This window comes from Geotrypetes seraphini, chromosome 2, assembly GCF_902459505.1.
Source record: "Geotrypetes seraphini chromosome 2, aGeoSer1.1, whole genome shotgun sequence".
Classification (NCBI taxonomy): Eukaryota; Metazoa; Chordata; class Amphibia; order Gymnophiona; family Dermophiidae; genus Geotrypetes; species Geotrypetes seraphini.
In genome coordinates, this window is record NC_047085.1 from 10,106,149 (window position 1) to 10,682,864 (window position 576,716).

Consider the following 576,716-nt stretch of genomic DNA (forward strand, 5'->3'; position numbering starts at 1 on the left):
GCAGGGGGGCTGCTTGTAATGGTGATGGGGCTGGGGGACATCTGGAAAAATAGTGGAGAGGCGAGAAAATGAATGCAATCATTTTATTATGCATTCAAATGTATGTCATCCATTATGAATTACTGTAGTGATAAATGGGCACAGCTTGTATAGGTCCAGCAGGAGCTGAGGGAGTTCCTGCCCCAAAGAGCTTAGCCCGTGTGAGAAAGAGGGAGGTGCACAGTTCCTACGAAGGAGTTCCAGGAATGGGGTGGTGTAGGAAAATGGGGTTTCGTGGGGACCAGTGGTCTGAGAAGTGCTTTAAGAAGGCGGGGGTAAAATTCAGACGTTGCCCCACTTCTCGAGGTCTCTTCTGTTTTGGTCACTGCTAGGAAGGAACATTTCTATTTCATCTGAAAAGTCCCTCCTTGTGTCTCAGGACTTGCAAGTGCCTAGTGGTCTGATAAGCAGAGTTGCCAATTCAGATCCCACCACCCTCCAATGCTTTAGCTACAAAATTAAATAGCTATAGTGCCTGATAGGAATTTCAGCTTCTACTGAGCAAGCACTACCAACTCAGTGTGTGTGTGTGGGGGGGGGGGGGGGTCACTGTGCTGATCCTTATCAGGACCCCCTGGTGGACCAGCCTTTGATATGTGACCTATGACTAACTTGCCAAGACAGAACTCCAGGAATTTCTATCAAACGGGACCAGGCTTTTAATTGAAAAAGAGACAGGGATTAAAAACCTGCTCGAACAAATGGATGGGGGGGGTGGAGGAACCAAATGAAGTGATAGCTAGCCCACCTTTCCCAATCATACTCAAGTGCCTTCCCTAAAGAGCTTACCTGAGTCAGAGGCAAATGCAGATGCATAGGGAATTCTGCTTAACATTTAAGATCTTGCAAGGCATCTTTCCTCCCTTAATTCACTTGTCTTGGAATTCTGTAAGATCCTACATTGAAATGCGTTACCTACATTGGCAAACTAGGAAAGTCTCTACTTTTCAAAATTACTGAGCTGTGGAATAATTTTCCTATTCAACTGCGTGATCTGGGCTCTTTTCATCTGAAAACTTGGCTATTTTCAAAGTTGTAAATTCCGCTCCTCTCCATTCTGTTCCAAATCCATATTTTATCTGTTGTCTTTTCTAATTTCGTGTAAACCGTGCCGACCTCTTCTGTTACAGAGAAGATGCGGTATAGAACATCAGAACTTGATTTCATTCATTTCTTTCATTCGTTCTCTATCATGTCTTCCCTAAAGAGCTCAGGTCAACATACAAAATATACAGATAGGCTACAATTTGTCATAGTTACAGTACAAGTATTTTTCTGGTTCACGTTTATATCCTAACGCAGGGGTGCCCACATTTTTTGGGCTTGCGAGCTACTTTTAAAATGACCAAGTCAAAATGATTTACCAACAATAAAATTTTTAAAAAACACAAAGCTCACTGTACACAGAGAAAATGTTAATTATCATTTATATTCCGGGTTTTTTTCAAAGAGGTCAAGGCAGATGAATTTATACAATGTCACCTCAGGAACAACTATACAAAAATAGACAAATATACCCCCTCCCTTTTTACTAAATCGCGATAGTGGTTTTTAGCGCAGGGAGCTGCGCTGAATGCCCTGTGCTGCTCTCGATGCTCGTAGGTTCCCTGCACTAAAAACCGCGATTGCTGTTTAATAAAAGGGGGCCATAGTGCAAAATATAGACAGCAGATATAAATTCTCAAAACGGACACATTTTGATCACTAAATTGAAAATAAAATCATTTTTCCTACCTTTGTTGTCTGGTGATTTCATGAGTCTCTGGTTGCACTTTCTTCTTCTGACTGTGCATCCAATATTTCTTCCCTTCTTTCAGCCTCCTGTATGCTTCCTCTCCTCCAGACTTTATTCCCTCCCCAACATTTTCTTCCTCTCCTTGCCCCCCTCCCCTTTCTTTCTTTCTATCTGTCTTTATTTCTGTCTCCCTGCCTCCTTTCTTTCTGTCTCCTTGCCCCCCTTTCTTTCTTTCTGTCTGTCTTTCTCTCTCCATGCCCACTTTCTTTCTTTCTTTCTGTCTTTATCCCTCCCTGCCGCCCTTTCTTTCTGTCTGTCTTTCTCTCTCCGTGTCCCCTTTCTTTCGTTCTGTCCACCCTTTCTTTCTGTTTCCCTTCTTTCTTTATGTCTCCCTGCCTCCCCTTTCTTTGTGTCTCACTGCCTGCCCCCTTTATTTCTTTGTCTTTCTTTCTCCCTGCCCTTCCCTAAGCCACCACCACCACCATCGGGGAATAGGCCCCCAAGCCACTGCCACCGAGTTCTGAGCTCTCCCTGCTTCAAGATGCTGTAAAGAGGACGCAGAAGCACCGGGCCAACCAGCCTTCCCCACCCGATGTCAATTCTAACTTCAGAAAGGAAGTTCTGGGCCAGCCAGGCAGCGATTGGCTGGCCCGGAACTTCCTCTTCAATGCCAGAATTGACGTTGGGTGGGGAAGGCTGGTCGGCCCAGTGCTTCTGCGTCCTGTTTACGGCATCGGAAAGCAGGTAGAATGTGAAGGCAATGCGAGGCTATCACTGAGCCCGGGATGGGCTCCGCGATTGACTCACATTGCCTTTGCGATCTACTGGTCGATCAAGATTGACCTTTTGGGCACCCCTGTCCTAACACAACACATACTGAGGATCTTGTACCAATATACATTTCTTTGTAATCTTTTGGTCATCGGCAGGGGAGTTAGGTGAACAGGTCTGTTTTTATTGCTTTCCTATAGTTGAGGAGTCCTGCAAGGGATCTGACCTGCAGGGGCAGTCAATTCCAGGAACATCGTGTGGTGGTTTGCAGTTGAAGGGCACAGCCAAGGGGTGTTTTGAGGCGTATTTCATCCTGGAATCAAAGGGACTTGTTCGGCACTTATGGAGGAAGCTTGGCTGTCATGTCATGCAAGGATTTGAACACTAGCATCAGGCCTTTAAAGACACAAACATTTAGCTACAGGCAGCCAGTAAACCGACAACAGGGCCTGAGAGACAGGGTCGCAGGGATGGAGGTTTTTTAGAAGTCTTTTTGCTACATTTTGTACATGCTAGAGACGTCTTATGTTTTTCGCCATTAGACCGTTGAATACTGCGTTGCAGTAGTCCATGTGGGAGAGGACTAAGGCATGGAGTAGCTGGGTGAAGTTGGAGCCAGAAAAGTAGTTCCCTGTCTTTCTGAGTTGACTTAGGTAGTATACCACCACAGGAAGATACCACCTGAGCAATGTGGTTGGAAAGCGATAGGTTGGAGTCAAGGAGTATTCCTAAGCTGCCTACTTGGTCTTATGCAGTTATGGTAGTCGAGTCCCAAAACAGAGAGGGACAGATGTAGTTGCAGTGTTCTTTGCGGATCCAAAGGAGTTCTCTTTCGGAGGAATTTGGTTGTAATTTGTTGACGGACATCCAGTTTTTGATTTCCGAGAAGAAGTTTAGGAGTTCTGCATTCTGGACATCATGGGTTTCTCCTAACAGTAGATATAGTTCAGTTGTCTCAAACCGGGGGACCACATGCGGCCCACCAGGTCCTATTTTGAGGCCCTCGGTATGTTTATCATAATCACAAAAGTAAAATAAAATAGTTTCTTGATCATATGTCTCTTTAGCTATAAATTACAATATTATTATTAAGACTTAGCCAAAAGGAAAGATTTATAAACTATAAAGAGTTTGACCTCATTTCTTTAATAAGACATTAACTATTTTTTCTGAGGCCCCCCAACTACCTACAAATCCAAAATGTGGCCCTGCAAAGAGTTTGAGTTTAAGACCCCTAGTATAGTTGGATTCATCCACGAAGGAGTGAAGCTATATTTGGGATTTGCAGGCTATGTCTAGGACAGGTCTAATGTAGAGATTGAATAATAGGGTGGATAGTAGAGCCCCCTGCGGAACACTTATTTGATCAGTTTCAGTTCAATAGTGCATCGTTGAGCAGTCCTCTTTGGGATCTGTTATTCAGGAAGGAGGTGAACCAGATACCGATTTCAGAGAGCCATGCAAGGAGGAGAGGATGGTCAATAGTGTTGAACGTCACACTGAAATCCAGAAGGCCAAGAGCTGACTCCACCCCCAGCATACTGGATTTGAGTTCAGTGCTAATTGTGACATTCAAGTGGCACTTAAGCCGATTAAGTGACTATCAGTGGCTGTCCCCTAAGTGATTTATCCAGTCAGCAGCCAGCTAAATCGCTTTGAACATCAGACCCAATGCGCATAGTTGCGCATCCAAATTATACCTATGTGACTGTCCACCTGCAGCATACACACCCTCAATTATTGGCAGGCTGGAGTGGAGGTGTGGCCTAGTGGTTAGAGCAGCTGCCTCCGCACCCTGAGGTTTTGAGTTTGATTCCCACTGCAGCTCCCTGTGACTCTGGGCAAATCACTTAACATTTCATTACCCCCTGTAAACCACTGTTTCTCAACTTGGTCCTGGAGTCCCCCCTTGCCAGTCAGGTTTTTCAGGATATCCACAATGAATATGCATGAAAGAAATTTGCATAAAATGGAGGTACTTTATGCAAATCAAGTTTATGCATATTCATTGTGGATTTCCTGAAAACCTGACATGCAAGGGGGGACTCCAGGACCGAGTTGAGAAACACTGGTGTAAACCACACAGAAAAAGCAGTAATTAGATTGTAAGCTTTTCTGAGCAGGGACAGTCTATTGAATATTAAATGTACATAGAAACATGATGGCAGATAAAGGCCAAATGGCCATCCGCAGTAACCATTATTTCTTCCTCTCTCTAAGAGATCCACATGCCTATCCCAGGCCCTCTTGAATTCAGACCCAGTCTCTGTCTCCACCAGCTCTTCCGGGAGACTGTTCCACGCATCTACCACCCTTTCTGTAAAAAAGCATTTCCTTAGATTACTCCGGAGCCTATCACCTCTTAACTTCATCCTCTGCCCTCTCATTGCAGAGTTTCCTTCCAAATGAAAGAAACTCAACTCATGCGCATTTACACCACGTAGGTATTTAAACGTCTCTATCATATCTCTCCTCTCCCGCCTTTCCTCCAAAGTATACAGATTGAGATGTTTAAGTCTGTCCCCATACTCCTTATGATGAAGACCACATACCATTTTAGTAATAATAATAATAACTTTATTTTTGTATACCGCAGTACCACAAACAGTGGCCTTCCTCTGGACCGACTCCATCCTTTTTATATCATTTTGAAGGTGAGGCCTCCAGAATTGTACACAGTGGGCTAGATTCACTAAACCCACCAACCAATCCCGACCACTTAGCGAACCCTTTGGACCCCGACCCGATTCACTAACATTCCTCCCGCACCTGATACAATCCGCACATGCAAATGAGGGGGAACGGCATGCAAATGTAGGCAGGCAGCGATTCACACCAACTAGGCTGGCCAATCCCACAACAAGCGACTGCTGATGGCCAGTCACACACATCCCTGCGGACTCTCCTGCTCCATTGGTGCCCTGAAATCCCAGCCAACTTCCCCCAGCCCTGCTCTCTGTCCCGAGTAAAGCATCTCCTTCTCTCTGCCGACTATATTAATAAAGCTCTCTGCTCCCTGCAATAAAAAAAGCTCTCTGCTCCCTGCTCTCTGCTGCGATTCTCCTGCTTGCCGCCCCGCGCTCTCTGCCCCGACTCTTGTTGGCCCACCCCTACTCTCCTGCCCCAACTCTCTTCTCTGCCCCGATTCTCCACCCTTCCCTGCAGCGCAAGTCTGTGGTTTTAACCCACTTTAAACCCACGGCTTAAAACCACGGTCTCGCAAAAAGTAAAAAGCAGTCCAGTCACAGCTCTTTCACGAGTGCAAACACCCCCACTGGAGCCTAAATTTCGGGCAGCTGCTTCCTGAAAGCATGGGAAATGTGGCAACACATTTTAAAGACAGAAGGCAGAGAGGAGGAAAAAAAAAAAAACTGTTTCCAGCGCAGAGAGCATGCGCAGACCATCTACAGGCAAAGAAGATGATCTGCGCATGCTTCAGAATCGCTCACTAGCGCTCCGTAGGGTCAGTGGAGGGGGGCTTTTCTCCGATCGCCTCCAAATGCATGCTGACCCGTTGTGGATCAGTCGGCCTGCCACGGATCGGCCACCAATCAGGCAGGTTAGTGAATCTAGCCCAATATTCTAAATGAGGTCACCGGAGTCTTATACAGGGGCATCAGTACCTCCTTTTTCCTACTGGCCAGACCTCTCCCTATGCACCCTAGCATCCTTCTAGCTTTCGCTGCATATGCCTTTCAGCACTATAGAAATGATAAATAGTACTTGTAGCATATCGTCCTTTACCCGTTCCCTACAAAATAGCTCATACCTGGAAAACGGTCCTTGACATGCTTCTGTGTTTGCATACATGACTAGAATACCAGGACTTCGGTGCCTTCTTGCCAGCTAAATCTAGGCAGCTCTTTATAGAATTATTGACCGACCCCCCCTCCCCCTCCCCCTCCCTGACTTGCCCAAGCTCCCCAGAAGTGTAAGTGGCCACAGTGAGATCTGAATTCTGATTTGCGGGGTCTGTTCATAGCACTCGCACTTCGTAGAAGGGTGTCGGAAGAGAAGTTCACCCAGAACGTTCACCTTTCTATCTAAAGGTGCACAACTGCCCCTTGGGTAAGCTCTTTAGGAAAGGACATATGTCCAAGAAGTAATAATGCTGAAGCCACCCTGATTATTGTCTTCAGTCTTGTCTGTCCTGGATTATTGTAATATAATTTATTTGGGATCTCATTACAAAAAATTCTTAACAGACTAAGAATAATACCAAACTCAGCGGTTCGGTTGATCTTCAGTCTGAAAAAATACTACCATGTTAGCTCTTAATATAGACTGGAGTCGGTGCAAAGAATGGCCCCCCGGATGGTCTCGGGACTCAAGGATCTACCATACGAAAAACGGCTTGACAAATTACAGCTATACTCGCTCGAGGAGCGCAGAGAGAGGGGGGACATGATCGAGACGTTCAAGTATCTTACGGGCCGCATCGAGGCGGAGGAAGATATCTTCTTTTTCAAGGGTCCCACGACAATAAGAGGGCATCCGTTGAAAATCAGGGGCGGGAAACTACGAGGTGACACCAGGAAATTCTTTTTCACTGAAAGAGTGGTTGATCGCTGGAATAGTCTTCCACTACAGGTGATTGAGGCCAGCAGCGTGTCTGATTTTAAGGCCAAATGGGATCGGCACATGGGATCTATTCACAGGGCAAAGGTAGGGGAGGGACATTAAGGTGGGCAGACTAGATGGGCCGTGGGCCCTTATCTGCCGTCTATTTCTATGTTTCTATGTTTCTATTTGATGCAAGAGTTTTATTTAAATTTGGCTGCATCTACTTTAAAGTATTATTTGGTTTAGCTCCGGCTTATCTTGTTTCTCATTTTGGATTTCATAGAACGAACGTGAATACACGCAAATCTTACTGGTTTGCATTTCCATCACCTAGAGCTTGTCGTTACACAAGGTTTTTTGATCAAACTTTAGCATTCCAGGCTAGTAAAATGAACACCTGGTGGAGAACCCTAATTCCTCAAGCTCAATCTTATCATGCTTTTAGAAAAGCATTGAAAACCTATTTCTTTGATAAATTTGTATCTTATTGTTTTAATATTGTATTTATGATATGTATATGTGGTGCATTTATACGATTCGCTGAGGCTATACAGGACTGCTTCATGGAGCAGCTTGTCAGAGAACCGACGAGAGGGAATGCCACTCTGGATCTAATCCTTAATGGGCTAAGAGGACCTGCAAAGGAAGTGGAAGTAGTGGAACCGTTGGGGAACAGCAATCACAATATGATCAAGTTCAAAGTTGAAATATGAATATCAAAGGGAAAGAGAACCACAGTAAAAACGTTTAACTTCAAGAAAGGAAACTACGAAACGATGAGAGTAATGGTAAGGAAGAAACTTAGGAACAGCTCAAAGAAATCGCAGACTGTAGAGCAAGCCTGGTCTTTATTTAAGGACACAGTGATCGAGGCGCAAAATCTGTATATCCCCAGATTTAGAAAAGGATGCAAAAAGAGCCGAACAAAAGACCCGGCGTGGATAACTAAAGAAGTGAAGAAAGCAACAGGAGATAAGAAACATTCATTCCAGAAATGGAAAAAGGACAAAACCGGGGAGAACAGGAAGCATCAAAAAGAATGTCACCTCGGGGTGAGAAGAGCAAAAAGAGAATATGAAGAGAGGCTAGCCAGGGAAGCACGAAATTTCAAACCGTTCTTCAGATATGTTAAAGGGAAGCAGCCGGCTAGGGAGAAGGTGGGACCGCTGGATGCCGGAGATAGGAAAGGAGTGGTGAAGGAGGAAAAAGAAATGGCGGATAGACTAAACATGTTCTTTTCGTCAGTATTTACAAAAGAGGACACATCCAACGTGCCAGAACCTGAAAAAATCTTCATAGGAGATCAAACAGAAAAATTAACATCCATCAAGGTTAGTCTTGAGGACATACACAAGCAGATGGATAGATTAAAAGCTGACAAATCTCCGGGCCCGGACGGAATCCACCCTAGGGTATTGAAAGAACTAAAGGAAGAAATAGCGGAACTACTACAGCAGGTAATCTATCCCTGAAACAGGCGTGATCCCGGAGGATTGGAAGATAGCTAATGTTACGCCCATCTTTAAAAAAGGATCGAGAGGTGACCCAGGAAACTACAGACTGGTGAGCTTGACTTCGGTTCCGGGGGAGATGGCGGAAGCGCTGATAAAAGACAGCATCGATGAGCATCTAGAAAGGAATAAACTGATGAAAACAAGCCAACATAGCTTCTGCCTAACGAACTTATGTACTTCTTCAAAGGAATAAACAAACTGATGGACACAGGGGACCCCATAGACATCGTATACTTAGATTTCCAAAAAGCCTTTGACAAGGTACCCCATGAACGCCTACTATGGAAACTGAAGAACCATTGGGTGGAAGGAGACGTACACAGATGGAGCAAAGGGTAGGAGTGAAGGGCCACTACTCGGACTGGAGGAGGCTCACGAGTGGTGTTCCGCAGGGGTCGGTATTCAGGCCGCTGCTATTCAATGCATTCATAAATGATCTAGAAACAGGGATGAAGTGCGAAGTAATAAAATTTGCAGACACCAAACTATTTAGTGAGGCTAGGACTATAGAGGACTGCGAAGGTTTACAAAGAGACCTGAACAAACTAGGGGAGTGGGCGATGAGATGGCAGATGAAGATCAATGTAGAGAAATGTAAAGTCTTACATGTAGGAAACAGAAACCCGAGATACAGCTACACGATGGGAGGATGTTATTGAATGAGAGTACCCAAGAAAGGGACTTGGGGGTAATAGTGGACAAGACAATGAAGCCGTCGGCGCAGTGCGCAGCGGCCGCTAAGAAAGCAAATAGAATGCTAGGTATAATCAAGAAGAGTATTACAACCAGAACAAAAGAAGTTATCCTGCCGTTGTATCAGGCGATGGTGTGCCCACATCTGGAGTACTGCGTCCAATATTAGTCGCCACACCTAAAGAAGGATATGGCGATACTCGAGAAGGTTCAGAAGAGAGCGACACAGTTGATAAAAGGTATGGAAAACCTTTCATACGCCGAAAGATTGGAGAAACTGGGGCTCTTTTCCATGGAAAAGCGGAGACTTAGAGGGGACATGATAGAGACTTACAAGATCTTGAAGGGCATAGAGAAAGTGGAGAGGGACAGATTCTTCAAACTTTCGAAAACTACAAGAACGAGAGGCCATTCGGAAAAATTAAGATGGGACAGATTCAGAACCAATGCTAGGAAGTTCTTCTTCATCCAACGGGTGGTGGACACCTGGAATGCACTTCCAGAGGGCATGATAGGACAAGGTATGGTATTGGAGTTCAAGAAGGGTTTGGACAATTTTCTGAAGGAAAAGGGGATAGAGGGTTACTATATAGGTCCTGGACCTGGTGGGCCCTCACATGAGCGGACTGCTGGGCATGATGGACCTCTGGTCTGACCCAGCAGAGGCACTTCTTATGTTCTTATGATGTTTTCTTGCCTAGAAGCGGGAAGCCCAAAGTTCACTGAGAGATGGGCTTCAGGGCTACCTGTCTGCTGATAAAAAATGCAGGCAGCTGGCTAGTATTGGCTGACTCAGTCTAGAGAGGCCAGCAGTGGAAATATTGACACTAGAATGAGATTAGGAGCAGCATGGAGAATTCAAACATCTTTATGTCCTGCCTTCCTCTTGGGCCCTGCAAGTAGAATGAGGAGTATTTCTCAAAATGATACCCTGGAAGTTCTGGATTTCAATGTTCTGCCTAAAAGCCTAAATTTGGACTTCCAGAACTTCTCATGCTTAACATAACATACTTTTTTATTTATGTATCGCATAAGCCTTTCAGTAGAGAATGACACAATGACAGAATTCACCAATGTTCCCATTCCTGCAGGAAACCATCCTGTGACATTCTTTAGTGTCTATCTCAACCTCAGTCATTCTACACCAGCATTCTTCAATGCAGGGCTTGAGGGTCAGTGGCTGTGCCCATTCAGGCTCTGATTCCTTCTCTCCTTAAAGAATGATAAGAGGATGGTTTCCCACAGTTAGCTGCGGGGACGGGTACAATTACATTACATTACATTACATTAATGACTTCTATTCCGCCTGTACCTTGCAGTTCTAAGCGGATTACAACAAAAAGATAACTGGACATTTCCAGGAATAGGAATACAATTAACGACGTAGGGCCTAATACATCTAAACGATAGCTGGACGTTTTCAGGAAGAGGAATACAGTTAAAGGCGTTAGGTCTAAATCACATTTTGAAGGGAGGATCCTAAGAAGGGGAGAGAGGGGAGAAGAGTGGGGTTAGGAAATTAGGATGTATTTCTTGAATAGTATGGTTTTGATTTCTTTTCGAAAAGCTTTGAGGTCAGTTGAAGCTGTCAGTAGGTTGGTGATGGAGGGGTCCAATTTAGCTGCATGTGTTGCTAGTAGGTTGTCGTACATCTTTTTGCGCTTAGTTCCTTTATAAGGGGGGTAGGAGAAAGGGGACTGGGTTCTCCTTTGTCTGGAATAGAGGTTCCTATTTAGGCGGTTGTTTAAGTGGGAGGGTGCCGTTCCGTTTAATGTTTTGAATATTATGCAATATAGCTTAAATTGGATGCGGGCTTGTATTGGAAGCCAGTGTGAATCTAGGAAGGCGTTGGTGATGTGGTCAAATTTTCGAAGGGAATAGATCAGTCTGAGGGCAGTGTTCTGGACAGTCTGTAGTTGTTTTATCAGGTAGGTGGGACAAGGAAGGTAGAGGATATTGCAATAGTCCAGTAGACTTAGGACTAGGGATTGAACTATGAGTCTGTATTGTTCTTTGCCGAAGAATTTTCTAATTTTGCGAAGGTTGCGCATGGTAAAGAATGCTTTTTGTGTGATTTTGTTGATTTGCACCTGAAGAGTGCAACATCTATCTACTGTTACTCCAAGGAGTTTGAGAGTGGTCTGTATAGGATATTTGGTGGTTTTTATTTCTAGTTCTGTTATCGAAGGGGTTTTGTCTTTTTCAAGCAGTAGAAATTTAGTTTTGTCTGGATTGAGCTTCAGTTTGTGTTCTGTCATCCAGTTTTCCACTATTTCTAGGGTTTTTACCAGGTTATCTGTTGTAGTGGGGTCTTGTGAGTCAAAGGGAAGGAGTATGGTTATATCGTCTGCATAGCTGAATGAGGTTACTTCGAGTTTGTCTAATAGGGTACCAAGGGAGGCGATGAAGACATTGAAGAGCATGGGTGAGAGTGGTGAACCTTGAGGTACTCCGCAGGGATTGGTCCAGGTTTCCGATATTAGATCTTTTGTTTTTACTCTGTATGTTCTTGTTTTGAGGAATCCTTGGAACCAATTGTATACTCCGCCTGAGATCCCTATTGCTTCTAATATCTGAAGAAGTATACTGTGGTCAACCAGGTCAAATGCGGCTGAGAGGTCTAGTTGAATTATCAGCATCCTTCTTCCTTTGCTAAGGTGTTGTCGGGCTGTATCTAGAAGGGAGACTAGCAGTGTCTCAGTGCTGTGGTTGGATCTGAACCCTGATTGAGTTGGGTGGAGTAGGTTGTGGTCTTCAAGGTAGTTGGTGAGGTATTGGGCAACCAGACCTTCTATTAGTTTAACATATAATGGAATAGAGGCTATGGGTCGGTAGTTGGAAGGGGTGTCTATTGGTCCTTTGTGGTCTTTCAGTATTGGAGTGACTATGATTTCTCCTAGGTCTTGTGGGAATTGGCCTTCCGTGAGCGTTGTTTGGATCCATTGCAATAGGCAAGCTCTAAATTTGGGGGAGGCATTTGTTAGTAAATATGAGGGGCAATTATTCAGGTCGCATGACGCTCGACTATATTTATTGTAGAGTTGGTTAAAGTCCCACCATTGCACCTTTTTAAAGTTGGACCAGTGTCTGTCGGCTGCAGTGGCTTCATCAGTTGTTGGGTTTATTATGATCTCTTCTAGGAGGGTCGGTGAATTGGAGAAGGAGGCTCTGATGGTAGCGATCTTGTTCTTGAAGTGGTCTGCTAGTTGGGTGGCCGTTGGAGGTTGGATTCCTTGAGTGGCTAGGAATGGCTGAGTGTCTGTGAGGCTCTTCACAAGTTGGAAGAGTTTCTTTGTGTCTATGGATTCTGTGCCGATTAGTTTGGAGTAGTAAGCTCTTCGTTTTTCTTTAAGTTTGGCTTTGTATTGTTTTATTAGGTTTCTCCAAGCTACTTTGGTTAGTTCTTGGTTCTTTTTTTGCCATACTCTTTCGAGTTGTCTACAGTGTCTTTTTAGTTGAAGAAGTTCTGTGTCGAACCATTTGTCAGAGGATCTGCAAAGTTTGTGTTTTGTCTTTTCTGGGGCTAGTCCATTCAGGGTTGTTTCGCTCAGGGAGCGCCACTGGCGAATGAATACATTGTGGTCTATGGAGGCGATTGCGGGGTCTACTGTGGTCCAGAATGTAGAGGGGTCGATTTTTGGTCGGGTTTTGAAGGTGGTTTTGTGGGTTTCGTGTTTGCTTGTGCTTTGTGTCCAGTTGATGTTGAAGGTGAATTTGAAGTGGTCTGACCATAGAGAGGGGTGCCAAGCCCCATTGGAGATATGAATGTTAGGTGTATGGGGGTGTTGGGCCATGTAAGCTGCAATATCGAGTTGGTGGCCTTTTTCGTGTGTGGGTTGCGGATACAGAATTTGGTAGGAGAGTGCATTGAGGTATGAGATTATGCCTTCAGCTTGTTTGGAGGAGCTGTCTTCTAGGTGGAGATTTATGTCGCCGAGAAGCAGGTTGTGTGTTGAGGTTAATGAGTTCCGGAAGATGAAATCTTCAAGATCATGTTTTGTGGTATTCCATTTTCCTGGAACGATGTAGCAGAGGATGCAAGTTAGGGTATCTTTGAGTGAGTTACTGGAGAGTTGACAGGCAAGCAGGTCTGATTGGGGGGTGGAGTGTTTGTCTAGGACTGTAATGGTAAGGTTGTTTTTCACTAGGATAGCCAAACCGCCCCCTCGCTTTTTTTCTCGGCAGACTAATTCGAGTTTGTATCCCTTAGGGCAGAATTCTGTAATGCTAGGGTCCGAGTCGGAGGATAGCCAGGTTTCGGTTAGGAAAAGGCAGCCTAACTGTTCTTTAACTATCCAGTCTTTTAATAGGTCTGCCTTTGGGCTGATTGATCTTATGTTCATATACGCACAGGGGATTGTGATTTGATTCTTGTGGAGGTTGGGAATAAGCTGTGGGTGAAGGAGGTTCTTGGAAGTATGGGAGAGTTTGTGACCTGACTTCTTTGTGTTGTGGGGTGGTTTTCGTCCCCATGTGGTTGGGGTGCTTTCTTGTGTGGTTGTTGTGCATTCTATCAGGTTTCCTATCTGAAGTTTCTTGTGTGGATGTGTCTGTCTGTGTGTTGTTGTCACTATTGGAATTGTTGAAAAGTGGTAGCCTGCTGTTTTCCAGTTTGTTGAGAGTAGGGAAAGCAGTAACATGATGCATAGGAGTTTGGTAGTGGAGGGTGCCATTTTGCTGAGAGGGGGTGAGAGGCTTGGGTCAGGGATCAAGAGTAGAAACTAGGGGGACTAAAAAAAAAAAAGTCTCCTCTCCCGGCAGGCAGTGGGGAGAAGTCGGAGCGGGCTCTCTTGACCTGCAGGCAGGTCCGATGGTCGTCCTCGGTCTCCGGCGGCGTGGGCTGGAATTCCTCAGGATCTCACCGAAACTTGGTGAGACTTGATGGCTGCAAAAGTCTCCTCTCCCGGCAGGCAGTGGGGAGGAGTCGGAGCGGGCTCTCTTGACCTGCAGGCAGGTCCGATGGTCGTCCTCGGTCTCCGGCGGCGTGGGCTGGAATTCCTCAGGATCTCACCGAAACTCGGTGAGACTTGATGGCTGCAAAAGTCTCCTCTCCCGGCAGGCAGTGGGGAGGAGTCGGAGCGGGCTCTCTTGACCTGCAGGCAGGTCCGATGGTCGTCCTCGGTCTCCGGCGGCGTGGGCTGGAATTCCTCAGGATCTCACCGAAACTCGGTGAGACTTGATGGCTGTCCCCATGTCATTCTCTATGGTGATTCTTATGTTCTTATGTGAGCCAAGTATAGGACAATCAAGCCATTGTGACATCACTGCTGAGGTTGACTCTTAGGCATTGGTGGAATGAGGCATTATGACATCACAATCTCAGCTCTGGAATGTTGCTACTCTTTGGGTTTCTGCCAGGTACTTGGGACCTAGGTTGGACACTGTTGGAAACAGGATACTTGAATCGAATGACCTTCAGAGAATGACACAGGGACATAATTTGTCCCTGTTCCCATGGATAATCACAGGAAACCATCCCGTGTCATTCTTTAGTGTCTTATTTCAACCTCAGCCCTTCTACACCAGCATACTTTAATGCAAGGCTTGAGGGTCAGTGGCTGGAAACCATACCGTGTCATTCTTTAGTGTCTTATTTCAACATTAGCCCTTCTACACCAGCATTCTTCAATGGAAGGCTTGAGGTCAGTGGCTGAAAACCATCCCGTGTCATTCTTTAGTGTCCATCTGAACCTCAGTCCTTTTACACCAGCATTCTTCAATGCAAGGCTTGAGGGTCAGTGGCTAGAAACCATCCCGTGGCATTCTTTAGTGTCCATCTGAACCTCAGTCCTTTTACACCAGCATTCTTCAATGCAAGGCTTGAGGGTCAGTGGCTATGCCCATTCAGGCTCTGATTCTTCCCTCTCTCCTTAAAGAATGACATGGGGATGGTTTCCCATGGTTACCCGCGGACGGGAACGGTGATGAATTCTGTCATCCTGTCATTCTCTGCCTTTTGATCTATGCGGTTTACAAAAGAGGCAAAACTGACCAAAGCCAGTGAGCTACAACATAACTTGGTAAAGGAGGTTAACAGTGGAATTACAAAGGTGGTTGGCAGCATAGACTTGCAAAGAGGTAGAGCTGACCAGTGTCATAGAGCTACCACATAGCTTGGAAAAAGCGATTAACAATAAGATTTATAAAGGTTGGCAGTTGAGATTAACAAAGGAGGTGGTGCGGGTTCCGAAACAACCAGCTCCTTCCCAGCACTGTCTAAAATCTTATCAAAGTTTGCATCTTTGCACCAGACAGATAAGTTAGTAAATGAACTTCATGTACACCAGTCACCCAGCTTTCTACATGCCACCTTAACCCCTTCCCTCCTGGGCACGTGTCCTTGGAGACACATTCTTGATGCAAGTGGATAATGCATCACCTGGAGAGCAGGTCCTGCCGCACCAAAGTGATGCTCTCCATTTGGGCGACCTTTCTCCTTAATGGTAGCACAAAGGCTGCCAAACTGGAATTGTGACTTATAAACCTGCTACCATAGCTTCCAGAGATCTGATTTTGCTCCCTGAGAACTCGTAGCTCTTTGCAAACATTTGACCTCCCTGCCTCCCCACTGGGAAAAATCATGCACCTGGAACTTGGTGCAAAAGACTTGGCAGCCCCCATCTCACTGCTGAACTGCCGTCTGCATCTCAGTACTGGTAAGTTGTTTAGTTATTTAAGGTTGCTGAGAGAATATAGGGCAGAGCTTCCCAAACTTTGGGTCAGGACCCCCAAAAGGTATCACAATGCAGGTGGGCTCTCCGTGGGTTCATCATTATTCTGCAGATGCAGGGGATCGCTCAGTTTCATTTGGCTGCAATATTTAAACATATAGTTCTAGTGAATGTCAACACAGACCACTGCAGCTCTCTCCAGGGTATTTATTTAGTGCCATTGCCTGGATAATGATATAGACCCATTGGGCTGGATAAAAGGATCATAGCACTAGAATTTTATCAACCGGACCTAAGATTAGGTACCAGCTTTAAGTGAATTGATTTTTTACTATAAAATGACAAAGACTAGGGGACATTCAATGCAGTTACAGGGAAATACTTTTAAAACCAATAGGAGGAAATATTTTATCACTCAGTTAAGCTTTAGAACACACTGCCAGTGGTTCTAAAAGTGGTTTTAAAAAGGTTTGGACAAGTTCCTGGAGGAAAAGTCCATAGTCTGCTGTTGAGACAGACATGCGGGAAGCCACTGCTTGTTCTGGATCAGTGGCAAGGAATGTTGCTACTATTTGGGTTTCTGCCAGGTACTTGTGTCATGGATTAGCCACTGTGGAAACAGGATACTGTTCGTCTGACTCAGTAAGGCTAGTCTTATGTTTTTATGTTGTTCTAGATTTATTTCAGCCCAACTACACTGCGTTAAAATCTGAGATTTTCTAGATTTGAAAAAATATTAGTGATAGAGCAACCTCAGTTTAAGGGGAGTGAATGTTGCATGGAAAAAATATTTAAAAGTCCGATGCTTCCAGCAGTGGCCAGTCCAGATCACAAGTACCTGGCAGAATTCCAAAGATTAGCAAGATTCCATGCTAGCGATCCCAGGGACAACAGTGGCCTAATCTGCTTTTCACTCCTTCGCTCTCCAGGTATAGTGGCTGGGCTACCCAGAAATCCCCCTTCCTTTGATTAGCAATGGCCGAGGAAGAAGGAGCCAATAACAAAGAAATTTGGACTGGATTGGGTATTTCTCTTTAAGTGTTTCCTCCCATCCCTGTCAGTCAGATCCAGCCCTTTTCCAAAACTAGGGTCAAAATCAAAATGCATTATTCTGGTAGAGCCACTAGAGGTCTCTGTAACACTTAAGGGTGCAGAACCCTAGGGTCTCTACATATAAGATCAAAGATCAATTAACTAGGGAGCTATAATCAAAATGTAAATCTTGTTTGAAAAATGAGGTCACCGGTGTCTCAAGTGAGACCATCTTGAGTGTTCTGTAATGAATATACACAGTTATACAGTATATGACAGCAGATAAAGACCCACAGAGTCCATGAAGTCTGCCCAAAAAGGTGGCCAGAGCCACACCTGCCACTCTGTGTAGGCCTCAGTCACCCACCCACATATATGTCAAGACACTAAGCCCCTGGTGTAACCCTTACAACCTTGAAAAGAGTCTCTTAATGTGGGAGGGATGCTGACCTTATCATTTCTTTTCAGATCCTGAAAGAGATCAGCACCTTCTTCCCTTTCTTCAAAGGAGATTACCAGGGGTGGAAAGACTCCATACGACATAATTTATCCTCCAATGACTGCTTCCAAAAGGTGAGGAGGATGAGGTTGACCTTACAGTAGGTGAGATTAGAATAGACAAATATGGGGTTTATGCAAGTGTCTAGGTTGTCTCTTAAGGGTATATATACAATTATGTACTGGGTTTATATCAGGGGTGTCAAAGTCCCTCCTCGAGGGCCGCAATCCAGTCGGGTGTTCAGGATTTCCCCAATGAATAAGCATGAGATCTATTTGCATGCACTGCTTTCATTGTATGCTAATAGATCTCATGCCTATTCATTGGGGAAATCCTGAACACCCGACTGGATTGCAGTCCTCGAGGAGGGACTTTGACGCCCCTGGTTTCTATGAAGGATGGAATGTTGTATAAGGACTGTGCTGGGTCTCCAGTTGTTTGGGTTGGCCTGGTCTGCAAAAGTTTGATTGGCCATGTGTAAGGATCTTGGATGGGACTCATGTTTGGAAGAGGATTAGTCAGAGAAATAAGAAGAAAGCATGGATGAGGTGCAATTCTGTGAGATAAAGATGAATGCACGGTAGAGACTGTGATGACTAAGTTTGAACTAGGTCCTGGGAGGGATTGTAAAAGGTGATGTTGGTGATGACGAGCGAGCACCTTAAGCCAGAAGATCGTGGACATGCCTGAGATAGTAATGGCAGCTTCCATGTTCATACGACAGGTCCAAGTGGTTTACAAATATAGACCCAGTGAAAAAGAACTCCATCTTAAAATAGGACAGACCTGAACAACTCAAAACCAAACATTCGCTCATATAAATAATACACAAATACATCTTGCACCAATGTCAAATCACAGGGATTCGTTCAGAAGATTCACTGAAGGAAAAGGTCTTTAACATAACTTTAAGAGCCTCCATTTTGCCTTCCAGCCTCAAGTCATGCGACAGACAAGTCCATAAATTTGGTGCGATGAAATCAAATGCTTGATTTCTTGTAAACTCCCACCTTGCCCTGTTTGCTGATGGGAGAACTAATCTATTATCCTGAATAGACCTTATTGGTGCATAAGGAACGGTCAGAGAGTGCAAACAATTGGGTTGCTGAGAAGAAAAGACTTTAGGGGGGAAAATGAGAGCTTGGAACGAGTTGCAACTAGAGAGGTGTTCCTCTAAGACATTTCTTTTTAGAACCTAGTACTTTTAGTTTGTAATCTTTTAAGATTTCTTTTTGATATTCCCATGTACACAATGTTACAATAATCTAACTTTGAAATTCCTATAATACCCTATAGAAAAATAACTCCTGTAAATTCCCTATTTGAGCGACCGCGCCACGTCCTCACTCCTCAATCTTAAAAGTATAGCGTAACACTAAACACGGCCCCAAATACATTTATAACATATGATTTAAACTTAAAGGAGCTTATCAGTATGATTCAAAAGATAGCGCAGTGTACACCGACCCTTTATAAACAATTAACCAATAGTAGCCGAAACTCAGTCTGTTTAAACACTTGAATCTTCTTCTTTGGGTTTTCTATATTTTATGTATTAAGTGCTCGATATATGAAGTTCCAGACATTGAACATTGTCAACCAAAAGCTCCTTGCCGTTCATTATGTATTAACAGTATGGATAAGTGATTTATTCATATACTTTTATGGACTTGAGGAGTTCTTGGATGACAATGTTGAATGTTCTGAATTGTTTACACTAGGCAGGTTGTATACTAGACCTAATATTCCCCCTCTTTTACAAATGCATAATGCGGGTTCTATGAGCGTCGGAGCAGTTATCGCCGCTGCCAGTGCTAAAACCCGTACTATGTGTTCGTAAACGAGGGGGGTTGTGACATCCAGAAAAAAAACTAAGAATTGAGAAGAAGCTTAATAAAGAGACAAAGGGGATTCCAGTTCCTATGATGGCTTATTTGTTAGAGATTCCCTCTTTTCGGCATATTAGATTAAAACAGGGTATCCAACCTTTTGGCTTCCCTGGGCCACATTAGCCCAAAAAAATGTTTCTGGGGCTGCGCAAACGCTGCAGCAAGACAGAGGAGGGAGCCGGCAAGACGGTAAACACCCGGGGGCAGCAGAGGAAAACACTGCATCGCCCTCGACCGGGGCCACAGGGCATACTTCACAGGGCTGCACGCAGCCCTCGGGCCGCAGGTTGGACACCCCTGAATGTTACAGGAAATCTTTCTTTCAGGTATATGGAATACAATATCTCCTGAGAGTCACGCAATATCACACTTTCAGTCATTTAAGAAGGAGCTAAAGTCGATCTTGCTCTTCTACGCAAATGGCAACTCTGGGCAAGAATATTTAGGAAGGCAGGTTTAATCTGTGCATGAAGGAGGAGGATTCATTTATTGATTGTGACTTATAGTGATAGTAATTGATTTGTTCTGTTTGTCTATGTGAGTAATATATTGTGTATGTTCCATTGTGAGCCACTAAGAGCTTTTGGGTTTGCTGTTTATAAGTACGTAAATAAATAGCTCTCTTTTGAACCTCACTGATAAGTTCCTTTAAGTTTAAATCTTATATTATAAATTTATTTGGGGCCATGTTTAGTGTTACGCTATACTTTTAAGATCGAGGAGTTATTTTTGTATAGGGTATATATGAGGCCTGATTGAAAAGTAATGAGACTGCCGCTATTTTCCTGTCCAAGAAGTGGGCGTGGCAACATCGATGTTTCTGAACCTGCCGTAGTCTTCATTGTTGGGTCACAGCTTGAGGAAGACATGTCTGTGAGAGGTGTGTGATTTAATTGTGTGTTAAACTTGGAAAGAGCGGTAATGAAACTCTTGAAATGTTACGGCAAGCATATGGTGGTGAAACAATTAGCCATTCTGTGTTACTGTCACAAACATATGTTTCTCATCTGCTGTGACGAAATGTACGAAGTTCTTCCTCTCACTGTGACCCAACAATGAAGACTAGGGCAGTCCAACGGCAGGTTCAGAAACATCAATGTATGAGCTTCACAAGAACCAGCACGCATTGACCTGTCTACTTCTTTGATGTCTTTATCTCTAAACACCAGGAGCTCTTTGGGCATAAGAACATCTCATATGCATAAGCTCTCTTTTCCATCATTACGAGGAATCAAGTTCATTAGTAAAATTTCACACTCCTTTCCATACTTACTAACTGCAATATGGAATGGACAACCTCCTCAAATGAGATCATGTTTATCTCTTCAGATCTTTCGCAAAACCTTAAAAACCATTATGTTTCATCACTTTTTAGGCTATAGCTCTAATGAATGTTAATGGATCTTCCTTGTGATCTAATCATGTAAACTGAATCAAGCTCCTATTTTTAGGAGATGATTCAGTATATAAAACTAAGAATTAGATTAGATTCTTGGAAAGAAAAACCGAGGCAGTCTAATTGCTTTTCAATTAGCCCTCATATATTCTTCCTATCAGTTATGTTTAGGCATATAATATCAGCTTCTTTGATCTCCCCTAGGTGTTGAAAGATCCAGGGAAGCCTCAATGCAAAGGAAATTACTGGACAGTGGATGTGACTTGCATTCCTCCTAGTGCCATGAAATTGCAGAACACATCCATCACTCGGCAGGACCAGAGCGGTTTTGCTAATGATCTTGCCCCTTATATTCTTCATGGAGAACAGTATAAGATTTCAGAGGCAGCATACAATCAATATGCAACCAGAAGGAACACCAGTTCTCCATCTTTTGGCACTAAGATTGCCTCATCATGTGTCAACTTGGATAAAGAGGACAACACCCTGGAAGCTAGTAACCCAAAACTCGATAGCTCCTTTGCCATTGAGTCCTTGCTACAACATTTGCATAACGTGGACTTGCATAAAAAACCCAGGGCTCCTGAGAACTATCCCTCACATGTGGCACCTTTGCAAGATAGGCCTTTGGAACATTACCAGCCAGGAAGCAGTGAAGCAAGCAACTCATCACGTTTTCTCCATAATGCCCCCTCCCCCAGTACTCTAGTTCTGAGACCACCATGTAGCCCAAGGTACTCGGTCAACACCTCTGTTGAGGCAGGGACATATCCCTCCTGGAATCCCTCTTGCATGGGGTTTCTGGCTAACATGCCTTCAGATTCAAGAATTTTCTCTTCACCCTCCAGCATCTCCAACATCTCATCTATCAGCTCCATCTCCGATGATGAAAGGGACTCAGGGCTCCAGGGAAAACCAGCAAAACCCCATAAACAACCTACCAAACGCCAAAAACTGGAAACCACCAGCTCCAGCTCTGACTCGGAGGACTCTGGAGATTCTACACTTGCTGAATCCCCAAAGAGGGTCTCGCTGATGCCGTGGGAGCTGCCAACATCATACACCAAGTGTGTTCCACCCAATGTCGTGGCTCCTCCCAATGTGAATCCTTTCTTACCACTCACTACCATCCCGAACCTGCCCTATTACAGCTATAGGCCAACCACATATATCAGCCCACCATACTGGGGCCTACTGCCAGGCCCATCTAGTCCTGGACAGCAGAGTCTCCGGCCTCCTGTTCTTATGGATTTGGACAGTATGCTTCAGGTCATCCCGCCCAATAAAAGTGTCTTTGATGTCTGGTCAAGCCATCCAGCAGATGTGTTACACCCAGCTTTCTTCAGTCAGCCATCTGCCCCCAGCAATGGGACAGCCAGTGGTTATAGGCCCATTTGAAGGCATTGGGAAACCGGAGCCTGGGAAAATGTTTACAGTACACTGGCCTCTCTGTTACATACATGAAAAGTTGAATGTGCAATAAGGGTGGACAAAAAAGAGGTTTCTGGAGGGAAAGGTGCAAAGGTCTTGCCCAATTGTGGAGGATGCCGGTTAGATGTGAGGGGCACTGGGGGATGTTCTACAGGTGGTTATGAGGTGAAATGTCATCGTGATCACTCAATGTAAAAAACAGGACAAACCAGGGTGTACAGGTGGCGGTACGTCAGTGAAGTAGCCCTGCAGTATTGTGTAACATGCCCGATGATGGTATATTGTGGTAGACTTTGAAATGTTTTTTCTTTCAGATTAAAAGAGGGTCCCAAAAGAAAATCACAGCTCTGCAGATTGCAGAAGGATCAGCCCTAATCTTCTGGGCAGGAACCCCACCACACCCAGGCTCTTCTGAGGCATCTGGGCTCCAGCTTTGCATGGTCTGTGATTAATTATGGGAAAGGTGGTTCTATGATTGGACGTGTGCTGCTCGATCAGGGCCACTTACATGCCCACATGTACTATGCTTCATTCTGTAAGATGTCACAGACGTGGGAGGGGGTATACACCTGGGTGAAACATGGGAGGTCTAAGGGCCACTTATACCTATACCCTCAAATTCTATAAATGGCACTTACAATTATGCTTAACCTATCTGATGAACACTATAAAGATGGAAAATGGTAAAACCAGAGGACATAATTTGAGGTTGAGGGGTGGTAGATTCAAGAGCAATGTTAGGAAATTCTACTTTATGAAGAGGGTGGTGGATGCCTGGAATGCACTCCCGAGAGAGGTGGTGGAGAGGACAACGGTGACGGAGTTCAAAAAAGCGTGAGATGAACACAGAGGATCTAGAATCAGAAAATAATATTAAAAATTGAACTAAGGCCGGTACTGGGCAGACTTGCATGGTCTGTGTCTGCATATGGCCATTTGGGGGAGGATGGGCTGGGGAGGGCTTCAATGGCTGGGAGGGTGTAGATGGACTGAAGTAGGTTTTGACGGAGATTTTGGCAGTTGGAATCCAAGCACAGTACCGGGTAGAGCTTCGGATTCTTGCCCAGAAATAGCTAAGAAGAAAAAATTAAAAAAATTTAAAGTGAATCGGGTTGGGCAGACTGGATGGACCATTCGGGTCTTTATCTGCCGTCATCTACTATGTTACTTTGTAAAATCTTCTTCTATGCGGGTGTTGATGTACTCCTGAAGAAGCTCTGGGTAGAGTGAAACGGGAATGCTCTGTTGAGTGCTATAGAATACAGGAGGAAGCTTATATTCTCTAACTACGGGGAGATCAAGCTAAGTATAGTACTTAATAAGTTAAAAGCTTTGTAGCCCCTGGATCATCACTATAGAAGGAATAATAAATTAAAGACACTTGGTTTAGTTTGGAAAAAATTTTTTATTAAGCACACACAAATGAAAATATTTTTTAAAAAAAACCCCAAAAGGGAGAATATAAGGGACTAATGATAGTTTGCATCAGGCTTTTATGACAAGATCTGATCTGGCATTGGCTGCCAGTTGTGTTTCGAATTCAGTACAAAGCAATTATGTTATGTTAATTTCTATATGGTACGATGACTGAAATTATTATTTTTTTTAACTTTTGTAATAATCTTTATTCATTTTCAAACAAACAATAAGTGTATCAATATGTTAAATCAAATTAATCATAAATATATCACTTAATAATCATCAATTATAATAATAATAATCAATCTTGTTTGGTGCATTCCAATAATAAAAGGGAGAGCTTTAGCTAAACGTATAGCCAACGTTTTAGCCAAAAGTTTACCATCTACATGAATTAAAGAAACAGGCCTGTAGTTTGAAACCAGTGTGGGATCTTTATTTGGCTTCAGCAAGACTATAGTTAATGATTCCGCCCTGGCACCTGTAATACAACCTTTGATTAGTTGATTCTGATATAAATTTAACAAATATGGTAATAGGGTAATTTGAAATGATTTGTAGAACTCTACTATAAAACCTGGAGCGGATCCAACTCCATGTTTCATCGAATGTGCCTGATGTAGTACAAAGTAATCATGTTATGTCAATTTCTATATGGTACGATGACTGAAATTTTTAAGAACATGATGTCTCGTTACCAACCACAAAGATCCTTACGTTCTGTAGGTGCCAACCCTAAACATGTAGATACGAATGCCATGACTTTTATGTGTGCAGGAGTCAAGTTATGGAATGGCCTCGTTGGCCAGATTAGACAATGTGGAGAGAGGAATTCCTTTAGGAAAATGTTAAAGACCCAACTATTCGTTGACGCATTTTTCTGAGCAAACGACTTTATACTAGACCGAATATGTCTGTTTTATCTTCTTATTTTTGTATGGATTCTTAACTTTTTATGTATGCAACTCCTTGTAAACCGTTTTGGATAAAAATGGCATAGAAATTTTAAAAATAAATAAATAAAATCATACAGCTGCAAGCATTTGAGGTCACCTCTTTCCCTATAAAATGTTGATAGGATAAAAAGTGTTAATAAGAAGATAACCATCAGAGAAGATTTGACCATCTCATAGTGTTCATCAGATAGGTTAAGGGTGATTCGTCAATGACATTACTTTTGAAGGAATAGGCTTACAATTATACCCACAAATTTAGGGGTGCGCTCAATTTGCGCAGACGATTTAATTAGGTCATGAGTCAATGCTAATAATCTATTGGCATTCTTGAATTTCGGCATGTATCATGCCGTGGGCTGTTCAATAAAGATGCGTGCATAAACTTTTTAGCGCGCAACTGAAAAGGGCTTTTGGCTAAGGATGGGTCAGGGGCCTTCCCTAAGCATGCAACATTATGCTCGTAGAATTCAGAGAATCCGCGCCTACCTTACACGCGAGGATTTACCACCGGATTTCAGTTGGCGTAAATCCTCGTGCCTAAAACACGGGCGCAGATCCTGACACTCCACGCCATTCATTAAAGGGAACCCAAGCTTGAAGTACCATTTATAAAGCGCTCCTTTGTTTCGGCATTGACTGGGCGCCATGTATGGAATCTAGTCCTTATAGAAAACTATAAGTTAGGTGGGACTGCATAATGCGCCTACACAGCACCTACATGCAGGCACACTGAGGCAGAATTGGGCTAGTATTCGCTAATGGGCCCTCGGTGCCAAGATGCCATTATGGAATTGGCACTGGGTGGGTAGCATCAAGGTGCCACGATGTAGAATTGCCTGAAAAGTACACTGTGCAAGGAAAGGAAATGATAAGATCAACTTGTGCAAGTAGAACAGTTACGTACGTACGAGGGACACAAACAAACAAGGGACAGGGCCGGCCCCTCCCATGGTGGGGAGGCGCGCTTGTTAATGCATATTCGTCTTACACATTTCATCGTGGGCAAAAGTGATTTAATGAATCTGAACCTGCACACTCAATTTGCAAGTGTTAAAACGTTTTAACAGGCATTTGCAAATGGCTAGTAAGGCAAACGTGGGAAATGAGCACCCACGAAAGCTAGGGAGAAGGTCAAACATGTTGGAAATGTTTGACCTGTACCCCACTCTACTATATTGTCAGGAGAGATAGGATGTTGCAGTGAATGGCACAGACAGGGGGTCATCTCAGGCGTTTTCCGTCTCTCTCTCTCTGTCCCTGACTCTCTCATACAGTGCAGACCTTAGCCTTCAAGGAATCAATATTCAAAGCAATTTAATGAGCCAGAAACAGCTCCCGCCCAGTCAAATCACCTATTCCAGGCTAACATGACAAAGTTCCTCATGAGAGGCTCCTGAGAAAATTAAAGTGTCATGGGATAAGTGGCAAAGTTCAGGAATTGGTTATCGGATAGAAAACAGAGGGTAGGGTTAAATGGTCAATTTTCTCAATGGAGGAGAGTAAACAGTGGAGTGCCACAGGGGTCTGTACTGGGACCGGTGCTATTTAACTTATTTAGAAATGATCTGGAAATTGGATCGACGAGTGAGGTGATTAAATTTGCAGATGACACTAAACTGTTCAAAGTTGTTAAAACGCATGCGAATTGTGAAGAATTGCAGGCGGACCTTAGGAAATTGGAAGACTGGGCATCCAAGTGGCAAATGAAATTTAATGTGGACAAATGCAGAGTGATGCATATTGGGAAGAATAACCCAAATCACAGTTACTGGATGCTAGAGTCCACCTTGGGGGTTAGCACCCAAGAAAAGGATCTGGGTGTCATTGTAGATGATACGACGAAACCTGCCGCCCAATGTGCCGCCCGAAAACATTTGAAAACTAGGCTTTTCTCTAAAATGCAATGATTCCTCCCTCTTCGATATACTAAGTCCCTCTAAACTTCTCTTTCTAAGTCTTTCTACTTTTCATTGTAGTTCCTTTCTATATCAATTCTTGTAAACCGTGCCGAGCTCTACTTCTGTGGAGATGATGCAGTATACAAACTTAAGGTTTAGTTTAGTTTAGCAGCGGCCAAAAAAGCAAACAAGATGCTAGGAATTATTTTAAAAGGGGTAGTTAATAAGACTAAAGATATTATAATGCCTCTATATCACTCCATGGTGCGACCTCACCTGGAGGTTCAATTCTGGTCTCCTTATCTCAAGAAAGATATAGCGGCATTAGAAAAGGTTCAAAGAAGAGCGACCAAGATGGTAAAGAGGATTGAACTCCTCTTGAATGAGGAAAGACTAAAATGGTTATGGCTCTTCAGCTTGGAAAAGAGATGAGGGTGGATCAATTTTTCACTCCGTCAAAAATTACAAAGATTAGGGGACACTCGATGAAGTTACAGGGAAATACTTTTAAAACCAATAGGAGGAAATATTTTTTTCACTCAGAGAATAGTTAAGCTCTGGAACGCATTGCCAGAGGATGTAGTAAGGGCGGATAGCGTAGCTGGTTTTAAGAAAGGTTTGGACAAGTTCCTGGAGAAAAAGTCCATAGTCTGTTATTGAGAAAGATATGAGGGAAGCCACTGCTTGCCCTGTATTGGTGATATATTAAAAAGATTTTTCTATGAAGTGACTTTTTAATATATCACAGACATTTCTTTAGTACCATCGTAGTAGAAAATTTATTACCCCTCCAGTTTTTTGTGACTTTGCCCTGTATTGGTAGCATGGAATATTGCTACACCTTGGGTTTTGGCCAGCTACTAGTGACCTGGATTGGCCACCGTGAGAACAAGCTAGTGGGCTTGATAGACAATTGGTCTGACCCAGTAAGGCTAGTCTTATGTTCTTATGTCTTCAATCAAAAGGTGCTCGACTCTGTTTACAATAATGTAAGTATAGTACATAAATATGGAAGAAGAATGTACATTACAATACATTGATGTCTTCTATCCCGCCAATACCTTTCAGTTCTAGGTGGTTTACAACAAGAAATTAGCCTGGGCATTCCCAGGGAGATTACAAGGTTGATAGCTATAGTACAGGGGTCTCAAAGTCCCTCCTTGAGGGCCGCAATCCAGTCGGGTTTTCAAGATTTCCCCAATGCATATGCATGAGATGTATGTGCATGCACTGCTTTCAATGCATATTCATTGGGGAAATCCTGAAAACCCGACTGGATTGCGGTCCTCAAGGAGGGACTTTGAGATCCCTGCTATAGTATGTGTCAGGATCTGGGAATGTAATCTAGAATGGCTTAGTTTCCAAAGTGTTTAGTAAACAAGAAAGTTTTCAGAGCTTTCCGAAATAAAACAAAGGGGCCTAGACTCTAACTGAAAGCGGTAACTCATTCCAGAGTTCAGTTTGAAAATGAAAGAGTGGCTGAATCTCTTGAAAGTTCTATTTTTACCCCTAAGGGAAGGAAATGTAAGTTTTAATTTATTTGAACTCCTAGTGAGATGAGATCTGTGTACATGCCAATCTAAAGGAACCAAAGTAATAAAAATGCCAAAGAGAATTTTAAATGCAATACAAACGCACTTAAATTGAATTCTAAGGTACACTGGAAGCCGATGTAATTCCTTGAGCAATGGGGTTACGTGATCGAATTTACTCTTACCAAAAAGGAGTTTGGCAGCGGTGCTCTGTATCAATTGAAGTCTCTGCAGGCTGACCTTTGAGAGACCCAGGTACATTGAGTTGCAATAATCCAACCTTGACAAAATAATTGACTGAACCAATACAGAGAAGTGTTGCTGATCGAGTTTCAAGTTCAATATAAATTTGATTGATCGCTTATTCAAAATTCTAAGCGATGTACAAATCAGTAAAATTACAAAATTTAGGGGACAACAAAGCAGACGACAGAAACTAAATCTTGTAAGACATATTAAAAACGAATATTACAAACATATTAAAACAAAGGGAAAAGAAATACAAGTTGTTTGATAGTAAATAAGACATTTATGGGGAAAAACACTGGGAAGGGAGCGATCATGTACTTCAGAAAAGTAATGAAATGCAATTGAAATAAGGCTACTAATCAAATGCATCCTTAAAAAGAAAGCTTTTTAATTTGCTCTTAAATCTGTCCAAGTTGCGTTCTTCCCTTAAATAGATAGGGAGTGAGTTCCATGTTTGGGGGGCTGTGACAGAAAAAATGAATTGCCACTGTGTATTAATAATTTTAAGTGAGGGAATTATTAATAAATGTTGATTGTTTGATCTCAATAATCTATTTGAGGTGTAGGGAATCAGTAAATTATAAATAAAAGCAGGAGTTTTGTATAGCAAAGATTTGAAAGTAAGCAAACTTAGTTTATACATTATACGGTGAGCTACTGGGAGCCAATGCGCTTTCTTAAGGAGAGGTGTCACATGATCAAATTTCTTAGCTTTCGTTATAAGTTTAATGGAAGCATTTTGAATAATCTGTAAACGTTTGATTTCGTTTTGGGCTATTGCCTTGAACAGAGCATTGCAATAATCGATTTTAGAAATTACCAAGGAATGAATTAAAATGTTAAGTGATTTTGGGCATAAAAATTTCAAAACTGAACAGATTTGATGAAGACTGAAAAAAGTTGATTTAACAATTGTCACAACCCCTTGTGCCAGGTAAATCTCCTCAAAACCCAGGCCTTACCCTTAAAAGGGCTGATCAGTGTAACAGGTTCTACTCAGACAGACAAGGAGGTTCTGAGTTCAAATTGAACCAGCATGATCCAGAACCCTGGGGAGGGGAGGAATATTGGGACAACAGCCAGGAGCAACAGGAGGTGCCTTGCAAAAAGGGACAGCCTAGGAGGCAGGCTCCTAGCTCAGAGAATTCACAGCTGTTGAGCCTAATTAAGGCTCAACAGAAAACTCAGCAGAAACAGCAGGTTGCCCTTCCCCCGCACAGGTTAGGGCGTGGCCAGCTCAGTGTTTTAGAGGCTGAGCTGAGAAAGACCAAGTCAGTCTACCCTGGGCCCAGCCCAGGAAGGAGGCTCGAAGGAGTGGGCTCCTGAACTCCAACAGAACCAGGACATTGAAATGCTGGATGCAACTCCTGTCCCTGAGGCAAACCAGACAGCCAACCCGGATGCCATAGAGCTTATGGATACTTCCATGGAACCTGAAGAAATCCACATGGATGAGAGTTAAGTGGAATTTCCTGACTGTTTGTGGGTTTTGAATTTTGGTTTTTCTTTTGGGCAGTCTGGACATCTGGAATGCGCTTCCAGAGGGTGTAATAGGGCAGAGTACGGTGCAGGGGTTCAAGAAAGGATTGGACAATTTCCTACTGGAAAAAGGGATAGAGGGGTATAGATAGAAGGCTACTGCACAGGTCCTAGACCTGTTGGGCCACCGCGTGGGTGGACTGCTGGGCACGATGGACCTCTGGTCTGACCCAGTGGAGGCATTTCTTATGTTCTTATGTTCTTATGTCTATGAGGGCTAAGAGCCAAATATTTGGCTTTCAAGATTTGGCTTGAGTAATATTTCATTTTTGCCTGATTTATTTTTTAATTTATACAATCTTGAGTACTCTTTGAATTTTTCAATATTGGTCTGGGTTTTATCCTTTCTCCACCTACGTTCTAAAGACCGAAGCTGTGTTTTGATAAGCGCAAGTTCTGTCGTAAACCAGGGATTCGAAAGATGAAAGAGCGCTCTCACTCTACTCAGGATACGGAGGCTTTAATCAGGCTTTAATGAGCAACAATGTGGATTTGCACATGAATTTTGTACATGTAAAATTTTTTGCACGCAGCTGAAAAGGGTATGTTGTCTTGGGAGGAGCAGAGGTGGGTTGGGATGTTCACTAACGATGTGCAGTATTACACTATATATGAGGGTGGCAGTGTTCCCGCTAAGCTGCGCTGGCGCACAAAATAGTACATCGCAGCGCACAAGTTTCACGTCACAGCGCACACTCGAGCGGAGGTGAGAGGAAGCGGCGGCGGTCTGCCCTGATCGCCTAAGATGCAGCAGCGGCGGCTCCTTTCATGATCCCCAGGATCATGAAAGGAGCCGCCGCTGCTGCATCTTAGGCGATCAGGGCAGACCGCCGCCGCTTCCTCTCACCTCCGCTCGAGTGTGCGCTGGAAAAATTTGGTAAAAATGTGTCAAAATTGTATTATTCTGACAGGATGGTAAAACTGGAAACTCTCTGGGCTAAGGGTATATCCCTCGATGGAGACAATGTTGAGAAATATAGCTGGATTAAAAAAAATATATATGGGGCTCATTTTCAAAAAAGATAGACGTCCAAAAGACAGCATAAACCAGCACTTGGACGTCTTTCTAGTCAAAACATCCAAGTGGGCATTCTCAAAGCTGACTTTCTGGATGTCTAGCAGGACTTCTAACCCACTGTGTGTCCAGAGTAGAAATGGGTGTGTTGGGAGGCGGGGAATGGGCGGGATTTGGGAGGACTGCAGCTATAATCAAACATTTCCCTGGATATCCTGGACGAAACTTAAGACGTAAGAACATAAGAAGTTGCCTCCGCTGGGGCAGACCAGAGATCCATCTCGCCCAGTGGTCCGCTCCCGCGGCGGCCCATCAGGCCCACTGCCTGAGCGGTGGTCTCTGACTAATTTTATAATTTACCTCTAATCCTATCCCTATAACCTATTATCTGTTTTAAACTGGACCTGTTTGAGAAGCGTCTAAGTGCCAAAAGGGTACCCAAACTGACCAGATGACCACAGGAGAGATTAAGAAATTAGTCCCACATGCTCCCCCAGTGGTCATTGACCCACTCCCACCCCAAACAGTTTTGAATAAAACAGTACATACCTGGCTCTACAACAGTAGCACTTGGTATGGAAAAGCCTAGTAGAGCATCACACAAGTGTCTTAAATAGTCAGGTGAGTGGGCCAGTGAACCATAGAGAGGAGAAGCCAGGCCAGTAAACCACCAAAACCCATCAAAACCCTATAATACTGCTTTATAGGTGCCACCTATAGCCATAGGGGCTATTGGGGTGGTGGACAGGTGGGTACATTAGGTTTTAGTAGAATTTTGCAGGGCTCACCATACATTAGAAGGGGGTTATGGTGAGATGTACTTCTGGCACTGTTTATGTGAAGTTCACAGCAGTGCCTTCTAGTGTGGCCCAATGTTCTGTTGGCATGTCTGTGTGGCCAGTCCATTAGAAGACTGGCCCCTCCCACCTCCAAATGGGCTTCATTTTTGTGGTCACAGCCCCGAAGCCCGTAGAGATTTAAAGGGCTTCGGGGTTGTTGTTGCGTGGCTTTGTAGAAGAGGGAGTAAGTGTATAGCCCCTCCACTACCGCACAGCACCCCCTTCCATGTCCCCTTACCCCCTTTGATGTCACTTTCTAGGCGTGGGTCTCAGAAGTGACGTCAGAGAGAGTGCCAAAAAGGTATGGGGAAGGCAAGGGGTGTGCGCGGCAAGGAGAGGAGCGGGTGGGTGAGCGAGCGGGGAGCGAGTGAGCGGACGGGTGAGTGGGAGGGGCAGAGAGGAGGAGGGGTACCGTCATGCCCTTAGGAAAATTGTGCCCGGGGCTGACCGCATCCCCTTACTGTTTACATGCATCCTTGTAATGCCTGCATGGAGGATCTGATGTCCACTTTGTGTGTATCAATAGGATGATCTACATGGGATTCTAATACAGATGTCCTGTTCTGACATCTGTAGAAGTTTCAAGTTTATTTAATTCTTGATATACCGCTCAAGAAAAGTCCAAATGGTTTGCAATAAAATCGAATATATACATAGAAAGATAACTACTGAGAAACGTCATAATCTATGAACAATATACAGGAGGGAGGGGGCGGGAAATACACTATATGAAAGAGGGGATACACAAAAGGAAGGAGGGAAGTATTTTATTGGGGCCTATCAGGATCTTTTTCCTTCATGCATAATAGGCATCCTAGAATAGAAAGGTTTGTTTTAAATTTGGATATGGAATTTCATGCTTCACACATATCAAAGTGATACTTGCACGTAGGGTTACCATATGGCTCCATAAGTAGGACGGATTGAGATGTCCAGGTTTTACTTCCATTGAATGTCTCAATCTGTCCTCCTTACTTCTTTTGCTTTCGGTTACAGTAAAACCTGAATGTCTCCTTTTTCTGGAGCCATATGGTAACCCTACTTGCATGGGTTGTGAAGAAAGGGTGCACAAGGCCAAATGCCTGGAGGGTGCAGAAGGGGGTGATTCTCTTCCATCGCGTGGTAAGGCCCTGGTCTCCCGCTGAGTGGCCTTTCCTTGTCGTTGCCCGTTTAGAGGACGCTGCTGGCACTGTGGCCCTGCTCCTGTCTGCTGGGCTGGCAGCTCAACCTATGGAGCAGGTGAAGCACTGGCCCAAGTTGCCAAAGATAAAGGTGGCCAAAATCCCAATCCAGCATCTGGCCCCCTCTTCCTTTCTCTCTGCAGGCAGTGAGGAAGAGCTATATGGAGGATGAAGAGGCAAGCACAACCCTTTGTTGCAAAGCTCACAAATTTTGGCCACTTTTTGTATGAACTATGCAATGAAGGTTTTGAACCAACGGCCGTCTCTGCGAGTTTTGTCCCTGCCCCATTCCTATAAGTTCTGCCTTAACCTCATAAGCCTCAAACAGTTAAAATTTTAAAGTGCAGATGAGGACAGAGCTTGCAGGAATGGGGCAGGGACAGGAAAACAACTCAGGGATGGGACGGGAAAATGAGTTCCTGCGGGGACGGGGGAAAATTTGTCCCCATGTCATTCACTATTTTCACAGGGCCAGTGGTAGACAAAAACTAGGGAGGGGGATCCGAATCTTGCTTGCAGGCTGCCTCTCTTTCAATTTCAATTGTAGGCAGGTTTCGGGCCCCCTGTAACAGGGGACCCAGAGCATTTGCTCATCCCTAATGCTGGCCCTGGTGATGCTATTTTGTATACCAGAGGAAGAGTCTTGTGTCAGGCCCCAACTGTCTGTAGGAATTTCTAGAGTTTCCTCCCTCCCTCTCTGAAATGCATCTGACCTTGGAGTCATTTACAGAGTGATCTGTGGCCTTTCACATGCAATGCGGAGCCCACCAGGACTGAATTAAGCCTTTCAGGCCTCCCCTGGCTGACACACAAGGCAGCTGTTAGTCCAGAACTACCAGTTGTCACAGCTGATGGGTTTGTGAGCACACTTCAAACTGGAGCCTGCCTGATGGGGGTGGCGAGTAAAGAGAGGACAGAGGAGTCCTGTGTCCATCGGCTACCTGCCTGGCTGGTCACACTTGGGGGGGTGGAGAGAACCTCTAAGGTTTCATTACAAGGGAGCAGCCTATTCCTTTCACTTGGAAAGAAACTTCGGAGTATGTATGTTAGATTTTTCAGGCACATGCGAAGTTCAGATGTGCTTTATATACAAAACTGAGCACTAGTACAGGTGGGGTGAGGTTTTCCTCGGAAAAGGGTAAGGGGACTCTGTTCCCACTGGTACTGTAGTAAATTCAATTGTTTCTTTAAAAAGTCAAAGTAAAATACTGTTCTTGGACTAAGACTATAAAAGAAAGATAAAGAGGGCCATTTTTGATATGACATCTAACTCCAAGTTTGGATGTTTTGAGAAAAACGTCAAAAAATCAAGTGGAGAAAATGTCCATTTTCAAAACAGCGAGACTAGGGTTACCAGAATTTTGCTTGGGGGAAAAAAAAAAGAGGATTTATGGCCCCGCCCCTTCCTGCCCCCGGCCCCGCCCACAGCCCTGCCTGGTTCCGCACCTCAACCCCAGCCCCCGAGACCACATCTGGAGGACATCCGCACATGCAACACAATGACATCACATGTGCACATGCACAGATGCCCTCCAGACGTGGCCACAATCTCAACCCTTTTCAAAACCCAGATAAAGTGCTGGGTTTTGAAAAGTCATCCAGACATTTGGACAGCCCTCTACAAACAGGACGTGTCTGGATAAATCTGGTTGTCTGGTAACCCTATGCACAACGTCTTTCTTAAAGGACCTATCTAGACGGTTCAGCCATTTTCAAATATGAAAACATCCAAACGCAAAACGCCCAATATTAAGCCATTTGAACATAGGCAGAGCTGTAGGGTACTTTAAGGGGAACTGCTGTGAATTCACATAAAGGATGCCAGGTACACAACTCACTCCCAAAACTTACTGGACCCACCTGTCTACCACCCCAATAGACCCATCCGTCCGGCCAACTTACCATAAGTGAAGGAGGGATGTCAGGTGGTCGCGGGGTTGCAGGGTTTGGGGGTGATCGGGGGTTGGGGTGACCGATCAGGGGTTCGGCGGGTTGTTCACGGGAGGGTGCACTGGGGCAGGAGAGGTTGGGCTCCCTCCTGCCGGTATTGGTTTGGGGGTGGTGGGTAGATCGCGATTGCGGCAGGAAAGATTGGGCATCTCTCCTGCCGCGATCGTGATCCCCCGTCCCCCAAACTGCCATCTCTCTCACTGTTTTTACTCCTTTCCTGTGGGTCCAGCATGTCTTCCCTATCCCCTCATCCTAGCTTTCTCTTCCCTCTCCCCCCATAATCTGACATCTCCCTCCTTCCCTTCCTTTCTCCCCTCCTCTCCACCCCATCCCATGGTCTAGTATCTCTCTTCCTCCCTCCCCACTCTGTGGTCCAGCATCTCTCCTATGCCCTTCTCTTTCCTCCCCCATCCCCCATCTCCTTCCCTTCCATCTCTTCCTCCTTCCACCACACTCTACATGGTCTGGCATCCCCACCACCACCACCACAACCCATGCCACCTCACTTCACTTTACCTGTGGTCTGGCTTCTCTGTCTCCTTCCCTTCCTCTCTGGTCTGACATCTGTCTCCTTCCCTTCCATATTTCCCTCCCGCCACACACCCCTTCCTATAGTCTGGCATTTCTCTCCTCTCTTTTCTCCCTTCCCTCCCCGGGTCGCTCAGATGGTGATTTGGCAGCTCTTTCTCTCTTACTCCCGCAATTGGGTGCAGCATTTCTCTCTTCCTCCACTCCCTCCACCTTTGCCTCCCTTATCCTCCCTGCACACTGCAGCTTTCAATCTTTGGACCATTGCCAGTGTCAGTCACCTAAACATAGTGCCTTCGGTAGCCCCGGAAGCATTACCTCTGCTGCATCATCCCATCTATGTAGGGACAGGAAACTGAAGCAGAGGGAAAGCTTCCAGGACTACCGAAGGCACTGTGTTTAGCTGACTGACACTGCCAGTGGCCTAAAGATTGAAAGCCTGCAGGGAGAAAGGTTTCCTGCTGAGGGAAGAGAGATGAGATGAGATGCCAGATAGGCATTTGGGGGGGAGGGCAATACCCCGCTTCATCCCCCCAGACTACACTCATGCCGTTACAGCTTTGTCTGCGATTCTATATTATCTTATTTATTTAATTCGATTTATATCCCGTCCTCCCCAAGGAACCCAGAACGGGTTACATGGTAACATACATAACAATTAACATCAAGGAACTGAAGACTAAGGCCCTAGGGCACCGTGAGATGCATCTAGTTCAGCTGTTCTGGATTAGCAGACACTTGGAGCCTGAAGCATGCACAGGGAGAGAGTCGGTTGAACATCTATTAAGAATACAGTGGTCTGACAGTAACAGTCTGAATGCTTGTGTGTCCTGAGGAGTTAGGTGAAGGGGTGGGTTTTTGATTTCTAAAGCTCCAAAGTCCATTAAGGGATTTGATGTTAGGAGGTAGTTGATTCCAGTACTTTGGTAGGAAATGAGACTATGACCTGTGTCTGGCACTTTCTAGTTGAAGGCTCCAACCAGGAGGTATTTGAAGACGTATTTCTTCCTGGGAGCGGAGGGGTCTGTTTGGGACATAAGGTGGGTGTCTGGCTGTTACGTAGCCAGTAGTCATGTTGTGTAAGGACTTGAACGCAAGTCCTAAGCCTTTGAAGATGCAGCGTTTGGCTATGGGTAGCCAGTGGGCTGACGCTAGCCCTTGGGATACCAAATCGTGAATGCAAAGGTTCTTCAGTAGTCTGATTGCTGCATTTTGGAGACGCTTTATATTTTTTGACGTCAGTCTTGAATAGTGCATTGCAGTAGTCCATGCAGGAGAGGACGAAGGCATAGAGAAATTGTGTAAAGTCCACTTCTGAGAAATAGTTTCTTATTTTCCATAGTTGTCGTAGATAGCAGAATGAAGATGAGACCACTTGTGAGATATGGTCGGTAAGTGATAAGTTAGAGTTGAGAAGTACCCCTAGGCTGTGTACTTGATCTTTGGCGGTTATGGCAGATGATTCCCAGAGGAGAGAGGGGCAGTTATAGGCACAATGTTCTTTGTGGATCCAAAAGAGTTCAGTTTTTGTGGCGTTTAGTTGGAGCTTATTTGCGGACATCCAGATTTTGATTTCTGAGAGGCAGTTTTGAAGTTTTGCAATCTGGGAGTCACAGTTCTCTCCAATCTTATCACCAACCTATCACTAACTTTCTGAAGCAAAAATAACATGTGGAAAAGTGGCTTTCACTAGGTAAATCATTCCAAAGTTCCCTCCTGGAAGGGGTAGGAGGGAAGAGGAGGGCAGTCATTTATGTACAGTTATAACTCATGGTTTAGAATTAATAATAATAACAACTTTATTCTTATATACCACCAGCCCTTAGCAGTTCTAGGCGGTTTACAACAAAGATAAGCTGAACATCAGCGAATATATCCAAGTCATAAAAAATACATACATTTATACAGTCATAAAATGATGCATGATTGTGACTGATAAAAACAAAGGAAGGCTTAGGACAATGTGATGTATGAGGCATTCCTTATTTAGACTTATGGTCTAGTGCTAGTTACTAATGAGTTTCTGCCTGAGCCAATTAGTCTCTCGTGTGGTATCACCAAGGCTCATACTGATGTCCATTATTTAAAGTCAATCTTACTGTTTCTTTATTTTTCTAAACACATTTTTCTAACATTTTTTTCCACAAGAACCAGAGTTCTGTCCAGTTGATTCTTGGGGCTAATTTTACCGAACCAGTCATTCATTTTGGCTGCCTGAAAAGAGAGAGTTCTATCAAGAAATCTCTTAAAACAACAAGATTTTATGGTAGGATATGCAAATAGATGAACTCTACGTGTAGGCTTATTGGAATAGTTCAAGGAGAAATGGGAAACCAGGTAACCTGGAGACATACCAAAAATTGATTTAAAACGGATACATGCAAATTTAAATAAAACTTTGGCCTCCATCGGCTACCAATGCAGCTTTTGGTAAAAGGGACTGATGTACTCCCATTTTTCAGGCCGAAAATCAACCATACTGCAGTGTAATTTTTTTAAAGATTTTCTTATAGGTGCCCAAGTAGATTATGTTGCAGTAGTCAAGAATACTTAATAGATGACTGAACTAACAAGCGGAACGATACTTAATCGAAATATTTCTTAATGGTTCGGAGTTTCCATAGAACCTGATTCTTTATTTCTGATACCTTGTGAGTTGTGTTCTTAGCAGGCTTGGTTGTAGACTGGAGAATGTTACGCTAATAGAATTCGATTAAGCAGATATTGTACTCTATTTTCTTAAACTTTAATAAACAGAGTTATAAAAACATTACGAGAAACACGTTATCTTAAAACATATTTGAGCCAGCACTGGAAGTTAGCGCAGTTCTCTAAACAGTGGCTAGACATGGTCAAACCTAGATTTGTAATCAATCAACCTAGCTGCCATATTCTCGATAAGATAAATCCTCAATATTAGTTTAGCAGAAATATTCAGAAAATTACAAGAATCAGTTTGACAACTGAACAATAACTTTATAGTGGTCAGAAGAAAGCATGAACACACCAAGCGTAACATGTTTGAGTTTTTAGAAAGTATCCTGACCTGAGGCCCCGTCGTCATTAAGGAGTCCAGGATCATTCCCAGGACCCGTGATGGTTTTTCTGCACTAAATTGGGCTCCCTCACGGTTTGGAATATACTTTTGAATATTATTCAGATTCAGGCTAAAGGAAAGGATTTTGGTTTTGTCTGTATTGAGTTGAACAGATGGAAGACTATTTGTCAATTCTATTAAGACAAGTACGTAGCAACTATAATTAACCAGCAAGTCCTAATGGAATGGAACCAGAAAAAAATGACATGTTTACCTAAATTCAATACGATTTGACCAAGTGAGCTCATATATACTGTAGATTATACAATGGAGAAACAAGGGGTCCTTGTGGACACCATAAGGCGGTATCCAAGGAGATGAAACAACCTTAGCCTCAAACACTAAACATTACTGATATTGTTAACAGTAGTTAAATGTAGCTGGTTTTAGAAAAGGTTTGGTCAAGTTCTTGGAGGAAAAGTTCATAGTCTGCTATTGAGACAGACATAGAGGAAGCCACTGCTTACCCTGGATCGGTAGTATAGAATGTTGCTACTATTTGGGATTCTATATGGAATCTTGTAAAGAATATTACATCGGGACAAAATTGAGTGCTATGAAAACAGGGATTCCCTAGCCCAGCCCACAATTAGCAAAAACTCTTTTTACATGTAAGTGCATGTGCTCATACAGGAAGATGAGCACACGCCAGCACCATGGGCCCTTAGGTGGACCGGCTTGAGTTAGCAGTTCTAGAGAGGTTGGAGGAGGTTGACCCTTATTTAGAGATACCCTATGGCTCCAGGAAAATGAGGACAGACTGAGACATCTAGGCTTTCCTTCCTTTGAAAGCAATGGAAGTAAAACCCAGATGTCTCAATTAGAGAATGGCATGGTGACAAAATTCATCACCGTTCCCATCCCCACGGATAACCGCGGGAAACCATCTTCATGTCATTCTTTAAAGAGAGAGGGAAGAATCAGAGTATGAATGGCCACAACCACTGACCCACAAGCTTTGCTTTGAAGAATGCTGGCGTAGAAGGACTGAGGTTGAAATAGACACTAGAAAATGACATGGGATTATTTCCCGCGGTTATCTGCGGGGACGGGAACGGTGATGAATTTTGTCACCGTGTCATTCTCTAGTCTCAATCCATCCTCCTTTTTCTGGAGCCATAGGGTAACCCTACCTTTATTTCCTATGGCCAGAGCCCACTTCACACAGGAACAGGCAACAATCTGGTTTTTAATCCCACCTTCTGTCAGGAAATTAAAAGCTGGCCATGCGACTTATATAGGAGGCCTGGATCCACTCCTGACACAACTGGTTACAAGCCAGCGGCTGGCAAAAATGGCCGACTCACAGCAGGCTTCAGAGACAGGGGTGTGGAGGATGGAAACCAGAGGGATGAAGGCCGTCTTTCACAGGTGTTGGACTGTATCTATGTCACAGGGTCATGCAGGGTCGCTAGGCATCTGAGTAATTAGGAACAGCTCCACATCGTGCTGGAGGAGTTCATCACTTTGGACAGGGCATTAACTACATTAAATACCCTGTACAGAGGTGGGTAACATTATTCTGGTCTAATTTCTCTTCATATAAGTCCTTTCTCAATTATTATAGCCATGTTATAAGGATTGGCTTTGATAAGTTAAAAGGAACCTCCTCCCCACAACTTAGGTTCCTCATTATAAGAATCTCCTTTTAAGTCCATTTCCAAAATTCAATGGATCACATCTTTATATATTATAATAACCGCCTCAGTGCACCACACAGTTGTTTCCTGGTGGAAGCTTCTGCTTTGGCCTTGGTAGCTTCAGGTAAATCCTGATCAAGCATGCTAAGCATTGGAAATACATCAGTGTCCTTTTTCCTTTTCTGGAGTCTTCCTGTTCTGCTTTGGGCAGAGAGCCTGCTGTCCCCCTGAGGATCTAGGCCAATATTTCATCCTAAAATTCCACACAAATGGCAAACTGCTGGGACCTGACCTACTGGATGAGGCTCAGAGTTCCAGCTGTGTGACAGAATCAATCTTCCTGGTGGCCGGGCCCAGCTCCACCTTGCAGACCCGTTGGGCAAACTTGAGAGAACAAACAGTCTCTCCTACGTTCTTTTCCAAAGGTGAGATCTACAAAGAAAAGAGAAAGGAACACAAATCCTGTCACAGCTTTCAAGAGACCCTGAACATCTACAGCTATAAGATTGCAGTCCCTGAACTGTCCCCAGTCAACAGCCTCCCCCCTGCGTGCGCCTGTTTCTCCATCCTCCCACATTTCCTCAGCATGCATCCATGCATGCCTCAGCAGGAACTTGGCCATTCAGCTCCACCCTTTTCCCCGCATGCAATAGAGCAGTGATGCCCACCTGCACCATCATCACAGTCTTGTTGCCTTTGCCCAGAGAGTCCTGCAGCAAGTATGTGAGCTTGGAGTTGCGAAAGGGCACATGGCCCTGCTTGGCCCGCAGCGCTTGGATGACTTCCCCTAAGGCCAGCAGAGACTTGTTAATGTTCTGGGCTTCTTTCAGCCGTTCGCCTTCAGCCCCCGACTTCCAGACCCGTTCAGAACCAGCTAGGTCCACCAAGTTCAGCTTTCCTGGTATAGGAGATAGAGAGAGAGGGCTGGTTACCGAAAGGAGCTGATGAAGAGGTTAGGGCTATGCGCTTTATTCAGAGACATGCAGCTTATTCTTCAGGGACATGTGTGCACCAATGTCTGAAAGGGGTGATGACTCCTACTAAACTATCCATGCAAAGATGCCAAGAGAGGAGAGTTTCCAAACCCAGACACATGTCTTGATATGTTAGTGCTTTTGTAACTAAGTCTATATTTCAGTACAAAAAGTTACAAATAAAAGGTTGAAAAGGTGATGACGAAAGCTAGAAGGATGCTAGGTTGCATAGGGAGAGGTATGGCCAGTAGGAAAAAGGAGGTATTGATGCCTCTGTATAAGATTCTGGTGAGACCTCATTTAGAATATTGTGTCCAATTCTGTTGGCCGCACCTTCAAAAAGATAGAAAAAGGATGGAGTCGGTCCAGAGGAAGGCTACTAAAATGGTGTTTGGCCTTCGTGATAAGACGTATGGGGACTGACTTAAAAGATCTCAATCTATATACTTTGAAGGAAAGGCAGGAGAGGGGAGATATGATAGAGACGTTTAAATACCTACGTAATATAAATATGCATGAGTCGAGTCTCTTTCATTTGAAAGGAAACTCTGCAATGAGAGGACATAGGATGAAGTTAAGAGGAGATAGGCTCCGGAGTAATCTGAGGAAATACTTTTTTTACTGAAAGGGTGGTAGATGCGTGGAACAGTCTCCCGGAAGAGGTGGTGGAGACAGAGACTGTGGCTGATTTCAAGAAAGCCTGGGATAGGCACGTGAGGAAGAGATAATGGTTACTGCGGATGGGCAGACTGGATGGGCCATTTGGCCTTTATCTGCCATCATGTTTTTATGTTTCTATGTGCATTTCTAAGGCACTTTGACTTGAGCATTTATAACAGCTCTAGGCAGGGGCATAACCAAGGGTGGGCCTGGGTGGGTAGGGGCCCACCCAGTGTTGGTTCAGGCCCACCCTACCAGAAGTACACATTGTGAGAGTAGCTGGAGAGGATCCCGAAGCCCTGCCAGCTGAAGGGTCCTCTCCAAAACGCCCCATCTCCAAACAGTTTTAAACCTGGAGAAGTCAGCAGTGAGCTTCCAACACTGATGGCCCCCGAGCATTCTTTTTTTTGGTTTAATAATTTATATTCCCCAGATCCAACAATTCTTCGAGGATTACAAATTATTCAGGTAGTCAAGCATTTTTCCCTAACTGTCCCGGCAGGCTCCCACTCTATCTAATATACCTGGGGGCAATGGGAATTAAGTGACTTACCCAGGGACACAAGGAGCAGCGTGGGATTTGAACCCACAACCTCAGGGAGCTGAAGCTGTATGCACGGAGGCCTGTTGGCATCATCAGCTGAAAACACACTGCCAACTGCTCCAAGTTTGAAACAGTTTGTAAAGGGGGGGGGGGGGGCATGGAGGACTCTTGAGCTAGTGGGGCTTCAGGATCTAGCTAGGTACTTGTGACCTGGGTTGGCCAGTGTTGGAAACAGGATACCGGGCTTGATGGACCTGTGGCAACTCTTATGTTTTTATGTGAGCTGAGTATAAGACAATTCAGCCATTGTGACATCACTGATGAGGTTGGCTCTTAGGCATTGGTGGAATGAGGCATTGTGACATCACAATATCAGCTATGGAGTGTTGCTACTCTTTGGGTTTCTGCTTTGTGACCTGGGTTGGCCGTAGTTGGAACAGGATACATGGCTTGATGGGCCTTCACTCTGTCCCAGTATGGCAATTCTTAGGGTCTTAGGTTCTTATCCCTGCCAGCCAAGGTTTATATTTTTACCACTTTGGGGGCGTGGGTAAGTGAGCAGAGAGGAAATGCAAGAATTAGGCCCACTCAGGCCACCTCCAGGCTTGTCCAGAAATTGAGCTCTAGCCATGCCACTGGCCTAGGGTTGGTATAAATGATGACACCTCAGTTACAGGTGTGTATTTTACCTCTTTAGTATTCTCTAAAGAAGAGGGGGGGGCATACTTTTCTAAGCAGAATAAGTGCCTAAATTAAAATGACCTTCATACATCTCAAAGATGGCTTCTCTGCCTTTTAGGCTCACAGGAAACCCAGGTACCTTTTCAGTATGATTCATGGCATGAAAGAGCCTCTGGAGCCCACATACGAGTCAATTTTCAAACACAGCTTTCTAGGTTGGGTTTGACTATTGGATTGTGTGGCTAAACGTAGATGCGGAACTCGAGCCTTATCAAAATGATACTGTAGGACATGATTTCTGGGGGTAATTCTTGTTTTACAACTCTTAAACGGTCGCGATGTGTCATCCTAGACCCCTCGTAACAGGGACCCCAGACATAGCATGCCCATTGCAGCTCCCCCGCTCCCCGAAACACACGCCATGTGTCACGCTGACTCTTGGAAAGATGTAAGGTTTGGCCTGCATGAACTGGGCACTTAGAGGCAGCTGGAATCGCCATTGTCATGGGCGAGGGGAAGGGGAGCCTGTTTCTGAAGGGCTCACCTGAAGTTTGGGTTCCAGTCGTGAGATCTGTGCCGGTGATCGTGACGGTGAGCAGAGCGTGCGAGCGGGAGCTGCGCTCGTTCATGTTGGTGCAGTGCGTAGCTCTGTTCTTGCGCCCCAGCAGCAGAACCTATGATAAGAATCCAACACGTGTCGCCAGTCAGCTCCTCGTGAGTAGGTGATACACGGTTCGCAATTCATCTCACACGCATGCTTCTATAGGTGTTACCTCCTCACTACAGTACCTTTAGTTAGTAAAGGAATGCCACCCCCCTCCCCAAGAAGCCTCAAGTTGGTATCTGCCCTTCATTTTCTCATCACTTGCTCTGCTATTCATAAGAACATAACATAAGAACATAAGCAGTGCCTCCGCTAGGTCAGACCTGAGGTCCATCGTGCCCAGCAGTCCACTCACACAGCGGCCCAACAGGTCCAGGACCTGTGCAGTAATCCTCTATCTATACCCCTCTACCCCCTTTTCCAGCAGGAAATTGTCCAATCCTTTCTTAAACCCCAGTACCGAACTCTGCCCTCTGGAAGCGCATTCCAGGTGTCCACCACACGTTGGGTAAAGAAAAACTTCCTAGCATTCGTTTTGAATCTGTCCCCTTTCAACTTTTCCGAATGCCCTCTCGTTCTTGTAGTTTTTGAAAGTTTGAAGAATCTGTCCCTCTCTACTCTCTCTATGCCCTTCATGATCTTGTAAGTCTCTATCATATCCCCTCTAAGTCTCCTTTTCTCCAGGGAAAAGAGTCCCAGTTTCTCCAATCTTTCTCTATCTATCTCTCTCTATTTCTGTCTCTCTCCCTTTCTCTTTCTCTCTCTCTCTATTTCTCTCTGTCTCCCTTTCTCTCTCTCTTTCTGTCCCTCTCTACTCTATATACCCTTCATGATCTTGTAAGTCTCTATCATATCCCCTCTAAGTCTCCTCTTCTCCAGGGAAAAGAGACCCAGTTTCTACAATCTCTCAGCGTATGAAAGGTTTTCCATCCCCTTTATCAGAAGCGTCGCTCTCCTCTGAAGTTTCAAGTTTATTAGTTTTTATATACCGCCTATCAAGGTTATCTAAGCGGTTTTTGCAATCAGGTACTTAAGCATTTTCCCTATCTGTCCCGGCGGGCTCACAATCTATCTAACGTACCTGGGGCTATGGAGGATTAAGTGACTTGCCCAGGGTCACAAGGAGCAGCGGCGGGGTTTGAACCCACATCCCCAGGGTGCTGAGGCCGTAGCTCCATCCACTGTGCCACACACTGAACCCTCTCGAGTAACACCATATCCTTCTTAAGGTACGGTGACCAATATTGGACGCAGTACTCCAGATGCGAATGCACCATCGCCCGATACAAAGGGAGGATAACTTCTTTCGTTCTGGTAGTAATACCCTTCTTGATTACACCTAGCATTCTATTCGCTCTCTTAGCGGCTGCTGCGCACTGTGCCGTCGGCTTCATTGTCGTGTCCACCATTACCCCCAAGTCCCTTTCTTGGGTACTCTCATTTAATAACATCCCTCCCATCGTATAGCTGTACTTCGGGTTTCTGCTTCCCACATGTAGTACTTTACATTTCTCAAAGTTGAACTTCATCTGCCATCTCGTCGCCCATTCCCCTAGTTTATTCAAGTCCCTTTGCAATTCTTCACAGTCCTCTTTAGTCCGAGCTCCACTAAATAGTTTGGTGTCGTCTGCAAATTTTATTATCTCACACTTTGTCCCTGTTTCTAGATCATTTATGAATATATTAAATAGCAGCGGCCCGAGCACCAAGCCCTGCGGGACACCGCTTGTGACCCTCCTCCAGTCCGAGTAGTGGCCCTTCACTCCTACCCTCTGTTTCCTACCCGCCAACCAGTTTCTGATCCATCTATGTACGTCTCCTTCCACCCCATGGTTCTTCAGTTTCCGAAGTAGGCGTTCATGGGGTACCTTGTCAAAGGCTTTTTGGAAATCTAGATATATGATGTCTATGGGGTCTCCTCTGTCCATCCATTTGTTGATTCCTTCGAAGAAATGCAATAAGTTTGTTAGGCACGATCTCCCCTTGCAAAAACCATGTTGGCTGGTTATCAGAAGTTCGTTTCTTTCAAGATGTTCATCGATGTTTTCTTTTATCAGTGCTTCCGCCATTTTCCCCGGAACAGAGGTCAGACTCACCGGTCTGTAGTTTCCTGGGTCACCTCTTGATCCCTTTTTAAAGATGGGCGTAACATTGGCTATCTTCCAGTCCTCCGGGATCACAACTGTTTTCAGGGATAGATTGTAAATTTGCTGCAGTAGTTCCACTATTTCCTCCTTTATGAAATAACATAGAAATAGACGGCAGATAAGGGCCAGGGCCCATTAAGTCTGCCCACTCCAGTGATCCTCGCTATCTATCTTTGCGGATAGATCCCACATGTCTATCCCATCCGGCCTTAAAATCCGCCACACTGGTGGCCTCAATAACCCGAAGTGGAAGACTATTCCAGCGATCAACCACCCTTTCAGTGAAGAAGAACTTCCTAGTGTCACTGTGCAGTTTCCCGCCCCTGATTTTCCACGAATGCCCCCTTGTTGCTGCGGGACCCTTGAAGAAGAAGATGTCTTCTTCCACCTTGATGTGGCCCGTGAGATATTTGAATGTCTCGATCATATCTCCCCTCTCTCGACGCTCCTCGAGTGAGTAGAGCTGCAAATTCCCCAACCGCTCCTCGTACGGGAGCTCCCTGAGTCCCGAGACCATCCTGGTGGCCATCCTCTGGACCGACTCCAGTCTCAGCACATCCTTGCGGTAATGCGGCCTCCAGAATTGCACACAGTACTCCAGGTGCGGTCTCACCATGGATCTATACAGTGGCATAATGACTTCAGGTTTACGGCTGATGAAACTCCTGCGTATGCAACCTATGATTTGCCTTGCTTTGGATGAAGCTTGCTCCACTTGGTTTGCCGACTTCATGTCTTCCCTGACAATCACTCCCAAGTCTCTTTCTGCTACAGTTCTTGTCAGGATCTCGCCATTTAGGGTGTAGATCTTGCATGGATTCTGGCTTCCCAGGTGCATGACTTTGCATTTTTTGGCGTTGAAACTGAGTTGCCAGGACCTAGACCAGTGCTCCAGCAGAAGTAAGTCATGCACCATATCGTCTGTCATTGCTTTTTTGTCTGTTGTGCTTTTGCTCACTACATTGCACAGTTTGGCATCATCGGCAAACAATGTTATTTTACCTCGAAGCCCTTCTGTCAGGTCTCTTATATAGATGTTGAACAAGATCGGGCCCAGGACGGAGCCCTGTGGCACTCCACTTATCACCTCCGACATCTCGGAGGGAGTGCCATTCACCATCACCCTCTGAAGCCTACCTCCAAGCCAGTTCCCAACCCATTTGGTTAAAGTGTCGCCCAAACCTAAAGAACTCATCTTGTTCAGCAACCTGCGGTGTGGCACGCTATCAAATGCTTTGCTGAAATCCAGGTAGACGATGTCCAGGGACTCACCAACATCCAGCTTCCTCGTCACCCAGTCAAAGAAGCCGATCAGGTTGGATTGGCACGATCTCCCCTTAGTAAATCCATGTTGGCGGGGATCCCGCAGATTCTCCTCGTCCATGATCCTATCCATTTGGTGTTTGATTAGGGTTTGCTCACTATTGAAGTGAGATTCACTGGTCTGTAGTTTGCCATCTCCACCCTGGAGCCTTTCTTGTGTAGTGGAATGACGTTAGCCGTCTTCCAGTCCATCGGGACGTTACCTGTACTAAGGGAGAGATTAAAGAGCGCGGATAGTGGTTCCGCCAAGACATCTCCCAACTCCCTGAGTACCCTAGGGTGTAGGTTGTCAGGCCCCATTGCCTTGTTGACCTTGATTTTTGACAGCTCGCAGTAGACGCTGCTGGGTGTAAATTTGAAATTACTAAACGGGTCTACTGATTTAATCCTTGTATGTGGTTGAGGGCCGATTCCCGGCACCTCGCGGGTGAAGACTGAACAGAAGTATTCATTTAACAGTTGGGCCTTTTCCGAGTCCGTCTCCACATGGTCTCCGTCTGGTTTTCTGAGTCGTACTATCCCACCCGAGTTCTTTTTCCTGTCACTAATATACCTGAAGAAGGATTTATCTCCCTTCTGGATATTCTTTGCTAGAGACTCCTCCATGCGGAATTTGGCCTCTCTAACTGCCGCTTTGACGGCTCTTGATTTGGTCAGATAATCTACTCTGGAGTCCTGTGTCCCTGATTGTTTGTAAGAGATGAATGCTTTTTTCTTCTCTTTGATGAGGTCTGAGATCTCCATAGAGAACCACTGTGGCTTGTTGTTCCTACTCCGTTTGCTTACTGATTTAACATAGCGGTTTGTTACTTCCTGTATGGTGGTTTTCAAAGTTGACCACATTTCTTCCACGCTGTCGGTATCTGCTTGGGTTTGTAGGTCCAAAATTGCCTGATCCCTTGTTGGCTCAAATACCAGTTGCCTGAGTCCTGCTCCATTCAAAGAGTTTAATAGCTTCCTGCTGCTGCTGGAAGCAGAGGAAAGCGTGACCCAATCCACATCGGGCATGTTGAAGTCACCTACCAATACTGTGTCCCCCCGCAAGGTGATATTCTCTATATCTCCGATTAATTCCAAATCTAGGTCTTCTTGATGTTTTGGGGGTCTGTATACCACGCCAAGATATAGGCATTTGTCCTTCCCTCTGGCCAAATTTACCCAAAGGGATTCCCCAGTGTACTGTACATCTGTGATTCTGGTGACCTTAATGTCATCTTTAGTATATAAAGTTCCTTTAGTATATAAAGTCATCTTTAGTTCCTTCAGAACCCTTGGATGGATTCCATCCGGACCCCGGGATTTGTAAGTTTTTAATTTTTCTATCTGCCTGCGTATGTCTTCAAGGCTCACTTCCATGGATGTTAATATTTCTGCTTGATCTCCATTGAAGATTTGCTCAGGTTCCGGTACATAAGAATTGTCGTACTGGGATAGACCGAAGGTCCATCGAGCCCTGTATCCTGTTTCCAACAGTGGCCAACCCAGGTTCCAAGTACCTGGCAGAAACCCAAGGAGTAGCAACATTCCAGAGCTATGATTGTGACATCATAATGTCTCATTCCACTAATGCCTAAGAGCCAACCTCAGCAGTAATGTCACAATGGCTCAACTGTCCTATACTTGGCTCACATAAGAGCTGCCATACTGGGACAGACCGAAGGTACATCAAGCCCAGTCTCCTGTTTCCAACAGCGGCCAACCCAGGTCCCAAGTACCTGGCAGAAACCCAAAGAATAGCAACATTCCAGAGCTGAGATTGTGACATCATAATGCCTAATTCCACCAATGCCTAAGAGCCAACCTCATCAGTGATGTCACAATGTCTCCATTGTCCTATACTTGGCTCATATAAGAATTGCCATACTGGGACAAACCAAAGGTCCTTCAATCCTGGTATCCTGTTTCCAAAAGCCTACCTAGATCTCAAGTAGTACAACAGATTTTATGCTGCTTATCCTAGGAATAAGTAGTGGATTTCTCCAAGACATCTCAATAATGGCCTATGGACGTCTCTTTTAGGAAATTATCTAAACCTGAAAAAGCAACTCTGAGACTCAAACTCCTGAAGTCTGGATGTAGTTTTAATAAATCCCATCTGCTCTTAACAATCTGCATTACTGCACTTGAATTGCTTTTCCACTGTTGATTGAGAATAGTCTCAGTTTCTCGGTACACTCAGCTCTGCTGGTGTCCCTCGTGGCTCTGTCCTAGACCACCACTCTCTTCCTCTGTCTGCAGCAGAATGCTGAATGCCTCAGTCTCTTCCTTTGGGTGTTCTTATCATGTATCTCCTATTGACATACTCAGTTAGGGCACTGGTCTTTGACCTAAGGGCCGCCGCATGAGCGGACTGCTGGCCACGATGGACCACTGGTCTGACCCAGCAGTGGCAATTCTTATGTTCATCTCTGTCCTTTTCCCTGCTTCCCAGTCTCTCTCTGGATCTACAAGGATAACCTGACACTCGAGAGCCTTCACATCCGAGGATCCATTTCCCCCGCTGCTCCCCAAGTGTTTTATCCTTCTCATAGCCTTTTCTTCATTGACACATCCTTCTGGTTTGGCCAGAAGTCTCAATTCATTAATAAATTACTTATCCCTCACAATACGTCGCGTTCCCTACGGTCCACTAATCAAAAACTTATAGCTGTCCCCTCCTTGAAAGTTATTGGAACTCGTCGACATGATATGTTCTCAGTAATGGCTCCTCAACTATGGAATACCTTGCCTCAACATATGAGAGAGGAAAATGATTTGAGTCGTTTTAAAAGTAACTTAAAGAGTTTTCTTTTTAAAGATGCTTTTAATCTTTAATTATGTTCAAAGTTTATTTTAGCTTTTCCTCAGTTTTTATTCTCCCCTCCCTAATGTTCTTTCCATTCATGTTCTCTTCTATATTCTAAAAGATTGAATTGTAGTTCTGCCCTTTCTTACCTTATGTATCTATTAGTCTGTAAGTCCGTCAGTCTAACCTATTATTTTAAAAATTAAATGGTATATTTAATCGCATGCATATACTTTTTATTAAGGTTGTATTTCGCTTAGTAAATTAAATAAGCGATTCATCAAACCAAAATAAAACTTGAAACTTGTTTGCCCCCTCCCCCAATTCTCTTCAAATACTCACTGTTATGCCCCGTCAGCCCTGCACTAGTTTTAGTCTCATTTATAGAACCTTAATGCTCCCGTCATTTCCTGTTATGGTGTGCAAACTAGGCATTGTGGGTGATGTGGTCTCATACCCACTGCAGACACCCCCTGCTTACCTGTATAAGCTCTGTTTCTAGACCTCCTTCCTTTCTCTCAGTTAAACCTGAATCCTTTGTCTTACTTCTGTGCCTCTTGCTCACCTTTACTTCCTGTGTCCTGATGGGTCAGTTAAGGTGTGACCTTTCCTTGCCACCTCTGGCTAAGCTCGGTTCCTATTGGTCTCACCTGCACTCTCCCTATGCCATGTGGGTACTCTTTCCAAACCCTTTCTTCAGCGCTCTCTCTCCTGCCTCTATCTGAAGGACATGGCTAATCTCCCTGAATAGGGGACTGCCATTTTTCACCTTGAGCTATCCATCACACGCTTGTATGATTCTTCGTCTAGTCCCTAGAATCGTCTCATTTTACCAGATTATTCTTCAAAGTCCGCTGCAAACTTCTGCCTTTCCAATTTCCTACTTTACCTACTGCTGCAACCTACTGAAACAACAAAGCCTGTGCCCAGGGACAACAACCCCCTGAGAAAATCTACTAAATGTGAGGAACATCTACTTATTACACGATAAAACATATTTCATAAAATTTATAAGCACTTTCTGTGTGTGCTTTGAGACCAAGGTTTAGCTATCTGTTAATGTAGTCATGTTTGCCAAGAGAGTTTCTAACTGAGGCAATTGCTACAGAGAACATGACACTCACATTTCCCAACTCCTCAACCTCTACAAAATCTGCTCCTCCCTTATCTTTGAGGTGCATCTTCTTCATGCCTCTTCTTCTCTAGTTGGGTCTTATTTACTACAGTCGCAATACTGAGCCATTGTCGTCTTCTTAAGTTAAGCATCGACGCCAGCACTTAATGCTTATATTCTGTGTTGTTGTTTGTATACATGGTGGAGTTAAAAATACCTTCTAAGCGGTGTCTGCATCAGCTCTATCCTCTCAATTTAGGCCGGCTAGTCAGCAATCTTAAATGGACAACTAAATGGATAATTTCTGGCACCTCCTCCACCCCTCTCCTTTGGCTGCTGAGTCAGTTAAACTGCCCATTATTACCCATATAATTTTTTCAAAATATACATACAAGCAAATGATGCAAATTTTTTTCTCCGTAGGTGTGGATTGAGGGCCTTGGTCTATCGGGATAATCTGTTGGCTGCTCACCACTTCACCTACATCCGTATAGCAGAGACTCATCTTCAACTAGTGCACCACTCTCACTCCGCCCCACTTCTCTGCTCGCTCTGTCGACTTCCTTTTAAGTATGCAGCTGTATCTGAGCTTCTTGTTTTCACTCTCAGATGTGTCTGTGGTATGGCTCTTCTCTCCATCTCTCTGCTCTGCTTCTCACTGAACAAGTGACCCCTCCAATCCCCTTTCTCTTTCTGCTTGCACCATGTCACTGGAATATATATCCTCCAGTCCTTTTTGGTTGCTACAATGACCATTGCACTCACCCTCTGACTGTTAACTTGCCTATCAGACCAAATAACCCCTCTTTTGAGAGTCTTTGCTGCCCTTTGCAGTACATTCAGAGGAATGGCTCGGCATTGCTTTGTATGCACACGTCAGTTCTATTGTATTGTCTAATGATGGATACACCCCACCTCCCCACCTTTTTTTCTACCGCAGCCCAGAGAGCTAAATGCTCCAACATTGCTCCAACACTCATAGAATTCCTAAGAGCGTCATAGAAACATAGAAAGGTGACGGCAGAAAAGGGCTATAGCCCACCAAGTCTGCCCACTCTACTGACCCGCCCTATCAAGTCTGAGTGTCTTACTAGGCCTCTGTAGGGATCCCACGTAGATGTCCCATTTATTCTTAAAGTCAAGCACGCTGTTGGCCTTGGCCACCTGCTCCGGAAGCTTATTCCAGTGCCCTACCACTCTTTCCGTGAAGAAATACTTCCTAATGTCACCCCTAAATTTCCCTCCTCTGAGTTTGAGCGGATGCCCTCTTGTGGCCGAGGGTCCCCTGAGTAGAAAGATGTCATCTTCTACCTCGACACGACCTGTGATGTATTTAAACGTTTCAATCATGTCTCCCCTCTCCCTGCGTTCCTCCAGAGTGTAGAGCTGCAGTTTGTTCAGTCTCTCCTCATACGAGAGACCCTTGAGCCCCGAAATATTCCTAGTGGCCATCCGCTGAACCGACTCGACTCTAAGCACATCTTTGCGGTAATGTGGCCTCCAGAACTGCACACAGTACTCCAGGTGAGGTCTTACCATGGTTCTGTACAGTGGCAATATGACCTCAGGTTTCCTGCTTACGAAACTTCTATTGATACATCCCATCATTTGTCGGAGCATTTAGCACTATGGGCCGCAGTAGAAACCTCTACCGTGGCTTAGTAAAAGATGGGGATAATTTGTTATCCCTATTTACTTTCTGGATGTATGCAAATTCATTTCATTTACAATAAATACATATATTTGGTGCATTATTCCAATCTTTCTAGTTAGAGGGGATTAGACTGGTGTCACTGACATAATTTTAGCTCTGGTATGCATACATGAAAACGGACAAAACTTAGGCATGTTAGTCGATGGACATGTTAGCGTTTAGTGTGCTAATCGGTTAGCGCACCTTAGTAAAAGAGGGGGTTAATTCTGAAAACACTAAATTGCAGCCTATTTTGAGCATATGCTGCATTAACAGACGTGACGAAGCAGATGATATAATGGTTCGTGATTGTCCATTATTCAAAGGATTGAGGTCAAAGTATAGGTAACGAGGAACGAGGGGCTGGGGGACCTGAGAAAGATCGTCTCATAGAAGCTTGAAGGTCTTGTTTTGTACCATTGTTGTTTGAAAATCAATAAAGTTTAAAAAAAAAAAAAAAAGGCTTGAAAGTCTTGTTTTGTACAGTTGTTTGAAAATCAATAAAGTTAAAAAAAAAAAAAAAAAAGGGCTTGAAGGCTTTTTTTTTTTTTTTTTTACAAAGGTCTTTCAGAGACCTGGACAACTTTTAGTTTAGATATAGTTTCACTCTTTAGGTTTTAAGTAATAGGATTGAAGCTGTGTATTATTTAAGGCTCTTGTTTTTTTGTAAAGGCCATTCAAGATCTGGCAATTTCTAGTTTAAACATAGGCCCTCTTTCACTAAGGTGCGCTAACCGATAACTCGTGCATGTCAGTCTGATCGGTCAGCGCACCTTGGTAAAAGAGGGAGATAGTCTGATATTAGATGTTTTAAGCAACAGGATTGAGGCTGTGTGTTAATAATATGGTATTATGTGTTGTTGCCCGCTTAGATCCCGAATATGCAGGATATAAATGCAACCTGTCTGAATGAGTAGACCAGGCTCCGATCCAGGCTCAAAGCCCTCTTTTTCAAAACTGCGTTGGGGGTCTTAATCACTTCCTCCTTCTAATTCACTCTTTTTGTTTCCCATTCCCTCTCTACCGCTTCATCCCTTGGTTATCCCCCTTCATGAACAGCATACATTGATCCACCCTGTGTCCTGTGTGTTTGTCATAATTGGATCGTAAGCTCTTTTGAGCAGGGACCGTCTTTTGCGTGTTTAATGTACATTACTGCGTGCATCTGGTAGCGTTATAGAAATAATAGTCAAAGTAGTACCCCAGGCATAACCTATGGTCACAGGGAGAGATATTTGGCCTCCACTGTTGCCCTACTATAATGAAACAAGATTCAACAGGATCCATCTCTCCTTGGTGTACTGTAGACCTCATACTTGGATCAGAGCAGTTTCGTCTGTTTGTAGGTGGCTCAGTTACGGTTCTGCTTGATTCCTCTCTTGTCTTTGTTGCCTGTTAGAATAACCCACCCTAGGCACCATTGTAAAGTTGGAATAACTAATCGACCAGCTATCTAAATAAAGCTATCCACACGTCACGCCTGGATTTAATCTGCAGATCACTGGACCACTTGACCCTTGACCCTCAGTACCTTCTTTAGGCGCCGGAAGCTGCTGACCTCCACACTGGTTAGTCCAGGCACATGCAGCTGGCCACTCCCATCGGGGTGCAGCTTAATGTCCAGTTTCTCTTGTGAATCTTTTCCCAGGAGATCCCTGCAAGGAGCGAAAGAAGGCAAGCCACCATCATCCTCTGCTGCTCCACCGAGGGGTATCTGAGAAACAGGAGCTGGGGGAAACTCTACAGCTTAGAGAAAACTATGGCCTCAACCAAGATACTGAGGGATGATCCTAAGGCCCTGATTGGCTTGAGCAATCAGGGCTTTAGTCCTCCCTCCATATCCTGGATACACAGGGAGGTGCCTACGGCCTGATTGACTCAGACGTCTATGGCCCCACCCCTTGGAAGAGGTCTTAGGCATCTGAACCAATCAGGGCCTTTGGCTCCTCCCTGTGCATCACATGATGCACCGGGAAGGCATTTAGACAGGTGGACCCGAAGCAGGATCCTGAGAGCAGGTTTCCTGCTTCCAACGTTTTAAAAAGGACTGAAAGTGGATGGACATTTTCTCTGTTTATACAATCCTGCAACTTTGGCTCACATCAGGAAGTCTTCACTCACACAGCCAGTCCATTTTCTCTTGCCCTTCTATGGGCCTCTTCTTAAAGAGCGCCTCCTCCTTGCTTCCCACGTACCTGATGACTTCATTATAAATTTCCACCATGCTGAGGGTTACGCTGTACTTCCATAGGTCTTCCCTGACCTCCATTTCCTTGAAGAGAGCCCGCAGAGCTTGCTGGTTAATCCCAGGAGACTCAGGAGAGCCCTACAAAGACAGACTCTCTTAGCTTTTCTTTATCACAGGGTCATGCAAGCAGGATACGTCTGAGTCCTCTGCTTACCTCCATGGTGTATGTCTTCCCGGAGCCAGTCTGTCCATATGCAAAGATACAGACATTGTAGCCATTGATACAAGACATTACCAAGGGTTCAATCTCCTGAAACACCTATGGATGGATAAAGAGAGGGAACATAATTATTCACTTCATATTCTTACCCGTCTTGCCAAGAGATTTCCAAAATAGGTCTCAACTAAAAACTTAATACAATACCAGGAAACTAAGGAAGAGGGAATGGTGATGAAGAAGGGATTTCAAAAGAACATCAGAAGATAAAGTCTCTGTGCTTATTGAAGACTATACACCTCACTCCCCATCCTTACCCCCAGCTAAGGATCCTCTGTGCTTATCCCTAATGTGTGTTCCTGCTTGGGGTTAGTTTGGGAGAAAGAAATTTATTCCTGAAACCATTATCAAAGGAAAAGTCCTCATGTCTGTGTTTTTTTTCTTTTATCATCTCAGCAAAGCCTTGCGCCTTGCCATGTTTCATCGTCTGCTTCTTCATTAACACCCACAGGTGTCGTCGGGACGTCACGAATAAGCTCAGATATGAAGGAGACGGTTCTGCCACTGCTCACCTCTTCTTGTGTCGCCAGAGGGAGAAAGACCTTGTCGAGCTCAAAGCTCCTCTCCTTCCCTTTGTAGGACACCAGCAGCCTGGTGTCATCGTGCAGGTCTGTGGTCACGGCCGTGGCGGTGGCCCCTTCCTCCCGCTCCTGCTCAGTGATGGGCTTCACTCGGCACAGCACCCGGATATTGCCTGATTGACAACAGAGGCAGCCAATCACAAACCAGGACAAAATTTTGGCATCAAATCTTGAATATACCCTATGGAGGTGGGGGGCAATTCTATAACTGGGTACCACAGTTTAGGGGCTACTTTATGTGGCCTGTGAGCCTGTTCTAGAGAGGTACTCACAGGCAGTGGCATAGCGAGGATGAGTGGAGTCTAGGGCACTGGCGCCCCTCCCCGGCCGTGTGCATGCCCCCTTCCCTTCCCCCATACCTCTTCAATTTTCCCAGCGCCAGCAGCATCACGAACTTGCTGCCCGCATCGTGTCGGCTGTCCCGACATCACTTCTTAGGCGCGACACTGATGAGGGCAGCAAGTTCGTGATGCTGCTGGCACCAGGAAAATTGAAGAGGTACGGGGGAAGGGAAGGAGGCGCATGCGTGCGGCAGTGGGGATCAGGAAGGAGCGGGATTGCGAAGAGGAGGATGGGTGCCCGGGGCAGACCGCCCCCCTTTACTAATCCACAAGATGGTGCCGGGGCAGACGCCCCCCACCCCTCCCCTTACTAATTCACAAGATGGTGCCCAGGGCAGACCGTCCCTTCCCTTACTAATGGTGCTCGGGGCAGACCGCCCCTCCCTTTACTAATCCACAAGATGGTGCCCGGGGCAGACCGTCCCGCCTCTGCCCCGCCCCTTACTAATCAAGTTTCAAGTTTCAAGTTAATAATTGTTTTGATTAATCGCTTTGTTGAATTTCAAAGCGATGAACAAATTAAAATTACAATTTCTGGGGAATAATACAAACAGAACAATACATATTAACTTACAATATTAATTAAAAAAAAAAAAAATTACGAAAACAAACTTAAAAACACAAGGAAAGAAGGGAGATGAAATACAAATCATTATAGGAAAGTAGAACAAAAAAGGGAGAATACAAAATGAATAACAAAAAAACAGTGTAATATAATACAATAAAATATTCTAGACTGCAGTAAGTTTCATCAATTATCAAAAGCCAGGTGTAAATGCCATTAGAGAAAGCTAGGATAAGTCGTCATCTACATTAGGTGCTAAAATTACACCAGATCTATGGCCGACTTCAGTGTTAAAACCTAGATGCGACCGCTGTACACCCGCCAGAGGGAGGCACAGCATGGAGGGAGAGAGACAACAAAGGTAGGGGGAATGGTTTTATTTTCAAGTTTAAACTGTGTCAGTTCTGAGCATTTTAATCTGCTGTCTATCTTTTGCACTGCTGAGGAAGAAACACATTTGTTTCTTTTTCTCTGCGTGCAGAGTCTTGAATCTTAGGATTTCTTTCTTATATATTAGTACTTTTAGTTTTTGATCCCATATTTGCATAGGGGTTATCTGTGTTCTGGTAGGAATGAATGTTGAGAACCATACAGTGTGTTTTGTGGAGTTTAATTTTGTGGTTAAGCATTATGTGTTAATAAGATTATATTGTGTGTGTATATATGAAAAATGAATGGGAAAAATGGTGTTATAATTAGTATTATTATGGGGGCGGGGTCTGGGGCAGAGATTGGGCGGAGTCTGGGGCAGAGATTGGGCGGGGTCTGGGGCAGAGATTGGGCAGGGTCTTGGGCAGAGATTGGGCGGGGTCTGGGGCAGAGATTGGGCGGGGTCTGGGGTGGAGATTGGGCGGGATCTAGGGCAGAGATTAGGCGGAGTCTGGGGCAGAGATTGGGCGGGGTCTGGCCCGCGACTTAACCTGTGTTTTGGATTTCGGTCCCTTAATGTGATTGAGTTTGACACCCCTGTGCTAGAGGGTAAGAAGCTGATATGCACGAACAGGGGTGATAGAGTCTGAGGACCTCAAGGCCGTGAAGCTATCTGAGAAAGCAAACGGTGTTAATGCCCTTGTACAAGTTTTCATTGAACACGTTCTGTGTGAGATGGTTTGAAATATTGGGACAATCATCACCTTTAAATAAGAAATCATTTGACTGACAACTAAAGAGAAGGCCCCTGAGGCAGGCCATGAGCCGAAACACTGGCAGTGTCGGGTCTTTTCCAATAAAGAATTATTTGCCACAGTTCTGTTGGCGTGCACACTTCTTTGTGGATGTTATTGGTATTATGCTGACATATTATATCTCTTATTTGAATGTTTTAATGCTGCTTATTAGGTGTTTCATTGGTATTATGTTGATGTCATATTAAACTTATTATGAGAGGGAATTATAATGACAAAACAAGGGTGATACTGAAAATACTGCTTTGATTAGTCACCCATCAGCAATCTATCAATCTTTGTATATATAAAAAATGAACACACAAAATATGATACGTGCTTGATAGTGAACGCTCAGACCCACAACTGTGAAATATCACAGAGAAGCTGTGTAAAGAGACCTTCATTGCTTGTTCACAGTCTCACCCACCATTACTATATAACATAAGTTCTAACGACATCCACAGCTCCTAAAAAAGGAACAAAAACTACTTATCTTAGTAAGGTGGTACTGTAGTCTTTACAGCTACTCCGGGTACATTCTTAATCACCACTGCTGCACAAAATGCTGATGGGTGACTAATCAAAGACGTCATATTATATCCATTCAGTCCGTCTCATTTACGGTCTCAAGAAATCGGATCATGTAAGCTCGTTACAAAACATTACAGTGGCTGTCATTTTTAAGTTTGTTTGCCTGTGCTTCAAACTATGACAGGTTCATCCCCAATCTCAACATTTCGAATTTCCAGGCACAACCCATACATGTACTGTCCACTTGTTCGCTTTCCCATCCTTGAAGGGCCAAATCTACAAGAGATTCCTTGATAGAACATGATCATTCCAAGCAGGCAAATCTAATCTTCAGTTTATATACTGGGCCATCTCCTGAACGAGCTCGATTCGGTTTACAGTTGATTAAATTAGAATAACAAGTCTATGAAGGAGAGGCCTAGGAGTAGAACAATTATGGTCCAAAGACAAACACAGAAATTAAAATGTAAAATTCGTTTAAAAATTAATTAAAAGACTAAAAAGATTAGGATAAGTTGTTACTACAGCTTTTCAGCAGGTAGACCTTCCAAGGTATAGTGTGAACAACCCAGTTTTTAGGGTTTTCCAGAATTGTACGAACTGTCCAATCAGTCTGCTAGAGTCAGGAAGCCCATTCCATATTTCAACCATTTTGAATGCCATAGATTTGCTAAGCATTACATTACATTACATTACATTACATTACATTAATGACTTCTATTCCGCCTGTACCTTGCAGTTCTAAGCGGATTACAACAAAAAGATAACTGGACATTTCCAGGAATAGGAATACAATTAACGGCTTTGGGCCTAATACATCTTAACGATAGCTGGACGTTTTTAGGAAGAGGAATACAGTTAAAGGCATTAGGTCTAAATCACATTTTGAAGGGAGGATCCTAAGAAGGGGAGAGAGGGGAGAAGAGTGGGGTTAGGAAATTAGGTTAAATTTCTTGAATAGTATGGTTTTGATTTCTTTTCGAAAAGCTTTGAGGTCAGTTGAAGCTGTCAGTAGGTTGGTGATGGAGGGGTCCAATTTAGCTGCATGTGTTGCTAGTAGGTTGTCGTACATCTTTTTGCGCTTAGTTCCTTTATAAGGGGGGTAGGAGAAAGGGGACTGGGTTCTCCTTTGTCTGGAATAGAGGTTCCTATTTAGGCGGTTGTTTAAGTGAGAGGGTGCCGTTCCGTTTAATGTTTTGAATAATATGCAATATAGCTTAAATTGGATGCGGGCTTGTATTGGAAGCCAGTGTGAATCTAGGAAGGCGTTGGTGATGTGGTCAAATTTTCGAAGGGAATAGATCAGTCTGAGGGCAGTGTTCTGGACAGTCTGTAGTTGTTTTATTAGGTAGGTGGGACAAGGAAGGTAGAGGATATTGCAATAGTCCAGTAGACTTAGGACTAGGGATTGAACTATGAGTCTGTATTGTTCTTTGCCGAAGAATTTTCTAATTTTGCGAAGGTTGCGCATGGTAAAGAATGCTTTTTGTGTGATTTTGTTGATTTGCACCTGAAGAGTGCAGCATCTATCTACTGTTACTCCAAGGAGTTTGAGAGTGGTCTGTATAGGATATTTGGTGGTTTTTATTTCTAGTTCAGTTATCGAAGGGGTTTTGTCTTTTTCAAGCAGTAGAAATTTAGTTTTGTCTGGATTGAGCTTCAGTTTGTGTTCTGTCATCCAGTTTTCCACTATTTCTAGGGTTTTTACCAGGTTATCTGTTGTAGTGGGGTCTTGTGAGTCAAAGGGAAGGAGTATGGTTATATCGTCTGCATAGCTGAATGAGGTTACTTCGAGTTTATCTAATAGGGTACCAAGGGAGGCAATGAAGACATTGAAGAGCATGGGTGAGAGTGGTGAACCTTGAGGTACTCCGCAGGGATTGGTCCAGGTTTCCGATATTAGATCTTTTGTTTTTACTCTGTATGTTCTTGTTTTGAGGAATCCTTGGAACCAGTTGTATACTCCGCCTGAGATCCCTATTGCTTCTAATATCTGAAGAAGTATACTGTGGTCAACCAGGTCAAATGCGGCTGAGAGGTCTAGTTGAATTATCAGCATCCTTCTTCCTTTGCTAAGGTGTTGTCGGGCTGTATCTAGAAGGGAGACTAGCAGTGTCTCAGTGCTGTGGTTGGATCTGAACCCTGATTGAGTTGGGTGGAGTAGGTTGTGGTCTTCAAGGTAGTTGGTGAGGTATTGGGCAACCAGACCTTCTATTAGTTTAACATATAGTGGAATAGAGGCTATGGGTCGGTAGTTGGAAGGGGTGTCTATTGGTCCTTTGTGGTCTTTCAGTATTGGAGTGATTATGATTTCTCCTAGGTCTTGTGGGAATTGGCCTTCCGTGAGTGTTGTTTGGATCCATTTCAATAGGCAAGCTCTAAATTTGGGGGAGGCATTTGTTAGTAAATATGAGGGGCAATTATTCAGGTCGCATGACGCTCGACTATATTTATTGTAGAGTTGGTTAAAGTCCCACCATTGCACCTTTTTAAAGTTGGACCAGTGTCTGTCGGCTGCAGTGGCTTCATCAGTTGTGGGGTTTATTATGATCTCTTCTAGGAGGGTCGGTGAATTGGAGAAGGAGGCTCTGATGGTAGCGATCTTGTTCTTGAAGTGGTCTGCTAGTTGGGTGGCCTTTGGAGGTTGGGTTCCTTGAGTGGCTAGGAATGGCTGAGTGTCTGTGAGGTTCTTCACAAGTTGGGAGAGTTTCTTTGTGTCTATGGGTTCTGTGCCGATTAGTTTGGAGTAGTAAGCTCTTCGTTTTTCTTTAAGTTTGGCTTTGTATTGTTTTATTAGGTTTCTCCAAGCTACTTTGGTTAGTTCTTGGTTCTTTTTTTGCCATACTCTTTCGAGTTGTCTGCAGTGTCTTTTTAGTTGAAGAAGTTCTGTGTCGAACCATTTGTCAGAGGATCTGCAAAGTTTGTGTTTTGTCTTTTCTGGGGCTAGTCTATTCAGGGTTGTTTCGCTCAGGGAGCGCCACTGGCGAATGAATACATTGTGGTCTATGGAGGCGATTGCGGGGTCTACTGTGGTCCAGAATGTAGAGAGGTCGATTTTTGGTCGGGTTTTGAAGGTGGTTTTGTGGGTTTCGTGTTTGCTTGTGCTTTGTGTCCAGTTGATGTTGAAGGTGAATTTGAAGTGGTCTGACCATAGAGAGGGGTGCCAGGCCCCATTGGAGATATGAATGTTAGGTGTATGGGGGTGTTGGGCCATGTAAGCTGCAATATCGAGTTGGTGGCCTTTTTCGTGTGTGGGTTGCGGATACAGAATTTGGTAGGAGAGTGCATTGAGGTATGAGATTATGCCTTCAGCTTGTTTGGAGGAGCTGTCTTCTAGGTGGAGATTTATGTCGCCGAGAAGCAGATTGTGTGTTGAGGTTAATGAGTTCCGGAAGATGAAATCTTCAAGATCATGTTTTGTGGTATTCCATTTTCCTGGAACGATGTAGCAGAGGATGCAAGTTAGGGTATCTTTGAGTGAGTTACTGGAGATTTGACAGGCAAGCAGGTCTGATTGGGGGGTGGAGTGTTTGTCTAGGACTGTAATGGTAAGGTTGTTTTTCACTAGGATAGCCAGACCGCCCCCTCGCTTTTTTTCTCGGCAGACTAATTCGAGTTTGTATCCCTTAGGGCAGAATTCTGTAATGCTAGGGTCTGAGTCGGAGGATAGCCAGGTTTCGGTTAGGAAAAGGCAGCCTAACTGTTCTTTAACTATCCAGTCTTTTAATAGGTCTGCCTTTGGGCTGATTGATCTTATGTTCATATACGCACAGGGGATTGTGATTTGATTCTTGTGGATGTTGGGAATAAGCTGTGGGTGAAGGAGGTTCTTGGAAGTATGGGAGAGTTTGTGACCTGACTTCTTTGTGTTGTGGGGTGGTTTTCGTCCCCATGTGGTTGGGATGCTTTCTTGTGTGGTTGTTGTGCATTCTATCAGGTTTCCTAACTGAAGTTTCTTGTGTGGATGTGTCTGTCTGTGTGTTGTTGTCACTATTGGAATTGTTGAAAAGTGGTAGCCTGCTGTTTTCCAGTTTGTTGAGAGTAGGGAAAGCAGTAACATGATGCATAGGAGTTTGGTAGTGGAGGGTGCCATTTTGCTGAGTGGGGGTGAGAGGCTTGGGTCAGGGATCAAGAGTAGAAACTAGGGGGACTGGAATTTCTCAGGATCTCACCGAACCTCGGTGAGACTTGATGGCTGCAAAAGTCAGATATGAAAATAATACTATAAACTCAATAAGGAAATGCCGTAGGCAGTGTAGTTTTTAAGGAAGAAGACTTGTCCCTTGCTGGATCGGGGGAGGGGATGAGCGTGCTCCCACGCTCCACGGGATAGACCCGAAATCCCCTGCCTCTCCGGAGCTGGACTCCCGTCGAAAGAACTCGCCCGCTGAAAACTTTTAGTGTTCTCCTCGCTGGCTCGGGGGAGGGGCAGAGCGGTGCTCGTGTGCCTCTCCGGAGCTGGACTCCCGTCGAAAGAACTCGCCCGCTGAAAACTTTTAGTGTTCTCCTCGCTGGCTCGGGGGAGGGGCAGAGCGGTGCTCGTGTGCCTCTCCGGAGCTGGACTCCCGTCGAAAGAACTCGCCCGCTGAAAACTTTTAGTGTTCTCCTCGCTGGCTCGGGGGAGGGGCAGAGCGGTGCTCGTGTGCCTCTCCGGAGCTGGACTCCCGTCGAAAGAACTCGCCCGCTGAAAACTTTTAGTGTTCTCCTCGCTGGCTCGGGGGAGGGGCAGAGCGGTGCTCGTGTGCCTCTCCGGAGCTGGACTCCCGTCGAAAGAACTCGCCCGCTGAAAACTTTTAGTGTTCTCCTCGCTGGCTCGGGGGAGGGGCAGAGCGGTGCTCGTGTGCCTCTCCGGAGCTGGACTCCCGTCGAAAGCATCTTTTCTTGAGGATTTATTGCCTAAGATGTTTTCCCTCAACCTGATGTATCCTCTGGAAATAGAAAGAGCACATCGAATTCCATCCAGAGCCTCCAACAGTCAAAACGGTTCCAGGCCCATGATATTCAGGGTACTGCGTTTTAAACAAGCTTTGGATATTTTGTCTAACACTAAGCAAATGAGGTTGGTAAAATGGCAGGAAACAAAAATCCATCTCCTGCCTGATTTTGCTAAAGTCACGGCTGGCTTAAGAAAAACGTTCCTGCTTCTCAGACCTCAGCTGAGACAAATGGAAGCAAGATATGGGCTGCTATATCCAGCGGTAATGAAAATACATTATGAAGACCCAAATAAACTACAGGACTTTATTAGTCAGCATTTAGACCCAATGAAAGGTAGATTCTGCAATCTTTATTTCAACTTTGGATTCTATTTTAACTTTATTTTAATTTTTTTTTTTGCTGTTGTGCGGTCTGGACATGAAGGGATTCCTTATTAGTTGTGCATAAATTATACTTGAGCATGGTTTCCTCTTTGGATTTGCATCACCTGATTGCTTTGGGAATTGCGGTGGATATACTGGGATGCACTGGTACAGTTGCAGAGAGAGCTATGACCCTCCATAAGAACATAAGCAGGGCCTCTGCTGGGTCAAACCAGAGGTCCATAACGCCCAGCAGTCCGCCCACGTGGCGGCCCATCAAGTCCAGGACCTGTATAGTAACCCTCTATCTATACCCTTCTATCCCCTTTTCCTTCAGGAAATTATCTAATCCCTTCTTGAACCCCAAAACCGTACTCTGTCCTATCACACCCTCCGGAAGCGCATTCCAGGTGTCCACCACCCTTTGGATGAAGAAGAACTTCCTAGCATTGGTTCTGAATCTGTCCCCTTTTAATTTTTCCGAATACCCTCTCGTTTTTGTAGTTTTCGAAAGTTTGAAGAATCTGTCCCTCTCCACTTTCTCTATGCCCTTCATGAGCTTGTAAGTCTCTATCATGTCCCCTCTATGTCTCCGCTTTTCCAGAGAAAAGAGCCCCAGTTTCTCTAATCTTTCAGCATATGAAAGGTTTTTCATACCTTTTATCAATCGTGTTGCTCTTTTCTGAACCCTCTCGAGTATCGCCATATCCTTCTTAAGGTACGGCGACCAATATTGGACGTAGTACTCCAGATGCGGGCGCCCCATCACCCGATACAACGGCAGGATAACTTCTTTCGTTCTGGATGTAATACCTTTCTTGATAGTACCCAGCATTCTATTCACCTTCTTAGAGGCCGCTGCGCACTGTGCCGACGGCTTCATTATGTTGTTCACTATTACCCCCAAGTCCTTTTCTTGGGTACTTTCACCCATTACTAGCCCTCCCATCGTATAGCTGTACTTCGGGTTTCTGTTTCCTACATGCAAGACTTTACATTTCTCTACATTAAACTTCATCTGCCATCTCGTCGCCCACTCTTCTAGTTTGTTCAGGTCCCTTTGTAAATCTTCACAGTCCTCTTTAGTCCCAACTCCACTAAATAGTTTGGTGTCGTCTGCGAATTTTATTACTTCGCACTTCGTTCCTGTTTTTAGATCATTTATAAATACATTGAACAGCAGCGGTCTGAGTACCGACCCCTGCGGAACACCATTCGTGACCCTCCTCCAGTCCAAGTAGTGGCCCTTTACTCCCACCCTTTGCTTTCGACCCGCCAACCAATTTTTGATACATCTATGTATGTCTCCTTCCACCCCATGGTTCTTCAGTTTCCGTAGTAGGCGTTCATGGGATACCTTGTCAAAGGCTTTTTGGAAATCTAAGTATACGATGTCTATGGGGTCCCCTTTGTCCATCCGTTTGTTAATTCCTTCGAAGAAGTGCAATAAGTTCGTTAGGCACGATCTTCCCTTGCAAGCCATGTAGGCTTGTTTTCATAAGTTTATTCCTTTCTAGATGCTCCTCAAAGGTATCTTTTATCAGTGCTTCCGCCATTTTCCCCGGAACTGAGGTCAGACTTACCGGGTCACCTCTCGATCCTTTTTTAAAGATGGGCGTAACATTAGATATCTTCCAATCCTCCAGGATCACGCCTGTTTTCAGGGATAGATTACAAACCTGCTGTAGTAGTTCCGCTATTTCCTCCTTTCGTTTTTTCAATACCCTAGGGTGGATTCCGTCCAGGCCCGGAGATTTGTCAGTTTTTAATCTATCTATCTGCTTGTGTACGTCTTCAAGGCTTACCTCTATGGATGTTAATTTTTCTGCTTGATCTCCTTTGAAGATTTTTTCAGGTTCTGGCACGTTGGATGTGTCCTCTTTTGTAAATACTGACGAAAAGAACATGTTTAGTCTATCCGCCACTTCTTTTTCCTCCTTCACCACTCCTTTCCTATCTTCGTTATCCAGCGGTCCCACCTCCTCCCTAGCCGACTGCTTCCCTTTAACATATCTGAAGAACGGTTTGAAATTTCGTGCTTCCCTGGCTAGCCTCTCTTCATATTCTCTTTTTGCTCTTCTAACCACGAGGTGACATTCTTTTTGATGCTTCCTGTGCTCTTTCCAGTTTTCCTCGGTTTTGTCCTTTTTCCATTTCCGGAATGAATTCTTCGTATCCCCTATCATTTTCTTTACTTCTTTAGTTATCCACGCCGGGTCTTTTGTTCGGCTCTTTTTGCATCCTTTTCTAAATCTGGGGATATACAGATTTTGCGCCTCGCTCACCGTGTCCTTGAATAAAGATCATTGAACTGGCTCTGGAGCTGAAAGCCTCAATTGGAGACATCTTTGCTTTCTCTGCTGTGATGAAAGCCCTCGAGTTCCCGCAGATTGCAAGACTTGAGCAGACTTGGACAGCTTTGCGCCAGCATCACACAGCGAGTGCCATTACATTTCAAAAGCAGCTAAAACCTTTCATGAAAACCATCAACGAATGCAAAGAAAATGTGGCTGTGCCCCTGGGTGGGATCTCGGTCCACAAATGGAATAAACGTTTAACTAACTTTATTTCAAACGCACTTTCTTATAAAATTTTTAGGAAGTCAATCAAAACTTATTTCTTTGATAAATTTCTTTGACTCCATTTTTGCCTTGATGTATTTTTTAAAACACTTCCAGATAAATTTGATTAATCTTACCATGCTAATGTAATTTCAAAAGTTTTTTTGTATCATCGCTGTCTGTATACAGTCTCTTCCTCTGTAAACCGCTCTGAACTGTTTGTGGTATTGCGGTATATAAAAATAAAGTTATTATTATTATTAATGTATACTTATTAGGAGACCAGGTTAAGAGATGGAAGAAGAAAGGAAAAAATATAAGGGCTGTAGGGAGAAGGAAAGACCTGAAGTTGTCGGCAGTTCTCAGTAGTATAGTAAAGAGGATGTGAGGGAAACAGACCGTCCTGGGTGCTGTCTTCGGGGGGGGGGGGTGCCGGTACCTCTCCTGCTCATGTTTGCAAATATTTCAAGACGTACACAGGCGCCAGGGGTCACTCAAGCGGCGGGAAGAGTGAGGGTCACTCAAGCAGCGGAGAAAAGTTGGGGGAGGTGCACGGCGATGCAGGGCAACACCCTCCCTCACTGCATCAATGACATATAAAAAAGATGGAGTCGGTCCAGAGGAAGGCTACTAAAATGGTGTTTGGTCTTCATCATAAGGCGTATGGGGACAGACTTAAGGATCTCAATCTGTATACTTTTGAGGAAAGGTGGGAGAGGGGAAATATGATAGAGATGTTTAAATACCTATGTAATGCGCATAAGTCGAGTCTCTTTCATTTGAAAGGAAGCTCTGAAATGAGAGGGCAGAGGATGAAGTTAAGAGGTGATAGGCTCCGGAGTAATCTGAGGAAATACTTTTTTACGGAAAGGGTGGTAGATGCGTTGAACAGTCTCCCAGAAGAAGTGGTGGAGACAGAGACTGTGTCTGAATTCAAGAAGGCCTGGGATAAGCATGTGGGATCTCTCAGAGAGAGAAAGAGATAATGGTTACACAGATGGGCAGACTAGATGGGCCATTTGGTCTTTATCTGCCATCTTGTTTCTATGTTTCTTTGACATTGCTCACCTTTCAGCTCCACCAGTTGCTCATGGTACTTCTTCCTCAGTAGCATTTCTTGGTGATACTTCTCCAGCAGGTCCCTGTTAGCATCGGACACCTCAGCGACAGCCACAGAGATCTGCCAAGACAGGAAATGTGTGGCAGTGTCTGCATCAATTCTATAAGGAACCTCCTGGGTTCAGTTGTCAAGAATGCATAGAAAGCCCAGTGCTCTAGTCATTTACCCATTATGTGTGCAAAGACACGGGCAAATGAACATTTTCCAGCTACACAGAATTCTGTATTCAAGGACTTGTACTTAGCAGGTGGACATTCACATTGGTGGTTTGGATTGAGTGGGGGGCCACATATTTGCACACAAAAATCTAATATAATAAAATGCTAGGCCGCGCATGTGCACTCGAAAGCCGTGTTCCCTGATCCGTCGCGGCCATGAGAGTGCGCATGCGCTTACACGCATTGGGCTTACCACCGCTGCCGCCAGCCGAGGTCTGCGCATCGGGCTTATGCTCAAGCTATGTGGAGGGAGACAGCAGAAAGGGGAGAGGTAAGTGGTATATGCTGAGAGGGAGACCAAGGCAGGAACTGAGGAACATCCAAAGGCAATTGTCTGACTGGTATAAGGAAAAGAAAGAAGGGAACACATGGAAAAGACCAAAAAAATTAGCTATAGGGGCCTCTACAGACGGAGAAAAAAAGAGTAGGGATGTGAATTAATTAGATTCAGTTCATTTAGACAACTTAAAATGAAGTGGGGGGAGAGAAATGCTGCTGCATAGGGGGCAGGGAGAGAGACAGATAGAAAGACAGATAGACATATTCTAGCACCGTTAATGTAACGGGCTTGCTTTGGGGAGGGGGTAGGGAGGCAGAAGGGGGCCACAGAGAGACAGTCAGGCAGATAAATACAGGTAGGCAGGGGGCCAGGGAGAAAGACAGAGAGACATACAGAAAGAAAGACAGGGACCAGAGAGAGAGAGACAGACATAAAGAAAGACAAACAGACAGAGGACCAGAGAGACAGATAGAATAAACACAGATAGACAGCATGCAAGGAGAGAGACACAAAGAAAAAAAAAGACAGACAGCCAGTGGTCAACCCAGACAAACACTAGCCAAGGAGAGAGAGAAAGAATGACAGACAGGGGGGCCAGAGAGACAGACAGAAAGAAAGACAAACAGACAGACATCTATTTTAGCACCCGTTAATTTAACGGGCTTAAAGACTAGTGATAAAATAATCATCTATGCACATTTTAAAAAAATAATCTAGGTGTGAGCGTTAACGCCAGCTTTTTTTTTTTTTTATAAAATCTTTATTCGTTTTAAAACTTACAATAAGTGACAGTCAGTTAAAACATTTTAACATTAAATAGAACACTTAATAACCAGCAATAATCCAAATCATATAACTTATCTCCCTCCCTCCCCACCCTTCCATAGCAAATATAAAACATATGTATCATATGATAAAATTTGACCTATTTCACTAGTATTCTATAAAGAAAGGTATTTGCCTACCTTATAGAATTGCCTTCAGTATAACCATCCATCATTCCTACAGAACAAGAGGAGAGCCAGATGCTTCATGACTTCCTCAGTGGCCAGATGTTAACCCTTCTGCGGTTACCTTCTCCTGGCCTCCTCAATGTCCAGGTGTTTGTGTACCTGAACTCACCCCATCTCCTAGACTCCTCAAAATGCAGATGTTTGAGACCTGACCTCCTCATTAACCAGGTGTTCTTTGCACTTGACCTCACCCGTCCTCTGGCCTCCTCAATATCCAGGTATTTGAGACATGAACTCACCTGCCTCCTGGCCTCCTTGATGGCAGTTTCATAAAACTCAGAGAAGTTCCTGACTTGGCTCCTCAGGCTGTTGTAGTTGGTTTTCATGTTCTTCAGAACAGGCTGCAGCGTGGTCAAACGCATTTGCACACCTACAACACAGAGGCACAGAACGGGAAAAGAACTTGACTGGTAATCTTAAATTGACTGAATTATCCTTAATGTACAGGATGTGAGTCTTTTTCAAAGGAAGGAAAACTCCGGAAGGAGAGGGCATAGGATGAAGCTAAGATATGATGGGCTCAGGAGTAATGTTATAGAAACAGTAGTAGGTGTGTAGAATAGTCTCGCAGACTGGATGGGCCATTTGGCCTTTATCTGCCGTCATGTTTCTATATTTCTAATCTGAATTTCTGTATCACAATTACACGTTCAAGGTGATTTACAAGTTAAGAGACCCATAAAGAAGCTTGGGGAATAGTAGTTACACAAACACCAGATGAGATCTTTAAGCTGTTCTAGGCTGAGCTCGTGGAACACACATCAGTCCACTGGTGTCAGGAGTCTGAGCGCTGTGGGATTGTACGGGTAAAAATGTATGCGGTTCATGCCGGACATGAAACAGGAGCCCTGAATAGGGGAATGTCTGGGCCTTCAGTCTGGATGCAATTTCTACATCATTCATGCTAATAATTTATAGAGATAGTGCCCTTATGTCTTGATAAAATCAGGCCACAATAGACAACTTTCTGCCCTCTAAACCTGCTATAAAATCCCCCCTTAGCGCATTATGCTAGACCCGCCCAACTAGGCTTGTCATCTGTTATAGAGGAAGTGCAACTTATTGGCCTGAGAGCTCTAGCCCAGTGTTTTTCAACCTTTTTACACCTATGGACCGGCAAAAATAAAAGAATTATTCTGTGGACCGGCATCGGTCCGTGGACTGGCAGTTGAAGAACATGGGGCTAAGTCGTGGGCCAGACCCCGCCCATCTCTACCCAATCTCCACCACAGACCCCGCCCCCATAATAGTACTAATTACACCTTGCACGTCCCGTGCGTTATCTGGAAGCCTTCCCTCTGACGTTGCAACGTCAGAGAGAAGGCTTCCGGTTCAGGCACAGGATGCGCGTAGGAGCCACTACCCTTGGCTTTGTGCACTGAATCAGTGAGGAAGAGGGAGCTGGCTCGAAGATAACGCCGCATCGATCGCACCGTGGACCGGCGGTTGAAGAACACTGTTTTGGGCCTGATGCACATGCTGGCCCTGTGGACCGGCAGGAAATTTCTGTGGACCGGCACTGGTCCATGGCCCGGTGGTTGAAGAACACTGCTCTAGACGATTGAGTAGACTGAGCGCCTTGCATATGTAAATGCAGGGAAACAAGCCCCTTACACGCAAGCCTTCCTGTGCACTATTCTATAAGGCAAAGGTGAACATGTAGATGGAGCTCGCTTGGGACATGGGTGTGTTTCACACTTACACACACAAAATGGAATACTTTAAATTGTGAACGTTGCTTGCCCTAGACCTGGCATAAGTTACCACGTGTACATTTAGCTGCTCCAATGGGGGTTTATGCTTGTATTCTATTATGGAACCTGGGCACCCAGAGACCATTATAGAAAAGGCATTCACCATGCTGCATTAGAACACATGCACCCAAGCACCCCATTATCAAACTGCCCCTTAAATCTTCTGTATGTTGACATCCAGGCCTATATCTGGATACGAGGGGGTGCTGAAAGTTCTAATCCCAACCCAAAAGAGAATGGCGTGGATATGGTTCAATCAATGATCTAAAACAATGTCAAATTGGCACTTAACGAAATAAGAAACACTCTTTCCAGCTAAAGTGGCAAAATAACGCTCAGAATTTACGAAGCTGGTTGGTTGGGCTGGAAACTTTTCAGCACCCCCTTGTATGTAATAAAAGTGAGACAAGTCTAGGACAATCAAGCCACTGTGACATCACTGAGTAGATTGGCTCTTATTGGTCGAATGAGGGATTGTGACATCACAATCTCAGCTCTGGAATGTTGCTATGAGGGGGTGTTGAAAACTTCTCAGTCCAACCATGGATATGGTTCAATGCACAATCAATCAAAATAATGCTCAGAATGTTGGTTGGTTGAGAACATTTGAGCACCTCCTCGTATAGGAAAGGACCATCATCTTCCCATCCCTGCTTCTTTCCCCCAGCTGGGATCTCAGGCACCACGTCAGCCGCTGCTCCCCCTCCGTACCTGAGAATTGCTCTCGCAGCTGGTGCAGGTGCTGCTCTGAACACTCCGAAGCCTCCTTGATGGCCTCCTCCTTCTGAGCCTCCAGATGGCTGATCTCCTGCAGCAGCTCCTCCTTCAGCTTCTCAATCTCAGACTCGTAAGCAGAAATCTGCAAGAGATGAAGGCCCATAGAAAAGGTGGAAAATTCCTAGTACCCCCAATCTACATTTTTAGAATCTGAACCTGCCCCCCTCCACAAGTGAGTACAAATAAAGCCCTACTGATCCTGTCATGTTCTAGGTACTGGTTCTAATCTCAGTCATCAGGACAGCCTGGCCCATCTGGTTTCCAGAATATCTTCAATGAACATGCATAAGATCCATTTGCAACACTACTAGGGAATAGCAGTAAAAAATGCGGTTGACTAACCAGTTCATGCCCTCACTCTGTATTGACAAACCTCCCACTTCCCTGCCCGAGCCCACTGGGGAAGAGGAAATGATGTCAGAAGTAGGCTTTGGCCCAGCTCCAGCATTACCTGCACTGGCAAAGAGAAACATGACAGGGGATAAAGGAAAAATGGCCCATCCGAAGCATCCACTATCTCCTCCTCTCCCTATTGGCTAAGGCTCTTAACATTTGCATCTCATCTTCCTATTGGCTAAGGCTCTTTACACCTGCATTGTGAGGTCATAGAGCTTTATGGTTATAGAAACATAGAAACCTGATGGTAGATAAAAGGCCAAATGGCCCATCCAGAGCATCCACTATCTCCTCCTCTCCCTATTGGCTAAGGCTCTTAACATTTGCATCTCATCTTCCTATTGGCTAAGGCTCTTTACACCTGCATTGTGAGGTCATAGAGCTGCCCATCCGCAGTAACCATGATCTCTTCCTCTCTCTAATAGATCCCACGTGCCTATCCCAAGCCCTCTTGACACAGACACAGTCTCTGTCTCCACCACCTCTTCCGGGAGACTGTTCCACGCATCTACCATCCTTTCTGTAAAAAAGTATTTCCTCAGATTACTCTGCAGCCTATCGCTTCTTAACTTCATCCTATGGCCTCTCATTGCAGAGTTTCCTTTCAAATGAAAGAGACTCGACTCATGCACATTTATATTACGTAGGTATTTAAACGTCTCTATCATATCTCCCCTCTCCAGCCTTTCCTCCAAAGTATATAGATTGAGATCTTTAAGTCTGTCCCCATACTTCTTCAATATTCGGTACCGTAACTGAAGTGTGCTAGATAAAAACGCACTGACAATCCCGTGCCGATAATCCCACGCAGGACTTATGCGCGTGGCCTTAAAACAGTTCCTGTTAGTGCTCTGAGGGGGTGTGGGGGGGGGGGGGAACCTCCCCCAGTAAACTTACAAGTGTTTGCGCCTCTGTTGGGGGGGGGAAACACCTCCATTCCAGTGGAAACTGCCGCTTGCCTTTGTTTTTTGGGAGCGCGAACACTTGTAAGTTTAGTGGGGGGTTCCCCCCATACCCCTCCTCTGAGCGCTAACAGGATCTGTTTTAAGGCAGAGCGCATAAGTCCTGCGCGCAATTGTCGGCGTGTTTATGTCCATTGCGGCTATATTTACTATCATGGATTAATGCATCAACACACATTATCTTGCATTAATGAATGCAAACTCCATTATTGTCTATGGCAGTGGTTCCCAACCCTGTTAGAGGACCAATAGGCCAGTTGACTTTCAGGCTAGCCCTAATGAATATGCATGAGAGAGATCTGCATATAATGGAAGTGCCAGGCTTTTAAATCTGCTCCATGTATATTCATTAGGGTTATCCTGAAAACCTGACTGGCCTAGGGGTCCTCCAGGAAAAGGTTGGGAACCACTGGTCTATGGGACATATTTTCTAATAAATTATGTTAATTACGTTACAGTTGCTCATGCATGCTAATAAACACAAACTCAAAACTGCTAAAGACAGCCCTGTCTATCTCTTTCCCTTGTATACACACGCTAAATCTCTCTGTCTTTCTTCTCACCTTGAGTCGGAGGCCAGTGGTGAGCGCTTCAGAGCCTCGGAACTGGTCCTCCAGGCGCTGACACCTCTCAGTCTGACTGGATAGTTGTTCCACCAGGCCTTGGTTCCTGTCCTCAGCTTCTGCCAGGGACTTCAGGATTACGGGAGATTCCACCTCCACTGTCTTCGTTACATACTTGAGAAGAAGCATGAAGTTGTAGTTACTGGGAGCATGCTCTTCCAACACGCTTAGCCTCGGCCTCCCTTCACCCTCTTCTGCTTTGTCCCTGCTTACCCGTGGTCAGTTCCCAGTTAGAGGTGGGAAGCGAGGCTGCCACCTGATTCCATGCCCACATGGGTGGGCATACAGAGGAGTTCGTTACAGTGGTGGAAGTATTTCATTTCTGAGAGGGTACTAAAGGGATGGAAGGAGTTTGGGAAGATTAGGGCTCTCAGAGGTACAAGTGGAAGACTGAACGTGAGTTACGACGAAAGAAGTGATGGACATCCTTGGGACGTACCACATATGAACAGAGTAAGGGGGTTCCTTAATAGCTCTATCTACTGTATGTATAAGGAGGAGGACTGCAACCAGTAAAGTAAAGCCCCAAAAATGGCTGTGGGGGGGGGACCATGCTGATTCCAACAAAAGGGTTGCGTTTATTATGCATCTACTGTAAAAGACGCGATGCAGAACTGCGTTACGACACAAAGCGCCTGCCTCAGGAGTCAGAGTCAATTTCGATGGAACTCTTAATAAAACGTTTACATCAAAGTGTAACACACAGTGCATTTCTGGGGTATACCGTCAAAAGCGCGCTGGACATTGGCACGCCGACAATCCCGCGGTGACATTTGTGTGTAGAACAAAAGCACGCCGCCACTTTGAGGCCTTCCTATTTGTGCTGTGAGTGGGGCTGTGGGTGAGGAACCCCCTCAGTAAACTTACAAGTCCTTGCGCTCCTGTTGGGGGTGGTTTGTGGAGAAGAATCCCCCCCCCCCCAGTACACAGAAAACTCCCGCTGTCCTTCCCGTTTTCACTCTTCAGGAGTTTTCAGTGTAGTGTAGGGGGTGCGCGAGGTAAGTTTAGTGGGGGGGGGGGTTCCCGCATACACCCCCCCCTCACAGCGCAAACGGGAAGGCCAGAAAGGTGGCGCACCTCTGTCCTGCGCAAATGTCGCTGCAGGATTGTCAGCGCGCTAATGTCTGTCGCACTTTTGATGGGTCACCGTTCCTGGGGTTTCTACCATTTCTGCTTCTGCTTATTCAAGATGTTGTGGGCGCTGCTTGTCACGCTTTCTTACGAATAGTTCACTGAAACGGACTCTGACTCCCAAGGCAGCTGCTTTGCACCGAAACGCAGTTCTGGATTGAGTGGTTTTTAGTGGATGTATAACTAATGTTACCCTTGGAATCCGAGTGGTTCTCCCCCTCCCTCCCCCCAATTTTTTAGGTTTTACTTTAGTGTTGTTGACCTCTGGGAGCTTTTCTTTATTAAGGAGGAGGATAGGCCATCTTCCTCTTTTGGGAGAAGGAAGAGGGTTTCATTGATAGATAATTAATAAGGTTCAGTGTCCACATTCTTACCCTGGGGGCAGCAGGAAAGTCAGATGATGGTGGTCGAGGCAGTGGGGTAGCAAGGGAGGGTGGTGCCCAGCATCGCTACGCCAAGCGCCTCCCACTCTTCCCCGTTGCTTGAGTGTCCCCCCCCAACCCCTGCATACCTCTTTAAATATTCGCCAGTGTGACATGCAGCTTTCACCTGCTTCTTGTGCAGGCCTTAGCTCCCTTCTGGTGTCACATCCAGGTTCTGTGACCTGTGACCAAGAAGTGACATCAGAAGGGAGCTGAGACCTTCACGAGCACCAAGTGGATGATGATGCTCACTCCAGCAAGCATTTAAAGAAGTACGCAGGGGGAGGGGGAAGAGGTTGGAGAGGAGGAGAGGCACTAGTGCCCCTGCAAAGATGGCACCTGAGGTGGTCCATCCCCCTTACTAAGCCACTGAGTAGAGGAAAATCACTGTCCCCTCCCCCAAATGTTGCTTTCATCTTTTTAACCCCACACCTCATTCTAGCTGTTTAACTACCGTGATTCTCCAAAAATAAGACCTACCCCGAAAATAAGCCTTAGTCGCCGGCGGCAGCAGCTTTCCCCCCATCCGTACCCTGACTGCGAGACCGAAATACAGTATCTTATAACAAACTGCATCCTGGCAGAGGAATGCCCGGGCATGAGAAGCCGCAATGCGGTTTGCTATAAGGTACTGTATTTCGGTCTCATGGTCGGGGTTCGGATGGGTGGGAGAGATGGAAGGGTTAGCAGGGAGAGAGGGGGTGCGCAGCAGGGGGAATGGGAGGGATTAAAAAATGTTCCACGGGGGGATGGGAGGAAGGGAGGGATTGAAGCTGCAAGGGTTCTACTGCACAAGGGGATGGGTGAGAGGGGAAGAAATGTGGGGGAGAGAAATGAAATAGGAAGAATTGGAGTGGAGGAGAGGAAGGGAGAGACTATCATTGTAAGGGTAAGGGTAAGCTAGATGCACTTCTCCTTATGAGAAGCTTAGAGTGATATGGGGACTAAAACTATGCCAGGGTACACCTGGCGGGGCCTCCGCGTGTGTGGATCGCCGGACTTGATGTACCTAGGGTCTGTTCCGGAGATGGCACTTCTTATGTTCTTATGTTCATGAAAAAAATAGGACCTCCCCGAAATAAGACCTAGTGCCTTTTATGGGCCCAACATTAATATAAGACAGTGCCTTATTTTGGGGGAAACATGGTATGTGTGTAAACAGAAAAAGGGGGTTTAAGGAGCACTTAACTTCAATCATCGTTCAGTAGCCAGGATTAATATCTAACCCAGGTCACGTCAGGCTGATCCAGTCCAAGTTTTGCCTACATGCATCTGCTTTTCCCAAGAAAACTGAATTTAAGCTACAGATCCACAGATACAAGAGGAAAAACCAGGAGTGGATCAGTACGAAGAAGTAGGTGACCCCTCCCAATGCATCTCCCAGTGACCCCACCCTAATCTCACCTGTATGTCCACAGGACGCATCCTCTCTGTGTCCAAGGACAGCTGAAGCCCCCGGATGCTGTCATCCAGCCTGCGCACCTCCTCTTCTTTCCGCCACTGCAACACGTCTATCTGTCCCTCCAAGTGCATCAGCTTCTCAACCTTCTCCTGCAAAGAGCTCTCCAAGTGATGCACCTTGGTGCGAAGATCTTCGTTTTCCTGGTAAGAGAAGGGCAGAGTCAGATTCAGACAGTAGGTACAGAAGAAACATTGCAGAGTGAAAGCTACGCCTGGGAAGAGAAGTTCTATAAAGAGACACCAAGAATGCCCATATTTGGAATCTATTCTACACAGAAAAATAGGCACCTACAGTCCTTCACAGAACAGTAGCCTAATAGGCGAAATGCACAGCCATATTTCAGGAAGGAACACTGACATCGGCCATAGAACTAGTGCAAATGACTGTAAATTGTTTAAAAATGCAAGTGGATTACAGCGTTTTACAATTTTTGCATATAAATGTGTACCCTGTCCCCATTCTACCCAATCGTGCAGGTCTGGGTGGTGGATGCGTGGAATGTCCACCCACAGGAGATGGTGGAGACATAAATGGCAATGAAACTCAAGAATGCAAAGGATAAACACAAAGGGTTCCTATGTGGAAAAACAATGGAAGCAAAAGAAAGCTTAAGAACTGACGTAGTGGGACAGACCGAAGGTCCATCAAGCCCAAGATCCTGTTTCCAACAGTGGCCAAACCAGGTCCCAAGTACCAGACAGAAATCCATAGAGCAGAAACATTCCAGAGCTGAGATTGTGATGTCATAATGCCTCATTCCACCAATGCCTAAGAGCCAACCTCATCAGTGATGTCACAATGGCTGGATTGTCCATTACTTGGCTCACATAAGAATAGCCATACCGGGATAGGCCAAAGGTCCATCAAACCTAGTATCCTGTTTCCAACAGTGGCCAACCCAGGTCCCATCTCTCTGGCAGAAACCCAAAGAGTAGCAACATTCCAGAGCTGAGATTGTGATGTCATAAAGTTTCATTCCACCAATGCCTAAGAGCCAAATTCGTCAGTGAAGTCACAATCGCTGGATTATCCCTATACTTGGCTCACATAAGAACTGTCTTACTGAGACAGACTGAAGGTCCATGAAGCCCAGTAACCCGCAGGGGTCTGTACTGGGACCGGTGCTATTTAACTTATTTATAAATGATCTGGAAATCGGAACAATGAGTGAGGTGATTAAATTTGCAGATGACCCTACACTGTTCAAAGTTATTAAAATGCATACGGATTGTGAAAAATTGCAGGCGGACCTTAGGAAATTGGAAGACTGGGCGTCCAAATAGCAGAAGAAATTTAATGTGGACAAATGCAAAGTGATGAACATGGGGAAGAATAACCTGAATCACATTTACCGGATGCTAGGGTCCATCTTGGGGGTTAGCGCCCAAGAAAAGGATCTGGGTATCATTATAGACAATACGATGAAACCTTCTGCCTAATGTGCGACGGTGGCCAAAAAAGCAAACAGGATGCTAGGAATTATTAAAAAAAGGGATGATTAACAAGACTAAGAATGTTAAAATGCCCCTGTATCACTCCATGGTGTGACCTTATTTGGAGTATTGCATTGAATTCTGATCTCCTTATCTCAAGAAAGATATAGTGGCACTAGAAAAGGTTCAAAGAAGAGTGACCAAGATGATAAGGGGGATGGAACTCCTCTCGTATGAGGAAAAACTAAAACAGTTAGGGCTCTTCAGCTTGGAAAAGAGAAGGCTGAGGGGGAGATAGGATTGAAGTCTACAAAATCCCGAGTGGAGTAGAATGGGTACAAGTGGATCGATTTTTCACTCTGTGAAAAATTACAAAGAATAGGAAGCACTTGATGAAGTTACAGGGAAATCTTTTAATACCAATAGAAAATATTTTTTCACTCAGAGAATAGTTAAGCTCTGGAACACGTTGCCAAAAGATGTGGTAAGAGCGGATAGCATAGCTGGTTTTAAGAAAGGTTTGGACAAGTTCCTGGAGGAAAAGTCCATAGTCTGTTATTGAGAAAGACATGGGGGAAGCCACTGCTTGCCCTGGATCGGTAGAATGGAATGTTGCTACTTTTTGGGTTTTGGCCAGGTACTAGTGACCTGGATTGGCCACCGTGAGAACGGGCTACTGGGTTTGATGGACCATTGGTCTGACCCAGTAAGGCTATTCTTATGTTCCAACAGTGGCCAACCCAGATCCCAAGCACCTAGCTCGGGGGTCGGCAACCCGCGGCTCCAGAGCCGCATGCGGCTCTTTTCCACCTCTGCTGCGGCTCCGGTAGTGTGTCACGCAGGAATGCAGCTTACAAGTCCGGCGTCGCGGCAGGAAATAGCCATGCTGAGCAGTGAGCTCAGCACACACAGATGAAAGCCTTGCTTGCTGATTGGTCCGGCGGCCCCGCCCCGCCGTGCCGCCGGACCAATCAGCAAGCAAGGCTTTCATCTGTGTAGTGCTGAGCTCACTGCTCAGCATGGCTATTTCCCGCCGCGACGCTGGACTTGTAAGGTGCTTGAAAAAGAAATCATCCTGGCCTGGGTCGGTGTCATGCTCCGGAGATCTACAGCCTTCCTATCTCCCTCTCCCTTCTACCTGCTTCCGGCCACATCCCCTGCTCCGCGGCTCTCTTCGGCAACTCAGCAGCAGCTTCTGACGTCGGGGCCTACCCTCTGCGAGTCCCGCTTGTTTCAACTTCCTTTTTCCACAAAGGCGGGACTCGTAGAGGGAAGGCCTCGATGTCGGCAGCTTGTCTTGATCACTGCTGCTGACGAGTTGCTGAAGAGAGCCGCGGAGCAGGGGGGTGTTGCCAGGTGCAGGTAGAAGGGAGAGGGCCAGATGCAGGACTCGTGGGTGAGGGAGGAGAAAGAGAGAGGGGAGGGAAACAAAAGGAAATATTTCATACTGGGCTGGGCCGGAGTGGAGGGAGGGTGGAAAGATTCTGGCTACAGGGTGCATTAACAATGGAAAAGGGGGGAAAGCTGAAAATGGAGATAGTGACACAAAGAAGAGAAAGGGTAAGCAGGACCTACTGAATAAGGATAGAGATACAGAGGGGACATGAAGAGGAGGTGAAATAGAGACATAGAAGTAATACTGAAAAAGTGTGTGTGGGGGGGGGAGATAAAGACATTGAAAGGGCAAATGGTGAACATGGGGTAAAGACAAGGACAGAGACAAATGAAGATTCTGAAAAAGTGGTGAGATAGGGATATAGGTGAGATGGACACAAAGAAGGGGGATGCTGGAAAATAGGTGGAATGGTAATTCTGACAGACACAGAAGGGAAATGCTGGATCAAGGAGAGATGGGGCTCAGGCTGGATGGAATGAGGAGAAATGCCTTGTTGGCCCGGAACTTCCTCTCCTACATCAGAATTGACGTCAGGGAGCGGAATGCTGGTCAGCGCAACACTTCTGCAGGGAAAGCTTGGGACGGCGGTGGCTTGGGGGCTGTTCCCCGATTGCGGTGGCAGCAAACCGAGTGGCTTGGGGGACGGCACGGAGACAGAAAGAAGGGGGAACAGGGAGACAGAAAGAAAAAGTTGGGGGAGAGAATGAGGTCTGGAGGAGAGGAAACATACAGGAGGCTGAAAGAAAGGAAGAAAGATTGGATGCACAGTCAGAAGAAGAAAGTGCAACCAGAGACTCATGAAATCACCAAATAGCAAAGGTAGGAAAAATGATTTTATTTTCAATTTAGTGATCCTGTATATAGCATTAAGATAAGAAACAATATATGCAGTGTTAGATTTGTTTTATAATGGTTTTGCGGCTCCAAGTTTTTTTTTCTTTTCGAAAACGGGTCCAAGTGGCTCTTTATGTCTTAAAGGTTGCAGACCCCTGACCTAGCTAGATCCCAAGATTTGATGCTGCTTCTCCTAGGCATGAGCAATGGATTTCCTCAGTCCATCTCAGTGATGGGGGAATTTTAGACCACTGTTTTTATGTGTATCTATTGGAGGCTTAGAAGATAACAATTACGTCAGCGGAACCACAGTCTCCAGAATCAGATTAATATGTCCCCAAATGGATCTCCAGATGTTAAGTATCAAAGGACAATAGAATAATAAATGATCCAGTGTCCCTATGTCCAGATGACAGTGCCAGCATCTATTAGATTTTGAACTATCTAACTTTTATACTCTAATAGGGGGTCCAAAAACTTCTAGGTAACAAAAAAAACAACAACATAAGTTTGTCTCATAGATGCAGACGCTGTACATCTCATCCTCCAAGACCAAATTTGTGGCCATTGAGACGCAGAAATCTGCCGCTTAATCTCAATGCACCAAATATCTCTCAAACTTGTTTTTGGTTTCTTATTCATATAACCAGATATTAATTTAAACCATTGGGCAGCCTGATGCCCTAGGACAGCGATGGTGAACCTATGGCACGTGTGCCAGCTGTGGCACGCGAAGGCCTTGCAGCTGGCACGCGGGAAGGTCTGCAATTAAGATATTTGGGGAATCGCAGTCACTTCTCCAATACATCAAGACTACAAATAAAACATCTCTTCTTAGTCCTCTGCTGTCACATAAACCTCCAGCTCACTAAGGTTGGCCATTGCTGAGCTGCCTCTTGTTATCCGGATTTTTCATTGTAAAAAGTGCGGACCCCGTGGTTTGGTTTTATTGATAAGCGCTTGTCATTTTTGTTTCAAAGGTGAGAGTCTGTCATTGCTTTTATAGAACATTAAAGTTTGAACATATCGCACGATTATCTTTCCTGTGCATCTTCCTTTAAATTACATTGTGCTTCTGCATTTTAGCCCTGCCCCTGGACTTCAATGGGCGGGGCCTGCATGAGGTCATGTGATTGGGCTGCTCAACCTAAAATGCCGGGGCCTATTTTTTGTCCCAGTCCGGCCCTGCCTGGCAATATGTTCCTCGCGGCTGCCTGAACCGCCGCGGGGCTGTGAGAAGCAAAATCTCACTCCCCGCCTCCGCCTCTGAACCCGCCCAGGTACTCGCCTACAGCACCGAGCGTTCTTCTGTCACGCCCTCCCACCCTGGCGGGAGACTTGAGGAGAACAGGAGACGCAATCTGCATTCTACATCATTTATTATTAGGTAAACTTCTACTTTGCCCTACCTGTGCTGCCTAAGTTTAATTGGACCAATAATACTAATGTTAATTATAAACTTACCTGGGCTCCTTTTTAAAAACCTATTAAATTATCTGGCTATTTGTCTAGGTGTCCAGGTTAGGGTTGCACAAGTCCGGTTTTCACCCGGACAGTATATTTTTTGACCAAAACGGATGTCTACAATTAGTAAAATTCCCCAATCACATATTTTTTTATGGGGACGGATTTGTATACAGCACTTCATTAGATTTTTTTTATTATACAAATTTTATCTTTTTGTAGACTTGAAGTCTTGAACAAAGAAAATGAGTACAGCAAAAAAAGCAAAAACAGATAGTGGAAGATCATTCCAAGAGGCCTGGACAGAGCCATATGGAGTGATTGAACGCAGTGGGAAAGCATTGTGTATTATGTGTAATGAAAGTGTTGTGTCTCGCACATCAAGTGTCAAACATCACTTTGAGACCAACCATAACAGTGTTGCTGAACTTGGTTTAGCTCAAAGAAAAGAGTTCCTTGTAGGAAAATTAAAGAAATATCACTCCCAGTCTCTTAGTTTTAGCAACTATCTTTCAAAAACTAATCATCTTACAGTTGCCAGCTTTCAAATTTCACTGTGCATGGCAAAACATGGTAAGCCCCTCTCTGATGGAGATTTTATCAAAAAGGCAATTTTGGCTGGGAGTAATTCACTCTTCCATGATTTCCAAAACAAGGATAAAATTGTGCAGCGCATCTCTGAGATTCCGCTAAGCAGAAATACTGCAAAAGATATGGTTCTGCGAATGGCTGCTGATGTTAGTCAACAGCTTACTTGCGACTTACAAAAAGCACCCTTCTACTCCATGGGCTTGGATGAAAGTACAGATATTACTAACCATGCAAGACTAGCGCTCATTTTGCGTTATGCTACTGGTGACATCATGAGAGAAGAGCTGGTAAAACTGCTGTCTTTGCCTGGAAGAACACAAGGGATAGATATCCACAATGCTGTGATGGAGGCTTTTTCATCACTAGACATAAGTCCAGAAAAAGTGGTTTCAGTTACTAGCGATGGAGCACCTAGCATGGTGGGGACAACATCAGGATTCATTCATTTCTTTGCTAAGGAAGCAAAACATCCACTGATTCAATTTCACTGCATAATACATCAAGAGGCTCTCTGCGCCAAAGAAAGCAGCAAAAAACTTGACGATGTCCTCAAAGATGTAACAAAAATGGTGAACTTCATCATGGCGCGTGCTCTTAATTTTCGACAATTTCAAGCCCTTCTTCTTGATGAGGTTCAGGCACAATATAACACTTTACTGATGTACAATAATGTCCGGTGGCTGAGCAGAGGACAAGTGTTAGAGAGATTTGTGGCCTGCTTGGAAGAAGTTAGGCTATTTATGAACGAAAAGGGGGAAGACTATCCTCAACTCACCAACATGGCCTGGCTTACCAACCTCATGTTCTTTACAGATTTTACTAACCACTTTAATGTACTAAACAAAAAATTACAAGGCATGGGAAAAACAGCAGAAAGCATGTTTAGTGACATCAAAGCTTTTGAGAGAAAATTGCATGTTTTTGAAAAAGACCTTGAGAGTGGACAGCTAAAATATTTTCCCAACCTAAAAATACATTTGGATAATTCTACAACATTTGTGGACAGTCATAAAAAACACCAGGAAATCCACAAAGCATATTCCACCATTGTAGCCGAAGCAAAGGAGAATTTTAGTAAAAGATTTTCTCAGTTCTGTAAGATGGAGACAACCCTTTCATTTATAACTTCCCCAGAAAAGTCCACATTTGAAGATCTTGATCTTTCCTGCTTACAGTGGTTGGATATTCAAAATTTGGAAATGGAGCTACTGGAATTTCAAGAAAGCTCTATCTGGAAAAGTAAATTCAATGACCTGCGTGCGGCTCTTGAACGTATTGAGTATGAAAGGGTGACAAATGAAATCACTGCTAGCAGTTCTGAAAATGAAATCCTAAAAGCGTGGAATTCTCTGCCAGACAATTTTAAGTCCATGAAAGCACTTGGAATTGCTCTTCTTACTTTGTTTGGGTCATCCTATGCTTGTGAGCAGCTGTTTTCGGCTTTGAATCATATAAAATCTGATGCTAGAAACAGATTAACGGATGACATGAGTGCTGCATGTTTTGCTCTGAAATTAACGCACTATGAGCCAAGGATTGACAAGTTATCAGCATGCATGCAACAACAAAAATCACATTAATTTTTTTCAGAGCATGCCCAATGCATATGTTTACATGAAGCAGTGTTTTCAGTTTGCAGTTAAGACACTTTCTAAGTTATTTAAATATTATTTAAAGATGTTATTTAAAAAAGGGACTTTACATGGCCCTGTTGTATTCCAATCTGGAATTTCCAATAAAAACGGTTGGTTTAATTGAAAGCTCTTTTGTTTTATTTACATCATATTATTAGAAATGTAATGATTTAACTATTTTCTAATTTAATTGTAAATTTTACAAAAAAACATGTATAGACTCTTTGGGAATACACACCGAGTCTTGACACAGTTAACAGTTTTAAGAAGTTTATCTTTTTTTTTATTCAGGATACATTTGACATGTTATGTGAATAATACATTTAAAATATATTGTGTAGCTGAATCAAATTCTTCCTAAATTCATTAAATTGAATGAAATCATTAAAACATTATAAATTGCCAATAAATTGAAATGAAAACCAAAGGATTGTGAATCAAATTGATTCTCTGACAATACAAAGATTCCAACCTTTAAAAATGATGTTACATAGTTCAGGCAATTTTATAAAGAGTTTTTAGATACTAAAATCTTGTTATTAAGGTTTAATTGACGTGCTGGCACTTTGAGGAAATTCTTTGGTTTTGTGCGGCAGTTTGGGCACTCGGGCTCAAAAAGGTTAGCCATCACTGCCCTAGGAAATCTGTCTGGAAGCATAGGACCGGCAAGCTATTCTGATTTTTTGGATTTCGCCAATCAGGGAACCCCTTCTGAATGGCTTGCTTCAACTGCAACCATTTATAAATTTGAGACTTTGAAATACCGAATGATTGTTGCAGTCATGAAAAATCAATCATTTTCCCATTAAATATCACATCATCTAGCGTACGTACGTCTGCCTGCAACCAATGCTTCCAGAGAATCATAGACTCGCCAATTTGAATCTTGGAGTTCAACCATAAGTTTTGACACGTGGACTTTCCTACTGGAATATCTGTTAAGTTGTTAATAAATTGTAAGGTGCTCCATGTGGCAAATAAGATACTATTGTCCTTATAAATTCTGGGTAATTTGATATTCACCATATCACATAATCTTAATGGGGACATAAGTTGCCATTCTAAGTAAAGCCAATCAGGGAGATGTTCCATGAGCTCAGGAAGGATCCAATACATACCCTGACGAACTATATAGGCCTGATGGTACCTATAAAAATTTGGAAAATTTTCCCCACCCGCCACAATTGCTTTTTGTAAAGATACTACAGCAAATTTTAAAAAATTAAAAACATCTTGTCAACCAGGGTGGAGCAAGGAGAGGGCAGTTGGCAGGGACAAAAGCCCCACTGAACTGGTCTGCACAGGGTCCTGCAATTGCTAATTCCCTCTTCTATGAAACCGCGCTAGTGTTTTTTAGCGCAGAGAGCCGCGCTGAATGGCCTGCGCTGCTCCCGCCGCTCCTGAGCATAGGGAGCAGCACAGGACTCTCTACGCTAGCAGTTTCGTGGCTCTCTACGCTAGCAGTTTCGTAGAAGAGGGGGTAAGTTTCAAGTTTCTTTATTTTTGATATATCGTTTATCAACCAACGGTGCAGAATAAAATTTGTTTAAAACAAATAAAAGAAAAAAAAAAAAGTCAAATTAAAAGAAATATCGTTATCAAAGGTTTAAAAATACGGAGCATATTCACACTGAGATAAAGGAGAATGGGGGAAGGTAGGTTTATAAATACATCGAGATAAATTGAAAAGAAAAGGGAGGTAAATGGGGAATGGAAATCCATTCGGGTGGGGCTCGCTTCAAAAGAAGCGTTTTGGTTGTGCAAGTGGCTTCAAAGAGGCCTAGGAGACTCCTCCATAAATCATACCATTGCCTTTCTATCTCAGGACCTTCCCTCACTCTAAGACAACACTTTACCTTCACCAAAATGATGGAGGGCTGTGTGGAGATTGTTGATAGTTGCTGAAGGAGGCCCTGGGTCACACTCAGACTTTGCTTTAGTCCTTCATTCTCCACCGTCAGGTTCTGGATACGTTTTTCCGAGTCCGTCACCCCCTGAGCATTAAAGGAGCAAGGGAAAAAAAAATTGGTTTATGACTCGTTTCTTTATTAATGATGACATTCAAACATTTGAGTGTAAATTTCCGAACTGTTAAGCTGTTTTAGGTATAATAGGTGGTAAAAAGTCTGAGAAGGCTGCCTCAAAATTGGGCCCGACACCAGCCGCGTTTCAGGGCTAAGGGCTAGATTCACCAAGCAAACCGATCGTGTATCGATCGGTTTGCGACCCCTTTGTGACCCGATTTTACCTCAGCAATGTTGCACTAATGGAGCTTCAAGTCTTTCTCTGAACAAACAGGATTTATGTCTTAAAACCACGGGTTGTCTGGCCAACATAACTCTGGAATGTTGCTACTCTTTGGGTTTCTGCCAGGTACTTGGGACCTGGGTTGGCCACTGTTAGAAACAGGAGACTGGGCTTGATGGACCTTCGGTCTGTCCCAGTATGGCAATCTTATGTTCTTATGTGAGACGAGTATAGGACAATCCAGCCATTGTGACATCACTGGTGAGGTTGGCTCTTAGGCATTGGTGGAATGAGGCATTATGACATCACAATCTCAGCTCTGGAATGTTGCTACTCTTTGGGTTTCTGCCGGGTACTTGGGACCTGGGATGGCCACTGTTAGAAACAGGATATTGAGCTTGATGGACCTTTGGACTGTCCCAGTATGGCAACTCTAATGTTTTTATGTTTCAAGTTTCAAGTTTATTAAATTTTTGATTAATCGCTTTGTCATATTTTCAAAGCGATGAACATAAATACAAAGTAATAGAAGTGAATACAAAATTACCTTATTAAAAAATAAAAATAAAAATTAAATATAATCTAAAACATTAATTGTCCATAATCAGTAAACATATACTATATACATACTTGACAAGACATGAATAAAAGGGAAAAGGGATAAGAAATACAAAATTCAATAAAAAGAGAGGTAGGGGCAAAACATGAGGTTGGGAATTAAAATTAATGCATCATTGTGTTCCTGTTTATGAGTACTTAATCGAATGCGTCTTTGTAAAGGAACGTTTTTAGGTTGATCTTAAATTTATCGATATCATGTTCATGTTCTTAAGTTATGATCAGGATTAATACACTACAGTGGCTTAGCCAGAACTACTATTTTGGGTGGTCCACAGTCAATTTGGCCCCTTCCAATCCCTCTCTCAAATCTGTCATCTGTCCCGTTTCTGAACTCCCTATCCATCCCAGGTGTATCTCAGAGGTATCTTGGTGGCCACAATTCATCTGTGTGGCCTGCTCCAGCCTCCCACAGGCTGCCCTCTGCCACATCCCATCCAAGCTAATGTCACATCCTGTATTCTCACTAGCAGAATGTGGCAGAGGGAGCCCTTGAGTGGCTGGTGCTGGCAGTAAAAATGAATTGGAATGGAGGCCGGGATGCCTTCAAGATACACCGGAGTGACCAAGATGATAAAGGGGATGGAACTCCTCTCGTATGAGGAAAGACTAAAATGGTTAGGGCTCTTCAGCTTGGAAAAGAGACGGCTGTGGGAAGATAGGATTGAAGTCTACAATATCCTGAGTGGAGTAGAACAGGTACAAGTGGATCGATTTTTCACTCCGTCAAAAATTACAAAGAATAGGAAGCACTCGATGAAGTTACAGGGAAATCTTTTAAAACCATTAGAAAATATTTTTTCACTCAGAGAATAGTTAAGCTCTGGAACACGTTGCCAGAGGTTGTGGTAATAGCAGAGAGCGTAGCTGGTTTTAAGAAGGGTTTGGACAATTTTCTGGAGGAAAAGTCCATAATTTGACTTTTCCGCCAAAGTTCAAACTGGTGGACTGCCCTGTTCCCCAATCAGGTCAGTGAACCAACTATTTCCAAAGTCAAACTGCAGACTGCAGAGCCTACTACCCTGAAGAAAGCCACAGCATGGTGGCTGAAATATCAGTTTGTATCTGACAACACGCAGTGAAGCTCCAACAAGTATAATGCCAGCTACAGAAACCCTGAGAGAGTTCATAGTCTGTTATTGAGACAGACATGGGGAACGCCACTGCTTGCCCTGGATCAGTAGCATGGAATTTTGTTACTCTCTTGGATTCCGGAATCTTGTTACTCTCTGGGATTCCGGAATCTTGTTACTCTCTGGGATTCCGGAATCTTGTTACTCTCTGGGATTCTAGAATCTTGTTACTCTCTGGGATTCTGGAATCTTGTTACTCTCTGGGATTCTAGAATCTCGTTACTCTCTGGGATTCCGGAATCTTGTTACTCTCTGGGATTCCAGAATCTCGTTACTCTCTGGGATTCCGGAATCTTGTTACTCTCTGGGATTCCAGAATCTCGTTACTCTCTGGGATTCCGGAATCTTGTTACTCTCTGGGATTCTAGAATCTTGTTACTCTCTGGGATTCCGGAATCTTGTTACTCTTTGGGATTCTAGAATCTCGTTACTCTCTGGGATTCCGGAATCTTGTTACTCTCTGGGATTCCGGAATCTTGTTACTCTCTGGGATTCTATAATCTCGTTACTCTCTGGGATTCCGGAATCTTGTTACTCTCTGGGATTCTAGAATCTCGTTACTCTCTGGGATTCCGGAATCTTGTTACTCTTTGGGATTCCGGAATCTTGTTACTCTCTGGGATTCCGGAATCTTGTTACTCTCTGGGATTCTAGAATCTCGTTACTCTCTGGGATTCTAGAATCTCGTTACTCTCTGGGATTCTGGAATCTTGTTACTCTCTGGGATTCTAGAATCTCGTTACTCTCTGGGATTCCGGAATCTTGTTACTCTTTGGGATTCTAGGATCTCGTTACTCTCTGGGATTCCAGAATCTTGTTACTCTCTGGGATTCCGGAATCTTGTTACTCTCTGGGATTCTATATGGAATGCTGCTACTATTTAGGTTTTGGACAAGTACGTGTGACCTGGATTGGCTACTGGGCTAGATGGACCATTGGTCTGACCCAGTAAGACTATTCTTATGTTTTTGCCAGCTCCCTAAACCCGGGAATTCAATGTTGGAGCCTGGAAGTGGCCCAGCACTGAATTTTGGGGTATAACGCCAGTAGCAGTCAGCAAAACGCTGATTGCCACTAGCTGAATATTAGGCCTGTAAGGACCAGAAGTTAACCATGTGTGTTGCAAAAATCGAGACGTGGGGGCGGGGGAGGGGGTAGTTACTAATGTGCATTAAGGGAATAGCACAGAATTTTGGCCCCTTAACACACACATTATTTTATCATTAGCTTAATGTGCTGTGAGCTGCATAATAACAAGATGCAAAGCAGCTCGATATTATGCAAATGAAAAAAGCAGCTTGCATTGGACTCCACAATCTGTGTCATTTCAGGAAAAATTGGCATTATTTTTCCTGCCCAGGATTATCAAGCCAGATGCCCGTGGGTGCCAGCTTAAAGGGGCTGGTGTTCATCCACTCTCCCAGCAAAGTGCCCTCTAGATACCAGAACTAAAATCCGGACCCATAGACTCGCCCCAAGGCCCACCTGAATCACACCCTGTTCCACCCCCCAGCTCCGCCCCCTCAACCTGTTGGGAGGGCATCTGCACATGTGCTGGTGTGATGCGATGACATCACATGCATGCATGCATGCATGCACGGGACATCACTGTGTTGCATCCGCACATGCCGTTCCAACGTCGCTGCTAGCTGAAAAGCCAAACGGGGAAATCCGGACATCTGGTGACCCTATCTTGGCTTCCATGAAGATGCAGAAAGCACAATGTCTTAAGCCCCAGCCCCATAGCCACTGGTGGCCCGGAATCTTCCAAGGCCTCCAACCTGCTACAGGTTCCCCCAGAAGTCATTGGTGGACAGAAGTGCTCCCGTCCTTTCTGACTCCAGTTTTCAAGATGGTGCCCCTTCTGTGTCTTTGAGGCACTGGGAGACTCCATGAATCACACACCTTGGTACTAGCACTGGCCTGTTTAAGAGAAGGCTGTATTACTCCCAGGTCTGGGAAAACCCAGACATGTCCTATTTTTAGAGGAGTATCCGGGCTCCCGGACAGACTTTCCAAACCCGGCATGTGTCCGCGATTTGGAAAACCCCGACGAGCTCTGGCCGCATCTGGAGGGCCTCTGAGCATGATGTCACACACATCGGCACATATTTCAGGCCCTCCAGACGGAGCTGGAGCTCGTCCAGAAGAAGAGAGGAGGTTTTGTGGAGGTGGGGCTTAGGGCGGAACTGGATGGGGCTGGAGGCAGAACTGGGAAGAGCTGCAGGCGGGACAGGGCAGGGCCATATTTCCGGGATTTCCCGGAGACAAATATGGCAACCCTACTCCCAGGGAGTAGATTAAAGCATATTGTGAGGTTGATCAAGGTTGTATTATTTGTTTATTGTGAGAGTCAGTAATATGGAGGACTCTGTTACCACTGGCGACTCCCATGGCAAACTAATCTTTTGTAAAATCTATATACCGCAGAGGGGACACGATCGAAACATTCAAGATATTGAAGGGAATTGACTTAGTAGAGAAAGACAGACTGTTCACCCTCTCCAAGGTAGGGAGAACGAGAGGACACTCTCAAAAGTTGAAAGGAGATAGATTCTGTACAAACGTAAGGAAGTTCTTCTTCACCCAGAGAGTGGTGGAAAACTGGAACGCTCTTCCGGAGGCTGTTATAGGGGAAAACACCCTCCAGGGATTCAAGACAAAGTAGATAGACAGGTTGTTCACCCTCTCCAGAGAACAAGAGGGCACTCTCTAAAGTTGAAAGGGGATAGATTCTGTACAAACGTAAGGAAGTTCTTCTTCACCCAGAGAGTGGTGGAAAACTGGAACACTCTTCCGGAGGCTGTTATAGGGGAAAACACCCTCCAGGGATTCAAGACAAAGTAGATAGACAGGTTGTTCACCCTCTCCAAGGTAGGGAGAACGAGAGAGCACTCTCTAAAGTTGAAAGGGGATAGATTCCGTACAAATGTAAGGAAGTTCTTCTTCACCCAGAGAGTGGTGGAAAACTAGAACGCTCTTCCAGAGTCTGTTATAGGGGAAAACACCCTCCAGGGATTCAAGACAAAGTAGATAAAGACAGGTTGTTCACCCTCTCCAAGGTAGGGAGAACGAGAGGGCACTCTCTAAAGTTGAAAGGGGATAGATTCCGTACAAACGTAAGGAAGTTCTTCTTCACCCAGAGAGTGGTGGAAAACTGGAACGCTCTTCCGGAGGCTGTTATAGGGGAAAACACCCTCCAGGGATTCAAGACAAAGTAGATAAAGACAGGTTGTTCACCCTCTCCAAGGTAGGGAGAACGAGAGGGCACTCTCTAAAGTTGAAAGGGGATAGATTCCGTACAAATGTAAGGAAGTTCTTCTTCACCCAGAGAGTGGTGGAAAACTGGAACGCTCTTCCGGAGGCTGTTATAGGGGAAAACACCCTCCAGGGATTCAAGACAAAGTAGATAAAGACAGGTTGTTCACCCTCTCCAAGGTAGGGAGAACGAGAGGGCACTCTCTAAAGTTAAAAGGGGATAGATTCCGTACGAACGTAAGGAAGTTCTTCTTCACCCAGAGAGTGGTGGAAAACTGGAATGGTCTTCCGGAGTCTGTTATAGGGAAAAAACCCCTCCAAGGGTTCAAGAAAAAGTTGGACAAGTTCCTGCTAAACGTACGCAGGTGAGGCTGGACTCATTTAGAGCCCTGGTCTTTGACCTGGGGGCCGCCACGTGAGCAGACTGCTGGGCACGATGGGCCACTGGTCTGACCCAGCAGCAGCAATTCTTATGTTCTTACAATGTCAGATTCACCCTCCCCCCCCCACCCCCACCCACCCTTTACCAAGGCTTGCACTTACAAGCTGCTCAGTAAAGCCCCTTTTTTCTGGGAAAATTTTTTTTTACACTAAACGCCTTCTCCTTGTTTATAGAATTATTTATTTAATTTTCAATACTGTTCTCCCAGGGGAGCTCAGAACAGTTCATATGAATTTATTTAGATACTTAAGCATTTTTCCCTGTCTGTCACTCACAATCTATCTAATGTACCTGGGGCAATGGGGGGATTAAGTGACTTGCCCAAGGTCACAAGGAACAGCGTGGGGGTGCTGAGGCTTTAACCACTGCACCACACTCTCCCTCTTCAGAGTAGGAGTAGATTTGTTGGGGCTGGTTCTAGTTCCTATCTTGCCCACTGAGAACTTTGACCTCAGCACCCTGTCATAAAATTACCCCCTTATACAGCTGAGCAGAACTAACTCTCAATGACTGGTTAAGAGTGGTCAAGTGATCTCACCACAGGCCTCAGAGACTCCTACATTTGGATGCTCAGCTTCCTGATTTCTAAAACACATTTCGTCAATATATAAGAGGGGTTTGGGGCTGCCCTGAGGTTTTGAAAGATTTTCTGTAATATCAACTATCAATTTGGCAGCACTAAATTCCCGTCTAATAAATTTGATTTCATGTTGCAAACCATCTTTTTTGATTTTTCCATACGACAGAAGGTACATTATATGAACCCAAATCTCACCGTTTCCGTCCTCAGTTGGTTCAGTTCTTCCTCTCTCCCCTGGATCCTTTCCTTCAGCTCTTGAATCTAATGAAGGGAAAATATAACGAAGTGATTAGCATTGCCAAGGGGATTTCATGGGTTCTGACATCAAGTAGGTTCTAGATTATCACCATTCCAAAGGCTCCCAGTTCTCAGAAACCCTACAATGCACCCCAAAACCTCCTTTTCTCTGGGCATGCCATCTTTTATAGAAGCTTTACCACCTCCAATGCAGTTTTTTTGTTTTTTTTAAAATAATTTTCCCCTTCTCTGCCTATGCTACCAACAATACAAGGTTGGTTAAATATTAAGGAGCAATCGACAGCAATGTCAGATATGTCATCCAGGTTCTACCAAACAGGGAACCTTCTGTAAAATACACACAAGAAAGCCAGCAAATACACATGTAATGGTCAGCAGTTCTGTCCCAGTATGGCAATTCTTATGTTAGCCAAATATAGGATAATCCAGCCATTGTGACATCACTGTTGAGGTTGGCTCTTAGGCATTGGTGGAATGAGGCATTAGGACATCACCATCTCAGCTCCGGAATGTTGCTACTCTTTGGGTTTCTACCAAGTACTTGGGACCTGGGTTGGCCACTGTTCGAAGCAGGATATTGGCCTTGATGGACCTTCAGTCTGTCCAAGTTGGCAAATCATATGTTCTTATGTGAGCCGATTATAGGACAATCCAGCCATTGTGACATCACTGATGAAGTTGGCTCTCAGGCATTGGTGGAATTAAACATTATGACATCACAATGACAGCTCTGGTTACCAGAGACTGAAACTCTTCACACCAAAGTAAGGGGGGGGGGGGGAGAACAACACGGGCTACTATTGAGATGGGTTATTTTACCACAGGTCTCATTTTATGTAACGAGACCTTGTTACTAATAACCGATGTTAATAGTAAAATAACCCATTAGTAACCCCACCCCTTAGTATCTTCAATATGTGACAACACGTTAACTCCAAAGATAAGTGAAGGGCGTCTGTACTGCTCATTTCCTCAAGGGTAGCGTCTTCCTGCTCTTTTCTTACCTGGAGGTGGAAGCTGCAAGCCAGCTGTTGCTTTTCCTTTTCTCTGTCTTCCACTTCCTGTTTCAGGTCGACAATCTCCTCCCTGAGCTTGGTCCTCTCCCCCTGCAGAGCATTCACTGACTCCACCAGTCTGTGGATGCCAGTGGGAGAAACTGGAGAAGTGTTGTATAGAGAGCACGCAGAGGACACTTTCATGCCTGGAAAAGGGAAACGGCACGAGTCACTAAAAAGACGTTTGCAAATGACTCCACTTTGTTTTGTTTAATCTCTTGGGATTTAAATGTCACACACATACCTAGTCAACAGTGGTATAATGAGGGTAGGAGGAGCTCTCCTCCCTCCGCTCCACACTCATTCTCTCCCTTTCCCCCATGTACCTCTGTAGATCTTTGGCTGAGGGGAGATATGATTGAAGTCTACAAAATCATGAGGGGTGTAGAATGGGTACAAGTAGATCGATTTTTTATTGCATCAAGATTTACAAAGACTTGGGGACACTCGATGAAGTTACAGGGAAATACTTTTAAGACCAAAGGAGGAAATATTTTTTCACTCGGGGAATAGTTAAGTTCTGGAATGCATTGCCAGAGGAAGTGGTAAGAGCGTTTAATGTCACAAAGATTTGATCCAAGATGGCTGCACGTTAGTGCTGGCGTCTCTTGCCTTTCCTGTGGAGTCAGCTAACTCCTTGCTACTCTTCAATATCGTGATTCTTATCACGGTGTTTTCCTTCTCCAATGCCGCATATTAAAAAGAAAGGGGTTTTGAGAACGGCTTCCTCCCAGCTCAGAACCTTCACACCGGTGCAGAAACAAACCTGGAGAGGTTCTTGAGCAAGCTCACAACCCCGGAACTGGGAGAAGAGGGCCCTGCAGGAAGCTTGGACGATGGAGCGTCCAGCTTCATAGGGCATGAAGTATTGCTGTCCCCTCCGGTATCCAGCGCACCGCCGTGTCCAACATTGGCACGGGTCGCCTCGACAGGGATTCCAGGGGCAGAAGTCGTGGACCTGGACCTGAGTCTGGAGGAAGGAGCGCCCGTGGGAAAGACAGCCGAGCAAATGACTTTGGGAGCGTCAGCGAGGTTGCCGCTGCTTCAGACTCCCCCGGTGGTAACACTGGAGATCATATGGCAGGCCTTGCAGAGACTCGATGGCAAGCTGATGGAATCAACATTAGAGGTACTCAGGCTCTCAGGGAAAGTGGACAATTTGTCTAAAACTATTGAACAAACCAAATATGATTCTGCTGAACAAATAACCTGTGTTAAAAATGAGGTTAAAGACTTAAAGGAAATAACATCAATGTTGGTTAGAGATAAGAGTTATGTCCACTCTAAATTGGAACAATTTGAGAACTAGCTTTAAATCCTCTTGATTACTTTAAAAAATACTTAATGGAAATCCTCAAAATTCCTCAACAAGCTATTCCTCCTATAAACAAAATATATTATACTAGTCTTATAGCCTGTTACATTAACGGGTGCTAGAATATATGTATGTGTGTCTGTCTTTATTTCTTTCTCTCTCTCCTTAGCCGCTTTCTGTATTTCTGTCTTCCTTTCTTTCTTTTTCCTCGGCTGTCCACCACCAACCCTTCACTGCTCCCCTTATCCAGCAGCAGCCCTTCTCCGTTTTACCCCCCCCTGTCCAGCAGCACCTCTTTCCTGCTCCCCCTGTCCAGCAGTAGGCCTCCCTTCCTTTTTCTGCCCTCCCTGTCCATCAGCACCTCTTCCCCTTACCTCCCCCTTACCTCCGTTCGCGTCTGCCCTCCGCCACAGCCACCGCGGCCTGCAGGCGCCGACAGCTGCTGCACGCGCCTGAAGCCAACAGCCTCCTCGGTAACGTTTCCGCCATCCCTGCCACCGCCGCTGCTTGAGAGGCCCGCGGGACCGAAGGCAGTCAGCATGTTTGTGGCTCAGGAGGAGGAGTCCTGGTATCGCGCATGCGCACTCCTGCCGACCACGGACCTACAGATCAGGGAACACGCGGTAAGAGTGCGCATGCGCGCTTAGCAATTTATTATTCTAGATTCCCAGTGCTACGACTAAGGCTGCTGAAGGAGGGAATTTGGTAGTGGAAAAAAATTTGACTGCAATATTGGAGGAATCCCTTTCTGATGTTAAGGAACGGGAGCGCTGCTAGTCTCCTTTGTATTCGAACAAGATTTCAACCTCACAATGAAACTTTATTTTCAGAATTTACATCAAGATTTTTCAGGACAAAGAATTTGGATTTATCCGGATGTATCTAAGATAACACAGGACCGCAGAAAATAATTCCTTTCTATGCGGGATGAAAGAAAAAGTTTGGCGGCTTCTTATCTTTTGGCCTATCCCTGTAAATGTTTGATTCGTTACCTGGGGATCACGTACACTTTCTTTTTACCATCACAACTGAGAGTCTTTCTAGACCTTAAAAAGATCTCTAGAGATATGTAATGTATATGATCTGCTTAGGTTTCCTGTTGTATTTCTCTCCATGGAATTAATGGATCTCTCTCCCTTTTCTAAATTCGTGGTCTAAGAAGGATAATGATTGAAATGCCACATTATCTTGTTTCCTTTTGATGTTTTTACTTTCTGTATTTCTGCAACAAGTGTATTAGTATTAGTTTCATCATTAAAAATCTTAGGTGTAACTATTGACTCCGACTTAAATTTCCACGACCACATCAATCAAATTGTCAAATCCTGTTTCTACAAACTCTGTCTTATACGCTCCATTTCCTCTTTTTTAGAACCTAAATCCATTAGTATACTTATTCACTCTATGATAATATCAAAACTAGATTATTGCAATTCTTTACTTTTCAATATACCACAAAAGGATAAAAAGAGGCTACAAATTATCCAAAACACCGCAATAAAATTAATCCATAAAGCAAAAAAATATGACCATGTAACCCCTTTACTGATCAAATCCCACTGGTTACCCATTAACCACCGAATCACTTTTAAAATAGCACTATTAATCTTTAAAACTATGGCATCGAATGAACCACAATTCATTTCCAAAATGATTATTCCTTATCATTCTTCTCGCTCCCTTCGTTCAATATCTCAAGATCTATTATCAGTCCCTTCTTTAAAAATAGTAGGCACAAGAAGAAACGAAATGTTCTCCGTGTTAGCACCCCAAACTTGGAATTCCTTGCCCCTCTATATAAGAAAAGATAAAGACCTCAATTCCTTTAAAAAATCTTTGAAAACTTTTTTATTTAAAGACGCTTTTACTATTTAATATTTTAAATTCTGTTAAAAATCATTGTTTTTCAAGCTCATACTTTTATTCTTCTAAATTTACTCTTGCCCCTTCCCTATGTATTTACCGTTAATGTTTCTTCCATCTTGCTCCCCATTTTTTCCTATTGTATCTAGTTAGTGATGTAACCCCTTAAGTTCTAACATTGTATGTCATAAATTTTTGCTTTTCAAAAATTTGTTAAGAAGTTTTGTTTTTAATACTGTTTGTTATCATATATGATTTAAATTGTACATCGCTTAGAAAGTGTTATAGGCGATTCATCAAATAAAAGTGAACTTGAACTTGAACTATTACTTGTCATATTTATTTCAAATTAATAAAATTTTTTAAAAAAGAGCGTTTAATGTAGTTGGTTATAAAAAAGGTTTCAACATAAGAACATAAGAACATAAGCAGTGCCTCTGCTGGGTCAGACTAGAGGTCCATCCCGCCCAACAGTCCGCTCACGCGGTGGCCCATCAGATCCAGGACCTGTATAGTAATCCTCTATCTATACCCTTCTATCCCCTTTTCCTTCAGGAAATCATCTAATCCCTTCTTGAAGCCACTTCTTGCCCTGGATCGGTGGCATGGAATGCTACAACTATTTGGTTTTTTTTGCCAAGTACTTGTGACTTGGATTGGCCTCCGTGAAGACGGGTTACTGGGCTAGATTGGTCTGACCCAGTAAGGCTATTCTTAAGTTCTTAACTCTTAGTAAGCAGGAACAAAAGTGTGTGTTGAGTGGAATTTCCAGCTGCAGCTGAAGCCTCCTTTTGCTGCGGCAAGGTCAGAAGTTAGGAGGAGCCGGACACACGCGCGTGTCAGACATGCAAACTGCTCAAATGAAAGCAAACTGCTCCTGCTAGGAAAGTCAACGACAGCTTCAGACCTGCCAGAAAAGTTTGCGCAGATAGGAGGTGAGCGTTCCTTGCTCTGCATTACACCGAATGCTCCTTGTAATTGATTTGCAGAGCATTCTTGATGGCTGCTACAGTGATCGGTAAAAGACCCCCAAAATCCTTTCGTGCATTGGAGGCTGAGCTAATTTGCAAATTAAGGCTGGCTACAACCAATCTTACTTGGAGGGAGCAGAAAGCAGAGCCCAGGTGACATTATTTTAGCCGAGAACCTCTAACCACTCGTAAGCTACCTGGTTCTCCAAGGTAGAGCGAGGATCTATCAGTAGGGTTACCAGACGCCTGGATTTACCCGGACATTTAGAGGCCATGTCCGGGCGTCCAGACGGCTTCTCATAACCCGGCACTTTGTCTGGGTTTGGAAAAGCTTCCACCTCGGGACCGCGTGGCCGACGCGGTCCCAAGCATAAGAACAGGTGGAGGGGATGGGTCTGGGGAGCGAGGCTGGGGCGTAACAGAGCATGACTTGGACTTAACAGGGCGGGGATAGGTGGAACTGGGCGTGCCTGAGGGCGGAGCTATGGGTCCGGATTTTACAGGAGTAAAATCTGGTGACTCTATCTATCAGTGGAACAACCCAGATGAGCCTAATGTGAATGAATATAGAAAGAGCATCACCATCTTCACCTAGGGTTACCAAACATCTGGATTTACCCGGACATTTCCTCAAGTGTTTGGATGGCCTTTCAAAACCTGGCATTTTGTCAGGGTTTTGTAAAGCTTTGAGCTCAGGGGCTGCGTCTGGAGGGCATCTGCACATGCACCAATGCAACGCGGTGATGACACACTCATGCGGGCATGTGTATGATGTTACAGCGTTACACCCATGCATGCTCTGAGGCCCTCCAAACGCGATTCCAAGCTCGAGGAGGAGAGGTTTGGGGGGGCAGGACTTGGGCAAAACAGGGCATGACTTGGATAGAACTAGGCGGGGCAGGAAAAACAGTAGGCTCACAGAGACAGAGAAGAGATGCTGGGCATGGAGGGAGCATAGGGACAGGGACAGAGACAGGCAACGTTGGAAAGAGAGGGTCGATGCTGATCAGAGGGAGAAGGATAGGGACATGGCAGAAAGGCACATAGTGGGGAGATGCTGAATATAGGAAAGGATATGGGCACTGAGAGGGCAGATTCTGAACATGGAGGAAAAGATAGGGACAAGGACACAAAAGCGGAGATGCTAGACAGATAGGAATGCAGAGGAAATATAAATGGTGGCAATGGAGAGAGAGAAAATGTCAAATGGACAGGAGACCCTGGAAAGACAAGAATAAACAGAGAAAAACAGAAGAGAGACCCTGGGAACAAAGTGAATAGGTCTTTCTTTCTGCATGTTGTCCGACAATTATGGATGTAGGCCTCACACCTCCTTTAGCCTCCCCCAAACAGCTGGGCCACCAACCGCCTATGCCCAATACCAGCATAGAATGAGGGAAATAAGGTTGAGAAGAGGCATGTCGTGACTCACCATTGTGTAGCTTCTCCATAATATTTTGCTGTTCACAGATGATCCCTTCCAGGTTCTCGATGAGGTTCAGTTTGTCACGCATCCGTTGCCTGTAAGCCCTCTTCAGCACTCTCAGCTGCTTCTTGCGGCGGCTCTCCTCCTGACGCAGCTTGGCGCGGTACTCAAGCGCCTTCTCCTGAAGCCGCTGCATCTGGGAGTAGTGCTCCAGGAATGAGATCAGGTGAGACATCACTGAGATGAGAGGGGAGACAGGGAGCTAAATGTAACCCCCCCAAAAAAGAAACCCAAACAGGCAGCAGCCACCACATAAATCAAAAGGAAATTAAAAAAATAATCAACAATGACCAGGCAGAGGGATAATTGGTGAAAGCAAATGTCATTTAGCCATTGATGAAAGAGGCACAATGGATAGATGGTATAGCAGGAAGATGATGGAAATTAAAAAACATTTAGAGAGAGAGAGAGAAATAGAACACATTAGTCATGTACTTTCAGAATTAGAGATAAAGTAGTGATTGTCGGTATAAGGAGAATCCTTTATCATTTAGGTTGGCCTGACTTGATTCTCTAGGTTTATTCCTGAACACATTTCTGCTAATGCATAGGCAGATGTTGACAGATGTGCAGATTAATTTCACAACGAAAAAAGGAAGACCGGTACGCTCCACAAAAAGATAAGATGCAACCAACAAAACAAGGCAGAATACAAGATCTGGATGGAAATCCAGTTTATTCAACAATGCAATAGACAAATCAATCGCAGTACAACAAATCCCAAATGTAATACTGTCGGCTGAGATCCCTGTTGAATCGAGGCCCTTAGGCAAATCAGAACCCAACACGGTTGTGTTTTGGTGCAAGATGACTTCTTCAGGGGTCCTTCTGCCGTGGTGCCTGTGATTCTGGCAGAAAGCAGATAAGGGGTACAGAGCGCTTTTATATATTTTGTTTTCCCAAATGAATGCAGCTTCTGTTTTCTGTTGAGAAGGACCCCCGAAGAAGACGTATTGCACCGAAACATGAACCGTGTTGGTGTCCGATTTGCCTACAGGCCTCAATTCAATAGGGCTCTCGGCTGAGAGTATTACAGTTGGGATTTGTCTATTGCATTGTTGAATAAACTGGACTTTTGTCGAGATTTTGTTGGTTGCAGATAATCTCATATCCAGCGTTGTTATAATAAGAGACCTGCCAGCAGGTGCATCGACTCACTATTAGCTAAATAAAAAGATATATTGATGGATGGCTGTACACTGATGTCCTCGACTTTCTTACGAGTTCATGCTTTTGTACTTTTGGACGTTAACGCAGAAAAGTACTGATGTCAATTCCAAGGTTAGCCGACTATCAAATGCACCTATGAAATGCCATCTAAAGGATAAAGAAGAACACACAGACAAGAAGGACGGCTGGAAAAAATGGACACAGCACCGAGTGAGGGTAAACAGAAAGTGGAGAGATCTGCAGTGAGTACATTGTGCTACCATTTTTGTACACGTGTGTTGATTTCATATGTTTATGTTTTACCGTGATCTGCTTTGAGAATAGCAAGATAAAGGAGAGAGGGAAATACAGGTTAACCCTAAAGCAGAAAGCTGGGGTAAGACATTTGCTTTGAAGGGGAGCCAGTGTATGTTGAGGTACAGGGGTGTCACCTTGTCATATTTGATTGCTGACTACTACATTGACTACATTGCATAAGCAGTGCCTCTGCTGGGTCAGACCAGAGGTCCATCGCACCCAGCAGTTCGCTCACGCAGCAGCCCATCAGGTCCAGGACCTGTATAGTAATCCTCTATCTATACCCTTCTATCCCCTTTTCCTTCAGGAAATCATCTAATCCCTTCTTGAACCCCCAATACCATACTCTGTCCTATCACACCCTCCAGAAGTGCATTCCAAATGTCCACCACCCTTTGGGTGAAAAAGAACTTCCTAGCATTGGTTCTGAATCTGTCCCCTCTTAATTTTTCCAAATGCCCTCTCATTCTTGTAGTTTTCGAAAGTTTGAAGAATCTGTCCCTCTTCACTTTCTCCATTCCCTTCATGATCTTGTAAGTCTCTATCGTGTCCCCTCTAAGTCTCCGCTTCTCCAGGGAAAAGAGCCCCAGTTTCTCTAAGGTTTTCCATACCTTTTATTAACCGTGTCGCTCTCTTCTGAACCTTCTCGAGTATCGCCATATCCTTCTTTAGGTATGGCGACCAATATTGGACGCAGTACTCCAGATGCGGGCGCACCATCGCCCGATACAATGGCAGGATAACTTCTTTCGTTCTGGTTGTAAAACCTTTCTTGATTATAATTAGCATTCTATTCGCCTTCTTAGAGGCCGCTGCGCACTGTGCCGACAGCTTCATTGTCTTGTCCACTATAACCCCCAAGTCCTTTTCTAGGGTACTTTCACCCATTACCAGCTCTCCCATCGTATAGCTGTACTTTGGGTTCCTGTTTCCTACATGCAAGACTTTACATTTCTCTACATTAAACTTCATCTGCCATCTCGTCGCCCACTCTCTTAGTTTGTTCAGGTCCCTTTGTAAATCCTCACAGTCCTCTTTAGTCCGAACTCCACTAAATAGTTTGGTGTCGTCTGCGAATTTTATTACTTCACACTTCGTCCCTGTTTCTAGATCGTTTATAAATACATTGACTACTACATTGATTGCTGGCTACTACATTTTGAATGGTTTGTAGTTTTTTCCATATACATAAAGGACATTGCAATAATCTAGTTGCGATAGACCAGTGACTGAACTGAGATCTCAACGTTTTCCTTGATGCCGGATTCATCTCAGTTTTCTCAGTGTTGTGAACATTTTCTTGGTTAATGTTCGTGTTTGTGCCTCCCAGAATAGGTTCTTTGCTGAATATAATCCCTAGCATTCTCAGCTCTGATTCCATTTCCAGTGGGGCATTATGCAGCGTTATTTGAGTGGCATTGTTGGTGATTCTACAAGGGCTTATCTGTTAAAAAAGGAGAAATTAGGTTCTTACCTGCTAATTTACTTTCTTTTAGCTTCTCCAGACCAGTAGAGGTTAACTTTACGATTGGGTATATATCTAATCATGACCAGCAGGTGGAGACTGAAAACAAAACTTTGGGACAGTATATCCTAGCCCCTCCTCTCTATTTCCCTCAGTCTGCCGAATAGCCAAGCAGAACCAAGAACTGGAAACAACAGAGAGAAAAAAAAAAACAATACTCCGAAAGGAGTAACAAATAACATACCCAAAAAATGCTGTTGGAAAATGCAGAGGAGAAATTCCCGAAGGAAGAAGGTCCCCACAGCTCGCCAGCTAAGCCAGCCGAGCCACAGCCGCTGTTCTTCAATTCTCCCCGGCCCTAGAAAAATACTAGAACCCGCAGCAAAAACCAAAAACGGCCCGCGCAACAGCCCCAACAACAACAACAACAGACAGGGTGGGGACCTCTACTGGTCTGGAGAAGCTAAAAGAAAGTAAATTAGCAGGTAAGAACCTAATTTCTCCTTCTTTAGCACTCTCCAGACCAGTAGAGGTTAACTTTACGATTGGGACGTACCAAAGCAGTCCCTCTCACGGGCGGGACCCCCGAAGGGCCGATACCAGAACACGCTCACCGAACACCGCGTCCCGACGCGCCTGAACATCTACCCGATAATGCCGAACAAATGAATGCAAGGAGGACCAAACCGCAGCCTTACAAATATCCACCGGAGGCACGAGCGACGACTCAGCCCAAGAAGCCGCCTGACCCCTAGTGGAATGAGCCTTGAGAAACTCCGGAACCGGCTTCTGACTCAGAAGATAAGCGGAAGCGATCGTCTCCTTGATCCAGCGCGCAATAGTAGCCTTAGAAGCGCCAGCCCCCCGACGAGGACCCGCCAGAAGCACAAAGAGATGATCGGAGCTCCGAAAATCCCGGGTCCGCTGCACATAAGCATGGAGGACCCGACCGACATCCAACTTGCGCAGCTGTCGTTGCTCAGAAGAACCCTCCCGACTACCCAAGACCGGGAGGACCACCGATTGATTGACATGAAAAGGAGAAACTACCTTCGGCAGAAAGGAAGGAACAGGCCGCAAAACAACCCGCTCCTTTGAAAACTCCAGGAAGGGAGCCCTACAAGAGAAAGCCTGTAGCTCCGACACCCGTCTAGCGGAAGTAATGGCCACCAAAAAGACCGACTTCAGCGTAAGGTCCTTCAACGAACAGCCATCCAACGGCTCGAAAGGAGGGCGCACTAGAACAGAGAGAACCAGATTGAGATCCCAAGAGGGAATCGAGGGCCTTATGGGAGGTCTGAGCAACTTGGCCGCCCTAAGAAAGCGAATCACATCAGGAATGGCTGACAAACGCTGACCTGTCACCAGCCCCCGAAAAGCCGACAGGGCCGCCAGATGAACCCGAAGAGAAGACCAGGCCAGGCCCCTATCCAGGCCATCCTGCAAAAACTCTAGAATGTTAGGCAGAGAAGCGCGAAAGGAGACCACTCCCCGCGCTCGGCACCATTCCTCAAAAAGACGCCAAACCCGTACATAAGCCCGAGAGGTAGAAAGCCTCCGGGACCCCAAAAGTGTAGAGATCACCTTGTCGGAATATCCCTTCTTACTCAGGCGGCCCCTTTCAAGAGCCAAGCCGTAAGACAAAAGGGAGACGGGTCGAACATGGGAATGGGACCCTGCGTCAGAAGATCGCACTCGAGAGGCAGAGGAAGAGGATCCGCCACCAGATGCCTCACCAGATCCGCATACCACGGACGACGAGGCCAATCCGGAGCCACCAAGACCACCAGCCCCGGATGGCGAACAATGCGAAGCAGTACTCTGCCTACTAATGGCCAAGGAGGGAACACATACAACAGCCCCTCCGTTGGCCACGGTTGGACCAGAGCATCCAGACCCTCGGCCAGACCGTCCCTGCGACGACTGAAGAAGCGGGGTACTTTGGCGTTGCCACTTGTAGCCATCAGATCCATCAGGGGCTGCCCCCAAGCACGCACTAGCAACTGAAACGCCTCGGCGCCGAGACACCACTCTCCCGGATCCAAGAAGTGACGACTGAGGAAGTCCGCCTGAACGTTTTCTACCCCGGCAATGTGAGAGGCCGAGAGGTCCAGAAGATGCGACTCCGCCCAAACCATGAGCCGAGCCGCCTCCTGCGCCACCAGAGTGCTCTTGGTGCCCCCCTGACGATTGACATAAGCCACCGCCGTGGCATTGTCCGACAGGACTCTGACCGACTTGCCCAACAAAAGGGAGTGGAAAGCCAACAGCGCCAGCCGGACCGCCCTGGTCTCCAACACGTTGATCGACCAGGAGGCCTCCTCCGTGGACCAGGTTCCCTGAGCAGAGTGACCCAGACACTGGGCCCCCCAACCCAGGAGACTCGCATCCGTAAGGAGCACCGTCCACTGCGGAAGATCCAGACCCACCCCCTGAACTAGGTGAGGGGTCCGGAGCCACCAACGCAGACTGCAGCGCGCCAAGCCTCGCAGGGGAACCGGAACATCCATCCCGTGCCTCTGGGGAGACCACCTCCGGAGCAGAGCATACTGAAGAGGACGCATGTGGGCCCGCGCCCACCTCACCACGTCCAGGGACGCCGCCATCGACCCCAGGACCTGGAGGAAATCTCGCGCCCGAGGACACCGGGACGCCAAAAGCAGGCGAATCTGAGACTGCAATTTGCTCACCCGGGCCTCTGGGAGGAAGACCTTCCCCAAGGAGGTGTCGAACAGCACCCCGAGGTACTCCAGACGCTGAGCCGGAACCAACCGACTCTTGGAAAGGTTGACCACCCAGCCCAGCGACCGGAGAAACTCCACCACCCGAGCCGTAACCCGGTAGCTTTCCTGCAACGACTTGGCCCGAATTAACCAGTCGTCCAGGTAGGGGTGTACCAGAATGCCCTCCGACCGCAAGGCTGCCGCGACGACCACCATCACCTTGGTGAACGTCCGGGGAGCCGCGGCCAGCCCAAAGGGAAGCGCACAGAACTGATAGTGCCGACCCAAGATCGCAAAGCGCAGGAAACGCTGATGAGAGGTCCGAATAGGAACATGCAAGTAGGCCTCCGTCAGATCGAGAGAAGTGAGAAACTCCCCCGGCTGAACCGCCAGAATGACCGACCGCAGCGTTTCCATACGGAAAGAGGGAACCTTGAGAGCCCTGTTGACCCCTTTCAAATCGAGGATGGGCCGAAAAGTCCCCTCCTTCTTGGGCACCACAAAGTAAATGGAGTACCTGCCCGTGCCCCACTCCGGGGGGGGCACCGGAACTACTGCCCTGAGATCTAGCAAGCGCTGAAGGGTCTGGCGAAAAGCCTGCTTCTTCCCCGGAGTCTGACACGGAGAAGCGAGGAAAAAATCCGGCAGAGAGCGGGCGAACTCCAGGGCATAACCGTCCCGCACCACCTCCAGGACCCACTGATCGGACGTGATCTCGGCCCATTTGGGAAAAAAGTCGCGCAGCCGGGCCCCCACCGGAACCAAGGGGGGCGCCGGCAAGGCGTCATTGTGCAGGACGGGAAGCGGGGGAACCGGCGGAGGGGTTCCCTGCCCCCCGACGGGCCCCCCGAAAGGGCTGCATGCGCTGGAAGAACCGACCCCGGGAAAACCCCGGAGACTGGAAAGAAGCAGCCCCACGCCCAGGGCGATACTTGCGAAATTCCCGCAAACGCCCCCGGGCCGCACCCCCCCGAGACGCCGGGCGGGCACGGTCCTCCGGCAAACGGGGAACTTTCGAGTCCGACAGAGTCTGAATTAACTTATCCAAGTCCTCTCCAAATAAAAACGACCCCCGAAAGGGAAATTTAGTAAGCTTAGCTTTGGACGCAGCATCCGCCGCCCAAGCGCGCAGCCACAACACACGCCTTGCGGCCACGCCAAAAGCCATGGACTTAGCCGAGATCCGCACCAAGTCATACAGAGCATCCGAGAGGAATGAGGCAGCCATCTCAATCTTTGCTACCTCCTGATCCACCAGAGACCAGTCGTCAGACTCTCGATCCAAGACCCGCTCCGCCCACCGAAACACGGCGCGAGCGACCAGTCCCCCACAAATAGCCGCCTGGACCCCAAAGGCAGAGACTTGAAAATTTTGCTTAAGGATGGTCTCCAATTTGCGCTCCTCAGAGTCCCGCAAGGCAGAACCGCCCTCAACAGGCACGGTATGCCGCTTGGAAATAGCCGAGACCACCGCATCCACGACTGGCGAAGCTAACGTAGCCCGATCCCCTTCAGGAATGGGATACAGGCGAGCCATGCTGCGCGCCAGCCGAAACGGCGTCTCCGGCGTTTTCCACTGCTCAAGAATAATATCCCGAATATCCTGATGCATAGGAAAAGAGCGGGAAACGGAACGGATCCCTCGTAACAGAGGGTCCCCCACACGCGGAGTCTCCGGCGGCGCGTCCTCAAAACGCAAAGCCGAAGAAAACCTGTTGAATAAGGTCAGGCAGCTCATCTCTCTGAAAAAGGCGCACCACGGACGCCTCGTCACTGGAGAACGGGAAACCCGACAACCCGCCGCCAGCTTCCGTCCCCTCCAGAGGGTCCTGGAATTCCTCAGAAGGGTCCAGGTCCTCCTCCATACCGACCCGTTCCTCCGACCACAAATCCTCGTCCCACGACACCCGCGGACGCTTGGACAAGAGAGGCGGCGGAGGGGACGTCACGTCAGACGAGAGAGGCAAAGCCGCAGGGAGCGCGGAGGAAACCCCACCCCCCGAGACCCCCTGGGCGCAACCGGGACCCCCAGCCGCCTGAAAATAGGCTTTGCATAATGAAAAGAAAAAATCAGGGGAAAAAACCCCCCGAGGGTCCCAAGGGACTCCCTGCCACAGCAGGGGACCCAGCAGAAACCTGCCCCTGCTTAGACAAAACAGGGGGAAGGTCACCTGAGGTGGAAGACAAAATGGAGGGGCCAGACAGAGAAGATGGCGTCTTTCCCGCCAAAACAGCTCCCTCCACAGCCTGAAGCGGCTGAGAGACCTGAATAGTCTCAGCCGCTAAAACAGGCAAGCCGGCATCAGCTGTCAAAATATCAGCTGAGAGGGAATCCTCTAAAACCCGACCGTCGGCGGCTCGGGGAATCCCTCCGTGGGCGGACGGAGAAGACCGGGCTTCTCCACCGTTCCCTGCCGACTCGCGAGGCACCATCGGCGGGGAGCTCTGGGCGCCTGCAGCCGCTGCCGACGGAGCTCCTCCACCGCACCGGCCTGAACACCGCTTGCACAGGCCGGCCGCGAGTGCCTCGCGTCTGGAGCACAATGAGCACTTTTTCCCTTTAGAAGTGCTCATTGCTCCATACGCGACCTAGCTGTAAAAAAGTGCCGGTTAGTTGAAAAAATACAGTAAAATACAGTTTTCTTAAAGGGATACAACCCTCCAGACCAGCACTACCTCAGGATTTTTTTTTTTTTTTTTTTTTTTTTTACAGAACAGACTCCACAGGCTCTCGAAGCAATATGCCTTGCTTGATTTAGGGGGCAAGGCTTACTGCTGAGGCTCCTCTAAAAAAATATGGGGAGGTGGAGGAAGTGGGGGGAGGGACCCCGCTCGTGACCCGCCGGGTTTGACACCCCCGAGGTCGGACGAACCCCCAAACAGAGTCCGTCCAAGCTCCGTCCGGCTAAAAACAGGGACAATAAACCTCTAAACAAATTCCAACAGCCCTACCAAGGGAGATGGGTACAGATCACTCAACACCTGCTGGAGACTGAAAGAAGACTGAGGGAAATAGAGAGGAGGGGCTAGGATATACTGTCCCAAAGTTTTGTTTTCAGTCTCCACCTGCTGGTCATGATTAGATATATACCCAATCGTAAAGTTAACCTCTACTGGTCTGGAGAGTGCTAAAGAAAACCCTGTTTTCTTTATTTAGTTTCACTATCATATCATCAGACCAGTTGGCGACCAGTTGAGTGACTTCCTCTATTGATTTGTTGATCTTGTTTCCTTTGTAGAAAGGAATGCATTTTGCAATATCATCTGCATAGGAGAAGCAAGTGAGGTTGTTCTTGTCTAAGGTGTTGACATCAGTAGGTTCAAAAGCATTGGGGAGACTGGTGAGCCTTGGGGTATTCCGCTCGATGCTGACCATTCTTTCCATCTTTCTCCATTCATTTTTACACTGTATGTTCTGCTTGTTAGAAATCCCTTAGTGCTTATCCCTCGAAAGCTTAGGATCAATAATAGGAGTTGATGGTCCACCACATCAATGCATTAGCTAAGTCAAATTGTAGTACAAGGACTTGTTGCCCGGTGCTCATGCGTGTTCTATTCTCAGATGTCGGGGCACTGAGTAGTGCTTCTGTGCTATAGGGTTTTCTGAAATCTGATTGTGTTTGTGTTCAGGTACTTTGTGATTTGATTTGTTACCACGCCTTCTAATGGCTTGATATGAAGTGGGATTGAAGCTACTGGTCTTTAATTCTTGACATCATTCATTTCTCCTTTTTGATCTTTTGGGATGGGCGTTAGAATGATTTTTCCTAGATGTTTGAGGAATATTCTATTTTCTAGTGAATCGTTCAGCCAGTCTAATAGATAGCTGTATAGTTTTGATGGATTTTTTTGTAGGAAAATTAGGAAGACATCTAATGAGCATTGAGATTTGGTATATGAGGGTCATTTCATAAATAATGCATACTATTTTTTTTTATTTTATAATTTACATGTTTGTTTTTTCAAGTATTTCTTTACAATCCTTAAATATAGTCCCCCTGCTTTGCAATGACTGAGTCCCAACATACTGGAAGCTTTATTATTCTATCCAAGACACCGTTTTAGTTCAGTTGCCGAATTGTTTGGGTACCGGCAGAAGAAAGCTCTTCCAGAGATGCAAAACGATATCCATGCATAACTTGTTTCAACTTTGGAAAAAGGTCAAAGTCTGGTGGTCTCATTTCTGAACTGTAGGGAGCATGAGGTAACACCTCCCAGCCGTATTCGTGTAGTTTTTCAATGACGACATTCCCTATGTGCGGGCTAGTGTTATCGTGAAGAATGAGTGGCCCAGCCAAGAACAACTGAGGTTGGGTTTTGTGCATTTTTCTGCACATTTTTTGCAAAAAATCACGATAATGCACTGCTGTGACACTTTTTCCACCTGGAACTTTGTCTGTGATGATGATGCCTTTATGATCATAAGCAAAAATCATCATTTGTTTGACTTTTGATTGAGCTCGTCAAATTTTTTTGGTCATGGGGAAGATGGAGCTCTCCACTCATCATTGAAAAACTGCGCATTTACGGCTGAGAGGTGTTACCTCATGCTCCCTACAGTCCAGACATGAGTCCACCAGACTAGAGAATAACATGGTGGCTGATACCCACGGCTAGCCATGGGTAACCTGCCGAAACGGTGAGGGGGGAAAAAGTACTCACTGCGGGTATGGGGACAAGGCCATACACCGCCCCGTGGAGTGGTGAATGGCCTTGTCCCTGCAGTTAAGGGAGGTAACACACGCGGTCACCAATCGTGCGCAGCCTCCTCCCTCCTTCCTACCTCCCTGAATCTATCTATCTATCTCCCTCCCTCCCCAGCGCGTTTTGAGTAACTTCTTCACAAAGCCATTGGAGCCTGCAAGAAGTAGCATGTATGGGCGGAAGCTTCTCCTCAGAAGCAACTTCCGGTTGCATCAGAATAGAAGCTTCCACCCACACATGCACGCTACTATTTGCAGGATCCAATGGCTTTGAAGAAGTTACTCAAAACGCGTCGCAAAGGTAAAGGGGAGGGAGGGAGATAGATAGATAGATTCAGGTAGGTACGAACGAGGGAGGGGGCCACGTGAGGGGTGCCGAAGATGCTGAAGAGAAATGGGGAAAAGAGAGTGGGGAGAAGATGCTGAAGGGAAATGGGGAACAGAGAGTGGGGAGAAGACACTGAAGGGAAATGGGGAAGAGAGAGTGGGGAGAAGACGCTGAAGGAAAATGAGGAATAGAGAGTGGGGAGAAGATGCTGAAGGGAAATGGGGATGATAGAGTGGGGAGAAGACGCTGAAGGGAATGGGGAAGAGAGAGTGGGGAGAAGATGCTGGAAGGGAAGAAGACAGAGATGCCAGACTATGGGGGAGCAGAGGGAATAAGATGGGTGCCAGACCAATTGGGGGGTGGAGGTGAAGGGAGAGGCAAAATAACAGAGCAAATGGAAGACGCAGAGAGAAGACAGACAGTAGATGGAAGGAATTGGATGAGAAGATGATGGAAGCAGAAACCAGACAACAAAGGTAGAAAAAAATTTCTATTTATTTCCTTTTTTTATGCTTTAGGATAAAGTAGTATATTAGTTGTGTTGATAAAAATTTATAAACAAAGCCCTGCCAGCTGAGCATCTCTTTCTCTAGTTCAGCAGCCAGAACTTTGATTTATAAGGAAGGAATAAGCTAAATATTGCAGTACTGAGGCTTGTATGGATGCTGCGGGGATAGTAGTTGCGGGGGCGGGGACAGTGGTCGCGGGGATGGGGCGGGGACAGGGACGGTGGTCGTGGGGATGGGGCGGTGACGGGGACAAATTTTTTCCCCTTGTCATTCTCTACACCAGACTTCAATCTTTTTCCAAAGTTGAAACAACCTATGCGTGGACATTGTTTTGCATCTCTGGAAGAGCTTTCTTCCGCCGGTACCGGAGCCATTCGGCAACTGCACAAAAACGGTGTCTTGGATGGAATAATGAAGCTTCCCAGACGTTGGGACTCAGTCATTGCAAAGCAGGGAGACTATATTGAAGGACTGTAAAGAAATACTTGAAAAAAAATAAAACATGGACATTTTTAAAAATAGTGTGCATTATATATGAAAAGACCCTCGTATTTGGGTAGTAATCTTATTAGCTCTGTCTCTGCGATTGGGGAGAATCCCTCCCGGCACCTGTCTGCTGGGCATTTTGTCTGTGGAGGGTCTTCTATGCAGTTCTCTGCGTTTCCTTTGCTAGTGTCAGTTCTGATCTGCTCTTGCTTTTGCTTTGGAAACGGTTGCCAGTTCATCTGTTGTTGGAGTAGTTGTTGATTTGGTCGTTAATTCAGTTGGGTTAGTTAGGAAGGGCGTTATTTGAAATCTGGTTTTTCAAACCTGGTTTTTCCTTTTCCAGTTTATTCAGAATAATACTTACGTTTGGCAAGTTTTGTTTAGGCTTCGTAATGGTCGATCTTTTTTCTCTCTGAGATTTGGTCATCTTCATTTGCTGCTCAATCCGTTTCCTTTCTAGGACCCGTCATTCCCGTTTCAGTGATAGTAGTTCTTCTGTGAACCAGGGAATTTCTTCTATCTACGATTTTTCTCACTCTTTTAGGGCATATTACAATCAAGTAGTGATGCAGAGCTGACGTTAAAATACATAGAATTGCTCACTGTCAATAAATAATTAGGCTGAAACAGAATTGTCCTAATTCGCTTATGAAAAGCAGGATAAGAGAGATCGCCCAGCAAACCATCAAACAACGAATTCCAGATTACAGGCCTCACAGAAGAAAAATCCCTACTTTGAGCTTACAGAAGTTTAACCTCTTGAAGACTGGGTAGGGTTTCCCACTTTGTCCGGGTTTTGAAAAGCCTCCTCTAAATCGCGCGTGCAGTGACAGCATCGTGTGGCATCCTCGCCTGCGTGGATTTCCTCCTGCCCAACGAGAGCAGGCAGCGGGGTCGTGGCTGGGGCAGGGCTAAGGAGGGACTGGGGCATAACGGGGTGGAGATGGATGGAACTGGGTGGGCCTGGGGGTAGGTCTAGGTACAGTAAAATCTGGCAATCCTAAGACCGGGTAGCTGGAACTGATCCTTTTGAGAGGGCCACAACAGCCTTAAATACCAAACATAACCATTTAAAATCTATACGTTGGAATTGAAATAAAAGAAACATCATATTCTGGATGGATACATTCTGAACGGATGGGCGAATGAGGAGAGGAGAGCAGAGGAAACGGAAAGACGTGTTTACCTTTCCAGGCATGTCCTTCTCCGTCGCTGCCAATGGTTTTCCCAGAGCTGCCTCCTGTTTGAAGGAGAGGAATTCGGTGAGAGGAGTGGTGACGTCTCCTGCCCCAATCCCCTCCTCCTCTTCCTCCTCATCGTCACTGCTGCTTCCCCTGTCACTTTCGGAACTACCTGTCAAAAGAAAGGACAGTGGAGCGAGTAAGTCAGAAACAGCAGCACACCGAAATCGGGTCTCCCTCCAACCTGAGAAGCAGCGCCCTGTTCTTACTCCTATCACTCAGCTCTTTGGGATCCAATTTTTCACATAGTTCACATTACCTCAGTCTCCTGCATGAATTTTTAAATCTTTAAAGTCCTATTTGTTTAGTAAGTACTTATGATATTCTGTATAAATGAAATTTTGGGATCTTTTCCAGATAAGCCCCGCCACTAATGGAAAAAGTACACGTGCCGAAAGTTAAGCCCCGCCTCCTTTTGCCAGCACATGCAACCTTAACCAGTGAAGTTCTCAGCACAACGCCGATGTGTTTAAAGTAAAGTGGGGGGGGGGGGTTCCCCCCCACATCCCCCCCACATCCCCCCCGTCGGAGCACCCAAAAAAACATTATAAAAAAGAGGATATGAAACTTAAAATTATCAAAAATAGGATAAACTGTTGGCCATTTTTTTAAGGGCTCTGACGGGGGGGGGGCGGTGCGGGGGGGAACCCCCCCCACTTTACTTTATACAGATCGCGCCTCTTTTTTATAATCTTTTTTGGGTGGCGGGGGTTAACTTTTTGGCGGGGCTTATCTGGAAAAGATCCAAATTTTGTAAAGATCAACCATTGAAATTATTTGCAGTTCGCTATTAGACCATAGGAACATAAGAATAGCCTTAATGGGTCAGACCAAAGGTCCATCAAGCCCAGCAGCCTGTTCTCACTGTGGCCAATCCAGGTCACTAGTACCTGGCCAAAACCCAAGGACTAGCAACATTCCATTCAGAATCCTAAAGAACAGCAAGATTCCGGAATCCCAGAGAGTAACAAGATTGTGGAATCCTCAGAGAGTAACAAGATTCTAGAATCCCCAGAGAGTAGCAACATTCCATGCTACCGATCCAGGGCAAGCAGTGGCTTCCCCCATGTCTTCCTCAATAACAAGACTATGGACTTTTTCCTCCAGAAACTTGTCCAAACCTTTCTTAAAACCAACTACGCTGTCTGCTCTTACCACAACCTCTGACAATGCGTTCCACAGCTTAACTGTTCTCTGAGTGAAAAACAATTTCCTCCTATTGGTTTTAAAAATATTACTGTGTCAGCTTCCCTTCAATTGTGAGCCAAAAGGATCTGAGAGGTTTTACGGGATTTAAATGCCATGTTATGTTAAGAATATTTAGGGAATATTAAATTTTTTTGGGGGGGGAAATAATCCTTCAATGTAGTGCACCAAAGCATTAAGGGGTAATTCTGTAAGCGGGCACCTTATTTTCAGGCCCCCCCCCCCCAGTGTTGCACGATGAGAGCCGACTCAACAGCTTCTGCCTGCCTGACAGTTACACACCCACATTTACATCAGCCGCAGGTGTGACGTAACTGCGGTTCGCCTAAATTCAGCAAGGGTATGCTTGCCACCCATGCCCCTCCCATATGAAAATAAATAAGAGCCATACAAGACTTCTTCCTTTGCCCTACCAGGGAACAAGGAAAGCATTCACATTCCTCCAAGTGCCCCTCAAAAGAGCAGCCCCGCAGAACTCTGACTCAACAGGAAACTAGTTCTCCAACTAAGTTCAGAATGTAGATGGAGACAGAATACGGAAGAGTAAGTTCTTCATGATGTCCTATACAGGGCAAAGCTTTCAAGACTTTGTTCTCTGTCTCCACCTGCTGGATCAGGGACATAACCCATTTGTTCTGGACTGGTCTGGTGGATTAAACAGAAATTACCTTTTTTTATTCCTTATGATAAGGTAAAAGATTCTTTTGGTCTCACATTCGATGGGATTATTATTTAAATAGCAGCGTAAATTAATGAAAAAGAAATAAATACCTATTTTACCACAAGAATGGACTAAATTAATTCATTTTTGAGATAGTTGTTTAAAGTACTATTATAAATATATTTCTATAAATTAATGCAGGGTATTTTCTGATAAGAACTACATGGAAGGCAGTAAGGCCATACAGGATGATTTCCTGATGGGAAGCATGAAAGGGAGAGGCAATGTGTGATGGCTCTCTCATAAAAACCATATGGAACACAGTAATGTGGGAAAGCTGTGATGGTTCCCCGATAAGAGCTGGATGAGAATCAAAAAAGAGTGGGACTATGTGGGATGGCTCCCTGATGAGATCTGGATGGGAGGCTGTAAGAACGGGAGGCTGTGTGTGATGCCTCTCTGATGAGAGCTGGATGGGAGGCAGTACGGATGGGAGGCTGTGTGTGATGGCTCCCTGATGAGAGCTGGATGGGAGGGAATAAGGACGGGAGGCTGTATGTGATGACTCCCTGATGAGCTGGACGGGAGAGAGTACGGATGGGAGGCTGTGTGTGATGACTCCCTGATGAGAGCTGGATGGGAGGGAGTAAGGATGGGAGGCTATGTGTGATAGCTCCCTGATGAGAGCTGGATGGGAGGGAATAAGGACGGGAGGCTGTATGTGATGACTCCCTGATGAGCTGGACGGGAGAGAGTACGGATGGGAGGCTGTGTGTGATGGCTCCCTGATGAGAGCTGGATGGGAGGGAATAAGGACGGGAGGCTGTATGTGATGACTCCCTGATGAGCTGGACGGGAGAGAGTAAGGATGGGAGGCTGTGTGTGATGACTCCCTGATGAGAGCTGGATGGGAGGGAGTAAGGATGGGAGGCTATGTGTGATAGCTCCCTGATGAGAGCTGGATGGGAGGGAGTAAGGATAGGAGGCTGTGTGTGATGAGTCCCTGATGAGAGCTGGATGGGAGGGAGTAAGGATGGGAGGCTGTGTGTGATGACTCCCTGATGAGAGCTGGATGGGAGGGAGTAAGGATGGGAGGCTGTGTGTGATGACTCCCTGATGAGAGCTGGATGGGAGGAAGTAAGGACGGGAGGCTGTGTGTGATGACTCCCTGATGAGAGCTGGATGGGAAGGAGTAAGGACGGGAGGCTGTGTGTGATGGATCCCTGATGAGAGCTGGATGGGAGGCAGTAAGGACGGGAGGTTGTGTGTAATGGTTCCCTGATGAGACATGGATAGGAAACAGTATCACAGTATTGAGTACATACTGTCCAACTCTAATAATTCTGTCCACTCATCTCCGTGCAATTGCTGGTTGGATCTTGTCTTCACAGTCTCCAGAGAGACAGGATTTGGAGCCTATAGAAGAAGATAAGAGAAAGAGACTGTCACATATTTACAGACTGACGTTGTCCTGCATACACAGCACCTCCCCAGTTCCATTCCTTCAGCGTCTACCATAGTGATTCTCAAACGTTGTTCCGGTGTGACCCCAGCTTAGCAGCTGGAAATTCATATGACTCCCAGATGGTAACCAAAGCAAATTATTCCTTGGGCCTAATAAACTGCACCTTAATTTCATTTCAAAAAGATTCAGTAAAATTTAAATATGTAAAGTAGCTCTTAATTATTATCTGATGTACTCACCATGCCTGAGAAAGTTTCCTAGAGCCGAGGCTGTGTCTGAGAGTGGGAGAATATCCACAGTTTATAAACGAGGTCTCCTGAGTACAAATGTATGAGTGGATCTGGGGGTGCGAATGAGCAGCCGTAGTGCTCTAGAGTGTGAGTAGTATGAGTGACCTTTTGTGATGCGTTGCAATCGGTATGGAGAGTGGGGAGCGCGTGACCGGGTGTGTTGTGTTACAGTTGGTAGGGGGGGGGTGAAAAGTGACATGGTCTGGTGTGTTACAATTAGGAAGATTAAAAATTGCAATTACACTGCTAGGCTGCAACAGTTGTTTTGCTTATGAAAGTGCAGTACAGTGAAACCTTGGTTTGCGAGCATAATTCGTTCCGGAAGCATGCTTGTAAATCCAAAGCACTCGTATATCAAAGGGAATTTCCCCATTGGAAATAATGGAAACGCAGACGATTCGTTCCACAACCCAAAAACTTTAATACAAAATACTATACGTACTTGTATTGCAAGACCTCGCTCGTTTAGAACAGTCACCACTGGTCTACTCTGGCCTTAATGAAGGGTAAAGCGATATCTCTTTTTTATAGTATTCTAAGGGATCACTCTTTCACCTTTTCACCTCAATCAATGAACCAATGGGACTCGATTCTGCAGACTACGCTTTCTGATATAGATTGGGAACTTTTCTGGTCCTCTACAAACCGTCCTCTTCTATCTTCCAGAGTCTCGCAATCAATGTTCTTCGTTATGTGGAATGCAGTATGGACCCCATTTCGCATGTGGAAAGCGAAGCTAAAACAAGACCCCACCTGCTGGAACTGTTTGAAAGAGTCTGGAACTCTTGATCACATGCTTTTTCATTGCACTATAGTCCACTCCTTCTGGATTCGTATTTAGGACACTATAAAATCTATTACTAAGTGTTCAGAAGAGATTTCCATGGACATTGTAATTCTTCGTTCTCAACACCCTTGTTTCGCACAAACAAACTGCCCACCTAAACTCATTGATGCCATGTTTGTAACAGCTCTTATGCATATTCTGAAAAATTGGAAATCATCCTCGCTACTTGACTACACCTTTTGGTGGAACTCTCTGAGCATGTATCACAAATTTGAATCTTATGCATATGAGAAAAACATGATTTCTCGACTCTCCAGAAACATGGTGCGAAATAAATCACCTTGGTCATTCTTAGACTCATATGTTCATTCTAACCAGTAGACACTTCTGCCTCTCTATCTATCTATCTCTCTCTTTTTCTTTTTCTCCCTCTTTCTTTCCCTCTCTCTTATTTCACTTTCCCTGCTTTTCTGCCTTTCATATATCTTCTATTAGCAGTTACAAATACCCTGGATTCTTTTTATTAATCTGGTTGTAAGTAAATGATTGTAGACATAGACTTTTTCTACACCATTGTGTCTTATTCAGATTTTGTGTGTTTGAACTGCTTTCTGTAAATTTCATATAATATTCAATAAAAACTAATGAACGAGGAAAAAAAAAAAAAGAAAGAACAGTCACTACACTCCCGCAGCGTCAGAGAGAGAACCATCGGCTCAGTTGTGATGACGTGACGCGTGTATACTGTATGTACTCGTATTGCAAGACATTTGTATATCAAGTTAAAATTTAATCAAATGTTTTGCTTGTCATGCAAAACACTTGCAATCCAAGGTTTTACTGTATTTTCAATTGGATCCCCTTAAAATGGTTATTCCTTGTTTGGTTGAGGGAAAGGGGGTGCACTGTATTATGAATAATTGATGACCAAGATGTAATGATTTTATAATACACTAGTCTTTAAGCCAGTTACATTAATGGATGCTAGAGCATATGTCTGTCTGTCTGTTTTGTTTTCTTTGTCTCTCTCTCCTTGGACGCTGTCTGTCTGTCTGTCATTCGTTCTGTCTGTGTCTTTCCCTGGCCCCCTTTGTCTGTCTCTCTCCCTGGCTCCCTTTATCTGTCTGTCTCTCTCCCTGGTCCCCTTTGTCCATCAGTCTTTCTCCGTAGCTCCCTTCTGTCTCCCCCCCCAAAGCAAACCGAGATTGCTCCCTGCCCCCCAGCACACCCCTCCCCCCTAAAGCAAAGCAAGTTTGTTCCCTTGCCCCCTTTCCCTCTCCCCCACTCCAACTTCCCTGTGCAGCAGCAGCATTTCCCTCCCACCCTTCCCTGTGCAGCAGCAGCATTTCCCTTCTCCCTCCATTTCCCTGTGCAGCAGCATTTCCCTCCCCTCCCCCTATCCCACTTCTCTGTGCAGCAGCATGTTTGTTTCTGGCCGGCTCCCTTACCTTTTCCAAGCTTTTATACTTTAAAGGAAAGAGTTAGATGTACTGGCAGCTGAAACCCAGAACCTTTTATGACTCCTCATCAGCTGGGGGGGGGGCAAAAACACTGTGCACAACAACCAACCTTCCTCTTCCCCGGACCCGATCTCCACGCTCCAGCCCCTGTACCGAGGAACAAGTGAAGCGTCCAGCAGCTCGGGCAGTGCCCTGCACCGCCACCTCAGCCAGCGACCAGGTGCAGTATTTTGGGGTTGGCAGCCCGTAGGCTCGACTCTAAGGCGGTCGTTGCCGGGTGCCGTTGAAAGTGCTGCACACTCACGCGCCTCCAGCCACCGCACGCGCCTCCAGCTAGCGCAGTTCCTGAAATCAAGCGTAAACCAGCACTGACCTCCAGAACAAGGGCCCTACTTATGAAAATGCAGTGCCCTACATATTACAGTGGGACCCTAAAACATCTATAGTGAAAATTTAACAAGTCAAATTAATACAGAATGCTACATATGAGGGCATTGGTGTAGCAAGGGTGGGAGGCGCCCCCCTGCCACGTGTGCTCCCCTTCCCTTCCCCACTAAAAAGCAGCATCTCTAACTTGCATTGGCTCTCCCTCTGACGTTAATTCCTAGTCACGGGACCTGTCAGTAACATCAGAGGTTAATGGTAAGGCCGGCGCGAGCAGAAAGGTCGGAGCTGCTGCTTGCCGGCGAACAACTAGAGCTACAGTGGCGGGAAACTGAAGGCGCGTGCGCAGCAGGGGAGGTCTGAGAAGGAGCAGGGGGCAGAGAGGAGGAGAGGTGTTGGCGCCCCCCACCAAGACAGCACACAGGGCGGTCCACCCACCCCTTACTGCGCCACTGTATGACGGGTTGCCGAAAAATTCTCAGCCCACCCAAGGAGAGAATGACAAGGATATGGTTCAATCAGTGATTATTTATGTGATCTCTTGCTCATGTAAAAAATGGTATGTTGGATTGTCGACTAGACCATTCAAGATCAGAATAGAAACATAGAAACATAGAAAAAAGCGGCAGAAAAGGGCTATAGCCCACCAAGTCTGCCCATTCCAAGTATCCCCTCCCCTGAATTTACTCCCTTAAAGATCCCACGTGAGTATCCCATTTTCTCTTAAAATCCGTCACGCTGCTGGCCTTTATCACCTGGAGTGGGAGTCTGTTTCTATAACCATAAAGCCCTATGACCTCACAATGCAGATGTAAAGAGCTTTAGCCAATAGGAAGAGGAGATGCAAATGTTAAGAGCCTTAGCCAATAGGGAGAGGAGGAGATAGTGGATGCTGTGGCCATTTGGCCTTTATCTGCCATCATAGAAACATAGAAAAAAGCAGCAGAAAAGGGCTATAGCCCACCAAGTCTGCCCATTCCAAGTATCCCCTCCCCTGAATTTACTCCCTTAAAGATCCCACGTGAGTATCCCATTTTCTCTTAAAATCCGTCACGCTGCTGGCCTTTATCACCTGGAGAGGGAGTCTGTTTCTATAACCACAAAGCCCTATGACCTCACAATGCAGATGTAAAGAGCTTTAGCCAATAGGAAGAGGAGATGCAAATGTTAAGAGCCTTAGCCAATAGGGAGAGGAGGAGATAGTGGATGCTGTGGCCATTTGGCCTTTATCTGCCATCATAGAAACATAGAAAAAAGCAGCAGAAAAGGGCTATAGCCCACCAAGTCTGCCCATTCCAAGTATCCCCTCCCCTGAATTTACTCCCTTAAAGATCCCACGTGAGTATCCCATTTTCTCTTAAAATCCGTCACGCTGCTGGCCTTTATCACCTGGAGTGGGAGTCTGTTTCTATAACCATAAAGCCCTATGACCTCACAATGCAGATGGAAAGAGCTTTAGCCAATAGGAAGAGGAGATGCAAATGTTAAGAGCCTTAGCCAATAGGGAGAGGAGGAGATAGTGGATGCTGTGGCCATTTGGCCTTTATCTGCCATCATAGAAACATAGAAAAAAGCGGCAGAAAAGGGCAATAGCCCACCAAGTCTGCCCATTCCAAGTATCCCCTCCCCTGAATTTACTCCCTTAAAGATCCCACGTGAGTATCCCATTTTTTCTTAAAATCCGTCACGCTGCTGGCCGTTATCACCTGGAGTGGGAGTCTGTTCCAATGATCCACTACTCTTTCGGTGAAGAAGTACTTCCTGGAGTCGCCATGAAACTTCCCTCCCCTGTTAGGCGAAGGACTGGTTCCTCTTTCGCCTAAAAGCCCTTGTGTTGGACGTTTGGGACTTAGGTGTTTTTTTGGTTCATTATGGAGTATAAGTGAAGACGTAGTGGTGGTCTGGGCGTTTAAACAGCTGAATGTAGAGGCAGGCCATTATCAAACAAAACCTCCATTTGGACGTTTTTTTTGATTATGGACATTTTCCCTGCTTCTACTTTCAACGTTTAAGGCCTTAGACCTTTTTTTTTGATTATGCCCCTCTAAGGGTCTAAATACTACAATTGATTGGTGTTCGGTTTTCTGAAAAAAATTTTCATTGAGTTTTACATCATTCTTTGTAGTAATTTCAGCAATACAAACTGAGTTTTTTGAATTATTAATTTAGTTTTAGATTTATCCAATAAGATCGTTTAAATATTTCTACACATTGGTTGAATACGCATGCACTTTAATCATAATGACATCATAGCAGTTTGGTGTGTTCCAGCGCCATTTTTTGCTTCTTAATGGAAGCTAGCTGCACAGTGAGCATCCTTCGTTTTAAGCAATAATAATTGTGTGACTATAAGTTATAACATTATTTTATTAAGTATTTTTTCAGTTGTTCCGTAGCTTGATTATATGACCCCTGATGAAGCCGTTCAAATGGTGAAACGGGTCCCGTAGGGCTATCAGCTACGTCCTTTAAACAAGATTACAGCCAAAGATAAGTGCTGGACTTCTTGTTATAGTGTTGCATTTTTCTTGCACTATAAGATTTAATTTAAGCACAGAGCACCTCAAAAAATTCCTGAATAGTTCTCAGCCCGATGAAAGACACCTCCTCCCTGCTAGAGAGATTGCAATGTGAATTTTTTGATCCCAATTATTAGTTATAAGTCCTTTGTATTTGTTTGCTCAATCAGCGATCTGACATAATGTCAAAACAGAGAATTTCGTTTCTGCAAATTGGCACTTAACGAAATAAGAAAACAAACTTTTCAGCTACAGTGACAAAATAATAATCAGAATTTAGGAAGTTGGTTGGTTGGGCTGAGAACTTTTCAGCACCCCCTTGTATAAAAAAAAAAAAAAAGGCATGCTAACAGAATATCTCAGTCACACATACGGAACGTAAAAACCAAATACAGAATGACTATAAACAGGAACCCCTCGCATGACCTTGCACGTAAGTACAGAATCAGAAAAAAAGAAAGACACTTCTTCCTAGGCAAAATGGAAATAGCTTTAGGAGGGTGCATCAAGTGATCACTACATGGTATGGTTTAATATTAAGATGGGTAAAGAGAGGCTCATTCAAAAGCAAAGGTTTTAGACTTTAAAAAAAAGTAACTTTATTGGGACAGGGGATTATGTCAAAGAATTGTCTGGATGGGAGCGTCTAAAAGGAGTGGAAATGCGGTGGGCAAAACCGAAAGGAGTTATTATAAGGGCGACAAACCATTTTGTTAGGCAAATAAGTAAAAGTAAGAGGAAAAGAAAGCCGCTTTGGTTCTCAAAAGTAGTAGCTGAGAAGGTAACAAAAAAGAGGTTAGCTTTCATAAACTACAAAAGATCGCAGAAGAAGAGGAAGACAGGCAAAAATATCTGGAAAAGTTAAGAAAGGCTGGTCGAGAAGTCAGGAAAGCAAAGATGCAAATGGAAGAAAAAATATTGACATGGTAAAATGAGGGGACAAGACATTTTTTTGATATATTAGTGATAGGAAGAAGTGCAAAAGTGGCATTGTGAGGCTCAAGGGTGAAGGGGAGGAATATGTAGAAGCTGATAAAGAAAAGGCCGAATTGCTTAATAAATATTTCTGTTCTGTATTCACGGCTGAAGCGCCGTGAATACAGAGTGGTAGAGTCTAATCGGAAGGAGGAGTGGTAGAGTCTAATCGGAAGGAGGAGTGGTAGAGTCTAATCGGAAGGAGGAGTGGTAGAGTCTAATCGATTTTCAGAGGGTTGTGTTCGTGAGGAGATAGCTAAAACAAAGGTAGACAACGCGATGGGGACAGATGGTGTACATCCTAGGATGCTGAAGGAACTTAGGGAAGTTCTGGTGGCTTCGCTGACTGACCTTTTCAACGAGTCTCTAGAGTCGGGAGTGGTACCGGAGGACTGGACAAGGGCGGATGGGGTCCCTCTCCACTAAAGTGGAAGTAAGGAAGAAGTAGGGAATTACTGGCCGGTAAGTCTGACTTCTGTGATAAGCAAATTAATGGAAACGCTTTTAAAACAGAGAATGGTCAAGTTTCTGGAATCCTGTGGATTACAGGACCGGAGGCAACATGGATTCACTAGAGGTAGGTTTTGGCAGACAAATCTGATCAATTTCTTTGACTGGGTGACCAGAGAATTGGATAGAGGATGTATGCTAGATGTCGTGTATTTAGATTTGAGCAAAGCCTTTGACAATGTTCCACATAGACGTCTGATAAATAAACTGAGTGCCCTCGGGATGGGTCCCAAAGTGATGGGCTGGGTCTAGAACTGGTTGAGTGGAAGGCGACAGAGGGTAGTGATCAATGGAGATCGCTCTGAGGAAAGGGATGTTACCAGTGGTGTGCCTCAAGGTTCTGTTCTTGGGCCTGTTTTTAACATTTTAATAAACGGTATTGCTGAAGGGTTGTCAGTAAGATTTGCCTCTTTGTGGATGGTACCAAAATCTGCAATAGAGTAGACACGCCGGATGGTGTGAATAATATGAAGAAAGACCTGGCGAAGCTTAAAGCATGGTCTGAAATTTGGCAGCTAAAATTTAATGCTATGAAATGCAAGGTCATGCATTTGGGCTGCGAAAACCTGAGGGAACAGTACAGATTAGGGGGTGAAGAACTTATGTGCATGACAGAAAAGTGTGATTTGGGTTTAATTGTATAAGATGATCTTAAAGTGGCCAATCAGGTTGAAAAGGTGACAGCGAAAGCTGGAAGGATGCTAGAATGTATAGGAAGAGGTATGGCTAGTAGGAATATGGAGGTATTGATGCCTCTGTATAAGACTTTGTTGAGACCTCATTTTGAATATTGTGTACAATTCTGGAGGCCGCAGCTTCTCTGGCTTTTTACCTATGGTGTCTGGCAATTTTCTTTTTCTAATTCTTTTAGTTCCAGTCTCTGGTTTCTGCTTTCCTTTATCTTCTCTTAACTCTTTTGCCAGGTTTTTCTGTCTATTTGTCATTTTTCTCTCTCTCCTTTTTTTTTTTTTTTTTTTGCAGTTTTCTTCAATGTATTTTTCTGCCTCTCTGTCTAGATTTAATTCATTCTTACTATCCAGTCTTTAATTTCCCTCTTTTTACTTCATCCACCTACAGCTTTTCATCTTTGCTGACCTGGTTCTCTCCATACCCCTTCCTCTTATTCTTTAGTCTTTCACTAGCTCTCTTCCTTTTCATCTAGTGTCTCCCTTCTTTCACCCCTATCCTTCCTTCCAGTGTCTCTGACTCTCTCCCTCCCTCCAGCATCTTTTCTTCCCATCCTTCTAACATCTTCCCTCTTTCTCTCCTCATCCTTCAAACTAGTGTCTCCTTTTTTTTCCTCCCCATCCTTCCAGCATCTCCCCTTTCTCTCCCTCTTCCCATCCCATCTCTTTCTCTCTCCCTCCTTCCCCTTCCCTCCAGCATTCTCCCCTTTCTATCCCCATCCTTCTACTAACTCCCCTTTATCTCGCCCCAACCCTTCCCTCTATCTCTAATATTCGCAGCACGAACAGTAACCCCAACCTGAGGCTCTTCCTCTGCCATCACTTCTTAGGCGCAGGTCCAGAAGAGCGATGTCAGAGGAAGAGACGATGTTACCGCAAGCAGCAGGTTGGGGTTACTGTTTGTGCCACGAATATTAAAGATGTATGAGGGAAGGGAAGCGAGGTGCACACATGCAGTAGTGGGGGTGGGGAAGGAGATGAGAACGGGTGCTGGCATCCCCACTTCCTATGCCACTATCCCTATACCATCACCTCACCCGTGCAATACAGCTCCATAGCTCTGCCTGTCTGACTGGTCAGCCCATGCAACTGGAAATGTATCGGAGAGCTAACTGAATTTTTATTAGACACACATAGGCACAGGAATCTGCATCAGCAGATGGGATTCAGGATTTCCATGGCAACTGCTGAACAGGAAACTCTGTGGTGGCAGTGATGGATTTTGTCCGATACGACATTTGTCTAATATACTTATTCCATTCAGCTGGTGACCGATAAAGTGTCCTGTGGAAACTGCAAGTCCGCCTGACCAGGGCACTCTCCACGCCTGCAGCGGACCTTGCTGGAGCCCTTACATGGGGCACTGGCCTCTCTAAGGGTCTGTACTAAGGGTCAGGTGAAGATATTCACTGCAGAAATTCCGAGACAGAAGATATGATAGAGACGTTTAAATACTTACGTGGCGTAAATGCGCACGAGTTGAGTCTCTTTCAATTGAAAGGAAGCTCTGCAATGAGAGGCCATAGGATGAAGTTAAGAGGCGATAGGCTCCGGAGTAATCGAAGGAAATGCTTTTTTACAGAAAGGGTGGTAGATGCATGGAACAGTCTCCCAGAAGAGGTGGTGGAGACTGAGACTGTGTCTGAAATCAAGAGGGCCTGGGATAGGCATGTGGGATCTCTTAGAAAGAGGAAGAGATAATGGTTATTGCGGACGGGCAGACTGGATGGGCCATATGGCCTTTATCTGCCGTCACATGTCTATGTTTCTGTGTTACAAAGCCACTGCCTCTCCTATCTCTGGAAATCAAGGTCTCTTGTTCTCTTGTATCTATTTCTCCAGGAGAGTCCTCTCCCGCTCAGAGTCTGAAAATGATGGGGCTTTGTTCTGTGCGATGTTGAATGGGGAAGGATACAGAGCAAACAATTAAACGTCACACTGGGGTTTCCACATCAGTAGTATGGGGAAGGGCCTGAGTAGGATATGGATGCAGTGAACAGGAATTTCTCCCGTCAGAGCCTCTCTCTCCCTGGAAGGGTTATTTTGGGCAGAGGGCAGAGATGCTGCGGCTCTGATTTCTCTGTGAGAGCAGAGGGGAGGGAGTCCGTTAGGATCTACATCTGCTCTGACCTCACTATCGATTGCAAAGATAATGTACCAGACGCTGTGGGCCAAAGCACAGCCAAGGGAGAAAGCATCCAGCCGCAGAGGGGAACGCAGACTCCTGTGCCGTGAGAATCACCCAGGACCCGGCCTCCAATGCCCGCCAACACAGCGTTGGCATCCCCTTTGCCTGCAGGGGGGATACAGGGCTACCATCATATGCAGGTCTGACCCTGAAACAATTCATGCCCCCCCTCAAGTTTATTAAAAATACTTCTAGGTGCAGGTCAACTAAGATGATATTAAAAATTACGGGGGGAAAAGACGAACGGAAGTCACATAAACGAAAGGATAGAGGGGTCGAAATCCATTAACATAGGGCTCCTTTTACTAAGGTACGCTAGCAAACCACGCGCTAAACGAAAAATACTAACGCAAGCTCTATGGAGACGTTAGCGTCTAGCGTGCGCGGCATTGTAGCGCGTGCTAAAACCCTAGCGCACCTTAGTAAAAGGAGCCCATAGGAAGGCAGTTCAACGAAGGGGCAAATCCAAGAGAGAAGGGATAACTCAAGTGGCGGAATCTGTGGACAGAGCAAGAAAGACAGAAGGATTAGAAGCCTCCTTTTTTGAAATTCTTTATTTCTCCTCCTCTATTATAAAACCCTAAGCGTGCATGCGCACTTAGGAGACTGTGATCAGTGACAGCGTGGCCGTATTCTATCTGCGGCGCGTGCAGTCATTTGAGCGGTGGTGGCGGTTTCAGAAGGCCTACTGCTGGACAGGGGGAAGGTCAAACGAAGGGAGAAGGGCTGCTGCTGGTGCCCGGGTGGGGGAAGTGCACCACCCTGGGTACCTCTCACCCTCTAAATGCCACTGGCTAACATGTAGAAGAACACAGTTCTACTGATTAATACCCCAGCCTACGTCATCTCCAATAGAGAATGATATGGGGACAGATTTTTCCCCAGACCCACGAGAACTCATTTTCCCGTACCCGAGAGTTCTTTTCCTGTCACTGCCCCATTCCTGCAAGCTCCATCCTCATCTGCACAAGCCTCAAACACTTTAAAATCCTAAGTAGCAACATTCTAGAGCTGAGATTGTGATGTCATAATGCCTCATTCCACCAATGCCTAAGCTCCGCCCTCACCTGCACAAGCCTCACTTTAAAATCCTAAGTAGCAACATTGTAGAGCTCAGATTCTGATGTCATAATGCCTCATTCCACCAATGCCTAAGCTCCGCCCTCACCTGCACAAGCCTCACTTTAAAATCCTAAGTAGCAACATTGTAGAGCTCAGATTGTGATGTCATAATGCCTCATCCACCAGTGCCTAAGCTCCGCCCTCATCCGCATAAGCCTCAAACACTTTCAAATCATAAGTATTAACATTCTAGAGCTGAGATTGTGATGTCATAAGGCCTCATTCCACCAATGCCTAAGCTCCGTCCTCACCTGCACAAGCCTCAAACACTTTAAAATCCTAAGTAGCAACATTGTAGAGCTCAGATTCTGATGTCATAATGCCTCATTCCACCAATGCCTAAGCTCCGCCCTCACCTGCACAAGCCTCACTTTAAAATCCTAAGTAGCAACATTGTAGAGCTCAGATTGTGATGTCATAATGCCTCATCCACCAGTGCCTAAGCTCCGCCCTCATCCGCATAAGCCTCAAACACTTTCAAATCATAAGTATTAACATTCTAGAGCTGAGATTGTGATGTCATAAGGCCTCATTCCACCAATGCCTAAGCTCCGCCCTCATCCACATAAGCCTCAAACACTTTCAAATCATAAGTGTTCGAGGCTTGTGCGGTTAAGGCAGAGCTTATAGGAATGGGGCAGGGACAGGAACAGTGACAAAAGTGGGGGACAGGATGGAAAATTGAGTTCCTGCAAGGACGGGGAAAAATGTGTCCCCTTGCCATTCTCTAATCCCCAATATATGCCTTCAACCCCACCTACCTTTTACGAAGCTGCGTTAGGATTTTTTATCGCCGTCCATGGCGGTATTAGGTCCGACGCTCTAGGAATTAAACTAAGCTGAACCTTAGGGCTCCTTTTGCTAAAGTGCGCTAGCGTTTTTAGTGTACACAGATTAGTGCGCACTAACCCCGCGCTACGCAGCTAGAACTAACGCCAGCTCAATGCTAGTGTCTAGCACGCGGTATTCCGCACGTTAAAGCCCTAACGCAGCTTAGCAAAAGTAGCCCTTAGTTTTATAGACCAAATGGAGCTCGACTTGGTTAACTGTAAATGGTAACATAATACTTTAAGCCAGGGGGAGGTAATTCCGGTCCTCGAGAGCCGGAGCCAGGTCAGGTTTTCAGGATATCCACAATGCATATGCACGAGATCGATTTGCATCTCAAGGAGGCAGTGCATGCAAATCCATCTCCTACATATTCATGGTGGAGATCCTGAAAACCTGACCTAGCTCCGGCTCTCGAGGACCGGAATTGCCTACTCCTGGCCTAGATCATCTTCTCAAAAGGGTCCCTCCCCCCCCCCCCCCCCCCCCCGAGATCAAGTGTCAGTCACCACCAATGCAACTCTATAGGGTTGGAGACCTAGGGCCTTGGTCGACTTGTGCAAGGCCAGTAAGCAATTCCGGTCCTCAAGAGCCGGAGCCAGGTCAGGTTTTCAGGATATCCACAATAAATATGCATGAGATCGATTTGCATCTCAAGGAGGCAGTGCATGCAAATCCATCTCCTACATATTCATGGTGGAGATCCTGAAAACCTGACCTGGCTCCGGCTCTCGAGGACCGGAATTGCCTACCCCTGCTTTAAGAGAACAAAAGCAGAAAATCTAAATTCACACAAGTGGCTAATTTTCAGTGTTTAGCAAACAAGAATTCTACGAGTGTCGGAGCTTATACTGAAGAGCTTTTTATCTCTCCAGAACTGCCAAGGGGGAGCAAGTTTTAGGAGGGAGATTTAATTGCACAAACTCCTTTTCTTTTTAGAAGAATCCCTTCAAAGGGATGAACGGGAAGGACAGATGCCAACCAATATCTGCACCTCAGCAGAGGTAAAAAACAAAGGGAGAAAATGCTCGCCAGAACGGAAATCAACCATTTTCCTACTGGTGTGTCTGCTTGAGGACCTGAATCAATTCACGTAAAACCCGTTCTGAGTATAGAAAAATGGACAAAAGAAATCCATTTTCATTTTCTCTCTTCTTTTCGTTCCATCTCCGCCTCCTCCTTGCCTCTTCCTACAAGACTGCATAATTCATACTGTCTCTTATTGTTCTCCCATCTCCTTCTCTTCGATGGTCTTTCCTATTTTTCTCCTCTGTTACCTCCTTCTCTTTCCCTTCCTCATCAGGGATTCTTTCCTTCTTTCCCTCCGCTGTGTCTGAGCCCTCGTTTCTCTGTCCTTCCATTTCTTTTCTCAGCTGCCATCTTGTTTTCCTCTTCTCTTTTTATCTCGTCTCACTTTTTTTTTTTTTTACTTCTTTCAAATCTCTCCTACATGTTGTATCTTTCTAACTTAAGATCATTGAACAATAACAGTGATGGTAACTCATATTCTTGCCTCAACCAGAAATTGTGTATTTTTCTATTTAGATCCCATTTTATGGAATAGTTTGCCTGTAGAATTGAGAAGGGAAGAATCTTTCCAAAATGTTAAAAGACATTTAAAGGCACATTTTTTTCAACTGGCGGGATGTGAATTCGGGACTTCAGTCTGCGTTTATATAGTCTTATATGTTTAATCTTAATTAATTATTTTATTAATTTAGATTGTTATTTAATATTATGTATTAGGAATGTTACTTTTGTCTTCTATTCTTTTTCTTTTCTATTTAAATGGAGGAGTTCTTTTCATAATTTTGATTGAATTAAATTGTAATCCGCTTTGATCCTTTTTTGGCTGTATATGCGGTATATAAAGATTTCAATAAACATAAACAAAACTTCCATTCTTTGTTTTCCATTGTTCATTTTTCCCAATCTCTATCCTCTCTATAATTCTTGTTTCCTATGCATCCACATTTATACTTCTCACCTCCTTTAAGCCTTTGTTCCTCTCCCTCACCCCCTCCTTCACTTACGGACATCTTTGCCTCTCAGTTCCCAATGCAGCCGGGATAACTTGCATGTTTTGTACCGAGCGGCAGGTACAATCCTAGGGGGGGTTACCTGGAGGTTCTGCACAGAGGTAGGTACGACTGGCCACCTTACTGATCTTAATCTACTGCAGGGTGCTCCAACATCGGTCCTCGAGGGCCACAATCCAGTCGGGTTTTCAGGATTTTCCCAATGAATTTGTATGAGATCTAGTTGCATGCAGTGCTTCCATTGTATGCAAATAGGTCTCATGCATTTTGATTGGGGAAATCCTGAGACTCCGATCCGGTGAGGGTTGAGGTTGGACACCCCCTGCTCTACTGTGGTAAATATCATCATCCGTGTACATAGCACTGTACTGGATAAGCCACAACGTTCCAATATCCTTTACCATTTATTTATTTAATAATTTATATTTCGCATATCCTACAATCCTATGCTGATTACAAATTATTCAGGTACGCAAGCATTATTCACTAACTGTCCCCGTGGGCTCCCACTCTATCTAATGTACCTGGGGCAATGGGGATTAAGTGATTTCTTGGATAACTGTCCTGACCTCTTGTAATGTAATCCGACCTTGAACTGAATAGGTAAAGGCGGAATAGAAAACCTGATGCTTTCAAAGAATTTTTATGAAAAACTAGTCTTTAAGTCTGTTACATTAACAGGTGTGTGTCTTTCTTTCTTTCTATCTCCTTGATCGCTTTCTGTCTGTCTGTCTTTCTTTCTGTCTCTCTCTTTCTCTCCTTGGCTGCTGTCTGTCTGTCTTTCTTTCTCTCTCCTTGGCCGCTGTCTTTCATTTTTTGCTGTCTCTCTCTGTCTTTCTTTTTTGCTGTCTCTCTCCTTGGCCACTGTCTGTCTTTCTTTTTTTGCTGTCTCTCTCCTTGGCCACTGTCTGTCTTTCTTTTTTTGCTGTCTTTCTCCTTGGTCGCTGTCTATCTGTCTTTCTTTTTTTGCTGTCTCTCTCCTTGGTTGCTGTCTGTCTGTCTTTCTTTTTTGCTGTCTCTCTCCTTGGCCACTGTCTGTCTTTCTTTTTTTGCTGTCTGTCTCCTTGGCCACTGTCTGTCTTTCTTTTTTTGCTGTCTTTCTCCTTGGTCGCTGTCTGTCTGTCTTTCTTTTTTGCTGTCTCTCTCCTTGGCCACTGTCTGTCTTTGTTTTTTTGCTGTCTTTCTCCTTGGTCGCTGTCTATCTGTCTTTCTTTTTTTGCTGTCTCTCTCCTTGGTTGCTGTCTGTCTGTCTTTCTTTTTTGCTGTCTCTCTCCTTGGCCACTGTCTGTCTTTCTTTTTTTGCTGTCTGTCTCCTTGGCCACTGTCTGTCTTTCTTTTATTGCTGTCTTTCTCCTTGGTCGCTGTCTATCTGTCTTTCTTTTTTTGCTGTCTGTCTCCTTGGCCACTGTCTGTCTTTCTTTTTTTGCTGTCTCTCTCCTTGGTCGCTGTCTGTCTGTCTTTCTTTTTTTGCTGTCTCTCTCCTTGGCTGCTGTCTGTCTTTCTTTTTTTGCTGTCTCTCTCCTTGTCCGCTTTCTGTCTCTTTCTTTCTGTCTCTCTCTCTCTCCTTGGTCACTGTCTGTCTGTCTGTTTTTCTTTTTTTGCTGTCTTTCTCCTTGGTCGCTGTCTGTCTGTCTTTCTTTTTTTGCTGTCTCTCTCCTTATCCGCTTTCTGTCTCTTTCTTTCTGTCTCTCTCTCTCTCCTTGGTCACTGTCTGTCTGTCTGTCTGTCTTTCTTTTTTTGCTGTCTTTCTCCTTGGTCGCTGTCTGTCTGTCTTTCTTTTTTTGCTGTCTCTCTCCTTGTCCGCTTTCTGTCTGTCTTTCTTTCTGTCTCTCTCTCTCTCTCCTTGGCTGCTGTCTGTCTGTCTTTCTCTCTCCTTGGCCGCTGTCTGTCTTTTTTTCTGTGTGTCTCTGTCTCCTTGTCCACTGTCTGGTTTGTTTGTTTTTCTTTCTATCTCTCTCTCCCTGGGCCCCTGTCCTTCTGTGTGTGTCTTTCACTCCCACCTACCTGTCTTTCAGTCTGTCAATGTCCCGTCTGGTGTGTTTTTTTTTTTTCTTTCAATCTCTCTCCCTGGGCCCCTGTCCTTCTGTGTGTGTCTTTCAGTCTGTGAATGTCCCGTCTGGTGTTTTTTTTTTTTTCTTTCAGTCTCTCTCCCTATAAATTATCGTGCCCCATCCTATCTTTTTTTTTAATCACACGTTGTGTTGGGAAGGGCAACCGGCACACAGTAACTGCTGCTGGATTAGGTTATACCGCCACTCAAAGCAAATTGTCATGCCAAACGTGCGTATGTGCCACATGCTTTAAAATTTCTCTGCTGGCCACGGAGCTACGGCCGCATGGAGCCACGGAAATTGAAGTGCGCATGCGCGCTAAGGGTATTATTATATAGGATGATGCAAAACTGTTATAGCTTTTCAGACTTTTAATATTTATGTTGTGATTTAATCAAGTGCCTATTTGGCTTTTATCTTTAAATGATTAGTTCTTTGAGCACCCAATATATTTTGATTTTATCTACGAGTGGTTTGCTGGCATCTGGGTTAGAGCTGAAGTAATACATCCACCGATTGTCCCATCCTCCCATTCTGTGTATTGGGATTTCTTCGCTTCACTAGGTTCCCTTTCTTTGTAAGGCTCTAATCGTCTTTAATCTTCAGACCATCCTCCTGCAGAATTTTGTCCCTCAGGGCTTTTGCATGCAAAGCCGATTTCTCTTTGACATTCTGCTCTCTAGATATCAAATAACCGGGCAGCCCCCTGAAATATATCACCGGATTCTTCTCCCCCCCCCCCCCCAATGAAATGCATGTTTTAAAACCCTCACGACAATAAAAACAGCTAAATCAATATTTGGTAGAGCTGGTGCCTCTGTACCCAGAGGTTGTGAGATCAAAGGCCAAGTCACTTAATCCTCCAGTGTCCACCACTTTGAAGGTCAGCTTTGAAATGCCAAAGTGGTAATAAGGCAGGCCCTATTACTAGAATATCAGACCTGTGAAATAATACAGCTACACATGAAACTGCAGATAAGGTAACATTTGTACACCCAGCCCAGATAGTATGACATGATACCACAGTAAGTGTGGCACGGTGATTAAAGCTTCAGCCTCAGCACCCTGAGCTTGTGGGTTCAAACCCTCGCTACTCCCTGTGACCCTGGGCAAGTCACTGAATCCCCCCATTGCTCCAGGTACATTAGGCAGATTGTGAGCCCACCAGGACAGACAAGGATAAATGCTTGAGCATCTGAATAAATTCATGTTAACCGTTCTGAGCTCCCCTGGAAGAACAGTAGAGAAAAATTGAATAAATAATGTGACAAGTTTCAGCCTCTGATAACCAGAGCTGGTATTGTGACGTCATAATGCCTCAATCCACCAATAAGAGCCAACCTCAGCAGTGATGTCACAATAGCTGGATTGTCCTACACTTGGATCCCTTTTGCTACATTTTGATTTCTAGAGTGGTGCAGTGGTTAAAGCTACAGCCTCAGCACCCTGAGGTTGTGGGTTCAAACCCTCCCACTGCTCCTTGTGACCCTGGACATGTCACTTAATCCCCATATTGCCCTAGGTAGATTAGATAGATTGTGAACCCACCAGGACAGACAAGTACCTGAATCAATTCATGTAAACTGAATACATATATAGTCTGGGGGTTCATCTCAACAAATGTCTAGCAATGCAAAGCCAACTCTCAGCCATGCTAAGGATCTCATTCGCTCCGGACCGGGGGAGGGGCAGTGCACCCTGGGCACCATTCGGTGGGGACACCGGCACCCCTCCTCCTCTCTGTCCCACACCCCCCCACACACCTCCAGTTGTGTTCACTGCCACAAGCAACAGCCTCAGCGTGCTTTTTGTGACCGCGTCGTCTCTCCCGTTGACGTTACTTCCGGGTGCTGCGCATAGGAAGTGTCGTCAGAGGGAGAGCCAATGGGGTCTCGAGGCGCACACTGAAGTTCTCGTTGCTCTCGGCGGTGAACACCTCGAGGCTGAAGGACGGGAAGGGGGCGCACGTGCGGCAGAGGGCAGGGAGGGGGGTGCCACCGCCCTACGCCACCGATTCAGTCCCTATCATTTCTTTGAGGAACGTCATTGAGCTACCAACGTACGTTCCGCCATCACCACGCTCCATGGCGCCCTTCAGTGCAAATCTCCAGCTCGGCCAGATCACGCCACTGGCGCTGGCAGGAGTCAAGCCGGAGCAGCCGAGGGCAGTGTTCGAGTCAGAAGAGCCTCTTTTGTCTTGGGTCCCCTTGCATCGCACCCAATCGCACACAGGACGCTTTGCTGAGCAAACCCAACCTGCGCGCACAGCTACAACCGGGCGTGCAGGTCCATTTTCAAAGCAATCGGTGTCAAAGCCCCCTGCGGGCATCCCAAGGGTGCCCCGAGCCCTGTGCAAGGGATACGTAGAGCATATGGCCCCCCTCAATGCTCACATAAAGTGCCAAAAACCCTTTCAAAATAGGAACAACAGTAAGTTGAAATTCCCGATCCAGAAAGGCTGCTATTTTGAGCCTTTTTTTTCGTTAATAGAGAAGTGCCCCTTACCTCAGAGGGCGATTCCTCATCGTCGGCGGCCTCCCGGCGGAAGAGGGTATAGAAGATGTACACCAGCAGGGAGTAAAAGGCATACATTGGGAATGTAGGCAGCAGCCTGAGGTAGACGATTCACTGGGGTGGAGGCCTTGGCATCAGTGCTGGCTGAGTGGAGAGCTGCCCTTTGTTGCCGCAGAAAAAAGAGCAATCCTTGCCCCCGCTGCCAAGGCTGGAACCGTCTGCTTGGAGGAAGCCAGAGGCTCCAGGGGCTCCCAGCCAGAACTGGCGAATCTTGGGTTCTTTCCCTGATATGCTGCAGTTGCTGCCTCTCCGCTGCCCACCGCAGTGGCTGTGGGCATGCCCAGAGCACTGCAGCAGCAGAATAAACCAAGCACGCTCTCAGCTGGAGCGGCCAAGGGAGCCCGGATTCACTGGAGTGCAGCACGAAGACAAAGGGAGACGGGCAGAGAGCAGCAACCTCCCCACCCCCTTCATGTGCTTGCAGAGAAGATAGAGGGGGGGGGGGGGCTGGTTATTAAATTGGAAGCTGCTTCTCATCACATTCCAGAAGGCTGTCAAAGGGATGCCTTAGGGACAGTGCAAAAAAGAAAAAAAAAGGTACAAAGCTGTTTGCAATAAACATTGTACTGCCGCTGATCGCAAGACGTCAGACGGTGGCTGTCTGTGTGCGATGCAGTTTGTACAGCAACTGATTTCAGATTCAAGCAGTGCTTTGTGTGCGATAACAAAACGCAAGTTGCCATACTGGGTCAGAGCAATGGTCCATCTGGCCCCAGTTAGTGGCCAATCCAGGTCACAAGTACCTAGCAAAAACCCAAATGGTGGCAAGATTCGGGCATGCCAAGAGTAACAAGATTACAGAAGACTAAATAGTAGCAACATTCTTTGCAGAATCCCCAAAGGATTGCAAGATTCCAAATAGAATCCCAAAGAGTAGCAAGATTCCGGAATCCCAGAGAGTAACAAGATTCTAGAATCCCAAAGAGCACAACATTCCGGAACCCCAAATAGTAGCAACATTCCATGCAGAATCCCCAGAGTACCAAGATTCCATTCTAGCGATCCCAAGGCAAGCAGTGGCTTCCCCCATGTCTATCTCCATACAATAAGAATAGTCATCCTGGGTCAGACCAATGGTCCATCTATACCAGTATTCTATTTCCACAGTGGCCAATCCACAAGTATCTGGCAGAAACCCAAATAATAGCGACATTCCATGCTACTGATCCAGGGCAAGCAGTGGCTTTCCCTCCATCTCTCTGAATAGCAGACTATTGACTTTTCCTCCGGGAACTTGTCCAAATCAGTCTTCAATGCAGCTACACTAACCGCTGTTACTACATCCTAATATTTCTTCCTATTTGTTTTAAAAAAATTATTCTCATGTAATTTCATTGAGCGTCCCTTGGGTTTTGTGCTTTTGGAAAGGGTAAAAAAATCAATCAGATCCCTCCATAACCGTCTCTTTTCCAAGCTGAACAGCCCCAACCATTTTAGCCAGTTCCATCTCCATTATCATTTTGGTCGCTCTTCTTTGAATCTTTTCTAATTCCACTATATATTTTTTGAGCTACAACTGAGAAAAGGTGAGCGACAATTTGCAATAAATAAAAACGCAAAGCGTAGATTTATGACACACAGCCAGCTGGAGTGGAAACAGACCCATAACAGAGAAGCCCAGGAACCAGGAATCGTCCGGCTGGAAACTCAGAAGACAGACAAGAACCAAGGAAGGCAGGAATTAGTTGCCGTGGCTGTCACTAGTATCACAGCTAATGACCGAGTACTGGTCCAAAGCAAAAGCAGGGCATATAAACATAAGAACATAAGAATGGCCAGACCAGTGGTCCATCGTGCCCAGCAGTCCGCTCACGCGGCGGCCCTTAGGTCAAAGACCAGTACCCTGAGTCTAGCCTTACCTACGTACATTCTGGTTCAGCAGGAACTTGTCTAACTTTGTCTTGAATCCCTGGAGGGTGTTTTCCCCTATAACAGCCTCCGGAAGAGCGTTCCAGTTTTCCAGGCTGGGTTCAGCTGGGTCCAATTAGAAAAAGCACAAGGAGAAGCAATGGAGATACAGCTACTCCTACAGACAGGGAGCCCCATGCCCTGCTCTGGTTAATCTAGGCTGCCTGCAGGCAGTGACGTGGTAGAGAGGGGCAAAGGGGGCGGTCCGCCCCATGCTGCTGAGGGCGACGGCACCCCATGCTCCTCTCCATGCGCGTACCCCCTTCCCTTCCCCCATACCTCTAGTTGAAATTCTTTGCGGTGGTCAACAACGTGCTCTTCACGACCCTGTCGGCTCTCCCGCTGATGTCACTTCTGGGTGCCGTGGCACAGGAAATGACATCAGAGGGGGAGCCGAAGGGGTCGCGAGGAGCACATTGTTGACCACGGTGAAGAACTTCAACTAGAGGTACGGGAGAAGGGAAGGGGGTGCACATGGCAGGCAGGATCGGGGAGTGAAAAATCGATCCACTTGTACCCGTTCTTCTCCACTCAGGATTTTGTAGACTTCAATCCTATCTCCCCTCAGCCGTCTCTTTTCCAAGCTGAAGAGCCCTAACCGTTTTCGCCTTTCCTCATACGAGAGGAGTTCCATCCCCTTTACCATCTTGGTTGCTTCTTCTTTGAACCTTTTCTAGTTCCGCAGTATCTTTCTTGAGATAAGACCAGACTTGAACGCAATACTCCAGATGAGGTCACACCATGGAGTGATACAGGAACATTATAACATTCTTAAGTCTTGTTAACCATCCCTTTTTTAATAATTCCTAGCATCCTATTTGCTTGCTTGGCCGCCATCGTACATTGGGTGGAAGATTTCATCGTATTGCCTACAATGACACCCAAATCCTTTTCTTGGGCGCTAACCCCCAAGGTGGACCGTAGCATCCAGTAACTGTGATTCAGGTTATTCTTCCCAATGTGCATCACTTTGCATTTGCCCACATTAAATTCCATCTGCCATTTGGAAGCCCAGTCTTCCAATTTCCTAAGACCCGCCTGCAATTTTTCACAATTTGCATGCATTTTAACAATTTTGAACAGTTTAGTGTCATATGAAAATTTAATCACCTCACTCGTTCCAATATCCAGATCATTTATATATAAGTTAAATAGCACCGGTCCCAGTACAGACCCCTGTGGCACACCACTGTTTACTCTCCTCAATTGAGAAAAATGACCATTTAAGCCAACCCTGTTTTCTATCCGATAACCAATTCCTATTCCACAACTGAACTTGCCTCTTATTCCAGAATTGCGCATAGCAGCATGCACCTAACTTAAAACTTAGGTGCCTGTAATGGCTGCCATTTTCTGCACCAAGAGAGCACAGGCAGGAGCGATTAAGAATCACTGCTGCCCCAAAGTCCCCTAGACACAGTAGGCCTGGGGTACTGCCACTGGGTCTGGGAGGGGGCATGGGCCATCACTCTTCAGGTGGGCGGAAGAGGAAAGGAGTATGTATAGTACAAGATCCATTCTGAAAACTGAAATATGCCTGGTCCCAAGAATTTTGGATAAAGGATCTTGTGCCTGTACTACTTATTTCAATAGCACTGCACATTACATATCATTTCAGGATACAATTCATGATTTGGCTTAATCGAAATGAAGAAGGAAAATGTTTTAAGTTGTATGTGATATCAGTTTTCTGGGAAATACTTTTAAAACCAATAGGAGGAAATACTTTTTCACTCTGAGAATAAACTCTGGAATGCATTGCCAGAGGATGTGGTAAGAGCGGATAGCGTAGCTGATTTTAAGAAAAGTTTGGACAAGTTCCTGGAGGAAAAGTCCATAGTCTGTTATTGAGAAAGGCACGGGGGAAGCCACTGCTTGCCCTGGATCGGTAGCATGGAATGTTGCTACTCTGGGGATTCCGGTATCTTGCCACTCTATAGGATTCTAGAATCTTGTTACTCTCTGGGATTCCGGAATCTTGCTACTCTTTGGGATTCTGTATGGAATGTTGCTACTCTTTGGGTTTTGGCCAGATACTAGGGACCTGGATTGGGCACCGTGAGAAGGGGCTACTGGGCTTGATGGAGCATTGGTCTGACCCAGTAAGTCTGTTCTTATGTTGGAGGTGTAGAAATTTTTAAAATAAATAAATATTAGAAAAGACAGACAATGATCCAATACATAATAGGACTGAGAAAATTTATGGAGTAAAGATTGAATTTCAGCATGGGTAACAACATCAAACGTAGACCAAATCTAATCCACTGAAATATTCTTGCTCCAGATGTAAAAAAAAAAAAAAAAAAAAAGTACTAAATTTTGCTACAGGTTTTCACGACCCTCATAGCACTGACTTTTAGAGCTCCTTTTACGAAGGAGCGCTAGTGTTTTTAGCGCACGCCCCGGATTAGCGTGTGCTAAGCTACCGCCTGCTTAAGAGGAGGCGGTAGCGGCTAGAGCGCGCGGAATTTTAGCACACGCTATTCCACGTGGTAAGGCCCTAATGCGCCTTCGGGAAAGGAGCCCTTACTGTAGCTGAGGACTGGAGCAGAAAGCAGAGAATTTTCTTGGGGGGCCCCTACTGGATCCCCTTCACCCCCATCATCTGACCTTTCTATCCTCTGATCTCACAAAAATTAAACCTGGTGACCCCAGGTCTGTCTTGGACCCCTCAACTCTCTCTGCTTCTAATGCCACAAACACCGCCATCTTGAAAAATGATGGTGCCTGACTTCTAGCTAGGGAACATCGCTATTTTTCAAGACAGTGATGGAAATGGAGAATGTCCTTAGACGCCTCTCCAGACAAGGTATTATTGGCCTGGGGAAGGGGGGTCCAGCTGCTCTGGAGGCACTGGTTGTGGGCTTCCCTGTGATCTGGACCAGAAAACCCCTGGAGTGGTTGGTGGGACAAGGACAGGGTGGAGGTTAGGAGTCCAGCTGGCCTTTTACATTTAGGAAACGCATTTGGAACATTTGGAACGCACTCCCGGAGGAGGTCGTGATGGAGACCACCATTCCGGGATTCAAGGGCAAGTTGGATGCACACCTTCTCGCAAATCACATTGAGGGATACGAGTAAACAAGGTTTCTCAACAGGGAACACCTGGCTTGGCCTCCGCAGGTGCGGGTCGCCGGACTAGATGGACCAAGGGTCTGATCCGGCGAAGCCATTTCTTATGTTCTTATGAAACTACTTAAAACACAATGGTTTGTAAATGCCTTTTTTTTAAGGCATCGATTTTCCCTGATTGCTGATTTTCTGAGGATTTGATTTTTTTATGTTCATTTGTCTTTTAGTTTGTTTTAAAACTTATGTATGTCATATTTTGTAAACCGTTTAGGCTTTAGATGGTACAGAAATTTTTAAAATAAAATAAAATTTAAAAAACTATTTCTTCCTTCCCGTCGATGCTTGAGACAAATCTCACTAATGCACTGAGAGAAAGTGAGGCAGACTTGCACGGTCTGTGTCTGCATAGGGCCTTTTGGTGGAGGATGGGCTGGAGTGAGCTTTGACGGAGACTTCGGCACTTGGAACCCAAGCACTGGTACCAGGTAGAGCTTATGGCCAGAAATAGCTAAGAAGAAAAAATTTAAATTGCATCAGGTTGGGCAGACTGGATGGACCATTCGGATCTGCCGTCATCTACTATATAATAATAATAATAATTTTATTTCTTATATACCGCTGTACCGTGAGGTTCTAAGCGGTTTACAGTAGAAACAGAAGAAATGCAATAAGTAAGATTAATTAAGATGAAGAGAAAGTACTTAGAGTTCCCTGACTGTCCCAAAGGCTCACATTCTTGCTAAAGTACTTGAGAAAAATAAATTAGTTAGGTTATAAACATAGAGTAGAAGAAGGTAGGAAAACAGTTCATAGGAAAATTAATTTCGAATACATTATACATTATATATTGTTCAAGGCGGAATACAAATTATAGGAATTACCAAAAGAATTGCGTAATATAGATTATCTGGATAAATTACATAACAGTTATTCGTGTACATTACATGGTGTGGTAGAGGATTCAATTTTGAGAATTACATATCAAGGGAATCAAGTGATAACAGAATATAGTGGAGATTATCAGTATATACGGTTTACAGATTGGAAGTTACCTAATAATGACGTAAGAAATTTATTGGATAGTGTGGAAAATGTTTATATAGGAATCAGAGTATGTATGATAGGAAAGGTTCTAAGAGTTGAATTAATGTGTTATTCTATCGAGGGAGAGCTTGTGCATAAAGGGAGGATATTAGTTGGTAATGACGTGTTTTCTGAATAGAAATGTTTTGATTTCTTTTCGAAACACTTTGATGTCTGTTGTATTGATCATTAGTTTGGTGATTGTGGGGTCAATTTTTGCTGCCTGTGTCGCTAGAAGGCTGTCGTATAGTTTCTTAAGACGGGTTCCATTATTAGGTGGGAAGGTGAATAGGTTTTGAGTTCTTCTTGATCTGGATGAGCGGTAGCGGTTTAGGCGGTTGTTTAGGTAACAGGGGGCAGTTCCATGGGTTATCTTAAATAGCAGACAATAGAACTTGAATTGAGTTCTTGCTTTTATCGGAAGCCAGTGAGAGTCTATATAGGCGGGAGTGATGTGGTCAAATTTGCTGAGACAGTAGATGAGTCTGATGGCAGTGCTCTGAACTGTCTGTAGTTGTTTTATCATATTGTTAGGACATGTTAGGTAGAGGCTGTTGCAGTAATCCAAGTTACTAAGTGTGAGGGATTGTACAATGATCTTGTAGTGTTCTTTGGTAAAGAAATTTCTTATTTTTCTTAGGTTTCGCATGGTGAAGAATGCCTTCTGTATGACTTTGTGTATCTGTGTCTGCATAGTGCAGCGTCTATCTAATTGTATTCCTAGAATTTTTAGAGTGCTCTGTATGGGATATTTGATTGTATTTACTTCCAATTCTGTTATAGATTGCTTTTGTTCCTTCTCTAGTAGTAGGAATTTGGTTTTCTCTGCATTCAGTTTCAATTTATGGTTCTTCATCCATTTTTCTACGGTTTCTAGTGTTGTTATCAGGTGTTCATTGGAGCTGGGGTCTTGTATGTCAAATGGGAGAATGATGGTTATGTCATCTGCGTAACTGAAAGATGTTATATTTAGGGCGTCTAGGGCAGTGCCTAAGGAAGCTATGAAGAGGTTGAATAGTATGGGCGATAGTGGGGATCCTTGTGGTACTCTGCAGGGGTTTGTCCAGGGGTCAGATAAAATATCTTTTGACTTAACTCTATATGATCTTGTTTGAAGGAAGCCTTGGAACCTAGTTGTGAACTTTACCAGTTATTCCTATGGCATCTAGTGTCTGGAGAAGTATTAGATGATCTACTAAGTCGAATGCTGCTGAAAGGTCGAGTTGGATGATTAGTAACTTGTTTCCTTTGCTGAGGTGCTGTCGGGCTATATCAAGTAAAGATACCAGTAATGTTTCTGTGCTGTGATTGGCTCTGAAACCAGATTGAGTTGGATGTAGAATGTTGTGGTCTTCAAGGTAATTGGATAGATATTGTGCAACTAGACCCTCGATGATTTTGATGTATAGTGGGATAGAAGCAATTGGTCTATAATTCGTTGGATTGTCTATTGGGCCTTTGGGATCTTTTAGTATGGGGGTGATTATTATTTCTCCAAGTTCTGACTATGTTACGAAGCAAGAAATCATTGTAGATTACCGAGATAGTGTGCCCTGCTTTTTTTTCTGTCAGTGCACTTTTTAATATCACAGAACTTTGCATGCCATTAAGTTTAAGGGTAAAGGGGATGGGACGTTGTCTGTGTGGTTTTCACAATCAAAGTGACTTGCTCAGTCACAAGGAGCTGCAAAGGGAATCAAGCTCACAACCTCAGAGTGCTGAGACGGCTGCTCTAACCACTAGGCCACTCCTTCACTCCACTGCATGAGGAGTAAATATTTGTGTGTGGGGGTGTGTGCATTAGAATGCCGGGTACCGATTCTTTTAGATTTTATAACCTGTGGATGTAAGCACCTGATTTTACAAAACAAAGAGCCGATTAGCCCCATCACTCACTTATGCAAATATCCATGTCTAAATGAGCATGCCTGCCTCAGAGTACACACACAAGTCTGTTCAAACCTCCACTGATCCTTGTGACCCCGGGCAAGTTACTTAATCCCCCCATTGCCCCAGGTACATTAGATAGATTGGGAGCCCATCAGGACAAACGGGGTAAAAGTACCTGAATAAATTCATGCAAAATTCTGAGCTCCCTTGGGAGAATGGTATAGAAAACTGAATGAATAAAGAAAGAAATACACCTAGTTTTAAATAAGTACCTATTGCTTTTTCAAAACTGGAGGACGTGCCTTCTCAAAAACATGCTAACACCTTGACAATTCACCTCAACTAACGAATACACTGCCTTCAGAAAAAAAACGAAAACATGGCTCTTCCTGAACCTCGAAGAAGGATACAACCTAAACATGACTCCACCAAAGACCTACTTGGATTCACTACCTCTGAACACAATATTGCAACTTTACGAACCTACGTGCAGAAAGAGCCCTATGCAATTTCCTGATCGTAGAGAAGCATTGTAAGACTAATACTATTTGTAACCCGCCTAGAACTCTACTTTAGGAGGATTTGGTGAGATATTACATTACATTACATTACATTACATTAGGGATTTCTATTCCGCCATTACTTTGCGGTTCAAGGCGGATTACAAAAGGTTAATTTAAAAAAAAAAACAGAGTTACAATGATTAGCTAGAGAGGTAAGTTGTAGATCTTATAAACATTTAGCGGGTTGTTGAGGGTGAGGTGGTTTGTAAAAGAGTTAATAGGTGGTCATAGTGGAGGTTCTTTTGTTATTATTAGTGCAGTAATGGGTAGATCAAATGTCAGTTTAGAGTTACTAAGAGGTCGTGGTGTTATTGCTGCTTCAGGAATTTCTTGAAAAGTGTGGTTTTTATTTCTTTTCTGAACGTCCTATAGTCTGGGGTGGTCATCAGAAGGTTGGAGATCTGGTTGTCCAGCCTTGCGGCTTGAGTGGCTAGGAGGCCGTCGTGTAGTTTTGTTCTTTTTACTTCCTTGATTGGGGGGGGTATGAATGGGGAGTGCGTTTTTCTGTGTCTGGTAGTGGGTGCTTGGATGAGGCGATTGTTCAAGTATGATGGGCTATCTCCGTGTAGGGTTTTAAATAATATGCAGTAGAATTTGAATTGGATTCTTTCTTGGATTGGAAGCCAATGTGAGTTGATGAAGGCTTCAGTGATGTGGTCATGTTTTTTCAATGAGTAGATGAGTCTCAAAGCTGTATTTTGGATTGTTTGGAGTTGTCTTATCGTAGTTGCAGGGCAAGGAAGGAAGAGGATGTTGCAGTAGTCCAATATACCTAGTATTAGGGATTGTACTATAAGTTGGAATTGTGTTCTTTCAAAGAATTTTCGGACTTGTCTCAGATTTCTCATGATTGCGAATGATTTCTGAATTGTTTTATTTATTTGCGGTTGCATAGTGCAGCATCTGTCTATGGTCATGCCAAGTAGTTTTATGGTGGTTTGGATGGGATATTTGATTGCGTTTATATCTAAGTTGGTTGTGGTTTGGACCTTGTCATTTTCGAGGAGGATGAATTTGGTTTTGTCTTGGTTGAGTTTAAGTTTGTGATTTTTCATCCAGGTTGTGACTGTTTCAAGTGTTTGGTGAAGTTTGTCTGTCATGGTAGGTTTAGAATGATCGTATGGGATGAGGATGGTGATGTCATCAGCATAACTATAGGTGGTTATGCCCAGATTGTCCAGATGCGTTCCTAGAGAAGCAGTGTAGAGATTGAAGAGGGTAGGGGATAGTGGAGATCCTTGTGGTACGCCGCAGGGGTTTGACCAGGATTCTGACTTTTCTTTGTTTGATTTTACACTGTAGGTTCTGAGTTTTAGGAATCCTTCAAACCAAGAGTATACTTTGTCTGAGATGCCTATTGCGTCTAAGATCTGTAGAAGGATGTTGTGATCCACTAAGTCGAATGCCGCAGTTAGGTCCAGTTGTATGAGAAGCATTTTTTTCCCTGTACTAAGGTGTTGTCTGACGGTATCCATAAGGGAGCCTAATAGTGTCTCTGTACTGAAGTTTGTTCTGAATCCTGATTGCATGGGGTGGAGTAGGTTGTGGTCATTTATGTAATTGGTGAGGAGTTTGGCTACTAGGCCTTCTATAATTGTGACATATAGCGGAATTGAGGCTATAGGTCTAAAGTTAGATGGGTGGTTTTGTGGTGCTTTTGGGTCTTTTTGGATTGGGGTGATGATGATTTCGCTGAGGTCAGCAGGGAATGTGCCTTCTGTGAGCGTGAATTGAATCCATTGTAGAATTTTGGTGCGGAATTTTACACTAGAGGTGGTAAGGAGATATGAGGGGCAATGGTTGAGGACACAGGAGGCGTGACTGTATTTTTTGTAGAATTTGTTGAATTCTGACCATTGTATGTTGGGGAATTGAGTCCAAATTCTGTCTGCTGCGGTTGCCTCTTTTCCTGAAGGGTGGAGTGTGATTGTGTTTTGATGGGATGGGTTAATGATGAGAGTGGCTCTGGTGTTTGTAATTTTGTTCTTGAAGTGTTCTGCTAAGAGGGTGGGTGATGGTGGGGGGGTGTTCGTGGTGGTTGTGTATGGTTTGGTGTCTGTTAATTCTTTCAGGATTTTGAATATTTTTTTGGAATCTTGGGTTTCCGTGCCTATGAGATTAGTATAGTAGCTTTTCCTCTTATCCCTTAGTAGATTTTTGTATTGTTTGTTGATTTTTTTCCAGTCGGTTTTTGTTTGATCTTGGTTCTTTTTTCTCCATTTTCTTTCTAATCTTCTACACTGTCTTTTGAGTTGGAGCAATTCATTATCAAACCATTGGTCTGATTTCCTGCTGGTTCTGGTTTTGGTTTGTAGGGGGGCCAGATCATTAAGGATGTTGGTGGACACATTTTTCCAGTGGGAGATGAAGTTTTTTGGGTCGCAGTCTTGGACAGTTTCGTCTACATTTGACCAAAAAATGGTTGGGTCGATATGTTTGCGTGTGGTATATGTGGTTTTTTTTAGATTGAGGTGTGTGTTTGGTCTTGGTCCAGTTGATGTTGAAGTTGTATGTGTAGTGGTCTGACCATAGGGATGGGGACCATGTTCCGTTAGGAGTTTGGATTGCTGGGTTGGATGGTTGGTGAGTCATGAATGCAGCAATGTCCAGTTGATGACCTTTTTCATGGGTGGTTTGTGGGTTTAGGATCTGGAAGGATAAGGCATTGAGGAAGGATAGACAGTTGTTTGCTGGAGTGGAGGTTGTGTCTTCTAGGTGCAAGTTTAGGTCTCCTAGGATGAGGTTATATTCTGCTGTTAATGAGTTTTGGTAGATGAAGTTTTCAAATTCAGGTCTTACTGTGGTCCAGTTTCCAGGTGTTATGTAGCAGAGCAAGCAGTTTAGTGAGTTTTTTAGTGTTGGGTTTGTGAGATGACACGCTAGGAAGTCCATTTGCGGAGTGGATGTTTTTTCAAGTATGTTTAGAGTTAGGGAGTTCTTGAATATTATTGCTAGTCCTCCTCCTCTTTTTTTTTCTCTGCATGTTACTGTTATTTTGTATCCCGGCGGGCATACTTCTTTTATTCTAGGGTCTGTGTCTGAGGTTAACCAGGTTTCAGTGAGGAATAGGCAGTCAAGTTTTTCTGTTTTTATCCAATTTTTTATGTTTTCTGTTTTGGGTCCTAGTGCTCTGATGTTAACATAGGCACATGTAAGGGAGGTCGTGTCAGTCTGGGGAATGTGAGTTGTTTCCGGGTATATGAGTGTTGTGGGAGATGGATGAGATTTTGTTTTCGGAAGTGTTGATCTTCTTCTCCAGGGAACGTAAGCTCCACGAAAACTGTGCAAGCAGTAGATCTTCAGGTGTTAACAGCAGCTTTCTAAACTAGATACTTACAGACGATCTGACTAAAATGGTCTCCGTTCTTTCTTTTACCAGTTTTAAGAGACGCAGCACTTTCTCCAGGAAGTCGTTGCCGATGACAATTCTCTCCAGAATACTCGCGGTAGTCTCAGGAACTGGGTTGCATCCTCCACACGCTGTTGCTTGCGCAGATCAGTAAGCTGCTTGGGATCCCATCGTGCGCATCCCAAGTCGTATCCCAAGTGGTCATGCATTATGGCAAATGCAGATTCGTAGCCGATATCAAAATTTGCAGCAATTGAGACATTGTTATCCGTCGATCTTCCGTAATCAAGGCATCCGCCCTGTCAATGTGCCCTTGTGTGCCTGTTGATGGGCGACCAGAACGACCTTCGTCGGTTACCCCTGTTCTTCTCGCTTTAACCCTTTTCCCCACTCATAAGCCTTTCGTTGATTCATGGTGCTATAATAATAATAATAACTTTATTCTTATATACCGCCCACAATCTTGCGACTTCTAGACGGTTTACAGCAAAGAATATTGCAATGTACATCTGATAGTAACAGCATTAATGATAATAACAATAGTTATGTACTGTAGGGTCGTGAAGTACCTTGCGGTTTGCACAGGGTTGGAAGTTAGTGATTGGGGTTAACAGTTTACAAGAACAATTTGGGGGAGTGATTACGAGGGGGGTTATTGTCCTTGATCGTTGCCTAGGTATTTTGTGAACAGGTATGTTTTCAGGTGTTTCCTGAATTCTCCATAGTTGTTTGTGTGTGTCATTAGTTTATCTAAGTCTTTGCCCCATAAGGCTGCTTGATAGGATAGAAGTTGTTGATGGTATCTCTTATATTTGCATCCTCTGGCTGGTGGGGAGACGAATTTCGGGTGTAATCTTCTCTCATGTCTGTTGGTTGGGTATGAGAAGAGGTCTGTTATGTATTTAGGGGCTAGACCTGATAGTACTTTGAAGCATAGACATCCCAGCTTGAACTTCGTGCGTGCCTCCATTGGTAGCCAGTGCAGGAGTCGGTATGTCCAGACTGAATCAACAGTGAATTTTCACAGGCTTCACTCCCTCTGCCCACAGAAAGCGCACTACTGCACGTTGTTCTTCGATGGTGCAATCTTGCAATGGAGCGTCTACGATACGTTTCTGACCTTGTGGCTGCCATACGGCTAAAGGCCAAGAGCTGCACTGTGCATGGACGAACAATCCAATAGGCAATGTACGAGTACATGGGTTGCATTTCGCTAGCTCTGTCCCATTATTGCACAATTTATCCACGGCCTTTAATTTTTTATTCACCCTTGTAATAACAGAATTCACAGTTGTTCATTTAACCTATTTTTCCATTCTCTTCGTAGATAATTTAATGACTTTAGTTTCTGGTATAAGGCTTAGCAATCATTGTGACATCCCTCTTTTCTAATCATGTTATCAGAAGAAGGAATCATTTATTTCCTTTAGACTGAGCGCCCCAGAAGCAGGTCCTAATTAGAACACACGTCTCAATGCAGTAAATTATGTGCACTGTTTAACCCCAGGGTAGCTGCGACTTGTTAATCCACCAGTCTGGGATTCTTCAGTTCAACTCTTTTTTCCTGGCCAAATTGACTGGTGAAGGAGAGACACTGAACTCTGTTCTCTGGGATTACTAGTCTGCCATGACAGGAGAAGACATATGTTTATGTCTATTGAAAGCTTCTATACCGCTACTACTGACTGGGGAGTCAATTCAGAGCCGTTTGCATGAGCTTCGGTAAAGATGTTACGCTATAGGAGCTTCTGTAGAGATGTTACAATACATGGAGGCTCATAATTAAAACTTTGAAATGTCCAGAAATCTGCCTAAGTCGGCACTTGGACGTCCTAATAACAGAGACGTCCAAGAGCTGATAATCAAAAACAACTTTCTGGACGTGCAGTAGTACTTCTAAGTTGCTGTGCGTACAGAGCTCAAAGGGGGATATTAGGAGGTGTGTTATGGGCGGGAATCGGGAGGGCTTAAACCTGGATGTACTGCAGGGATAATCAAAACTTTCCTAGAGGGAACTTAGACGCCAGCAGTTAGACCTGTTTTAGTTGCGTCTAAGTGCCCCAAAGCTGCCCAAACTGACAAGATGGCCCACTGGAAGGATTAAGGCATGATCCCCCCTTACTCCCTCCCACCACACAGAGAAGCCAACTCCCTCCTGCCTACAGGGCTGCATGCTGCGAATGATGGGCCTTCCTCCTCCCAAAGCATCTTGGGATGTAGTGGGAGGGGCCTCAGGCCCTGATTGGCTCAACATTGTGATTCGCAGTCCTGTAGGCAGAAGGGAGTGGGCTTCCCTCCTGCCGATTGTGCAGCGCAAGGTATGGGCATGTTGGATGATGGGGGGAGGGTGTTGCCAGTGCTGTCGGGGGTGTTGAGGGATCTGGGGGGGAGGGGGAGGAGCTTTGAAAAGGGTCAGTTTTAAAAACAGGGTGAGAAATTTACAATATGAGCATTTTGTTTTTCAAAAAAAGGATCTATAATAATAAAATGCTAGCCGCGCATGCGCACTCGCGCCGCGTGTTCCCTGTTCTGTCGGTGTGTGCAGGCACGAGTGCGCATGCGCGCATACTACGTCACCAGGATCAAGTCCACAAGCTGGGACCGCAGCCAGCCCCGGGTCGAGGAGAGCCCTGTGCGCGTCCGACCCTTGCTGCCCAAGGAGGTGCTGCACGGCCACCAGTCGTGCCTGCGGGCGGACCCTCCCACCGTGAGGCAAACACAAACCTCCGGCCTGCAGCAGCTCCACAGCCGCCGATTGCCTCCACAAGCCCACGAGGGGAGGAGGGCGAGGGCTGGGGCTGTCCCGCTGGCAGCATGGCCCCGATCCCCTTGAGCCCGCTCTCCACCCCACTGCCGACCTCTGGAGCGAAGAAGCTGTGGTCCGGCCCGCTGAGAGGGAGAGCGGCGCTGGCACCAGGGAGGGAGGGGGGACACACACACGAGGGCTCTGCTGCCAGCTCAGCTCGGCCGCTCCGTCTCTGCCGGGGCTAACAGCAGCAGCCCCCGAAGCTCCTCACCAGCCTGTCCCGCCCCCGTCAAGAAGGGCTCCCGCAGTATCCGCTCACGCTAACAACCACCCCAGGACTAGGCCGAGCAGCCGCCACCAGCGCCGCCGCTCGGAGGCCGCCGGGACAGAGCTGCGGGCCTGGAGCCGCTCGGCACTACTCGGCCACCCGTGAAGCGTGAGCAAAGCACGGCCTGGCCCCGCTCCCACCAAGCGGGACATGGCGCCGCCGGTTAGAGAGACAGAGAGACCACCCGCAAATTCAGGCCTGGGCAGCTGTAGAAGGCAGACATGTAACGAAGCACTCTTATGCTTCACGGGGGATCCGATCTGGGAAGGGAGGAAGAGAATTGGCTTGGGGGTAATAATGATGATGAGGTAAGGAAAGGGGGAGAGGAATAAGATGGAGAAAAAGGAAAAAGCAATGAAGTAGGAAGATCAATTAAAGGGCTGCTGCTGGATAAGGTGAGCAGTGATGGGGTGGTGGAGGATACAGGAGAGGTAAAAGGAAGGGAGAAAGGGTGGTGGAAAAAAAAAGAAAGACAGAAATAGAGAAAGTGGCTAAGGAGAGAGAAAAAGAAATAAAACCACACACATATATTCTAGCACCCGTTAATGTTTATTATATTGTGGATCCAAGGTCACAGTTTTTCCTGCTATTTCAAGAGTGGCACAACTTCACAAAAGTACAATTCTACCAATGAAAACTAGGGTCGTAGCTATACGTGCATTCTTTTCTTCGTTGCTATCCTTCTAAATCTTTTATTACTTAGCGAGGCCATAATTCTGGTTATTTTGATTCATTTTGAGACTTTTCTTTCATATAAGGTTGGATTTCTTTTGGGGCTATCTGAGTGGAAATTTCCTTTTGGCTAGCATTGTTTATTATGGTTTGGTTTGGTTTTTGGGGGGGTTTGTTAGTTCCTTCAAATTTGATATAAATTTTGTGATTAGGGGAAAGGTGAACAGAATCTCTCCTTGATGCGATTACGGCACGAATACAGTTCTTTTACTAAGCCACGCTAAAAGCTTTTACCGTGACCTGGAAAGCTAAATGCTCCCGCATTTAGCACCTTGGGCCGCAGTAAAAACCTCTATCGGCTTAGTAAAAGGGAGGGAAGGTTAACCCTTTCAGGACCATAAGGATCGTAGGCCAATTTTTGTGGTTTTGACGACATTTTTATGGTAAAAAGGGCTTGCAGATGCCAAAAAATTGATTTTTTTTGTGAAATATCATTATTTTTTTTTTAAAAAATCACACTTCTGGCTTATGGACAGTGTGGCAAGTGAATCTTCTCGTCAATCTGGCAACGACGCTAATGAATGAATGTCGGAACCAGTTTGTTTACATAAAGGCAGTATCATATGGAATCCGTACATATCAAATTTAGAACTGTAGACTATCCCAATCAAAATTTATAGGATTTTAAAGTTATGGGACAAATATGTCCCTTGGTCCTGAAAGGGTTAAGAAAATTTGCCACTTGAGGAAAAAAGCTGCAAAGAGCGAGAAACCCAAAGAAGCAGGATCTCAAAAGGCTCTTGAGGAATGGAATTCTGAGGGTTTTGAGCACTCCTAAAACTCACTTGCCTGGCACCTGACATCTTGTCAAGGAAACTACTTCAAGGAACTTGTTTTTGGTTTCTGAGGGAGAAGGCATTGTTGGTAATAGGAGCTTTTTTTTTTTTTTTTGCTATTCTCCTGTTGATGCCTTTCTCCCACCAACAAGTAAGATATATATTTCTTGATTGATAAAGAATCACCTGCTTCTTGCTGAGTTTAGTATGAGAAGCTGCAGAATATGGCTGGGATTCCTGCTACTTGCTTCAAAAGTCGTTTCTTTCAGCTCCCTTTTCTCTCTCCTCTGCAATGTGGTCTTGAAAACGTGGAATTATTTAGAGAATGTGTTTTGCTTCCTTTTTCGTGTAAAATTTCTTTTTCCATCTGGCGCATAAAGTTCTAAAAATGTAAAAAGGCGGGGTTCAGTCAGTGGCAGTCCCCCAAGTTCCTCAATACCCAGATACTCAATACGCCGGGTAGAACGAGGAAGTGTTTGGATTAAGGGATCTTTCGTCCACTGCCTTCTGTTCCTCCTCTGGCCCCTGTTAGTGCTTCGATCCCTTTCCCTGGGGAAGCACACCACTATGCATTTCACGGCACCCTGGCACCTGAGGACTTCACTGTGATTTCTGGCATTTTCGGTTTCTTGTTGCTCTCCCGAGGTTTTGAAGCCTGTGAGAAAAAAAAAAGAAAATTGTAACAACAGCAGCTCTTTTATGATTATCATGCTGGTGAAAGGTGCTGGACAGACATATCTGGAAATTCAAAACTTGAGGACACCTACAAGCTTGAGGCGAGTTACAAAATTATACCTAAAAACTATACCGAAACAATAATTAACTGGGTAAATGTAACATCGGAGCATGCTAAGGAGGCAAAATTCCTTGATGAAATATGAAGCACTGCTTTATGGAGCAGCTGGTTCAGGAACCAACAAGAGGCAAAGCAATTCTAGACCTAGTCCTTAGTGGACCCATGATTTGGGGGCCACTTGATAGCAGTGATCATAACATCATCACATTTCATATAATCCATGGAATAGGTTTATACAGGAAATCCAATACAACAGCACTTAAATTTATCTTTTTATTTTTTAATTATTTGAATTGTTATATCTTTATTATTTCATAATTGTTTTCAGGTACTTTAGCCAGATTGTGAGCCTTCGGGACAGTTAGGAAAGTGCCAAGTATCTAATTTTATTTTATTGTAACCCGTTCTGAGCTTCTGGGGAGGATGGGCTATAAAAATGAACAAATAAATAAATAAAGGAGACATGAGGAGAATGGTGAAAAAGAAACTTAGAGGAGCGGATGCAAAGGTCAAAAATTTACATCAGGCGGTAGAAAAAGTTCAAAGAAGAGCAACCAAGATGGTAAAGGGGATGGAACTCCTCTCGTATGAGAAAAGATTAAACATTTAGGGCTCTTCAGCTTGGAAAAGAAACGGCTGAGGGAAGATATGATTGAAGTCTACAAAATCCTGAGTGGAGCCGTCAAAAATTACAAAGAATAGGGGACACTCAATGAAGTTACAGGGAAATACTTTTAAAACCAATAGGAGGAAATATTTTTTTCATTCAGAGAATAGTTAAGCTCTGGAACGCATTTCCAGAGGATGTAGTAAGAGTGGAGAGCGTAGCTGGTTTTAAGAAAGGTTTAGACAAGTTCCTGGAGGAAAAGTCCATAGTCTGTTATTGAGAAAGATATGGGGGAAGCCACTGCTTGCCCTGGATCAGTAGCACGGAATGTTGCAATTCTTTGGGGTTCTATATGGAATCTTGCTACTCTTTGGGGTTCCGGAATCTTGTTATTCTTTGAGATTCTGTATGCAATGTTGCTACTCTTTGGGATTCTAGAATCGTGTTAATCTCTGGGATTCTGGAATCTTCCTATTCTTTGAGATTCTGTATGGAATGTTGCTACTCTTTGGGATTCTAGAATCTTGTTACTCTCTGGGATTCTGAAATCTTGCTGTTCGTTGACATTCTGAATGGAATGTTGCTAGTCTTTGGGTTTTGGCCAGGTACTAGTGACCTGGATTGGCCACTATGAGAACGGGCTACTGGACCATTGGTCTGACCCAGTAAGGCTATTCTTATGTTATTATACCATTCTGGAAGCCTGTATATCTTTAGACATTTGCTGCAGGTGTCAATTTCAAGCATAAGGACATAAGCATTGCCTCTGCCGGGTTAGACCAGGGGTCCATTGTGCCCAGAAGTCCGCTCCCGTAGCGGCCCCCCAGGTCCATGACCTGTAAGTGATCCTTTACCTAAATCATTTATTCCCTAATCATATTATCCTGTGTAGTAACCCTCTATCTATACCCTTCAATTCCCCTTCTCCTTCAGGAAGTCATCCAATCCCTTTTTGAAACCCAGTATTGTACTTTGTCCTATCACCTCTTCTGGAAGCGCATTCCAGGTGTCCACCACCCTCTGAGTGAAGAAGAACTTCCTAGCATTCGTTTTGAATCTGTCTCCTTTCAACTTTTCTGAAAGCCCTCTTGTTTTTGTTGTGCCCGCTAGTCTGAAGAATCTGTCCCTCTCCACCTTCTCTATGCCTTTCATAATCTTATAAGTCTCTATCATGTCCCCTCTAAGTCTCCGCAAATGGGCACAAAATTTTATACAGGTGGTACTATCCTCCAGCCCATTTCTATCAGATATCAAGTCTGGTTCCTCTGTCTGCTAGCGATATGTGCAACCTTGAGTGACTTTTGACATATTGGTGGGACTGTCCAGTGGTTGAATAATGATGCTTAGGCTTTTATCAAGCTATCACAGGACTTTTGTATTCTCAGGACATTAAACATTGCTTAATACACGTGAGACCTCAGATTAAGCTGTTGGCCCAACATAAGTTGGCATGCTATTTTTTTTTTTTTTTTTTTACTGCTGATAGCGGCACATTGGAAACCAAAAATTCTCCGACACAGGTACTTTTTTTTAAAGAAAACTGGATTTTATTAGCCTCATGATGCATTTAACAGCATTAGAGAATAGACAGTTATGCCAATTTAATAAGATATGGGATGTTTACTCTAATTGGAGATAGACAATAGACAAAATGGGGTCAATTTTTTCAAAACATCCATCTGCTCTCCCTTCTCCTTCCCCCCTCCCTCCCTTTTTTTTCTTCTCTTTGGGGGTCTCTTTGTAAGAAAAATTACTATGGAATGTTGTTGCTATTGTGGGTTATTCACTTCTGTCTGATGTTATTTGTTTCATCTGAACAATTTGTTTATACATAAAGTTTGCAAAAAAAAAAAAGACACTCAGATATTTCTCTTTCTTCTCTGTACCTTCATCCTGCCTGCTGACTTCTTAACTGGGAAGAAATCCAGCATCCTCTTCTGTCGCTTCTTCTTAGGAACTTCTTGCTGGCTCTCAGGATTCTCTTCATTTGACTGTGCCACGTGCAGCTTCCTCAGCCTCTTCCGGACCCGGTCCTCCCTAAAGTCAACAGATCTTTGTGTTATCAAACTGGGAGAGGCAAAAGGAAAAATGAATAAGAAGAGCAAATGATTTATTAGAGTAAAATCCCAAAGTAATAAAATCCTGAAACTTTAAGGGTAATTTTTAGAATTGTCCTTTTAGGGATTAAGGCCCGGATTCTCCAATTGGCGCCAATATCGGCAGCCACCTTAAAAGTGGCTGCCAATCGCTTGTGAAACACACATTGGCACTGCTTTTGGAACTGCACCAACGCAAAAGATAGCCACAGGAAATGTAGGCCAGGGTTTTCTGGGCAGTGGTGTAGCCAAGTCGGTGGGGGCGCTGGCACCTCTCCGCCCTGCCACACCATGCCACCCTTGCGCTATCCCTCCCCGTACCTCCAAATTATCTTCGCTAGCATGAGCAACTTCTGTCTGTTACTCGTGCCAGCCTGGTTCCCCTCTGAATCACTTCCGGGTCACGGGGCCAGGAAGTGACATCAGAGGGAAACCTAACGCTGGTGTGAGGTGCGAGCTTGCAGAAGCCACTCACGCTGGCGAAGAGTAAGAAGTACAGTGGGAAGGGAGAGTGCAAGTGTGGAATAGGGGGGGCACAAAAGGATTGGGATTGCAGAGGGGGGTGGGCACCACTGTCCCGAGCACCTCCTACCCTTACTTTGCCACTGTTTCTGAGCCTACATTTCCAGCACCTATCTTCATGTGAATTGGGCCTATGTAGGTGCTTTAGGCCACCTAACTCCACTTCCAGCGTTAGCCACGCCTACTTTGGCATTCAGCAGCCTAAAGCACCTACATAGATGCGATTCTGGCGCTGATTTTCTAGGCGCTGGTATGCGCCCCAAATCTTGGTTAAAAACGCCATTTGGACAGCATATTTAACGGAGATATGGGCGCCTACTGATGCCTAGAAAATTGGTGACGGTTTGACAATCCGGAACTTATTGTATAACAGGGTACCTTAATGAACAAGTTTGGCACTGTTTTATAAAGACGGAAGGAGCTGGATTCAGGACTATTTTGCAACACTGGGATTCACCCCCCAACTCTGGGCACGAGGATTTATACCAACCAACACCTGCTAGGTAAGTTAGGTGCAGATCCTTGGTATCCAGTTGTACTGGGCAATATCTTTGGTGAATACTCCTGAGCCGCCCATGGCCAGGACCCCCTTCTGAGTTGCGTGCTAAAAGATTTATAGAATAGGGTATAGCAACTAATTCAGAACGCCGCGGCCAAGCTTATTTTCGCAAAAGGCAAGTTTGATCACGTCTCCCCTCTCCTCTCCAAGCTTCACTGGCTCCCAGTATACTCCAGAGTCCTCTACAAATGTGCCTGCTTATCCTTCAAGATTCTACATGGCATCCTACCCCCCGTTATCCCACTCCTTTGGAATTCCTCTAACCCACTCTCCTCTAGATCCTCCCAAAAACTGAAACTATCTTTCCCATCTACAAAAGGTATATCCCGCGCAGGAAAACTTGGAACATCCCTCCCTTTTAGAACCACAGAACTCTGGAACAACCTCTCATCCCCGCTCAGAAATGTTAGCTCCTTCCGTAAACACCTGAAAACTTGGCTCTTTTCAAAAATCTAATCACCCCTCGTTCTCTAGTACCCTGTTCCCTCCCTATCTTCTTATTCCCTCTCCTATATTCATCTTTGTAGTTCCTTTCCTCCTAACCTCTGTAAACCGTGCCGAGCTCTGCGCTTGCGGAGATGATGCGGTATACAAACCTAAGGTTTAGTTTAGTTTAGTTTAGCAAAATGCATGCAGAAATGAAATTGCTGTCAATTAATGCCAATATACCTCAATTGGCCAAATAGGATCACAGCAGTTAACAACATAATCCAATCAAAGTAATGAAAAGAACCCAAATAATAATAGGAAAGAAAAAACAAAAAATAAACTGAACAACAAACATCGATATAATACAAAATACTTTAAAAGTGATCGTACCCAATCACTGGTTAGCAATTTAATTGAAACGAATGGTGAAAGGTGTGTATCGACAATCAAAAACCAAGTACCACTACAAGTTAATACTATAAGATTAAAGCCTAAATGGAGGAAAAGATCTCAGATTCACCACTTAAGGAACATGTGTGGTTCTCCCTAAGATATTGTGGTGTTGAGTTTCTTTCATCGATCAAAAAAATCTCCATCCTATCCTAATTGCTAGTCATTAATAAAATATTTTTTTACTTTTTATATTATTTTTCAAATTAATGATATTAGCACAAATCCAGAAACAATAGCATCTACATACAAGTCAGGATGGATAAAAAAAATCAATGATTTAAAAAAAAATAAAAATAAAAATTTAAAGCAAAATATTTTTTAAAAATTAAATTTTTTTTATTTAAATCAGATTTTTTAAATTAATAAAATGTTTTTATGAGAAAAAAATCTATCTAAAGATAATTCTCTTTTTAAGATACATTATAGTTCAAAAGTTATTCATAATGAAATAAGGATTTGTTTGTAATTATATAGCATGAGGCTGTATATTCATGCAATGTTTACATTTTGTGGTGAATTACATTACATTAGTGACTTCTATTCCGCCAGTACCTTGAAGTTCTAGGCGGATTACAAAAGAAGATAACTGGACATTTCCAGGAGAATTACATGGTTGAGACTTTGAAGGGAAATTTACAAGCGTGGGGATAGACATAGGATTTCTTGATAAATTTTTTGAATAACTGGGTTTTGATTTCTTTATGAAATGATTTGAAGTCGGTCGTGGTAGTCAGCATGTTGGAGAGGTGGTGATCAAGTTTTGCTGCTTGCGTTGCTAGTAGGTTGTCATACATCTTCTTGCACTGGGGGGTGGGTAAATGGGATCTGAGTTCTCCTTTGTCTGAATCCATTCATAAAGCCAGGGGCAATTTTTCTATCTTATTAGATATAATTTTATTTTTATATACCGCCATACCACAAACAGTAGAAGATGTTATCACAGATGATTGGTTTTGCATTTCTCAAAACTGTGGAACTCTTTGTGTCACATATTTAAAATGGAAAGGATAATTGTCATGCAGCAGGGAAATTTTAAGAAATTTCAGGTTATTTGGGAGACATTAACAAGATACTGTAAAGATTGAAATTACTGCATAGAATAAATATTAATTTTTTCCCTTTTGTTCATACACGTCCAGGGTGAGGTGAGGGAGTTGGGAATATTTTATGATTTTTTTGCTTATGAATAACTGTTGGGTATAAAGGAGGGGGGGATATTTGATGAGAGTTCGAATTTGATGATATATTAAGTGATGTTAAAGTATAAATGATTGTATTATATGTTACACTTATTGTGCGCTTTAAAAATGAATAAAGATTAACCAAAAAAAAAACAAAAAAAAAACCAACAACAAAACTGTGAATCTGTGTCTTCAGAGATAATATGTTTCAAGTTTATTAAAAATTTGATAAAATGCTAATCATAAATTCTAAGCGTTTTACAGTAAAAATTTAAAAAGGGGTCCAGTTAAACTATTAATGACATAACTTTACTTACATGAAACAATAGGTTAGTGGGGAGAAATACAATTTGAAAGAAAGAAGGAACAATTAGTTCACTCGTAAGAACAGGTTTCTATAGGCTAAGAATGATCAGATCATTATCTGCTTTCCTTGATTAATCAGCATTAAACACATTAATACACTCATTAGTAATATCAAAAATCGATTATTGCAATGCCCTATATAAAGGGTCCACTTTAAAAGAAATACGCAGAATACAAATTCTTCAAAACCCTGCAATAAAAATAATTACGAAAAAGAAAAAATTTGATCATGTAACACCACTTTTAAAGGAAAAACACTGGTTACCAGTAAACCACAGAATCATCTACAAAATAGCTTTACTCACACATAAAATACTTATAAATAAAACTCCCAGATTTTTAGAAAGATATCTAATACCATACTCCCCCACAAAATTTTTAAGATCTGCCTTCCTTAAAAGTTCTAGGAGAGACAGCCCCTCAAATCTGGAACTCACGCCCAGAAAAATCACTGAGCAAGTTTAAAAGTCTCCTAAAGAGCTGGCTATTAAGAACATAACATAAGCAGTGCCTCCGCCGGGTCAGACCATAGGTCCATCCTGCCCGGCGGTCCGCTCCCGCGGCAGCCCAAACAGGTCACGACCTGTCTGAATCACCAGAAGGGGCTCCCTTGCCACCTTGGTTTCTCATTGAAGTCCTATCTTCCCATCGTAGTCCTAACCCTCCGGTCTTGCACATGCACGATCTGTTGGGTTTCTATACTTATTACCTGGTTAGCTTTCTATACCTGGGTTACATCCCAGCACCTCTCTCAGTATCCCACGATCCCTTTATCCCTCAGGAATCCGTCCAATCCCTGTTTGAATCCCTGTACCGTACTCTGCCTGATCACTTCCTCCGGTAGCGCATTCCAAGTGTCCACGACCCTTTGGGTGAAAAAAAACTTCCTTGCATTTGTTTTGAACCTATCTCCCTTCAGTTTCTCCGAATGTCCCCTCGTACCTGTTGTCCCCTTCAGCCTGAAGAATCTGTCCCTATCCACCTGTCCCTATTCAAGGACATTTTCCAATAGATTGGTTCTAACCTGTAATAGTTCTAGGAAGATGATCTAATAGAATTAAGCGGGTACCTGTTCCCCAACCTTCTGTGTCTTTGGACCTTCCCCTTGTTTTATTTTTACTTTCATTTTTTTTTAATTTTATTTATGCCAATTGCTGTCAGACGCCTCCCTCCCTACATGTATTACTGTATTAGTATTGAATGTTATGTTTGTCGGTTTTATTATTTTACCTAATTTTGAATTTATGTAAATCACATTGGATTTGGATTATGCGAATTAATCAAAGAAATTAAATAAACTTGAAACTTAAGGACAATCAATTTTAGTATAGAAAATAAGCTTAGAAAGTCTCTTAGATCAATTAATAGTCGTATGCGTCTTTAAATAAGAAGCCTTTAAGGCCACCCTTGAATTTATCTAAATTCTGTTCGGACCTTAAATATAATGTGAACAAATTCCATATTGTTGGAGCAGTCGTTGCGAAAGAAGAAGCCCTACGGGTACTAATGATTTTTAGGGATGGGACATGAAGAAGATGCTGTGATGCAGATCTTAAGGTTCTCGGAGGATCATGTGGAATCAGGTATTTATGGATAAAAGCGGGTTCCTTGGTTTTCATTGTTTTGTAGGAGATTAAAGCTATTTTGTAAGTGATACGGTGATGAATAGGTAGCCAGTGAGCACTTTTTAACAGAGGAGTAACGTGATCAAATTTTTTTTTGTTTGTAATAATTTTTATCGCAGTATTTTGGATTAGTTGTAATCATCGAATGTCTTTTTGGCAGGGAGTTGCAGTAGTCAAGTTTGGAAATTACGAGGGAGGGAGTTAAAATGTTAAGGGACTGAGAATCAGGAATGTTGGATATGGAATTAATCATTCTGAGTTTCCAAAAACTGTTTTTAACAACTGCACTGATTTGAATATGCTTCTTTCTCACAGCAAAAATGTTATAAAATATAGTTATCCCCATTGTTCCTTTGCAAATCGATGTACAGGCAGTCCCCATTTTACGAACATCTGACCTATGTCAGACTCGTACTTACGAATGGGGGTCCTGTTCTACCTTCGGTGTCCTATTGCGCCCCACTCCCACCCTCTTGAGTCCTAATGCACCACTCTCCCTCCTGAGTCCCAATGTTCCTCTCTCTCTCTCCATTCTGTGCCTCCCTCCAGCGGATGTTTACCTTCTGGCCGGGCTCCCTCCTCCTTCCTGCCGCAGTTGTTGCTCCTACACACATCCCGCTGCTGAGCCACTTGCACGACCAGTACACTTATTTATTTTAAAATGTATATACCGCCTAAATCTAAGCGATTCACAGGGCAACTTAAATAATACCCGTGTTTCCCCAAAAATAAGATACTGTCTTTTATTAATTTTGGGCCCAAAAAAAGGCACTAGGTCTTATTTTCGGGTAGGTCTTTTTTTTTCATGTACAATGATCATCTCACCCTTCCTCTCCTCCACCCCAATTCTTCCTATTCCCTTTCTCTCCCCCACATGTGCAGCATCTTTCCTCCTCTCTCACCCATCCCCTTGTGCAGTATCTTTCTATCCCTCCCTCCCATCCCTTGTGCAGCAGAACTCTTGCAGCTTCTATCCCCCCTTCCGCCCCCCTGTGCAGCATCTTTCCCTCCCATCCCCCCACCCACCCTCCCCGACCCTTCCATCTTTTCCCCACCAACCGCGAGACTGAAATACCTTCTAACAAATGCAATGTCAGCAGCAATCTATAATAATAATAACTTTATTCTTATATACCACCAGACCATGCCAGTTCTAAGCGGTTTACAACAAGAGAAACTGAGTCAGCGAATTGTACAGAATCATAATAGAATACATGGCAAACCAAATGAACAAAACAGTAAAAACTTAGGTTACAAATCTATGAAATAATTGCGTTTTTACTCATTTTCTAAAAGAGTAGTAAGATGCAATACATGAAATAATTTTACCTTGCCAATCATTCATTTTGGCTGCCTGAAAAGCAACGAGTTCTATTGAGGAATCTCTTGAAACGACAGGCTTGGATCTGTAATAAGCTTAAGCGTTATATCAAATGTTAATAAAACATAAAACAGGCTGCTTTGCGGCCTTCTCTCACCCAGGTGTTCCTCTGCCGCATCACTGATGATGTCATCAGCAACGCGGCAGAGGAACGCTCGGGCGAGAGAAAGCCATGAAGCAGCCTGTCTAGATTGCTGCCGACGTTGCATTTGTTACAAGGCATTTCAGTCTCGCGGTTGGCGGGGAGAGATGGAAAGGTCAGCGAGGGGGGGGCGGCGCGGAGCAGGGAGAGGAGGGGAGGGGGAAAACGCTGCTGCCGGCGACTAGGGCTTATTTTGGGGGATAGGGCTTATATTAAGACCTATCCCAAAAATCATGCTAGGGCTTATTTTCGGGGAAACACGGTACTAAACAAAGCAACATAAAACACACAGGCATGTTCTTCTAGGCCTCCTCAGAATGCTATACAGCACACTCCGCATGATTTGCCTGGATGTTACATGGATGGCAGTTCATGAAACCTCTTCTGAGCACTCAGGACTTTTTCCACTGGAGAAGAAATGGAGAAGCTCTTTTTGAGCCACAAACTCACATAATGAAAACAAAATGGTAGAAGCAAATCATTCCATCGGACCAACGGTCGGCTCGGGGGCCCGTTCCAGCGGGGCACCCGACACTGTCTTCGCTCCTCCCCCATTCCAGCAGGGGAGAGCTGACGGAGGAGGGCTGCAGTCCGGCCATCGGACCAACGGTCGGCTCGGGGGCCCATTCCAGCGGGGCACCCGACACTGTTTTCGCTCCTCCCCCATTCCAGCAGGGGAGAGCCGATGGAGGAGGGCTGCAGTCCAGCCATGGGACCAACGGTCGGCTCGGGGGCCCATTCCAGCGGGGCACCCGACACTGTCTTCGCTCCTCCCCCATTCCAGCAGGGGAGAGCCGACGGAGGAGGGCTGCAGTCCGGCCATCGGACCAACGGTTGGCTCGGGGGGCCCGTTCAAGCTGGACTTCAGTTTTGACTGTTTTGATTTTATTTTCACTTCTTTTTAGTTTATGATATATTTTTTAATCTCACTTATTGTTTTACCACTTATTTTGTTTTATTTTATCATTCAAATTTCATTTAAATTTCCCCAGAATTCTATTGCTTCAACGGTTCTCCCTCTGCATCTATTCTTATCTTCCCTCTTTTTAACCTTTCAAATTCCTTTAGATCATTGTAATCTTATTAGTATGTTTATTTTCTTATTTTTCTCCTCTATCTCTATTTTCTTTCTTTATTATTCTTCTAATTGTCATTTTTCCTGGTACTTTAGTTAGATTGTGAGAATTCGGGACAGTAAGGGAATTTCTAAGTACCTATCTTACTTATAATTTTAATGCACCAATATATTCATTGTAACCCGTTCTGGGCTCTTTTGGGAGGACGGGCTAAAAAAAATCGAATAAATAAATAAATAAATAAATTCCTGTTTTCTGATAATTATCTGATTACGGTCACCTAAAGAGACAGATCTATGGGCCAGCCATTATCAAAATCGTATTACAAGTTTACTTAAGATTTGATTAAATACCTATCTTAGATTCTAGGCAATTTACAATGATAAAAGTGGGATACAAATTTAAAATAGACATGTAGAAACAAAATACACAGACTCCACATACAATTAAACAAAAGGGAAGAGGGGAGAACTACTGTTAAGCAAAGGAAAGAGACAGCCTTGAACCGCAAAGTAATGGTGGAATAAAAATCACTAATGTAATGTAATTCAAGGGAAAAACAATAGGAACGGGTGGGAGAACCTTCTTTACCTATGGATACCTTAAAAAAGTCATCCACATTCGTTGTATGCCTTTATTGCTCACTGCAACAGTTCTGTGCCAACTTGTCTATAAATTTCTGCAGTTGTATCTACTGAGAAAAGTCAAAGCCAAAAGTCATAACTGTTGTCTATTCTACCCTAAATCTGTTCCCCCTATTTTAGCCTTTTAGGCAATGTTTTTATAAACCCCTTAGGATTTATAAGCGGTATATCAAACCATAACAAACTTGAAACCTGAACATAGAAAATGATGAAGATTTTGAGCTTGAAAGTGATAGCACAGAAGTAGTAAAGGATTTCAATCTCCTGGGCTCTTTTGTACACAAAGAAGCAACTAGCAGGGAAGAAATACTCGGCAGAATAGCCCTTGGTCATTCTTCAATGAAGACCCTCGACAAAGTGTTCAAAGGCAAGGAGATAACACTCCAAATGAAGATAAGACTTGTCCACGCACTCATTTTCTCTAGTGGTCAGTTACGGATGCGAAAGCTGGACACTACGGAAACAAGACAGAAAGAAGTTTGACTCTTTTGAACTTTGGTGCTGGAGAAGGATTTTAGGCGTGCTGTGGACAACCAGAAGAACTAACAAAGCGATTCTGGAAGAGATCAAACCGGCGAAGTCACTCGAAGTAGCGAATGATACGGGGAAATAATTTATCACTGTTCCCGCCCCATCCCCGCGGTAAACCAGTTGTCCCCATTACTGCGGGTTTACTGCGGTGACCATGATTTTCCACGGTAAATGGTCCCCGTGTCATTCTCTATCTCGAAGCCCAAATGATGAAGTTACAACTGTCTTATTTTGGTTACACCATTAGAAGAGAGAGATCATTGGAGAAGGACATCATGTTTAGGAAGATCGAAGGAACCGAGCAAAGAAGGTGACCTGTAATCAGATGGCTGGACATGTTGAAAACAACCATGGGGATGACCCTGGAGGACTTTATCAGACTAGTACAAAACTAATTTCTTTGTAGATCTGTAATTCATCAAGTCGTTAGGACTCAAACACGAGTCGATGGCACCTAACAGCAACAAGTAAGCACAACTTGATACATGCCAACCGACTGCCAGCGCCAGCCATATAGACACACTGGGAGCACATGCAGAGGAGAGAAAGGCAAACAGCAGAAGCAGGCAGAGAAGGGAAAAGAACGAGAATACCACTTACTTCATGTGCTTCCGATGTGATAAAAACTGGACCAGCTGCTCCTCATTTGGTTCAGCCCATTCCAGAAGGATCTGGCTGGTATCTGCCACCTGAGGCTGTAGGAATAGTTCCCGAGATTCCTGAAACGGCCAGGTTTTGGATGGAGGGTGCTTCTGCATACACAACAGATTAAAATGGATAAGCAGGCCGAAGCAGCCAGCCAGTGAGTTTTGAAGCAAGATTTATTTCCTCTGGTGTTTGTATTACCCCACACTGTAACACAGTAAATGCCAGTGGATACAGACCCGTACAGTCCATCCAGTCTGTTCAACAAGCTGGCCAGAGCTACACCCTCATTCTGTGTGGGTTCCAGTCACCTGTGCTGTAGAGCAGAGCAGTATTTGCAGGCCTGAAAGGGCCCAGGGCCTGTAAGTTTCATGACTTGTTTTTCTCTTTTGACTGTTGCTCTAGTCAGCTCCACCTGAGTTCTGCCAGTAGCGCCTGCTGAAACCTGGTAGTGTCTGTTGTATGCAGGCAGAACAGATGTCCTCTCTGACTGGTATTTCAACTTTTGCACACTGATAACAACAAGCAGATAACTTGTTTTTGGACATACGCTATCCTGTGTGTGTTTGAAAGGTAAATATTGCATGTGAATGTTACTATAAAGGAAGCCTCTCAATGTTGTTCTGTTTGAAGCTCAATTGGGAGTAGACATACTGCCCAATGGCCCCTTCCATGGAAGAGCTGCTTTGCCAGACTGTTAAGAGCTTCCCGGTTTGTGAGAGGCAGGATGCAGTTACCCAGGTGAAGTATTATTTCTTTTCTTTGTAAATAAATACCATACGCATTCTTAAAAGAAGCTAGTGTGTGTTATTCTGTTTTATAATAGAAATCAGTGGGTCAAACTGTTTTAGCAGTAGCCTGTTGTGACAAGTACAGTTGGGCAAAACACGTGCTTAAACACTGGTTGCCAAGTCTCCTCCATGTTAACCATAAATGCAGCCAGACATCTCCAAGTATTGCCGATACTATTCAACTTACCAGGTCAATGTTCTGCAGAATCTGTTCAATGCTTCTATGCTTCTGCAGCAACTTCAGGGCCTTCTTGGGACCCAGCCCCCAAATCTTTTCGCAATAATCACATCCAAGGAGGATACACAGGTCCACAAACTGCTCAGGACAAGAAAAAGAGTTAAACTCAAGAAGGAAAACAAAGGTAAGGGAGGAGATGAAGAAAGGGTCTGAGAAGAGACAATGAGAAACGGAAGTGCTTGATGAATGATCTGGGCAAATGGACAGAGGGACAGGGGAAGAAGTGAGGTAGGAGGGTGAGCAAGAAGTGGAGGAACAGGGAAAAGAACAAAGGGAGACTGCAGGAGGGATGAGAGGAAAAGCAGGAAAGAGCAGCAGAACGAACAAAAGAAAAATGCCACAATAGACCTCACAGCTAAAACAGACTACATCCAATCTATCATACTTGTCACAAAGGAAAACACTGGAATAATCTAAACATACCTGGAGAAGAAATTGGACTATGCAAAGCCTTCCTTACTATACATATACCATCTTTACATTTCTATGACAGAGTGCAAGGTTCCCAGAATTTTGTCTTTCTGATCTCTAATGCTACATAGTTATAAACACTATTTCATCTTAAAAACAGAAGCTTCATCAGAAGACACATTATCAGAATACACATTTTGATCTCCTGATGAAGCTTTAGGGTGAAACAGGCCCCGTTGGGATCAGCGATCATAAGAGATTAATCATCAGAAGCTAAGTTCCTTTTATGATTTTTCAATTAATTGATTTTGATATAGTTGATATTTGGGGGAGGTGGTAGACCAATGATTGACAGAGTATTCCATTGAATTGATCAGCATGAGCTGGGAAAAGGAGTCTGCGGTCTTCCACCTTTCCAATATTATTACAACACTATTTTTCAGTGGATGTTTGTACAAACTTTTTTTGATGTCTTGGAGAGTGTTTTGAGAAGTTTGTTGAAGAACCTTTTTTGAATATTATGTGAATTTAAATTCTTTCTAGGACATTCTGGGAAAGGTTTGATTATAGTTGCAGGACACCCAAGTCTAAGCCCACCCAAAGCCTGCCCATTCCCTACCCATGGTATATCTACCAACATGCCCATTTCTACTCTAGACGAACAGCAGGTAAGACGTCCCACTAGTCATCCAGAAAGTCAGTTTTGAAAATGCTCACTTGGATGTTTTGACTAGTAAGATGTCCAAGTGCCAGTTAATGCTGCCTTTTGGACGTCTGTCTTTTTGAAAATGAGCTCCACAGACAGACGGACGACTGGAAACTGTACACTAATAGCTGAGGAATTAGGCAGCTAATAGGTTCCTCAGTCCAGAACAAGTAGGTTGTGTCCATTGACCAGCAGACAAACAAAGCAGTTCCAAGTGATTTGTCCCTTATTAGTATCATGCAGCTATAGAATGTTCAGTATTTGTCTTTCTCCAGCAGATGGTAGATGGATCATGCAGCTCCTCTTTAGTGCTTCTCAACCAGCCCTTGTCTCAGCATATGGAATCTCTTAGGAGGAAATATTGGATGCTGTGGATGGGCCATTTGGCCTTTATCTGCTGTCATGTTTCCATTTTCTATGATCCCTACATGTAGCTTTGATGATCAGTTTAACTGCGATGTTCTGAATAAGATAGAATTACCTAAAATCTACCTGGCAAAGACCAAGGAAAAGAGCATTATAGTAATCCTGTTGACCAAGATCATATGAATAAAGTAATATACGGAGTACAAGACAAAACCGATCTACTTTAGCATAAAGAAGTTTTTTTGGACCATTAATGAAAGATGCTGTTGAAACTCCCAAGTGGTCTTCAATAATAACCCCGAGGAGTTTTATGGAAAACACAATTTGCACACTAGTATCAGCGATAATAGTATTGCCAGCTCCATTTTGGCACTCTGAGAGAAAAGCGCAATGACTTGGTTTTCCCTGTGTTTCATTTCAGCTTATACATAAGTTTGTTGTGTAGAACCTCATGGGACTGTGAAGCTTGGAACAAAGCTATTCTTTGCACTCTTATGGCTTTAACAGCTGTATAGGTATATTTTGAGCATGAGGTGACGACATCCCTAGGACTTGCTATAGGAGCACACACTGGGATTCTAATATCTGCAGTTGGTGCAGACAGGTATGGGATGGAGTAGGGGTATAATTTCTCCCCAGTTCTCCGAGGGATTTCCTCTCCTTCGTCTCTGAGATTTACCTTCTATGCTAACTATAGGTCATTCTACAGCTACAGATTTACTGTACAGTCTTTGTAGATTTCATCACTCTAATCTCCTTGGGCTTTGTACTGAAGACAGGACTCCTCCGAATGGCCAAATACTATTGAACTCACTCTGGAGCTACATTGGCAATTGCATGAAGCTCCTATTCAGTTAACTCTTACTTCTCTAATCTTAATGTTACTAGCCAGGCTCTGTATTTCTTGAACAGCATTCTTTAATACCAAAGTGAAGTAAAGAATAACACTTACAATTGATAACTTCAAGGCAGTTCAACTTTGTCACAGAATCTTCTTACTCTACCAGCCCCTCCTATTCAAAAAGGGAGCTGGGAGTGTGTCCACACCTTATGGAAATAACACAGTTCTCCAGTCTTAGATCTAAAACTAAGCTATGTTAGATTGTGAGAAATAAAGGCAGAAAACCTGGTGGGAGAACAATGCTAAACTCAGGTTTCTCATACAGCCATGTGGTCCACAAACATGGCAATTGTTTAAGCTCTGTGGATGCAGCCTGGCTCCCTGGGAGAAGCATATCCCTCTGGGGATTTAAGTCCACGGAGCGCACCTTACCTATACATCTTAACATAAATACTTAAACTTGTTCTTATAAGAGAAACTGAGCAAATGCCCACATAAAGTAGAGACAGAATACCTTCATTGCCCTGTTGCTGTCAAAATTTACCGGTTCTCTCAGTCTCCATGAGATTTACCTGTTCATGGGTCAGTTTCAGCTTCTCCAGAATACAGGGCAGATCATATTCCTCAACTTCACTGCAAGAGACAATCATAACATGAAACCTTTTTCATGCCCTCTCCCAAGATTACTCTGTCTCTTCCTCAGGGCTCCCATTTCTCCCCTGGGTTCCCAAAATCACTTCCATCTACAGGCAAAGAAGATGGTCTGCGCATGCGTCGGGATTGCTTTGCAGCAATCCATGTCGTCGGTGTGGGGCGTGCCTCCGATCGCCCCCATTTGCATGATGACGCGTCGTGATCGCTCGGCCAGGAAGACTCGGCCATGGATCGGACGCGCAAAAGGCGGTTAGTGAACCTCTCCTTTATTTCATCTCAACAGTTACTATTCGAGGTCTGGCTCACCAGTTCTTGTCGGCTTTCAGATGTCGTATTAATCGTGTGCTTCCAAAAGGCAGGGCATCCATGTCTTCTGTGGCTGTGCCCCAAACCTTACCACACGCCACCAAAGCAGCACATGTGGCTTCTGCCTCACCTAGGGCCTGAGAAAAGAAAGAAAGTTTTCTGCATATACAGTGATTTTTTTTTTTACGGGGTTTGGGAGAGAATTGGTTATGTCTTTGAAGTTTATTTTTATTTTTTTAAATTTCTTTATTCATTTTATAACTTACATCAAGTGTATAGTAAATATCAAACAATTATAGTACAACATCACTTGAAAATCTACAAAATCATACAACAAGATTTAACCCCCACCCCCCTCCCAAATTCATATATAACTAAAATATACCACATGAAAATAATATCTTATGTCATTCATAAATATATTATTAGTGGAAAACCAAGAATCCCCCTCCCCACCCCAAATCCACGAGTATTAAAATTGGGAAAAGTGTAAATTATTCATTATAATACTTTAATAATGGTCTCCACACATCCTTAAATTTATTATAGTAACCTTTTTGAACTGCCAACGCTCTTTCCATTTTATACACATGACAAACTGAATTCCAGCAGAAACAATATTTTCATTATTTTTTAACGTTTATTTTCATTATTTTTTAAAGTTTATTTTTATTATTTTTTAAAGTTTATTTTTATTATTTTTTAAAGTTTTGTTTTTTATATAATATACTGTATTTTTTCCCTTGAACAAGCAAGACAGAATAGGGCACACAAGTGGGTGACGTCTTCTGACATCGCTGGAAAAGACTGCTCTTCCAGGGCTTAGGACAGTGTCTCTTAAACTGTCTCGAGCCGGAGCACACTAAAGGAAGTGTGCGGATGTCGCCGTGATGACATCATGCATATATGCGTGACATCATCACATCGACGTTCACACATGTGCAGAGGCCCTCCAGATGGGCCCCGAGACGCCAGTAGGGGGTGCCAGCAGGGAAGAGGGCCGGAGAGAAGGAGAGGCACTGGCGCCAGCTGATTGCCTACAGCAGTGTTTCTCAACTACTTCAAGCTAAGCACCCCCTAAGTCTAACAAATATCAACTGAGTACCCCAACCACAGACCTCCCATCCCCTTTACTAACTGTAATGCAATTTTTTCCATTCGTTTTTCACATAAATTCTCAAAACTGACACATTTCAATCACTATATTGAAAATAAAATCATTTTACCTACTGACGATCCTCTGCAGGCTGCTGTAATTAGCTTTAAAGGTGAGACCGGGAGGCCAGGGGGGGAACTGTAGGATGCTAGAGAGAAGGGGGAAACACGCAGGCCTTTGGCGAATCGGGCAGCGCTGGCGCTGTACCGCGTAGGGAAGTCAGCTGGCAGGCGCCTCACTTCGTCCTCAGTGTGCCACGGCACACTTGGAATCTCAGGAGGCCTCGGCACACAGTTTGAGATACACTGACTTAGGACCAAGTGTTAACATTTGGAACACGCCTGGCTAATCCCACGAGCCATGAACTTAACTCCACAGTTTGTTTTTCCACTCAGCTAGGGTTACCAGAAAAAAAAAAAAAAAAGGTGTGTGGCCTCACCCCATTCCGTCAACAGCCCTGCCCCATTCCCGCCCCCCCCCCAACCCTGGCCCCACACAAACCTCGTCTCTTCAGGGCCGTGTCTGGAGGGTCTCTGCGCATGCAACGAAATGTCACGCGCATGCGCGTATACATGCGACATCATCACGTCGCATCCCCCAAGCGACCCCAAGCTCAACGCTTTTCAAAACCCAGCCAAACTGCCAGGTTTTGAAAACTGGTCTGGACACTCTGACAGTCCTCTAAAAAGAGGACATGTCTGGGTAGATCCAGACAGCTGATAACCCTACACTTAGCTGAATGAATTGACTTAGTAGAGAAAGAGAGATCGTTCACCCTCTCCAAAGGGAAGAGAACGCTAAAGATAGAAGGGGATAGATTCCGTACAAACGTAAGGAAGTTCTTCTTCACCCAGAGAGTGGTAGAAAACTGGAACGCTCTTCCGGAGGCTGTTATAGGGGAAAACACCCTCCAGGGATTCAAGACAAAGTAGATAAAGACAGGTTGTTCACCCTCTCCAAGGTAGGGAGAACGAGAGGGCACTCTTTAAAGTTGAAAGGGGACAGATTCCGTACGAACGTAAGGAAGTTCTTCTTCACCCAGAGAGTGGTAGAAAACTGGAACGCTCTTCCGGAGGCTGTTATAGGGGAAAACACCCTCCAGGGATTCAAGACAAAGTAGATAAAGACAGGTTGTTCACCCTCTCCAAGGTAGGGAGAACGAGAGGGCACTCTCTAAAGTTGAAAGGGGATAGATTCCGTACGAACGTAAGGAAGTTCTTCTTCACCCAGAGAGTGGTGGAAAACTGGAACGCTCTTCCGGAGGCTGTTATAGGGGAAAACACCCTCCAGGGATTCAAGACAAAGTAGATAAAGGCAGGTTGTTCACCCTCTCCAAGGTAGGGAGAACGAGAGGGCACTCTTTAAAGTTGAAAGGGGACAGATTCCGTACGAACGTAAGGAAGTTCTTCTTCACCTAGAGAGTGGTAGAAAACTGGAACGCTCTTCCGGAGGCTGTTAGAGGAGAAAACACCCTCCAGGGATTCAAGACAAAGTTAGACAAGTTCCTGCTGAACCAGAACCTACACAGGTAAGGCTAGACCTAAGGGCCGCCGCGTGAGCGGACTGCTGGGCACGATGGACCACTGGTCTGACCCAGCAGCAGCAAATCTTATTTTCTAAAGCTCTCCTGTCTGTCCTCTCAGGGTTTCCCACAATTCTGTCTTCCTCTCCAATTGCAATTTAATAAATTCATCTGGAAAACATTTTTAAAAATGGTGGTAAGTCTGTTTTACTTTCCTAATCCACTTACTCTCTCAACCTTTTTTACATTCATATTCATCTCCTAATCTCCTCTTCAATTCAATTAAGAAATGATCAGAACATAATAAAGGTGAACTCCTATCAAAAATAAAATTCACATTATTTGTTGGATCAGACAATATTAAATCCATCTGTATCAAGCCCAGATCACTAATACAGTCCCTAAAATGCTTTGTATATATTTTTTACATTCATAATGATCATTAAAATCTCCTGATTTAACAATATTCGGGTAAATGTTTGCCCATACACCAACAGCATGTTAGACCAGGAGGACTATAAACCAGCTCTCCCGAAATGCTGCCTAAGGTGAACTTTCAGGGCCTCCCCCCCCACCCCCCCAGCAGTACCTTCACACAGGGAACACCTAGGTGAGAAAGCAGCGTCTCGCAATCTTGCTTCTGGGAAGATTCAAACTCTGAAAAGACATATTGAGAATAAACAAGGGTTGAGTACATTAATCCCTCCAAAACATGGATAGTCAGATCAACAAAATATCTTCCCTTCCCTAAACCATGTGAATAAGAAACAACATTGGGAGAATCAATGTTCTCACACCAAGATTTCACTGTGTCCTAAAACAATATCGTCCTATGCTGTCCGTTCACTCGTTGGAGGCCTGGTAGCTTCCTTCTCATTATTTGGATTTTCAGCTGACCTGGATTGGGTTAAGTTTCCAAGTTTTCTTACAATTTGATACATCAACCATCAGCACGTATCTGGTCGGTTTACAATACTAAAAAGTATAATTTAAAAATAAAAAAGGGAGGGGGAGAAAGGCAGGGTTATGACGTAGACACTGACATAAACAGGTACGAAAGGAGCTTGGGTAGGGAAGAGTAATAATTACATTTTGAGATAAAAATAAAATACAAAGAGGTGCGCGGGGATGGGAAAGTACAACAGGGGAAAGGGTGTCGCTTCCGAGAATCGGTTCTCTTAAAAAGTGTCCTGCGGTTAGAGGAAAGGATTTTATCTTACGATTTCGTATGCATCTTGAAACAAGAAGGTTTTGAATTTGTCGAGAGAGGTTTCTTGGCGAAGATGAGATGGCATGGCATTCCAGAGGGTAGGGGCAGTGACAGAAGATTGTGTTTCTGGAATAGTGAAGTTCCTTGATTGGAGGGATGGTCAATAAGTTCTAGTTGGATGATCTGAGGGCCCTAGAAGATGAGTAGGGAATGATGTGTTTAACGAGAAAAGCTGGAGTGAGAAAGAGTTTAATTTTGAAGACGAGCATGAGTATTTTTTATGTGGTACGATGTGAGACTGGTAATCATTGTGCTTCCTGGAGAAGAGGAGTGACGTGATCATATTTTTTTAGCTTTATAGATAAGTTTGATGGTGGTGTTCTGGATGAGTTACATTCGGCGCGTTTCCTTTTGCATTATCCCATGATATAATGAATTGCAATAGTCCGAGGTGAGAGATAATCAAGGAGTGAATTAGGGTATGACTAGAAGTGATATAGAGCGAATGAGGTAAAGTTTATAGAAGCATTTTTTGGTCAGAGAGCTAATTTGGTCATGATATGCAAGATCCTTTTTGAGGATGACTCCTGGCAGTTTTATTTTGGGTTCTATTTGAATTGAGTAAGAGTCGATGCATATTTATCCTTTTAGAGTTTCGTTGCTTTTGACTGGCAAAGTAGAGAGCACTGTTGCTGAGGACGTGATACTCCAGCCAGTGGCGTAGCGAGGGTGATAGGCACCCTTCCCTTCCCCCGTACCTCTAGTTGGTCACCCCTCCCCCATGAGTAACAGCTTCAACGTGCTCCTTGCGACCCTGTCGGCTCTTCCTCCCACTTCCAACGCGCGGCACCCAGAAGTGACGTCAGCGGGAAAGCCGACGCAATTGCGAGGAGCACGTTGAAGTTGTTGCTCGTGGCAAGGGAAGGCATGGGAGGAGGCGGAGGGGAGCAGAGAGGAGGAGGAGTACCGGTGCCCCCACCATGGCGCCCGGGGAAGACCTTACTACGCCACTGACTCCAGCAGCCCTGCTGTTAGGAGGAATTTAAATTTTGGAAGAATCTGTTTTGTTCTGAGAGGGGAGTGGTGATTGAGAGAAGCTACTCTTTTGGGGGAGGTAGAGAAGAGTCAAAAGCCACTGCTGTGGATGAGGATGTGAGCCAAGGGTGCTGCTGGGAGCGGCTGAGGCTAGCAGTGGGCAACGGAGAGAGGCTAAGGCTGCAGCATTGGCTTCTCTCCCATTGCTCCACCAACCTCAGCCTAAAGCCTTTCTCTATTGCCAGATGGTAGACTGTAGCTGGGTGGGAGAAACGATAGAGACGTTTAAATACCCACATAATATAAATGTGCAAAAGTCGAATCTCATTTGAAAGGAAGCCCTGGAATGAGAGGGCATAGGATGAAGTTAAGAGGTGAGAAGCTCCGGAGTAATTTGAGGAAATACTTTTTTAGAGAAAGGGTGGTAGATGCATGGAACAGTCTCCCGAAAGAAGTGGTGGAATTCAAGAAAGCCTAAGATAGGCACATGGGATCTCTTAGAGAGAGGAAGAGATAATGGTTACACTGGAGGGGCCATTTGGCCTTTATCTGCCATCATGTTGCAATGTTTCTCTATTACTTACTTAATAGGGAGATAAAACTTAGTATTCTGTGACAAAAATTACTATATAATATTGTGATCACAGCTATAATGTATTATTGATAATATTATTTTCATTGGTTTATTTTAAATATTATTGTGAAGTGCTCAGACCAAGTAACCCAAAATATAGTGAAGTCACTACAATGAGGTCAACAAGGGGACCATCATCGCCTTCACCTGTCCCCTGCCCTCCCTACATGACCACCAACTAATACAGATCAACTTGATGTACTTATCTGAATAGGGAGGTAGTTGGTTTCGTTAATTCTCATTGATGACTGTATACTAGTAAAATTTGTCTGCTCCGTTAAAATCCTAGAACTGTTCGTTCATTCTTCCAATCCCGTCCCCCCCGACTCGAGTTTCACCTCTTCGTCAGGGAGGGACACTGAGGAAAAATCAAACCGTATACAAAAATAACAGCTCAAACTTCTTGAAACGTAGGTGTGAAATATCAAATTTAATTAAATTAAATTAAACCTAAGCGTCCTGAGTACTATTTGGTAAGTACCAATATACTAACTTACTCATAATCTTAAAGTTCTTAAAATTCCTATATTACCTGGTGATGGCTCACGGAAATCAGACTCACTCAAAGCAAACGGGCCAACTGAATCTATCTGCTCGGCTTGTGAGTTTTTAAAGAGGACTAACCGGAAGTTCCTGCCAACCCAACAACCGGAAATAAACAGGAAATAAACACTAAATTCACTGGATTCGTTAAAAATGGGGGGTCATGCTTTTAAACTGCTAGCCAATCTATGTCTAAATTTAAACCCTTTGGCGCCAGGGTCTGCCAATTATATATGAAGCGTTGCTCTTTTTGTATTAGCGCTTTGGATAGATCACCCTCAGTATTGTGTGTTTGGATCAATACCGTGTATTTCAGATCTTCTAATGAGTGTGACTCCTCCAGCCAATGGGAAACCAGGGGGGCGGAGATTCGACTTGTCCTGATGTTACTTAAATGTTCTATGATCCGAGTTTTGATCGTTCGGATCGTTTGCCCTATGTATATTTTTTTACATGGGCACTGTATATAATAAATCACCCCTCTGGATTCGCAATTGGTCCCTGTATTCAAAATAAAATGACGTCCCCCAGAACACGGTATTTCCACAGATGTAGCCTCCAATATATAACGGCAGACCCTGCACTTGCCGCAGGGCTTATGGGAAGGCTTTGACCCCGATCTCTGGTTATGTTTTAACTGCTCGCCCAAATTCTTTGCTCTTGAAAAGGCAAATTTGGGCACCTGTTGTAGTGTTGGATAATACTGCAGTATTGCCCAGTGTTTTAATAGGATATGTTTTATAGCGTTGCTATTGTTGGTATACGGCATAACGCAAACAATATTCTGATCTTTTTGTTTATTTTGATCTTTTAACATTAACCAGGGACGGTGGCAGTTTTTAGCTCTTTTCCAAGCCCTTCTAACGATTTTCCCAGGGTATCCTCTTTGTGTAAATTTAGTATACATTTCATTAGCCTCTTTATCGAAATCTGATTCCTCCGAGCAGATTCTCCGTATACGGAGAAACTGCCCGGTAGGGATACTGTTTCTCAGTGCTCGTGGATGGAAACTCTGGTATTGCAATAAAGTGTTTCGATCGGACATTTTTTTGTGGAGAGTGGTGGAGATATGTTGATTTTGTTTGAATATCTTTATATCTAAAAAAGATATTTGATCCTTATCAAATTTGTACGTGAATGCTATATTGGCATCCCTTTGGTTAAGATCCTCCAAAAAAATTTTTAAAGCATCTTCCCCACCACTCCACTAACTTCCGGTTAGTCCTCTTTAAAAACTCACAAGCCGAGCAGATAGATTCAGTTGGCCCGTTTGCTTTGAGTGAGTCTGATTTCAGTGAGCCATCACCAGGTAATATAGAAATTTTAAGAACTTTAAGTTAGTATATTGGTACTTACCAAATAGTACTCAGAACGCTTAGGTTTAATTTAATTTAATTTGATATTTCACACCTACGTTTCAAGAAGTTTGAGCTGTTATTTTTGTATACGGTTTGATTTTTCCTCAGTGTCCCTCCCTGACGAAGAGGTGAAACTCGAGTCGGGGGGGACGGGATTGGAAGAATGAACGAACAGTTCTAGGATTTTAACGGAGCACACAAATTTTACTAGCATACAGTCATCAATGAGAATTAACGAAACCAACTACCTCCCTATTCAGATAAGTACATCAAGTTGATCTGTATTAGTTGGTGGTCATGTAGGGAGGGCAGGGGACAGATGAAGGCGATGATGGTCCCCTTGTTGACCTCATTGTAGTGACTTCACTATATTTTGGGTTACTTGGTCTGAGCACTTCACAATAATATTTAAAATAAACCAATGAAAATAATATTATTAATAATACATTATAGCTGTGATCACAATTATATATAGCAATGTTTCTCTAACCATAAATCTCTCTGACCTCACAATGCAGATGTAACAAATTTGGAGCCAACCAGGACAACAGTTAATGCAATTCTATAAAAGGCACTCACCATATATAGAATCATGCCTAGTGCCCTCACACAAGCAACCATATAGGCCCCAGATACCCATGCCTATGTTGTGTGCAGTTTGGTATGCCCATGATCCACTCATGCTCCTCCCCTGACCATATTCCCTTATGATATTCACACATTAGAAATGAATACGATTTTATAGGATGTGCTTAGAAAGTTGAATGTTTAACTCTCAATTAGTACCAATTAGCATCAATTATTAGGTCTTAATAATGAATTATTGGTGTGTGAATGATCATCCCCATGTGCATGCAGAGCTCTTGTGAATTTGTCGGTCTGCTTGCAATTGGGCACAGATCGGACACGGAATCGGGGGTTTAGCTACCCAATAGGAAGAGGAGATTCAAATTTTAAGAGTCTTAGCCAATAGGGAGAGGAGGAGACAGTGGATGCTGCAGACGGGCAGACTGGAGGGGCCATTTGGCCTTTGTCTACCCTCATATTTCTATCTAGTCTAGCTCTTGGATCCTAAGAAACTTTTGTCGAGCCCTAAGTGAAGTCCACGCATGAGTTGTCCCTGCCCCTGTGAGGGGAGTTAGGGCAGAAATGGGAAAGTATCGCAAGGACTTCACATTCCAGATCTCCAGCTGCAGAACATGAGGAAGAGGTTAAAAGTGCTGAAGTTATCGGTCAGTGGCAGCGAAGGATGAAAAAACCTCAACCATTTCCGCGTTTCATACAGCACCTCCCTAAGATCAACAGCCCTCTGGAAGAGCCGCATCCACATCTTACCTGCACCCGCAGACCTCCTCTCGTTTCCTGTTGCTGCCGCACGCCGGGCCAACTGTAAGAAAAGGACCCCCGTCAGTCAGAAATATGCACCCCGACATTTTGGTGGCTATCTTTTGTTTCATGAGTAAATCAAGGAAAGTTTTTGTTGTTAACCTGCAATTACATCACTTTCTTTTCCAGAGATAACTTTAAAAAAAAGATTTGACATCGATACGTGAACATTTCTTAAGAAAGAGCTGAATATTTCATGGGGGCGTTTGCAATGTTGACTCTGTTAAAGCTGGAACGGATGCAGTGAAGGACCTTTCAGGATTCTCTTCCCTCACGCATGCAATAATATCTGTTCCACTTGTAACTAGGTTAATGAGTTAGTGTTTCCGCTCATCTCAGTTCTTGATATTGAGATCCTTAAGGGTGGGAAAGGTTGGGTTGGAGAAATGCAAAGAAATGTGATTGTACTCCTGCCAATAAAAATGATTTTGCCATATATTTTAACCTATTCACTAGAGCAGGAAGAAAACCTGAGGGGATGAAGAAAACTGGTGCTTGAGGGAAGAGCCAACTTAAGAAGCGTTTCAGGGGAAGATTAGGGAAGGAGCTTGAATTTTCAAAAGTACGCATCTTGCTTATGCTTATTAATTCTTGTATTTTTTTCTCAAACAATCTACCTGCACAAATTATCAGATGTAAATGTGTGTGGGGAGTTTTCCTGAGAGCGGATAGCATAGCTGGTTTTAAGAAGGGTTTGGACAAGTTCCTGGAGGAAAAGTTACTATGTTACTATATGTATGTTACATGGGGGAAGCCACTGCTTGCCATGGATGGGTAGCATGGAATGTTGCTACTCTCTGGGGATTCTAGAATCTTGTTACTCTCTGGGATTCCGGAATCTTGCTATTCTTTGAGATTCTGTATGGAATGTTGCTCTCTTTGGGATTCTAGAATCTTGTTACTCTCTGGGATTCCGGAATCTTGCTATTCTTTGAGATTCTGTATGGAATGTTGCTCTCTTTGGGATTCTAGAATCTTGTTACTCTCTGGGATTCCGGAATCTTGCTATTCTTTGAGATTCTGTATGGAATGTTGCTACTCTCTGGGGATTCTAGAATCTTGTTACTCTCTGGGATTCCGGAATCTTGCTATTCTTTGAGATTCTGTATGGAATGTTGCTCTCTTTGGGATTCTAGAATCTTGTTACTCTCTGGGATTCCGGAATCTTGCCATTCTTTGAGATTCTGTATGGAATGTTGCTCTCTTTGGGATTCTAGAATCTTGTTACTCTCTGGGATTCCGGAATCTTGCTATTCTTTGAGATTCTGTATGGAGTGTTGCTACTCTCTGGGGATTCTAGAATCTTGTTACTCTCTGGGATTCCGGAATCTTGCTATTCTTTGAGATTCTGTATGGAATGTTGTTACCCCTAGGGTTTTGGCCAGGTACTAGGAACCTGGATTGGCCACCGTGAGAGTGGGCTACTGGGCTTGGTGGACCATTGGTCTGACCCAGTAAGGCTATTCTTGTGTTCCTAATTTTCAAACCGTTCACTTTGAAAATGTGGCAACCTCTGCACCCAAGTGGGCAGTTCAAAAATTGCCATCTCTCCTCTCCCCACCACATATCTCCAACTGTCTTGTCACTGCGCTCCATTTCTCATTCTCCCCTCCCAATTCATTTTCTCTGCCCTGTGTCCCTGTTCTTTCATGTATGCTCTTCCTCCATGTACGACATCTGTCTTGAGTAGAGCTGCACAGGAATGGGAATTGCAGGAATCCCATGGAAACTGCAGGACTCCTGCTGGTATGGAAGAAGATGCCATAGGATTCCCGCAGGAGTGGAATACACTCAAGAGAGGCAACTGGAGCACCAGAATGAGTCTTGAAACATGACGAGAGAGACAGCTGGAGCGCCGCAATGAGGCTTGGAATGCCCAAAGAGGCAGCTGGAACACCAGACAGAAGCCTGGAACGCTCACAGATTGAATAGTGAATACCATTTAAGAAAAAAAAACCACTGGAGGCTGTTGGAGTTGGGAGGATTCTATGTGGATTACAAAATTATTCAAGCATTCTCCTCCGTCTGTCCTGGTGGGCTCACAATCTCTCTAATGTACCTGGGGCAATGGGGATTAAGTGACTTCCCCAGGATCAAAAGGAGCAGTGCAGGATTCGAACCCACAACCTCAGGGTGCCAAGGCTGTAGATCTAACCACTGCACCACACACTCCCATCCATTCGTTCATTCATTCATTCTTCTATACTAGAGAATGACACGGTGAGAAAATTCATCACCGTTCCCGTCCCCGCGGATAACCGCGGGAAACCATCTTCATGTCATTCTTTAAGGAGAGAGGGAAGAATCAGAGTATGAATGGCCACAACCACTGACCCACAAGCTTTGCTTTGAAGAATGCTGGTGTAGAAGGACTGAGGTTGAAACAGACACTACAGAATGACATTCTCTGGTATCCAGAGCAGATATTGTGATGTCATAATGCCTCATTCCACCAGTGCCTAAGAGCCAATCACATCAGTGATGTCACAATGGCTTCATTATCCTTGGCTCACATAAGAATCAGAGTATGAATGGCCACAACCACTGACCCGCAAGCTTTGCTTTGAAGAATGCTGGCGTAGAAGGACCGAGGTTGAAATAGACACTAGAAAATGACATGGGATTATTTCCCGCGGTTATCCACGGGGACGGGAACGGTGATGAATTTTCTCACCGTGTCATTCTCTATTCTATACCTTTCTCCCTGTGGAGCTCAGAACAGTTTAACATGAATTTTTATTCAGGTACTCAAACATTTTTCCTGGATACGGATGGGTTCAGAGGAGATTAATTGTGGGAACAGAATGGATCTTAGTGAGTAAAGGTGGGGATGGGTAAATTGCTGTCCCCATGCAACTTTGTGGTCTTGAGTCCCTGCTTTGTTCCTGTTTAAGTTTAATAAGTTAAGAACATAAGAACTGGCGCTGCTGGGTCAGACCAGTGGTCCATCGTGCCCAGCAGTCTGCTCTCGCGTGGCCCCGAGGACAAAGACCAGTGCCCTGAGACCAGCCCTACCGACATAAGTTCTCATTCAGCAAGAACTTGTCCAACTTTGTCTTGAAACTGTGGGACAAGGATCCTGGCTAGGCCAAATGGCTTCGCTGAATCCTAGTCCTGAGTTTAAAATAAAGATAGTGGAACACAGGTTTTTATTGTCTCCCAAAAATTGTACACAAAAAAGGTCCAGGTTGTTCAAACAAGAACACTTTAATGAAACATCCAAAAGTTTCAAACAACAAAAATATGTCAGAATTTTGGCACCAGTGGAAAAACAAACTTTCAAGAATTTTGCTTCACTCCTTTTTAAGGAAGCAAATAAGTCCCGCTCCAGCACAAACCGTGCTTTCAGAGTTAGTCCTGGCTATCAATACAAAAATCCTTAATTTAGTTTTCTGGCCAAACTCATGGCTTAACAAAACAGTCCAAGCACCAAGCACCACTTTCTTGGAAAATGTTCTCTCTGGCTCTGGCTCTGACTGTGTCCCTGTTGGGTAGAGCCAAATCCCCAACAGGTTGGGAGAAGAGGAGCCTGTTCACCACAGGTGTTGCCGCTCTCCCAATAGACAAGCTCTGGTGTAACTTCTGCAGCTCCCAGCACAAGTCAGAGCAGTGCACAAACTGCTCCAAACCATAAATTCAAAAGTTCAAAAAAACAAGGAAAACTTCTGGGCTTAATAGCCTACTCACACTCCATCAAGTGTTCCTCCCAGTTAGGCAGGTCATAGTCCACCTGGCATTCCATGTCTTGTTCCTCAAGCTGGACTTCTGGTCCCTCCATTTCTCAATCTTCAGGGAAACTTTCTTGTGCTGGCCATGGTTCAATTGGAAGGACTGGCTTCCTTCCCAGCTTCTCTTCAGCTTCCTGTCCCAGCTGCCTCTCCTCTATCTGAGGAGGAAAGCTCTGTAAAAGGGAGCCTCGGCAACAAGCCACACCCCCTCCTAGCAGGGTTAGCCAAATTCTTAAAGGGCCCTGTCCTTTCAGTAACAGCCTAAGCTTTGGATGCTCTTAAAGGGACAGGCATCTTCCTAAAGCTTTTCACAGGATTCTCACTTCGCTCAGGATGTTTCCTAGACCTGGTCCCTGAGTTTTTACTGGGGCTTACAGGGACTTTCCCCTTGGATTCAGCAGGACTAGCCAGATCACTGTCACAAAACCCTGGAGGGTGTTTCCCCATAACAGACTCCGGAAGAGCATTCCAGCTTTCTACCACCCTCTGGGTAAAGAAGAACTTCCTTACGTTCGTACGGAATCTAACCCTTTTAACTTTAGAGAGTGCCCTCTCGTTCTCCTTACCTTGGAGAGGGTGAACACCCTGTCTTTATCTACTAAGTCCATTCCCTTCAATATCTTGAATGTTTCGATCATGTCCCCTCTCAGTCTCCTCTTTTCAAAGGATAAGAGGCCCAGTTTCTCTAGCCTCACATTGTACGGCAACTCCTCCAGTCCCTTAACCATTTTTGTCACTCTTCTCTGGACTTGATGTACTGCTCCAACTCATCAGGTCTTCTACCATCTAACCACATGCCCCACATCTCTCTCCTGTCCTTTATCCTGTTCCTCCTGCCTAGCGAATTATACAGAACACCGCAACTAGACTTATTTCGGCCTGAACAAGTTAAATCACGCCTCCACCTGGTCCATTGGTCTGCGTACATGAAGAAGGACACGGTACTACTTGAAAGGGTCCACAGAAGAGTGACTAAAATTGTTAAGGGGCTGTAGGAGTTCCCGTACAGTGAGAGATTAGAGAAACTGGGCCTCTTCTCCCTTGAAAAGAGGAGACTGAGAGGGGACATGATCGAAACATTAAAAATACTGAAGGGAATAGACTTAGTAGATAAAGACAGGTTGTTCACCCTCTCCAAGGTAGAGAGAACGAGAGGGCACTCTCTAAAGTTGAAAGGGGATAAATTCCGTACAAACGTAAGGAAGTTCTTCTTCACCCAGAGTGGTAGAAAACTAGAACGCTCTTCCGGAGTCTGTTATAGGGGAAAATACCCTCCAGGGATTCAAGACAAAGTTGGACAAGTTCCTGCTGAATCAGAACATACACAGGTAAGGCTAGACTCAGTTAGGGTGCTAGTCTTTGACCTAAGGGCCACCGTGGGAGCGGACTGCTGGGCACGATGGACCACTGGTCTGACCCAGCAGCGGCAATTCTTGTGTTTCGGGAATTACATTGGTTACCGGTTGAGGCATGCATTGTTTTCCAGCTAGGTTGCTAGGTGCGCTGAACACAGAGGATCTAGAATCAGAAAATAATATTAAATATTGAACTAAGGCCAGTACTGGGCAGACTTGCACGGTCTGTGTCTGTGTATGGCCGTTTGGGGATTTGCTGGGGAGGGCTTCAGTGGCTGGAAGGGTGTAGATGGGCTGGAGTAGGTTTTAACGGAGATTTTGGCAGTAGGAACCCAAGCACAGTACCGGGTAGAGCTTTGGATTCTTGCCCAGAAAAAGCTAAGAAAAAAATTTTAAAAAAATTGAATCAGGTTGAGCAGACTGGATGGACCATTTGGATCTTTATCTGCTGTCATCTACTATGTTACTATGTTTTATTAGAAAGCCCTGATGGCCCTGATCTATTTTCACTCAAAAATATTCTCTTCAAACCCATGCTTTAATTGTTTATCCATTGGTGAAGGGTTGCAAGTTTAAAAGGTATCATGAACGTATGGCTTCGTACCAGGCTGCTTTCTGGGATAAGGAGTTTAAGCAGTCGTTCACTGTTTAATTTTATAACATAGTAACATAGTAGATGACGGCAGATAAAGACCCGAATGGTCCATCCAGTCTGCCCAACCTGATTCAATTTAAATTTTTTTTTTTTTCTTCTTTTCTGGGCGAGAATCCAAAGCTTTACCCGGTACTGTGCTTGGGTTCCAACTGCCGAATTCTCTGTTAAGACTTACTCCAGCCCATCTACACCCTCCCAGCCATTGAAGCCCTCCCCTGCCCATCCTCCTCCAAACGGCCATGCACAGACACAGATCGTACAAGTCTGCCCAGTAACTGGCCTAGTTCAATCTTTAATATTATTTTCTGATTCTAAATCTTCTGTGTTCATCCCACGCTTCTTTGAACTCAGTCACAGTTTTACTCTCCACCACCTCTCTCGGGAGCGCATTCCAGGCATCCACCACCCTCTCCGTAAAGTAGAATTTCCTAACATTGCCCCTGAATCTACCACCCCTCAACCTCAAATTATGTCCTCTGATTTTACCATTTTCCTTTCTCTGGAAAAGATTTTGTTCTACGTTAATACCCTTTAAGTATTTGAACGTCTGAATCATATCTCCCCTGTCTCTCCTTTCCTCTAGGGTATACATATTCAGGGCATCCAGTCTCTCCTCATACGTCTTCTTTTTTAAAGTTTAGGAGACACTTGAAAACTTGTTTTCTTAAGCTTTCAGGCAACTAATTTTCATCTTAATTTCTTAATCATTTCTTTTAGGGCCTGTTTTACAAAGCCACGTGGCAACAGCCCCGAAGCCCTTTAAATCTCTATGGGCTTTGGGGCCGTTACCGCGCTGCAGCTGCTATCGTGGCTTTGTAAAACAGGCCCTTAGCCTTTTGTAAACCACATAGAACTGCAAGGTCATGCGGTCTAGAAATCGAAAAAAAAACAAACAAACCCCAACTTCATTGTGGCACTAACCAGTGGCTGTTTTAAGTTAGGAGGGTGTCCTTCGAAGACATAGACAGGCTTAATTCCATTTTCCAGGAGATGAGCTGTTCGATAAAAGAGTCCTTGAAGGTAGCTGAAAAAAAAAAGACAGAATCAAATCCTACTGCATAAGAAAGAAGTGTGGTCATAATAAAAAGGAGTTTTTGCCTTGAAGGAATGGTTTTCCCCAAGCTCTCCCTCATATAATAATAATTTATTCTTATATACCACCATATCACGAATGGTTCTAGGCGGTTCACAGCAGATAAGGCTGAACATCCAGCGAAATTTTACAGTTCAAAAAGATGCATCAATTCCTAGAATGTACACAATACGTGTTATAAGCATTTGGAAATTTTGCTCAGCTGGATCTCCTCTGGTTCGCCGACGCTCTCCCGTTGGCGCACTCTGATGATACACCAAGCATCCATGGAGAGATTATGTTTTTCATCATTGGACTCCGCCTTGGGCCGGTTATTCTGTCTTTGTTGGTCACCATTTTGGGACACTTTAACACCTAGAGCTCGTAGCCATTTGTTGAATGTATGAGTCTTTTTTGGGATTGCACTGGAATGGATCTCTGTTTTTAGTTCTTGTTTAGGCTGTGGGATTGGGAGTGGGAGTGTGGTGGGGGGGGAGGCTCAGATATAAGGTGAATTTGGGATATGTTCTGGTATCCACTTCTTCTGTTGTATACCATGTATATTTGAGTATTTTGATTATTTCTGAAAATTTAATAAAATATATTCTTCAAAAAAAAAAGCATTAAGAAGCGTGGGTAACGAATCTGTCAAATAGTTGTGGCTTTAATAGTTTTCTAAAAAAAAAAAATAATAGGATGAGACTCCTGGCATGATTTAGCCAAACCAGGCGTTCATTTTTGGCTGCCTGGAAAGAGAGAGTTCTCTCGAGAAATCTCTTCAAACGACACGATTTGACAGTAGGATATGTGCATAACTGGACTCTAGGTGTGGACTTATTGGAGTGATTTAAAGAGAAATGGAAAACGAGGTAACTTGAATAAAACTCTAGCCTCAATCGGTGGCCGGTGTAATTTTTGGTAATAAGGAGTAACACGCTCCCATTTTTTTCAGACCGAAAATCACTCTTGTTACATTTTGATTTCTAGAGTGGTGCAGTGGTTAAAGCTACAGCCTCGGCACCCCGAGGTTGTGGGTTCAAATCCCACGCTGCTCCCTGTGACCCTGGGCAAGTCACTTAATCCCCCCAATTGCCCCAGGTACATTAGATAGATTGTGAGCCCACCAGGACAGAGAGGGAAAAATGCTTGAGAACCCGAGTAAACCGTTCTGAGCTCCTCTGGGAAAACAGTATAGAAAATTGAATAAATAAATTATATTGTATTAGTATTGTGAACTGCTTAACACTTATGAGCAAACAGTATATCAAATGAAATAAATCTAATCTAATTGTGGTTCTTGGGGCAATGGAGGATTAATAATAATAATAATAATAATTTTATTTCTTATATACCGCTGTACCGTGAAGTTCTAAACGGTTTACAGTAGAAACAGAAGAAATGCAATAAGTAAGATTAATTAAGATGAAGAGAAAGTACTTAGAGTTCCCTGACTGTCCCAAAGGCTCACATTCTTGCTAAAGTACTTGAGAAAAATAAATTAGTTAGGTTATAAACATAGAGTAGAAGAAGGTAGGAAAACAGTTCATAGGAAAATTAATTTCGAGTACATTATACATTATATATTGTTCAAGGCGGAATACGAATTATAGGAATTACCAAAAGAATTGTGTAATAAAGATTATCTAGATAAATTACATAACAGTGATTCGTGTACATTACATGGTATGGTAGAGGATTCAATTTTGAGAATTACATATCAAGGGAATCAAGTGATAACAGAATATACGGTTTACAGATTGGAAGTTACCTAATAATGACATAAGAAGTTTATTGGATAGTGTGGAAAATGTTTATATAGGAATCAGAGTATGTATGATAGGAAAGGTTCTAAGAATTGATTAATGTGTTATTCAATAGAGGGAGAACTTGTGCAGAGTCACAGGGAGCAGACTGGGATTGAACTCACAACCTCAGGCAGCAGCTCTAACCACTGGGCCACTTCCACCTAAATGTTAGTTAGCCGCACAGGCCTGAACAGCCAATGCCAGTGGCCAGACGTGGCCTGCTGTTGAATATCAACCTCGTTGGGCTCAAGAATTCCTCCAGTCTGGCAAACTTTTTCTATGGCCTTGTTAACAAATACTAAGCCAGTCTGGATCGTATAGAATTTTTTTTTTTTTTTTTTACTTCTAAGCTAAACTAGTTCCTATTATTTTCCATAAAATTGTAGGTTTTGCTTGTGTGTGTGTGTGGGGGGGGGGGGGGACAAAAGATGCAAAGTCTGTGGGCATTTTTTACCCATGTGCTTTGCATCAACTTTCAAAAGGGGGAAATACATACATTTTTTCACATTAAAAATTGCCAAAGGATCAAACACTCATAATACACCTCTCTGCTTCGGGAGGTAGTTTTTCTGGCTAAAATAACACGCCTACTTTAGCAGATAAAGACCCGAATTGGTCCATCCAGTCTGCCCAACCTGATTCAATTTCAATTTTTAAAATTTTTTTCTTAGCTATTTCTGGGCGAGAATCCAAAGCTCTACCCGGAAATACAAAAACACACGTGTTGGTTAAACCTTGTGTTGATGACAATAATTGTATTAAGCAGGATATATGTAGGAGACACTCCTTATCTGGGAACCTGAAAGACACTAATATAGGCAACTGACCTACACAATCTTAGTCCTCAACAAATGATCTTTAGAACTGTTAATCACTAGCTCTGAACTTTGTTGATTCCACTCCATCTGTGGTACCTTTTAATCATTGTAAACCGCATAGAACTTCACGGTCCTGCGGTATACAAACTGTTATTATTATTAATATGTATACAGTCGACTCCACCTCAGTGCACGTCGGTTAAGCGCACGCTCCGGTTATCCACAACCCACCACCACGGTCCCGTTTTTTTTTTTTTTTTACATTAAACTCAATGGACGTAAACTCTGTATATTTGCAATTCGGATAAACACACAATCCGCTTATGCACACTGATAGTAACATAGTAGATGACGGCAGTTAAAGACCCAAATGGTCCATCCAGTCTGCCCAACCTGATTCAATTTCAATTTTTTTTTCCTTCTTCTTAACTATTTCTGGGCAAGAATCCAAAACTCTGTCCAGTACTGTGCTTAAGTTCCAACCACTGAAGTCTCCGTCAAAGCTCTCTCCAGCCCATCTACACATATGTCATAGGTCCATCCTCTGTTCTTTCACATTACCTTTACTCTGGTTAAATGCAATCACGTTCTGACTGGGAGGAAAGCCAGTTGGCAGAACAAATTGGCCACAATGGCTAGGCTTCGCACAGCGCTGGGACAGCTGGGAAAGTGAGTGCTGGGGCAGCTGGGAAAGTGAGCGCTGGGGCAGCTGGGAAAGTGAACACTGGGTTAGCTGGGAAAGTGAACACTGGGTTAGCTGGGAAAGTGAACACTGGGGCAGCTGGGAAAGTGAACGCTGGGGCAGCTGGGAAAGTGAGCGCTGGGGCAGCTGGGAAAGTGAGCACTGGGGCAGCTGGGAAAGTGAGCACTGGGGCAGCTGGGAAAGTGAGCGCTGGGGCTGCTGGGAAAGTGAGCACTGGGGCAGCTGGGAAAGTGAACGCTGGGGCAGCTGGGAAAGTGAACACTGGGTTAGCTGGGAAAGTGAACACTGGGTTAGCTGGGAAAGTGAACACTGGGGCAGCTGGGAAAGTGAACGCTGGGGCAGCTGGGAAAGTGAGCGCTGGGGCAGCTGGGAAAGTGAGCACTGGGGCAGCTGGGAAAGTGAGCACTGGGGCAGCTGGGAAAGTGAGCGCTGGGGCTGCTGGGAAAGTGAGCACTGGGGCAGCTGGGAAAGTGAACGCTGGGGCAGCTGGGAAAGTGAACACTGGGTTAGCTGGGAAAGTGAACACTGGGTTAGCTGGGAAAGTGAACACTGGGGCAGCTGGGAAAGTGAACGCTGGGGCAGCTGGGAAAGTGAGCGCTGGGGCAGCTGGGAAAGTGAGCGCTCCGCTTCCACTCAAGCTGTAGGGCATAGCTTTCCTGTACTTTAGGTTCCAGCAGCCCATGCGCCATATTTAAACTGAGCCATCTTAACTACAGCCTCCCCCCACTCCTATAAAGCGCACACTCCGTTTAAGCGCACGTGGCGACCCGGCCCGAAGGCCGTGCACTTAAGCGGAGTCGACTGTATATAAAAAGATGAAGTTGAATGATAGAAATGCTTCAGAAATTTGGACTCAGCATGCAGAATATTTATATATTCATTCACTTTTCTATACCGTTCTCCCAAGGGAGCTCAGAATATTTACATTAATTTATTCAGGTACTCAAGCATTTGTCCCTGTCTGTCCCAGCGGGTTCACAATCTACCTAATGTCCCTGGGGCAATGGGGGGATTAAGTGACTTGCCCAGGGTCACAAGGAGCCAGCGTGGGTTTTGAACCCACAACCCAGGGTGCCGAGGCTGCGCCACACACAGGGAAAATATCTGATAAAGCACAAAGTAAGTGTGTGACAGTCCTATGAGTTGACTGTAGCTAAAAGTCATAAAAACCACTTACGAATAACAGAACCCATGCTTGGAGTCAGACTGCTTATAATAACGAAGTTACAGTTGGAGTGGGATTATAGAACACTGTTATTGGGGGATCAGAAAGTGCAGGGACTGACCATTGCACAGCAGTGCTTCATATACAAGACCTTCTTAGTGGTCCTGGAGACCCTACTGCAATACTGGACACAGGAGGGGGGACATACCTTTAGAGAGCTGGCTCCATCCAATGACAGAGCGTTCAACTTGTTATTATAGACATGCTGTGAATCCTAATATTTTGACTTATAAAACCCTCTTGCATAGGATTAGGAAGGGGGAGGGGGAGGGAATGATTTTGTAGTTTGTACGGTGTGAGAATGGCTGGTGTGTGAGTGTTGATCCTTCTGGGCGGTGTCAGTGGTGGCTTGGGGGGGAGGGGTGTTTGGATGGTGAAAAAGAAAAATGAGGGAGATTGGGGAGTGGGCTCTATCTTCCAGGGTGGAGTCTCTGCATTTTATGTTCCTCAATCGGTTGGATACACCGTTGAGATTTAATTATTAAAAAGGGATGGTTAACAAGACTAAGAATGTTATAAAGCCCCTGTATCGTTCCATGGTGCGACCTCACCTGGAGTATTGCGTTCAATTCTGGTCTCCTTATCTCAAGAAAGATATAGTGGCGCTAGAAAAGGTTCAAAGAAGAAGCGACCAAGATGGTAAAGGGGATGGAACTCCTCTCATATGAGGAAAGAGTAAAATGGTTAGGGCTCTTCAGCTTGGAAAAGAGACGGCTGAGGGGAGATAGGATTGAAGTCTACAAAATCCTGAGTGGAGTAGAACGGGTACAAGTGGATCGATTTTTCATCCTGTCAAAAATTACAAAGACTAGGGGACACTTGATGAAGTTACAGGGAAATACTTTTAAAACCAATAGAAGGAAATATTTTGTAACTCAGAGATTAGTTAAGCCACAGGATGTGGTAAGAACAGATAGTGTAGCTGGTTTTAAGAAAGGTTTGGACAAGTTCCTGGAGGAAAAGTCCATAGTCTTCTTATTGAGGAAGACATGGGGGAAACCACTGCTTGCCCTGGATCGGTAGCATGGAATGTTGCTACTCTGGGGATTCTAGAATCTTGTTACTCTCTGGGATTCCGGAATCTTGCTATTCTTTGAGATTCTGTATGGAATGTTGCTACTCTTTGGGTTTTGGCCAGGTCCTAGTGACCTGGATAGGCCACCGTGAGAATGGGCTACTGGGCTTCATGGACCATTGATCTGACCCAGTAAGGCTATTCTTAGGTTCTTAATTACTTTCCTTTGCACTATATTAATTACTTAATTACTTCATCCTTTGGAAACTGAAAACCATAAAAAAATACTTCGACCCGCTATCCTTCAGAATATTGGTACAGTCACTGATTTTATCCACCCTGGACTACTGTAACATTGTCTACTTGGGAATATCTAAAAAAAAATGTGAGAAAACTGAGAATAGTTCAAAATACGGCCATCCGTCTAATATTCGGACTAAAGAAGAGCGATCGTGTTAGTCCATTCTACAAACTCCTTCATTGGTTACCAATTGAAGCACAAATTCTATTCAAATTCTCCTGCCTCTGCTATAAACTAATCTGGGGACTGGCCCCCAGCTACCTACTACCTCACTTCGAATTCCACTCCTCGATTAGGCCTACCAGAAACCGTAACCTCTTTACCTACCCAAATATCATAGGCTGTAGATATCGCACCTTCTTTGATAGAACATTCAAATTCCAAGCAGGTAGACTGCAAACTTGGACAGGCTACTTCACTGATGCCGCCAGAGAATCATATAGTATCTTTAGGAAAGAACTAAAAACCACATTGTTTAAGAAATTTATAACCTAACCAGACTTCTCCCCTAAAATCGGAGCCTCCTCCCATCCCAAGGAGTCCGTCTACCCTCTTCTGCCAAAATTTCTATCTTTAATTGTTACCAGTTTTTCCCACTGGTGCCCGTCCTTCGTTCAAATGTACCAACTTAACAACTTACTTCTCATCAACATCTTATGTTATCTTTTTCACCTTCGCAGTCTTGTAACTCAAAGCGCAATCTCCTTTCTCTTCTCCTACTTATGCTCTGAATACCATCGACTGTATAATGCTACTCATTGTGAAACCGTGTAATACACAGACCCTGTAACTCTCCTGTTACTATCACTAGATGTTCAATGCTATACTCTGTAATTCGCTGTCTGTAGTTTCTCTTCATTGTAAACCGCCTAGAAGTCGCAAGATTGTTGGCGGTATATAAGAATAAAGTTATTATTATTATTATATATATTTATCCAGTAGGGCTTGTTTAGTGTTGTTTGATGCCACCATTGTTGTAGTTGATTCTTTTGCCTCTACATTCTGCATTGTTTCGATGACTTATATTGTTTTCTTTTACTTCCCTAATAAAAATGATATAAAAAAAAAGAGGACTAACTAGCTGTATTTATGGACTGAATCGGATGGCAAGAGGGGGCATTGCATGGAATCTGCTAACCGAGCTCGTTTTAATTCCGCTGAGCTTATTAGCAAGGGGCTTTTGGTCAAGCATTGACCGCACAATAACCTTTCATTCAGGCTGGCTAAACCCAGTCTAAATGAAAGGTTGTAAGCATAGTAAGTCATCCTCTCCCCACTTGACAAAGGCATGAAGGCAGCATGAGCCAGCACATGCTCAGGAAGTCAGTGGGAGATCCCAGGCACCAGTACATTGCATGAATTTCCAGTTAAACAGGAAGCTCAAACAGGAGAAACAGGGAGCGACTCGTTGGCCCCGTGCTGGCTCCCACTTCTGGGCTCAGGTCACTGTGGAAGTCTAGAGAAAGAGGCGTGGCCCAGAGGAAGTTAAGAGAGATGACCTCAAGTAACCTCCAAGCTCCAGCTCTTTCATCGATGATGGAGACGTTGCCTCTGCCTCCGAGCAAAACACAACTGTGTCTTTATCCCTTAATGCCCCCTACCTGATGTCCTCTCCGTAGCTGTTAACGATAGCTGGCATCTTTGCGCGGAACTGGTAAATGAAAATGGAGGTGTCCAGAGCTATTATACGGCCTACGAGACAAAAGCCAAGGGAAATATCTGCTTTAGACCACAGCGAAGACCCCAAAGATCTCATGATCTACTAACTTAGGATAATATACAAAACCAACTATATCTCTTATTCTGATCACCAAGAAATTACATTGAGGAACTGAAATGCAAGAATGGCCCAGCAGGAATTCATCAAAAAGATCCTCGTCGTTAAAATCCTGTGGGTCGCTGTGGGGCCGATAAATTGTCCAATTTGAAAATGGCGATTGATGTTCAAACAACTTTGCATGCAAATGAGTTTTGTAAAAGCGACTGCCATATGTGCAGCGCCGGAAGGGGAAGCCCCGAAGCAGCCCCCTGCCGCTCAGCTGTTCAGGGCAAGAAGACATACACAATATCTGTCCCCATTAAAAAAAAAAAAAATTGTGCAGGTGCCCACCTCAATGATGGCCCCCGAACCCACTGTCTCCAGCCACAGCCACCCGTACCCCCCCCCCACACACACACATCCACCTTTAAATTACAGAACAGGAGGGATGCCTACTCCCTCCTGTTGCCAAGGGCTCCCCGCAGAACTGACCCCCCCCCCCTACACCCGTACTTTAAAAAAATAATTGGCAGGAGTATTAAGGGGCTATGTGTCATTGTCTCCTGCCACTGCAGAACTGCCTGCCCCCCTACCCCGATGCTATGACTCCCCCATGACCCCCCACTACACCTGTACTTTAAAAAAATTGGCAAGAGGGATGCCCACTCCCTCCTGCTGTCAGGCTCCCCACAGAACCGACCCCCCTCCCCTATCCCCATACTGTAAAATAAATTGGCAGAAGGGATGCCTACTCCCTCCTACCGGCAAGACCGCCTCTTCAAAATGGTGGGTCTTCCCCTTCCCAATGCATCCTGGGATGCACTGGGAGGGGCCTAAGGAGTGATCTTAGGCACTTGTGAGGGGCCTAAGGAGTGATCTTAGGAACCTGGTCCAATTAGGACCTTCCTGGTGCATCCTGGGATGTACAGGGAGGAACCTAAGGCCACTCCTTTGGAAGGGGTTTTAGGTGCCCCCAGGATGCACCAGACAGGGGAAGGCCTGCCATTTTGAAGAGGTGGGCCTGCCAGCTGGAGGGAATGGACACCCCTCTGCCAGATCTTCAGCTAAAAGATATGAGGTTGTGGGTGTCGGTGTTCCCAAGTCGGGGGGGGGGGGGGGGGCGGGGCGGTCTTGTCAGAAGGAGTGGGCATCCCTCCTGCTATTTTTTTTTACATTTGAGGGAGAGGGTTCATGGCATCAGGTGATTGCGGCATTGGTGGGTGCATCTGGTGAATTCTGTGCATCTGGGCGTCAGTACATCCAGAGGTTTTTCAGCCAAGACAGTAACTACTACTACTATGAATTATTTCTGTAGTGCTCCCAACTGTCCAGAGTCACAAAGAAGACAGTCCTTGCTCCAAAGAGCTTACAATCTAAACAGCCAAGACAGACAAACAGGATGTCATGGATACAGTTAAGGGGGCTGGGTTGGAGGGCAGAGGAGTAGGGTTAACGATTGAAAGCTATATCAAAAAGGTGGGTTTTCAGTCTGCTTTTAAACACGGGAAGGGAAGGGGCTTGACGGACAAATTAAGGTAATTTATTCCAGGCAGCTAGATGAAACCCAATAGATAACAAGATAAGTATTGTTCTGAACAGCAGTCTGAGAAGCAAATACGTTGGCATTACAGTGAAAAGCATTCTGAAAAAGTCTGAATGGAAGCAGAGCATTTACTTATACACATACATAGCACTGAATTAACAATAAGACACCTATGGAGAAATATGTTTGGTATTTAATTTGTTGAATAAATAGAAAGGCTTTAGAAACACTGCAACGGAGGAAGACTTGGGGAAACTCAAAGTTACCAATAGAAGGAAATATTTTTTTCACTCAGGGAACACTTTGATAGAGGTTGTGGTAAGAGCAGTTAAAGTAGCTGGTTTTAAGAAAGGTTTGGATAAGTTCCTGGAGGAAAAGTCCATTGAGACAGACATGATGGATGCCACTGCTTGCGCTGGATTGGTGGCAAGGAAGGCTGCTACTCTTTGGGATTCTCTATGAATCTTGCTATTCTTTGGGGATTCCGAATGGAATGTTGCTACACTTTGGAGTTCCAGAATCTTGCTTATTCTTTGAGATTCTGGAATGCTGCTACTCTTTGGGATTCTCTAAGGAGAAAAGAAGAAAGAGGAGGGGGCATGGAGAGAGGAAGAAAAACTTGGCAGAGGGAATGAGGCCTGGGGGAGAGGAAGCATACAGGAGGCTGAAAGAAGGGAATAAATATTGGATTTACAGAAGAATAAACTGCAACCAGAGACTCATGAAATCACCAGACAACAAAGGTAGGAAAAATGATTTTACTTTCAATTTAGTGATCAAAATGTGTCCGTTTTGAGACTTTGCTGTCTATATTTTGCACTATGGCCCCCTTTTACTAAACCACAATAGCGTTTTTTAGCTCAGGGAGCCTATGAGCATCGAGAGCAGCGCGGGGCATTCAGCGCAGCTCCCTGCGCTAAAAACCACTATTGCGGTTTAGTAAAAAGGGAGGGGGTATATTTGTCTTTTTGTATAGTTGTTACTGAGGTGACATTGCATAAAGTCATCTGCTTTGATCTCTTTGAAAAAACCCCAGAATATAAATGATAATTAACATTTTCTCTGCTTTGTTTTTTAAAATTTTATTGTTGGTAGATCATTTTGACTTGGACATTTTAAAAGTAGCTGGCAAGCCCAAAATGTGTGGGTACCCCTGGTATAGACAATTGAATAAATAAATATTACTCCCCAGAAAATAAATTCTAGTTCGTATGTATCCTCTTTTTTAAAAGAGGCAATCTGGTAACCCTAGGTTGGAGGAGAGAAGCACCCGCAGGAGGGAGGTTGGAGGGAGAGACAGAGCAGAACCCATAAGTGTGGTTGGAAAGAGGGAGAGAGAGAAGCACTGGGGAAGGGGGTTGGAGGGAGGGAAAGAAGCACTTGCCAACACTGGCTGACTACTAAGGTCCTGCCCCTTCTAGACTGGAAGTCCCCTCAGTCCTAGAGGCGAAACTCCTCCCACTGCCAACTGCTACTGACAACTAAGGCCCCGCCCCCTCTAGCCTGGAATATCACTCAGCCCTTCAAGTGAAGCTCCTCCCCCTGCCAACAGCACCTGACCATTATGGCCTTGCCCCCTCTAGCCAGGAAGCCCCCTCAGCCCTAGAGGCGAAACTCCTCCCCCTGCCAACAGGACCTGACCATTACAGCCCCACCCCCTCTAGCCAGGAAGCTCCCTCAGCACTAGAAGTGAAGCTCCTTTTCCTGCCAAGAGCACCTGACTACGCCCCGGCCCCTCTAGCCAGGAAGCCCCCTCAACCCTAAAGGCGAAACTCCACCCCCTGCCAACAGCATTTGACCATTACTGCCCACTCCCTCTAGCCAGGAAGCCCCCTCTAGCCAGGAAGCTCCCTCAGCCCGAGGTGAAGCTCCTCCCCCTGCCAACAGCACCTGACCACTATGGCCACGCCCCCTCTAGCCAGGAAGCTCCCTCAGCACTAGAAGTGAAGCTCCTTTCCCTGCCAAGAGCACCTGACTACGGCCCTGCCCCTTCTAGCCAGGAAGCCCCCTCAGCCCTAGAGGCGAAACTCCTCCCCCTGCCAACAGCACTTGACCACTATGGCCACGCCCCCTCTAGCCAGGAAGCCCCCTGTCCTAGAGGCGAAACTCCTCCCCCTGCCATCAGCATCTGACCATTATGGCCCCGCCCCCTCTAGCCTGGAAGCTCCCTCAGCCCGAAGTGAAGCTCCTCCCCCTGCCAAGAAAGCCCTTTCCCCCTACAGCCCCGTCAAGCCTCCTCCTGCATCGTAGTCCAGCAGGCACCCCATTGCCCACTTCTGCAGCGCTGTCCTTTGAGAGGCAGTGCCTGCTCCGTTGAGCTTACGCCCAGCGCCGCTCCTCTCTCTTACCTCGGTACTCCTGCAGCGGGACCCGACGCACGGCCTCCGGAGCTGCCTCCTTTATCAGCTCTGCCAGCTTCTTGATCCCCATCGGAGGGGGGGGGGGACTGAAACGCGTTCTGGCCCCGGAGCTGCCCGATCGTGGGCAAGGGCGACTCGTTGGGATCCGCTTGACAAAGCGATCCTCACTCCTTGCAAGTGGCCCTTTAAGAGGGCAGAGCCTCACCTACCTTGCAACTTAGGGCAGGGCACAGAGCACTTAACAGCTACAGGCTGGAGCAACGCAGGGCTCAAAACTCCGGTGGGAGAGGCAAGGGTTAACAAAAGCCCGAGAGCAGCGGCAGAAAACTAGCCCCAAGCCAACTGATGCACACTAGTAAAGCTAAAAGCAGGGGGGGGGGGAAGAGAGGAATGCTACTGACGCATGCGCACAAGAACCTTGCTTGTTGTAAAGACATTTTCCCCCGTTCTCGCTCCATTGCTGCAAAATGTCCTCATCTGCACAAGCCAAAAAACACTTTAAAATCCTAAACTAGCAACATTCTAGAGCTGAGATTGTGATGTCATAATGCCTCATTCCAGCAATGCCTAAGCTCCGCCCTCACCTGCATAAGCCTCACTTTAAAATCCTAAGTAGCAACATTCTAGAGCTCAGATTGTGATGTCATAATGCCTCATTCCACCAATGCCTAAGCTCCGTCCTCACCTGCACAAGCCTCAAACACTTTCAAATCCTAAGTAGCAACATTCTAGAGCTCAGATTGTGATGTCATAATGCCTCATTCCACCAATGCCTAAGCTCCGTCCTCAACTGCACAAGCCTCAAACCCTTTCAAATCCTAAGTAGCAACATTCTAGAGCTCAGATTGTGATGTCAGTTGGATGTTTGTCAAGCCTTGCAGATGTATTTGAAGAAAACTAATAATTTCATCAATGTGACTGCCTTTTTATGCTCTTCAGTGGTCATAGGAAAGTTGAGGTAGCTCCAAAGCCTGTATTGCTAGGTGGATTTAAGGAGGCAGTGGTTGCAGCTTATCTAAGAACATAAGAATAGCCTTACTGGGTCAGACCAATGGTACATGAAGCCCAGTAGCCCATTCTCACGGTGGCCAATCCAGGTTCCTAGTACAGTACCTGGCCAAAACTTAAGGTGTTGCAATATTCCATGCTACCGATCCAGGGCAAGCAGTGGCTTCCCCCATGTCTTTCTCAATAACAGACTTTGGACTTTTCCTCCAGGACCTTGTCCAAACCTTTCTTAAAATCAGCTACGCTGTCTGCTCATACCACATCCTCTGGCAATGCATTCAGAGCTTAACTATTCTCTGAGTGAAAAAAAATATCCTCCTATTGGTTTTAAAAGTATTTCCTGTAACTTCAACAAGCATCCCCTAGTCTTTCTAATTTTTGATGGAGTGAACAATCGATCCACTTGCACCCGGTCTACTCCACTCAGGATTTTGTAGACTTCAATCCTATTTCCCCTCAGCCAACTCTTTTCCAAGCTGAAGAGCCCTAACCGTTTTAGTCTTTCCTCATACGAGAGAAGTTCCATCCCCTTTACCATCTTGGTCGCTCTTCTTTGAACCTTTTCTAGCACTGCTATATCTTTCTACTCAAGGGGAAGCTGATTCCATTATTTCTGAAGATTCATTCCACTAGAGGTCAGGCAGCATCTTGAGCAGAGAATGCTCTAGTTCCACTTCTTCACACTTGTAGGGTAGTGTTGTGGTCCGGTCCTTGATGCATACCTTTGCCTGTCAGTATTGTATCAACATGCAGGCGTGGCCAGATGTGGCCTTCAAGACACGAGCATTGGAGGCCAGGTCTGCAGCAGTCCCATCCATCAGGGTAATTGCTGTGGTTACTTCCCATCACCCTTTGCCAGTCTGGAGGGACTCTATGGAAGAAATTAGATCTTACCTGCTAATGTACTGAACTTTCCTTTAGTCTTTCTAGACCAGTAGGCCACTGCGAGAGGCACATCCTGTAGGCAGGCAGCTGGTGTGGACAACTGTCCTCCTCATCAGTGTTGCAACACACCAAAAATCTCAGGAGGCACACAGTTTGCGATACACTGCTCTAGCTCCACCTTCAAGTTCTCTCCTTCTGCATGCGTGCCTGCAGAAGTGTTTGGTCTGCTCTCCCCATTTTATTATTTTAATTTGATGTAATTCCAACCTCTTTTTGGGTAATTGAGTGCTTGGAGCGGTTTTGAAGCTCTGCCTGCTTGAAAATTCACAGACTTCAGGCTGTAACTGAAAGGCCTAGCTCAATGGGTACCTGTTAGCCAGCATGCATAGTTTTCTCTAGAGCTCATGGTCATCCCTGAGGTGATCTCACCTACTGTAAATCAGGGGTCAAACACAGGCTGTTAGGTGCCCTTAGGAGGCTTGGTGGTATCTCGCAGGGTGCCGGCTGCATCATTGCACCTTCACCCGTACTAGTGTGCATCCATTGGTCCGCAGGGTGGCAGTGTAGTCAGACTTAGGAGTTCGACTGGCAGCCCAAAGATTAGCTTTAACAGAACCATTCTCAGGATTGTGACAGTGAATTTTCTCATCCAGCTACTGAGAGAGAGCTGAAAGCAGGCTACAGCACAGATCTTCTGTCAGGTCACAGTGAGTACACAGGCTGACAGCCTGTGAAAGGAAGGGGACGGAGAGGTTTGAAAAGTGGGGGTTTGAGTGTTTCTGAATGTTCTACCTCCTGAAAAATCCTAAAATCACCGTTTTTAGAATTTAGAAAGTGTGAAAAAAATATTGCAATTTTGGCACAAATTTTATGATGGTTGCCTTCTTGGATTTTTAATGATTTTCTAAAGCTTTCTGCTTCTTCAAAACTGCAAATTTTGTCTAGAAACCTGCTGGGATGGAGTCCTTGGACTCTCCTCATGTGGATTCTTGCCAGGATAGTGCAAACTTAGCTCTTTTAGAGCATTTTTGTGCTGGGGGAAGCAGCATCCAGCTTAGCCTCTCCCCTGCTGAAGCAGGTGACCAAATGCTCAGCTCGCCTGGCGGAGCAGCCTTTGTGGCTTTTGGGACTCGCTACGGCTAGCAATTCCTTATGTCAGGCTGCAGACCCTTCGCAGCCACAGAAATGCAAATTTTAGTCATCTTAGAGTGACTCAGGCACAGGAGCTGGACACCTTTTCAGAATTTTTGTGCTCTGGATTTCAGATCCAGTGTTCTCCCCTACACAGTCCCAATCTGCCTCCACAGTGCCTCTCAATGGCGTTACTCGTTTGGACACCTCCTCGATTTATCCTGCCACTATGCTTGCGCTGCTGGCTCTAATCTGTGGAATTCTGATGTAGATGACTTGCTTGCTAATCCCTTCTTTCTAGGTGCAGTGCTTCCCGGGGTGGGAGATCAGGGACTGTGGAGCCCTCTGGGGTTTTAGGAGCCTGGAACTGCTCTCACGATCCTGCACCTATTTGAGTCTGTGGCTCTGCAGTTTGGAGAATTCTGGATGACATGTTAAATTGGGTTAAAATGTGTAGAATTAACCAAAATGTTTTTCTGTAGATTGTTTACATAAACATAGTTCACAATATTGTAAATACTTAACAGGCAATAATAAAAGCCCTTTACATGGCATTTTGCAAAAAAGAAAGTAGCGGCTGACCAATAAAGTTCCAACTCAAGGTTAACAAGCAGATACTTTATAAGATGTCTGTGTCCTTGGTAATGCATATACCAACTGAGTACAATAAGATGAGCTGCAACTGAATTGCAGGTTTCAAAAAAGCATAGCCAAAGGGACAGCTATGTTGGAAAAACAGACAAGGCCTCTAATGTCTGGACCTTAGGAAACTGGAAGACCGGGTGACCAAATGGCAAATGAAATTTAATGTGGACAAATGCAAAGTGATGCACCTTGGGAAGAATAACCTGAATCACAGTTACCAGATGCTAAGGTCCACCTAGGGGGTTAGCGCCCAAGAAAAGGATCTGGGTATCGTTGTAGACAATACGATGAAATCTTCCGCCCAATGTGTGGTGGCGGAGGCCAAAAAAGCAAATAGGATGCTAGGAATTATTAAAAAAGGAATGGTTAACAAGACTAAGAATGTTATAATGCTCCAGTATCGCTTCATGTTGCAACCTCATTTGGAGTATTGCGTTCAATTCTGGTCTCCTTTTCTCAAGAAAGATATAGTGGCGCTAGAAAAGGTTTAAAGAAGAGCGACCAAGATGGTAAAGGGGATGGAACTCCTTTCGTATGAGGAAAGACTAAAACGATTAGGGCTCTTCAGCTTGGAAAAGAGATGGCTGAGGGGAGATAGGATTGAAGTCTGCAAAATCCTGAGTGGAGTAGAACGGGTACAAGTGGATCGATTTTTCACTCCATCAAAAATTACAGACTAGAGGACACTCGATGAAGTTACAGGGAAATACTTTTAAAACCAATAGGAGGAAATATTTTTTCAATCAGAGTAGTTAAGCTCTGGAAAGCATTGCCAAAGAATGTGGTAAGAGCAGATAGCCGTAGCTGGTTTTAAGAAAGGTTTGGACAAGTTACTGGAGGAAAAGTCCATAGTCTGTTATTGAGAAAGATACAGGGGAAGCCACTGCTTGCCCTGGACCAGTAGCATGGAATGTTGCTACTCTTTGGGTTTTGGCAAGGTACTAGAGATTTGGATTGGCCACTGTGAGAACGGGCTACTGGGCTTGATGGGCCATTGGTCTGATCCAGTAAGGCTATTCTTATGTTCTTAAGTGAATTATTTGCATGAGATTGTGTCCACTACTATCCACACACACCTCCATTCTGAAACGCAGATCTGCATCAAGTCAGACTCATAAAACTGCTTTTTAACCTTGAGTTGGAATAAATTGCTCCTCCCCTACTTTTTATTTCGCTTTGTTTCGGAGGGTTTTCTTTGTCTTGGCTTATAAGAAATAGCATTTTACCAGCAGAAATCAGTTCTTTTACTGTTGCCCAAAAGCCACAAGTCAGTCAATGTTTATTCAGCTGCCTATTGGAAGAGGTGGTCAGGGTGTAGGACAAGTGGTAGGTTCTTAAACATTAAGAATAATCATTCTTGGTTTTTGATGTGAGAATAAGAAATATGATCATTTAAAATTTTGTATGTTTTTGTTATGTACAGTATTTATTTATTCAATTTTCTATACCGTTCTCCCAGGTGAGCTCAGAATGGTTTACATGACTATTTTACAGTGGTACCTTGGAATCCAAACTTAATCCATTCCAGAACCCCGTTCGAGTTCCAAGACAATTTTTCCCATTGAAAATAATAGAAATTTGATTAATCCGTTCCTTGGTCCCACAAACTCAGATTTTCCAATAAATTTAACAGAGGCAGCAAGCTCGGGCCCCGGCCGGCATAGGCAGCAAGATCGTCAACAGCAACTGCAAGGGGTGCTCAGCCCAAAGCTTCCCTCCCAGGCGGAAACAGGAAGCTGCCTCAGAGGGGAAGCTTTGGGCTGAGCGACGCTTGAAGTTCCTGTACGTTCAGATTCCAAAGCAGCATTCGGATTCCGGGGCAAAATTTAATTTAAAAATAAGTTTGGATTCCAAGTTGTTCGAGTTCTGGGGCGTTCAGATTCCGAGGTACCACTGTATTATATATTTTTTGTCTATTGATAGGTTTTTGTGTAACTCGCCTAGAGTTCATTGGTAAGGTGTCATCAAATAGTTAAGTTTTGCTAAAAAGTTGGCAGCCCTAGTCTTGATATGTATCCTCCTTCCACCCCCTTCCCTGAACTTAAACAGCCTGGCAAAACTATTTACAAGGTCCATGCAGCATCCCAGAACCACAAATGGAAGACAGGTTCAGTCAGAAGCAGTTCACCTTCTAGTCCTTAATAAACAGACTTGCATACATTAGGACTACTTCCTTTATAGGTTTAAAAAAAAAAACCCAGCTACAAGAATACAGATTTGCCACCTTATATTAGACACTTTATGAAAAATGCATGATTTGGTACTGTTTACACACATATATACAGCTTTTCTGTGTCACTGTACAGAACACAGATCAAAACCTCATTTTCAGTCAGTCACTTTTTTGTAACCAACTTGGTTACTATTCAGAGGAAATGGATGGGAAGTGTAACATCACGAAGCTTAGCGGTAGTTATTACATAGGAAACCGAGAATTACTAAACAGCAGGAACAGTCTGTAGAGTTTCCCCATCCCTAAAAGTCTTGTACTGCTGAGGAATGATGCTCCTTGTGCTTTCTCTAGCCAGCTGAAAGGCCTGCGATGGCTTTCACCAGGAGCTGACCAACCTATTGTCACAATTGAAGCTTCTAAGAGCTGTGCCAACAAGAAGATGGAGTCACTTGCAAACAAAATCAGTTATAGCTTGTAATAAAACAAAACTATTCCAGGATTCCTGGGCTAAATTTATTTTCTGTCCTTCTCCTGAATTTGAGGAGTTTCTGAGCGAAGCGATTAGAAGGATCCCAGGGAAAATGAAGCTCTTTCAACACGTGGAGCTGCACATTTCCTTGTAAAGTTAAAAACGAAGCACAAAAACCAGCTGAGGCACCAGTGTTGGTTCTGTCAGCATCTGGTGGTAGGAAGACCAATTTTTCCTGTTCAGCATCTCCTTTCAAAGGCTTTTGCAAAAGACTTTTTGCTGGCGTGCAACCACATCTGTAGTGATCCCCACTGTAGCCTGCCACGCTGCCACTAACTTTTCTTGGCCCATCTTGGTCAGTTGGCGGCTGCACAGCTGAAGCTCCTTTAGGTCCAAAGCAATCCTGTCTAGTGCCATACTGTGCAGGGGTCCTTGGATAGAGCATCCTGGGAAGAAGGAGAAAAGCATAGTTGTGAGTGTTGCTGCCCAGATATGGTGCATACAAGAGTGCTGCAAGCCACAAAAAGCACTTGGCAGATACTAGGATATACCAACTGAGGGGGAGGGGGCTACACCAGAGGAGAAACAGCCAGCAAGCCAGGTTTTCAGGACATCCTTACTGAATAGGCACCAGAGAGAATTGGTGCAGCATTTTGTCAGCCTCAGCATTTTCGGCTGGCCTAACCAATGTCAGGAAAGGCCTATGGGAGAATAATAAGAAAAATAAGAAAATTCTTCAACAAAGATCAATACAAGATATTAGTACAATCCCTAGTACTAAGTATTGTAGATTACTGCAACAGCCTCTACCTATCATGCCCAAACTACATGATAAAACAACTACAGACTGTTCAGAACACGGCTCTCAGACTCATCTACACCCTCGGCAAATATGACCACATCACCAATGCATACCTAGACTCACACTGGCTACCGATAAAAGCAAGATCCCAGTTCAAATTCTACTATCTACTATACAAAGTAACCTCTCACACAGATTAAGGAGAACTCAGAGCCTATTCATTTACCCCCCTCTCAATGGAACACGACGAAAGAAACTATACGACAGCCTTTTAGCGACACAGGCAGCAAAGATTGATACTACCATCTCCAATCTACTGATCAAATCAACAGACATTAAAGTATTCCGAAAAGAAATCAAAACTCATCTCTTAAAAAAACACTTCCCATCATCATAACCTCACAATAGTATTAGAAAATACTCCCATGACCACCACCACCACCACCACCACCATAGCAACACTTCAGAATCCTGACTGTATTATTTCTATTCATCACAACAACCTATCACTATCTACTATTTGCTTTCAATTTCTCCTGGAAATGTCCAGACTAACAATTGTAACTTGACACATTCTTGATTCTATGTACTGCAACGTTACTGGAAATGTCCAGTCTTCTAATTTGTAATCCGCTTAGAACCGCAAGGCACAAGCGGAATAGAAATCACTAATGTAAGGTAATGTAGTATCATTCATGTCTGACCTTAGGGCATGTCATTGCAAACAGCCTTAGCCAGCCTAAATTAAAATCAGTGCTTAAAGGTAACAAAGGACCTTACAGCGAAGATGTGCTAATGTCTGGTACTTTTCTTTCACAGATTTTGGAGTCGGATGACAACAGCGACCTCGGGGGACCCTTGATACAGCAATGTATGCAAAACATGTCGGGGCAGACTCCTAGGTTTTGGCTGTGATATAAGCTAAGTACAAATGCACTATTTAAGCACTTTATATTTATATACATTTATTAGAGGAAATGCTATTATTATGCAACAAAAATTTTTTTAGATAATTTCACCACATAAAAAGCAGAACAAAGAAAAGTTTACTATCAAGAAGGTGACAGCCAATGATGAGGCACCACGTAAGGCTTCCCGCAATTTGAAAAGCAGCTTTGCGGTGGAGCTGAGGCTTCCCTTTGAGATTTATTACGGATGTTAACAATATAGAGTCCAGATAATAAACGCCGCAATGTCTGGTGCTTAGGCACAGATAGCTAAAGTTAATCCGAAACCATTGTCAGAGGCATACTGGAAATTACATTTGACTCCAGTCTATAAGGGACAGGTTCGTCCTCTATTCTTCTCCAGTCTCTCACACCTCACTCACCTTCTTTATCAATTAAACTAACCATTGTTTCAAACAGTTTACTTAACCACAATAGATTCTATTTTTAGAACAAGCCTCAAACGTAGAAATATGGGAGATCAGAACTCCCCCCACCTCTGTCTGGAACATCACCACCTTCTTCTCTGTCTTTCCTCTGAATTCTGTAAGGCAGGTGAACTGTCTTTTCTCTCTCATTAATTGTAATACTTAATTGAAATTTTTATGAATCTTTCTTTTCTGTAATATTAAGCTTATTTCTGCACAATATATATATATTCATTATGCAAGCACTCTTAGTGGTCTTTGTCAGTGATTTTACTTCCTAATGAATCTTCTGCGAGGGTATTGAACCCGGGACCTGGTGGATTGTAAGGCCACCTCAATATTACCCCTCCAAACCTTACACACTTCTCTTCCTCCTCAGATGGACCCAGGATTGGAATCTGGCACCAAGGACCTTCCATTTGCACTTAGATAGATTTTTCTTCTATTTTATATCCCCTCCCAATCACTGCAGGTGGTCGACACGCACAGGGGCTCCTTCCATTGCCTGTCAGGAGCCCTAAACTTGGCCAATTGGTCACTAAGCTTCCTCCTCTCCTGGGGTTGGAAACCTTGAATCTGCCCTATTTCTAGTTGACCCAGAAAGCAGAAGACTCAAGGTGAGAACTGAATCCAGAGCCCTCTACATGACACTACACAGCACAATGCCCGCCCTTAATTCAATTTGGATATTCTTTCAAACCCTCCTGCCTCTGCAGTAAATCTGTTCCACATATCCACTAGACTTTACCCCTCACAGCTATGGATCCTCTGTGCTTATATTCTCTCTCTTTCCCACAGTCTTTACCCCCCCCCCCCCCAAGTCTGCCTTTATACCTTTGAAGTCTTTCAATGTCTCTCTCTCTCTCTATCTTCTCCTTTAGGGTATGAACATTTTGGAGATTATGTCTCTGTAGACTGCCTCCATCCTTTTTATAGCTTTTTGGAAGTAGGCCTGGAAAGGTGGCCAGAATATTTCAGGTGAGATAAGTGGATTGTAAATCCCGCTTCTCTCACCAACAATAAGAGGCCTTGGGCAAATCAATTCACCCTCCACGGCCTCAGGTGAACTATAGAGAGCACACAAGAAACAGTGGGAATGGACATTGAACACTCCACATAGGATCACTGATGTAAAAGTGTCTTTTTATTCTGATAAAAGGACATATATAACTGCTGACCCAGCAGCTATATATGTCCTTTTATTGGAATAAACAAAACTCTTTTACATCAGCTGGAGCCAGTGCCTCTCCTTCTCTACTGGTGTCTCAGGGCCCATCTAAGGGGCCTCTGCACACGTGTGGATGTTGACGTGATGATGTCATGCATATACGTGATGTCATCACAGCGACATCCACACACTTCTGGGTGCCTCAAGCCGTGGTCACTACCTTTAGTGTGCCCCGGCTCGAAAAAGTTCCTTCCCTTTTCCATTATCTCCCCCATTCCTGCTATACCAAGTTGTGCTAATCAGTTTCCCTCTTGCCTGTACCTGCTAGACTAAGGTATTTCAAGCCGCTCTTTCGTTCTCTGAGGGCTGCAAGCAGTACATCCAGGCCGTCGACACCAATCCCAGGGTTTCCAGACACATCGAGCGAAACCAGCGAGGGACACAGGAGGAGACACCTAATGCCAATATGGCAAACAAAATAAGTGATGTCGGTAGTAATCAAAAACTGCAGAGAATCTGAAGTGTCTGCAATTAAGTAAGATATCAAGAAATTACAAGATTTACCATCTAACATTGTGAAGTACAAAATCTCAAAAGGGTGGAACAGATTGATTTTGCGTTTTTTGAATTTTCCTAAAAAATATGGCTATTTCTACCATTGATTAATTTAAACATGATTTAATCGATGTCTTGAAATTTTCCTCTGACCACATTAATTATGGTTATTATATTCCCATGAAGACGTTGGGAGAAAATTCTGAGACTGTTGGATTAAATACTATCAGTCAAGAGACTCTTGATATTTCTGATATACAGTGGTGCCTCACACAACGAACTTAATTCGTTCCAGGAGCAAGTTTGTTATGCGAAAAGTTCGTTATGTGAAACGCGTTTTCCCATAACAATACATGTTAAAAAAAATAATTCGTTCTGCAGCATAAAATATGCTAAGATGACATAAAAAAAGATAAATTTGTCAAAATGGTGAAAATGGTGGTCTTGCTGAGGCCAAACTCTTTGACGAGGTCACACTGTTTTACCCCACATTCACTCCTTCTAATTATTTCCCGTTTCATTTCAACAGAAATCACCTTCCTGCTTTTTTTAGAAGCCATGATATATAAAAAATATTGAGTTTATCTTAAAAGGACGACTGTATACAGTGAGAGAGGGCAGTTAAGCGCAGTGACTAACGACTGCCTGCAGTGCCTGCGCGGAAGGATGCAATACATCGGCAGCTCGGGCGACTTCGTTGTGTGAAACGAAGTTCGTTGTGTGAAACGAAGTTCGTTGTGTGAAACGAAGTTCGTTGTGTGAAGTTCGTTGTGTGAAACGAAGTTCGTTGTGTGAATCAAGACATGAAGTTCGTTGTGTGCAGCGTTCGTTGTGCGAGGCGTTCGTTATGCGAGGCACCACTGTACTCCGAGATGTCTTTTTCTGAAACGTCTGAAAAAGCTACTTTATTAGTTTTCTTATGTTTTAAGGACAATTGTTGAGTATGTGGGAGGGAGGGATATTTCATGTGAATTAGACTTTGGTAGAATATTAAGTGATGTTAAAGTGTAAAATGATTTTATCTTATACTGCACTTATTGAAAGTTTTAAAAATGAATAAAGAATAAAAAAAAAAACCCAACAACAACAACATGATGTGAATTCAGTTATAAGATTATATTTCTGGAATTCTCAAGTTTTATTTTATGGCAAGAAGATATGGCTGTTTCCGGATGTTCCCTTCACAAAAGAAAGTCACCGACTAATCACCCTATCAAAAATAGATGGTCTTTAAATGAATGGATTCCTTCTCCTCACATTTAATAATAACAACTTTATTTTTTCTATACCGCCACAATCTTACGACTTCTAGGTGGTTTACACTGAAGAGAGCTGGACAATCAGCGAATTACAGAATACAAGTAGTAAAAATACACATATTTCTCAAAGTTTTCAGTATGGTGTTATTAGTTTTAAAATGGTATCTGATTAAGAGATAAATCTGTCAAACAGTGCTGTCTTAATTTCTTTCTGAAAAGCACCATAAGTTAACCTGGCTCCGTTGATGTAATTGCCTAGCCAGGTCTGCTGTTTACTAGCTTGGAAGTGATTCTTGCAATCAGTGATCCTTGGATAGGCAAAAAGATTACAATTTCTGGTTGTCCTATTGGGGATGTGTAGCTCGAAATGTGGTAAGAGATAGGTAGGGGCTGTTCTCCAAACCAGTTTAAAACAAATGCAAGAAAACTTGAACATTATTCGTGCCTCCATTAGCAACCAGTGTAGCAGTTTGTAGTAGGGACTAACATGCTCGCTTTTCTTCAATCCGGATATTAAGCGGACGGTCGTGTTCTGCACTATTCTTAATTTTCTCATCGTTTTTTTAGGTATACCCAAGTAAATGATGTTGCAGTAGTCCAATATGGATAGATGTCTCTCTATTGTCTCTTTAAACAGCCATTCTGGTATATCATTTAGTATGGGCACGCTCCATTGAGCACTTTAATTTCATCATAAAATTTAGCAAAAAGAGTACATCATTAGCTGGACGTGCTGGATAAAAACGAAATAATGGCAGAATTTTGGCGCATTAACCAAATGCTTCAAGATAATGCAAACAGAATTGAAGAAGTAAAGGAAGAAGTATTGTATTTAAACAGGCAGATGGAGGTTGCCAATCAGAGAGTGTCGATACTAGAAAACAAAATGGAGCAGATGGAAATTAACGCGATTCAATGTAAAACTGACAGTCAAGATATCAAAGAAATGAAAAAACAACTTGAAGATTATGAGAATAGAGGAAGGAGAAAGAATGTGAAAATTATTGGTCTAGCTGAAAATTTGGAAGGGGGAAACGCTATCCAATTTTTGGAAAATCTTTTACCAAAGTTACTGCAGTTAAATTCAAAACATCCCCTAGAAATAGAACGAGCACACAGGATTCCATCTAAATGGTCAGCTAACCAAGTGAAGCCAAGGCCTTTAATTTTCAAGCTCTTACGATTCCAGCAGGCCTTGGAGATTTTGAATTTGGCTAAAGCTGACAGAAACTTAAATTATAAAGGATCAAAGTTGCTGTTCTTGCCGGATTTCGCAAAAAAACACTGCGAACATATGAAAACAATTCCTTCAGTTAAGACCTCAAATGAAAGAAAAGGGGCTCACATGTGGCTTGTACTATCCTGCAAAAATGAGGGTGACAAGTGGAACCAAGTCCTTATATTTTGAAGATCCGGAAAAGTTAAATGACTTCTTGATAAATTCTGAGCCAATGTCTATTTAAATGGTTTTAAGTTAACAACCTAGACTTTACAATATTTTTAAGGATTTTTAGACAAGTTAACTTAAAGAAGAGGATGGACTATAAAGAAAGAAAAAGACTAACATCTAACAATAAGACGGAAAAAGAGATTGGATGAATTCAGTTATATTTAACAATCTAAAGATGAAAAAAAGGGGGGGGGGAAAGAGAGTGACCTATTCAGCAGAATCTCTAGTCCGCTCCTTAATGAAAAGATATTCATGTGATGAAAATATCAACTTTAGTAAGAAGAAATTATTTTTAGTGAATCAGACATGCTTAATGATAAAAGCAAAGGAAGAGTCTATACGATGAAATTGGATTCAGCAATTTTAACTGAGCAATATTTGTTGTTTTTTTTAATATATTATTGAATGAAAAAGATGGACTAATGTGTGTTGAAGATGTCAATGGAATAGTCAAATGGGGAAAAGGAGTCAATATTCCTGCATTTTGGATTGGTCATGGTAAAACTTAAAAAGATATACAAGAAAGTTAGGAAAATATGAATTATTTAATAGAAGTTGAATTCTATTGTATGAAGTTGTTGTATGGAGATGATTAACTAAATTTCCATTTATAGGATATTAGAGGAGAAAAAATAAATAAATAAAGTTCATATGCTATATTTTTGAAATATGAATTGTTTAATAGGAAAGATGATTCTTATCTTTGATTTCAAAGGTTCTATAAATTCTAACTTGGATTATACTGAGTAAGATTTTATTATATGGCAAACAGTAAATTGATTTAATGTCAATGTTATAAATTGATAGGCTTGTAAAACATGAAATAGTTTTTAGCTGAAAGTTTAAGGGTTGATTGAGACTATTGTCTTGATAACAAGGATCATATATATATATCATTTCTTCTATTGTAAAAGGTAGTAAAATATTTATGGTAATGGTAAGATAAAATTTGGTAAATTTGATATAATTGGAAAATTTTTTAAATGGGTTTTATGAAAAACTTCTTTAATATAAATAATTACGATTACATTATTGCAGGGGGAATTATTGTGGGATTACTTGATTTATAGTGCATTAATGAATAAATCTATTACTTTTAAATATTGTAAGAAGAAAGATGTGATGGAATGTTGCCTGGGGGGTATTGTGATTAATAATCCTATGTGTGTTCCAAGGCAATTAATTTGATGCTTAATCTCAATGCTCCAAATGTCTCTAAGACCAATCTTTGGTTTTTTATTCATAAATCCAGATATCAATTTATACCACTGTGCGGCTTGGTGCCCCAAGAAATCCGCCTGAAAGCATAAGAATTCCATAATATACTGATTATTAAGATTTTTCCATTCAGGGAACTCCTCCTGAATAGCCTGCTTCAGTTGCAACCATTTAAAGCTTTGTGATTTATTAAGACCATATTTATGCTGTAACTGTGAAAAATCAAGCAGTTTACCATTTGAAATAAAATCATCTAAAGTCCTTATACCTGCAATAATCCAATGCTTCCATACGATTTTAAATCCGCCAATTTGGGAGTTTAGCCAAATAGATTGATTTGTGTATAGGTTTAAGTGTTAAATTACTGGCATAATGTAATGTTTTCCATGTATCCATCAATATTCTGTTCTCTTTATATATTCTACACTGAGAACATGAGATAGATGTAAAGGAAACATGAGTCGCCATTCCAAATACAACCAATCTGGGGTATTTTCCATGAGCTCTGGGAGGACCCAATACACACCCTGGCGTAAAATATAGGCTTGATGAAACCTATAAAAGTTTGGAAAATTTACCCCAACCTCCGCAATTGGTCTTTGTAAAGATACTAAAGCAATTCTAGGCATTTTACCCAGCCAAACAAATTTTGTAAGAATACCATTTAACTTTTTATAAAAGGACCTTGAAAAAAAAAACTGGTATGATTTTATTTTTATTTACCCTCCTATTATTTTTTCCTTAAACTGTAATCTTTTATCTTTGAAATTGTATTATCCTCTTGTTTCCACTTTTTATGGTTTTATGTCTCTAAAAGTCTGTTGTCCCCTGTCCTTTTAAACTATTGTTTTCTTCTATGACTTTGTATGCCGCCTAGAAGGCTGATTAGGTGGTATAAGGAGAAATTAGGTTCTTACCTGCTAATTTACTTTCTTTTAGCTTCTCCAGACCAGTAGAGGTTAATCTTTACGAATGGGTATATATCCAATCATGACCAGCAGGTGGAGACTGAAAACAAAACTGTGGGACAGTATATAATATACTCCCTTCTCTATTTACCTCAGTCTGCCGAATAGCCAAGCAGAACCAAGAACTGGAAAACAGAAAGAAAACAATACTCCGAACAGGAGTAACAACTAACATACCCAAATGCTGTTGGAAAATGCAGAGGAGAAATACCCGAAGGAAAATGTCCCCACAGTTCGCCAGCTAAGCCAGCCGAGCCACAGCCGCTGTTCTTTAATTCTCCCCAGCCCTAGAAAAATACTAGAACCTGCAGCAAAAAACAAAAACTGCCCGCGAAACAGCCCCAACAACAACAACAGACAGGGTGGGGACCTCTACTGGTCTGGAGACGCTAAAAGAAAGTAAATTAGCAGGTAAGAACCTAATTTCTCCTTCTTTAGCACTCTCCAGACCAGTAGAGGTTAATCTTTACGAATGGGTATATATCCAATCATGACCAGCAGGTGGAGACTGAAAACAAAACTGTGGGACAGTATATAATATACTCCCTTCTCTATTTACCTCAGTCTGCCGAATAGCCAAGCAGAACCAAGAACTGGAAAACAGAAAGAAAACAATACTCCGAACAGGAGTAACAACTAACATACCCAAATGCTGTTGGAAAATGCAGAGGAGAAATACCCGAAGGAAAATGTCCCCACAGTTCGCCAGCTAAGCCAGCCGAGCCACAGCCGCTGTTCTTTAATTCTCCCCAGCCCTAGAAAAATACTAGAACCTGCAGCAAAAAACAAAAACTGCCCGCGAAACAGCCCCAACAACAACAACAGACAGGGTGGGGACCTCTACTGGTCTGGAGACGCTAAAAGAAAGTAAATTAGCAGGTAAGAACCTAATTTCTCCTTCTTTAGCACTCTCCAGACCAGTAGAGGTTAATCTTTACGAATGGGTATATATCCAATCATGACCAGCAGGTGGAGACTGAAAACAAAACTGTGGGACAGTATATAATATACTCCCTTCTCTATTTACCTCAGTCTGCCGAATAGCCAAGCAGAACCAAGAACTGGAAAACAGAAAGAAAACAATACTCCGAACAGGAGTAACAACTAACATACCCAAATGCTGTTGGAAAATGCAGAGGAGAAATACCCGAAGGAAAATGTCCCCACAGTTCGCCAGCTAAGCCAGCCGAGCCACAGCCGCTGTTCTTTAATTCTCCCCAGCCCTAGAAAAATACTAGAACCTGCAGCAAAAAACAAAAACTGCCCGCGAAACAGCCCCAACAACAACAACAGACAGGGTGGGGACCTCTACTGGTCTGGAGACGCTAAAAGAAAGTAAATTAGCAGGTAAGAACCTAATTTCTCCTTCTTTAGCACTCTCCAGACCAGTAGAGGTTAATCTTTACGAATGGGTATATATCCAATCATGACCAGCAGGTGGAGACTGAAAACAAAACTATGGGACAGTATATAATATACTCCCTTCTCTATTTACCTCAGTCTGCCGAATAGCCAAGCAGAACCAAGAACTGGAAAACAGAAAGAAAACAATACTCCGAACAGGAGTAACAACTAACATACCCAAATGCTGTTGGAAAATGCAGAGGAGAAATACCCGAAGGAAAATGTCCCCACAGTTCGCCAGCTAAGCCAGCCGAGCCACAGCCGCTGTTCTTTAATTCTCCCCAGCCCTAGAAAAATACTAGAACCTGCAGCAAAAAACAAAAACTGCCCGCGAAACAGCCCCAACAACAACAACAGACAGGGTGGGGACCTCTACTGGTCTGGAGACGCTAAAAGAAAGTAAATTAGCAGGTAAGAACCTAATTTCTCCTTCTTTAGCACTCTCCAGACCAGTAGAGGTTAATCTTTACAAATGGGACGTACCAAAGCAGTCCCTCTCACGGGCGGGACCCCCGAAGGGGCAATTTGCTCATACCAGAACACGCTCACCGAACACCGCGTCCCGACGCGCCTGAACATCTACCCGATAATGTCTAACAAAGGAATGCAAGGAGGACCAAACCGCAGCCTTACAAATATCCACTGGAGGCACGAGCGACGACTCAGCCCAAGAAGCTGCCTGACCCAGAGTGGAATGAGCCTTGAGAAACTCCGGAACAGGCTTCTATCTCAGAAGATAAGCGGAAGCAATCGTCTCCTTGATCCAGCGCGCAATAGTAGCCTTAGAAGCGCCAGCCCCCCGACGAGGACCCGCCAGAAGGACAAAGAGATGATCGGATTTCCGGAATTCCCGGGTCCGCTGCACATAAAAGCGAAGGACCCGACCGACATCCAACTTGCGCAGCTGCCGTTGCTCAGAAGAGCCCTCCAGACTACCCAAGACCGGGAGGACCACCGAATGATTGACATGAAAAGGAGAAACTACTTTCGGCAGAAAGGAAGGAACAGGCCGCAAGACAACCCGCTCCCTAGAAAACTCCAAGAAGGGAGCCCTACAAGAGAAAGCCTGTAGCTCAGAAACACGCCTAGCGGAAGTAATGGCCACCAAAAAGACCGCCTTCAGAGTAAGGTCCTTCAAAGAACAGCCATCCAACGGCTCGAAAGGCGGGCACACCAAAACAGAGAGAACCAGATTGAAATCCCAAGAGGGAACCGAGGGCCGTAGGGGAGGCCTGAGCAACTTGGCCGCCCGCAAAAAACGAATCACATCAGGAATGGCCGACAAACGCTGACCTGTCACCAACCCTCGAAAAGCTGACAGGGCCGCAAGTTGAACCCAGAGAGAAGACCAAGCCAGGCCCCTATCCAGGCCATCCTGCAAGAACTCTAGAATGTTAGGCAGGGAAGCACGAAAAGAGACCACTCCGCGCGCCCGGCACCACCCCTCAAAGAGACGCCAAACCCGCACATAAGCCCGAGAGGTAGAAAGCCTCCGGGACCCCAAGAGTGTAGAGATCACCTTATCTGAATATCCCTTCTTACTAAGGCGACTCCTTTCAAGAGCCAAGCCGTAAGACAGAAGGGCGACGGGTCAAACATGGGAATGGGACCCTGCGTCAGAAGATCGTCCAAGAGAGGCAGAGGAAGAGGATCCGCCACCAGATGCCTCACCAAATCCGCATACCACGGACGTCGAGGCCAATCCGGAGCCACCAGAACCACCAGACCCGGATGGTAAACAATGCGAAGAAGTACTCTGCCCACTAATGGCCAAGGAGGAAACACATACAACAGCCCCTCCGTTGGCCACGGTTAGACCAGAGCATCCAGACCCTCGGCCAGACTGTCCCTGCGATGACTGAAGAAGCGGGGCACTTTGGCGTTGCCATTTGTGGCCATCAGGTCCATCAGGGGCTGCCCCCAAGCCTGCACTATCAACTGAAACGCCACGGCGCCGAGGCACCACTCTCCTGGATCCAGGAAGTGATGACTGAGGAAGTCCGCCTGAACATTTTCTACCCCGGCTATGTGAGAGGCCGAGAGGTCCAGAAGATGGGACTCCGCCCAAACCATGAGCCGAGCCGCCTCCTGCGCCACCTGAGTGCTCTTGGTGCCCCCCTGACGATTGACATAAGCCACCGCCGTGGCATTGTCCGACAGGACTCTGACCGACTTGCCCAACAAAAGGGAGCGGAAAGCTAACAGCGCCAGACGGACCGCTCTGGTCTCCAACACGTTGATCGACCAGGAGGCCTCCTCCGTGGACCAGGTGCCCTGAGCTGAGTGACCCAAACACTGAGCCCCCCAACTGAGGAGACTCGCATCCGTAAGGAGCACCGTCCACTGCGGGAGATCCAGACCCACCCCCTGAACCAGGTGAGGGGTCCGGAGCCACCAACGCAGACTGCAGCGCGCCATGCCTCGCAGGGGGACAGGAACATCCAAACCGTGCCTCTGGGGTGACCACCTCCGGAGAAGAGGACGCATGTGGGCCCGCGCCCACCTCACTACGTCCAGGGACGCCACCATCGACCCCCAAGACTTGGAGGAAATCTCGCGCCCCGAGGACACCGGGACGCCAAAAGCAGGCGAATCTGAGATTGCAATTTGCTCACCCGCGCCTCTGGAAGGAAGACCTTCCCCAAGGAGGTGTCGTACAGAACCCCAAGGTACTCCAGACGCTGAGCCGGGACCAACCGACTCTTGGAAAGGTTGACCACCCAGCCCAGCGACCGGAGAAACTCCACCACCCGAGCCGTAACCCGGGAGCTCTCCTGTAACGACTTTGCCCGAATCAACCAGTCGTCTAGGTAGGGGTGCACCAGAATGCCCTCCGACCGCAAGGCTGCTGCGATGACCACCATCACCTTGGTGAACGTCCGGGGAGCCGTGGCCAGACCAAAGGGAAGCGCACAGAACTGATAGTGCCGACCCAAGATCGCAAAGCGAAGGAAGCGCTGATGAGAGGCCCGAATGGGAATATGCAAGTAGGCCTCCGTCAGATCGAGAGAAGTGAGAAACTCCCCCGGCTGAACCGCCAGAATGACCGACCGCAGAGTTTCCATGCGAAAAGAGGGAATATTGAGAGCCCTGTTGACCCCTTTCAAATCCAGGATGGGCCAAAAGGTCCCCTCCTTCTTGGGAACCACAAAGTAAATGGAGTACCTGCCGGTGCCCCACTCCGGAGGGGGCACTGGAACAACTGCCTTGAGATCTAGCAAGCGCTGAAGGGTCTGGCGAAAAGCCTGCGTCTTCCAAGGAGTCTGACATGGAGAGGCTAGGAAAAGGTCCGGCAGAGAGCGGGCGAACTCCAGGGCACAACCGTCCCGCACCACCTCCAGGACCCACTGATCGGACGTGATCTCGGCGCATTTGGGGAAAAATTCGCGCAGCCGTGCCCCAACCGGAACTAAAGGGGGCGCCGGCAAGGAGTCATTGTGCAGGACGGGAAGCGGGGGAACCGGCGGAGAGATTCCCTGCCCCCCGACGGGCCCCCCGAAAGGGCTGCACGCGCTGGAAGAACTGACCCCGGGAAAACCCTGGAGCCGGGAAAGAAGCAGCCCCATGCCCAGGGCGATATTTGCGAAACTCCTGCAAACGCCCCCGGGCAGCGCTACCCCGAGACGCAGGGTGGGCACGGTCCTCAGGCAGACGAGGCACCTTTGAGTCCGTCAGAGTCTGAATCAACTTATCCAATTCCTCCCCAAACAAAAAAGACCCCCGGAAGGGAAATTTAGTAAGCTTAGCTTTGGACGCAGCATCCGCCGACCAAGCGCGCAGCCACAAAATACGCTGCGCGGCCACGCCAAAGGCCATAGACTTAGCCGAGATCCGCACCAAGTCATAAAGAGCATCTGAGAGGAACGAGGCAGCCATCTCAATCTTCGCCACCTCCTGATCCACCAAAGACCAGTCATCAGACTCCCGATCCAGGACACGCTCAGCCCACCGAAAAACGGCGCAAGCGACCAGCCCCCCACAAATAGCCGCCTGGACCCCAAAGGCAGAGACCTGAAAATTTTGCTTAAGAATGTTCTCCAACTTGCGCTCCTCAGAGTCCCGCAAGGCAGAACCGCCCTCAACAGGCACGGTATGCCGCTTAGAAATCGCCGAGACCACCGCATCTACGACTGGCGATGCTAAAGTAGCCCGATCCCCCTCTGGGAAGGGATACAAACGAGCCATGACGCGCGCCAAACGAAACGGCGCCTCCGGCGTTTTCCACTGTTCCAGTACAATATCCCGAATATCCTGATGCATGGGAAAAGAGCGGGAAACGGTACGGATCCCCCGAAGCAGAGGGTCCCCCACACGCGGAGTCTCCGGCGGCGCATCCTCAAAACGCAACACCGAAGAAACCTGTTGAATCAGGTCCGGCAGCTCATCTCTCTGAAAAAGGCGCACCACGGACGCCTCTTCGCCGGAGGACGGAAAACCCAACAACCCGCCGCCAGCGGCCGTCCCCTCGAGAGGGTCCTGGAAATCCTCAAAAGGGTCCAGGTCCTCATCCAGACCGACACGCTCCTCCGACCATAAATCCTCGTCCCACGACACCCGCGGACGCTTGGACAAGGGAGGAGGAGGAGAAGGGGACGCCACAACAGACGAGAGAGGCAAAGCCGCAGGGAGCGTGGAGGAAACCCCACTCCCCGAAACCCCCTGAGCGCATCCGGGACCCCCAGCCGACTGAAAATAGGCTCTGCACAAAGAAAAAAAGAAATCATGGGAAACCCCCTCCCGAGGGTCCCAAGGGACTCCCTGCCACAGCAGGGGACCCAGCAGAAACCTGCCCCTGTTTTTCCAATACAGGGGGAAGGTCACCTGAGGTGGAAGACAAAATGGAGGGGCCAGACTGAGAAGATGGCGACTTTCCCGCCAAAAATGCTCCCTCCATAGCCTGTAGCGGCTGAGAAGCCTGAACAGTCCCAGCCGCTAAAACAGGCAAGTCGGCATCAGCTGTCAAAATATCAGCTGAGAGGGAATCCCCAACAACCCGACCGTCGGCAGCTCGGGGAATCCCTCCGTGGGCGGTTGGGGAAGACCGGGCTTCCCCACTGCTCCCAGCCAACTCGCGAGGCACCATCGGCGGGGAGCTCTGGGCGCCTGCAGCCGCTGCCGACGGAGCTCCTCCACCGCACCGGCCTGAACACCGCTTGCACAGGCCAGCTGCGAGTGACTCGCGCCTGGAGCACAATGAGCACTTTTTCCCTTTAGAAGTGCTCATTGCTCCATACGCGACCTAGCTATAAAAAAGTGCCGGTTAGATGAAAAAATACAGTAAAATACAGTTTTCTTAAAGGGAAGCAACCCTGCAGACCGGCACTACCTCAGGATTTTTTTTTTTTTTTTTACAGAACAGACTCCACAGGCTCTCGAAGCAATATGCTTTGCTTGATTTAGGGGGCAAGGCTTACTGCTGAGGCTCCTCTAGAAAAATGTGGGAAGGTGGAGGAAGTGGGGGGAGGGACCCCGCTCGAGACCCGCCGGGTTTGACACCCCCGAGGTCGGACGGACCCCCAAACAGGGCCCGCCCAAGCTCCGTCCGGCCAAAAACAGGGACTATAAACCCCCTAAACAAATTCCAACAGCCCTACCAAGGGAGATGGGTACAGATCACTCAACACCTGCTGGAGACTGAAAGAAGACTGATGTAAATAGAGAAGGGAGTATATTATATACTGTCCCACAGTTTTGTTTTCAGTCTGCTGGTCATGATTGGATATATACCCGATTAACCTCTACTGGTCTGGAGAGTGCTAAAGAAATTTTTTTTTAATTAAACTTGAATTCAAATTCAATATTGGTGTCTGGTGTATTTTATGCACTGTATGTATTGCCTTTGTTGTGAGCCGCCTAAAACCTTCCCGGTATGGCGGCATATAAAATTAAATTATTATTAGTATTAGTATTGTAGAAGAAGATGATCCAAATGATGCCTCTCTTACTTTTGCAACCAAAGGTGGTGGAGCTAGAGAGTGGGAAATTAAATCCAGGTGAACTATACACCTGAGGAGTCTGCCTGAAAGGGAGGAAGATTTGAACTGAAAGGAAGTCACCAAGAGCATATGCCGGTCTATTCTGGAAGTGGGGAAGTGAATTTAGGCCAAGGCAGTCGGTAATACCAACTGATTCTGGCCGAGCGACTGATGCACAACCGGGTTGATATGTTAATTATATGAAAGGAGGCTCACCCTAATCTCATTCGATCGATCGCTGCAAGAGAGATTTAAACGCATTTGCAGAATATTCCTATTGGTTCTTGCTGCAATGTACGCGTGCGGCTGTTGTACGCCAGACATAGGTGTGGTTTATTTGTGCGTGTCATACGTAACACACAATGCGACGCCGTGATGTCTTATACATGTGACCATCAAAGCCCTATGGAAGAGGGCAGGGAGGTTACAGTTCACTAGGGGTAGCATAAATGAGGGTATTAGAGCTGGTCTTACTCTCTCATTATTTCTACTTAGTTGTAAGTTTCATTAAATGCATCACTGTATTACTTTGACTATGTCGTCTAATGTCATCTTGATGATAATTTGCAGAAATACAAAATGATTACTAAAAAAAAGAGAGGCAAGCTATCCTGTTACCTGGCAAGGTCCCTCATGGCTTCATCAGTCAGATGATTTCCAGACAGGCTTAGGTGCTTCAGTGCACATCCTTCCTGCACAGACAGGAAAAGCAGTTAGAAAGAGGGCCTCGGTTACTGGATTCCAGTCAAAGCAGTCCAGTGCCTTTTGTTTTTTACCTCCCCTTTCTTTTATTTTATGCAATGTATCCTCCCCATTTGCCCTTCTGTATCATGTTGTAATGTGAATTTGTTCCCTTTATTTTATTTTTTTAATCTTTTTAAAACTTTGTATTAATTGGAAACCGCTTTGACTATAAAAGCAGTATATCAAGATTTACATAAACTTGAAACCTGTCATGCTCAAGAGAGCAGCACTAGAAATATGCACAGTTGCATGTATTGTATAATCCTAAACACTTTAATATCTATTTTTTATTGAAAACAACAATACGGATAATAGAGACCATGAACAGGGACTCTTAGGCCCAACATTCTAGTAAAATGTAGAGAATGACACAGGGACAAATTTTTCCCTGTCCCCATTCCTGTAAGCTTTGCCTTAACCGCCCAAGCCTCGAACACTTATGATTTTAAAGTGCAGATGAGGACGGAGCTTACAGGAATGGAGCAGGAACAAGAAAAGAACTCACGGGAACGGGGAAATGAGTTCCCGCAAGGACAGGGAAAATATGTCCCATGTCATTCTCTAGTACAATGGCAAGTTTTACAAACAACATTTCTTTTCAATATATCCCCCACCCATTAACCCCCTCATTCTTTAACTTATGGCCTCTTTTACAAAGCCGCACGGAAACAGCCCCAAAGCCCTTTAATTCTCTATGGGTTTCGGGGCCGTTAGCGCAGAGCAGCCACTAGCGCAGCTTTGTAAAAGAGGCCATTAGTATCTATATTTAAGAGTCATTTGTGCCAAAAACAGCAGCTGAGGTTAGGAAAAGTGCTGTTCTGATATTTTTTAGCTGGCTTTTTTAACACACTGTACTTCCTGAAGCAGCAATAAGCAAAATCCTAGTCACTGCAACAATTATGCAAAATGATAAGTTAAAAAAATATATATATTTTGAATACTATTGAAGGAGCTTTTCATGCCTATGCAGTGATTCTCCCTTAAATGTCTCCTATCCTATAAAATTGTAGTGCTTCCCTTTTTTCCAACTTGTCTCTAGTTAGTCTACTTTTAGTTTAGTGAATGTCCAGGCATGTACGTTTTTTACGTGTCCCCCAGTTTAATCGATGTATATTGCTTAGAAATATTTATAAGCGCTTAATCAAATTTTAAATAAAACTTGAAAACTATAAGCAGAAGCAGGGGTCCGAGGCGTATTGTAAACTGCTTAGATTCACTTGTTTGATTTGTACAGTATAGCAAGTTTTAATAAACTCTAAACATTTTTTCCCTTCTTTTTGATAAATGATATAAAAAAAAGTTTGGTCTTTTTTTATTTTTTCAGGTGATTTAAACTATAAAGTGCTGCCAGCACAGTGCCATTCTTGCTGCTACAGACGGATACAGTTACCCCTCTGAAAGCTAATATGAAGCTCCTACCTGTGACAGATAGCGCAGCACATGTTCCATCAGAGGGCCATCTTTGTTGCTTCCGGTAACAGAGCCAATTTCCAAGTGGCTGACTGTATCATGTGGCAAACTCTTCAGAATTAACTCTATGCCAGTGGAGCCCAGGGAATTGTGGGATAGGGAGAGTATCTTGAGATGCACAGCTCCTGCAATGTAGAATAAGCAATGTTACTTACCGTAACAGTTGTTATCCAGGGACAGCAGGCAGCTATTCTCACCAGTGGGTGATGTCATCCGACAGAGCCCCGATACGGACGTCTCACAAGCATGTCTTGCTTGAAGAAACTTAGAAGTTTCGAGATGCCCGCACCGCGCATGCGCCAGTGTTTTCCCGCCCGATGGTCCGGGCGTGTCTCCTCAGTTCAGGTAGCTAGCCGAGAAGCCAACCCAGGGGAGGTGGGTGGGACGTGAGAATAGCTGCCTGCTGTCCCTGGATAACAACTGTTACGGTAAGTAACATTGCTTTATCCCAGGACAAGCAGGCAGGTATTCTCACTAGTGGGTGACCTCCAAGCTAACCTCAATGGGATGGTGGGAGAGTTGGCAACTTAGGAGAATAAATTTTGTAACACTGTTTGGCCAAACTGTCCATCCCGTCTGGAGAAAGTATCCAGACAATAATGAGAGGTGAATGTATGAACCGAGGACCAAGTGGCAGCCTTACAAATCTCCTCAATCGGTGTCGATCTGAGGAAGGCTACAGAGGTTGCCATTGCTCTGACCTTATGGGCTGTGACCTTACAGGGAAGGGATAATCCAGCCTGGGCATAGCAGAAAGAGATACAAGCCGCCATCCAGTTGGAGATGGTGCGCTTCGATACAAGTCGACCCAACTTGTTTGGATCAAAGGAGACGAAAAGTTGGGGAGCAGTTCTGTGTGGTTTGGTGCGATCCAGGTAGAAAGCCAAAGCACGTTTACAGTCCAGAGTATGAAGAGCTGATTCTCCAGAATGAGAATGAGGCTTTGGAAAAAACACTGGAAGTACAATAGATTGGTTGAGATGAAAATCAGAGACCACCTTAGGCAGGAATTTCGGATGAGTGCGAAGGACCACTTTGTCATGATGGAACACTGTGAAAGGTGGATCCGCCACCAAGGCCTGAAGCTCACTGACCCTGCGAGCAGATGTGAGGGCCACCAGAAAAACCACTTTCCAGGTGAGAAACTTAAGAGGAGCCTTGTTGAGAGGCTCAAAAGGAGGTTTCATAAGCAGAGAAAGGACAACATTGAGATCCCAAACCACTGGAGGAGGTTTGAGAGGAGGGTTGACATGAAAAAGTCCTTTCATAAATCTGGAAACCACAGGATGAGCAGAGAGAGGTTTCCCTTGTAGAGGCTGATGGAAAGCCGCAATGGCACTCAGGTGGACTCGTATAGATGTAGACTTGAGACCAGACTGAGACAGGTGTAGAAGATAGTCCAATACAGAGGATAGGGAGGCTCGCTGAGGCTCCTTGGAATTGGAAACACACCAGGAAGAAAATCTAGTCCATTTCTGGGAGTAGCATTGACGAGTAGCAGGCTTCCTGGAAGCCTCCAAGACATCCCTCACCGCCTGGGAAAACTGGTGAGGAGTTACGTTGAGAGGAACCAAGCTGTCAGGTGAAGAGACTGCAGGTTGGGATGAAGTAGTGATCCTTGATGTTGAGTAAGCAGTGAAGGAAACACTGGAAGAAGGACCGGCTCCCTGCTGCTGAGTTGAAGTAGAAGGGAGAACCAAGGTTGCCTGGGCCACCGAGGAGCTATCAGAATCATGGTGGCCTGGTCGGATCTCAACTTGACCAGAGTCTTTTGAATTAGAGGAAATGGAGGAAACGCATACAGAAAGCGATTCCTCCAATCCAGTAGAAAGGCATCTGCCTCGAGGCGAAGAGGGGTGTAGATCCTGGAGCAAAACTGAGGCAGTTTGAAGTTGTGGGGAGCCGCAAAGAGGTCTATCTGAGGCGTCCCCCATTGTGCAAAGATCTGATGAAGGGGTTTGGAATGGAGAGTCCATTCGTGAGGCTGGAGGAGACGACTCAAGTTGTCTGCCAAGACATTGTCCTTCCCCTGAATGTAGACAGCTTTGAGGAAGGCGTTGGGCGGACCGCCCAATCCCAGACTCTGAGAGCCTCCTGGCAGAGGGAGGCCGATCCCGTGCTCCCCTGCTTGTTGACATAATACATGGCGACCTGATTGTCTGTGCGAATGAGGACCACCATGTCGTGAAGCAGATGTTGAAAAGCTTGAAGAGCATAGAAGATGGCCCTGAGCTCTAGAAGATTGATCTGATGGAGTCGGTCCGCATTGGTCCAGAATCCCTGAGTGCGAAGCCCATCCAGATGAGCCCCCCAGGCATAGGTCGAGGAATCGGTTGTGAGAACCTTCTGGTGGGGCGGAGTGTGAAACAGAAAACCTCTGGATAGATTCGAAGAGGTCATCCACCAAAGTAGAGACTGCCAAAGCGCAGGAGTGACTACGATGTGTCGAGACAATGGGTCGGACACCTGAGCCCATTGAGAAGCCAGGGTCCACTGAGGAATCCTGAGATGGAGTCTGGCAAAGGGGGTCACATGAACTGTAGAGGCCATGTGGCCCAGGAGGACCATCATGTGTCTCGCTGAGATGGTCTGGCGAGAAGATACAGACTGGCAGAGATGAAGAAGAGCATCCCGGCGCTGAGGAGGAAAGAATGCTCGAAGCTGAATAGTGTCCAGGACCGCCCCGATGAAGGGGAGAGACTGGGAAGGCTGTAGATGAGATTTGGGGAAGTTGATCTCGAAGCCCAAATTCTGCAGGAAGCAAATCGTGGCCGAGGTCGCCGAAATGACCTCTGGGGCAGACGGGGCCTTGATGAGCCAGTTGTCGAGGTAGGGAAACACCGGAAGACCCTTGTTCCGAAGTGCAGCGGCCACCACCACCAGACACTTCGTGAAGACTCTGGGAGACGAGGACAGACCGAATGGAAGCACTCGATACTGCAGATGTAGATGTCCCACCCGAAATCTGAGGAACTTGCGGGAGGCCGGATGAATGGGAATGTGCGTGTAGGCCTCCTTGAGATCCAGAGAGCATAACCAGTCATTCTGCTCGAGGAGGGGGTATAGAGAAGCAAGGGTCAGCATGCGAAACCGCTCCTTGACCAAGAACTTGTTGAGGACCCGAAGGTCTAGAATGGGACGGAGGTTGCCCGTCTTCTTCGGGACGAGAAAGTACCGGGAGTAAAAACCCCGGTTGTGCTGGTCCACCGGGACCGGCTCGACGGCCCGAAGCCGGAGCAAAGCCTGAACTTCCTGAAGAAGAAGGGTGGTCTGCGTCAAGTTGGAAGGATGCTCTTTTGGAGAGTGGTCCGGAGGGACCCGATGGAATTGAAGAGAGTATCCTTCTCTTCCAATGGAAAGGACCCAGAGGTCGATGGTAATAGCCTCCCATCGATGATAAAAATGGTGGAGGCGACCCCCGATGGGAAAAACAGGAGGATGCAGAACGAGGTCGGTTATGCTCCCTGGAATAGAGTCAAAACGGCTGAGTAGCCTTCGGTGCAGCCGGCGTCTGGGGTTTCTGCTGAGCCTTTTGGGGAGGCTGTCTCTTCGCCGGTTGCCTCGCAGCAGGAGTCTGCCGTGGAGTGTAGCGCCGCTGATAGATCAAGGGCGGTCTAGAAGGTCGAGACTGTTGAGGCTTCGGCTTAGGCCGAAGGATAGATTGGAAAGACTTCTCATGGTCTGAAAGTTTTTTGGTAACAGTCTCGATTGACTCGTCGAACAGATCCGCACCCGCACAAGGCACATTGGCAAGCCTGTCCTGGAGGTTCGGATCCATGTCAATCGTTCGAAGCCATGCCAAGCGACGCATGGCCACGGAGCAGGCGGCAGCACGTGCCGAGAGTTCAAAGGCATCGTACGAGGATTGCATCAGTTGAAGACGCAGCTGGGAGAGTGAGGCTACCACTTCCTCGAACTCGAATCGAGCCTGAGAATCGATGAAGGGAGTAAACTTCCGGAGCACCGGCAAGAAGAACTCCAAATATGAAGAAACGAAGAAATTATAATTGAGAACTCGCGAAGCCATCATCGAGTTCTGGTATATTCTTCTACCGAACTTATCCATTGTTCTGCCCTCTCGTCCCGGTGGCACAGAGGCATAGACTTGGGAGGGATGAGAACGCTTCAGGGAGGATTCGACCAGCAGGGATTGATGGGAGAGTTGAGCCCCCTCAAACCCCTTGTGATGGACAATGCGATATCTTGCATCCAATTTGCTCGGGACCGCAGGAATTGAGTACGGCGTCTCAAAACATCTCATAAATGTCTGATCCAGCAATTTAAGGAGAGGAAGTCGAAGAGACTCAGCAGGAGGATGAGGCAAGTGCATGGTGTTGAGATACTCCTTCGAATACCGAGACCCAGTGTCCAAAGTAACATCCAAGTCATCTGCCATTTGACGGAGAAAGGAAGAAAAAGACAACTGGTCTGCCAGTACCGGCCTCCGAGAACGACTGGATGAAGTGGAAGCCTCAGGATCCATAGAGACTTGGGAGTGACAAGGAGAATAAGAGGTAGATGGTTCCTCGTACTCAGGCCCCTCCGGGGGCGACAAATCAGAGGAAGAGTATCCCAGACGTGGCAGCTTCTTCTGTGGCGAAATCTCAGAATGGCGCGAGGAGTGCCGAGATGAGTGCCTGGATCGATGCCCCTCCCGGTGCCTGGAGGGAGAGCGAGAATGGCGATACTTCGCAAGGTCCCCTGAAGCTTCCAGTGAATGAATAGGACTGGAAGCAGTAGAGCAAAGGGGCAGGATGGAGGCCGCCTCACGTGATGCAGCCCAGACCAGGTATGGAGTGCGGAAGAACTCTTCCTGAGATTTACTATGCCCAGGACTTCGATTATCAATCGGGGGAACAGCACTTTGTTGGCGCGGAGGCGTAATGGGCTCTAAAGGAGGCATGTCGCTAATGGAAGCCCGCCTCGAGGGACCGGCCGCCCTTCGCCGCTCCTCCTCGTCAAGCAACGAGATCGATCGACGAGGAGGAGGAGGAGGGGGCGGTCCGCCCCCTGGGACCAGGAGGTCACCCTGGATGGAGGCGATTAACCTGGGTCCCATAGTTTGCATGAGCTCGACAAACTGAGCTTCAAGCAGGGACCGAAGCGAAGCCGATATGGGGGGGTCCGCACCGAAAGGGGGTCCCCCAGCACGGTCTTCGCGCTCCTTCATGGTCAAGTGCTTCTGCTTGGAAGCTTTCGGCACCTTAATGACCACAGGTGGAATAGTGGAAGGCAGTACCTGAGTCGAGGAGACGGGGACAGGCACCGGCGCCGAACTCGGGGCTGAAACCGGAGTAAACGAAGCCGGCTTCAGAAGGCCCGGAGTAGCGGGAGCAGCAGCTGGCTTCGCATGGACAGGCGAAGCGGCCGATGACGTCGAAGCCGAAGGTTCTTTAGCAGCTTCCATCTTAAACATCGACTCCCACAACAGACAGCGCCGCTTAAACGCCCGCGCTGTAAGAATGGAACAAGGCCGGCACGATTTCGGGAAATGTTCTGGACCTAGACACTGCAGGCAGCGTCGATGCGGGTCCGTCAACGAAATCGCGCGCTGGCACTTGCTACACTTTTTAAAACCGGTGATTGGCCGGGACATAGGCCGAAAAAGCTCCGCCGCAAGATCGAAGGAGCTGGGCCTGAGCCACATGGCCGACCCGGCCGACTCGCCGGGAGAAAAAATTTTTTTTTTTTTTTTTTTTTTAAAGAATAAAAGAAAGAAAATACACGATAAAGAGTAAAAGAAACCCAAAATCGCGGAAATTAGAAGGCAAAAACGGGAATTCAGTCAGCGCAGAATTGAAGTAAAACTTCTCAGCTCCGCGGAAAGAAAAGAACTGAGGAGACACTCCCGGACCATCGGGCGGGAAGGCACTGGCGCATGCGCGGTGCGGGCATCTCGAAACTTCTAAGTTTCTTCAAGCAAGACATGCTTGTGAGACGTCCGTATCGGGGCTCTGTCGGATGACATCACCCACTAGTGAGAATACCTGCCTGCTTGTCCTGGGATAATGTGGGGAAAGGGGAGAGAGAGAATAAAAACTACCCTTAGGGGAATAACTTAAGGAAGATAAAATGACTACGTTATACTTTATTTCTTTAAGCCTGCAAGATCTGTATGAAGGTCAGTATCACCCTTTTATTTCAGTTAAGCAAGACTGGAGATTACTGATTTGTGTATCTCGGTGTCGGCCTAGGGCAGGGGTAGGCAATTCCAGTCCTCGAGAGCCGGAGCCAAGTAAGGTTTTCAGGAAATCCATAATAAATATGCATGAGATTTGCATCTCAAGGAGGCAGTGCTTGCAAATCCATCTCCTACATATTCATTGTGAATATCCTGAAAACCTGACCTGGCTCCGGCTCTCGAGGACCAGAATTGCCTACCCCTGGCCTAGGGGGAGGTAGAGTTGTAAGTCGTCTACGAACGAATGGATTCTGATTTGGTGTTTTTCCGCTATGTCCAGTACTGGCTCCCTGAGGCATTCCATAATGGGGTGGTTTGGGTTCAGATAAGGATTTTCCTAGTAGAACTCTCTGCAATCTGTCGTTCAGGAATGAAGAGAACCATCAAAGTGCATTGTCACAGATTCCGATGGTCTTCAGCCTGGACAAGACAAGAGAGTGGCGAACTGTCAAGAAAAGAGTGGAATAACTTGTAGGTTTCATGGCTCCAAGTCATTCACTTCTTGGTTGGGCTGACAACTTGTATGTAAAAAACACCAAGGGATGATCCCTGACTCCCAGAAAAACCAAGGCCCTCTTCCTTCCCATACCTTTGTACTACAGAAAAATGGGCCAACCTGCTGACCCTCCTGCTGCAGTTTTATGATTTCTGTACAAGCAGAGCCTGAGTCTTAGCTCTGATGTCCCAGAATGAGACATGAAGAGGAACCAGAAAGCACAGTTCCTTACCGTAACAGATGTTATCCAGGGACAGCAGGCAGCTATTCTCACATATGGGTGATGTCATCGATGGAGCCCGGATACGGAAGCCTCGCAAGCAGACTTGCTTGAAGAAACTAGAAGTTTTGAGTTGCCCGTACCATGCATACCCGAGTGCCTTCCCGCCCAGCACAGGGCGCGTCTCCTCAGTTCAGATAGCTAGCAGAGAAGCCAACCGGGGGAGGTGGGTGGGTTGTGAGAATATATGCCTGCTGTCCCTGGATAACACCTGTTAAGGTAAGTAACTGTGCTTTATCCCAGGACAAGCAGGCAGCCTACTCTCACATATGGGTGACCTCCAAGCTAATCAGAATGGGATGGTGGGAGTGTTGGCAATTTAGAAGAATATATATTAGAAACATAGAAACATAGAAAGATGATGGCAGAAAAGGGCTACAGCCCATCAAGTCTGCCCACTCTACTCTATTGTAATACTGTCTGGCCAAACTGGCCATCCCGTCTGGAGAAAACATCCAGACAATAGTGAGAAGTGAAAGTAGGAACCGAGGACCAAGTAGCAGCCTTGCAAATTTCCTCAATAGGCGTAGATCTGAGGAAAGCTACTGAAGCTGCCATTGCTCTGACTTTATGGGCTGTGACTTTACTGTGTAGGGGTAATCCAGCCTGGGCATAGCAGAATGAGATACAAGCAGCCATCCAGTTGGAGATGGTATGCTTAGAGATAGGATGTCCCAACTTGTTTGGATCAAAGGAGACAAAAAGTTGAGCAGTTCTATGTGGTTTGGTGCATTCCAAATAAAAGGCCAAAGCACGTTTACAATCCAGAGTATGAAGAGCTGATTCTCCAGGATGAGAATGAGGCTTAGGAAAAAACATTGGAAGAGCAATGGATTGGTTGAGATGAAATTCTGAAACCACTTTAGGTAGGAATTTAGGATTAGTACAGAGAACCACCTAGTCATGATGGAAGGTGGATCAGCAACTAAAGCTTGCAGTTCACTGACTCTGTGAGCAGAAGTGAGGGCAATGAGAAACACCACTTTCCAAGTGAGATACTTCAGATGAGCCTTGTCAATTGGTTAGAAAGGAGGCTTCATCAATCGAGCAAGAACAACGTTGAGGTCCCAAACCACAGGAGGCGGTTTGAGACAAGGTTTGACATTGAAAAGTCCATTCATGAATCTGGAAACCACCGGATGAGCAGAGAGGGATTTCCCATCAATAGGCTGATAGAAAGCAGCAATTGCACTGAGATGGATTCGGATTGATGTAGACTTGAGGCCAGAAGTGGATAAGTGCAAAAGATAATCCAAAACAGAAGATAAGGAGGAAAGTTGAGGCTCCTTATCGTGAGAAAAACACCAGGTAGAAAATCTAGTCCATTTTTGGTGATAGCATTGTCTAGTGGTAGGTTTCCGAGAAGCCTCTAAAACGTCTCTTACAGGTTGAGAGAACTGAAGAGGAGTTATATTGAGAGGTACCAAGCTGTCAGGTGTAGAGACTGCAGGTTGGGATGAAGCAGAGATGGAAAAACTGGTAGAAGGTAAGGCTCCCTGCTGCTGAGTTGAAGTAGAAGGGAGTACCAAGGTTGTCTTGGCCACCGAGGAGCAATCAGAATCATGGTGGCATGATCGGTCTTCAAATTGACCAGTCTTGGGAATGGAGGGAATGTATAGAGGAAGAGATTCGTCCATTCCAGAAGAAAAGCATCTGCCTTGAGGCGGTGAGGAGAGTATATCCTGGAGCAGATCTGAGGCAGTTTGTAGTTGTGGGGAGCTGCAAAGAGGTCTATCTGAGGTGTTCCCCATTGTGAAAAAATGTGATGAAGAGGCGAGGAATGGAGTGTCCATTCGTGAAGTTGCAGAAAATGACTCAAGTTGTCCGCCAAGCAATTCTTTGCCCCTTGTATGTAGACAGCTTTGAGGAAGGTGTTGTGGCAGATTGCCCAATCCCAAACCTTCAGAGTTTCTTGACAAAGGGAGGCAGATCCTGTCCCTACCTGTTTGTTGACATAATACATGGCGACTTGGTTGTCCGTCCGAATGAGGACTACCTGGTGGTGAAGAAGATGTTGAAAAGCATGAAGAGCCTTGAGGATCGCTCTGAGTTCCAACAGATTGATGTGACACTGACAATCCGTACTGGTCCAGTGGCCTTGAGTATGGAGACCATCGAGATGAGCGCCCCAAGCGTAGGTCGAAGAATCTGTCGTGAGGACCTTCTGATGGGGGGGGCGTTTGAAACAGCAAGCCTCTGGAGAGATTGGAAGAGAGCATCCACCAACGGAGAGACTGCTTCAATGAAGGAGTGACTAGTATGTGTCGAAAAAGCAGGTCGCAACCCTGCGTCCATTGAGATGCCAGGGTCCACTGAGGAATTCTGAGGTGAAGTCTGGCAAAAGGAGTCACGTGTACTGTGGAGGCCATGTGATTTAGGAGTACCATCATGTGTCTTGCTGAGATGGAAGAGCGGGAAGACACTGTTTGACAGAGTTGAAGAGGAGCTTCCAGACGTTGTTGTGGAAGGAATGCTCTGAGTTGGATAGTATCCAGAAGAGCTCCGATGAATTGTAGATTCTGTGAGGGCTGAAGTTGGGATTTGGGAAAGTTGATTTTGAATCCCAAACTTTTTAGGAACCAGGTAGTCGTTGGGTCGCTACAATAACCCCCTGAGATGTTGAATCTTTGATGAGCCAGTCGTCGAGGTAGGGAAATACCTGAAGACCATGGTTCCTTAGAGCTGCTGCTACCACTACCAGGCACTTGGTGAACACTCTGGGAGATGAAGCGATGCCAAAGGGCATCACTCTGTATTGATAATGCAGATTCCCCACCCGAAATCTGAGATATTGACAGGAGGCCGGATGGATGGGAATATGAGTGTAGGCCTCCTTGAGATCCAGAGAGCATAACCAGTCGTTCTGCTCAAGAAGGAGCTAAAGGAATGCCAGGGACAACATTCAAAATTTTTCTTTAACCAAAAATTGGTTGAGAGCCCTGAGATCCAGAATGGGCCGCAGATCGCCCGTCTTCTTCGGAACAAGGAAGTAACAGAACTGGCTCGATGGCATAGAGACGAAGCAGAGCTTGAGCTTCCTGAAGAAGGGCAGTCTGGGATGGATTGGAAGGATACTCTCTTGGAGGAAGCTCTGGTGGAACCTGAGTGAAATGAAGAGTGTATCCTTCCTTAATGATGGTCCGGCCCAAGGCACTTAAGGCACCAACGGTGTGGGTCTGTGAGGGAAATCGCACTGGCTATACTTCTTGAAGCCCATTGCTGGACGGGACATAGGTGGAAAAATAGCCGCCGCAAAATCGAAGCCGCTGGGCTGCGGCGGCCTGCCCCGGCAGCCGAACGGAAGAAATAAATTTTTTTTTTATAAAATAAATAAAGGAAAAAACAGCGATTTGTGAAGAAAAAATCACAAACCGTGGTGTAGAGAAGGCACGAAGTGAAAAAGTTAAACGCAGAGAGTCAAAGTCGGACTTCTCGGCTCCACAGAAAACTGAGAACTGAGGAGACGCCCCCTACGCTGGGCGGGAAGGCACTTGCGCATGCGCAGTGTGGTCAACTTGAAACTTCTAGATTCTTCAAGCAAGTCTGCTTGCGAGGCTTCCACATCCGGGCTCCGTCGATGATGCCACCCATATAGGCTGCCTGCTTGTCCTGGGATAAACAATACACTGCATGTCCATCTGACAAGTGATTGGCAGAGCTAGAATTTGATCAGCCCTCTCTTACCTTTGAGGGCATCAGCCAACAGGAGACGGTAATGTTGAAGAAACTTTGCAGTCAGTCCACAGGCCTGTAGCTTCAGTGTGCTCAGGACGGGACAGGACTTAATGAGGGAAGCCAAGAACTGTGAGCAGGAATCGCCCAGTGGATTAATACTTAGATTCAGCTCTTCCAAATTCTGAAAGCAAACAGAATCTATATCAGAACCTCAAATACAAGAGAAGTGCTAACTTCTAGTCTTCAAATACAAATTTAAAAGTTACCTTTCCCATTGTTAACAATGGCAGAGCAAACAGGGGGAAAGGCTGGCTTGAAACTGTGTCACATGCTTGGTGCCCTACACTATAGGCAAACCAAACTGCAGAAGCGATTTACAAGATGTTGGGACTATCAAGATCAATAAAAAGTTGTAGCCCAAAGATTGGTTCACTAAAGTAAAAAACAAAAAACAAACAACCATGGACACAACACAGTCCGTGTTTCAAAAAACTCCTTCCTCAGGGGTCCAGGGGTCCAAGATCTTGTATTACTCAGCCCGATTTTCTTCATAATGTTGCATCCCATTTGGTTCATGTCCTTTCAAGTTTTATTAAAATTTGATGTGTACGCATTGCCAAATATTTCAAAGCGTATTACAGATTAAAATAGGGGAAGGACTACAACAATTTATTACCAAATAATATATACATACAAGATTCAATACAGACACAAAAGGAAAGGGGGGTGAACTACAATAATTAAAGTAGAAAGAAGACATATGGGTAACATATTAGGGGAGGGCAAAGAGTGAAAAAGGAAGATTGAATTAAAAAAAGAAAATAAATTAATTAAAAAAAATAAAAAAAAGAGAAAAATGAAAAGAACAATAAGAGGAAGATTGAGTCCTATAAGTAAGGAGGAGTAATACAAGATCTTGGACCCCGGAGGAAGGAGTTTTTCAAAACACAGACCGTGTCTGATCCATGGTTTTTTACTTTAGTGAACCAATCTTTGGGCTACAACTTTTTATTGATCTTGATAGTCCTAACACCTTGTACATCGCTTCTGCAATTTGGTTTGCCTATAGTGCTACAATGTTTTTATTGATCTCAATAAAGTTCTAACATCTTGTACATCACTTCTGCAGTCTTTGTTTTGTTTTTTTGTCTTTGTTTGATTGTCTTTGTTACTGCAGATCTGTTGGATTTTTGTTTGTTTTCAGCACTACACTATAGGTGTACACTACACAAACTGGTAAGTTATTTCTGGCTATTTTTTTTTCTATATTGCGCTGTCTGATTTTAGATTTGCTGCTAACTACAAGTGTCTCTACCTGTATTGCTTAGTGGTTGTGATTTTGTTGGAAGTGTATTAAAAAACAACTAGTTCTTACGTTGTCTTGCTTTCTCCAAAAGAGAACAGATTCTAACTTGTTTTATGCCTTCCTATAATGCGATCTGTTAGTAAACTGCTGAAATGTTTTAAATATTTCGCTTTAGAAAGTATCAAGCTTCCCTATATTTTCTCTGTTTGGCTTTAATAGATAAGAGGTTGCCTCTACTCCGGGCGATCTACGAACCCTGGGATAGAAAAGGTTAAATGCCTTCCAGGATCCTCAGCCAGCAGCAAACACAAACAAAATTGTTAGTGAAATCAGAGAAGAAAGTAAGGATTCAAAAACTTATGTTATCTATTTATCTAACCTGGATAGAAATAGCAGAGAAAATATTTCTTCACTTGATGTGTAATTAAACCCTGCAATTTGTTGCTGGAAAATGTGGTGAAAGCAGTTAGTTAGGGGTTACAAAAAGGTTTGAATAAAAGAGAAGTCCATAAGCCATTATTAAGATGGATGTGGAAAATCCACTGCTTATTCCTAGGATAAGCAGCATAAAATTTGTCTTACTCTTTTGGGATCTTGCCAGGTACTTGTGACCTGGGTTGGTCGATACAATACGATAAATCAGTTTCTAGACCGCATAACCAAGTAGTTCAATGCGATTTACAAAAGATTAGTAATACGTACAGGATGAAATAGTTAAAGAATTAGTTGCCTATGAATTTTTTGAAAGGATGAGTTTTCAACTGCTTTCTAAATTGAAGATAAGAGTAAGAGGTTAGGAACAGATTCTTAAAGTCACTATCATGCAATACAACTTGAAAAGAAAGTTGTCGCTCATGAAATTTTGTACTTGCATCCACTAACTGAAGGGAAAACAAATAAAGCATGAGTTTTTCTTGGATTTATCCGAGTTGAAAAGACAAATGAATTGGTCAAATATTGTGGAGCTTGATCAATAGTGACTTTATAATAGAAACAGCCCATTGTTGGAAACAGGATACTGGATTCGACGGACCTGTGGTCTGTTCCAGTATGGTAGCTCTTATGTATATGAACTGTCAAATCTAAAACCCAAAAGAGGCAAGCGAGATGTCGATACAACCAAACAATTACATTCATTAAAAACATCAAAGTAAAGTCCAACAACGGTTGCTTTGGTGGGAGACTGAGCTCTGCACAAGGCCTTGGAAAGAGTCAATGGGGACCAGTGGTGCAGATCCCACAATGCACCAGGATAGGGTTGCTAGAAATCCAGAATTGCAGAATGAGCAGGTACAACTCTAGACACCTTTCTGGACACTGGATACGCCATGCTGGTCTTTATCTGCCATCATATTGAAAGATTAGGTTCTTACCTGGATAATGTTTATGTTTATTAAAATCCTTCTATACCGCCTTGTTTGTTTGTTTGTTGAAGGTATCTTTAGCATGGTAACAGCTTCAGTTACATATACACAGGAGTCCGTATGTTAGCTATTGATTCCCACCAGTTGCGAATCTGCAGATGAGTGTCACTTTAAGACTCTGAACTCTTCCTTGTCTGCAGTGGAGAACAGCTCCCTCTTCAGTTGGTACCAAAGCAATCGAACTCCACTGAAACAGAAGGAAGGGAAAAGGGCGATTCCCTGGCAACAAACACACTGTTTCACTCTGTAACTTATGAAAAAGAAAAATGATTAATATTTAAGAAATAAACACGGAACAACAAATTATGCATAACATTAAAAAAACCCAAAATCAATTTATAGACTGCATAACCATAAGGATCTAACCTGCTAAGTGCAACTAGTAGGAGCTAAAGAACACTCCAAAGGGGATAGGGAATAGGGGCCCCATGTCCCTGTAGCAATGTCTCTGCTTAACTTTAGATATAGTAGAAGAGGTCCTGAGATGAACACTGGTAACATTCGAGGCAGATATCAGATGAATAAAAAGTCTGCACAGGGTGCGCCGTACAACCTACTGTGTATATTAACAGAAACAAGATTATCCAGGTAAGAACCTAATCTTCCATTGTGTTACTTATACACAGGAATCCGTACATAGCCGACGTAACAAAGCAGTGCCAGACGTTTAGGGAAGGACAGATGAACCTGCCCACAGAACAGAGGAACCAATGTCTATCTGAAAATAACCGAAAACAACAAAATGAAGCAGAACAGATCAGAACGCACCTTCCAAGTTAGCTTGTAAAATGAAAAACTGAAGACGGAGCTGATCTCCACTGCATAAGGAGAGAAGTTCAAAGTCTTAAAGTGACACCCTTCTGCAGATTCACAGCTAGTGGGAATCAACAGCTAACGTACAGATTCCTGTGTATATGTAACAAACTGTTACCATGCTAAAGATATCACCAATTAGTTGTGTAATTTATTTTTTTGAACTTAATTCGTTGCTTTTTTGAAATGCCCAAATTACAGGCATCAAAACAAAAATGACAACATGCTAAAAATACAATATCACTCTTCTGAGAATTCAGAATCATACAATTACCTTCAACTTGGACATGACTGGCCTTAAATTATCCAAGTCTTTACAAAGTCTGATACAAAACACACCTTAAAAATGTTTTCACTGGAAATTCCTGCTACCGGACAGAGCTTCTTCAGACCCTCATGTGTAATCTGATTGGATGAGAGATCGAGGAGAGTCAGGTTCGGCATGGTAGACACTGTGGCCAGTAGTTCCTCTGCCATGGTATCATCAATGCAGTTACCAGAAAGTTCAAGTTGACAAATGGAAGTCTGAAGCTTGAGGGAACGGAAGAAGGGTGTAAGATGAGGCTGGCGGAGGCAGAAGTTACGGAGAGTCAAAGATTGACTGTTCTCCTGCTGCTCCATGGTCTTCAATACCAGCCGATGCTCTGCTACAAGAAAAAGGCACACAAATATATAACATCAAAATAGTTAACTTTCACTGAAGATGTATTGAAGACAAAGTCAGATAGATAAAGAAGATAATGAAGGATGACTGAAAGAACACTGAAAGGGATCTTTTTCCTCCTTTGACACACTGGCCGTAAATCTTTTTCATTTCAGATACGACTCTAGCTGATTACTTTCTGGAAGCGAAAAGAATCTCCTAACTTTCATGGACATGAGCAGATTGTTAATCAGTTTGCCTTGCAACTATACCTGTACAGAGACCCTACCTCTGTTCATCTCTTCAGTTCTCCTTGTATTCCCTACATCCTTTGTTCTCGACTCTGACCTTACCATGGTCCTTTGTTATTTGTACTGCTATGTTACTTGTAATTGTATATTTACCTCTTATGTAAGATTTTCAGTTAACTCCTGTTAACCACAATCGAACTTCACAGTATATTGCAGTATAGAAATAAAATTTTATGTTATGTTAAAGGGGAAGATAGCTCAATGGAGATTAAAGCCCTGATCCTGCAAAATGTGTCTAAAGTTAGGCATCCTTTGTAGAATCGCGCTCAGCACTGTTTAGGCATCTAACTTTTTAGGTGTCCTTTAGAGAATGAGGACACCTAAAAGGACATCCAAACAATGTCCTTAATGTTATAATATTTTATTATTGTTATTAGAATGGCGACTTTATGCTGGTTTTCATTATAATTGTAATACTAGGGGCTCCTTTTACGCAACTTTTAATCACGTGCTACCCCCGCGCGAGCTGGAAAACTACCGCCTGCTTAAGAAGTGCAGCCGGCGGTTTAGCGTGCGCTATTACACACATTAAACCGCTTCCGCGTCTTCGTAAAAAGAGCCCTAAGAGTTGGATTTGTTTAATGCTTTTATTTATTTCTCTTCCATCAGACAGAGTGACTGGGATTCGAACCAGCAACATTAGGATGGAAGGGCATAGATTTAACCAGTGTACTATAGAGTGAGCTAGCAAGCTGCACAGCAATTGTAAAACTGGGTCTTATAGTCAACGTAAGGAAGTCTACTTTTGAGCACAGTTTAGGCTTCAGATAGACCTGAGTTCTATGGACGGAACTTAGGCACTCTTTGGATGTCCTTAATGCGATCTGTTAAATAGCCCTCTGGGTTTTTATTTTTGCTTTATTAAGCTCAAAATACATTTAATAAGGCACCACATAAACGGGGCACATCAAAACAGATATATTGCATGCAAAACCTTCTGTTTTTGTGGACAAACAGCAATGTTATTTGCTAATTAGAGGAAAAGATCCATTAACTGAAGCACAGCACATGAAAAACATAGCTTTAGTTTTCTTGCTAAAAAGCTACCCTTTTTTTCTGACTAAACAGTGCTCCAATCAGCTCATTCTTGAAAGCAAAGAAAGCACATGACAAAAACATATAGATTGCATACATAACTTCATTTGCAAAAGCTTAAAAACAGATACAAACCTTAGCATGATTTCTACTTCATTGCAAATGGAGGTTTGCAGCTGCACAATGGTGACCTCTTTGTGAGATCATCAAGATGCCACAATTAAAATATGTCCTGGGGAGCTGGTTGGGATTTGAACTTATGACCTCTGGAAGAGGAGCACAGGGCTTTTACTTATTGAGCAATAGCAGTTTCCAGGCAGGTGTCTCTGACTGCCCTGTAATATGATAACTTAGCAGATTCCTAAGCTATCTTATCACATGACAGTCATATATACCTGCCTAGAACTGAGCCTAAGGAATTCCCTGATTGGCTATTGCTTTAGCCAACCAGGGACTTCCTTAGGCTCAGTCCCAAGGGGTGAGGAGCCCGAGGCACCTGAGCCAATCAGGGCCTTAGGCTCTTCCATATGCATCACATGATGCAATGGGATGGGGCCTAAGGCCTACATTCGCATCAGGCAGGGCGGAGAAGGAGCAGGAGGACTTTGTGGTTCCTCCTGTTCCCACTGCTAGAAGCATACAAAGCAGGAGGAACTGAGCACACCTCCTGTTCCCAACTTTTAGGTACAGGGGAGGTGTTGGGTCAGGCCAGGGGTATGCTGTGCTGGGGGGGTGTCTGTGTGTGTCGGGTCAGGTGCGCCTGGGGGAAGGTTTTGGCACAGGGGCGCTTTGTCAGATAGGGGGAGGTTTTTTCCTATTTTTTTTATAGGACTGATATTTTGAGGCTCATTAAAAAAAATGAAAAAAAAAAAAAAAAAAAGCCGGCAGAAGCCCTGACAGTAGTGACAGGAGGCTGCTTCTCCTGTCACTACTGTCAGGGCTCTTCCCGACTCAATCCAATCCATGCAGTCGGTTGGGGGTGTGCTTCCGATCATCCCCATTTGCATGAAGATGGTTGGTGAATCAGTCGGCCTGCCTCCAATCGCACATGGATCGGAAGGTTAGTGAATCTAGGCCAGAGTGTTCTTTGCTGCATGATACACTTAAGGGATGATTCACTTGGAATTACTTCTTTTCTCTGTCTTCATCCGCTGTAGACAGACACAAACCAGTTGTCTGGACTAGAGAGTTGTGCGGGGACAGAAATCCCACCCGTCCCCGCCAAAGTCCCACCCGTCCCCGTGAGGAATCCCACCCGTCCCCCACCTGTCCCCGTGAGGAATCCTCCGTCCCCACCCATCCCCGCGAGGAATCCCCTCCGTCCCCGCCCGTACGAGGAACAGCTAGACAAATTGAGGCTGTACTCACTCGAGGAGCGCAGGGAGAGGGGGGACATGATCGAGACGTTCAAGTATCTCACGGGCCGCATCGAGACTGAGGAAGATATCTTCTTTTTCAGGGGTCCCGCGACAACAAGAGGGCATCCGTGGAAAATCAGAGGCGGAAAACTACGAGGTGACACCAGGAAATTCTTTTTCACTGAAAGGGTGGTTGATCGCTGGAATAGTCTTCCACTGCAGGTGATTGAGGCTAGTAGCGTGCCTGATTTTAAAGCCAAATGGGATCGACACATGGGATCTATTCACAGGGCAAAGGGAGGGGAGGGACAGTAGGGTGGGCAGACTTGATGGGCCGTGGCCCTTATCTGCCATCTGTTTCTATGTTCCTATAAACTTCAGAAATAGTTATTTCATTTAATTATGCTACTGAATTAAAGGCTCTGGTAGAAACCCATTTACAAATAAGCAAAAAGACTTTATTAATTTGGAAATATTAATTGGGAAGAATACATACTTTGTAAACGGGTTTCTACCAGAGCCTCTAATGTTTATAAATTTTTATCAACACAACTAATATACTACTTTATCCTGAAGCAAAAAAAAAGAAATAGAATTCTTTTCCTACCTTTGTTGCCTGGTTTCTGCTTTCCTCATGTTCTCATTCAATTCCTTCCATCCACTGTCTCTCTTCCTTCTGCGTCTTCCATTTGCTCTGTTACTGTGCCTCCCCTTTCTCCCCCCTTCCAAATTGGTCTGGCACCCATCTTCTTCCCTCTGCTCCCCCCATAGTCTGGCATCTCTGTCTTCTTCCCTGCCAGCGTCTTCTCCCCACTCTCTCTTCCCCATTTCTTTTCAGCGTCCTTCTCCCCCCTTTGTCTTCCACATGTGCTTTCAGTGTCCTTCTCCCCCCTCTGTCTTCCCCATGTCCTTTCAGCGTCCTTCTCCCTCTCTGTCTTCCCCATGTTGTCAGCGTCCTTCTCCCCCTCTGTCTTCCACAAGTGCTTTCAGTGTCCTTCCCCCCCCGTCTTCCCCATGGCCTTTCAGCATCCTTCTCCCCCCTCCTTCTCTCCCGCCCCGAGTGCAGCACAGCCGACCAGGTCCCCTTACTTTTGTGGTGCTTCCCCGACCGACCGATCGACAACAGCCCCGGTCCGACAAACCTCCCTGCCCTTAACCGCGAATCTAAATTACCTTCTTACAGCTGCTGTAAGAAGGTAATTTAGATTCGCGGTTAAGGGCAGGGAGGTTTGTCGGACCGGGGCTGTTGTCGGTCGGTCGGTCAGTTGGTCGGAGAAGCGCCACAAAAGTAAGGGACCTGGCCGGCTGTGCTGCACCCGGGGCGGACTGCCCCCCTCCCTTGGTAGCACTCGAGCCGCGAGGCTAATCTCCTTCTCCTTACCTGCCCTGCCTGCAGCACAGAGCCGAACGGAAGTCTTCCCGACATCAGCGCTGACGTCGGGAAGACTTCCGTTCGGCTCTGTGCTGCAAGCAAAGCAGGTAGGGAGAATAGCCACGCGACTGAGTACATCCAGCCCCGCAGGAACCCCGCAACCCTCGGAGGCGTCCCCACGGGATCCCCTCGACCCTAGGGGGCGTCCCCACGGGATTCCCGTAACCCTAGGGGGTGTCCCCACGGGATCCCCGTGACCCGAAGGGGGAACCCGCGGGATTCCCGTCATCCCCGTTCCCGTGCAGCTCTCTAGTCTGGACTGGCCATTATGGACAAAAAGGAAATTCTGTTACCTGGCCATTTTAATGCCTTGCTTTCATCACAGGGACTTGAGAAGGGGCAGATTTCAAGAGCAAACTGGAGATTGGCATGGTAGGTATATGCAGGCATGGATCTTGAGGGCATGGATGGGAAGAACATATATGGAGTGGACAGATACAGATGAGCAAAAAGCTGGTCATACTTTTCAAAGCACCTTCTAGTGGTATATAAGTAATAAATGGTATATAAGTGGTATATAAGTAACAAATAGAACAGAGTACTTTAGGTTGGTATTCTAGCTTGGGAAAGACTATTGCTTGTCTCTGGTTATACACTGCAAATTGCTGGTCTATAGAACTAGCTCAGCTCCTAGAGATATTCACCTTTTTCCAATTTGATGTCTCCATTTTTGGTTTTATTTTGCCATTAATATAAGGTCGGCTTACACATTTAGCTACTGACATGCCAACGCTTACCTACAGCCAGGCTCTGGCAGGCCTTTCTGTACCTATCAGCAAGAGGAGGAAGATCCCAGGAATGTACCTCAGCCAAGACCTGAAACAAACACAGCCCAGACAGACCTTAGGCATAATCCTCGACAGACAGACAGAAGGTTATCTACAAATGATTCAGCTTTGGGAGTTACCTAGACAAATCTTTGAGTTCAAACTGCCTCCCCACTCCCGATAGGTTAGATTTTATTTTATTTCAAAGATGGATTAACCCTTCAGGCCCCCTTGAAACTTGAATCTCTACCAATCAAAGTTGTACCCACTTTAAAGCTGTTATGAGTCACCTTTGACAGTAAATGTTCCTATCACTATCATATTAGCACTGTTGTCCAGAAATGTTTTCATTGTCTTAGAATGATTCATTCCTCTCAAAATTACTAGAACCAGCTTCCTTGAATATATTGATCCACTCTCTGATAATTTCTTGTATAGACTATTGTAGTGCCCTTTATAAGGGCATTACTAAAAAAGCTATCAAACTTATCTGTAATGCTACGAAATATGATCACGTTTCACCTCTCTTGTTCAACGCACACTGGCTACCCGTTGAACATAGAATCAGTTACAAAATCCTACTTTTAATCTTTACAATAGGTTCAATCAACCAACCAGAATTCATTGATAGACTCTTAATTTCTTATAGTCCTTCTAAATCGCTTCATTCAATGTCACAGAATCTCCTTGTTGTACCATCACTAATAATAATAATAATAATAGTGATGATCTCCCAATGGCTGAGGAAAATAGAAAGACGTCCTCCTATGGGACGATGGTGGAAGACTGGCTAGGCCCTGGAGAATGAAGTCAAAAGGGTTGAGTGGACTTCGGTGGTGCAGGAGGCTTCACCTTTTGCTGCTGTAGAGCACGAGGTTGTTGGCGTTGCTGCTGACGCTGGCTTCACCTGTTACTGCTGAGGAGCAGATGGTAATGGTCTAGCAGAGTAGCGACGCTGATAGGACGATTGTTGGCGAAAGGCTTGGCTTGGCTCGAGTTCTGAGACTCGAAGCCAAGCGAGACGTCTCATAGCAACAGCCATTGCCGTAGCCCTAGATGTAAGTTCGAAGGTGTCATAGATGGAACGCACCATGAACTTGCAAAGTTGAAATAAACTAGACGTGTATTGATGGAATAAGGAAAACTTCCGATCAGGGATATATTTTTCAAAAGAAGAAAGCTGTTGGATAAGATGCTTCAGGTAAAATGAAAAGTGAAAGGAAAAATTACCTGAGCGGTTGGCAAGCATAGCATTTTGGTAGAGCCGCTTGCCAAACTTATCCATAGCTTTGCCCTCTCTGCCAGGAGGGACAGAAGCATAGACACTAGAGCCCGCAGTCTTTTTCAAAGTGGATTACACAAGCAAGGATTCATGTGGAAGCTGAAGCTTGTCAAAGCCTGGAATGGGAGTTACCCTGTATAAGGTGTCCAATTTTCGACGAGCACCGGGAATAGTTAAAGGTGTCTCCAAGTTTTTATAAAAAGTCTCTCTTAAAATATCATGGAGGGTAATTTTAGAAATTCCTTGGGCGGTTGATCAAAGTCCAAAGCCTCAAGAAAAACTTTGGACTTCTTAGATTCAGCCTCCAAAGGAATAGAAAGGGACTCACATATTTCCTTTAAAAAAGATGTAAAGGAAGACGAATCAGGCTTGACAGAAGAGTCCTGTGCAGAAGGGTCGTCCTCAGGTGAAGAGGCCTCATCAGACAATAGAGGCTCTTCTGAGTCATCCCAAAGATCAGGGTCCCTGACTTGTGAACTGCGACCCTGGGAGTCTGGCGTCGAAGGTTCAGTATGCCTGGTTTTGTGCACCGACTTCCCAGAGCGAAGGAATGCGGTACCCGGGGAAGTCAGTGATTGCCGGTGCCGGGAGTGATCAGAAATTAGTGCGGGGTCGGTTGTTTGAACCGCACGGTGTAGGCCTCTCGGTTCCGCAGATAATACCGGCATGGAAGCCGAAGAGGCAGAGTGGACCGGTACTGAAAGAGTGAAAGCTGACAATAGCGGCTGCTCTACGGTCGGTACCGGTGGCTCAGACCGGACCGGAACTGGAAGGTTCGGTGCCAACAGAGCAGGAAGGAGCTGCTGCAATTGCTCCTTAAGTTGGACTTGAAGGACAGCCGCAATACGGTCATTCAAGGAAGACACCGGTATTGCTTTCTTTTTCTGCGGTACCTGTGGGGCCGCTCGACGCCCAGAGGATGAGGAGGCCGAAGAGGATGCACTCACCTCAATAGGGGCAGAGCGTTTACGGGGGCGCCTCGAGGTCGGCAGGACTGGACTCTCTGCCACAGCGACCGGAGGATGCTCCAAGGAGGAAGGCTTCTTAGCCGGCTTACCTGAGAGTGCGACGCCAGAGCGGTGTTGCGCGGCATCGACGAAGTGGGTGCCGGTTGAGAAGCCGCCGACGTTGGTGTCGATGCCGAAGGATCAGCCATCTCGGCACCGAACAAAAGTTTCTGTTGAAGCTGCCTGTTTTTTAAGGTGCGCTTCTTAAGAGTAGCACAACAGGTGCAAGTGGAAGCCCTATGATCCGGACCCAAGCACTGCAGACACCAATTGTGTGGGTCGGTCAACGATATGGGGAGCGTTCACCATTGGCACTTTTTGAATCCTGGCTGAGGGGGCATGAAGGTAAACACTGCCTCTGCCAAATCGAAAGCGGAGGCTTCTATGATGACAACAGGCCCCGCCAGGGCGAACTCGAAAAAAGAAAGAAATCAAGAGAATTATATATATATATATTTTTTTTAGAGAAACAAGCAACAAGCAAAAATTACGCGAGCGGGAAGGCAAGAAAAAAGTTTTCAACAGCCGTTAAAAAAACGCATCTTCTTAGCTCCGCGGAAGCTAAGAAACTGGGGACCGCGCGCCTCTGTCGGGCGGGAAGGCACTCGCGCATGCGCGGTGCGGCCTAACTAGAACTTTCTAAGTTCTTAGAGTACAATCACTCTAAAATTGTCCGTACCGGGGCTCCGTCGGTGCCGTCACCCATCAGTTAAGAATATGCTGCCTGCTTGTCCTGGGATAAAAATTTCATTGTGGCTTTATTGAAACTATTCAATTTGTATTGTGGATTAATTTATTGCATCACAAGAGTTATTACACTTTACAAGCAGGGCTCCTATGATGATGTTCAGCTGAAAACTTTGTGTTTTCACCTTGACTTGTTTAAGCTATTAAATGGGTCTTTCCGATCCATTCTATAGAGCTTATCACCTCACACTGAGGGTCCTGTTTTCACTATTTATTAGTTAATATTTAATTATTTTCCTTATAGTGCATTTGAGTGTGAAGCGCAAGGGAACTTTTGTCCCACTCCTGCATTCCCTTATAGCAACTTTTCTGATGTGCTATATTTGGGGGTTATTGAAATTACATTATAAGGGGAGCAGCAGAGCTGAGGCAACATGGGAACTATTATACATATGTGATCATACAAGCCTTTAGGCCTTTCCAGAAAGTTCTAAAATATTTATTTAATAATTTATATACCGCATAAAACTATGCGGTTAACACATTGGTTACATACAAAACAGGATGTCCATTTGGCATCCTCCTTATGATACTAAGGACCTCTTCTATTAAATTGCGCTGAAAGCACAGTTACTTACCGTAACAGGTGTTATCCAGGGACAGCAGGCAGATATTCTTGACTGATGGGTGACGGCACCGACGGAGCCCCGGTACGGACAATTTTAGAGTGATTGCACTCTAAGAACTTAGAAAGTTCTAGCTAGGCCGCACCGCGCGTGCACGAGTGCCTTCCCGCCCGACAGAGGCGCACGGTCCCCAGTTAAGATAAGCCAGCTAAGAAGCCAACCCGGGGAGGTGGGAGGGACGCAAGAATATCTGCCTGCTGTCCCTGGATAACACCTGTTACGGTAAGTAACTGTGCTTTATCCCAGGACAAGCAGGCAGCATATTCTTGACTGATGGGTGACCTCCAAGCTAACAAAAAGAGGGATGGAGGGAAGGTTGGCCATTAAGAAAACAAATTTTGTAAAACAGATTGGCCGAAGTGTCCATCCCGTCTGGAGAATGCATCCAGACAATAGTGAGATGTGAAAGTATGAACTGAGGACCAAGTAGCAGCCTTGCAGATTTCCTCAATAGGAGTGGAACGGAGGAAAGCTACAGACGCTGCCATAGCTCTAACTTTGTGGCCCGTGACAGAACCTTCCAGTGTCAGGCCCGACTGAGCATAACAGAATGAAACGCAAGCAGCAAGCCAATTGGATAGGGTGCGTTTAGATACAGGATGACCCAACTTGTTAGGATCAAAAGACAAAAACAGTTGAGGAGATGATCTGTGAGGTTTAGTGCGTTCGAGATAGTAAGCCAAAGCACGTTTACAGTCCAAGGTATGCAAAGCCTGTTCACCTGGATGAGAATGAGGCTTTGGAAAAAATACAGGTAGGACAATGGACTGATTAAGATGAAAGTCAGACACAACCTTAGGGAGAAACTTGGGGTGTGTACGTAGAACCACCTTATCATGGTGAAAAACTGTGAAAGGTGGATCGGCCACTAGTGCATGCAACTCACTGACCCTCCTGGCAGAAGTGAGAGCTATCAGGAAGACCACTTTCCAAGTGAGAAATTGAAATGTGCTGTGGCCAAAGGTTCAAAAGGAGGCTTCATTAAAGCGGAAAGAACCACATTGAGATCCCAAACCACAGGAGGGGGCTTGAGAGGTGGTTTTACATTGAAAAGGCCCCTCATGAATCTAGAAACCAGAGGATGAGCCGAGAGGGGTTTTCCATGAACTGGCTCATGAAAGGCAGCAATGGCACTAAGATGAACTCTGATAGAAGTAGATTTAAGGCCAGAGTCAGACAAGGAAAGAAGATAGTCCAACACCAGTCCCACTGCTAGAGACATGGGATTATGGTGATGTAAGAGGCACCAGGAAGAAAACCGAGATCACTTCTGTTGATAACAGTGAAGCGTGGCCGGTTTTCTGGAAGCATCAATGATAGAACGGACAGGCTGAGAAAGGAATGAATGAGCCGAAGTCAGCCCGAGAGAAACCAAGCTGTCAGGTGCAGAGACTGTAAGTTGGGATGCAGTAGGGACTGTTGATGCTGAGTAAGCAGAGAAGGAAACAGTGGAAGAGGCATGGGTTCCCTGCAACTGAGTTGAAGTAGAAGGGAGAACCAATGTTGCCTGGGCCACCGTGGAGCGATAAGAATCATGGTGGCTCGTTCCCTCTTGAGCTTGAACAATGTCCGCAGCAGGAGCGGTAGAGGGGGAAATGCATATAGGAAGAGATTGGTCCAATCCAGGAGAAATGCATCAGGTGCTAGACGGTGAGGAGAGTAGAGTCTGGAGCAAAACAGGGGCAGCTGATGATTGTGAGGAGCTGCAAAAAGGTCCACTTGAGGAGTGCCCCATTGAGCGAAAATGGACTGGAGAGTCAAGGGGTCGAGAGTCCATTCGTGAGGTTGGAGAATTCTGCTGAGATTGTCTGCTAAGGAATTCTGCTCCCCTTGAATGTAGACAGCCTTCAGGAATAAATGACGAGCTGTCGCCCAAGACCAAATCCGTTGGGCTTCCTGACACAACAGGCGAGAGCCCGTCCCTCCCTGTTTGTTGATGTAGTACATTGCAACTTGATTGTCTGTGCAAATAAGTAGTACTTGAGGAAAGAGAAGATGTTGAAACGCCTTGAGGGCATAAAACATTGCTCGGAGTTCCAGGAAATTGATGTGGTGTTTCTTTTCCTGGGCAGTCCAAAACCCCTGAGTTTGGAACTCGTTCAAGTGAGCTCCCCAGGCATAGGGGGAGGAATCTGTGGTGATGACTAGTTGAAGAGGAGGTAGATGGAACAGTAGACATCTGGATAGATTTGAAGATGTCAACAACCAAAGAAGCGACTGTCGAAGAGACGAGGTCACAGATATGTGTTGTGAGCAAGGATCCGTCGCTTGTGATCACTGGTTCGCTAGGGTCCATTGAGGAGTACGCAGGTGGAGACGTGCGAAGGGGGTGACATGTACTGTCGAAGCCATTTGCCCCAATAGCACCATCATGTGATTCGCAGAAATGGTAATCTGTTGAAACACCTGTCGACAGAGATGAAGGATGGTCTGAAGGCGGTTGGATGGAAGAAACGCCCGCATCAGAACAGTGTCCAGAATGGCTCCAATGAATTGAAGTCGCTGGGTTGGAATGAGGTGCGACTTGGGTAGATTGATTTTGAAACCCAACAGCCGAAGAAAGTGAATGGTCTGGTTGGTGGCAAGCAGAACCGCCTGAGGAGAGTGAGCTTTGATCAGCCAGTCGTCCAAGTAAGGGAAGACTTGAAAATTGTGAGAGCGGAGATAGGCCGCTACTACAGTCAGGCACTTGGTGACTACCCTGGGAGAGGAGGCCAGACCGAAGGGTAGCACCTTGTACTGATAATGGGTTTGATTGATGAGAAAGCGCAGATATTGCCTGGACGTCAGATGGATAGGAATATGTGTGTAAGTCTCTTTTAGATCGAGGGAGCATAGCCAGTCGCCCTGAGAGATGAGAGGGTAGAGGGTGGCAAGAGAGAGCATTTTGAACTTCTCCTTGACCAAGCATTTGTTGAGATCTCTGAGATCTAATATAGGTCTGAGGTCTCCGGTCTTTTTGGGAACTAGAAAGTACCGGGAGTAAAATCCCTGACCTCTCTGATCTTGAGAACTTCTTCGATGGCATTGAGAAGGAGGGACAGAGACTTGTTGGAAGCAGACTCTTTTGGCAGGCCTAACGGCGGAGGAGTCTGAAAATTGAGGGAGTAGCCGTGGGCTATGATAGAGAGCACCCACTGGTCGGTGGTGATCACTTCCCATCGAGTTAGAAAAATGTTTAGTCGACCACCTATAGGTTACGGAAGAGGACATGAGGGAGGAAGACTGGCAATGCCCTGGAGAAGCGAGTCAAAAGGACTGAGTCAGTTTAGGCTGAGCAACAGGCTTCATGGCAGGCGGCTGTTGTTGGCGAGCCTGTTGTTGTTGCTGCCTTTGCCTCCGAGGCTGAGGAGGATGAGGCTGAATCGGTCGAGCAGAAAAACGCCTCCGATAGGACGTCTGCTGCCTGAAAGGACGAGGAGGAGGGGGTTTCTTCTTGTTTTTCAATAAAGTATCCCACCTCGTCTCATGAGCAGAAAGCTTCTGAGTGGTGGTATCCAGAGATTCACCAAACAGCTCATTCCCCAGGCAGGGAGCATTGGCAAGGCGGTCCTGGTGGTTCACATCAAGGTCTGAGACGCGAAGCCACGCCAATCGTCTCATCGCTACAGCCATAGCAGTAGCTCGGGAGGTCAGTTCAAAAGTGTCAAGAATGGAATGGACCATAAACTTCCTGAGTTGCAAGAGACTGGCAGTGCATTGTTGAAAAGCAGAAAGCTTGCGGTCAGGAATATATTTCTGAAAAGTGGCCATCTGCTGGATAAGATGTTTCAGGTAAAAGGAAAAGTGATAGTTACCTGAACGGTTGGCCAACATAGCACTTTGGTAAAGTCGTTTACCAAATTTATCCATGGCCTTGCCTTCTCTGCCAGGAGGGACAGAGGCATATACACTAGAGCCTGCAGATTTTTTGAGGGTTGACTCCACCAGCAAAGATTCATGTGGAAGCTGAGGTTTGTCAAACCCTGGGATAGGAATAACTTTATAAAGTGATTCTAACTTCCTTGGAGCTCCTGGAATTGTGAGAGGAGTTTCCAAATTTTTATAAAAAGTTTCCCTTAATATATCATGATGGGGTAACTTTAAAAATTCTTTGGGAGGTTGTTCAAAGTCCAAAGCCTCCAAGAATGCTTTTGACTTCTTAGAATCAGATTCCAAGGGAAGAGAAAGGGTGTCTGACATTTCCCGAAGAAATTTGGTGAAGGAAGAGTGCTCTGGCTTACTAGCAGGATCCTGCACCGATGGGTCAGCCTCATCCGATGAAAAATCCTCCTCGGTACCGAGGGGATCATCAGAGTCATCCCATAAATCAGGGTCCCATACCGATGGGAGACGGCCCTGAGACAAAGGGGTAGAGGATGCCTGGTTTTGCGTACCGATTTGCCTGAACGCATCGACACCGTACCCGGTGACTGTAAAACGGGACGGGTGTCAGAGAGCGGTACCGGATCAGAGGCCGAGTGAGCCGTACGTCGAAGAGACTTTGGCTCTGCCGATAAGACAGGCATAGAAATGGAAGAGGCAGATTTAAGCGGTGCCGATAATGTCGATGCCGACAACATAGGCTGGTCGACTATCGGTACCGCAGGCTCAGTGGGTACCGACACCGGAAGGTTCGGAGTTAGCAGAGCCGGGAGCAGGTGTTGCAATTGCTCCTTAAGCTGGACCTGAAGGATGGATGCTATACGCTCATCCAGAGACGGTCCCGATGGCACCGGTACCGCTTTTTTTCTTGCTCGGTACCTGCGGTGCCGCTCGACGCTAAGGCGAAGTCGATGCCGATGAAGAGGCAGTGACTTCTATGGGAGCGGAGCGTTTGCGGGGCCGGCGCACAGTCTGCAGAACTTGGCTCACTGCTTGTTCGACTGGCGGGCCAAGAACAGAAGGGGATGGCTTCTTAGCCGGCTTACCTGAAGGGTGCGACACCGAAGAGACCTCTTGCGGTGTCGAAACCACCGGTGCCGATTTGGAGGAAGTTGTTGGAGTCGACGCCAGTGGAACTTCCATAGCGGCACCGAAAAGAATCCGCTGCTGAATTTGGCGGTTCTTCAAAGTTCTCTTTTGAAGAGAACTACAGCGGGGGCATGTTTCTGCCCTATGGTCCGGACCCAAACACTGAAGGCACCACTTGTGCGGGTCCGATAAAGAAATAGGGCGTGCACACCGCTGACACTTCTTAAAACCCGGAGAAGGGGGCATGAAGGGAAAAACGGCAGTAGCAAAATCGAAGCCCGAGGCTTCGATGGTGCCAACAGGCCCCGCCGGGGCCGACCGAAGAAATTCGAAAAAAAAAAAATAGACTTTTTTTTTTTTTTTTTTAGGAAAAGAAGAAAAAGTGAATAAATTCACGAGAAAAATTACGCGAGCGGGAAGGCGAAAAAAGAGAGTCCAACAGCCGTTGGAAACACGCATCTTCTTAGCTCCGCGAAAACTAAGAAACTGGGGACCGCGCACCTCTGTCGGGCGGGAAGGCACTCGCGCACGCGCGGTGCGGCCTAGCTAGAACTTTCTAAGTTCTTAGAGTGCAATCACTCTAAAATTGTCTGTACCGGGGCTCCGTCGGTGCCGTCACCCATCAGTCAAGAATATCTGCCTGCTTGTCCTGGGATAATGGCCCGCGCTGCTCCCAATGCTCATAGAGTTCCTATGAGCGTTGGGAGCAGCGCAGCCCATTCAGCGTGCCTCTCTGTGCTAAAAACTGCTAGCCCAATTTAATAGAAGAGGGGGTAACTAAACCTGCTTGTCTTCACAGATAGACTTTTCCCAATATAGAGTCCTACCAGTTGAGAAATATGGTTGTAAGGTCATTTTCCTTGAGAAGCATGCATCCCTCCTGGTATCCAGATCAAAATATGTACAGATGAGGCATTACCTCTTCATTGTTCTGCAGTACATGCAGGATGGGGTCCTGGGGTGCCAGTAGTGCCCCCTCCTTCTTCAGTGTCAGGTGGGGTAGCAGCCCGCACATCTGGTAATAACGCTGGGATGCCTGCTCAGCCAACCAGGACACAGGCCGCGTTTCACTGCTGCTGAAACCAGAGACATCACTAAGCACTTTGCACAAAGAGGAATCGGATCAAGCTAGGCCTAAATTTCCAAGCAATACCACAGAGTTAAACCACATCTCAACCCACAGAGTAAGTAGGTCCATGCATCAAGTTTCCCCATGTAAGTTCTAGTTGTACCTTACCACAAAACAGTTCAAAGTGAGATTACAAACGCAAAACATACAATGGATTACCCAGTTTTAATAGACGTAAAAAAAACAAAAAAAAACCCAACAACCCAACACATCAATAATAAAGGGCTCCTTTTACTAAGCTGTGATAGCGTTTTTAGCGCACGCTAAACCCACGCTACGCAGCTAGAACTAACGCCAGCTCAATGCTAGCGTTAGCGTCTAGCGAGCGGCAATTTAGCGTGCACTAGCTTTGTAAAAGGAGCCCAAAATAATTCCTACAAGAAAATAAATTCAAAAGACAAATATCTGTTTAGCATAAACTTAACAAATGCACAACAAAGAGAATTAACAAGACAATTCATTCAAAGTCAAATAGTTCTGAAACAACTAGGTTTTCTGAACTCTTTGAAAAGCCAGATAAACCTTTCCATTCCCTATATTTGGCGAATCATTCCACTCACCAGTAGTGCTAAAACAAAGGTGTTTGTTGTATTTTTTTTTTTTTTAATCAAATGTACCCTTGTTTTTTTCCTTCAAAAATGTTAAATTTCATTATTTACCAATAGTAAGTGTTCTCCAAGAACAGCAGAATACATATTTTCACATATGGGTGCAGAACAGCTCTCTAGCGTCAGAATTTCGAAAGCACTCACAGCACGTGTCAGCATACCTTCACATATGCTGCTATTGCCTGGAACCTAGCCGGTCAAGTAAATAGAATTCCACTCTTTGGGGAGGAAGGTAAGTACATGAGAATCTCTTTCCTGTTGTCCTCTGAACATCAGGCACAGGTAAGTGTTTTCTCAGAAGACACCCAAAGCCCCTGCTTCAGAGGCTTACATGTCTAAGACCACTGTCCTACAGGAATCCCAGGATCCAGCACAGCTCTAAAACACTTACTCTTCAGGTTCATAGAGGCTGCTGATGTTGTCCCCAGTTGACGTCTAGACCTGACCCATATTCAAGGTCTGTGTGTACTGCTGTAAAAAAGGCACAAGCTATATAATGTTATTTCCCCATATATAGGCCGCGACCTATCTATGGGTTTTGCAAGCTGGCCCAATGGGTGCAGCCTTGCATATTTGGGGCGGCCTATGCAGCATTTTAAAATCATCCCCCCACCCATCCATACCCCCCTCGCTGGCGGCAGCCTCCTTGAATCATGCCGCCAGCGCTGCAGAGCAGGAGCAATTATTTTGTCTGCAGGCCAGCCCCACCTCCTTCAAACCACGCCACCAGTGTTGCAGAGCAGTAGCGATCTTTGCGTCTGCAGGCTGGCCCCACACTGCTTCCTGAATGGCTTTGCCATCAGTTCTCGCGGGATCCGTGAGAACTGACGGCAAAGCCATTCAGGAAGCAGCACGGGGCCGGCCTGCAGACGCAAAGATCGCTCCTGCTCTGCAACACAGTGGGCGCGATTCGAGGAGGCCGCCACCAGCGAGGGAGGGCGGGGGGATGATTTTAAAATGCTATATAGGCAGCCCAGTTACTGGTAGATAAGTCGCGGTTACTAAAATGGGGCAGCTTATCTAGTTTATTATTAAGTTCAGGTTTATTAGGTTTTTATATACCGATTATCAAGGTTATCTAAGCGGTTTTACAATCAGGTCCTCAAGCACTTTCCCTCTCTGTCCCGGAGGGCTCACAATCTATCTAACGTACCTGGGGCTATGGAGGACTGAGTGACTTGCCCAGGGTCACAAGGAGCAGCACGGGGTTTGAACCCACAACCCCAGGGTGCTGAGGCTGTAACTCCATCCACTGCGCCACACACTCCTCATCTACCAGTTTTTAAACTCATATAGGCATTTTTGGCAGCCTATATGTGGGGAAATACAGTATACAGCTTTGACTTCCAAGCCTCAGTACTTTGGAAGCTGCGAATGCTGCCATATCACTAACCCAAGTACCACCTCAAATCAGTCCCTAAGGAGCTAAAAGTACTATTAGGGTAGGTTTACATTATATCCTTGCCCATGGCAGGGGAGGATAGGGGAAAACCCTCAGAACAAAGTGAAGACTAGCATTTCTCAGAATGCATCTGTGCTGGTGTGGGGGAAATGGAAAAATTGTTATGATCCTGAGGGGGTACACAGATGAAAGATAGAATGCCTGGAGACAGGAATATTTCATTTTTGTGAACAGCAGCTTCATGGATTCATGGGCTTTTGTATTTTATACTGTGGCCTAGTGGTTAATTAAGCGGCCTGAGAACCAGGGGAACTAGGTTCAATTCCCACTGCACCTCCTTGCGGAAATTAAGAACCATAAAAAAATAGTTTGATCCTTTATCATTCAGACTATTGGTGCAGGCATTAGTTTTATCTATTTTAGACTATTGTAACATCAACTATTTTGGAGTACCCAAAAAAATTCTAAGGAAATTAAGGATAATTCAGAATACAGCTGTTCAATTGATTTTTGGTTTAAAAAATGACGACCATTTTGCGGGTCTGGGGACCCGTAGTATGATTTTAATACCTCGCCGGGTTAGACTGCTTTGAATGATGTGGGGTTGGCAGCCCCAGGGTGTCCTTTCCTATGCTTGGCCTATTTATTAGGTTGTTTTGTTGTTTTTTAAAAAAATTATTTTTCCTTTCCATTTTCTTTGATGCTTGTATGTCTGTTTATTTGGTTTTTGTTTCTTAGGTGTTTTGATTTGGGGTGTGGGGTCTTGGGGGGGGGGAGGTCATACGCATTGTCTTTTGGGGCTCATCAGAGACCAGGGCCTTGAATGGTATAATTTACTTTGGTATAGGTCTGACCTCCTCAATTCGGGGGGTTGGGATATTTGCTCTTTTTGGTTCTTGAGCTGCTGTTTTACTCTTTAGTATGTATTCACCACGTTTTTCTGCATTCTTTCTTATTGGCCTCTATTGGCTGCTACTTCTGGATTTGCTTGTTTCACTTTTGTAGTGAGGGATAGGGATCAGGGGTGCGGGGTTGAGTGCTAGGTGGGGGGATCTTGGGATTGGGGGTTCCGTGTTGTATGCTTTCTTGAACTACTGTATCTCCAGTTGTTGTACTTGTTTTTTCTGGCTTGTTCAATAAAAAATGGTTTCAACTAAAAAACAAACGACCATATTAGTATATATTATCGTTTACTTCATTGGCTGCCTTTGGAGGCAAATTTTCCTGTATCAGATTTAAGCTGATATCGGGATTGTCTCCAGCTTACCTTTTTCCTCATTTTGTGTTGCATAGACCATCAAGAGAAACTAGAAACTTCTACTTATTTGCTTATCTAAAAATTAATGGGTATAGGTATAAGACCTTCTTGGATAGGACCCTAGCAACAATCTGGGTTAGGTAAATGTATTCAGCAAGCTATGTTACCCTATTGCAGTTTACGGAAATTAATTAAGACCACTTTGTCCGATAAGTTTATTACTTAATGAGAGTTTTATTATTGAAATTCTATTTTACAAATATTTGCATTTTTTACTGTATTATTGTATTTCGCTGATTGTAAACCGCTTAGAACTTTTGGTTATGGCGGTATAAAAGAATAAAGTTATTATTATTAATCCTCCATTGACCCAGGCACAAAATAAGGACCTGTTTTGATTGCAACCTCCAAAAGAGAGTATCAAAATCCCAGCCCTTTTCCCCTTTGAGTTTATTGCCATGGAATCTTTTATTATTACAAGTTCTAAACATTCTAGAAAATCGCATCCACTGTTTTCATTTCCCTCAGTTAAGGGATGTAAATACAAGAAATTTCAGGAACAACTGCTATCCTTTCAGGCAGCCTCATTGGCTTGGGATTTAACTCATATATTTACATTTCCAATTTCGTACCAACAATTTCATCGTGCCTTATAAACGTATCTTTTCAGGGAATCTTTTGGAAGTTAGAATTTGGATCGTTATTCATTTATATTACTAATTTTTGTGAACCACATAGAACTTAATGGTATTTGCGGTATACAAGTGAGTTTTATGTTATGTTATGTTACGTTATATTTATTTATTTTTAGGCAACACAAATGTATAAAATCAGAGCCAACATGTCAGTACCTTGGGAGTATAGGGATGAGGAAGACTTCATCCTGAACTCGGACCCGGATTCTGATGGTAGGAGGGACAGCTGGGTTCGTTACCATATCAGGACGCTATAAAGAGACGGAGAGAGAAGGGAAATGAGAATGTGTGACAGACAAATGAATAAACAGACAAAAGGGGGATCTCCATCAATATAAGAAGGATGTCTGGACATGTCACTACTGCCCCAAAACTAAATTCAGGGAGGATACTAGTTAAAGACACTTCTAAGGACAAATCACAGGTTTCTGGTTTTGTTTTGTTTTAGCCCAAGGGCATAGGCTCTGATCACTGCTCGCCTGGGTAAAAAAAAATGTGCTTTTTTATGCCACATGTACTTTTAGATATGGACTATAGAGGCAGTCTTGGGGGCAGGAAGAGGAAGGGGGATTGAATTACATGTGTACTTTTGTACTGAAAATTATAAATAAAGCAGGCAATCACTGCTGCAAAATTTGTAGGTAAACTTGCCTGCATAGTTTGCAATGAGGCACCTAGTTTTGATTTACGTGCAAGAAATCAGCTTCAAACCATTTTACCAAAATAAGTTGCCTGTTTAAAAAAATGCACATCCTTTAGGCAGCTGAAAAGTCATGCAGAAAGTTCCACAATGTACGTGCTTTCAAGCCACGTTAAGAAGAGAAGAGGTGTTCTAAAAGAAAGCAAATATACCGGTAAACGCAGGCAGCCATTTTCAGGTCTTCACATACCCCTTCCCAGGAAAAAATGTTCCTGTAGAACAATGGTCTCAAATTCAAACCCTTTGGAGGGCCGCATTTTGGATTTGTAGGTACTTGGGGGCCTCAGAAATAATAGTTAATGTCTTATTAAAGAAATGACAATTTTGCATGAGATAAAATGGCTATGTCTTAATAATAATATTGTAATTTATAGCTAAAGAGACATAGGATCAAGAAACTGTTTTATTTTACTTTTGTGATTATGATAAACATACTGAGGGCCTCAAAATAGTTCCTGGCGGGCCACATGTGGTCCCCGGGCCGTGAGTTTGAGACCACTCCTGTAGAAGGAGACGTTAGGTTTTACCTGATGATTTTCTTTCATTTAGTCCCACTAAACCAGTTCAGTGGATTATGTCCACTGGGCAGCCGATGGAGACAAATAAAATAGTTGTGTGATTTGCCCCTTAAGGGTACTGTGTGGCCAGTGATAGTCCTTTGACAAAGATTCCTCTCCCCTTCCCTTTTTTTAATCGTTACATGTACAATATACCTGGTAAGAAACAAAATTGGCAAAAGACTTTTTTTTAATTCCTACTCTCAGAACAGGCGCCTGTGTCTATATTCATTAACAAATAACGATAGTATATATTATCATCAATACTATCTTGAAAGTTAGTATAAAAAAGTTTTTTTCACAGACACATTTATATCTTTTTATACTAAAGTAAATAAAATTTAATAAGACTTAGGGCTCCTTTTATCAAGGTGCGCTAGCGGGGTTAGCGCGTCGGACATTTCATCACGCGCTAACCCCCGCGGCAAGCCAAAAAACTAACGCCTCGTCAATGGAGGTGCTAGCAACTAGCGCGGCAGGTGATAAAAGGAGCCCTTAATGATGTATGGGGCGGACTCATTTAGACAGTAGTCTGGTGCTTGTCACCTATGAGTCGTCAGCCCGGGGTAAGACTGTGGAATGATTATCTGAGGTCTTAATATTATTATCACAACAAAGAAAAATGGGGAGATCCAATGATCCACAGTGAAAACAGTCCACCGATGAAAACAAAAACAAAAACTGTGGATACAGATGTTCTGGAGATAATTTATTAAACACTGACATATAAAAACATGAAAATTCAATTTAAAAAGTACAATGATAAAAAATACAGTGATAAAAATCCAACTGGACCCTACACGGTCCATGTTTCGGCGAACACGCCTTTCTCAGGGGTCCAATGGTTTGCAACCTCACATATAAAGAATTGGACTGAAAACAGTCTATTGTCTTTAAACCTGTGAGCAAAGAACACCGCAGACAAGATGAAGTAGCAAAAAAAAAAAAAATGCTTAGCACATTTTTTTACACTTTTTTTTTATTGTTACTTCAACTTGTCTGCGGTGTTCTTTGCTCACATGTTTAAAGACAATAGACTGTTTTCAGTCCAATTCTTTATATGTGAAGTTGCAAACCACTGGACCCCTGAGGAAGGCATGCTCGCCGAAACAAGGACCGTGTAGGGTCCGTTTGGATTTTTACTACTGTATTTTTTATCATTGTACTTTTTTAATTGAATTTTCATAGTTTTATATGTCAGTGTTTAATAAATTATCTCCAGAACATCTGTATCCACAGTTTTTTTGTTTTCATATATTATTATCATCATTTGTTAATGAATATAGACACAGGTGCCTGTTCCAAGAGTAGGAATTAAAAAAGTCTTTTGCCAATTGTTTTGTTTCTTTGATATTTTTTGGTAATATACATGGCAACACTTTGACCACAAACAACTTGAAAGGCAATATGCTGGAAAAACTGAGCACTAAACAAGAGGAAAAACTTGGCAGCACCAATCAAAGAATGCAACCAAAGATTAGAGAAATCAGAGTAAAAACTATCAAACTAGGAGGAAGGGTGTTTGGACCTATTAGTATCTAAACTAAACTAAAACTTAGCTTAATATACCAGGTCATCAACCAAAGGAAGCGCGACTCGGTTAACAATAATTAAAAAGGAATACTCAAAATACAATCCTTAGTATCCTTATCAGACCAGTCCAGAACCTGTGGAATATAGCTACGCAGTTCCCCCCCCAAAAAAACAAAAAAGGATGGGACTTCATATCCCTGAAACATAAGAGGCTGTTAAGTGAATGAGCAAGCACTAGGAAAATTCCACTGAAGAGGAAGCAACAGAACTTTGACCACGATGTCAAGCGCACCGGTATAAGAGACCTAGTCCTCCAATGTTGACTTATAGAGAAGCTATCTATATGGAAAGGAGAAGTAGCATTTGTAAGTACCTGTAGACAGAAAGTGGATGCAATCCATTAAAATCCTCTGGCTATCAACCACCACAAGAAGAATTGAAAACGAACCCCCCTGCCAATGAGAAGCGGTAAAAAATGCATCTGCTAGAGACAGAATGACCTAAATAACTTTGGCACAGAGGAACTATGAACAAGAGAAGGGATCCCAATCCAAGGACCTGAGGGCAGAGATCAACTAGGAGTCACCTGAAATAGTCATAACAGCCATACTAGGTCAAACCAATGGTCCATCTAGCCCAGTATCTTGTTTCCACAGTGGCCAATCCAGGGCACAAGTACCTGGCAGAAACCCAAATAGTAGCAACATTCCATGCTACCGATCCCAGGGAAAGTGGCTTCTCCCATATGTCTCAACAACAGAAGAGGGCTAACCTTCCCAGAAGAGAAATAAAAATTCTCGTCTGACCTATCATTCCCTATAAGAATTACCTTCTAGACTTGAACCTTCCAGAATACTCTCCAAGAAGCCTCCCCAGAATCACAAGAATTATTCAGAGCCACATGTATAAGGGCCAAATATGCAGGTACACTCGGTATCAAATATGCTACCACTAAACAAGCCCCTCATATGTATCTACAAGAATGGCAATTTCTATTGTATTAGGACCTCCCATCATTTTGAAATTGATGGGAGGGAGCATGCATGGAGTCAAAAGCATCACACTTAAGCCACAAGACAAAAATGTGAAGAGGGCTAAAGGGCAACTATCAAGCACATTTAGTTTAATATCGGCAGGCTTCCTGAGTCTAACTGTAAGGTTTCATAAATGCACTATTTAAATTAGAACTAAATGGAAGGTGTCTGAAAATAGGAAAGTACAGACTTGCCTATCTACTGAAAAGATGAATTTCAAGAGGAGAGGCTTAACTTGCCATACCTTAAGATTTGCCTCCTGAAGACCTATTCAGTCAACAATACAGCCTTATTCCCTCAGGAGAAGGGGGGGGGGAATCAGAAAACTAAGTTCCCACATGGTTGATGGAGATGACCTAGAAAGGATTGCTTTTATCCAAAGACCTCCTTCAAGAGAATGAATGTAAGTGGTGTATAAATGCTAAAATCAGAACTATCAGCCCTGTTTCTGTTAAGAGGCAGTCTTTAGTAGAGCTGCCCGGAAAGGAGAAATTAGGTTCTTACCTGCTAATTTACTTTCTTTTAGCTTCTCCAGACCAGTAGAGGTTAATCTTTACAAATGGGTATATATCCAATCATGACCAGCAGGTGGAGACTGAAAACAAAACTGTGGGACAGTATATAATATACTCCCTTCTCTATTTCCCTCAGTCTGCCGAATAGCCAAGCAGAACCAAGAACTGGAAAACAGAAAGAAAACAATACTCCGAACAGGAGTAACAACTAACATACCCAAATGCTGTTGGAAAATGCAGAGGAGAAATACCAGAAGGAAAATGTCCCCACAGCTCGCCAGCTAAGCCAGCCGAGCCACAGCCGCTGTTCTTTAATTCTCCCCGGCCCTAGAAAAATACTAGAACCCGCAGCAAAAAACAAAAACTGCCCACGAAACAGCCCCAACAACAACAACAACAGACAGGGTGGGGACCTCTACTGGTCTGGAGAAGCTAAAAGAAAGTAAATTAGCAGGTAAGAACCTAATTTCTCCTTCTTTAGCACTCTCCAGACCAGTAGAGGTTAATCTTTATGAATGGGACGTACCAAAGCAGTCCCTCACACGGGCGGGACCCCCGAAGGGCTGACACCAGAACACACACACCGAACACCGCATCCTGACGCGCCAGAATATCTACCCAAAAGAGTCTGACAAAGGAATACAAGGAAGACCAAACCGCAGCCTTACAAATGTCCACTGGAGGCACGAGCGACGACTCAGCCCAAGAAGCCGCCTGACCCCGAGTAGAATGAGCTTTGAGAAACTCCGGAACGGGCTGCTGCCCCAGAAGAGAAGCGGAAGCAATAGTCTCCTTGATCTAGCATGCAATAGTAGCCCTAGAAGCGCCAGCCCCCCTAAGAGGACCAGTCAGAAGGACAAAGAGATGATTTTATTTCCTGATCTCCTGGGTCCGTTACACATAAGAGCGAAGGACCCGACCAACATCCAACTTGCTCAGCTGTCTTTGCTCAGAAGAGCCCTCCCAACTACCCAAGACCGGGAGGACCACAGATTGATTGACATGAAAAGGAAAAACTACTTTCGGCAGAAAAGGAAGGAACAGGCCTCAAGACATCCTGCTCCCTAGAAAACTCCAAGAAGGGAGCCCTACAAGAGAAAACCTGTAGCTCAGAAACACGCCTAGCGGAAGAAATGTCCACCAAAAAGACCGTCTTCAGAGTAAGGTCCTTCAAAGAGCAGCCGCCCAACGGTTCGAAGGGCGGGTGCATCAGAATAGAGAGAACCAGACTGAGATTCCAAGAGGGAACAGAGGACCGCACGGGAGGCCTGAGCACCTTGGCCGCCCGCAAAAAGCGAATCACATCAGGAATGGTTGTCAAACGCTGACCCGTCACAAATCCCCGAAAGGCTGACAAGGCCACAAGCTGAACCCGGAGAGAAGCCGAAGCCAGGCCTCTATCCAGGCCATCTTGCAAGAACTCTAGGATGTTAGGCACAGAAACGTGAAGAGAGACCACTCCCCGCCCCTGGCACCACCCCTTAAAGAAGTGCCAAACCCACACAGAAGCCTGAGAGGTAGAAAGCCTCCAGGACCCCAAGAGTGTAGAAATCACCCTATCTGAATACCCCTTCTTATCAAGGCGACCCCTTTCAAAAGCCAAGCCGTAAGACAGAAGGGAGACGGGTCGAACATGGGAATGGGACCCTGCGTCAGAAGGTCGTCCAAGGGAGGCAGAGGAAGAGGATCCGCCACCAGAGTGTCACCAGATCTGCGTATCACGGATGTCGAGGCCAATCTGGAGCCACCAGAACCCGGATGGCGAACAATGCGGAGAAGAACTCTGCCCACTAATGGCCACGGAGGGATCATGCACAACAGCCCCTCTGTTGGCCATGGTTGAACCAGAGCATCCAGACCCTCGGCCAGTCCATCCCTGCGACGACTGAAGAAGCGGAACACCTCGGCATTGCCACTCGTGGCCGTCAGGTCCATCAGGGACTGACCCCAAGCCTGCATTATCAACTGAAAAGCCACAGGGCTGAGACACCACTCTCTGTGATCTAAGATGTGACTGAGGAAGATCGCCTGAACATTCTCCACCCCAGCCATGTGAGAGGCCGAGAGGTCCAGAAGGCGTGACTCCGCCCCAAAGCATGAGCCGAGCCGCCTCCTCCGCCACCTGAGCGCTCTTGGTGCCTCAACGATTGACATAAGCCACCGCTGTGGCATTGTCAGACCGGACTCTGACCGACTTGCCCATCAAGAGGGAGCGGAAGGCTAACAGCGCCAGAGGGACGGCTCTGGTCTCCAACATGTTGATCGGCCAGGACGCCTCCTCCATGGACCAGGTGCCCTGAGCTGAGTGACCTAGACACTGAGCACCCCCAACCGAGGAGACTGGCATCCGTGAGAAGCACCGTCCACTGCGATAGATCCAGACTCATCCTCTGGACCAGATGAGAGGTCTGGAGCCACCAAAGAAGACTGCAGCGCGCCAAGCCTCGCAGAGGGACAGGGACCTCCAAACTGAGCCTCTGGGGTGACCATCTACGGAGCAGAGCATACCGAAGAGACACATGTGGGCACGCGCCCACCTAACAACATCCAGGAACGCTGCCATCGACCCCAAGACTTGGAGGAAATCCTGCGCCCGAGGACACCGGGACGCCAAAAGAAGGCGAATCTGAGATTGCAATTTGCTTACCCGGGCCTCTGGAAGGAAGACCTTCCCCAAGGAGATGTCGAACAGAACCCCAAGGTACTCCAGATGCTGAGCGGGGACCAACCGACTCTTGGAAAGGTTGACCACCCAGCCCAGTGACCGGAGAAACTCAACCACCCGAGCCGTAACTCGGGCGCTCTCCTGCAACGACTTCGCCCGAAACAACCAGTCATCCCAGAAGGGGTGCACCAGTATGCGCTCTGACTGCAATGCCGCCGTGACGACCACCATCAACTTGGCGAACGTCCGGGGAGTCGTGGCCAGGCCCAAGGGAAGCACACAGAACTGATAGTGCAGACCCAATATCGCAAAGCAAAGAAAGAGCTGAGGAGAGGCCCGAATGGAAACAGGCAAATAGGCCTCCGCCAGAGCGAGAGGTCAGGAACTCCCCCGGCTGAACCGCCAGAAGGACAGACTGCAGTGTGTCCATGCGAATAAAAGGGAATTCTGAGAGTCCTGTTGACCTCAGTTTAAACCAAGGATGGGCCGAAAGGTCCCCTCCCTTTAGGGCCCCATAAAGGAAATGGCGTACCAGCCGATACCGCACTCCTGAGGGGACACTGGACAACTGCTTTGAGATCTAGCAAGCGCTGAAGGGTCTGGCGAAAGGCTAGCGTCTCCCATGCCACCTGACATGGAGAGGCTAGATATGATCCGGTAGAGAGCGGGCAAAATTCAAGTACATAACCGTCCCGCACCACCACCAGGACCCACTGATCGGACGTGATCTTGGCCCACTTGGGAAACAAGTTGCGAAGCCGGGCACCCATGGGAACCAAAGGGGGCGCCGGCAAAGAGACATCGCGCAGGACGGGCAGCAGGGGAACTCCCAGCCCCCCGACGGGCCCCCTGAAAAGACTGCATGCGCTAAGCCAACCGACCCCGGGGAAAAACCGGAAGCCTGGAAAGAAGCAGTCCCATGCCCCAGGCGAAACTTGCGAAATTCCGGCAGACGCCCCAGGGCAATGCCAACCCGAGATGCCGGGCGGGCACGGTCCTCAGGCAGACGGGGCACCTCAGAGTCCGTCAGAGTCTGAACCACCGGATCTAAGTCTTCTCTAAACAAAAAACAATCCCCGAAAGGGAAATTTTGGGAAGTTCAGTTTTGGACGCGGCAACCGCCGACCAAGCGCGAAGCCACAAGGTACAGCGTGCGGCCACCAAAAGTCCCAGACTTAGCAGCACCAAGTCACAAAGAACAACCGAGAGGAACGAGGCAGTTATCTCAAACTTCACCACCTCCTGATCCACTAAGGACCAGTCATCAGACTCACGATCCAGGACATGCTCAGACCACCGAAACACGGTGCGAGCCACCAGCCCCACACAAATAGCCACCTGGACCCCCAAGGCAGAGACATCAAAATTATACTTAAGAAGTGTCTCTAACGTACGCTCCTCAGAGACCCTAAGAGCAGAACCGTCCATAACAGACACGGTATGCCGCTTAGGAAGTGCCGAGACCACCACGTCCCCCATTGGCAAAATTAAGGTAGCCCTATCCCCCTCCGGGATGGGATACCCATGAGCCAAGGCGCACACCAAACGAAACGGCGCCCGTAGGCCACTGCGCCAACACAAAATCCCGAAAATCCTGACTCACAGGAAAAGAGCGGGAAACAGGACAGACCCCCTGAAACAGAGGGGCCCCCATACGCGGGGTCTCCGGTGGCGCAACTTCAAAAATGCAGCACCAAGGAGACCTGCTACATCAGGTCTAAAAGCTCATCCCTCTGAATAAAAAGCGCACCACGGACGCATCTGCTCTGGAAGACGGGAAACCTGCCGCCCTGCTGCCAGCGGGCGTCCCCTCTAGAGGATCCTGGAAGCCCGCCAAAGCAGCCAGGTCCTCAACCATGCCAACACGCTCCTCCAACCACCAATTCGCAATCCAAGCCCCCCCGCGGGCGCTTGGATGAGGGAGGAGGAAGAGGGGACGCCAAACGAAAAGAGGGAGGCAAAGCCATAGGGGGCGCGGAGGGAAAGCACCCCCGAAACCCCCCAGGTGCACGTGGGACCCCCAATTGTCTGCACAAAGAAAGAAATTAAATTGGGGACAAAAAACCCCTGGGGGTCCCCAGGGACTCCCTGCCCCAGCAGGGGTCCCTGCTGAAACCTGCCTCTGTGTTTGCAATACAGGGGGAAGGTCACCTGAGGTTGCAGACAAAATGGAGGGGCCAGACAGAGAAAATGGCGAAGTTCCCGCCAAAAATGCTCCCTCCATGGCCTGTAGCGGCTGAGAAGGCTGAACAGTCCCAGCCGCTAAAACAGGCAAGTCGGCATCAGCTGTCAAAAAATCAGCTGAGAGGGAATCCTTCGGGGAATCCCTCCGTGGGCGGTTGGGGAAGACCGGGCTTCCCCACTGCTCCCAGCCGACTCGCGAGGCACCATTGGCGGGGAGCTCTGGGCGCCTGTAGCTGCTGCCGACGGAGCTGCACCACCTCACCGGGCCAAACTACCGATTTCAGTCCGGCCGCGAGTGCCTCACGGCTGGACTGAATTGTGTCCCACTCCCCCGGAGAAGGGCACAATGGCTCCATACGCGACCTAGCTAGGAGAAAAAGTGCCGGTTAGTGCAAAAAAAACAGCAAAATACATTAAACTGACTGGCACTACCTCAGGATTTTTTTTTTACAGAACAGACTCCACAGGCTCTCAAAGCAATATGCCTTGCTTGATTTAGGGGGCAAGGCTTACTGCTGAGGCTCCTCTAAAAAAAAGTGGGGAGGTGGAGGAAGTGGGGGGAGGGTCCCCGCTCGAGACCCGCCGGGTTTGACACCCCCGAGGTCGGACGGACCCCCAAACAGGGCCCGCACAAGCTCTGTCCGGCCAAAAACAGGGACTAGAAACCCCCTAAACAAATTCCAACAGCCCTACCAAGGGAGATGGGTACAGATCACTCAACACCTGCTGGAGACTGAAAGAAGACTGATGTAAATAGAGAAGGGAGTATATTATATACTGTCCCACTGTTTTGTTTTCCACCTGCTGGTCACGATTGGATATATACCCATTCGTAAAGATTAACCTCTACTGGTCTGGAGAGTGCTAAAGAAAAACAATTTCAATTCGATTTGGGTGGTGTTGTTTTTTTTTTTTTCAAACATCCTGGTGGGTTTATTTTATAGCCTCGTCACCCCCTTTGCCTTCTCCTACCCACACCGGCGCTGTGGTGTAAACAAAATAAACAAACAAAAAAGACTTTTCCTCTCTGTTAAATCCTAGCTCACGTTCACGGTCTAGCACCCACCTCTGGCAGGATACACATTTCAAATCTGACATATTGTAATCACAAAATAGAAAATAAAATTATTTTTTCTACCTTTTGTTTGGTCATTATTCAAATCATTTTGGTTCCAGGCTCTAGTTGTCTTCTGATAACTCGCTTGTCAGGGTCTCCTGCCCATTTGTCGTTTTTTTTCTCTCTCGGTGTTAACCATTCATCTTCCATCTCTGTCCTCCCGTTTCCCTTCCCTCCCCCGGGGGTCTGGCATCTTTCCTTTGTTTCGTCTCCATCCCCAGATCCACCTTTTCTCAACTACCCTTTCATCCAGCATCTCTCCCTCCTTCCCTACCACCCCAGGATCCACCATCTCTCCCTTTCTCTTCCCAACTACCCTCCTATCCAGTATCTCTATCCCCCCATACCATCCCTTGTGTCCAACTTCTCTCCCTTTTTGCTCCTTCCCTCCCTAAATCCCACTGTCCACCACCTCTCTCCCTTTTCTCTATTTTTAGACACATTATTTCTTCCCCTCCACCCCATCTAGCATATACACGTCTCTTTCAACCGCCCCACCCTTCCTTCCCTCCGTGTACTTCTACACCAGGGCCCCCCTCCCCCTAAAGGCCTGCACCATCCCCCCTGAAGGCCTTCCCCCCCCCCACCGAAGGACTGTACCACCCCTCCTGAAGTCCTGTCCCCCCTGAAGGCCTGCACCCCATATCCCTGAAGGCCTGTACCCCCCTCCCCTCCAAAAGAACCCTGGCCTCCCGGTCTTTTACTTAATTCCAGCAGCGGAGTAGCCTGCAGAGAGGATCGTTGGTGCTAGCGATCCTTGCAAGCTGCCACCGGCCTCTGGAGCTGTCTTCCCTCTGCCATGATCCCACCCCTTCTCTGATGTAAGAGGCAGGATTGCGGCAGAGGAAACAACAGCTCCGGAGGCTGATGGCAGCCTGCAAGGATCACTAAAGAACTGGTGATCCTCTCTGCAGGCTGCTCCACTGCTGGAATTAAGTAAATGGATATGCGGGAGGCCAGGGGGGAAGCCAGACACCACAGCACTTCCCGACTGACCCTACCCCCTTGCCCTCTAAAGCAGGAGCGGCTGCCAGCAAGAGACAGCGCTGCTGCTCCTGCTTTAGGGAAGCGAGGGGGAGGGTCAGTCACCGAATCAGGAGCCTGATTTTTTTGTTTGTTTGTTTTCAATCGATTCAAATCATGATCAGGCAGCACTAGTCTTTAGCAGACCTCACCATTCCCTGAGGGAGCCAGCTGAACAATTTAAGATTCTATGAACTTAAAAAGTCTCTCTGACAGAACTACTCATCAGGAATGAAAGAAAAGATATGCACCTTCTCAAATATGTGCATCCAAAAACAAATTGAAAACTAGGCATAAAAGATAGAGAGGACAAAATGGCTACCATTCCCACTCTTTCTTTTTTTAAAAAATTCTTTATTCATTTTTATATCTTAAAAGAGTTTCAATAAATGACAATTTAAATTGAATATATCACTCTTTCTCTGAGAGGAACTTGGGACAGTACAACTTTAAGGTATGCCCTTTTGAGGGGATAGGAGGAATGGGAGCCGAATATCTAGGGCTGGTAGTAAAATCTCCGTCACGTAAGTTCATGAGGGTGAAACTGCAAGCCCTGAAGCAGGCTCCTCTGACACTATGGCTATTAATGAAGGAGGCATTAGACCACAGCATTTTCAACTGTGGATTGGGACCCCAAATGGGGTCACAAAACCCGAATTTGAAGTTACAATATAAGTGGGTTCTTCAGAGTGGATCCTTTTAAGGACAGTAATGGAAGCCTCGTATTTTAGATCATTTGCCCGTTTCCCCTTCCACCTGTTTTTACCCTCTTCCCATTTTTTTCTATCTAAATATTGTACTTCTCCCCAGTTACCTCTCGTATCAGTAAGTCATTGTTTGTCAGTGCGTCAGACTGTTATTGTATTAAAATCTGTTTATATTTTTTATAATTTGTAAAACCACTTTGATATCTGATAAGGCGGTATATCAAATTTTTAATAAACCTATGGGAGAACATAAAAATTTTATTTGGCCACCATTAAGGGGTCACAGTCACAAAGATTGATAAGCACTGTGTTAGATGTTAGCAATCAGACTGGAAAACAGATTCCTCTAATGGTCTGGCAGGCTGCAGAGCATCCAGCTGTGAAAGAGAGGAGTAAAGCACCCCAAAGTCAATTAAGCACTTCTGCGTTACTCTCCTTTGGGACTCAGCGTTAGATTCCCCCTGTCCAAGCCCATAAATTATAAAATGCAGGAAACACTCAGGCTGACCTGGAACCTCCAGGCCTGTGCAATACTAATAACTGGAGATGTGCCAGTCAGGCAATGGGTCTAAAACAGACAAAGCCTTATGCATTCACTTTTGTTCAGTACCCTTAATGCTATAACAGCAGCACTTAAGTCGGCATCTCTGGGATAAAGACTTTGTGCTTCAAACTCGGCCACATTCTTCTTCCTTTGTTGAAGCACCTCAATCCCTCCTGGGGAAAAGGGGACTTACTCCTCCAAGTTTTCTTTTAGCCACGTTACTTAGGTTGAAACTAAAGCTTAGCTCTGTGACAGAAGGTACACAGTCTATCATCACTATCTACTGGTGGCAGCAAATCATCATCTCTGGCTAAATAATATTCTTAGGGATTAAATCATACAGAACTATTTTAATTTCTGTGTCTCCATCCGCTGGTCAACAGGTTCTGGAGAGGACGCAAAGTAAAATAAAGAGATGGCATGTACTGTGAACCCACAGCAAAACCGTGAGAACACTCTGGGAACTGGCGCAAAGCCCACCAGTAAGTGGCATAGTGCATGCAGTCTTTGCTCCAATGTGAACAACCTGAAAACAGTGGTTCCCAACGCTGTCCTGGGGAACCACCAGCCAGTCGGTTTCAGGTTATCCCTAATGAATATGCATGAGAGATGTGCATAGCTGTCACTTTCGTTACATGCATATCTTTCTCATGCATATTCATTAGGGATACCCTGAAAACCTGATTGGCTGGAGGTCCCCCAGGACAGGGTTGGGAACCACTGCCTTAAAAGCTCCCTGTCCCTGGTGGACCTTGCCAATATTTTTTGAGCCACATACTTCAGGGTCAAACATTATAAGCGTCTCTTATCTCTAAGTGAGTACTGTGGATTCCTTCTAACACTTCCGACCCCTTCCTCTTCCCAGGTGCTGAAGATTCTAGCTAAGCTTCCTCACTTCTACCCTAATATTCCAGAGACAACCCCACCCCCACCCCCATTTGGGAAAGATCCTTACTAGTACCCCAGATCCCTTCAAATACTCCAAGGGCATAAACTGTAAGCCCCTCACTCCTTGGATAACATCCCTAATATTCCAGGGTGAAGCATTATACCACTTCGTTCTATAGCTTAATACCTAATTTTAGCACTAAGTGCTCATGTATGTTATAGAACAGCACTTACACGTATCCATTATGTACACTGCAAGAGGGCAGAGCATGGGGGAGCCAAGGGCACGTTACCAAGTCATACTAGCAATTGTGTACATTGCGCAGACCAACCTCTGCCAGCCATTGACCTGTCATAAGTGGGGGGGTGCTAGTATTCTATAATAGTTTAGGTGTGACCTGAAGCTGTTATAGCTGAGCATGCCCCATTTTGGTATTTGCAGACTTCCCCCCTTTTACTATGTAATGTAGATCCCTGCTAAAACCAAAGCCAGACACCAGCTTTATTCTTTTCTTGTGAGGACTGAATCTCTGCCGCTACCCCAGAGTCAGATACTATCATCCCCCTCCTCGTACTGACAATAGTATATTCCAGTTCATACCCACTCTAGCAGTCCATAAAGAGTGATATTTTAATGCAAAATGCCCCTCTTGCTCACCAATGCAGTAGCAACCGGCACATTCCCCACACTATTGTCAACACTGCTCTCTCTTCCACCACTGGCCACTCTAGGGATGGAGGTTCTGGCAAGGCTACCACCAATCCCTTGCAGGCCAGTTTTAGTCCGTCCCACCACAGCTCTGTCCACTATCTGTGTCAGCTTTGTCTGCCGCGATCTCTTTTTGTTGAGCGAGGTAGTCCGTGCAGTGGGCTGTAGCATGAAAGGAGCATCACTGTCATCGCCATCTGTCCCGGTGCCTCCCATATCCTCCTCAGTCCTGCCTATGGGGTCCGTTCGGCTTCTTTTTCTGGAATGGCACTTCCTAAGGTCATCTTCCAGCCAATCATCAGCTAGGTATTGATCAGTACTTATGAGTGCAGCTCTATCTCTGGGTTCCAGTAATGCACTAGATACCTCTGCCAAGCTTTGGCCAAGGAGTCTAGACTTGGCACTACCCAAGTCACGCATGGTTTGCAGGTACATGGACCGCCCAGTGTTGGGAAGGTCCAGAACCATGTCCTTTTCTTTGTCCAACAGCCCTAAAGAAGAATCTTCATGCCTGGTACTCGGATGTCTCCTTTCATCTGTCAGGGTTTGCCTTCTCTCAATATCCATACACTCTATATCCACTGGTGACCGCTGACCCATAACCCTTTTTTTGACTGGTCTCAAAGGGACCATGCCATAGTCTTGCTCTTCTTCTGAAGAGTTCTCTTTCTCAGCTCTCCACATTCTCCGTCTCTGACTCACAGGAACCTGTGTGCTGAACGTCAACTCTTCCATTTCCTCCCCTGCACTGGAGGACTGCAGGGATTCTCCACTTTTGCTTCCTAGGACTCGAGAATAAGAAGTGGGCATCACAACAGGACCCTCTCTATCATGCTGAGATCTTCTGCCATTTTCCTTTACTTTTGAGAAATCCACATTACCAGGGTGAGAACAACATTGGGTCAGAGTCTGTGAACTTTCTGCATCAAACAAGTCACTGTCGCAGAAATCTTGAGCAGGCTGTGTGGCCGAGAAGCCTATAGAAAGGAACAAACACACATGTAAAATGAGTGAGATCTAGAGAAAAACAATTAACAACTATTCAAGTCAATGCAAGCATTGACATCCAGCCTCAAATTCCACACCCAGCACATCAAGGATTATAAAAGCAGTCCCTATTCAGTCACAGTATACTAAAACTCTTGTTACCTACTCTGGAGTATACTTAAGAGTACCTGCTTCGAAATCTGTGGAGGAAAACATGGTATATCAAATAAAAGTAAATGTGCTAATATAACCCACCATATCTTGGGAAAAAGGATTCTAGGCTCTCTGCCCCCACCCCATCTCAAATGGCCAGTGCAAGGATATTAGATGCCACAGTGAAATTTTCATTCCGACACCCAACATCCCTGTTACCCACCTAGCAGCTCTGGCATAGCGTCCCTCTCTCTAATTGAAATCAATTTTATTGATGGCTAATGTAATACAAATCTACATACAATGACGTGATGCATATACAAAAACAAGAAAACATGTCATCAAAACTTTTCAAATGTTTACTCCCCCTTCCCCCATCCCCTTCTACAAAACCCACCTTCCCAGCTATTACCACTAAATTTCTCCACTACCCACCTACACTGCTAAACTTCAATCCCCTCAAGTTCCCATATACTGCTTAGGGCCCAAGAACTCTGCCCAAGCATCTATACCACTTTAGAGGAGCTGGACTCACCTCTCCCAGAACATGGCAAATGAAGCAAACCAATAATGCTCAACAAACCATGGTTACATAGTATTCAAAAGTAAACTACGACCGCTTAGGTTTAGAGAATTCAAGTCAGCCTCCCCAACAAGTAGGAAGTTTTCCTCCTTTTTGGGTAGCCCTCCACTGCACATGCCTCCCAGGTGACTAATATATGGACTTGATTTCTCCATTGTCAGTAAAATGGAGGGTCTGAAGTAGCCCAACACTGTAAAATATACTTTCGTACTAGGAGACATCTTACGACACATCAGGATTCTTCCCCTGGGCAATCCACGAAATGATCCAGGCACGTCCAACACCAACAGTGCTGATGTTCCTACTACAGTGCTGTCCAACAAACGATTTATATAGCGTACTGTGGCGGACCAAAAATTTTGCATATGCCAACAAGTTCAAAATGAGTTGGCCATAGTATGTGGTTCCCAATGACATTTAAAGTATAGTGGAGAGTCCAAGCCTCCCCCATTTTATATATGTGTTCGTTAATAATATATGATCGATGGAGAACCCTGAAGTAGCACTTCTGCAATACTTCATCACCAATCTAATGTGGAATGTTACTACCAGTCCTCTCAACATTCTAGTGCCTCAAATTTAATTCAAAATCACCCTTAGAAATTGTAGGTACACCTATCTGTGCAATGCCTTATGCAAACCAGATACAGATATACCTAAATCTGCAACACCTATAAAGAAGGCTCTAAGATGACATCCCATTTATGAAGTTGCTCCCTTGGTAATGATCATACAAAATGCCCTAGTTGGCAATAAGAAGAGTGTCCTCCTCTCATTGTCCTAAGCGGTCTCAAATTCTCAAAAGAAATCAGCTTACCATCCTCTTCCAGTAGGTGTTCCACAGGAGAAGACCATTCTTTTCCCAATCCATAAAGATAAGGTTGTCAAGACTTGGCTCAAAAGTTGGGTTCCCCCTTAAAATTAGCTGGTCAGTTACTGAAGGGTCACCTTCCCAAATGAATCACTAAGACCCTCCATGCAAGATTTGTAACAGATTAAACACCATGGAGGGAGTGAAAAACATGAAAAAAGGATCTGGAAAAATTAGAAGAATGGTCTAACATCTGGCAACTAAAATTCAATGCGAAGAAGTGCAGAGTGATACATTTGGGGGGTAGAAATCTGAGGAGAGGAGGGACAGGGGAGGTGAGAGGCTGATAAGATCTGATGGAGATAGGGACCTTGGGGTGACTGTGTCCGAGGATCTAAAGGCATCTAAACAGTGTGATAAGGCAGTGGCTGTGGCCAGAAGGATGCTAGGCTGTATAGAAAGAGGAATAACCAGCAGAAGAAGGGAGGGGTTGATGCCCCTATATAGGTCATTGGTGAGGCCATATCTGGTGAAGGATATAAAACGACTTGAAACGGTCCAGAGGAAGGCAACGAAAATGGTAAGGGGTTTGAACCAAAAGAAGTATGAGAAGAGATTGGAAGACCTAAATATGTATACTCTGGAGGAGAGGAGGGACAGGGGAGATATGATACAGACATTTAAATACTTGAAAGGTATTAATATAGGACCAAATCTTTTCCAGAGAAAAGTAATTGGTAAAACTAGAAGGCATAATTTGAGGTTGCAGGGAGGAAGACTCAGGAGCAATGTTAGGAAATTCTTTTATTTAATGTTAGGAAATTGTTTATTGGAGAATTCTGTGGTACTATCTTATGATATACAGTGGTACCTAGGATTACGAGCATAATCCGTTCCAGGAGCATGCTCGTAATCCAAAATGCTCGTTTATCAAAGCGAGTTTCCCCATAGGAAATAATGGAAACTCGCTTTGATGCGTTCCCCCGCCACGATCCGACCCCCCCTGACACGATTGGGCACCCCCCCCCCGCTGCTTCTTACCCTCATCTGGGCACTCTTGAAAATCGACCTCCTCCTCTGCTGGGCCTTGAGCATCTGAGCATGCTCAAGGCCTACGAGTTCACATTCACGTTCAGAACGTGAACTCGCAGGCCTTGAGCATGCTCAGATTCTCAAGGCCCAGCAGAGGAGAAGGCCGATTTTCAAGAGTGCCCAGATGAGGGTAAGAAGCGGCGGGGGGGGGGGGGGTGCCCAATTGTGTCAGGGGCGGTCGGATCGTGGCAGGGGGGTGCCCAATCGTGGCGGGGGGGGGTTGGATCGTGGCCGGGGGGGGTGCCCAATCGTGGCGGGGGGTCGGATCGTGGCGGGGGGGTGCCGGTTTGAGGCAGGGGGTGCCGGATTGCGGGGGGGGGGGAGTGCTCGTAAATCGAGCCATGCTCGGTTTCCGAGGCACCGATTTTGCAAATGTTTTGCTCGTCTTGCAAAACACTCGCAAACCGGTGCACTCGCAAACCGAGGTACCACTGTAATTCTATTTGGTATGTCAATGAGGATACAGAGCCAAATTTCATCAAACAATAACAAGCTTTTAATGATTATGACAGGGTTCGCCATCAACATATCACATCTAATTGGAAGAATTGGAGTAGACTCAATTACTGTTTCTGGTGGAATTCGATGTGTCATATTTATAAAATGGAAAGAACAATTGCGATACAAAAAAGAAATTATAATAAATTTAAAGAGATCTAGGGGCCATTGACAAAGTATTGCAATGAATAAATACCATTTTTCCATTATAAGTACAAGTGCAGATGAAGGGTGGGGGGGGAAGTTTCTGAATTCGTTTAAAAATTTAGTTCATTAGATAAAAATACTTAACTGATATATTTGATTGCATATAGTTTGGGAGGGATGGGAGGAAGGGGATTAAATCTTATATATTAATGTTAAATGATAAGAATTTCAAGTGATGTATTCAATTTTAATATGTCAATTATTTATACACTTGATGTAAGTGGTAAAATGAATAAAGAATTTTAAAAAATAAAAGAAATTCTTTTTCACAGAGAGGGTGGTAGATGCCTGGAATGCCCTCCTGAGGGAATTAGTGATGGAATTCAAAAAAGCACAGGATAAACATTGAGGATCTCTAATTAGATAAGGATGTACAGTACGTAAATTAAAGAACTAAGGCCAGTACTAGACAGACTTGCACCGTCTATGTCCCATATGTGGTGATTTGGTGTAGGATGGGCTGGGGAGGGTATCAATGGGAACTCCACTAACTTGGAACAGGAGGATGTTACTGGCCAGACTTATGGTAGATATGCTGCAAACAAAATGGTTGGATAGGCTGGAGTGAGCCTGGATGGTAACGTCAGCATTTGGAACCTAGGACAACACCAGGTGGACTTTACAGAAATATCGAAGAAGAGACAAGTTAGTTTAATCATGTATTTTTAATGGACAGAACTAATGGGCAGAAAGGATAGATCATTCATTTCTTTATCTGCATTATTTACTACGTTATATGTTACTATGCATGTCTCAAAAAATAGAACATGGGACCAGACAACCTACACCCCAGGGTGCTCAGAGAGTTGAGAGAAGTCCTCGTGGCACCTTTAGCCGTGCCATTCAATCTTTCCCTACGCACGGGAAGAGTCCCCTTGGACTGGAAAACAGCTAACGTTATTCCACTCCACAAAAAGGGCTGCAGGACAGAGGCGGCAAATTACAGACCAGTGAGCCTCACATCCATAGTGAGCAAACTCATGGAAACACTGATCAAGAAGAAACTTGACACAATCCTGGACGAAGAAAACCTACGTGATCCCCACCAACACGGATTTACCAAGGGCAGGTCCTGCCAATCTAATCTGATTAGCTTCTTTGACTGGGTAACTAGACGCCGGGGAGTCCCTGGATATAGTATATTTGGACTTCAGCAAGGCTTTTGATAGCGTCCCACACCGCAGGTTATTGAACAAGCTGAAATCGCTGGGATTAGGGGACACACTAACTGCATGGGTTAGGGATTGGCTGAGTGGAGACTTCAGAGGGTGGTGGTAAATGGTACCCACTCCAGAACGTCAAATGTGACCAGTGGAGTGCCACAGGGCTCGGTCTTGGGCCCAATTCTATTCAACTTATTCATAGGAGATATGACCCAAGGGCTTAGAGGAAAAGTATCACTGTTCGCCAACGACGCCAAACTATCCAACATAATAGGTAAAAGCACTTTGCCTGACAGTATGACGCAGGACCTACTACTACTGGAACAGTGGTCATCGACTTGGCAGCTAAGCTTCAATGCTAAAAAGTGTAAGGTAATGCACCTGGGTAAGAGAAATCCGTGCACTTACACACTAAATGGTGAGATCTTGACTAGGACCACGGCAGAACGTGATTTAGGGGTGATCATTAGTGATGACATGAAGGCTGCCAATCAAGTAGAGAAGGCTTCCTCAAAGGCAAGGCAAATGATGGGTTGTATCTGTAGAGGTTTTGTTAGCAGGAGACCTGAAGTCATAAAGCACAGTTACTTACCGTAACAGGTGTTATCCAGGGACAGCAGGCAGATATTCTTGACTGATGGGTGACGGCACCGACGGAGCCCCGGTACGGACAATTTTAGAGTGATTGCACTCTAAGAACTTGGAAAGTTCTAGCAGGCCGCACCGCGCACGCACGAGTGCCTTCCCGTCCGACAGAGGCGCGCGGTCCTCCAGTTAGTATAAGCCAGCTAAGAAGCCAACCCGGGGAGGTGGGAGGGACGCAAGAATATCTGCCTGCTGTCCCTGGATAACACCTGTTACGGTAAGTAACTGTGCTTTATCCCAGGACAAGCAAGCAGCATATTCTTGACTGATGGGTGACCTCCAAGCTAACAAAAAGAGGGATGGAGGGAAGGTTGGACATTAGGAAAACAAATTTTGCAAAACAGATTGGCTGAAGTGTCCATCCCGTCTGGAGAATGTATCCAGACAATAATGAGATGTAAAAGTATGAACTGAGGACCAAGTAGCAGCTTTGCAGATTTCCTCAATAGGAGTGGAACGGAGGAAAGCTACAGATGCTGCCATAGCTCGAACTCTATGGGCCGTGACAGAACCTTCCAGTGCCAGTCCGGACTGAGCATAACAAAAAGAAATGCACGCTGCAAGCCAATTAGATAACGTACGTTTAGAAACAGGACGTCCCGATTTATTCGGATCAAAGGACAAAAAGAGTTGGGGAGTTGTTCTGTGGGGCTTAGTACACTCTAAATAGTAAGCTAGAGCCCGCTTACAGTCCAAAGTATGCAGAGCCTGTTCTCCAGAATGAGAGTGAGGTTTCGGAAAGAAGATAGGCAGAACAATGGATTGGTTGAGATGGAATTCCGAGACAACCTTAGGGAGAAACTTTGGATGTGTACGCAGAACCACCTTGTCATGATGAAAGACTGTAAAAGGTGGATCAGCAACTAGTGCATGGAGCTCACTGACCCTCCTGGCAGAGGTAAGAGCAATAAGGAAAAGTACCTTCCAAGTGAGAAACTTGAAAGGAGCGGTAGCCAAAGGTTCAAATGGAGGCTTCATTAAGGCGGAAAGAACCACATTGAGATCCCAGATTACAGGAGGGGCTCTGAAAGGTGGTTTCACATTGAAAAGACCCCGCATGAACCTGGACACTAAGGGATGAGCCAAGAGAAGTTTTCCATGAACTGGCTCATGAAAAGCAGCAATAGCACTGAGGTAGACTCTGATGGAAGTAGACTTGAGGCCAGTCAGACAAAGAAAGTAGATAATCCAACAAAGTCTCCACTGCAAGGGAAGTGGGATCATGGTGATGAAGAAGACACTAGGAAGAAAACCGTGTCCACTTCTGATGGTAACATTGCAGAGTGGCCGGTTTCCTGGAGGCATCCAGAATGGAACGAACAGGCTGAGACAAAGAAGTATCATGAGAAGTCAGCCCGAGAGAAACCAAGCTGTCAGGTGCAGAGACGGAAGGTTGGGATGCAGAAGGGTCTCCTGATGTTGCTTAAGCAGAGAAGGAAACAGCGGAAGAAGAAAAGGCTCCCTGACACTGAGTTGAAGTAGAAGGGAGAACCAATGTTGCCTGGGCCACCGTGGAGCAATCAGAATCATGGTGGCTCCTTCCCTCTTGAGCTTGAACAAGGTTTGTAACATGAGAGGCAGAGGAGGGAAAGCGTACAGGAACAGATTGGCCCAATCAAGGAGAAATGCATCCGCTGCCAGACGGTGAGGAGAGTAGAGTCTGGAGCAGAATAGGGGCAGCTGGTGATTGTGAGGAGCTGCAAAGAGGTCTATCTGAGGAGTGCCCCATTGAGCGAAGATGGACTGTAGAGTTAAAGGATCGAGTGTCCACTCGTGAGGCTGGAGAATTCTGCTGAGCTTGTCCGCTAAAGAATTCTGATCTCCCTGAATGTAGATAGCTTTCAAGAATAGTTGGTGATCTGTGGCCCAAGCCCAAATCTTCTGGGCTTCCTGGCACAAGAGGCGAAAGCCTGTCCCACCCTGCTTGTTGATGTAGTACATCGCAACTTGATTGTCTGTGCACAGCAGGAGGACCTGGGGAAAGAGAAGATGTTGGAAGGCCTTGAGGGCATAAAACATCGCTCTGAGTTCCAGGAAATTGATGTGATGCTTCATTTCCTGGGCTGTCCAAAGTCCTTGAGTTTGGAACTCGTTCAAATGAGCTCCCCAGGCGTAAGGGGAGGCGTCGGTGGTGATGACAAGTTGATGAGGAGGTAGATGGAACAGAAGACCTCTGGAGAGATTTGAGGATATCAACTACCATTGTAGAGACTGACGAAGAGATGATGTCACAGATATGTGTCGTGAGCAAGGATCCGTCGCTTGGGACCACTGGGTAGCTAGGGTCCATTGAGGAGTGCGCAGGTGAAGACGTGCGAAGGGTGTGACATGAACTGTGGAGGCCATGTGACCCAAGAGTATCATCATTTGCTTGGCAGAGATGGAACGTTGAGGAAGCACCTGCTGACATAGACATTGAAGGGTCTGAAGACGGTTGGAAGGCAGGAACGCTCTCATGAGGACTGTGTCCAGCACCGCTCCAATGAATTGAAGTCTCTGAGTGGGGATGAGATGAGATTTGGGTAGATTGATCTCGAACCCCAGAAGTTGGAGAAACAGGATGGTTTGGTTGGTGGCCAGGAGGACTGTCTGAGATGAATTGGCCTTTATCAACCAATCGTCCAGGTAAGGAAAGACCTGAAGGTGGTGAGAGCGTAGAAAGGCAGCCACCACAATCAGACCTTTGGTGAACACTCTTGGAGAGGAGGCAAGGCCGAAGGGCAGCACCTTGTATTGGTAATGCCAGTGATTGATCATGAAACGGAGGTACTGTCTGGAGGTCAGATTGACCGGTATGTGAGTGTATGCCTCTTTGAGATCGAGGGAGCATAGCCAGTCGTCTTGATTGAGAAGAGGGTAAAGAGTGGCTAAAGAAAGCATCTTGAATTTTTCTTTGACTAAGCATTTGTTGAGATCGCGAAGATCTAGAATTGGTCTGAGATCTCCTGTTTTTTTGGGTACTAGAAAGTAACGGGAGTAGAATCCCTGTCCCTTTTGATCTAGAGGAACTTCCTCTATGGCGTTCAAAAGGAGGAGGGATTGAACCTCCTGGAGAAGGAGGGAAGACTGAGGAGTGTTCAAAGCAGACTCTTTTGGCAGACTTTGGGCAGGAAGGGTCTGAAAGTTGAGAGAGTAGCCGTGGCGGATAATGTTGAAGACCCATTGGTCCGAAGTGATAACTTCCCACCAGCTGAGGAAAAAAGTGAGACGGCCACCTATAGGTTGAGGTAGGTGGGTAGATGTTTGGACGCTGGCTATGCCCTGGAGAATCAAGTCAAAAGGGCTGCGTAGATTTTTGCTGTGGAGGTGGCTTCACAGGTTGCTGTTGCGGTGGCCTAGGAGTCTGTCGTTGTTGCTGACGTTGACGCCTAGGTTGCTGGGGAGCTGATGGCAATGGACGAGCCACATAACGGCGTTGATAGGCCGACTGCTGTCTGAAAGGCCGTGCCGGTGGGCCTTCTTTTTTGTTTTGAGCAGAGTATCCCAGCGAGTCTCATGGGCGGAGAGCTTTTGGGTGGTCGAGTCCATTGATTCCCCAAAGAGCTCATCCCCCAGGCATGGGGCATTAGCCAACCGATCTTGATGGTTGACATCAAGCTCGGATACTCTAAGCCAGGCAAGGCGGCGCATGGCCACAGACATGGCTGTGGCTCTAGTGGTAAGTTCAAATGTGTCATAAATTGATCTTACCATAAATTTACGGAGTTGGAAAAGAGAAGACGAGCAGTGGTGGAAAGCCTGTCGTTTCTGCTCAGGAAGGTACTTTTCAAAGGAAGCCATGGTGGTAAGGAGATGCTTAAGATAAAAAGAAAAGTGAAAAGCATAATTACCAGATCTATTAGCTAACATTGCATTCTGGTATAGCCTCTTACCGAATTTGTCCATGGCTTTGCCCTCTCTGCCAGGAGGGACAGAAGCATATACACTAGCTCCGGCGGACTTCTTAAGTGTAGATTCCACAAGCAGAGATTCACGTGGAAGCTGTGGCTTATCGAATCCCGGAATAGGGATTACTTTATATAAAGAATCTAATTTACGGGGAGCTCCTGGGATGGTCAAAGGAGTCTCTAGGTTCTTATAGAAAGTTTCCCTCAAGATGTCATGAAGAGGGAGTTTCAAAAATTCCTTTGGAGGCTGATCGAAGTCAAGGGCATCAAGAAAGGCCTTGGATTTTTTAGACTCAGCCTCCAAAGGAATGGAAAGAGATTCACACATGTCCTTCAGGAAAGAAGTGAAAGACGTAGAATCATGTTTGGAGGATGGATCAGGAACAGCAGGATCATCCTCATCCGAGGAACACTCATCCTCAGAAAGAAAAGGCTCTTCGGAGTCACCCCACAGATCAGGGTCCCTAATATGGGAGCTACGGTCTCGAGACTCCGGAGTAGAGGGTTCTAGGTGTTGGGATTTACGTGCCGACTTACCAGATCGCATAGATACGGTACCGGGAGATGTTACCGACTGTAACGGTGCCGAAGTCTGCACGGATTGATGCTGGGCCCTCGGTTCTTGTGCGAGGACTGGCATCGATATCGATGAGGCAGAGTGGACCGGTACCGAAGCAGTGGATGCCGACAATAGAGGCTGCTCCACTGCCGGTACCGGTGGCTCAGACCGGACCGGGACCGGAAGGCTCGGTGCCAATAGAGCAGGAAGGAGTTGCTGTAACTGCTCCTTGAGCTGCACCTGTAGGATGGCTGCAATGCGCTCATCCAAAGAAGGCACCGGTACCGCCTTTTTCTTTTGCGGTACCTGCGGTGCCGCTCGACGCCCCGGAGATGAGGAGCCCGAGGTCGAGGGACTCACCTCGATAGGGGCGGAGCGCTTCCGAGGGGCGCCTCACGGTCGGCAGGACTGGGCTCTCTGCAATCGAGACCGGAGGACGCTCCAGCGGGGAAGGCTTCTTAGCCGGCTTACCTGGGTGTTGCGACGCCGGCGCAGTATCGCGCGGTGTCAACGAAGTGGGTGCCGACTGAGATGGAGCCGATACCAGTGTCGATGCCGCAGGATCGGACATATCGGCACCGAAAAGCAAGCGCTGTTGTATCTGGCGATTTTTTAAGGTACGTTTTTTTAACGTGGCACAGCAGGTGCAAGTGGAAGCCTGATGCTCAGGACCTAGGCACTGTAAGCACCAGTTGTGCGGGTCCGTGAGGGATATAGGCTGTGCACACCGCTGACACTTTTTAAAACCTGGCTGGGGGGGCATGAAAGTATAAACGGCTTCTGCCAAATCGAAGGCCGAGGCCTCGATGGTGGTAGCAGGCCCCGCCGGGGCAAAACCGAAATGAAGAAAAATAACGAAAAAATACTCGTTTTTTTTTTTTTTGGTTTTTTTTTTTTAAGAAAAAAGAAAAGAAAGAAAGGAAAAAATTTTCCCAAAAAGGTTTCGCGAGCGGGAAGGCAAATAAGAAAAGTTTTCAACAGCCGTTGAAAAATGCGTCTTCTTAGCTCCGTGGAAACTAAGAAACTGGAGGACCGCGCGCCTCTGTCGGGCGGGAAGGCACTCGCGCATGCGCGGTGCGGCCTGCTAGAACTTTTCAAGTTCTTAGAGTGCAATCACTCTAAAATTGTCCGTACCGGGGCTCCGTCAGTGCCGTCACCCATCAGTCAAGAATATGCTGCCTGCTTGTCCTGGGATAATGCCATTGTACAGATCCATGGTGAGACCTCATTTGGAGTATTGTGTTCAATTCTGGAGACCACACTATCGGAAAGATGTGCTGAGAATTGAGTCGGTCCAGCGAATGGCCACCAGGATGGTCTTGGGGGCTCAAGGATTTCACTTATGAGGAATGGCTAAATAAATTGCAGCTGTACTCACTTGAGGAACGAAGAGAGAGGGGAGACATGATTGAGACGTTTAAGTATATCACGGGCCGTATCGAGGCAGAAGATGATGTCTTCTGTCTTATAGGACCCTTGAACACCAGAGGGCATCCGCTGAAAATCAGAGGAGGGAAGTTTCATGGTGATTCCAGAAAGTACTTCTTCACCGAAAGAGTGGTCGATCATTGGAACGAACTCGCACTGCAGGTGATTGAGGCCAACAGCATGTCAGACTTTAAAAGAAAATGGGATATTCACGTGGGATCTCTAGGGGAGTAAAGTCAGGGGGGTGGGTCATTAGAGTGGGCAGACTTGATGGGCTATGGCCCTTTTCTGCCGTCATTTTCTATGTTTCTATGTTGAAAGCCAAAAGGGAGGGCCCAATTAGATATGTAGATTGCACACTATAGGAGTCATAGAAAGCTGACTCCATCAATACCAGAGTAAACTGTAGCTCATTCATCATCCAGTCCTTCAAGTGCTTTAACAAGCAGGCCAAAGAGAGGAAAGCCCAACCCTCCGTGTCTCCAATTTCCAGCCAAAGAAGTGTAACGAAGCATAGGTTTGAACCCAGCCCAACAAAATTTTGACAATAAGCGGTCTAAACTCTGGAGACCTTTCTTCCACAGTCACACATAAAACCACTGTGGGAAGGTCACCATCTGAATTCTACCAAGAAACGACAGGGATAGATCTTTCCACCTCTTGAGCTGTTCCCTTGTAATCTTGATCAATTGAGACACATTCAGGAAGTAGAGTGACCCTAAAGAAATTGGAAGAAAAAACCTTAAATAGCAGCTCCTCAAAAGGTGTTTTAACTCCTTCGAAGATGGTAAGGCCTGATTTAGCATAATTGAGGTATAATCCTACAAAATCCTTGTTTTCCACAAGTTTCTAAAAGCGCCTGCAGAGAGCGATGAGCAGCTAACTTGAAACAGTGATCCTCAAGAGTAACTACCTGAATATGCAGATTAGTATAAATGTTCCAAATAAGAGCGATCTAATGAAAGAACAAATAACAAAGGTGACACAGGGCACCCTTGGTGTGTACTCCAACATATCTCAAAAACAGCAGATCAGAAGTCATTAGGGGAGGCATATAACGCCTTAATCATAGACAGACCACCCAGTGAACTCATATTTCTTGAGAGTAGTTGACACGATCAAATGCTTTCCCAGTGTCAAAGCTGATTAACAAAGACGGGATATTCCGCTGGGCTGTATACTCCAAGGAAAGTGACTTTTTTGCAAGTTTTTAGCCACAAATCTACCTTTCACGAATCCAACCTGCAATTCACGGATAAGCATTGGGAGGAGTCTTGCTAGACGGTTAACCATAACTTCAGGCCAATCAGCAGCAATGAGGCATTAGTCAAAGATGTTACCATCGCCATTTGCATAATTTTATAAAATTCCACTTTAAAACCATCCATTCCAGAAGCCTTCAAGTTAGGGCGAATTTAATGTGTCTATTTGCACTTGAGTAAGGCTATTCAAGTATAATTCACCAGGAAGGCCTTCATTTGATGGTGGGGTTGGCGCCCCATCTCCCCGACCTTAAAGTTAAGATTTTCAGATGCTTGCCTAGGAAGAGATCAAGCGCACGGGAGAGAGACAGACAGAGAGGCAGACAGTGTGCAATAAGTCAGTCAAAAGATCAACGCTTGGTCTAGCCCTTCCCACTCCCACTCACCCCTGTCATACATGGCCTCTTTCAGCAAATTCTCAGTGTCTCGTCGCTTCTGCCTCGTCTCCTGGTCCAGGTGCTTCCTATACATTTTTGTCCATTCCTCAAGAGTACCCAGAGGGGTTAAACCCTGTGAATTGAGACATATATGCAATACATGAGTTCTGCCTTTACACACTTCTCCTGCAGAATGTCCAGGGATAGGAAGCAGCCGGGAGGGGGTTAGGGGGGAACTGAAAGGTAATGGAGAGCGACATCGTGTGTACATAGACACATGTAATGTGAGACTTCCTTTCACAAACCTAACTGTGCAGGATGCCTGCTCTGCTCTAGAAATGTCATGAAAATTAGTTTGGAACAGATTTGGCAAGTATCTGAGGGACAAAGAAATGGATCACAGAAATCCATGAGCTGTATCTGATAAACAGGTAAATCCATGGTTGTTGCATCATGACATGGCAATGGGAGCCCCAATGACAACACCTGCTGAGGCAGCATTTATATGCCATCTATGGTACATACAATGAGAGCGTCCTGAAATTCTGAGAGAGCAGTCATTATAGCACACAAATACCAGGAAATGGATTTAATTGCTGTGTCACAACCATCTTTAGAGTCTATAGAACCATGTGTATGGTTATAATTAAATTGCTATTCAAAGCCTGTAGGCTCTCAACATGATTCAGGTCTAATCCATGGTACACGATGGAACAACATGGCCTGTGTCACCCACCTTAGCATTCTTCTGTGTCACCATGGCTCCTCTCTTTATCAAAAGGTCTGCCACCTCAAAGTGCCCACAGGCAAGAGCATCATGGAGTGGGGTTATTCTCTCACACAGAGGGCCACCAGGATCGTTAATATTAGCACCATGTTCCAGAAGATATTGGACAATCTCTGAAGGTATGCAAGAGTGATACAATAAATGAACAAGGAGAGAGCCACTCACTCATCCTAGCCTACTTACTTTATAAACAATATTATCCCTTTTGGTGCCCAAGGAAAGTAGTGCTCATCAACTGCAGCCCACTTACTCTCTGAGTAATACCTCCAGGAAAGAGCTGTTCAGGCTCAGTGTTTATCAACTTCAGCCTACAACTCATGGACTGTTTTTCATCCAGATAAGAGCAGTTAAAGATTAAAAGATAATCACTTGCTAACTTAATAGCTAAATAGCTAAATCTGACTATGGGAAGATTAGGTACTTATCTTGACAATCTTCTTTCTAGCAAACAGGCACATTCCTCTTCAACACTTGGGTTGTCAATCCCTGGTCGTGAGATCCTGTGTAAAGTGCCTCATTTACATTTTTTCTGCTCTGCCTCCCATCACTCTGGGCTGTCCTGCAAGTCCTCAGTTCGTATCAAAGCAGATGGTCAACCCTAGAAAAGAAACGTACAGAGAGGGTTATGGGGAATCTCCTTGAGAAACAAGTCTGTTCTGCTCATATTAAAACATTTAACACAAAAGCCATTTAGAACATAACGAGGAGGAACAAACAAGCCACCTACCTGAGTGCAACCTGCACTAACAGTCCTGGAGGTCTGCATGGTACGCCTTGATACCTTTGAGAGTTTGGTGTAGTGATTAGGGTTACAGCCTCAGCACCCTGAGGTTATGGGTTCAAACCCCGCGCTGCTCCCTATGACCCTGAGAAAATCACTTAATCCTCCACTGCCCAAGGTACATTAGATAGATTGTAAGCCCACCGGGACTGACAGGGAAAAATGCTTGAGTATCTGAATAAATTCATGTAAAGTGTTCTGAGCTTCCCTGGGAGAACAGTATAGACAACTGAATAAATAAATAAATGGTGTGAAAAGTTTCAGCCTCTGATAACCAGAGCTGAGATTGTGGCATCATAATGCCTCATTCCACCAATGCCTAAGAGCCAATCTTATCAGTGATGTCACAATGGCTGGATTGTTCTACACTTGGATCACTTTTGCTACATTTTGATTTCTAAAGTGGTGCAGTGGTTAAAGCTACAGCCTCAGCACCCTGAGGTTGTGGGTTCAAACACATGCTGCCCTTGCTAAAGTCTCTAATGACCTGTTCCTGGCCAAATCCAATGGACTCTACTCTATCCTCACTCTTCTCGATCTGTCTGCTGCCTTTGACACTGTGGATCACCGCCTCCTTCTCGACACATTGTCCTCACTGGGATTCCAGGGTTCTGTTCTCCCTTGGTTTTCTTCCTATCTCTCTCATTGTACCTTCAGCATATGTTACGGTGGATCCTCCTCAGCCGCCATCCCGCTGTCTACTGGCGCACCCCAAGGCTATGTCCTAGGCCCTCTCCTCTTTTCCATATAAACCCGCTCTCTTGGTACACTGATCTCCTCTCGTGGTTTTCAATATCATCTCTATGCTGACAACTCCCAGATCTACCTCTCCACGCCAGATATCTCTGCGGGAGTTCAGGCCCGAATTTCAGCCTGTCCGTCCGACATTGTCGCTTGGATGTCTCACCGCCATCTCAAACTGAATATGGCTAAAACTGAACTCCTTATCTTTCCGCCTAACTCACCTTCCCTCCTCCCGCTGTTCTCTATTTCTGTGGATAACGCTATCCTCCTCCCTGTCTCGTCGGCTCGTAACCCTGGAGTAATCTTTGACTCCCCTCTCTCCTTCTCTGCTCAGATCCAACAAACTGCCAAATCCTGTCGCTTCCTCCTCTATAATATTACCAAAATCCATCCTCTTCTCTCTGAACACACTACCAAAACCCTTGTCCATGCTCTCATCACCTCACGCTTAGACTACTGCAATGTACTTCTCTCGGGCCTCCCGAGTGCCTGTCTCTTGCTTCTTCAATCCGTTCAAAATGCTGCTGCACGACTCATATTCTGTGAGAGACGCTATTCTCACATTACCCCTCTCCTCAAGTTGCTTCATTGGCTCCCCGTCCATTTCCGAATACAGTTTAAACTCCTCTTGCTGACTTACAAGTGCATTCGCTCTGAAGCCCCCTGATCTCTCTCCTCACTTATCTCCCCTATGTTCATCAAGCAAGCCCCTCTTATCTGTACCCTTCTCTTCCACTTTCTTGCGGCAAAATATGCCTGGAACAGACTATCTAAATCAATACGTCATGCTCCATCCCTGACAGTTTTCAAATCCAAGTTAAAGGCCCATTTTTTTTGAAACTGCTTTCAACTCTTAAATCCCACTCACTGCTGTCAGATACCTATACCCACTATAATCTCCCAAACCCTGAAATGTCCTGTCTAAATTAGATTGTAAGCTCTTCTGTCTATTGTATGTTAAAATGTACAGTGCTGCATAAGCCTTTCAGCACTATAGAAATAATAAGGAGAAATTAGGTTCTTACCTGCTAATTTACTTTCTTTTAGCTTCTCCAGACCAGTAGAGGTTAACTTTACGATTGGGTATATATCTAATCATGACCAGCAGGTGGAGACTGAAAACAAAACTTTGGGACAGTATATCCTAGCCCCTCCTCTCTATTTCCCTCAGTCTGCCGAATAGCCAAGCAGAACCAAGAACTGGAAACAACAGAGAGAAAAAACAATACTCCGAAAGGAGTAACCAATAACATACCCAAAAAATGCTGTTGGAAAATGCAGAGGAGAAATTCCCGAAGGAAGAAGGTCCCCACAGCTCGCCAGCTAAGCCAGCCGAGCCACAGCCGCTGTTCTTCAATTCTCCCCGGCCCTAGAAAAATACTAGAACCCGCAGCAAAAACCAAAAACTGCCCGCGCAACAGCCCCAACAACAACAACAACAGACAGGGTGGGGACCTCTACTGGTCTGGAGAAGCTAAAAGAAAGTAAATTAGCAGGTAAGAACCTAATTTCTCCTTCTTTAGCACTCTCCAGACCAGTAGAGGTTAACTTTACGATTGGGACGTACCAGAGCAGTCCCTCTCACGGGCGGGACCCCCGAAGGGCCGATACCAGAACACGCTCACCGAACACCGCGTCCCGACGCGCCTGAACATCTACCCGATAATGCCGAACAAATGAATGCAAGGAGGACCAAACCGCAGCCTTACAAATATCCACCGGAGGCACGAGCGACGACTCAGCCCAAGAAGCCGCCTGACCCCTAGTGGAATGAGCCTTGAGAAACTCCGGAACCGGCTTCTGACTCAGAAGATAAGCGGAAGCGATCGTCTCCTTGATCCAGCGCGCAATAGTAGCCTTAGAAGCGCCAGCCCCCCGACGAGGACCCGCCAGAAGCACAAAGAGATGATCGGAGCTCCGAAAATCCCGGGTCCGCTGCACATAAGCATGGAGGACCCGACCGACATCCAACTTGCGCAGCTGTCGTTGCTCAGAAGAACCCTCCCGACTACCCAAGACCGGGAGGACCACCGATTGATTGACATGAAAAGGAGAAACTACCTTCGGCAGAAAGGAAGGAACAGGCCGCAAAACAACCCGCTCCTTTGAAAACTCCAGGAAGGGAGCCCTACAAGAGAAAGCCTGTAGCTCCGACACCCGTCTAGCGGAAGTAATGGCCACCAAAAAGACCGACTTCAGCGTAAGGTCCTTCAACGAACAGCCATCCAACGGCTCGAAAGGAGGGCGCACTAGAACAGAGAGAACCAGATTGAGATCCCAAGAGGGAATCGAGGGCCTTATGGGAGGCCTGAGCAACTTGGCCGCCCTAAAAAAGCGAATCACATCAGGAATGGCTGACAAACGCTGACCTGTCACCAGCCCCCGAAAAGCCGACAGGGCCGCCAGATGAACCCGAAGAGAAGACCAGGCCAGGCCCCTATCCAGGCCATCCTGCAAAAACTCTAGAATGTTAGGCAGAGAAGCGCGAAAGGAGACCACTCCCCGCGCTCGGCACCATTCCTCAAACAGACGCCAAACCCGTACATAAGCCCGAGAGGTAGAAAGCCTCCGGGACCCCAAAAGTGTAGAGATCACCTTGTCGGAATATCCCTTCTTACTCAGGCGGCCCCTTTCAAGAGCCAAGCCGTAAGACAAAAGGGAGACGGGTCGAACATGGGAATGGGACCCTGCGTCAGAAGATCGCACTCGAGAGGCAGAGGAAGAGGATCCGCCACCAGATGCCTCACCAGATCCGCATACCACGGACGACGAGGCCAATCCGGAGCCACCAAGACCACCAGCCCCGGATGGCGAACAATGCGAAGCAGTACTCTGCCTACTAATGGCCAAGGAGGGAACACATACAACAGCCCCTCCGTTGGCCACGGTTGGACCAGAGCATCCAGACCCTCGGCCAGACCGTCCCTGCGACGACTGAAGAAGCGGGGTACTTTGGCGTTGCCACTTGTAGCCATCAGATCCATCAGGGGCTGCCCCCAAGCACGCACGAGCAACTGAAACGCCTCGGCGCCGAGACACCACTCTCCCGGATCCAAGAAGTGACGACTGAGGAAGTCCGCCTGAACGTTGTCTACCCCGGCAATGTGAGAGGCCGAGAGGTCCAGAAGATGCGACTCCGCCCAAACCATGAGCCGAGCCGCCTCCTGCGCCACCAGAGTGCTCTTGGTGCCCCCCTGACGATTGACATAAGCCACTGCCGTGGCATTGTCCGACAGGACTCTGACCGACTTGCCCAACAAAAGGGAGTGGAAAGCCAACAGCGCCAGCCGGACCGCCCTGGTCTCCAACACGTTGATCGACCAGGAGGCCTCCTCCGTGGACCAGGTTCCCTGAGCAGAGTGACCCAGACACTGGGCCCCCCAACCCAGGAGACTCGCATCCGTAAGGAGCACCGTCCACTGCGGAAGATCCAGACCCACCCCCTGAACTAGGTGAGGGGTCCGGAGCCACCAACGCAGACTGCAGCGCGCCAAGCCTCGCAGGGGAACCGGAACATCCATCCCGTGCCTCTGGGGAGACCACCTCCGGAGCAGAGCATACTGAAGAGGACGCATGTGGGCCCGCGCCCACCTCACCACGTCCAGGGACGCCGCCATCGACCCCAGGACCTGGAGGAAATCTCGCGCCCGAGGACACCGGGACGCCAAAAGCAGGCGAATCTGAGACTGCAATTTGCTCACCCGGGCCTCTGGGAGGAAGACCTTCCCCAAGGAGGTGTCGAACAGCACCCCGAGGTACTCCAGACGCTGAGCCGGAACCAACCGACTCTTGGAAAGGTTGACCACCCAGCCCAGCGACCGGAGAAACTCCACCACCCGAGCCGTAACCCGGTAGCTTTCCTGCAACGACTTGGCCCGAATTAACCAGTCGTCCAGGTAGGGGTGTACCAGAATGCCCTCCGACCGCAAGGCTGCCGCGACGACCACCATCACCTTGGTGAACGTCCGGGGAGCCGTGGCCAGCCCAAAGGGAAGCGCACAGAACTGATAGTGCCGACCCAAGATCGCAAAGCGCAGGAAACGCTGATGAGAGGTCCGAATAGGAACATGCAAGTAGGCCTCCGTCAGATCGAGAGAAGTGAGAAACTCCCCCGGCTGAACCGCCAGAATGACCGACCGCAGCGTTTCCATACGGAAAGAGGGAACCTTGAGAGCCCTGTTGACCCCTTTCAAATCGAGGATGGGCCGAAAAGTCCCCTCCTTCTTGGGCACCACAAAGTAAATGGAGTACCTGCCCGTGCCCCACTCCGGGGGGGGCACCGGAACTACTGCCCTGAGATCTAGCAAGCGCTGAAGGGTCTGGCGAAAAGCCTGCTTCTTCCCCGGAGTCTGACACGGAGAAGCGAGGAAAAAATCCGGCAGAGAGCGGGCGAACTCCAGGGCATAACCGTCCCGCACCACCTCCAGGACCCACTGATCGGACGTGATCTCGGCCCATTTGGGAAAAAAGTCGCGCAGCCGGGCCCCCACCGGAACCAAGGGGGGCGCCGGCAAGGCGTCATTGTGCAGGACGGGAAGCGGGGGAACCGGCGGAGGGGTTCCCTGCCCCCCGACGGGCCCCCCGAAAGGGCTGCATGCGCTGGAAGAACCGACCCCGGGAAAACCCCGGAGACTGGAAAGAAGCAGCCCCACGCCCAGGGCGATACTTGCGAAATTCCCGCAAACGCCCCCGGGCCGCACCCCCCCGAGACGCCGGGCGGGCACGGTCCTCCGGCAAACGGGGAACTTTCGAGTCCGACAGAGTCTGAATTAACTTATCCAAGTCCTCTCCAAATAAAAACGACCCCCGAAAGGGAAATTTAGTAAGCTTAGCTTTGGACGCAGCATCCGCCGCCCAAGCGCGCAGCCACAACACACGCCTTGCGGCCACGCCAAAAGCCATGGACTTAGCCGAGATCCGCACCAAGTCATACAGAGCATCCGAGAGGAATGAGGCAGCCATCTCAATCTTTGCTACCTCCTGATCCACCAGAGACCAGTCGTCAGACTCTCGATCCAAGACCCGCTCCGCCCACCGAAACACGGCGCGAGCGACCAGTCCCCCACAAATAGCCGCCTGGACCCCAAAAGCAGAGACTTGAAAATTTTGCTTAAGGATGTTCTCCAATTTGCGCTCCTCAGAGTCCCGCAAGGCAGAACCGCCCTCAACAGGCACGGTATGCCGCTTGGAAATAGCCGAGACCACCGCATCCACGACTGGCGAAGCTAACGTAGCCCGATCCTCTTCAGGAATGGGATACAGGCGAGCCATGCTGCGCGCCAGCCGAAACGGCGTCTCCGGCGTTTTCCACTGCTCAAGAATAATATCCCGAATATCCTGATGCATAGGAAAAGAGCGGGAAACGGAACGGATCCCTCGTAACAGAGGGTCCCCCACACGCGGAGTCTCCGGCGGCGCGTCCTCAAAACGCAAAGCCGAAGAAACCTGTTGAATAAGGTCAGGCAGCTCATCTCTCTGAAAAAGGCGCACCACGGACGCCTCGTCACTGGAGAACGGGAAACCCGACAACCCGCCGCCAGCTTCCGTCCCCTCCAGAGGGTCCTGGAATTCCTCAGAAGGGTCCAGGTCCTCCTCCATACCGACACGTTCCTCCGACCACAAATCCTCGTCCCACGACACCCGCGGACGCTTGGACAAGAGAGGCGGCGGAGGGGACGTCACGTCAGACGAGAGAGGCAAAGCCGCAGGGAGCGCGGAGGAAACCCCACCCCCCGAGACCCCCTGGGCGCAACCGGGACCCCCAGCCGCCTGAAAATAGGCTTTGCATAATGAAAAGAAAAAATCAGGGGAAAAACCCCCCGAGGGTCCCAAGGGACTCCCTGCCACAGCAGGGGACCCAGCAGAAACCTGCCCCTGCTTAGACAAAACAGGGGGAAGGTCACCTGAGGTGGAAGACAAAATGGAGGGGCCAGACAGAGAAGATGGCGTCTTTCCCGCCAAAACAGCTCCCTCCACAGCCTGAAGCGGCTGAGAGACCTGAATAGTCTCAGCCGCTAAAACAGGCAAGCCGGCATCAGCTGTCAAAATATCAGCTGAGAGGGAATCCTCTAAAACCCGACCGTCGGCGGCTCGGGGAATCCCTCCGTGGGCGGACGGAGAAGACCGGGCTTCTCCACCGTTCCCTGCCGACTCGCGAGGCACCATCGGCGGGGAGCTCTGGGCGCCTGCAGCCGCTGCCGACGGAGCTCCTCCACCGCACCGGCCTGAACACCGCTTGCACAGGCCGGCCGCGAGTGCCTCGCGTCTGGAGCACAATGAGCACTTTTTCCCTTTAGAAGTGCTCATTGCTCCATACGCGACCTAGCTGTAAAAAAGTGCCGGTTAGTTGAAAAAATACAGTAAAATACAGTTTTCTTAAAGGGATACAACCCTCCAGACCAGCACTACCTCAGGATTTTTTTTTTTTTTTTTTTTTTACAGAACAGACTCCACAGGCTCTCGAAGCAATATGCCTTGCTTGATTTAGGGGGCAAGGCTTACTGCTGAGGCTCCTCTAAAAAAATATGGGGAGGTGGAGGAAGTGGGGGGAGGGACCCCGCTCGTGACCCGCCGGGTTTGACACCCCCGAGGTCGGACGAACCCCCAAACAGAGTCCGTCCAAGCTCCGTCCGGCTAAAAACAGGGACAATAAACCTCTAAACAAATTCCAACAGCCCTACCAAGGGAGATGGGTACAGATCACTCAACACCTGCTGGAGACTGAAAGAAGACTGAGGGAAATAGAGAGGAGGGGCTAGGATATACTGTCCCAAAGTTTTGTTTTCAGTCTCCACCTGCTGGTCATGATTAGATATATACCCAATCGTAAAGTTAACCTCTACTGGTCTGGAGAGTGCTAAAGAAATAGTAGTTAATCCCCCCATTGCCCCAAGTACATTTGATTTTCTGGATAAGCGGACAGTCCTCAGTGTCAGTGAATTATCTGTATCCACCCCATCCCCTTCTATCTACCTCTCTTCCCTCACCCTCTCTATTCCTGTGTTAAGAATAAATGATAACTTGCTGTGAATGATCCTTTTCTAGCCACATGCAGGGGCTCTTTGCGTCTTCCTTGAAACACAACACTGAGGCTACCTGAAGGATCAGCTGAAAAATGCACACCACCGATGCATCATCACCAGCTGGCAGTTCCGGGAAACACCTGCCTTCTGCATTCATTCCCCCTAGAGAATCTTGGAGGTCCTTGTCCTCATCAAGCAAAACCACCTCCAATTCTGGAGCAAAACCTTGGTTAGGCCACCCACAGGGCCCCTGCAGCTGCTCCTATGGTCCTTTTCTGGGATTTGCCAGCAGATGCATGGCTGCGCTTTGCTGTAGACACACTTTCTCCATTTCCTTGCTCCAGCTGGAATTTCATACCTGGCTCTCGGGCCATCTGTGATACCATACCCCCAGAGGGACTGAGGGAGGCTAAGCCAATGGCTCCCACCCCGCCACATGTGTTACGCATCCCACGAGACATGGCCAGTCCTCGGGTAGCCATCCAGTGCAAATCTGGCATGAATCCAAGGCATCCTGGCCTGAGTTCATCTATTACAATTTTGTGCCAATTTAAATTGATTTGAGGCAGGCAGAAGCTTTTATTTCAAAAAATGGGAAATTCAAGATGGCCACCACAGCAGCAATTTTGGCATGGGAGCTAAATGGGGACCCAAAAAATTCTGAAATTAGGATTTTAGGGATGGGGGACCCTGTCCCTACCTAGAGAAACCACAAAAAATAAAAATAAATAAAATCAATTTTAGAGCCCCCTCCCCCAATTTTGTTTCAGACTCTTCAGTCTGTACTCATTTTGCCATGCCATGCCATGCTGTACTGTGCTGTGCTGTGCTGGGAGCTGCTTAGGCTGGAATTGCAGCCAGAGAGAAATGAAGGAGTTCTGCCTCAAACAAACCTGGAAAGCTGAAAGCTTGTTTCGGTGGACTGCTCCAGGCCCCAGACTGGAATAGGACCTCAACCCCCATCCTGGGCGAACGGGGGGAGGAAACAAAGTTATCCTCAATTTCGGCTAAAACCTCAATGGAGCTACTCATGCTGCGCTCAAGCTCTCTGCAGACAAAACCTGGAGTGAGCCTTGCTCCCAATGGAATGGTTCCTCAATCCCCGGACTGTTAATGCAGGCTGGCCAAGCAGGTGCCCTTGGCTGCAGACTTTCACCCTTAGAGTCCGCAAAGACCTCTGCAACACTAAAAAGCTTCACAATTGGAAAATAAAACCTAAAATTAAAGAAAAATAAACATGAGCAGAAGAGACAGGCTCCTACATCTCGCATGTAGAGAAAAAACTGAGGACTGTGAAGGGAAGCGGAGCAGTAAAATGTAAATGAGGTTCTCTACACAGGATTTCACAACGAGGGATTGACTATCCAAGTATTCAAGAATGATGTGCCTATTGCAATAGAATGAACATTAAACTATCCCAGTCAATTTAAAATGTCTAATGTAACCTCTCTTACCTATCAACATTTGTGTAGGTTGTGATTATGCCACTACTATCTAGCTGAGCAAAATGATGAGGGAGGGGGAACAGTTTGGACCCAGTACAATTTATTTGGCTACATCCTGCTTTCAGCCACATGTGTCTTGAAAGTCAGCCACTCAGTGTATAATAAAACATCTATGAGAACATCAGAGTTGCCATACTGGAACAGACCAAAGGTCTATCAAGCCCAGTATCCTGTTTCCAACAATGGTCAATCCAGATCAAAAGTATCTGGCAAGATCCCAAAAAAGTAAAACTGATTTTATGCTACTTAACTTAGAAATAAGCACTGGATTTTCCCCAAGTCCATCTTAATAATGGATTATGGACTTTTCATTTAGAAAATTATCCAAACCCTTTTTAAAACTCTGCTAAGCTAACTGCTTTCAAGCTTCAAAATTGTGAGTGCCTCTCTCAGCTCACCCAAATAACCATGATTGCAAGCCTCATGCAGTGGCGTCCATCCACAATAATCCCGCGGGTTCAGTGGATGCCCCTGAGAAAAAACACAAAAGATGATGTCAACCACTGCAGCATACTTGTGAAATGCCTCTGAAGGCACTGTCCTTTATAATCAAAGCACACACCAATTCCCAGTATGTAAGTAGAAGTGCTTTGTTGCTGAAGGCACTCTCCTTCATAACCAGAACATAATTAGGCTCTGCCTGTCCCTTAGACCAGGGACTTTGCTGACAACCTTAATAATGGGCCTCCCAGATAAGGGAGGCTAATCACCCACTCTGTGAGCAACATTCCAGCTTAATGCTCAAACAGATCACTATTCATCCATTCACTACTCACCCTCCCCTATCTAGTCTTGTATAATAGTTAGCTACAAGTGCGACAAACCTTCTCTACCACATACTGGACTTGTCTCAAATTTCCATCAATGCAGGCTCTATGCAGTGGGGTCTCACCCTTCTCGTTGCGTCGGTTCCACTGCAGATAAAGAGCAACCCAAAGAACAGTTAAATGATATAAAGGATACAGGGTGAACAGTGATCAGTGACATCAGTTGAACTCGCTATAAAAGAGGTAAGTCATCATCTAACAGCCATTACCCTCAAAGGCCCTGATTCTGCAAAGTGTGTCCCGATTGTAGGCAGCTGTAGGCGTCCTACAGCCGTCTAATCAGCCAATTTGGAGGCACGTTTTCTAAAAAAATGCTCCCCAGGCAGGCCGCCTATATTGAAGGTGCTTCTGGGAGCCTAGGGAGGCCCACAAGCCCGTCTAAACTCGCCTAAGGCTAGGCGGTAGCCTTAGGCGAACCTAGGCGGCCCTGCGCGTCTCCCTAGCAGAGCGGGAGACGCTTACAATATAGGCTAGCAAAATGCTGGCCTACACGGTATGTAGATGCGGCCGCTATATTTTATCGCGGCAAGGGATCTCCCTGCCGCAATTAGTATAGCAGCCGCTGCTACAGCCGCCAGTCTCCCCAACCCCCCTCCGACGTTCGTGGCAGGAGGGTGCCCAACCCCTCCTACCGGATCCCCCAAACAAAATGCCCTAACCGCCGTCCCCCCCTAAGATCACCTGCAGGAGGGTATCCAACCTCTCCTGCCCCAAACAAAATGCACTAACCGCCTTCCCCAGACCCCCCCCAATGGCCTCCCCGAAGATTGCCGGCAGGAGGGTGCCCAACCCCTTCTGTTGGACCCCCCTGAAGCTTACCGCCCAAGTTGGCCGGACGGGTCTTCGCACCGTCCGGCCAGCAAGCCCACCTCTGTCCAAATTAGGCGGACCCGCCCATCCCCTGCCCACCCAAGATCCTAGGGCCTGATTGGCCCAAGTGCCTAAGGCCCCTCCCGCTACAGCGGCCCTAGGATCTTGTGGGTTGGGCAGGGGAGGGGCGGGCCCGCCTCATTTGAACAGAGGTGGGCCTGCTGGCCGGCCAGCTTGAGGGGGGTTCTGGGGTGGGGGGGTTCATTGGTGAGGGTCCGGCAGGAGGGATTGGGCACCCTTCTGCCGGCGATCTTCAGGGAGGCCGTTGGGGGGGGTCCGGGAGAGCGGTTAGGGTATTTTGTTTGGGGGTTGTTGGGGGGGGTCCGGCAGGAGGTGGTTGGGTTCCCTCCTGCTGGGGATCTTTGGGGGGGGTTCTTTCGGCAGGAGGAGTTGGGCACCCTCCTGCCGCGAATGTCAGGGGGGGGTTGGGGAGACTGGCGGCCGTAGTTGTGGCCGCTATACTAATCGCGGCAGGGAGATCCTTGCCGTGTCCTATACAGAATCCGGGCCAAAAACCCAATTTTTTAACCGGCGTCTGCATCATGGACGTCGGTTATAGAATCAGGTTTACTTTGGGCGGGTTTTGTTCCGATTCTGTATAGGATGCCCGGGACGGGCGTCCTATATAGAATCCGGGCCAAAGTGTCTGTAGTGAAAGCAGCTATAACTTCTCACCATTCAATCCAGATCTGCGTGACTCACGATGGACTGTGGAGGGAGGTGCAGTCGAACAGCTTGGCACTCACTGGTGATGTCAGCTGGGACTCACTAAAAAGAAAGCTTGCTCCTAAGGCGTTGCACTGAAGGGGCAGATCACACACCTTGATACACAATTTTTGCTCATTGCTTTAAAAATATTTTCTTTTTAATTCATTTTAAATGTTGTGATTTCATTGACAAACTAGATGTTTCTGATCATGAGATGCACTAGATCAGTTTGATGAATCTTGTTTTTGTTATCTTAATAGCTTTTAAACTCTTATAATGCATTAGCTAGTATTGTGTTATTTTGGCTTTTATAGCAAGAGTTTAATGTGACAAATACCAGTCATTATAGCTCAGGTGCACTGCTTTAAATGGGGTGATAATATAGGACCCTATGCTAATTTAATAGACTGCTCTATTAACATGCCATATGTAATTGAAGTCCCCCATTACCTCAACATGGGAGAAACTCTAAATCTAGTAAATCTAAAGTGTACACAATGTTCTGAGTTTTAATGTCAATTAATAGATCAAGAACCACTATTTCATATGTGTCTAGTTCCATTTAAATTGAATGTATGGCTTGGAAAAATTATGTTAGAGGTCTCTCCCTATCTTGATTTTAGAAAATTGATAGGCTGGTATCTCAATGCATTCTGCTTCATTTTTTCAATCAAGTTCCTTACATTCAACTTGATGTATTTGATCTGTTCTATGTATTACCGTACTTCTTTCCCTGCCAGGCCGGTATTTTCTGCATTGTATTGCAAATGCTTTCTGTCTTTATCTGTTTTTAAATCCATTATTCTAATTTGTATTTTATCTGTATCCCGTGTATTAGCTCACCTTGTTGTGAAATGCCTAGAACTTTTTCGGTATGGCGGTATAGAAGAATAAAATTATTATTATTAAATTATTATTTACTATTTTAATGCTAGATCAGTAGTTAATAAAGCCTGCATTATTCAGTATAAAACTGGCTAGAGGAAAAGCAACCAAGTATGGTCTTCGTTACGGAAAACCAGGCTTCAAATAAAAGATAACTTGGTAATTAGAGATTCGTGCCCAAATGGATACAAAATGTTATATTTCGTAAGGGAGAAAACAAAAAGCGGAGAAATAGTGGTCAGAAGTCTTTGTCAGCTCGTCAATTATGAACAATTTACTGCTCACCATCCCTGGAAATACTGGTGTATACAAGATGAATCATTACTTGATGTCCCTGTATAAGACCTCATTTAGAATATTGTATACAGTTCTGGAGACTTCATCTTCAAAAAGACAACCAGGAAGGAGTCAGTCCAGAGGAAGACTTCTCAAATGGTCGGTGGTCTTCATCATAAGGCCTATAGAGACAGACTTAAAGATCTCAATATGTATATTTTGGAGGAAAGGCAGGCGAGGGGAGATATGACAGATGTTTAAATATCTACATGGCATAAATGCACAGGAGGCGCGTCTCTTCCACTTGAAAGGAACCTGGAATGAGGGAGAATAGGATGAAGGAGAAAGGGGACTGACTAAGAAGTAACCTCAGAAAGTACTTTTTCACGGAAAGAATGCTGAATGGCCTCCCAGTGGAGGTGGTCGAAATGAAGAATATCTCAATTCCAGAAAGCTTGGGATAAGTATGTTGGATCTCTAAGGTTGGGCAGACTAGATAGGCCATATGGCCTTTATCTGTCTTCAGTTTTCCATGTTTCTATTATCCACCCGGCAAATGGATGGAAGCTCAGGCTCATGTTTTTTAATTTATAACGTTGTAGCATGGAATGCTCCAATATAGTGTTTAAATTTACATCTTGAAAATTTTAATGAGCATAAGGTCCTGATTTTTTAAATCATAGAAACATGATGGCAGATAAAGGCCAAATGGCCCATTCAGTCTGCCCATCTGCAGCATCTACCATCTCCTCCACTCCCTAAGAGAGCTCACATGACTGTCCCACACTTTCTTGAAATCAGACACAGTCCTTCTCTTCCACCTCTACCGGGAGACTGTTCCACACATCTATCAACCTTTCTGTAAAAAAGTTAGATTACTCCTGAATCTATCAATCACCTCAACTCAGATCCTGGAGATGAATGCATTGCTACATGGATGGTATCAAGGGAATTTTGGCTTCCTGGACCATGGGATGATTTTTAGGGATGATGTGCATCTATTTATTTCTTCCACTTGTGCAAGCTCTAGGCGACATTACAGAGGAAGGGGTTAGAAAAGGGTAGGGAGGACTTTGGAGGGCAAGAAGGAATGGAGAGAAGAGAACCATGTAGACTATTTCATAGAAATTCCTAACTTTACAGATAAGAGCATCATCTATGTAAATGATATCTAAATGAATTAAAGTAAAATGTAAAAAAGAATAGAAGGGAGGAACCGTTAAACAATAGAATTCAGTTAATAAAATAAGAATAGGGGTAATAACAATGGAATAAAATTTTAAATAATTCATAAACTGGAAGAAAAAATTGAAAAATCAAATCAAATAAGTCTGGCAGAAGTCCAATTTCCTGAAGCAGCTCTGTTGCCTCAGCATAGTTTAAATAATCCCAACGGCAAAAGTCTAGACAGGACAGATATCAGCTCAGGCTTTCCAGCTGCTGCAGCCCTGACTCATCACTTCCAGGCAGAATATGCACAGAGATAGAACAATCCAGCGCCGGGCTGCACTGCTCTCGGTGGACGGCGGATGCTCATGGGCAGGTCTCAAAGAATACAGCACTCTGCCTCCATTGGACAACCAGGAGGAGGAGTCCACGGCAGGGTCCCACTCCACGGATCCGGAGACACCACCAGGTCCTCCCCAATGAGAGAGCAGACGCCGCCCCATCCTAGGCAACCACCAGCAGCGATCCACCATGCCTCCACTGGTCCCGCCTCCAGCAACGATCTCCCCACAGCGATCTCTAGTCACCGCATGCAGGTAGGTAGGGCCTCTGCTGAAAATGAACCGTTCCAGGCCTTTAGGTTAGTAGACAGTTATGCTGTGATTCTATAACGGTTAAACTCCTCCTATCCAAGATGTTTTCTGACTTGCCCGAGTGAAAATTAAAAGAAAAATGTGCAGAACCCTGTAAAACTATGAATAAGGTAGATGAAAGGAACAAAGAAGGGAAGTATCTTCAGCAGCAGACTGGCTAATTTACTGAAGAGGGCTTTAAAGTAGAATCGTTGGGGCAAGGTGATAAAAACCCCCAGGTGAATATAAGCCCTCAAATAACTGAATTACTAAATACCTCTACACAAATGGAAAAAGGGGGCAATGTCTGGAAAGAAGTATATACTAATGCTTGAAGTATGGAAAACAAGGTTCTGGATCTAGAGGTTGTGATGGAAGAGGCTGAGCAGGATTTAATGGCAATCATAGAGACATGGCTCATGGATAACCATGACTGGGATATACCTATTTTTTGCTACATAAGATGCACTTCCCCCCCCCCCAAAAAAAAAAAAAAGTGGGTGGATATGTAGGTGCATCTTATGGAGCAAATATACCCCCCCCCCCCCCCCCCGGTATCTTTTTAAAAATCTGTCGGTCCTGCGCTGAAAAGCTCCTGCCCCTCCCTCGCTGGATGGCTTGGCTACCCCGCAGGCAGGCAGGCAAGGCCCCCCCACCCAGTACCTTTTTAAAAATCTGTTGGTCCAGCGCTGAAAGCTCCTGCTCCTCCCTCACTGGACAGCTGCCTCCATTTGTTGCGGCAGACTCAGAGCGGCACAGAAAGCAGGCACAGGCTTTTTGCGGTCCTGCCTTGTCCCACGTCACTCCCTGAATGACTACCATCAATTCTTGCAAGTCTGTATAGCTGTTCATAAAGTTTGAGGATTTCATTGTCACAGTTCCTCATAACCATATTATAGGTGAAGTCTCATCAGTGATTTGCACAGAGGCTTTATCGTCTGCTTCCCAGCATCTTTTTTTGGCTCTGTTCACTGCTTTATTATACTGTTTAATTACCTTCACGTAATCAAACACTATCAGCCCGATACCTGTCTTTAATTTAGGGATCACAGTATCTCACTTGGTTATCTTCATCCCAGACCTGACACTGTAATGTTAGAGCCAGGGTCATAGGTGTTTTGAAGTCTTTTTTCCTCATATTTAAAAAATATTTTAGTACCTTTCAGGCAAAGCCATATTTTTGTTGCAGTTTGCTGTAGATATGCCTCTTCTCTGTTTTAGTTAAAATTCAAAGCAAAACATTACCCCACTGCTCGTCTTCCTCTCCATATGCCTCCAATATGCTCCCTATGTTACCCAATTCCCCTCCCCCTCAACTATATTTGCCCTTTGTCCCACCTAGTTCCTCCCTGTAAATGGTACGTTAGCCTCACCTTTCCTTAGATACACAGTCATGGCAGTCATGGAATCTGTACATTTCTTCTCGATGATAATTTGTTAGCCTTTAATATTGTGCCTAAGTTCCCTCTGTTTTCTGTAACCCTCCCAGTTCTTCTGTTCCCCCGTTCTCTGAAGTTGTGCTTGCTGTACTGTTACCCACCTTGAGCTTTCTGGGAGGGCAGGAAATCAATCAAAATAAAGAAAAAAAACAAATAAACTGAATTCTTAAAGATTGTGGGCTCCTTTTACAAAGCCGCATTAGCGGTTTAACGCGCGTAATAGCGTGCGCTAATTTTCCGGCTGCGCTAGCCACTTCCGCCTCCTCTTGAGCAGGTGGTAGTTTTTCGGCTAGCGCAAGGGTTAGCACTGAAATGGATAAACTGGACATACAGGTCTCACTTGTGTATGCTGGGAACTACAGACATTTTAACACATTTTCCCACAGCCTTCCTTTACAAGCTAATCAGATGGAACAGCCTGTACTTTGCTATCTGTGAACATATGTATCCTTTGAAATGCTAACCTAGCTGACCTCTGCTACAAAGTTTTTATCTCCATTCCCTGCTGGGAGGATACTTCTCTAAGGCTCTACTGAGCTGTTATCAGTGCTGTATGACTTCACAGATGCAAGGCACCCTGGAAAGCCATAAACCATTTATAATGAGCAACATCCTCTGCAGAAGAGGTAGGCGACTGATACCAAGACAGAACTTTTAAAAGAACATGCTGGACATTTGCCTATGTGAACCTGGTGCAGCTGGGCTGCTGGAAGATCACCCTTCCATCTTTGTTTCAACTTTCAGCATACAAGGACACCATCCTGAACTACAAATCAGCCTCAGCAAGGTGATAAGGAAGAAGTTCATGAAGTGCCCTCTGTTTCTGGACTGCCTGGGCCCCTCTCGTGGGGGGGAGTGAGAGAGGCGTGGACTGAGAGGAGGAATAGTTAGGTATACATTTTTTGTACCAATAGGGGGTCACATGACCAGAATTCGGGGATGTACTTTTTGGAACAAAGGAAGAATTTCTCTGTATAAAAAACATGTGCATCATAGATAGGGCCAGAGAGATTCACTTACTTATGCTACGGGGAACTGCTAGCCCCCTGCTAAGCATATGGGTGCTAGTTCTTCTCTCCATTGCATATTCTGAACTGACAATATATTTTTCTGCTATACCTTTGCTGCTGTAAAACTAAGTTTTTATACTAACAATAAACAAATATTGCCTGTTTTTGGAACATACAATGCTGTCTCGTAGTCATTCCAATGAGGTAAACAAAGCAGCCTTTACTTCAGCGCGCACTAAAAAGTTGCATGCGAAAAAGCCGCTAACGCGGCTTCGTAAAAGGAGCCCTGTATCTCTCACAGAAGAGACAAAGGCAAAGGAGAAAGGCTACCAAATGCTAGACAGTCTATATGAAAAACTTAAACATATATATTTTTCAGGACAGCAGGCAGAGCACAGATATGACTCAATACATTCATATCCTTCAGTTATAAATAATGCAGAATTAGCTAAGTTTCAAAGGAAAGTCAACTCAAGAATAAGATCATGTTTGAAGCTCAAAAGGGATTAACTCAGAAGTACTGAAAAAAAAAAAGACTTCTTTGTAGAACAGCCTCAAGACAGATGAGGTGGAACAAGCATGAAAAAAAAAGCACAGAAGTAACGAGAGACTGGATAGGCCAAATGGTCTTTTAGCTGCCATCACAGTTAATGACTTCATGTAAGAGGCTGGGATAACAAGCAAAAGAGGCACCCAAGTGAGGAGAAGCAACACTTTAGGAGTATTCATCTAAATAGAATCTTTTTCTCCAGGAATATCACAGCTACTAGAGTTCTCTTCTGGAAAACCAGCAGCTCATACACAGTAAGCACGTCTCAATGTAAGGGCTGTTTTACGCCAGAAATAAATTGCACAGGTGCAAGATTTCAGAACATCGCCATCACTTGTTGCCCAGAAAGCAGAATTATTCCACCTTCTGACTACAGACAAGAAGTCTGATAAAACTGGGATCCTGAACTTGCTCAGTTGATCCTACGATTGTGAAGTTCTGAGCAGAGGATAATTCTATCCTGTACAAGAACCTACAGCTGTTTTCCTTACCCGGTTTATTTTTCTTCTGCCAGAAACAGTTTTCTCATAGCCTTCTAGATCTTCCTCTTCATCTGTAAGAGAGCAAAAACAGAGCTTAAGAGGGTGAGCAATTTACTGTGTTGGCGGTGATGGGTCCCTCTCTAAGTCTCCTGTAAAGAAGGGCCAGATACCTCAGCAAAGGTCCCTCTGTTGAGGTATTACAAGCATTCTCAGGTCCAAGTCTGGAAGAGGCTAGAGGCTGACCAGAATTCAGGTTTGGGTTATGGCTGAAAATGCAACTGCACCCAGCTGCCACAGCTGCATACTTGTCTGTGGATTGTCTTCTTGCTCCTGAGTTAGGTACTCAAAGGTCCCCTCCCAAGAGTAGCAGAGGAAGATGAAGACATAAGCAGTCCGAAAACCCCAAGTAGTCAATAGTTTAGAACACACAGGCTAAATGTAGCAGCCCAGCCGGTCCAAGCTTATTTTTTGGCTTTTTGTTTAAGCATTCACCAAGGGAGAAATAAAACTGAAATATAAAGCTAGTAAATTGGCTTCCCTAGACAAGGCCTACCCAACCAAATTTAGACTGTAGAGAATGCCCCTCACCTTGTCAAACAAGACTACTACACCCATTTGACTAACTCTCTTGGCTCCAACCCTCGCCATCTCTTTGCCCTCACCTCCAATCCCCCCTCCCTTTAATTTCTCCCCTGACTATGGCTACATCTACAACAAGGTTCACAAGATTAACCTTGAGCTCAAAATCGGGACACTTCCAGTCCATTCTGTCGACCTTCCTTCAACCCCTGCCACCTTTTCTGAAATTACTGAGGAAACTGCACATTTTTTCTTCTCCTCCACACTCACTGATCCAATTCCCATTCCTTCCTTCTGTCATATCCTCAATCTTTCACTTTCCACTGCATCTGTTCCTGATGTCTTCTAACATGCCATAGTTATACCATGTTTCAATAAAACACTCACTGGACCCCACCTGCCCTTCCAACTATCGACCCATCTCCCTCCTCCCCTTTCTTAGCCAAGCTACTTGAACCTACGAGCTCTGTGCCCAGCAGCATCTATACAAGCCTTAAACAGGTATTATTTTGTATACTTGTCTTTTTATTAACATATAAAGGGGAACAACATTATTTACAACTTAACAACTATGAAGCACCCAGCCTATTAATTCCTTATTCTCCAAATAGAACATTGAGATCCAATGAACAAAATTTATTGACAATTCCATCTCTTAAGGTTATTAATACAAGACGGCAATTTATTTTTTCTGTTACCGCACCTCAAACTTGGAACTCCCTTCCCATTTACTTAAAGGAAGAGCGCAATCTGGAGAAATTCAAAAGTAATTTAAAAACTTTTCTCTTTAGAGATGCTTTTGATAATTAACTAAGTAGTTCGCAGGTTGAATTATATTTTTTACTGTATTATACTATGGCTTTTTATTTGCTTCCCTTTTTGTATTTTTCCTTGATTGTCCTGCTTTTCTTTAATGATTTTGTATTTCACCTCCCTCCTTTCCTTGTGTTTATGAGTTTGTTAAGTTAGTCCATTAATCCGCTAGGACTTTATGTATAGTCATGTATTGTATTGTCTCCCAAATTTTGTAATTTTAACATGTTCATCGCTTAGAAATACGATTAAGCGATTAATCAAATAACTATTAAACTTGAAACTATACCAGCACAACCTGTACTTTAATTGTTCTAATATTTTAATCCATGGATGTGAAAAAAAAATAAAAAGTACTGTGGAATGGATGTTCCTGGTGCAGGCAGAGACTTAGGGGAGACATGATAGTAACCTTCAAGATCCTGAAAGGCATAGAGAAAGTAGACAGGGACAGATTTTTCAAATTAAGGGGAACCACAAGTACAAGGGGGCACTCGGAGAAATTGAAAGGGGACAGGTTTAGAACAAACGCTAGGAAGTTCTTTTTCACCCAGAGGGTGGTGGATACATGGAATGTGCTTCCAGAGGCTGTGGTAGACAGGAGCACATTACAGGGCTTCAAAGAAGGTTTGGATAGGTTCCTAGAGGACAAAGGGATTGAAGGGTATAGATAGGTGTAGAGGTAGGTTATAGGGATAGGAGTAGAGGTAAGTTATAGGAATAGGAGTAGAGATAGGTTATAGAGCTAGTCAGGGACCACTGCTCAGGCAATGGGCCTGATGGGCCGCCGCGGGAGTGGACCGCTGGGCGAGATGGACCTCTGGTCTGCCTCAGCGGAGGCAACTTCTTATGTTCTTATACAAAATCATCCACATTGGATATCAGAAGTTCATGCCTAAACAATAATCCAGAAAGATGACAACTGTGCGGACCCAACACGGTCTGTATTTCGGCCTTCCTCAGGGGTCCTAAACAGATGTATGAATAAAAATAAAGCTACAGCCTCAGCACCCTGAAGTTGTGGGCTCAAATCCCACGCTGCTCCTTGTGACCCGGGGCAAATCACTTAATCCCCTCATTGCTCCAGGTACATTTGATAGAGTATGAGCCCACCAGGACAGATAGGGAAAAATGATTTTGTTTTTTGTTTAAATATCTTTATTGAATTTCATAAAATACAATAATAAGAACATAAGAACATAAGAAGTTGCCTCCGCTGAGGCAGACCCTAGGTCCATCCTGCTCAGCGGTCCGCTCCCGCGGCGGCCCATCAGGCCCATTTCCTGAGCAATGGTCTATACCTATCTATACCCCTCAATCCCTTTTTCTTCTAGGAATCTATCCAAACCTTCTTTGAAACCATTTAATGTTTTCTTGTCTACAACAGCCTCTGGAAGCGCGTTCCACGTATCCACCACCCTCTGAGTGAAAAAGAACTTCCTAGCGTTTGTTCTAAACCTGTCCCCTTTCAATTTCTCCGAGTGCCCCCTTGTACTTGTGGCGCCCCTTAATTTGAAAAATCTGTCCCTGTCTACTTTTTCTATGCCCTTCAGGATCTTGAAGGTTTCTATCATGTCTCCTCTAAGTCTTCGCTTCTCCAGGGAGAAAAGTCCCAACTGCTTCAATCTTTCGGTATATGGAAGTTTTTCCATTCCCTTTATCAGTCTAGTTGCTCTTCTTTGTACTCCCTCAAGTACCGCCATGTCTTTCTTGAGGTACGGCGACCAGTACTGGACGCAGTACTCCAGGTGCGGCCGCACCATTGCACGATATAGCGGCATGATGACTTCTTTCGTCCTGGTTGTAATACCCTTCTTAATGATACCCAACATTCTGTTTGCTTTCCTTGAGGCCATGGCGCATTGTGCTGATGCCTTCAGTGTTTCATCTACCATCACTCCCAGGTCTCTCTCCAGGTTGCTGACCCCTAGTGATGTTCCCCCCATTTTGTAACACAACAATTAATTTAATGACATTTAAGCCCTTCCCCCCTCCCCTTCCCCAACAATATGGTAAAAGTAGATGAATTGGAAGTACAAACCAGAAAGACAAGTCAATTAGCTTGTAATCTACACTAGTCATTTAAAAGAGCCCAAACCTTCTTAAAATAGCGAACATACATAGCCTAACGGCAGCTATCCAGTGAAAATGGAAAAACTATTGAATTTGCTAATACGTACCCAAACTGCTGGGGCTGGAAATTAGAAGCACTGATGTGAAAAAAGGGGGTACCAATCATGCCTTTAAAATAAATAATAGATAGGACAATAATAATAATAAGCTAATTATGAAAAAAACAAAATATACAAATAAAACAAGTAAAAACCAAGATAAAATCACCTCCAACAAATGGCAGACAAACCAAAGCTAAACAAGGAATAAATGTCTGCACCAGGAACATCCATTCCACAGGACTTGTTTGTTTCACCTTTCCACTGTTGCATTGGTGGTTTGCTTTGCTTTTTGATTTTGTTAATCCATGGATGAACAACGAATCATCCAGTCTCTGGCTTCTAGCTCTCCTTTCTTCCACAATAGAGAATGTCCTCTCTGAAGATGTGCTGGTAGCTAGTATGTGCAGGACTCCCCCATGCAACGTTTGCTAGTTTTGTCCAGCTCTGGTGCTTACTGTTCCAAAATGTCAAAATATCAGCAGCCTTCTGAGGAGACATTGTTCCATAAAAGTCACTCGGGAAAACAATGGTTGATTCTATTTTCATTCTTTTGGAGGGACCTGGCTCTGGGAGCCCTTCCACAGCGATGCTCTCTGGAAATGTGGAGGATCCCAATACATTAACGCGAGCCTTCCATTTTGAGCTCTTGGTATTACCGCCTCAAAGATTTGGATGCCTGTGTTTTTATGTCTTCTGGGAAAATGATTGGATTATCTTTCCGACGTGGGTATAAAAGGGAAGCAATATTGTGCAATGAATGAACCATGAAATAAGTGTCGATTGACTGTTCAAAATGCTTCTTTATGCCAGCAACAATTGCTGAATCTGATGCAATAACAGTCAAATGTTTGAACTGAGCACACATTAGCACAACACTGGAGAGGGTAGGCATCTTATCCGCAGACAAGACTTTTGTTGCCACATCAAAGGGGCTCAAGACACAAATTGTGTTACTTAATAGTGCTTTATTCAAATCCAAAAGCAGCCACTGTAGTTGTTTGTTTTTTATCACCATACTCAGTTGTCAGTTTTTGAAGATATGTTAGGTTTTGAGATAATGATTTCAGCATTTTATAGATGCTGTGCCATCATGTTGGAACAGCCTGCTTAAGGCTAATCTCAAGCTTGTGATGCATTCTTGAATGCTTGACGTGTGACAGTGTCTTTTGCAAGATTTACATTGAATTTTTTAAGAACATACAACAATTATTACTCCCACTAGCTGGAGATTTTAATGCTGTAATGGATCCTTTTATGGATAAAAAACCAAGTAAAAATATAAAATCATTAGGGTTAGATAATTTGGCACAATCTTGTGATTTGAAAGATATATGGCGAATACTTCATTTTAATGATCAGGAATTTTCTTTTTGTTCAAACTGTTCATAAATCATTTTCAAGAATTGATTATATTTTTGTATCAAATTCACTGGTACAAGTGACACAAGCTTCCAATGATCCAATTATTTTATCTGATCATAGAGGGGTGTGGATTGATTTTAAACTTGAAGATAAGGATAAAAATAGATCAATATGGAGGTTTGATAATACATTGGTTGTGGATTCAATCTTCCTTGAGGAGTTTAAATTGAAGATAATTGAATTTTTTCAAATAAATACATCAGAAGAAATTAGCAAATAAATATTATGGGATGCATTTAAAGCTACTATAAGAGGTAATATTATTTCATATTCTGCATATATTAAAAAACAACTTGGAAAACAATTTTCTAATTTGGAAGAAGAAATTAAACATTTGGAATCTAAATTAGTAGATAAATGGGAACAAGACACTTTACAGGCTCTTTTAAAAGGAAAGGGTAAATATAATGAATTATCTTCAAAACTAGTAAGGAAAGATTTATTTTCTCAGCAAACCATGTATTATGGAAGTTCAAATAGAGCGGGAAGATTATTGGCAAACTATCTTAAAGCAAAGAAAACAAAAACAAAAATTATAGCAATAAAGGATGAAAAAGGAAATACATACACTCAGATAGGAATTATTTTAAATCAATTTTTAAATTTTTATAAAGACCTGTAGTCTTCCGAGTCTTATACTGATAAAACTCAAGATGGTTTAGAATTTTTAAAGCTTATTAATGGCCCGAAAGTTCCTGATCACATTTAAAAAAGTTTAGAAGAGCCTATATCATTAAAAGAATTAGAAACAGCATTGAAGTCTCTTAGAGTTGGATCCTTTCCAGGTGGGGATGGTTTTACAGTGGAATTTTATAAATTATTTCAAACTTCTCTGTTACCCCATTTATTAAATTTATATCAGTCTCAACTAAGTAAAGATTACATTTCAGGTACTATGGCAGAATCCTTGACTATTGTTTTGCCAAAGCCAAATAAAGATCTTACTTTGGTTTCAAACTACAGGCCTATTTCTTTAATTAATGTGGATGGAAAATTATTAGCCAAAGTATTGGCGATGCGGTTGGCTAAGGCTCTCCCTTTTATCATTGATGTGCATCAAACTGGATTTGTTGCAAACAGACATTCATCTAATAATACCAGATTGGCTTTTCACACATTAAATTTAACAAAAGACATGAATGATCCAGTTTTTATGGTATCTTTGGATGCAGAGAAAGCCTTTGATAGAGTGGAATGGATATTCATGTATCAGGCATTGGAATGGTTGGGTATAGGTTCGGGATTTATACAAATGATTCAAACTTTATTTAGCACCCCTATGGCAAGATTATATATTAAGGAGAAATTAGGTTCTTACCTGCTAATTTACTTTCTTTTAGCTTCTCCAGACCAGTAGAGGTTAATCTTTACGAATGGGTATATATCCAATCATGACCAGCAGGTGGAGACTGAAAACAAAACTGTGGGACAGTATATAATATACTCCCTTCTCTATTTACCTCAGTCTACCGAATAGCCAAGCAGAACCAAGAATTGGAAAACAGAAAGAAAACAATACTCCGAACAGGAGTAACAACTAACATACCCAAATGCTGTTGGAAAATGCAGAGGAGAAATACCCGAAGGAAAATGTCCCCACAGCTCGCCAGCTAAGCCAGCCGAGCCACAGCTGCTGTTCTTTAATTCTCCCCGGCCCTAGAAAAATACTAGAACCCGCAGCAAAAAACAAAAACAGCCCGCGAAACAGCCCCAACAACAACAGACAGGGTGGGGACCTCTACTGGTCTGGAGAAGCTAAAAGAAAGTAAATTAGCAGGTAAGAACCTAATTTCTCCTTCTTTAGCACTCTCCAGACCAGTAGAGGTTAATCTTTACGAATGGGACGTACCAAAGCAGTCCCTCACACGGGCGGGCCCCCCGAAGGGCTGACACCAGAACACACACATACCGAACACCGCGTCCTGACGCGCCAGAACATCTACCCGAAAGTGTCTGACAAATGAATACAAGGAAGACCAAACCACAGCCTTACAAATGTCCACTGGAGGCACGAGCGACGACTCAGCCCAAGAAGCCGCCTGACCCCGAGTAGAATGAGCTTTGAGAAACTCCGGAACGGGCTTCTGCCCCAGAAGAGAAGCGGAAGCAATAGTCTCCTTGATCTAGCATGCAATAGTAGCCCTAGAAGCGCCAGCCCCCATAAGAGGACCAGTCAGAAGGACAAAGAGATGATTTTAGTTCCTGATCACCTGGGTCCGTTGCACATAAGAGCGAAGGACCCGACCAACATCCAAATTGCTCAGCTGTCTTTGCTCAGAAGAGCCCTCCCAACTACCCAAGACCGGGAGGACCACAGATTGATTGACATGAAAAGGAAAAACTACTTTCGGCAGAAAAGGAAGGAACAGGCCTCAAGACAACCTGCTCCCTAGAAAACTCCAAGAAGGGAGCCCTACAAGAGAAAACCTGTAGCTCAGAAACACGCCTAGCAGAAGAAATGTCCACCAAAAAGACCGTCTTCAGAGTAAGGTCCTTCAAAGAGCAGCCGCCCAACGGTTCGAAGGGCGGGTGCATCAGAATAGAGAGAACCAGACTGAGATTCCAAGAGGGAACAGAGGACCGCACGGGAGGCCTGAGCACCTTGGCCGCCCGCAAAAAGCGAATCACATCAGGAATGGCTGTCAAACGCTGACCCGTCACAAACCCCCGAAAGGCTGACAAGGCCACAAGCTGAACCCGGAGAGAAGCCGAAGCCAGGCCTCTATCCAGGCCATCTTGCAAGAACTCTAGGATATTAGGCACAGAAATGCGAAGAGAGACCACTCCCCGCATCTGGCACCACCCCTCAAAGAAGTGCCAAATCCACACAGAAGCCTGAGAGGTAGAAAGCCTCCAGGACCCCAAGAGAGTAGAAATCACCCTATCTGAATACCCCTTCTTACCAAGGCAACCCCTTTCAAAAGCCAAGCCGTAAGACAGAAGGGAAACGGGTCGAACATGGGAATGGGACCCTGCGTCAGAAGGTCGTCCAAGGGAGGCAGAGGAAGAGGATCCGCCACCAGAGTGTCACCAGATCTGTGTATCACGGATGTCGAGGCCAATCTGGAGCCACCAGAACCACCAGACCTGGATGGCGAACAATGCGGAGAAGAACTCTGCCCACTAATGGCCACGGAGGGAACATGCACAACAGCCCCTCTGTTGGCCATGGTTGAACCAGAGCATCCAGACCCTCGGCCAGTCCATCCCTGCGACGACTGAAGAAGCGGAACACCTCGGCATTGCCACTCGTGGCCGTCAGGTCCCTCAGGGACTGACCCCAACCCTGCATTATCAACTGAAAAGCCACAGGGCTGAGACACCACTCTCTGTGATCTAAGATGTGACTGAGGAAGTTCGCCTGAACATTCTCCACCCCGGCCATGTGAGAGGCCGAGAGATCCAGAAGGCGTGACTCCGCCCCAAAGCATGAGCCGAGCCGCCTCCTCCGCCACCTGAGCGCTCTTGGTGCCTCAACGATTGACATAAGCCACCGCTGTGGCATTGTCAGACCGGCCTCTGACCGACTTGCCCATCAAGAGGGAGCAGAAGGCTAACAGTGCCAGAGGGACGGCTCTGGTCTCCAACAGGTTGATCGACCAGGACGCCTCCTCCATGGACCAGGTGCCCTGAGCTGAGTGACCTAGACACTGAGCCCCCACAACCGAGGAGACTGACATCCGTGAGAAGCACCGTCCACTGCGATAGATCCAGACTCATCCTCTGGATCAGATGAGAGGTCTGGAGCCACCAAAGAAGACTGCAGCGCGCCAAGCCTCGCAGGGACCTCCAAACTGAGCCTCTGGGGTGACCATCTACGGAGCAGAGCATACTGAAGAGACACATGTGGGCCCGCAACCACCTCACAACATCCAGGAACGCTGCCATCGACCCCAAGACTTGGAGGAAATCCTGCGCCCGAGGACACCGGGACGCCAAAAGAAGGCGAATCTGAGATTGCAATATGCTTACCCGGACCTCTGGAAGGAAGACCTTCCCCAAGGAGGTGTCGAACAGAACCCCAAGGTACTCCAGATGATGAGCGGGGACCAACCGACTCTTGGAAAGGTTGACCACCCAGCCCAGTGACCGGAGAAACTCAACCACCCGAGCCGTAACTCGGGCGCTCTCCTGCAACGACTTCGCCCGAAACAACGTCATCCCAGAAGGGGTGCACCAGAATGCCCTCTGACTGCAATGCCGCCGTGACGACCACCATCAACTTGGCGAACGTCCGGGGAGTCATGGCCAGGCCCAAGGGAAGCACACAGAACTGATAGTGCAGACCCAATATCGCAAAGCAAAGAAAGAGCTGAGGAGAGGCCCGAATGGAAACAGGCAAGTAGGCCTCTGCCAGAGCGGGAGAAGTCAGGAACTCCCCCGGCTGAACAGCCAGAAGGACAGACTGCAGTGTGTCCATGCGAATAAAAGGGAATTCTGAGAGTCCTGTTGACCTCAGTTTAAACCAAGGATGGGCCGAAAGGTCCCCTCCCTTTAGGGCCCCATAAAGGAAATGGCGTACCAGCCGATACCGCACTCCTGAGGGGACACTGAACAACTGCTTTGAGATCTAGCAAGCGCTGAAGGGTCTGGCGAAAGGCTAGCGTCTCCCATGCCACCTGACATGAAGAGGCTAGATATGATCCGGCAGAGAGCGGGCAAAATTCAAGTACATAACCGTCCCGCACCACCACCAGGACCCACTGATCGGACGTGATCTTGGCCCACTTGGGAAATAAGTTGCGAAGCTGGGCACCCACGGGAACCAAAGGGGGCGCCGGCAAAGAGGCATCGCGCAGGACGGGCAGCAGGGGAACCGGGGGGGAACTCCCAGCCCCCCGACGGGCCCCCTGAAAAGACTGCATGCGCTAAGCCAACCGACCCCGGGGAAAAACCAGAAGCCTGGAAAGAAGCAGTCCCATGCCCCAGGCGAAACTTGCGAAATTCCCGCAGACGCCCCCGGGCAATGCCAACCCGAGATGCCGGGCGGGCACGGTCCTCAGGCAGACGGAGCACCTCAGAGTCCGTCAGAGTCTGAACCACCGGATCTAAGTACTCTCTAAACAAAAAACAACCCCCGAAAGGGAAATTTTGGGAAGTTCAGTTTTGGACGCGGCAACCGCCGACCAAGCGCGAAGCCACAAGGTACAGCGTGCGGCCACCAAAAGTCCCAGACTTAGCAGCACCAAGTCACAAAGAACAACCGAGAGGAACGAGGCAGTCATCTCAAACTTCACCACCTCCTGATCCACTAAGGACCAGTCATCAGACTCACGATCCAGGACATGCTCAGACCACCGAAACACGGTGCGAGCCACCAGCCCCACACAAATAGCCACCTGGACCCCCATGATGGATACCCATGAGCCAAGGCGCACACCAATCGAAACGGCGCCCGTAGGCCACTGCGCCACCACAAAATCCCGAAAATCCTGACGCACAGGAAAAGAGCGGGAAACAGGACAGACCCCCTGAAGCAGAGGGGCCCCCATACGCGGGGTCTCCGGTGGCGCAACTTCAAAAATGCAGCACCAAGGAGACCTGCTACATCAGGTCTAAAAGCTCATCCCTCTGAATAAAAAGCGCACCACGGACGCATCTGCTCTGGAAGACGGGAAACCCGCCGCCCTGCTGCCAGCGGGCGTCCCCTCTAGAGGATCCTGGAAGCCCGCCAAAGCAGCCAGGTCCTCAACCATGCCAACACGCTCCTCCAACCACCAATTCGCAATCCAAGCCCCCCCGCGGGGGATGAGGGAGGAGGGAGGAGGGAGGAGGAAGAGGGGACGCCAAACGAAAAGAGGGAGACAAAGCCATAGGGGGCGCAGAGGGAAACCACCCCCAGGTGCACGTGGGACCCCCAATTGTCTGCACAAAGAAAGAAATTAAATTGGGGACAAAAAACCCCTGGGGGTCCCCAGGGACTCCCTGCCCCAGCAGGGGTCCCTGCTGAAACCTGCCCCTGTGTTTGCAATACAGGGGGAAGATCACCTGAGGTTGCAGACAGGCAGGCAGAGGGGCAGGGCAGAGAAAATGGCCTGTAGCGGCTGAGAAGGCTGAACAGTCCCAGCCGCTAAAACAGGCAAGTCGGCATCAGCTGTCAAAAAATCAGCTGAGAGTGAATCCTTCGGGGAATCCCTCCGTGGGCGGTTGGGGAAGACCGGGCTTCCCCACTGCTCCCAGCCGACTCGCGAGGCACCATCGGCGGGGAGCTCTGAATGCCTGCAGCCGCTGCCGACGGAGCTCCACCACCTCACCGGGCCAAACTACCGATTTCAGTCCGGCCGCGAGTGCCTCGCGGCTGGACCGAATTGTGTCCCACTCCCCCGGAGAAGGGCACAATGGCTCCAGACGCGACCTAGCTAGAAACAAAGTGCCGGTTAGAAGAAAAAATACAGTAAAAAACATTAAACTGACAGGGAAGCATCCCTTCAGACCGGCACTACCTCAGGATTTTTTTTTTTTTACAGAACAGACTCCACAGGCTCTCGAAGCAATATGCCTTGCTTGATTTAGGGGGCAAGGCTTACTGCTGAGGCTCCTCTAAAAAAATGTGGGGAGGTGGAGGAAGTGGGGGGAGGGACCCCGCTCGAGACCCGCCGGGTTTGACACCCCCGAGGTCGGACGAACCCCCAAACAGGATCCGCCCAAGCTCCGTCCGGCCCAAAACAGGGACAATAAACCCCCTAAACAAATTCCAACAGCCCTACCAAGGGATATGGGTACAGATCACATCAACACCTGCTGGAGACTGAAAGAAGACTGAGGGAAATAGAGAAGGGAGGGTAGTATATACTGTCCCAAAGTTTTGTTTTCAGTCTCCACCTGCTGGTCATGATTGGATATATAACCATTCGTAAAGATTAACCTCTACTGGTCTGGAGAGTGCTAAAGAATAATAATTTATCAGAACATTTTAATTTGCATAGGGGAGTTAGACAGGGTTGTCCACTCTCTCCTTTGCTCTTTGATATTGTTTTAGAACCCTTATTATTAGCTATTCAACAAGCAAAGGGGATACAAGGTATTCCCCGTAAAGATTGGGAATATAAAGTCTCTGCATATGCAGATGATATATTACTTCATTTGAGAAATCCAAGAATTACCATTCCATGTTTGTTGGAATTGATAGAAAAATTTGGAAAATCCTCAGGATATAAGATAAATTGGAGTAAATCTGAAATTCTTCCACTTAATGTACATTGTGCAAGGAGTTTGTTTGATACATTCTCATTTGTATGGAAGGAAGATGGACTAAAATATTTAGGTATTTGGATTAAAAACACAATAGAAGATACGGTGAAAGAGAATGAAAAATTTATATTAAAAAAGGTATTGGAAATGTGTGAGCAGTGGAATCCTTTGCATTTATCTTGGTGGGGGAGAGTTCAAACTGTTAAAATGATGATATTGCCTGTAGTTTGTTATCCAATGGGAATGATACCAGTTTTTTTTCAGGGGTCTTTTTATAAAAAATTGAATTCTATTCTTACAAAATTTGTTTGGCTAGGTAAAACTCCTAGGATCGCTCTAGTATCTTTACAAAAACCAATTAAGGAGGGCGGGGTGAATTTTCCAAACTTTTATAGGTACCATCAAGCCTATATTTTACGCCAAGGTATGATTTGGATCCTCCCTGAGCTCACTGATTACACCCCGGATTGGTTGTTTCTGGAATGGCGACTCATGTTTCCTTTACATCTTTGTCATGTCCTTAGTATCAAGATGCCTAGATTGTATAAAGATAACAGAATTTTAATGGACACATGGAAAACATTACGATTTGTCAGCAACCTAACAAATATTCCTATTAGTAAATCAACAAATCAAACCATATGGCTAAACCCCAACATTCAAATTGGCAGATTTAAAATCACCTGGAAGCATTGGATGATTGCAGGTATAAGGACTTTAAATGATATTATTTTAAATGGTAAACTGCTTGATTTTTCACAGTTGCAGCATAAATATGGTCTTAATAAATCACAAAGTTTTAGGTGGCTGCAACTGAAGCAGGCCATTCAGGTAGGGTTCCCTGAATGGAAAAATCTGAATACGCAATATAGTCTGGAATTTCTATGCTTTCAGGTGGACTTTCTGGGACACCAGGCCACACAGTGGAATAAAATTATAAGTGAATATGTTAAAAAGAAACCCAAAAATGGTCTTAGAGATGTTTGGAGCATTGAGATTAAGCATCAAATTTCAGCATCTCAATGGCCACAAATTTGGTCTTGGAGGATGAGATGTGCAGTGTCTGCATCTATGAGACAAACTTGGTTTTTTCTTCTGCATAGAGCGTTTTGGACCCCAGTTAGACTACAAAAGTTAAATAGTTCAAAGTCTAATAGATGTTGGCACTGTAATCTTGGTGTAGGGACTTTAGATCATCTTTTGTTTTATTGTCCCTTTATCTTAGCCTTTTGGAACTCAATTTGGGATCAAGTAAATTGTTTATTGGAAAATCATGTGGCATTATCTTATGATTCAGTACTATTTGGTATGTCTATGAGGAAAAAGAGCCAAATATCATCACATAACAATAAACTTTTATTGATAATGACAGGAGTCGCCATTCAGCATATCACAAGTAATTGGAAAATTACAGTAGACTCAATTACAATTTCTGGTGGAATTCATTATGTCACATATATAAATGGAAAGAGCAATAGCTATACAACAAGGAAGCTATAAAATTGAATAACATTTGGGAGCCATTAACTTCTTATTGTAATGAGTAAACACCATTTTCTATTGTAATATACACCGTCTAATGATTAGGGGGAGGTATATTTTACATTTTTCTTATTGGGGGAAATAATAGAGAAATAATGGGAGGGGAGTGTGGTAATTTTATGTATTGCAAGATAAATCAGAAAAATTGTCAAGTGATGTGTTTAATTGTATTGTTTTATTGTTTGTGCACTTGATGTAAGATTGAAAACGAATAAAGAATTTGGGAAAAAAAAAAAAAAAAGAAACTGCAAATAGGGAGGGGGAAGTGTACAAATAACCAAAACCTTGCTTTCCAGACCTCAGCAGAAGGTGCCAAGAGTTGTCTCCAAAGTGATGCCACTACACACTTAGCTCCTACCACACTCAATCACCTTGCTTTTCTGTTCAGGAACTACATCAATTGTAGAGCCCCAGTAAGTAGGCTTGGGGGGTATGACTGCTAAAGAGGTTAACAATATTTTTGAGAGCATCACCCTACACATTAAAAACATTTATAGTTTTATTTTTCTCCACTGTGGATTCTTTCATGAATTCTAAGGTGCTCCGCCCCCCCGATCCAGCCGGAGGACAACATATTTAAAAAAAGACCCAGCGCACCGCACCAGCACATCCCAGCCAGATCAGGCCGGCGTGGGAGCCCTGCTCCGCCCCCCCCGATCCAGCCGGAGGTCACCATATTTGAAAAAGACCCAGCACACCGCACCAGCACATCCCAGCCAGATCGGGCTGGCGTGGGAGCCCTGCTCCGCCCCCCCCGATCCAGCCGGAGGACACCATACTTAAAAATGACCCAGTGCCGCTCGGCGCGCCTGCACCTCAATGAGCGCCTTCGAGGAGCACCTGAGGGGAACACTAGATCATCGCAGACCTCAAACACAAGGTTAGGAGCGTGGGACCCCCGCTCCTCCCCCCCCAACACGAGAAAAACATCGCTGACTGCCACCCCACACAAACCCCTCCACAGTCCTACAATAACTTACAAGTGTACTATTGACAAAGACAGAAAACCTGCGAGGACAGAAAACCAATATAAATCGACACCAGAAGGTTTTCAAAAATCAGCAAACATGAAGATCTTATTAATCCTACTGATATACCTGCTATGCAACAACGTTAAAAATGTTATATCACTCTACCCAAAGCTTCACTCCGTTCACGAACCTAATACACCCATTAGGCTCCTAACTAACCAACAGGAAGAAAGAGTAAATCACATTAAAACAATCACAAGTAATAATAGACCTCACCGTACCCTCAAAAAAAGACCAAGGGAGATAAAACTCATCAAAACCAATACACCCACCATACCCATCACAACTACCTCCATTCCCTGCGCCTACCTCAACACTAGATCAGTAAGGAACAAAGCTTTCTTAATCAAAGACTGGATCGTCTGCAAGAAGCTAGCCTGCCTCTTTCTTACAGAAACATGGTTACTATCAGAAGAGGATCCAATACTAAATGACCTAATACCAGAAAACTACAAAATCCACATGCTAAACCGTGAAGACCGCAGAGGGGGAGGACTAGCAGTCATTCACAAGGAAGAACTCGAACTTGAATTAATAGACACCAAGATAACCAACCAATTAGAAACGCTAGCATGCAAAATTAGCAATAAGGACCTAGAAGAGTACCTCTCCTGTATACTATTTTATGTTCCGCCAAAATGCTGGTCAAAGGCCAGAGAAGACCTCTATGAATTCATCCTACACAACTCAATCACTCCGTCTTACAATATTATAGCAGGAGACGTGAACCTACATTTAGAGAACAAGGACAATCCCGAAACAAAAGATTTCAAAAACTTCCTATCCTCACTCAACTTCATCCTCCCTTCATCCACACAAACCCATGAAAAAGGCCACCAGCTAGATTTGGTAGCTATGTCCTCAAAAGAAATCCTAAATCCCACTATTTCCACGTCGAACGGCATCTGGAACCACGACATCTGGTCCGATCATTTTACCTACTACTTTAATTTAATCTGGAACCAACAAAAGAAAAAACTCACCCAAAGATAAAAAAAGAACATCTCACAAGGGGCCACATCAACCCAGAGGAATACTGGGCCCAATACGAAGTGCGAGAGGAGACAAACGAAGAGGGTGAATTCTGGGAACAGTGGTCAAAAACAAGCACAACCATCTTAGACAAAATAGCTCCTAAACGATACAGAACAAACCGCTCAAATAAATATAACAACTGGTTCGACTCCGAACTACTAAAAATGAAACAATCAACACGACGACTAGAAAGGATCTGGAACAAATCAGGTGAAACATCTGACAGGAACAATTGGAGATCAAATATAAAGGAATACAAACAACTGATAAAAGAAAAAAGGAAAATATTCTACTCATCCAAAATATATATATCCAACACAAGTTCAAAAGGAATCAACACTCATGAATTGTTCAATCTAGTTAAAAATTTATTCGACACCACACGCAACAGTCAATCCACCCACGACATAAAACTTCCAACAGCAGACGATCTAGCACAACACTTTGACTCAAAAATTGGGAACCTAAGGAACAACTGCCCAACAAACAACACAGATGAACAGCAAATAGCCAACACACATGAAAATGAAACACCAGTGGACATGTTTTGGAACTCCTTTCAGGAACTAGAATGGAACAACTTCATAAAACTTTACAACAAATATACTAAATCAAACTGCATCCTAGATCCCTGTCCCCCCAACATAATGAAAACAACCCCATTAGACTTTAAAATAACACTATGGAATCATATGTCCAATAATCTCAAAAACGGAAAATTCCTATCAAAAAATGGTCACATTATAATCACCCCAATTCCAAAAAATCGTAAACTACCCCTAACATCAGCAACCAACTATAGACCAGTAGCATCCATCCCATTCTTCGTAAAAATAATGGAAGGTCTGGTACAAACTCAATTGACAGACTACCTAGATCAGTTCTCGCTGCTACATGAAACCCAGTCTGGCTTCAGACCTCTGTTTAGTACCGAGACAGTGATTGCAGCGATCTTAGAATACCTACGTAACTTATTCAGCAAGGGCCATAAAGCCTTAGTCATGCAATTCGACTTGAGCTCGGCCTTCGACTTGGTGGATCACGAAAAATTACTACAATGCTTAGACACAATCGGCATTGGAGGCGAGGTGCTGGACTGGTTCCGAGGATTCCTCACGACCCGCACCTATCAAGTTCGCTTCAATTGCAATCTCTCTAAAATATGGAGAAACCCATCAGGCGTCCCACAGGGGTCCCCACTATCCCCTCTACTCTTCAACGTCTATATAGCTTCACTAGGAACGCAGCTGACCCAGCGAGGCATAAAAGTATTTAGTTATGCCGACAACTTCACAATCATTATCCCGTTTACTGCATCTCCCTCCGAAATCACCCCCACAGCATCAGAAGCGCTGAACATGATGGAACAATGGACCAAAGATTTCAAACTGAAGCTCAATTCAGATAAAACTAAATTCTTTATAGCCTCGCCACACGCAAAAAACACGACAAAATCATTACACATTAACAATCTCAACTACCCCATTCAATCAACAATGAAGGTCCTAGGAGTAATATTAGACCAAGGCCTAACAATGAAAGACCATATAGACTCCCTAATCAAAAGAGGATTTTTCACTCTCTGGAAACTTAGGTCCATTAAGGCGTACTTCCACACCTCGGCTTTCAGAACTCTAGTACAATCCCTAATACTAAGCCACCTGGATTATTGCAATATCACCCACCTGACAATCCCCCAGAAGCAAATGCAAAGACTACAACTAATACAAAATGCAGCAGTCAGGATGATCTTCGGGCTGAAGAAGTCCGACCACATAACCCCTTCCTACCAACTCCTACACTGGCTGCCGATGGGGGCACGCACGAAATTCAAGCTAGGATGTCTCTGCTTCAAGGTATTAAATGGTCTAGCCCCTAAATATATTACAGACCTCTTCTCATTCCCAACCAACAGACATGAAAGAAAAACACACCTGAAATTTGTCTCCCCACCGACTAGAGGGTGCAAATATAAGAGATACCACCAACAACTGCTATCGTATCAAGCAGCCTTATGGGGTAAAGACTTAGAAAAACTAATTGCACACACAAACAACTACGAAGAATTTAGGAAACACCTAAAAACTTACCTGTTCTCGAAATACCTAGGAAACGAACCAGGACATCAGCCCCTCCGGTAACTCCATCACATCCTAACTCCTAATTACTAACTATGAATACTCCATTCAATTCATGGAACATTTCTAATTCTTTGTAAGCAGAACGGCACTTCTTGGTCTTGCAGCATACAAACTGTTGTTACTATTATTAATGCCGGTATTATCAGATGTACACTGCTATACTCTTTAATTCGTCGTATGTACTGTCTCTCTTTATTGTATTGTATTTAATTTAAAGTTACCCTTTATTGTAAACCGCCTAGAAGTCGCAAGATTACTGGTGGTATATAAAAATAAAGTTATTATTATTATTATTCTTCCCCCCCCATTCTACCACATTCAGAACATTGATATGGTTGTTCTCCACTGTGGATTCTTTCATGAATTCTAAGGTGACTTTCTCCCCCCCCCCTTCTACCACATTCAGAACATTGATATGGTTGTTCTCCACTGTGGATTCTTTCATGAATTCTAAGGTGACTTTCTTCCTCCCCCCCCCATTCTACCACATTCAGAACATTGATATGGTTGTTCTCCACTGTGGATTCTTTCATGAATTCTAAGGTGACTTTCTCCCCCCCCCCTTCTACCACATTCAGAACATTGATATGGTTGTTCTCCATTGTGGATTCTTTCATGAATTCTAAGGTGACTTTCTTCCTCCCCCCCCCCCTTCTACCACATTCAGAACATTGATATGGTTGTTCTCCACTGAGGATTCTTTCTTGAATTCTAAGGTGACTTCCCCCCTCCCCTTCTACCACTTTTAGAACACTGATATGGTTTTTCTCCATTGTACCGTGTTTCCCCGAAAATAAGATCTACCCCGAAAATAAACCATAGCATGATTTTCAGGGTAAGTCTTAATATAAGCCCTACCCCCAAAAATAAGCCCTAGTCGTAGGCAGCCGCACTACCCCCCGCTGCACAGCCGAACCGCCAAACCCCAGCTGATCCTCCATCCTTCCCTCCCAACCGATCCCCACCAACCATGACCATAAATACCTTCCGGCAGAGGAGCATGGGGCCAGCAGCATTCACAGGCTTTTGAACAGAGCTCATACTCCCTTACCGCTACACTAAACATTAAGTATAGTCATTTTTTTTCAGATCCAATAAGCAAGGAAAGATACAAAGGATAGCAGAAGAACTCCGATGGTCGAATGTCTCACTTACCGCTCTCTGATAGTTCCAGATCACTTTCTTCCAAGGGTTCGCTGTTCTCTAGCTCTTCCTCTTCACTGCTCTCCCTAATACCACCATCCACATTCCAACCCTGCTGATGACACAACTCCTGCAGATGTGCTTGTGTGCTTTGTGCTTCTGAAGAACCAAACTTCACTTGAAGAGCATGAAGCTCCTCCAATACCTGCCGCTGAGGAAAACAAAAGCCAGTTTCTAACACAGCTCCAAGATCTTTAGATATCATTTTAGCTACACTACTTCAGCAAGAATGGGCCTGGAGCTATACCTCCTACAGTTTGATCCTTCTCACAGACATACTTGCTCCTCCCAACATCCCCAGAAACCTTTCATGGCAATGGACACTTCTTGTGCTCCCACCATCATCTTCCCTCTTCCTATTGCTATCAGGAAACCACTACCTCTTCTCATAGCAGACATACTCAATGGGAGAAGTGAGCTATGGAAGACCTCCTACCCTGGCTCCTCCTTTCTTCCCTAGACTGCTTTTACTACCCTACTCATCCTCTTCTCCTATCAAAGTTTCGGGGGAGGAACAGGCCTCAGCAGGAGAATCAATCGTCTCGCTAGCTCTTACTTCTCTTCCCAAAAACAGCTCTTGCAAGGGCACTTGACAATCCCACTTGCTGCCACATTGACTCCCACCGAGGCACTTATCCCTCTTTATTTTACTGGTATTTAAGCACCATCATAACTACTGCAATTTCCTTCCAGTACTCTCCAGTCTGACCGATTACCTATATGAAAACATGGCTTAAAAAAATAGCAATGCTCTTTTAAAGGTCATTATAGAATTTGCACATGGAATCTCCAATGGCAGCCCATTCAGCTGGTGTGGGATTGTGTAATTCATCAAATTTCTTTCTATCTCCTGGCCAGTGGCAATGCCAGACCATATCCAACTTGTGACCAGCTAGAGGTAGAGGAAAATCAATTCATTCATCAGGTATGACAAGCCCTTATCATTCAAAATTTTTAACCAAACAGGTGGTGGTGCTGGTTCAGTGGCTTTTGGCTCAGAGATGGACCTACCTCTAGCAACTGATGCTGCCCTCCAAAAGGCATGCCTTATCTGCATTATTCAGGAGGAAGAGGGGATAGGAGTTTGGGGATAAGTTCACAGTTCCTAGCGTCCCAACTTCTCCTAGCTAGAGTTGCTATAGTAGTGCCCAATCTTTCTGTGACCAAGAATCCATGATCACAGCCAAATAGAACTGTGTGACATCTGCCCCCCTCCAGAATGATGAACCTATGACTGTAAATGTGAGTTGTGTGACACCTTTGGAAGTTCTGCGCTATAGGGAATAGCGTGATCTAGAGAATGACACAGAGATAAATTTGTTCCCGTCCCCGTGGGATCTATCTCCATCCCCATCCCGTCTCCACATGTTCTGTCCCATCCCTGCAAGCTTTCTCATATGCACAAGCCTCAAACACTTTAAACCAGGGGTGTCAAAGTCCCTCCTCGAGGGCCGCAATCCAGTCGGGTTTTCAGGATTTCCCCAATGAATATGCATGAGATCTATTAGCATACAATGAAAGCAGTGCATGCAAATAGATCTCATGCTTATTCATTAGGGAAAACCTGAAAACCCGACTGGACTGCGGCCCTCGAGGAGGGACTTTGACACCCCTGCTTTAAACTCATAAGTGTTCAAGGCTGGTGCAGATGAGGACAGAGCTGACAGATGGAAACAGATCCCGTGGAGACGAGGACAAATTTGTTCCTATGTCATTCACTAGGGCACAGTTCTTCAACCACCGGTCCGCGGACCGGTGTCGGTCCGCAAAAAAATGTTGCCGGTCCGCGAAGGATTCAGGTCCCCAGCCGCAGCAAAAAGTGCCGGCGTCAGCTGACATGCAACTTCCTGTTGCCGTCGCTATGCCGACACTCCTGCCTTCCACCTCTTACTCCTGCCGCGTATGTCTCCACACCCCCAGACAAGCAGGGGCAGCTTTGTGTGCTTTTAACTTCGGCACACAGCTGCCCCTAAGCAGTATTTTAGCCGCGGTTTCATGAGGCAGCCTCGGGGCCTTTGATAGGCCGGCCCACATCGCATCATCAAAGCGGGCCGGCCTACCAAAGGCCCCGAGGCTGCCTCATGAAACCGCGGCTAAAATACTGCTTAGGGGCAGCTGTGTGCCCAAGTTAAAAGCACACAGAGCTGCTGCTAGCCTACATAGAGGGAACATTTTCTGGAGAGGGAAGGAGAGAAGGGGTACTCCTGGACAAGGTAGGGGAAAGGGCTATTGCTGACAGGGGAGAAGGGAAAGGGAAGGTATGAGAGTTACTGTTGGATAAGAGGAGGAGGAAAGGGAGAAGGGGTACTCCTGGACAAGGGAGGGAAAGGAGCTACTGCTGACAGGGGAGAAGGGGAAGGGATGAGAATTACTGTTGGATAAGAGGAGGAGGAAAGGGAGAAGGGGTACTCCTGGACAAGGGAGGGGAAGGGGCTACTGCTGACAGGGGAGAAGGGGAAGGGATGAGAATTACTGTTGGATAAGGAGAGGAAGAAAGGGAGAAGGTACTGCTGGACAGGGGAGGAGGAACATTGGAAGGAAACAGCTGGCAGGGAGATTAGAGGAGGGGAAGGAGTCAGGATGGAATGGCGAGATCAGATGAGGGAAAGGGGAGAGACAGAGGAATGACAAAGTAGAAAGAGATTGATGCTGGGAAGGGGGATCAGATGAAAAATAAGGAAAGAGGGACAAAGATGCTAGATCTGGTGTAGGAGAGAGGGGCATAGAAAGAACGCAGATACCATATGGAAGGGGGAGGGGTAGAGGGCAGACAGTGGATGGAAGAGGCAGATGCTGGATTGAAGAGACAGAGGGCAGATGCTGGATGGAAGAGAGTGAAAAGAAGATGAAAGCAGAAACCAGAGACGACAAAAGGTAGAAAAAAATAATTTTATTTCTATCTTGTGATTAGAATATATCAGATTTAAAATATGTATCCTGCTAGAGCTGATATTAGACATAACTGGGGAGTGCAAAGCCCAGGCAGTGCGTCTTTAGCTTCCAGCTGGCTTAGGGCTCTCTCTGACCAAGAGGCAGTTGCCCTAGTTCCACTCCCCTAACACCATTCCTGCCATGTGTGACTGTGGTATTCTGTTAGCATGATATTTGTGTAGCATTCTGTAATAATTTGGCTTATTCAGTTTTCTTGATAGTAGAGGGGATATATGTGAAGGGGAGGGGAGACGGGAGTTTTGTTGATCCTTGCCCTGTATTATTTATATTTATAAAATGACAATTGTACAGAATATTGTTTCTTTTTATACTTTAATAAAATATGTTCAATATAAAATCATAACTATTTGAGGCTTGTGCGGATGGGATCAGATGGTTAATGGGACCGAGCTCGCGGGGATGGGGCGGCAATGGGGTTTTTTAAAATTTCAGTCTTATTAGTTTGCCGGTCCACAAAATAATTATTTTATTTCCGCCGGTCCATAGGTGTAAAAAGGTTGAAGAACAATGCACTAGGGTATATTGCTCCTGCAGTTCCAGCCTCTCCCAGCAGGAGTCATCGTTAAATAAAAGAGCAGACACGCCGGTTGTGTGTACCCTTACTTGTAGTGTGGGCTTTGCTGTCCTCTTAGCACACTGTAGAGCATTGGTGAAACAGATCTCCAGTTCCTCATAACTCTGCTTGTCTTCTTCCTTTGCATGAGCAATATTCAGCCAGGTCTTGCACTCCTGAGGGACAAAAGAAAAAAAAAAAAAAAAAGGCAGCAGAGGGGTTTATTATATTTCTTTTTTACATTTAAGTTCTCTTTCAACAAACATTTATCAACATGATGCACAACAGTAAATAAGTTACACAAAATTTAGTAAAAAAAGAAAAAGAAGAAAAACATAAGAATAATCTTACTGGGTCAGATCAAAGGTGCATCATGCCTAGTAGCCTGTTTTCACGGTGGCCAATCCAGGTCCCTAGTACCTGGCCAAAACCCAAGGAGTAGCAACATTCCATACAGAATCTCAAAGAATCTCAAGATTCCGGAATCCCAGAGAATAACAAGATTCTAGAATCCACAGAGTAGCAACATTCCATGCTACCAATTCAGGGCAAGCAGTGGCTTCCCCATGTCTTTCTCAATAATAGACAATGGACTTTTCCTCCAGGAACTTGTCCAAACCTTTCTTAAAACCAGCTACACTATCCACTCTTACCACAACCTCTGGCATCGCATTCCAGAGTTTAACTATTCTCTGAGTGAAAAACTATTTCCTCCTATTGGTTTTAAAAATATTTCCGTATAACTTCGAGTGTCCCTTAGTCTTTGTTATTTTTGACAGTGAAAAAAATCGATCCACTTGTACCCGTTCTACTCCACTCAGGATTTTGTAAACTTCAATCATCTCTCCCCTCAGCCATCTCTTTTCCAAGCTGAAGAACTCTAACCTTTTTAGTCTTTTCTCATACGAGAGGAATTCCATCCCCTTTATCATCTTGGTCGCTCTTCTTTGAACCTTTTCTAGCACCGCTATATCTTTCTTGAGATAAGGAGACCAGACTTGAACGCAATACTCCAAATGAGGTTGCACCATGGAGCTTTACAGGGGCATTATGACATTCTTAGTCTTGTTAACCATCCCTTTTTTAATAATTCCTAGCATCCTGTTTGCTTTTTTGGCTGCCACTAGAAGAGAGCTCTGGCATTCAGATTCAAAGGACTTCACTTCAAGTGTGCCTGTATATCCCCCGTTTGTCTACGGAGAATGACGGATCTCGGGGTCTCCCAGAAAGACGGAACCCAGAGTGCCCTGTTGACACCTTTCAGATACAAAATGGGCTAAAAAGACTCCTCTCTTTCTTGGGCACCACGAAGTAAATGGAGTACCCGAGGAGGCACTGGGACCACCTCCTTAAGGTCCAGCAGCCTTTGCAGCGTCTGACGAAAAGCCCACTTTTTCCAAGTCGCCTGACAAGGAGAAGAGAAGAAATGATCTGGCAAGGGCCAGAACTCAAGGACATAGCCGTCCCATACAGACATAGCCGTCTCTCTAGGACCCACTGATCTGTTGTGATCTCGGCCAACCCCCAGTAAAACTCCTGCAAGCTGGCTCCTACCAGAACTGAGGGAAGGACCCGCAAGGAGTCATTGGGCCAGGAGGGCAGAGGAGGAGCCTCCGGATGAGTCACGATCCCGCCTCCCAATAGGCACCCTGAAAGGACTGCAAGAAACGGCCTCTGGGAAGAAAAGAAGCTGCCCCCGGCCAGGGTGGTATAGACGAAAATCAAACAAGTGCCCATGGGCAATGCCACCCTGCGACACCTGGCGATGATGGTCCTCCTGAACAAGCTTATCCAACTGCTCCCTGAACAAGAAGGAGCCCTGAAAAGGAAATTTACTAAGCTTAGCCTTAGAAGCCGTCCGCCAACCAACCCCAAAGCCACAGGATATGGTGAGTGGTCACTCTGAGAGCCATGGACTTAGAAGCCTGCAACATATCAAACATGGCATCAGACAGATAAGAAGCGCCAAGTTCAATCTTAGCCCCCTCCTGATCCACCAAGGGCCAATCATCAGACTCCCAGTCAAAGACCCGCTTGGACCACAAGACCGCCACAAATCGCCACCTGAACCGCCAAGGCAGCTATGTCAAAACTCTGTTTAAGAAGAGACTCCATCTTACGATCCTGAGCGTCTCTCAAGGCCGAACCGCCTTCAGCCGGCACCATATGCCTACCTGCGATAGCCAAGACCACTGCCATCAACCACAGGAGACTTAAAAGTATCCGTATTCCCATCAGGAATGGAATAAAGCCGGGCCATGGACCGCATCAACCGAAAAGGTGCATCCAGAGTCTTCCACTGTGCGTGCATCATATCCCAATTATCCTGATGCATAGGAAAAGAACGAGAGGCCGCCTAGCCCTTCACAACTTCCACAAAACGCAAAACCGAAGAAACCTAAGAATAAGCTCCTGCAGTTCTTCCCGATGAAAATTGCGCATAACAAACACATCTTCACCAGCCGGCGTCTCAGAAAAACACATGTCCACATCATCGGCCTCAGGAGGGTCTTGGAAATTTCATAAAGGGTCCAAGTCCTCATCTGGCAAAAAAGTGTCCGCAAACAAAAACTCCTTGTCGGAAGCAACCTGCGGCCACTTGGACAAAGATTGAGCAGCAGCCAGCGCCGAAAGGGGCTGAACAGGGGCAAACCTAGAAGGCAACCTCCTCACCCCCCCATAAAAACCAGAGACAGAGGATGAAGCAGGACCCCCAGCCGCATGTAAGCTTAGTACATGGCTAAAACAAAATCAGGGACAACCCCCTCCCCCAGCAGCAAAGAACGTACTGCAGAAGTAGGAGAAACATTCAAAGCCTGATCCTGTCTCTCTAAGACAGGAGAAAGGTCACCTGAGGCCATACGCAAAATGGCGGAGCTTCCCGCCAAAACCAATGAAAAGCCCGCCAAAAAAACTCTCCTCCAAGGCTTGCAGCAGCAAAGAGGCCTGAAAAGACCCAGCCACTAAAGCAGGCAAGCCAGCAGCAGCGGTAAGGGAGTCCCCAGCACTATCAGTGGTAAGAGAAACCTTATTTCCCTGACCGTTGGTGGCTGGGGAAATCCCTGTGTGAGCGGTAGGGGAAGCCTGGGCTTCCCCACTGCCTTCAGCTGACGAACAGTGCACGCACAAAGAAGAACCCTGTTCATCAGCACCCTGAAGCTGACGAGTCAACCACTTTGTGCACACGCCAGCCGCATCAACCGCACACCTGGAGCACAATGAGCACTTAAGTTTCTTAAACATGCACATTGCGAAAATCACTATGAAACAGAAACAAAGTCATAAGAACATAAGAATTGCCACTGCTGAGTCAGACCAGTGGTCCATCATGCCCAGCAGTCCGCTCATGCGGTGGCCCTCTGGTCTAAGACCAGCACCCTAACTGAGATTAGCCCTACCAGCGCATGTTCTTGTTCAGCAGGAACTTGTCTAACTTTGTCTTGAATCCTTGGAGGGTGTTTTCCCCTATAACAGCCTCTGGAAGAGCGTTCCAGCTTTCTACCACTCTCTGGGTGAAGAAGAACTTCCTTACGTTTGTACGAAATCTATCCCCTTTCAACTTTAGAGAGTGCCTTCTTGTTCTCCCTACCTTGGAGAGGGGAACAGCCTGTCCTTATCTACTATGTCTATTCCCTTCAGTACTTTGAATGTTTCGATCATGTCCCCTCTCAATCTCCTCTGTTCGAGAGAGAAGAGGCCCAGTTTCTCTAATCTTTCGCTGTACGGCAGCTCCTCCAGCCCCTTAACCATCTTAGTCGCTCTTCTCTGGACCCTCTCGAGTAGTACCATGTCCTTCTTCAGGTACGGCGACCAGTGCTGGACATAGTAACATAGTAGATGACGGCACATAAAGACCCGAATGGTCCATCCAGTCTGCCCAACCTGATTCAATTTAAATTTTTTCTTCTTAGCTATTTCTGGGCAAGAATCCAAAGCTTTACCCTGTACTGTGCTTGGGTTCCAAAAGTGCTTGGATGCAGTACTCCAGGTGAGGGCGTACCATGGCCCGGTACAGCGGCATGATAACCTTCTCTGATCTGTTCATGATCCCCTTCTTTATCATTCCTAGCATTCTGTTTGCCCTTTTTGCTGCCGCCACACATTGTGTGGACGGCTTCATCGACTTGTCGATCAGAACTCCCAAGTCTCTTTCCTGGGAGGTCTCTCCAAGTACCGCCCCGGACATCCTGTATTCGTGCATGAGATTTTTCTTACCAACATGCATCACTTTACACTTATCCACGTTGAACCTCATCTGCCATGTCGATGCCCATTCCTCGAGCTTGATTATGTCACGTTGCAGATCTTTGCAATCCCCCTGCGTCTTTACTACTCTGAATAACTTCGTATCACCCGCTAATTTAATTACCTCGCTCGTCATACCTATGTCCAGATCATTTATAAAGATGTTAAAGAGCACAGGTCCAAGCACCGAGCCCTGCGGCACCCCACTGGTGACGCTCTTCCAGTTCGAGTATTGTCCATTTACCCCCACTCTCTGTTTCCTTTGCTCCAGCCAGTTTTTAATCCACGTGAGTATTTCACCCTCAATTCCATGGCTTGCAATTTTCCGAAGTAGTCGTTCATGCGGAACCTTGTCGAACGCCTTCTGAAAATCCAGATATACAATGTCGACTGGATCGCCCTTATCTATCTGTCTGTTTACTCCCTCAAAGAAGTGCAGCAAGTTCGTCAAACACGATCTGCCTTTGCTAAAACCGTGCTGACTGGTCCTCATCAGCCCGTTTCCGTCAAGTCCAGTTAATAATAAAAAACAATGAAAGATAATTGAAGGTTTCCTTTCAGATTGGCACTGCCTCAGGATTTTTTTTTTTCCAATACAACTACCCCACTGGCTCTCAAAGCTATATGTCTTGCCTGAATATTGTTGGAGGCACCTCTAATGTAAACATTTTGCGGAGGTGGGGGAAATGGGGAGAGTGACTTGACCAGTCGAGTTTGGCACCCTTGAGGTCAGACAGACCCCCAAAAGGGTCCCCCAAGCTCAATCTGGCACCACAAACAAGGACAAGAAGGCCACTAAACCAAATCCAACAGCCCTTCATTAAACCATTAAAACTTTCCTATATAAAGATGCTTTCGAAGAGTAAAACTGTGCGACTCCTCTTTTTTTTTTTCATCTTATGCTTTCTTAAATGATAAATGCCTTAAGTTTGGATATAAAGAGGCTATGCTTATTTTTCCTTATTCCCTTTTCTACTTTCCTATAATTAATTGTAGTTCTTTCCGTTTTCCTTCAGTATCAAGTTATTCTATGTTTAAGTTGGTTTAATTTTTAAGCTGTAAAATAATGACTATTTTTAATATGTATATCGCCTAGAACAGGGGTGCCCAACACGTCGATCGCGATCGACCAGTAGCTCAGGAAGGCAACGCGAGTCGATCGTGAAGCCCATCCCGGGCTCCGTGATAGACTCATGTTGCCGTCCTGATCTACCGGGCGATCAGCCTTCCTCTCCAGTGTTCTCTCTAGGGCCTTTTAGCTGGGCGGTTCGCCCAGCTGTCATCTGCTGCTACCGCCGCTGCTAAACATTTTAAAAAAAACAAAAAAACCGGCTTGGAGATTTCAGCCCGTAGCGAACTTATGCTCCGTGGCTCTAACGTGTGCGTGCCAGCTTCCCTTCTCTTCCCTCCAAAACCGGAAGTTATGTCCAGGGGAGGGGGGAGAAGGGAAGCTGGCACGCACATGTTGAAAGCCCTGAAGCAAGCGTTCGCTACGGGCTAATGCGGGAGACAGGTTAGTGAAGCTTTTGCTCTTCTTGCTGCCGGGTCCTGCCTACTTTCTGTTTCCGCGAAGGCAGGACCCGGCAGCATTTCCCCCAATAGGTCGATCGCGATCTTGGGCCGATCAGCCTTCCTCTCCCCGACGGCAGAATTGACGTCGGGGAGAGGAATGCTGATTGGCTGAAGCAGGGAGAGCTTGGGACGACGTCGGCTTTTGGGCCTGTTATTGGTGGCGGTTTGGGTCCTGGTCCCCAATGGCAGTGGCTTGGGGGAGGGCAGGGAGAAAGAAAGAAAAAGGGCAGGCAGGGAGAAAGAAAGAAAAAGGGCAGGCAGGGAGACAGAAGGAAAGAAGAGAAACAGAAAAGAAAGAAAGGGCAGGGAGAGAGGAAGGAAAAGTTGGGGGAGGGAACGAGGTCTGGAGGAGAGGAAGCATACAGGCTAAAAGAAGGGAAGAAAGATTGGATGCACAGTCAGAAGAAGAAAGTGCAACCAGAGACTCATGAAATCACCAGACAAGGTAGGAAAAATGATTTTATTTTAAATTTAGTGATCAAAATGTGTCTGAATTTATATCTGCTGTCTATATTTTACACTAAGGTCCCCTTTTACTAAACCACAATAGAGTTTTTTAGCGCAGGGAGCCTATGAGCGTCGAGAGCAGCGCTGGGCATTCAGCGCAGCTCCCTGCACTCTAAAAACTGTTATCGTGGTTTAGTAAAAAGGGAGGGGGGTATATTTGTCTATTTTTGTATGGTTGTTACTGAGGTGATAGTGCATAGAGTCATCTGCTTTGACCTCTTTGAAAAACCCTGGATTAGGAACGATAATTAACATTTTCTATGTGTACAGTGTGCGTTGTGTTTTTTTAAAATTTTATTGTTGGTAGATCATTTTGACCTGGTCATTTTAAAAGTAGCTCACAAGTCCAAAAAGTGTGGGCATCCCTGGCCTAGAAGTTCTTATAGGCAATATACTTCTCCCTCATTATTCGCGGGGGTTAGGGGCAAAGCCAGCCAGCGAATAAGGAAAATTCGCAAATAACTTTCTGGTCGACTGATCCACCCCTAGACCTTACCTGGTGGTCTAGCGGTGACGCAGAACAGGAGCAATCTTCCTACACTCCTGACCCGTGCAGAGCCGTGCTGCAAGTTCCTGTGGTCTCATGAGACCACGGGAACTCACAAACAGCATGGCTCTGAATGGGACAGGAGTGTAGGAAGATCACTCCTGCCCCGCATCACCGCTAGACCACCAGGTAAGGTCCGCGCATGAAGTTGCCACCAGAGCTGCGTCCATGGCTGTGCTCTTGCTCGCCTCCTCCTAATCCCAGGGCCGTTTCTGGTTGATGTGGGCTGCCTTCAAGCGATTCTGTAGAGGGGAGGGCCCAGGCAAAAAAAAAAAAAAAAATCACAAACATTCAAAACCACGATCGCCAAAACTGCGAATAGGGAGAGAGAACTGTACTATCAAATTTTTAAATAAACCTGAAACCAGGGAAAGACTGAACAGGCTTACCACCTCCACCTGCTGGAGACTGAGAGCAGACTGATTGTACTTGACTGAACAGCCCACTTATACTACAGCCAAAAGTCAGTGCAGCCTCCACCTGCTGGCAGAGAACATAAACCCATCCATTTCTGTGCCAGTCTGGAGGAACAATAAAGAAAAATTCAATTTCTGGTGGAGGTTTAAGTATAAACTTGGCACGCCACACCTGTGTATGCCCACACTTTGCCTACCTACTATTGTCTGGAACAGTTTATGGTATGGTTTAGTTTGGGGTATAGTATTCGTTAGTGGCAACTTCTGTGAAAACCTTTCCCTCTGCCACTGTCTCCCATCAGTTATATGTGCCATCCACATGCAGGTGTCTCCTTACCTCTGTTGGGTTGCCCCTGCGAAGCTCTAGCTCAGCCTGGTAATGGCTCACGGCCTCTCTGTGTGCTTTCAGGTCACCATAGGTAGCAGCCAAAGACACATGAATGACGGCTAGCTCCTGATCTGGCTTCCTCAGAGCTTCTGCACTTCTTAACTGTAGAGAATTGAAAAAAGTAGAGGTAAGAGGGATGAAAGAATAAAAAGTGAGGAGAAAAGCAAAGTGTAAGGAGAGATCTCGTGAAAAGAAAGGAAAAGGAAAAAGAATTAAGGGAAACTGTATGAAGAAAAGATGAAAACAAGAATACAAAAAACAGAAGATTAGAGTGATGGAAATGAAAATGAAAAAAAAGATAGGCAGAGTATTGGGGGGGGCGGCAAGGAGAAAGATGCATGGTGGAAACCGAAAACAATCAAGAGACGTTGACAGGTAAGACATGGAAACGGAGAGAGAAGTGTGAATGGTTACTGCCTAAAGTTGCTGTTAGTTGTACATTGTTTTGCAATAAGTTACAATAAATAGAGATGAGGGAAAAAAATGAGACATTTTGTTGTGAAGAGGGAGAATGGGGCAGCAGCATGGAGCACTGCTTAGCCTAAACACCCCCAGCTTCATTGAATTACGAAACTCAGAATAGAAGCAAAGTAGCCAAGATGACCAGGAGCTAGTGAGAGACAGAGAATACAGTGGTGCCTCACACAACGAACTTAATTCGTTCCAGGAGCAAGTTTGTTATGCGAAAAGTTCGTTATGTGAAACGCGTTTTCCCATAACAATACATGTTAAAAAAAATAATTCGTTCTGTAGCATAAAATATGCTAAGATGACATAAAAAAAGATAAATTTATCTTGTTAGAGCTGTTAGCATGATATAGAGGGGATATATGTGAAGGGGAGGGGAGACAGGGGTTTTGTTGATCCTTGCTGTGTATTATAATCACCACCCACATACTCCCCAGTACCTTTTTTAATTCCTCCCATCTTTCCCAGCCAGTGGCATACAGGCCAGAAGCGCAGAGATCAGGAGCAATTCCTCTGCACGCCTGTGTGGGCCCATGCCGATCTCCGAATGGCTGCAGTTAGTTCTTGTGAGTCCCGCGAGAGCTGGCTGCAGTTAGTTCTTGTGAGTCCCGCGAGAGCTGGCTGCAGTTAGTTCTTGTGAGTCCCGCGAGAGCTGGCTGCAGTTAGTTCTTGTGAGTCCCGCGAGAGCTGACTGCAGCCATTCAGAGATCAGCGCAGGCCCAGGCAGTAGCACAGAAGGCTTGCTCTTGATCTCTGTCTGCGCTTCTGGCTGGGAAATTTGCTAGACCACCAGTTCGAGTGAGCGGGTGAGATTAAAGTTGCAACAGTGGTGGCTTTTTTAAAAAAATATGTGGCGGCGGGGGGAGGTTTAAAAATATGCGGTGGCGGCAGAGGCTTAAAAATATGCAGCAGCGGCGGCAGGGGGGTTTAAAATATGTAGCGCCACTGCACAGGGAGCCAGGCGGAGAGAGGGCAGTTAAGCGATGCAGCTCGGGCGACTTCGTTATGTGAAACGAAGTTCGTTGTGGGAAGCAAGACCTGAAGTTCGTTGTGCGCAGCATTCGCTGTGCGAGGCGTCCGTTGTGTGAGGCACCACTGTACTGGCTTACCAGGAGCCTTACCATCCCATATAAGACAGCCTTTGGTTCTCTATCTCTGCCTGCTGTTGGATGGTCATAACCCACTCGTCTGGATTCATCTGCTGCTGATAATGAGGAAAGGAACTAACCACCTCAATATATGGCTATGACTTACAAATTGATGGACTCCACAAAGACTATAAGTAAGTCCAGTAAGGAGAAATTAGGTCCTTACCTACTAATTTTTTTTTTTTTTTTTTTTTTTTAATTTTATTTATTGAATTTTTCAATTTTTACAATGTTTGAAATTCAAGTGATATAATTAATTACTATATATCATTGTATCTATCATTAATACAACTTAATTTATAAACAGTATATATTATATATAATCAAAAGTTATACATCCCTCCCCTTTTTCCAATTAATGATTCTAAAAATTATACATGTCCCTCCCCTTTTCTATATAAGTATTATAATTGTGCTAAGAAATCTAATCATTAGAATAATTAGTCAATGGTTGCCAAATTTTATTGAAATTATGAATGTTCCCGTGTTGTAATGCTATTACTTTTTCCATTTTGTATATATGACAGACAGAGTTCCACCAGAACGTATAATTTAATTTGGTATAGTCTTTCCAATTCTGAGTTATTTGTTGCATGGCGACTCCTGTCAATATTAATAGTAGTTTATTATTGTTTACTGAGATCGGACTCTGAGTTCTCATTGCAGTTCCAAATAATACAGTGTCATATGAGAGTCCTACATGATTTTCTAGTAATTTGTTAATTTGGGGCCAAATCATATTCCAAAAGGCATTTACACAGGGACAAAAAAAAATTAGATGATCTAACGTCCCTATTTCTATTTTACAATGCCAGCATCTATTGGATCTAGTATTATCTATCTTTTGCAAGCGCGTAGGGGTCCATAACACTCTATGTAATAAAAACATCCATGTTTGACTCATAGATGCTGACTTTGTAGATCTTAATCTCCAGGACCAAAATCATGGCCATTGAGACGCAGAAATTGTCTGTCCAATCTCAATACTCCAAATATCCCTAAGACCAGTTTTCTTTTTTTTATTTAAAAATCCATATATCAATTTGTACCATTTTGCGGCTTGGTGACCCAAGAAATCCGCCTGGAAACATAAAACCTGCAGACTATATTGAGTATTAAGATTTTTCCATTCAGGGAACCCTACCTGAATGGCCTGCTTCAATTGCATCCATTTAATCCATACTAATTTTTTTTCTTTTAATCCCCTCAGACCAGCACAGAAACTGATGGGTTTATGCTCCTCTGCCAGCAGGTGGAGATCAGTACAAGTGGGCTGTGCAGTTCCTCTTACAATCAGTCTTTACGAATAGCCATTACGAATAGCCAAGCAGAAATTTACAAGGCTTATTCCAGAACACACAACTCCATATACACACGGAGAAGACATAAGCCTAGCCTAAATGGGCCAGGAAAACACTGTTGGATACCGATTAGAATAAGAACCTTCCCAAAACATCTCACAGTTCGTCAGCTAAATCAGATGAACTAAGGCCATTGCTTTTGTAACCCCCCCACAACCAACACATGCAGAAAAACCCATACTCTTCGCGAATAACCACAGAACAACACGACAGGGTGGGGTTCTGTACCGGTCTAGAGGGACTAAAAGAAAGAAAATTAACAGTTAAGGACCTAATTTCTCCTTCTTTATTGTCCCTCCAGACTGGCACAGAAACTGATGGGAACCCATCATGGATGGAAGGACCGCCACTAGAACGCATTTATCTAACACCGTGTCCTGACACACCTGAACGTCCACACAGCAGTGCCACATAAAGGAATGGAGAGAAGGCCAAACCGTAACTTTATGGATATCTCCCGAAGGCACCAGAGAAGACTCAGCTGCTGGACCCCTAGAATGAGCATTGAGAAATTCCTGAACAGGCTTCTTTTGAAGAAGGTACACTAAAGTGATAGCCTTCTTGATCCAACGCGCAACGGTTGCCTTAGAAGCAAAGTCCCCCTTACGAGGACTTGCAAAGAGGACAAAAAGACGATACAATATCTGGAATGCCTGGGTCCACTAAACACAGAGCGAAGGACCCTACGTACAGCCAATTGCGCAACCTTCTCTGCCCCAAAGAGCCCTTCCGACCACCAAAGACCAGGAGGACCACGGTTGACATGAAAAGGCAAAACTACCTTCGGAACCAGCCACTGCATGACCCACTCCCGAGAGAACTCTAGGAAAGGTGGCCTACAAGAGAAGGCCTGCAATTCAGAAACGCGTCTCTTGGAAGCAATGGCCACCAGGAAGACTGCCTTAAGAGTAAGGTCCTTCAACGTACAGGAACCGAGAGGCTCAAACAGAGGATAAACGAGCACCGAGAGCACCAGAATTAGGTCCCAGGCAGGAACCGATGGTTTAACAGGCAGTCAGAGCAAATTTGCAGCTCCCAAAAATCTAATCACATCCAGAGAAGAGGCCACCTGCCGACCAGGCAAGAGACCGCGAAAGGAAGACAACGGAGCAAACTGCACCCGAAGAGAGGACCAGACGAGGCCGAACTCCAGGCCATCCTTCAGAAACTCCAAGATGTGAGGCAAAGCAGCATGGGAAGGAGGGCTCCACTCCCCACACAGAGCACAACTCCTCAAAGATATGCCAAACATGCACAGAGGCTCGAGAGGTAGAGAGCCCCCGAGATCCCAAAAGAGTGGAGATCACCTTATCAGAATACCCCCTTTTTCCTTAGGTGAGCTCTTTCAAGAGCCAAGTCTTAAGACAAAAGGGACCTGGAATGAACAGTTGAAGGGAACCCCGAGTCAGAAGATCGGGCGAGAGTGGCAGCAGGAGAAGCTCTCAAAGCTATATGCCTTACAGGTATCGGTGGTAAGTTTTATAGCTGAGGCACTAACCAAAAAAATTTCAGGGAGGTGGGAGGGATTCAATCCGTAGAGTGCAACACCCCCAAAGTCGGATGGACCCCCAAAATGGTCTCCTAAGCTCAATCCGGCACCAGGTGGGACAAGCAGGCCTAAACAAAATCCAACAGGCCTACACTAAATCAGGGAAGACTGTACAAGCTTACCAACCCCACCTGCTAGAGACTGAGAACAGACTGAATGTACTGGGGAATGCACAACCCACTTGTACTATAGCTGGAAGTTTATGTCTCAGTCTCCATGGTCAGCTATTACCCATCAAGGAGCTGTGCCGGTTTGGAGAGATGCTGAAAGAAGTGCATTTGAAGATATGAACATTATATGAACTCAAATTTTAAAATTTAGAGATTTTTAGACTATGATGTTGCAGCTCCAAATACATTCATATCAATATGAGAGTGAGTGAATGAGTAGGAAACAGAAGTCTGTTCTTCCTCCTCCATAATTTTATTACAGCAAGAAAATTATGAAGATTGTTGAGATATTATGACAATTGTAGTATGAAAGCAAATAGAATGCTAGGCATGATAAAGAAGGGAATCACAAGTAGATCGGAGAGGGTTATAAGGAGAAATTAGGTTCTTACCTGCTAATTTACTTTCTTTTAGCTTCTCCAGACCAGTAGAGGTTAACTTTACGATTGGGTATATATCTAATCATGACCAGCAGGTGGAGACTGAAAACAAAACTTTGGGACAGTATATCCTAGCCCCTCCTCTCTATTTCCCTCAGTCTGCCGAATAGCCAAGCAGAACCAAGAACTGGAAAACAACAGAGAGAAAAAACAATACTCCGAAAGGAGTAACAAATAACATACCCAAAAATGCTGTTGGAAAATGCAGAGGAGAAATTCCCGAAGGAAGAAGGTCCCCACAGCTCGCCAGCTAAGCCAGCCGAGCCACAGCCGCTGTTCTTTAATTCTCCCCGGCCCTAGAAAAATACTAGAACCCGCAGCAAAAACCAAAAACTGCCCGCGCAACAGCCCCAACAACAACAACAACAGACAGGGTGGGGACCTCTACTGGTCTGGAGAAGCTAAAAGAAAGTAAATTAGCAGGTAAGAACCTAATTTCTCCTTCTTTAGCACTCTCCAGACCAGTAGAGGTTAACTTTACGATTGGGACGTACCAAAGCAGTCCCTCTCACGGGCGGGACCCCCGAAGGGCCGATACCAGAACACGCTCACCGAACACCGCGTCCCGACGCGCCTGAACATCTACCCGATAATGCCGAACAAATGAATGCAAGGAGGACCAAACCGCAGCCTTACAAATATCCACCGGAGGCACGAGCGACGACTCAGCCCAAGAAGCCGCCTGACCCCTAGTGGAATGAGCCTTGAGAAACTCCGGAACCGGCTTCTGACTCAGAAGATAAGCGGAAGCAATCATCTCCTTGATCCAACGCGCAATAGTAGCCTTAGAAGCGCCAGCCCCCCGACGAGGACCCGCCAGAAGCACAAAGAGATGATCGGAGCTCCGAAAATCCCGGGTCCGCTGCACATAAGCATGGAGGACCCGACCGACATCCAACTTGCGCAGCTGTCGTTGCTCAGAAGAACCCTCCCGACTACCCAAGACCGGGAGGACCACCGATTGATTGACATGAAAAGGAGAAACTACCTTCGGCAGAAAGGAAGGAACAGGCCGCAAAACAACCCGCTCCTTCGAAAACTCCAAGAAGGGAGCCCTACAAGAGAAAGCCTGTAGCTCAGACACCCGTCTAGCAGAAGTAATGGCCACCAAAAAGACCGACTTCAGCGTAAGGTCCTTCAACGAACAGCCATCCAACGGCTCGAAAGGAGGGCGCACTAGAACAGAGAGAACCAGATTGAGATCCCAAGAGGGAATCGAGGGCCTTATGGGAGGCCTGATCAACTTGGCCGCCCTAAGAAAGCGAATCACATCAGGAATGGCTGACCAACGCTGACCTGTCACCAGCCCCCGAAAAGCCGACAGGGCCGCCAGATGAACCCGAAGAGAAGACCAGGCCAGGCCCCTATCCAGGCCATCCTGCAAAAACTCTAGAATGTTAGGCAGAGAAGCGCGAAAGGAGACCACTCCCCGCGCTCGGCACCATTCCTCAAAAAGACGCCAAACCCGTACATAAGCCCGAGAGGTAGAAAGCCTCCGGGACCCCAAAAGTGTAGAGATCACCTTGTCGGAATATCCCTTCTTACTCAGGCGGCCCCTTTCAAGAGCCAAGCCGTAAGACAAAAGGGAGACGGGTCGAACATGGGAATGGGACCCTGCGTCAGAAGATCGCACTCGAGAGGCAGAGGAAGAGGATCCGCCACCAGATGCCTCACCAGATCCGCATACCACGGACGACGAGGCCAATCCGGAGCCACCAAGACCACCAGCCCCGGATGGCGAACAATGCGAAGCAGTACTCTGCCCACTAATGGCCAAGGAGGGAACACATACAACAGCCCCTCCGTTGGCCACGGTTGGACCAGAGCATCCAGACCCTCGGCCAGACCGTCCCTGCGACGACTGAAGAAGCGGGGTACTTTGGCGTTGCCACTTGTAGCCATCAGATCCATCAGGGGCTGCCCCCAAGCACGCACTAGCAACTGAAACGCCTCGGCGCCGAGACACCACTCTCCCGGATCCAAGAAGTGACGACTGAGGAAGTCCGCCTGAACGTTTTCTACCCCGGCAATGTGAGAGGCCGAGAGGTCCAGAAGATGCGACTCCGCCCAAACCATGAGCCGAGCCGCCTCCTGCGCCACCAGAGTGCTCTTGGTGCCCCCCTGACGATTGACATAAGCCACCGCCGTGGCATTGTCCGACAGGACTCTGACCGACTTGCCCAACAAAAGGGAGTGGAAAGCCAACAGCGCCAGCCGGACCGCCCTGGTCTCCAACACGTTGATCGACCAGGAGGCCTCCTCCGTGGACCAGGTTCCCTGAGCTGAGTGACCCAGACACTGGGCCCCCCAACCCAGGAGACTCGCATCCGTAATGAGCACCGTCCACTGCGGAAGATCCAGACCCACCCCCTGAACTAGGTGAGGGGTCCGGAGCCACCAACGCAGACTGCAGCGCGCCAAGCCTCGCAGGGGAACCGGAACATCCATCCCGTGCCTCTGGGGAGACCACCTCCGGAGCAGAGCATACTGGAGAGGACGCATGGGGGCCCGCGCCCACCTCACCACGTCCAGGGACGCCGCCATCGACCCCAGGACCTGGAGGAAATCTCGCGCCCGAGGACACCGGGACGCCAAAAGCAGGCGAATCTGAGACTGCAATTTGCTCACCCGGGCCTCTGGGAGGAAGACCTTCCCCAAGGAGGTGTCGAACAGCACCCCGAGGTACTCCAGACGCTGAGCCGGAACCAACCGACTCTTGGAAAGGTTGACCACCCAGCCCAGCGACCGGAGAAACTCCACCACCCGAGCCGTAACCCGGGAGCTTTCCTGCAACGACTTGGCCCGAATTAACCAGTCGTCCAGGTAAGGGAGTACCAGGATGCCCTCCGACCGCAAGGCTGCCGCGACGACCACCATCACCTTGGTGAACGTCCGGGGAGCCGTGGCCAGCCCAAAGGGAAGCGCACAGAACTGATAGTGCCGACCCAAGATTCCGAATAGGAACATGCAAGTAGGCCTCCGTCAGATCGAGAGAAGTGAGAAACTCCCCCGGCTGAACCGCCAGAATGACCGACCGCAGCGTTTCCATACGGAAAGAGGGAACCTTGAGAGCCCTGTTGACCCCTTTCAAATCGAGGATGGGCCGAAAAGTCCCCTCCTTCTTGGGCACCACAAAGTAAATGGAGTACCTGCCCGTGCCCCACTCCGGGGGGGGCACTGGAACTACTGCCCTGAGATCTAGCAAGCGCTGAAGGGTCTGGCGAAACGCCAGCGTCTTCCCAGGAGTCTGACACGGAGAAGCGAGGAAAAAATCCGGCAGAGAGCGGGCGAACTCCAGGGCATAACCGTCCCGCACCACCTCCAGGACCCACTGATCGGACGTGATCTCGGCCCATTTGGGAAAAAAGTCGCGCAGCCGGGCCCCCACCGGAACCAAGGGGGGCGCCGGCAAGGCGTCATTGTGCAGGACGGGAAGCGGGGGAACCGGCGGAGGGATTCCCTGCCCCCCGACGGGCCCCCCGAAAGGGCTGCATGCGCTGGAAGAACCGACCCCGGGAAAACCCCGGAGACTGGAAAGAAGCAGCCCCACGCCCAGGGCGATACTTGCGAAATTCCCGCAAACGCCCCCGGGCCGCACCACCCCGAGACGCCGGGCGGGCACGGTCCTCCGGCAAACGGGGAACTTTCGAGTCCGACAGAGTCTGAATCAACTTATCCAAGTCCTCTCCAAATAAAAACGACCCCCGAAAGGGAAATTTAGTAAGCTTAGCTTTGGACGCAGCATCCGCCGCCCAAGCGCGCAGCCACAACACACGCCTTGCGGCCACGCCAAAAGCCATGGACTTAGCCGAGATCCGCACCAAGTCATACAGAGCATCCGAGAGGAATGAGGCAGCCATCTCAATCTTCGCTACCTCCTGATCCACCAGAGACCAGTCGTCAGACTCTCGATCCAAGACCCGCTCCGCCCACCGAAACACGGCGCGAGCGACCAGTCCCCCACAAATAGCCGCCTGGACCCCAAAGGCAGAGACTTGAAAATTTTGCTTAAGGATGGTCTCCAATTTGCGCTCCTCAGAGTCCCGCAAGGCAGAACCGCCCTCAACAGGCACGGTATGCCGCTTGGAAATAGCCGAGACCACCGCATCCACGACTGGCGAAGCTAACGTAGCCCGATCCCCTTCAGGAATGGGATACAGGCGAGCCATGCTGCGCGCCAGCCGAAACGGCGTCTCCGGCGTTTTCCACTGCTCAAGAATAATATCCCGAATATCCTGATGCATAGGAAAAGAGCGGGAAACGGAACGGATCCCTCGTAACAGAGGGTCCCCCACACGCGGAGTCTCCGGCGGCGCGTCCTCAAAACGCAAAGCCGAAGAAACCTGTTGAATAAGGTCAGGCAGCTCATCTCTCTGAAAAAGGCGCACCACGGACGCCTCGTCACTGGAGAACGGGAAACCCGACAACCCGCCGCCAGCTTCCGTCCCCTCCAGAGGGTCCTGGAATTCCTCAGAAGGGTCCAGGTCCTCCTCCAGACCGACACGTTCCTCCGACCACAAATCCTCGTCCCACGACACCCGCGGACGCTTGGACAAGAGAGGCGGCGGAGGGGACGTCACGTCAGACGAGAGAGGCAAAGCCGCAGGGAGCGCGGAGGAAACCCCACCCCCCGAGACCCCCTGGGCGCAACCGGGACCCCCAGCCGCCTGAAAATAGGCTTTGCATAATGAAAAGAAAAAATCAGGGGAAAAACCCCCCGAGGGTCCCAAGGGACTCCCTGCCACAGCAGGGGACCCAGCAGAAACCTGCCCCTGCTTAGCCAAAACAGGGGGAAGGTCACCTGAGGTGGAAGACAAAATGGAGGGGCCAGACAGAGAAGATGGCGGTTTTCCCGCCAAAAAAGCTCCCTCCATAGCCTGAAGCGGCTGAGAAACCTGAATAGTCTCAGCCGCTAAAGCAGGCAAGCCGGCATCAGCTGTCAAAAAATCAGCTGAGAGGGAATCCTTCGGGGAATCCCTCCGTGGGCGGTTGTGGAAGACCGGGCTTCCCCACTGCTCCAAGCCGACTCGCGAGGCACCATCGGCGGGGAGCTCTGGGCGCCTGCAGCCGCTGCCGACGGAGCTCCACCACCTCACCGACCCAAACCGCCGAGTTCAGGCCGGCCGCGAGTGCCTCGCGGCTGGACTAAAATTGTGGCCTACTCCCCCGGAGAAGGGCACAATTGCTCCATACGCGACCTAGCTATAAAAAAGTGCTGGTTACATGAAAAAATACAGTAAAATACAGTTTTCTTAAAGGGAAACAACCCTCCAGACCAGCACTACCTCAGGATTTTTTTTTTTTACAGAACAGACTCCACAGGCTCTCAAAGCAATATGCCTTGCTTGATTTAGGGGGCAAGGCTTACTGCTGAGGCTCCTCTAAAAAAATGTGGGGAGGTGGAGGAAGTGGGGGGAGGGACCCCGCTCGTGACCCGCCGGGTTTAACACCCCCGAGGTCGGACGAACCCCCAAACAGAGTCCGCCCAAGCTCCGTCCGGCTAAAAACAGGGACAATAAACCCCCTAAACAAATTCCAACAGCCCTACCAAGGGAGATGGGTACAGATCACTCAACACCTGCTGGAGACTGAAAGAAGACTGAGGGAAATAGAGAGGAGGGGCTAGGATATACTGTCCCAAAGTTTTGTTTTCAGTCTCCACCTGCTGGTCATGATTAGATATATACCCAATCGTAAAGTTAACCTCTACTGGTCTGGAGAGTGCTAAAGAATGCCGCTTTATAGAGCAATGGTCAGACCACACTTGGAATACTGTGTCCAACATTGGTCTCCCAACCTAAAGAAGGATATAAAACTGCTGGAGAAAGTGCAAAGACGAGCAACGAAGCTAGTAAAAGGTATGGAGAAACTGGAATACGAGGAACGATTTAAGAGACTGGGATTGTTCTCCCTTGGGAAAAGGAGACTGCGAGGGGATATGATCGAGATCTTCAAAATACTGAAAGGAATCCACAAAATAGAGCAGGAAAAAAAATTATTTACAATTTCCAATTTGACATGAACAAGAGGACACGGAATGAAGCTAAAGGGGGACAAGTCAAGGACAAATATCAGGAATTTCTGCTTCACACAGAGTGGATGACACATGGAATGCTCTCCCAGAGGAGGTTATAGCGGAATCGACCGTCCTAGGATTTAAAAGCAAACTAGATACACATCTCCTTACGAGAGGCATAGAGGGATATGGGTGACTAAAAATGACGCCAGGTGTACACCTGGCTGGGCCTCCGCATGTGCGGATCGCTGGACTTGATAGACCAAAGGTCTGATCCGGAGATGGCGCTTCTTATGTTCTTATGTCTTTTTGGACTAGATATGAAAAAATGGCTGAAAACGGCCAATGTTCTCTTTTTTTTTAATTTTTATTAATATTATATCATTTCATTTCTAATAAGATATTCAACACTTGACATTCTTATACATATAATCCATTAATGTAAAATTTATAACCTCTCCCACCCATCCACCAGTCCTTAAAAGAATATAACCATAATAAACACAAATCAAATCATTAATTGAAAATATTAACCATCCAATTTCCCCCCCAAAAAAAAAAAATATATGTAACAATCAAAAAGGGAAACAATGTTCTCTTGATAACAAAAGAAAGGTAGGAAAGAGGGGCTGCAAAGACAGTCAAGGGTAGAGACCTAAAATGTAGATGGAGAGTATAGGACAGGAAGGCTTATAGGAAAAGATAAGAACATAAGAATCGCCATACTGGGACAAACCAAAGGACCATCAAGCCCAGTATCCTGTTTGGCCAACCCAGGCAGAGATCATGAGTGGTCCTAGGAAAAGATCAGGACAGAGGAACAAGACAGACAGAGTGTAGACTGTAAGAGACCATAGGGTATTGTCAGTAAGTCTTGAACTCAATTTCCTGCAACAGAGAATTCACAGTAATCTTGTCTAGTGTAAAAAGGCTCTCATATATATCATAAATCTTGCTCTTCAATGAAATTCAAACTTTTTACCTTCCACTGTTGTAAAATTACCTGCTTCCTGTAGGCCTCAAGAGCCTTATTATAGCAGCTCACTTTACAGAAGATGTCTCCTAGCTGCTCAGACACAGTCATGGCTCTCTCCAGGTCTCCTTCTGCTAGCTCTGCCAACATTTCTTCTAAGCTGCATCCTTTGATAGCTGCCAGACACCCCCAGAGTCAGATTCACAAAAAGAAAAAGACAATCACTGTTTAAAACGAGCACGAAATTTGGCCTCTGCTTTTCTTCTTAGCTCTTAATACATGAATATTCAGATAGGAAATTAGATGCAGCAGTAGATAAGAAAATCCACAAGGCCTATCTAATTGGCCAAGGTAACTGCAACAAAAACAGAACCCTTTTCATATGGAGCTTCAGCTACACTGCCCTGACTGCACCCTCCCCCAATAGCTAAGGGAGCCCTGTGCTTACTCCAAGCTTTACCCCTCATCCACCCACAACTAAGAATTTTCTGTGCTTATCTCAGACTATCCCTCACCACACCTCCAACAGGGACAGGATCCTCTGTGCTTATCCTAAGTTTAGCCCCTCACTTCCCTAGCTAAAAATCTTTTATGCTTACCCTAGGTTATTTACTTTTCCCATCAACAGATAAGAATTTATGGTTATAACAGCAGAAGATGCTAATCAAATGTGTAACTACAGGTTCCAGCATCCACTGGGCTATGGAGATCAGTGCCAAGTCACAGAGGCAGGACTCACAGGAGAGGTATTTCAACCCAGGCTGGGAGAAGGAGGAATTCTCAAATTTTGCCCAGATATACCAAATGTTCAGGAAGTCAATCAAAACCTACCTTTTTGATAAATTCCTCTAACTTCTCCCCCCCCCCCTCTTCCTTGCCTCCTCCTCGGACCTTGACTTACCTCAGACTCTCGACTCCTCCAATCCTGTCAGGTGGCTTAACAAAATGGATCACCCTATCCAACTAATCACCCCTTCTTCGTTACCTCCCTTACTAAATGCCTCTGCTCTGCTTTATCGAACTCCGCAGTATATATCACCGCCGTATGTAACACTACTGTATGAACTCCGCTATATATATGCAATTTACAACAAATGTAACTTCTCTGCAATAGTAACCGACCTAAAAAATAACTTCACCGTAAATGTAGTGTCGCCGAAAATGTAAATGTAGCTATGCCCAAAAAAAAAAAATGTGTAACTTCGCTGTAATGTACAGTCTCTTCATCTGTTAACCGCATAGAACTTCCATGGTAATGCGGTATACAAAAATAAAGTTATTATTATTATATAGATGGAGGCAGGCCTTGGGAAAACAGACTGATGATGCCTGCTGCAGTTTGGCTGAGGTAAGCCAAATTCATTCTGGTTTTTTGTGAGGCAAATGATAAATAAAAATTCTCTTTATATGCAATTGTATCTTGGCTGTTTATGCGCTGACCTCTCTGGACAAACCAGGCTAATGCATTTTGCTAGGAACTGATCTTTGCAATTGTTCTTTTGGTGGACACTTTACGTGATTTTCCAATGATTATATGTTAATGTTTGTTTGATTTTATTTTTCTTACTGAATTATGTATGTAATGATATGTAAACCGTTTAGGTTTAAACGGTATATAAATTTTTAAAATAAAATAGTCTACCACAATGGGCTCCAAGTGTGACTCATTTTGTAATCACATTCCTTTTATAAAATTATTCACATTCCCTCTCCTCTGACTAAACACTCAGGAGTATCCATGGCAGCTGTTACAGATCTTCATTATCTGTAAATAGTTGTACCTTTCCTGTCACCAGTTTGTGAGCTAGAAAGTGACCAGCTTGGCTACGATTTTTCCATTTCTGTCCTCAAAGAAGAAAAACACAAAATGGGGGGAAAAAGCCCCCACACAAACACATCTCCCCATCTTGGTCTTAGACTTGTTTCTATCCACCTCTTCTGTGAGGGGGAGGTGGTTAGAAACAGATAAGAAGATAAAGTTTTATTTGCTAAGATACCTGTACTAAGGATTGTATTTTAAATTGTTCATTAAGCTTTTATAGGTCTCTGCAACTTCTTTAGAATGCATTTCAATTTCTACATATACTTCACTAACATCTTTGCAATATCATATAGAAAAACCCCAGTAAGAAGCACTGGGGTAACTAACAACAGTGGGATATCAGCACTGGGATTCATCAACAGTTAGGGTGACCTGCATAGGGGTTGGGGTGGTGAGTGACCCTGGTCAAAGCCCAATCACAAAAGCCTCATTAATTTTGGTGGCAGAAATGGTATCAATAATAAAATAACAGCATTGATTTTTCTGTTAAGGGGAACCTATCGTCAACCTAAATGATTCTGGAAACTATCCACCTTCAAGATCACCATCCTCCCATTCTACAGTTTTAGCTATCTGTCCATGATAGTGTTTTAGTCACATCATATATATCACATATCCACAGTATAAAGAAAAATTCTGTGCAGTCCCTCCTTAGAATGAGTCTGTTCTCAGTCTCCAGCAGATGGAAAGAGTAAGCCTGCGCAATCCTGTTGGGCCTTTGGGTTGTGGCTGTTGGAAGGGATAGGAGGTGTCCTTTTTCTGGTCCTGTTCTTGTCTGGATAGAGGTTGGGTCTCACAGAAGAGAATATTCTTTCTATGCCAGCAGAAGCTACTACTGTTAAGTGAAATCATTACTTCAACCGTCTTTAAATTCAAGTGCTTAATAAGTGACCTTCATCAGTTCACTGGTGTGACCTTCTTTAAAAAATCATTGTCAAATATATATTTCTTGAATGGTTCCCCTTAGCTTTGAAGTTTATTACAGTTGGCACTACAGACAGATGATTCCTGAATACTTATGTCACTGCTAACGTCTCTTCAGAAGGTTTGACCCTGGTACTGGATATTGACAATATTTGCAATAAAATGAACTGCTTGTCCCATTTGTTTTTTTAATGCCTGTAATTTAATTCTGTCATTGTGCAGTTCTGTTTTTAAGTGCTCACTCAGTTCCTGCCAAATTTCAATAGCATCAGCAATAAAACAGCTATTTTTCTGTATTTTGTTTAAAACTTCAGAAATGGGTTTCAGGATTCTCAGTATATCTTCAAGATTTCTCTTAGGCCCAATTTTGAGGATTTTGGCTATAACAGCACCATCTATTTTCTCTTGATTTTGTTCACAAACCGTCATCAGATATATTGCTCAAAACAGTCCACTACAGAATTCCATCTAACATCTTGTGGGAGCGTTAGCTTGGTTCCATCAATTCTTTTCAGCAAAATGATTGTTATGAAGTATTTATTAATTAAACATTAGTCTTTATTTCTGGGACACTGAAGTCTTTGGCTAGGAGGTGCAGAAAATGAGTATTGCAACTATATGTTATTAGCTTGGCATTCTGTTCATGCTTTTCTAAATTTTTTCTCATCTTGGATTCATTTGCAATATTGTTTGTAACTAAACTGGGTACTAGACAATTGACTTTTTAATTCACATTTTATTATAGCTTTTGTTGCTACTTCCTGTAAGTATTATGCTGAATGTGCATTTCCAGAGGTATTAATTGTCTCTGCAAGAAAGACATTCCCTTCTGTTAAACAAGCACATGTAGCATGAATCATTGTGGATGTTACTCCACGCATCAAGACTTAGGTTAGCAATTTTACCCTCTTGATCTATTGCCCATTGTGCCATTTCTCTATCATATACTTCATCCAGCAGTTTCCCTGTAACATCTGCTCTGCCGGGTGGATTGTATCCTGGACAACTGAACTATTTTAAAGAAGAGTGGATTTTCAATCAGATGGAAAGATTTTGTCATATAAACAAACTGGGCATTTTTTCATCAATCATCTTTTTTTTCTAATCTGCTGTTTTTTAATCACAGACTTATCTATAGAAACATAGAAATAGACGGCAGATAAGGGCCACGGCCCATCCAGTCTGCCCACCCTAATGACCCTCCCCTACCTTTACCTTGTGAATAGATCCCACGTGTCGATCCCATTTGGCCTTAAAATCAGGCACGCAGCTGGCCTCAATCACCTGAAGTGGAAGACTATTCCAGCGATCAACTACCCTTTCAGTAAAAAAGACCTTCCTGGTGTCACCCCGCAGTTTCCCGCCTCTGATTTTCCACGGATGCCCTCTTGTTGCCGAGGGACCCTTGAAAAAGAAGACATCTTCCTCTGTCTCGACGCAGCCCGTGAGATATTTGAACGTCTCGATCATGTCTCCCCTCTCTCTGCACTCGAGTGAGTATAGCTGTAATTTTTCTAACCGTTCCTCGTACAGGAGATCCTTGAATCCCGAGACCATCCGGGTGGCCATTCTCTGGACCGACTCCATCCTCAGCACATCCTTGCGATAATGCGGCCTCCAGAATTGCACACAGTATTCCAGGTGGGGCCTCATCATGGATCTATACAATGGCATAATGACCTCCGGCTTATGAAACCCCTGCGTATGCAACCCATGATTTGTCTTGCCTTGGATGAAGCTTTCTCCACTTGATTGGCAGCCTTCATGTCCTCACTGACGATCACCCCTAAGTCTCGCTCTGCTACCGTTCTTGTTAGGATCTCACCATTAAGGGTATAAGTCCTGCATGGATTTTGGCTACCCAAGTGCATAACTTTGCATTTTTTGGCATTGAAACTGAGTTGCCAGGTCCTAGACCAGCGCTCCAGTAGGAGTAGAACGTTCATCATGTTGTCGGGCATTGAGTTTTTGTCCGTTGTGCTTTTGCCCACTACATTGCTTAGCTTGGCGTCATCGGCGAATAAAGCACAGTTACTTACCGTAACAGGTGTTATCCAGGGACAGCAGGCAGATATTCTTGACTGATGGGTGACGGCACCGACAGAGCCCCGGTACGGACAATTTTAGAGTGATTGCACTCTAAGAACTTGGAAAGTTCTAGTAGGCCGCATCGCGCACGCGCGAGTGCCTTCCCACCCGACAGAGGCGCGCGGTCCCCAGTTAGAATAAGCCAGCTAAGAAGCCAACCCGGGGAAGTGGGTGGGACGCAAGAATATCTGCCTGTTGTCCCTGGATAACACCTGTTACGGTAAGTAACTGTGCTTTATCCCAGGACAAGCAGGCAGCATATTCTTGACTGATGGGTGACCTCCAAGTTAACAAAAAAGAGGGATGGAGGGAAGGTTGGCCATTAGGAAAACAAATTTTGCAAAACAGATTGGCCGAAGTGTCCATCCCGTCTGGAGAATGCATCCAGACAATAGTGAGATGTAAAAGTATGAACTGAGGACCAAGTAGCAGCCTTGCAGATTTCCTCAATAGGAGTGGAACGGAGGAAAGCTACAGATGCTGCCATAGCTCGAACTCTATGGACCGTGACAGAACCTTCCAGTGTCAGTCCGGACTGAGCATAACAGAATGAAATGCACGCTGCAAGCCAATTAGACAACGTACGTTTAGAAACAGGACGTCCCAATTTATTCGGATCAAAGGTAAGAAAAAGTTGGGGAGATGATCTGTGGGGCTTAGTACGCTCTAAATAGTAAACTAGAGCCCGCTTACAGTCCAAAGTATGCAGAGCCTGTTCTCCAGAATGAGAGTGAGGTTTCGGAAAGAAGACAGGCAGAACAATGGATTGGTTGAGATGGAATTCAGAGACAACCTTAGGGAGAAACTTTGGATGTGTACGCAGAACCACCTTGTCATGATGAAAGATTGTAAAAGGTGGATCCGCAACTAGTGCATGTAGCTCACTGACCCTCCTGGCAGAGGTTAGAGCAATAAGGAAGACCACTTTCCAAGTGAGAAACTTGAAAGGAGTCGTAGCCAAAGGTTCAAACGGAGGCTTCATTAAGGCGGAGAGAACCACATTGAGATCCCAGACTACAGGGGGTGCTTTAAGAGGTGGTTTCACATTGAAAAGACCCCGCATGAATCTGGAAACCAAGGGATGAGCTGAAAGGAGTTTCCCATGAACTGGCTCATGAAAAGCAGCAATAGCACTGAGGTGGATTCTGATGGAAGTGGACTTGAGCCCAGAGTCAGACAAAGAAAGAAGGTAATCCAACAAAGTCTCCACTGCGAGGGACGTAGGATTATGATGATGATGAAGACACCAGAAAGAAAATCTTGTCCACTTCTGATGGTAACATTGCAGAGTTGCAGGTTTCCTGGAGGCATCCAGAATAGAACGAACGGGCTGAGACAACAGAGTATCATTCGAAGTCAGCCCGAGAGATAACAAGCTGTCAGGTGCAGAGACTGGAGGTTGGGATGCAGAAGAGTCTCCTGATGCTGTATAAGCAGAGAAGGAAACAATGGAAGAAGAATAGGCTCCCTGGAACTGAGTTGAAGTAGAAGGGAGAACCAATGTTGCCTGGGCCATCGTGGAGCGATGAGTATCATGGTGGCCTGTTCTCTCTTGAGCTTGAACAAGGTTCGTAACATGAGAGGTAGCGGAGAGAAAGCATACAGGAACAGATTGGACCAATCCAGGAGAAATGCATCCGCTGCCAGACGGTGAGGAGAGTAGAGTCTGGAGCAGAAGAGGGGCAGCTAGTGATTGTGAGGAGCTGCAAAGAGGTCTATCTGAGGAGTGCCCCACTGAGCGAAGATGGACTGTAGAGTTAAAGGATCGAGAGTCCACTCGTGAGGCTGGAGAATTCTGCTGAGTTTGTCCGCCAAGGAATTCTGTTCTCCCTGAATGTAGATCGCCTTCAGGAAGAGTTGGTGATCTGTGGCCCAAGCCCAAATCTTCTGGGCTTCCTGGCACAAGAGGCGAGAGCCTGTCCCACCCTGCTTGTTGATGTAGTACATTGCAACTTGATTGTCTGTGCACAGCAGGAGGAGTTGAGGAAAGAGAAGATGTTGGAAGGCCTTGAGGGCATAAAACATCGCTCTGAGTTCCAGGAAATTGATGTGATGTTTCATTTCCTGGGCTGTCCAAAGACCTTGAGTTTGGAATTCGTTCAAATGAGCTCCCCAGGCGTAAGGGGAGGCGTCAGTGGTGATGATAAGTTGATGAGGAGGTAGATGGAACAGAAGACCTCTGGATAGATTTGAGGATATCAACCACCATTGCAGAGACTGACGAAGAGACGATGTCACAGATATGTGTCGTGAGCAGGGATCCGTCGCTTGGGACCACTGAGTAGCTAGGATCCATTGAGGAGTGCGCAGGTGAAGATGTGCGAAGGGTGTGATATGAACTGTGGAGGCCATGTGACCCAAGAGTATCATCATTTGCTTGGCAGAGATGGAACGTTGTGGAAGTAACTGCTGACATAGAGACTGAAGAGTTTAAAGACGGTTGGATGGCAGGAACACTCTCATGAGGACTGTGTCCAGCACCGCTCCAATGAATTGAAGTCTCTGAGTGGGGATGAGATGAGATTTGGGTAGATTGATCTCGAACCCCAGAAGTCGTAGAAACAGGATGGTGTGGTTGGTGGCCAGAAGTACTGTCTGAGATGAATTGGCCTTGATTAACCAATCGTCCAGATAAGGAAAGACTTGAAGGTGGTGAGAACGTAGAAAGGCAGCCACCACAATCAGACATTTGGTGAATACTCTTGGAGAGGAGGCAAGACCGAAGGGCAGCACCTTGTATTGGTAATGACAATGATGGATTATGAAGCTGAGATACTGTCTGGAGGCCAGATTGACCGGTATGTGAGTATATGCCTCTCTGAGATCGAGGGAGCATAGCCAGTCGCCCTGATTGAGAAGAGGGTAAAGAGTGGCCAGAGAAAGCATTCTGAATTTCTCTTTGACCAAGCATTTGTTGAGATCGCGAAGATCTAGGATGGGTCTGAGATCTCCTGTTTTTTGGGGGACTAGAAAATAACGAGAGTAGAATCCCTGTCCCTGCTGTTGTGCTGGTCTAGGGTTTTGCCTCTGCTGTTGCCGCTGATGCCGGGGCTGTTGAGAGGCCGGTGGCAAAGGACGAGCCACATATCGGCGTTGGTAGGCTGATTGCTGCCGAAAAGGCCTGGTAGGTGGGGTCTTCTTTTTTGTTTTGAGGAGCGTATCCCACCTAGTCTCATGAGCTGAGAGCTTTTGGGTAGTGGAGTCCATGGATTCTCCAAACAGCTCATCACCCAGGCAAGGCGCATTAGCCAGTCGATCTTGATGATTGACATCAAGTTCTGAAACTCTGAGCCATGCCAGACGACACATGGCCACCGACATAGCCGTGGCTCGAGAGGTCAGCTCAAAGGTGTCATAGATCGACCTGACCATGAATTTACGAAGTTGTAACAGTGATGAAGAAGTTTGGCAAAAGGCAGATCTTTTGCGGTCAGGGAGGTACTTTTCAAAAGCTGACAAATTCTGAATGAGATGCTTAAGATAGAATGAAAAATGGAAAGCATAATTCCCTGATCTATTAGCTAGCATCGCATTCTGATACAACCTCTTGCCAAACTTATCCATGGCCTTACCTTCTCTGCCAGGAGGGACCGAGGCGTACACACTAGCTCTCGTGGATTTCTTTAAAGTGGATTCCACCAAGAGAGACTCATGAGGGAGTTGTGGTTTGTCAAAGCCAGGAATGGGGATGACCTTATATAAGGAGTCCAGTTTGCGAGGGGCTCCTGGGATGGTCAAAGGCATCTCCAGATTTTTGTAAAAAGTCTCTCTTAATATATCATGGAGAGGCAATTTTAGAAATTCCCTTGGAGGCTGTTCAAAATCCAGTGCATCAAGAAACGCCTTGGATTTTTTGGATTCAGCCTCCAAGGGAATAGAGAGAGAATCACACATCTCTTTGAGAAAAGAGGTGAAAGAGGTTGCATCAGGCTTAGAGGACGGATCTAAAACAGAAGGATCCTCGTCTGCCGATGAACACTCCCCCTCAGAAAGAAGAGGCTCTTCAGAGTCACCCCACAGATCAGGATCCCTTACTTGGAAGCTGCGGTCTCGGGACTCCGGTGTGGAGGGTTCCAGGTGTCGAGTTTTGTGTGTCGACTTACCCGACCTCTGGGAAACGGTACCGGGAGATGTTATGGGTTGTGCCGGTGCCGAAGTTTGTACACCCTGGTGTAAGGACCTCGGTTCCGGTGCTAAGATCGGCATGGATACCGACGAAGCCGAATGTACCGGTATCGACAGAGTGGATGCAGATAAAAGAGGTTGCTCCACTGCCGGTACCGGTGGCTCAGACCGGACCGGGACTGAAAGGCTCGGTTTCAAAAGAGCAGGAAGGAGCTGCTGTAATTGCTCCTTGAGCTGCACCTGCAGGACGGTGGCAATTCGCTCGTCCAGCGAAGGCACCTGCACCGCTTTTTTCTTCTGCGGTACCTTCGGTGCCGCTCTACACTCCGAAGAGGAACCTGAGGTCGAGGGGCTCACCTCAATCAGTGCAGAGCGCTTCCGCGGGCGCCTCGAGGTCGGCAGGACTGAGCTCGCTGCTACTGAGACCGGAGGACGCTCCAGCGGGGAAGGCTTCTTAGCCGGCTTACCTGGAGGATGCGACGCTGGCGCGGTGTCGACGAGGTAGGTGCCGACTGCATCGGGGCCGATGTCGGGGCCAGTGCCGCCGAATCCGACATATCGGTACCAAACAATAACCGCTGCTGGATCTGTCGTTTTTTTAAGGTTCTCTTTTTTAGAGTGGCACAGCGGGTGCAGGTGGATGCCCGATGGTCAGGACCCAGGCACTGTAAGCACCAGTTTTGCGGGTCGGTGAGAGAAATGGGCCTCGCGCACCGCTGGCACTTCTTAAACCCGGGTTGGGGGGGGGGGGCATGAACGTAAAAACGGCTTCTGCCAAATCGAAGGCCGAGGCCTCGATGGTGGCAGCAGGCCCCGCCAGGGCAAAACCGAAAAAAGAAGAAAAAAAGAAAATTCTTTTTTTTTTTTTTTTTTTAAATAAGAAAAAAGAAACAAAGGGAATACAATTTCCAGAAAGGTTTACGCGAGCGGGAAGGCGAATGAGGAAAATGTTTTCCAACAGCCGTTGAAAGTGCATCTTCTTAGCTCCGCGGAAACTAAGAAACTGGGGACCGCGCGCCTCTGTCGGGCGGGAAGGCACTCGCGCGTGCGCGGTGCGGCCTACTAGAACTTTCCAAGTTCTTAGAGTGCAATCACTCTAAAATTGTCCGTACCGGGGCTCCGTCGGTGCCGTCACCCATCAGTCAAGAATATGCTGCCTGCTTGTCCTGGGATAATGTTATTTTACCTCGGAGCCCTTCTGTCAAGTCACTTATGAAGATATTGAACAGGATCGGGCCCAAGAACGAGCCTTGGGGCACTCCACTGATTACCTCCGTCATTTCGAAGGGGGTGCCGTTCACCACTACCCTCTGAAGCATACCTCCAAGCCAGTTTCCCAACCCATTTCGTCAATGTGTCGCCCAATCCTATAGAACTCATTTTGCTTAGCAGCAACCTGCGGTGTGGTACACTATCGAATGCTTTGCTAAAGTCCAGGTATACGATGTCCAGGAACTCCCCAACATCTAGCTTCCTCGTCACCCAGTCAAAGAAGCTGATCAGGTTGGATTGGCAGGATCTCCCCTTAGTAAATCCATGTTGACGGGGATCCCGTAGGTTCTCCTCATCAAGGATTGTGTCTAATTGGTGTTTGATTAAGGTTTCCATTAGTTTGCTCAATACTGATGTGAGACTCACCGGTCTATAGTTTGCTGCCTCAATTTTTGAGCCTTTCTTGGTGGTTCCTGGATGGTCAGATTTCAGAATTCTAAGAGGGACTGCACAGAATTCAGTGTGTTCTCAGTCTCCACCTGCTGGTAGGGCGCGTAAGAGCATCCATCTGTGCCAATCTGGAGGGACGCTAAAGAAGCCATGTTTTTTAGATTTTTGCAAATTAGTGTGTATACTGTGGTTATGCAAATTCCAATGGGAAGCAAGTTCAAAACTTTTGCTATTTAGTAGTTGAATAATTTGCTTTGAGATGTCTTTCAGAGTTGGGAATGATGAGGTCAGGTTATTAGAGTTATGTTGATTCACAGATTACCTAATAGTTCAGTAAATCTGGGGAAGCTATTAGGGGCATCACCGTATTGTGTTTTAAATGCTACGCAGCACAGTTTGAATTCTATTCTTTTTTTCTATTGGTAACCAGTGTAGTTCTATAAGTGGTGTGACATGGTCAAATCCTGATTTGTAGTGTATGAGTTTTGCCGTGGTGTTTTGTATCAGTTGGAGTTTTTTCATTAATTTCACGAAGATACTTGAGAGTAGAGCATTGCAGTAGTCTGCACTAGTATCCTGTAGTGCTGTTGGAAGTAGTTTTTGTAGTGAGAAGATTTTTGGACTAAGGTGTTAACATTATCTAACATGAGTGACATGTTCTTAAGTTCTTTTACTACCACCTCCTGCAACGTGACTAGGGGCAAAGTGGTTTGTGCTCATATCTTGTTATCCTTCTCCAAAGGTCTGAAATTCTTGGGTCATGAGCTATCAGCTCCCTCCCCCTCCAATTTTCCTTAGCAAACCTCCTTTGTTCATAGAAACATGATGGCAGATAAAGGTCAAAAGGCCCATCCAGTCTGCCCATCCGCACCATCTGCTCCTCTTCTCCTAAGAGATACCACATGCCTATTCCCATGATTTATTGAATTCAGACTCAATCTTTGTTTCCACCATCTATACCAGGAGACTTTTCAACGCATCTACCACCCTTTTTTAAAAAGGTATTTCCTGGGGGGAGGGTATTAGTAACAATTTTACATAATGTTATAATATGTTCTATAATATGTGTATATTTTGATTGGAAATAAGATGAAGGGTGGGTGGTAGGGTGGGGGTTAAACATATCACTAGATTTATATGTAGTAGATATCAAAGTGTTATTGTGTAATAACTTGTTGAAATATATTATTTTGTGCACTTATTGTCAAATTTGAAAATGAATAAAGAATTATTAAAAAAAAAATAAAAGTTACATACTCCACAAATTTATGAGCAGGCACGAAGGACGCATTTTTAAATAAATGTAGTTTATCCTTGTACTCCTTATGAATTTTTAATCATCTAAGGATATGTTTGTATGTTTATTGTTCAAATGGTTTTATTTATTTCCCCAAATTTATTTTTGTTATACGCATTGAAAATATTTGGTATTGCATTTAAATCAAAATCTCAATAAACTTGAAACTTGGAAAAAAAAAAAAAAAAGGTATTTCCTTAGATTACTCCTGAGCCTATCAACTTTGCTTTCCTGACTACACGACCAGCCTCTCTTAACTTATCCAGATATTTTTGCCTGTCCTCCTCTTTCTGCGATCTTTTGTAGTTTTATGAAAGCTAATCTCTTATTCCTTACCTTCTCAGCTACCACTTTTCAGAACCAAAGCAGCCTTACTTTTACTTACTTGCCTCATAAAAAGGTTTGTCACCCTTACAATCGCTCCTCCTGATTAGTTATCCATGAATCCTGGGAGAGGCATGTTTAACACCCCCCAATTTGGCTTAATCTGGCAAAAGGAGCCAGCTGTACATCTCACCTGACAGATCCTGCAATGCCTGCCCGTTTCCAAAAGGCACCATCCTGAAGGCCCTCTACCCATCTCAGAAGTGTCATCCCTGAATCAATTTGCTGGCAAGGTGGCATAAACCCATATGTCTGGTCTAGCAGGATGAGAACAAGGGGATTAAACAGACACACTATTCCTATAAAATGTTTTGTCCTTTTGGAAAATAAGATAAAAATGGAAAAAAGATGACATCTCTACAGGTGTATGTTTTTAGCTTTCAGTTTCAACAAGGCAACTTGAATGACCTCATAATCAACAAGGTAGAGAACGACACGGGTACAAATTTTTCCCCGTCCCCCTGAGTTTTGTCGCTGTCCTGGTCCCTGCCCCATTCCTGTAACCACACAAGCCTCGAACACTTATGATTTTAAAGTGTTTGAGGTTTGTGCAGATGAGGATAGACCTTGCAGGAATTGGGCAGAGACAGGAAAAGAACTTGTAGTATGGGACAGGAAAATGAGTTCCCATGGGGACAGGGAAAAATTTGTCCCCGTGTCATTCTCTACAACAAGGTAAAGAGTTAAGGCTCAACTTCGGCTGCTCCACGGAGGAGCCATCTAGCAACCGTTGCTGCCTTTGTCCCGCGGCTCTGAACCAGACAATTACTGGTGCCTATCTGAACATTCGCTCAGCTAGAAACAAAGCCCAACTGATTAAAGATTGGCTAGAAGAAACCCACCTCTACATACTTCTCTTAACCGAAACATGGCTAATTTCCGATCAAGACACCATCATTGGAGATCTACTCCCAATAAACTACAAAATCATCCCGCTATCAAGACATACTAGGAGAGGAGGCGGCCTAGCTATAATCCTCCGAGACCACTTCCAATTCCAAACTCTAGACTCCAAAATGACCAACCACCTGGAAATCCTCTCCTGCAAACTGTCCAAAGCAGACTGTAAAGATAACCTGACCATTACAGTATTCTACATCCCCCCTAACAAATGGAACATAGCCAAAGAAGATCTTTACGAATTCCTCCTCGCAAACCCCACCGCTGGCACCCACACCCTTCTCGCCGGCGATATAAATCTACACCTGGAGCAGGAAGAGAATTCCAATGTTTCTGATCTCTTCTCCTTCCTAACATCCCTAGGATTCTCAAAACCACCTACAACCAAAACACATTCTAAAGGACATCATTTAGACCTGATCTCATTCCTTCCCAATACCCCCGCTTCCCCCAGCATAAGCTTTGAAGACGAAACCTGGACTACCACCCCTTGGTCAGATCACCTCCGATGCAACTTTAACTTACACTGGCTCAAAAAAACAAAACCAAAGGCCGCCAAGAACTACCCATAAAGAAAAAACCATATGGACTAGAGGTCAACTAAACCCTGAAGAATTCTGGGCCCAACACCCATCACAGATCCAAACCCCAACTTCATTCCAAGTTGGAATAACTTCAGCATCCAGGTTCTAAATGACTTGGCTCCACTGAAACCCTGCAAGAAAAAACACCGCTCTTCTGCCAACTGGTTTAACGCCAACCTTCTAGCCCTGAAACGAGCAGTGCGCAAACTAGAAAGAATTTGGTGCAAATCCGGCACAGACACTGACAGATACTCCTGGCGCATAAAAGTCATTGAATACAAAAGATTGATCAAAGAGAAACGCTCCAAATACTACGCCCAATCAATCAATACCCCATCCCTGAACAGCAATAAACTATTCAGACTAGTCAACTCCTTATTTGACATCAACTCATATAAAAGCTGCCCCACAGATCTTCCACCCTCCCAAAGAAATCTAGCCAACTACTTCGCCCAAAAAATTCATAACTTAAAAACCTCTCTTGCAACAACAAACACCAGCCCACCAACCCACCTACCTACCCAAACAATGAAGGTTCAACCGCCGACATGACTTGGAATCGCTTTGAAAACCCAGATTGGAACCTATTTCTCGAGCTATACTCTAAATATTCCAAATCCAATTGCCTACTAGATAACTGCCCACCCTCCATCATGAAAATAGCTCCCCCCCTTCAAAGTGGAGCTCTTCAACTGGGTCACTCTCTGCCTGTCCACCGGCTACTTCCCATTGGAACTCGGCCACATCCTCATATCTCCAACTATCAAAAAGCCCAAAGAACACTCTCCACAACCACCAACTACAGACCCATTGCCAACATATTCTTCTTCCTCAAAATCATGGAAGGCCTTGTCAACCGGGACCTCATGTCATACCTCGAAAAGTTCAACATCCTTCATGACTCCCAATCTGGATTCCACACTAACTACAGCACGGAAACCGTCCTAGCGTCACTAACCGACTACCTCCTCCAACTATTCTCCCAGGGAAACAGCTCCCTACTACTCCAGTTTGACCTCAGTAGTGCCTTTGACCTGGTAGACCATGACATCCTGCAATAGGCATTTCGGGACAGGTACTAACTTGGCTCACAGGCTTCCTAAAAAAACGCACCTACCAAGTCCATAATGAGGGAACCTACTCCCACACCTGGTCCAACCCCTGTGGAGTTCCACAAGGCTCCCCCCTATCACCTTCCCTATTCAATATCTACATGGCATCACTGGGACACATGTTATCTGCCCGAAAGCTGAAATCCTATATTTATGCAGATGACATTACAATTGTCATCCCCATCTCCTCACTGTCACAAGAAACAGAACAGTACATCTCTTCAGTACTCACCATGGTTGAACACTGGACCACCCGGTTCAAACTAAAACTAAATCCAGAAAAGACTAAACTCTTCCTTGCAAGTCCCAACCACAAATTAACGAACACCACCCTACAACTCAACGGTCTAACTTACCCTATCAATCCCACCATCAAAATCCTTGGAGTCATCCTAGACCGCTGCCTGACCTTCGAAGACCACACCAATGCTCAGATCAAAAAATGCTTCTACACCCTCTGGAAACTCCGTACCATCAAACACTACTTTGACTTCCCCTCCTTCAGACTGCTGGTCCAATCCCTAATCCTAAGCACCCTGGATTACTGTAATATCATATATTTGGGCTCCTACAAGAAAACCATCAAACGCCTGAGACTCATCCAAAACACAGCCGTCCGCCCAATCTATGGCCTCAAAAAGTCAGACCATATCAGCCCTTACTACAGAAAACTCCACTGGTTTCCAATAGAAGCGAGAGTCATCTTCAAATTTGCCTGCCTCTGCTTCAAAACCTTAACTGGCCTGTCCCCGATATATCTGTCTCACCACTTTGCGTTCCCAGGCACCAATCGAACTCGCAATGCCTATCTATTTACTTACCCATCCCCAAAGGGATGCACTTACAAAAGATTCCTTAATAGAACTCTCTCATTCCAAGCTGGCAAATGGACAGATCGCCTGACAACCCTCATCTCATCTGCCCCTTCTTACTCATCCTTCAGAAAATCTCTTAAATCTTACCTCTATGATAAATTTCTCAAACCCCTCCCCTCCAATTAATCAAACCCTACCACCTCTCCTTCCCCAGAACTCCCCTTTCCTCCCCCTCAATCCAACACTTCCATCCTTCCTACTTACCCCTCCCCCCGGCACCCTCCCGTAACTGATACTGGTTGCACTCTCTGGCCATTCACCACTCTGCATCCTCGCTATATATGTAACTATCTTTGCATAGTAATCCACTTAACCGCATTATTTAGTATCTTGCATCGTATCGTGCTCTACAAGTCTCTCGCTTTTCAAGTCTCTATATTTTCACTGTATAAATATCTCCGCTGTATATGTACAGTCTCTTGCATTGTAAATCTGCATTGTATCTTCGCTGTATAAACACCTATGCTGAATATGTACAGTCCCCTGCATTGTAAACTGCTCTCAACTGCATAATACATTCCCTGGCATTGTATCTTCGCTGTATATGTACAGTCTCTTGCATTGTAAACCGCTCTGAACTGTTTGTGGTATTGCGGTATACAAAAATAAAGTTATTATTATTATTATTATTATTAAGGATCCTTAGCCTCATCTCATGACCTCAAATCTCCTGGAGAGAATTACCAGATATATACTGTAACTCTATAAATCTATCTATCTATCTATCTTATACTGATACCCTTGTTCTCAAATGAGTACCCTATCACTATGGCTTGACAGCTCAAATTCAAAACGTCAGTTTTGGCAGTTCCTACCATATTTCAGGTTTCTGCGCACGATGTGTCGCTCTTCAGTCCGCTGAGATCCCAACATGTATGCTTTCTTCAGAGACCGCTTTGCTGCCACAAAATCTCCCAGGCTGAGGAGAATCTGAGAAGAGGAAATCACACAGTAGCTACTTAAAAGCAGCTTCCTGGGAGGAAAGAAAAGTTCCCATTCCCACCTATTCTATCCTCCTTTCACCCCAGAGACACATTCTACAGTACCCCCACCACCACCACCAAGAAAGGCAAAAATATCATCTCATGGTAACGGCAACTGCATAAAGATGGCTTCCCAGGAAGATTTTCCCATCTCATCAACTATTTGCCCTCAGAAAAAAATAAGATGCCCCACACAAAACATTGTTGATCCTCCAAAAGCTTTCTCTAAAGCTCCACCAGTTTCCCAGGAGGCACAGAGTTTCCACTACCTGTGTGCACATCCCTCTCTCACTCCCTGCTACCTTTATAGTGCAGGAGCCACTTATCCCTCTTTAATATCTTGAAGGCCCTACAGCAAATACTGTTGCCAGCAAGGTTACCAAACTGCCTCTCATCTAGTTCTTGGGACCATCCCTGCAAAGCATCTCACCTGTCCTATCGTGGCAAAACACTCGCTCTCCATAAACTTCTCCTTCATCTTCCGGGCACTCTCTTTGGCAGCCTCCAGACAGCGGATGGCTTTGGAGGGCTCACCCTGGCGCAGATTAATGCAGCCCAGATTAAAGTTGGCACGGTACAAGTCCTCATACAGCCGAGTCTTTCTGAAAGGAAAACAGTTTATTTGCAGTGCTTTCAGTACCTCAGGGTAGCTTTAACACATACCATACAGAGGGCCCAAGAGAGGTCAGTGTAAGAAATACATTCCACTACAGTACACCTATAAAGTTTTTGAGACCTACAGAGAGAATCAGACACACCAGTTTAAGGCACACTGTCACTACCATCACATCCTGTTACCCAAAGAATCCTTTCCAGGTTTATATGCAGCCCAGGAAAAGTTAGTAATCCAGAAGTACAGAGCAAGGACTACTCCCAGTTAAGGGACACATGGCCCATGCTGGAAGGTCAGCGTCAAGATTCATCAGCAAAGGTATGGAAAAGCCAGAGCCAGAATTAATTGGTGAGAGAGAAAGATTGATGCAGGAAGGACAGGGTTTTGATTACTCAGCAATGAAGATACTCTTCTTGATGTAGTAGCTGCACTGAGCAGGATCTTTCTTGCTGTCAGACAAGAACCCCAGGTTCAGAAAGAGCCTGGCTCTCATTTCACTCAGTTCCCTCGACGACACCTTCCCTGCAACCAAACCAAAGCTATTATAGGTTAATGATCTCAAGAAAGGAAAGAGTCGACAGACTTCAAAAGCATCACACGCTGTGTCGTTCAGCAGTACTAAGAAAAGGTCTTACCAGTAGAGTCACTTTCAGGAATTGAACAGAGCTTACAGCAGCTATTGAAATAGGAGTAAATTTACAGTGTACAACTTTCACAGGCCTAAGGTCATCTTTTCTGCTTCTGTATATAGGAATCATGAAGGGCTTCTGAAACATTTCCCATTCTCAACCGCTGCAGAGCACCCACCCTCTGAGCTAAACCACCACCTGCTTTAGCATCAAGTCTGTGCCGCTTCCTACTATAGCAGTGAATACCTTCCAGTTTGTCATCCACAATGGCCAGACTCTTGAGAAAGGCATTCTCTGCCGCTTCCAGCGTCCTATCAGTTTGGCTGCCTTCATACATATACAGATAGGTACGACCAATGGTGGCCAATGCCCTCTGCTCCTCTGTGTCATCTGAAACAGAGCATGCCAGGTCCAGATGTCTGTGCTGATGCTAGAGAGAGAGAGAGACAGAGAAAATCTTGTGCGTCACACATTTATGGAAGGGTGAAGATTGAGATTGCATGCCCAATCTGGCAGGAAACGGAAGAGCTGAACAGTTTGTTTTTACTTGCAGTAGTTCCGATGATAGAAGAAATAACTTCACCATCTGTTCATGCAAAGTACAAGAAATACGCATATAATATACGCACTTAACCTGTTTTTTGGAGGTTCCTTGAAAAAGATTCCGAAATGTGGTCTGCATCAGGACCCGTAAGCACATTTCCTCAAGCAACAATAAGTGTTTATTCATTATCACTTAGAAATTTTGGGTGGTTAGTAATATAAATTAGCATATTTCCAGCGCATATGCAATGATCGGGTGGTGGGTCTCGCTATAAGGATTTTGATCCTTGGCTGGGCTACACAATATTGAGCATATGTTAAATGTAACATTATTGAATGAGAGTAGTTTTTTCTAAAAGAATACAGGAAGTCCAGAGATCATTTTTGTATATAATACTCAGCTGTTCAGGGCAGGAAACTTTTTTTTTTTATATGAGCACAGATGCTGTGCGTATTACAGAAGCACAATATCTGCCCCATTTTAAAAAAAGGAGGTATGGAAGTCTATGATTTCTCTTCTTATCATAAAGTGGCACACTTACGGATTTTATCCAATTGGCTGTCACACTCCCCTAAATTGTGAGTGAAGTTGGAGCAGAGCTGGATCTCCTCGATGCCCCTGTGGGCAGTGCCCTGGGTTGCCTGTGCCCTCTATTCAAGCTATCATTCAGCAGGCCCCTCTTGCACTACAGGGCCTTCTACAAACTTGGTGTGCTGTCCAGACCCAAGTTTTTCCCGATAGAACCTACTTCCAAAAAACATCCCTGGGTTATTTACCAGATTTCCAACTGGTCCACACTGATAAGACTTTCTTGGGGACCTCCGGTGGCAGGAGGGAGTGGTCATCCCTCCTGTCTTTTTTTTCGTGGGAGAAGGGATAGGGTAGGGGATGTTGGGGGGGGCACCTGATGCAGGCCTTCAATGGCAGAAAGGAGTGGGCATCCTTCCTGCCAATTTTCTTTCATGGGGAGGGGGAGTAGGGGAGTTGGCATGGAAGGAGGAAGTGTGCAATCCTCTTGCTATTTTGGCTGGCACAGGAGGGGGCGCGTTCACGGTGCCAGTTCATTGGGGTGGGCCATCATTGGTGGGGGGTGCTTTTTTTCTTAATGGGGCAGATATTGTGCATGTATGATGAATGTCTTTGGGAACTTAATTCTGACCAAAGCAAGACCGGGTTCAAAATGAAATTGGGTGACATTTGAAGCAAAAAAAGATGATCTTTCAGATGACATAAAAAAGAAAAATTACACAAAGATATTTGTACCCTCCAAAATGGTGAAAATTTGCAAAAAATTACATCACATATTTATGTCATTGTATCTTTTATTCCTGATTGTAAAGCCTCCTAGTGCAAATCCTAGACATACTTCATGGGCCATGACTACTGGTCCAGTTATAACCTGAATCAAAGTATAGGTCAGGAGCAACGGAGTCAAAGTAGGTCTTACATTTCTTATTGTGACATTTTTCATATAGTTTGTTGGCCCATAAAAAGGGAGTCAACCTCATGTTAAGGTTCCAAACTTTACACAGGAACTTACAGTAGTACCAAGGCTCCTAATCTAATCTATGCCTTAGATTTATATACTGTATCATCTAACATAGTAGATGACGGCAGATAAAGACCCGAATGGTCCAACCAGTCTTCCCAACCTGATTCCATTTAAATTTTTTTAATTTTTTCTTCTTAGCTATTTCTGGGCAAGAATCCAAAGCTCTACCCGGTACTGTGCCTGGGTTCCAACTGCCAAAATCTCCGTTAAAACCTACTCCATCCCGTCTAAACCCTCCCAGCCATTGAAGCCCTCTCCAGCCCATCCTCCCCCAAACGACCATATACAGACCGTGCAAATCTGCCCAGTACTGGCCTTAGTTCTCCTGAAGTAAAGGCTCAATTCAGTTTAAATAAGATGTCAATAAACAGGGAAATATGTCAATTACTAAACAAAAGACAATTAACACTCCTTAGTACCATTTCCTAAAAACTGTCTCATCCTACACCCCCTCCCCCATCTCTTCCCTTTCACCTTCTGCTCTCTCATCAGGCTACTTTTTCTTCAGTTCTATATCTTCTCCCAATGCTATTCTCTCCCTACACTCCTTTCCTCTCCCTTTTACACCTTTCTTGAACAGATTCTTCTCTTCCTTTTCTTACCTTCAGAGCCGCTTCATAATTTCCCAGCTCGGCAAAGCATTCTCCAATCCTCCTGTTAGCCACAGCACAGCCAATGGGATCACAGAGGCCCTCAAAGATCTGCAGCTCCTGCCGATGCTCCTCTATCGCCTCTTGAAACTGACCTGATGTGACGTTAAGGCAGAGACATCATTTTGAGTTGGTTCTATGGCTTTTTGGTTAACTAGAAAACAACAAGAAAAAACTGCAGACAGTATATAAGATGCAGGCTATGTTTATTATACCAGATATTTAATGCGGTTACTAATGTCACCTTTTTACAAACCAGGGGACCTGACACGGTCCGTGTTTCAGAAAACATGCCTTCCTCAGGGGTCCTAGGTCATCACTTTGTCACTTATGCACACCATTGGTGTATTTATGATGTATTAACTATATATTCTTAGGTATGTTATTTATATTTATTAGGACCCCTGAGGAAGGCGTGTTTTCCGAAACACGGACTGTGTCGGGACCCCTGGTTTGTAAAAAGGTGACATTAGTAATTGCATTAAATATCTGGTATAATAAACATAGCCTGCATCTTATACACTGTCTGCAGTTTTTTTCTGTTGTTTTCTGCTAGCTGTTCCTATACTGTAGACTCTGTTGAATTTTTTTTTGTTGTTTGTGGATTTGTTTGGTTTTTTTTGGGGTTAACTAGCAATATCAAGCACAAATGGATGGGCAGTTTTCAAATTTCAAGATCCATCATCTCTACTGCCATCTGCTGATAGGAAGAGGGTTACAACTCAGCACTCAGCAGTATGGACTGGTCTAGCAGGATCAAAAGAAAAATATGAGTCCTCAACCATTTGAAACAGGTTGAAAGCTCTCTTCAATTCTGTGTGGACAGAACTGCCAGATCCTATAAAGTGTGACCTTAGGAGTACAATTATAAATGCTTCTAAATCTCTCCCTTGCTAAGCACTTAAAATCTTTAAAGGGGAATTCTAGAAAACAGTTTGCACTTTTTTAATTTGGGAATTTTATTAAATTCAGGAGATGAGAAAAATAAACTCAGAACAGCAATGGCAAAAGCAAATGCACAGAATACAAATTGTACAGAATCAGAACCATCATAAATCATCTCAGAGAAAAAGAAAAACAAAACAAAATACCATCACTAACTCCTAATATGGTAAAACATTTCAAAGTTTAGAAACTATAACTCACAACCCTGTCCCCCAACCCCTACACACCACCCCCTTAAAAATAAAAATAAAACCTCTAACAAGAGCCCTAGGCACCCATCTCATCCAAAAATAACCAAAGTTTCAAGAAAGGGGGGGGAAAAATAAGACAATTATGCAATTTTGCCAAGCTTGGATTTTTATTCCTCTGAGCACACAAGTTTGGAAACACTTCCAGGCCTTTGTGTACACTGCTACAGTCAACTTTTTCTTACATCTCAGAATGCTGGAGACCACTCCATTCGAGTAGCCTTTGAATACTTAAGAGCCATGCCGTAAGACCAAAACATTCAATTGGGTCCTGTGTGAGTAGCCGGGGATAACAAGGAAGTTTGAGACATAAGAACATAAGAATTGCCGCTGCTGGGTCAGACCAGTGGTCCATCATGCCCAGCAGTCTGCTCATGCGGCGGCCCTTGGTCAAAGACCAGCGCTCTAAGACTAGCCCCACCTGCGTACGTTCCGGTTCCGCAGAAACTTGTCTAACTTTGTCTTGAATCCCTGGAGGGTGTTTTCCCCTATGACTGTCTCCGGAAGAGCATTCCAGTTTTATACCACTCTATGGGTGAAGAAGAACTTCCTTACATTTGTACGGAATCTATCCCCTTTCAACTTTAGAGAGTGCCCTCTCGTTCTCTCTACCTTCGAGAGGGTGAACAACCTGTCCTTATCTACTAAGTCTAGTCCCTTCAGTACTTTGAATGTTTCGATGATGTCCCCTCTCGATCTCCTCTGCTCAAGGAAGAGGCCCAGTTTCTCTAATTTTTCGCTATACGGCAACTCCTCCAGCCCCTTAACCATCTTAGTCGCTCTTCTCTGGACCCTCTAGAGTAGTACCGTGTCCTTCTTCATGTACAGCGACCAGTGCTGGACGTAGTACTACAGGTAAGAGTGCACCATGGCCCGGTACAGCGGCATGATAACCTTCTCCGATCTGTTCATGATCCCCTTCTTTATCATTCCTAGCATTCTGTTCGCCCTTTTCGCCGCCGCCACACATTGCGTGGACGGCTTCATCGACTTATCGATCAGAACTCCCAAGTCTCTTTCCTGGGAGGTCTCTCCAAGTACTGCCCCAGACATACTGTGTTTGTGCATGAGATTTTTGTTACCGACATGCATCACCTTACACTTATCCATGTTGAACCTCATCTGCCAAGTTGATGCCCATTCCTCGAGCCTGATTATGTCACTTTGCAGATCTTCGCAATCCCCCTGCGTCTTCAATACTCTGAATAACTTTGTATCACCGCAAATTTAATCACCTCATTCGTCGTACCAATGTCCAGATCGTTTATAAAGATGTTGAAGAGCACGGGTCCAAGCACCGAGCCCTGCGGCACCCCACTGGTAACATTCTTCCAGTCTGAGTATTGTTTATTTACCCCCACTCTCTGTTTCCTATGCTCCAGCCAGTTTTTAATCCACATGAGTATTTCACCCTCAATTCCATGGCTCGCAATTTTCCAAAGTAGTAATTCATGCGGAACCTTGTCAAACGCCTTCTGAAAATCCAGATATACAATGTCGACCAGGTCACCCTTGTCTATCTGCTTGTTTACTCCCTCAAAGAAGTGCAGCGAGTTTGTCAAACAAGATCTGCCTTTGCAGAAACCGTGCTGGCTAGTCCTCATCAGACCGTGTCCGTCAAGGTGATCAATGATGCGGTCCTTTATCAGCGCCTCTACCATCTTTCCCGGTACCGATTTCAGACTCACCGGTCTGTAGTTTCCCGGGTCTCCCCTCGAACTTTTTTTGATCAGCGTAACATTCGCCACCTTCTTTCCCGATTTAATCGACCTTGATTACTTTACAGATGGTCCAGATCTGCATACCATGAGTGTCTTGGGCCAATCTGGTGCCACCAGAATCACCCTTCCCTGGTGTGCTGTGATCCTGCGCAGAAGTCAATATCATGGGCCACAGAGAGAAGGCATACAGAAGACCTGCCTTTGGCCAGGGTTGAACCACGGCATCCAGACCTTCGCTACTCGGATCACATCTTCGACTGAAGAATCAATCCACCTTCCTGTTGGCAGCTGACGACATCAGGTCAAATGTCAGTCACCCCCCACCAATTCACTATGCAGGTGAAGGCTTCCTGGGACAAGGACCACTCCCCAGGATCCAGGGTCTTCCGGCTGAGGAAATCCTCTTGCACACTGTCTACTCCTGCCAAGAGTGACAGAAGATGAGCCTCCACCCATCAAAACAGCATTTGGGCTTCCAAGTGTAAAGAGGCACTCTTGTGCCCCGTTGACAATTGACATAGGCCACCATTGTTGCGTTGTCCAAGAAAATTCTAACCACTTTGTTCTGTAACTCGCTCCCTAACTCCTGGAACACAGGTGGATGGCCCAAAGTTCCAAGTGGTTGATTGACCACTTCCTCTGGGAAGAGGACCAGCATCCCTGAACTGGACATCCCTCACATGTCCACCAGCCAAAGTGAATCAGCGAATCAGGCAGCACTACCTTTTGTAGAGCAAGCTTGAATCTCTCATTCAAGAAGATCTGATATTAGGAAAAAAAGACCTAGCAGGTATGTAGGACTGGAATATTCAAAAACATTTTGTTCTATAATAAGTCACTTTACACCCTTATCTCAGATAAAATTTGAGCTAGATTTACTAAAATGCATTAGAATGCACTATTAGTAAATAAGCCTAGATCAGGGAAGTACCGACTATATTTGAATATAGTTTGCTGTGAGCTAATCCAAATTTTAAAAAACATACATTGAATTTCTGCACAATTGGACACTGATCAGATGTGTAAAAATAGGCAATGGTGCCAGCAAAGGCACAACAATTATGCCCGTACTGTTTTGTTTTTTTCCTTTACCAGAAAAAGTTTGATACACTGAAGCTGATTCTTTTAAGCATACAATAACTCGCTATGAAATATTCTGGAACAAAGACTAGTTAAAGAGAATTCCCCCCAAAAAACTATCAATGTCCCAAAACAACATTGAAATTCAAATTTCTGCAGGTATGTCCTCCTGTCACCCAACTGACTTCAATTCCAATAGCAAAAGTGTAAAAACATACCATTCTTAGCCAAGATCTCTCCCAGTTGGTTACAGAGTGCTGCCTCCTCCATCAGGTTCCCAGTCTTCTGAGCCTTGCTCTTGGCCTTCTCCAGCTCTGTGCAGAAGGGGAAAAAAAGCCTCTCTAAGAAGACAACAAAAATGGCAGATGCATGGAGAACCTATGGCTCAATATACTAGTTAACCTGTAAGATAGTACCAGCATTTGACGCATCTATACCTCAATAAATTGATTAGTCTATCAGGTAACACCAGCCTGCCATCTGTGCTATGCCAGATTGACACAAAGAAGGAGAAATTAGGTTCTTACCTGCTAATTTTCTTTCTGTTAGCTTGTAGACTAGTATAATCCTTATGAATGGGCTATATGCCTCACTGCTACCAGCAGGGGGAGACTGAGCACAAACTTGTATATCAAGCTAGAATTTGCTTAGCAACTCAGTCTGCCAAATAGCCAAGCAGAACTAAGGAAAGACTTCAACTGAAAACAGTATAACACACTCCGAATAGGTGTGGAAAAAACAACAAGTACTTATAAACTACTGTTGGAACATGTGTAGAACTTAATCCTGGTATAGAAAACATCCCCACAGCTCACCAGCTAAGACAGCTGAGCCATAGCTGCTGTTCTTATTTCTCCCCGGCCCTAGAAAAATTCTAGAACCCACAGAAAACCCAAAATCTGCACACGAGCAAAACAAAAACCCATAATCACCGCACAAAGACAGACAGAGTGGGGGCCTATACCAGTCTACAAGCTATCAGAAAGAAAATTAGCAGGTAAGAACCTAATTTCTTCTTCTGTATCTCTTGGTAGACTGGTATAGCCCTTATGAATGGGACATATCAAAGCAGTACCCATTAAGGGTGGGACCCCCGAAGGGCCGACACTAGAACACGTTCAACGAATACCGCGTCCCGACACACTTGAACATCCACATGGAAGTGCCGGACAAAGAAATGCAGAGAAGACCAAACTGCAGCCTAGCAAATATCCACTGGAGGCACCAGAGAAGATTCAGCCCAAGAAGCTGCCTGACCCTTAGTGGAATGAGACTTAAGAAATTCTGGAACAGGCTTCTTCTTCAGAAGATAAATAAAAGCAATAGTCTCCTTGATCCAGCGCGCAATAGTAGCCTTAGAAGCGCCAACCCCCTTATGAGGGCCCACTAGAAGGACAAAGAGATGATCTGATTTCCTGATCTCCTGGGTCCTCTGCACATAAGAGCAAAGGACTCGACTGACATCCAACTTGTGCAGCTGTCTCTGTTCGGAAGAGTCCTCCTGGCTATCCATCACCGGAAGGACCACTGCCTGATGGACATGAAAAGGAGAAACTACCTTTGGCAGAAAGAAAGGAACAGGCCTCAAGACAATCCGCTCCCTAGAAAACTCCAACAAGGGAGCCCTACAAACACATCTAGCTGAAGTAATGGCCACCAAGAAGACCGCTTTAAGAGTAAGGTCCTTCAAAAAGCAGTCGCCCAGCGGTTCAAAAGGAGGGTGTACTAGAACTGACAGAACCAGATTCAGACCCCAAGAAGGAACAGAGGGCTGCACGGGATGCCTGAGCGAATGGCAGTCAAACGCTGACCTTTCAATAACCCCCAAAAGGCTGACAAGGCCACAAGCGGAACCCAGAGAGAAGACCAAGCTAGTCCCCTGTCCAGGCCATCCTGGCAAGAACTCTAAGATGTTAGGCAGGGAAGCGCAAAAAGAGACCACTCCTCAAATAGTCGCCAAACCCTCACATAAGCCCAAAAGGTGAAAAATCTTTGGGACCTCCAGAGAGTTGAGATCACTATCTGCATACCCCTTCTTACCTAGGCGACCCCTTTCAGGAGCCAAGCCGTAAGACAAAGGGACCCGGATCGAACATTGAAATGGTACCCCCTTCAAATCGAGGATGGGCCAAAAGGTCCCTTCTTTCTTTGGCACCGAGGTCATCGAAGAGAGGCAAAGGAAGAGGAGCCGCCACCAGATGCCTCACCAGATCTGTGTACCACAGTCCTTGGGGCCAATCCGGAGCCACCAGGCCAGATGGAAAATTATGTGGAGAACTCTACCCACTAAATGGCCACAGAGGGAACAAATACAACAGCCCCTCCATTGGCCATGGTTGAAACAGAGAATCCAGGCCTTCGGCCTGACCCATCTCTACAACGACTGAAGAAGCGGGGTGTGTTGGCATTGACACTTGTGGCCATCAGGTCCATGAGGGGCTGATCCCAAGACTGCACTATCAACTGAACATTCTCCACTCAGGCTATGTGGGAAGCTGATATGTTTTGAAAATGCGACTCTGCCCAGACCATAAGCAGTCGCCACCTGTGCCCCCAAAGTGCTCCTGGTGCCCCCCTGATTGACACAGCGGTCTTCTTGGTGGCCATTACTTCAGCTAGATATGTTTGAGATGCAGGCTTTCTCTTGTAGGGCTCCCTTGTTGGAGCTGTGGCATTGTCCGACAGAATCCTGACTGACTTGCCCATCAGAAAGGACTGGAAGGCTAGCAATGCCAGACAGATGGCTCTGGTCTCCAAAACACTGATCGACCAAGAAGCCTCCTCCATGGACCAGGTGCCCTGAGCTGAATGACCTAGACACTGAGCTCCCCAACCAAGAAGACTGGCATTCGTGAGCAGCACCGTCCACTGCGCCTGATCCAGTCTCACCCCTTGTACAAGATGGGGGGTTTGGAGCCACCAACGATGACTACCCCGAGCTAAGCCAGGAAGCAGAACAGGGTGATCCAGACTGTGCCTCTGAGGCAACCACCTCCAAAGAAGAGCATACTGAAGAGGATGCATGTGGGCCCGCAACCACCTCACTACATCAGGGAAGCCTCCATCGACCCCAAGACTTGGAGGAAATCCCGCGCCCGAGGACACCGGGATGCTATAAGCAGGCAAATCTGAGATTGCAATTTGCTTAACCGGGCCTCCAGAAGGAAGACCTTCCCCAAGGAGGTGTCAAACAGCACACCTAGATACTCCAGGCGTTGAGAGGGAAACAGCCGGCTCTTGGCAAGGTTGACTACCCATCCCAGCAACTGCAAAAACTCCACCACCCGAACCTTGACCCGGGTGCTCTCCTGTAACAATTTCACTTGAATCAACCAGTCGTCCAAGTAGGGATGAACTAGAATGCCCTCTTTTCACAACGCTGCCACAACAACTAGCATTACCTTGGTGAACATCCACAGAGCCGTGGCCAGACCAAAGGGAAGTGCACAGAATTTATAATGTTGCCCCAAGATCGCAAAGTGCAGGAAGCGATGATGGGAGGCCCGAAGAGGAATGTGCAATTAGACCTCGGTCAGATCCAGAGAGGTCAGAAAATCCCCCGGCTGAACTGCCAGAATCACAGACCGCAGAGTTTCCATGCGGAAGGAAGGCATGTAAAGAGCCCTGTTGACCCCCTTCAAATCGAGGATGGGCCAGGTCCCTTCTTTCTTTGGCATCAAAAAGTAAATCGAGTACCATCCTGTGCCCCACTCCCGCGGGGGAACTGGAACCACCGCGTTGAGATCCAACAATCTTTGAAGAGTCTGGTGAAAGGCCTGCTGCTTCCACGCCACCTGCGAGGGAGAAATGAGAAAACGATCTGGCAAGGAACGGGCAAATTCCAGGGCATAACCGTCCCGAATCACCTCCAGAACTCACTGATCGGACTTGATGTCTGCCCACTTTGAATAAAAATCCTGCAGCCAGGCGCACACCAGAACCAAGACAGGCGCCAGCAAGGAGTCACTGGGCAGGACGGGTGGCAGGGGATCCAGCGGGATGCTATCCGCACCCCGGCGGGCCCCATGAAAGGACTGCATGCGCTGGAAGAACCTGCCTCTTGAAAGCCCAGGGGACTGAAAAAAAGGCAGCCCCTAGACCAGAGCGGAAACGGAGTCCACTGACCAAGCACAAAGCCACAAGGTACGACAAATTGCCACTGCAAACGCCAACAACTTGGCAGAAGCTCGCAAGAAGTAATGCATGGCATCTGAAAGATAAGAAGCACCCAATTCAACACCCAATTCAATCTTTACCAGCTCACGCTTGAGCAATTCCCATTCCTCAGTTTTACAGTCAAGGTCATGCTCTGCCCAGCGAAAACACATCCAAGCCACCAGCCTGCCACCCATCGCCGCTTGGACCACCAAAGTTGTCACATCAAAACTGTTTAAGGAGGGACTCCAACTTACGCCCTCAACAGGCATGGTATGCCTCTTAGAGATGGCCGAGACCACTGCATCCACCACAGGCGACTGCAGAGTGTCCCTATGCCCTTCAGGAATTGGATACAGGCGGGCCATGGAGCGCGCAAAACGAAAGGGAGCCACTGTGCGAGCATAATGTCCCGAATATCCTGATGCATAGGAAAAGAGCGGGAAGCAGAGTGGATACCCTTAAGCAAGGGGTCCACCATACGCGGCAGGGGCTCCGACATGGTGTCCTCATAGTGCAAAACTGAGGAAACCTGAAGAATTAGCTCATGAAGCTCTTCCTGCTGAAAAATGCACACCACAGACGCATCTTCGCCAGCAGGGGGGTGCTCGAACCCCTCGCTGGCCGAATCTGACCCCCCAAGAGGATCCTGGAAATCTCCCCAAGGGTCCAGGTCCTCATCAATTACATCTTGCTCCTCTGGGCAAAAATACTCATCCCAAGAGACCCTTGGGCATTTGAATGAGAGAGGAGTAGAGGGGGGCAAAACCGCCGTTGTGTGGGGCTGCACCGGGAAGACTTTGAGGGCAACACCCACCCACCCCTGCGAGACCCCTGGAGTGGACAAGGAACCTCCAGCCATCAGCACATAGGCTTTACAAAGTGCTAACATAAATTCAGGGGGGAAAACCCCCGGTGGCCCCAAAGGACTCCCTGCCCAGCAGGGGACCCTGCCATACCTTGCCCCTGTATTTCCAGAACAGGGAGAAAGTCACCTGATGTAACAGAAATGAAGGAGGAGGTTCCCGCCGAAATTGGACTTGAAATCGCCAAAATTGGAGCTCCTGCGGCCTGTCGTGTCTGAAAAGTCTGGAACCAACCAACACGAAAAGGGAATCCCCAGCCACTCCGGCAGTAAGGGAATCCTTCATGAGGTATATGCGGCAGGGTGCCCTGGCCGCCAGTATCCGCTGCCGACGAGGCAAACCCACCACTCCAGCCTGCATAACGCTTGCACAAGCCGGCCTCGAGTACCTCACATCTGGAGCACAATGAGCATTTTTTTCCCTCTTAAAAGTGCTCATTGTGCTGAAAAACGCCCTAGCTGTAATAAAAGTGCCGGTTAGATGAGAAACCCCCCCCCCCCAATACAAATGGCAGTTTTAAAGGGAATTGAGCCCTTTAGACTGGCACACCTTAGGACTTTTTTCCCCATTTACTCAGAACAGACTCCACGGCTCTCAAAGCTGGAGGGCTGACCAACTAGGGGGCCAGGCTGCCGGCTGAGGCACCTGTACAAAAATGTGGGGAGGTGGAGGAAGGTGGGGGGAGGGACCCAGCACGAGACCTGCCAAGTTTAACACCCCCGAGGTCGGACAGATCCCCAAACAGGACCCATCCAAGCTCTATCCGGCACAAAAGAGGAATCCAGGAGTCCAAAACAAATTTCCAATGGTTCTAAGAGGGGAGCCAAATTAGTCTTACCACCTGCTTTAACGTAGACTGAGAAAGACTGGGTTGCTGGGCAGATTCTAGACCAGGGATGGGCAACTCCGGTCCTAGAGAGCCGGAATCCAGTCAGGTTTTCAGGATTTCCCCAATGAAAATGCATTGAAAACATTGAAAGCAAATAGATCTCATGCATATTCATTGGTGAAATCCTGAAGACCCGAGTGGATTCCGACCCTCGAGGACTGAAGTTGCCCACCCCTGTTCTAGCCTGATATACATGTTTGTGCTCAGTCTCCACCTGCTGGTAGCAGTGAGGCATATAACCCATTCGTAAGGACTATACCAGTCTACCAAATGATACAGAACAAATGTTGCCATACTGGGGGTCCATCAAGCCCAGTATCCTGCTTCCAACAGTAGTCAATCCAGGTCACAAGTATCTGGCAAGATCCCAAAAGATCCACAGCTACTGCTCTAGAAGACACTATTACCATCTCAGGCACAAAGACTTAAGCCATGGTGTGAACACATCAGAGGGAGCAGCGATCTAACAGACAGCAAGAAAAGGTGTTTAGCACTTGTGCTGAACATATCTGGAAGACTGCAGAGAACACTACTACTAATTTCTACAGTGCTGCTAGATGTACACAGAGCTGTACATTATAACATTCAAGAGACAGTCTCTCCTCAGTAAAGCTTACAAGCTAACAGGACAAGTAGGGGGTTCGGGAATTTCTCAGGCATAGGTGCTTTACAAGAGTTGCCTGGATTTGAATACTGCTATTGATGGAGCTTGATGACAAACGAAAAAACTGTAAGATGGCCTTCTAGCCACTCAAGCAGCAAAACTAGACTACCAACTCTCCAATTTACTAATAACAACTCCAGACTACAAATCGTTTAGAAAAGAAATAAAAACCATCCTATTCAAAACATTCTTGAAGACAAACTAACACCGCAAGACTCATCCCAATTCTCTGAAGCAACTCGCTCTACTCTTCAATTCCTCTGGAAATGGCCAGATAACTTCTTTTGTAATCCGCCTTGAACCGCAACGTGCTGGCGGAATAGAAATCACTAATGTAATGTAATGTATCGACTCAGGTACGATCCAGGTGTATGGTGCAGTAAGAAAGAAGGAATGTAGTGTGGAGTTGACAGTACAGAAGGGTACACAACTATTACTACACTTCTCCCTCCAAATTTGCAGGTTTCGAACTTGCAATTTTGGTTAATTGCAAGTTTCTAAGCCCTGACCCATTCCCCATCTCCGGACCTCTCCACACTGTATCTGGTGGCCTAGCAAATAATATTTAGGGCCAACTCTGACCCACCTCTGCCACCTGGACCTCTCCACACCTTACCTGGTGATCTAGCAGTGAAGCAGGGCAGGAGCAATCTTCGTACACTCTTGCCCCATGCAGAGGCGTCAACAAAAATGGCTGCCGTAAGCTCCCACTGTAGTCTCGTGACACCACGGGGAACTCACAGCAGCCATTTTTTGTTGATGGCTCTGCATGGGGCAAAAGTGTACGAAGATTGCTCCTGCCCTGCTTCACCGCTAGATCACCAGGTAAGGTGTGGAGAGATCCAAGAGGCAGGAGGGTGGCAGAGGTGGGTCAGAGTTGACCCTAAATATTATTTGCAATTTTTCCATATTCACGGGGCAGCTGTGCCCCTAACCCCCGCGAATATGGAGGGAGAAGTGTACTATTAATTATTTCTATAGCACTACCAAATGTGCACAGTGCTGTACAGAGACATGAAGAAGATAGTCCCTGCTCAAAAGAGTTTACAATCTAAACAAACAAGAAAATCAGGATGTCATGGATATAGTTAAAGGGAATGATTAATCTGCTGGCTGGGTTGGAGGGCAGAGGGGAATAGGGTTAATGATTGACAGCTATATCAAAAAGGTGGGTTTTCAGACTGCTTTTAAACAAGGGAAGGGGCTTGATGGACAAACTCAGGTAATTTATTCCAGGCATAGGGGGCAGCTAGATGAAAGGAACAAAGTCTGGAATTGGCAATGGAGGAGAAGGGTAATTGTTAAGAGTGACTTATCTGAGGAACAGAGTTCTCTGGGAGGTGTATAAGGAGAGAGAAGCGAGGAGAGATATTGAGGGACAGCAGAATGAACCCACTTGTAGGTCAGCAATAAGATCTTGAACTGTATGCGATGCCAGATAGGGAGCCAGTGAAGTGACTTAAGGAGAGGGGTGACATGAGTGTAGCGAGGTTGGTAGAAGATGAGTTGTGCAGCAGAGTTTTACACAGATTGCAAGGGAGAGACTAGTTAGAAATAGATTGAAGCAGTATATACTCGAATATAAGTCGATCCAAATATAAGTCGAGACCCCCTTTTCCCCCCCAAAAAAAGAGGGAAAATGGTTGACTCAAATATAAGTCGGGTGGCTTAATATTCAAGTGTCCTGCCCTGTCAGGATCTGCACCCAGCCGCCTTCCTTCCTCCCCTCCCCTGTCAGGCTCTGCACTCTCCCTCCCTGGCTCTGCCCTCTGTTCCCCCCTCTCTGCCCTATCTTCATACCTCTGCCGATCCCAGGTGGAGGTGCAGCTGGCAGGAGCAAGCTTTCCAAACTCCTGCCCCGCTGCTAAGCAGCTGCGTGATCCAATTTCTTCATCTGAACAGCATGAGCAGCAGCGGCGATTTGGCACTGCTTCTCGGTACCGAGCGGCTTCCTTACTGGCTCCTGCAAATTCTCAAGGACCCTTGTTTAAAAGCAGACTGAAAACCCACCTTTTTGATATAGCCTTCAATCCTTAACGCTACTCTTCTGCCCTCCAACCCAGCCCCCCTTAACTGTATCCATGACATCCTGTTTGTCTGTTTAGATTGTAAGCTCTTTGGAGCAGGGACTGTCTTCTTTTTTGTGACTCTGGACAGCGCTGGGAGCGCTGTAGAAATAATTCATAGCAGTAGTAGAGGTTAGGAAAGCGTGGGCAAGGGTCCAGGTAGTGTGCTCAGAGAGGAAGGGGCGAATTTGGGTGATTTTGTAGAAATAGAAGCCACGGGCTTTAGCAGCTTGTTGGATGTGCCTAGAAAATGAGGAGGAGTTTCTCCTTGCTGCTAATTAAGATAAGTGCTTTGGGCATAACATCAATCTTATAAGATGTATGATTAAATCTAGACCAATGAGGAGGCTTGCTACAAAATGCTAGTGTAGCCCTGAGGTCAAATGAAGACATTAAAGAGTGGGAGAACTTTAATTTATAAATGAAAGATGAAGTTGTTTATTTATTTATTTATTTATTGAAGTAATCTAATATGAAGAAGAAAGTGGAAAGAATGAACTGAATAATATGAGTTTTGGAATCGAGTGATGCACTAGTTGTAGAAGATGAGGTGAGGGGGGGGGGAGAAAAGCCGCGTACTCACGTCGTAGCTCCCGGGCCCCGCTCATCGCTCCCTCGACAGACGAGCCCCGGCGCGGCTCTTCCCGCCTCGCTCGCGCCAACCCAGCAAAGCCCGCGCGGCCTGGCCAAAGCGCTCCGCCCACCGCCTCCATTGGCCGCAAGCTCGGCTCCTTCTGCAAAACGGTTGGCTAGTGCGGATTCCGTGAACTCTACGCTAATTGGACCAACACAGAGGGGGGGGGGAGTTGTCAGTAGCGTTCGCCGATTGGCGCGGGGAGCTTCAATATGCGCACGCTCAAATCGGACTGTACCAATCATACAGCTCTCCTGAAAAGGAGCCACCTCGCGCGCTGATAGGGCGATCTGCTGGGCCACCGGCTGCGCGCGCGTGTTACCCCCCCCTCCCAAACACACACCGTCTTAGCAATAGTAGCTAGGAACGCTTGAGCCGAGAGCGCCGGAAGTCCCGCCTCTAGCACACTGCTTTCAACTGTCAACCCGCAGCTGGGCGAGGGAAGTGTCTCGGCTCGAGCTGGGACTTGGCTCTCTTAGTGGCGGGATCTGGCCCTGGGCGCGGCTCTGTCTGGACGAGATTGTAAGCTCTCTGGAGCAGGGACTGCCTCGTCCGTGTTTGGGATGTCTAGCAGCGCTATAGAAATGATGATTAGTAGTTATCTTCCTGAGAAGAAGCGTTCTGTGATGTCAATCTTATATTCCATCGAATCCTCAGAGTTCTGGGCTGGTTACAGGGGACGAAAAAGACGTAGATGTGGAAGAGAGGAGGGACAGAGGAGAGATATGACACAGACACTTAACCCTTTCAGGACCAAGGGACATATTTGTCCCATAACTTTAAAATCCTATCAATTTTGATTGGGATAGTCTACAGTTCTAAATTTGATATGTACGGATTCCATATGATACTGCCTTTATGTAAACAAACTGGTTCCGACATTCATTCATTAGCGTCGTTGCCAGATTGACGAGAAGATTCACTTGCCACACTGTCCATAAGCCAGAAGTGTGATTTTTTTTAAAAAAAATAATGATATTTCACAAAAAAAAATCAATTTTTTGGCATCTGCAAGCCCTTTTTACCATAAAAATGTCGTCAAAACCACAAAAATTGGCCTACGATCCTTATGGTCCTGAAAGGGTTAAATACTCGAAAGAACCAAATCTTTCCCAGAGGAAGGAAAATGGTAAAACTAGAGGACATAAAGCACAGTTACTTACCGTAACAGGTGTTATCCAGGGACAGCAGGCAGATATTCCCACACATGGGTGACGTCACCGACGGAGCCCCGCAGCGGACAGCCTCGAAAGCATCTTGCTTGAAGATCTCGAGCTTTCGATTGCTGCATCGCGCATGCGCGCGTGCCTTCCCGCCCAAACTAGGGGGCGCATCTCCTGAGAGGATCCTCAGTTCAGATACCAAGCTAAGAAGCCAACAGGGGAGGTGGGAGGGTTGTGGGAATATCTGCCTGCTGTCCCTGGATAACACCTGTTACGGTAAGTAACTGTGCTTTATCCCAGGACAAGCAGGCAGCATATTCCCACACATGGGTGACCTCCAAGCTAAATCAAAAGGGAGGAGGGAAGTTGGCAATTTAAGAAAAAAGATTCTGTAAAACAGATTGGCCAAAATGGCCATCCCTCCTGGATAAAGTATCCAGACAATAATGAGAAGTAAAAGTGTGAACCGAGGACCAAGTGGCAGCTTTACAAATTTCCTCAATAGGAGTTGATCTGAGGAAAGCAACAGAAGCCGCCATAGCCCTGACTTTATGGCCCGTTACTCGACTCTGTAGAGGAAGACCAGCCTGAGCATAACAGAAAGAAATACACGCAGCCATCCAGTTGGAGATAGTACGCTTCGAGACGGGATGACCCAATCTATTTGGATCAAAAGAAATAAAAAGTTGAGGAGAATTTCTGTGAGGTTGAGTACGTTGAAGATAGAAAGCCAACGCACGTTTACAATCCAAAGTATGCAAAACCGTCTCACCAGGGTGAGAATGTGGCTTAGGAAAAAATACCGGTAGAACAATAGATTGATTGATATGAAAATCAGACACTACCTTAGGTAAGAATTTGGGATGTGTACGGAGTACCACCTTGTCATGGTGAAAAACAGTAAAAGGTGGATCCGAAACCAAAGCTTGTAACTCACTAACTCGACGAGCTGAAGTGAGAGCAATCAAGAAAACAGTTTTCCAAGTAAGATATCGAAAATGAGCCAAGTCAATAGGTTCAAAAGGAGGCTTCATCAATTGAGCCAAGACCACATTAAGATCCCATACCACAGGAGGTGGTTTGACAGGTGGATGGAGATTAAAAAGACCCTTCATAAAACGAGAAACTAGAGGGTGTGCCGAAAGTGATTTCCCCTCTAAAGGCTGATGAAAGGCAGCAATTGCACTAAGATGAACTCTAATAGATGTGGATTGAAGACCTGACTGGGATAGATGAAGTAAATAATCCAAAACGGAAGCCAAAGAAGAAGAAGTTGGCTGAAGATTATGAGTGGAACACCAAGAAGAGAATCTGGTCCACTTTTGACTATAACATTGACGAGTGGACGGTTTTCTGGAAGCCAGAAATACATCCTGAACAGACTGAGAAAATTCAGCAGAATCCATCAGGTAGAAAGGAACCATGCTGTCAAATGAAGAGACTGCAGGTTTGGATGAAGTAAGGATCCCTGATTCTGAGTGAGCAGAGAAGGAAAAACTGGCAGAAGAAGAGGTTCCTTGATGCTGAGTTGCAGAAGAAGAGAGAACCAATGTTGTCGGGGCCACCGAGGTGCTATGAGAATCATTGTGGCATGATCCGACTTCAACTTGACAAGAGTTTTGAGAATCAGAGGAAAAGGAGGAAAGGCGTAAAGGAACTGATTCCTCCAGTCTAGTAGAAAAGCATCCGCCTCGAGACGAAGAGGGGAGAAGATGCGGGAACAAAACAGAGGAAGTTTGAAGTTGTTGGGTGACGCAAAAAGATCCACCCGAGGAGTCCCCCATCGATTGAATACTTGACGAAGTGTGGGGGAGTTGATCGTCCATTCGTGAGGTTGAAGCAGACGACTCAATTTGTCTGCAAGGCAATTCTGAATACCCTGAATATAAACGGCTCGAAGAAAGATGTTGTGTGAAATCGCCCAATGCCACAACTTCAGAGCTTCCTGACACAGAGGATGGGAACCCGTCCCGCCCTGTTTGTTGACATAATACATTGCTACTTGATTGTCCGTCCGAACAAGGACTACTTGGTCGTGAAGGATGTGAAGGAAAGCTTTGAGAGCAAGAAATATCGCTCTGAGTTCCAACAGATTGATATGACATCGACGATCTGTGGCCGTCCATAAACCTTGCGTACGGAGACCATCTACGTGGGCTCCCCATGCGTACTCGGACGAATCTGTTGTGAGAACTTTCTGATGAGGGAGATGGTGAAACAGCAAACCTCTGGAAAGATTTGAAGAGAGCATCCACCAGCGGAGAGACTTCTTTAAAGAAGGTGTCACCGTTATATGGCGAGAAGGTGGATCTAGAGCTTGTTGCCATTGGGATGCCAGAGTCCACTGAGGGATGCGAAGATGTAGTCTTGCTAAAGGAGTCACATGTACTGTAGATGCCATGTGACCGAGAAGGACCATCATTTGACGTGCCCTGATAGTTGGTAGGGAAGCTACATGATGACAAAGGTTTAAAAGAGTATTCTGTCGGTTGAGAGGAAGAAAAGCTCTCATGCGGACAGAATCCAACACCGCCCCAATAAATTGGATCGATCGAGTTGGAACTAACTGAGATTTTGGAAAGTTGATATGGAACCCCAGACTTTGAAGAAAAGAAATAGTCTGAAGGGTCGCTTGCGTAACCCCTGTAAGAGAAGGAGCTTTTATAAGCCAATCGTCGAGGTAAGGAAAAACTTGCAATCCCTGGGCTCGAAGGGCCGCGGCTACCACAACCAGACACTTGGTGAAAACCCGAGGGGAGGTTGCTAAGCCAAATGGAAGAACCCTGTATTGAAGGTGAAGGTTCCCCACCTTGAACCTGAGATATTTGCGAAAGTTTGGATGAATAGGAATGTGAGTATAAGCCTCTTTGAGATCCAGTGAGCACATCCAATCCCCTTGATCCATGAGGGAGTACAGAATCGGGAGAGAGAGCATGCAAAATTTTTCTTTGACTAGAAATTTGTTGAGAGCTCGGAGATCCAGAATAGGTCGCAAATCCCCCGTCTTCTTTGGAACCAGGAAGTATCTGGAATAAAACCCCTGGTTGTGTTCGAGAGGAGGAATTTCCTCCACTGCTCGAAGGTGAAGAAGAGCCCGAGCCTCCCGAAGAAGAAGGGGAAGTTGCGAGGAACTGGAAAGACACTCTCTTGGAGGGTGATCTGGAGGCACCTGAAGCAGGCGCAGAGAGTATCCCTCGCGGATGATCGTAAGGACCCAAAGGTCCGATGTAATGGTTTCCCAGACAGATGAAAAAAGGGAAAGACGACCTCCGATGGGTAGGGAGGAATTTGGATGTAAAGAGGTTGGAATGCTCATCACTGGACCGTCAAAAAGACGGAGCTGTTTTGGTTGGAGCAGGTGTCTGGGGCTTTTGAGGACGTTGTTGTTGTGGCCGTCTAGGTGGAGGCCTAGAAAAAGCCGGTGTGGACTTCATGGGGTAACGACGAGCTGGAGGTCTGTAAGCTCTAGTCACAGAAGGTTTTGGTTTCGGACGAAGCAGAGAGGCGAAGGAGCGCTCATGCTCAGAAAGCCTTTTAGTAGCTGCTTCAATAGAGTCATCAAAGAGCTCAGAACCTTGACACGGCAGGTTTGCTAAACGATCTTGTAAATTGGGATCCATATCTACAATCCTGAGCCATGCAAGGCGTCTCATAGCCACTGCAAATGCCGAGACTCTGGAGGATAGCTCAAAAGCATCGTAAGATGCCTGCAACATGAATAGACGTAACTGAGATAGAGATTGAATAATATGTTTATATTCAGAAAGGCGTTCTTTGGGCCAGTCTGGGCAAAACGATGACAACTGTTTCAAAAAATGGTTAAAATATGAAGTAAAGACATAGTTGTAATTCAAAATTCTATTTGTCATCATAGAATTTTGATAAAGTCTGCGCCCAAACTTGTCCATAGTTCGCCCTTCGCGTCCTGGTGGAACTGTTGCAGACACCTTAGATGGGTGAGCCTTCTTCAGGGAGGATTCCACCACTAGAGATTGATGAGAAAGTTGAGATTTCTCAAACCCTTTACATGGAACAGTACGATACCGAGACTCCAGCTTCGATGGAATAGCTGTCACAGAATAAGGAGTCTCCATGTTACGTAGAAACGTCTGCTTCAGCACCGGTGTCATGGGTAGACGTAAGGTCTCCTTAGGAGGATGAGAAAGTTCCATATCCGCCAGATATTCAGGCGTGTATTTTGAATCGGAACGTAAATCAATATTAAGAGCCTGCCCCATGTCGAAGACAAATTTAGCAAAGGAAGCAGACTTCGAGGTCGAGGCTTCCTCAGGAGAAACAGAACGAGAACGATGTGTCACTGAAAAAGATGGAGAAGCCTCGCGTGAATACTGAGATACAGGCTCAGATTCAAGATGTAAAGTGATGGAAGATGCTCCACTGCCTGTCAGAGGAGGAGTGGCTGAATGTTTCCGCTTAAGGCTCCGAGTCGGAGAGGTGCGCGGAGTACGAGGCTTAGTAAGAGGAGATTTTTCTCGAGACAAATGCCTCGAAGGTGGTGTCCTCGACCTCGAATGCCTCGATGAAATTGAAGAGGCAATGGTAGTATGAGCTTTGGAAGTAAGATCAGAATGCTTCGAGCTCTTTGTAGAGGTAAGCTTCGAAGATCGAGACCTGTGCTTGGATCGAGGTAATGCTTGTTTAGCCCCATGTTCAGATGAGGAATCCGACGAGGAAACTCTGGATCGAGACCTTCGACGAGGAGATCGTCGAGAAGGTGCAGATTTTTGCTCAGGCTGGAGTTGCGCAGACAGAGTCGAGGCCGGTACCAACTGAGCCACTATTGAGGAAATTTGCGTAGTCAGAATTGACTTCAGCATATCCTCAAACATGGGGACGGAGACCAAAGGACTCGGAGTCACAGGAGGTCTCGTGCGTTCCAAGGAGGGCGACCTCGATCGAGAGTATTCCCTGGACTTGGAAGCACGTTTTGAAGGTCTGGAAGACGGAGTCAAACCTGGGGCCCCAGGTTGAATGGAGGTAGACTCGGTCGGCTTCTTAGGGATGGTACCTGAAAAGGAAGCAGGAGACTTACCCCCCAATCCAGGCTTCGAGGACATCTTCGAGGCCGAGGACCCGGAGGTCTTCGAGGCCGAGGCCTGTCGAGGAGGCGAGGTCGAGGTTTTAGTACTCGAGGTTGGACCCGGAGTCGAGGATTTTACAGATGCCTCGACCGAGGCCACAGCTTTTTCAGGCTCCATACGAGGAAAAAGCTCTAAAAACCTGTCGCAGCGGCGTTTAAAAGCACGAGGTTGAAGAGTGAGGCAGCGAAGACAATCTTCAGGGCGATGAGTCGACCCGAGACAGATCATACACCGACTATGTGGATCAGTGATGGAAATAGTCCTACCGCACTGATAACACCTTTTAAACCCGGTAACAGGCCGGGACATAGATAGGACAAAGTCCGTGTCGAGAACGGAGAAGAGAGGCCTAGGCCTCAATCTTCCAACCCGACGCTAAAGAAAAACAAAAAGATGTTTTTTTGTTTTTTTTTTTATATATATAGAAATAAAATAGAATTAGAATAGGAACACAGCGACCGAAAACAATAAAAAGTACTCAGCCGCGGTGAAGAGAAGGCACAACGCTACGGGAACCAAGTCGACAAGTCTTCTCGGCTCCGCGGAAAACGTTGAACTGAGGATCCTCTCAGGAGATGCGCCCCCTAGTTTGGGCGGGAAGGCACGCGCGCATGCGCGATGCAGCAATCGAAAGCTCGAGATCTTCAAGCAAGATGCTTTCGAGGCTGTCCGCTGCGGGGCTCCGTCGGTGACGTCACCCATGTGTGGGAATATGCTGCCTGCTTGTCCTGGGATAAATTGAGGTTGTGCTTATTTTTCACACAGAGGGTGGTGGAGGCCTGGAATGCCGAGGGAGGTGGTGGTGAAAACGGTGACAGAATAAAAAAAAAAAAAAAAAAGCATGGGTTGAACACAAAAGGAATTTGTGAAGAAGCAAGAGCAGCTGCAAGACAGGAAGGAGGCCTACTTGGACAGCTCTATTACACACACACAGGAAGGGGGGAGGGGGAGCGCAAATTCCCATACTAGAACAGACCAAAGGTCCATCAAATCCAGCATCCTGTTTCCAACAGTGGCCAACCCAGGTCCCAAGTACCAGACAGAAACCCAAATAGTAGCAACATTCCAGAGCTCAGATTGTGATGTCATAATGCCTCATTCCACTAATGCCTAAGAGCCATCCTCAGCAGTGATGTCACAATGGCTGGATTGTCCTATGCTTGGGCCACATAAGAACTGCCATAGAGGGACAGACCAAAGATCCATCAAACCAAGCATCCTGTTTCCCAACAGTGGCCAACTCCGGTCCCAAGTAGCTAGATCCCAAGGAGTAAAACAGATTTTATGCTGCTAATCCTAGGAATAAGCAGTGAATTTCCCCAAGCCATTCTTCATAATGGCCTTAGGAAATTATCTAAACCCTTTTTTAAACCCTGCTAAGCTAACTGATTTCACCACATTATCCAGCAGCAGATTCCAGAGTTTAATTACACATTATGTGAAGAAATATTTTATCTGGATTGTTTTAAATCTACTACTGTACTTAGTAGCTTCATCACGTGCACCCTAGTCCTAGTATTTTTGGAAAGAGTAAACAAGTGATTCACATCTATCCTTTTCATGGCACTCAGTATTTTAGTTTGTAGATTGTAGCCCAGGTTTGAATTCTATGTTATCTGAGATTTTTTGGATAGTGTCAGTTTGGTTGTTGGGATGAGGAGAAGAATGTCATCCACATATGACATAATGCGCTCATCCTCAAATTTGATGTCTCCAAATAATCACATGAACAGGTTAAATAAGATAGGGGAAAGCGGGGAGCCTTGTGAAACACCACAGAAGGCTTTCCAGTTGTTGGAGAAGACCCCATCCTTTTTGACGATGTATTCTCTGTTTTGAAGAAAATCAGTAAACCAGTTTAGAAAGGTATCTGTTGCTCCTATCTCAAAGTTTTGTTAGGAAAAGGTGGTGACAATGTAGTCAAAGGCAGCGGAGATGTCGAATTGAAGTATTGCCTGTCAGCCCATGCTTAGTAACTTTAATTTTAGTGATCAGGATGAGGATTTCTGTGCTGTGGTTGGAATCCAAATTGGGAGGGATGTAGGCAAGAGTGCTGTTCAATATATGCTGTAAATTGCTTGCTTGCATGTATTTCTATGAGCTTGGTAAGTATGGCTCTGTAGTTTGAGGGGGTGGAGAGATCTGTATTTGATAATTTTGGTATTGGTGTGAGTGCTATTTTTCCCATTTCTTCCAGTAGATGGCCTTGATTTAGTTTGTTATTTAGGAGATTGGTAATACAGTGGATGATTTATTTAGGCACAGATGAGAGAAGGTAGGAGGGGCAGTTCTGTTCGCTGTATCTCAAAAAATATATAGCGGAATTAGAAAAGGTACAGAGAAGGGCAACAAAAGTGATAAAAGGGGTGTGACGACTTCCCTTTGAGAAAAGGCTAAAGCAGCTAGGACTCTTCAGCTTGGAGAAGAGATGACTCAGGGGTGATATGATATGAGGTCTATAAAATAATGAGTGGAGTAGAAAGGGTAGATGTGAATCACTTGTTCACTCTTTCCAAAAATACTAGGACTAGGGGACATGCAATGAAGCTACTAAGTAGTAGATTTAAAACAAACTGGAGAAAATATTTCTTCACACAACATGTAATTAAACTCTGGAATTCATTTCTGGAGAATGTAGTGAAATCAGTTAGCTTAGCGGGATTTTAAAAAGGTTTGGATAATTTCCTAAAAGAAATGTCCATATGCCATTATTGAGATGGCTTGGAAAAGTCCACCGCTTATTCCTAGGATAAGCAGCATAGAATCTGTTTTGCTACTGGGGATCTAGCTAGGTGATTGTGACCTGGATTAGCCACTATTGGAAACAGGATACTGGACTTGATGTACCTTTGGTCTGTCCCAGTATGGCAATTCTTATGAATTTCCTGTGTGATCTTACTCCAGGGATTATATCAATCTGATCATGTTTTAATCCCTCTTACCAAGTGGCCCCCCAGCACCTTCATCTCTCACATCAATTCCTCTCCACTTGGTGAACCTTCCATTTGAAACATTTATGACTTCATCTCTCAAGCACCTCACTTAAACAGTAGTCTTCTCCCTTTGCATCACTTCTGCAAACTGAATCAGTGAATTCCAATCTCTAATACATGATCCAGCTTACAACATTTTCTCCTGATAAAGTTGTTCTTCTCACTCATCTCAACTTCCTAACAGAAGTAGTCTCAAATTTTCATCTCAACCAGTCTATAGAATTAACTGCCTTCTTCCCTAGACCATATTCTTATCCTGGGAGAGCTGTTCTCAACTCATTGGACTGTAAACCTGCCTTAGCTTCCTGTCTACATCAAACTAAGCTTTTCAAGACTACTCCTGTAATCAAAAGGACAATCTCTCCATAGTTAGCATACTGCATATCATTCTGCCACACTCAGGCTGGGCTGCCACTGGACAGTCATGTTACAGCACACCACAATGACAAGCCTCAGTAGTTCACTCCGTTCCTCTCCTATTGAGGACATTTATGAAGCAGACTGGGTCCCCAATCCATGTTTTCACATCCCATTTGTGTCTGGAGACTAATTCCAGATGAAATAGTCAGTTCGACTAAGTAATTCTACAAAACTTATTCTCTATTTAGTCGCCAACTTCTCTCCATCTCATTTGTAGCAGCAAGGAAGTCCCATGTGTGAATATGCTGCCTGCTTGTCCTGGAATAAAGCACAGTTACCTGTAAAATATGTTATCCAGGGACAGAAGGCAGATATTCTCACAACCCTCCCACCTCCCCTAGTTGGCTTTTTAGCTTTTTTACTGAACTGATAGTCCTGCGAGCTGACGTCGGGTGGGAAGGCACTTATGCATATGTGGTACGGGTGGTCTTGAGACTTCAGAAAAAGTTAAAAGTGACAGTACGCTTTTGCACTGTCCATACCGGGCTCCATGGATGATATCACCCATCTGGGAGAATATCTATCTACCTGCTGTCCCTGGATAATATCTGTTACAGGTAAGTGTGCTCTTCCTTTTTAGCCATACCAGACCAGTCTAGAACATCTATAAGAGAATGGAGACAGAGAGAAAATAGCTCCAAGTACTTCACCCCTTAAGGGTATCGTGCAGCATGGAATGTTCAGTATTTTTCTGCTTTTACCAATATAAGTTCCAAAAGGATTACTATAAGAGCTAGATCAAGCTATCTAGGAGTCAACATCATATTAATAATTGTTCCTCAACCTCAATCAAATAGATAATTGGTTCTTCAAATCCTTACAATTAAGCTAATCTTTATCATTTGCCTAAAACATATTTGTGAAATAGCTGAGATTTAACTGCCTTTTTATATGAATCAAAATTCCATAAGGACCTGATATTCCCCAGTAAAGTTGAACAAAGGCTGGCCAGTTAAGAAAACAAAGTCCTAAATAGTTTCCAATACTGTATATTTTTAGGGTTTGGGAAAGATAAATCTGAAATTTCATTTAGGATGGTCTCTTACAGATATAGGCCTACAAATGAAATGAAGGATATATAGGATCTTAAATATTAAACTTCTAAGTTTAAATAAGATTCAAGCCAATGCAAAGGTATATGAAAAGGCATATGAACAGAAGTTTTTAGAGCTAAAGTCAGATAGTGGTATTTTGAATTGTCTGTAGCTGTTTTTGTAAATTCTTAGATATACTGTACACAAATATGCTGTTACAGTAGTCTAATTTACTTAAGGCAAGAAATTGAAATACTAATCTAAATGGATCATGAAGATATATATATATATATATATACTTAATTTCCTCATTACCCAGAAACAATATTTAGTTAAGAGATTATTTGTTTTTCCATAGTTAATTTAGAATCAGTAAATATTCCTAAAATTTTAATTTTTCCAATTTATCTGTTTATCAATTGCTGAATTTAACACTATTGCCAGTCAACAGAAATGTTGTGCTTTCCTTTTTTAATTGCAAAAAGTTGCTCCTCCTCCAATTGTTCAGACATGCAGGTACCTATTTATTTATTTATGTTTTATATCCCGTCCTACCCAGGAGCTCAGAACGAGTTACAGTTGTACATTCACAGTGTTTGGGGTGCAAGGGTAGTGGTATATTCTATATTATAGGGAAGAAACAATAGTCAAAACATTTTAGAGATATACGGTTAATTGTGTGTATACAGTAGGTACTGGGAGGGGAGAGGACAGAGGGCAATTACAGCAAAAAGGAAAGAATTACCTCCTATTGTGGGAAGTGTATTCTCTAATGTAGAATAAACTGTAAACATAATGGTGATATCATCAGCATACTATATATGTAGACTTGATAAATGTGTGCCACAGTGGTTAGAGCTAAAGCCTCAGCACACTGAGGTTGTGGGTTCAAATCTCATGCTGCTCCTTGTGACCCTGGGCAAGTAACTTAATCTCCATTGCCCCAGGTACATTAGAGCGTGAGCCCACTAGGACAGATAAGGAAAAATGCTTTGAGTACCTGGATGTAAACCACTTAGACCAGGGATCTCAAAATCCCTCCTTGAGGGCCGCAATCCAGTCGGGTTTTCAGGATTTCCCCAATGAATATGCATTGAAAGCAGTGCATGCACATAGACTGCATTGGGGAAATCCTGAAAACCCGACTGGATTGTGGCCCTCAAGGAGGGACTTTGAGACCCCTGACTTAGACTATAAGTGGTATATAAATAAATAAATAAATGACCTAGAGCCCATCCAAGTGGATGGATTGTGCAGCTCCTTTTTGGTGCTTGTCTGGTAGCTCCTGGTTAATTTCAGGTATCAGTTGAGCAAGGGTTTATGCTGGTCATCTTCAGAACTTCCTCATTGGGTTTGGATGATACTTGGTGGTTCTGAGTCCCTCATCCTCAGGCTTGGGGTGCAAGGTCCCTCCATTTCCACTCCTAACCTGTATGGCAACTTTGAGGAGTGAACTGAGGCAAAGTTTATTATATTAATTTTACACTTCGATGTTGGACCATTTTCTCAACAAGTATGCAGTTTTTATGTATTTAAACTTTTCTCATGCATTCTTGGTGGACATTAAGCTTCCACAGCTTTAGACTTAGTCAAGTGTGCTTCTGTATACTTATTTGGCCTTAGTGATGATGGGAACTCTCCTGTGCTGAGCTCTTTTACTGTGCATTTAAGGCTGTTTCTTCCTTGCCAGTGTTTTGGTATAGGATGGCAGTTTCTCCTTTATTCTGGTTTATATTTTTCCTGCCAGCTGCCACCTCACATAATTATAATTTGCCTGTTTCTATTATTTAGGCTAGGCTTCTGCCTTGCACATTTAAAAAAAAAAGGAAGGGGAGTCTTATCAGACATGTTTTCTTTTCAAGCTCTTGGCTTTGTTTCACTCTGCCTGCTCATTCACAAGCAACGCTCAGCTGTGATTGCCCATTTCATATTTTGATGTACTCTGAAATGATCAGCCATTTTTCACTCTACACTTCCTTCTCTTGGAGCATTATTAGGGCTCTCAAGTTTAAATGATGTGAGCACATCCCACTGCATTGTCCTAATTTCAGTGGTTCATGATTTGCGCTGTACATGCTTATTTTCTTTAGTACCAGACATGTCCCTGGTAGTGTTTTTCATGTGCCATGCAGCTCAACACCTTCCTTATATGCTGCTTAGCATCAGCTATCTCAGAGGCTGCCTGACATCATTATAGAAATGGGGAGTAGTAGGAGTATGCTGCATAATGGCAATTCTCTTATGCTCTGAATACTGGAAGAAACTGCAAAGGTTGGTCAATAAGACCCCCTCGTAATTTTCCCAACTAATTGTGTTAAATATAGCTGACCCTCAGAAATGCCACCAGCCACTCAAATGTGTTTCATCGTGGTTGGATTTATACATTAAATCCTCACCGGGTCACTTTAACTATGTTTTCCAAATTTGTGAATGCATTAATTTTTCAAAAAGTGCAATAGTGCAAAGGTAAAACTTTTTATAAATATGAAGCTAATACTTAGCTTATGTGGTCCATTCTAAGGGATACTGTCACCAACATGTTTCACTGTCTTGACACAGAATCCTTCTAGACTGCCTGGAGCCTTATAAGCTGCAATGAGCTAGCTTTAGGAGCTACTGCATGGTACCATAGCAGTGACGACCTTGAAGGCTGCAGGATGCTTTAGTGGCAAAACTCCTTCTGTTACATCCCTTCCCAATTCCATACTAGATCATGACATGGGGCCAAATTTTTCCCCAGCCCCGCAGGAGCTCAATTTCCCCACCCCATCCCTGCAACTTTTGTCACTATCCCTGTCCCATTCCACAAGTCCCAATTTTAAAACTTATAATTTTAAAGTGTTTGAGGCTTGTGCAGATGAGGATAGAACTCGCCGGGAGGGGACAGGAAAATAAGTTTCCGCAGGGAAAAATTTGTTCCCCTGTCATTCTCTAGTCCATAGTCTAGGTGTTCAATTCGTACGCGCAAAGTGGGAGTTGCAGAAATCCAAACACTTTTCTGAGCATATGCTCCTCCCACCTTAAGAGAGAGAGAGTCCCTACAGTTTTCAGTTTCTGCAAGCAATCTGTGCAGAACTCTTTTGGATATGCTCTGCCTCTTTTTGTTTTTTCACTTAAAATTCAAATTTTTTTGTGTGTGGTTTCAGTGCCCTGAAGCCCCATGTGAAGTCCTCTGCCAGCAGAAAGGATGCAGTCCCACAGAACCGGACTGCTGCTTCACAGACAAACTTCAGTGGATCTATGGAGCCAGCCTTGATTGTGCCACCTTTCTCGGACTCAGGATCCATTCCCCTGGGAGTTTGCTTGCCCTCTGACCCTGTCAGGGGTTTAAGCACAGGCTGTGTGTATCCAGGCTGGGTTTCAAGGTGCAGGAAGTGTTTGCCACTCTCCAGTCGTCTGGAGAGGTAGCAGTGGGGGTGGAGGTTACAGTGAGTCTGTCTGGCTAACAATCCAAAGATCTTCAAGATTGGTCATTTGGAACAGTTTCTGAGGCATAAAATCCTTTTCCTCTATTCCGCTACAGTGTAGCAGAGCTGGCTGGCAGGCACTTCACAAACTAAGTACACCACCATTATTTCCTATTGGAGCTTCAGGAGTGGTCTGTGGAAATCTGTAAAATGCATTTTTCAGTGTTTCTGATGGTAGGGTTCAGCTCTTCCACTTCCCTAAACCACAATTTTTTGTTTTTGTCATCTTGGGAGTGAATTTGCTGGTGGTGGGGGTGGCCATCTTTGATTGTAGTTGGAACCTAAGAACAGTACCGGGCAGAGCTTTAGATTCTTGCCCAGAAATAGATAAAGAAAGGAAAAAAAAAAAAACCAACAAATTTTTAGATTGAATCAGATTGGGCAGACTAGATGGACTATTCAGGTCTTTATCTGCCATTATTTACTATGTTACTATTTTTATCAATCTTTTTTTTAAAGTTTAATTTGCCCCTCAATTGGATTAAAAATAATTTAGGATGGACTCTCCAGCCCCTAATCTGTTGAATGTGTGCACAGAGTGCGCTGGATCAGCAATTATGTAACATGTGTCACAGAGCACTGGAGGATGGGACAGAAGCTTCAGGCTTCACCTCTTTCAGATGCTCCAGGGCTGGGGAGTGAACCTGGATTCATGATTTTGAGAAAAAAATTTCCCCCAGAGGCTGCTCTGGAATTTGGTGCCAAATGACTCTGTTCCAAGTCTGGGGACCCTTGGCACAATATGAGCACGTCAATCAAGACCTACAGTGGGACAAGGGATGTGAAATTTCACTGGACTTTTTTTGCAGAACAATAGGATACCCAGAGAGCTCTTTCAGGCATTCTAAAGCTATAGCTAAGCTTTATCTGCTGGCTCCTGCTTTTTCTGCAGTTTTTTGGGCATCCTAAATTGGATTGCACCATGGAACAGGCTACCTGGCACACAACCCTCCCAAGTGATGGGGGAGTAGTGCTTCAGGAGTCCCACGATCACAGAGTGGGTATTATCTTCAAAAGGCTTTTTTTTTCTTTTTTTCTTCTTCTGGTATTAAGGCAGTAGCAGAAGCCTCCTTTGCAGCACAGTGGATGTTTGCGGAAGTGGATGTCTCTCCCCAGCAAGTGATGGACGGTGTGGATTATGTGGCAGACACCCTTTATGATCTAATTTGAGTTCTTAGAAAGGTCTCATCTTAAGCAGTGTCTGCGTACCAGCCTCTTTGGATCCGTCACTGGGCTGGGAACGTTGCCTCCATTGCTACTTTAAGACTTCCTTTTAAGGGCCAGCTTTTTGGGACAGGTCATGATGACCTTGTGGCTAGTGTTGCTGATCGCCGCCTAAGTCTCTCTCTGTACACATGTCTCCCAGACTTCGCAAAGTGACCTTAGTAATTTTCATTCCTCGCTGTTTTCATCAAGGACACTCACAGGCATCTGGATCCCGGGCAGCTCTAGCTACTAAAAAGCCCCAATGACTCCAGAGGGCCACCTTTCTCAGTTTTCCCAAGAGTGAACTCACATATTCTTGGATCAATGGATGCTGGACATCATTTGGGAGGGGCACAAAATAGATTTATTTTGCCTACCTCTGGATTTGTTTCTAGGCTTGCCGGCAGGTTAGCCAGAAAAGGAGTCACAGGTCCACACTACCCTGCAACGTATCTTGGACATTCAAGCGATAGAATCCATTCCAGAACACGAATCGAGCTTCGGCAGGTACTCATACTTCATTATGCCAAAGAAAGGCTCAGAGGACTGGAGGTCCATTCTAGATCTCACGTCGGTCAATTGATTCCTGGGGATTCCTCATTTTCGAATGGAACTGTGTGCACAGTTAGTGCTGCTGTGTCTCAACTGGGGAGTTTCTAGCATCCCTTGGATCTCACAGAGACTCCTTCATATTCCAATATTTCTGGAATATCGCAGGCTTTTGCATTTCCATGTTCTGAGCCTTCCTCTGGATCGACTCCATCCTTTTTATATCTTTTTGAAGGTGCAGCCTCTAGGATTCTACACAATATTCTAAATGAGGTCTCCCCAGAGGTATCAATACCTCCTTTTTCCTACTGGCCATACCTCTACCTATGTACCCTACCATCCGTCTAGCTTTCGCCATCACCTCTTCGATCTGTTTGGCCACCTTAAGATCATTACATACAATCACACCCAAGTCCCACTCTTCTGTTGTGTATTTAAGTTCTTCACCCCCTAAACTGTACCATTCCCTCGGGTTTTTGCAGCCCAAATGCATGACCTTGCATTTCTTAGCATTAAATTTTAGCTGCCAAATTTCAGACCATTCTTCAAGCTTCACCAGGTCTTTCTTCATGTTATTCATACTATCCTGAGTGTGTCTACTCTATTGCAGATTTTGGTATCATCTGCAAAGAAGCAAATCTTAACTGATAGCGATTTAGCAATAGTTTATAAAAATGTTAAAAAGTACAGGCCCAAGACCAGAACCTTGAGACACACCACTGGTAACATCCCTTTTCTCAGTGCAATTTCCATTGATCACTACCCCCGTCGCCTTCCACTCAACCAGTTCTTGACCCAGCCTGTCACTTTGGGACCCATGCCGAGGGCACTCAGTTTATTTATTAGACATCTGTAGTTTGCTAAAGTCTAAATACACCACATCTAGTGCTTTCCCTCTTTCCAATTATTTGGTCACCCAGTCAAAGAAATTGATCAGATTTGTCTGACAAGACCTACCTCTAGTGCATCCATGTTACCTTCTGTCCTGTAATCCACAGGATTCCAGAAATTTCACCATTCTCTGTTTTAAAAGTGTTTCTATTAATTTGCTTACCACAGAAGTCAAGACTTACCAACCTGTAATTTCCTATTTCTTCCTTACTTCCACTTTTGTGGAGAGGGACCACATCCACTCTTCTCTAGTCCACCAGTACCACTCCTGATTCTAGAGACTTATTGAAAAGATCAGTCAGCAGAGCCACCAGAACTTCCCCAAGTTCCTTCAGCCCCCTCAGATGTACACCATCCAGCCCCATTGTTTTGTCTTTTATTTTAGTTGTAGTGGCTTTTCTCCACAGGCATGGTGTCCCATGTCCATTCTTACTTGAACGACTGGTTGATCCTGACTCTGTCTTGCGAATGTGCGGTGGAGTCAGTGGTGTGCTACAGGGCTCAAGTTGGATTGTCAACTTCAAGAAGAGAAGGTTGACGCCATTACAGCCCTTGGAGTTATCTGGGCCTTCCGATCAACACCCGGCAAGGTCATGTGTTTCTTCCAGAGCCACGCAGACAAACTTCAAAAGCAAATATTGGAGATCTTAGTCCTTCCAGTTCCCTCAGCCTGGAATTATTTGCAGGTGCTGGGGTCCATGGCAGCCTTCCTAGGGTAGACCCTAGGCCAGAGCGCACATATGCCCTCTGCAGGAGTCTCTTTTTATGATGTCTGTCGCGTCATTCGCTTCAGATGCCACTCTTCTGGATGGAATTAGCTCGAAGTCTCTGCTGGTGGTTGCAGGGGAAGGCTCTCCACCACAGCAAACCTCTTCGGAAACAAAATGGCTCACTCATGACAGATGCCAGTCTGTGGACTACCGTGTCAGAAGCATTGATCGATCATCTGGAGATCAAGCTTTTCAACTGGTGGAGTGCCGCAGTGTTCGGTGCTAGGGCCTGGCTCTTCAACATATTTATAAACGACCTAGAAAAAGGCACGATGAGTGAGGTGATTAAATTTGCTGACGATACAGTTGATTGTGAAGACCTATAATGAGACAAACACACTCGAGGAATGGGCCGCAAAATGGCAAATGAGGTTCAACGTGGATAAGTGCAAGGTGATGCATGTCAGTAACAAAAATCACATGCATGAATACAGGATGTCCGGTGCTATACTCGGGGAGAGCCCCCAGGAAAGACTTGGGAGTACTTGTAGACAAGTCAATGAAACCATCTGCGTAGTGTGGCGGCGGCAAAAAGGGCAAACAGAATGCTAGGAATGATTAAGAAGTGGATCACAAACAGATCTGAAAAGGTTATCATGCCGTTGTACCGGGCTATGGTACACCCCCACCTGGAATACTGCGTCCAACACTGGTCGCCATACATGAAAAAGGACATAATACTACTCGAAAGGGTCCGGAGAACAGCGACAAAAATGGTTAAGGGACTGGAAGAGTTGCCGTACAATGCGAGGCTAGGAAAACTGGGCCTCTTTTCCCTTGAAAAGAGGAGACAGAGGGGACATGATCGAAACATTCAAGATATTGAAGGAAATTGACTTAGTAGAGAAAGAGAGATTGTTCACCCTCTCCAAGATGAAGAGAACAAGAAGGCACTCGCTAAAGTTAAAAGGGAATAGATTCCGTACAAACGTAAGAACGTTCTTCTTCACCCAGAGTGGTAGAAATCTGGAACGCTCTTCCATAGGCTGTTATAAAGGAAAGTACCCTTCAGAGATTCAAGAAAAGGTTGGATAAGTTCCTGCTGGAACAGAACACACGCAGGTAAGGTTAGACTCAAACAGGACACTGGTCTTTGACCTAAGGGCCGCTGCGTGAGCAGACTGCCGGGCACGATGAACCATTGGTCTGACCCAGCAATGGGAAATCTTATGTTCCTGTCCACTCTAACAGGGAAAGAGATGTGAGTGTTCTCCGATGCCACAGTGGTGGCGTATGCATATCAAGGGTGCACTAGAAGTGCTCCCTTGGGCCAGGCAGCTTGCCTGTTTTGCTGGGCGGTTTACATCTTCCGTTTCCATCTGTCGTGCACATGACCGGAGTCAAAACCATATGGCCAGACATCCTCAGTCGACAAGTCCTGAACCTAGGAGCCTAGTCCGTCTCGCGAAGAGCGTTCCATCTTATTGTGCAGCACTGCAGCCTGCCACAGCTGGACTTGATGGCTTCAGTTAGGACCTTGTAGGTTAGGTGCTTCTTCAGTCAAAGTACAGAGCACAGAAGTTTAAGTTTGGAAGCCTTGGTTCTGCTCTGGCCAGCTCACGACCTACTTTGTATGTTCCCTCCGTGGCCTCTGATCAGTCAGTTCATCTGCTGGATAGCATCGCATCCTGGCCTAGTGATCCTATGGCTCCTGATTGGCTTTGTCCTCCGTGGATCTCATACATCTTCAGCAGGATGAGAAGCTCAAGCTCCCTCTTCATCATGACCTTCTCAGTCAGGGTCCTGTGCCCATGGAGAACTCATGGCACTTTGGTCTTCTAGCATGGCTCTTCAGCACTCAGCCCTGATGGAGCGCGGTTATTCTGATGTAGTCATTTTAACACTTTTGAAGTTTGAGAAGCCCTCTACTTTGGCTTCTTATGCCAAAGCCAGGAAGGCTTTCCAACAGTGGTGTGCTAAGGACCACATAGAGCCTGACCGGGCTCCATTCCAGTGGTTCTGTCTTTTCTTCTAGTAGGTTTGGATTTGGCCTCCCTTAAAGTTCAGGTAGCAGGCTTTTCGTGCTTCCGAGTGCTTAGGGGTTCCAGTTTGCTTACTGCTCATCCTGATGTGATCAGGTTTCTGAGAGCGGCACTTCGCTTGCAAACTCTCTTGCATTTTTCTTTCCCTAAGTGGCATCTTAACCTCGTTCTGCAGGGCCTTGTGGAAGCCCCATTCGAGTCATGGAAGGTTGCTTCTCTTCCTGATTTGACGATCAAGTCTGTCTTTGTCTTTCTAGTCAGCATTGTCTCAGCATAGTGTGTGTCAGAGCTTCAGATTCTTTCATGCAGTGAACCCTTTCTACAGATCATGAAAGCAGGGATGGTTCTCTGGGATATCTTCTTTCCTATCGAAGGTGGTTTCCAATTTCCATGTCTCCCAGGAGGTTTGTTTCCCTGAATTTCACTTCATGAGTTCAATGCAAAAGGATAAGTTCTTCAGTAAATTGGATGTCAGGAGAGTCTTGCTCCACTATTTGGAGAAGACTAATGGCTTTCCACTGTCTGATGATCTCTCTGTCTTGACTATTCCAACTTGGCTAGGTGGGCCGGCTTCTAAGGCCTGGATTGCCTGTTGATTCATATGACCATTGCTGCAATTCCATCACCCGTGATAGGCAGCCACCAGATTCTCTTAAGACCCACTCAATTAGACAAGTTGCTGTCTTGTGGGCAGTCACACTGAAATTTGCAGGGCAGCTACTTAGTCCTCTTTGTCCAATGCCATTTTTGGGACCTCAGTGTTGTGGGCAGGCTCTTCTGCCCCGCCATATACGCTGTCATTGCTTTGGTACATCACTTAGAGTATGGAATGTGGAAGGGATGTAACTGAATGGAAGTTTGTTTTTTACTTTCAATAATTTTCTGTTCATCCCTGTAGGATTCCATAGGACCCGCCCTCTCCGTGCAAGTTCCATTGTTTTGGAAATTACCTGCTTTTCTTTCTACCTCGGTTATTCTTACAGGCTTCAGGATCTTCCAGCAAGTCGACAGATCCTGGGGCAGTTTGCTTTTCTGCGAGTATACATCTTGCCAATGGCTTTTTCATGTAGGTGCTCGTTGCACATAGCAGGTTAGTTCTACATTGTTCCTCAATGTCTTTTGTGGGTTGCATTTTGCCTTTTTATTACTTTTTATATTTTGCACAGTTGATCTTAAATTGTTTGTTGCCGGGGAAGTTCCCCTGTGCCCCCTTACCGTTCTGAGCTCCCCTGGGAGAACGGTATAGAAAATTGAAATAAATAAATATTGGTCATGGAATGTTTGCAGGTATGGTTGCTTGGCTTTGGGACTGATCTGTAGGGAGCTCTAACTCACTCTCTAAGGTGGAGCACATGTTCGGAAAAGTGTTTGGCTTTCTGCAACTCCCAGATTGCAGGAAGGGCCTAGAGTACGGAATACTACAGGGACTAACCGAAAGATTATCAAAGGTAAAAACCTAGCCTTCCATTATACACGGCCTGGTAGCAGCATCCTTTTGCAATGTTAAACAGCATTCCTTTGCTGTACAGCGTTACCTCCTTTTTGATTGCAGGCCAGCAGCATCCATTGTTCCTGCATCCTAGCACAGCACCCCTTGCTACTGGCTGGCAGCATCTTCTATACAAGGTGGTAGCCTTATTCATTTATGCTGCATGGCGACAGCATAATTCTTGTCTGCATATTGGCAGCATCCATACATATGGAATGGACCCTCTATCTTGATATGATGTATAGCAGCACCTTTTTTTTTTTTTTTGACTCCACCATAACAGCAATCCTTCTCTACTAGGTGGTCTGATTTAACAAACTTATCTGCTCTGCTGTTGCAGTGGCAGTAGCAATAGTGGTAAATTATCAGGATCATATGGTACTAATCTCACTAAAATTCTAATTAAAGCAGGCATGGAAACAGTTTACTTTAGTCTGGTTTATTTATTTTTAGCTTTATTTAAATTCTGAGCACATTACTTTTAGTGTGTATATGTCCACTCATTGGTTATTATATGTGCTTACCACCTGCATGACCCACTTGTCTGAGCAAGTGCAGAAATCACTGTAGTATCTCTGCCATTTTCCGTGATCTGGAAACAATTTCCCCTTTTGTTTCCAGTTTGGAAGGAATGGTGTTTCATATATAGACTAAAGGCAGCCTGATGTACAAGTACTGGGAACAAACTCATCTTAGCCCTTTGTTATTTATTCAACAAGTCAGCTCATTTTTATTATAGACCTGTTAATAGCTAAGTTTGGTTGGTAATGAGCAAAGATTGAATAGTCAATTGAAATGTATTAAAAGCAACCTTCGATTAAAGAAAAAAAGTGCTACCGTGATCCTACCATGTGATAAAAGCCTAGCATGTTTTGGCAATGGACTGTCTGCATCCGGTGCATGTTAAGTCTCTATCATAAGAACATAACATTTAAAAACAATACAAAACATGTACCTAAAATCATGATAATCCTATAACTAACTATGTAAGGTTCTCGAAATTTTAGCAAGATCCACATCTAATGCTGTGGTTAAAGGAATGTTTCAGAATCGGATCTCTCTTGGTGAGCAAAGAAAGAACACAGAGTCAGAATAGATTGGCAACTTTTTTTTTTAACTACAGTTACATACAGAACTACCAAGAACAGAATGCAGATTACAAAAAGAACAAAAGGAAACATTCCTAACATCATTAAAAACAGTGGCAGGTCTAATGGTTACAACACTTCTAGAGAAAAGACCTAAAACAAAAGAAAAACAAAGAAAATCTGCTTAGTTACAAAGAAGACTTTGAGGTCTGCAAAAAAAACAAAAAAAAACTCAAAACAAACAAACAAACCATTAGGGCAGCTTTTATTTTGTTTAATATTTTTTCTTTAATTCTACATTCACTAGATAAATAAATTACCCACAGTCTGAAGAGTACCAGGAAAGATTTGGCAACTGATCACTCTGTGGTCCTGGCAAGAAAAAAAAACCCAAAACATGCTACAATCTCTATGTCAAGCTGTTCTCAATGAGACAGGTAAGGCTCAGCTACGAGTGACCTGTATAACATTGTGCTGGGAGCAAATAAGGACAAAATGAAAGGAAGAAACAAGGAAAGTTTTATGATGTAACAAAACAAAAACAAAAAAAAATCCTGAAAGGATTTTTTTTTTAAACTATCTCTTGCACAAATGAGTAGTTTAAGAAAGCAACCAGATGGCCATGGACTGCCTGATATCATCACACATTGTAAAAAGGGCAATGTTAGATGCTGCATACAAAACAACTTGGACTTACTGGGTTCCCTCTACACCTAAAGGCAAAGCCCCTTTGAAAATAGTATTCAACTGTCCTGCTCTTACAACCTAGCCCAAAAAAGTGCTTTAACTGTTCTTTCATATAAGGCTCTGTTATGTCTCACACTCTCTGAAATGACATCCATACAAAGTACCGCTTACTGAACTTGAGGCTATTCTCATCTTAAACATGAATATGAAACACAGGTAGCACATCGTACCTGGTATCCACATTTAAGAAACCGTCTTTTGAAATGAGGTAGTGGGTGTATGTGACAGCAGCCAAGAAGTAAGCTGCATCTGTGCCTGTCCTAACCAAATTCAAGGCAACAGGCACTATGTGGGAAATCGCAAAACCAAAACGGCAATGGTTCACTTATCTTCTTTCAACTATAATATACATCTTCAACGCTAAGAGAAGAGGATCTGACCACAGCCACCTGCAGCCTGCAATCTACAGGTACACAAATATCACATTTAAAACGCTTGTTCCTGAATTGTCAAACTGGACACTTTAGATACCACATTACTTGAAGACACTTAGCAAGGAGTTATCTACCATGATTGCTTTAATCTAGTCTGCTGGCAAGTGAGTTCTATGGCTGCTGGGAGAACCCCTGGAATGAATGTACCTTACATGAATTGCAAAGTCTAACCTCATTTATTGACGAGAGGAAAAACAAACAGACCAGGAAGTGGGTGACAGGGGAAAATCCAAGAGGGGTCCAATGTGTACAAGTAAGCAAGTGCTGTGTTTGACTAGACTTCCCCAAACAGTGCAAATTAAATGAATTGCAAATCATGCACTTCTTGAATAGGTGAGGTGCTTATTTCTGGATTCACAAAGGTTGCAATGCTGAAAGCTGTAGCGCTCATTACAACATTTTATTACAGATGCCCCTTAAATCAACTGGTGATAGACTATCCCATTAACAGAGATTCAGAGACCCCCCCACACAATATGCCATTGTTCCTTCTACCACTTTACCAGAAGTTGTCAAGGCACATAGCAAACGGTATGAAGAAACTTTGCAGCAGAATGACCAGACAAGCTGACCAATATCAGACTAGACAAAGAAGCCCAGGAAGGCAATTGTGTAAAGACTTGTGCTAAATGATGTAAATCTAGTCCTTGATACTACATACCAAGGACCTAATTTATTAAACTTTCCCCCATAGACACAAAATAGGAAGAAAAAAAGAAAAGGCTAATTAAGCAGGACCTAAACATAGACAGCAAATGCAGAAGCTAACCTGATGGCTGTGCAGACGTGAAATGTGAACAGAGCAACCATGGTCTTTGCATCTTTCTACCCAGAAGTTTATGCTAAGCCAGCCTGTGCCCTCTATCCTACTATAAATGTAGCTCATTTTGCCTTCCATGAGGTTCTAAAGGATCTACTGTCATCAGATTTGTTCTCTTGTTTAGCAATGCAAGGTGCTGCCTAAGCCAGCACTAGATCCCAGTCACTGTGACATTTCTATTTAAAAAACAAAACCCCATATACACAAATTTGTTTCCTGAGATCACAACTGTTCATACAGTCACTACAGTGATTTAGAACAATTATAGAACACTGCAGGTGGGAATTGACCACTGTCTCAAGAGAACTTCGTGTAAAAGTAGAAGCACCAAAAGGGGCGGGGACTTGCTAATTTTAATAAATATATCAGTGTACCACACTGCATTTACAATGTGCATTTGCAATCTTTGATGGACTATCTGTGCCATGTTTGTCTTGACTATTCTTTCATCGCTGTTAGAGGGGCAGAGGTGTGGGATTGAAACAAACAAACAAACAAAAAATGCTACCACCACCCATTAGATTATGTTCAACAAGAAGGTCAAGAAGAGCCATGCTTCAGTCTTTCTCCCAGGATAACTAATGTGTGCAAATTAACTGAGTTCTTCGGTCAAACGTACATCTCCCAAAAGCAAAGCTGTTTGATGCTCAGGAGCACTAGATCCCTTAGGTATGGTACGGGATAGGGTAGGATCCCCTGCTAGCCCCTACTTCTCCGATTCTCTCAAGGCTATGTTTGTCACAGTTGTGGAAATCATGATTTTAAGGTACTGTATATCCAATTATTTGTGTTCTTCCATGACTTTTGCTTGTCTCTTGAGATACTATGACAAAATTATAGCCCTACAGAGTAAACTTCATTTTGCTTCCCCTTTCCTGAGGTCACAAAGCAATTAGATAACAGCAATACGAAAATCCTTAAAACTGGCTGGCAGTATAACTATATGGTAAAATATATGCCCCTTTCTACCTTCAGCAAGTTAAACACCTTGTAAGTTATCTGGGGAAGGTCAATTAAAGGCAAATAAAACTACAATATGGATTATGCTGATGCTGTTATGGAAACAAGCAGACATCCCATGTACATTACTATTATTCTATGTTTAATCCTAGGTCACACAGATAGCTCATATCCATAATAATCTGTCCTATGGAATATCATTCTCAGGGTACATTTCCAAAGGAGATACCATAATAAACTCAGTTATAAAGTTAAAAATACAGAAGTGTTCCATTAAGAGGTTCAGGGATGGAGTCATTGCAAATCAGCACCCAAAGAAACTTGATAATTACTCTCCCAGTACACTATAACACCCAGATAGATGCCAGTATTCACAAGACCGACAAACTAGCTACCACTTCTATTCTCCGTCCTACAGAAATTAACAGATCTCAGAACTGAAGCACTAAAAGATTTGGTCATATCATCTTGAATACATCAGGACAAAACCAAGCCCTAAGAAAGGCTGAATTTATGTTTGTAAGAGGTGAAGGAGTGGCTTGGTAATGATTGCACTAAATCTACATGTCTAGAAATGAGAGCCATCAGTCAGGAGGATTTGCAAACTCTACCCAAGTCATTTGATACCTTGGGTTAAAAGTGTTAGAACATTATGCGTAATCAAAAAGCCCAAGGGGTTAGTGAATGAGCATATCATGGCATTAACTAAAGGAACTTTAGAAAAATTGTTCATTAAAGCCATTTTTTAGGATTGTGGTTCAGTCATTAATACTAAATAGTACTCTGCATTATTGTAGTGCTTCATGCATTGATTTACTGTCAAAATATAAAAATCTCCAAGTTGTTCAAAATACCACAGCCCAGCTATTAGAGGGCGTGATGTGAGCTTGTTCACCCTCTACTACGACAATTGCATTGGTTTCCAATCCCTGAAAGATTTTTATTCAAATTACTGCATAAAACTGTTTTATTTGAATGATAATTGTCCTACACTACTAAGACAGTCTGCAAATACAGCAACGAAATGTGCTTGTGGACCTGGGTTGGATAGATTTAGGAAGAGTATCTTGGTAAACATAGGCTTCTAATGTTATGGGCTCCTCTAAGAGCAACAAGTTCTCTCTCGCACTGAGTAGCAAAGTTACAGTCTTTTTGTAAGAATTTTATAACATTCCTCTTTGTGGGTGACTGTTGGTTTATTAAAGGGATGGTTATCAATGTGAACTTATACTTATCTAAGAAATGATTATGTTTGGGTTTTCAGGCTTCTAGGCTCTTAAATTCCTGGTTTCTATCTTGTGTCAAGATTTTGTAATTTATTCAGTAAGAAAGTATACAAAATTTCTTAAACAAGCTTCAAACCCCCTTTTCTATGTATTATTCTCTTCACCTCTCAAGCAACTCTTTAAAGGCGTACATAAAGACTTCTGGTGTGTCCTGCTTGCTGCACTTTGTGGATTGGGGGCCATGAATCTCCAACCAGGGGAAATACCTCATTTTGCATATGCAGAAAAAAAATAGTCCAAAAGTGTACTGTTGCCAACATCCCAACACTGGCCAATTTTCACTGGTTCAAAAGCTTTCAGACAAAGACAGTGAAAATCTTTGGTGTTTTAGCAAGATTCCTTCAGCAGAAGAACCTTGGGAAAATGACTCTTGTTTTAGCTGCTCCAGTGCTGAGATCTAAAGAGCAGAGAGAGGGTAAGAAACATTTTAAGAGTTCCTCTTGCTCTCTATATGTAGCCTTTCTTCTATACTCAAACAGCAGTTATAGCAGATCTTTCACAACATTCTCAAAGCCACTTTGCTTATAAAAAAGGGCAATCTAGTCTGGAGCCTGACATTAAGTGACCTCTCAGTAGGTCCCAACTTCCTTGTACTCAAACTCAACCAAGATCTTCAAAGATGGATTTACCTTCCCTGTGATGTGCACCCAGACAGTTGCATCCATAAATCTGTCATTTTATTCATGTAAAAGAACCCATAGGAATATCAAACAACTAAAAGGGCTAATGGAGTCAGGCTTCATGTCCATGATCAACTAGGATGGTTAAACAATCATTAAGATTCTTCTCTCAATATGGTGAGCAATGCAATTGCTATAATAACCACTCATGAGGGGGTCATTTATGAGCGCCTAAAATCAAGAATCACTGGATTACAGGTCAATAGTATACACAAGAAATCTTTGCCATTTGTATTTGCTCTCCGTCCCATTTTTCCTGGGCATGCCACTAAGTCTTACATTCCAACCATGATAAAGTATCAATTAAATACACCTCATTTAGCCACTGCACAAATTCCATCAGGGCTCATCAACCAAGGCTTTGTAAAACAGAGCAAGGTACAGACAGATACACTATCACCAGCAGCCCAAGGCAGGATAAAGGAAAGCCAAGACCAGTATGTCTTCTGGACTACCAAACCAATTCCACAATTTGGAGATATAGGTATTCTATTCACCAAATGCAGCTAATAACTATTCTGTCCAAAGGGTGTTGCTCCCAGAATGGCTCAAATACAGACCCGCCCATAACAAAGAATTCCTGGGACAATGTGTCAAGGGAAGTTCCATGCTACACCTCTTCCCTGGCCCTGAGACTGCTGAGCTTCTCTTCCCCCTTCCCCCCCTCAAAAAATAAAAATTAAAAAAAAGTCACAATACTGTATATGCTTGGTGTACAGGAAAAAACAAATATTTACCACTAGCTTGAATGATACAGAACCTTTCACTGCCTTCAGCCACAACACGACTGATATAGACCATCTTCCTGTAGTGCTATAAGCGTTAACAGGATAATCATGAAAGCATACAGGTTCTGTACATCTCTTACTCTTAACACAAGTTTCAGCTAAAAGAGTATATTTGTAAAAGTTTACCACCACCGATACCCAATCTTTAGCAGGGCTGAAATAAATCCCAAGCCCATATTCCTTCAGTTGCTCTTGAACCTGGACAATAGTTTTGGTCTACCAGCAGTAGGCCAGCCAGACTTAATGAGAAGTAATGCCATGAAGTTAACTTAGACATCTCATTTTTGTCTAGACCTAGGCTCCTTAACTATCTACCATCTTACTGCTTTCTGGTCCTAGTAGTTCTGCCGATTGTACTGGGCCAGACATTAATACTGCAATAAACATTGACGCCAACATCACTACACCATATGAGAAAGGGAATCAAAGGGAAGCCAGTGAGGGGTTGAGAGGGAAGGAGATAAAGTCACCATGGTTGATCATATTCATTTATTTTCGAGACAGATTATAAACATGAACTACTCTGCACCAGGTTAAGATGTGCATCCACAAGATGTGTAGGACTACCACCAAGCATCACCGCTTCTTCTTTCTGTAACACCCTCCCCCCTCCCAATAAAACAAAACAAAACCCTGGTCATTTCAGCAACACCGTGATGACCGTAATTCCAATGCACCAACACATAACAACTGGTGCATCAGTGGGGGAAAGTGTGCCGTGGGGGTAAGAAACCTGGACATGTTTTTGCTTTGTTATATCTGCAACAAAGAGCAGCAAATTGCTCTTCTAGTGAAGAACACTTGCAGTGCTCAGAGAGATCAAGGCAATCATTTGTATTACACAACCAATACAGTCAAGTCCCTTCCCTGTTTATCAGCAAATGGGCCAAACCTCGAGTGAACAGACAAGGTATATGTAGGTGTCAAATCTGAACCTTCCTATGCTCTGCACACTGCAGTTCCCTCACCCCTGTCGCACTTGCTCAATAGATTGTTCCCAGAAAACCAGCAATTGTGGAGAAGTTTTATGAAGACAAATCAATAAGTAGTATTCTAAAAGTAGCCCAAAGTAATGCTCATAAAAGCAAATTACCACCCATGTGAGGAACAACATACGTGCTTAACCTCTGCTGGACAGCTATAGGAAAGGCTTTAAGTCCAAATATCACAAATACACTTATGGTAATTTTTTAAGCCAGGGGATGCACAGCAAGATTTGACCGTTTTGCCACCTTTTCTTCTGGCTGTACTTCAAATCACAACAGAAAGGATGCCTATAGATTTAGAAAACTAAACTAATTGTTTTACCAATGCCATTTTAGGCAGCACTCAGCCAGCCCCATATAATTCAAGGCAACCACTACATCTGCAGCAGAGGACTCAGGGAAGCACGAGCGCTCAAGAGTTCTGCTTCCATGACCACTAGGTATAGAACATGCGGGAAAAGCAATAGCTAAGCCAGTATAATAAGCTCTGCCTAGGCTGCAATTTTCAAATCATGTGCCTGGACTTGCTAACTGTTCATGAACATTTCCCAGTAAAACAGCAGACGCTATGGTGAAACAATGTCTTCAGGTACAAAGAAAAAAAAAAGGCCAGTCAAATTGCAGATACTAATGAGTTAAATGTGAAAAGGGGCTATTATTGGGACAACATGGGCTATCAGGCTCTATAAGAATCTTTCCCAATGAACCCATACTGCCAAACTGCCCTGGATCAGCAGAGTTCTGCATTCAGTCTTAGTTGAGTGCTAGGAATATTCATGAACAAAGAAAGCACTCCACAATGACAGCTTAAGTTGTACCCTAGCTATAGTATAATAGATGTAGAACTTGGATGTGCACACAATTCAGTGTCTAAATCTACATGTCCAAAATTTTGAGGCTTTGCCAGAGAAGGAAAGCTTGTGGGAATCCACCGGCCTACCTCTGTGAAACACTATTGATACTGTTGGGACCTCCGTGAGTCACATCTCTATCCAATATTACCTTATCTGTACATGAAAAATCAAACTCATTCCCTCTTAAGTTAATCCCAAACAAACATGCAGGTTTCTTTTGCATTCCAATTCCCCATTTTTATTTGAGTCAAAAATGTAATTGGTAGAGTATCAACAGACAAAGATAAATTAGGATTAATTTCTCCTGAGTTCAAACTCAACTGATTTCTTTTTGGTTATTGAATAAGGGGACACAGAGCTCTTTTTTTCTCAGATAAAATAACAAATTCACTCAAACTTCTACCAAAAGCAAAGATAGAACAGAGATATAGGACTGTGCTCTCAGTCATGCAAGGAGTTGTTTTGTGATATTCTCATGGTGATGGAAATACTGCGGCGATATCCTCCAAGGCCCTTTCATTGCTCTGCTCCTAAAAAGAGCACTACTTCTGACAATCCTTCCAAGGATTCTGTTTAGAAAGGGATGGGGGAACTAGGCCTAGCTGAACTTCTGAGGCCAAGGGCAACTGCAGCTGTATTACTGTGCAGGTATCTGCTCCTTCAAGGGTCGGGGGAAATAACGAAAATCTCCAATGCCAACAAGTTCACGAGTGGCTCAGGCAGCCTTCCGAGGTAACTATGGTTCAGTGGTGGTTCTGAATGCCAGGCACTCCAAGGCTTGCCTATTTCTGTGTCTGGAATATAAAGAGCCGGAGGTTGATGTTCTTTGCTGCCAGAAGTTTGTTACATTCTACAGAGTCTATGATAGGGAGGGGCACATAGTCTGTCTCATTGTTCTCATTGATGAATATGAAATGGTAGATCACTGGGTGAATTTTCACATCATCATAGGGCCCCTTGAGTAGGAGGAAGGAGCACTCCATGGGCGAGTTGATCTTGCTTTTCAGAATGAGCTGGAAGGAGAGGGTGCGCTTACACGAAAGGTTGGGGTTGCGCTCCGAATCGTTCACCCGGGCCTTGAGGACCCAGGTCTGGTTTAGCACAGTGAAGCGAGGTGTCTCATAATATAGTCGCGTGATGAAGTCATCTGTTCTGTAGGGACGAAACTGAACCTCTGCAACACAAATAAGGAGGAAAAAAGAAAAAAAAAAGAAATGGGGGAAAGACAAAAGGCAGTTAGTCTCATACAGTTGGTTTCTTGCTTCTCCCTAGCTAGATCAAAATTACCTGTGCTGGCCCAGGGACAGGTCTTGGTGCAACACCTGAGGAACTGAAAAAGATCTTATGGGTGAAACTGGACACAAGTCCATGATTTGGGATAGTTTAAAAAGTAGAGTTCTTAACCTAACAGAAATATGACAATAAGGCATTTTCTAATATATTAGAACAGCAGCATTTTAAACTATTAACTGATGAGATTTTAGTCTATATAGAGATGCTCAATTTAAACTTCCAAGAAGATCTTGAGCACTGCCCTACTTCAACAATCCTGGAAAATTAGTTCACACCCTTCTGCAAGGAGCTGTGTTCAGCTTGACAGAAAGTTATCTAAATCTACTGAAAATCAATTCCCTCTTTACCCACTATAGAAGACTGAGAGGAGAGGTGTTCTAGGCACTATACTAATGCTTTGTACATTATAGGAAATGAAAGATGTGGGGGCAAGGAATGCAAGTATTACAGCTGACTTAAGGATGGCTATTGTAAAAGCAGAGAAGTTGGAATTTCTTGTGTGCATGCTCATATGTGAAAGGTAGTCAATATGAGATTGTATGTACAGCTAAATGCAAGTGCTTGTTGATTTGGAAGATAAAGGGTATTACTATGGTATTTGCATATAAGCTCAGGATGCTACCACTTGTGCGCAAACACTTGCATTAGCATGAGAATTATAAGACACAGACAGGATACAATTCAGATCAGAATGATTCCTTTATTCTGAATTAAGGATACACAGCTGTGAAACAAAGTAAATAAATCCCCACAGCATATACTTTGCTGCAGGCAAGGCTGAAACAATATGCAAAATATATTTAGACCATACATAATACAGACCTTTAGCTTTTCAATAAGGATACATATCACCTTTAATACATGAAAGAAGGCAGAACACAAACATTGTGTATTGTTGATCCAAGTTCAATTGTATCATAAAATTATTTCAAAAATATGCATTAATCAAGGAACCAAACTTTTAGCAGAAATAGGGAGGGAAAAGATGGATTTGTTTGTAAACTGAGTCTCAAAATGACCCTCACAGCCCTTCATGCACACAAAAATGTACATTTCTTGATCAATTTTCCCCCACCCTGTTCTCCACCCAAATGTGTGTGGAGCATCCCAGTCACTCCTGTACAAACCCCAGCATGCATCTCACACAGCAGAGGGCATGATGACAAGCAACTTTCACTTTTTTGTGCTTTAGTCCAAATAGAGATACGCATTCTTCAATCTCTGCAAGAAAGAATCGGGAAGGACACCAAAAGTTACCTGTGCAAAGGAGCAGGAGCTCAAGACAGCTTTATTAAGGTATGGATTGGAAATGCTCACACTGGAGGTTTGGCCTTTGCCAGCATCCTTCCAGAGCCACGGGACTGGTGATGTAAATAGCACCTTAGAACAGCAGCTCGCATACTGCATACACCAACCCCTGTGTTCACTATGCTCTCCTTCAGCCTATGAGAACCAGCTAAAAATACCTCAAGAAAGATGTACTGACTGACTCTTCTGTGGATCAACATAGTGATCATCATTTCTTTCTCCCCCCCCCCCCCCCCCACAACCAATCCAATCTGAGGTAGGTGCAATAGAATAAACTTCAAACATGGGCCTGTACAGCAGCAATTCAAAACTTCCCAGCAAAAGTTAAGTAGGACACTGTGTCTAAGAGCTATTTGAATCTCCTGCTCCTAAACAAAAGAGAAGGGACTCTGGAGACGAGAAAACTTCTGAGGCTTGGCACTTCCTAAACACTTTCAGATGAAGTGAACTTCAAGACCAACAGACAGGGTTAGATATGTTCCATACTCTGTATGCAGGGAATAGAGAAACCACTTCATGTCCCAGGTTACAGCAGTGACAGAGACCTAAATCTCAGCCTAAATTAGTTAATAACCAGCACTATGCAGAGAATTGTTTAGGAAATATAGACGTCCATCCTCTGCATCCATAAACTTACCTGGTAGGACTTTGAAACATATAGTTATTAAATGGTTGTTACTCCATTTATTCTTCTCCCTCCCCCCCAACCTCATTCCCTCTCTTCCATGCAACTGCCAGGATTAGCACAATGTTACTAGATCACGCCTCTCTTTAGATTAATTTAAATGCTAAGTGAAAGCAAGCACGTTAAATATATGATCCACTTACAGCGAAATGCCATTACTCGTGGGTGTGTCCTATGAGGCTGAAGTTGGACAGTGAAAACAAATGTCATTGAACACAGCAGAAAGCCGACTGTCAGGAACCTTTGCATTTGCTAGAGTGTGGGACATCTCCAATCAGTATGGCCTCACTTACTGGCACGTCACAATCTTCCCACCATCCTTCTTCCCTGCCCTCCCCTAGGAACCACACAAAGCAAAATGCTGTGGCAAAAGTACCTGATGTTTTCTGCTGAGCTCACCATGTGTGGTAGAACCATTAACATGCAGGAGTTGTAAATACCTGTCACTGGCAACAACAAAAACTCAAACCCGTCTTTGTGAGGGAGGGGAAGAGACAGAGAGAAACAGTACATGCCACCCCTAAAATCTTCCTGCAGTCACTCATTATATTAAACCCCTGCTAGGAGAGCAGACTGCATCTTTTTCCCTTGTGAAACCAGGTAATAGCACCAAAGAAAACAAATTATTTCATATTACCCTTTCTTCCTTGATCCTTACCTTCTCCATTCCTTCATCGGCATGGCTTCTTCCATATGTCCTGCTGTCAAGCAAGTGATGGTCACATGTAGCTCCCCTCCCCCAGGTACGGTTGTGTAAAGCCCTGGGCTGCCTTTGAGCCAAGTTACAGAACAAAAAAAAAAAAAATACAAGCAGGAAAAACACCAACAACAAAACCCCCCACTTCCAGATTCCCCCAGAAACATGGAAAAACTCCTCCTTGCCAATAATCAGTGGTCTCAGGTGACCAGGAAAGGATGGCATACACCAGCTACAGCCAGAGCTAATCTGCTCTCCAAAGAGAGGATGATTGTGTTATACAGAGAAAAAAAGCAAGACCAAAACTTTAGCAGAAAGAAAAAAGCATCAGAAAGAAAATGTGTCACTATCAATCATTTCATGTGCTGTACTGAATGGCAGCCCTGCTCTCCCTGGCTACCATCCCCTCCCCAATATCACCCCATCTATTACCTGTGTAGCCAATCTTCTCAAAGCTCAGTAAGCTGAAGATGCTGTTATAGAGTTGCATCTCTTTTCTGTGAGATTGGTCCATCTCATCAAGGATCTCCATGAGCTCATTGCCGGTCTTAGTTGGGTGACCGCACTCTGCCTCGTGTATAGTCAGCTCATGGTAAGGCCCCTGCCATGGGCACCCAATCCGCTTATACTTGCACTGCATCACTCTGTGGGATAGGCAAAGACAAACCATAAGAGATTGATGGAGATAAATTAGCGGTGTATAAAATACTAAGTGGAGTGGACAAGTAGATGTGAATTACTAGTTTACTCTTTCCAAAAATAAAAGGACTAGGGAGCATATTGAGTAAATTTAAAACAAATCTTGAGAAAGTATTTCTTCAATGTGTAATTAAACTCTTGAATTTCTTAGAACAGAATGTGGTAAAAGTGGTTAGCTAAGCAGGGTTTTAAAAATGGTTTGGCCAAGTTCCTTAACCCTTTAATTGGCAGATGGTGAAACAGCTGCTTTATATACCTTGATGTTGAACAAGAGCAACAGTGCCAAGTAACAGGCATTTGGAGATGCATATGTCCCATAAGAACCATAGAACACATGTTGCTTTTGAGCAACAATGCCAAATAAAGGTTCATGTCAATTAATATGGATTTGAGAAAATCCACTGCTTATTCCAGGGAAAAGTAACATAAAATCAGAGTTGTTGGGGTTTTTTTGTGTGTTTTTTTTTGGGAGGGGGATCTTGCCAGGTACTCGGGATCTGAATTGGCCACTGTTAGAAACAAGATATCAGCCTTGATGGATCTTCGGTCTATCCCAGTACAGCAATGCTTACATTCTTAAGAAACAAATTCAAGCAGTGGTTTCCCTCATGTATGGTTGGGCAGACTGGATGGACCATTCGGATCTTTATCGGCTGTCATTTACTATGTTATGTCTAACATCAGCTCTAGGAGGATACATATTTCGAATTGATGTATTCTAATCACAAAATAGAAAATAATTTCTCTTTTTACCTTTTGTTGTCTGGTCATTTTATTCTTCACATCATATTGGTCTCAGGCTCTAGTTTCTGTCTGTCTACTCTTAACTCACTTGCCAGGGTCTCCTGACATTCATCTTCCATCTCTGTGTATGTTTTTCCCCATGTTCAGCAAGTATCTCCCTTCTCTGTCTCCTAAACTTCCCTTTCTATTACTTCCCTTGTGCCCATCTCCCTGCCTTTATCATCTCATCATTCTATGATCCCCCCTCCTGTGTACAGTAACTCTCCTCTATATCCCTATGCCCCCCCCCCCCCGTGTCCAGCATCTTCCATTTGCGTTCTTATTCTCAACTATGTTTAGCCATCTTCTGTGTCCATATACCCTCCTATGTCTAGCATTAGCCCTGTGTCCATATACCACCCCCATGCAGATGCAGCATTCCCATCCATGCCCACCATCTCCCTGTGTCTAGCTTCTCCCCTTTTACTCCCTTACACTCTTTCTTCCCTCCCTCCGCTATGTTCAATATTTCACTCTCTTCCTTTATCCCCTTGGTTCAGCTTTTCTCTTTCCTTCTCTCTTCCTCCCTGCAAGTCCTGCACCTTTCTCTATTCCCATGGGTCCAACACCTCTATCCCCTCCCTTCAGCGCCTAGGTGTGGGTCTGGTACTGCACCTCTCTCTTCCTTCCAACTCCACTCCACCCACCTCATGGGCCCAGCACCTGTTTTCCTTCCCCCAGGGGAAAGAGAGGTAGGGGTAAAGATAGAGGTAAGAGCATAAGAACATAAGATTTGCTGCTGCTGGGTCAGACCAGTGGTCCATCGTGCCCAGCAGTCCGCTCACGAGCGCGGCCTTTAGGTCAAAGACCAGTGCCCTATTTGAGTCTAGCCTTACTTGTGTATGCTCTGTTCCAGTAGGAACTTATACAACCTTGTCTTGAATCCCTGAAATGTGCTTTTCCCTATAACAGCCTCTGGAAGAGCATTCCAGATTTCTACCACTCTCTGGGTGAAGAAGAACTTCTTTACGTTTGTAAGGAATCTTTTCCCTTCTAACTTTAGTGAGTGCCCTCTCGTTCTCTTCACCTTGGACAGGGTGAATAATCTCTCTTTATCTACTAAATCAATTCCCTTCAATATCTTGAATGTTTCGATCATGTCCCCTCTCAGTCCCCTCTCTTTTCAAGGGAGAAGAGGCCCAGTTTCTCTAGCCTCGCATTGTACAGCAACTCCTTCAGTCCCTTAACAATTTTTGTTGCTCTTCTCTGGACCCTTTCGAGTAGTACTATGTCCTTTTTCATGTATGGCGACCAGTGTTAGACGCAGTATTCCAGGAGGGGGTGTACCATGGTCCGGTACAATGGCATGATAACCTTTTCAAATCTGTTTGTGATCCACTTCTTAATCATTCCTAGCATTCTGTTTGCCCTTTTTGCCACCGCCGCGCATTGCGCGGATGGTTTCATTGACTTGTCTACAAGTACTCCCAAATCTCCTTCCTGGGGGCTCTCTCCGAGTATAGCACCGGACATCCTGTATTTGTGCATGTGATTTTTGTTACCAACATGCATAACCTAGGACTTCAGCACTAACTAGGACTTCAGAAGAACGAGACTTGGGAGTAATCATCAGTGCAGACATGAAGGCTGCCAAACAAGTAGAGAGGGCCTCTTCCAAGGCAAGGCAAATGATGGGATGTATCAAGAGAAGCTTCGTCAGCCGCAAACCTGAAGTCATAATGCCACTTTACAGAGCCATGGTGAGACCTCATCTGGAATACTGTGTGCAATTCTGGAGGCCACATTACCGTAAAGATGTGCTTGGAGCCGAGTTGGTCCAGCGGATGGCCACTAGAATGGTCTTTAGACTCAAGGGTCTCTCATACAAAGAAAGACTGGGCAAATTGCAGCTCTATACTCTAGAGGAGCGCAGGGAAAGGGGTGACATGATTGAGACATTTAAATATGTCACAGGTCGTGTCGAGGTGGAAAACGACATATTCGTTCCCAAGGGAACCTCGGTCACAAGGGGGCACCCGCTTAAACTCAGAGGAGGGAAATTTAGTGGTGACACCAGGAAGTACTTCTTCACAGAAAGGGTGGTGGATCATTGGAACAAACTTCCGGTGCAGGTGATCAGGGTCACCAGCATGCTAGACTTTAAGAATAGATGGGACATCCACGTGGAATCCCTACGAGGTTCGAGCTAAGGAACTAAGTCTTCAGCACTCAGACTTAATGGGGTGGGTCAGTGGAGTGGGCAGACTTGATGGGCTGTAGCCCTTTTCTGCCGTCATCTTTCTATGTTCTATGTTTCTAACCTTGTACTTATCCACGTTGATCCTCATTTGCCATTTCGCAGCCCATTCCTCGAGGGTAGAAGTAGAGATATCCTCTCTCTCTCTACCCCCTCTCTCCCTAACTCTACCCTCTCTCTACCTATATATAGAAACATAGAAACAGACGGCAGATAAGGGCCCACGGCCCATCTAGTCTGCCCACCTTAATGTCCCTCCCCTACCTTTGCCCTGTGAAGAGATCCCATGTGCCGATCCCATTTGGCCTTAAAATCAGGCACGCTGCTGGCCTCAATCACCTGTAGTGGAAGACTATTCCAGCGATCAACCACTCTTTCAGTGAAAAAGAATTTCCTGGTGTCACCTTGTAGTTTCCCGCCCCTGATTTTCAACGGATGCCCTCTTGTAGTCGTGGGACCCTTGAAAAAGAAGATATCTTCCTCCGCCTCGATGCGGCCCGTAAGATACTTGAACGTCTCGATCATGTTCCCCCTCTCTCTGCGCTCCTCGAGCGAGTATAGCTATAATTTGTCAAGCCGTTTTTCGTATGGTAGATCCTTGAGTCCCGAGACCATCCGGGTGGCCATTCTTTACACCGACTCCAGTCTCAGCACATCCTTGCGATAATGCGGCCTCCAGAATTGCACACAGTATTCCAGGTGGGGCCTCACCATGGATCTATACAATGGCATAATGACTTCCGCCTTACGACTGACGAAACCCCTTCGTATGCAGCCCATGATTTGTCTTGCCTTGGACGAAGCCTGCTCCACTTGATTGGCAGACTTCATGTCCTCACTGACGATTACCCCCAAGTCTCGTTCTGCTACCGTTTTTGCTAGGATCTCGCCATTAAGGGTATAAGACTTGCATGGATTCTGGCTGCCCAGGTGCATAACTTTGCATTTTTTGGCATTGAAGTTGAGTTGCCATGTCCTAGACCATCGCTCCAGTAGGAGTAGGTTGTGCATCATGTTGTCGGGCACTGAATCTTCGTCTGTTGTGCATTTGCCCACTACATTACTCAGTTTGGCGTCATCGGCGAATAATGTTATTTTACCTCGAAGCCCTTCTGCCAAGTCTCTTATAAAGATGTTGAATAGGATTGGGCCCAAGACTGAGTCCTGTGGTACTCCACTAATCACCTCCGTCATTTCGGAGGGGGTGCCGTTCACCACCACCCTTTGGAGCCTACCTCCAAGCCAGAGAGAATCAGGACCACCACCTGCTTCTGCCACTTCGGGGCTTGACAGAAGGAGGGCATTGCGACTCAGGCCACTGCAGGGGACTTTTTTACACTGGCAATTATTTTGCCAGTTGTGTGAGAGTCAGTTAACCGAATCTGAACTGTATCTCCAAATCAGGAAATCCAAGATGACCATAGCAGAAGCAATTCTAACACCAAAAACAGCCCGTGGGAGCGACACTGGGGGGTCAAATTTTTGTGGTTTTAATAGTTTGGGACCCAGGCTGTTGCCCCAGAATCCCAAAATAAAACAAAATTTTACAGGCATCCCCCCCCCCCCCATTTCAGTTTTAAGGCTGTCAAGTCTTGTATTTCCTGTTTTATGTGGGTGCTGAGAGCTGCCTGTACTGAAGCTGCAATTAACCTCCTGGAAGAACATCTGCCTGTCTTTGGACTGCCTCTCAGACCCCCACGACCAGTCTAAGTCCTCAACCCCAACCAGACCTCACGTGCAGAGCTGGGAGGAGGAAATGGAGTCAACCCCAATCCTGGATAAAACCACCACAGAGTCACTCAGTCTGCGCTCAAGCTCACTGTGGACAGAACCTGAGCTCCCGAACAGTTAATGCAGGCTGGCTAAGTGGGTGCACTGCCAAGGAGTCTGCCCCTTAGCTATAGACTTCTGATCTCAAGTCTGAGCTCTCCTGCAACCAGAGATGTCTAAAAACTGGGAGCCTCTGCAGCATTGAAAGTCTCACAAATGGATAGAAAAAAAAAGAAAGGAAAAACAAACACTAGCAGAAGAGACTAGCTCCTACCATTTTGCATGTAGACAGACAACTGGGGAGCTGGAGGCAGCCCAGAAATGGGAGGTGGAGCAAAAATTTATGAGGCTTCTACATGAATTCTCCTGGGAATAGATTGGCTACCTGAAATGTTTATTCTGTATTTTATCATGTTTGTATATTGTTATCTACAGAGACTGGATATAAATTTTAATTAATGAAATGTAAAATCCACTTCAGTCTCACAAGGAGATGGTTGCTTTCAACAATGGTGATACACTCTTTGAGGTGTTGTGGCCCGAGGTTTGACACCAAAGCCCATCTTTTAGGAATTACCTGCTACCACTAATCGTTTCTACCTCTATAGTCATCTCCTAAACCTCAGTAACTCTTACCAGTCTCACTGAAAGAAGCAGTCAGGCAGGCCATGCCATCAGAACTCGGGACAGGGGCCTGCAATTGCAGTGTTTTTAAAATAAGGGTGACAAAACCAATTTTAACCTTTCCTCAAAAATTTTTACTGATGAAAATTAGTTGAAACCGATAACAAAGGCCTCCAACTCTGATTTATGCTGTACTAACTTTCTGTAAATTAGACTCAAAGGCACCCAACTCATATAACTTCTTAAAGAAAAAGGCACCCAACTCATATAACTTCTTAAAGAAAAAGGCAATAGTAATTCACAGCCTCAATATATAAGGGATACTGACTTTCTGGATATAAAGAAACTAGATTAGACGAATTTTAGGGTTTTATAGACCGCTTAATCCCTAAAGGGTGAGCAGCTAAACAAAAGAACCAATACAGTCAATTGGGATTAAGAAAACTGATACATAACACAGAATCAATAAAGAAGACAAGAACTGAACAGTCATCTTGCCTCAAATATAATTGAAAAAGGAGAAGCCCCCCCACCCCAAACCCCACAGGTAGTACATGAATATACTTACCGGTCCTGGCATTCCTCCTTCTTATGCCTCTCAAGCAGGGAACGGGGAAACTGCTTCATGCAGAAGCCACACTCGGACGGCAGCTCGCTCACAGCTTTTTCTACTGCGAGATTCCTGCAGCACAGGCTCTTGCTGATTTCACAGCGACAGTTGGGGCATGTGGCCTGCTCCTCCTTCAACCGAGCATCTGCTAGGAGGTGAATAAAGCAGCCGGCACACATCAAGTGGCCATTGGTACACTAGAAAGAAGAGAAAGAGGGATAAAGCCCTGTGCCACCTAACTCCAAGCTCTTGTGCCACATTATGCCTCATAATATTTTGTTTTTAATCAAGATTTACAACACAAATCTAGGAAAACAATTTTTAAAACCAGGGGAGGGAAAACACAAACAAAAGCCAAATACCCTTTATAAAATGTCCATTCCCCTTAACAGGGAAGAACTAGAAAGAAAAGATTAAGAAAACATAAGGAGTTAAATCATTTTCATTAGAAGCAGATATTAACCCCATCCCACTAACATATGACACTAATGGCAGAAGGAAGCAAGTACATTCTGGCGATTTGTGAGAAAATGATTTTGCTTTTTTTCTCTGCACCGGACGTAGTGTTTTTTTTGCTTCTGATATACTGAAGATCCCGAAGGGGTTATACTGAAATTCAGGATACATTATGATGGGACATACTTCCTAGATTACACATAGGTACTTCACTTACTTTTAAGCACAAGTGGACTTAGTTTGCAGAGCAGACTTATCCTAAATAGGAAACATTTATCTTAAGAGTGTTTCTTGAAATTTAATTTCATTTCCATATTTATATCCCGCTTAACCACACATTTACAAACTGTTAAATACATCTTAAATATGATCAGACTATCTACCCTACATAATCAAAAATATTTCTGAAATAACCATGTTTTAATCGATTTCCTAAACAGCCCGATATTAGACAAGCTTCTTATTTCACTGGTAGAGATTTCCAAAACTCTGAAGCTCTTCCCAAGAGTGTCCTCTTCCTAGAGGAGAGCAATCTACAATCTTTGCTTGTTTTCTATCCGGTTCTCCCCAAAGAGCTCAGAATGGCTTATAGGTTAACATATATAATATACAGTTAAAATATGTTATTTTTATACAAGTTTTTATCCTAACGACACATACTAGGGATCTAATACCAATACAAGATGGTATTATCAATAACAATTCTCAGAAATAACTTAAACTACCTAGTTAAATTATATACTATCATATCCATCAAATAAACTGGATATAACACATAAAACTTTTAAAAATAAAAAGTGAACTTTTAAATTCAATTCTTGCCTCAATTGGCAACCAATGCAGTTCTCGTAGTAAAAGGTGTAAACTGATCAAATCTATTGTCCCCCAATATAAGTTTAGCAGCAACATTTTGCAAAATCTGCAATTGTTTCATCTATATGGCAGGAAGACCTAGCAGACATATTACAATAATCCAATGAGGTAAGGAAAAATTATGTTCTTACCTGTTAATTTTTTTTCCTTTAGATGAATCCAGAGACAAGTGGGATAACACACATCTACCAGCAGGTGGAGATAGAGAAACTGATTAACAGGTGGTCTTATTGGCTGGCACCCCTCCTGTGCCTCCAGTATTGCTTCTTGCCCAAGCATCCGGAACCAGTAATATGCTTATCATGTAAAAAACTTCTTTCCCATAACCACGTCCAAAGATAATAAAACCGAATACAACTACCAAGTAGAACAAAACCTCAGAAACTTGCAAAAGATAAACCAACAGACAATATCCAGAAAGGGTGGGGCTCTGGATTCATCTGCTATGTCTAAAGGAAAGAAAATTAACAGGTAAGAACATAATTTTTCCTTCCTTAGCAACAACAGCAGATGAATCCAGAGACCAGTGGGATGTAGCAAAGCAATCCTCAATCTGGGTGGGAAGCGAACGTCGCCTCCGAAAGGACCAAAGCCCCAAAGGCAGTTTCTGCACGCAGTACCACATGCAATCAAAAATTAGAAAAGGTATTCTCAGAAGATGAAGTAGCCTCACGACAAATCTCCTATAAGGAAAACCCCTGGACTCAGCCCAGGAAGTAACCATCGCTCTGGATGAATGAGCATGAACCTCTTCCGACAATCACTTCCCTGCCATCAAGGAAGCGAAAGCAATGGTCTCATTGACCCATCGAGCGATGGAAGCTTTGGACACTGCCATACCTTTATTGCATCCTGCGAATAAGACAAAGAGGTGATGTGAATGTTGAAATCATTTGTAACCTGTAGAAAGTGTAGAAGAACTCTACGCAGTCTATGAAAGACTGATACCACCTTAGGAAGAAACGATGGTACTGACTGCAGTGACCCCCCAGAATCCGTAGCATCGAAAAAAGGAACACGGCAGCAGAAAATCCGCCTTGAGAAAGGTATGGGTATAAGAAATAATGTTGACAATGCCACATCCTTTAGCGTCTCATTAGATAAAGGTTCAAACGGGGCCTTCTGTAAACTCCCAAGATCTAAGGTAAGACTCTAATCCGGACAGAATTCTTAAAACAAGTTGACGAAAATGCTGTACTCCTTTGAGGACTCGAACTACAGCTGACTTAGAAGCAAGCAAAGAGTGAGACACCTGGTCCCTGTAACACTCAATGGTTGGAACTTGCAGTGAAGGGAATGAAACACCTGGAGGGGCATAAGCATAGAAAAATGACCCTTACACCTTGGCCGTGATTGGATTAATTTTTTTAATTTCAATTTAGGTCATAAAACCAAAGTGGGACAAAGTTCCATGATGTTCAACTCCTGGGCGAGCAAATCCGGAGGTACTGGGAACTAGAACAGCTCGCTCACCAACAAACCCTTCCGATCCGTATACCCAAGACGGTGCAACAAATCCAGAGGTACCAGGAACAATTTGTCGTGAAAGCGAGCCATGAGATGTAACACACACCCAATCAATGGCCAAGGGAAAATATTTAAAGATGACCCAGAGGCTAGTAAATAGCCAACGCATCTACACCCTCTGACTCCCGCTCTCTGCGACTGAGAAGAACTGAGGAAGTATGCATGTCGAGATTAGGCCATGAGGCCAAGGCCTAGGAAATCTCAGCTCTACACAATGAGCTGAAACAGCAGAACCGACAGATTCCAATTTTTTTGGGAATGTAGAAAATTTATGCTGAATAAGTCATTCGAAACATTGCTCTTGTCCGTAAATGTGAACCACCGATAGAAGAGGAGCTACCGTTCACTGAAGCAAGACCCTTGCCTTTCTCAATAACCGAGGACTTTGTGCACATCCCTGACTGCTGAGAAATGCCACTGGCGTGACACTGTCAGGAAAGACCCTCATCGGCCAGTCCAAAATCATTGCCTGAAATGCCTAAAGCGCAAGCCTGATTGTCTACAACCCCAGAAGATTGAACGAAAACTGAATGTCCTCCAGAGACCAGACTTCTTGTGCTGAGGATTGAAGGCCCTGAACCCCATAACCCAACAGACTGGCATGCTTGGTAAGTATGAGCCTATCCAGTGATGACCGTGGCATGCCTGTGAACAGATAGAACTCGCTGAGCTACCCACTTATGCTGAGCAATGCTTGAGAAGTCTACAGGAGACTATGATTGCAGCCTTGAAATGCCGTACAGCCCCAGAACAGAAGTGACAACTGCAGCTGTCTCACATGAAAGCAAACCCAAGACCATCCTTTAGAGTCACCAGAATGGACACTAGAACTGGTTTATAATCCCATACTCTCGGTCTTGGTGACTGAATAAGAAGGGTATCTGATACAGTAACTTGTCGCTCCGGACTCTGGGAAGAAACACATTGCTCACCCACGTGTCAAACAACACCCCCCAGATATTCCAATGAATGTGGGTTAAGAGAAATGACCCGTTTGTGCCACCGTCAAACTGTTATATCTGGAAGACTCCGAATCAATTGTTCAATTAAGAAAAAATGTACCTGAATCTTTGTGACAAAACTCCCCCAGTACTATCATCACCTTCGAAAAAGTTTGTGGAGCCATGGCGAGGTCAAATGGCATCTGTTGAAACTGAAAGTGGCGGCCTAGGAGGTAAAGCGAAACACCACCAATGCAGGGTCCATTTGGAAATATGGAAACAATCATCTTTGAGACTGAGCTCTGTACTCCTGAACTCCTCCGGATGAAACGCTGGAACGACTCTCACCGCTTCCCGTTATTTTGGGCACTATAAAGTAAATGGAATAACTCTCCTGTGCCCCTTTGTTCCGGAGGAACTGGAACTACTGCCCTGAATTCCAGGAACACTTGAAGAGGGAGTCGCACAAATGTCACCTTCGGCTGCTCAAAACAAGGGGACCCCAAGAACGAATCTGGAATGGGAGAGGAGAAATCAAAGTTGCAATTACCCTGAATAACGTCCAAAGCCTGAAGACCGGACATCATCATGTCCCCTCCCCCGCACGAAAGCCCGACAGACATACACCTAAGGAGCTGGCAGAGGGAAACAAGACCCCTTCAGAGTAAAGCGTGGGAGGTCTGGGTACGTGCAGGACGCGAGTTGCAATTTTTGGACAGATGAAAGGAATTCTTCTGTGAAAATGCCAGATTTGTATTGGAAAAGAGAAATAAAAAGGACCATAAGACGGTGAATCTGCACTATATTCGTCCGCTTAATATTCGGACTAAAGAAAAGCGAGCATGTTAGCCCCTACTACAAACTGCTACACTGGTTACCAATGGAGACGCGAATAATGTTCAAGTTTTCTTGCCTATGCTTTAAACTGGTGTGGAGAATGGCCCCTACCTATCTCTTACCACATTTCAAGCTACACATTCCCAGTAGGACAACCAGAAACTCCAATCTTTTTGCCTACCCAAGATCACTGATTGCAAATACAGGTCCTTTATGGACAGAACTTTGAAGTCTCAAGCTAGCAAACAGCAGACCTGGCTAGGCAACTACATCAACAGAGCTAGGTTGACCTACGTCGCATTTCGGAAAGAAATTAAGACAGTACTATTCAACAGATTTATCTCCTAATCAGTTACCAGTTCTAAACGATTAACTCCATGCTGATAACTTGAGAAATACATGTACTGTACTAACTGTATTGTATTTTACTAATTGTAATCTGTAATTTGCTGACTGTCCAGCTCTCTTCACTGTGAACCGCCTAGAAGTCGTAAGATTATGGCGGTACAGAAGAAATAAAGTTATTATTATTATTATTATATGTCTTGGAATTATGAAAACAACACCGTGACGGAGGACTTAAAAGAGCTCCTGCAAATCTTCTTAAAAACCAACTGCCCTTAAAGGGAAGGTGCACTAGATGCAAACTAGAAGCTGCCTACCTCATCCCATGGAATAAGATCTGCATCATGATGCCTATAAAACAAGGCTTCAATCTCAAATGAGAACTTTATGAAGCATTCCAACTGCCACCCTGTGACTTGCCTGTGTCGTGGCTCAAAGCGGAAAATAGGTCTAGCACAGTAATGTGGACAGGGATCAAGTTGGAAATATGGACTTGGATACTGCCTTTTTTTTTTGCTTTGGCATGCAAAGTGGTAGGCTTGAGGATTAAGTTACTTGGCCAGGGTCACAAATAGGTGTGGAACCAGTCTTGCCAATTTGGGAGGCTGGCTAACATGCGCCCTGAGAAGACAGCAGATTCAGAAACATGTGCGACAGCCTGTGCAAGATGGTCCTGATCACCCCAAAAAGTGAAGTACTTCCAGGCCCCCATGCTCCGTCACTACAAACTCCCTAAAGTCCAAATCAATTCCTACTACCACTAGGAAAAATTTTTTATAGCAGTAACACACACATGATAGCGCTGCACCGAGGCACAAAGAAGGAAATAACCCTTCATGGCTACCTTTATCAGACAGATATTCCGGAAAATAGTAGACAAAATCCTTATTTGACCCGGATACCCTCCTCCGCTGAACTCCTTCAGCGGCGATGTGCCTCCTGCTGCCCCAGTCGAGATATCAACCGAAACTGGGCAGTTGAGCATATAACTGAGGCTCCCTCCAAAGCGCCCCTAGGCAAACCAGGATGGGCCCCATGTAAGAGTAAGGCGTGGTGCAGCAACATAGACCCGGGAGAAAACGCACAAAACCTACCAAGTCTGACTGCAGTAGCGTTGCCGAAGCCCGTCCCATCCGTGTCGGCTGACCCCCGACAACCCAGCTGCCGCGGTACCACCAAAAGGAATCGAGGCCCGGGAAAAAGAACAATGAATGCAGCAGCACTGTTGCCTGCAGAAGAAAACTTGCGCGTGCTGCCATTGCGCGGAAAAGGCCCAATTCCTTCAGCATGATACCAATCGTGCCCACAGAGCCATCAGTGCAATCTCCGCAAACTACCTCTCACGCACAGGAGAGGAGAGCTGGGCTGTGCTGCAAATGAGAGGGAAAAAGTAGTAACGGCCGGCCATTTCCCCCTCTGCAGGGTGTGTTCAGCCGGCCGCACACAGGCCCAATGGTGTTCGGCGCTTTCTACATCACAACCACCTTTTCAGTGCAGCCCTGTCGACAAAATGAACATGTTCCAGAAACTGCTAAAACAATGAACTCCCATAAGAGACTCAACCAACCGGCAGACACACTAAAGAAAGTGAACACTGAAACACCTCAACAGAAACCGACAAATAAATAAAGCTACAATACTAACCTTACTCTCACCCACAGTGACAGGAAAGCTGTCTGTCTAAACCAGGAGAAATAACAAATAAGGTAAAAGTAAAATTCCTCTCACCAAAGAAAGTTGTTAACATCGGTCATTGTAGACTGTCATAGAAGTACAGTCCAGCTACAGCAACTTGTTCTCTTTTTTTTTTTTTTTAAATGGGAAAGAAGAAAAAAGTGAGAGAATCATCAATACCCCTCAATCCACTGGAGGGGAGGGTGGAGCAGGGACCTGGGGGGGGGGGGCAGGTGCAACTCTCAAAGCCGGCACCGTTCAGCCGGACACCCCTGTCTTACTGAAGAGAGAAGAAAATTAATTGTCCAGTCACAGCCAGAATCCAGGAGCTAGTTGAATAGCGACCATCACCTGCTGGGATATAGAGCATACTGGAGGCACAGGAGGGGTGCCAGCCAATAAGACCACCTGTTAATCAGTTTCTCTATCTCTACCTGCTGGTAGATGTGTGCTATCCCACTGGTCTCTGGATTCATCTGCTGTTGTTGCTTAGGAAGTACAAGCCGTACTTAAGAAACATGGTTGTGGTTTCATTTGATTTCACTGAACAGTATTTCCAGCGGCATACATAAAAACAGTGTGTGGTTGTGAATGCTGTATCTTAGAGGGAACACTGGTTAGGACAATTGGCCCTTTTGTCAGCTGGGAGCAGAGAAAAGCAGCAAGAATCTTAAAATCTACAAGTTCTGAGTTACATACAAATCTGACTTAAGAACAACTTTAAAAACGTAACTCGCTCTTAACCCAGAGATTGTCTATACTCGAATATAAACAAAACAGGGAGTCCATTAATTTACTTACCACACAAATCACTATATGATATCATGCAGCAATCTGGCAGTCTTTTCTGCTCAGACACCCTAACACTACACTGTTTATATGGAGTCCTCCCCCCTTCTCAGACACATTGCAAGCCTCTCCCTAAGCCTACCTTAAGCCCTGATGGCCCAGTGGCGAGACAAGGCAAGAGTGATCTTCCTACCACGGGCAGTCTCACTACTGAAAATAGCTGACGCAAGCTACTACTATTAATTTCTATAGTGTTGCTAGGTTTATACAGTGCTGTACATTAAAACATTCAAAAGACTGCCCCTACTTAGTAGGTAGAGCTTACAATCTCAGTTTATATTAGGGTCAACCTTTATTTCCCTTTTTTTTTTGGGGGGGGGGAAGGTTACCCCAGTTTATATTCATATGGGTTTATATTTTTGTATATACAGTATCTGAAAGCTTAAAATTTCACTGAATATTTTCCACCATACAAAAGAACATAAGATTTGCCGCAGCTGGGTCAGACCAGTGGTCCATCACGCCCAGCAGTCCACTCACGCGGCAGCCCTTAGGTCAAAGACCAGTGTCCTATGAGTCTAGCCTTACTGTGTATGTTCTGTTCCAGCAGGAACTTATCAAATCTTTTCTTGAATCCCCGAAGAGTGCTTTCCCCTATAACAGCCTCCGGAAGAACGTTCCAGATTTCTACCACTCTCTGGGTGAAGAAGAACTTCCTTACGTTTGTACGGAATTCATTCCCTTTTAACTTTAGCGAGTGCCCTCTCGATCTCTTCACCTTGGACAGGGTGAACAATCTCTCTTTCTCTACTAAATCAATTCCCTTCAATATCTTGAATGTTTCGATCATGTCCCCTCTCGGTCTCCTCTTTTCAAGGGAGAAGAGGCCCAGTTTCTCTACCCTCTCATTGTACGGCAACTCCTCCAGCCCCTTAACCATTTTTGTCACTCTTCTCTGGACCCTTTCAAGCAGTACGTCCTTTTTCATGTACGGCGACCAGTGTTGGACGCAGTATTCCAAATGGGGGCATAACATGGCCCGGTACAATGGCATGATAACCTTTTCAGATCTGTTTGTGATCCCCTTCTTAATCATTCCTAGCCACCGCCGCGCATTGCGCGGACAGTTTCATTGACTTGTCTACAAGTACTCCGAAGTCTCTTTCCTGGGGGCTCTCTTCAAGTATAGCACCGGACATCCTGTATTCGTGCATATGATTTTTGTTACTGACATGCATCACCTTGCACTTATCCACGTTGAACCTCATTTGCCATTTCATGGCCCATTCTTCTTTGTAGGTCTTCGCAATCCTTCTATTTTCCTCACTACTATGAATAACTTTGTACCGGCCGTAAATTTAATCACCTCACTCGTCAATTTCTATGTCATTTATAAATATGTTAATGAGCACAGGCCCAAGCACTGAACCCTGCGGCATTCCACTCCACTCCATTTACCACCACACTCTGTTTCCTATCCGCCAACCAGTTTTTAATCCACGGCTCGCAATTTTTCGAAGTAGACGTTCATGCAAGACCTTGTCGAACGCCTTCTGAAAATCTAGATATACAATGTCGACTGGGTCACCCTTGTCCAACTGCCTATTTACTCCTTCGAAGTGCAGTAAGTTTGTCAAGCAAGATCTTCCTTTGCTGAAGCCGTTCTGGCTGTCCTCATCAGTTTGTGTCTGTCAAGGTGATCGATGATGCAATCCTTTATCAGTGCCTCTACCATCTTTCCCGGTACCGACTCACTGATCTGTAGTTTCCAGTCTTCCGGAATTTTCCTGATTTGATCGACAGATTGGCTATTAGTTGGAGCAGTTCAGCTATAACCCCTTTCAGTTCCTTGATTACCCTCGGGTGGATGCCATCCGGTCCCAGGGATTTATCATTTTTAAGCCTATCAATCTGTCTGCATACCTCTTCTAGACTGACCATCTATCCTGTCATTTCCTGGTGAGAAAGTTCCAGGAAAGCAAATCGCTGCCTGGACCGGAACCTTTTCTATGACATCAGAATTGACGTCGGGGGGGAAGGCTTGTGAGCCAGCCGTGTGCGAGTCGCTATACAAGACATTGTGGCCCGTACCTATGCAAAGTTGCTGCTGGGAGGGGGAGGGAGGATGGAGTGTGTCAGTTCCGGCTTGGTGACAGAGTCGGCTTCAGGGGTGGTGCAGCGGGCGGGCAGACCGGTATAGCATCCCTGGTGGTGGTGGCTTCAGTGGGGGGGCAGGCAGGGATTCCCGGCGGGAGGCATCCCTGGCAGCAGCCGGTACCATTTGCTGAGAAACACTGGTGTAGCTGGTTTTAAGAAAGGTTTGGACAAATTCCTGGAGGAAAAGTCCATAGTCTGTTATTAAGACATGAGGTAAGCCTCTGCTTACCCTGGATTGGTAGTATGGAATGTTGCTAATCTTTGGGTTTTGGCCAGGTATTAGTGATCTGGATTGGCCACCATGAGAACGGGCTACTGGACTTGACGGACCATTGGTCTGACCCAGTAAGGCTATTCTTATTCAAAAGGGCCTGGGATAGGCATGTGGGATCTCTTGGAGAGAGAAAGAGATAATGGTTACTGCGGATGGGCAGACTAAATGGGCCAATTGGCCTTTATCTGCCATCATGTTTCTATGTTTCTTATCTTGTTATGTAAGAAATAATGACTTAAAGGCTAAAGAGAAACATGTACTCAGTCTGCGAATGAAGGAGTGTGCTAAGGAGCACAAACTTGCTCCTTAAGTGCGCTCCGGCATGCACTAACAGCATGTGCCTTAAGTAGCATGGCACCACTAGAAAGACTCAAATATATGGCACTATTGGTATGATATCACTTACTATTTGGCATCGGGGAACCAGGAAACACACTGCTGCATTCATGGCGTTTTGAGTAGCGAGCTGGAATGGCACAAATGGCAATTACTATGATGCCATGCAGTTTCTGAGGATGGGTCGGCTTTGGGGGAGCAGGGGGGGTGGGGAACGAACTTGATACATGGGGGCACTAACTTGGGACACAGGAGGGAGTGAATAGAAAGGGAATTGATGGGCATAAGTGTGTGAGTGAGATGGTGCACATGGGGAAAGGAAAATTGGGCATAGAGGAGTGAGGTAGAGAAGCATGGGGAACATGGGGAATAGAAGGATGAGAAGTAGAAATGTTGGATATGGTGGTGGAGAGGGCAGATTGAAGGGGATGCAAGGGGGAGGAATGTTGGACATAGTGATGGAGTGAGAAATGTGTCATTGTTTCTGGAGAGGGGTGATAGGAGAAATGGGCATGGGGCTAGTGGGCAGTGGTGAAAAAAATGCTGTACATGATCCAGGGGATGAGAGAGAGAAACATGGATGTGGCAGTAGAGGGGGTGGGAGAGATGCCTGGATCTCTCAAGACAGCTGGACAGTGAGAGAAACACATTGCCAATAGGGGTGGAGGAGAGAGGAAGAATAATTGGACTCATGGAGGAACAAGAGAGAGATATTGGTTGGGGAAGGGAATGGGGTCCGGAGGAAAGAAAACATGCAGGAAACAGAAATAAACATTGGAAATGCAACCAAAGACTCATGAAATCACCAGACAACAAAGGTAGGAAAAATAATTTTATTTTTAATTTAGTGATCAAAATGTGTCAATTTTATAAATTTATATCTGCTGTTTATATTTTGCTCTATAGTTGTCTATTTTTCTATAGTTATTGATTGCATAATTTAAAGCCTTGACCTCTTTGAAAAAAAAACCTGAATATAAATGATAATTAACATTTTCTCTGCGTACAGTGTGCTTTGCGTTTTTTTAATTTTGTGGTTACCATTATGTATTAAGATTGTGTGTATATGAAAAATGGATGGAAGAAATTGCATTAAAATTAGTACTATTATTATGGGGTTGGGGTCAGGGACGGAGCTTGGGTGGGGGTACTCGGATGGTATTCATTAGGCTTAGGGGGTACTTGGCTGCTCTACACCATGTATTCTCACATCTTCATATTACTTTTGATTTGCCTCCTGTCTCTCTCTCTCAAACCATCCCTGTTCAGTGGGGCCATTGACCTGGGCTGGCCATTGTTGGAAACAGGATGCTTTGCTTGATGGACCTTGGCTCTGTCCTATTATGACAATTCTTATGTCCTGCCTATCATTGTCATTACAGCTCCCCTGACAATACCTACAGTCACAACTTAGGAAACGGGTTCCCTAAAGAAATGGTATTCATAAAGGAAATTCCCCTCCCTTTTGTTTCACCCCCCCTTCTTTTTCTTGACTTTATTATAGTTCTACCTTTCACCCTCTCGTTTTTCATTTCCAATTGTCTTCGGTCCTTTTGATTTGTTTTAAATATGTTTTTACTATTTTATATTGTACATCGCTTAGTAAAAAAGATAAGTGATCAAAATATATAATAAACTTGCAACTTCTTCACAAATTTCTGCAGCCTTAATAAATTGCTGTTCTATTAGAAATAAGAATCACCTAATTCATGATATAATTCTAGCTTATAATCTAGACCAGTGTTCTTCAACCGCCGGTCTGTGGACCGGTGTTGGTCGGCAGAAATTTCCTGCCAGTCCACAGGGCCGGCATGTGCATTGGGCCCGAGACAGTGTTCTTCAGCCGCTGGTCCATGGTGCGATCAATGCGGCGTTGTCTTCGGGCTGGCTCCCTCTTCCTCAATGCTGCAGTGCACAAAGCCGTGGGCAGAAGCTCCTACGCATGTCCTGCACCTGAACCGGAAGCCTTCTCTCTGACGTCGCAACGTCAGAGGGAAGGCTTTGAGATGAGGCATTGGACGCGCAAGGAGCCGCTGCCCATGGCTTTGTGCACTACAGCACTGAGGAAGAGGGAGCCGGCCCGACGATAACACCGGGAGGCGGCATAAAACGGCCAGGCGGGAGCAGGCCAGAAGGCAAGGCACAGTGTGGAGGGAGGGAGACAACAACAGTAGGGGGAATGATTTTATTTTTCAATTTAGTGATTGATTTACATCTGCTGTCTATATTTTACACTGTTCAGAAAGACATGCATGTTTCTTTTCCTCTGGGGTTGTACTGCATGCAGAGGGTTTTTTGGATATATTAGTACTTTTAGTTTTTGATCCCGTATTTGCATGGGGTTATCTGTGTTCTTGTAGGAATGAATATTGAGAAGCATACAGTGTGCTTTGTGTAGTTTAATTTTGTGGTTAACCATTATGTGTTGTTAATGATTATATTGTGTGTATGTATATATGAAAAATGAATGGAAAAAATGGTCACAATTAGTACTATTATGGGGGGAGGGTCTGGGGTGGAGATTGGGTAGAGATGAGCGGGGTCTAGCCCACGACTTAGCCCAGTGTTCAACTGCCGGTCCGCATACCGGTGCCAGTCCACAAAATAATTATTTTATTTCCGCCGGTCCATAGGTGTTAAAAGGTTGAAGAACACTGATCTAGACCTTTGGGCCCCAACTCTGTAAAGTGCGCCTAACTTTAAGCATGGTTTAGGCATCCAATTAAGTGGATAATGAGCAATTTAAGGGTCTTAACAAGCATTAATTGAGACTTAGACAGAGTTAAGCATCAGATAGGCATTTTCAGAACAAAGACACGACAGACGTGAGCTTAGGGAAAGTCGTGTCTAAATTTGTAGACGTGGGTGTAACAGGGGCATAACCTGGGCGTGGTTAAGGATAGGCACTACATAGACACTAGTTGGACGACAGACCACGTCTAAACATTATGGAAAATGTAGGCAAAGGAAAAGCTGGTCTAAGTGTGGTTTTTGCTTCATTTCAATGTAGTTTCAGCTTTCGTAGCCGGCGACTTCCTATAGATGCACGTTAGACGTGCTTTCCGCTTCTGCTATAATATTTCCTATAGTGAGTTCGAAGGAGAAATTAGGTTCTTACCTGCTAATTTACTTTCTTTTAGCTTCTCCAGACCAGTAGAGGTTAATCTTTACGAATGGGTATATATCCAATCATGACCAGCAGGTGGAGACTGAAAACAAAACTGTGGGACAGTATACAATATACTCCCTTCTCTATTTACATCAGTCTGCCGAATAGCCAAGCAGAACCAAGAACTGGAAAACAGAAAGAAAACAATACTCCGAACAGGAGTAACAAATAACATACCCAAATGCTGTTGGAAAATGCAGAGGAGAAATACCCGAAGGAAAATGTCCCCACAGTTCGCCAGCTAAGCCAGCCGAGCCACAGCCGCTGTTCTTTAATTCTCCCCAGCCCTAGAAAAATACTAGAACCCGCAGCAAAAAACAAAAACTGCCCGCGAAACAGCCCCAACAACAACAACAGACAGGGTGGGGACCTCTACTGGTCTGGAGAAGCTAAAAGAAAGTAAATTAGCAGGTAAGAACCTAATTTCTCCTTCTTTAGCACTCTCCAGACCAGTAGAGGTTAATCTTTACGAATGGGACGTACCAAAGCAGTCCCTCACATGGGCGGGACCCCCAAAGGGCTGACACCAGAACACACACACCGAACACCGCGTCCTGACGCGCCAGAACATCTACCCGAAAGAGTCTGACAAAGGAATACAAGGAAGACCAAACCGCAGCCTTACAAAATGTCCACTGGAGGCACGAGCGACGACTCAGCCCAAGAAGCCTCCTGACCCCGAGTAGAATGAGCTTTGAGAAACTCCGGAATGGGCTGCTGCCCCAGAAGAGAAGCGGAAGCAATAGTCTCCTTGATCTAGCATGCAATCGTAGCCCTAGAAGCGCCAGCCCCCCCTAAGAGGACCAGTCAGAAGGACAAAGAGATGATTTTATTTCCTGATCTCCTGGGTCCGTTGCACATAAGAGCGAAGGACCCGACCAAAATCCAACTTGCTCAGCTGTCTTTGCTCAGAAGAGCCCTCCCAACTACCCAAGACCGGGAGGACCACAGATTGATTGACATGAAAAGGAAAAACTACTTTCGGCAGAAAAGGAAGGAACAGGCCTCAAGACAACCTGCTCCCTAGAAAACTCCAAGAAGGGAGCCCTACAAGAGAAAACCTGTAGCTCAGAAACACGCCTAGCGGAAGAAATATCCACCAAAAAGACCGTCTTCAGAGTAAGGTCCTTCAAAGAGCAGCCGCCCAACGGTTCGAAGGGCGGGTGCATCAGAATAGAGAGAACCAGACTGAGATTCCAAGAGGGAACAGAGGACTGCACGGGAGGCCTGAGCACCTTGGCCGCCCGCAAAAAGCGAATCACATCAGGAATGGCTGTCAAACGCTGACCCGTCACAAACCCCCGAAAGGCTGACAAGGCCACAAGCTGAACCCGGAGAGAAGCCGAAGCCAGGCCTCTATCCAGGCCATCTTGCAAGAACTCTAGGATGTTAGGCACAGAAACGCGAAGAGAGACCACTCCCCGCCCCTGGCACCACCCCTCAAAGAAGTGCCAAATCCACACAGAAGCCTGAGAGGTAGAAAGCCTCCAGGACCCCAAGAGTGTAGAAATCACCCTAACTGAATACCCCTTCTTACCAAGGCGACCCCTTTAAAAAGCCAAGCCGTAAGACAGAAGGGAGACGGGTCGAACATGGGAATGGGACCCTGCGTCAGAAGGTCGTCCAAGGGAGGCAGAGGAAGAGGATCCGCCACCAGAGTGTCACCAGATCTGCGTATCACGGATGTCGAGGCCAATCTGGAGCCACCAGAACCACCAGACCCGGATGGCGAACAATGCGGAGAAGAACTCTGCCCACTAATGGCCACGGAGGGAACATGCACAACAGCCCCTCTGTTGGCCATGGTTGAACCAGAGCATCCAGACCCTCGGCCAGTCCATCCCTGCGACGACTGAAGAAGCGGAACACCTCGGCATTGCCACTCGTGGCCGTCAGGTCCATCAGGGACTGACCCCAAGCCTGCATTATCAACTGAAAAGCCACAGGGCTGAGACACCACTCTCTGTGATTTAAGATGTGACTGAGGAAGTTCGCCTGAACATTCTCCACCCCGGCCATGTGAGAGGCCGAGAGGTCCAGAAGGCGTGACTCCGCCCCAAAGCATGAGCCGAGCCGCCTCCTCCGCCACCTGAGCGCTCTTGGTGCCTCAACGATTGACATAAGCCACCGCTGTGGCATTGTCAGACCGGACTCTGACCGACTTGCCCATCAAGAGGGAGCGGAAGGCTAACAGCGCCAGAGGGACGGCTCTGGTCTCCAACATGTTGATCGAACAGGATGCCTCCTCCATGGACCAGGTGCCCTGAGCTGAGTGACCTAGACACTGAGCACCCCTAACCGAGGAGACTGGCATCCGTGAGAAGCACCGTCCACTGCGATAGATCCAGACTCATCCTCTGGACCAGATGAGAGGTCTGGAGCCACCAAAGAAGACTGCAGCGCGCCAAGCCTCGCAGAGGGACAGGGACCTCCAAACTGAGCCTCTGGGGTGACCATCTACGGAGTAGAGCATACTGAAGAGACACATGTGGGCCCACGCCCACCTCACAACATCCAGGAACGCTGCCATCGACCCCAAGACTTGGAGGAAATCCTGCGCCCGAGGACACCGGGACGCCAAAAGAAGGCGAATCTGAGATTGCAATTTGCTTACCCGGGCCTCTGGAAGGAAGACCTTCCCCAAGGATGTGTCGAACAGAACCCCAAGGTACTCCAGATGCTGAGCGGGGACCAACCGACTCTTGGAAAGGTTGACCACCCAGCCCAGTGACCGGAGAAACTCAACCACTCGAGCCGTAACTCGGGCGCTCTCCTGCAACGACTTCGCCCGAAACAACCAGTCATCCCAGAAGGGGTGCACCAGAATGCCCTCTGACTGCAATGCCGCCGTGACGACCACCATCAACTTGGCGAACGTCCGGGGAGTCGTGGCCAGGCCCAAGGGAAGCACACAGAACTGATAGTACAGACCCAATATCGCAAAGCAAAGAAAGAGCTGAGGAGAGGCCCGAATGGAAACAGGCAAGTAGGCCTCTGCCAGAGCGAGAGAAGTCAGGAACTCCCCCGGCTGAACCGCCAGAAGGACAGACTGCAGTGTGTCCATGCGAATAAAAGGGAATTCTAAGAGTCCTGTTGACCTCAGTTTAAACCAAGGATGGGCCGAAAGGTCCCCTCCCTTTAGGGCCCCATAAAGGAAATGGCGTACCAGCCGATACCGCACTCCTGAGGGGACACTGGACAACTGCTTTGAGATCTAGCAAGCGCTGAAGGGACTGGCGAAAGGCTAGCGTCTCCCATGCCACCTGACATGGAGAGGCTAGATATGATCTGGCAGAGAGCGGGCAAAATTCAAGTACATAACCGTCCCGCACCACCACCAGAACCCACTGATCGGACGTGATCTTGGCCCACTTGGGAAACAAGTTGCGAAGCCGGGCACCCACGGGAACCAAAGGGGGCGCCAGCAAAGAGACATCGCGCAGGACGGGCAGCAGGGGAACCGGTCGGGAACTCCCAGCCCCCGCGATGGGCCCCCTGAAAAGACTGCATGCACTAAGCCAACTGACCCCGGGGAAAAACCGGAAGCCTGGAAAGAAGCAGTCCCATGCCCCAGGCGAAACTTGTGAAATTCCCGCAGACGCCCCCGGGCAATGCCAACCCAAGATGCCGGGCGGGCACGGTCCTCAGGCAGACGGGGCACCTCAGAGTCCGTCAGAGTCTGAACCACCGGATCTAAGTCCTCTCTAAACAAAAAACAACCCCCGAAAGGGAAATTTTGGGAAGTTCAGTTTTGGACGCGGCAACCGCCGACCAAGCGCGAAGCCACAAGGTACAGCGTGCAGCCACCAAAAGTCCCAGACTTAGCAGCACCAAGTCACAAAGAACAACCGAGAGGAACGAGGCAGTCATCTCAAACTTCACCACCTCCTGATCCACTAAGGACCAGTCATCAGACTCACGATCCAGGACATGCTCAGACCACCGAAACACTGTGCGAGCCACCAGCCCCACACAAATAGCCGCCTGGACCCCCAAGGCAGAGACATCAAAATTATACTTAAGTAGTGTCTCTAACGTACGCTCCTCAGAGACCCTAAGAGCAGAACCGTCCATAACAGGCACGGTATGCCGCTTAGGAAGTGCCGAGACCACCGCGTCCCCCATTGGCGAAATTAAGGTAGCCCTATCCCCCTCCGGGATGGAATACCCATGAGCCAAGGCGCACACCAAACGAAACGGCGCCCGTAGGCCACTGCGCCAACACAAAATCCCGAAAATCCTGACGCACAGGAAAAGAGCGGGAAACAGGACAGACCCCCTGAAGCAGAGGGGCTCCCATACGCGGGGTCTCCGATGGCGCAACTTCAAAAATGCAGCACCAAGGAGACCTGCTACATCAGGTCTAAAAGCTCATCCCTCTGAATAAAAAGCGCACCACGGACGCATCTGCTCTGGAAGATGGGAAACCCGCCACCCCGCTGCCAGCGGGCGTCCCCTCTAGAGGATCCTGGAAGCCCGCCAAAGCAGCCAGGTCCTCAACCATGCCAACACGCTCCTCCGACCACCAATTCGCAATCCAAGCCCCCCCGCAGGCGCTTGGATGAGGGAGGAGGAAGAGGGGACGCCAAATGAAAAGAGGGAGGCAAAGCCATAGGGGGCGTGGAGGAAAACCACCCCCGAAACCCCCCAGGTGCACGTGGGACCCCCCAATTGTCTGCACAAAGAAATTAAATTGGGGACAAAAAACCCCTGGGAGTCCCCAGGGACTCCCTGCCCCAGCAGGGGTCCCTGCTGAAACCTGCCCCTGTGTCTGCAATACAGGGGGAAGGTCACCTGAGGTTGCAGACAAAATGGAAGGGCCAGACAGAGAAAATGGCGAAGTTCCCGCCAAAAATGCTCCCTCCATGGCCTGTAGCGGCTGAGAAGGCTGAACAGTCCCAGCCGCTAAAACAGGCAAGTCGGCATCAGCTGTCAAAAAATCAGCTGAGAGGGAATCCTTCAGGGAATCCCTCCGTGGACGGTTGGGGAAGACCGGGCTTCCCCACTGCTCCCAGCCGACTCGCGAGGCACCATCGGCGGGGAGCTCTGGGCGCCTGCAGCCGCTGCCGACGGAGCTCCAGCACCTCACCGGGCCAAACTACCGATTTCAGTCCGGCCGCGAGTGCCTCGCAGCTGGACCTAATTGTGTCCCACTCCCCCGGAGAAGGGCACAATTGCTCCATACACGACCTAGCTAGAAACAAAGTGCCGGTTAGAAGAAAAAATACAGTAAAAAACATTAAACTGACTGGGAAGCAACCCTGCAGACCGGCACTACCTCAGGATTTTTTTTTTTTTTTTTTTACAGAACAGACTCCACAGGCTCTCGAAGCAATATGCCTTGCTTGATTTAGGGGGCAAGGCTTACTGCTGAGGCTCCTCTAAAAAAAAGTGGGGAGGTGGAGGAAGTGGGGGGAGGGACCCCGCTCGAGACCCGCCGTGGAGGGTTTGACACCCCCGAGGTCGGACGGACCCCCAAACAGGGCCCGCCCAAGCTCTGTCCGGCCAAAAACAGGGACTAGAAACCCCTAAACAAATTCCAGCAGCCCTACCAAGGGAGATGGGTACAGATCACTCAACACCTGCTGGAGACTGAAAGAAGACTGATGTAAATAGAGAAGGGAGTATATTATATACTGTCCCATAGTTTTGTTTTCAGTCTCCACCTGCTGGTCATGATTGGATATATACCCATTCGTAAAGATTAACCTCTACTGGTCTGGAGAGTGCTAAAGAATATGGGTTTTTTTTTTTCTTTTCTCCCTCCTAATAGATTTATTAAGCCACCATATCAATAGAGCACATCAATATAAATATATTGCATGGAAAACATAGTACTTTTCTGCCCAAACAGTAATGATTTACTCATTACACCACCTTTGGCTTTCCTTCTTAAAAAGAACCCCCTTTTTTTCTCAACAAACAGTGCTGCAATCAGCTCTTTCTTGAGAGCAAAGAAAGAACATGAAAAAGATATTATTGCACACATTACTTCATTTCCCAGCGCTTAAAAAGAGAAAAACCTGATACAGACCTTAACATGCATTTTCCCTCATTGCAAAATGGAGCTGTGCAGCTTCACAAAGCTGACCTCATTGTGAGATCAACAAGGTGCACCTTCAAGATATTATGCCACAATTAAAAGATGCGCTGGGTATTAAACTCACAACCTCTGTATGATCAGCCCAGGATTTTAACACACTGAGCTACAACAACTTCTACTCAAGTGGAGCTCACTGCCTTCATATCATAGTTGACTGACCTGCCTATGTATCATCTGATTAGCTATCATATCACAATCACCACAAAGAAAGCATTTGCTCACCAGGTTAAAGCGCCTTGTTGCACCTTGTCCATCTCAAAACTTCCCGGTTCAAATCCCACCTTCTCTAATTTTAACAACTTCCTAACAGCTGTCATAAGGTCTAGATGGTGGACTTTGCAGTTTTTATCAGCACATTTCCTTTTCCAGGCAAACTTTTCTCCTTCCCATGGCTAGGACATCCTAAGCTGTCATGGGAGGAAACTTCTCCGACAGAAAGATGCCATTTGCGGCTCACCAAGTTAATGCGCCTTGTTGCACCTTGTCCATCTTCTGAAGCTCCCTGGTTCAAATCCTACCCTCAACTTCACTCATTTTAACAGCATCCTAACAGCTCTCATAAGTGGTGGACTTTGCTGTTTTTCATCAGCATTCTGCAGTTTGCAGGCACAGGTGCATCAGATACATTCATCTTCTCTCTGCTATAAGCCATTGTGGTAGGAATATCTGCACAGGGCAACAGGTAGAAGAGTTTACTAAAACTTCAGAGGGCTTGGACAGGTATTGAAAGGAAGGTACATGTTTTTGAGATGTACCCTAGAGACATTACTGTTGGTATATTCAGCTTGGCTGGTTGTGGTTTCATGCTTCAGGAGTGTGTGTTGGGGTGGGGGAGGGGGTTTAGGATGAGAGAGAACAGGCTGCTTTAGACATCTGAGAATTGCTGCAGATCATTTTAAAGATCAACTCAAATATGTTTAAGCAAATGAATGGCCAAAGAGTTTGAAGGTTTTCTGGTAGAAAAATGAATATCAAATATTTGCTAACCACACTCAAGACTTGAACCCCTGACGTATGGAAGATAAAAGCAACGCCTTAAGGCAGAGTTTTAGAGGAAACTTCATTTAGAAGTTGGTAACAAAGCCTTTACAGACTAAGCAGATGACAAATGGCTTCTAGTAAAAGCTTTGAGAAGTGAAGGAATTGATTAAAAGTCAGTACAGGTGTGTTTGCCCAAACCACATCTAAAGCACACCCAATCAGATTTGAAAGTTTTCTGGCGGGAAGTCCTAACAGTGCCTATGATGTCAGACGCTAAGTAGGCGTGCTTAGTATAAGAAGGTCCATCAGAACAGTTTTCTCTTTTAGGACTCCTATTCTGTGTTATTGCTTATGCTGATTTCTGAGACTTTACTTTTCTTGATTATCTTTTAACCTTTTCATTCCTGTATCTGCCACAACTCTCTCCATTTCACAGGACCATTAGCAGCTATAGTAATTTGTAATTTTGATGTTTGTCTAACCTTTTTCATCTTTCCAGGAACAAATCTAGGCGAGAATAATATATTGCTAGCTACTTAGGTATCTTTCAAGGGTCCCACGGCAACAAGGGGCATCCGTGGAAAATCAGGGGCGGGAAACTGCACGGTGACACCAGGAAATTCTTTTTCATTGAAAGGGTGGTTGATCACTGGACTAGTCTTCCACTTCAGGTCATTGAGGCCAGCTGCGTGCCTGATTTTAAGGCCAAATGGGATAGACATGTGGGATCTATTCACAGTGACAGGTAGGGGAGGGTCATTGGGATGGGCAGACTAGAAGGGCCGTGGCCATTATCTGCCGTCTATTTCTATGTTTCTATGTTTATTAGATAAAAGCTCAGGCAGAACTGATTTCTTCTTTGGGCCTCCCATTCTATGTTATTGCTTATGGTGATTTTCCATTAACTTTTTCTCCCCCTGATATCTGCCACAACTCTATCCATTCCACAGGGTCATTAGCAGGTCTGAGAATTAGTGATGATAAACATTGGTTCCAGGAGTGTTGGCTGAAAAAAAACCAAAAAAAAAAAAACCATGCTGTTTGAAACTTTGGTGCCAGCAAAATGGATAAGTTACATGAATATGTGAAACCTATGATGTTGGGAATATGGAAGCAGTGCTTTTCCTCATAGAGCTAAAGGTAAATCTTTTGAGTCATAATTGATAGGCAACCTTATTATAAAAAAGGAACAGTTTTTTTTTTTTGCTTCTGTTTATTCTAGCTATTATTCCGAGACTGTGGTGTGACATATTCTCCCAAGACTTCTGTTTATTTTTGCCACAGATGTCTATCTTAACTTTTTCTCCTGATTTCAGGATCCCAGAGAGGCTAGACTCCCCTTGTGTTTCCCAGAGGCCAGAGCAGGTCTGTTCAAACTGGGTTCAGCACAACAGCTTGCACCTAGCCAAAGCTCAAATCCCAAAACTGAAAGGTGAGAATGATGTACTGCAACCTTTCTTTGCCCTTGTGATGAATTATCTACATTTTCACAATACTAACATGTTACACATTTTTTTTCCTTCAGAAGGATGTCGTTATAGAAGATTTTCTGAGAAAACAGTCAATTGGTCAGTTGTACAAAGGTGCGCTAAATCCATGCATGCACTAACTACTAACACTTGCATAGGATAACATGTACGCATTAAGTTTTACCACATGCTGAAGCGGCACCGTTTAGGCACCGTTAGTGTGTGCTAAAGATTAACGCATGCATGTTATCCTATGGACACGTTAGTAGTTAGTACATACGTGGATTTAGCGCACCTTTGTAAAAGACAGCCTAAACTCACCAATCAACTTTTAATTTGTCTCAATCCATCTTCCTTTTTCTTCAGCCTGCCTTCTCCTACCAGGAGCAGATTGTGGGACCTTACCAATTCTACCACAGTAACAACTTGGCCCTAAGAGTGCCTTACTCTGCGTACCTAAGAACATAAGAAGTTGCCTCCGCTGGGTCAGACCAGAGGTCCATCGCGCCCAGCAGTCCACACCCGCGGCGGCCCATCAGGTCCATGACCTGTCAGATTTTCTTGATTTATCCCCTATAGCCCCCATATTTTTCTATCTATACTCTTGCTATACCCTATCTACCTCTCTCTGTACCCCTCAATCCCATCCTTCAGGAATCTATCCAATCCCTCTTTGAATCCCCATAGTGTACTCTGCCCGATCACCTCCTCCGGGAGCGCGTTCCATGTGTCCACAACCCTTTGAGTGAAGAAAAACCTCCTGGCATTGGTTCTAAACCTGTCTCCTTCCAGTTACTCCGAGTGCCCTCTCGTACTTATGGTTCCCCATAGTCTGACGAATCTATCCTTGTCTACCTTTTCTATGCCCTGTCATTCATCTCATCGAACTGCAGTTGCCCGATATTACACTTGCATGCTGCTTTCCTGGACTGTGCAATAAAAATCTTATACCATTTTTCACCTTGTGCATATGTATATTGAGTAGCAGCCGGGCATTAGTGTTTTCTTAATAAGCACCACTTCAGCTACTTGGTCACATTGACCTTTGTCTTATCTAGTGTTCCATGAGGCCTAGGCTGCAAAGGGGGGGAGGATGGAAAACAGGGTAGCTGGCATGTCTCCTGCCTCACAGCCTGCAACCAGCATAATATTTGAGAACATGAGATTAGATGAGGTGGAGAGGATGAACCAGGTGCCTTAACTTGGTGGCTTCTTTCAGTCAGTTTCCTACCCTGACAGCTTGAGATATGCTGAACTGCAGCCGATTCAGCATGCTTCAGGCGCTCCATTATGGAGCCGCAAACACGCCGATGCTACTGCCCAAACAACGTCTAAACAGAACAGTATAATCCAATTAGAATTGCTATGATTTTAAGGCTGATTCTGTAGCACAGCAGTTAGAATGAAGGTTGGGGTGTGAGCCTGGTCTGGGTTCGACTCCCTCATGTCCTTCAGCTGGCAAAATACTAATTTTAATAAAAATGACAAGCTACAGGCCAATCACATCTAATTTTCATCTCAAATAGCACTACATTAGCAATACTAGAAACAATCTATTCCAAAAGTTCAGTTTGCATTTGATAAAAACAGCAGTATTTGAATCCATGTCATTTATTGAACCCTACTTTAGATTTTGGCTTTTGGGACAATGAAAGCAGTTCTTTAAGCCATTGAGCTACCAGTCTTTTGTCTCAGCTAACTGTGAGATGATAGCTAAGCAGATTTTACCTTAGAGATCACTAAGCTATGATATGACAGGGGAGTTGTAGAAACTGGAGCGGAAGGTGCTGTACTGATCTTCCAGAGATTGCGAGTTCAACTCCCGGCCCGTCTCTTACTTGTGGCATTCTACTTTGCAGGTGCACTTTGATGATGTCACAATGAGGTCATCATTGTGCAGCTGCATACCTCTATTTGCAATGAACTAGAAGCCACATTCAGGTCTGTTCTGTGTTTTAGTCTGTTTTTAAGCTTGGCCAATTGAAGTTTATGGGCTGTTTGCTTTGAAGAATGAGCTGATTGTAGCAATGTTTCATGAGAAAAGAGTGTGTTATTTAGAGCAAGGAATCGCTTCTAAAAACCTCTCTCAAATAACATCGGTGGGATGTCCAGAGAAAGATGATTGGATGACCTAGGCTGCCTAAATAGCATGTATCCAGCTAATGCCTTTTGGGAGCTTAAACCACGTCTTTCTACCGCCTATACGATGCTCAAAGTCCTCTGCTTTACACTTCTTATAGGAGCTGATACCATTGCTATATAAGTTCCTGTGAAGCTTCCCCCTCTTCCATGCTGATGTTCCCAGATCAACTCCCACTGAAACTAATATATTATAAATATCCTTTTAAACACGGTATACTGTGTTTTTATTATCCTTTTAATGATGGTATACTTTGGGTTAATTATGTTAAAGCTTATAGTCCTGAAATAATGATAACAAATCAATAAAAACCACCTTTTTATATATAACATCATAGGGACGATTATCGACGTTTATATTAAGAAAATGAATTTGTAAACGAATATCTGACGCTTAAGTAACGCTGACTGGCACTTGCGCCACGAGGACGTCTAAAGCACGCCTAAAACTAGATGTAGTTTATAGAATCAGGGCCTTGTTGTCTCACAGAAACTGGTTCCAAGAACCAGAAGCAGCATATTTAAAATCAGACTGTACCCTTAGATCACATGCAACCGTCCCTCTTGCAGAGGTGGTAGAGTAACAGTCTTTTTTTCATTCAAACTTGACATCAGACATTTTGCCATTAACTGCTCCACTATCAGACATACTTAAATTCCAAGTTAACACTTCCCCTTCTGATGTTTTGATTCTATATCACCCCCCTCCTCCCTCAAACTCTCTAATTTCTAAATGCAATTATTACAGATTGCTGTCTCGACGTTCACCAACCAGTAATACTTGGAGACTTCAATGTTCATTAATATTAATGACCCCACATATACAAGGGATGTTCAAAAATGGTTTATTAGGATGTCAAGTGCAATTCTTTCTTGGTTTGTCAAGCTCAATACTACCTCTGGATGTCGACAGCAATTCCATCTCTGTTTCAACACGCTACTTTCATACTCAGGTAGATAAATTATTGAATATCCCTCGTATTGTAGCGTGTTGAAACAACCTTACTCCAGAGATGGAATTGACGTCAACGTCCAGAGGTAGTATTGAGCTTGACAAACCAAGAAAGGATTTGATTGATAGATTTGGGAAATTTTCAGGAGTAAATCAGAGGTTCTTCCACTAAACGTACATTGTCCAAAAGGATTATTTGATACATTCCCTTTTCTTTGGAAGGAAGAGGGTATAAAATATTTAGGCATTTGGATTCAGAAAACGTTGGAAGAGACAATGAAAGTAAATGAAAAATTCTTATTGCTTAAGGTCTCAGAAATGTGTGAGCAATGGAACCCATTACATCTGTCATGGTGGGGGAGAATTCAGACAGTAACAATGATGATTTTGCCTGTGGTTTGCTACCAAATGGGTATATTGCCAGTTTATTTTCAGGGATCTTTTTATAAGAAATTAAATAGAATTCTTATCAAATTTATTTGGCTGGGTAAAAATGCGAGAATTGCCTTAGTATCTTTACAAAAACCAATTGAGGCAGAAGGGGTAAATTTTCCTAACTTTTATAGGTAACATCAGGCCCATATAATACATTAGAATATGTATTGGATCCTCCCTGAGCTCATGTAACATCTCCTGGATTGGCTATATTTAGAATGGAAACTTATGTCCCCTATGCGACTATCTCATGTGTTGAGTATCAAATTACCTAGATATGCTAAGGTCAATATTATTCTATTGGACACGTGGAAAACTTTGAAATTTATTGATAAATTAACAGATGTTCCAAAGGAGAAATCTACTTTTCATTCCTTATGGCTAAACTCCAAGATTCAAATCGGCGGTGCTGTGATCTCATGGAAGAATTGGATGCAGGCAGGTATTACATTAGATGGGAGGTATTATAGATGGTTGCAGTTGAAACAGGCCATTCAGAGAGGGTTACATAATTCACTGTGAATGTTCAGTACTTTATTATTTTGTTAACCGCACTGAACTACAAGGTATTTGCGGTATACAAGTGAATTGTTTTATGTTCTCAGAAGTTTCATGCCTGACATCTAATCTAATCTTCCATTTATGAGTCGCACACATGCCAATGTCCATCCATTTAATGAAGATCAAAACATGACTCAGAGAAAGCAACCCTTTGTCAGTCGGTACAAGTCCAGGGTCAGTACTCCTATGCAAATTGGAGCAATTTTTTGCAATGAACCCTCATGAGAATGGGTGCAGTCACCATTTGTCTGCTCCAGAGCCCCACTCTCAACAGGGTCCATTGCACAGTCATTTTGGACACAAATCTGGAAGCCCCCTGGTTCATTTGGACAGTGAGTTCTTCCATGTTAGCATGCCGATCAGCCCACACCCACCTGCACAGCCAACTTTATCTACAATTGATGGCTGATGTTGCTCCAGTTACTACGTCGGATCATCAAAAAGGTTCCATTCGTCCACTCACGGTATACTTTAACCACAGCAGACCGTGAACAGTTCAAACTCCATAGTTTCAAAAATGCTGCCACCCTCGGCCCGATAGCCAATGATCATGCGCTTTTCCCCATGGTTGCTATATTGGCAACTTGCTGACATCCCATCTTGCATGCCCACGAAGTCTGCGTGTGACACATGCATTTGTTCATTGGCTGTGCATCCCTGACATCAGGTCATAATAATGTGACTTGATCGTGTATTATTAAATAAACATACATATACATACATAAACACACACAGCAGTAGTGTGCTCATCTCCAGGCACACAGGCAGAACCCACTGATCACAATGTAAAGCCCTGAGGCATTGAACAAAGAGATACAAGGTATAGAGGTTAGTTCCGAGGAATTTTAACAATGTCAGAAACAAGACAGCCACTTGTAACACCAGAGGCAACAAGGAAGCTTAGTACCTATCCTGTTCTTCCAAACACAAATAAACCAGGCATAAATGAGCTAAGAATGGAAGATTATGTTCTTACCTCAATAATCTTCTTTCTAATAGAAAAGAATGAGTTCTAACCTGCGAGTAGTGCATCTTCACCTTCGAAGGATGCAGAAGTTCTTACATTTTCAACTCTGCTTCCCTGCATCAACAGGCAATGCCCTCTCTTCAGTTTGTACCAAAGTAGAGAACCCCTGAAAGAGGAGAATATCAAGGAGGGGCATGGGGACACTTCCAGATCACATACTTTTGATCTGCTCTGCAAGAAACACAAATGATTAACAAATGCAACATAGAATCAAGGTGGAATGAAAACAACCACCTACCTGAATACAAACAGCACTAACACTTGCTCAGCTCTGAATTTGTCAAGAACAAACCTGTACACTCCTATCTCTCTGAAGCCATAGCTTCATATTGCTTGAGCTTCTGCAGAAACATATCTGTCTGAGGCTAAAATCAGGCTACACTGAAAACTGATAGAGCAGGGCTTCAGGACTCATGTACTTTTCTACTAGAAAGATTAGAGGTAAGAACCTAATCTTTTGTTCCAGTGCAAAAAGCTCAAGTCCTAAACCAGTGGGACATATCAAAGCAGTCCCTTGAGCCTAGGGTGGGATAGAATAGCTTGATGCTAGCACCATGGACCCATAAACAAAGTCCTTTTGCGCTGCTACATCCACTCTGCAAAACTTAGTAAATATGTGTAGCGTGGACCATGTAGCTACCCTACAAATCTCCTCTGACAAAACTGTCCTGGACTCTGCCCATGAAGCAGCTACACCTCTGATTGAATGCGTTTTCAAGGCAATTGGTGGACTTTTACCACATCCCATATAAGTAGAGGAAATAGCCGCCCATATCCATCTGGCAATCGAGGCCTTTGAGGCTGGCCTTCCTCTACATTCAGTGCCCGTTAGGATGAGGAGATAATCTGACAACCTAAAATCATTGGTCACCTCCAGATAATGAAGGGAGAACCCTTCTTTTTTTTTTTTGTTTTTTTTTTTGAAAATATTTTTATTGAATGAACCAGTCACGAGAGGTACAATCAGCAACCAAGCCAAAAGATAATAACAGCATATACCTGATTATTGTATCTATGCTGAACCCTTCTGACATCTAGCCGTGCTAGTATTTTGTTCTACTTCTTTACACCTGTGGCCTGGAATGTTGGCAAGTTGGACTTCCTGTTTCACATAAAACGCCGATACCACCTGACAGAAAAGAGGAAACCATAAGAAGAGACATTCCCACCTCCGTAATTCTGAGGAATGGTTCTCTACATGACAGGGCCTGGAGCTCTGAAACTCTTCTAGCTGAAACGAAAGCTACTAGATTACCATGAGGTCTGTCAGCGTCACTTACTGCAAAAGCTCATATGGGGCCTTACTCAGGTCCCTCAATACAGGTTAAGGGTCCTTGAAAGACAAACTGGACACTCTGAAGGATGCAACCACACTGCTTCCTGCAAGAACCTGGAACTATCAAGGTGAAAAGCCAGTGAACCTCTCTCTAAAGAAGCTCAAAAACAGGAAAGACTGGCCACATGAACACTTAAGGAACTGACCGCCAGACCCCTTTCTAGGAAAGATATGGCTCTGATTGCCTTGATCTATATGTTGCTCCGAACACCAGAGTTGAAATGATTTCCAGGCCTTCGCATAAGCCGCTACTGTCGATGGTTTCTTGGAGCATAAATATAACCACCTCAGAGTATTCTTTTCATTATAAAACTGCGTGCTCAAGAACCATGCTGCAAGTCCAAAGCATTCCAGATTCTTTAAGGCGATTGAGCTCTGCATGAGCAGCAACAGATGGAAAGGAAATCTCAGACTCTCATCTCTTTGCAGCAGAACTAGATCTGCATACAATGGGAAACACAGCCAACCTGGAGCTATGAGAATCACCAGCCTTCGATGTGTCGCTCTTCTTCAAATGACTTGGCCTATCACTAGCTAAGACAGGAACACATACAAGAGATCCCTGGTAGGCCAATGTTGTACTAGAGCAGCGATAGTCCTAATGAATATGCATGGGAAAGATTTGCATTTAATGGAGGCGACAGGCATGCAAATCTGCTCCACATGCATATTCATTAGGGCTATTCCTGAAAACATGACTGGCTGGTGGTCCTCCAAGACAGGGTTGGGAACTACTGTACTAGAGCATCCATACCAGTGTTTCCCTGCTTGCACCTTTGACTCAAAGTATTGCATGGTCTTGTGATTGCGGGCTACACCATCAGGTCAAATGTCGGATGCCCCTAGTGCTTAACAATCCTGTCGAATGCTATTTAGGACAAGGACCACTCTCCCGGGTTTAGCGTTTGTCGACTGAAAAAGTCGGCTTAAACACTGTTTGCTCCCTCTAGATGTACTGCCAAGATGGCTAGCAGATGGTTCTTTGTCCAATGAAAGAACAGCTGGGTCTCCAGTTTTAATAGTGCACTCTTGGTGCCTCCTTGTCTGTTGATATAAGTCACTGATGTGGCATTGTCTGAGAAGACTGACCACTTTCCTATCCAGGGTCTTTTGAAGGGTCCATAATGCCCTTGACGGCAGATAAAGGCCAAATGGTCCATCTAGTCTGCCCATCCGCAATAACCATTATCGAATGGCTCTCAGCTCAAATCTGTTGATGGATCATGTTCTCTGCAAAGGTTCCCAGTGGCCTTGGTATGGAAGATCCTCGCAACGACCTCCCTAGTCGTAAAGGCTGGCATCTGTAGTCAGGATCGCCCACATTGCTATACTTAGAGGCAATTGTTTGGACAGAGTCTCTAGCCATAGCCACCATTGCAAACTTTGATGGGCTTCCACTTTAAAGGCATCTGTAGGAGTCCATCAGTGGCGACCAGAGGGATAACAATGCGTTCTGGAGAGGTTGGAGTTGAGCTTTCGTTCACAGTACCACCTCTATTGTCGCCACCATAGACCCCCAATAACTGTACATAATATGCTACGCCATTGAGGCTGGCATTGCTAGAATCTCTAAAATCTGCTGCCTTAGATTTTGTTTACGAGCCTCCATCAGAAAGACAGCCTCTGCTGTGTTGAATGTAATCCCCAAGTACTCCAGGGATTGCGAGGGATCCGGATGACTTTCAGAAACTGATGATCCAACTAAGTTCCTGCAAGAAGCAGTCTACTTGCATCACTGCCCTGTGGCAGTGGAGCCAGTCATCCAGGTATGGATGAACTTGGAATCCATCGTAACCCCAAATGAGCGTTGGAAACTGAAAATGTTTCTCCTATACATAGATTCTGAGAAAATTTCTATGAGTTGGAAAAATGGGAACATGCAAGTAAGCCTCTGTTAAATCCAGAGAGGCTAGATATTCCCCCCAGAGCAACCGAGGCAATAACTGATCCTACTGTCTCCATATGGAACTTGGGCACTTTTAAGGCTGCATTGACTGACTTGAGATAAAAAATTGGCCTCTAGTTGTCCAAATCTTTATTTGGCTTGCTATGCAGGAGATAATTAAGACGCCTGTCCATTATATTGGTCATAAGATCATCTAGCCCTTAGCCAAAATGCATCTATTTCTTAAAGAGCAGCTTGCTCAATGTGGCTTTAGAAGCTGAATCTCCCACCCATTGTCTGATCCAAAGCATCTTGCCCCAGAAACTGTACCCCAATATCTCAAGACAGTAATGGGCTATACTCACTGTGCTGCCCTGTGCTGTGCATGCATCAGCTTACACTGTGGCTAGATAGAGGAAAATCTTTTTCTGCCTCAGACAAGCAAGAAGGATATCCAGGGGCTTGTCTCTTCAGGCTGTCTTTTACACCAGCCTGAAACCCTCTACCCCTCTAGTCTCCATGCACTTCTTCAGATGAGGGGGGACGCAGCCAGTGCAGGCTCCAAAAACAGCCTATGTTCACACTCCTCAAATAAAATCAGATAAACAGACTCCCAGGGTCAATCCAAGTGTTAGGGCAGACTGCAGCAAGGGTGGCTCAACCAGCTAGAAAATTCAGAACCGTGAGTCTGCAGTTTTTCCCAAGCAGAGCTGAACAGGACTACCGGGGAGCTCTAAAGCACCCAAAGCCTAAACAAAAATTTTGATAAATACCCCAAAATAATAAATATTAAGCAGAGCAGATGAAAGAGACACCTTTTCCTTGCTTGCAAGAAAAAAATAAGGAGGGCAGTGCCTTATGATACAGGGGGGGGGCGGAGTTGAAAATGTTAAGATGATAATTTCTGCATCCCTCACGGGTGAACATGCACTACCCATAGGTTCAGGACTTCTGTACTTTCTGAACTGGAACCTGCTCTCCCAAGGCACAAAGGAATGAAGAGCCTAAAATGTCACATGAGAATATATGCCCTCATCCACAAGTAAGAGGGTACTAAAAAAACTCAATACACTAACAGAAGAGAGCCAATAACCCATGCCTTCACATCCTACTCCCAATACGGCATGAGCAATTCTTTCTCCCCCAGCATTATTCTAATGCCATGCCTTTGTCTGTTTTAATTATGTACGTGAATTTAAGTCACCAAGAATAGTAGATGGTGTACGGTAGAAATTGTTTAAAATAAATACGAGGACTGACTGAAAGTAACGAGACTACTTCTTGGAAAGAAACCCAGAATGAAAACGTGGCTGTACTGGTTCTTGAGAAGCTCATACACTGACTGACATTTCTGAACCTGCAGTTGGGCTGCTGTAGTGTTTATTGTTGGGTCACGTTTTGTCATGGCAGATAAGGAAGACATCTCTGTTGTCTTTGCCAGAGAGTACACCAGAGGTGTATGATTGAATTTTGCGTTAAACTTGAAAACAGCAGTAATGAAAAACTCTTGAAATGTTATGGCAAGCAAACAAAAATTCAATCACACACTTCTGGTGTACTCTCATAAACATGTCTTCCTCATCTGTCATGATAAAATGTAATGAAGTTCTTCCTCTCGCTATGACCCAACAATGAAGACCATGGCAGTCCAACAACAGATCCAACAACCAGGACAGCACTGCCACATCTGCTTCTTGGAAAGAAAACCAGAAGCAGTCATTACTTTTCAATCAGCTCTCATAAATGAAAAGCAACAAACTAAGTGCCAGATCAAAGGCCTTCAGGATGTGGATACCAAGAGTCCCACCCCCTGAGTGCTAAGAACCTGACATTTAAATATTTTGAGAACTCCAATTAGCACCATTATATTGTTAGAATATGTACCATCTAAGGCAGCAGTCTCCAATAATTTAAGTGAGGGCCATCTTCCTTCAGAAAACTGGCATTAACAATTGGCACATGCCAACAATATCAATCTCTCTCTCTGCCTGTGACCTTCCTGTAGATTGCAGGGGCAATGGGGACAAGCAGGTGGTTAGTAGGGAAGGAGCACAGCTTCTCCTACATAAAAAAAAGTACTGGGGTAGAACGATGGACTTGCAATGAATACCAAAGAGAAGCCAGAAAGTTAGTATCTACTACTCTTTTGACAGTTCTGTGATTGCAGGGCCGTGGTGGTATGACCAATAGTTGTAGACCACCACCGGGGCAGGCTCTACTGAAGCAAATCATGGTGATGCTTTTAGCCTTAGCCCAGAAAGGCAGGGTGGCAGAGCAAAGATAAGGGTAGGACAATAGGACATGGTGGGAAACAGCAGAAAATATCTAAGATGTCTGGGGGCAGTAGAACCCAATGCCACCAGAAGGCGGGCTTAGATAGAAGCAACGATTTGTGCACGAGAACTCCTGCAGACAGATCTCTTGCTTGCCTTTGCTTGACAAATTGTTCAGAACCCCCACCTCCACAAAAAAAAAAAAAAAAAATAGAACCATAACAAAGGGGTCCACACTCAAATCCTCAGGAGCCGATACTGGCTAGTGGGCTGACCTAGGGAATGAAAATGTCTTAAGTAGACAGCTTCTCTTGTGTTCAGTCAACCACTTTAACATGACATCCCATGATTTCTCAAAGCCAGGCTTAACTTCTCTCCATGAATTATGCAGAGCCGGGTGACACTAACACAAGGCCCACAGCTGACACGCCCAAAGGGTATTTTTAGAACATCACCAAGACGATGACCTTAAAGATCTGACTGCACAGACTCAGCCATGCAGGACATAACTGCATCTCTCAAGTTCTGCTTAATTACTAACCTGAATGCTGCATGGGAAACCTAGCTAGCAGTGACTTCCCCACATGATAAAATCTACTAAGCAGCAGACTTATAGCAGTCACCCACCTCTACCTATGCTTTCCTAGCACGACCCAGCCAGCAGTGACAAGCAGAACTGCAGCCTTGACAGTGACATGCAAGATTTAAACCAGTAGTATTAGTCCCTCAGAACTTATCCTCCCTCTTAGCACAGTCAGCCAGTAACCAGAGCAGTCAATGATTACTTAGAAACATTTACCATTATCTTACTGGAGGAGAAGCCTAATGGGTAAATGCAGTGAGATGAGAATCTGGGAAACTGGGTTCAATTCTCACTGCTGCTCCTTAGGTGATTAGCCAAATCACCTAACCCTCCATTACGTCAAGTACAGACCGAGAGCCCACCAGACAGAAAAAGTACCTGCATATAGAATTTATTTATTTAAAAAAAATTTATGAGTCGCTTAAATCTAAGTAATGTACAAAATATTTATATCCACAATTTCAAACACAAACATTGTAAAAAATGCAGTAAACAAATAAGTCTTCCCCACAAATTTCCTCAATACAGAATTCTTTAAATCTATAACATAGTATATGTAAACCATTTTGACTGTACTCACAGAATGGTGGTACATCAAATCCATGACCCTTTATAGCAAGGCTATAACAAAACAAGGGCATATGGCACCTTCTAAATCCAAAAAGGCAGAATTTCTGTCCTCTCAAAGGTAAATCTCAAATTCTTTACATTTTATTACTTTAACAGAGGAGATGTTGCCTGCTGAAAGGCCAGCAGTTGTCCTGGGTACTGACACAACATAGCTTTGCTGCTAAGCGGCTGCTTTTCTAAAGGTTTTTTCAAAGCACCCAAAAGCAGTAGTACCACTGCCCAGCATATGTCAAGCCTATCACAAGATAGGACTGCATTACACTTGCACCCTAGATGCCCTAACCCCCCCTTCTTTATGCAGCACCCCCCCTCAGGTATTTCCCAAAGGAATGATCTGGAGGCGCAGGACCCTTCAGACTAAGCACAGACCTCTGCATGTTGCCTAAGAGCCTAACTTGAATATCTATATTCACTGTAAAGTGATCATATGTCCAACCAGCTTGGGTTGGTCCTCTGGCTTGTCCTGTGGTCAGCAAGGATGATACCACATCTGATCCCTACGGGGTTTAACGAAAATGAAATTTAAGCGAAAAGTGCCAGGCTGAAGTGAGCAAGGACCTTTGGCTATGGAAAGAGAGAGCTATAGAAGAAGCAAAGGGAGGTTTTGGTACCCACTCAGATTAATGAGAGTAGAGAGGGACAGATTCTTCAAACTTTCGAAAAATAAAAGAACAAGAGGGCATTCGGAAAAGTTGAAAGGGGACAGATTCAGAACGAATGCTAGGAAGTTCTTCTTTACCCAGCGTGTGGTGGACACCTGGAATGCGCTTCCAGAGGGCGTAATAGGGCAGAGTACAGTACTGGGGTTTAAGAAAGGACTGGACAATTTCCTGCTGGAAAAGGGGATAGAAGGGTATAGATAGAGGATTACTGCACAGGTCCTGGACCTATTGGGCCGCCGCGTGAGCGGACTGCTGGGCACGATGGACCTCAGGTCTGACCCAGCGGAGGCATTGCTTATGTTCTTAGTGGCAGCCTTATTGAGAAGATGAAATGCATAGAAGGCAGGTGAGACATGCGAGGTTCAAATAACCTAAAAAGAGGAGCGCCCTCAGTGCCTATCTGTTTTTAAGGTAAAGAAAGTTCTAGGCTACCCCCAGGAAATGTGCTTTTGTACAGAAGTGGGGAAAATAGCAAGAGTTCAAGTGGCTGCTTGTTTAAAGAGAAGGCAGCATTTGCTTGGGGGGTTCCAAAATTGGCATCAAGACAGCCAGAATGAAGAGGAATTGGCAGAAGAGCCCAAAAGGCTTCAAAAGGGACGTCGACAGGGCAAATGAGCATTTTGGGCCCTCCCGGGAACACGTCTCCAGAGAGAAAACCAGTTTAGACACGTTTGGTCGTCGCCAAAGGAGCGGCCGGGGGGGCACGAGGGGGGCGCGCGCGAGCGAACTGGGGGAGTGGGCGGCGCCGGCGCGAGCAGAGGGGGGGGGGGGAGGGGAAAGGGCCGGCGGCGGCCGAGGGGATGACAATGGGGCGGTGGGGGGAGGGGCGGTACCTGGTAGACGGAGGCCTTGGGCAGGTCCAGGCACACGGTGCAGCACAGCACCGAGTAGAGGCGCTCCTCCAGCCGCACGCTGCCGGCCCCCAGCTCCACCTTCAGCCGCTTCTTGGGCGGCAGGTCCGGGTCTTCTTCCGACAGGATGTCGACGCCTCCGGCCTCCTCTTGCGGCCCCGCCCCGGAGGGAGCCGCGGCCGCCGCCACGGCTATAGCCCCGCCGCCGGCCTCCCGCTCCTCAGCGCCAGACATGGCGCCCCCGCCCCCTCCGAGCTCCGCTTGACGCTACCCACCCCCTCTCCCCGGACCCTTTACGCCGCCATCTTGCCTTCCCCTCTCCCGGCTCCCGCCCCGCCTCTTCCAATCAGCGCGCAGCGCGGCCCGCGGCCTCGGCCAATCGCGAGCCGGGGAGCGGCGCGGGCTTGCCTCCGTCGCCTTCACTGGCGTCCGCGTCGGCCAATCGCCCGCGGCGGACGGAACGCTGCTCAGCCACTCACAATTGGAAGGCCGCGTCCGCCTCCCCAGCGCCTCCTTTGGCGTCCCGTTCAGAGACGCGCGCGACGGCGTCAATTGGCCTCCCTGGAGCTGATTGGCCGGGGACCAGATGCTATTTGTGCGCTCGGGTGACGCCATATTTAAAGGGCAGAATAGGCCGGTGGCTGGTTCAACGGGGTTTCGCTGCTTCCAAGAAATGGGGAGGAAAAACTTACGAATGCTTCGGCAGTACTGACAAAGGTGATATAAAAGTCGTAGCTATTAAAAAAAACCACAACAAAAAAACACTCTCTCGGTAACAAATATTTGAACAATGGCAAATAATAAATTGCTACTTATGACAGGGGTTGCCATACAGCATATTACCAAAAAATTGGGATCGGCTAAGCTACAGTTTCGGGTGGAATCCTTTATGCCATATCTTCAGAATGGAACCTGCTATAGCTATTCAACAGGGGCATTTTAAGACATTTCAGGATGTTTGGGAGCCATAAAGAATGAATATTACTTTTTCCCAGGTCCAAGGGGGGGGGGGGGGGTAGGGTTGATTTATTGTTGTCTTATAATTGAAGTTAATTATTTGGGTATTAAGGGGGTGGAATATTAGATTTGAATTAGTTTTTGATAGAATATTAAGTGATCTTAAAAGTATAAACTGTTTTTTTTATCTTATATTGCACTTATTGAAAGTTTTAAAAATGAATAAAGAATTTAAAAAAAAGAAAGAAAAGGCTTCTAAGAATGGCAAACTTCCCAAGTGGAGGGCTCTCTCTTGCCTGAACAGAGATATATTGCGCCACATCTGGAAAAGATGCTTACAGATGCCACAGGTTTTCTTATACGTGGGGAAACAGAAAGCTACATCCCAACAAGCCAGTAAGGAACTGCACACCTTCTGCATGGAGAATAATAACCCAGTCTCTACTACTACTAATACTATTATTATTATTTCTATATAATAATTTTATTTCTTATATACTGCTATACCCTAAGTTCAAAGCGGTTTACAATGAGAGTCGTGCCGAGAGAGAATGCAGTGTTTACAGCAGGAGACATATGTTTACAACAAGATACATATGTTTGGAACAAGATATATAAGATACATAAGCTTTGGAACCAGATATCTAAGATACCTAAGCTTTGGAACAAGATATCTAAGATACATAAGCTTGGAACAGGGACATCTGAATGGGGCAGTTTGCAAGAAGATACGGCAATGAGAATACAACTGATTGGGGCAGCTTATAAGAAGATACTGGCAATGAGAATACAGGAGTTAGCAATATGAAGCGAGATATTTTGGGTCAAGTTACAGAAGGAATGGTTTAGAACAAGATACAAGAGATCAAAGCTGTTTACAGGAAGATATTTACAATATGAATAAGATACAGGATATTACAATGTGAATAAGATACAGGAAGATATTTACTATGTGAACTAGATACAAGGGAACAAAGCTGTTTACATGAAGATATTTACAATGTGAATAAGAGAGGATTACTGCAATATACGTCGAAGGGGAAGGGAAAAGGTAGAGAATGGGCTTTCGGGGGGTTACAATTGGAGAGGGGAAAAACTTAGGTAGCGTTGAAGAGACAGGTCTTCAGAGATTTTCTGAAGTCCGCGTATGATGTGGCCTCGAGTATTGGTTTTGCTAGCCATGCGTTCAGTTTAGCTGCCTGGAATAATAGCATTCTGTCTAGGTACTTCTTGTAGTGACTTGATTTCAGTGATGGGTAAATAAAGAGGTTTGCTCTGCGAGAGGTCTTATTCGGGCAGTTGGTGAAGAATTGGGAAGAGAGGTAAGTTGGTAGCATCCCGACACACACAACACAACACAAGAGATAGTCCCTGCTCAAAAGAGCTTATAATCTAATTATGACAGATACTATAGAACAGGTTCAGCATTCTAACCACATGCTCAGATATTTAATTTCATACAAGTGGTCCTCTTCAAGGAAGGCAGGGAAACAACAGTATGGATGCATCCACATAGAATGGTTGTTATGCCTCCTGCAACCTTACCCTAATTGTAAAAGGGCTGTAGAATATGCTTTATATAATTCAGTATTGTTTTAGGATCTTACTGTCATAGCTATTTCCTGCCAGGACATGTGAGACAAGTATTGTGAGAAACTTTATTTCTATTGGGCTTTATTCCCTTTCAGCTAAACTTGGATTCTTTTGTCTATTCTCACTTCCTGGCTATCTCTGACCTTTGGCTGATAAGGTCATTCAAGGTGCTTCCTTTCCTCGGCCACCTAGAGCTAATCTCAACTCTGATTGGCCTTTCTCTAGTGCGCCCCCCCCCCCCTTACCTGGTTTGTTCTCTGCAATTCCAGTGGGCCCTGGCAGTAATGCTGGAATTCACCTCTGACCACATGGTTTATGGCTAAATGGCAATTTAGGCCACTCTGATGTCTCTCTTTGATTAGAGGACCATCGTTTCACCTTTTCCAACTGACCTTTCACAAGAATCATCCTGTTACCCTCTCTGACTCTTGGACTTTTCAGTATGTGCTTCTGCTTCTCCACTCTTTCCCCCTACTCGTCAAACCCTATCACCTCTACATCATACTGGAATAAAGAAGCTGTACCCAGAGGGAATCTTTCCATCTATCCTCTGAGAAAAATCTATATCTGTGAGTATTTATGTTATATTTACTCAATAAAGTATATCTCAGAAAAAAAGGAAGCGTATCTGCGTTTGAATCAGCATGGGGAAGGTTTAACTCTGCTTAAAATATGATACATAATCTGGGATTCATCCTATTAAAGCAGCAAAACAGTGTCTCACAAACTTTTTCCACCGCAGCACACTAAACTCAGGGCCATGGCTACAGGGATACTGAGCATGCATAGACATCGACACCACACATGCTCAGAGGTCCTGTAAATGGGACCCTGCGCTCAGGGGACTTCCAAAATCCAAACTGACAAATTTTGGAAATCCCTCCATCACCGAAGTGGGGGACAGAGAGCGAGAAGTGCCAGCAGTGACCGACTCGTCTTCATGGCACACCTGGAATCTCACTGTGACAGACATTTAAATAGTTGAAACGTATTAATATAGAACCAAATCTTTTCCAGAGAAGAGAAAATGGTAAAACTAGAGGACGTAATTTAAGGTTGCGGGGAGACTCAGGAACAACGTTAGGAAATTATTTTTCACGGAGAGGGTGGTAGATGCCTGTATTGCACTCCCAAGAGAAGTGGTGGAGAGGAAAACGGTGATGGAATTCCAAAAAGTGTGGGATAAACATAGAGGATCTCTAATTAGAAAACAAAGAATGTAAATTTAAGAGCTAAGGCCGGTACTGGCAGACTTGCACGGTATGTGTCCCATATGTGGTGATTTGTTGTGGGGAGGACTGTCACATATATGTAATGATTTGGTGTAGGATGGGCTGGGGAGGGCATCAATGGGAATACCACTAACTTGGAACATGAGGATGTTACTGTCCAGACTTTATAGTAGATATCCTGCAAACAGGATAGTTGGATAGACTGGGGTGAGTTTGCATGGAAACTTCAGCATTTGAAACCTAGGACAATACCAAGTTGGCCTTACAGTACAGTTATAACTGATCCAGAAATATCAAAGAAGGGACAAGTTAATTTAATCATATATTTTTAATGGATATAACTAATAGGCAGACTGGATGGACCGTTCAGGTCTTTATCTGCCATCATTTACTATGTTACTAAGTTTGCGATACACTGACATAGATGATAAAAATAGAAATAAAACACAGCAACCACACCTTTTCACTAAAGACAGGAGAATGAGGACCATAAGAAAACTACCCATTCACATATCTTAGGTAAGAGCCTGACTTTAGTAACAGTAAATGATATCAGATAAAGACACAACACCCTTTTTGAGAGAACTGCAACATATTCAGGAGATTTCACCCAATATCTTATTGGCTACACTGGATCTGGAATCATTACATTCTAGAATTTCTCAAACATCAGGAGTGAATCTCACCCATTGCCCCCAACACCTCTCCCCTGGCAATGGGACGGTACTCGGAGAGACCTCCCAGGAAAGGGACTTAGGAGTTCTGATCGATAAGTCCGTGAAGCCATATGCACAATGCGTTGCGGCAGGGAAAAGGGCGAACAGAATGCTAGGAATGATCAAGAAGGGGATCACGAACAGATCGGAGAAAGTTGTACCGGGCCATGGTGTGCCCTCACTGGTCCAGCACTGGTCGCCATACATGAAGATGGATACGGTACTGCTTATCACCCCATCTTCCTCAGTGAAGGTCAAAGTAAATAAGTCATTTAATCTCTCTGCTATGGCCTTGTCTTCCCTGAGTGCCCCTTTACCCCTCAGTCAACTAGCGGTCCAACAAATTCTTTTACTGGCTTCATGCTTCTAATATACCTGAAAAGTTTTTCCCTACATGTTTTTGCCTCCAACACAATCTTCTTTTTCAGTCTTTTTGCCTTCCTTATCAGTACTTTGTATTTGCCTTTAAAAGCCATTCAGTTCGTATTGGCTGCATCACATTTGCTACACCAAGACATGCTACTGCAGGTTTGTAAAAGGAGCACTAAATTAACCGGTATAGCTGAATGTTGACTGGCCTTTTATTTATTTATTTTTTTTTTGGGGGGGGAGATATATTTGTTTAAAACAGGCTCAGTCTTTCAGAGATTATCATTGCTTGGTTTGATCAGATAAAGACCAGCTTGGCCCATCCAGTCTGCATGCTGCACCACGGTGGCGGGGTGAAGAAACAGCCATCTGAACTTTAGGTAACATCAGTTAGGCAAAGCCAAGCATCTGGTTTCAGAATGGCACAGGTATTTTTTTCCTGTGGCATTGGAGCGTTGTGCAGCAGGGCCTAAGTCAGGCTGATAGTAACTGCAAAACAGAAAATCAAAGTGACATTAAGTGCAAGCAAACAACTAGTCCCCAAACGTTTCTTAGCTTCTTGATATATATACTGCCTTTCTGTAGTACAAAGCAAAGCAGTGGGCTCGCAATCCAATCTCTCCAAACTGAACCAGCTGTATTTGTTTTAAAGCCGCATTAAAAACCTATCTGCTATATGTCAGCTAAGTCTGGCAGACTTTTTCGTCAATGTTGGTATCTCTTTAGTTTGACCTTCACTTCTTATGTTCATAGACAACTCTGGGATACTTGAGATAACTTGTGTTTATCTTCCATACTTGTTATAGTTGCTGCTGCCCGGGCGGGGTGGGAGGGGGGGATGGGGGGGGATTGGGTCCTATGGTGGTTTGGAGAAAAATGTTTTGATTCTTTGTATGCTGTTTCTATTTGCTTGTTCAATAAACATACTTACACATAAAATGGAAAAAAAAAAAAAACCTATCTGCTCTTAAAGGTATTTGATAGAACATAGGATGTTTAAGTACGGTTACCATATGACTTCAGAAAATGGAGAACAGATTGCTTTCAATGGAAGTAAAACCCTGATGTCTCAATTCCTCTTCCTTCCATTGCTTTCAGGACAAACTAGAGGAATGGGCGACGAGATGGCAGATGAAGTTCAACGTTGAGAAGTGTAAAGTATTGCATGTAGGAAACAGAAACCCGAGGTTCAATTACACGATGGGAGGGATGTTATTGAATGAGAGTACCGAAGAAAGGGACTTGGGGGTAATGGTGGACATGACAATGAAGCCGACGGCACAGTGCGGAGCGGCTGCTAAGAGAGCGAATAGAATGCTGGGTATAATCAAGAAGGGTATTACAACCAGGACGAAAGAAGTCATCCTGCCGTTGTATCGGGCGATGGTGCATCCGCACCTGGAGTACTGCGTCCAATATTGGTCGCCATACCTTAAAAAGGACATGGCGTTACTCGAGAGAGTTCAGAGGAGAGCGACACATCTGATTAATGGGATGGAAAACCTTTCTTATGCTGAGAGATTGGAGAAACTGGGTCTCTTTTCCCTGGAGAAGAGGAGACTTAGAGGGGATATGATAGAGACTTACAAAATCATCAAGGGCATAGAGAGAGTGGAGAGGGACAGATTCTTCAAACTTTCAAATAATAAATGAACAAGAGGGCATTTGGAAAAATTGAAAGGGGACAGATTCAAAACGAATGCAAGGAAGTTCTTCTTTACCCAACGTGTGGTGGACACCTGGAATGCGCTTCCAGAGGATGTAATAGGGCAGATTACGGTACCGGGGTTTAAGAAAGGATTGGACAATTTCCTGCTGAAAAAGGGGATAGAAGGGTATAGATAGAGGATTACTACACAGGTCCTGGACCTGTTGGGCCGCCGCGTGAGCGGGCTGCTGGGCATGATGGACCCCAGGTCTGATCCAGTGGAGGCATTGCTTATGTTCTTATGTTATGTTCAATCTGTCCTCCATTTTCTAGAGCTAGTACATTAGAGATTTCTATTCTGCCATTACCTTGCGGTTCAAGGCGGGTTATAAAAGAGTTATATAGAAGGTGGATTACAAAAGAAGATATTACATTACATTACATTGATGTATTCTATCCAGCCAATATCTTTCAGTTCTAGGTGGTTTACAACAAGAAATTAGCCTGGGCACTCCCAGGGAGATTACAAGGTTGATAGCTATAGTATGCGTCGGGATCTGGGAATGGTCGATACGGTTGGTTACATCATTTGACAAATTTCTTGACTAGTATGGTTTTCAGTTCTTTCCTGAATGTTTTGTAGTTGGGCGTCATGGTCAGCAGATTTGAGAGGTGGTGGTCTATTTTCGCTGCTCTGGTGGCTAGTAGACCGTCATATATTTTTTTGCTTTGCATGCCTTTGATTGGGGGTTGGGTAAAGTGTGCTTGAGTTCTCCTTGGTCTGCATGTGTTTTTCCTCTGTTTTTCGTCTTTTTACTGTGACGAACTTGTAGTGCATTTCGGAGATTCACTGGTGTGCTACCAAACGCTATTTTTCCAGGCTTCTTTTTTGATATTTTTTTACCTTTATTACCATGGACCCCTGATGAAGGTTGTCCGAAACACGGACCGTGTTGGGTCCCCCGTCTGGTAAAAGGTTTTTAGTTAAGATTTATTTGTCAAAATAAAATTTGCCTGCACCGTGTACAAGTCTGCAGTTTTGGTTTGTTTGCTCTGATGTGTTTTTCCTCTGGTCATTTCTAGGAAATAATAGAGAGGAGATCAGGTAGTTTTGGGGAGTCGGGAAGTTAGTGGGAAGGAAGGAAGGAATTTGTGGAATTAAGACTTTTTCAGGGATTTCTTGAAGAGTATAGTTTTTAATTCTTTTCTGAACATCTTGTAGTCTGGGGTCGTTAGCAGTAGATTGGAGATTTGGTTGTCTAGTTTTGCAGCTTGAGTGGCTAGGAGGCCATCATATAGTTATATGCTATAAAGTAATCCCATGTTTAAGAATAGCACACTAGTGAATTCCTGAGAGTAGCTTCTTTTTCTCACTTTCTACTGAAATTATTGCAATTGTTTGTTTCATTCTTGTTTTACCTTGTTATTGTAAACAACCTTTTTATTTAAGGATTTAAGACAGCTGGTTTTAAGAACGGTTTGGACAATTTCCTGGAGGAAAAGTCCATAGTCTGTTATTGAGAAAGACATGAGGGAGCCACTGCTTGCCTGGAATGTTGCTACTCTTTGGGATTCTGGAATCTTGTTACTCTTTGGGATTCTGGAATCTTGCTACTCTCTGGGGATTCTAGAATCTTGCTACTCTCTGGGATTCCAGAATCTTGCTATTCTTTGAGATTCTGTATGGAATGTTGCTGCTCCTTGGGTTTTGGCCAAGTATTAGGGACCTGGATTGGCAACCGTGAGAACAGGCTACTAGGCGTAATGCAGCTTTGGTCTGACCCAGTAAGGCTATTCTTATGTTCTAAGTTTCAACAAAAAAAAGTCTGCCCCTTGAAGGGCAATCTGCTGAGAGTGGCCTTGGAGACTGAGTCATCCATCCACTGTCTGATCCAGAGCATTTGGAGGGCAGAAATGAAGTAACCCTACTAATTTTCAAGTAGTTTTAAAATTTGATATAATCGCCTATCAGAAATTTCTAGGACTCTGATGATGTTAGAAAAAGCATTGGCCACTTAAGCCACTCCTTCCTTAATCAAGTGGGGATAGGTGTCCCCCCAACTCTTAGGGACTAGTCTGCAAATGTGTATGACAGGCCCGTGCCACGTAAGAGGCAGCTGCTGCCGCTTTGATCTCCAAAGCTAGCATCCCAAACTGTCTTTTGAGGACCATTTTCTTCAGCATCTCTCCTTCCTCACTAGGAAGGGCGATGTTCTTACTCACCTGTGCACTGAGAAATCCACATTTGGCTGCAAAAACAGCAGTTGGATGTCCAGAGTCATCGGAGAGAGCCCGAACATAGCTTTGGCTACCTTTTAGAAAGCCTTCAGGCGACTCCCATTGGTCAGTGACTAAGGAGCAGGAAAGAAAGTCTATGCATTAGTGCTGCTGTTTCTTTCTTTCTTTAGATTTTTATCCCGTCCTCCCAGTAGCTCAGAATGGCCTACAAGCAAACATTCACAGTGGAGTACATTTGGACAATACAAAGACTATACGTAGTTTAAGTACAAGGACTATACAGCAATTTAAGTACAGGTTAAGAGTGGACTATACAGCAATTTAAGTAGAGGGTCAGAATGGAGAAGGGAGGGGGAGTTTAGGAGGGTGAGGGGTAGACTGTGGTTGTAATTTTAGTTGAAGAGGAGAGTCTTTACCGCTTTCTGGAAGGTTATCAATGAGTTCTGTAATCTGATTTGCGGGGGGAGTTGGTTCCAGAGTTGGGGGATTAAGTGGCTGTAGGATCGTTTGTGGGCAGTTTCTGATAGGAGGGACCTTCCGGGGGGGATGCATAGGCATTTCTCCATTTCCGAGCAGAGGGGGCAGGTGGGGGTGTACAGGGTTAGCTTGGACTCTATGTAGACAGGGGTGGTGGTGTAAATTCTTTTATGTGCTATTACCAGGGCCTTGAATGCACAGCATTGGTTAATTAGAAGCCAGTGCTCTGCGCAGAGGGATGGGGAGATGGGATTGCGGTAGTTGAAGCTGTGTAGGAGGCGGATTGCTGCATTTTGTACCCGCTGGAGGCACTAGAGATCTTTTTTGGCTACTCCATTAAATAAGGAGTTGCAGTAATCCATCCTGGAGAGGACATAGGCGTAGAGGAGTTGGGCCAGGTCAGGTGTGGAGATATAGGGTTTGATCCTTCTCAGTTGGCGGAGGTAGTAGAAGGAGGTGGAGACCAGTGTTCCCTCTAAGCGGGCGGGTGTTGTGAGCAAACTTTTTTCACTGTGAGCTAAAAATATCGGGCGCCAGCAAGTTATGAGCCAAATAAATATGTTGCTTTCTACCACAGAACTTCCTTACGTTTGTATGGAATCTATCCCCTTTCAACTTTAGAGAGTGCCCTCTCGTTCTCCCTGCCTTAGCTACTAAGTCTATTCCCTTCAGTACCTTGAATGTTTCTATCATGTCCCCTCTCAATCTCCTCTGCTCAAGGGAGAAGAGGCCCAGTTTCTCTAATCTTTCGCTGTACGGCAACTCCTCCAGCCCCTTAACCATTTTAGTTGCTCTTCTCTGGTTCCTTTCGAGTAGTACTGTGTCCTTCTTAAAGTACCAGTGCTGGACGCAGTACTCCAGGTGAGGGCGTACCATGGCCCGGTACAGCAGCATGATAACCTTCTCTGTCTCTTCAGTCCAGCATCTGCCCCTTCCATTCACTGTCTGTCTTTCCCTGCCATCTCTCCTCCTGCCCCCCCCCCACCCCCCAATTTGGTCTAGCATCCATCATCTTCCTTCTGTTCCCCTCATGGTCTGGCATCTCTATCCTTCCCTCCCCCCTGTGGTTTTTAGCATATCTCTCTTCTCATTTCCTCCACTCAGATCTGATCATTCTCTGCTCTCTCTTCCCTTTTCTTCTCTGGTCTTCCTTCTCTATTTTCTGCCTCCATCTAAATTAAATTCTTTCTTACTATTTAGTCCCGTTTCCCTCTTTTCACTGTGTCTACACACAGCTTGTCACCCCTTTCCCTCACCCCTCCATTATCTTACTATTTTCTTCCCCCTTTATTTATCTCCTCCTTCCATCCAGTATGTGTTCTTTCCCCACTTCCATTCAGCATCTGCTCTCCCTTCTCAACTGACATCCATCTGCCTTCTGCTCTCTCTCCCTTCTTCTCACTTCCATCATCTGTCCCCTTCTCTCTCTCTCTCATCTCCCCCATTCCATCATCTGCCCCTTCTCTCTCTCCCTCCCCCCCCCCAACTTCCATCATCTGCCCCCCTTCCCCTCACCTTTGTGGGTCACTTTCTTTCCCCTGAGGGTGGCTCATGTCACAGGGGAAGCTTTGGCCGAGCAGAACCGCTTGATTGACAGTGGAACTTACTTGATTGATGTCGATGCTGGGGCCCGTTGCCGTTTGAAGGAAAAAAAAAAAGGTGGAAAAAAGGAACCTGTAAAGGCGAGAGGAAGGGAAACCTCCAGGACAGCTGCTTTTTGCCCTCCTTCAGCGGCCCAAGAGTTCAGACCAGCAGCGGCAGCTCTGTATGCTTTTAACTTCGGCACAGAGCTGCCCCTAATCAATAGTTTAGCGCGGTTTCATGAGGCAGCCTCGGGGCCTTTGATAGCCGGCCCGCTTCGATGATGCGATGTGGGCCGGCCTAGCAAAGGCGCCGAGGCTGCCTTATGAAACCGCGCTAAACTATTGATTAGGGGCAGCTCTGTGCCGAAGTTAAAAGCATACACAGCTGCCGCTGCTGGTCTGGAGGTGCGGAGACAAGGCAGGAGGCAAACGCGGTGGAAGGCAGGAGTCCCGGCGAAGGCAGGAGTCCCGGCACAGCGACTGCAACAGGAAGTTGCAAGTCAGCTGACGCCGGCCTTTCGTTGCGGCGGGGACCGAATCCTTCGCGGACCGGCAAGATTTTGTTTGCGGACCGGCGGTTGAAGAACTGTGCTCTACACTGTGTGCGCTGTGACGAGAAACTTGTGCGCTGCGAGGTAATATTTTGTGCGCCAGCGCACCCCAGCGCAGCTTAGCGGGAACATTGGTTACTGGAGACTACTTGAGATAAGTGGGTGGACAGGGACAGGTGGCCGTCTAATGTTACTCCTAGACTACATACTTGATCTGCTGCTGTTAATAAGATGGAGTCCCATGATAGTGTTGGGCATGTGTATTTGTTACTTTTTTTCCCGATGCATAAAAGTTCAGTCTTGGAGGCGTTCAGCTGTAGCTTGTTAGCCAAGTTTTCATGTCAGAGAGGCAGTGTTGGAGGTTGGAGATTTGGGATGATCAGCTTTCGTCTAGTGGGAGGAGCAGCTGGATGTCATCAACGTAGGAGTACTGAGAGGTGGAGGACTGCTAAGTATCAAGCTTCAATGCAGAGAGGGTGTTGGAAATAACATGTGAAACTGAAGCTGCCATGGTCCATAACTGCTCCTTCCTCCTGACTAGAGAATGGCACGGAGACTGTTTCCTGCGGCAAGCCACAGGAACAGGGAAACAAATTGGCCGTTTGCCGTGAGTACAGAAACAAGGCTGTTCACTGCCCCGCGGAGCAGTAAATGGCCTTGTCCCCGTAGTAAAGGATCTGCCACAAGTTGCCTCCCTACCCCTCCTGGCCAGCAGCTCCCCTCCCGATCACGGGTCCAGCAGCTGCCCCCTCGTGTGTCCAGCAGCTCCCCTCCCTCCCTATCGGGGTCTAACAACCCCTTCCCTCACTTCCAATCACAGGTCAAAACTAGCAAAAAAACAACCTGCAACTCTCCTGGGTTGGCTCCTTTGTGCCTCCCGCCTTGTGCCTACCAGCCTCTTAGAAGTTTTGTCAATAGAGAGGCAACATCGCAGGACTGCTCCGGGACCTTCTTCTGGACGAGTCCCTCCTTCTGATGTAACTTACGGTGAAACACTACAGAAGGTGCTTGAGCGTTGGGGAACTTTGAGTGTTCTTCCCGCCACATAATTTCTTGTTATTGTTAACCCTTGAAGAAGCCACTGTGAGTGGCAAAACGGGTCCCGTCGGGCATACGGTTCACTAAGTAACAGACACTTTGGCTGAAGCTCCGGCACCCCCTCCCTTCTGTTTTTCCTATCTAAACATTGTAGTTCCACCCCGGCACCTCTCGTTCCAGTAAGTCATTGTTTGTCAGTCTTTTGTTGCCCCTTTTTTAATTTTAAAATATTTTGAAAAACCTCTTTGATTTTTGATAAGGCTATCTTAGGATAGAATTGGAAAAGAAACAAGAGGAAGGCATATATAAAAATGCTTTCCACATTCCCAAACTGGCATCAGTTTATCAAGCTGCCGTGGAAGATCATCTACAGTATCACCATTTCATAAAATGGCTTTCCTAGCAACACAATGTGGAACTATTTACCAGTGGAGTTAAGGAAGGAAGAATCAGCTCAGAATTTTAAGAGACATCTAAAAGCACAATTTTTTCAAATGGCTCTCCCGAATTGAAGAATGGAATGGGGACTGCAGCAATCTGCCTTAATTTGTACTGATTCATGTTGATTGGGGTATATTTATTTCATATAACAGTTTTAGTGGATCTGTTTTAGAAATGTTCATTTCTTTGATGCTCTCAAGCTCTGTGAAGTGGGCTGTGCCGGGAGTTGTATTAAGACCTGCACTAAAATAGGAATGTTTGCTATCAGTCTGCTTCAGAGACTTTTCTATCTCTTAAATTTGTTTTATTTTATTTTTAATTTCTATATTCTTTCATTATTTCTATTTATTTGATTTTTGGTCTTGGAAATGTATTACAGTGCTTCCCCGGTCATTCTCGGTCCCGGCCATTCGTGGTATTTTCCAACCGCGAATGACCAGGCAGGAGAGGGCAGCTGGAGAAGCAGGAGAGAGCAGCGTGTCAAAGCAGCTCCTGATTGGTGAGGCCCAACTTTAGTGCAGGAAGAGGCGGTCTGAGCATACCGCGAGTGATTTCCTTCCCTCGCCGGTGCTCCAGCTGCTCTCTCCTGCCTCTCTGGCTGCCCTCTCCTGTCTCCCCCCACTAAAAACCGTATTCGCGGTTTTTCAAGATTCGCAGGGGTTCCTGAAATGGAACCCCTGCGAATATTGGGGGAGTACTGTATATATTGTTATTACATATTTTTAGTTTATCAGATACTTTAGCCAGATTGTGAGCCTTCGGGACAGATAGGGTCGTTTTTCTCAAGTACCTAATTTCATTTTAGTTTGATACATTGTAAACCACTTAGGTCAGTAAAATGCAGGTAGCGCCCCGTTGGACTGGAAGAAGGCTAACGTCATTCCACTCCACAAGAAAGGCTCCAAGACAGAAACGGCAAACTACAGACCAGTGAGTCTCACATCAATAGTGAGCAAACTAATGGAAACTCTTATCAAACACCAATTAGATACGATCCTGAATGAAGAGAACCTACGGGATCCCCGTCAACATGGATTTACTAAGGGGAGATCCCGCCAATCCAACCTGATCAGCTTCTTTGACTGGGTGATGGGGAATCTAGATGTTGGAGAGTCCCTGGACATCGTATACCTGGACTTTAGCAAAGCATTTGATTGCGTACCTCATCGCAGGTTGCTAAGCAAGATGAGTTCCATGGGATTGGGCGACACATTGACGAAGTGGGTTGGGAACTGGCTTAGAGGTAGGGCTCAAAGGGTAATGGTGAACGGCACCTCCTCTGAAATGACGGAGGTGATCAGCGGAGTGCCCCAGGGCTCTGTCTTGGGCCCGATACTATTCAATATCTTTATAAGGGACTTGGCAGAAGGGCTCCAAGGTAAGATAACATTATTTGCCGATGACGCCAAACTAAGCAATGTAGTGGGCAAAATCACAATAGATAAAAATTCAATGCCCGACAATATGATGCACGATCTACTCTTACTAGAGAACTGGTCTAAGACATGGCAGCTCAGCTTCAATGCCAAAAAATGCAAAGTTATGCACCTGGTTACCCAAAATCCATGCAGGATTTATACCCTTAATGGCAAGATCCTAACAAGAACGGTTGCAGAACGAGACTTAGGGGTGATCGTCAGTGAGGACATGAAGGCTGCCAATCAAGTGGAGCAAGCTTCTTCCAAGGCAAGACAAGTCATAGGTTGCATACGCAGGGGTTTCGTCAGCCGTAAGCCTGAAGTCATTATGCCTTTGTATAGATCCATGGTGAGACCCCACCTGGAATACTGTGTGCAATTCTGGAGGCCGCATTACCGTAAAGATGTGCTGAGGCTGGAATCGGTCCAGAGAATGGCCACCCGGATGGTCTCGGGACTGAAGGATTTCCCGTACGAAGAACGGTTAGATAAATTACAGCTATACTCGCTCGAGGAGCGCAAAGAGAGGGGGAGACATGATCGAGACGTTCAAATATCTCACGGGCCGCATTGATGCATAAGAACATAAGAAGTTGCCTCCACTGGGTCAGACCGAGGTCCATCTCGCCCAGCGGTCCGCTCCCGCGGCGGCCCATCAGGTCCGCGACCTGTGAAGTGGTTTCTGACCACTTTTATAACCTACCTCAAGTTCTATCTGTACCCCTCTATCCCTTTATCCTCCAGGAACCTATCCAAACCTTCCTTGAACCCCTGTACAGAGTTCTGGCCTATCACATCCTCCGGAAGCGCGTTCCATGTGTCCACCACCCTCTGGGTAAAAAAGAATTTTCTAGCATTTGTTCTAAACCTGTCCCCTTTCAATTTCTCCGAGTGACCCCTAGTGCTTGTGGCTCCCCACAGTTTGAAGAATCTGTCCTTATTCACTTTCTCTATGCCCTTTAGGATTTTGAAGGTTTCTATCATGTCCCCTCTAAGTCTCCTCTTCTCCAGGGAGAACAGCCCCAGCATTTTTAACCTGTCAGCGTATGAAAAATTTTCCATACCTTTTATCAGCTTAGTCGCCCTCCTCTGCACTCCCTCAAGTACCGCCATGTCCTTCCTGAGGTACGGCGACCAGTATTGAACACAGTACTCCAGGTGCATTTCTCTACGTTAAAACTCATTTGCCACTTTTTTGCCCAGTCTTCCAGTCTCGTTAGGTCCCTTTGCAGTTCTTCGCAGTCTTCCGTGTTTCTAACCCTGCTGCAGAGTTTGGTGTCATCAGCAAATTTGATAACCTCACATTTTGTCCCTGTCTCCAGATCGTTAATAAATATATTGAACAGTAGAGGTCCCAGCACCGACCCCTGTGGAACTCCGCTCGTGACCCATTGCCAACCCTCTGTTTCCTGCCCGCTAACCAGTGTTTGATCCATCGGTAGATATCCCCTTGCACCCCGTGGTTCCACAGCTTTTTAAGTAGCCGTTCATGAGATACCTTGTCGAAGGCTTTTTGGAAGTCAAGGTAAATGATGTCTATGGATTCCCCCTTATCCATCTGACTGTTTATTCCCTCAAAGAAGTACAGCAAGTTCGTGAGGCATGACCTTCCCTTGCAGAAGCCATGCTGGCTCGCCTTCAGTTGTCCATTGTTTTCTATGTGTTCGCAGATTGTGTCCTTTACCATTGCTTCCATCATCTTTCCTGGAACCGAGGTCAAGCTCACAGGCCTGTAGTTTCCCGGGTCACCCCTTGATCCCTTCTTAAAGATGGGCATGACATTTGCTATTTTCCAGTCCTCTGGGATCTCCCCAGTTTTTAGGGAGAGGTTACATATTTGGCGAAGTGTCTCTGCTATTTCGTTTCTCAGTTCTTTTAGTACCCTTGGGTGGATGCCGTCCGGGCCTGGTGATTTGTCGCTCTTTAGTCTGTCTATCTGTCTGAGGACATCCTCTTTGCTTACCTCTAGTTGTACCAGTCTTTCGTCGTGTTCTCCGTTTATAATCACCTCGGGTTCTGGGATATTGGATGTGTCCTCTGGTGAAGACTGACCAGAAGAATTTGTTTAACCTTTCAGCTATCTCTTTTTCCTCCTTTATCGCTCCTTTCCTGTCTCCATCGTCCAGTGGTCCCACTTCCTCTCTGGCTGGTTGTTTCCCTTTCACATACCTGAAGAAGGGTTTGAAGTTTCTTGCTTCTCCTGCCAGTCTTTCCTCATATTCTCTCTTTGCCTTCCTGACCTCTCGATGACATTCTTTCTGGTGTCTTTTGTGCTCTTCCTGGTTTTCCTTTGTTGGTTCCTTTTTCCATTTCTTGAAGGATAATTTCTTGTCGCTTATCGCCTTATTAACTGCAGTTGTTATCCATGCTGGGTTTCTAGTTCGATTTTTTTTTTTTTGCACCCTTTCCTAAACCTTGGGACGCACAGGTCTTGTGCCTCGAGCACTGTGCCTTTAAGCAGTGTCCAGGCTTCATTTACAGTCTTCACCTTCCCTGAGCTGCTGAGCTTTTTTCCTACCATTTTCCTCATGTCCTTGTAGTTTCCTTTTCTGAAGTTGAGTGCTGTCGTTGTGGTTCTTTTCATCTTTGATGTTCCCATGTTTAATTTGTACTGGATCATGTTGTGGTCGCTGTTCCCTAATGGTGTTAGTACCACCACTTCCTTTGCGGGTCCCTCTAGCCCGTTGAGGATTAGGTCTAGAGTGGCATCCCCTCGCGTTGGTTCCGTGATCAGCTGCTCCATGAAACAGTCCCTTATCGCCTCTAGAAATTTAGTTTCTCTCGTGCAATTTGAGTGCCCAATGTCCCAGTCTATTCCCGGATAGTTGAAATCCCCCATAACCACCACCCTTCCACTTTTGCACACCTCCCTCAGTTCGGCTTCCAGATCCAGGTCGTTTGCTTCTGGCTGTCCTGGTGGGCAATAGTACAGTCCCAATTTGATGTCAGCTCCTTCCCCTCCTGTCAGCTTAACCCATAGTGACTCCAGACTGTCTGCCCTTATTGTTGTTTCTGTTCTGGATGAAGGAATGGAGTCCTTTATATACAGTGCTATTCCTCCCCCCTTCTTGTGTGCCCTGTCCTACCTGTAGAGTTTGTACCCTGGTAGGGCCACATCCCATTTGTTGTCCTCTGACCACCATGTCTCTGTGATTCCTATTATGTCTATGTCCTTATTTCCGGCTATAACTTCTAGCTCTCCCATTTTAGTCCTTAGGCTCCTAGCATTTGTATATAGGCAATTTAAGTCCCAGTTTGTTACCTTTTCTTTTGGATCTACTCTTGATTTGTTGCTCCTGCTGGTCTCCTCACGTGTTGCCTCCTGTGGTGTGTCTATCCCGTCCTCTGCCCGCTTCTTTGTTCTTTGATAGCCCTCTGGATCCGGCTGTTTCTTCCTTGTCTTGCTCTTTAGCTCTAATTACCTCTCGGGTCCCTGTGCTGCATCTTTGGGTTTATGTCCATAAAGTGTCCATTTTGTCTCTAGTCCATTATCGCCATTTCCTGTTTCAGTATCCTTGCTTGATATTGTGGTCCGATGTGTCGAGGTCAGATCGACTATCGGCTTTCCCCTTGTTATCAGTTTAAAGTCATGTCTATGCAGGTCTGGATGTTGCGTGACAGCATCCTCGTCCCAGCCGTGCTCAAATGCAGTCCGTCTCTCCTGTAGAGCTTGTTTTTCCCCATGAAGGTTGACCAGTTCCGTACAAAGAGGAAACCCTCCTCGTCACACCATCGCCTCAGCCATCCATTTGTTGCTTGCAGCTCGGTCTGCCTCCTCGCATCTGCCCTTGGTACTGGCAGGATCTCTGAAAAGGCTATCTTCCCTGTCCTCAGCTTCAGCTTCCTCCCCAGGATCTTAAACTGCTCGGTCAGTGTAGTCATGTTGAAATTCCTTCTGCTGACGTCATTTGTTCCGACGTGGATTATCACTGCTGTGTCCTCTGTCTCAGCTCCCTCCATGATTCTCTTGATTCTGTCGGAGATGTCCTTTGTCCTCGCCCCTGGGAGACATGTCACTAGGCGATCCGCTCTGCCTCCTGCTATGTGACTGTCCACCTCTCTCAGGATTAAGTCTTCCACTACGATAGCAGATGTTCCTCTCCTCAGCTTCCTCCTGGGTCTCAGGTCTGTGTCGATGATTGGGTCCTCCAGTTCTTCCTTCTCCTGGTTGGTTCCTCCTCAAGATTCCTCTCCCTCGGCTCCTGGTGGCTCCTGGCGGGTCCTGTCCTCCATCCGTTTGTTCCCTTCTGAAGAGCGGGTGATCCTGTGCTTCTACCATCTTGCAGGCCTCCTCGATGAATCTTTCGAGCTCTCTGACCTGTTCGTTGATGTGGTTTTCTCTGGTGGTGTCCTCAGCTGGTCCAAATTCCCTTGATTCCTCTATGGAGCGGAGTCCCTCTAGCTCCTGTACTTTGATCTGCAGTCTCCCGACCTCCTTTTTTAGGCTAGCCAGTTCCTGACATCGACTGCATATGTAGGCCTGCCTCCCGGAAGGGAGGTAGTCATACATGTGACAATCAATGCAGTATACTGGAAAGCTTCGCTGGCCTTCTGCTGCCTCCATTATTCCTTCCTTGTGATTAAAGTTGGTGCGCTGGAGTGTGCCCGACGTGTCTCTAGGTGGAGAAGTAAAGAGAGAAAAAATAATGAGTATAGAAGAAAGGGTATATATGTGTATATGTATATATATATATATATATATATATATATATATATATATATATGTGTGTGTATATATATATATATAGATTTTTTTTTTTTTTTTTTAATTTAAGAAGATTGAAGATTGAATTGAATTTGCTGCTGAGCAGCCTGGACTCCTGGCTCCTTCTCTCGGCTCCTTCGCAAAGGCGCCCTCACTAAGGCGAGTGCCTTTGCCGCTCGCCTTCGCCACACGCCGAACGGCCGTGCGCCGTTGACTCGCCCCCTTTTAAGGGGGAGTCTGGGATTGCCGACGCTGCTGTGACGCTGGGGGGTGGGCGGAGCTTCCTCTCGCCGCTACCCCACGCTGTCCACCTGCCTTCCAACTTGCCTGCCCTCTCCCACGCTGCTCCTCTCTCCTCTTCGCTCGCTTCCCGGTGCCTACAACCACCCGCACCAGCTAGCTAAAGGAAAGAAAAGAAAGAAAGAAGCTTCCCAGGCTCTGCTATTTCCTCCCTTTTAAGGGGGAGTCTGGGCTTGCCGATGCTGCTGTGACGCTGGGGGGTGGGCGGAGCTTCCTCTCGCCGCTACCCCACGCTGTCTGCCTGCCTTCCGACTTGCCTGCCTTCTCCCACGCTGCTCCTCTCCGCTCGCTTCCTGGTGCCTACAACCACCCGCACCAGCTAGCTAAAGGAAAGAAAATAAAGAAAGAAGCTTCCCAGGCTCTGCTATTTCCTCCCTTTTAAGGGGGAGTCTGGGCTTGCCGATGCTGCTGTGACGCTGGGGGGTGGGCGGAGCTTCCTCTCGCCGCTACCCCACGCTGTCTGCCTGCCTTCCGACTTGCCTGCCTTCTCCCACGCTGCTCCTCTCCGCTCGCTTCCTGGTGCCTACAACCACCCGCACCAGCTAGCTAAAGGAAAGAAAATAAAGAAAGAAGCTTCCCAGGCTCTGCTATTTCCTCCCTTTTAAGGGGGAGTCTGGGCTTGCCGATGCTGCTGTGACGCTGGGGGGTGGGCGGAGCTTCCTCTCGCCGCTACCCCACGCTGTCTGCCTGCCTTCCGACTTGCCTGCCTTCTCCCACGCTGCTCCTCTCCGCTCGCTTCCTGGTGCCTACAACCACCCGCACCAGCTAGCTAAAGGAAAGAAAATAAAGAAAGAAGCTTCCCAGGCTCTGCTATTTCCTCCCTTTTAAGGGGGAGTCTGGGCTACCGACGCTGCTGTGACGCTGGGGGGTGGGCGGAGGATATCTTCTTTTTCAAGGGTCCCACGGCAACAAGAGGACATCCGTGGAAAATCAGAGGCGGGAAACTGCGCGGTGACACCAGGAAATTCTTTTTCACCGAAAGGGTGGTTGATCGCTGGAATGGTCTTCCAGTTCAGGTGATTGAGGCCAGCAGCGTGCCTGATTTTAAGGCCAAATGGGATCGACACGTGGGATCTATTCGCAGGGTAAAGGCAGGGGAGGGTCATTAGGGTGGGCAGACTGGATGGGCCGTGGCCCTTATCTGCCGTCAATTTCTATGTTTCTATGTAGATCAAATCTTAAATAAACATAAACAATGTCTTATTTTATTTATATAAAAAAAAAACTTGCAGCGAGATAGAACCTGTAATGACAGCTGACTTGCAGTGTTGTCCCTTTAAACAAATGCTAAGCATCTGCACTGTTCCCTTGGCCTGACAACTCACTAACATTTTCACCCATGGAAACATAGCAACATAGTAGATGACGGCAGATAAAGACCCGAATGGTCCAACCAGTCTGCCCAACCTAATTCAATTTAAATTTTTTTTTTAAAATTTTTTTCTTCTTTGCTATTTCTGGGCAAGAATCCAAAGCTCTACCCGGTATTATGCTTCGGTTCCTACTGCTGAAATCTCCGTTAAAACTACTCCAGCCCATCTACACCCTCCCAGCCATTGAAGCCCTCCCCAGCCCATCCTCCACCAAATGGCCATATACAGACACAGACCGTGCAAGTCTGTCTAGTACTGGCCTTAGTTCAATTTTTAATATTATTTTTCGATTCTAGATCCTCTGTGTTCATCCCATGCTTCTTTGAACTCAGTCACAGATAGGACTTTAAGAAAGCGTTCGACAAGGTTCCACATGTAAGACTTCTCAGGAGACTACAAGGACATGGAATAGAGGGAGATATACTAAGATGGATAGGCAAATGTCTAGAGAACAGAAAACAGAGAGTGGGCATAAATGGGAAGGTCTCAGAATGGGAACAAGTGACTAACGGTGTACCCCCAGGGCTCGGTACATGGACCCATCTTATTTAATATTTACATAAATGACCTAGAAGAAGGAACATCCAGTGAAATCATCAAGTTTGCAGAGAAATCAGATCGCAGAAGGACAGTGAGGAACTCCAGATCGACTTGAATCAATTGGAGAGGTGGGCAGATAAATGGCAGATGAAGTTTAATGTGGAAAAATGCAAAGTGATGCTTTAGGCAGGAAAAATGAAGAACACAAGTATAGTATGTCAGGTGTAACTCTGGGAAAGACCAAACAGGAAAAGGACCTGGGTGTACTGATAGATAGAACCCTGAAGCCATCAGCGCAATGTGTAGCAGCGAAGAAAGCAAATAGAATGCTAGGCATGATAAAGAAGGGAATTACGAGTAGATCAGAGAAAGTTATAATACCACTCTACAGAGCCATGGTCAGACCGCATCTGGAATACTGCGTCTAGCATTGGTCTCCATACATAAAGAAGGATATAAAACTGCTAGAGAGGGTGCAGAGATGAGCAACGAAGCTAGTGAAAGGTATGGAGAACCTGGACTACGAGGAATGACTTCGGAGACTGGGGTTGTTCTCCCTTGAGAAGAGGAGACTGCGAGGGGATCTGATCGAGACTTTCAAAATACTGAAAGGATTCGACAAAATGGAGCAGGGAAAGCAGTTATTTACAATGTCCAATGTGATATGGACAAGAGGACATAGACTGAAGCTGAGGGGGGGACAGGTCCAGGACGAATATCAGGAAGTTCTGTGAGTGGTGGACACCTGGAATGCTCTCCCAGAGGAGGTAATTGCAGAATCTACCGTTCTAGGATTTAAGGGTAAGAGTGGCATAGAGTGATACAGGTAAGGGTAAATTAGATGCACATCTCCCTTGAGAAGCATACAGTGATATGAGGACTAAAACTAGGCCAGGGTACACCTGGTGGGGCCTCTGTGTGTGCGGATCACTGGACTTGATTGGCCCAGGGTCTGATCCAGAAATGGCAATAATTATGTTCAGGGTCAATGGGAGAAGAAGCCTCTTCATTCTCACAGAAGGGTTCCAGTGGTTAGAGCTACAGCCTGAAGTTGTGAGTCCAAATCCCACGTTGCTCCTTGTGACCCTGGGCAAGTCACTTAATCCCCCCTTACCCCAGGTACATTAGATAGAGTGTGAGCCCGCTGGGACATACAGGGAAAAATGTTTGAGTACTTGAATGTAAACCACTTAAGTTATAAGTTGTACATAAATACTAAAAAAAAATAAGTATCCAACAGTCATGCCCCAGATACAAGACAGACTATGAGCCCATTAGGGACAGAAAGATTACCTGCATATAATAAATGTGAACCACTCTGAGGGAATGCACAGAAATGCAGTACATCAAATCCATGATCCATCTGACTTACTGCTGGCATAACAGTGTATTCTGGTCCCCGACATCCTTCCCTCACATGACAGGAAACCCTTCTGACCTTCTGCTTTTTCTGCTCTGTACTGTATGTCGTGTAATCTGAAATTAGCTACTTCATTCAGCAACACAGCAAAACGTAATTGTTTACAAGATTTGGTTTCGATTGCACATCAGATGTTACTAAATTGCTTTACTGCCTAAACAATAAAAGCCTTCAGTTGTTTCTTAGGGCCCAATGCTCAAAAGTCCCCGTTAAAATCCTCTTTGCTGTTGTAGTGCCGGTACATTTTCTAATTTCTAAATGACAAGCAATGCTAAAACAAAAAAAAACAACTTTGCATGCAAATAAGGTTCAGAGATATTCCATCATATCGGTCATTGGAGAAAGTGACTGATATGCACAGAATATTTCACAGAAAGAGGTACAAATCCACACATGCACCAGGAAAAGCAATGTCTTAAGCATGCAGACCTTTTAACGAACACATCCCCATTAGCCAATCAGGTCCTTGGGCTCCTTCTTCTGTATCCTGGGATACAAAGGGAGGAGCCTAAGGAGTGAGTGGCTCGATGTCTAAGGCCCCTCCCTTTGGGCGTCTGAGCCAATCGGGCCTTTCCCCGTGCATCACATGATGCATTGGGGAGGGGAAGGCCTGTCATTTTGGATTGGCAGGCCTTGGAGCAGGAGGGGCTGAGCAACCCTCCTGCTCTCAACTTCTGACAAAGGTTTGGGGGGTCTTCCAATGGCAGGAAGGAGTGGGCATCCCTCCTGCTGATTTTTTTTAACAAAGAAGAGCGGGGAAGAGAAGGGGATGGCTTGGGGGATCCTGGCGTGGGTGGGAAGGGGGGGGGCATCCCTCCTATCTCTCTGTTGGGGGGTCTGGTTGTCTTTGAGGGGTGGGAGGAGCATGACTCGTTTTTGTTTTTTTTTTTAATGGGGCAGATATTGTGCATAACACACACACAGCATCTGTGCCCATTAAAAAAAAAATGTGTGGCATGTTATAAATAGCACAGTTACTTACCGTAACAGGTGTTATCCAGGGACAGCAGGCAGATATTCTTAACGTATGGGTGACGTCACCGACGGAGCCCCGGTACGGACACTTTTAACTAGAAAGTTCTAGTTGGCCGCACCGCGCATGCGCGAGTGCCTTCCCGCCCGACGGAGGAGTGCGTGGTCCCCAGTTAAGATAAGCCAGCTAAGAAGCCAATCCGGGGAGGTGGGTGGGTCGTAAGAATATCTGCCTGCTGTCCCTGGATAACACCTGTTACGGTAAGTAACTGTGCTTTATCCCAGGACAAGCAGGCAGCATATTCTTAACGTATGGGTGACCTCCAAGCTAACAGAGAGGGAGGAGGGATGGTTGGCCATTAGGAAAATAAATTTTGTAACACAGATTGGCCGAAGTGCCCATCCCGTCTGGAGAAGGCATCCAGACAGTAGTGAGTAGTGAATGTGTGAACTGAGGACCAAGTGGCAGCTTTGCAGATCTCCTCGATGAGCGTGGAGCGGAAGAAAGCCACAGAAGCAGCCATAGCTCTGACCCTGTGGGCCGTGACAGCACCTTCCAGTGAGAGACCGGCCCGAGTATAACAGAACGCAATGCAGGCAGCAAGCCAGTTGGAAAGCGTTCTTTTAGAGACAGGACGACCTAAACGGTTAGGGTCGAAGGACAGAAAGAGCTGAGGTGACGTGCGGTGAGCTCTGGTACGGTCAAGGTAGTATGCCAGGGCACGCTTACAGTCCAGCATGTGTAACGCCTGTTCCCCAGGATGAGAGTGGGGTTTAGGGAAAAAGACAGGCAATACAATGGACTGGTTGAGGTGGAAGTCCGAGACCACCTTGGGAAGAAATTTAGGATGGGTACGCAGAACCACCTTGTCATGGTGAAAAACCGTGAAAGGTGGGTCAGCAACCAGTGCATGCAGCTCACTAACCCTCCTGGCAGAGGTGATGGCAATGAGGAAAAGCACCTTCCATGTCAGAAATTTGAGTGAAGTTGTGGCAAGAGGCTCAAATGGAGGTTTCATGAGGGCTGAGAGAACCACATTCAGGTCCCAGACGACTGGAGGAGGCTTCAGAGGTGGTTTGACATTGAAGAGGCCTCTCATGAACCGGGAAACCAGTGGGTGAGCCGTGAGAGGTTTTCCGAGGATAGGCTCATGAAACGCAGTGATGGCACTGAGGTGGACTCTGATTGAGGTAGACTTGAGGCCAGCATCGGACAGAGAGAGCAAATAGTCCAGTACAGTTTCCACCGCCAATGAGGTGGGATCGTGATGATGAAGTAGACACCAAGAGGAGAACCGGGTCCACTTTTGATGGTAACATTGGAGGGTGGCCGGTTTCCTGGAGGCATCCAAAATACGACGGACAGGCTGAGACAGATTCTCTGGAGAGGTCAGCCCGAGAGAAACCAAGCTGTCAGGTGGAGCGAGGACAGATTGGGATGTAGTAGAGACTGATGCTGCTGTATAAGTAGAGTAGGAAATACAGGAAGAGGAATGGGCTCCCTGGAGCTGAGCTGGAGCAGGAGGGAGAACCAGTGTTGGCGAGGCCACCGAGGGGCGATGAGAATCATGGTGGCTCTGTCCATGCGGAGTTTGGATAATGGCCGCAACATCAGAGGTAGTGGAGGAAAGGCATAGAGGAACCGATCCATCCAGTCGAGCAGGAATGCATCTGGGGCCAGACGGTGAGGAGAGAAGAGTCTGGAACAGAACTGGGGCAGCTGATGGTTGTGAGGAGCTGCAAAGAGGTCCACCTGCGGAGTGCCCCAGCGAGCAAAGATGGAGCGGAGCGTGGGAGGATCCAGAGTCCACTCGTGAGGTTGAAGGATGCGGCTGAGATTGTCGGCCAGGGAGTTCTGTTCGCCCTGGATATAGACAGCCTTGAGGAAGAGACTGTGGGCCGTGGCCCAGGTCCAGATGCGGATGGCCTCCTGACAGAGGAGGGGAGATCCGGTGCCGCCTTGCTTGTTTATGTAGTACATGGCGACCTGGTTGTCTGTGCACAGGAGAAGGACCTGAGGGTAGAGAAGGTGCTGGAAGGCTTTGAGAGCATAGAACATGGCTCTGAGTTCCAGGAAATTGATGTGATGTTGACGCTCCTGAGGGGTCCAGAGACCCTGGGTGCGAAGATCTCCTAGGTGAGCTCCCCACGCATAAGGGGAGGCATCTGAGGTTATGATCATGGAGTGAAGGGGTAGATGAAATAGTAGACCCCTCGAAAGATTGGAGGAGTTCAATCACCAGTGAAGAGATTGCTGAAGAGACGATGTCACAGAGATGGGATGAGAAAGAGGATCCGTAGTCTGTGACCATTGGTTGGCCAGCGTCCATTGAGGTGTCCTGAGGTGGAGTCGCGCCAGAGGAAGCACATGGACCGTCGAGGCCATGTGGCCCAGGAGGACCATCATTTGCCGAGCTGGAATGGAGCGATGAAGGAGCACCTGATGGCAGAGGTGGAGCAGGGTCCATTGGCGGTCTGAGGGAAGAAACGCCCTCATCAGAGTGGTGTCGAGGACGGCTCCAATAAACTGAAGTCGCTGTGTGGGAAGCAGATGCGACTTGGGGTAGTTGATCTTGAACCCCAGAAGGTGGAGGAAGGAGATGGTGTGCTGAGTGGCTAGTAGCACAAGAGGAGACGTAGGTGCTTTCACTAACCAATCGTCCAAGTAGGGGAACACCTGAAGGTCGTGAGACCTGAGGAAGGCCGCCACCACAATAAGGCATTTGGTGAACACTCTGGGTGATGAGGGGAGGCCAAAGGGTAGCACTTTGTACTGATAGTGATGGTGCTGTATCTGAAACCGTAGATAGCGACGTGAAGTCGGATGGATTGGGATGTGAGTGTAGGCCTCCTTGAGGTCTAGGGAGCATAGCCAGTCGTGGGGAGAGAGAAGAGGATAAAGCGTGGCCAGGGAGAGCATTCTGAACTTCTCTTTGACCAGACACTTGTTGAGGTCCCTGAGATCGAGGATGGGACGAAGGTCTCCTGTTTTTTTTGGGAACCAGGAAGTAGCGGGAGTAGAATCCCTGACCCCTTTGGTCCGGAGGTACCTCTTCAATGGCATTGAGGAGAAGGAGGGATTGGACCTCCCTCAGGAGGAGGGGGGTTTGGGAGGAGTGAGAAGCAGACTCTACGGGAGGATGGTCTGGTGGAAGAGTCTGGAAGTTGAGAGAGTAGCCGTGGCGAATGATGTTGAGGACCCATTGGTCTGATGTGATGACCTCCCAACGGCTGAGGAAGAGTTGAAGGTGTCCTCCGATCGGCTAAGGAAGAGGCGATGAAGGTGGGAGACTGGCTATGCTCTGGAGAAAGGAGTCAAAAGGGTTGAGACGGTTTTGATGAAGGAAGAGGCTTGGCAGGTTGAGTCTGTGGGCGAGCCTGAGGCTGATGCTGGTGGCGAGGACGGCGAGACTGTTGTGGAGGCGGGTTGAGAGGTCTGGCCGAGAACCTGCGTTGGTAAGAAGACTGTTGCCTGTAGGGGCGAGCAGGTGGAGTCTTCTTTTTAGGTTTGATCAGAGTGTCCCACCTGGTCTCGTGCGCTGAGAGCTTCTGGGTGGTCGAGTCCAGGGATTCTCCGAAGAGTTCATCCCCCAGAGAAGGTGTGTTAGCCAGGTGGTCCTGGTGGTTAATGTCTAGGTCAGAGACTCTCAGCCATGCCAAACGGCGCATAGCCACCGCCATGGCAGATGCGCGGGAGGTCAGCTCAAACGAGTCGTAGATGGAGCGAACCATGAATTTCCTGAGTTGCAGGAGGCTGGAAATTTGTTGCTGGAAAAGAGGGACCTTACGTTCGGGAAGATACTTCTGTAAGGAGGAGAGCTGTTGCACCAGATGCTTCATATAGAAGGAGAAGTGGAAGGTGTAGTTGTTGGCTCTATTGGCTAGCATGGCATTTTGGAAAAAGCGCTTACCAAATTTATCCATAGTTTTTCCCTCTCTGCCAGGAGGGGTGGAGGCATATACACTGGAACCCTGAGACTTTTTCAAAGTAGATTCCACCAGGAGGGATTCGTGGGGCAATTGAGGTTTGTCAAACCCTGGGATTGGAATAACCCGGTACAAGCTATCCAATTTGCGAGGGGCCCCGGGAACAGTGAGGGGAGTCTCCCAGTTTTTATAGAAAGTTTTCCGTAAGATGTCGTGGACAGGCAACTTTAGAAATTCCTTGGAAGGTTGCTCAAAGTCTAGGGCATCGAGGAAAGCCTGAGACTTTTTAGAGTCGGACTCTAAGGGGATGGAAAGAGCTGCTGCCATCTCCCTAAGGAATTTAGAAAAAGAGGATTGTTCTGGTTTTGAGGCGGTATCGGTCATGGAGGGTTCTTCGTCGGTTGATGAAGCGTCCTCTTCGGTACCGTGCGGGGAGTCTTCCCACAAGTCTGGGTCTCTAACGTCAGGGTGTGCACGTTTGGACATCGGTGTGGAAGGCTCGGCATGGCGGGTCTTTGAGAGAGATTTGCCTGAGCGCACCGAGGCGGTACCGGGAGAGGAAGACCGATGTCGTTCCTGGGACCGGGAAGGGTCGACAGCAGTACGGGTATGCACTGTAGATGTTTCAGCCAAGAGCACCGGCATGGAGGTATTAATCGGTACCGAGGGGGTCGACACCGATGGGACAGTGCGAGGCTCGGACCGGTCCCGTACTGGAAGGTGCGGTGCCAGCAACGCCGGTAACAGTTGTTGGAGTTGTTGCTGGAGCTGCTCCTGTAATTGGTTTTGGAGTATGGCCGCGATGTGGTCATCCAGGGGGGGCACCGGTACCGCTTTATTCTTCTTCGGTACCATAGGTGCCGCTCTACGCTCCGGCGATGAGGAGGCCGATGATGAGGCACTCACCGATATCGGAGCGGAGCGTTTGCGGGGTCGGTGCGATGCCGGGAGGGCCAGTGTCGCAACCGTGGCAGGAGGGCGCTCAAGGGAAGTGGAAGGGTCTGGTGGTGTCGACATCGTGGGTGCCGACTTTTGTGGTGCTGTCGACGTCGCAGCAGGTTCCATGGCAGATCCGGTACCGAATAAAAGATTTTGCTGGATCTGCCTGTTTTTTAATGTGCGCTTTTTAAGTGTAGCACAGCGGGTGCAAGTGTCAGCCCGATGCTCTGGACCCAGGCACTGCAGGCACCAATTGTGCGGGTCGGTGAGAGAGATCGGGCGTGCACACCACTGGCACTTCTTAAAGCCCGGTTGAAGGGGCATGAAGGGAAACACGGCCTCCGCAAAATCGAATCCGGAGGCCTGTATGGTGGCTACAGGCCCCGCCGGGGCCGGCCTGAAAAAATAAAGAAAACTGGACGAGTTGGGGGTTTTTTTTGTAAGTAAAAATAGGGAATCCGAAAGGAAAAATTAGAAGAAAAACGAAAAATTACGCGAGCGGGAAGGCAGAAACTAGCTTTTCAACGGCCGTTTAAAGCACATGCGTCTTCTTTGCTCCGCGGAAACGAAGAAACTGGGGACCACGCTCTCCTCCGTCGAGCGGGAAGGCACCCGCGCATGCGCGGTGCGGCCAACTAGAACTTTCTAGTTAAAAGTGTCCGTACCGGGGCTCCGTCGGTGACGTCACCCATACGTTAAGAATATGCTGCCTGCTTGTCCTGGGATAAATATTAATTTCTATCGGTTGGACAGGTAAGCAACTGGTCTTGACCAGTCAATCGGATCGCTAAAAGCAATCACTTTTTTTTTTGTGCACCACGAAGCCATGTTAGAGCATCAATTGCTCTGTTAGTTTATGTGACATTTCAACATTAGTGACCTTATTTTCATGGCTGGATCGGAGAATGAGCGATCATGCAGAAAACCACACAGTGAGCCGTTCTGTGCATTGGATCGGCAAATTCGATCGTCACTAACACTAGCTGATCGCTGGCTTTAGTGCATCCAGCCCTTAGACCCATATAACAAAAGGCCCCATACTGTGCTAGTTCAGAATAGATGATCATGAGTATGGCCAAATTCAGTAAACTCAGTTGGGAGGAACATAACACCCATCCCTGTGCATAATATCCCAACCACTAGGGCAGGGGTGTCCAAAGTCCCTCCTCGAGGGCCGAATCCAGTCAGGTTTTCGGGATTTCCCCCAATGAATATGCATGAGATCTATGTGCATGTACTGCTTTCAATGCATATTCATTGGGGAAATCCCAAAAACCCGACTGGATTTGGCCCTTGAGGAGGGACTTTGGACACCTCTGCACTAGGGTAAATGAAATTCTAGACTTGTGGTTTTCAACTAGTGTGTCACAGGGCCAGCATAAAGAGCAGCTTTTTTTCCTTGTCTGTATTTTTTCTCTTATACCACTGCAGATCCTGCATTAGAGAATGACATGGGGGACAAATTTTTCCCCATCCCCACAGGAACTCATTTTCCCATCCTGTCGAGTTCTTTTTCTGTCCCTGCACCATTCCTGCAAGCGCCATCCTCACCTGCACAGCCCTCAAACACTTTAAAATCATAAATGTTCAGCGACAAAACTCATGGGGATGGGATGGGGACAAAATCTGTCCCCCATGTCATTCTCTATCCTGCATCTCTTACTTCCCTCCATAAGAACATAAGAATAGCCATACTGGGTCAGACCAAGGAGAAGGGCATCTTTGCGGCCTGCACCAGGCCTTGCCCTTGCCCTGTTTTCAGAAGGGGCTCCAGGTCAGAGGAAAAGGCCCAGTGCAGGCCACAGGCAGCCCTTCAATAGGACTGCTGCTGTCCTGCAGGACCAAAGGCAGGTCAGGCAGCATCGGGTCCATGGGGAGGAAAAGGGAGGATGAGCAGTTGCATTAGGTCCCGGGGGGAAAGGGGACAGATAAGATGCCAGACTAACCATGCAGATGAGCAAATATTTGGCTGCACACGATTATTAATCATGATTAAAAGTTTTAATCGCAGCATTAACTGCGATTAATGTGCAGTCTTAGTGTTTAGTTTTAATTTATATTGATGTACCCAGAGTTAACTGCACAATTAAAGGTATTCTATTTATTTCCCACTGCAGCTCCTTGTGAGTATGGGCAAGCGCTGCATGTGTCCAGTAGTGCTCTAAAAATAATTAATTCAGTGGTACCTTGAATTACGAGCATAATCTGTTCCAGGAGCATGCTCGTAATCCAAAATACTCGTATATCAAAGCGGGTTTCCCTATAGGAACTAAGGGAAACTCGCTTGATTCGTTCCCACCCATCCCCATCCCCTGAGGCCAGCAGCGTTGCTCTACCCCCTCCCCAGAACCGGCATTGCTCCCCCCGCTCATGAAGCCCCCCCCCCCCCCCCGCAATCCGGCACCCTCTGCTCGCATTGCACCCCCTCCCCACCGCGATCTGGTATCAAAAAGGCACGCACCCACCCACATTTCTTACCTCCCCATTTGGCACCAATGCATAGGACATGCCGGTTCCGGTGCCCGAAGATCTGCATCCTTCTGCGCTGGGCCTTGAGCATCTGCGCATGCTCAAGGCCTTCGTGTTCCCGTTCTCTCCGAGAATCTCGGAGAGAACGGGAACACGAAGGCCTTGAGCATGCGCAGATGCTCAAGGCCCAGCGCAGAAGGAGGCAGATCTTCGGGCACCAGCATGTCCTGTGCGTTGGTGCCGGTGCCAAATGGGGGGTAAGAAATGTGATTGGGTGGGTGGGTGCCAGATCGCAGGGGGGGGGGGGGCGCTCATAAATGGAGGCACGCTCAGTTTCCGAGGCGCCAATTTTGTGAATGTTTTGCTCGTCTTGCAAAACACTCGCAAACCGAGGTACCACTGTATTAGTACAAGGGGGTACTGAAAAGTTCTCAGTCCAATCAAGAAGGGAATGATGTGGAGCCGTGAAACTTAGAAGTTATTCCACATATTCACCCCTAAGTTCAACACATTTGCCATATTGTAACCCTTCCCAAAAATACTCTGACGTCTGGTCACTGAAATACTGCTGCAATCACCTCCGGATCACTCAAAAATTGTCACCCTTTCAAACTCTTTTTAAGGTTTGGAAACAGAAAATAGTCAGATGGAGCAAGACCTGGGAAGTAGGATGGATGGTCTAAGCACTGAACCCCCAACTGCATCAAAACATCCATCGTTTTGCCAGTCTTAGGTGCATTGTCTTGCCAAAAGAGAACTTTCCGCAGCTTCCCTCTCCTTTTTTTCATCGGCACAGCAAGTTAGAGTAGAAGTCTGTATTAACTGTTTGGCCCCTTGGAAGATAGTCATTACAACACTTTCCTGATTCCAACCCACTGCTGACTTTTGCTCATTGCATTGATTGTTGTTTTGTCTCAGGATCATAGTGGTGTAACCATGTTTCATCAACATTAACTAGTCATTTCAAAAAACTGGCACCAGTTTCTAGAAAATGCTGCAAAAACAAGTGTCCATTCGACATTGTTTCTCATGAGCATTCAAACATTTGGGCACCCACTTGGCTGATTGCTTCTGCATACTTAGCTGCTCATAGCTTTTATGTTCAAACAATTTTATTGATGAAAACAGCAAAATAATCGTAAACAAATTATACATATCAAAGTCGAGTAGGAAACAATGGAACAGCAAGAGCAGCAAAGAGAAACAGTCATCAGTTTATACATAAAATGCCAAAATCACCCTTCCAACTATTCCGCATTAACAGACCTAGGTCCATAATCAAAAACAAAGCACACCAGGGCCCTGGACTCTTATGAGCCCTGGAGTGGGCCATCCATCATCCCTCCCCCCCCCCCCCCCTCTGACTAGGAAATTCTTATCAGAGGCATAAGGTACAAAAGGAACTCCCCCATCCCCCTCCCCACCCAAATAACGCTGTCATAGAGCCAAATTTCAAACAAACCACCATCCTCCAAACCAGTGGTCTCAAACTCGCAGCCCACCAGGTCCTATTTTGATGCCCTCGGCATGTTTATCATAATCCCAAAAGTAAAATAAAACAGTTTATTGATCACATGTCTCTTTAGCTATAAATTACCATATTATTATTAAGACTTAGCCAAAAGGAAAGATTTATAAACTATAAAGAGTTTTACCTCATGCAAAATTGTCATTTCTTTAATAAGACATTAACTATTTTTTCTGATGCCTTCCGAGTACCTACAAATCCAAAATGTGGCCCTGCAAAGGGTTTGAGATTGAGACCACTGCTCTAAACTATTCCTCCACCCCGGTACTCTCCACTCAAGCAACTGCGAACAGCCCAAATTAGGACAGCCACATAAGTATTGCACTATGGCCTTTGGGATGTAAGGACTTTTATAAACCCAACATGTTCCCTGGATATCTGTAGTGTCTCAGCAATTGTTTTAGTCAATATTCACCAATCTGCCAAAATTAGGTCATGGACATGGTCAACAATTTCAGGAGCTGACACCGTTTGAGGCATCCCAGACCTTGCTGTGTCTTTGGTCTCAATCTCCATCCTGAAAGTTTGCCCACCACTTCTTTACTGTGTAGCATGATGGACGTTTGTCACTCAGTGATTGCATCATATATTCATGGATTTCTGAACTTTCTTAGGTTTCCACAAATGGCATCATGCTTGTTAAATTTTTCCAGGTCTCGCCGTGTCTGGTTGGCCTTTGAAGAAAATCCATTGGTCACCAATTTGAATTTTGGTGGGAAAATCAGTTGGTCAATCTTCTTTGTCTTGTTTCCGTAGTGTCCAGCTTTTGCATGTGCAACTGACCACTGAGAAACAAAGTACATGGACAAGTCTGATCTTTGGAGTGTTGCCTCCTTGCCTTTGAATACTTTGTTTAGAGCAGGGGTGTTAAAGTCCCTCCTCGAGGGCCGCAATCCAGTCGGGTTTTCAGGATTTCCCAATGAATATGAATGCGATCCATTTGCATGCACTGCTTTCATTATATACTAATAGATCTCATACATATTCATTGGGGAAATCCTGAAAACCCGACTGGATTGCGGCCCTCGAGGAGGGACTTTGACACCCCTGGTTTAGAGCTTTCATTGAAGAGCAACCAAGTGCTATTTTGCAGAGTATTTGGAAGGAAAACACATGGCCACTGTTCATACCTATACCGAAGAAAGGCAACACCAAGGACTGTAACAACTGCAGAACGATTGCTGAAATAATACAATGAAGGCTCTAATCATACGTTGAGCAAGAACTACCCGAAGTTCAGGCTGATTTCAGAAAAGGTCGAGGAACAAGAGACATTACTGATGAATACTGGAGAAGAGCAAAAAAATACCAAAAACCCCTATACCTTTGCTTTATCGACTACCGCAAAGCTTTTGACTGTGTGGATCATAAAGTATGGTGAACTCTAGTGCAAATAGTACCCAAACACAGAATTCAGCTGATAAAGAGCCTATATGAAAATCAAGAAGCTGCAGTGAGAACTGAATACGGTAACACTGATTGGTTTCCAATAAAACGTGGCAACAAACAAGGATGCATCTTATCACCTTACCTGTTCAACCTTTATGGTGAAGCCATAATCAGAAAAGCAAATTTGGAAGAGGAGAGCATTGGTTTCAAGGTTGGTGGCTGAAATATAAACAACCTGCGCTCTGCAGATGACGCAGCACTCGTCACCAGCAGCAAAGAAAACGTGCTGTATCTGCTGAGAAAAGTCAAAGCCTGGGATTAGAACCGAACATGGAAAATGATGAAGATTTTGAGCTTGAAGGCAACAGAATAGAAGTTGTAAAGGATTTCAATCTCTCCACACTACAAAGAGTATATCCCAGTTATCAACTATAAAGTTTGGCTGCCTGTACAGTCATCAGCCCTTATCCAAAGATGTTTATCATCACATTTTTCTTTAGGTAGCGAAGCATAAAAGAACCCCTATTTAGTTCATGTCCAGCACCCCCTCTACAACTGCTACTACTTATCACTTATATAGCGCTGAAAGGCGTACGCAGTGCTGTACATTTTGACATTTATAGACGATCCCTGCTCGGAAGAGCTTACAATCTAACTTGGACAGACAGACAATGACATCCAGCGTTGGGTTTACAGAACCCAAGGTGAGAGGAGTTAGGAGTCGTAAGCACTCTCAAAGAGGTGGGCTTTTAACTGGGCCTTGAACACTGCCAGAGACGGAGCCCGCCGTAGGGATTTGGGCAGCTTGTTCCAAGCATATGGTACAGCAAGGCAGAAGGGACAGAGTTGGCAGTTGAAGAGAAGGGCAGAGATAGGAGGGACTTACCAGCTGTACGGAGCTCACGGGGGAGGGGGGATCATAGGGGGAGATAAGTGTCCGTCAAGCCCTTTCCCTTCCCTTGTTTAAAAGCAGACTGAAAACTCATCTTTTTGATATAGCTTTCCATCCTTAACTCTACTCCTCTGCCCTCCAACCCAGCCCGCTGATTAAACGTTCCCCTGAATCGTATCCATGACATCCTGTTTGTCTATCTTGCCTGTTTAGATTGTAAGCTCTTTCGAGCAGGGACTGTTTTCTTACCCTTTGTGGCTCTGTGCAGCACTGCGTGCGTCTGATAACATTATAGAAATAATTAATAGTAGTAGTGGTATAAGTGAAGAGCGATAGTGAGGGGCAGCTGAGTTGGGTGCGTTTGAAGGTCAGTAAGAGGAGTTTGAATTGTATTTGGAAACGGATGGGAACCCAGCGAAGTGACTTTAGAAGAGGGGTAACGTGAGTATAGTGGTTCTCCTGGAATATAAGTCGTGCAGCCAAATTCTGGATGAATTAGAGGGGAGTGAGATGGCTAAGCGGAAGGCCCGAGAGTAGCGAGTTGCAGTAGTCTAAGTGCGAGGTGATGAGGGCATGGATAAGTGTTTTGGTAGTGCGCTCAGACAGGAAAGGTCAGATTTTGGTAATATTATAAGAGCAAGAAATGGCAGGTTTTAACGATATGCTGCATCTGTGCAGTGAAGGAGAAGATGACCCTGAAATTACGAGCAGACAAAACAGGATGAGAGTGTTGTCCACAGAGATGGAGAATGAAGCAAGTGGAGAGGTGGGTTTAGGCAGGAAGTCAAGCAGCTCTGTTTTTAGCCATCCAGGTGGCAATGTCGGACAGGTAGGCTGAGACTTTGGTCTGGGTTTCAGTAGAGATATTTGGCGCAAAGAGGTAGATCTAGGAGTGGTCCCAGCACAGAGCCTTGAGGTACACCAATCAATAGTGGGAAGGTGAAGGTGCAATGGGAGAGATAGGAAGAAAACCAAGAGGGCAGAACCCTGGAATCCCAACAAGGCCAGCTTATTATTTATATTAATAGAAACAGTGACCAATAATGATGCCTGAACATCTGTTCCCTGCCAAGTAGTAACCCACCACCATCAATCTGGCTGGCTTGAATTGCATGTAACCTGTCAAACCTAGCAACAGACCTGATCCAGTCATTTTCTGTGTCCATGGTGATAACTGTAGAGAAAAGTGCTATTCTACCAATTCTGCATTGATCACCAGTGTCAGGAATTATGATGTTCGTTCACTGCAATATTTATTTTACCTCACTGCAAACTGATGGGTTGAATTTTCCATTGTTGCAAAACTACTTCTCGATGGGCAGTGGTTTTAAGCAGTTCCCTGGACTACCTTGAGAGCTGCTAGGCAATAAGAAGGCAGCTCTCTGGTTTTTCAGCCTAAATCAGCTGCAAGGGAAAAGGGGGTTTGCAATCTTCCCAGTAGAGACCATATGCACCAGCAAGGCACAATCAGACTCCAGCCACCAATGGATGCTTCTTAGGTTCCAGAGGCCCTTCTCAATATACCAACAGACTCCAGCTTAAAAAAAAATACTTACAATATGATATATGGTAAATGTATTATCTTGTGTGTGTGTAAAAATATTCATATGCATGTTAAGGACCTTGTCCTATGCCTTAAGTAGTTCTGAGGCAGGCCAGCTTAGTTTACCTGGACAGGTAAGGGTGAGCAAACAATAAAAAATTCAGCTATTACACTTTCTCACATTGCATCAGGATTTACTAGTTAGAAACACCTGTTGATAGATAGGGCCTAATCCAAGAGCAAGTGAGAATGTGGATTAGTAGCTATAAATGAATAAATGAAAATTGGATAAGCTGGAATAAAATGATTAGAAATACAAAAAGTTTAAGACAGGAATTCTAAGTTAACATATGGATTTAATACATGTCATGTGCTTGAGGGTATAGGGAGGCAGGCGGAGACATTCTATGATTGATAACCACCATACCAACAGATGGAAAAGCTTAAGTTTATAGGGCTTCTTTGTGTTAAAGAGTGACCAGCCTGAACTAGGCCAATCCTCAGGGAAATGTAGGCAGACAGGAGTTGGCTTTTGACCTGGTATCCACATACCAGCGGGCCCTAGGTTTGCCATGTCTTGAGTTTGCTATGGGAAAGACAAATCTAAACCACATGTGTATCATGGTATGAATTGATCCAAAATTAAGTGTCAGTAAGTTAGGAAAAGTTACACAATAGAAATATTACATAAGAACATAAGAAACACCTTCACCGGATCAGACCTAGGTCCATCCTGTCCGGCGATCCGCACACGCGGAGGCCCAGTTAGGTGCTCCTTGTTGGAGACCCGGGTTACCCGTATCCCCAGATATGATTTGCAAGAAGGTGTGCATCCAACTTGCGCTTGAAACCCTGAACACTAGTCTCCGCCACAAGCTCCTCCGGGAAAGCATTCCAAGTGCTCACCACTCGCTGTGTGAAAAAAGAACTTTCTGACATTTGTCCTGAACCTGCTGCCACACAGTTTCAGGCTATGACCTCTTGTCCATTCATGTCTGAAAATGTCAGTAATGCTTCTTCCTGGTCTATTATGTCAAATCCTTTTAATATTTTAAAAGTCTCTATCAAATCCCCTCTCAATCTTCTCTTTTCGAGGGTGAAAAGTCCCAGTTTTCTGAGGCGTTCCTGGTAGCTCAAATTCTCCATACCTTTGACTAGTTTCGTGGCTCGCCTCTGCACCCTCTCCAGCAGAGTTATATCTTTCTTGAGGTATGGAGACCAGTACTGGACACAGTATTCTAAGTGTGGTCTGACCATTGCTCTGTAAAGTGGCATTATGACGTCCTCCGACCTACTCGTGATCCCCTTTTTAATTATGCCCAACAGCCTGTTTGCTTTCTTTGCTGCCGCCGCGCATTGAGCCGATGGTTTTAGGGTTCTGTCTATCAGGACCCCCAAGTCCCTTTCTTGTTCGCATTCGGCTAATGTCACTCCCAATAATCTATATTCATGTTCTTTGTTCTTAGGTAGCTATAGGTAATAAGTTAACAAATCTAAGTTAACAATAAGTATAGATTAGGAATATATTTTATTTTGATCTTCATATATCTGAAATCCTGAAGAGATCCTGATAAGGCAACAGATGGTGTTTGACCTCTGACGTACCTGCTCTTTCCATCTTTTTCTTTGTTCAGTCTTAGTGAGACAGAAATGATTTTCTCAGTATAGAAAGGACATAAAAGCTGAGGAGTTTTGTAAGTATATTACAAGATTTGTCTATGTATTTCTTCTTTTTATAAAATATGTAAGCTTGAGGCACGTGATGCCGGGAGAGTGATCGGACGTGCCTCTGTGTAGCTCCGGGCCGCGCGCACACACCTCGCTACAATTCAGTGACTTTCTTTGACCGTCGGTCCCGTTTACAAGCGGCTTCGTTCCCCCTTGAGTGGCCGAGTTATTTTCCACCCTTTTCTTTGCAGCGGGAAGTATTGATGGCCGCTAAACCCGCACGGACCGCGCGGGACAAACCGAGGGGAACGGACGCCAAAATGGCGGACGGCCATGAGGGGCCGGTTTTTACCCTGGAGGCAGCGGCGATTCAGGAGCTGACCCGGTCCCTCACGTTAGTCATGGAGGACAAGCTGGCCACCATCCACACTTTCATGGAAGGCATTAAGGAAGGCCTTGACTCCCAAGCTGGGCGGCTACAGAGGGCTGAGAACCGCATTGCTCAGCAGGAGGACACTGTGGCTAACCATGAGGAGAGGCTGCGAACACTGGAATCTACAAATAAAACTTTATTGGACCGCCTCGAAGATCAGGAGAACAGAGGCCGACGTAATAATCTCCGTTTCGTGGGGGTCCCTAACTCTATCCGCGATGTGGATCTGAGATGCTGGCTGGAGGCATGGCTGCCTAAGGCTGTTGGCCTGCCTGACAAACCGGCGCCGTTCTTTATCGAGCGCGCCCATAGACTGGGAGCACGGCGTGAGGATGACACTAGGCCCCGACCGGTCATTGCAAGGTTCCACAACTACGCTGTGAAGGAGAAGGTGCTTGCTGCCTATCGTCGTGACAACAATATGACCTTGCAATTTGAGGAGCACAAGATTCTTCTTTTCCAGGATTTCTCCCCTCAGGTATCCTCTAAACGCCGGGCCATGGCGCCTTACTGCAGCGAGCTCTTCAAGCGCAACATCCGCTTTGCCCTCTTGTACCCAGCTAGGGCTCGAGTATCTTACAACAACACCACCACTTTCTATGATACTCCGGAGGCGTTGGAGGGCTTCATCAAATCCCTTCCTGCGATTGCTCACGGGGACCGGGGGGTCTCTTGAGCTGTGGGGGACTCCTTCTTTTCCTGATCCCCGGACTGCCTCCTTGTGCCTTGTTTTTCTTGTTCCATGTTGGGCAAGCAGTCTGGCGGGGAGCTGCTGATGTTGTTGTTGTTATGAAGTCCCTTCACTTTGCAATGGTGTACCAGGGGCGGCTCTTTTAACAGTCCTGTGCTGGGCAGCGATACACTGAGGCTGCCAGTTTCTGCATGTTCCCGGCACGGGGTGATTCTGCAGCGGAGCCTGGGCATCTGTGCCCTATTGGGAACCACCTCTGTGTAACGCTCGGCCCTTCGTCTACTGCGTGGGCCTGAGCGTCTGATATCTTGCTACCATCTGTCCTTTATATTTATATTTATTTTTATTCTTATTTTATTGTTGTTAACATCTGGGTCTGGTCCGTCTTATCTATGCATGGGCCTTGGCTGTGACGGAACAGCCCATATCATGCATTGCCGCGACCCGGGGCTACTTGTTGGTTTTTGCCTTAAAAGTTGGGGATTAGCGAGGATTATCCTTGCTGTGAAGTATATTGGGAGGGCGGGGAGGGGAGGGAGAATGAGTGTTTGGGTGCCTGTGGATTGACTGGTTTGTATGGGTTGGTTTGCTTGCTTTTGCTGATGGATATCTGTAAGATGACTGCCTGGGATGTAGACAAGTGTCCGGTTCGGGTAAGCATGAGGGGTATGCCTGTGGGATGTTTGATTGTATGTATGAATAATTTTATGCTGACTCGTAGTTACGGTTTGTGCAGGTTGCTTAGCTATCTCTTGAGCGAGTGGAGGCACAGGCTGGGACGGCCTCTACCGCTCCTTTTTTGGTTATTATGTATATGCTTCATATGTATCTGTTGGTTCAATGGTACAATTGCATGTTAAATCCTTAAATGTAGATGGGATACATTCACCCATTAAGCGTACCAAAATATTAGCATACCTTAAGCGTGAACACACAGATATAGCATTCCTACAGGAGACCCATCTGAGCTCTGGGGAACATGGGAAACTGCGTAGGGGATGGGTGGGACAGGTACACTCTGCACCATTTACCTCCCGTAAATGCGGGGTGGCAATTCTCATAAGTAAGAACTTACCCTTCCACCTGCATAACCAAATTGATGACCCCAATGGGAGATTTCTTGTTCTCGTGGGCGAGCTATGGGGCAAACCCTTACTCCTATGCAATATCTATGCACCTAATACATACTCTCAGGCCTTCTTTTCGTCTGTGGTGGGTCACTTAGCACCTCTCATGCCTCAACCGCTCATAATGGGAGGTGACTTCAATTTTGTTGCACACCCCCAGTGGGATAGGAGACCAGCTAGGCCGGCGCCAAAGGGACATTTCGCTAGAGGGGTACACTTTCTTATTAAAGAGCTGGATCTGCTGGATTCATGGCGCACTCTGCACCCTACTGAACTTGATTTCTCTTTCTATTCTCACCCTCATCTGTCCCACTCGCGCATTGACTACTTTCTCATCTCAGCCTCTCTTTTCCCGCACCTTTCGGCGGCGAGCCTCTCCCCACCTTTGGTATCCGATCATGCTCTCTTAGGTCTGGACTTACAATTCGGTTCACAGATTGAGAATCGTATTTGGCGGATGTCCCCATTCCTTTACAAAGACGAAGAATTCCGTGAGTTTTTCCACAAGAAATGGGAGGAGTTTCATAACACGAATTCAGTAACAGAGGTAGGCCCCGTAGTCTATTGGGAGGCGGCTAAAGCGGTTATGCGAGGCCACATCCTGGCATACACTGCGTCGCAAAACAGGAAGCGGGACGGGGACCTTTTAGCTTTATCGCGGGACCTTGCCAGTTATCGATCTCTACATATTTCGCGTCTAGATGACGCTTCTAGGCAAGCCATGCATGACGCTAAGAAAAAACTTAACCTACTCTTAGATCAAAGGGCCTCTCGCAACATATACTGTTACACATACAAACTCAACAGATGGGGGGATAAAACGGGGAGGCTATTGGCAAATTTGGTGCGCCCGCACAACACCCGTCATACCATTACTTCTATCAAAGATAAGTGTGGCGTAGCACATACTACTCATTCGTCTATCACACGACAGTTCGTACAATTCTATACCGACCTGTACGCGGAACAGCCATATGATGAGACTGCAAGTGACCGGTTTTTTCAGGGCCTCAATCTCCCCACCCTGACGGACTCTCAAAGTCTTGCTCTTAACGGCCCTATTCTGGGAGAAGAACTGCAGACTGCCATCAAAAAGCTTCAGTTGGCTAAAACACCAGGCCCAGATGGCTTCGGCCCGGAATTTTATAAGATGTTAGATCCTTCGGCATTGGCCTCCTTACAACAGTACTTTATGGGTCTTCGCAACGATACCCCTCCAGGGAACTCGCATAATAAAGCGCACGTCATTATCCTCCCTAAGCCCGGGCGTCCCCTTGACAATCTAGGATCCTACCGTCCCATTTCTCTTCTCAATCAGGATATCAAACTTTTGGCTAGCATCTTGGCGACACGCCTCAATAAATTTCTACCCATGCTTATCCACGAGGACCAGGTCGGTTTCGTACCGGGCAGGCACGCTTCCATGAATCTCCTCCGTGTCTTGGCGGTGTTACAACACCCCCGCGCAGTTTCTGACCGGGCGCTCATTACTAGCCTAGACGTGGAAAAAGCGTTCGACATGGTCTCGTGGCCTCATTTATTTCGTACGTTGAATCGATTCGGGATACGAGGGGACTTTCTTGCCTGGTTGCTGGCTTTGTACCATTGCCCCACATCCCAACTCTTGGTGAACGGCAGTCTCTCCAGCACCTTCTCTCTGGGTCGTGGCACACGGCAAGGCTGCCCCCTTTCGCCCCTCCTTTTTCTACTTTCACTTGAACCTTTGGCTGCTCGCATACGTCAGGATGTGGGGTTGGAGGGTTTGCGGGTGGGCTCGAACGAATTTCGCATCAGCATGTTCGCCGACGACATGCTGTTGTATGTAAACCACGCAGACCGTACAATGCCTACTCTGATGTCGCTCATTCGCGAGTACGGCGTATTCTCAGGTCTTAAAATTAACTTTGACAAAAAGGAGGCCCTCTTGCTAGAGGGTTCACAAACGGACCCCTGGTGTGGGGGCCTTGGAGTGAGCATTGCCCCGGGAAAATTGAAATATCTTGGTATCATGCTATTCAAAGACCCGAAAAAAATGTACGCCGCTAATATTTCAGCCACTATCGGACGGATAAAATCCCTCTGTCTTAAGTGGCAATCGTTGCCATTATCGCTTCTAGGACGTGTGGCCTTGGTAAAAATGGTGATGTTCCCGAAATTACTCTACCCTTTGCAAACTATACCTGTCTGGATCTCCCGTGCGGACGAGCGCGCCTATCAGTCCACCATCAGTTCTTTTGTGTGGAGGGGGAGGAGGCCGCGCATCAACGCGATAAAATTATCCCAAAGTCGTGATCGGGGGGGGCTTGGGCCTGCCATCCCTGCGCATCTACAATGCTGCTGCGCTTCTTAGATGGATTCATGAGCAACTGGTATCCTCCCGGCGCTATTCACCCCAGTCTTTACTGGATGATTGTTGCTTACCGCGATCCTTTTCCTCCTTTATTCATGGTGTGGGAGGGAAACCTATGCTGCCACACGCCGCTGTCTTTCCCTTTCTTCTTCCTTTCCGACGGGCGTGGTGCTGGTGGCGACGACTGCAACACAAACCACACACAGTATGTCCATTTCTCTCTCTTCTACGGAACCCTAGCTTCGCTTCCGGAGTGGGGGGCTTGGCGGGATTGAAGGATCGCTCTGCCCGAACCACGACTGTGGGTGATGTTCTGGCCCTGGGAGGGGGGGAATTCCCTTCCTTTGCCCAAATGCGAGTGGCATGGCACCTACCTCCAACTCATATGTATACTTATTTACAAATTCATCACTATTTTCACTCTTTAATGCGAACCCACGGGGAAGGTTGGAAATGTGGCCCTCTGGATCTGGCCTTCCTTGCCACCCCCACTGAATCCAACAGAATTTCCACATGGTATAAGGCTAGTAGGGATCACTCAGGAGAGGGATGCCTCAGAGTTCTGGGGGGGAATGGTCCTCAGAGCTTGGGATGCGAGTCTCCGAGGATGATTTGGGACTCTTATTTCAAACACTTTATTCCCATGTGAAAGCTGCAGGTCTACAGGAGACCCAATTTAAAATACTGCATCGATCTTATATCACTAAAGTTAGAGGCTCTCACATGGGTCTTTGGCGTGATGACACCTGCTCTAAATGCACGACCCACAGAGGCGACTATGTCCACTCTTTCTTTACTTGCTCCGCACTGAGCTTCTGGGCTTCAGTGCAATTGTTCCTGGCGAGGGTCCTGAACTGTACTGTGCCCTGGAACCCTCCCGCCCTGCTACTAGGCGCTGTTACGGACTTTACTCAGCACGGTCTGGATTTCTCTGCTCAAAAGTACATCCTCCACGCGATCCTGGTGGGCAAACAACTCATTTTAAAATATTGGACTACTGAAGAAACACCGACTTATGGTATGTGGTTGGAGCACATGAGACTTCAAGCGAGATTTGAATTGGACACATATGAGTCCCGACCCCAATCTCATTGGAAAATTTACTGTTCCTTTTGGAAGAACTCCTTGACTTAGATGGCACACCCAATGTGGGCCTTGGACCTATCCTGTGTCTGTGCATCATTCTGTCTTTCTGGTACCCCATTTTCACATTCATGTAAATTTCCCTCTATCAAACTGCTGCGCCTTGCCAGTTAGCGTATTTACAAGCTTCTCTAGGGCTATAGTAACCGATTGCACATTGGAATACAACAGTAATAGTGTGGGTCAGTCGGAATGTTTGTAGTGTGTGTGTGGGGTTGCATGTTCTGTTTGCGGTGTGTCTGTGGTGCGGATGTGATTAAACGCATGAGGGATGTAAAGGTAGTATTTCTCTATCATTAGAAAATAAAGACGAGGGATGCAGGCCGGCATGCTGATACCTTTTGCCGCTAGTTATCTCTTACCCGCGGGGGGTTAAGAACCATTACTGTACATACTCCTTTGCTCGTGTTTCTTTTGTCTGCTGCTCGCATGGTTGTGCAGTAGCTCAGATGCGCAGCCTGTACCTCACTGCAATGCGTAATTCTCTTCTACTTTGACCCCTGTATTGTTTATTGTCTAATGTTTAATGCTCACTGCTTCTTGATACTGCATTTGATATTGTCTTTGACTCTGTTTTTGATCTGTTTTTGATCTGTTTTTGATATTGCTTTACACTGCAGAGGGCAATGGTTGTCCATGTATTTCATGTGTTTCTTGTCTTAATAAACATGATATTTAAAAAAAAAAAAAAAAATATGTAAGCTTAATGTGAGAATGTAACGTTTTAGATATAAGAATGTAATTTGTGACACGCCTATATGAAGCTAGCCTTATATGGAAATAAATAATGTGGACCAATTATATTGCAGATGGATTGTAACGAAGGAATGTCGTCATTTAGGATATATATGGACGTGTAACTGGTAAAACGTTGGAATTTTTTATGAGCAAGGCCAGCTTTTGGCTTCTGTAATAATTCTCATGATGCAAATGATACTCAATTGATTTGATAATCAAAGGAATTGAGTACTCTTATGATCTAATATTGATAACTAATAAAAAATAAGATTTTGGATTTTATTAAAATATTTTGCATCATTATTTTTTGTCATTTCATTTTACAACCCTAGAATAGCTATAAGTACACTTGTGTGCAATGATCAATGTGTATATATATTTCTTTGTCCTGGATCTAAAAGTACTGGTATAAGATAACAGAGGGTTAACAAGGAGCTACAGTGGGAGTCAAACCCAGTTCCCTGGTTCTCAGGCTACTGCACTAACCATAAGGCTACACCTTACTCCCAAAAATTTAAAGTCCACTTCATTCATTCTGTTTTCTATACCATTCTCCCAAGGGAACTCGGAACGTTTTACATGAATTTATTCAGGTAGTTAAACCATTTTCCCCTGTCTAACATATCTGGGGCAAAGGGGGGATTAAGTGACTAGCCCAGGCTCACAGGGAGCTGCATGGGTTTGAGGCTGTAGCTTTAACCACTGTGCCACACTCTCCTACTATCAGTAGGAGTTGTTGGTTTGGTGTACCTACTCCACAGCCCTGCTTCAATGACTCAGAGCTTACTCTCCAATGATAGCCAACGTTACGCCCATCTTTAAAAAGGGATCAAGAGGTGACCCGGGAAACTACAGGCCGGTGAGCCTGACTTTGGTTCCAGGGAAAATGGCAGAAGCACTGATAAAAGAAAACATCGATCAACATTTTGAAAAAAATGAACTTCTGATAACCAGCCAGCATGGTTTCTGCAAGGTAAGATCGTGCCTAACGAACTTATTGCACTTCTTCGAAGGGATCAACAAACGGATGGACAAAGGAGACCCCATAGATATCATATATCTAGATTTCCAAAAAGCCTTTGACAAGGTGCCCCATGAACGTCTACTCCGGAAACTGAAGAACCATGGGGTGGAAGGAGACGTACATAGATGGATCAGAAACTGGTTGGAGGGTAGAAAACAAAGGGTAGGAGTGAAGGGTCACTACTCCGACTGGAGGAGGGTCACGAGTGGTGTCCCGCAGGGCTCGGTGCTCGGGCCGCTGCTATTTAATATCTTCATAAATGATCTAGAAACAGGAACGAAGTGCGAGATAATAAAATTTGCGGACGACACCAAACTATTTAATGGAGCTCGGACTACAGAGGACTGCGAAAAGTTGCAAAGGGACTTGAACAAATTAGAAGAATGGGCGGCGAAATGGCAGATGAAGTTCAACATTGAAAAATGTAAAGTATTACATGTGGGGAGCAGAAACTCGAGGTACAACTATACAATGGGAGGGATGTTATTGAATAAGAGTACCCAGGAAAGGGACTTGGGGGTAATGGTGGACATGACAATGAAGCCGTCAGCACAGTGTGCAGCGGCCGCTAAGAGAGCGAATAGAATGCTTGGTATAATCAAAAAGGGTATTACAGCCAGAACGAAAAGTTATCCTGCCGTTGTATCAGGCGATGGTGCGCCTGCATTTGGAGTACTGCGTCCAATATTGGTCGCCGTATCTTAAGAAGGATATGGCATTAGTCGAGAGGGTTCAAAGGAGAGCAACATGTCTGATAATAGGTATGGAAAACCTGTCATATTCTGAGAGATTGGAGAAGCTGGGTCTCTTTTCCCTGGAGAAGAGGAGACTTAGAGGGGATATGATAGAGACTTACAAGATCATGAAGGGCATAGAGAGAGTAGAGAGGGACAGATTCTTCGAACTTTCGAAAAATAAGAGAACAAGAGGGCATTCGGAAAAGTTGAAAGGGGACAGATTCAAAACAAATGCTAGGAAGTTCTTCTTTACCCAACGTGTGGTGGACACCTGGAATGTGCTTCCAGAGGACGTTATAAGGCAGAGTACGGTACTGGGGTTCAAGAAAGGATTGGACAAATTCCTACTGGAAATGGGGATAGAGGGGTATAGATAGAAGATTACTGCACAGGTCCTGGACCTGTTGGGCCGCCGCGTGAGTGGACTGCTGGGCACGATGGACCTCGGGTCTGACCCAGCAGAAGCATTTCTTATGTTCTTATGTTAATGCCAATCACTTTGTTTAGGGCACATATTTTGGAATCTTGCACACCTCACATTAAATCCAAGTACTGAGTCTTCAAAGCCCATTGGAATGCTAGGGTTCCTGCAGCCAGGATACAGTCCAGTGCCGCTTCCTTCCTAAGTACCAGCAGTGCCTCCGCTTTCACAGCAAATAGCAGGCCAGCTGCACTCAGAAGCATGCTGCCCAGAATCCCACATGCATTCCCAGTAAAGATGGATACTATCAGGATGCTGACTGAGGCGGTTGCAGTTACAGCGCGAGTCACCATAGCTCTTCCATCCTGGGTGAAATACTCGAAGCCTGCAGCCAGAAGCACACCACCTCCGAGGATGGTGTTGGCAGTGCTGTGATCACCGCTCAGCCAGTGTAATCCAAACGTGAGCAGCGGGAGACCAATGACTGTGACTATCCAGCTGGCAACTGGGAGGAGGTCTTCCAGAGTCAGTCCTACTGGGGTAAGAAGGCAGTACGCTGATCTCAGAGCTGAAGTGAGAGCCTGCAGAAGAAAGCCAGCAGCAGCCCCTCGATTCACCTATAGGCAGAAAAAGACGAGGAGGGGTGGAGACAACGTGAGAAAACAATCCGATTTTAAATCTAGCTGTTCAGACATTAATGAGCTAAATGACTGAAATGACTGCTTTACTCTACAATAAGAAACACCAGCTGGGTTTGTCTGGAAGATTTCAAGCATAGAGATCACGATGTCCTACCTCAATAACTTCTTTAAACTATAAGACAAATTTATTTCAAGTTTAGAAATAGAGGGAGTAAAAATAAAAACAATACATCAGATTGAAATGTATAACCATGAGAACATTTTGATTAAGAGACAAAAAGGGAGGGGGGGAGGAAAAAAAAAAAGAGCTCACACATTGGGAGGGGGTAAAAGTAATTGCTACAGTACCTAGGGAAGGAAATTTCTTAGGAAGCAAAGGCATCCTTAAACAGAAAGGACTTTAGATCTGTCATATATATTGATAAGGATATGACTTGCAAGCGCGTTCCATAATGTCAGGGCTACAACAGAGAAAATTGCCTTATGTGTTGTGTCAAAGAAGTGATGGAATTGAAAGGAGGGAAGATCGTAGCGGTCGCGATGTTGTGCGAGGGATCAATGGTAAGTCAACGAATGCCAGTGTGATTTCTTGTTTTGTTTTGAAGATTTTAAAGGAGATGCAGTTTATAGCAGCTAATTAGAGAAAAAATGAAAGAGAAAAGAAAGAAAGAAAAAAAAAAAAAGAGGGTGGTTGGAGGGGGTGGAGGGGACAGCCAAATGACTGCATGAAAAGTCATGTCTTAATCAGATTTTTGAAAAGTGGGAGAGAGGATTCAAGTCAGAGGGTGTTAGTGTTTTAAGCTGCTAGACAGACCCATCCACATAGCTGGGTCTATCTGGAAAGCGATGAGGGGGACCCAGGAGGCTGGATATTTGACCACTAGTGCTACTGCTTTAAAGTTATAGGAATCAAAGTAAATAAAGGCTGCGGAACACAGATACTATAAGCAAAAATCACTAGAACAACTTAAATTGAGCAAGTCAACTAAATAAAAATAAATAATACACTTATAAAAACACACATGCATCCATTTCAAATAAAATAAATACACGTAGAGTTCATATGTTTATCCATCCAACAATAAAGGCCTGCCGTTATAAAAGATACCTGGACAGAACTCTTGCTTTCCAAGCAGGTCAATTGAACGATTGGCTGGGTAACTTCATTAAGCTCTCCTCATCCTATCTAAATTTTAGAAAACTAGTAAAAACAAACTTGTTTAACCAATTTGTAACCTAAGAACTCTTAAAGCCTTACCACTTTATTCTGCTTACATGTATTCGACGACTTTACATTGTGACTATTTCTCTGATTGTCCAGCTCTTCTTATTGTGAACCGCCTCGAACCACTATGGCTTTGGCGGTATATAAGAATAAAATTATTATTATTATATGCATATCTATATATCTTATTCATAAAATAAAAGGTTTTAAGTAATATATTTAAAACAATTCTCAGAAGAGTCTAATGTCATCATTCCAGAAATTCATACATCTATTAAACAAATTTCATATTAACTTCCATTCATTTGTTTAGAGTTCTTTTAAAATTAAATCATTAAAGAATTTTACATATGATATATCTCTCTGAGAAATCTTTCTATATCAATTTGCATACATAAAATCAAGGGGTATAGCCACAGGTGGGCCTGGGCCCACCCAGTTCAGGCTCGGGCTTGCCCAGCACATCTGCACCCTTGACCGCGCTGACTCAAGGGAAGCAAACTGGAAGGGTTGTCAAAAGTTATTCTCCAGTGTTGCCTGTAGATAATCCAGAAGTTTCTCTTCTATCGTGTTCCGCCCCCACTGACTCAAGTTCCTGGTTGGGCAGTATGAGGAAGAGGCAGCGTTTGAGAAATCACTGTCACTGCCGGCCACCCTTCCATAGAAAAACATGTGAAGGTAGGGGGTGAGGGGAGAGAGACTGGCAGAGAATACATAGGAAAGACAGAAGGGCTGCACATGGGGGAGGTAAGGGAGGGTTAATTGTTTGGGGTGGGGTAGGGAATAAAGGGAGAATTGGTTAACATGGGGCCGGAGTAGAGACCTGGGGACAAATTTACCCGTCCCCGTTTTGTCACTGTCACTGTCCCTGCCTCATTCCTGTAAGCTCTGCTTTAACCGCACAAGCCTTGAACACTTATGATTTAAAAGCATTTGAGGTTTGTGCAGATGAGGACGGAGCTTAGGCATTGGTGGAATGAGGTATTATGACATCACAATCTGAGCTCTAGAATGTTGCTACTTAGGATTTTAAAGGGTTTGAGGCTTGTTCAGATGAGGATGGGGCTTGCAGGAATGGGGCAGGGACAGGAAAAGAACTCACTGGGACAGGATGGGAAAATTAGTTCCCATGAGGATGGGGAAAAATTTGTCCCCATGTCATTCTCTAGGTGGGAGGGAGAGATGTTGCATAGGGTGTAAGGGAAGAGAAAATTTGCTGGACGTGCAGTGGGGTGGGAGGAAGAAATGTTACATGGAGTGTAGGGGAAGAGCGGGAGAATTGTTGGACATGGGTTGAAGAGAGGGAAGATTGTTAGAGCTGGGGTGGGAGGGAGCTGCACAAGGAGGGAAAGGAGCAAGAGATGGAGAAATAGAAAACAGTGAAAATGAAGGCAAACAAAGACCATATGGCCCATCTAGTCTGCCCAACTACACCATCCCCTCCTCCTCCTCAGAGAATATATATGTCCCAAGCTGTCTTGAATTCAGATATTCTTTGTCTCCACAACCTCCCCCGGAAGGGTATTCTAAGCATTCACCACCCTTTCCATGCAAAGTATTTTCTGATGGTACTTCCGAATCTATCCCCTTTCACCTTCATTCTATGCCCCCTCGTTCCAGAGCTTCCTCTCAACCGAGAGACTCACCTTATGTGCATTTATGCCACACAGGTATTTAAACATCTCTATCATATCTCCCCTCTCCCGCCTTTTCTCCAAAGTATATAGATTGAGATCTTTAAGTCTCTGCATGCCTTATGCTGAAGACCACTGACAATTTTAGTAGCCTTCCTCTAAACAGATCCATCCTCTTCATATATTTTTGAAGGTGTGGTCTCTCAAATTATACACAATATTCTAAATGATATCTCACCAAAGTCTTATGCAGGGGCTTCAATATCTCCTTTTTCCTACTGGCCATTCCTCCCCCTATGCACCCAAGCATCCTTCTAGCTTTCGCCATCACCTTTTCAACCTGTTTAGCCATCTTAAGATCATCACATACTATCACACCCAAGTCCTGCTCCTCTTTTGTGAACAAAGGTTCTTCATAAGAATTGCTATACTGGGACAAACTGAAGGTCCATCAAGCCCAGTAATCTGTTTCCAACAGTGGTGGCCAACCCAGGTCCTAAGTACCAAAACAGATTTTATGCTGCTTATCCTAGGAATAAGCAGTGGATTTCCCCAAGCCACCTCAATAATGGCCCCCTAAACTGTACTGTTCCCTCAAGTTTTTGTAGCACAAATGCATGACTTTATTTCTTAGTATCAAATCTTAGCTGCCAAATGTTAGATGGAGGGTTGGATGGGAGGGAGGGAGAGACTGAAAGAGATAAATGGTTGGAACTGGGGCATAAGGAAAAGAGAGTGGAGGAAAAAGAAGTTGGATATCAAGAAGCGAGTTGGAGAAGAGGAAGGGAGAAAGAGGGAGATGGATCCAGGGACAGAAGGGAGTGAGAGGGAGAGATGCTGGACAACTGGAAGGAGGAATAAGTGCTGGACTATGGGGAGGAAGCAAGAGAAGGGAGAGAAAGATGCCAAGGGAGGGGAGTGGAAGGAACAGGGAGATATAAGGCTACAAGGATGGGGAGGAGAGAAAGAGGGAGCAGATGCTGGGCTAGAAAGATGGAGGGAAGAAGATACTAGAAATGGTAGAACTATGTGTGAAAGGTCAAAGGAGGGGATGTCAAGGAAACAAATGAGAGGAGGTAATAGGGAATTAATTGATTAAAGATGAAAGGGAATGGAAGGTTGAACAAATGAGATGGGGAACGGGAGTGCTAGTGAGTGAGAAGAGAAGGAATCTGAAAGGTAACTGAGAAAGAAAAAGGAGAAGGGTGAAATCTGAGTGAACGGAAATGCAGAAAAGAAAAAAAAAAGGAAAGCGCTAAAAAGGAAAGATCAATATGTCAAAAGTAGGTGTAGTGAGGGAACAGAACAAAACAGGAGAAAAGAAATGGACAGCAGCTGACTGAAGGAGAATTAGCAGAAGAGAAACAAGAAAGCAGAAAAGAGAAACTGGAACCAACATGATGGAAAACTAAAATATCCAGATAAAGGTAGAATAAAATTTGAATATATTAAATGAAATATGTTAGCTTTGGGAAATACGCATAGCAGAAGTCTTTGTAGTATGTTCATTAATAAAGGAAAAATTTCTATTTTTATTCCTCTAGTGTTGTAGTACATGCCAAGATTAACCTCTTAGGGTTCCTAATTCAATTTTTGGGATCCCTTGTTCTGTATTTGGTGAGCATCTGTTGGTATAGTAATGGCATTTGGGGAGACTGAAAGGGAGGTAGAAAAGTGAATGGATGGGGAAGACCCCCCCCCCTTTATTTACTGACCTGGGCCCCAGCAAAAATCATGATGCCAGCCACAGAAAACTAAGAGAACTTACTTTTCCTCTCTTCTCCCGGCTGTTTGTTGTAGTATATGTGCCAACAGCCAAGCACTATATTTCATATTAACTCTCTTGTGAAAATTGAGAATTTCTGAAACTTACGACTTTAGTTAACTACTACCTGCCTGAGAAAGCTGAACCAGACACCACATCTCATTGCAAATGGTCCTTGCATGCAGCAACATTAGACATTCACTTTAAAATGAAACAAAAGCCAAACCCAATGCAACCTCTGCTTTAACATGCATCTACATGGATGGGAAAGGGGGCAATGTCTGGAAAGTGTATATACTAATGCTCGAAGTATGGAAAACAAGATTCTGGATCTAGAAGCAGTGATGCACGCTTACAGGATGTCCAGGCCGGTACTTGGAAAGACATCCCAGGAAAGAGACTTGGGAATTATGATCGACAAGTCGATGAAGCCGTCTACGCAATGTGCGGCGATGGCAAAAGGGCGAACAGAATGCTAGGAATGATAAGGGGATCACGAACAGATCGGAGAAGGTTATCATGCCGCTGTACCGGGCCATGGTGCGCCCTCACCTGGAGTACTGCGTCCAGCACTGGTTGCCGTACATGAAGAAGGACACGGTACTACTTGAAAGGGTCCAGAGAAGAGCAACTAAGATGGTTAAGGGGCTGGAGGAGTTGCCGTACAGTGAAAGATTAGAGAAACTGGGCCTTTTCTCCCTCGAACAGAGGGAGATTGAGAGGGGACATGATCGAAACATTCAAGGTACTGAAGAGAATAGACTTAGTAGATAAGGACAGGTTGTTCACCCTCTCAAAGGTAGGGAGAACGAGAGGGCACTCTCTAAAATTGAAAGGGGGTAGATTCCGTACAAATGTAAGAAAGTTCTTCACTCAGAGAGTGGTAGAAAACTGGAACGCTCTTCCAGAAAACACCCTCCAGGGATTCAAGACAAAGTTAGACAAGTTCCTGCTGAACCAGAATGTACGCAGGTAGGGATAGGGCGCTGGTCTTTGACCAAGGGCCGCCGCGTGAGCGGACTGCTGGGCACGATGGACCACTGGTCTGACCCAACAGCAGCAATTCTTATGTCTTCTAACACCAGCCCTGACCCTTGCTGTAGCTGGTGGTGATTTCCAAGCATCACCAGTTGAGGACCTCCTCCAAACAAAGACAGAATTCTCTTCTACCAAGCTCTGCAGTATGTAGCACTATCCTTGAGTCAATAACCATGCCTCAAGTACAGAAGAATCTTCCAATCCATGTTCACCTTCTTAGGAGTCAAGACTTGGAATGAACTCAGAGGCAATAAGAACAGAAGCCAACCACTCTTTTCCGGAAGAAACTGAAAACTCTATTCTTTGACAATCTAACTCTACGAGAGCACATTTGCACATGCTCTCTTACTTAGTTGGATATTTGAGGTTCCATGGTTGAGGTGGAGTCTAGGATGCAGCCTAGGTTTTTAGAAGTTTTGTCTACCACCCGTCCCCGTCAGGATCCTCTCTGTCCCCACCCATCCCCGCAAGGAATTACCTCCTTCCCTGCCCATCCCCATAAAAAGCAGCAATTACTTCTGACAGGATCATGAATTCCACAGTTTCTTTTGTGTTTGCACTGCTGTTTTCCTTGAGGAATCTCTTTGGTGGAATCCTTTTTTTGTTTTCTGTTCAGGTAATTAACTTATAAACCCCCTCTTTTACTAAGGCTGACGTGTCCATTATATTATATGGACGAACCCTGCTTCCAAAGCCTTACATCCCCGTGGGAGTCCCGTTGGCTAGAGGGGGTCCCCGTGGGAGTCCCGTGGGCCAGAGAAGGGTCCCCGTGGTTGTCCCACGATCCCCGTTCCCGTGCAGACCTCTACTCTTAAGTCGAGGAAAATTTAACCCTCATAAGTATCAATCCAGGCTTAATGACTAAATTAGGGGTATCTTCTATGACTGCAGTTAAATTACAACTCCAGTTTCATTTCCTTCAACAATGATAGATGTTACGGCTGTTCAATCAACCGTCCAAAATATTTCCTTAACCCTTTCAGGACCATAAGGATCGTAGGCCAATTTTTGTGGTTTTGACGACATTTTTATGGTAAAAAGGGCTTGCAGATGCCAAAAAATTGATTTTTTTTGTGAAATATCATTATTTTTATTTAAAAAATCAAACTTCTGGCTTATGGACAGTGTGGCAAGTGAATCTTCTCGTCAATCTGGCAACGACGCTAATGAATGAATGTCGGAACCAGTTTGTTTACATAAAGGCAGTATCATATGGAATCCGTACATATCAAATTTAGAACTGTAGACTATCCCAATCAAAATTTATAGGATTTTAAAGTTATGGGACAAATATGTCCCTTGGTCCTGAAAGGGTTAAAAGACATTTGGTCAGTAATTTTCAGGATTGAAAATACTTTGCAGAGCAATTTAGCTCTATTAAGCACATTTTCTGAAGAAACATGGTAACGGTTTGGGGAAAACTGATACACAGATTCCTTTTTTTCAGTCTGCAAAGTCTGCAGTTAATAAAGATAGCTTGATGATTCATCTGCAATTAGAGGCTTTGGAAAATGTGACCAAAGCCCTATCTGCACTTATTGAACTTTCCTTGTACTCACTGGCTCCTGCAGAGCTTTTAAAGGTGTTTTATGATGCACTGATGGTTAGCCATCTTTATTATCTACCAAGAAAAATCTAGAAAAAGAAATCTATTGATTCAATTCTCCCGACAACTTTCAGTCCTCTCACTATTCCATTGCTAAAAGAGGAACCCCATTTATTAGTTACTTTTCATATTCCCTCTTTTACTAAGCTGCAGTAGAAGTTTCTACTGCGGCTCAGGACACTGTGGTCCAGATTCTGCAAAGTGCATCCCAATTTTAGGCAGCTGTAGGCGTCCTACAGCTGTCTAATCAGCCAACCAGGACGCACGTTTTTTGAAAAAAATACTCCCAGGCAGGCTGCCTATATTGAAGGCGCCTCCAGGCCTAAGGGCCTACGTGTCTCCCTAGTACAGTGAGAGACGCTTACAATGTAGGCCAGCAAAATGCCGGCAGGAGGGTGCCCAATCCCTCCTGCCGGAGGATGACCCCGACGCCCCTGATCGCCGGCAGGAGGGTACCCAACCCCTCCTGCTGGAAGACCCCCCCCCCCGCTAATCTGTAATCATTTCGACGAGGCAGGCTTGCCGGCCAACAATTAGAGGTTAGTGGGGGGAGGAAGTTAGAGGCGGGGGTCTGGGGGGGAGGTTAGCAGGTAGGTCCGGAGGGGGAGTATCGGGGGGCATCCTCTGGCAGGAGGAGTTAGGCACCCTCCTGCTGGCGATTGTGTGTGTGTGTGTGGGGGGGAACAGGAGGCTGCGATAAATATAGCAGCCGTGTCTACTCTAATCCGATTCTGTAACCGGTGTCTGTAACATGGACATCAGTTACAGAATTGGGGTTAGTGTAGGCCCGATTCCGTATAGAACGCCCCTCCTGGGTGTCCTATACAGAATCCCGGCCTAAATGCTATGATGTTCATATAATTCCTATAAACTTTGAAGCATTTAGCACCCCCAGCTGTGGTAGAAATCTCTACCATGGCTTAGTAAAAGAGGGCTATAATGAGGAACAAAATATGTTAGTAATAAAAGCTTATTTTCCAACAAGGAATGTACACAAGGCTTTTTTCCAATCGAAACCTAAAGTCTGAACTTTAGGAGACTCAATTTTCCTTGTAAGGTCTGGTAACAACTTCTATGTCTTTTGATCTCATACTCTTAGATTGTCAGATTGTGAAACGGCTGCTTTACGTAACTTGATGTTGAATGAGTAAGGGAAAGTAATGTGCAGGATTATATGACACAGGACCTACTTGCGTTGGAGAGGTGGTCCTCGACATGGCAGTTAGGCTTCAACGCTAAGAAATGTAAGGTCATGCACCTCGGTAGCAGGAATCCGTGCAAAACTTACACCTTAAATGGAGAAACATTAGCTAGGACGACAATAGAACGAGACTTGGGAGTGATCATCAGTGCAGACATGAAGGCTGCAAATCAGGTAGAAAAAGCATCATCCAAGGCAAGACAAATGATGGGATGTATCAATAGAAGCTTCGTCAGCAGGAAATCTGAGGTCATAATGCCACTGTACAGAACCATGGTGAGACCTCATCTGGAGTACTGTGGGCAGTTCTGGAGGCCACATTACCGCAAAGATGTGCTTAGAGTCGAGTCGGTTCAGCGGATGGCCACTAGAAATATCTCGGGACTCAAGGGTCTCTCGTATGAAGAGAGACTGAACAAATTGCAGCTCTACACTCTGGAGGAACGCAGGGAGAGAGGGGACATGATAGAGACGTTTAAGTACATCACAGGTCGTGTCGAGGTGGAAGATGACATCTTCCTACTCAGGGGACCCTCGGCCACTAGAGGGCACCCGCTCAAACTCAGAGGAGGGAAATTTAAGGGTGATGCCAGGAAGTACTTTTTCACGGAAAGAGTGGTGGGTCGCTGGAACAAGCTTCCGGAGCAGGTGACCAAGGCCACTAGCGTGCTTGACTTTAAGAATAAATGGGACATCTACGTGGGATCCCTACAGAGGCCTAGTAAGGGGGTGGGTCAGTAGAGTGGGCAGACTTGGTGGGCTGTAGCCCTTTTCTGCCGTCATCTATGTTTCTATGAGAGAGCAACAGTGCCAAGTAACAGCCATTTGGAGATGCAGATCTCCCATAAAAGCCATAGAAGACACATGTTGCTTCTAAGCAACAATGCCAAATAAAGGGTTAAATTTATTTGAGAATTCTACATTATATTTTCAAAATACTGCAATTAAAAAACCTCTTCAAATCTCCATTGCCTGGTGGTCCAGCGGTACATCAGCCGGCACATGTGAGCCCTCCGCTCGCCTGCCTCTTCCCATCCTGTTCCGCACCTCCTTAAGCCTCTCCCATTGCCTGGTGGTCCAGCAGTGTCAGCTCTCTGAAGTACTCTCTGAATGGTGTTTTCAGCATCAGACGGCAAGCGCGAGCTTTCTACCCGCTTGCCTGGGCCAGCGCCGCCCTGCAAATAGCGCCTTCAGTTGTCACGAGAACTGGACCACCAGGCAATGGGGGAGATTTGAAGAGGGACAGGACTGGGCGGGGGGTGTTTTAAAAAGGGACAAGGTTTAAAAAAAGGTACTGGGGGTGTTTTTAAAAGGCCTGATCAGGGGGGAGGTGTTAAAAATTTATATCTTCGCTACGGGATGGAACAGGGGTGTTATAAAAAGGAATGAGGATTAAAAAAAGGTACTGGGGGTGTTTTTAAAGGCTCAACCGGGAAGGGTTGATACTCCCACTGTGTGATCATGGGTTCCTGAAGAAGGGTTTGGTCTCGAAACCAGGCTGGTTGAACCTGGTATCCTGTGAGGTTTTGTTCTTTAAGCCCCAGGAATGTTTCTATCCTTCAGTTAAGTCTGCTTTTCATTGCTGTTGGGGGGTTCAGCGAGTGGTCGCTCAGTGGTTTTTCACTTGATATACACTGTAATTGATTTCATTACATATTGAGTTGTGGTTTAGCACTTTTGATTTATTGCACACTTCGGGCGCCCTATGATGGTGTGCGGGTGTAGGTATATTACCCTCACCTGACTCTTAAGCGTTGGAGCCTTGTCTCCCCTCGCTGCCTCCTCACACTGAGGGCACCCTATACCTCATCTCTATTGAATTTATGTACGTTATGTGTACAGGTATTTTACCTTGAGAGACCACTCTCTGAACCTTTGACTATTTCTGCCTTTTTTGTAGTTTCTAGTATAGGTTAGTGGCAGTGTTTTTGGAGTTTTTCGTCTCGTGCTATGTTACCTTAAGCCACTCATAAGGAGATGTGCATCTAACTTACCTTTAAACCCCAATTGGTAGGATAGACTTATTTAATAAACTTGAAACTTGAGCAGCCTCCAACAGAAAAACAGTAAAATGATGGCAGATTAAAACAAGATGGCTTAAACAGTCTATCCAGTAGTGATTTGTCTGCTTTAGGTAGCTACATATATACCTTCTTATATGGAACCAGACAACCCCACCCCCTTTTTCTCCTGTTTTAACTGCTGTTACATATGAGATACCCCCCCAATGCATTTTCATAAATTTGATGGAAATCAAACCAGTGCTCTTGTGGGCTATAACTGTCACTCAGTAAAATAAAGCCCAAAAACAAGAACCACAGATAGGAATGGAACTCAAGCCTCCTGTACAGCAGCATTCACAAAACTTGCTAGACACAAGATCATGAAGCAAAGCTGAAAATGGTAGTGTACCTGGCCCACCTGTACAGCAGAGATTCAGTCTGTCCATGGAATGCTTTATTTTCATTTCTTTCTAAATGGCCATAAATATATTACATAATAAGTTACATCTGATCACTCTGTGCACCTGGAAGGCCATGCCCAACTCTCTTCAGTGCACTTCTTACCTGGTAAGTGCCCTTAGTGGCTCCCAAAGAGACTATAAATAGCAGGGAATGCGAAACGATGACACTCAGCTCACAGCACTTATCTGTCATTGAGAGAGATTCCCTGTGAAGTAACACAGTCTCACTGAGAATTCACCGTTTTCTCAAGTTTATTAATGCTGTTTTGACCTTTTTGAATTATGAGGTCATGCAATTTATTTTTATCTGTATATATTAATTCACTTAGATATCATGAATTTAAGGCAAAAAAATCAAGAAACTAAAAACTGTAATTACAGTCTGTGATTTCCCCCCCTCAGTGACTCAAGAGGCTGCATGCAGTGCTGTACCCGATTCCCACTCCCATTCTGCATATTAGGGTGCAGGCAATCATTGTACCAAGTTTTGAAGGTACTGGGGAGGAAACTGGAGGCAAGATGATCTATTTTGGCAATTTTTTTTTTTTTTTTTTGCAATCATGCATTATGCTACTAGAATTAACGCAGCAGATGCATAAGAGAAGAGCGTTGAGGACATAAATATGAGAGGCAAGACAGGGATGACACAATGCAGACATTTCAATAACAAGAAATAATCATCTGGCTAAACTTTTGGCTTTAAGCTTAGCCAAGGCTCTTCCGTATATAATTGGAATGCACCAAACAGGTTTTGTTGCTCAGAGACACTCTTCTAATAATACCAGATTGGCTTTTCATATGTTATATTTAACAAAAGCCATGAAAGATCTAGCCTTTTCTGTATCCTTGGATGCAAATCAAATCAAGCCAAACAAATCAAACTATATGGCTGAACTCCAAGATTCAAATTGGCGGGTTTAAGATCGTCTGGAAGTATTGGATAAAAGCAGGTATACGCACTTTAGGTGATGTTATAGCTAATGATAAACTGCTTGATTTTTCACAGTTGCAACATAAATTTGGTCTTGATAAGTCACAAAGTTTTAGGTGGTTGCAATTGAAGCAGGCTATTCAGACGGGGTTCCCTGAATTGAAAAATCTTAGTATTCAATTTAGTTTAGAGTTCTTATGCTTTCAGGCGGACTTCCTGGGACACCAGGCCGCACAGTGGTACAAATTAATATCTGGATTTATAAATAAAAAACCAAAAACTGTACTTAGAGACATTTGGAGCATTGAGAGTAAGCATCAAATTACTGCATCTCAATGACCACGAATTTGGTCTTGGAGGATGAAATGTACAATGTCTGCATCTATGAGGCAAACGTGGTTCTTCCTGTTGCATAGAGCATTCTGGATTGCTCTAAATCTAATAGATGTTGGCATTGTCATCTTGGCTTTTTGGAAATCGATTTGGGGCCAAATAAATTGTTTGCTAGAGAATCATTTGGCATTATCGTATGATACAATTTTATTTGGCATGTCTATGAGAGCTAAGAGCCAAATATCTTCCAAAAATAATAAACTTTTACTTATTCTGACAGGAGTTGCCATTCAACAAATAGCGTGTAATTGAAAAAATTGGAAAAGATTGAATTATAATTTTTGGTGAATTTCAGTGTGTCATATTTATAAAATTGAAAGAGCATTAGCTATTCAGAAAGGATATTTTAATAAATTTAAGGATGTGTGGGGGCCGTTAATAAATTATTGTAAGGAATAGACATCATTTTTCCCTGATTAATATAAATGAAAGGATAGGGAAGGGGGGGTTGAATTTCAATACTTGTTTTGAAGGGAAGGAAATAATTTATTATATGGAATATGTATATTTTTTTTTGAAAATATTTTTATTGAAGGATCAATGCATACGAGAAGATACAAAGTGTGACCAAACGAGAAAGACATCAAGTACAATATTCAAGGGTTCATGTAAAGAACAGACAAAAATAAACAAATCCCCAACATATCATCTCCCATGCAGATCCAATTTTTGAATGAAACCCTCCCCCCCATCCCCTCCCCCCCACCCCTGTGCACCCCTGATCTCTAACCAGCACTAAAAGGAACTCCAATAATCCAGATAGGTCCTAGATTTCCAGCTCGCAACCCCCCGGCGGTGCTGTCGCTCCCAACCAGCCATCAAAGACATATTGGCCCGCCACTGTTGGCCGCGTGGTGCCAATCCAGTAGCGAAGAATTAGTTTCTTTGTGATTCCTAAGGCCACCAAAAGAAAGCGCCTCCCAGGTTCGCCAACACCCGCCTCCACCAGGGGACTTGTGACACCCAACAGCAACGTCTTGTAAGACCAGTCTATAGTCAGTCCTATAACTTTCTCCAACTCCCGAAGCACAAAGATCCACAAGGGCCCTACATATGAGCATTCCAGAAAGTGATGTACCAAGGTGTCCTGACGAGCTGGACAGCGGGGACAGCAGTCATCAGGCCACAACCCCATCTTTCGTCCCTTACATCTTGTTAAATAAGATTGGTGTAGAATCTGCAGATGTACTTCCCGCAAACTCACATTAGGGGAGGCAGAGGCACATTCCTGAAAACACAGAACTAATTCATCAGCAGTGACCTGCTCTCCCAAAGCTAAAGTCCAATCCGTTGCCATAGCATCAAGAAACCTACTAGACCATCTTTCCCTCCCCACTTTATACCACTCCGAGAGCGTATTCAATTCAGATGGGGCGGACAAAAACTGTTGATCCAAGGAAGTGAAAGTGGGCAAGCTGTTCTCCGGTGATCGGAGCGCCAAACAATAACTACGCAGCTGCAGGTATGCAAACATAGACCCTGCGGTCCAATCCCAGCGGTCTCGACATGCCAGAAAAGAGGGAACCGATCCCGACCCAACCTCAACAACCTGTCCCACAAAACGGCACCCAGACGTCCGAACTGAGGCAAAAAATGCATGTAACGATCCAGCAGGAAACTTAGGGTTACCCACCAATTCCGTAAAAGGCGAGGGACCCACCGCGCCCCCCAATGAAGACCGCCACCAGCACCAGGCCATTCGCAAGGGTTGAAGCATAGAAGGGCAGGGTCCCGCCCCATGCCACAGGAGGTTAAAAACTGACACCGGAGCTGACAAAAGGTGCCAGAATCCAACCGGGGCAAACCTGTCAACTCCCGTATATAATTCATGCACCCATCTCAACAAAGCAGCAACATTATAAAGACGCAAATCGGGCAAGTTCACACCTCCGTGCTCGCGCCCCCTAATCAGTTTGTTATAGCCAATTTTCACCCGGCGGGAGCGCCATATAAAGGACGAAACGATCCCCCTATAGGCCTGCACATCTTTCTGTTTGATCCAAAGGGGCACCATTTGTAGTGGATACAGGAGCTTCGGCAAGAGGACCATTTTAATAAGGGCAACGCGCCCCAGGAGCGAGAGGGGAAATTCCATCCACCTCTTACACAAAGCTCGAACTGCATCTAATTTATCAAGTACGTTCTATCGATAAACCACCCCCGGATCTGCATGCAGATATATTCCCAGATATTTGAGCGTACCCTTAGACCATTGCAGCGGAAAGGAAGGATCGTGCCACAGAGCGCACGGAGGGCGGACCGCCAAGGCCTCCGACTTATCAAAGTTAATTCGCAACCCAGAAAAGGCATCAAATCCCTGTATAAGATCTATTAATCGAGGAACCCCATCTGCAGCGTCCCCCAGAAAGATGAGCATATCATCCGCAAACAAATTAATTTTAAATTCCTGGGAACCCAAACGAATACCACGCATATCAGGGCTCTGACGAAGCTTAGCCGCAAGAGGCTCTAGAGCCAAGACAAAGAGCATCGGGGAGAGGGGACAGCCCTGGCGCGTCCCCCTCTCGAGTTCAAAAGAAGAGGTAAGCTCCCCGTTAATCAGGATCTGGGCCGTAGGATGAGCGTATAATGATCGAATCCCATTCAGAAAGCTTCCCATAATGCCGAACTGAGGAAGAACCCAAAAAAAGATAGTCCCATAACACTTTATCGAACGCTTTTTCCGCGTCTAGACTAACTATAAGAGCGTTCTTCTGTCCCGGGCGTTGCCCAACTAGTCCAGGATTCTGAAGCACCGAAAGCGCCCTCAGCACGTTAGCAGAGGAATAACGGCCCGGCACAAAACCTGCCTGGTCCGAATGAACCAAGCTGGGCAAAACCCGACCCAGGCAAGCCGCTATAATAGCAGCAAATAACTTGATATCTTGATTGAGCAGAGAGATAGGTCTATAGGAACCCAGCTGATCTTCCGCCCGCCCCGGTTTCGGTAGAACCACAATATTAGCGTGAGTTAGTCTATGCGGAGGCAGGTCGCCTCTACTAAGAGCCCCACATAGGGCTTGAAATGGGCCCACCACTCGTACCCCCAACAACTTATAATATTCAGAGCCCAGTCCGTCAGGCCCAGGGGCTTTAGCCAATTTTAAGGCCCGAATAGCTTGTTGGATTTCCAACCCTCGCACCGGGGCATTTAACACCTCCCGCTGCTCATGTCCCAAGGACGGAAGCTGCAGGTCTTGAAAGAAAGCCGTCCTCTGTACTGTGTCACAAGTCCCCTTATCATATAGAGCCCTATAGTAATTAACAAAACTCTGCTGTATCCCAGCTTGGGCAGTTATCTCTCTACCATCAGGCGCCCGAATCCTTGATATAATGCGCTTCGGAGCCCTTGAGGTAACCAATGATGCAAGCAGTTTTCCAAGTCAAGTTTCAAGTTTATTAGGTTTTATATACCACCTATCAAGGTTATCTAAGCGGTTTTTTTACAATCAGGTACTCAAGCATTTTTCCCTCTCTGTCCCGGTGGGCTCACAATCTATCTAACGTACCTGGGGCTGTGGAGGATTAAGTGACTTGCCCAGGGTCACAAGGAGCAGCGCGGGGTTTGAACCCACAACCCCAGGGTGCTGAGGCTGTAGATCCAACCACTGCGCCACACACTCCCAGCGGTGGAGGCGGTATTTATACATTCTGATATCCCTAAGGGCTCTGTCAGCCAATAAGTCATTAATTTGCCTACGTAGGTCAAAATTTTGAGATCGAGCTGTCGTGGCACCCGGAGCATGTAAACTCCCACGTAGCGCGGCCAAACGTTGTGTCAAGTCCAACAGTGTCTTATCTTGGGCTCTGCGCTTGCGGGTAGTATACTCAATAATTTTACCACGCAAGACCGCCTTGCTTGCCTCCCAAAACACCACCTCTGATACATCAGAAGCAGGGTTTTCGTTCACAGAGAAATCCCATTGTTGTTCCAGGAAATCCTTAAACTCAGCATCTTCATATAACGTGGGATTCATACGCCAACTAGTGGTCGACCCCTGGGACCCCGACTTATCAATGAGCTCCAGCCAAACCAAGTGGTGATCTGACAAAACACCGTCTTCAATCACCACTCGTGGAATACCCGCCAGCAAAGAAGGAGCCACCAGCAGATAGTCCAAGCGACTGTGAACATCGTGTACGTGAGAGTGAAAAGTGAAGTCAGATTCAGTAGGATGCAGCGTGCGCCAGACATCAATCAGACCCAGTTGGTGCATCAAAAAGTTCACCCCTTTATGTTCACCTCCTTTCAATCGAGGCTTAGGTGGCCTGCAATCAACAAGTGGGTCTGCAGTAATGTTAAAATCCCCACCTAATACCAATTGGTATTCAGAAAAAGGCATCAGAGCCGCTACTAGTACAGAAAAAAATCTATGAGAATATACATTAGGTGCATAAAGAGAACAAAACACATTTTTTCCCCAGGAAAACTCCTGCCCAGATCACAAATCGCCCCTCAGGGTCCTGTATCACTTTGTGCATATTACAGGGATGTTTTTTATGGAAGAGGAGAGCAACACCTCGCTGTCTGGAGTTATATGAAGTAAAAGCTACTTCCCCCTACCCAATCCCTCTTCAGTTTAACATGTTCTGACACGCTGAGGTGAGTCTCCTGAAGCATTAAAACATCCACTTTTAATTTCTTACAGTATTGAAGTAATTTGCTGCGCTTCACTGGGGAGTGCAAGCCATCAATGTTGAAGCTGGCAATCTTAACAGAACTCACAAGAGCAGTTGGTAAGAAGTAAGTCCCCCCTAAGACAACAGGCCTATGGGGCAGCTGCGCCGGTCTCCCAGCCAAACCAGCCCGCCACCCACTGAATTATCATTACAGTACTGATCAGAGACCCCAGGTGCATCCCACCCCCCCCATCTTATCCCACCAAAACCCCCCTCCCACCTTAATCCCATCTTCTCTTATCCCCTCAACGCTACCCCCAGGTCCCCCACACAACTCAACCATTCTCACACCAAACAATCCCCACACACACAGCCAAAACCCCAGCACTACCTCCATCCCACTCTCTCCCTCCTCACACGAACACTCTCGTCCCCCCCATCCACCACCCAGCCCCCCAACCGAAAACTAAAGTAAGAACCCCCACAAAACTTCAAAGGGCTTAAACGCCCAGGTATATGGAAAACACTTCAAAACAGTGCAAAGAGAGCTGCATAAATAACAAACTGCCAAATCTCTCAAACAAACACTCATCATAAATCTCAAACCAAGTGTCCAGAGGCCAGAAGTCCTTGCAGTGCAGGTCTCATTCTCCCAATGGAAGTCGAGGCGTCTCGTCTGCTGATAGCTCAAGGAGACTGTCAGGGATCACGCCACGCAAGCAGATCGCACTGGCATAGGCCAAACATACGTCCCCAGCAGCACCGGGCAGAAAAGGATCAACACCACACTGTTGGATGACCAAAGCAACGTGATAGAAGAAGAACCACCAGCAATCTCACGGCCGGCGCCCAGCAGCCCTCCTAAGGTGCCGGCAGCTTCTCGAGGAACTTTTTCAGATCATCCGCCGTGCTCAGGGAGAAAGTCCGATTTTCATGAGTTAGTCTCACCTTAGCAGGGTAAAGAAATGCAAATCTTATTCCCCTCGTGACCAACTGCGAGCAATACGGCGTAAGGGCCCTGCGCTGCTCCGCAACTTTGGTGGAAAAATCTTGAAATAGCATAAGCTTAGCCACCTCATAGGACAGAGATCTGGTTTTCTTGAACAGGTCCAACAGGCGCGCTTTGATTGCATAATTATGGAATCTGGCCAGTACGGCCTCGGGCGGCCCGGTCCGTCTCCATCTCGACGTTGACCAACACGATGGACCCGCTCTACCACCACAGGGCCAGCCTGCTCCGCCAAGCCCAGCTCCTTCGGCAGCCATCTTTCCACCACGTGGAGAAGATCAGAATCTTTCACCGACTCCGGGAGCCCTATCAGACGGAGGTTCTTTCTGCGGGCCCTATTCTCCTGGTCCTCCACCCTCTCGAGCAGTTGGCATACTCGGGTCTCCAAGGAATCTAGCCTGCCATCCGCGACCGCCGCTCTGTCTTCTTGTGCCGAAACACGTTCTTCCACCTGGTGTATCTGCGCTGCGTGCCCAGCCATCACATCTTTAATCTCATCCATGGAAGCATGCAGCTTAGCCAGCTTGTCATCAAGTAGTTGGGATAAGTGCCGCATAGATACCTGGAGCACCTCATCCGAAGTGCGTTCCATCGGCACCTCCGTTTGAGTCCCGGCCATTTTGAAAGTCGGCACCACGTTGCTTCTTGGGGCCTTCGGGGTTCGAGTCGGCATCCCCCGCGCCGCCACCGTGAGTCATGCGTCGGGCGCTCCGTAACCAGCAGGAGCGAACCCGGAAGTACGGGAGCCGAGAAAAACAAGAAATTACTGCCGGCGGCAGGCGTTAGGGGAGCCGGATGGTGTAGGGAGGACGGAGCTCCGCGTTCAGGCGTCCGATCAGGTGCCGGCCATCACGTGACCCCATATGGAATATGTATTTGACTAGTGTTTTAGCCCGTTACATTAACGGGTGCTAGAGTAGATGTCTATTTTGGGGTTTTTTTTCTTTGTCTCTTTCTCCTTGGACGCTGTCTGTCTGTGTGTCATTCTTTCTGTCTCTGTCTCCCTGGCCCCCTATATTGCTCTGTTGCGCCATGCCTGCCTGTCTCTCAGTGGCCCCCTTCCTATGTCCATAGTGTCCCATCCTATGTCCTTAGTGCCCTCAGTGCTTCCTTCCTATGTCCTTAGTGCCCTTTCCTATGTCCTTAGTACCCCAGTGTTAGTGCCCTTTCCTATGTCCTTAGTACCACAGTGCTTCCTTCCCATGTCCTTAGTATCCCTTCCTACGTCCTTAGAGCCCCCAGTGCCTCCTTCCCATGTCCTAAGTGCCCCCAGTGCCTCCGTCCTGTGTCCATAGTACCCCCAGTGCCTCCTTCCCATGTCCTTAGTGGCCCCAGTGCATCCGTCCTGTGTCCTTAGTGCCCCCAGTTCCTCCTTCCTGTATCCTTAGTGCCCCCAGTGCCTCTGTCCTGTGTCCTTAGTGCCCCCTTCCTATGTCCCCCTCACTGCCTTCCAGACTTTGACCCAACTCCACCCCCGAAGCCAGCCTGCCTGCCTCTCATCCCCCTCTACCCCCCCATTCCCCCTGTACAGTAGAACCCGGCATTTTTATTTCCCTCCCTCCCATCCCCCCTGTGCAGTAGAACCGGTGATCAGCCTGTTTCCATCTCCCCCTCCGCCCGCCACCATACAGCCGACTCCATTGACCGTCCCATCCGCCCCTCCCACTGCGAGACGACCTACAAACCTTTCGGAACCAGCAGCGTCCCCAGCACTTTAAAGACGCTGCTTTGCGACCTTCTAATGCCGATTTCCTCTGCCGCGTCTCTGTCTCTGATGATGTCATCATGGACGCGGCAGAGGAAATCAGCATTTGATCTCACAGCCCTCTGGGTACAGGGGCAGCAGCTTAACTAGTGAGGCACACCATTTCCTCTCCTTGGGTGGCAATTTAAGAAGGGAATAAGGATTAGCAAAGAAAGTAATTGGAGGGGGGGAATAACCCCGACAGCCACACAAACTCAAAAGAACCATTCACATATACTTCATGCTGCAGCGCATTTTTACAGGATCATTCTAGGATAGACGGCATTAAGGTGACCATAATGAAAAGTTTGATTACTAAAGGTTAATGGGGAGGAGAGAAAAAACTAAAAATGTAATGATTGAATATTATTTTTCCCCTTAAATATGAATGTCCAAGGTGGGGGGAGGGGGAAAGGGTATTTTGGTCTGATTATTAAAGTAAGGTATATGGGAATGGGATTACACTTCTCCCTCCAGATTCACGGGGGATAGGAGCAGAGCCGGACCGCGAATGGTGAAATACTGTAAATATCTTCTGGTCCGGCTCTGACCCACCTCCGCCTCCCTCCTGCCTTCCCCCCAGCATCCCGGCCTTACCTGGTGGACTAGCGGGGCTTTCGGGACAGGAGCGATCTTCCTACGCTCCTGCCCCGTGCAGATCGCCAATAGGAAATAGCTGCCGTGAGTTCCCGTAGTCTCTCGAGACTACGACGGGAACTTCCCACAGCCATTTCCTATTGGCGATCTACACAGAGCAGGAGTGTAGGAAGATCGCTCCTGCCCCAAAAGCCCGCTAGACCATCAGGTAAGGCCGGGACGTCGGGGGAAAGGCCAAACTGTGGGTGGGGGGGTGTCTTTTTACCCCTCCCCCCAAAATCACAAATATGTGAAATCACAATTGCCGAAACCGCGAATGGGGAGGGGGAAGTGTATATGTTTTCTTGAATTTAAAGACTCTTATTGAGTAGGGGGGAGGGGAGATACATTCTGATATGGATTTTAACAGAACATATCTGAGTTTAAAATGTTATATATGCTGTTACACTTATTGTAAGTTTTTAAAAATGAATAAAGAATAAAAAAAAAAAAAAGAAGACTAAAAAAGTTTGCCTGGAGTGCTGGCAATTTCCAATTTAAAACAAAATAGAAATGAAGGTGCAAATTAGAGAGAGAGTCTAGCTCAGAGAAATGTTGCTATTATCTTCGATTTGAAAATCGTTCCCTTCCCAGAATGATGCCTCGGTAGACAAAGTTAAGCCGCAGTTTAGTGTCAGCAAGTCACGGAGTTCAAGAGGGTGGACGTGAAGCGCCTCAGCTCCACTTCCACGACACGAAGCCCCTGCTCACCGCTCCACACAAGAAGAAGCGCCTCTTCCGCCTTCCGGGGCACGCCGACCCCGCGCAAAGCGTCCTGACGCGCGTACGTCCCCCCGCCCTCGGAGAGGCGCGGGCGCAAGAACTGTCCGCTATTGGCTCTGCGTCGACCGCTATTTAGCTGCTGCAGCCCAGCCTGAGGAGGAAGAGCCAAAGTGTGTTCAAAGAGCGCCTAAGGTGGTTTGAAGCACGAGGGAGCCACTCCTAATAAATATTTTAAGTCTATTGAGGCTTGATTTACTGCTTTCATCACCAAAGCGAATAAAAAAATGAAAAAATAAATCCCAAATCCCTGAACTTTTGTACTATCACCAGAGCATGACGGGGATAAATTGGTCCCCATCCCGTCCCCCTGAGCTTTGTCGTTCTCCCTGTCCCTGCCCCATTCCTGTAAGCTCTGCCTTAACTGCACAAGCCTCAAACACTTATGATTTTAAAACGTTTGAGGCTTGTGCAGATGAGCTTAGGCATTGGTGGAATGAGGCATTATGACATCACAATCTGAGCTTTAGAATGTTGCTACTTAGGATTTTAAAGGGTTTGAGGCTTGTGCAGATGTAATGTAATGTAATTTATTTCTTATATACCGCTACATCCGTTAGGTTCTAAGCGGTTTACAGAAAATATACATTAAGATTAGAAATAAGAAAGGTACTTGGAAAATTCCCTTACTGTCCCGAAGGCTCACAATCTAACTAAAGTACCTGGAGGGTAATAGTGAAGTGAAAAGTAGAGTTAGAGGAAAAATAAAAATAAAATAAACATTTTAAAAAGACAGCATTGATCTAAATACTTTGGAAGGTTGAAGAGAGGAGAGAAAGGAATAGAAGCAGAATGGGTCAGCGTCAGTGATGAAGTGGAGCAAGTAAGTTTAGGAGGAGCGATTGACGTATCCAGAAAGGGCTTCTTCTGGCCGACAGTCCCAGGATGTCTATGTCTCCTCCCCTGCGATGTTCTCCCATCCATGCATTCCCTCCCAGACACACTGCCCGTGCCCCAGCCGCTCCAAGGAGGCTGCTCCAGATGAGGTCCACGGTGAATGCAGGATGCTCTCCTCTGCGGGAAAGCCGCCCGGAACCGACAGTCGATCTTCTTAGCGGATTGCAGGGGGGGAAGAGTTCACACTCTTGGTAGGATGAGGACGGAGCTTGCAGGAATGGGGCAGGGTCAGGAAAAGAATTCGTCGGGACGGGGAAAACTTGTTCCTGTGTCATTCTTTAACTATCACCCATAGCCCTGCGCCCAGGCTCACCCAATTCCATCCAGCCCTGCTCCCTCAGCCTATTCCCGTGCTCAGAGCTGCGTTGGGAGGACATCTTTGCTGTTAACCTACTTGATGAAATGTGAGGTGTTTTTGCTCTACTTCCGGTGCCTCTTCATCAATTGAGAGTGTATAATATTGCAGTGGTTCCCAACCCTGTCCTGGAGGACCACCAGGCCAATTGGGTTTTCAGGCTAGCCCTAATGAATATTAATGGATCAGATTTGCATGCCTCTCACTTCCATTATATACAAATCTCTCTCATGCATATTCATTAGTGATATCTTGAAAACCCGACTGGCTGGGGGTCCCCCAGGACAGGGTTTGGAAACCACTGGTCCATCCAGTCTCAATCCAAAAATTTGTCGTCGTTTTTTTTCTTCTTAGCTATTTCTGGGCAAGAATCCAAAGCTCTACCCGGTACTGTGCTTGGGCTCAATGCTGGCATTAAAGTCTAGTTCACGTGGCAATGTAGCACGCGCTATTTCCCGCGTTAAAGCCCTAGCGCACATTAGTAAAAGGAGCCCTACGTGTTATTGTTTTTGTCACTTCTGATTATAATAATAATAACAGTTTATAAACTGCAGGACCATAAAGTTCTGTTTACAATGATTAGAAATGCTACAGATTGAGTAGAATTAAAATAGTTAAAATCTATTGATTATCTATGTTATATTGTAAACTGCCTAGCATTTTAGACAGAAAATAAATAAATAAAATTCTAGGGTTACCATATGGCTCCAGAAAAAGGAGGATGGATTGAGACAGCCGGGTTTTACTTCCATTGCTTTCAATGGAAATAAAACTCAGATGTCTCAAACTGATCGCCTTACTTCCATGCCTTTCAATGAAAGTGAAAGCCGAATGTTTCAATCCATCCTCTTTTTTCTGGAGCCATATGGTAACCCTAATATTGCTTTTTCCTTTCATGATCTTTCTGGGAAAGCTAAGAAGAGTTTCATTTATCTGCAGCACAAGTGATCTCACGTCCAGCAGGTGGCAGCAGAGACTGACTTAGGATGGGATGATTGAGCAGTTTCCAGTTGAGACCAGATTAAAGGAATGAGGTCACCAGATATGGGTGTGGCTAACCCATGACATGTTACCCTATAGCAGTGGTCTCAAACTCAAACCCTTTGCAGGGCCACATTTTGGATTTGTAGGTACTTGGAGGGCCTCATAAAAAAAATAGTTAATCTCTTATTAAAGAAATGATAATTTTACATGAGGTAAAAATCTTTATAGTTTATAAATCTTTCTTTTTGGCTAAGTCTTAATAATAATATTGGCATTTATAGCTGAAGAGACATATGATCGAAAAACTGTTTTATTTTACTTTTGTGATTATGATAAACATAATGAGGGCCTCAAAATAGTACTTGAAGGGCTGCATGTGGCCCCTGGGCCGCGGGTTTGAGACCACTGCCCTAGAGGTACTCTTGGCAGAATTCTGCACAACTACACAATGCAGAATTTGTGCAGAATTCCCCAGCCACATGGAATTTCCTGTTTCTGCACAAAATTGGCACTCCCTCAGCCTCTGCAGTTTAATTCTCCGCCGGCAACATCTTTGGGCAGCCTGCATGGGCAGGACCATCCTGGAGGGAAGCCTGCAGAGACAGTGGCCAGTGAAATCAGCATTGCTTCTCATGGAAAGAGGGTAGGAGATGCTGGCTGGGGAGGGATGGGGTGATAAATGCTGGCTCGGGAAGATAGGAAAGAGAGTGAAATGCTAGCTGGAAGGAGATAGGGATGAGAGAGATGCTGGCTGGGGAGGTGTACTGGGATGAGAGATGCTGGCTGGGGGATGTACAGGGATGAGAAAGATGCTGGCTGAGGGGTGTACTGGGATGAGAGAGATGCTGGCTGGGGGATGTACAGGGATGAGAGAGATGCTGGCTGGGGGGGGTGTACTGGGATGAGAGAGATGTTGGCTGGGTGAGGGTGTACTGGGATGAGAAAGATGCTGGCTGAGGGGTGTACTGGGATGAGAGAGATGCTGGCTGGGGGATGTACAGGGATGAGAGAGATGCTGGCTGGGGGGGTGTACTGGGATGAGAGAGATGTTGGCTGGGTGAGGGTGTACTGGGATGAGAGAGATGCTGGCTGGGGGGGTGTACTGGGATGAGAGAGATGCTGGCTGGGTGGGGGTTTACCGGGATGAGAGAGATGCTGGCTGGGTGGGGGTGTACTGGGATGAGAGAGATGCTGGCTGGGAGGGTGTACTGGGATGAGAGATGCTAGCTGGGGGATGTACAGGGATGAGAGAGATGCTGGCTGGGTGGGGGTGTACTGGGATGAGAGAGATGCTGGCTGGGGGGGTGTACTGGGATGAGAGATGCTGGCTGGGGGATGTACAGGGATGAGAGAGATGCTGGCTGGGTGGGGATGTACTGGGATGAGAGAGATGCTGGCTGGTGGGGGGTGTACTGGGATGAGAGAGATGCTGGCTGGTGGGGGGGTGTACTGGGATGAGAGAGATGCTGGCTGGGGGGGTACAGGGATGAGAGAGATGCTGGTTGGGAGGGAGTACAGGCATGAGAGTGAGGGATGAGAGAGATTAAAACTTGATGGGGTAAGGAAGAGAGGCTAGCTCAGGGATGGAAGATCCTACATAGCAAGAGACACAGCAAAGAGATCCTAGATGGGGAGTGAGTGTAAATAGAGGGACACTGAAGTAATGCTGGGCACAGAGAGGGACAGACATGGAGGAAAATATTTGATGGAGAGCATAGAGAAGGGCATAAAAGGCCTGCTAGACACAGGGAGTGCTTGAAAAGGGGTGATTCTGTCAGAGGGATGATGGATGTAGGGGAATGGAGAGGGAAGAAGCTCAGGATAGAGATGAGGGGGCAGATGCTGGACAGGACAGACGGGGATCCTGGGAAGACAGTTACAAAGAAAACAAGAGACTCTGGGGCCTAAGTGAATGGAAAAATACACTGCTCAGACAACAAAAGATAGAAAAGTTTTTTATTCTGAAGTTACTGAAATATGTCCGCTTCCAAACCAAGCAAACTTCACCTCATGTGCTGCTGGAAGTAAGTCACTAAGCGAGAAAAACTTGAAGGCGCTTTGTTTTCTCTAGCATAATTTAATGAAAATACTGAATTGTACTGAAATTCTGGCTAATAATTTGCAAAAATATTGTTTAAATGTTGTCAAACACAGCTATAGAATTAGCAAATTTTGTGCTCAGAATTTGGATTTTTTTTTTGCACACAATTCCACCAGCAGTGGTCTTCAATTTAAGGCCCGCAAGCCAATGACAGCCCAGAGTCTTCCCCTCCCTCACTGTTCTCATTCCCAGCAGTGCTGCTCTCACTCTTTGAGCCATTGGCAGCCTGGAAGCTTTCTCTCTGCTACTACTTCCCGTCTATGCAGGGACAGGAAGCAGTAGCAGAGGGAAAGCTTCCATCCTGCCAAAGGCAGTGTATTTACTTCACTCGCACTGAAAGCGGCTGCTGGGAAGGAAAAGCATTGGATCCAAGGGGGGGGGGGGGGGGGGGTGGAACCTCAGATGGTAACACAGGCCACCCAGAATGTCTCCTTGGGCTGCCATTGGCTCTTAAGCCTTGCAATGAAGACCACTGCCCTAAATTGTACTGTTCCCTCAGGATTTTGCAGCCCAAATGCATTTCTTAGCATTAAATAATAGTTGGCAAATTTCAGACCATTTCTCAAGCTTTGCTAGGTCCTTCCTCATCTTATCTACATCAGAGGTTCTCAACACGCAATATGCAGACCCCAGGAAGTATGCTTACCATTGTCATGGGGTACACAGAATGGCATGTCTATTAATCCTCCTGCTATCGCATATCTTCCGCCTTCCTCGTCTTCTTTCCCCCAGCTCCCCCCCCCACCCCACACACACACTAGCAGCAGCAACTATGCATGCTTTTAATTTCCCCACACAGCTGCCGCTAGCATTAGTTTAGCTGGCAATTCCATCAGGCAGCCTTGGGGCCTTTGCTAGGCTGGCCCACCTCTGATGAAAGAGGAAGTTGCATCATCAGGTGGACCAGCCTAGCAAAGGCCCTGAGGTTGCCAGATGGAACTGTGGATAAATTAATGCTAGTGGCAACTGTGTGGGGAAGTTAAAAGCACACAGTGAGCTTCTGCTAGGGGGAGGAGAGATACTGCTGGACATGGGGAAGAGAGAGGGCGAGATGCTACTGGACAGGGGAGGAGGGAAAGGGAAAGGAAAAGAGGTGCTGCTAGACCTGATAGAAGGGGAAAGGTGCTGCTGGACTTGAAGGGGAAGGAAGGGAGAGGTGCTGCACACTGGAGGGAAGGGTGAGATGATGCATGGGGAAAGAGTTTATTAGTTGTGAGTGAGGTTGGGGGGAGGGAAGGAAGGAAATTGTTGCAGGAGGGTGAGTGATGACAGAGGAAGAAATGGACATGGGGTGGAGGGGATGGAGAGATGGTTCATGAAGAGAGAGCATATTAGTTGAGAGTGGGGTTGGGGGGAGGGAAGGAAGGAAAGAAAGAAAATTGTTGCAGGAGGAGTGAGAGTTATGAGAGAGGGAAAATGGACATGGGGTGGAAGGGAGGGGAGAGAAAATGGTGCATGGGGTGCAAGCATGTTAGTTGGGAATGGGGGGAAGGAAGGAATGGAGGGATAAATATTACACTAGGGGGGAGATGACTCAAGCAAAGGATAGATGTAGATCCGGAGAAAGGTGAAGGAAGGAGGGAAAGAGATGTCAAACCTTTGAAGGGAAAGGGAGCGGGAAGAAGAGAGTGATGCCAGACCAGGGAACGAAAGAGAAGGAGGGGAGAGAGATTTGCCAGTCTATGGGAAGGAAAGGATAGAGATGCCAGACTGTGGGAAGGGGGGAAAGGAAATAGATAGATGGACTACTGGGAGGAGGGAGGGAAGGAAGGAGAGAGATGTCAGACCATGTAAACGGAGGAAAGGAGAGAGAGAGAGAGAGAGAGAAGCCAGACCATGGGAGAGGAGAGAGATAGGAAGGGAAGGGAAGACATAGGAAAGTAGATTTTGAGAAGAAAGCAGAAAAATGGAAAAAAGTGATGGGTGTAGGGCAGAAAGTGAAGAAGGAGAGAAAAGCAGTCAGTGGATAAGAAGGCCCTGGAAACACAGTTAAGAGCACAGGCAGCAGGAAGTGCAACCAGAGACGGGGAGATGATTAGAAAAATGAAATCACCAGACAACAAAGGTAGGGAAAATGATTTTAATTTCAAATTGAAATGTGTCAGTTTTGAGAATTTATATCTGCTGTGTATATGAAACATGAATGGAAGAAATTGCATTGCAATTAGTAATGGGAGCAGGGTCTGGGGTTCTCGGTTGATATTTGTTAGACTTTGGGGGTCCTTGGCTTGAAGAAGTTCAGAAACACTGATCTAGTCTATGATAATGCAATCCCTGTCTGCCAGCCAATCTTTTCTCCTTGGTGGAAGGGGAGGTTCGGCTCAGTCTCCTTTCATCCTGAGAGAGCAGCGATCACAACAGGTGTATTTTTACATATTTGTTTTCTCTCCCGTTCTCCACCAAGAGCTCAGAACAGGTTACAGGATGGCAAATATAATATACAGTTAACAGGTTACAATTTGTCATTGTTACAGGACAAGTTTTTGCTTTTGTCATAGCACAATCCTATCCAGTGCAGACTTTGACCCCAGCACCGGCTATTGGATTGCATTCGGCAGGCTCCAGGCGAGGCAAAAGCATTGAGCAGCAGGACAGCATGGGGACTGCTGGCAGCTCTACGAGGTAAGGATGTCCAGGGAGTGGGCAGGCTGAGGGTCACAGGACGAGTCAGTGTTTTGCAGTGCTGTGTTTCTCCCAGGCTTTACCCCTCACTCCCCCCACAGCTAAGGACCCTCTGTGCTCCCCCCAGGCTTTACCCCTCACTGTCCATCCCCCACAGCTAAGGACCCTCTGTGCTCCCCCCAGGCTTTACCCCTCACTCCCCCCACAGCTAAGGACCCTCTGTGCTCCCCCCAGGCTTTACCCCTCACAGCTAAGGATCCTCGGTGCTTCTCCCAGGCTTTACCCCTCACTCCCCCCACAGCTAAGGACCCTCTGTGCTCCCCCCAGGCTTTACCCCTCACAGCTAAGGACCCTCTGTGCTCCCCCCAGGCTTTACCCCTCACAGCTAAGGACCCTCTGTGCTCCCCCCAGGCTTTACCCCTCACAGCTAAGGACCCTCTGTGCTCCCCCCAGGCTTTACCCCTCACAGCTAAGGACCCTCTGTGCTCCCCCCAGGCTTTACCCCTCACAGCTAAGGATCCTCGGTGCTTCTCCCAGGCTTTACCCCTCACAGCTAAGGACCCTCTGTGCTCCCCCCAGGCTTTACCCCTCACAGCTAAGGATCCTCGGTGCTTCTCCCAGGCTTTACCCCTCACTCCCCCCACAGCTAAGGACCCTCTGTGCTCCCCCCCAGGCTTTACCCCTCACAGCTAAGGACCCTCTGTGCTCCCCCCAGGCTTTACCCCTCCCACTGCTAAGGATCCTTTTTGCTTATCCCTGTGACACTGTGTAAATGATGACAGATGAGGATCTACAGGGTACATCTGGGCTGCCTAATATAGTAGATGATATAAAATCTTTGCCATTTTGGGGACAAAATCTCTTGACGTCTGCCTGGTACTGACTTCCCTTCCCAACTACTAGAGCTGCCGTCTGAGCGCCTTTTACGAAGGTGCGCTAGCCTTTTTAGCGCATGCACAATATTAGCGCGTGTTAGCCGAAAAACTACCGCCTAAATCAACCACGCCTGCTCCCCACCCTTAACCACGCCTACTGGTTGAGATAGGCGTCATTAAGCGTGGAAGGGAACCGCCACTTAGGTGTCGCTAGGTGTCCTAAGAGTTCGGCGCCAAACTCTTAAATTGTTTAATGCTTTTTTGTCTTGAATGGCTGAAAACCGGCGGGGTCAATTAAAAAATAAATATGAAGGTGTGGATCCCAAACTCAGGCATTGCTAAGCAGCTGCAAATAGATCGCCTAGTGACATCTAATGTAGGTGCCTTTTACAGAATACTAGTGTTTAAGCACGTTACATTAACGGGTCTAGTAAAGCCTCCTTCCCTCACATGTCCCCTATTTTTAGCCCCAGCCCCAGCTCCCTTCTCCCATATTTTCCCTTTCAGCCCCAGCCCCCTTTTCTCACCAGCAGCATTTCCCTCCCCACCCCACTTCCCTGTACAGTAGCAGCATACCCTCCCCCTCCATCGGGCCGCATCGAGGCGGAGGAAGATATCTTCTTTTTCAAGGGTCCCACGACAACAAGAGGGCATCTGTTGAAAATCAGGGGCGGGAAACTACGAGGTGACACCAGGAAATTCTTTTTCACCGAAAGAGTGGTTGATCGCTGGAATAGTCTTCCACTACAGGTGATTGAGGCCAGCAGCGTGCCTGATTTTAAGGCCAAATGGGATCGACACGTGGGATCTATTCACAGGGCAAAGGTAGGGGAGGGTTATTAGGGTGGGCAGACTAGATGGGCTGTGGGCCCTTATCTGCCGTCTATTTCTATGTTTCTATGTTTCATTTCCCTGTGCAGCAGCATTTCCCTCCCTCACCCCACTTCCCTGTGCAGCAGCACCTCTTCCGTGCTCCCCGTCCCTCTTCCCTGCTCCCACAGTCCAGCAGCACCTCTTCCGTGCTTCCCCTGTCCCTAGAAGACAAACTCACTGAGCACGTCCGGTGCCGGGCCACGAAGCAGGCGTCGTCCCCGTAGCACATGCTGTCCGCTGAAGAGGAGCAGAGTGCGGGGAAGAGGGAGGGTGAGCCTGTTAGAGCCGGTTCCTGCGCATCTGCCGCGAGGTGAGCCAACCCACCGCCATCTTCCGCTTTCAACGGCGTGTTCCGGACGCAGTAGCCGGGGAGCCAGGCCCCCCACGCTCACGCTCCGCCCACCCGCAGCAGTTGGTGAATGAGGGTGGGGGGGGGGAAGCTCCAGAGTGTTCCCTGCCGCCGTGTTCTAAAATAGAATCCGGCCACGGATCACAAAACACATGTCATTCCAGTTGATGAAAGGTTGCTGGGCAATGTACACTCTTTAGTGTTTCCCTGTAGCAGGGGGTGCTGAAAAGTTCTCAGCCCAACCCACCAAGTTCAGAGCGTTTTTTTGCCAGTGTAGCCTAAAAGAGTGTTTCTTCTTTCATTCAAGTGCCAATTTGCAGAAACAGAATTCTATGTTTTGACGTTATTTCAGACCATATCCACGTCCTTCTCTTCTTGGTTGGGCTGAGAACTTTCCAGTACCCTCTCATAGCAACATTCCAGAGCAGAGATTGTGATGTCATAATGCCTCATCCCACCAATAAGAGCCAGCCTCATCGGTGATGTCACAATGGCTTCGTTGTCCTAGACTTGGCTCACTTTTATTACGTACAAGGGGGTGCTGAAAAGTTCCCAGCCCAGCCAACCAGCTTCGTAAATTCTGAGCGTTATTTTGCCACTCTAGCTGAAAAGGGTGTTTCTTATTTCGTTAAGTGCCAATTTGCAGAAACAAAATTCTACGTTTTGACGTTGTTTCAGACCATATCCACGTCCTGCTCTTCTTGGTTGGGCTGAGAACTTTTTGGCACCCCTTGTATTTGGGGCTGCCTACCTGATTCACCCCCCTCATCCAGATGAAACTCCAGCCAGCGCACCCTCTTAACGTACACTCCTCAGCCATGTATTAAAAGCTCTCCTGTGACATGGTCTCTGCTTCCTCTTACCATATGCATGCCCATTATCTGGGCCCCTCTCCTGCTATCCTGAGCTCCTTTTGCACTGATTTCAGGCAGGCATATATTCAGGAACAGTAGGCATTCTATTGGGGGGGGGGGGGGGGTTAGCTTATGCCTTTTTATGCCAAACTACACTGGCTGCCGTTTGGGGCCAGAGGATTTTTTTTAAATCCGGGTGTGTTTGTTATAAAGCCCTTTTTTGACTACTACCCTCTTATTTGGTATCATATCTGGAATTGTTTAATTCAGAAAAGCATACCAGGAATTCGGGCATGTTTATTTTCCCCACCCCTAGGGGTTGTCACTATAAAACATTCTTTGATTGGACTTTAGAATATCAGGCGGGGAAAGCGGATTCCTGGAGAAGCCCGCTGATTGCTCAGGTGTATTCTTATCCTATATTTAGGTAATTATTAAAATCTGTTTGATAACCAAGAATGTTGATCGTCAAGCTTCTTAATGATTTTATCATGCCATGTTGGTAAATTTTTCTTTACAATTAGGTTGCATTTTAATCGAGATATTAATACTTGTATGTTTAAGTTGTATTTTTAACCATGATGTATAATTCTGCCCATAGAAATGTGTTTACGATTGTATTTATCTACTGTTGTGAACCACCTAGAACTAATGGCAGGGCGGTATACAAGAAAATAAATTATTATGATTATTTTCAGTGGTAGATTAAGGTGAATTACTTTCAGGTATAGCAGGTATTATTGGGGGGGGGGGGTTAATTTATGCCTTTCCAGAGGTAATTTAAGGTTAGTTACATTTCAGGTGAAGAAAATGTTTCCATGTCCCCAGAGGATTCACCAAAGTGCATGTCCCTTTCTATGCAGTAAGTACTATGTAGAAACCAAAACCAAAACTGCAGACCATGTGCAAGATGGAGGCACTGTTTATTACAATATTAATGCAGTATGGTGAATATACCACCTTATTACCAACCAGGGGTTCCCTGGTTGGTAATAAGGTGGTATATTCACCATACTGCATTAATCTAATATAATAAAACGCTAGGCCGTGCATGCGCACTTCCTATGCGTGTGCCGGTTTTCCGTGAGCTGTAGCGACCCATAGGAAGTGTGCATGCGCGGCTTACGGTCTGGCCTGCTCCCTGTTGAAAGACGCAGCGGTGGCTACTCTCACGATCCCCGCCTGCGTTCCCTCCCTTCCTGTAAGTTGGCCGTCCCTGCCGCCGTGGTTCCCTTGCGCACCAGTGCTCCAGTATTGCTCTTGGCGTCTCCCTTACAGTAACTTTCAGCGCAACCTGAGGTTAAGGGAACAATTGGAACGGTTGGGGAGGCTGCACCAGAGACACCAGGACCCCTTAATATATGAACAATTAGTTAAGGCACGGGCGGAGCTCTCCCTACTGCAGATGGAGGAATATGAGTTTTTGAGGACACGTTTGCGGCAATCGGTCTATGAATATAATAATACACCTGGATCTCGCTTGGCTCGGTTGATTAAGCTGAAACAGGCGAGAGCGGCTATTACTCAGATACGGGATGCGGGAGGGACGGTGCATCGGACTGACTCAGATATTAGATCAGATTTTCTTAAATTTTATTCTGATTTATACAGACCCTCACAGGGGCGAGATCCGGCTGTTATTGAACAATACCTTTCACAGATGCGGCTTCCTCGGCTTTCGGATAAGGACAGGGAATTGCTCAATGAGCCTATAGAGTTAGGGGAGGTCTTGGGAGTCATTGCTGAGTTGAAGTTAGGGAAATCGCCGGGCTTGGATGGCTATACTAATCAGTTTTATAAACTTTTCCGGGAGGTCCTGGCTCCGTTGCTGGTTCGGGTTGCGAACGGGGTGAGGGATGGCTCTTCGTTGCCGTCCACCATGGGGGAGGCTGGGATTTCGGTCCTACTTAAACCAAACAAAGATCCGATGAGCTGCGGGTCTTACCGACCGATTTCGTTACTAAATACTGATGCAAAAATCCTTGCTAAAGTGTTGGCCCTTCGGTTGGGGAAGGTATTGCCGTCTTTGGTACACTTGGATCAATCTGGATTTGTGCATAATAGACGGGTAGGTGATAATATTAGACGCACTTTACACCTTATGTGGGCTGCTCAGCGGACTTCTGCTAAAGTAGCTTTTCTGTCGATTGATGCCGAGAAGGCTTTCGATCAGGTTGACTGGACTTTTTTATGGCAGGTGATGTCGAAGATGGGGTTGGGCGTTTTCTTTTTGGCATGGGTACAGGCCTTTTATGCAGCTCCAAAAGCTACTGTGTGTATTAATGGGATTTATAGTGACTTTTTTTCCATTGCGAGGGGTACTCGACAGGGGTGCCCTTTATCTCCTCTGCTGTTTGCCCTTTCTATGGAACCTCTGGCCATTCGTATTCGGGAACATGGTGACTTGATGGGGTTACGAGTAGGAGATATTGAACATCGTATTGCACTTTTTGCTGATGATGTATTATTGTATGTTAGGGACCCGGAAGACTCGTTGCCATTCTTAGTTGATCTCTTTTTAGAATACGGGCAGCTTTCGGGGTTCACGGTAAACATGGATAAATCTGAATTGTTGAATGTAACCCTGGGGGAGGAGGATCAGCGTCGTTTAGCTGTCCGGTTTCCTTTTCGCTGGGCTCCTGGGGTCATTCGCTATCTGGGAATTCATTTACCGACCGATCTAACTCAATTGTATACAACTAACTATGCTAGAATTATTCAACAAGTTAGGACTGATATTCAACGCTGGAATGGGTTTTGGTTGTCTTGGTGGGGTCGCATTGCAGTGTTGAAAATGAATGTCCTACCCCGGTTGCTCTTTCTCTTTCAAACGTTGCCGGTCGCAGTCCCACATTTGGTGTTGAAGCAATTACATGCTTTGTTTTTTCGCTTTATTTGGCAGGGGAAATCTCCTCGTATCTCCAGAGCTGCTTTGTGGGCAGCTAGGGATAGAGGGGGACGCGCGGTACCTAATTTATTGTGGTACTACCGGGCTGCTCAGCTGCGGCTATTATTGGATTGGGAGATTGCTGATTTTAAGTTGGCGGTGCGTATTGAACAACATTTTGTGGGACGCCCATGTTTGAAACGCTGGCTTTGGTCCTCCTCTATTGATCTTGAGCGACTGGCGGTCCCAGGAAATCCGTTTTTGGAACATCTTCTGGGAGTGTGGGGGGTTACTAAACGGCGTTGGGGGGCTGGGGTAGGCCCCTCGATTCTTGGTGCGGTGCGCGGTGAGCCTCTGTTCCCGGCGGGTGGGGAGAGTTCTGTGTTTGTGCGGTGGGAACGGTTGGGGTTGTCTACCTTTCGAGATGTGCTTCAGAAGGGGGTCCTGGTGTCTTTTGAAACATTCCAGATTAGTGCGGATTTGCCCAGGGGAGACTTTTTGGCTTATTCTCAGATACGTCATTTCCTTCACTCTCAAAAGTGGGATAGGGGACCCATTCAATCTCTAGATCCCTTCGCTCACTTGTGGGTCACTCTTCGGAACTTACCTAAACCCATTTCTGTTCTTTACCAATATATTCGGGGCTCCTTTTCCTTTCCGGCTCTCTATCAACGGGCTTGGGAGGTAGACTTGCACTGTACCTTTTCTGTTGAGGAGTGGTTTAAAATTCACATCGAAGTGGGAAAAGCCTCTTCTTGTGCACTTATTAAGGAAAATGCCTATAAAGTAACCATGCGCTGGTATTACACACCTGCCCGTCTCCATCGTATGTTTCCTACAGTATCTGCCTTATGTTGGAGATGTGGGGTGGATAGGGGGACCTTTTTACATATATGGTGGGATTGTCCAGTTCTAAAGCCCTTTTGGAGGACTGTTGTGGGATGTTTATCACAATTGTTACAGATTTTCTTGCCTTTTTCTCCACAGGGATGTTTATTAGGCCTTTATAATGTTAGTCTGTACTCTTGGCAGACAAAGCTCCGACGTTGGGGTTTGGCGGCAGCAAAATGTTTGATTGCTGCCCATTGGAAACAGGGACTGGCACCTACTCATTTGGATTGGACTTTGAAGCTTCAGTTTATTGTTCAAATGGAATTATCTATTGCAAAGCGACATGGGTATTATTATACTTACACCAGGACTTGGACGAGAATAATAGAAAAAATCGAATCTTTACACTAAGCTTTTTCTGGGGGGGGAGGGATTGTGTCCAGGGGGACTTCCCTGAAGAAACCACAGGAAGTCCCTCTCTGAGGGTAATACAGTTGGTATGATGGGGGGGGGGGGGGTTTTGTGGAGTTCTGATTGATGATATGTATTGGGGGCTGTTTGGGTTCTGTTGGGAGAGATTTCTGCTGTTTGTACTGCTGGGGGAGCATTCTGTGACTTGGGAGCTTTTTATATGCTTGCTCTCCTATCTGTTGATGTCCCTGATATTTATATTCTGGTTTGTATAATTTTCTCAAAACTTTTTCAATAAACATTTATTGATTAAAAAAAATAAGGTGGTATATTCACCATACTGCATTAATCTAATATAATAAAACGCTAGGCCGTGCATGCGCACTTCCTATGCGTGTGCCGGTTTTCCGTGAGCTGTAGCGACCCATAGGAAGTGTGCATGCGCGGCTTACGGTCTGGCCTGCTCCCTGTTGAAAGACGCAGCGGTGGCTACTCTCACGATCCCCGCCTGCGTTCCCTCCCTTCCTGTAAGTTGGCCGTCCCTGCCGCCGTGGTTCCCTTGCGCACCAGTGCTCCAGTATTGCTCTTGGCGTCTCCCTTACAGTAACTTTGCCGTCGCCGCGATATAGGGACTCGCAGGTAGGAGTGCGCATGCCCCTACAGTACTCTCTCCGCTCTCTCTCTTCCTCCCCCCCCCCGAGGCAGATGTCGACTGCGGCGGCCCGAGTCGGATGTTGGCCGCGGCGGCCCGAGTTGGATGTCGGCCGCAGCGGCTGTTGGCGGCTGCAGGCCGCTGCAGCCAAACCCGGAAAGCATTTTAACATAAGTAGGGCATGGAGTTCAGGAGGAAGGTATGGGGGGGAGGAAAATGCTGCACAGGGAAGTGGGGTGGGAGGGAAATGCTGCAACACACGGAAATGGAGGGGCAGAAAAGGGGTTAATGGACAGGGGAAGAGGTGCTGATGAACAGGGAGGGGGGGCAGAAAAATGAAGACAGGCCTACTGCTGGACAGGGGGAGCAGGAAGGAGGTGATGATGGACAGGGGGAGGTAAAACAAAGGGAGAAGGGCTTCTGCTGGATAAGGTGAGCAGTGATGGGGTGGTGGAGGACACGGGAGGTAAAAGGAAGGGAGAATGGACAGGGGGAGCAGGCAAGGGGTGGTAGTGGACAGCCAAGGAAAAAAAAAAAAAGACAGACAGAAATACAGAAAGCGGCTAAGGAGAGAGAAAAAAAAAAAAAAAAAGACACACACATATATATTCTAGCACCCGTTAATTTAACGGGCTATAAGACTAGTATTGTAATAAACAGTGCCTACATCTTGCACATGGTCTGCAGTTTTGGTTTTGGTTTTTGCTTGGTGTTTGTTTACTGCAGATCCCGTTGGATTTTCTTTTTATGTAAGTACTATGTAGAACATAGGAATAGTCTTACTGGGTCAGACCAATGCTCCATCTGGCACAGGATCCCATCTTCACAGTGGCCAATCCAGGTCACAAGTACCTGGCAAAATTCCAAATAGTAGCAACATTCCACGCTGTCGATCCCAGGGCAAGCAGTGATTTTCCTGCTGTCTGTCTCATTAACAGACGATGGACTTTCCCTCCAGGAACTTGTCCAAAAAAGTCAAACAAGATGCTTGATTAAACAAGGGATGGTTCAACCGATTATGAATGTTTTATTGTAAGTCCACCTAGGTTTTAGGCGGATAATAAATATTTTAAATAAAATAAATATAATGTCTCTGTATCGCTCCATGGTGCAGCCTCATCTGGACTATTTCGTTCAATTCTGGTCTCCTTATCTCAAGAAAGATATAGCGGAACTAGAAAAGGTTCAAAGAAGAGCGACCAAGATGATAAAGGGATGGAAATCCTCTCGTATGAGGAAAGACTAAAAAGGTTAGAGGTCTTCATCTGACTGAGGGGAGATATGATTGAAGTCTACAAAATCCTGAGTGGAGTAGAACGGGTTCAAGTGGATCGATTTTTCACTCCGTCAAAAATTACAAAGACTAGGGGACACTCAATGAAGCTCCTGGGAAATACTTTTAAAACCAATAAGAGGAATTTTTTTCACTCAGAGAATAGTTAAGCTCTGAAACACATTGCCAGAGGTTGTGGTAAGAGCGGATAGCGTAGCTGGTTGGACAAGTTCCTGGAGGAAAAGTCCATAGTTTGTTATTGAGAGAGACATGGGGGAAGGCACTGCTTGCCCTGGATCGGTAGCATGGAATGTTGCTACTCCTTGGGATTCTGGAATGTTTTGTTACTCTTTTTGGGATTCCGGAATCTTGCTATTCTTTAGGATTCTGAATGGAATGTTGATACTCCTTGGGATTCTAGAATCTTGTTACTCTCAGGGATTCCGGAATCTTGCTATTCTTTAGGATTCTAAATGGAATATTAGTACTCTTTGGGTTTTTGCCAGGTACTAGGGACCTGGATTGGCCACTGTGAGAACGGGCTACTGGGCTTGAAGGACCTTTGGTCTGACCCACTAAGGCTATTCTTATGTTCTTATGTCTTAGTCACGGAGAGAGTCTAACTCAGCATACGCTGGAAACTTGGTGCACATCTGCCAAATTAAGTGTTGCTTGTTCAGTACAGGCGGGACTTGTGCAGGACACATCTTCGGCTGGTGGGGCTTGGCATCCCTGCCAGCCGTGCGTGCAGAGGGGGCACAGGCTTCCGAGGCCTCCTCCCCTATGGCTACACCACTGTATCTCTCTAATACAGGGGTGTCCAATGTCGGTCCTCGAGGGCCGCAGTCCAGTCGGGTTTTCAGGATTTCCCCAATGAATATGCATGAGGTCTATGTGCATGCACTGCTTTCAATGCACATTCATTGGGGAAATCCTGAAAACCCGACTGGACTGCGGCCCTTGAGGAACGACATTGGACACCCCTGCTCTAATATGAAGACTTCCCCCACTATAATAAGGAGACCATTCCTCTAATATGGTCCCTAGACTCCTGGCCAGTTGCTTTAGCCTATGGAGGGACATTGAGAAATGCAAGTATTGGGGCTCCCTTCTCTCTCTCCCCCCCCTTTCACCCCAGAACGAGCGGATCCAGTTACAATAAAAGTGAAGAAGGGGGAGGGGACAGACGTTCACAGGCTGCCTCTGGGGTCTCCTGTGGGAAAGGAGGGATTGGGGGTTAGAGGAAGAGAGAAAACCATTCCAAGGTTACATTCAGGGCCAAGAAATCTAAGCAGGAACAAGCTTCCTCTTTGGAGAACAGGAATGTAATCTGTGCTCAAATAAACAGTTCACTAGAAGAGATTACAGGGGCCATTATTAAAGGCTTTACACTTGGATCATATGAGCTGAAAAAGAGTACAACAGGCAAGATAAGAGACTTTTCAGAGCACCAGCAGTTCCCACCAACTCTCTTACCTGCGGCTCCTAATCGCTCAGCTTTTCCCTCTCTTTTTCTGCCATAAACATTTAACTCATAACATGACATAAGAACATAAGAATTGTCGCTGCTGGGTCAGACTAATGGTGCATCCTGCCCAGCAGTCCACTCACGCGGCAGCCCCAAGGTCAAGACCAGTGATCCAAATGAATCCAGTCTCAATAGTTTAGCAGGAACCTGTCTAACTTTCTCTTGAAACCCTGGAGGGTGTTTTCCCCTATGACAGACTCCGGAAGAGTGTTCCAACTTTCTACCACTCTCTGGGTGAAGAAGAACTTCCTTATGTTCGTACGGAATCTATCCCCTTTTAACTTTAGAGAGTGCCCTCTTGTTCTCCCTACCTTAGAGAGGGTGAACAACCTGTCCTTATCTACTAAGTCTATCCCCTTCAGTACCTTGAATGTTTCTATCATGTCCGCTCTCAGTCTCCTCTTTTCAAGGGAGAAGAGGCCCAGTTTCTCTAATCTCTCACTGTATGGCAACTCCTCCAGCCCCTTAACCGTGTCCTTCTTCATGTATGGCGACCAGTGCTGGACGCAGTACTCCAGGTGAGGGTGCACCAACGCCCGGTACAGCGGCATGATAACCTTCTCCGATCTGTTCGTGATCCCCTTCTTTATCATTCCTAGCATTCTGTTCGCCCTTTTCGCCGCCACAGCATGTTGTGCAGATGTCTTCATGGACTTGTCAATCAGAACTCCCAAGTCCCTTTCTTGGGAGGTCTCTCCAAGTACCGCCCCGGACATCCTGTATTCGTGCATGAGATTTTTGTTCCCAGCACAACTTTATTCTTCTATACCGCCAACAATCAAATGACTTCTAGGCGGTTTACACAGAGGAGAAACTGGACAATCGGTGAAGGTGGAAGAAGACATCTTCTTCTTCAAGGGTCCCGCGGCAACAAGGGGGCATTCGTGGAAAATCAGGGGCGGGAAACTGCACAGTGACACTAGGAAGTTCTTCTTCACTGAAAGGGTGGTTGATCGCTGGAATAGTCTTCCACTTCGGGTTATTGAGGCCACCAGTGTGGCGGATTTTAAGGCCAGATGGGATAGACATGTGGGATCTATCCGCAAAGATAGATAGCGAGGATCACTGGAGTGGGCAGACTTGATGGGCCGTGGCCCTTATCTGCCGTCTATTTCTATGTTTCTATGTACAAAGTATTGAGAATAAAAGTACATGTTATCAAAAGTATAGACAGTATAAAATTATTGTTAAAATTAAAACTTCAGTTAAGAAATGAATTTATCAAACTCCATAGCTTTTACAAAATTCTCCCTCCCCATCTTCATCTGAATTCATAAGGGAGTCCCATGAAGCTGGCTAAAAGGAGCAGCTCCGGGGCTGTTTCCAGACCAGGTTTATGATGTAGCCTGTTAGAGCTAAAAACGCTCGTTAAGACCGTGCAGGTCGCTGTGGTCCGATTTTTTTGGGCTGATTTCTAAGCGGAGATCTGCCATAATCCCATCTGATCATTCGTACAGAAACCGTCTTTCACACGCGAGCAGAGCTGGCAGGGGAAGCCGTCTTCTGCCACTCAGCTGCTCGGGGCTTCTTTTTTTGTACATGTGTTACAGCTATACTCGCTCGAGGAGCGCAGAGAGAGGGGGGACATGATCGAGACGTTCAAGTATCTTACGGGCCGCATCGAGGCGGAGGAAGATATCTTCTTTTTCAAGGGTCCCACGACAACAAGAGGGCATCCGTTGAAAATCAGGGGCGGGAAACTACGAGGTGACACCGGGAAATTCTTTTTCACTGAAAGAGTGGTTGATCGCTGGAATAGTCTTCCACTACAGGTGATTGAGGCCAGCAGCGTGCCTGATTTTAAGGCCAAATGGGATCGGCACATGGGATCTCTTCACAGGGCAAAGGTAGGGGAGGGACATTAAGGTGGGCTGACTAGATGGGCCGTGGCCCTTATCTGCCGTCTATTTCTATGTTTCTATGTTTCTAAGAAGAAAAGCAAAGAACGATAAACTCTGCACAAAGTCCATCAGCCCAAAACAAGCAGAGATGACCAGAGTATTCGGGCTGGCAAAAACTTGAATAGGTAGCTCACATAGAACACACTTCATACGAACCTGACACGGGCCGTATGTCTGCTTCAGGGGCTCACAATCTCCTAAAAATTGTAATACTGTATGAAGTACGTTATTTAGGATGTGTACCAACGAATAAGCTGTGCCAGCATCTCAGCATTATCAAAACAAAAGTAACTTTATTGAAAGTTTTCAAATACATTACAGACAAAGGGAAACTGACATAATTAAGTCAATGCAAACATAAGAAAGAGATGTTACTTGTATCACTTTATGGTACAGCTGCACCTCACCGTATCTAAAGAAAGATATTGTGGAATTAGTAAAGGTACAGATAATAAAAGGGATGGGGTGACTTCCCTAAGAGGAGAGGTTAAAGAAGCTTGGAGAAGAGACACCTCAGGTGTGATAGGATAAGAGACCTATAAAATACTGAATGGAGTGAAAAGGAGAGATGTGAGTCGCTTGTTGACTCTTTCCAAAAATACTAGGACTAGGGGACATGCAATGAAGCTAAGAAATAGTAGATTTAAAACAAACCAGAGAAAATATTTCTTCACAGAACATGTAATTAAACTCGAATCCGCTGCTGGAGAATGTGGTGAAATTTAGCTTAGCGGGGTTTAAAAAAGATTTGGATAAATTCCTAAAAGAATAATCCATAAGCCGTTATTAAGGTGGACTTGGGGGAAATCCACTGCGTATTCCTAGGATAAGCAGTATAAAATCCGTTTTACTACTTGGGATCTGGGTTGGGCACTATTGGAAGCAGGATACTAGGCTTGATGAGCCTTCAGTCTGTCCCAGGATGGCGACTCTTATGTTTAAAATGAAAACTATATTGAAAGAACAAAGAGGAGGAGATGGGAGGATCAGATAACATTAAACATTGATTTGTTTCAATGCTGGACCCAACACGAAATTCATTTTATATCACAAGTAATAAATGAGGTCAGGTCAAATGAAATCCTTTGCTTCCTTGTGCCAAGAGTTTGCAAATTATGGGGTCCTTTTACTAAGGGGTGTTAGCCATTTGAGCCTTCGTAAAAAGACCCCTATGTCTCTTCAGTGCTCTCTGCCTCACTTACGATGAAAAGATATGAAGCTCTTACAGAAAGGTACAGCTTCCATTATGAGATGCTATCATAAAAGCTTAATAGATAAGGTAACAGAACTACCGTATGAAAGATATGGAAATAAATGGCAGCAATAAAATATACAAGACTTTATCTTAGACCAATTTAGAAGATGACTCAAACCTATAAAGACTGTAAGATTGGGATCACGCGACGCTATGCTCAGGAGCAGACGGTGATTCGCGTCTCTCCTGCCGCCGGCCTGGAATCGCCCACTATCAGCTGCTTTTTTCACCCCTGTCCGATCGCTGCTTCCCTGCTTGGGGCTTCGCCGTCGCGGCGCTGGTGCTGTGGAGTGCGAGCGGGGCTGTGTGGCGGCTAAATCGATAAGACCGCAGAGAGATCGCGCCCGGCTCGCTGAAGGCAAAATGGCGGCGGCCGCCAGCCCAGCGGGGCCCTCCGCTTCGCCGTCGTGGGTGGCGGAGATCACCATGGAGGTCACGGTGGCTTTGGAGTCTGTGTTGGAGAAGAGGCTCAAGCCGCTGGATGACAAGCTGGAGCGGCTGCAGGGGAAGCTGGATGGAGTTGGCCGTGATCTGGAGCAGTTTCAGAGCAGGGTCGGCGAGGTGGAGGACCGTGTGGATAGAGTGGAGCAGGCTCAGCGCCAACAGTTGCAGCGCCTAGAGGCCCTGGAGATCAAGGTGGATGAACTGGAAAATCGGGCCAGAAGAAATAACCTTCGTTTTGTGGGGCTCCCAGAGTCTTTGGTGGAGTCGGACTTACAGTCTTTCATGGAGCGCTGGATCCCGGAGTCTTTGGGGCTCTCGGCGGAACTGGGCCGCTTCCGGGTGGAGAGGGCCCACAGGATTGGAGCTCGGCGGGATGCTGAAGCCAGACCCCGAGTGATTATCATCCGAGTGCTCAACTTTGCTTATAAGTCCGTGATCCTGCAGGCGCTGAGAGGGGGTCGTCAGTTGACCTATGAGAACTGTAAAGTTTTGTGCTTTCAGGACTATTCTCCCCTTGTGGCTTAGCGGCGCCGGGGCTTCAGCTCCGTTTGTTCAGCCTTGTTCACTCATCGGATCCAGTTTGCTTTACTGTACCCTGCTCGATTCCGTGTCTCCCAGGGTGGCTCTGTTCGTTTCTTTGAGTCCCCATCGGCAGCCTGGGATTTCCTCGCCCAGCTGGATGGCGGCGGTGGCCTTCCATCTTCCACTGCCCCTTGACCTGCTGTTTGGATGTTGGGGCTGCTCGTTTGCTGGCAGTGACATTTGAACCTGGGGGGCCTTTATGGTATTGGCTTTTCCCCCCCTCTCCTTTTTCATCACTTCTCTGGGGGGCACCTTGCCACCCCTGCTTGGAGCCTTTGCGGGGAGTACGCAGAGCTATGGAAGTGCCCTGCTCCCTCCGAGGTCCTTTGGTGGGCAAGCTGCTGCTTTTGAACTGTTCCCCTGGTTGCCTTTGTTTGCCTTTGTTCCTGGTTGGGGTCTCTCTTGGACTGTTGATTGGACTTTGTTTGGGGCAATTGGGAGACAGGGGGGGTTGAGCTCTGGGGGTTTGGTTGTGTGGGTTGGGGGGATGTGGAGTGTTGGGAGTGCTAGGTGAGTTGGAGTGATGAGTGTATCCGGGAGGGGTGGCTTGGTCCCTGGGGGGGAGGGGTTCGTGTGAGTACGACCTGTGGTGGCCTCTCCCCTGAATCTGTGTGGGGGGGACTGGGGTCTCCCTGAGGCGTGTGGGGCTGGGTTGTTGCTGTTTGAGGGTATGGTTGGGTTTTGTTCTTTGCTACGGGGGTAGGGTGTTTCATGGGAGCTTTTAGTGTGGGTGGCCCAGGTAGGCTGGCGTCTTCACGTGATGGGTCCTCTTTTGAGGATCGGTTTGGGGAGTTATTGGGGGGTTGGGGTTTGGGTGGTGGTGGGGGGGGAGGTTGGGGTTGGGGGTTGGAGTGGGCTAGTTTTGGCTCAGAGCGGAGGGATGTCGGTTTTTCTTCTGATCCGGAGTGGCTTGGGGGAGGTTGGTTTGGTGGGACACCACTGTGTTCCGGAGCCCACTTGCTGGGACGGTGCTCTGGAGTTCCCATGGATTTTTTCCATATTTGTTTGGTGTTTTTGTTTTCTGTTTTTCCATGGTTTGAGTGGTGACTTGGAATGTTGGGGGGGTCACGTCCCCGGTGAAGCGTACTAAAATTCTTCAAGCTTTACAACGCCTCAAGGAGACACACCTTACTGCGGCGGAGCATGCTAAACTCCAGTGGGGTTGGGTGGGTACGTGCATGGCGGCTGCTGGTTCCAGTCGGAAATGCGGGGTGGCTATTTTGGTTCATAAGGGGGTTGCTGCTCGTCTGGATACTGTGGTGGCTGATTCTGAGGGCCGATATATCTTTTGTAAGGCTCAAATCGCGGGGTCTGTGGTTCTTTTGGGTAGTGTTTATGCTCCAAACACATACAATCGGAGATTTTATATGCGTTTACAGGCGATTCTTTCACCCCATCAGGGTCTACCGATGTTGTTGGGGGGGAGGATTTTAATTCGGTTTGGGACCCCTCTTTGGAAAGATCTACTGCGGTCCCTAATCGTCGGGCTCAGGGTGGTAGGGGGCTCCCCTCCTTCTGTCAGTTCTTGGAGTTGGAGGACATTTGGAGGATTTTACACCCGACTGAGAAAGACTTTACTCATATGTCGCTGAAACGAATGAGGTCCGTTTCTTGGTCCCGAAATCGTCCTGCAAACATTCTATCATCTATTTCAGATGTCTGGAGGTAATTCCCCTTAGAAAGAAAGATACGCAGACAGAGTTCTAAAGGGATAGCCTGTTTTATTATTAGTCTGCATTCATTTATATATCTTCAGTGGTATTAGCAGATGACGTAAGTACAGACCATATCTAGTGACAGGATACATAGGCTTCAAAGAAGTAATCACAAAGGAGCAGGATATGTACTTCATTGTTTAAAGCTAAAAGGTATAAAAAGCTTCCTTTATCTATTTCAACCGGTATATAGCAGTGGGGGGTCGAGCCTTCATTGTCTGAGAGCTAACTTCGTTAACATAAATTAAATGACCTCTTCCCAAACCATTAAGAGAGTAAACACGAACATTTACTTCCAGCATGGACAGAGACAGAAAACTTATCCTTTAAAATGTGTCCTTTCAATCCCCTCTTACGTCATGAAAATGACATCATAAATGCACAGCAAGAGTGTGGAGGGAGAGATATTCTAGATATGTCTCTTGAGGAGGGGTTTTAGGGGCTGTAATATGAGTCAAACAGCGCAGGAACAGTCTAAAAATTACATAAGCAACAAGAGTGCAGATAATAATAAAGATTATAACAATAAGAAGGTCTTTCACCCACCCCTGCATCCAAATAAAAAATACAGATCCCAAGGATTAGATAAACCAGAATTACGTTTAAGTTCAGCAGAGAGGTCTTCTAATTTTTTAATGGCCATAGTAACCTTACCCGTGGGACCTGCATTGTCAGGAATAAAGGTGCAACAGGATAAAGTATTTTTGACACCCAACAAAGTGTTGCTGATTATAATAAATGTAATGAATCCAATCAACATTCTTATTGATAATAATAAGGGACTCAAACCTAGTCTTAACCTGGTCTCGGTGCTTGAATTCATCTGGGACCCCTCTTGGGACCCCTATCTCATCTATGTATAGCTAAAGCGCACTGGCCTATCTACTGGCTGAGTAGTTTAACACGGAGCCGGAGGTCTCCACAGAGCCAGTAAATATCACCTAAAGCAAAATCTAATGCAGCAACAGTGAAGCATACCTATAATTTCCAAAAAGGAATACTAGGCTGTAGTTAAATTTCCAGTATGCCTCGGACAATAGTTTCTGATTAATACATTAACACATTTTAGCTAATCATGATTTAATCAGGACTACTTGAAACCGTCTTCCTGCCCTCAGGGTCTATCTGCATCCCCATGCCAGAATCAGATTGATACAATTTCCCATAGGCCTTGGCTGACACCAGCTATGCCAACCGAAAATGCTGAACGCCTGCAACAGCTATGCTGACATCTTCCATATTCTTTGAAATGAAAGCAAACTTGTGGTACCTTTAGCCAGCTTGCCTCGCTTATGCCTTGCCAATCTCTAATAATATATCAGCACGTCCCCTGTACTGCAGAATCTCCAAGCTATGAAGATAAACAGTTCCCATTATGAGTTCAAACCTCTGTCTTAGGTTGCATAGGTCGTATCTATATCTTACCCGTCGTTGAGCGAATGAACGGTGCATAAGGGATGCAGGAAACTTTCTCAGGAGGCCCAGGCAAAAAGATACAAAGATGTCATAAGAGAGTATGTAAGTATGGGATATGGGATAAGATTATCTCTGACCCTGGTAATGGTAATGCAATAGGCCATGCTAAATTAAAACCAAATTAGAACCAAATTAGCAAGTGTCAGAGAAGATACTGGAAATTCATGTATAACTGCCTTAAAAGCTAGAAGGAACCTTGTGAGAAAAGAAATGTACACGTGTTTCACTCTACAGCAAAGGAGAATCATAACAATACATAGCAAAATTTGTAGAATAGTTAAGATAGGGTAAATTAAAACATTAAATACATGGTTTGCAGTGGGCGAATACTCAAAGAAAAGTTCCCAAACTTGAGACATGAGCATCTCGGAGCAAATTTTGTGCAATCTGTTCATTTTCAAAAGTGATAGTATGATTCACTTCTTTGGAGGTTTTCTTAAGTTGTTCAATAAAGTTCAGCAGCTTATGAAATGTCTCATTGCCCATACCAAGAGGTAGTAGATGTACAGCATATGAAATAAAGTCTGGAATGTCCATAGAATAGGTTAAATAGGTGGAATTGTACAGCAAAGCGTTCTTAGGAAGGTGGCTATATCCGATGAACAGGTAACATTGTGTAAAAGTCTTTGCAGTCAGGGTACAGGAAGATGAATTACAGTCTCTTTAAACTGGTGAGATGCACGCTTGGGATGAAATGTGCACAGGATCTGTGTTCACCCTTGAGATGAAATGATGTCTGTGCATACAGGGAGGGATTTGAAAAGAGTCCTGATATCATTCAGCAGCTGTACTTCAGTGTGATCCAAATAAGAGATAGAAAACGGGAGAGAAACCATGTTGCCTGTACTGAATGTAGAGAGAGAGAGAGAGAGAGAGAGAGAGAGAGACCAGGTTGCCTGTACTGAATGTGGCAACATGTGACAATATTAATACATTTACTTGTTATAGTTATGGCAAAAGAGAGACAATATTCAAGTACTTAAGGTTCTTAATCAGACATTCCAAAAAGATATGTTTTTGTGTGCTGCATTTAACTATTATGGCAATTCAGAGAGACCATAATTCTGTACTGAATATATTAAAAAAATTATGTCAGAAATGTGTACTGAATGGTTCATATCTAGTGAGCACCATAGAATAAACATGTATAGATATAGAATAAAACCTTTTCTTAAAAATATAACCCCTAACTAAGCTACATTTAGCAAATGCAAATTATAGGGAAAAAAATAACATTGCGCATTTGGGCTAGTAAAAAGTGGAAAAAGAGCTAGCTCTAGAAATGGCCAATATTATGTATCCTGGGGTACCCCTCAAATCAAAACAAGTAGACAAAGCACAGACCACATGGCACAGACAAAATACAAAACACATAGCTCTAGGCTTCAAACTATTCTTCCATCGGTCAAGTGTTCATAGCTGAACTTATCTCTGGAAATAAACACATTGTTATACAAAAACAAAACAGAGATGAACACATGAGTAAAGTATATGGACAAATAATGCATAGCATAACCATCTCATATTTAGAAAAGCTAATGTCTCTTTGGATCGTCTTTATCTCTGCAGTGACAAAGAGGATCCCTTGAAAACACCAGAAATATCCTTATGCTAAAACTGGGATGGACATGCATATATCCGAACCGCTGCTAAGAAAAAGAAAAGAAAAACACATTTTGCAACATCCTAATTTCAGCTAAAACAATAGGAAGGAATTTTTTTCCATTCACAAATGTGCCAGCTGTGGCTTTCCAGATTTTATCTTTAATAGTCCTGTTCATGCATTTGACAATACCGGAACTCTGTGGGTGATATGGGAGATGAAATTTCCACTCAATGCGGAGTGCGATAGCTAAATCTTTGCATACTCTGGAAGTGAAAGCAGGACCATTATCTGAGTTGATGTGTGTGGGACATCCCCACCTAGGGATGATTTCGCGAAGTAAAATGTTCACCATAGTCTGAGCAGTTTCATTTGTAGTGGGAAAAAACTTCAGGTTATCGGAAGAACATGTCAACAATAACAAGGGCAGCTGGTATACAGGGTTTCCCCTCTTTGCACCAAAGTCCGTCCGAAGGGCGGCTTTGGGCACCGGCCAGATGGGCATTGATTAAGCCAGTGACCAGGGTCTCCGCAATTAAAACATCCAGTACTTCTAGATGGATTATTACCATCTCAATCGGAGACAGGGGCCCGCCCCCTACGAAACCCGTGACCCCCCTCTTCCACGAGGAGCGGACAGGCGCGGTCCCCAGGTAGGTAGCTGGCCCTGATAATGCAGGATTTCCTGAGGCTTAGAGATCTCAAAGCGTAGGAGAGTGTTGTGTAGTGGTTAGCGCTACAGCCTAAGGAACCTGAGGTTTGGGGGTTCAAACCCCGCACTGCTCCTTTTTCCAATCTGAAATTCTGCACAAGAACTAGTGGGCCATTCTGAAATCATTTGTTTGACCAGAATCTGCAAAGGAGAACGGAGGTTAGAAAGGAAAGTCTGAATAAGTAGGGAATCCATATTTGCATGGGCACTGAGACCTGCCTCTTAGGTCCAGGTTTCATTAAACCTCTTCCACACCTATCAAGCTCTGTCTGCAATCCTGATCGAATCACATTGGATTCCTGTTACTCATCGCATTACCTTTAAAATCCTACTTTTAGTTTTTTAAAACACTGTCTTTGAACGAACCCCAATTCATTAATAACTACTTATTCCCCATAGTATATCACGTTCTTTAAGATCCATAATAAAAAACTCTTAACAATTCCATCACTGAAAGTTATCGGAACTCGTCATCATAATGATATCTTCTCTGTAATGGCCCCACAATTATGGAACACCTTACCTCAGCATTTAAGAGAAGAAAATGACCTAAACCATTTTAAAAGCAATCTGAAGAGCTTCCTTTTTAAAGACGCCTTTAATTTATTCCCTATTCCTATTGTTTTCACCATTCATGTCTTCTTTTGTGCTTTATTAATACAATTGTAGTTCTGCCCTTTCTTCCTTATGTATCTGTTAGTTTGTATGTCAATATGTCAAACTCATGTAATTTACTATAAATAAGCATATGTGTACACCTTTTGTTTTTATTTGTAAATCGCTTAGCAAATTAAATTAAGCTATTCAATAAGTTAAAAATAAACTTGAACTTGAATCTCACAAATTTCCATTTTTTTTCTTGCTCTATCTGTAAAACTGATTCTGGCCCCTGTATTAATTAAAGTTAATTTATCCTGACCCTCTTTGGTAGTAATAACATTGGGGCGGCCGCAAGTGCCCAAAATCAAAGGCGCCACATACCTCAAGCTGAATTCAGAGTCTGACTTCTTTCCCTTATCTTGCGTCTCCAAAATTGAGTCCACAGGAAAGTGATAGGAGTCCGGCAGGGCTGTGAAGGTTTGAGTGACCTTGGTATTTAGATACAGAAAGTCAGGACATCCCTATGCACTAACACTGTTTTTTTTTTCTTTTTTTTGGCTGTCAAATCACTTTTTACTCTTTCCAATTCTATCTGCATTGTATCTCGATCCTGTTGCAATGCATTATATAAAGGCATCACTAAGAAAGAAAGATAACGCCTCCAAATTACTCAAAATACTGCCATTAAAATCATTTCAACTTAAAAGCTCGCAAATTTGATCATGTCACACCACTTTTGATTAACTCCCATTGGCTTCCCATAGATCATCGATTTACTTATAAAATAATGTTACTGATACATAAAACCATAGCTTCCGGTCTACCTGATTTCATCAACAGGTTATTAATCCCCCACAACCTCCATCGCACATTACATTCTTCTTATCAAAAACCTGTTATCCATTCCCTCTTTAAGACACATTGGCACCATGCATACTAATATCTTTTCTGTGACGGCCCCTACTGTCTGGAACTCAGCACCAAATTATATAAGAGAAAGTTCATCACTTGATAAATTTAAAACTAGCTTGAAGGCCTTTTCTTTTTAAAGACGCATTTGGAGTATAAAAGTCCTTTTAAGGACTGTAATGGGACTTTGCTCCTTGCTTTTCTTATTCATTTTAATCTTTTCTACAAAGTGCTAGATTATTTATTTTTTGTTTCCTCCCTTTTGTTTTGATCCTTCTCTCTTTCTTTTTCATTATAATTAGTTTTGTTTTTAAATATATGCCTTTCTGACTGTCTGTTTTAATAATTACACAAATGTATTTCTACCCTTTTTCATTTTGTTTCGGTAAGTTCCCCAAACAAACCTGAAACCTACTTACAGGGAGCTCTTCTACGTTTAAAAGTTTCAGAAACCATATTCGTTCTGTCCACTGAATATACATTAACATTTTATAACATTTCCAATATTCTTTTATCATTCTTAAAAACTTATTTCAGACAATTTGTCTATGTATCAAACAAGCTGCTGAAAAGTTCTCAGCCGGCCTACAAACAGTGCTGAAAACTAGTCAGCCTGCTTGTCATTACAACAAAGGAGAAGGAGGGGCTGCCCTCCCCCTCTTCCCGCCAAAGACTGCCACAGAATCAGAATCAGATCTCCGACTCCAACTCAACCACTTCACCCATACCACACATCCACAACCTGGTTCACTCACATTCAATTCATATTAAGCCCTACAGGGTTCACCACTTTCACCTACCCTATTCAACATTTACATATCCTCTCTAGGACACACACTGCAAAAACCAAACCTGATCTATTACATATATGCAGACGACATCTCCATCCTAATCCCAGTGAATAGCATAACAAATGAAACCTCAAAATACATTACTCATATAATGACCGAAATAGAACATTGGACAAGCAACTTCAAACTGAAACTTAACACAGAAAAAAACAAAAATCTTCCTTGCAAGCCCAACGGATAAAATTGCCAATTCAACGCTACATATAAAAGACCATGATTACCCAATTACCAACACAATAAAAATATTGGGAGTCACATTGGACACACACACCTCACTATGATTGAACACACGAATATTGTGGCAACAAAATGTTTCACGATGTTATGGAGATTAAAGACCATCAAAAAATACTTCGACCCACTATCGTTTAGATTACTAGTGCAGTCACTAGTGCTTTCTACCCTGGACTATTGTAATATCGTTTATTTGGGTATCATTCAGAACTCAGCTGTCCACTTGATATATGGATTAAAAAAAGAATGACCATGTCACCCCACCACAAACCACTGCACTGGCTGTCAGTCGAGGCAAGAATAGTATTCAAGTTCTCCTGCATATGTTTCAAGCTAGTTTGGGGACTAGCACCTACGTATCTACAAACCCACTTTGCACTCCACAACCCAACAAGACAAACCAGAAACAGCTATCTTTTTTGCATACCCAAGCATAACCGATTGTAAATACAAAACCTTTCTGGACAGAACCTTCATGCTCCAAGCAAATAAACAACAACATTGGCTAGACAGTCACATTAATAAAACCGAACTGACCTACAATGCCTTTAGAAAACTCATAAAAACTACCCTATTCGACAGATACATCACCTAAACAGAACCTCACCAAGTACTCTTTCTTTTCACAATGCTCTCTGAAATCCTAATTCTTGCTGTTTCTGAATCTCTAAACAAACTGTACATTGTAATTTTTTCCCTTTTTTTAGGAAAGCTGCGATTTTTCTTTACAGGTCCGCTCCGAAATTCTTAGCAAACATTATATTTTGTAATTTTGATTCCTAATAGTCTCTGTACTCTGTCCTAATAGTCTCTGTACTCTGTACTCCCTCCACATATTGTAAATCGCTGAATGTTCAGCTCTCTTAAATGTAAACCGCCTAAGTGCCTTTATGACCCATAACCAAAAACAATATCACAATGCAGGAATTTTTTCAATAACAAAAACAATATAACAATGCAGAAATTTTCGCTTACCTTACCTTATAAGCGAGGTACATTAATAATATACAATATAATCTTATACTCTATAAAATCTTATCTAAGCGATAGAAGAGAAAAGCGCATGCAAAGAATGGTACAGATGTCAGAATGCGCAGACGTTTCTATAAATCCACAATAGAGACTTTCCAAAAGTCTTCACTTAATTTCATTCTTCCCGAAAGAATGGCAGCTGCTTATTTTCGTGGTGGGAGCTTACCGAAAACTCCACATTAATATTTGTCCTTGCCAAAAGAACAGTAACCGCGGCGGGTTTACCAAAAACCCTACAATATAAATAAAGGGTTGGAACATGACTCCAATACCTGTGAGTATTAAAGAACAGAATTCAAAATTCAGAAATACTCACAAAATATTGGTAATGTCAAGTCCATCCCGGACGAGCCCCCAAATTGAAACGAATTAGGTCCGTTTCTTGGTCCCGAAATCATCCTGCAAACATTCTATCATCTATTTCAGACGTCTGGAGGCAATTCCCCTTAGAAAGAAAGATACGCAGACAGAGTTCTAAAGGGATAGCCTGTTTTATTATTAGTCTGCATTCATTTATATATCTTCAGTGGTATTAGCAGATGACGTAAGTACAGACCATATCTAGTGATAGGATACATAGGCTTCAAAGAAGCAGGATATGTACTTCATTGTTTAAAGCTAAAAGGTGTAAAAAGCTTCCTTTATCTATCTCAACCGGTACATAGCAGTGGGGGGTCGAGCCTTCATTGTCTGAGAGCTAACTTCGTTAACATAAATTAAATGACCTCTTCCCAAACCATTAAGAGAGTAAACACGAACATTTACTTCCAGCATGGACAGAGACAGAAAACTTATCCTTTAAAATGTGTCCTTTCAGTCGCGGGCGCATTCCACGCAGTCCCGTATTGACTACTTGCTTCTTTCGCGGGCTGTTTTTTCTCAGGTGGAGCGAGCGGAGATCGGTCCCTACGCAATTTCAGATCATGCTTGGGTGTGGTTGGAGTGGACGCCCCCGGGGCAGTCCTCGCCGTCCTGTCAATGGACCCCAAGTTCTATGATTCGTTGGTGGCGCGCTGGAAAGACTGTTGCTTTCATAATGATCAGCACCGGGAGGACCCTGTTCTTTTTTGGGAAACCGCTAAGTCGGTTCTCCGTGGGCATATTATTAGTTATGTTTCGCAAGCCAAGAAGAATCGGGATCGGGAAATTTTTCGTTTGTCCCGGCATCTGGGGACTCTTCGTCGTGCGTATAGCCGTCAACCTACTGATGACAACCGGCAGGCTTTGTTGGACGTGCAGGTTGCTTTGAATGAGAGGCTTCACCAGCGGGCATCTAAGAGTCTGGCCTATTACAAATATCGTCTTTATGCTTATGGTAATAAATGTGGTCGTTTTTTAGCTCGTTTGATTTCTCACAGAGAGAGCAGACAGAAAATAGTAGCCCTTACATCTTCGGACTCCAGGCCTCTTACGGCTGATGCGGACATTTGTCAGGCTTTTCGGGACTATTATGCTAAGCTATATGCAGAGCCTTCAGCGCAAGGTCTCCCGGGGGGGAGCTGTATTTGGACTCTTTGGATTTACCTGGTTTGGATCAGACCCATTTGGAGACGCTGAATGCCCCGTTGTCGGAAGCGGAGGTGGATTCGGTTATTCGTCAATGCCCGACTTTGAAGGCGCCGGGCCCTGGCGGCTTTCGGGCGGAGTTTTATAAGTTGTTGCGGGTAGATATTGTCGCGCCGCTTACGGCTATGTTCAATGTCATGGTGGATGCGGAGGCTATGCCGGCTTACCTTAACTTGGCTCAAATTATAGTTCTGCCTAAGCTGGGGCGAGACCCCACCAGGGTGGAATCCTATCGCCCTATTTCCCTGCTCAATTGTGAGGTGAAGATCTTGGCTAAGGTTCTGGCTAATCGATTGGCTTGTGTTCTTCCTGAGCTTCTTCATGAGGCTCAGGTTGGGTTTGTGTGGGGCCGTTCGGTCGAGAAGAATTCTTGCCTCTATGGAATTTTGTGCACGCCGCCAACTGCCTTCGCTTATGGTCAGCTTTGACGCAGAAAAAGCCTTTGACTGGGTGCGTTGGGATTTTTTATTTGCCACCTTGGCCAAGTATGGGTTTGCGAGCCGTTTTGTTTCGGCGCTGAGGGCCTTGTATACTTCTCCAACAGCGGCCCTTATGGTGAACGGTTGCAGCTCTTCGTTGTTTGATATCTCCGCGGAACGAGACAGGGCTGTCCTTTGTCCCCGCTTTTGTTTATTCTCACTTTAGATCCCCTGTTGCGTGCGATCCATTTGACGCCTGAGGTGCAGGGGGTTACTTTCGGTTCCCTTTGTTTTAAGGTGGCGGCTTTCACGGACGATCTATTTGTTCATCTTACGGACCCGCAGAGCTCGTTGACGGCGTTATTGGAAACGATTCAGGAGTATGGGGACTTTGCGGGTCTTCGTCTGAACTTGGGGAAGTCGGAGGCTTTGTCCACTTCGCCTGCCTTGCAGAATAACTGGGGGGTTTCGTTTCCGCTGCGTTGGGCGACTGATTCCTTTTGTTATCTTGGGATTCGGCTCCCGGCATCTCTTGGTCGTCTTTATTCTCTTAATGTCGGGGCGCTTTTGGATCGCACGTCGTAGCAGTTGGATCGTTGGAGGGATTTCCCCCTTTCCTTGTTGGGGCGCGTGGCGGTGATTCGTATGGTTATTTTTCCCCAGTGGCTCTACGTACTCCGGGTCCTCCCGCTGCGTCTTCTTAAGAAAGACTTGAGGATCCTGCGACGGGTTTTGGCTAGGTTTTGTTGGCGAGGGAGGAAACCTCGGTTGTGTTATGATTTGCTGGTGGCGGGGTGGCAGCAGGGCGGTCTTGGTATCCCGAATTATGGTTTATATAATTTAGCTTGTCTTTTGCGGCATCTTAAGGATTGGTTGCTTGGGGATTCTCAATATACTCGCACCTCGCTTGAGACTGTTCTGTATGCCCCGTATTCTCTCCTTGCTTTGCTCCACATGCCTGGGGGGGCCTTGCCGCGGGAGGTTCGGGGCACAGTACTTTTGGCTTCTATGCGTGGGGCGTGGGAGGGCCTGGTTGGGCGCCTGGGGGGGGATCTGCGGGTGTCTTCTTTGTTACCCCTGATGGGCAATCCAGATTTTGTACCTGGCATGGACAATTCGACTTTGGAAAACGTTGGGCTTTTTTCTGGTGGAACATCTGCTGACCGTCGATGGGGACCTGCATACTTTAGCGGATATGAGGGAGCGGTTGGGGCGATGCTGGGGGGGGGACACTTTCGCTTACTGTCAAGTTAAACATTATATTCTCACGCTTCCCCGGATTGCCCTTCAGCACCCGTTGGGGGCTCGTATTCGGGATCTGTATGCCCAGGTTGAGCCTTTTCAGACTTCGGTGTCCACCTTATATCGGGCTTTGCTTCCTTTTGAGGCTCCTAGAAACTGTCTGAGGGTTCGGGATAGCTGGGCCTCGGAACTCCATCTGGACCTAGCTTCTTGGGAGGTCTCCCGGAGTCTGGCGGGCTTGCCGCGTTTAATCCGAGGAGCCGTGTTGCAGGAATGTTATGCTCGTATTTTGTATAGAGGGTATATCACCCAAGCTCAACTATTCAAATTTGGTGGTGTTGCCTCTCACCTGTGTCTCAAATGTGGTCGGGATCTGAACACGTTTGCGCATGCTTTGTGGACTTGTTGGTGTATTCAGGCTTTTTGGGCTGAGGTTGTCTCTTATCTGAGCTCGCTTTTGGAGACGTCTGTAGCGGGCACGGTTGAGCAGATGGTACTGGATTTACCGGGAGCTTTTCGTTCTTTGCTTCCTGGAGCTCGTTGGCTGTGACGTAAGGTGTGTCTCCTGGCCAGTCGTTGTATTATGCAGCAATGGACCTCCTCGACCCCTCTGTCTTTTTGGCATTGGAGAGCTCTTCTTCATGAGTTGGTTCTTCAGGAGGCCCTGGAGGTGGGGGGTTCCTTTAAGCGTCGTCGGAGCTTCTTGTTGATCTGGGATCCATATTTCAGTTCTTTGTCTCCTAGGGGACGTGGCCTTCTTCTGAACACCTTGACTTGAAGCGGCTTTCTCCTAGCTAGTTCTGGATCTCGACATCTCTCTGCTCTGTGGTTTGGGTTGGGGGGGGTTTGCGGAGGGGTTGGAGGGGTTCTGTTTAAGGGAGGGGGATGCTTAGCTTGTTTTGCTGTCCTAGGGTCATCAGAGTCCAGACCCTGGGGGGGAATTTGGTTTGTGCCTTTCTCTGCCTGGCGTTCCACTTCCTTAGGGGGGGGTGCTGGTGGGGGGGGTTGGGGGGGGATTTTGAGGTGGTTGGGTATTTTTATGGGCAGGTATATTTGACATGCTTATGTATGGTTGTCTTTGTTTATGCAGCCACTGTATCTTTTTCTCTGTGCTGGCATTTGTTGTTGCTGTATTCACTTCTGCGTGACTTTCTTTCATGTCAATAAAAAATTGTTACAACCTAAAGACTGTAAGATCTTTTTTTTTTAATTCTTTTAATTCTTTATTGATTTTTTAAAACTTCAATAGTGCAATAGTGCAATACAACAAATGTAACATATAAAAATACAATAAAAGCACATTAAACTTACACATTTTTTTAATCAACCATTTTTCCCCACCTTCCCACCCACCCAATGATTATTCAATAAAACACAATAACATAGATTACCGCAAAAAAAAATACCCAAATCTAATTACTAATATCTTCCCATCCAGTCACCCACCCCCAAAATGTAAGTACCCTAGAACCCACAGAAATAATCCCCCCACCCTACCCTAGATATGTACCTAAATAAACAAAAACTAATTCACATCAATAATCAATTACAAAGATGTAACATAAGATGTCAATGGGCCCCATATCAAATTAAATATATTTCTATGTCCCAAATTATCAGCGTCCATCCTTTCAGGTCTATAACTGGAGCAAAGACTTGCCCACCAGAACGAAAAATTTAAACGATCAAAGTTTTTCCCGTTTCGGGTGATCATCTGGATGGCTATCCCAGTCATTATAAGGAAAAGACAGCCTTTATATTGATCTTTAGGGGGCTTAACATGTAATATTGTACCACAAATGACTGCCTCATACTTTAGAGGAATTCAGGATGTCACAAAGACCATTTTTTTGTTTTTTATTCAAGAACTCAGATATTAATTTATACCACCTGGCAGCCTGATGTCCTAACGAATCTGTCTGGAAGGAAAAGATCTGCAGACTATAATAATTTTTTAGATTTTGCCAATCAAGGAACCAAGACTTTAAGATCATTTTAATATGGGAAATGCAGTTACAGGCTGAACATATTTAGCTAAACTTCGACAGGATGATCGTTGTCCAAAATACAATCAAGCTGGAGCCTTTTGGTCCTGTCCATTTCTACTCCAGTTTTGGTCTACCATCACCTGGGAAGTCTCCACCTATTGGCGTTGTACATGGAGGCCTTCTTCCTCTATGCTGTTTGGCCAGTACAGAAGAATGACCTCATCCCCCGCAGGAATGAGAGGATTTCTACATCAAGCGGTATCATTTGGACTTCAAAATATTCTGGATATCCTCTTGTCCTCCTACACTGGTGTTCTCTAATTATTTCTCAAACGTCTATGGAAAGATGTGATTCAAAATATTCTGGATATCCTCTTGTCCTCCTACACTGGTGTTCTCTAATTATTTCTCAAACGTCTATGGAAAGATGTGATTCAAAATATTCTGGATATCCTCTTGTCCTCCTACACTATCACACTGGTGTTCTCTAATTATTTCTCAAACATCTATGGAAAGATGTGATTAAAAAAAAAATAAAAAAAAAATCTATAAACGAAAATGGGAAAGCACTTTCAGTTAATCTGGGAACTATTTGGGAACATGTTGACCCCCGTGGCATGCAGTCGCCTACTAAATCTATTTGATTTTTGAACTCTCATAAGACAGTACACTCAAGGCCTCTGCTACTAAACCGCGCTAGCAGTTTTAGCCCCGGGAGCTGCGCTGAATGACCCGCTCTGCTCCCGACACTCATAAGGACTCTATGAGCATCGGGAGCAGCGCGGGCCATTCAGCGCGGCTCCCCGCGTTAAAACTGCTAGCGTGGTTTAGTAGAAGAGGGGGGTCAGTTTTAAGTTTGGGGTGGGAAGGGTGGGTAAAGTTCTATGTTTGTTGAGAATTGTTTGTAATTGAAAAAGTCTGCTATCCTTAGTTCATTCTATTGATATATTATAAGAACATAAGAATAGCCTTACTGGGTCAGACCAATGGTCCATCAAGCCCAGTAGCTCCCGGTGGCCAATCCAGGTCACTAGTACCTGACCAAAACCCAAAGAGTAGCAACATTCCATTATCTCAGAGTAAGTAAGATTCTGGAACCCCTAAAGAGTGCAACATTCCAAATAGAACCCCAAAGAGTAGCAACATTCCAAACAGAACCCTAAGGAGTAGCAAGATTCCAAACAGAACCCCAAAGAGTAGTAACATTCCAAACTGAACCCCCAAAGAGTAGCAACATTCCAAACAGAACCCCAAGGAGTAGCAACATTCCAAACAGAACCCTAAGGAGTAGCAACATTCCAAACAGAATCCCCAAAGAGTAGCAAGATTCCTTGCTACCGATACAGGGCAAGCAGATATACTTGTGTATATATATTTATTTCATTTTCTATCCCAGAACTTTGAGCTTTTAAATGATACTTCTGTATTATGTTTTGAACTTAAGCAGGAATAATAAATATAGACACACGCATGCACACACACACAGGGCGCTCAATAATTTATCTACCTGAATATAAAAGAAAGTAGCAAGTGTGTTGAAAGAAGTCTATGCATGTTGTGACATGTCTCAAGGTTACTCATGCACAGTTGCAGCTCAGTGTGAGTCTAATATTCCAAGAGACAGGATGTCAGGAGAGTCCTCGTGTGAATCAAGTAATAATCTGCTAGATTTGGAGCACCGTTCAGTAATAAAATTTCTCACAAAAGAAGGGAAAAAGCCAAAGGATATCCATGAATGCATGACTGCAGTTTGTGATGAGTCTGCCCCATCATCCTACAGAGTAAAAATTTGGAGCAAGAAGTGGGGTAGAGAGTCCATTGAAAATGACCCTCACGCTGGACGGCCTATGGAAGTAACTTCCACAGAAATGTGCAAGAAAGTCAAGGATTTAATTTTGTCAGACAGATGGATTAAAGTTTCCCAAATTGCTGAAAGAAAGGACATCTCGTCAGGTAAAGTTTGGAAAATAATTCATGAAAAGTTGGACATGTCCAAGGTTAGTGCAAGATGGGTTCCAAAAATGCTGACACCATGTCAGAAGACCACGAGACTCCAGTGCTGTCAGGAGAACTTATAGATGCTCCATGAACACCAAGTTAATTTTTTTGTCGTTTTGTGACTGGAGATAAGACTTGGGTCTATCACAGAGATCCTGAATCCAAAATGGAGTCAATGCAGTGGAAGCACACGTCATCCCTCACCCCAACAAAGTTCAAGACAGAAAAATCTGCATTCAAAGTCATGGCAACTATCTTCTGGGATGATGAAGGCCTTTTGCTTCTGAAATTCATGACAGCAATAACTGGGGAGAGTTACGCCAACACAATGATCGCTTTGCAGGAGTCAATCAAGGAAAAAAAATTGAGGAAAGCTCACAGCAGGCGTGCTGCTTCTTCACGACAAAGCGCCGGTGCACATATTACGACAATCACAGGCTGCCATCTGAAAACGTGGGTTTCAGCAGCTGAACCATCCACCCTACAGTCCTGCCTGGGCGCCCTCGGATTATTTCCTGTTCCGAGTTTTGAAGCAATCTCTCCGTGGTGACACAATTATCATTCCAAATTTCACCTTCCTTTCTCCCGAACTTTAAATGGCTTTTAGAAGTTTCAGTACCATGGCCAGCTCCACCTACCCCCCCCTCCCATGTCGCTCTCTTTTTCCTCCCTGCACTTAACCCTATTAGAATAATATTCTTGAGAATACATTATAATTGCATAGGGTATTTATTACAGTAGGAGAGGCCTCTGGTCAAACACTGGAGACAAAAGAGGTTTGATAACTTGTTTAAAAGCACTTTACATTGACTTATGAAAAATACTATCCAATTGACGAGGCTTAGCTGTGGGGAAGGAAGGGGTAAAACCTGGGACAGGAACAAAGATTCAATTCTTTCTCTAACCTTTATTTATTGTTTTTTGGAAGCTTGAATACCTCTACTAATATCTATTTATACCATCTATATACAGATACTATAATTATTGTTTCTGTATTGTCATACACTTACCTGTAATATTTCATGGAATTCTGTTTCTTCTATCTTCTCTGTGGATGTTCCTAAATGGACTTTATTTGAAAGTGTCAAAGTTCCATAGGTAAACTGAAATCTTCCACATAAAATAATTCCATCCACATAAAAGTAAATCATCCACATAAGAGCCTTAAAGGACCTAGGGATACAGGACCCAACACGGTCCGCGTTTCGACAAAAAGTCTTCTTCAGGGGTCCAATTGTGTGGTGAGCCGGAAGTGAGACACTGCTTGCAAGAGTTTTTTTGGTTTTCTCTGGATTTTCTTCTTTGTGGATATTTCGGGGTCAATTCCTTTTGTTTTTTTCTTCTATCTTCTCTGACAGGGGCCAGAGCATGATTTCATCATCAAAGCACCAGAAGCAGGTGAGTACCCCCTATCTCTCCTGCCTCCCCTTCACCAACAGTATCACGAGTGGAGCAGTAAGCAGACTGAGAACCAGGGAAGACAGAGTTCGATTCCTAATGCCTGCTGTTTGTGATCTTTCAAGGTTTCAAGGTTTATTAAATATTTGATGAATCGCTATATCTTTATACAAAGCGATGTACATAAAAATACAATTAGTTAAGATAAAAACATACAATAAATATATAAACACTAGATAATAGACAAGACCAACAACAATTGGAAGGGAAGGAGGGTTAAAGTTACATATCTTATAATAAGAAACACATTTAAGGGTAAAACATTAAGGAGGTAGTAAAATTCTTGAAACGAAAAATTTTTATTTAAAAAAGAAGAAAAAAAAAATTTTTATGTATTAAAAATCTTTTTAAAAAGAAATGTTTTCAGAGATTTCTTAAAAGAGGGAATGTCTTTTTCAATTTTTATGTATTGGGGCAATGAATTCCACCATTGGGGGCCCACGACCGAAAACATATCTAATCTACGAGTGCCTATAATTTTTAAAGATGGAACAACTAATAAGTTTTGGGAAGATGATTTGAGTGCGCGTGCGGAACTATAGGGAATTAGCATTTTAGAAATGCACGGAGGTTCTTTGAAAATCAAGTTTTTAAAGATAAGTAATAGAACTTTAAACTGTATACGCTGGCAAATAGGAAGCCAATGTGCATCTTTGAAGAGTGGAGTAACATGATCAAATTTCCTGGCATCATAGATTAGTTTTATAGTCGCGTTTTGAACAATTTGCAGTTGTCGTTTTTCTTTTTGAGTAGTATTAAGCAACAAAGAGTTGCAATAATCCAGTTTTGATATAACCAAGGAATGAATTAAAATATTGCGAGATTTGGATTCAAGATCTTTGACGAGTCACTTAATTGTCCGGGTCTCGCTGCATCTGGGTAGGTAGAACCGATATTTCAGCCTGAGGAAAGTCACCCGCACAACTGCAACAATCATGACACCAGCTGCAGAAGCCTAAGAGAACAAGTCACTTTACTCTCTATTGCCTCTGGTGCAAACTTAAATTGGGATCCCTCCAAGGACTAAACTAAACTAAACCTTAGACTTATATAACGCATCTTCTCTGTAATAGTAGAGCTCGGCACGGTTTACAAGAAATTAGAAAGGAGAACGGATACAATATGGATTTGGAATAGTAAGGAGAGGAGCGGAATTTACAACTTTGAGAATAGCCAAGTTTTCAGATGCTTTTGAAATGGCTGGCAAGAGCCCAGAATAGGAAAATTATTCCACAGCTCAGTAATTTTGAAAAGTAGAGCCTTCCCCAATTTGCCAATGTAGGTAACGCCTTTCGACGAAGGAAAGGACAATTAAAATTTTGGAGTCGATCTGGTAAATGTCAGATCTTACAGAATTCCAAGACAGGGGAATTAAAAGAGGAAGGATGCCAGGCAAGATCACATTTAAAATAAACCCTGGAAATTATTGGAATCAATGAAGTTTTTGTAGGAGCGGAGAGACGTGAGATACTATACCTGAATGTAATTCACCTTGAGTTACTTCCGAGAAAGGCATGAGGCAAATCTAAATCCACCACAGGAGAGAGGGGAGGAGCCGGGTGTCAATTTTGAAAGAACTTCCAACATTCTTTATGCACAGAACTTGGCTGTGAATTGTCTGGGAGCCTAAGAACATAGGAATAGCCTTACTGGGTCAGACCAATGGTGCATCAAGCCCGGTAGCCCGTTCTCACGGTGGCCAATCCAGGCCTAAACTCCTGATGCTCACACTCAGAATGCAAAGAGGGATACCTGGCACTCAGTTCAGGCAACTTTCCCAGCCAATCGTGAATCTGATGAGAGAGGGAGGTGGGGTGAGGTGTCTTCCTTTGGTTAGTGCACCACCTCTCACTAGACACCACAGAATACAGCCTGGTCTGATCCCGGACCTGGTTACTTTTTTATGGCCACCTCAAGCCCATCCCTTCCCTACAAGGCTGTAGAAGGCTCTTCTTCAGTGGGCCAAGGCCAGCATAGGGAGCCAGTTTGTGGTTCAGTGTGTGGTGCGGTGGTTAGAGCTACAGCCTCAGTACCCTGTGGGTTCAAATCCCACACTGCTCCTTGTGACCCTGTGTAAATCACTTAATCCACCAGGACAGATAGGGAAAAATGCTTGACTACCTGAATGTAAACCACTTAGACTATAAGTGATATATAAATACTAAAAGTAATAATACTTATTCCTCTACTCTCCCCCCAGTGATATGAACCTGACAAGAAGCTCTTGTTAATGCATGTCCCCACACTGCTGCCAAACTGATTACCATGCTTCTGCTAAGGTGTGATGATGGAGATAACAATGCTTGGGGTGAAATAGAGTCAGGGGCAGTGTTCAAAGCCCAGTTAAAAGCCCACCTCTTTGAGAGTGATTTCCACTCCTAACTCCTCTCACCTCACGCATCCCCAACCCTATATGTCATGTCTGTCCGTCCAAGTTAGATTGTAAGCTCTTCAGAGCAGGGACCATCTATAAATGTCAGCCCGCCTCTTTGAGAGTGCTTTTGACTCCTAAGTCCTCTCACCTTGGGTTCTGCATCCCCAACCCTATATGTCATGTCTGTCCGTCCAAGTTAGATTGTAAGCTCTTCAGAGCAGGGACCATCTATAAATGTCAGCCCGCCTCTTTGAGAGTGCTTTCGACTCCTAACTCCTCTCACCTTGAGTTCTGCATCACCAACCCTTTACATCATGTCTGTCTGTCCAAGTTAGATTGTAAGCTCTTAAGAGTAGGGACTGTCTATAAATGTCAGAATGTACAGCGCTGCATATGCCTTTCAGCGCTATATAAGTGATAAATAGTAGTAATTGTAGAGGCAGAAATATGGTAGGAATGAAGATGAGGAGGAGAAATATAGGGGGATGGAGGTTTTCTCTCTGGTTCCTAAAAATGTCTACCAATGCCCAGAAAAGTCTAGTATTCCCCCCCCCCAATCCTATTTAGAAATATAGTTTTAATTTAAAAAAGCAAGAGGTTGAAAGATGAGATCAGGGATTGGCAGCCTCCAGTCCCATAGACACCAATCTGCTTGGGTTTTCAGGATGTCTCTAATGATTGGGGATTGCCTTCCCTGAACAAGATGTGTTTGGTATATTCAGATCACATCTCGGAACAGTGGACAGAGTCACTGTCTCTGTTCTATGCGTCAGACAACACCCCGGGTCTCCGACAACAAAGATAAGCCCATCACCTGATCAGATTATTACATCTCAGACTTGTCCCTGTCTTTGGACCATAGAAAACACAAGAGTCATTCCTGGTATAACATCTCCACTTTCTTTTAGAGTTTTTCCCCATGAGAAACATCTCAAAATCTTTGCGTGAAGGATTCAGAAAGCAGACGTGGCTCTGTCCTTGGAGCCTGGTGCCAAACAATGTTGAAAGCCCTTTGGGAAACTGATGGTAGCAGTTGGATCTTGATCTTAAGAGGGCATGAGTTTTCTTGTTGTCAAACTCTGTCTATCTGAAGGGCAGGAGATTTTCCTGGCGAGAAGGAGAGGTCTTTTTTTTTTGGGGTCCTTCCATAGCTTCAGCAGACAACCTCCCCTCCCAGCATAGTCCATATTGCAGATAGCAGCAATTGCCACTGCTGGGTCAGACCAGTGGTCCATCGTGCCCAGCAGTCCGTTCACACGGCGGCCCTCTGGTCAAAGACCAACGCCCTAATTGAGACTAGCCTTACCTGCGTATGTTCTGGTTCAGCAGGAACTTGTCTAACTTTGTCTTGAATCCCTGGAGGGTGTTTTCCCCTATGACAGACTCCAGAAGAGCGTTCCAGTTTTCCACCACTCTCTGGGTGAAGAAGAACTTCCTTATGTTCATACGGAATCTATCCCCTTTCAATTTTAGAGAGTGCCCTCTCGTTCTCCCTATCTTGGAGAGGGTAAACAACTTGTCTTTATCTACTAAGTCTATTCCCTTCAGTACCTTGAATGTTTCGATCATGTCCCCTCTCAATCTCCTCTGTTCGAGGGAGAAGAGGCCCAGTTTCTCTAATCTTTCGCTGTACGGGTCCACTCATTCACATCTCACCTACACTGGGATGACACATAGCAAGTAATTTGCATGGATGCAGATTTTGACTTGACGGATGTATTTTGCATATCTCATGTTACCCCTGTGCATTTTATTTTGGTTGTAGGCACTAGAATTTTTGGAACAGAGAATTCTCTTTGCAATTAAACTTTCTAACTGATAAGCTTTGCAATGCTTCTTCTTATTTTGTTTTTTGCGAACTTTTAAAAACGTGGCTATATTAACAATATTTTAATTGAATCTGTTGCATTTTATTTTGTATCTTTATTCGATTGTTGTATTGTATTTGAAATTTCTGTTATGGTTTTTGCTTTGCAAACTGCTTTAACACTTGGGCAAGAGGTGGTACGTAAAAATCAATAAATCAAATCCAAGCAAGATGAGTCAATTGATAATTGACATCTCAGCTTCCAAAAGCCAGATTTTGTCTCCTCTTCTCCACTTCCTTCTTGCTCAGAAACTCAGAATCACCTCTCAGTCCTTTGTTTCTCAATGTGGATGGTAAAGGAGCTGTTTCAACTACTAGATTTTCAGGAAGCTTTTGACAAAGTTCCTCATGAGAGACTCCTGAGAAAATTAAAGTCATGGGATAGGTGGTATTCAAGCCAGGCTGGAAGACTTGAACATCGAGGCCAAAAGAGTTGCCAGAATGGATTCTCTCTCCCATATGACTGGGCTAGAGACTCCGTTCTGTGAATTCAAATAACAGACATTAGGAAAAGCCATGTAATAATCAATTATAATTTATTAACAGTGCTCCTATTGTCTGGGAAGAGCAAGCCATCAAAATTTCAGTGCTCTTCAAAGGGAGAAAGCAAGGACAAACAGATTTATACCCTATGTGACATCATTTGTAATAATTATTATGCTTTAGAATACAATGGCACAGTTGATCACATGACTTCCTTTCCAAAAATGCCTTATGTCAGTGTTAACATTAAAAGTCCATTCGGTAAAGTTTTTAAACCCAGCGGGTGGTAGTGTTTCACTTTTTCTTTCTAAATCACTTTTGATTTCTGACCTTTTCAGGCATCAATCGTGTCAGTAAAAAGCCAGTAAAGACATCTACATCCTGGCATCTGTATGACCTCCCAATTAGAATTGTATGTTCTAATCTATAAGGAACAGATTTTCTCTGTAAAAAACCCAAGTTTCCTGTTCCTCTGAGAACCGTATGAACAATGGTATATAACTTTGACTATGTCTTAAGAGTCACAAAATCAACCTTCTGAACTTCTGTAGCATAGCCAGAATGTAGAATCAGCAATTTAGACAAGGAATGCCAATCTGTGAGCTTAATCTTTTAATTACAAGGTCTCAAGGCTGAGTTTCCAAATTTTAATGTATAGGTACCGTGTTTTAATTTATTCACTTAATTTTGATTCATTCACAATCTCAGTTTTCTGTGACATCTTATCGCACCTGTAAATTTCAGAAATTCCTCAACAGTGGCAAAGTTCAGTTGTGGATTAAGAATTGGTTTCAGATAGAAAACAGAGGATAGGGTTAAATGATTATTTTTCTCAATGGAGGAGAGTAAACAATGGAGTGCCGCAGGGGTCTGTACTAGGACCGGTGCTATTTAACTTATTTATAAATGATCTAGAAATTGGAACGACGAGTGAGGTGATTAAATTTGCAGATGACACTAAACTGTTCAAAGTTGTTAAAACACATGCGAATTGTGAAGAATTGCAGGTGGGCTTTAGGAAATTGGAAGACTGGGTGTCCAAATGGCAGATGAAATTTAATGTGGACAAATGCAAAGTGATGCACATTGGGAAGAATAATCCAAATCATAGTTACTGGATGTTAGGGTCCACCTTGGGGGTCAGTGCTCAAGAAAAGGATCTGGGTGTCATCGTGGACAATACGCTGAAACCTTCCACTCAATGTGCAGTGGCAGCGAAAAAAGCAAAGGGGATAGTAAATAAGACTAAAAATATTATAATGCCTCTGTATCGCTCCATGACCTCGCCTTGAGTATTGCGTTCAATTCTGGTCACTTTATCTCAAGAAAGATATAACAGAATTAGAAAATGGTTCAAAGAAGAACGACCAGGATAATAAAGGGACTGGAACTCCTCTCTTCCCCACGCATCTCTACTTCACTCCTCTCCCACCACCATGACCAATAATTCTCTCTCCCTCCCTATGCCCAGCAATTCTCCTCTTTCTTCAACTCCCCATGTGCACCATCTCTCTTTCTCTCTCTCAGACACCCAATTCTCTCTTTCTATTCCCTCCCTCACCTCAGCATCTCTTTCCCTCACTCTCTCCATTCTTCCATCCTATGGTTCATTCTCCCCTCCCTTTTTCCCTTCATTCTGTGTCACAAGTTCATGTCCCCTCCCTCCTTCCTTCCATCGTTTGTCTGAAGTTTGTGCTCCCTCCCTCTCAAGTCCCAACACACCCCTCTCCCTCCCTCCTTCCCTCCATTTTGTGCCTCAAGTACGTGCTTCCTTCTGGCGGATGTTTACCTTCTGGTCAGCTCCCTCCTTCTCACTGCCACAATCGTTTCTCTACACAAAGCCGCTGAATAAGCTGCAATCTCTTTAAATTGCACTTACTTAAACTGATATAAAGAGAGTTTACATAATCCAAACGAACTAATATAATAGCTTGGACTAGTGTTGCCCAATTCACGATTCAAATTGATTCACCGATTCGAATTAGGTGAATCGATTTAATTTTTTTTTTAAATCGGCCTCCCAATTCGATGACCGATCCTTCCCCCCGTACCTTCCTAAAGCAGGAGCAGCAGTGCTGCCTCTTGCTGGCTCTCCACTGCCGCTCCTGCTTGAGGGGGAGGGTCAATAAGAAAGGCCTGCATGTTCTCCCAGCTTCCCCGTTCTTACCTTAAGCTAATACGGCAGCCTGCAGGATCGCTGGTGCTATAGCGATCCCTGCAGCTGCCGTTGTCCTCAGCGGCACATTCTCTCTGCTACGGTCCCGCCCCTCCTCTGATGTCAGGGTCAGAAACGCAGCTGAGAGAACGTGCCGCTGAAGACGACGGCTTCTTCAGGGATCACTATAGCACCAGCAATCCTGCAGGCTGCCATATTAGGTTAAGGTAAAAGTGAGGAAGCTGGGGGAACATGCAGGCTTGCAGGGTGAGCAGGCCTTCGCGGCGGGGGGGGGAGGGGGACAGGCCTTCATGGCGGGGAGGCAGATCTGTGCAGAGGGAGGAGGAGGAAGAGTGCCTTCGTGGCGGGGGAGCAGGCCTTCATGGCGGGGAGGTAGGCCTGTGCAGAAGGAGGAGGAGGAAGGAGTAAGAGAGGGGAGGGGAGATGCCAGACCTGGGGTGAAGTGAAAGGAAGAGAGAGACCAAACCAAAAAGAGGGGGAGGAAAGCAGAGGAGAGGTGCTGGGCTAATGGAGAGAGGGAAAGAGAAATGCAAGACCACAAGGGGAAGGGTACAAGAGGGACAGATACTGCTCCAAAGTTGGTGGACAGGGTGCAGGATGGCAGGAGAGATAGTAGGAGAAAGCCTGTACTTGGGGAAGGGGATACAGGAGGTAAGGAAGAAAGAAAGAAGAAGCTGGATATGGGTAGAGATAAGATGCTGAGCATGGAGGAAGCATAGGAACAGGGACACAAGGGGGACAGTACTGGAGAGGAAAATAGGGACAGGGACACAGAAGAGAGATGCTGGATGAAAGGGTAGTTGAGAAAAGGAGAGATGATGGATCTGTGGATGGTGGGGTCCATTGCTGCAGCTGCGGGGGGATGGAGATGAACAAAGGAAAGATGCCAGACCTCCGAGGGAGGAAAGGGAAACAGAAGGGGAGGATAGTTTCAAGTTTCAAGTTTATTTAGTATTTTGATTACCTCGCATAGTCCAAATCCAATGCAAATTACACAAGTTCCAAAATTATAAAAAAAAAACATTATAAAACTAACAGACATAATATTCATTACCAATACAATAGTATATGTAAAGGGGGGAGGGGGTAAAAACAATAAACGTAAATACAATTTAAAAAAAAAATTAAGAGTAAAGATAAAACCAGGGAAGGGTTAAGACACAAAAGGTAAGGGAACAAATACCCGCTTTATTCTGTTAGATCGTCTACCTGAATCAATTGTAGGATAGAGATGGAAGATGGATGGTTAGCACGGAGAAAGAAGAAAGAAGGAGAGCCTGATCAGAAGACAACCAGAGTCTGAGACCAACATGATATGAAAAATGACCAGACAATAAAAGGTAGGAAAAATAATTTTATTTTCTGTTTTATGATTACAATATGTCAGATTTGAAATGTGTATCCTTCCAGATATGTTGTTAGACTGCAAACGTGAGCTAGGATTTAACAGAGAGGAAAAGTCTTTTTTGTTTATTTATTTTGTTTACACCACAGGACCAGTGTGGGTAGGAGAGGGCAAAGGGGGTGAAGAGGCTATAAAATAAACCCAGCAGGATGTTTAAAAAACCCCACCCAATTGGGCAGGAAAATCTAATCAAAAAATCGATTCAATAGGCCGAATCGAATCGAAATTTTTTTTCCTGAATCGGACAGCACTAGCCTGGACCAACAAGGCAAAATGTTACTGATGGAAAAAATGACGGACCCTCCTCAACATCCGAAGACTAAAGAATCATTTTTTCGATCTATTGTTAATTTGATTAGACAAACCCAAGGATTCTGGATGAAAATTCAATCTTCAAAATATCACCAGAGTTTAACCGCAGGGAAGAAGGTAATCTATCTAATATAGGGCCAAACCATAAATTTTATTTATTTATTTAAAAATTTATATACAGCATAAAAACTATGGGCTACTTTTACGAAGGCGCGTTAGGGCCTTAACGCGCGGAATAGCGCACTCTAAATTGCCACGCACGCTAGCCGCTACCGCCTCCTTTTGAGCAGGCGGTAGATTTTCAGCGCTGATCCGGTGCGTGGCGCTAAAACGCTTAGCGCACCTTCGTAAAAGGAGCCCCGTGCGGTTTACAAAATGAGATGTATAGATGTGAAAAATACTCAAACGCGTTTCGACAGCACAAACACTGACAGGATCATTATTAAAATCTCTCAAATTCATCCAACAAGATGGAAAGACCAAGGGGTCCTTTTATCAAGCAGGCGCTAGTTGTTTAGCCGGTGACAGGTCAAAAACGCGCAAGACAATTGCGCGCAGACAAAATCGCGCAGACAAATAAGCGCTAAGACAATTGCGCGCAAGACAATTCAGCGCACCGACATTTCAGCGCAAGACAATTGAGCGCAGCGACAACTCAGCGCAAGACAACTCAGCGCAAGACAACTGAGCGCGCCACTAGAGGCCGCTTGAAAATATTTGCGCTCAATTGTCTTGAGCTCAATTGTCTTGCGCTCAGTTGTCTTGCGCTCACTTGTCTTCACGCTCAGTTGTCTTGCGCTCAGTTGTCTCGCGCTCGGTTGTCTGCGCGATTTTGTCCGCGCGCGATTGTCTTGCGCGCAATTGTCTATGAACCGTTTAGCCGGCCGCGGGGGTTAGCACGTGATGAAATGTCCGACGCGCTAACCCCGCTAGCGCGGCTTGATAAAAGGAGCCCCAAATCCCATAAAAACATTTACAGGGCGGTAAGGCTTCAGCAGCAAATAGCATTAGCACATGAAGGCATTGACAAATAATTGCGTTTTCAACATTTTCTTAAAATTCCGTCTCCCATCGCAGAATACCAGGCAGCGCATCCCAAAGCTTGGCCCCAATCTTAACATGAGAGACTAACATCTTACCCTCCATTTTCAGATCTCAAACATTTTCTGGGTGTTCCTCTCCTAATGCTGTGTGCATGTTTATACCCAGTTTCAATTAAAGCAGACGCACAGCCAAACCTCTATTTTTGCAGAAGGAGCTTTCAGCATACAGTAGGTGGCCACCAGTTGCCCCAAGGTTTAGATAGGTCAGAGAGGCTCCTCAGAGGATTCTTTAGCAGGTGGGGCTTGAGGGATCCCCACCAGCTACATTAGCAATTAGCACTGCCACAGGTCCACCCATGGTAGTGAATGGCACAGGGATAAATCTTACCCTCCATTTTCAGATCTCAAACATTTTCTGGGTGTTCCTCTCCTAATGCTGTGTGCATGTTTATACCCAGTTTCAATTAAAGCAGACGCACAGCCAAACCTCTATGTTTGCAGAAGGAGCTTTCAGCATACAGTAGGTGGCCACCAGTTGCCCCAAGGTTTAGATAGGTCAGAGAGGCTCCTCAGAGGATTCTTTAGCAGGTGGGGCTTGAGGGATCCCCACCAGCTACATTAGCAATTAGCACTGCCACGGGTCCACCCATGGTAGTGAATGACACAGGGATAAATTTGTCCCTATTTCTGCGGGATTAAAGCAGACGCACAGCCAAACCTCTATTTTTGCAGAAGGAGCTTTCAGCATACAGTAGGTGGCCACCAGTTGCCCCAAGGTTTAGATAGGTCAGAGAGGCTCCTCAGAGGATTCTTTAGCAGGTGGGGCTTGAGGGATCCCCACCAGCTACATTAGCAATTAGCACTGCCACAGGTCCACCCATGGTAGTGAATGGCACAGGGATAAATTTGTCCCTATTTCTGCGGGATTAAAGCAGACGCACAGCCAAACCTCTATTTTTGCAGAAGGAGCTTTCAGCATACAGTAAGTGGCCACCAGTTGCCCCAAGGTTTAGATAGGTCAGAGAGGCTCCTCAGAGGATTCTTTAGCAGGTGGGGCTTGAGGGATCCCCACCAGCTACATTAGCAATTAGCACTGCCACGGGTCCACCCATGATAGTGAATGACACAGGGATAAATCTTACCCTCCATTTTCAGATCTCAAACATTTTCTGGGTGTTCCTCTCCTAATGCTGTGTGCATGTTTATACCCAGTTTCAATTAAAGCAGACGCACAGCCAAACCTCTATTTTTGCAGAAGGAGCTTTCAGCATACAGTAGGTGGCCACCAGTTGCCCCAAGGTTTAGATAGGTCAGAGAGGCTCCTCAGAGGATTCTTTAGCAGGTGGGGCTTGAGGGATCCCCACCAGCTACATTAGCAATTAGCACTGCCACAGGTCCACCCATGGTAGTGAATGGCACAGGGATAAATTTGTCCCTATTTCTGCGGGATTAAAGCAGACGCACAGCCAAACCTCTATTTTTGCAGAAGGAGCTTTCAGCATACAGTAGGTGGCCACCAGTTGCCCCAAGGTTTAGATAGGTCAGAGAGGCTCCTCAGAGGATTCTTTAGCAGGTGGGGCTTGAGGGATCCCCACCAGCTACATTAGCAATTAGCACTGCCACAGGTCCACCCATGGTAGTGAATGGCACAGGGATAAATTTGTCCCTATTTCTGCGGGATTAAAGCAGACGCACAGCCAAACCTCTATTTTTGCAGAAGGAGCTTTCAGCATACAGTAGGTGGCCACCAGTTGCCCCAAGGTTTAGATAGGTCAGAGAGGCTCCTCAGAGGATTCTTTAGCAGGTGGGGCTTGAGGGATCCCCACCAGCTACATTAGCAATTAGCACTGCCACAGGTCCACCCATGGTAGTGAATGACACAGGGATAAATCTTACCCTCCATTTTCAGACCTCAAACATTTTCTGGGTGTTCCTCTCCTAATGCTGTGTGCATGTTTATATCCAGTTTCAATTAAAGCAGACGCACAGCCAAACCTCTATTTTTGCAGAAGGAGCTTTCAGCATACAGTAGGTGGCCACCAGTTGCCCCAAGGTTTAGATAGGTCAGAGAGGCTCCTCAGAGGATTCTTTAGCAGGTGGGGCTTGAGGGATCCCCACCAGCTACATTAGCAATTAGCACTGCCACAGGTCCACCCATGGTAGTGAATGGCACAGGGATAAATTTGTCCCTATTTCTGCGGGATTAAAGCAGACGCACAGCCAAACCTCTATTTTTGCAGAAGGAGCTTTCAGCATACAGTAGGTGGCCACCAGTTGCCCCAAGGTTTAGATAGGTCAGAGAGGCTCCTCAGAGGATTCTTTAGCAGGTGGGGCTTGAGGGATCCCCACCAGCTACATTAGCAATTAGCACTGCCACAGGTCCACCCATGGTAGTGAATGGCACAGGGATAAATTTGTCCCTATTTCTGCGGGATTAAAGCAGACGCACAGCCAAACCTCTATTTTTGCAGAAGGAGCTTTCAGCATACAGTAGGTGGCCACCAGTTGCCCCAAGGTTTAGATAGGTCAGAGAGGCTCCTCAGAGGATTCTTTAGCAGGTGGGGCTTGAGGGATCCCCACCAGCTACATTAGCAATTAGCACTGCCACGGGTCCACCCATGATAGTGAATGACACAGGGATAAATCTTACCCTCCATTTTCAGATCTCAAACATTTTCTGGGTGTTCCTCTCCTAATGCTGTGTGCATGTTTATACCCAGTTTCAATTAAAGCAGACGCACAGCCAACCTCTATTTTTGCAGAAGGAGCTTTCAGCATACAGTAGGTGGCCACCAGTTGCCCCAAGGTTTAGATAGGTCAGAGAGGCTCCTCAGAGGATTCTTTAGCAGGTGGGGCTTGAGGGATCCCCACCAGCTACATTAGCAATTAGCACTGCCACAGGTCCACCCATGGTAGTGAATGGCACAGGGATAAATTTGTCCCTATTTCTGCGGGATTAAAGCAGACGCACAGCCAAACCTCTATTTTTGCAGAAGGAGCTTTCAGCATACAGTAGGTGGCCACCAGTTGCCCCAAGGTTTAGATAGGTCAGAGAGGCTCCTCAGAGGATTCTTTAGCAGGTGGGGCTTGAGGGATCCCCACCAGCTACATTAGCAATTAGCACTGCCACGGGTCCACCCATGATAGTGAATGACACAGGGATAAATCTTACCCTCCATTTTCAGATCTCAAACATTTTCTGGGTGTTCCTCTCCTAATGCTGTGTGCATGTTTATACCCAGTTTCAATTAAAGCAGACGCACAGCCAAACCTCTATTTTTGCAGAAGGAGCTTTCAGCATACAGTAGGTGGCCACCAGTTGCCCCAAGGTTTAGATAGGTCAGAGAGGCTCCTCAGAGGATTCTTTAGCAGGTGGGGCTTGAGGGATCCCCACCAGCTACATTAGCAATTAGCACTGCCACAGGTCCACCCATGGTAGTGAATGGCACAGGGATAAATTTGTCCCTATTTCTGCGGGATTAAAGCAGACGCACAGCCAAACCTCTATTTTTGCAGAAGGAGCTTTCAGCATACAGTAGGTGGCCACCAGTTGCCCCAAGGTTTAGATAGGTCAGAGAGGCTCCTCAGAGGATTCTTTAGCAGGTGGGGCTTGAGGGATCCCCACCAGCTACATTAGCAATTAGCACTGCCACAGGTCCACCCATGGTAGTGAATGGCACAGGGATAAATCTTACCCTCCATTTTCAGATCTCAAACATTTTCTGGGTGTTCCTCTCCTAATGCTGTGTGCATGTTTATACCCAGTTTCAATTAAAGCAGACGCACAGCCAAACCTCTATTTTTGCAGAAGGAGCTTTCAGCATACAGTAGGTGGCCACCAGTTGCCCCAAGGTTTAGATAGGTCAGAGAGGCTCCTCAGAGGATTCTTTAGCAGGTGGGGCTTGAGGGATCCCCACCAGCTACATTAGCAATTAGCACTGCCACAGGTCCACCCATGGTAGTGAATGACACAGGGATAAATCTTACCCTCCATTTTCAGATCTCAAACATTTTCTGGGTGTTCCTCTCCTAATGCTGTGTGCATGTTTATACCCAGTTTCAATTAAAGCAGACGCACAGCCAAACCTCTATTTTTGCAGAAGGAGCTTTCAGCATACAGTAGGTGGCCACCAGTTGCCCCAAGGTTTAGATAGGTCAGAGAGGCTCCTCAGAGGATTCTTTAGCAGGTGGGGCTTGAGGGATCCCCACCAGCTACATTAGCAATTAGCACTGCCACAGGTCCACCCATGGTAGTGAATGGCACAGGGATAAATTTGTCCCTATTTCTGCGGGATTAAAGCAGACGCACAGCCAAACCTCTATTTTTGCAGAAGGAGCTTTCAGCATACAGTAGGTGGCCACCAGTTGCCCCAAGGTTTAGATAGGTCAGAGAGGCTCCTCAGAGGATTCTTTAGCAGGTGGGGCTTGAGGGATCCCCACCAGCTACATTAGCAATTAGCACTGCCACAGGTCCACCCATGGTAGTGAATGGCACAGGGATAAATTTGTCCCTATTTCTGCGGGATTAAAGCAGACGCACAGCCAAACCTCTATTTTTGCAGAAGGAGCTTTCAGCATACAGTAGGTGGCCACCAGTTGCCCCAAGGTTTAGATAGGTCAGAGAGGCTCCTCAGAGGATTCTTTAGCAGGTGGGGCTTGAGGGATCCCCACCAGCTACATTAGCAATTAGCACTGCCACAGGTCCACCCATGGTAGTGAATGGCACAGGGATAAATTTGTCCCTATTTCTGCGGGATTAAAGCAGACGCACAGCCAAACCTCTATTTTTGCAGAAGGAGCTTTCAGCATACAGTAGGTGGCCACCAGTTGCCCCAAGGTTTAGATAGGTCAGAGAGGCTCCTCAGAGGATTCTTTAGCAGGTGGGGCTTGAGGGATCCCCACCAGCTACATTAGCAATTAGCACTGCCACGGGTCCACCCATGGTAGTGAATGACACAGGGGTAAATCTTACCCTCCATTTTCAGATCTCAAACATTTTCTGGGCTGATTTCAAAAAAACTCCTTAAAATGCTTGCTGAGCTGGGATAACATTACTAAGGCAAGGATTTAAAAGGGCTTTGTACTTTCCCAGGAATTATATAGATACAGTAAATAACAGGGTTTAGATAAGGATGTAATCAGACGCCAAGGTTGAGCCGTGAGGCACTGCTTTGGCAACCAGAACTATGGCTTACCTGTTTTATAGATAAAGTACCATAGATCTGTGCTTATCTCACCAGGAAAAAGCCAGCCTCACTCCCCGCCCCCCTAGTTTCCACTCCTTCTTATCTTTTGAGGAAATAATATCAAATACCCTTTCTAAACATTGATTTTTTTTTTCACTTGTGATGAGGTTTTCTTTTTCAAGAACCCCAACCAAGTGTATTTGCTTTTCTTTCACTGGGACTTGTATAGAAACCCACAACCCCCCAAATTTGTCTCCCTTGCTAGGGAGCATGGAGAAGTCCAAGCGTGCCCCTCAGTTCTGTTAGCCAGGATTGTAAATGGTTTATGGACAATGGCATATAAAGACCAGTTGGTCCTACGCTACTCTAGCTAGAGATATCTCCGTTGCCAGCTCTACAAAGAGGGCCACCTTTCTTTCTTTAAAGCAATTCACCGAAGATGGTGGACACCATGAGCAGCTCAAACCGAGAAAATTACAGCAGTAAACCTATTCAGATAACAGTGCACACAACAGACACTAAAACATCAAAACAGACAGCAAAGGGTGTAGCCAGGTCATACAGGTGTATTTGGTTGATATGTGTGCAAGTTCCCACTCTTAAACCAGTATCAAGGTCTTCTTAACCCCCATCCCCCCCATCTGCACCCAGCCTGCCAACCCTATTTCTATCAAGATATACTGGACTTTAGAGACAGTAACTCTGACAACAGGAGAGACACCACCAGTTGGCATTGACAAAGTGACGGTAACCCCCTAGAGCCGACATGTCGAAGACTGGCCTGCGGAGTAATAGAATTTGGCCCGCCAGACAATTTAAAATTTGCAATAAAGCTGGCCCACCGGAAGGCCCACGTATGGCTACAGGCCGCTACGTATTTTATAAAGATACATATGTCTGTGTCTTTATAAATGGGCTACAAATAGATGCCTAGGCGGTGTGTTAAAAAGTGACCCTGTTTAGCTCACTATCAGGCTCATAATCAAAAAACATAGATGTCCAAAAAGCATCCTAAATCAGCATTTGGGCGTCCTATTTGCCATGATGGTCCTCCCGGTGGCCTGCACTCTTCCTGCTGCCTGCATCCTGGTCCTCCTGGCTGCCATTGACGTTCGGGCCCACCTGGTCCTCCCTGCTACCTGCACCCTGGGCCAGACAGAACCAGCAGCAGCACAAACACACCAATGCCGACCCATAGCTTCTTGTGGATCTGGCACAGGAGCGTCAGATCAGGTAAGAGGGAGAACACTAAAATCGGTGGTGGGAGGGGGGGAGACTCGAAGAGTCCTTCAAGGGATCTGCGGGGGAAGTCAATTCCAGTGGCTTGGTATGAAGTGGGGCATTCTGAGGCGTATTTCATCCTGGGATTAGAGGGACTGGTTTGGTATTTACGGAGGAACTTTAGGCGGTTGCCGTGTCATGCAAGGATTTGAACGTTAGCATCAGACCCTTGAAGACACAACGTTTGGCTACAGGCAGCCAATGAGCCAACGCTAGAGCCTGGGAGACAGGATCGCCGTGATTTGAACATGCTGGAGACGTCGTACATTCTTTGCCGTGAGACCACTGAATAGCGCATTGCAGTAATCCATGCGGGAGAGTTCTAAGGCATAGAGTAGTTGGGTGAAGTCAGAGTCTGAAAAGTAGATCTTTATTTTTCGGAGTTGTCGCAGGTAGTAAAATGAAGCAGCATTAAGCAACGTTGAATTATCTTAAGCTATGTTCATGTTACTGACATTTTAGTGTTACTATCTAGCAATTTTTGCACGTTAAAAACAGTAAAATAATGTGGTGTGTGGAGCGCAGTGGTTAGAGCTACAGCCTCAGCACCCTGAGGTTGTGGGTTCAAACCCACCCTGCTCCTTGTGACCCTGGGTA

General features: G+C 45.4%; 6 protein-coding genes across 13 annotated transcripts in view; 2 read left to right on the forward strand and 4 right to left on the reverse strand.

The window, feature by feature from the left end:
• The window catches only part of LOC117356053 (forkhead activin signal transducer 3-like), a 23,060-nt gene extending 860 nt beyond the window's left edge, over positions 1-22,200 (forward strand). Inside the window, exons 2-3 of the mRNA XM_033935320.1 lie at positions 17,487-17,591; positions 21,007-22,200. Coding sequence (XP_033791211.1) covers positions 17,487-17,591; positions 21,007-22,200 — 1,299 coding nt within the window. The remainder of the gene's footprint in view (positions 1-17,486; positions 17,592-21,006) is intronic.
• A 17,260-nt stretch (positions 22,201-39,460) lies between these two features.
• On the reverse strand, positions 39,461-150,273 carry KIFC2 (kinesin family member C2). 4 transcript variants are annotated; one of them, XM_033933013.1, is made up of 19 exons: positions 150,148-150,273; positions 114,962-115,052; positions 111,715-111,881; positions 98,794-99,049; positions 93,162-93,358; positions 92,095-92,160; positions 85,478-85,615; positions 76,212-76,409; positions 73,195-73,368; positions 71,208-71,355; positions 68,982-69,112; positions 67,180-67,291; positions 55,579-55,760; positions 55,004-55,108; positions 54,797-54,927; positions 54,133-54,256; positions 43,480-43,609; positions 40,745-40,974; positions 39,461-40,508 (listed from the first exon to the last, which is right to left on the reverse strand). In XM_033933013.1, exons 3-19 carry the CDS (start codon positions 111,724-111,726, stop codon positions 40,383-40,385), a joined length of 2,460 nt encoding a protein of 819 aa, XP_033788904.1. In that variant the 5' UTR covers positions 111,727-111,881; positions 114,962-115,052; positions 150,148-150,273; the 3' UTR covers positions 39,461-40,382. The 4 variants fall into 4 exon arrangements, with proteins under 4 accessions (XP_033788904.1, XP_033788903.1, XP_033788905.1 ...); XM_033933012.1 differs by lacking the exon at positions 150,148-150,273 and adding an exon at positions 133,446-134,094; XM_033933014.1 differs by lacking the exons at positions 114,962-115,052; positions 150,148-150,273 and having other exon boundaries at positions 98,794-99,024; positions 111,715-111,851.
• Positions 150,051-194,873, reverse strand: LOC117355054 (probable flap endonuclease 1 homolog). Of its 2 annotated transcripts, none has more exons than XM_033933017.1 (11): positions 194,499-194,873; positions 190,450-190,540; positions 182,831-182,933; positions 176,121-176,172; positions 170,595-170,662; positions 167,328-167,464; positions 166,940-167,000; positions 163,993-164,121; positions 162,970-163,121; positions 153,251-153,401; positions 150,051-150,616 (listed from the first exon to the last, which is right to left on the reverse strand). In XM_033933017.1, exons 1-11 carry the CDS (start codon positions 194,578-194,580, stop codon positions 150,536-150,538), a joined length of 1,107 nt encoding a protein of 368 aa, XP_033788908.1. In that variant the 5' UTR covers positions 194,581-194,873; the 3' UTR covers positions 150,051-150,535. The 2 variants fall into 2 exon arrangements, with proteins under 2 accessions (XP_033788908.1, XP_033788909.1); XM_033933018.1 differs by having other exon boundaries at positions 194,720-194,865.
• A 5,508-nt stretch (positions 194,874-200,381) lies between these two features.
• Positions 200,382-376,764, reverse strand: TONSL (tonsoku like, DNA repair protein). 2 transcript variants are annotated; one of them, XM_033933925.1, is made up of 26 exons: positions 376,548-376,764; positions 367,543-367,638; positions 363,283-363,425; positions 360,831-361,014; positions 360,348-360,477; positions 359,773-359,944; positions 359,175-359,289; positions 342,617-342,762; positions 330,411-330,563; positions 322,837-322,962; positions 319,234-319,432; positions 300,160-300,221; positions 292,129-292,218; positions 291,703-291,775; positions 281,202-281,365; positions 280,475-280,598; positions 266,763-267,790; positions 252,794-252,888; positions 248,465-248,618; positions 238,901-238,979; positions 233,724-234,031; positions 229,851-230,022; positions 219,159-219,334; positions 217,614-217,687; positions 204,488-204,621; positions 200,382-201,267 (listed from the first exon to the last, which is right to left on the reverse strand). In XM_033933925.1, exons 1-26 carry the CDS (start codon positions 376,675-376,677, stop codon positions 201,074-201,076), a joined length of 4,521 nt encoding a protein of 1,506 aa, XP_033789816.1. In that variant the 5' UTR covers positions 376,678-376,764; the 3' UTR covers positions 200,382-201,073. The 2 variants fall into 2 exon arrangements, with proteins under 2 accessions (XP_033789816.1, XP_033789815.1); XM_033933924.1 differs by having other exon boundaries at positions 248,465-248,621.
• A 21,993-nt stretch (positions 376,765-398,757) lies between these two features.
• CYHR1 (cysteine and histidine rich 1) lies at positions 398,758-452,518 on the reverse strand. Of its 3 annotated transcripts, XM_033935312.1 has the most exons (6): positions 452,221-452,518; positions 427,253-427,312; positions 416,932-417,170; positions 410,723-410,934; positions 407,595-407,637; positions 407,309-407,481 (listed from the first exon to the last, which is right to left on the reverse strand). In XM_033935312.1, exons 1-6 carry the CDS (start codon positions 452,470-452,472, stop codon positions 407,451-407,453), a joined length of 837 nt encoding a protein of 278 aa, XP_033791203.1. In that variant the 5' UTR covers positions 452,473-452,518; the 3' UTR covers positions 407,309-407,450. The 3 variants fall into 3 exon arrangements, with proteins under 3 accessions (XP_033791201.1, XP_033791202.1, XP_033791203.1); XM_033935310.1 differs by lacking the exon at positions 407,595-407,637 and having other exon boundaries at positions 398,758-407,481; positions 452,221-452,514; XM_033935311.1 differs by lacking the exons at positions 407,595-407,637; positions 427,253-427,312 and having other exon boundaries at positions 398,758-407,481; positions 452,221-452,512.
• A 359-nt stretch (positions 452,519-452,877) lies between these two features.
• Positions 452,878-576,716, forward strand: part of LOC117356049 — a 191,373-nt gene continuing 67,534 nt past the window's right edge. Inside the window, exons 1-3 of the mRNA XM_033935309.1 lie at positions 452,878-452,955; positions 527,351-527,474; positions 559,893-559,932. Of these exons, the coding sequence (XP_033791200.1) occupies positions 527,449-527,474; positions 559,893-559,932 (66 nt within the window). The 5' untranslated portion in view covers positions 452,878-452,955; positions 527,351-527,448. The remainder of the gene's footprint in view (positions 452,956-527,350; positions 527,475-559,892; positions 559,933-576,716) is intronic.

What these genes read in the sequence shown, in the direction of transcription:
- KIFC2 (XM_033933012.1), bottom strand. Translation starts at nt 133,532, where the DNA reads ATGTATGCCTTTTACTCCCTGCTGGTGTACATCTTCTATACCCTCTTC. An exon ending in GCTGCGAGAGCAATTCTCAG is followed by an intron (nt 69,113 to 71,207) that starts GTACGGAGGGGG and finishes TCTGTGTTGTAG; the next exon opens with GTGTGCAAATGCGTTTGACC. An exon ending in AGACTGTGATGATGGTGCAG is followed by an intron (nt 40,509 to 40,744) that starts GTGGGCATCACT and finishes TTTTCTTTGTAG; the next exon opens with ATCTCACCTTTGGAAAAGAA.
- LOC117355054 (XM_033933017.1), bottom strand. Translation starts at nt 194,580, where the DNA reads ATGGGGATCAAGAAGCTGGCAGAGCTGATAAAGGAGGCAGCTCCGGAG. An exon ending in CTAACTTAAAACAGCCACTG is followed by an intron (nt 176,173 to 182,830) that starts GTTAGTGCCACA and finishes CTTTTCTTACAG; the next exon opens with TTGGCCCGGCGTGCGGCAGC. An exon ending in TCACATCGGAAGCACATGAA is followed by an intron (nt 153,402 to 162,969) that starts GTAAGTGGTATT and finishes TGTTGACTTTAG; the next exon opens with GGAGGACCGGGTCCGGAAGA.
- CYHR1 (XM_033935310.1), bottom strand. Translation starts at nt 452,472, where the DNA reads ATGTCTGGCGCTGAGGAGCGGGAGGCCGGCGGCGGGGCTATAGCCGTG. An exon ending in CCAAGGCCTCCGTCTACCAG is followed by an intron (nt 427,313 to 452,220) that starts GTACCGCCCCTC and finishes GTGCCATTCCAG; the next exon opens with CTCGCTACTCAAAACGCCAT. An exon ending in TGGTTCCCCGATGCCAAATA is followed by an intron (nt 417,171 to 427,252) that starts GTAAGTGATATC and finishes TCTTCTTTCTAG; the next exon opens with TGTACCAATGGCCACTTGAT.
- TONSL (XM_033933924.1), bottom strand. Translation starts at nt 376,677, where the DNA reads ATGGAGGCGGTGGGCGGAGCGCTTTGGCCAGGCCGCGCGGGCTTTGCT. An exon ending in TGACACAGAAGAATGCTAAG is followed by an intron (nt 280,599 to 281,201) that starts GTGGGTGACACA and finishes CTCAATTCACAG; the next exon opens with GGTTTAACCCCTCTGGGTAC. An exon ending in CCAGTGAAAACATTTTTAAG is followed by an intron (nt 230,023 to 233,723) that starts GTGTGTTTTGTA and finishes GTTTGCTTTCAG; the next exon opens with AATTTGGAAGAGCTGAATCT.